Raw genomic sequence first — 554,906 nt, 5'->3', positions numbered from 1 at the left:
AATGCAGACATATCCAATCCACTGAAACAAATACAAGTACATTTTGTAAATATTTAACCTTTGATATTTTAATATCTATTACCTTTGAACAAGTAGGTAACAAGTACCAAGCGAGATCAGTGAAATTGTGATGTGGAATATGATAACTGTTGAACCATATTGTGACATCGCTTGTTTCAATTTCTCCTTGTATGTCGTTGGTTCTGCTGGTTTAGTTTCTGATGCATCTTTCTCTTCTGCTTGACCTTGTTTTGTTTCCATTTTCTTGGTGGCATACTGCATATTCTGCACTAATAAAGGTGAATACTGTATAGAATGTAGTGGTGATTGTAATTGGCTGTGTTTAATCAATTGATGTGTTTTGTGCTGATTGTAAACCTGCACATTGGATGATAAATTTGATAAACTAAACAGCAATGAGGACTGTTGTCTGATTAAACCTGCATCACAAAATCATTTATTATTTTAGCAATTGTTTCAAGGTAGTTTGGTTAGTGTTGGAGTTATAGTGTGGTTACTTACTATTTGGTATCTTTAATGATTGTTGAAACAAACACACGCACTTTTGTGTAGATAGCATGTTGTTAATATATTATTATATGCAATTTAATTCGGTTTCATTACTTTTAATAATTAACAGTAAGAAGCGTTGAGTTGCGACGGGGAATGTCGACTTAATGTAAAATTACAGTGAAGTACATAGAACTCTGTTATTCAACGAATTCAGGCAGCCCACACTACATGTATTTTAATCTATTGTAATCATAGAGATGATTATATAATTGTTGTATGATATAATGTAATATTTTAAAACTCACTGATAAGACCTACATAATAATTTTACAAAGATATCCGAAACTTATTTTTATAGTGCCGAGATGGCGCTGGGATGCATATATTTGCGTTAAATTCTAAGCGCATTTATCGCATCCAGTTCTCTGTTGGTAGTAGTGAGTGTACATCAACTTATAAGAATACTCGCGTGCCGTGTAAGATCACGCGATTTTGTGCATCGGAATGTGTTCTTATCAGTTGCTTGTTTGTTTACATTCGAGAATCTACCTGCGATCCGAACTCTAGCGTAGTGTTTCTTTAGTGTATTGTATTCGGGCAGACGTGTCTTAACTTGTCGCGTTTTATGCGTGCATATTCCTCAGTCCTTCAGTTGCTTTATTCGATGCATCTCGTGATTCGTGTTATTGCGTGACATTTTAATTAAGTAAAGTGCGTTATTTTCGGTCAAGAATTCACATCATTTAGCAGTTACTAATGAGTTTGTGGTTTCACTTAAGTTTTATCATGTGTCGAATAATTAAAAACGTGAAATAAGTTTGCTATCGGATATTAATGGATTACAAAGGCTACGTCGAGCGAGCAGCAATATCGTAAGTAATATAAACAGTATAATTCTTGCGAATGCATGTTTTGACAAAAGTTACTTGATGGTTCGCGTTGTGGCTTGCAAAATGTTTCAACTCGTGTTTTTTTATGTTTCAGTATTTGCTGTGGATATGCGGACAACGACTGGTAAATCCATAATTAAATTATTCTTCTAGTAAATATAAATACGCGTTTAAAAACGGAAAATTCTACCTCGCTCGTTTACCTTTTTCTAAATTTAACTTTTGATGTGGTAAATATACCACGAACTCATAAATCATAATTTCGCGATTTAAATTTTAGTGTACGAGTGCATGAACTAAAAATCATAAAATAGAATTGTATTACTTTGAAGACAGTTCTATTATAAGCGTTTGTGTATTAGCCACTTTTTTATCGCATTCGCCTTGCAAGATGCTACGCGTAAGATTTTCGTCGCGCTGTCGCATGCAGCACATTTTAGTTTAGTTCTTATCTCAAGTACCGTGTCTATTGTAATTCGTGTACAAGGTCGCGTGCAATCGACGCGCCGCCGGCTTTGCGCATCGATTGCAATTCGCGCACAAGGTCGCGTGCCTTTGCGCATCTATTGCTTTTACCTGCCGGGTTTATGCAGCAGGCAATAGAGTCTTATTGTGAACTGTGGCCATCCTTGCGTGCGCAGTTTCGGCATGCTCTATTGATGGATTGCAGCTAGTTTCGTGCCGGTCGCTGGCGTATCCATACGTATATAGCACAACGCGTTTCGTTTTTACTTCTATTTTCAAAGTTTGCATTATATTCGGTCATCAATCGACCTAGTCGTATTATGCACCTGCAGTGTTTTCTTAATAAGTAATTGTGTGTTTAATGTGCATAAATGTTTTTTTTTTGCTTTCTTTTGATGTTTTTATTTCAAATCAAATATTTCGGTTATTGTGGGACGTGGTCGGTCGCTAGATCAATCGGAAACCTATTCGTGCTTGAGTAAGTTACTTTTATCTGACCATTGCGATACTTAACACAGAACGTTTGTTTTCTCCCTTGTGTGAATATAATATTATCATATTGTATGAAATATTTTTGTTTTAACTTATGTTTTCTTTTAATTACAGTACTTGTCGCACCCTTGCAATTCGATGAGCGTTGCATTGGTAAGTTTTTAATTAAGTTATATTATTCGGTTAAATGTTTTATTACATTTCACCTGCGTGTTGCAATAGCTCGCGAATTAGGGGGGCCGTATATATTTCACTTAATGATAATGTGAAAAACGGATCATATTGCGGATAACCAACATATGGGGTAACGGTAGAAGTGACTCGTGTTCAGGGCATCGTACAAAGGAAGCGGTAGAAGTGACTCGGGTTTAGAGCACCATAGGGGGTAACGGTGGAAGTGACTCATGTTCAGGGCACCGTACGAAGGTCGCGGTAGATGTGACTCGTGTTCAGGGCACCGTACGAAGGTAGCTGTAGATGTGACTCGTATTCAAGGCACCGTACGAAGGTAGCGGTAGAAGTGATTTGTGTTCAGGGCACCGTACGAAGGTAGCGGTAGAAGTGATTTGTGTTCAGGGCACCGTACGAAGGTAGTGGTAGATGTGACTCGATTCAAGGCACCTTATGCAGGTAGCGGTAGCTTTGTCGTGAAATGTTTATATTTTTTTGGGTTTGCGCCTGATCATCGCGGCTTAGTAGCTTCCGCGAGGCATCACAAGATGCAGAATTAAATTCTCCGTCGGCTTGTATTTATTTGTTGCTGGAATTCGACCTGTAACCCGCGAAAATTTGCATAAAAGGGTAATTTTCCCCCCTTTTTGTAATGTTAGTATATTCTCGGGTTTACACACGACCTTGGTGGCTCAATAACTTCAACAAGGTGTCAAAAGATGCAGAATTAAATTCTCCGTCGGGTTGTATTTATATGTTGCTGAAATTCGACTTGCAACCCGCCAAATTTGCATAAAACTATGATTTTATGACCCTTTTTCTTTATATGTTAGTATATTCTCGAGTTTGCACGCGACCCTGGCGGCTCAAGAACTTCAATGTGGCGTCAAAAGATGCGGAATTAAATTCTCCGTCGGGTTGTATTTATTTTTTGCTGGAATTCGACCTGCAACCCACCAAAATTTGCACAAAAGGGTAATTTTTTCACCTTTTTTTTGTTAAATGTTAGTATATTTTTGGGTTTTCCCGCGACTTTGGAGGCTAAGTATCTTTAGCACGTCGTCACTAGATGCAGAATTAAATTCTTCGTCGGGCTGTATTTATTTGTTGCAGGAATTTGATCTGCAACACGCGAAAATTTGCATAAAAGGGTGTTTTTTTCACCCTTTTTTAATGTTAGTATATTTTTGTGTTTACACGCAACCATAGCGGCTAACTAATTTCAACGTGGCGTTAAAAGATGCAGAATTAAATTTTCCGTCGGGTTGTATTTATATGTTGTAGGAATTCGATTTGCAACCCGCAAAAATTTGCACAAAAGTGTGATTTTTTTACCCTTTTTTGTAATGTTAGTATATTTTCGGATTTACACGTGACCTTGGCGGCTCAATAACTTCAGCGCGACGTCAAATGATTCAGAATTAAATTCTCCGTCGTGCTGTATTTATTTGTTGCATCAATTCGATTTGCAACCTGCGAAAATTTGAATATAAAGGTAATTTTTTTGGCTTTTTTTTGTTAAATGTTAGTATACTTTTGGGTTTTCCCGCGACTTTGGCAGCTCAATAACTTCAAGGCGGCGTCAGAAGATGCAGAATTAAATTCTCCGTTGGATTGTATTTATTTGTTGCAGGAATTCGATCTGCAACACGCGAAAATTTGCATAAAATGGTAATTTATTCACCTTTTTTCGTTGAATGTTAGTATATTTTCGGGTTTACACGCGACCTTGGCGGCTAAATAAATTCAACGCATTGTCAAAAGATGCAGAATTGAATTCTCCGTTGCGTTGTATTTATATGTTACAGCAATTCGACCAGCAACCCACAAAATTAGCATAAAACTGTGATTTTATGGCCCTTTTTCTTTTATGTTAGTATATTTTCGGGTTTGCACGCGACCTTGCCGGCTTAAGACTTCAACGCGGTGTCAAAAGATGCGGAATTAAATTCTCCGTCCGGTTGTATTTATTTGTTGTAGGAATGCGACCTGCATCCCGCGAAAATTTGCATAAAATTGTGATTTTCTCACTTTTTTTCATTAAATGTTAGTATTTTTTCGGGTATACACGCGACTTTGACGGCTTAATAACTTCAACGCGGCGTCAAAAGACGCTAATTATACATACGTGGAGGTAAAGCGTGAGTGATGTTCCGTCGCATACTATTTTGTTTTATACGCGTAGTTCATCATTCTTATAATGTGAATAATTAAGGTCCTTGCAAGTTATGGATATGAAAAAACGCAAAAAATTATTTTGCATCAAGGTATGTTTTTGTATTTCATCAGGCATATGCTAATCAAATCCGTTATTGACTTTACTTGTTTTCACTTTACCCGCGTGGTCGAAAAAATTGTCTTGCTTGATACTCTTTTTTCGACGATTTTTGATAATTATTATCTCTTAAACTAAAAGCGATTGCAACCAACGAATTATGAAAGACTGGAAAATTCTCTATCAGATAAAAATATAAAATAATTATATTTCCTACAGTAAATGGTTGAAAAACGCGACTAAAAGTGCTAAAAAGTGACAATTTTCAATTTTTGCTCATTTTATTCAATCGCGAATATCTCGTAAACTAAAAGAGATAATTAGGATCCGATCGCAGCGTCTTAATCTACAGACTATTCTCTATAAGATAGGATAGTTAAAACGGAAATCTGAGAGATGAAATTTTAATTCTTAAGAAGAAATTGCCAAGGGGGGGTGCTTGATACTTTTTTTCGACGATTTTTGATAATTAATATATCTTAAACTAATACAGATAGCTACCAACGAATTGTTGATTATGAAAGATTGGAAAATTCTCTATCAGATACAAATATAAAATAATTATATTTCCTACAGTAAAAGGTTGAACAACGCGACTAAAAGTGCTAAAAAGTGACATTTTTCAATTTTTGCCCATTTTATTCAAGATACGGAATTTAATTCTTTATTTCCCTGTATCGAAATTTATTACGAGAAAATTCCGTAACGCGAGTTATAAGGATAGTTGTGTGCATACGCATATACGCAATAGTACTCGTTGCGCTAGGAATTGTACTTTCTTAATATTATAACACGCGAACGCGGTCTTAAACTAAGTTCGAAATAATTTTCCTAGATGCGGAATTTAATTCTTTATTTCCCTGTATCGAAATTTATTGCGAGAAAATTCCGTAACGCGAGTTATAAGGATAGTTGTGTGTATACGCATATACGCAATAGTACTCGTTGCGCTTGGAATTGTACTTTCTTAATATTATAACACGCGAACGCGGTCTTAAACTAAGTTCGAAATAATTTTCCTAGATGCGGAATTTAATTCTTTATTTCCCTGTATCGAAATTTATTGCGAGAAAATTCCGTAACGCGAGTTATAAGGATAGATGTGTGTATACGCATATACGCAATAGTACTCGTTGCGCTAGGAATTGTACTTTCTTAATATTATAACACGCGAACGCGGTTTTAAACTAAGTTCGGAATAATTTTCCTAGATGCGGAATTTAATTCTTTATTTCCCTGTATCGAAATTTATTGCGCGAAAATTCCGTAACGCGAGTTATAAGGATAGATGTGTGTATACGCATATACGCAATAGTACTCGTTGCGCTTGGAATTGTACTTTCTTAATATTATAACACGCGAACGCGGTCTTAAACTAAGTTCGGAATAATTTTCCCTGATGCGGAATTTAATTCTTTATTTCCCTGTATCGAAATTTATTGCGAGAAAATTCCGTAACGCGAGTTATAAGGATAGTTGTGTGTATACGCATATACGCAATAGTACTCGTTGCGCTAGGAATTGTACTTTCTTAATATTATAACACGCGAACGCGGTCTTAAACTAAGTTCGGAATAATTTTCCCTGATGCGGAATTTAATTCTTTATTTCCCTGTATCGAAATTTATTGCGAAAAAATTCCGTAACGTGAGTTATAAGGATAGTTGTGTGTATACGCATATACGCAATAGTACTCGTTGCGCTAGGAATTGTACTTTCTTAATATTATAACACGCGAACGCGGTCTTAAACTAAGTTCGGAATAATTTTCCTAAATGCGGAATTTAATTCTTTATTTCCCTGTATCAAAATTTATTGCGAGAAAATTCCGTAACGCGAGTTATAAGGATAGTTGTGTGTATACGCATATACGCAATAGTACTCGTTGCGCTTGGAATTGTACTTTCTTAATATTATAACACGCGAACGCGGTCTTAAACTAAGTTCGAAATAATTTTCCTAGATGCGGAATTTAATTCTTTATTTCCCTGTATCGAAATTTATTGCGAGAAAATTCCGTAACGCGAGTTATAAGGATAGTTGTGTGTATACGCATATACGCAATAGTACTCGTTGCGCTAGGAATTGTACTTTCTTAATATTATAACACGCGAACGCGGTTTTAAACTAAGTTCGGAATAATTTTCCTAGATGCGGAATTTAATTCTTTATTTCCCTGTATCGAAATTTATTGCGAGAAAATTCCGTAACGCGAGTTATAAGGATATATGTGTGTATACGCATATACGCAATAGTACTCGTTGCGCTTGGAATTGTACTTTCTTAATATTATAACACGCGAACGCGGTCTTAAACTAAGTTCGGAATAATTTTCCCAGATGCGGAATTTAATTCTTTATTTCCTGTATCGAAATTTATTGCGAGAAAATTCCGTAACGCGAGTTATAATGATAGTTGTGTGTATACGCATATACGCAATAGTACTCGTTGCGCTAGGAATTGTACTTTCTTAATATTATAACACGCGAACGCGGTCTTAAACTAAGTTCGGAATAATTTTCCCAGATGCGGAATTTAATTCTTTATTTCCTGTATCGAAATTTATTGCGAGAAAATTCCGTAACGCGAGTTATAAGGATAGTTGTGTGTATACGCATATACGCAATAGTACTCGTTGCGCTAGGAATTGTACTTTCTTAATATTATAACACGCGAACGCGGTCTTAAACTAAGTTCGGAATAATTTTCCCAGATGCGGAATTTAATTCTTTATTTCCCTGTATCGAAATTTATTGCGAGAAAATTCCGTAACGCGAGTTATAAGGATAGTTGTGTGTATACGCATATACGCAATAGTACTCGTTGCGCTAGGAATTGTACTTTCTTAATATTATAACACGCGAACGCGGTCTTAAACTAAGTTCGGAATAATTTTCCCAGATGCGGAATTTAATTCTTTATTTCCCTGTATCGAAATTTATTGCGAGAAAATTCCGTAACGCGAGTTATAAGGATAGTTGTGTGTATACGCATATACGCAATAGTACTCGTTGCGCTAGGAATTGTACTTTCTTAATATTATAACACGCGAACGCGGTCTTAAACTAAGTTCGGAATAATTTTCCCAGATGCGGAATTTAATTCTTTATTTCCCTGTATCGAAATTTATTGCGAGAAAATTCCGTAACGCGAGTTATAATGATAGTTGTGTGTATACGCATATACGCAATAGTACTCGTTGCGCTAGGAATTGTACTTTCTTAATATTATAACACGCGAACGCGGTCTTAAACTAAGTTCGGAATAATTTTCCCAGATGCGGAATTTAATTCTTTATTTCCCTGTATCGAAATTTATTGCGAGAAAATTCCGTAACGCGAGTTATAATGATAGTTGTGTGTATACGCATATACGCAATAGTACTCGTTGCGCTAGGAATTGTACTTTCTTAATATTATAACACGCGAACGCGGTCTTAAACTAAGTTCGGAATAATTTTCCTAGATGCGGAATTTAATTCTTTATTTCCCTGTATCGAAATTTATTGCGAGAAAATTCCGTAACGCGAGTTATAAGGATAGTTGTGTGTATACGCATATACGCAATAGTACTCGTTGCGCTAGGAATTGTACTTTCTTAATATTATAACACGCGAACGCGGTCTTAAACTAAGTTCGGAATAATTTTCCTAGATGCGGAATTTAATTCTTTATTTCCCTGTATCGAAATTTATTGCGAGAAAATTCCGTAACGCGAGTTATAATGATAGTTGTGTGTATACGCATATACGCAATAGTACTCGTTGCGCTAGGAATTGTACTTTCTTAATATTATAACACGCGAACGCGGTCTTAAACTAAGTTCGGAATAATTTTCCCAGATGCGGAATTTAATTCTTTATTTCCTGTATCGAAATTTATTGCGAGAAAATTCCGTAACGCGAGTTATAATGATAGTTGTGTGTATACGCATATACGCAATAGTACTCGTTGCGCTAGGAATTGTACTTTCTTAATATTATAACACGCGAACGCGGTCTTAAACTAAGTTCGGAATAATTTTCCCAGATGCGGAATTTAATTCTTTATTTCCCTGTATCGAAATTTATTGCGAGAAAATTCCGTAACGCGAGTTATAATGATAGTTGTGTGTATACGCATATACGCAATAGTACTCGTTGCGCTAGGAATTGTACTTTCTTAATATTATAACACGCGAACGCGGTCTTAAACTAAGTTCGGAATAATTTTCCTAGATGCGGAATTTAATTCTTTATTTCCCTGTATCGAAATTTATTGCGAGAAAATTCCGTAACGCGAGTTATAATGATAGTTGTGTGTATACGCATATACGCAATAGTACTCGTTGCGCTAGGAATTGTACTTTCTTAATATTATAACACGCGAACGCGGTCTTAAACTAAGTTCGGAATAATTTTCCTAGATGCGGAATTTAATTCTTTATTTCCCTGTATCGAAATTTATTGCGAGAAAATTCTGTAACGCGAGTTATAAGGATAGTTGTGTGTATACGCATATACGCAATAGTACTCGTTGCGCTAGGAATTGTACTTTCTTAATATTATAACACGCGAACGCGGTCTTAAACTAAGTTCGGAATAATTTTCCTAGATGCGGAATTTAATTCTTTATTTCCCTGTATCGAAATTTATTGCGAGAATCTTCCGTAACGCGAGTTATAATGATAGTTGTGTGTATACGCATATACGCAATAGTACTCGTAGTTTCGTTAGTATATCGCGCGAACCGAATGCTGAAATTAACAACTGATGTAATGAATTATTATATTTTATTTTATTTTAGTGCACTTCAAAAATGTGCTATTTCCATTCTACACGCATATCAGGGTTTGTGTATAAACAAGTTTTTATATCGCTATAAACGTGCGCAATGTTGCCTCTCATGCTACGAACGTTCGACCGCTTCAGTCTGTTCTTACCTGCACGCGGCTCGGCATCATTCTTTAATTTATTCCGATTACATTACATTTTATTATTGATTAAAAATGAGCATTTCTAACGGCACCAACTGACAACAGACATGTAGATTGTTTTGCTAAGGATGATTCAACGCGTAAAATGATTATAAAACTGGTGTTTCCATGTGCGTGTCGGCTATTGGATTATTTTGATATTGAGAATTGGTTTTAGAAATATTTATCCTATTCGTAATTTTAAGTAAGTGTAATTAACGACTGTCCTTGGCAGGATATTCAGGGAAAATTGTGTGTTAAAATAGTACAGGTTCATTATCCCTCAAAACAAATTTAAATAAGTGTGCATCATAGTGCGAGTTCTCACACACGTGTTGTTTTTTTGTTTCAGTACTTTTTATGATTACATGATGCACTGGTAAGTTTGTAAACATTATTACATTATACTTTCATATTTATCTAAAATTGCATGTAACGTGAATACCGTAACAACACAAAATTGATGCGTTCCGTCGGATGCGACTTGGATCTACGCGCAGAGTATGGTCATGTCAATCATCGGTTTAATAACGTGAAATTTTCCTTGCTCGCATTTTTATTTTTATTTTATAAATCTGCAGGCTCTTTAACGTATTTTCGTAACTTGGCAATTAATTATTGAGAGTAATATATTTGTAAAATATTTGTAATATATTTGTATAATGTAGCAATTTTCTTCTTGGATCACTCTATGTTCTACTTTACCTTGCGTTCTAGCGTAAAACTGACTAAATTTGTTGTTTCTTGGTCGTTTTCTACTTAAACTTTGTATTTTATTTTTAAATTTAGGAATTTCCTGTTTGTATCACCCTGTATGTTTGTTTTTCTTGATTTCCTATTATAAGCTTTCTAAATTTGTATTCCCGACTGTTTTCTTTTTTGTACTATTGATTTTCTTTTTGTGATGTAGTAATTTTCTTTTTGTAACTCCCTGTATATTTGTTCCCATTTTCACTCACGTAGAAAATGGTCTATTTCCTAATTTCTTTATCCCGGTCGTACTTTGCGAAGTGCAACTTGCTTGCCTGTGCGCGGCTATGCAGGTCGTAAGTCCTGTTTCAATATGGCGACATGTATTCTGTTGACTTGTAAAATATAAACTTGTATTCTATTGTTAATAAAGAAATAGTAAGATATATTGACTTCTTTGATTTGTGTACCCCTACTATCATTTCAGGTACAGGTTTCTAAGAGAGTTCCCTCTCTCAGGGGATGATCCCCACTATAAAAATTGTTAAGGTATCCTGTGTGATTTGTGTGCTCCTTCTTTCATTTCAGCTACAGGTCAGAACTTGTGAGAATATTTTTAAGTGTCACCTCTCTTGAGGCGATTTAAAACTTAGAAATATTTGAACAAGGCCTTATAAGGATTGTCCTTATAAGGAGTTCCCTCTCTCTGGGGGTGATCCCCCACCATAAAAATTGTTGATATGCCTGAGTATTTCGGGGATGAAGCGCAGAGACATCGCAGCTGTAGGATGGGCCGGGAGCAATGAACGCATCGAAGCAGTTAGACTGTCTAACGACACGGGCCAAAAAATTTAAAAATCTGATCCTCTTCTCCTGTTCTGTTCTCTTTCTTCTATCTTCTCCTCTTCTCTACTATGTTCTCTTCCTCCTACCTTCTCCGCTTCTCTACTACTACTTCCTTCTTTTTGTTCTCCTATTTCTCTGTTCTCTGCTCTCTGCTCCTCCACTTACTTGCTTACTTCTCATATTGCCTTCTTCATATATGTAACCCAAATTACACTTGATATTTTTATATTTGAGTAAAATGCTTTCTATACCTGAGATTCGATCCGTGTCTGCTAGCATGCCAGCAGGTGCACGTCTCCACTCGACCACCGAGTGTTTTTATCATAAATATTTGATTCTTCTATTTATGTTTCTACTTTATTCAACTTTTAAAAACAACAATACAAGTCTTGGCTATATTCCACTCGCTCGACGCGCATAAGATTTATATGCAATATTATTTAAGACGTCAATACTGAAAACGACAAAGAGGATACTACAAAGAAATATGAATGAGATTTTAATATTACCTTGTGTTTTATTGACAACATTTAACAATAGAAACATTTTTTTTAATTAAAAATATCGACAGTTATTATATTTTACCGCAGTGAAGACTTGCCTTAAAATTCGCGAATTTCCAAAACTTCCGCTATAAATATTGCAAACTCCATTTGTGCACTCACAAACTTCCTCGCTGGATACCAGCGTCTACTTGCACGAGTTAATTATAAAAGATAACTGTTTGACACGCGCTTCGGAAAACCGAAATTGAAACCGCGATTGAAAAACACCCAACGCGTGCAATCACACTTTTAAAACCCCGGTCACGTCCGATTCTAGTATATGTCGTCGATTGTTTAACGAATATAACTTTAGTTAATTATACATCGACCTGCCTAAATATGATCGGACAAAATAGAACTAGTCGCGATAAACACGCGCGGTTTACTCGATGACCGGAATGAAACTGCGAGTACACTGAGCTGTACGCAGCCAACGCCGACAACATGCGGCCACTATCACTGTTGCGATACGCTCGCTGAACGCGACAAAAAATTGTTTACATGCAAAATATCGGCACGTACTTCGTGTCAGCATAGCAGTGCAAGTTTTGGCGCTCTTAACGCCCTGTGCAAATTTTCTACGACTTTTCAACTGCAAATCATTATTCCCAATATTCCCCAATTTTCCCTAAGTTACTGAAATAGATCGTTTTTCACCACAACTTTCTCTGATCATACAAAATAGAAATTACCTAAGACCATTTTCCATCAGAACTTTTGAAATTGAAATTGGAGATCAATTTAAGGGCACTTCCCGACTCTTGACGGTGTTGAAATGCAGTTTCTATAATTAAACTGCTCTTCTCTTTTAATCTGAAGCAAAAAGAATTAAAATCGAGCCTGGGAAACGCGAGATACAGACCATTTTCCACCATAACTTTTCAAAAACCACCATGGTTGCTGAAATTGGAGATCGATTTAAGGGCACTTCCAGACCCTTGACGGTGTTGAAATGCAGTTTCTATAATTAAACTGCTCTTGACTCTTATATCTGCTCTTCTTCTGTTGAACAAAAAGAATTAAAATCGAGCCTGGGAAACGCGAGATACAGACCATTTTCCACCATAACTTTTCAAAAACCACCATGGTTGCTGAAATTGGAGATCGATTTAAGGGCACTTCCAGACCCTTGACGGTGTTGAAATGCAGTTTCTATAATTAAACTGCTCTTCTCTTTTTATCTGAAGCAAAAATAATTAAAATCTAGCCTAGGAAACGCGAGATACAGACCATTTTTCACCATAACTTTTCAAAAACCATCAAAGTTGTTGAAATTGGAGATCGATTTAAGAGAATTTCCAGACCCTTGACGGTGTTGAAATATAGTTTCTATGATTAAACTGCTCTTCTTCTGTTATCTGAAGCAAAAAGATTTAATATAGCCAGAGAAACGCAAGATACAACCCATTTTCTACAATAACTTTTCAAAAATGAGCCAAAATTTCGAATTGCTTTAAGGAAACTTACTGACATTAGTAGTGCGAATGAAGGATAAAGAATAGCAGGTGAAAATTAGCTGCATCATAATACGTTCAAAATGTCAGCAAAGTTGACCAAGAAAATAAAGGAGACCTCCAGCTACCAACAAGAAATTTAATTAAGTTTGATCTACGTTAATGTAAATAATTAATTTTCCTCTGTTTTGGAATGTATACTTAGCTGAATGGACTCGCAACACGAAGTGATGGTCATAGGTGCAACACCCAAATCAGTGCACATGAGTGTGTTTAGAAGAGTCCTTGAACACAAGTCGAAAATTAAATGAAAGCAACGTTAGTGAATATAATTCAGAGGACTGACCAATATCAAATCCACAATTTACCTATTTATAAGGTCCCATGAATAAATGCTTCTGGGCACTCTTGTTGTTGAGAAAACATGGCACGCGTACTTATTTCCCGGCGATGTATTCACGATTGTGTATAATGCGTTAGCATATAAATTTCTATCACACTTATTTTTAAGAACACGTGTGTGGATATTGAACATTTAAACGTAAAACATCAAACGGTATTAAGCGGAGAACTGGAAATACGTGTGCACGCTTAGACGACAGGTTGCACACTGCCAAGCAAGACATGCGCGGTGCGGATATAAGCTATGCGCAACCCTCTCTTAACACCCAGGAGTAAAGGACTCTTGCAGATGGCGTGGAGAGCAGGAAACATTTACTTAAAAACATCAAATAAAGTATCATTAATCATGTTTTCATTTCTTTTCTCTAGTCTTTCATCAAAAACATAAATTCTGCTGATTTGCTTTTGAAATAGAACACAACAATTACGATATACACAAAATTTATTTAAAATATATACAAGTATAAAATTAAACTGGTTACAAAATATTGTTGATGTGCGTCATGTTCAATTCTCATGGTAATATAAATAGATATTGCTATAAAGATGAAGATTTCATTTAATTGACAAGATTAGAATTCGAATTTGGAAGACATTCTTTGATGTGCAATACTTGTGCGTACCATGGACGATTTATTACTTCATTTGTAGCGCTCGGGTTAAGCTTAAATTACATGTATGATCAAGAAGATTCAGTCTAAAGCAATTGTACAACTTTTACAGCGTTTAAAAATAAGTCACATACGACATTTATATAAAAATAGTAATAAATATTTACATTAATTATTTAATTGCCATCATATTATATAGTTGATACTATGTACATTATATTCAATTTCATAAAATTTAATTTTTACACGGATACAACATCATCTTCTGCAATACTGCTCTCAATTGTATCATAGCTGCATTAATCTCATTCCATTCAAAGAAAAACTCACACATAAGTTCTCTCAGTCATCAATTGTAATGGCGGGTTGAAATTACAATGCACCCTTCGTCATTAAAGTTACGTATTCAACCGGAGTTACTGTAAAATAAAATTACAATCATTGCTAGCTACTAGCAAAAGCAAATACTTAAATTATAAAATGACATACGTACAAAACAAAGTTTGCGTTTAGCACTTAATCAATTTAAAACATATCAGTCAAATGATTACAATAGAATGTGGTAATTAAAATGATAAACTAAAATCAACGTAATCACAAATCATCTCTAGATTAATAATTCTACACAATACAAATCTTTGTTCACGCTATTTTATGATAATTTTTGATTTTGTGTACTTTTACTGAGTGAATCACGTGCATCTATCACACGTACGCCTCGTTATGCCTGAACCTAAACCTATTCATAAACACCCGCCAACTGTGCATGGTTTTACCGGACCATATCCAGACACTGGACGTGATACCGACAATCATGTACATTAAATATTTGATGATGAAGACGACGAACAGCGGCCGGTTCTCCACATAGTCGTGCTTCATGGGGCACGGTATGGCAAACGATTTCTTCTCGCACATGTCCTTCGTCCACGTGTGCATCCACGCGTCAAAGTTGAAGTTCTCGTAGAACAAACAGCCGAGAATAATCAACGCCGGTACGGTGTACAGCACCGAAAAGATCCCAATGCGAATCATCAGCTTCTCCAGTTTGTCCGTCTTGGTACCATCGTGTTTCATCACGGTGCGAATTCGGAAGAGTGAGATGAATCCAGCCAGTAGGAAGACCATACCCAACAGAAGGTAGATACACAGTGGTATGAGAATAAACGTTTCCATGGCTTCCACGTTCCACAAACCCACGTAGCACACACCGCTGAGAACATCACCTAAAAATCACCAAAAAAACATTAATAGCTACTCCACATCATCGGCACAAACAGACAAAATCAAATTACAAGACCTGAAGAGCATTTATTATATTATAGGAGGTTGTTCAAGTATTATCTCAACTTTTTTAAACAAATATTGATTTATCATTAGCGCGCGCGTTTGTGTTTGGTTGCTGTTAGGCTCGTTATGGTCAGTTAACACAATTTGATGCTTTTAGATGTTTTAATGGAAGACGCACAAAAACCATCGGAGTTGTACACTCAATGAGTTCATGGAAAACATTAACCTTTGTGAAAGAGATTTCTTTTTCTTCCTTCTATCCTGCTGCATGCGGCATTTCTTACATTTATTGTATTGTCAATAAACTTTGATGTCCCTGCATGTGCATTCACTTTAGTTACCCTTTCTAAATGCATACAATCGAGATAAAAAAGAAAATATGATATTTGCATCTGATCAAATTTGATATACCGACGACAAGGAGTGTATCGTAAAATAAATTTGCACACAATTCAATTCCGCTTCGTGTAGGCCAGAATTTCACAGAAATTTTCGTGCAGCTGATGAATATTAATGTAATAATTTGACTGCGCCCACATTCTCGGCTAGAAAATTCAAATTAATCCAATCATGACTATTAATTAGCCACTATACTAACATAAATATTGATAAACAAAGTTTCGACGCTGTAGCATTTAATGATTCGACCAGCAGCGATGGCGTGATTTGCGCTGTCAACAAATGACAATAATTAGCGAACGCAATGGATATTACCATTTCAAATTAGCAATTGCTTTGGAGCAAGATTCTATAATAATAATAATTATACCCGCAATGCGCTTACAAGACGCAGGTGCATTACGGAAAATAGAAAATAGCAAACAACTTCTCTAAATTCTATTTACTTCATATGAAACACTAGTTGGTAATGTCGGCAATTTGGTTTTATTTTAATTAAAAACAATGAGTTAACTGCTTTTGCATCTTGTACAGTAATAAACTAGTTAAAATTGTTCTAAAAGATTCAAGATGACGATATAAAAGCTTCATAATTAGTGTAATCAGTCTTCCCGAAACTCTTTCATTCAGGTACCTACTCTTGATGTTAATTTGCGAGTATAATTAACTAAAGAAAGCACTTTAAAGCCCCTCGCTTCGCGATAGCAACAGGGTGGTATTAAATATCATCATAAGCGTGCTGAAAACTTGATTTTATCTTCGTTGAAATAACGGTGGATCTAATAGTTGTAATGTGTCGTTTAATCGAAAAATGCATTTCATTCTTCGCGGGCTATTAATTAATAGATTCCTTGTGCATATTAGGATTGCATAGGCGAATCTAACTGTCAATTATCGCTTGCCTGGCAGATTTAATATTGTCGGAATTCTCTGACAAACATGGCTATAATGAAGGCAAATTGCACGTGAATAATAAAAGCATCAAGAAATTGCGAGTGAGGATTTATTGCGAGCTGTATAATGCGAAATCTTTCAAACTTTCGAAGTAGGCTTATGAAAATTATGAATACATAATTTTTGTTGTAAGTTAATTTGAATTTGAATTCTCTTATAAAGTTTATGTTTTACATGAGTTTATAGTCAGATGTGGTAATACCTAGTTTGTATATTTTTATTAGCTTGAAAGCATATTATTGATCCTGATGACAAATTTATGTCTCGACAGATTTTATGTTTTTTTTTTCCTTCTCATCGCATAAAATGCCTATTTTCGTTCGCCAGCACTTCTCGGCTGACACGCATCGCTTTTATATCCACTTACATTTTATTTGGACGTTTTTATTTACGTCCCATCTCCTCGCATATATCTTTTGCTTTCTTCTTTGTTCGCGCGAGACGCAATCTGATTTCCTATCGCGCGCGCAGCTTTCCGTTTCTGCATGTGTTTTGTTCGTTGTTTGTCCCGTTCGGATCTTTACGATTATTAAGTTGTAACGTGATACCTCGAACACACACAGCGCCAGCGCGCAGCAACAATCTCGCTCCGTTCGAAAAATGTTGCTTATATTTCGCGTTGTTAGTCAATTCCTAATTTGTAAAACAAATAGAAACCGAGTTATTGCCGCCGCTATTCAGACGCCATGAAACAGCGGTTTCCATTTCAATTGAATAGAAGACAATGCGTGTGCAACGCCCGGGCTGAATTGGAAGGAAGTCGAAAGCAACAAGCACAACAAGCAGAACAACAGCGTGCCGCAGAAGTTCGCTTTTAGTTACATTTCATAATTAATCCGTCGTGCGTGTACAAAGGCATCAGCGTTTATGAGTTCCAGGCATGTCCATGTATGGCTGTGCTCGGTTTCATACAATTTAAAGAGTTTAAACTTATCTATAGGCTCGAATTCCAAAGTATCACAATTTAAATTCATAAAACTGTGTTGTTATCACAACTTGGAAGTATTTCAAGCTTTTAAGTCAACCGAAATGTTGCCTGATATTACCATTATTACCGAGTTCAAGTTGCGCAAAGTATCACTGGCTGGAGAGCTTAAATTGCGATGTCACTTCTTGGGTGGTTCGATATGAATACTAATAAGACATCGGCCGTGTACGCGGCAACCATGCGGTGGTCATTATTCTCTGAATGTCTCTCTTTGCTGCGCGCACTTTTATTTGGTACGTGCGGCTTTATCCTAACGTTTAGTTGTTTCTGCCACTTCTCGGCTGCGCCCTGGCCTCTATCTACCTTTGTGTTTCTCGCACATATTCATTACTTTCGCCCGAGTGTTGCTCCGGCGGTGACTCCTTACACGCTTGGCTGCTTGCAGCATTACATGCTCGATTATCGGACTTCCAGGTGTTGGTAATGTTTGCCTGGTTACAGGAATTAATGAACGGTCACCGCAATTTACTTTGGTTTTGTTTTAAACACGAGACATACAGGATGCAAATATTGTTATAATAAATTAGCAGTTTTTAGTAAAAATTTGATTAATTGATATTTGGACCTAGTATATGTCAAATCCATCAATAAAATTAGCAAAATTTATTTTTAAGGAATGAAAAATGCTTATTATGCTGTTAAACGCCATCTCTGATTGAATAAATCAACTAGAACTATAATTATATATCTATATCAACTTCATCCCTAATTTAACACCCTTTCAATCATAATTTCTTATATTGTAATAGTTATTCTGTTATTCGGGGCGAAGACAAATCCAACAAATCACAGATTATCAAAATCTGTTCAGCCGTTCTTTAGTTATACACGTTGTAACTAACATATTAGCTCAGCTATACTCAAACATGTAAAAAATATATTTTTACATGAAAAATTAAGATTATGATAAATTATAGCGGTTATTCTGTCAAAAGTTTTATTCTCCCCTGTATTAACATGCCGCGCACGCAAGAATTACCAATTTTTCATACTACTTTACTGGTTGTGATACCGTACAAAGAAAATAAATGAAAGCTGGTAGAACAAATAGCTGCGTGGCACAAGCTCACTACTTCTTGCCGTGTACAAAGAAAAACTAATTGTGCACGGTGCCGATAGCGTACACAAAACATGACCGAAACTGATCAACCGATCCGTTTTTTAACCGCGATGGTTTGTGCTACTGCATTCAACTCGAGTATTATTTATAATGAATGTTGTGATGCTATAATTTTCGCTTCTTGTAATCGAATTTATTACGCACACGCGTTGATAGCCTCATTCACGTAAGCATAAATAATTCAATAATTTCAAACGCACTTAACAAACAATGCTGCAGAGCAAACACGTTTAGAGCAAAACTATTCATTATTCAAGCATTTCCAATCATAATTTTGCAAGAAAAAGTATCCTATGTTTTTCTCTAAGGATTAATCTTGATCTGTACCAAATTTGATAAAAATTTGTTCATTAGTTTAGGTGTGAAACGAAAACAAACAAACATTTTCAAAAAATTACTAAACAGTAGATATGTGAACGACCCGATAAACGATTTCGATTCCCATTGAAACCAGCATAATGTTTATGCGCCCGAACAAATTTGCCGCCTCTTGGACATCACCTCGTCCACGTCCACAACTCATTGTAATGATCGTTAATATTCCCTTGCTTCCGCAGCCGCAGAATGGCCGCGCTTGTGCTCATCACATGCATGCATATTAGCCATCGCGCGCGCCGTTCATCCATGCATGTAAATGATCAAATAGGCACCAGATACCCGAGGACGTCTGGATGAATAGCCTACAAAATAAGCAGATTGAAAACGCTTTCCGCACCGCGTTTATCAACGCATAAGTAGTTGCTTAAAGTCATTCTCATCCAACACACATAGCCAACAACCAACCGTTCTAATGGCGATGCCTTGCCTTGTGTCAAGGTGTAGCCCGTCTGCGGTCGCCGGTTGTTGGTTAATGGGAATTTTTATTGAGATATTAAATAATAATTGTTTGTAATATCTGACGCTTTTTCATGCTTGCCAGGCTGTAGTCTAGGCCTCTTGATAATCATAATGGTATCGCTTCCAGTTATGATTTTAATTTCAATAGATATCCGTTGATAGCAAAGATTGAAAAGGAAGATGCCAAACGAAAAAAAAAAACTGGATTGGTGATGAGACGCTATGTAATGACGGAATGTTGATAAATTAATAGCTAGGATTCGTTGTTATGGTGTCAGGCGTGGTATTAATTGAGCACCGATTTTTCGATGAATTTTCAACCAGCCTCCAAACGCATCTTACAACATTTTATTACGTTTAAACACTAGACACGCACAAAAAAAACATTCTAATGTCAAGAAATATGATGTATATCCGCTTAATTGAAATATAAACTCGAACCTTCAATGTTGATATAGTTTTCTACACTTTTTTTATGTCGTGTTCTTGTTAGTAATAAAATTTTTGCAACATTCTCACAACTCGCATGATTCCTTTCCTGTCGTGATCATAAATAATCACGGCATGAGCTGAAACACAACCTCCTCGTATTTTTTGTTCATAACTCTCTTCGACGTGCGCAGAGAAGAAAACTGTGCATAAATTACAAACGATAAACGCCAACCTGTAATTACCGATCATCACCAATATTAATTATTGAGTAGTGCTCATTTACTGCGGGCTTTCCTCCAAGGCGTCGACGTTTTGTACAATTTTTTTCTTTTTTGTTTTGAATATCGATTGTATTGTTTTTAAATCACATTTTTTAAATGTTTATTTTGCACGCTAAAGTTAAAGTTTAAAGCTAATTAATTAACGCTATAATACGAGACTGAACGCTTTGGTAATTTATTCCTGGTAAACAGATAAATGTTGTAATAGAATATCGTTTAATTAAAATCGGAATGACACCGGCCGAACGTAGAAAAATTTATTAATCAGTTTGGTCCAAGGTTCAGTTTCGGTCCGTATGCGTTACCGTTTAATGAAGCCATAAATATTAATGAAGAATTTTGTCAAAGCTAATTAATACAACGTGGACACGACAACGACACTGCGTTTATCAACGTGCATTTATTCCACTCCGCGCTCTGTAAACAGTGTTAAGTATCAATTTTATTTAAATCTTTAAAAATTTATCATTTTTGTGTGAAAGTTATGCATATGTGATGCAAATTATAGGCTTCAAAGACATTAATAAAATATTGGTAGCAGACGACAACAAAATTGCGCGTCTCGCATGCATTTGCTTTGTTTTCCTTCGTTTTGCCTTCTTCCGCTTAACTTGCGTACGCCGGAGTTAAACGAAGGGAATTACAACATTGATTACACTTAATTATAGTTGTCGGCGACCCGCCAACTAGATTTCCACCCGATTGTAACCACCAGACGCTGAATAAACATCCAGCGTGCATAATAACGATAAATATTAATTTATCTTTGTTCACCGATGTGATTACACTTCTTATTGAAATTGATTTAAGTTGATTCGATCAAGTTTCCAGCGCTGATTCTAATTTCATCGATCAAAGATAATAGAATTTGTATGGACTTCGAGATGCCAGTTAGTAAATTGCAGTGATTTCACATCAACGTGTTTCTTTTTCAATTATATTGACACTCTATGATATCCGTCTGATAAGCAAGAAGTAGTCGCCAAGTTGTAATCTCAGTTATTTCACGAATCCGCACAGTTATGGCCGCGCTACAAGAAGTCGTTGGCTGGTTGTAACTTACACGATGTACAGTTTAATTTTATTGGTTACCGTGCGCGGCCGATTAATCTCACATATCGGGAGATAAAGTAACATCGCAACGGTACACCAACATGTGTGGAATATTTTAGAAAGTTTACAATGGATCATAATCTAACAATCATAAAATTACAATTTTTTTAGCAGCAAATTATCTTTGATTATCGTAAATTATTTTCGCTTTTGATTAACTATGAGTACCTACCTACATATCAATTGTAGGGTATAATTAAAGATTAATTGAAATGCATCGGAATGTTCTAGTTACATGTAGAAAATTATGCATTCGCGCACGCGTTCAATTAATCGAAAAAAAGCAATCATCTCTTTACAGTGCGTTTTCCATTAAATTAGGTTATGTTATACTGGTTGCATAACTTTGAATTTACATAGAAATAAAAATAAAAATAAAATAAAATCAAAAGTGAATTCTTTTGTAGCGTGCGTCTCGTAAATTAATTAATTAGCTAATCAACGCGTAACTAATTAGTGCAATAAGTCATGTGCATACCTAGGTACTCGAGTATTACTGCAAGTAGATTATACAACTGGTTTTATGACATTTTGAAAAAAATCAACCAAGTGTAAAATGTAATGTGGATGAGTGGAATGTTATGGGAACAGGCAGTATATTAAAGAGGAATTTATTGTTGTTAAGTTTGTAAAGCAAGCCACTGACGCTGTCCCTATTACGAGTTCACTGAAAACGCACGCGTTATGTATTAATTAAATTTCCATTTGCTTTCGAGTGAGACACCGGGGGCACTCCCTGTACATGTTCGCTTAATTGACAATTAGAAAATTAGAAAAGTGCCTCCTAACATAGACATTCTACACTTACAGTACCAGAACCTTCATGGTTGATTAAGAAAAAGATTTTCCGGGATATATTCTTACCTGTAACAAAAAAGAAACAAATATTAGTTTTCATTATTAAAGCAAATCAAGAGTTATAAAAGGGAAAAAAGTCTTTTGTAGGTTTTGTTGTGGAATTACAGTCATTCAGTTCTTTGGAATGGTTAACTGCAAATGGAAAACTTAAAATTTCATTCCTCCCCAATTCTATAGGGTTTTCTTTCGCATTGTAGAAAATTAGTTTTGTCAACTCGCAATGTAAAGCTCACAAGAGCTCAGAAACGACTTCCGTGAATTTTCCGTGTTTTTACCGCTTCTCGAATCAATCCTAAAGCACCAAAACCGCCAACTCACAATGCGATGCTCGGAGAATAAAACCTCACGTTTTCTGTGTCGAGGAGTGCCGAGTGTGGGTTTCAAGTGCAAGCCGGGCGAGCAACAAGAGCAATCAAAGATACAAAGTGTTTCTCGACTACACAAAATTAAATTTAAATAAATCTCTATACTTAAAAACATTAAAAATATTATTAAATCACATTATTATTTATATTTTTTATAGTTTAATAAATGTTTGAGAATTTTGTGCAGTTGGTATATTCGAATCTAATGGAAAAACAATTTGCACGTTGAACGTGAGCTGAAAACGATGCTCAAACTCATGGACAACCTTTTCGGCGCTGCAAAACACCGTGTGCCACACATACTTGATACATCCGCAACGCAACATCTACTCATCAAACCACTCTTTTCACAGCCGAACACCTGAAGCACCATCCACATCAAGGCGCAACACCCGGGTCGTGAGCTCATCGCGCAGAATTCGCACTCGCGCGCTCACCAAACCGAGACCCTCGGGCCATTGCAATTGCTATCGAAAGGGGCAGTTGAAGACATCTGCGCGTGCGCGCGCGCGCCACAGAAGTACACTCAAACCTTCGATGCCCCCGTGGTATCTAGTCTAAAGTTACACGAAACTGAAGGAGTGCAAGAAGAGCGCGCCGAGAAGCGACGCGACCCCGGGGTCAATATACTGGATACATTTTCACGTGCATGGACACCACGCCGCCGCTGCATGTGGGAGCTGTTGTGTGGCAAAGTGTAAACGCCGAGAATGATCGCCGAGTGAAATCTACCTGGGTCCTCTCGGCCAGTCGTGCGTTGGAGTTCACCTTAACCTTCTACATATTGCTCGAGATCGAAGAATTCAACCAATAACAATTTAATCGGCGTCTTTAAAATGACCCAATTTTATCGGGAACATGGCATCCAATATAGATAATCAAATATTTTAAAATTTTAAATCTAAAAGCATTAATACATTGATTGATCGCATAAATTAATGAATGTATAATCCTATATAAAATTCTATAAAACTTGTTTTTGCAAAACACGCTAATCACATGAGCAAATAAAATTTCATTCATCAGCAGGAGATGCCGTGTTCCCCGTTTATAACAAAAATAATTCAACCTGACTTAGATGTAATAACGTGTTTTAAGCATTTTCTCTTTTACGTCCTCGGTTTCATTTAACTAGCCAGGTTTAATGATGCACAGCACTTATGAATGGAACCCATTAAACTCAACTATGATTTATTTGCAAATAATTTACGTACTTACCCAAAACCTCATCCGAAACAGAAAAAACAATTCTCTTCTTCAGTGATTTGTACCTTCGTCAAAAAGCGTCTGCATTCTTTATCCGCCTGAATTTCCTTTTATATATGAGTACCCCGCGCGAATTCCTTCGAATATCAACCGCACATAAATTTCAAGTCCCGAAGAAGCAGAAGCATCTCTTAAATTTCTGCCCGGCAAAATAAACTTGTACGCCGCAGTAAAATATTTCAGTTTATGTGCAACGCGCGAAGCGAGAACTGGATTTCGTGCAATCCTGTCGACATTTCTCGTAAAAAAGAAGACGTTTCAGTCGATAATCTTCGGTGAATAATAATACACTTTGCTTTCGTTACAAACACCAAGTGTTTTCATATTCCAGCAAAATATTACATTTTTTCTTGCATGCAATCAATTTATTTTACAGAAGGACCCACGCCTTGTCGATATGAATGATATTCGAAACGTCCAGACATGGCGAGTCATAAAACCCGATGATACACGGCACGTGAAACTGATATGTGTATCTGCATCCTTTCAAGTTATATAACGAAGATTATAATATCAACGGACACGTCCCAACTTGGCGCTGGAAGAGGAAGAACATTCAGTATGTGTGTTGCGACACAAAACGCGCCTCGCGTGTCTTCCACATTCGAAATCACAGAGTCATTCTCGAAACGCGTTCCACCAAACCAACGGCGGCACAATAAAGGTGATAAATCGAGGCCTCGCTGCTGCCCATCCTTGGTTCATTACGATGGTATTTCCGAACCGAACGAAGACTATTTTGATACGTGTCACTGTCTAACAAAGCCACGAAATATCGAATGGTTTCTACCACTCTCTACACATGAAACAAGTTCCGAAAATTGCATGTTGGTAATAGCAATCGTAATAACATAGATATCAATAATGAGCGTTTCTAAAAAGGGGATTCCGAATTCGTGGAATTTGAAAGCACATTTGACGCCGACTAAAAGGGACATAATAGAGAGCAAAACGAAGAAAGTAGACGCAAGGGTGGCGAAATGAATGTGTGCTGGGGGCGCACGAGGGGCAATTGAACTGCTACAACTTGCGCCATTCGTGCAGACGATGGAATCAAATATTAAAAGCAAAAACGCGTGCAATAGGGGAAAATGTAAACGAAAAAGGAAAAAATGCGCACAATGCAATCAATTTTAATATTTCATAGTGATTCCTTTGTTTCGCAGGTGAAAATTACATCAGACTTTCATGTAATACGTGATTTATCGAATAATTTACACATTTATGCGATTAGAATTAAAATTTCTGTCCTAACTTGTTTTTAAACGCCATATCTTTGTTGCAGATCAAAGTCTGCTGTCGATATTCTAAGAACCGCACGCAATTATCGCTTCTCACTTCATAAGGCAGGATCATAAAAAATAATTAACATTCGCTGCAGCAAGGAAATAAAAAGAAGCACACTAGCACAGGAGGCGACAAGGCGCGTTTGTTTAGATTTGCTGGTTTTCTGCTAAAGATAGACAATTACTTCAAAGCGCTCGAAGTTGCTCTGGCGAGTCGCGCATCGATCACGTACGGAATGACATAGCTAGGAGTAGCTACATTTAAAATAACGCGCGCGACTTCCATTACTTAGTACTGCTAATAACATGCTCTCAGCGCGATCAATGAGGCAATGAACGCAACAGCGTCCTGTCTTCGCGATTACCAATAAGGATTGCATCGGGTGGACGCGACGTATTTGTGCGCGACGTATCGGCATCGGAAGAAATTCTTCATCTGCGGGGCATGCGACGCATGTGCATGTGGCGTGTATCGGTTACGTAAATTACAGGTCTTCCGTTGTCTTCTTTATTTGTACGTGCGGCTTATTGTTTCCAGTGATTGGCTGCGCAGACGACGCGAACAATGAGATTAGTGTCAGTTGTGGAGAGGACTAATCCGGAAAGGATAAGAAATACAAAGTGTCTATAGGAAAAAGTAACTTAAAAAGTAAATCATGCAAATTGAGTTGCATACAGTTCTTTGATTCAAAGCTAAATCTCACTGGATGGCGCCAGTAATGCTAAAAGTTAAAATAGAATAAAAAAGAGGAATTTTATTCTTTAGGAACGCTTTAAAAATAAATGTAAATTGAGTTGCATATCATTACATCAATAGATGCCGCCACTAATACTCTACTTACTTAAATAAAAAGAAAAAAACCAAGTTGTAATCTACTTACGAATAAACTCTTAATAACAAAATCATGTAAATTGAGTTTCCTACCTCTTTACTCAATCCTATTTATCAAAATATGTTGACAGTTAGTAATACTTTGCATAAAAAATATTTTTGTATTAAAAACCGCTATAAAAATCATGTATATTGGGTTGCATACCACTTTCCATAGTCATACCTATACATAACCAGATGGCGCCACTACTACAAAGTTAAAATATGCCTACAACCATGTTGTATCCATTACATAGAATTTTTCAAGAGTGCACACACATGAATCTTCTCCACAAAGGAATAATAATCTTCGGCCTGAGAAAAAGAAACAGCCGAAGAGTGCATATGTTGAATGGCCGCGTATGTTAAACGAATGTGAACAAAGATTTATCACAGGTCGAGGCCGACAGAGTCTATCTATAGCCGCAGCACTAGCATGGCATTCCGACTCCACCCTAGTGTTCAAAGGGATGATTTATGTCATTCGAGCACCGGAGATACATTTGTGTAAAGTCAAACCAAACCAAATGCGTAAACGCCGAGATAAAAGAAAATATACAGCTCGCGGCGCACTGCGAAGGTATTTTCAGCGTGCCTGCAAGCCAAGAAACAAAATTGATGTCATACACGCCAAGAAAACAACCAATTCGAATTCTTACTTCTTCAACATAGAAAAAAATAAAAAATACCTACGATGTTAAGTGATTTCCTACAAAAACAACATCCTCAAACGATCATGTCTTATTAATCGCACCTCGATTTTTGGGTAACTGTACAGTTAAAATTGAATAAAAATTTTTCGATGAAATTAAATTTCATACCAACAAAAATAGATTTTGACCCCGACGTGATTTGAACACGCAACCTTCTGATCTGGAGTCAGACGCGCTACCGTTGCGCCACGGAGTCATATATGCAGCTAGGCAATACTCAGCAAACACAAACGATTTACGGGTTGAAATGTTTAGCTTTTCAAGGTGGTGTTCACGGAGCGCATGTCTTATTATGTATAAATATTGCATTTATTACACCTGCAATCGATACCTTTCACCGTGGCACCGCCGCACCGGAGGAAACGCGATCGTAAATATCTCACATAAATTAATTTACTCCGGTGCGCGCGCGCGCGAGCGTTATTTATACAATTAAGTCATTATATATAAACGCGGGTTGTGCGTAAAAATAAATGAAGCGCAACGAAATTTGTCCGCGTTCAGTGTGGTGTGGTGTTTTTTTTTTCGTTTCATTTCATAACGAAGCCGCTCCGCGCCGGGGAAGGCCAATAAAAACAGCGTGCACCGGTCGACGGGTTTAAGTATTTCAGGATACGTCTCAATTCGTAGGATTAAATTAATAAGAATACTTAGTGTCCTCACAAAAAAAGAAAAATGAAAAAATTACAACCGTTTCCCAAGGAAAATAATCATCATCATAAACACATCAATTATAACAGTTAATTTAATTATCTACTCGAGGTAAATGCGTAAAATAATTAAAAATTAATTTACTTTATTTTATTTTACTCGTGGTTATTATAAAATTAATTGAGTGCGTTTAAAGTGAAAGTTTTTTTTTGTTTTTGCGATTCGCCCTGTATTAGAGTAGAAATTGTGGATAAACTGGAAGAATTTTAACAAGCAATTTAAATAAAATATATTATGAGAGCTGCACCACAAGGCGCAATCGACGATCATCGACCAGCGACCATCGACCGGTTTTTACGGAACGTAGAGAAGAATACATTGTGGAAGAAGTTGAAGCTGAAGAAATCCGTAAGACTAACATACGGTTACCGATCAGATGAAAATTAAGTCACATTTGTAACATTCAACCAAAATTGCAAATCAACAAAAAATTAATTTCACGCCAAAAATTAATATAAAATATGTTCAATCAAAATCAGCAACTTGAATTGCACGTCAAATATGTAACATGCCACCAAAATTGCAGATCAATAAAAAATTATAAAAATCAATTCAAGCAAAAATTAATATGAAACATGATCAACCAAAATCAACAACTTTAGTTGCACGTCACCTCATCCCTTTAAAACTACTGAAAACTTTAAAAATATATAAATATGAAGATCTAAATAGAGCAATAAAATAAATTCTACTCGAATGAGGAAGTCTTCTCCGCTTCTAATTAAAAAATAAAAACTCTTAAAATATTCCGGAAAGAATTCGATACGAACTCGACTTCTTACTACTTAAGTAAATACTTACCTAATACCGACAAGTCTGGCTTGTCTGAGAATTACAGATGCTATACAACTTCACCGGTTGTAATTTAATTATTGTGAGCTTAATACACTTCAGACATGACATGATAAAAGTCATAAATTAACACATTAGATGATTCGCTCCGCTGATCGTTGGCTAATAATTTTAATATTGATTATTAACCACAATAAACTCTGTTGAATCGACATTCAAAGCGCGCAATTGACGAAACATGTTTTTTCCACTTCTAATGTATGTAATTAGTGGATAGAGTTATAGAAATTGTAGAAGCTCATCTAATGATTGATTATCACAACGTTTTGCGTCTCGTTACGGCCCGGTACAACTCAATAACCGGCGTTGATGTTGAAGTAAAATATAATTTTTTAAAAAACGCTAACGAATCTTTCGTCTCGTCGTTAAATATATAACGCATTTAATTCAGGCTTCGGCATTAAACTGAAAATGAATGAACAAACGATCAATCGTCACACGCTGGCGATGTGCGTGCATCATCAATAACCGTCCGGCGAAACAAACTCGTGCATCAATATTAATTAAAATAGTTTATTGATTATACGCAGATAGACGCAACGCACAAGGTGAGGCATGTGAAGTACGAGTAGACGTACAAAGTTTCTATCTGTCTACCAGCTGCAAGAACAGATCAAGTCTTGTGGTTTAGAAGAGAGAAAAAAAAACAGATTCATTAGTGCGGTAGTGTTAATTGGATTTTAAGGTTACGCATTGTACTGGATCTACTCGTAAGCGTGTGAAGTATGAAAAGTACGAAAAATCGATGTGAGATGAAGTTTGTTGAGTTTATGACTTAATAACTAAGCAAATTAACTTCTAGGAGAGAACTACATTTCAAGGCTAGTAAAATACGAACTAATAAAGTCAGAATTCGTGGAATCATGGTAAGAAATTAGAGATAGAGTAATAAAATCAGGTAATAAAAATAAAAATCTCTGAATATCTGATTCAAATTTGAAAGAGGAAACACGAAAACGACAAAATTCGAAGTTAAATGAATAAAATCTAGAATGAATGTATGGTTAGATAGATTTTTATGATATTTTGTGATCAAGTAGCAGAATAATGATAAATATATCAAAAATTTTAATAGAAAAATAAAGATAATAAACCAAATACTTTTTTACCGCAAAAATTTGATAGGGGAAAGTAGCCATATTTGGACCATTTTTATATTTTTTGATTTATAGAGCCACATATAAACTGTCAATAAATATTAAGTAGCGGAAAAGTAACTCACAAGGCTTACCAACAAAATGATATTTTTGGTTTAAGTAAAAATTATATTTATACCCCTCAAATTTCAATTTTAAAAAATTGTGTTTTTGGTCCAAATTAGGAAACCGGTTTCCTAAATGGGACCGCGCGGTTTCCTAAATTGGACCATGCTTTTTTAACGGCAATTGACACAATAGTAAATTTTAGTTTTAGCAGTAACACAAGCACATTTTGTATAAACCAAAATGCGGCATTTCATACACTGGATCATTTCGAAGATTTGTACTCGTCCACAAGCTTTTCTAGGAGGTCGAAAAAATGATATACGTTTTCCCTGTAAAACTCCGGTGTCTGTCTTCGGTCCAACTTGGGCAACTTGAAGAATTTATATATAATGATTAACAACAATCTTAATATAACATAACCTCTCAAAATTAATACTATAAATTATAGATAAATAAAGAAGCTTTCTGATGATAAAATAATAATCGGTAAAACTAACGTTTAAACGGCTTGACAGCTCTTGCACTTACGTCGTTATAATAGATTTGATAATCAATGATACACGAAGTTGTTGTCACGACGAAAGCACGCGGCAAGTTTTAACCCAAATAGTTGCATTAATTGTTTATAAATACGAGTAAAACAAGGGGCCAGTCAATTTTTGCATAAACTTCAACAGTCTGCGGATATCGTGGTGGTCCAACTTAGGCGCTGGTCCAAATTATGCTACCTTCCCCTATATAGATCAATTATTTGCTTATTTAGAGACAAAATCATGTAGAACACCAATCGGAGAAGAACTCAACACTGACGTCACTTCCCCCACCATTTCCACATAGATATATGAGAGCCAAAGAGGGTTCGATTGAATTTTGTTGAAATAAATGTGATTTTTCACATTAGACTCAATAAAAAACAAATTTTCCGTTTTGTTAACTCAGCATTGACGTCACAAACAACGTCAATAAAAAATATAACTTTTTATTTACTAAACTAACAATTTCGGCAAGATTTTCTAGAAAAATGTATCAAAATCAACGATTATTACACAAAACTGACTTAAATTCAGCTAATTATTAACTTTAAGACAACTTTCCCTAAAAAAGGGTACGAAGAAATTCCTCGGCTAGTATTTTATTGATTTAGACTTAAAATAATTATCTATGTAAAACATTTCATCCTTAATCACGACCGCAATCCGTTACAATCCAGTTCGTTTGCGTTTACGCATTCCAAAAGTGTTCACCGCGCACGAATTCTCCGTAGAGAAAACCAGGAAAGTTAATATTTAGGTACAAGTGTAGTAATTGCTTTATTAAATGTAAAAGAGTCCCGTGAGGCAGTCGGGCACTTTCATTATCTAATTAACTTTTAAAATCCAAACACACACACACACACATAATCGAATTTTACTACCGCGCGCGCGTTTTACAAGTTTCTTCAACTTGTTGCAAGTCATGTTCACATTAACGTCTTATTACAATTTATTGTAAAGTGTAAATAGAGTTCATTAAAAAGATGCGCCAGCACTAAACATCGCCCATGATAATAATAAGTTGTAAATTTTCTAAAGCAGTATTTACGAAATTGTTCAGCGAAAAAGACATAAATTTCGATCTTAAAAAGTCGTTAATATTCAAATGCCGCTACATCATAACATCTTGCAGAAAAGCAGAAAATCTCGAGTGTAGTTATTTATAACGCGGATGCTTAGATATGCTTAGAAGCTATTTGGGTAGAAGTAGATGAGATATATTCACCCCAGCGTGGGATATGCAGAAAATTCTCGTATATCACGAAGAAAACAAAGGGTGCCGCCTTGCCAAGACACATAATTCATTTCCCCGCAAGCGCATTATTGTGGTTATGTCCTAAAATGCATATAGTTACATTCTAAACATAAAATAAGCGCTAGAATAATGCGCTTGAATTGATATTCTTCTTACATTCCACGTCGGCACTCTTCACTCGGTTAAAAATCAACTCCGGTAATGAACGACGTCGACTCAAGTGCATTTTAATAAGGCACGAGTGAGCCCTCAACAGTAGGAAAAGGAAACAATTCCCCAGCGTACTAATCACGGGACGAGTCGAGATTGAAGGGGCTTTCAAGAGGGTGCAATAAAGAAAAACACAACAGAAAATAAAAACCCACTCCTACTGCAAATGGTGCTTAAGAAAACAAACAGTTGGAAATTGGTCGGAAACAAAAACCTCGTTGACGATTAAAGCGAACAAAAGAATCACACAGGAAAATAAGCAGCCAGAACAAACAGAAGCGACTGTAGGAGAACAATAAGCACAGTAATAAAGTGTTGATCTGGTGTGTGACAAAGCACGAGTGGCGTCAATGGTTTAAGTATCATTGTGGAATTATTCCATTATCCTCATGATAAACGACCGTTAATTGCTCGCAGCGAGAGGCATAAAAACAAAGGATGCCACCATTTAGAGTGGACGCTGCCATGACGCTGCCATGACGCCACAAAACACACCGGAGAAGAAGAAGAAGAGTGTTTTCGTGAATGCACTTCTTGATGGTAATTTAAGGGTGCATTCTATCGGAACGAGTGCGGCCGGAAAGTTAAAAAACTGACGGCGTAAGAGTTATAAAACAAGCAGTGAGGATTTGAAAACCAGCAAGTGAACGAAAAAAATTGTTTGCTTCGTTCGAAGGTGAAGCGTGAATCGTGAAACAAAAACGCCCATGTATAATCGGTAATTATTATTTGTATTAAAGCAGTAGAAACTGCTCAAAACTGGAGTATAAACTGTAATAAATCATTGTTTTATAGATAATTTTTGTTGAATTTACAGTTGTGATGCTCGTTTTAATGCGCAGAGGCAAAAATGTGCGATTTTTTGAAGTGAAAACTTCTTTAGAATCGTTGTGATCTCAAAATTAATCAAAGTACACTAAGAAGAAACAAACGTATTCCTTTAAAAGTGCTAAAAATTGAAATATTTCAAATTTTGAATTTTTTTTACAATTGTGAATATCTAGTAAACTAAAAGAGATAATTAGGATCCGATCGCAGCGTCTTAATCTACAGACTATTCTCTATCAGATAAAAATATAAAATAATTATATTTCCTATAGTAAAAGGTTGAAAAACGCGATTAAAAGCGCTAAAATCCGACATTTATCAATTTTTGGATCTGATCGCAGCGCCTTAATCTACGGACTATTTTCTATACGATGGACTAGTTAAAGTGGAAATCTGAGAGATAAAATTTTAATTCTTAAGAAAAAATTGCCAAGGGTGGGTGCTTGATACTTTTTATCGACAATTTTTGATAATTAATATCTCTTAAACTAAAAGCAATAGCGGCCAACGAATTGCTGATTATGAAAGATTAGAAAATTGTCAGAAAAAAATATAAAATAATTGTATTTCCAACAGGAAAAGGTCAAAAAACGCCACCAAAAGTACTAAAAAGTGACATTTCTCAATTTTTGCCCATTTTATTCAATCGCGAATATATCGTAAACTAAAAGAGATAATTAAAATCCGATCGCAGCGTCTTAATCTACGGACTATTCTCTGTTAGATAGGATAGTTAAAGCAAAAATCTAAGAGATGAAATTTTAATTCTTAAGAAAAAATTGCCAAGGGGGGGTGCTTGATACTTTTTATCGACAATTTTTGATAATTAATATCTCTTAAACTAAAAGAGATAGCAACCAACGAATTGCTGATTATGAAAGACTGGAAAATTCTCTATCAGATAAAAATGTAAAATAATTATATTTCCTACAGTAAAAGGTCGAGAAACGCGACAAAAAGTGCTAAAAAGTGGCATTTTTCAATTTTTGCCCATTTTATTCAATCGCGAATATATCGTAAACTAAAAGAGATAATTAAAATCCGATCGCAGCGTCTTAATCTACGGACTATTCTCTGTTAGATAGGATAGTTAAAGCCAAAATCAAAGAGATGAAATTTTAATTCTTAAGAAAAAATTGCCAAGGGGGGGGTGCTTGATACTTTTTTTCGACAATTTTTGATAATTAATATCTCTTGAACTATAAGCAATAGCAGCCAACGAATTGCTGATTGTGAAAGATTGGAAAATTCTCTATTAGATTAGAATATAAAATAATTAAATATCGTTGGGCAAAAGGGCGAAAAATGTGACTAACTGCTAAGACTCAGGTATTTTAATGATTTCTTGAGGAATGTCTTCAGAATTAAATTATTTATTAGTTTTCATACAGATTTCATTGTTTAAATTTGTATTAATACGACTAGGAATAGATAATTGAAAAACTAATAAAAATCAACTTCAATTGTTAATAACTTTAAGAGAAATAATCCGAGGTTAATCAATTTCACGCAATTAGATGTAGAACTTATACTGAATATATTTGTGAAGAAATAATTGCATTAACGTAAACAGCTTTGGAGATATTAATTATTTAGTACGCGTAATTAAAATTTTTTTGTAATTTTATAGTTATTAATTTATTACTCGGATACCACATGACTAATTTGAAAAATTCTTGCAGAAATCAATTAAGAATTAATTTCAAAGTGTAAATGAGCATACGATTAATAAACATTATTTTTTTACCAACAATTACAGTTAAAATCAATCAAAATTTTAAAAAAATAATAAACCATATGTTTAATTGTTAATAACTTAGAATAAAACATTACGACCATGAAAATTTTGGCACCGTTAGATCTAATATTTAATAAAGTATCCATATTAGTAAATTCAAAATTGTAGCAAAATCAGAACCTGCGTAATTAATTTATAACTAATATTCATAAAATATCCTCTCTGCGCCACTTTATAAAAACTTCATTTAAACCCACAGAATAATTATAATCAAAACGATACTTCTTCTCTCCTGCAAATCTAATTTACAACTACAAGCTGCAATTACAAATTGACAGCTTACCGCTATTTCAACAAAATTTATCTCCTCGGAAAACGTCTGCTGAAGTAAACGGGAAGCGACTTGTTTACAATATCGCGACTTGAAATCAAAGCAACATCTACAACTCGCTATCATTGTTGGTGCAGAAGACTGCCACTGATTGAAATGCGCCATGACTGCGTTCCAGTTATCTGCAGCTCGTTGCCAGTAGTCACACATTACGCATTAGCATCACGCGCGCAATTATAACATGCACAGGTAATGCTGTGCTCATTTTTCCCTCGAAGCATCCATTCAACAGGTACTCTCCGACCTGTATAATGGCGCTTCTAATATCTAATGCGTGTTCGCGCTGTTCGCGTTCGCCTAATGCATGTTCATTGTAGGTACGTGATGCAAGGATGCGCGCGCAGAATTGCCGGACGCAAAGTGATAGTTTAAGCCGATGCGGAGCGCATCGTCGATCCGGCGATGCGATAATTATTAATAACAGATATCCACCAATCGGTTGATTTATAGACCCCGAGGAAATTATGGTGTTTGTCGATTGCGAATGCAACGCAAACACGGCCGGAAAACGCGCGCACGCGGTGAAACAAAAACGCAGCGAAATTAAAACCGCATCCACAAGAGGAAACTATAGATTTTCCAGTGGTGCCTACGTTCGACGTTGAAAGCAAAAGTCTCTCACGAGTCGCCAGCGAGAGAAAGATGTTTATTAATGCCGTTCGCGAGCAAATTATAGAGAATATGGTTGAGGTTATAATCATAATCTGACCAACTGTTGACTTATTTTTTTCACGTGTGTAATTTGTGTACATAGTGAGTACCAACTTGTCAACGGTCGTAAATATAAATTTAATTACGGTGCATAATCAGTTCGAGAAGTTTAAATTGACACCATTGAGTGCGAATACGGAAGCAATTGCAGCGAAACTCAATAAACTCAACAAGATCCAATTAAGTCACATTTAAACAGTGTACTTTCGTTATTCAAGAAGAATTGTGTTGAAAAAAGTGCGATTTTTTTGTTTTTCTTAATTTTCTCGAAAACTATTGGACGGATTTTAATTATTTTTTCACAAATAGCTTCAGAATTTAATTCTTTATCAAAACGCATAAAGATTTTAGTGAGAAGCATTTTTTATTGAAAATTACAGGTAATTTTGTGACGTTATTTTTGAATAATTATGATGACAAATTTTAATTTTTAATAACTATTAGAGAAATGATATAATCTGAAAACTTTTTGCGCAATTATATGTAGAATTTAATGCAGAATCTGTTTTTGAAAGAATTATAAGTGTAACTCGAATAGATTTCAAGATATTAATTAATTTAACGACGTAAGAAAAATAGATGCAATTTTATAGTTATTAATTAATTACTCATAAACCGAATGACGTATATTAAGAAAATCTGTTGGAATCTTTTAAGAATTAAATTCTGAACGTAACCATCAAATAATTTGATAGGATATTACATTTTTTCATCAAAATTTTAAGCAAAAAGATTCAATATATAAATTTGTATAAAATCAATTTTAAATTGTTAATAACTATTAGAAAAATAAACCAATCTTCATCAATTTCACGCAACTAGATGTAGAATTAACCAAAGAATTCATTGTTAAGAGAATAATTATTCTAACGCAAATAATTTTCGAGAAATTAAATATGTTACTAGCGCAAGAAAATTTCAAATAACTCAGCAAAACACAACCATAAAATAAGCTAATAACAAGTTCTTTGATCCTTTCGCTTAACCAAAAACGTAATCTTACGAGTATGATGAGTTTTTGCAGAACATTTCATAGAAGCAAGCATCTCCATCCGTATGCGGACGTTAAAAATCATTTCACACACTTAATTTCAAATATAGGTGCCTACTTACCCAGAACAAAACAATAAATTAACTTGTACCTGCGCGGCGCAACACGAGCGCAAACATTAAACGCATGCGGGTTTTAATGTTCGTCTGCGGTGAACAAGGCGGGCGTAAATGGAATAGTTATTACCTCCACAACTCCTCCGACTCGTCGCGACTGACAAATACATCTTGCATTGCATTTACACCCAAAAATACTCGCGTCCCAGGACACACCTTGTTTGAATGCGCGAAGGCATTAAGTTCCATGTTTAACCGAATGCTCAACTCAAGAGTTAAGTGTGTGGCGTTATTAAGAGTGGTTACAGGAAGACGTACGTGTGGGTCGACATTAAAAATATCCGAGGTTAAAAATACTCCTGCTCGAAGAGTTAAAACGTAATATGTACGGACATAAATCAATATGTCACCGGAGATTATTTGTAGACGCTGGACTTAATGCCATCAGAAATGTTTTATTGCAACTTAAGCTATTTGGGAATTTGTTCCAATCGGAAAAATAACAACAACAAAAAATCACATAAATATTACCTTATTCCATTAATGTGAATACGAAGAAGTCGTATATAGGATATGATTAATTGCCGCACATTACAAAATCGAATTATTAAACACGAATTCAACGGTTTCCCATTACAAGCCGGCAGGTAGCTCCACCTCGAATATGTTTTGCCGCGCTAATAGTCATCAGCAGGTGCGTCGCGCTGCCGCGCAGCTACTCGTTTTAAATAGATTAGTAAAGTGATAAATGTTTCGGAAATACGGTAATCCAATTATTCATATGCGATGCTAAATTAATCTCGTAAACGACAAGTCTTGGGTTAAAGCACCGCGAAAGCATCAAAAGTGTATAAAGATTGTTGCGAGTTTAAAGACAACAAAGTGCAAATAAGGCATGGCGGTGCAGGTATGAGGCCTGGGCTCGTTTGTAATGCGTAACACGTCGGAGATGGTTTGTTTGTTACACTCACTGGCGTTTATTATTACGTTTAACGCGCGCGCTGAGGAACGGAACGACATGGCGCGCGATATTCACTCGTGCGGAAATCATGGCGAATGTGCATGCCATATTTAAACATTTTAGGAATTTACATGCTTATATATAAGAGGAGAAGAATTTCGAGTGTGAGAATGTGATATTTTTTGCACTAGTGTGGTAAAGTGTCTTTTTAGCACCAGTAAAATTAAATTTTGTTGAATTTGTTAGAAAATGTAATGAAAAAATTAATAAAAAAATATTTTAAGAGAAAAATGAAGTTGATAAAGTTATATTGTGTTAATAATTAATTAAATTTTGTAATTTTAAGTATGAAAAAGTGATATTTTTCGCACAAGTGTAAAAAAATCGATTTTAGGCACGGAAAAAATAAAATACGGGCAAAAATTTTGATTAAAATAATTTTGTTCATTTCTTTATAGCCGAAAAACTAATAAAACAATGAAAAATCTAAAATAAAATTTTAATAATCAATTTAAATTGAAATTAAATTTATGCCGTACCTAAAACCATATTATACACACTCAATATATAATACTTTACCACATAGACAGTATCTAAACACTTTTGACCTCATAAATTAATTAATATTCCAATTAAATCGCACTCCATGTAACCGAATGATCAGATTATGCATGCAGTAATTAAATGTCATTATTCGCTCGCATCCTCAATCGTTCAAACGCAAATGATCCGCGGAATCCATTAGGTGGCAATCGCATTCGCTACGCGCGCGTTAAACCGCATAGAAAAGTGCCGGCTACTGATCAATTTTTCAGCTATCGTTATTCCCCGTCGATGCGAACGAACACGCTTCTTTCACTTTCACGCGTCCGACGCGCGTGACAAACATGCGATTATAAATTAACAATGTGCGTTTAACTCACACAGTTCATTGTCTCTGCGGGAACGTGAGCAAACTGGTTTCGCTTCAAGTCAAACTGTCCACCACTCACCTGAAACAAAGAAGACATGAAACGTCAATAAAATTCACTATTCTTGTCTGAATAATAAATAACACAACGAATGGATTTTCTAAGAAATCCTTAACTTGATTATATATTAATTTCCGCCAACTCAGACTTTTATTATTACAAGTAATATAAGGGGTAAAATTTGCTGAATTGCAGTCTGTGTCAACCCTCATGATGATTCCGCATCACCATGACAACTTATTTCTATTTCTACAACAGGAAACGTCTCGAATTCATTTCCTCGCGCAAAATGCGAACAAATAACAAAATCAACGTGTGTGTACACATCACTCCCCATTCCGAGAAGACCCAGACGTGGGTTGTAAGCAGAAGGGTCATCATATTAGATTCTCCAGATAGAATTCGTGCACACGCTCCACACGAGTAAGGAAGTAAGTAAGAGTACGTGTCATGTTTACTCCGAGGAGAGGACACAATCGAATCCCGGCAAAACATGGATGAAAATAGAAATTGACAATCGTAGACATGTTTTCCAGTCACGTAAATTCTCAGGAAGTGATACTGCGCAATATTTAAAAACTTTTATTGTTTTAGTTTTTTAATTTTTACTTAATTAAAGCAATGCCTGTAAAAGGCGCACACACCTCGTTATCCGCAGCATTAAAGAAAGTGTCGCCCAGCAGAGGGTCATCTAATCACCCGTCAATCAAGCCTGGAGGCTAGGTTCTCCTCATCAGCGGCACGCAAGCAGCCATCAACCCGCCTTCTTTCGTCTTTTTCTTATTTTTTTTTGCTCCAACTTGTCTCTCCGCGCGCGCGGTGTTATCTGGCGTACCCATCCGTCCATCATACCATGTGCGTGCTTTTCATGTTTTGTGCGGACCGGCTGAGAGAAATCATACCTTGTGTAATGTAACTCAACACAAGTGGTACTCATGTGTATGTGTTCGAACGATTTCTCGAGTTATTACCGGATTCAACCAACAGATATTCTTTTGTAATGGCTTTTTATGCGTGCTGGAGCCTTTGTTTTTTCTTTTTTGCCTTTTGTGCTTATTATGTCAGCTAGCGCACCGGCGAAGACCGGAATAGTTAAGTAGCATTGTGTGTGGATAAGGCAGCAGCACTCTTCGATAAGTAAGAATAACCGCATTGACCGCAACTCGTTTTCCAAAACGAATCAGTTCGTAACAAGGCCGAGAAAACCTGCGCTATTCGATTTATGAATCTCCTTCATCTTCGTCTTGTTAAGAATAAGAACAAGAAGGCTATTATAGAAATAATATTTTTCATCAAATTAGCTCCGCGCGTAAGAAGTAATACGATTCGTAATCATCTTGTTTCGAATATGATCCTGATGATTGTGTTTTCCTGAAAATATTTTTGTACGAGTGTGCAAGGTAGGTTCAGTATCACAGGGTCGATGTGTCTTCCAAGGACGCGCGATTGTGGTCGTCACCGGCTGCCTTGCAGTTCAATTTTATCTTCGACGAAGAGCAAGAGCGCGCGTTCGATGGCATAACCAATAGAAATGCGGCGCAGGTCGTCGTTTCTTTATAGTTTACGAATGCAACGAGTATCGGGGAGTCGCGCCGTGGTCGGCTTGGGACTAGTTCGTCTTTTACGACTAGTTGGCCAACTTATTTATTTATACCTTACGCGCACATACAAAGACTCGGTTAATATACTGAAGATGCAAGAGGAAAAAATACGGTTAATTAGAGTTAAAAGCTCCAAAGGTGTATTTAAAGAAGGAAAAAAATGTTTTTTTTTTCAATTTAGTTGAAATTAAGGGTAATAAACACCCTGTATGTTCAATAAATTAGTAATTTAGGTTAAAGAATGCAAAATTAAATCGATATTTAAGAAAAGTCACAAGTTTTATTACTTTTTGAGTTATTTTAGTCACAAAATTTATTAAATTCCACCCCGTGACTAAAACCCGTGACTAAAGTACTTTAGTCACTACCTTGGCCATCTGTTTTTAAAGTACCATTTTTAATGTCTTAAAACCGTAGTATAATTGCCACTTTAAAAGTGAAAATAAAAGAAAAAATGAAAAAAAAACTTAAGAAAAAAAGCGAAAAACTCGATTTAAATGCCCAAAAATCTTAAATTGATATAATTTTATATGATTCAATTTATATGTAATAAATTTACTTCGTGATGCACTAAATAAAATTTGACATTTTAGGCTGTAACATTTCACTTCACCCAATAAAAGCGCTGATAAATTATGCAAGAAAATAGTTTCATTGAAAATGTCAAAGATTGTATGATTTACGGCGCAATTGCATCAGTTAATAAGTAAATAACATTTACCATATCAATAATATGCGCGAATATTTGCCGTGCGCAATTGCAATTTGTATTTTATTCGCGTACAGTCACGCCGATTTCACAATTATACAAATATGAAATCATAATCACTATTAATTTAAATCCTAAACTGAAATTAAATTATTTTTTCAATGGCGCTGCGCATTCGTAATGAATTTAATAATTGTTGATGGAGATTATGATTATACGCGTACGTATATGTGAATATGAGATATAATTGCTGAATTGATATTCTGCGTAGGTTACACGGTTAACCAAGATAGTTTTATTGCAAACGAAAGTTTTGAGGAATAAATAAATAATATCAGGAAAATTTATACACTTCATAAATTCGATTTCCAGACGAGATAATTATCGCGTTGATAAATTTATGTATTGGGAACGTTTTCCAGTAATAAAACTAGGAATTAAAAGAGTTAAATGCGTGAAATCGTGTTTTTTGCGTTTTTTCAGCTAAAAATTAATTTTTTTTTTCAGAAAAAAATTTGAAAAAATGGCAAGTCACGCTATTTTTAATAAAACTGGCTTTATACTTAATTTCACAAAAATTACAAATTTTTACGTATAGCAGATTTAAATGTTGCGCTTCATTATATGCACACAACTCCGCCTATAACCATCACTCAAAATAGCTCGTTTTCATAAAAGCTCTTTTAGGTATTTGTATTCTCTCTTCATAGTAAGATAGCTAAAGAGTTGCTCTTTACGATCTGAGTTTTTTGCGCACTTAAGTCTGTTGTAACAATTTCAAAAACACCGCCAAAGTTGAGCAATTTTTGTAGTTTTCGATAAACACGCGTTGGAAATTAGGCTCTAACTCGTAAACCATTTCAATTATTTTTATGCACTTTGCATATATAGACAGCCCAAGAGTTGCTCTTTAAGATGTATGTATACCGCCTCCAATAACTCTACTTAACAAACTTACAAATGCCGTTAATTTTAAGCGAATTTTTCAAAAACTACAAAAAATGCATAACTTTAACGTCGTTTCTACGCTTAAACATTACGTAAAAATATATTTTTACTAAAACATTATTTTTTTATACGTGGGCAGATGAGAGAATTTATTTTTTACAAAGATTCATTGACAGAATTAAGAAAAATGTTGTTTTCTAAGTCGAAAACACCAAACTCAAGAAATTAGGCACACATGCAATTTAGAAATACGATAGGTAATCTCGGAACCAAACACGCTTTGATGTTACTTTTTTGAAAAATCGTCGCCGCAGTGTGTGCGTGGTACCGCCATCCGTGCGTGCCGAGAATCTCGCGACGCGTGTGCGGTCCGAAAATAATTAATTACCGAAATTGTTACACACTTACACACCGAGTTTCGTCATTCTGCGCGCACGACGCGCAGCACGCTTCGACTCTCAATTCTTCTTCAAGGCATTCCAACGCCCAACCAGACGAATTCAATGTTTTTACGAGTACTCTACGTGAATAAAATGAGAATAAAACAAAACCAAACGATATAATTGCATAGTATTCATACATCGAGTACGAGTACACACAGTAAATAATTATAATTGTTAATGTTTGATTAATTACTGATATTATATTACGTAGAAATTGCGGCCGGTGGCTATTTTCGTTTCCAGGTCTTCGGCAAGCGAGATAACAATTTACCCATCATGAAGCGCACATGTGTTTCTGGTTAGTCGTGAGCTTTCCAGAGCTTTGTTTCCCTCTAGCTAAACTAATAGCAACGTGCGTGTGTGCTTCAAGCGTTAAAAATTAACACGGAAACAAGGTACAAGATGGCGAAACGCAAGGTGTGCACATTAAAATATTCCACGCAACAGGTGCACAACTTTAAAATTAAAAATTTTAGTTTTTGGTGTTTTTAGGCTAAAATAAAATTAGAATAAACGATTAAGCAATAAAATTCGTAATTTGAGTTTAGATATAATAGGAATTGAGCTCTAGATTTCAATTATATAACTAAAAACATGATTTTTATCAATATCAACTTTCATTCCTTATTTTACACCCTTCTAGTAATATTTTTCGGATAAAAAATAGTCTATATCCTATTCTGATCTCTAAACTATAACATTGTAAAGTTTTATCAAAATTGGTTCAGTAATTATTATGTTACAGAGTAACAAACATACAAAAACTTCAAAAAGTAGCCTATATGATTCTCCTTGATCACATATATCCCCATACAAAAATTTATCAAAATTACTTCAGTGGTTTAACCGTGAAAGCGTCACAAACAAACTCATATACGAATTCATAATATTACTTAAGCTAAAAAACAATAGTAATGAAGAATCGTGTCGTTGTCGGCCGTCAGTTCAAACGGATGGAAACCCAGGCGCGTTGTTTGCGCGCAAAAAGAATGTTGCCGCACTAGGCGCACCGGGAATCGTTTCCAATTTTAATTTATGCGATCTGTCGAGATGATTTGTGGCGCGGTCCGCGCTGAGCTCTATTCAAAGCAGCGCAAACGCGCCGCGCGCCAAAGAAACTCAAGAGTCCAACAACTTCCAGTCACTTCCACCTCACTAACGTAGAATTCAAAAACCTCCAACTTTTCTATTTTCTATCCGCAAACTTTTGTTCGAAAACTTCCACTGATTACTCGTCTATACGAAAACGCAACAGGTGAGGATCGTAAATCGCACATTACATCAACTCTGAATATTGCATCTCTTTGATTATGACACTGTGCGCATCGAACCGGATTGCGCCGCTGTAGCCGGGAATGTTTTATGTGTTTTATGGTGTGTTCCATGCACCTCAACCTCCACGACGGACTATTCGAATCGCATGACTAAATATTTGCCAATGCGCTAAATTATACGCCAAGACGCAAGAAACTTATAATTTTGATTTAATACTCTTCAAGGTTTTATGTATTCACTTTCATAAACAAACTTTATTTGCGAATAAAAACGGTGCGAATCACCCGCAAATTTTATGGCAATAATTAAATCGTAATTAAACACGAAACGTAAAAACAATTTGTGTTCATAATTACGGCCCGCGCGATTAAAGTTTAATTGCACAAATAGAGAAATTAGGACAATTTGTGTGAATTTCTATATGCCTGGAAGCGCATCTGGCTGAAAGCGATAACAAATTTCCGAGAAGTGAATAATATATTCACTCATCGCTTACCATTACCACCATTGGCATCATTGGCATCATCATCGTGTGATGATGCAGCGTTCGCCACGATATTCAAAGAGCGTTGGCTACGCGTTGCTTGATTAATGATTTCAACACAAACATGAAATTTCGAATCATTTATTTGTGACGCTTCGTGAGAGTTCTTTGTCTGCGTTTACAAGCGAGGGCTTCCAGATAACGAATATAAATTGAAAATTTATTCAACGCACATAGGCACACAGGGATTTTTATTGCGTGGATTTTCACGTTTGAAAAACGAATCAGAGTTCTGGGTAAGCGTATCATGAAGTATTATAGTGTTTAATGTAAGCTGTCAAAATTGTTATAAATCTGATAATTTGGCATGCACGAAGTTTCTGATAGATGATAAATGTAAAGAGAGCGGTGGAATGTTTTAGTTTTTTATCAATAACTCGAAAACTATGCGTGATACACTTTTGAAAATTGAGATGTATATTCTTGGTAAAATTCTACGTGTAATTTTGAAAATATGAAGTTGATATGTTTGTTGTAAACAAAGTTATAAACATTTTAAGTTGAATTTGAAAATAAATGTAAATTTGTTATAAATTGCGGTGTAAATACTGTTTAAAAAATGATATCAATAATTTTTCAATACTAAATTTATACAGAATTTCATAATGAATAGATTTGTACAAAAATCATAAATTTATATTAATTAGTTTGTGAATAATTAATTAAATTTATGAAAAACTGAGAAAAATGTGTAGCACAAATGGAATAACTTAGTTTTTTTATCAATAACTCAAAAACTATTAGTGATAAACATTTGAAATTTTATAAATACGTTGTCATTAAAATTCTACATCTAACTGCAAAAGATTTATAAAGATACAATTATTATGAACAAAGTTATAATCAATTGAAATTGAATTAAAAAACAAAACTAAGAAATTTTGTTTTTGTTTACAAATTGTTATGTAAACACTGATAAAAATATGATAACACCAACATTTTTGCATAAATTAATACATAATTTAATACTGAATAAATTAGTGAAGAAATTAATGATTTATATTAATTAGTTTTCGAGTAATTAATAAAAAACGAAAATCTTCCAAACACATTTTACTATTTCATGATTCCACCGAAAACCTGTATAGATTCACGTGACATGCGTGAATGGAATCGTGTGGAATTAATTTTCTATACCAACAATAATCCATTTCGAATCGGCGATGAATTATGAAGCGTGTAAATCCGTCACTCAACTCAACTCGCCTCAACCATAAACTAATCTAACGAGCTGCGCAAAGCCGCCGCGCGGCGCTCTCTCTACTCTATCAAACACGCGTGTGTAACATTTAGTAATGCATAATTAATTTCAAATTTTATAATACCAATGCAGATATAAACCAAAACTGGTGTTGCAATATAATAAGTATAGATACCACAACTACAACCGCTAAATCCAAGATTAACTAAAAGGAATTAATAATTTTTTTCATTTTCGCAATGCGGATAGAATAAGTGCCGTAATTGAATCTACAAGTGATAGATTTATTATCGATTTATAGCACGACATTACCTTGCTTCGGCAGGCATTTATTGCATTATTCATAAAATCTTTCACGTGCGCAAGAAAGATTATTATATGGAATCGTAGAAATGAATGTCCGCTTTAATTTAGATAGCGATCGTTACCAGCGAGACCATTAGAAAATTAAATCAGCGACTCTTTTAATGCCGCGCCGTACTTCTGAATTTCAATTATCAAACTTTATAGATATTAGATTAGAATGTTGTTGGCTGTGTAAAACATGACAGCTAATATTAACTTGTTTTGTGGGTAATTTACAATTTAGAAATTTTATACACAACGTAATCGTAAATTTGTTACACTTAACTTTTATCTACGAAATATAAGTTTAAAATGTAAGGAATGTTTGAAGTTTTGCACACAATAATCGTGCTCATGTTTATTCATCAACTTCAAACGTCGAATGTGTGAATTGTTGAAGAGTGAAGGTTCAACGCACGCTGCGAAACCAGACAATGACAAATTAAGTTGAACGTTTTCGAAGTGATTGAATCGGAACGTGTCGGAAAGTTTAAGTTAACAATCAACACAGAATTGAATCAGATTAGATTTTGCTCGTACATAAAAAGTGCGGCGTTTTACACGCTTTGTATCTACATAAAGGATGCTAAACGTGTTAGGTAGCGTGAAATAGGCGAACAAATACCTATTTAATTTGAAATATTTTGTGTTCGTTATGTAAAGAAACAGCGCTTGTGCAATGATTTTTTAGAGGTTTTTGTTAATTACTCGAAAAGTTATTACAATAATATAATGGTTTCTTTGCTAATTTGTTACGTATTAAATTCTTAACTTAATTGTAAAGAAATTTTATGAATATGTAAATTTTAGCAAAAGTTATGAACAATTTTGTGGTGGTTTTTGATATTTTTAGTACAAATTTTAACTTTAAGTGCGTGTAACTTATGTGGCAAATAAGTTATCAACAAACTTTTTTTACTGATTTATTAAGAATTAAATCATGAATATAACTGTTCAAAAATATTTCGAATATCTTTGTTTAATGAAAAGTTATAAATAATTTTGTGTCAATTTTACACTTTTTCTGGAAAAGCCAATTTTCACTTTAATAGTTTATAACTTTATGAATAAATAAGCTATTATGAAAATGATACACACATTTATTATGCAATAAATTCTAAATATGGTTGTTCAAAAATATTATAAATATCATTGTTTAAACCAATGTTATAAACACTTTTGTCAGCATTTCATACTTTTTTAATAAGATTTCTAATTTTAATTGTTTATAACTTCTTAAGTAAATGCACTATCAACACAAATAAAACAAATATTAATTACGTATTAAATCCTGAGTTTAACTGTAAAGAAATAAATCAAATATTTTTATTTAATCAAAAGTTACGACAAGTTGTGTGAATTTTCCACATTTATGGAAAAGCAAATTTTAATTTTAATTGTTTATAACTTTATGGGTAAATAAGCTATCAAGCAAATTTCTTCACGCGCAAATGCGCAATGCAATAAAGAATATAATTCCTCCGAAACGATTGTTTCAGTGCAAATAGTTTCTGAGCAATTAAACAAACACTAAAACCGTTTTCCCAAAGTTAATTTCGCACATCCCGAATGCGCACAATTACAACCGTCGTATATTCGCCGACATGCCAGCGCATAATGCATAAGAATGCGGCATGCATCTGCATGCAGCCAGCAGGAAGAAGAATAAACGCGCAGGCACATACAAGCGCGCTTGCGCTCGCGCGCTAATGCTAATGCCGTCTCGCAGAATCGAACACAGCGCGCGGCCATGTTGGGCGGCTATTAAAATATGACCGCATCAGCGGTGTTTGAAGCAGCGGACAGGATGAGGAAAAGTGAAGCAAATGCATCTCATTATGTCGCCGCATGAACAAAAGGCACCCTGTTAGGAGCCGGCGACGGTTATTAATGATCCGCGCAGAATCCACGCCGCGCGCCGCTCTGCGCAAGCCTAACTTCATTAATTACAAATATAATGTGCTTAATTATGTTGACTTGTCCGACTATATACTTGTGTCATTGCTCGCGCACTTTTTCCAACGATTTAGCGCCGATTCGCCGGCGCAAAGTTAATTAGTTACTTATGTGTGCGCATGCGCGCACAACTCGGAATTAATTAAGCGCGAACGTAAAGTTTTAATTGTGAAAATCAAGGTATAGCTGAAAGTATAATGATTGAGAATGGTAATTTGGGTAATGTTGTTAATTAACCAACGGTGCATCCACTCCTACAACTTCGATTAGCACTCCAACTTGTTCGCTAACGACTGGTGAGGCGAGGCGCAGAGCGTAAATCACGAATTACCCGAATCGCGCGCGCAGCGTTCATGGCTCCGCTTTTAATTATTTTAATTAACGAGTTTCACCTTTGGTCTACGTGCGGTAATTACTTGTAGACCAAATTAAGAGTATCGTCTTTATAATATTATAAAATAAACAGTTATTAATACTGTTGGTATGTTTGTGTCACTTTGTGTCACATTCACGCGAAAACCACTGAAGATATTTTCATGAAACTTGACGACATTATAGTTTATTTAATAGAATAGAAGATAGATTAGTTTTTGTTGTGAAAATTCGCCTCAAAAGGTGTAAAATTAGGGTTGAAAGTTTATATGGAGATTTATTCACATTTCTAGTTCTAAAATTCACATCTAGATGGCGCAAAAGTGAATTTTAAGCATTTTTCAATGCATTTAATTTAAATTTAAGGAAATAATTTCTTAGAAAGTCATTATTATAACCAAATAAGTGAAAATGTGAAAAATAAATTTAATTGCACATAAATCCACCGGATTAATGTCGAAACATAATTTCTGAACTTTCCTTAACCGTCAAAAGGTCAAAACCCAAGCATTGCGAGTCCTTCAAGGTAGCTAGCAAACGATTTGACTGTTTAAATCCTCGGATTTACCTTACACTGCAAACATTAATTTACATCTTTTAGATGCAAAATACGCTCTGTGGCCGGCGCGTTCCCATGAGCCGCGCAACGTCTTCGGTATTTATCTCCGCCATAAAAGCGCGCTTAATAATAGTAACTCTTGTATTTATTTTGATCTAATCTCAGCGCGCATGCGTACACAACACACGTTGATGCCTGTTGCATTCAAGTTGTTGCATCGGTTGTTAAATCGAGCTTTTTAACAACTGTAAATGTTTTCTTGTTCATGTTTGAATGTTTTTTTGTATTTTCTGCACTATTAATAATAATTAATAGCAGAGAAAAAGTAGTGATGCTGTTGATGAGTAATAATTAACACAATTCCCATACAGACATATGCGAACGGCCTTGGTCTTGGTTCTTGATCCGTGCGCGTCTGCCCGTAATAATATCTTCTTCTTTATCTCATGATATATACCTCTGTGTGTGCGTTGATTCCGTCGTAATATCTTCGCATGCCGCTGGCGTGGCCGTGCGCACAATTAGTTATTATTCACGAACTTCTCCATACTAACCGAGTGTAAGTGGCACTTAAGTCACTTAGTTATGAAGGCAGCGCGGGATGTGGAATAGTATCACGGGCATGCTTTCAATTTATTTTGTGCGCACTGCTATATGACGAGAGTTAATTTACATCTATTGTTTGTTTGGAATTGTTCCCAGCGAGGAGAACAATGCGTAAGTGAAAAATTATTTCTATTTTAAAATAAAGTTGACTTAAAGTTAAGTTAAAGTTATTGTTAGGTGGAATATAAAAAGAAAAACAGTGTTTGCGTAATGATTTTTTAAAGGTTTTAGTTAATTACTCGAAAGCTAATTGCAATTAAATAATTGTTTCTACGATAATTTGTTATGTATTAAATTCTTTACTTAATTGTGAAGAAATTTTATGATTATCTATATTTTTTCAAAAGTTATAAACAATTTTGTGTTGGTTTTAGATATTTCATAACAAAATTTTAACTTTAATTGCTTATAACTTAATGACCAAAGTTGATATTAACAAAATTTATTTGTTAATTTATTAGGCATTAAATTCTGAATATGATAGTTCAAAAATATTTTGAATACCTTTGTTTAATCAAAAGTTATAAACAATTTTGTATGTCTTTTACAGTTTTTCATAAGAGCACATTTTAACATTAATTGTTTATAACTTTATAACCAAACAAGGTATCAACACAATTTCTTCTCAGATTTATTACGAATTAAATTCTGGATATGATAGTTCAAAAATATTATAAATATCTTTGTTTAATCAAAAGTTATAAACAATTTTATGTTACTTTTCGCCATTTTTCTTACAAAATTTAACTTTAATTGCTTATAACTCAATGACCATACAAGGAATCATCTATTTTATCCCATGATGACAAAAACAATTCCCATGAATGTTAAATTGAGTCCATTTGAGTGTCTAAATTATCTCTCACAAGCTGTCGATGTGTTCCGATAAAATGCCGATTAGTTTCTAATAGCTTTCCGCGACTCTCCGTCGAGCCATCCGCTAAACGCTCACGTTGTAGATGCGTATCTGATAATTCCTGCTGTCTCTCTATATTACGCAGGGCAGACGACGTCCCTTTACGGCATTTACACGTGTACTCCATCCGCAGCGCGAGGCTAATAAATTGCCTCATCGATGCATTTGAAGGCTACGTTTTTGGCGGCGTCCTTTATGTTGATTTTTCCGGGCGAGCGCGAGTCGTTTGCACACAATTCCCACACGTGTGCCACAAATTTTCCTCGTTTGGCTTCGTTATGCGCGTAATTAAGCCGCCCCGCGATGCTTTATTTCGTCATTGTGTAAACACAGCAGCGCCGGTGGAATTATGCGCGCCGCAATAAGAAACACGTCCGATTTATAAACATACCACCCAACATTTGTATGCGGCTGAAGGCGAGTTGAGAGTTGGAGTAGGTACGTAAAGCAGAGGAGAAATCGAGAGGCGCATAAATCGGGCGCATGTTGTGCTGTAATTAAGTCGGCGTACATACGGCGGAAAACGACGTGTGTTCGCAGGATGCGGATACCTCCTACTACAACTATGTTGATTGTTCGCTTACGCACGTGGAAAAAAACAACAAACAAGTACTTGTTAGGAGGAAATTTATTAATATACCGGCGATTCCTATTTGTAGAATGCTACTGGACTCGTAAATTATAGAAAACGTATTTAATTTTGTATTAATTGCAAAGATTTCATAAAAAAATTGTAAAATTCGGAAAAAAACATCAAAATATGAAGAAGACCAATCAGAGCGAACAACTCAACACTGACGTGACTTCCCCCACCATGTCCCAATCAGATGTGTAGTGGGAAAGTCAACTATAGGCAACCCAATTTATTTTTGTTTAAATTAATTTTTTATTTTCACAGATTTAGCGCAATAAATGTTAAGTTTTCTTTTTTGTTAACTCAGCAAAGACGTAATAAGCAACGCCAAATTAAAATAATATTTTTGTATCAACAAAACCGACAATTTTCGAAAACATTTAAAAAAAATGAGTTTATAGAAACTTGTCTTGTAGACCACTGAATAATATATTTTCTACCAACCTACATTTTTCCTTTTCTAATTATTCCCTAATAACACCAATTAATTGACGTGTTTAGACATGAAATAATGAAAATAATTGTCACTGCTGATTCTCAAATTAAATATGCGCGCCGCACGATGTGTACAGCGTTTCGCCGTTCAGGTGTCGTCAATTAACCGATATTACGTATCATAAAATTTTACGATTTGCCCAATTACTATTATAATGCACGATCTTAACGCACGCTTTAACGCATCCGCTAGCCCCATAATCATGCGCGCGTTTTTCCCGTGTGCGCCGCGCCGGTAATGCCAGACTTTGCGATGGGCACAAAAGTAAATGCGCGGGACGCAAACAAAACGATAATGGATAATCAATGTGCTCGCATGGCGGCGACGAACACTGTGTTTATTGTTATTATTTTGTTTTATACGCGTATAAAGTCTTTGTAGGTGGCATTTCTTGCAATAAACACTTTTAATTGATTTTGCTGTGAGCACCAAGAGACGAGTGTAATTTCAAAAGAGTAAATATTTAGAAAATGTTTGTGCAGGGAATTTAAGAAGAATAAATGCATTATACCGCCATCTATGTGCGAATTGTACAACCAAAACTATGAATGCATACCTATAGCAACTTTGAGGCCATATTTTACAGGTTTCAAGTTATATTTTCGTGATAAAACTTATCCTATGTCAGTCTCCAAGGTATAATCTATCCTTACACCAAAATTTATCAAAATCCGTTGAGTGGTTTTTGCGTGAAAGAGCAACAAACATACATTTATCTTTAAAAATTTTAAATTTAATAAATACGTGTTTAAAACGCTTATTAAACACCGAAAACAAAGCAAATTCTCCAGAATTTAAAAGTAATTACAAAATACAAACGAAATAAACTTAATTTTTTGCTCCCGAATAAAACTTTTGAACATTTTCCTCGCATGACAAGCCAACCAAAACACACGGTTACATCACACTGTTATCCTAACAAGCGTTATAAACCTAGCGATAAATTTGCATATTTTCGTTGGACTTTATTAAATTAACTGCCAATTTTAACACGGGTGAATGGTCACCACAAAGCGTCAATCTATAATTTGCCGCGCGTTAACAAGATTTATAGCCGCGCGCATTGCGCAAACAACAACTACAAAACTCTCCATAAACTGCACAAACCAAATTGCTTGCCAGTTGCAGCGCAACGCAAAACAAAAAACATTAAAATTAAAATACCGGTAGATATTTCACAGCTGCTTTTAATTAAAATAATCCTACACTCACAAAAACATAAAGAAAACCCAACAACAATCAAGGACGGGCGCAAGCCGAACTCGACGCGTAATAATTAGTTTACGCTTGCGCTTCTTCATGCTTTCGTGCTTCCCGAAGCATTTCCGTTAATTAAACGCAACACTTTCATACAAGCGTGCGCGCACCGACGGATGCAATCGCATCTGTTGTTTGATGTTTATTTACATTCCACGACGCTTTTGAAATTTCGTCGAATTTTCGAATCAAAAAACGCTTTGATCTTACTCTAATGAATTAATCAAAACATTCACAATAAACACGATGACCGGATGGATATTTATCATATATATAAGTATAAATCGAGCGTGAGCACCGGATATAACTGTTTGGATGTGAAACAAATAAAAAAACCCACTCGATCGTGTTAAACTTTCACCTTTCAATCACGCCGCGCAAACAACTGTACCTCTAACTAACTATCTAACAACTCATACCTCATCCAACACCAATCGATCAAATGCGAACGCATGGCATGTCGAGTATGCTGAAAATTAAAACACAACACAAAAAGCGCGCGCGCATGCATAACTGTATTCCCCGCAAAGATCAAAAGTCAAGCGCATAAACTGTATCTTCTTTCGCGTTGTTGCACTGCACAACTTATGAATTTATGCATGTAGAATGTGGCTGAATTTCGAGAGATGCAGCAGAATAAAAACACCACACGGCGCACGAAGAAGAGCGCGCAAAAGAAGTCCGTCTCGGCCCGTCGATATTATACACACGCGGCCATTAAATAACCAATATAAATGGTCTACTTTGACAGAACCCGTTGAACGCTGGCTGCACGGCACGCCGATAAATTTCGCTACATCGCGCACTTGCGCTATCATTTATCGCCGGCTGCTGCTTGTGAACATCTCGCATTTAAACACATCCGCAGCGCTCATAAATATATTAAGAGAGGAAAAAAAGCGGCGAAAACAAATCATAAAAGCCGCCATAATTAAATCATCAGCAGCAATTTCAGGTAAAATTACAGAAAACGAGTTTTATTGCTTTAAATGCATGAGATATACTTTCACTCGCTAGATGTCACTAGTATAACACATATAGATGTCAAAACTATGACATCTGGTGGTGGAAAGTACAACTATCAGTCTTGAAGTGGTCAAAAATCATAAAAACAGTCAGAATTAAATCATTAACATCAGTTTGAAGAAAAATTACAAAAAAGCTAGTTTTCTGCTGTATATACGTGAATTCCGCGCTAGATGGCGGCAGTATATGACATATACACATCAAAGCTATAACATCTGGTGGTAAAAAGTGCAACTATCAGTCACAAAGTGGTTAAAAATCATAAAACAGTCAGAATTAAATCATTAACATCAGTTTCAAGGAAAATTAGAAAAAAAAACTAGTTTACTAGATTACACGCTAGATGGCGGTAGTATATGACATAGAAATGCCAAAACTATGACATCTGGTGGCGGAAAATGCAACTATCAGTCACGAAGTGGTTAAAAATCATAAAAACAGTTGTAATTAAATAATTAACATCAGTTACAAAGAAAATTTCCAAAAAAACTAATTTTCTGCTCTATATACGTGAATTACACGCTAGATGTCGGTAGTATATGACATACACATGTCAAATCTATGACATCTGGTGGCGGAAAATGCAACTATATCTCACGTAGTAGTTAAAATAATAAAATTACACTGTTTCTTGACGATAAGAACATTAATAACCCATTTCTCTGAATTCCAGGCTTGAAATATTTACATGCAACACGAAAGCATGAAAATACGATGGTAATTTATTCACCCACTGCATTCTGGAGCAGCTAACACAAAGGATGTTCTCGTTATCTGAGTAAACGAGACTCTCGCCTAGTTTACATTTGATTACACCCCTACGCAAATGTGACATTTCGTGTAACTATACCTTTTCTAATTATCTCCACACGGAAAATTAAAATTTCAGATCTAATTTTCGGGATTTATCTACGTCTATGTTGGCTTTACAAAATATATAAATATACATATGCAAAGCTGCGAGTTTTGCAGGATGTCGCTGGTATTTGCCTGCACTGTGCGGCTTCATTCGCGCGTGAAAATCGCGACGACGCTTTTGTACCGATGTCATACGTGTGTAATTTATGCGCGACGTGCAACGGTTTAAAGACGCTTTTAAAACACACTCGGCTACAACGGCGCGATCCGAGAATCTCAACACCTCTGAACCTCTCTCTGGTCTGTCTTGCAGTAGTGTGCGGATTAGTGGACACTTTGCTACATTAAACTAATGTTGCTACAAATTGCGCATAAATAACTGAAATAACAGAAACGCGTGACGCGCACACACACACGTTTATGATTTTATTTTTCGTGTTTTATGCACATGCATGCGAATTCCACGCATTTACCCGACACTGGATTTAATACATTGCGATGATTCAATCAAAAATCACCGCAACGTGTCCAATTTCCAATCTCAACGCGCTTGTAACGCTTAATAGATAATGTTATAGGCGAGAGACATCAATCCATCTGTCCGTAGTGTTCGAGCAGGTATGCAAATAAATGATTATTTGCTTGAGACAGCATTAAGTCACCTGCATAAAGTGCGAAAATGGCGAAAAATCATGTCGCCTGCACTTTCGACGCGCATAACGGCGGCTAACGGCATTATTAAGCAAGCAACGAATGCAAATATTGTGATAGAATGATGGATAATATGCAAATTCAACGTTGATTAATCTGTAATGATTGTTACCTCGGCGTATGCTAATGTTAAACAAACAACCGATAATTAAAATGTTGCAAATCGATTAATTTTTCAATTTGCCGCTGATTTTATTACTTAATCCTTTCTAAAATGATGATAGTACTTACTCAGTATATTTTGTATATTTTGTAATACTTAGTAGAAAAGTAGAACTCACCTGTAACAGAAATAAAAGCAGAATAAATATTATTATTATTAAACTAGGCGTTTATTCAACATCACACAAACATGTTTATCATCGCTTATAATTGATGTTATGCACCAATAATTTCATGACAATGCCGACAGTCGGTGCTTTAATAAGATTTAAGAGAAGTGCAATTAACACACACCAAACATTAACCTCATTAGTTTAGAGGCTGATGCTTAGGAGCATAAAAATGCACATAAAATAAGAGAAGTCTGCGGTTGTAAACCGTGTGGTTGAAGGTCGGTTTATCTTGAGGCAGAATCCGTTACTTATCTTAAAGCGTTGAAAATTATACATAGTTGAGCAAATCTAGATGCATTTTTATTTTCAACAGTAAATCAAACAGTAAAAAATATGACACTTTGTATTTTATAACAAAAATTTCACAATTTCGCCTGTTTCATAGTGAATTCTCGTTCGTATTTCACAATTTATTTGTTAACTAGCTTTTGCCCACGACTTCATCCCGGTAGTGTTTCGTAAAAATGTAATTCGTTTTACTGTCTTCTTCTAGACATAGTATGTGTCAATTCTATCAATAAAATTCGTAATTTTATTTTAAAGAAATTAATTATATTTTAAAGAATTGCTAATAATGCACTTCAGCGCGCCATCTCGGATTCAACTATTTAACTATAACTACGATTGAATATCAATGCCAACTTTTATCCTATAGAAAAGGGCTGTCTTTAGGGTTTTCCCGGCAATTATTCGATTTTTTCTCGTCGTAAAAACCATCCTTGGACATTAACGAACATTTAAAACAAGAATTGGACAAATTGGTCTAGGCGTTGTTGAGTTATGCACTTACCAACAGATGTGCAGTTGCAGTTAATACAACAAAATACAACAAAAATGTAAGCATTTTCTGCATTTCGTAACTCAAACTACTGTAAAAATACATAAAAATTTACTGTTTGTCAATAAACATTTTCCCATAAATATTAATTTCATATCTAACCTTAAATTTCGCAAAACCTCGCAATAAATAGCAAAATAAACATTTCATTAAATATCGATTTCGATCTCAGCTTTCTAATCCGCTGAATCAAATTACATTATAATACAATTTTTTACAATCCCATATCTATCTATATGTCATGTGTGAAAAAGATCCAATTTCAATACCCACAAATTCTCGCAACGCATTAGAAATGCAGAAACAGGTGGCAGCAGCACAAACGATCGGAAACCGCAAGAATATCGCCGGAATCCATCGCGCGAAACGCAGAACTGAAAAGAGTCATTCCGACATCATCGACAAGACGCTTCACTCAAACAACTCGCAACGAATATAGAACGATTATAGAGAATCCAGCTCCAGCTTCAACTGGCTCCAGCAACACCAAGATATAACGACAACATTGCTACCAGTTTTACAAGTTGCACACGCATATACACCGAGTGTTCACTAAACAAATAAAATATTATATACTAAAATAGAATAATCATCGAATGACACTCGTTGTAATGAGTATCTACAAATGCGGCGCCATCACACACGCGTCGGTATCACTTTGTTGGCGAGATGCAAGTCAGTCATGCGCCCAACTTATTCCCATCGCGCGGCGCGCAGCAATTGACTAAGTATTTGATCTAAGAAGCAGCGTGTAGAAGACGAGTGGCACAAACTATGAGTGGCTACGCTGTGGCTATTATACCAGCGAGACTTGACGAGGTATCCGCCTCGACAATGAGCAAAATTAATGACGCAATTGCAGATGCTGCATCAATTACACTTGAAAATCTAATTTATAACTGCGTATCTACATGCTATTACACATTACGCACATGTGTGTGCTCGGGGAATGAGGAACTGCAACATGCACCGAATTAAATCTTCATCTCACATCGCGCATGCGCAACTAGTATTTAAGCGGTATTAATAACATTCGCGGTTGTTTTTATTATTTACCAAAAGAAAAAAAGGAAATAAAATTTATATAGAAGTAGATCTTGAAAGTATTAAATTTAAAAGTCTTATAACCGGTTTGTGGACATTGGAAAGAACAGCGTCATCGTCAGAAGCAGGTTATAAAAAAGAAACGAATTAATACAAACAGTTGATTCAAATGAGATGCACGTGCAACCTGATCAAATTGACCACGACCAATTCAAAGTCTATAAATCCTATTTGATATTAGGATGTGAATTTGGATGTGAATCATTTCATAACTTCCTTCATGCTTAAAATGACAAATCAATACTCGTTGATCTTAAGCGTTAAAAAATACACTATGAGAAAGGTGAGGAGTGAATTCGATACACTGCGGATTACAGTTATTCAAAATCGTCAGATTACAAGCGATCTAATAAGATTTCCAGATTGGTTTAAACAGTGTTATTTAGTAAATGTAATTATTTTTGAGCGGATAGTGATAGACAAAAGAGATAACTGATTGCGAGTCGTAGAAATGCATTCTAACGTTTTCTTGGCACCGGCGAAAGAAAACGGCATATTACCGCGCGCTAGAGAGATAATTCGAAAAAATTCGCGAATGCCGTTCACCGATTACAGAGAGTGTGCAATTCCGGAATGGTTTAGTTCGTGCGTGATATGTGCCACATTACCCGCATATTCACTCACTTTTATGATGACAATGCTCGTAAATAAAATATTTAAGTGCGAAGTAAATTTAATTTGTGTAAAAAGCTACGGAAGTCAGAAAAAAAAGTTTAAAGAATTTCATCCTGTTATTTCATGCCTTTTAAATTTTATTTTTATGAGACAAAGCAGTCTATGTTGTTCTTCTAAGTTCAAAGTATCTCTGGATTAACATTTATCAAAATTTATTCAGCGGTTTAGGCCTGAAATGAAAGCAAAAAACGTGTTTTTTACAAAAATTCAAAAATGACTTAATTTTGACGGCGTTTTTAAGTCCGTTTTGCAAGGAATTTCGCGGGAAACAAATACGCATCGTAAAGAACAACTCTTCTACTACCTAAATATGAAAAGAGCATAGAAATATCTCAAACGGTTCAAGAAAAAAGCCGAATTTATAGTGCTGTTTACCGAGTAGCCATATAATGAAGAGCTATTTTCACACAACTGTACATCAAAAATGGCTACTCTCACGAAGAAAAGTATGAAGACAAGTTTTATAGAGAATTTCATGTTCTACAATTTTTATCTAACCTATTTTTCTCATAAAACCAGTCGTTTAGCAGAAAATTGCAAAAATACTAAATTTTTACTTTTATGAAGACAAATACAACTAAAACAAGATTATTTTCTAATTTCCCTTCACAATATTTTCAATATATGCATATAATGATTATTTAACACTAAAGATAAATTTGTCCAACGCATAGTTTTTCACTGTACGCAGATAATGCGAAAACAATAAATTTGCAACATAATGTGCCAGTAAACATGACAAACATCCGCATAACTATCGCGCGGCGACAACACCGCACATTGGATCGCTATCATCATCATTATATGCACTTTGCTTCATAGAGATCGTGCGCAATAGTATCTCCAGCTCTAAACATTAATATTTGCTCTTTGATTTTGCATTCTCGAAACAACATGCTTAAAAAGCACTAATATTAAATTGAGTAGTTTTTAATAACCAAGCTTTAACCAACTCAACGCTCACTTTTTTCGTCTTCTTCAGCTGAAACTAATCTTTACTCAATGAATACTCGAAGGCTGCCGATAGTTAACTCGTACATGAAAAATAAACTAGTAAATTAAGATGAGCTACTGCACTCTGCGAATGTACACAGCACCATTAAGCGCTTCAACCGCACGCAATTTTTGATTAAGATGTAATTGATCTCCGGGCGTCTCAAGTGGAAGCAACAGCAATAGCCAACAACTTGAATGTAATAGATCCACTATCTAATTCAAATGATGCATGTATATCGCCCATCTTTAAAGTTAATACGCACATGACGTTGATGATCTTTGCGTTGCGCGCGTTTTTTACTCTTTCAACTCTTAAATGATACTGCATTATTAAAACTTTACGTTCTCATTAAAAATCATCATTAAACCAAGCTTGTATTTTCAATAGTTGATATAATTAGCGTCATTACAACGACGATAAATTATCACCAGTTGACGTTCTACAATTGACTCCTTTCTAATACGGATTTCAATCAAGTTCTTATGAAGTAGATTGAGTAATTATTTGGCGAGTAAGGTGTCACCGCAAAAAATACGTGGTGCTGTTACGAAGCCACAAGGTATAATTATTCTACTTTACCATGGCTCAATGGCTGTTAATTACATACATTATGCAAAGGAAATTTGTATCCAAACGCTTTCTTTATCATCCAAAAATTCAAAAATTGTAAATTCTACTTTAGACCTATAATTACTTGATGTTGTGTGAAGTTTGTGAAGTGAACGGAACATATTTGAGTGTTCTACAAATGTCTGCGATGATATAAATTAGTTGCAAATTGTACTTATTGTATGAAACTGAATATAAAAACATATAAAAACTATAAAATTGGTGTAAAATTATGTCAGATACATTTTTTCTATAAAACCTCAACTATCGCCTATTTTTGACAGCGTTTTTAAGGCCGTTGGAAATTGAATTTCACAGGAAACAAATACGCATCGTAAAGAGCAAATCTTCTACTTGCTAAATATGAAAAGAGCTTAGAAATAACTCAAACGGTTCAAGAGAAAAAGCCGAATTTCTAGAGACGAAAAGAAAACTGCAACCGTTGCTCAATTTTGACTGCGTTTTAAAGACCGTTTGTAAGGATTTTCGCGGAGAAACAAATACGCATAGTAAAGAACAACTCTTCTACTACCTAAACATGAAAAGAGCAAAGAAATAACTCAAACGGTTCAAGAGAAAAAGCCGAATTTCTAGAGACGAAAAGAAAACTGCAACCGTTGCTCAATTTTGACTGCGTTTTAAAGACCGTTTGTAAGGATTTTCGCGGAGAAACAAATACGCATAGTAAAGAACAACTCTTCTACTACCTAAACATGAAAAGAGCAAAGAAATAACTCAAACGGTTCAAGAGAAAAAGCCGAATTTCTAGAGACGAAAAGAAAACTGCAACCGTTGCTCAATTTTGACTGCGTTTTAAAGACCGTTTGTAAGGATTTTCGCGGAGAAACAAATACGCATAGTAAAGAACAACTCTTCTACTTGCTAAATATGTAAAGAGCACAGAAATAACTCAAACGGTTCAAGAGAAAAGGCCGAATTTCTAGTAATGAAATTAAAACAGATAAACGTCTTTTTATAAAACTGTAACCGTTGCTTAATTTTGACAGCGTTTTAAAGACCGTTTGTAAGGATTTTCGCGGAGAAACAAATACGCATAGTAAAGAACAACTCTTCTACTACCTAAACATGAAAAGAGCAAAGAAATAACTCAAACGGTTCAAGAGAAAAAGCCGAATTTCTAGTGATGTATACCGCCGGAGTACTCGTAATCAGCCATATAATGAAGAACAACTTTTCAAACTGCTGTACATCAAAAATAGTGACACTTACGAAAAAAGTATAAAGACGAATTTTATAGACAATTTCATGATCTACAATGTTTTTCTAACATATGTTCATCATAAAACCCGTCGTTTGGATGAAAAATGCAAAAAACTGAATTTAAAAAATAAAAATTTACTTTTCACCTATAATTAACTAAAATTATACAAAGTTTCTAAATGGAACACATCCGAGTGTTCCACAAACATCCCCGACGATGTAAATTACTTGCAAATTCTACTTATTGAATACCGAATAAATTTAAAAATAACAATAACAATTTTTCCATTGTTATTAATGTTCAACGGTGCAAGTCGCAAGAATAAAAAACGCGCACCTACTCATCGCCGCACGTACGGCCTTAAAGTGTTGCGAGGTGTTCGTGAGTTATCGTCGTAATAATTGCGAGAGGTGTGCGCGAAATGAGTTTCTGCATCCGCGTCCGCAACGGACGTCTGGCGTTCTTTACGCCGTTAATGAACTCGCTTAATTATTCTTCTTTGCATTTCTTTCGCGTACTCACACTCGCATTGGGATATGTGCAGCGCAATGTGCGGTAATCTATGCGCCACCAGAGTGATGTTCACATTTGCTCGCGCTCGAAGAAAACTTCATTAACGCGAATTTGTTCGTTCGTTAGTCGCCGGCATTTAAAAAGCGCTTAGCTGCGGCAGCAGGAAGGCGCTGAATTGAAAAATTCGAAATGAATAGATGAGGTCATCCACATTGCAACATTTTCCGAGAAGAAAACAAGTTTCACAAGCGAAATGTCACTGTCCTTTAATCTTTTTTAATTTTTAAAATCTTTTTAGTTACCTAACCATGCATTTAACGATTTACTAAAAACTATAGATAGATATAAATCTTTAAGAATTAAAAATAAAATCTAAATGAAAAAAAAAAATCGATTTTCTCCTCTCATCCATTCTTTTCAGGTCACGTCATGCATCAGCATTACAAAAAGCTATTTCTACCTGCCGTTCAAGGCCCACTGCGCGCATGAAAGTAATTAATACATCCCCTAATTTATTATCTCGTCGTGCATGCCCAAAAATAGGGCCGGCTACAAAAGTTCACTCAGGTATACACTAAAAAAAAACTACACCTACCTAGACTGAAGTTAATGAAGGTTGTCTCACCTCAATCAAAATTCCGCCCAACCAGCTTATTTTTTTATTTATTTAAGGATAATACTGCTTTATCTTTGCCGCATGTTCAACGAATGAAAAATGAAAATGACGAAGCGTGCGCACAAAAAATTCTCGTTATCGTCGCAGGCTAAATGAATTAAAATAACGATTACATTCCAAACAAGATTTTTCACACATTTGAGTAATATTTATGACTTAATTAAGATTATACCCAAATGCGACAATTCTCAAAGGTCATCAGACCCTTTTTTCATCGTCTGTGTCCCCGACGAGACAAAACAAATCCAATTAAACCCTTTTCAGTCCGAAATAACATTTGAATACTGTGAGTGTCGAATATATATAGCAGATAGAGTGAAAATGCGGCGCATTTACCATGCTTATAGTATAAAGTTTGATGTTTGGATAATAAAACGAACGCCTACGATAAAAATAATAAGCCAGCAATAAACCCAGCGCAGTGGAGGCGGGTGATGTGCTTTGATCGCCTGCCCGGTTTCATTCGAATTTCATATAAACAACGATAAAACACCGCGCAACATGCCACACATGGTCGGCTTGTAATGGCGGCGCATCGCGTTATTTCGTTATTTGTTAGCGCGGTGCGCATCAAAGGCGCCGCGCCGCAAACAAGCGCGCGTTATTTGTGACTTTGTGCAAACACAACGCGATAACCCTGCGCCGGCGAATCATCATCGCCGGTGATAAGCGTTCGGAAGTAAACGCAGCTGATGCATTCATGTAATAAATCACACCATGCTGTATTCACCACAATACAAACATAGAAAGATAGAGGTGTGGGAGATGATTGGCCCGAAATAAATTCGCCGATATTTGGAGTTAGGAGTTGTTATGCCCAATTTAGGTTTAGGAATAGAACGGAGTAGATTCTAAGTTGTTTCGTTGAGTATGTGAACATGCGATGAAATAAACAGTTGTGAGGAGATGCTTCTGTGGATGCTGTTAGGCTAGGCGACGTTAATAAGCGCAGAGAACTAGATAACCATTTAAAGTAAAAGCTAATCGGGCGATTATGCGTCCCCGAAGTGTCGTTAAACTGAATCTACGGCCGGCATAGGCACAGCAGACGCACCACGGTTGCAGCACTCAGTGCTGACTAACAACGTGCGTATAATGCACGCAAGGTTCCGAGTAAATGAACTAGGAAACACATACAGGGTGTATCTATAACTACATTATACAGTAGCTTAATTATTTTTAGTAAATTATTGTTTTTAAGGAAAACAAACTTTAAAAAAGATTATTTTGGTGATTTTTGAGTAGAAATAAAGAAAATTTAAGTGGTTGGTTCCTCCTCTTGCAAAATTTTCTAAGAAACTAGTGAATAATACAGGTATTTGAGGCCTAGGGGGTTGGAAGTGAGTGGCAGAGGGTTTTTCAGAATACCTACTTCACTATTCCACTATATCTACAAAGGGAGGCTTAGAAACCTCCATCAAACAGAAAAATATTTTTATTATTCCTCCCACTAAAAATAATACAACCTTTAGGCTAGTAGAGGAAAACTAACGGAAAGTAGCCGGAAGAACCTCTTCCAAAGAACAATACCTTTTTTCTTATATAGCAAAATAATGCAGAGGAGGCAAGAAATCTTCAAAAAACACAAAAATATTCATCTCACTTCACTAAAACTAATTTTTAAGAGTTTTCCAACAAAATAATTGAAAAAAAATGTTTTATGTTAAAATATTAACAAAACTCCTTCCCTAAATAATAAATAATGAGATATTGAACACCCTGAATATCATGTAATATGAATAGTATAATCTATAAGCAATCCACTTTAAGTATCTATTAAAAGATGAAAATAAGCATCATCAAATCAAAGTCCGAAGGAGGCATGACAGCAAGTGGATAGTGGGATAGCAAAGTGAGTAAATACATCCGCAATTCTGCAATTCTCGGAGGCCACAAGCCTCCTAGGCAAATTTAAACCTATTAACGCCGCAGAATGTAGAATATAGATGAATCTCGCGTATGCAGCGCCCGACCCCGACGCATGTAAATGGAATCAATCTATTTACACGAAATGCATGCCGCATACTCTTGTCTTCAGTAGAATCCAATATGGGCGTGTTGGTTGCGAATAGATTTACTACAATCATCAACCAACAAGCACTTATTCGCGGCTAAATCGATAACTGTACATTTTATGTACACGTAAATATAGATACACCCTGTAAAGTGCATATTATACTATAATATAAAGCAGTGGTTTAACTAGTGCGTGTAACCCCTAAGCAGTAATTGCGTACGGCAGGTCACGTGCTTAATTCTTTTCGTGTTCATACCGAACGTGATGATTTCTACAGAAGTACGAGCATATTCATCGCCCTCGATGTGAGAATGTGTTTTTACTACCCTAGGGTTTTACAGGGCCAGAATGGTGACAGCGTCCGTTCGATAATCATATTCACATGTCCCGTGTCACCCTCGACGAGGGAGGAACGGAAACATGAAGAACGATTCAAAAGCATTGCAGAAAAAATAAACTCGTTTGAGAATTGAATTTCGTGGGACGTAAAAGTTACTCATACTCGTACAAATACAAATTTAATAGCATTTTCACTACTTTTTTATCAATTCTCAAGGGGTGGAATAAATGTGAATGAAATGTGATTAGTAAAACCATTAAATTGTGATTTATTTAGATAATAATCTAATAAAGTTCATTTATTGGTATTTATACGATTTAAATTGTTCTGAAATTCACCCTAATATTTATTTATTCCACCCTAAATCAGATATTAATAATAAAATTGGTTATTTTCATTGCTTTTTTCATATATTTTATGTAATTTGTTTTTTTTGTTTATTTTTTCAAATTTCAACCTTTTCTTGAAAAAATGAATTTATTGCAATATATTTTCCTAGAAAAATATCTAATTTAATCTAATTTTTTAATAAAAACAATTAATTTTGATATTTAATCGTATTTCCACGAAATTTTCAATTTTTTTAAAATAAAATCTTAATTTGCGAAAAAACGAATCGACAGTTTTTCTCAAAATTTTTATATTATAAACTATCATTAATTCTTCAACTTTTAAAATTTAACCGAAACCAAAATAATAATAAAAACTATATATTTTTTTAATTTTCAATTTTTTTGATTTTATCCTGAATATAAAGCGTATTTACCAATTTAAATAACAAAACAAAATTTATTTCATTTCCTAATCCAGTAAAGTCCATTTATGTCTATTTGCCTTATCAATTTACTTATTTTAAAATTCACCCCTATATTTAATAAATACACTTAATAGGATTAAATTGACCCGCGCACGCGTTTCCATCCCTCGTGTGTTTCTGGCGACTTTCAACACTTACTTCAATATTTATACACAAGCCCACATATTCTATTCTATTGTATTATTTTGTATTGTATTGATGGCCCACAGTGGTGAAAATTTAATATAAGTGAATAAGGGCCATCAATTAAACGCATCGAGCTTTGCGGCTTTAATAATGATACATTGCGCATCGGGTGGCTCACGAGACGCGTGCACGCATGAATTTTGTGCGCCGAGGACGCCGAAACTGGGTAGTCCTCGTTCCGCTAGCGGCCGGTAAATTTATAAACACTAGGCGGTCGGCTTTATGGCGCGCACGTCGAAAAAATCGAATTAACTTTCGGTAATCGAATGAGTCACGCAACAAACTGCACAGTGAAATATAAAAATAATGAAAATAAAAAGCCTATTGACTTAATCCACCACAACACACAAAACTAACTTTAATTTAATTTTATATTATAAATGCGAATGTAATGTCTTTTTGTATGTTTGTGTCACTTTCACGGAAAACCACTGAACGAATATTGATAAAATTTGGTACAGATATATTTTGGACATTAAAGAATGACACAGACTACTTTTTGTCGCAAATAAATAATTCGAAAGGTGTGAACAATAGATTAAAATTTTAAAAACGAAGAAATGTGTAAAAAACCTATTGAATCATTGTTTTTGAAATTTTGACTAATATTAAACACGGTAATCTTTTAATCCCAGCTGATTCCAGTCAAGAAATAAAAAAATTATCAACACAAAAGTAAAAAAATAAATAAAAATAGCAAAAGTAATTTTTCCTAATCTTAATTTTTACCCACTGGAGATTATGTAAAGTGTTGACGGTAATAACAAAATTACAAGCACTTTTCCCTCAATCGCACATTGAACATTGAATTTCACGTGATTACACTCAAACCCCGATCTAATAGAACGTGTAACTTTCAAGTCAAGTCACCGGTAGACAAAAAAAACCACACCGCGGCAATTTTCTGCCATCCAGCGCAATATACCCAACGCACTTTTTACATAAAATTCTTTCCGAGCTTATTACACCAGTACGACTTTTTTGCGCGCATTAAAAGTCTCGCCGCACACATTAGTATAAGCCTCCGCTACAAATTACACACTGCACACTGCTCAATCTACCTGTGTTTAAACGAAGCTGACACAAAATTGCAATGAGAATGAAAATGAAGACAACTCCGTGGCGCGGCGCGAAATGAATGCTATTTCATTGGCAAATCAAATGATTACATGCAATAATAGTTATTCACTTTATCCGCGCACGTTTATTATTATTGTTGCCGAGGTAATGGCATTTTGGTCGCCGCGCCGAAATAATCGCTGGCATAATCGTGACGGTATTGACGCTGCTCAATGTCGCGGAAAGATTACATCGAGATTTTAGTTATTGTGACTTTGGTGTTGGCTTAAAATTAATGAAAATGAAAAAGCAAAAGGTTTTATTGTCTAGCGCACAGGGAATCACAGTTGTGTTCAAATTTTGTATCTTTTGTTCTGTGGAGAGAACATTATCGATAACAATAAACGAGGGGAGTGGATGGTGCAGGGTGTATTTGTATTTTTATTGCTTTCGGGGTGGTTGACGACTTTATCTACCACCAAAAACTTGGAGAAACTTGCTTGGGTCTTGTTCAACAGCACCCTCGTGACGATAAAATCGAAATCTACAAAATTACTTATTTTTTTCCTTCGTCTAGGCACGCAAATGTGAAATTTGTATGTTTGTAACACTTTCACGCGAAAACTACTCAACAAATCATCATGAAATTTTCTACACATATTCCTAAAGGTATTGTAGAGAACATAAAACACTTTTTCCCAAAAAAAATTTAAAATTTGGAAAAAATCAAAGAAAAATTGATAAAAATTACTTTTTCCAATTTACAAGCAAAAACTAAGAGTTATACCAAAGAAATCTATTATAATTCAGTCGTAAATATAAATAAATGCTTGTAATTTAATGCCTAGACAATAATTTTTTAGTGCATTGACCCATCTGCGCTATTTTCGCAATATTGGTTTTTGTAGCGCTCACCTTCGAACAAGAAAACGCTGTAAGTTGTAACTACTTACACGACGTACTTACAAATAAGTTGACTTGTAATATTATTGCAAGCTCAGGCTTGGCCTCTCTTCCACGTTACGGAATCGTTTTTGCGGCGCGCTTCGCACAGCCTATAACCGCGTGTATTTGCGTTTTGTTGTGCTGAAGCCAGCCACTCAGCCCGCAGCCGACCTTTGACTTCGCATAAGTTATGTCAATTCAAGTCATCCATGCGTGATTTCCCTTATGTTACCTGAACATTACTTAGTCGACGCTGAGGTTTTCTCAGCCTGCGCGCGATGCTTTGCAATAATCGTGATTTTAATAAAGTGCATTTTTACTATATACAAAGCACAAAGAAAAAAGAGACGTGATCATGCAAAAACACATCCATCGCGCATGCGCATCAAACTTATATACTCGTATTCGCTGAAAAGTCGTGATTTTAATCAGAATTTCAAATAATAATTGCACGAAACGTGGGCTCACTTGCGCATCATGACTTCTTGCACTGATTGAAAATACTCCGGTAACATTTAGAGACAAAGCAAAGAGTGATACTCGAAAGTTATTAATCTCGGCGGTGAATCAATGTCTTCTTTGTCAATTATTTCAGTCGTGAACTTTTCCCTTTTCGGAGAGGAGAGCCCGCACGTAATTACATAATTAAAGTACTCGTGGACGTCAACGACGAGCGGAGTCTTTGCGCAAAAGTCAGTCACGACTCGCTATGTTCTATGCATCACTATCGGAATAATCGATCAGCCATAGAAATAAAAGTATTTAAAAATAAAAATTAAGAGAAATAAAGTCTCAAGGGACATGCAACCAAAGTTGCAAACAATTATATAATCAACAACTTTAGTTTTGTCCCCTCCGAGCTTTATTTTCACAAAAATAAACTAAACTATGAAGATTAAAGTCTCTAGAGACATCAATCAAAGTTGCAAACTATCACAAAATCACCAACTTTAGTTTTTGTCTCTTTTGGGCTTTATTTCAGTGATTATTACATTGAACTTTATTGGGTTTCACATACTTGACCTGAAAATTAACTGAACTGTGAAACCACAACATTACGAAGTCCCTAAAGTGTCAAAATGAATAATTTTGACGTATATGTAACCCAAATATAATTTTTTCTCCTTTCATGAAAAATGAGCTTTATTACAATTCCAAGGCTGGACTCGCGCACAGAATACATGGAAGTCGTAGTAGCGCGAGCGCGTAATGAAATTGGTAATGCGACACGGAAGGAATTTGCATTTTCATTACAACCGGGCAGGTCTCGCGCGTGTATTATGCTGCGCGCGATATTTTATGCGTTATAACGCTAAGCGTTAAGTAATTTTAGATTCGCGTGAACTGAATTTATGTGTGCATACGGTGGAATGTTCAAGATCGCATGCGTTAGATTTCAGCGCAAACTTGGGCTTGAAAAATGGAAAATTTTATCGTTTCTCCGATGAAAAATCATAAAAAATCTAACCTATTTTTTTTTATTTTTTTAGATTTATTTCGATGGTGGTTGGAGAGTTTATTGTTATGGTCCCGTAGGCGTTGGACATTATCCGCTTATGGTAAATAAAATAAAGTCTTGAAATATATTTATATATGCGCGCGCGTTCGACCGAAGGCAACAAAGCGCCGTTGCATGCGCACAAAGCGCGCCACAGCGCAAAGAAAAACGATGCCCAATAACGACAACAATAGGTGGTGCCCCTCTGCGAGCACAAAGCGGCGGCCACCGACGCCTGCCTGCACACAACCAGAGTGAGTGCATCGTAATTTATTTTCCGCAGCCGGGCGAGTCAAAAGCATCAAAGTTTTATCGATTTCAATCATAAATGCATCAAGTTACAAAGCAACAAACTGCACCTCACAAAAACGAAAAATTTAATTTCACAACAAAATTCACTTCTTTCTTATGTCCACAGCTTTTATATTTATAATTAATTATTATTTATAATCCAGTGTGAATTATTGACAATCAATTTCAATTACACACGTGTCCAACGCACGTCCGCGCTTATTATCGCACTCGCGAGTAAATTGCATTCGTCGTCCGTGGGTAATTAACTAATTGCCTTGTAGGCAGGCGCAGGCCTAGCCTCCGCTGCAGAAAAATCGCCAGCGGACAGAACACATTTGATATTATAGTAGTAAATAAATGTATGGCCGATGCGATAATGCATATAAATTGTAAACTAAACTAAATCTATAAGAGTATGCAAAGTGGGGCATTAATCATGCGAGAATAATGAGTATTAAATGATATCACAACCGTGTGATTTAATTGAGCGTTCAATAAGTATCGACGTTAATTAATTACTCTAGCGATCAATATAATTTACACATTAGGAGAGAGAATATGTTGTGAAATAAAATTTTATTTAAAATTGATTTTTCATGAATAAATTTTGTGGTAAATTAATTATTATTTAAATTTAACTCAATTTTGCTGTGATTTATATTTTTTTGAAGCTAAAACCTTTAAATTCCACGATTTTCAGACATAAAAAGTATTACTTTTGTCACAAAAGGGAATAAAGTACTTTAGTCACGGGTTTTAATCACGGGGTGCAATTTTATTCTTAATATACTATTTTCCTTGTATTCTAAAATTACTACAAACTTTTAAAACCAAAAATTTTTAATTTTTTTTTTTCACTAAAAACAAATTTTTGATTAAAAATCCAACAAATACTGCATATTATGCACTCCAACTAAAAATATTAAATTTTCCCCTCCATTCTACGCTTTGCTATATTTAAATTTCTTTCGCGTTGGCAAAAATGTAACCTTTTTGCATCTCCTGTCCCGCGTGTGCATACGTAATGACTATTATTAACTCCAAGACGCAGAGGGTTCCCTGCCAGCGCGACGGCAACGGCGCGCGCACCGACAAACCAACTTTTTATTAGTAACCACTACTACATCCACCAGTGCAATAACTTCTCAACTTGTGGAACAAATTCGCGTTCCCAACGCGACGCACAACCCAAGGCCTTGTTATCGCCATTGTGATCTTCCACTCCGCTCCTCTCACACAAGCACCACAAACAGCGACATACTAATAATAATTTAATGCATATTAAAAATTTTAGTAACACACTGGTTACCAGTATGAATCCGAAAGCGAAAACATTGAAATACACATTAAACATGCGACTGAAATCACTTACACCGCCAGAGTCATGAAAGTGTAAAGAATTCGCGTACTTATAAAATATGCGAAATAAACCGCTGGAAAATTTATTGTCCCCTTGGCAAGGCAGACGTGTAATTGTTTTCTGTAATCGTATCAAAGTGTGCAGTCATTAAAATATTTTAAAATGTACAAAGAGCAAGCATTACTCTCCTAAATTTACACGCGGAGACGACGCGCTGTAATTAGCGAATTAAGAAGATACACACAGGTTGGTAAAGAAGTAGACATTCGGTAATAATTCCTCTAGTGCAGTAGGTAATTAATATTAATTAACAATTACGCAAATTACCTTTAAAGTAATTAATTTTGCGTTGTGTTGTTTTGTACCAGCGACAATATGCCAGTTATTGATTTAATACGAATACCACTTGAGTGGAAGCAAAAACAACAAGACCTCAAAGTTGTTCCTTTGTAAGCCGACCGGTAACATATATGGATTTCAAGACAATGGGTCGTTAAAGAGTCTGGGAGCAGGCAGGCATAACTTAAACTCACCTTCAACTTTCCCCATAGCCAAAATCGCGATGGTCTTCACCGCTGGAATGGCCCACGCCGCCAAATGGAAATATTGCGAGTTGGCTTCAATAGCTTCATGGCCCCATTTCAATCCAGCCGCCAGGAACCACGTGAGGGTTAATATCACCCACCAGAAACTCGACGCCATGCTGAAGAAGTACAACACCATGAACAAGATGGTGCATAATTCGTACTTGGTGCCCTGCGTGATCGTGCTCACGGTCTGCGCGCCTCCAATCCGCGTGGGAAAGGGCTCGCGGCAGGCGATCGTGTCCTCGGCGAGGAAACCCACCACGTAAGCGAGCGCGACCATCAGATAGCACACCGAGAGGAAGATGATCGGCCGCTCCGGATAGCGGAAGCGATCGGTGTCGATGAGGAACGTGCATACGGTGAAGAGGCACGACGCCAGACACATCATCGCCCACGTGCCCACCCAGACACGTGCGAATTTACGCTCGGTTTCGTTGAAATACATCATGTGGCATGGTGCCCCGCAATCTTTCTCAACTTTATCACCGACTTTCAAAGAATATTCAAGAATTTTGGGACTTTGAATTGTAACGGACAAACAAATCCGATGTCTCTTATACCGAATTCAGGGCTTTTAGGACCGAAAGTAGACCCGAATTTATTGAATTTCGTTATGGAGGTTGGTGTGGTCGCGGAGGTTTCTGTTTTGTTTTCGCCAACGCACAGTTCAACATCGGGACTCTCCGGATATTTATCGCAGTTTAAATGTTCGGGCCATGGGAAACCGAATGTGAGCATAACTTGCTCACAGCCGCTTTTTGCCGAGAGGCAAAGTGACCGGCATGGTGGTAGGACTTTATCCAGGATGGTACAAACCGGCGCGTAGACACTACATAAAAAGAACTGCAGTGTGGGACTGCATTTGACTTTAACAAGCGGAAAGTATTGATGCACTTCCATGCCGGCGTCGTCTTGCTTCTGATGGCCGAGGTCGTTGGGCATGATGGTCATGTTGTACTGTAGGTCCCTGCAGAATGGGATCGTTATAGGCTGGCACCTGTCGTGCGTGGCCAATTCGTCGGTGTCCGAGACGCGCGACACCCCCATGACTGGTTGGAGGCTTAGAACTGATGTTAAATGCACGAGAAACACGAATAAGTATCCTGACCACATGATGAGGCACGTTGCGAGTTGTTTTAGTTAACTGGCTGTAAGCACAAATGAACAAAAATCACTGATTATTTGGATGTTAGGCACTTTGTTTAGGCGGATAATGGCGGTGCACTTAACGGACGCATGTTTTTGTTTTAAGACGCGCGCGCGTGTGTAGTCATGATAAACCAGCGGAAACGAGCGCCAGATGCACAAATAACCTCACTACCTGGATGAAGAACGAGGCACTGGAAGAAGCGGCAGCGGCGACACCGCAACGCACGACGCTCGGATGCGGACTAAAGCCGGCGTTTCGTTTGTTTGGAAATGGAGGGAGATGAAGAGGAAGTGTATTGCGAGCATGCACGAAGAACTGGAGTCGGGTGTAATCGTTTAAACAGCGTCACTTCTTCAAAATTCAATTGATTTGAATGAAACAAAGGTTATTTAAACTATTTTAAGCTAAAATTATTACTGTGTAACTGATAATTGTGAACTAGAATGTTATCTATGTTAACTTATCATTAAATAAACAATAAATTGTTAATTGTCGGCAGTTATTTATATAAATTTGATAATTTTTGGTATAAATTGTTATAAAATAATAATTTAATGCTATAATTGTTAATATGTATTGTTTTTGTATTGTTTATAATTGTTTATAACCCAATTTGAAAAAATATAAAAATACATTCACATTTAACTATAGGCAACTTTCAATACACAAAACAAAAAGAGGTAAAATTTCATATTTAACATAGGCAACACTTTTACACTACAAATCAAATTTTAAACTGTATGCCACTTATATCACATATTTTCCAATTAAAAACATTTTTAAACATTAAAAATGTAATTTATTAGTTATATAAGCATTAATAAATAATTTTAAACATCAAGTCACAATATAATTGGCTCAATTTTATTGCAACAAATTAAGAAAAAGTGAAAACACGAATAAAACTTTTATTTTCAAGAAGTGGCGTGCGCATAATAATAAAGCAGATGCACAATATACTCATTAGCCTAATCATTTCGAATTAATCCAGTTTTATGCTCCGTTCACTTTGACGTTTCATTGTCGGCGCGTGCTACAATGAAATTAAGAATATCCACACTTTCATACTTTAATGAATCTAAAACGCTGCACATGTCTGCACATGCAAAATCATTCAAAACGCAAGCGCAGTAAACTAATTGCGTTAATATGCCAGTAATAACAATAAAACTCTAAACGCTTACAAAGTTAAACTCTTTATACTGCTACAAATAGATATCATAATGAGTATATCGGGGGCAGTAATTGCTTCTGCTTCGGCAATTAGTTTTTTCGCTTTTCTTTGAAAACTTATTCGCGCATGTAAAAACGAAGATGCGTTGCATATAAATATGAATATCAAGTGCATTACTGGTCAGTGAGTGCTGCAGATTGATGAAGTGTTGACGTACAAGCAACAGAGTAAATTACAGATATGTTTAAGTGCATTAAAGTAAGAATATCAGCAATATGAAGAGGTTTTAAGAGATTAAAACAAGTTTTGTGTGTTTAACAGATGTTTGGACTCATTTTCATGATGTGCAGTGTTGTAATGACATCTACACATCATGTAAGAAGGAGACAATTCACACAAGATGGCGTTTCAGAAGAAAACAACGATAATTTTGTAAGTTAGGTTATTTAACCTCAAATTAGGTTATGTTTTATGTTTTAATATGATTTTCAATAGGATACAAGCAGATATAAATTTGCATACGGCGTGGAAGATCACAAAACCGGCGATTTCAAGATGCACCAGGAAGAACGCGATGGCGACCTCGTCAAAGGCGAGTACACCGTAGCCGAAGCGGATGGCACTCTTCGCACAGTGCGATACACCGCCGACAAACACAACGGTTTCCACGCGGTGATTTCCAAAGCCGGCGAGACGCGTCAAGTCCCAGCCGTGGCTTCTTCGACTTATCATCATCGGTCGATCAAAGTGCCGCCAGCGTCCCCCAGTCATCACGAACCGCATGGACATCTTCCGATCAAGAAGTACATCAATGAATTGCCGCAGTTCGCGAAGAACTACGCTGCCAAACACAACAAAGTCATCGAAAGCTTCGCCGCGGACAACGCCGCGCATTATCAGAGTGTTAATATCGACAGTAATGATGAACGCACGCAGTACGGATATAATTTATCGCAGGAAAAGTTAAGAGAAGAAAATGCTAAGAAAGCTGTTTATGGACAACCTGTAATGTTTCATTTGCAAATTCCACAAGGGTTTAAAAAGAATGAGGAGTTACCAATGGCGTTGCCATTGATCAGTCAAAATGTACATCCGGTTTATGAAGACGTTGGAGAGGAAAATCAAGAAAGGCCAAGTTCTGTGGAGGCACAGGAACAGCAAGGACATGTAAATAATTATAAACATATTTTTGAGACGCATTTTGGAAAGTTTCGAAGGCCTGGCAAGGAAAACAATCAAGGTGCTTATTCCTACATGAATTTTGAAGGAGAATCTAGAAATGGTTATGAATTACAACACAATTCACCCCAAGATCAACGGAAATATTCAATATAAACATAAAATCAAATTTTAATTTATGTACCAATTTTTGTCCGCGACTTTGTCTCGGTAGTGTTTAATAAAAATGTAATTCATTTTTACTTTCTTGTTTTATAAATAGTATGTGTCAATTCTATCAATAAGATTCGCAATTTTATTTTAAAGAAATTAATTATATAAAGAATAGCTAATAATGCACTTCAGCGCGCCATCTCGGATTCAACTATTTAACTATAACTATGATTGAATCTCAATGTCAACTTTTATCCTATAGAAAAGGGCTGTTTTTAGGGTTTTTCCGGCAATTATTCAAATTTTACTCGCCGTAAAAACCATCCTTGGACTTTAACCAACAGTTTAAAAAAAGAATTAGCCAAATTGGTCTAGGCGTTGTTGAGTTATGCGCTTACCAACAGATTTTAAGATTATATATTTTATTTTTGACACAAATGCATTTATTTTTTATATTATGTACAATCCACGAATAAATTACTCAATAATTATCTCTTGATGTCTATAATAATCATTCTAGTAATTTAATAATGATGATGATGGTCATGGTGGTACTCGGGGACTTCATGATGGTAGACTGGGACTTCCTTGACCACTTCAGGGTGTACAGCGTGACCGGATTTGGTGACAACAGCGTTGAAACCATTATGGTCATCGGCGGTGTAATGCACTGTGCGGATGGTGCCATCGGGTTCAACAACGGAATATTCTCCTTTGACTACGCCGCCATCGCGTTCCTCATGGTGAGATTTATGGTCACCAGTGTGGTAATCTTCAACGCCATATTTGAATTGGTATTTTGGATGAGCCTAAACATAAAATAAACATAACCAAATATAACAAAAATACAAAAATGTGTATATTGGGTTGCATACGTAATAATCATGTACATCATGGTGTTCGTGATGATCATGATGATTTTCGATCAAATGAGGCTCGTAATGATGCAGATCATGTTCGTAATGATGCGAATCATAAACGGGAAGGGCTCCGGCAACTGTCACGGCCAAAACGGCGCTCAAAAAGACAATCTGTAACATTTAAATTAATGAAATAAATTATTGAATGTTTTAACCTTAAAATTACCTTGCTGAACATGTTAATCCAACTATGTTAACCCTGAGGTATCAAAATTTGTGATTTCTAGTTGACTGTTGTTCAAACGATGAACACACTTCAACTGATGTTTTCCAAACCGCTCCTGCACGCTTTTATACCCAGTTTATTGTTAAATTATTCGCACACATTCGACACAATTACAAAATACAAAAGTTCATTAATTAAAGAAGAACAATCGAACTTACGCGTGCGCTTCTTGGCATTCTTTTGCGTTTTTTTCGTGAATTTTGAGCAATTAACGAATTTCGACCGAGTTTTTACAATCCGTTTTGGTTACACATGCATCTCACGCACATTCGGATGCTTAATTAAGTATTCCGTGTGTGGTTGTAATCTAATCCAACAATAGTTTAAGACATTTTATTTCAGTGCGTGTGAATAAATGATTTGCACATCGAGAAAGTTATTTACACACCGTTTACATACACATTTCGGTCTGCTTAAAATTTAATTTATTTTAATTTTGGGCTTGAGATTTCGTTTATATCTATAACGAGAAGATAATTTGTTACGCTCACCGGATATGTGCGTACGTGCGCACTTATTTATGAATGCACTTAATCATTAATTAAAATTTATTTAAATGGATTCGCACAAATTTAAGCTGATTATGTGTATATGTAATTTTATTTACTTATAATAAATATGCGCGCGCGCTTTAAGTTATGATTTTTGCGGTTGGATTAATTAAAATTATTGTGCAACTGAATTCCTAAATTTTGCGAAAGGATGAAAAATGTTGTCGTTGAAGGTATTCAACGTGTAATGCAATTAATTATTAAGTATAATCCATTTTATTTTATGCTCAATCAAAATTGTGAGTCGGAAAAACATTTAAAAATTTTTTATTTGATTGATTATTAATGATTTTTGGCAAAAATTGTTGTTTTTTATTGAAAAAAAATAATTTTTTGCAATTTTGAAGATTTTTTTTAGGTTTTAAGAGTTATTCTGCTATTTGAGACAAAGATAAAGTCAATAAATCAATAATAATAAAAATTTAGTTAATAGTTACTGAGTTATTAAGAGTGTAACACACAACTTAGATAAAATAAGGTTAGAAACATAATTAGACTAATTTTAACCTAAAAATACTTAATTAATTTATAAACACACATAATTCTATCTTTAATTTCTTTGATTAATTATCTCAAATGAAATAAATTTAATAAAGTTGTTGTTTATTTAAATTTTTTGCTTTTTTTCTATTTATTCTTATTTTTTTTAGAGCTTTTTCTATGTTTCAACAGTTATTCTGCTATTTAAAGAAAAATACATACAATAATACAACAAAAAATAAGGTTATGAATGTGACTTAACCAATCCTAATCTAAAAATACAAATTTAACCTAAAAATAAACAAAATTCACAGTTTTAATTGTTTTAAACTTGTCTAAAATAAAATTAATTTACTTTTTAAAACATAAACGTTTAGCACGCTTGAATTTATTTCTGTTTCAACTTGTGTCCTTCTCAAAACCACCTCTTACCGCTCAAGCGAACGCTTTATAAAACAACAATCGACATGTCAAGTCCGAAAATGCATGTCGGCGCTGAAAAATATAAATCACATTGTAAATTATGCACGTCGCAATCGATAAAGTCGGCGTCCGTTGAAAGTAACTCGCAAATTACGCATTGCACTCGCATTTGATGTGCTCGGATGGCAAAAAGGACGCGACGTGACACCGCAAAAGCACGCCCATTGCACAAACCGCAAAAGCAAAAGCAAGCAAAAGGGCCCAATGTGTTTTATGTGGTTATGTAAAAGTATAAATGCTGCTTTGTTATGTTACATTTCAAGGATACACACACTTGGCACTTGGCACTTGCAGTTTGCTTTAGTTTACTTCGTAATGACTTCATCAATATATAATATTTTCTTTTTTACGTTTAAGATGAAGCATGAAGTGTTATTATTTTAACACGGCAATCAATTTTATGTAGATACGTGCATTTGGCTGAGTGAAAATTTAATTACTCTTTAATTATGCTCGAAATTAAACTTTTTGATGGGTAAAGTGCCCTCTGAAAAGACCTTCACATCAAGACAAGATTAATTCAATAATTAAAGGGTGCAATAAATCGTTTAACATTTTTCATAAAATAAAAATAGAAATTCATCAATTATTTTTTTATATTTACCTAAATGGCGTATAAAACGTATTGTGTTAAAATTGAAACTCTTCGCGTGCGTCTTTCGAAAAGTAAAAGTAAAATTCATACGTGTACTCGCGCACGATGAACAACAAGTGCAAGTAGCAAGCGCGGACGACGAGAAGGAACAACGAAATGAAATGCACTCGAGATAACGATACCGAATTCGTCTGCTGATGAATTTTTTGTCTGTGTGTGGAAGTGTTGCGCCATTACGGGTGAACAGTGGTTGGTTGGGCACTGACGGTCACTTCGGATGGTCATTCGCCATCTCCTGATGGGATGGTGATATAAAAGAGCTTCGGCGATGTGCATCAGCATCAGTTCGTTATCAACCATTGACAACCCCAGTACTGAGATACAATAATAAGTTGATCAAGATGTTTGTTAAGGTAACATTTGTTATTTTTTGTTTTGTTTTTGTTTATATTTTGGTGACGTTAAAAAAAAATTGTTTTTGTTTAATTTTTGATTTTGATAGGTGTTTGTCTTGATGGGTTTGTTTGCCGTGGGTCATTGTGGAGTGTTTGAGTTGACTCCTCCTGCACCTGCAGGATACGCTGCTCTTGGTTTCCCAACCTTTCAATTTGGACAGAATGTTGCTCCAGGACAAGTTACGGGAGCTTATTTGACTTTGCCACAACAACAACAACAACAACAGAAACCTATCCAAGGAGGACAACAACAGCAATCTCAACAACAGCAACCTCAACAACCTTCAAGTCCTCAAAATCAATTAGGACCTCAATTGCCTACTCAACAACCTCAACAACCTCAACAACAACCTCAACAACCTAATGTCCCCCAGGTCCACCCACAACAACCCCCTACACCTTTACCTCAACGCCCTCCTCAACAACCCACTTATCCAGTTTCTGTTCCAGTTCCCGTGATCCAAACCCCACAATACTTTGAACAACCTTCCTACCGTCCCATCTATCGCCCAGTCTATCAACCTGCTCCCGTTTATTCTCCGGTACCCATCGCACAACCAATTGCTGTTCCACAACCCATTCCTGTAGCTACACCTGTAGCAACACCAGTAGCAGTTGCTCCAGTTCCGGTCTACGCTAACGCACACCCCCACTACCAATTCCACTACGGCGTCAGCGATCCACTCACCGGTGACAACAAGTCCCAAGAAGAATCTCGTGATGGTGATGTAGTCAAAGGCCAATACACTCTTCTCCAACCTGATGGCATCACCCGCATTGTGTACTACACCGCTGATAATACTGGTTTCCACGCGCAGGTTACCTATTCCGGACCAGGTGTTCATCCACAACCTCAGAAACCCGTTGCTGTAGCTGTTGCTCCTGTTACTGTAGTGAAACCCATTCAACCAGTGCCTGCTTTTACTCCCGGATATCCACCGAAGGTTATTGGACCGATTTATCATTAAATTGGACCATTCCGCCATTTTTATCATGTGTCATATTTAAACATTTAACGCCAGCAGTATTTCTAATTTTAATCAGTGTATAATGATAATATTGTAATAATGTAATGATTTAGATTCATCAAATAATAAAGCCATAATGTTTAAAATATATATATTTTCTATTTTTTTCAACTAAAAACTTCAAAAAACAACAAAAAAAAAACAAAAAAAAAACAAAAAAATGACAAAAAATATTAAAAATCAATATAATTATTGATAACGTGGTTGATATTCATGATCACGTTGGGCTGCATCTTGTTTTTTGTCATTTTGACCAGTTTTGCTTACAATAGCTTGGAAGCCATTTTGTTTATCAGCTGTATACTTAACAGTACGAATAGTACCATCAGCTTCCACCAAAGAATACTCTCCTTTGACTACGTCACCATCACGTTCTTCATGATGTGATTTCTGATCTCCAGAGTGATGATCTTCAACGCCATATTTATATTCATACTTTGGATGATCCTCATAGTCTTCATCTATGTGTACATGATCTTGTTGTTCACTTGGTTGTACATGCCCATAATCATGACCAGAGCCAACATTAGCATCAATAACAAAATTCTGACGTATATTTGGTTGTTTATGCGCGGTTACAGCAATAATTATCACGCAGTAAATAAAAATCTAAAAAAATATGTATTTTGTATATTTGGTTGCCTATAATGAATGTTTTTACTATATAGACTAATACCTTTGAATACATTTTGTTTGCGAATGTTTCTTGCTTGGAGTTTGAAATAAAACTGATTTCACAACAATAAAGAAGAGCTTTTTATACGACTCGTCAATTATTTTTTGCACTTGTTAAAAATTTCGCCTAATTTTGCTCATTGCAATAGAATTTATTGTAATAATGCATTATGTTTGTTTAGGCAAGTGTAAACTCGTTAATTACACGCTTTTTAAAATTTCATTTCGCTAATAAATCATTATATTTTGTCACAAATACGTCTGTCAGTTTAAAACTGATATCTGGAGCATTTCTTCATAATTTATCGCCCAAATTGAGCGTGTAACTCGCAGCAGGTTAAAAATCCTATTAAAAATGTGTCAACTAAGCCAACTACGCATAAAAAGAACCGACTTTCATTAATTACATAATTGCTACTCACACACAGGACACAGACACATACATCTCATATCATATTGTCTTGAAAAACAAGATTCGGGATTTACTCATGCTCGGCGATAAGAAGCGATATTATGTAAAACAATATGCAATTATTGAACGCATCGCATCGATAAAACTCAACACTGCGCACATGTTGCATGGAATGACACTCGATACGTGCCCACGACGAAGCAGAAGATAAAAATGCAGATTGGGCGACTCATTAAATTCGTGTCATTTGCGCTCTGACGCTAAGTGAGTGCAGCGTGAAATTGTACCGCAAAAGTGTTGGAGCTGCTAGTTGCAGTGACATGTTACGTCCGCCGGAGTAAAATACTTAATTTGGCAACAACAGGAGGAAAATAAGAGCATGAAATTAATTAATCGTTTAAAAATGACATAAGTTCACTGCTCGACGATGCTGTCCAAGCAATTTACATGGTTTTGCTTTTAATTCCGCGCGCCGAAACTGTTTTCACTTTTCACCAAAAACGCAAAAATTGTATTAAATATATGAAAGTCATATTATATCGTTTAATTGTTGCAATGTTTTTCGAGTGTTATTAATAGCTCGTAATTAAAAAGCGTTAAATGTTTTAGTCTAGGAAATTATACTTTGAAATTATTTACAATTTTTGAGTATAAAACCGGTGGATTTGTTGTGGATAGTCATCATTTTGTTTTCAAGTGTTTCATCGACATGTCCAATATTAAATTTACTGTTAGTTGGATTGGTTTAAGTTTAAAAAAGTGTTTTTGTTAATTTTGGGTTTATTTTAAGGTTTTTGTCGTTTGTGTTTCGTGCGCTTGGATTATAAACGCAAGAATCGTGAAACCATCCTATGGAGTTGCCAAATATCAACCTTACCAACTGCAGCAACAAGAACAGCCCACACAGGAATACAAATACGAAGCAAATCCAGATCCAGCTCCCGTACAATTGCATCAAACAAGCGTGCCAACGTACAAGCATCACTACGCAGCAACCAAACATTCAGCTGGAAATTATCATACCAGTGCGAGACACGCTGATGAAGAAAATCACGACGATCACCATGTGAGTTGTTTGATTGTATTGAATTTGTTTAGTTGAATGAATTTTTGTGGATTTTTTATGTAGAGTCATCCAAAATATAAATTTTCATACCATGTCGAAGAACACAAAACTGGTGATTACAAGCGACATGAAGAAGAGCGTGACGGGGACGTCGTGCACGGCGAGTATTCTTTGATCGAAGCCGATGGTAGTCTGCGGACCATTAAGTACACTGTTGATAAAGAGAATGGGTTTCAAGCGATTGTGGTTAAAGGAGATGCTAAGAAGGCCAGAAAGTGATTTTTAAGGTTTTAAAATTTTGTTGTATTTTAAAATAAATGTTTTGTTGTTAAAAATTTGTTGATTTATTTTTTTAAAGTATTAAATCATTTGAGAAATGTTTTTTCCAAGGGGAAAAATTGAAATATTTGCATAATTTTTATTATTTTTTTCTAGTTGGCATTTTTTAAAATGTTTTTTTGTTTTATTTTTGCAAAATAACTGAAGAACATGGTGAATGTTATTATAAATATAATATTTGTTGCAATTTAACAATCCTTTAAAGTTTGTTTATTAAAACAAACATGTCTGCTGATAAATCAATGATTTGATTTATTTTTCTGCAATATTAAAATGTAGAAACATGAAAAAACGTTTTTATTGCTTTTTGTGAGCAATAAGATTTGTAACCACCAAAAACTTCAACTGAAATTTTATTAATATCTATTATTAAAAAATATTAATAATATTATTAAAATTATTCTCAAGCAATTTTTGTCAAAAAGATGCAAAAATATCAAAAATTCTTTTTAATATATAATAATATCTACTAAAATATCTAAAAAATAAATATTTTATTACCAAATTTATGTTAATTAATATTTTGTTTATAGTTAAGGAATTTGAGCAGATTGACAGTAGATAATCTTGTAGGATAAGATAGTAAAATTGCAAAATGTGCACTACATTTCAATATTTTCCACTCTCCACCTGATTCCATTGACACCTGAACGCATAAAAATTCTCCGACAGAAATCAGTTGTACGAGTAAATCAGCAAATCAGGAACTAGTAAAAGGAGGTTGAATGAATAAATTATTTCTGCTTGTTGCCATTGACTGTTTGTATAGGTTCAATATTATGTTAATATGTATGCGGAGGTTTGGATATGTTACTAATAGTATGTTAAACTGTCAAAATTGTTACTTAACTGAAAGAAACTATTAAATTTTGGTGGGATATTGTTATCACAAAGTTGTGAATATAAAAGACTCTTTGTGTTGCTACAAATCAGTATCAACTCAGTCAGCATTCAATCAAAAGTAACAGAAATAAAAACATTAAAAATGTTTTTCAAAGTTTTGGTATTTGCTTTGGTAGCTGTAGCTTCCGCTCAGCATGGACATCAAGCAACTTCTTATGCTTCATCCAACAGCTACAATAATCATGTTTCCCATGATTATCATCATGCTGCCCCAGCCCTTTTGAAGGTTGCTGCCCCAATTGCAACTTATCATGCCCCAATTGTACACCATGCTCCAGTGGTCCACCATGTTGCTCCAGTTGTTCATCATGTCGCTCCCGTGGTACAACATGTTGCTCCAGTCTTGCTGAAGTCTGTCCACCATGAGCCAGAACACTACGGACACCCTAAATACCAATTCAAATATGGTGTCCATGATACCCACACCCATGACATCAAGGAACAAGAGGAATCTCGTGATGGTGATGTTGTCAAGGGTTACTACTCCCTTCTTCAACCTGATGGCCGTACCCGCATTGTCCACTACACTGCTGACAAGCACTCTGGTTTCCAGGCTCAAGTTGAATACAAGGGACATGCTGCTCACCCAGAAGTAGTGCACAAAGCTATCTTGGCCCCAGTCTACCATCATTAAGTGATTTATAAAAAAACATGAATTATTTTTGTATTCTGAGCGTATTTTTATAAAATAAAATGAAAATTTATCAAATTTATATTGCTTTATTAATTCAAGACAACAAAAATGATCAACTTTTCTTAATTTTATTTGTTCTGCATCTTCAAATAGTTATTTATTTAAAAATGGAAAAATAACAAAAACTATTTGTTTAACTTATCAATTTATCAATGCTTTATACATATATGTAAATTAAAACAAGGAAAGAAACAAGATTCTAAGCATATTTGCAAAATTAAAATGAAATAACCTCTTAATTATGCATTTTTTTTTATGTTTTCAGGATGTTTGTAATTATAACCAGCGGAAATACCGTAAAATAACACTGCAACTTTAGTTTACAATTTAATTTTCTGATTAATAGCCTGCAAAACTAAATGTAAAACAAAACATGTTGAAGATACAGCAAAAAAATATAAGATAAATACATAAAAGATTAAATAAAACGATTCAAATTATTAATAAAATTTATGAAATCAACTAGAATAAAATATACTTATACACCCACAATAAATCCTTGAGTGAAATTAATTTTGCATTCATTTACATATTTTATCATTTTGTTACTTATCTCAATATCAATATCAATATCAAGTATCAATGTGCAAATTGTTAAATTAAATGATTTGACCCAACTCTTATCTTTTAAATAACTCAATAATTAATTCATGTGACAAATTAAATTTAAATATAGATACGAGAATTATTTACTTTACTTAGTAGAACAAGAACTAAAACTAATGCGACACAAATTTAAAAGGAAACGAGTGTCAAGCATGCCCGTATCTCGTAAGATATTGTATAATCAACGATATGTTAAACGCTCAAGTTTAAACCAATATTGTTTGTGTTTATAATTAATTCACAATTTGCACTAGATAATTTTATTTCAATTATGTAACACCATGTCCGTAGTTTCTGGACATTGACAATACGATAACGAAACGCGTACATTCTTTTTTTTTTCTTGGCGGTTATAATATTATATGGTATATTCCAATTTTTGCACATAATTCACAAATTTGCATTATTTTGCCACCTCTAAATTTTTAGCGAATATAAAAACGCGTTGAGGTGTCTGCAAATCAAATCAACTCAAGCTTCTCAAGCAATACAAACAAATAATCAAAATGTTTTTCAAGGTATATTCAATTGAAATCATTTAAAGAGAAAAAAAGTATTTTTAATTTAATTTAACTTTTTTATTCAGGTTGCATTTTTTGCTCTTGTGGCTGTTGCTTCAGCCCAACATGGACATCAAGCCACTTCCTATGCTTCATCCAACAGCTACAACAACCACATCTCCCATGATTACCATCAATCTGCTCCAGCCCTCCTGAAGGTTGCTGCTCCGATCGCTACCTATCATGCCCCAATTGTCCATCATGCTCCAGTAGTCCACCAAATTGCCCATGTTGCTCCAGTTGTTCATCACGTAGCTCCAGTAGTACACCATGTAGCTCCAGTCCTTGTGAAGGCTGTCCACCATGAACCGGAACACTACGCCCCAGCTAAATACCAATTCAAATATGGCGTCCATGATACCCACACTCATGACATCAAGGAACAGGAAGAATCTCGCAATGGAGATGTTGTCAAGGGTTACTACTCCCTTCTTCAACCTGATGGCCGGACCCGCATTGTCCACTACACCGCTGACAAGCACTCTGGTTTCCAGGCCCAAGTTGAATACAAGGGACATGCTGCCCATCCAGAAGTTGTGCACAAAGCTATCTTGGCTCCAGTCTATCATCATTAAATTGTTGATGCTATGAAAATTATTATTTTTGTATGACATGAATATTTTTGATAAAATAAAAACTAATATTTTCTTTTAATTCTTGCTATATTTTATATATCACCTTGATATACCTACTTATATTAAATTTGAAAACAAACATGTTGATTATAAATAATTTTAATTATTTTGTTTATAGCCAATTACACAAATTTATTTTTTAACCTGTAGTAGTGAAACCAATATTACAACTGTAAAACTTTAGACATTTTTATCATTTGGCTGAATTAATTTATTGTGCAAATTAATTTACATTCAAATCTTAGTGTAATTCAGTCATAGCATATTCTTCATCATTTCTAAACATTCTTGAGCAAAATAAACTTGTCTAACAATAATATTTACCATTTAAATTATTGAATTTGTCACAAATGCATACATTTTATTCTAAATAATATTTATTTATCTAATATCATAAATAATATTATAGTTCTTATGATTCAAATGATTTAGAATATTTATATAACATTTTAGCATAATATTCTGAATAGACAAATATTTTTACTGAATAAAAACAATATTTTCTCAAAAATTTACTGCCAATATCCTTTTATTTCAACTAATTAAAACCTTGAAATTTATTAAATTTAAATTTGTGTTTAATATAAAATGCATAGGTATAAATTGAAAATAAAAAAAAACTTGATCAAATACAAATCTACAACTAATTAATACAATTATTATGCTAAATACTATAATTAAGTAATAAGTGATTGTATCTACTTGATTATTTCAAAAGCAAGTCTTATATGCGTATGTATTTTTAAATTGATTGCAAAAGTATCGGTTACTTTTTGACACCATTCCTCAAAACTTAAATCATTCATAACTTCTGCGCCAAACCAGAAATCGGCAACCCATAAAAGTTGTTCTGCTTCTGCATACATTATGTCAATAAGAATTTTAATTTGCGATTTAGTGTCCACACTTGTGTTACACATTAATGTGCATTTCTCAATGGTAAAAGGAAGAATTCGGCACTCAAATGCGGTGGGGATATTTTGTGTTTTATCAGGTGTAGAGGTGTGAATATAAAAGTAGCTAAAATCAAAAATAAATCAGTATCAACTCAGTCAGCATTCAATCAAAGAGTAATAGAAATACAAACATTAAAAATGTTTTTCAAAGTTTTGGTATTTGCTTTGGTAGCTGTAGCTTCCGCTCAGCATGGACATCAAGCCACTTCTTATGCTTCATCCAACAGTTACAATAATCATGTTTCTCATGATTATCATCAAGCTGCTCCAGCCCTTTTGAAGGTAGCTGCTCCAATTGCGACTTATCATGCCCCAATTGTACACCATGCTCCAGTGGTTCACCATGTTGCTCCAGTTGTCCAACATGTTGCCCCAGTCTTGTTGAAGTCTGTCCATCATGAGCCAGAACACTACGGACACCCTAAATACCAATTCAAATATGGCGTCCATGATACCCACACTCATGACATCAAGGAACAAGAAGAATCTCGTGATGGTGATGTTGTCAAGGGTTACTACTCCCTTCTTCAACCTGATGGCCGTACCCGCATTGTCCACTACACCGCTGACAAGCACTCCGGTTTCCAGGCTCAAGTTGAATACAAGGGACATGCTGCTCACCCAGAAGTAGTGCACAAAGCTGTCTTGGCTCCAGTCTACCATCACTAAGACTATATGATAATAGAAATTATATTTTTGTAGACAAAATATTTTTTATACAATAAAATAAATTATTTTCCACTAAATTACTCAATAATTTTTTTTTTTTAAAGAAAGTTGAAGCAATTTTAGTTTTATCCACGGGCGATAATAGCATCATAATAGCAGAATCAATCAATTTTGAGTGTGGATACTTAATATCTCATTTAGTTTGAGTAAAATTCGCTTTAAAAACTTGACTCAGCATTATTGCCTTTTGTCTTCCTGTTTTTATATAGTGGCTTCGCAGTTACCAAATTCAAACACCAAATCAGCATAAAATTAATAAAATTAATCCGTTAAAGGCCCGGCACGTTTTAAAATGCGCTTGGAAATGGTATCAGTATTTTATAACTTACATAGTTTTCATATTTTTGATAATCTATATATATAAAATTTGCGTGTCACAGTGTTTGTTTCCATACTCCTCCGAAACGGCTTTACCGATTTTTACCAAATTTTATATGCGTATTCAGTAGGTCTGAGAATCGGCTAACATCTATTTTTTATACCTCTAAGTGATAAGGGTTGTTCACCCTTAACTTTTTTTAAATTTTTGGACAAATTCTTTTGTTCTTATTTTTTTATGATGTGGCATTAAAAAAATACAGACAACTCTAAATATTTACTTTTTTATTACCAACCCCTATATTTTGGTCATTTAATTTTTTTTCATCCCGCTCGAAGGAATGAGACTGAAGTCGGTCTCCTGTTTCACGCACACAATAAGACTTCTCTCACTCCCTACACAGTTTTCGACCATCATTATGGTATATGTATCAAGTGTAGTAGTAACGTTTACAATTATCATATTGCTATCTCAGTGTAACTCTCAGATTAACTATTAATTATTACTGTTTTATTCATAACTAGCGTACCCAACAGACTTCGTTCTGTTAAAAAATTTTGGAATGTTGTAGATTTTGTTCCTCCCCTATTTTATAGTCGGTGCAAAAAATTCTCCTGACCAGAACAGTCTCCCCGTTGACAGGGCGCTTCCACGAACTTTCGCCACCCTTTCAAAGACAAATTATATTAGTGGGACCCACTAAAACACCCCAATTGTGTCACATGCAATACTTAGTGATCGTAGATAATTAACCACCTTGCACAAAAAACGAAATGAAACAATCAAACAAAAATGAATCAAAGAAAACTGCGGAATTTGTTTCGTTTGTCAGTGGTCAAAAGAAAACTCAGTAGAGCACTTTGCGCAAAACACCATATAAAACAATAAATAAAAAATAAGTCGAAGAAGGCTGCGGAATTTGTTTCGTTAATCGATTGAAAAAAGAAAACCTCAGCTTTTCCCCGTTTTCCCGGTAATTATTCCAATTTTGGTTGCCGTAGAAACCACCCTTAGACTTTAACGAACATTTAAAAAAAAAGAATTGGCCAAATTGGTCTAGGCGTTGTTGAGTTAAGCGGTTACCAACACATTTTGCGAGTCATTTTTATATTTTAGATAATAAAATTATAAATTTTCAGTGTATTTGGCACGATTAGTTCAGTTAATCAAGTTTTACATACTTACACACTTATAATAGGTATGTAAGTTACTTTTTGTCTACACTAGAATTTATCTAGAAACTAAAAATAATTTATATGGCAAAACAACGTTTGCCGGGTTAACTAGTACTATATATAATTAAATTAGACATGTTCGTCATGTTTTTAATGACAACTGGGATTTGGTATGTCTCAACGCATAACTAAATAATTATGCGTGAGATATTAATTAATAATTTAAAGTTTAGATACGTTAAAGGACTGATCTGATCAAAAAATGCTTTTGGATTAAATTATGTAAATTTATTGTAAAAATATTGAACAAAATATGAAATAATTGGTTTAGAAATTGATTTTTGAAACGAAAAAAGAATTATTTGAAAGATATTGAATTGAATTATTACTTAATATTTTGTTTGTTTATTGTAATTTCAGTAACACAAACTTGAACTGAGAAATCACCTGGTATTTAATGCAAATAGTGCATCTCAGCGACATCTCAAGACTATAAAATATATTTGTTTTATTTATATTCTAATCATGAAGGAGAAACGCAGTCAAAACAGTTCAATGCAGTCAATGCAGTTATTTCTTATTATTTAGTGCGTTTGTTGTGATTCTACCAATATTTACTTTACTATCAGATATCGCTGCAGATTGGTACGATCTTCGCAACGCCGTGCACATTATCAATGAAATGTGAACATGTTGAAACATGTTGAAACTTGTTGTTTCAAATCACCTGATTTAATTTAATGCAAATAGTGCATCCCAGCGGCATCTTGGGGCCATAAATATATACATATTTATTATGTTTATATTCTCATCTTGAAAGAGAGGCACGATCAAAACAACGTGTTTCACTTGTGCTATCAATGTACCCATGCATTTCTGATTACCTGTCGAAATATTAACACAGTTCTCATATTCAACATTTTTTTAAATTAAACTTTATTATGAATTTCTTTATATCTCTTAAATAAACTCAATATAAACGTAATATTATTTAATTAGTTTAAATAAATAATTATATTATAGAAATATAACATGTTTTTATTATGAAAAATATATGTATATATTTATAAACTGTTTACATCAATATTACATTTTACAAAAATAATAGGGTGATATACGAGTAGGAATATATGAATATAGGAATTTGTAAGTCTTAACATATTGCACAAATTGAAACCTCTCCTTATTTAGTGATGATAGTAAGCTGGAGCAGCAACAATAGCCTTATGGTGCACCTCGGGATGTCCAGCATGTCCAGAATACTCAACATGGGCCTGGAAACCATTGTGCTTGTCAGAAGTGTAGTGCACAATACGTTTACGGCCATCAGGTTGGAGCAGACTGTAAGAACCCTTGACAACATCACCATCACGAGATTCCTCTTGATCCTTAATGTCATGAGTATGGGTATCATGGACGCCATATTTGAATTGGTATTTTGGGTGTCCGTAGTGTTCCGGTTCATGGTGGACTGATTTCAACAAAACTGGAGCGGCATGCACAGCGTGGTGGACAATTGGAGCTGCTTGGTGATAACTAGCGATGGGGGCGGCATGGTGATAGTCATGGGAAGTGTGGGAGTTGAAGCTGTTGGATGAAGCGTAGGAAGTAGCTTGATGTCCATGTTGGGCGATTACAACAGTGGCAAAAGCCAAAACGGCTAAAATCTAAACAAATTTGAAAAATTTTTAAAAAATTTTAAAAAAACTAAGAAAAAAATTGATAACAAACCTTAAAAAACATGTTTAGTTGTTTTGTTATTTGTTTAAAGTATGATTTGATACTGAATTGATAACAACTCCTTCGGTTTATATATTAAACCAACAAACAACTCCCACTCACACAAAAACCGAGAATTTACTCAACTTAAGTCGAATTCAATCGGCTTAAATTCAAAGCAGTTGCTCCGATTGAAAATCGATCACAAACTACTTTTACTTTATATTGATGCATATAGATAAGGAAATCAAACGATTTGTTCGAATAAAATGACATTACTTTGATAAATTCACTCAGAAACATTTAATTTTCCTACACAACTAAAAAAGCAAGCAATAAATGTTTCTGACATCAATAAAATCGCAAGTACATACAATATATTTATCTCCGGATCATAATTGCGCGGCTAACAAGCCATAAATTAATGGCGGTGCTAAAATATGGGCGTACTTTGCACGGATAAATAATTAATCACCCATTTCATTCGGTGGTTAAAATCTCGAACGCTTGCTTTCGCTCTCACCTTGCTTGCCTACTTACATACACACTCATACGCTGGTGTATGTTGTGTTGCATAATGTGTTTGACAGCCGGTCGCGAAGTAAGTCAAGTTATGGCGGTTTAATGAGTGACGTAAGTATGAGTGTTCAAGTCACAAATATGCGGAAACAAGTTCGATGCCGTTTGACAGAATTCACTCATACTCCGCATACACCAGAGTTAAGTGAAAGAAAGTTGTGATCTTGTTTCGGCAACACGCTGTATGCAACGTTCTAAATTTTGAACTTAACCTAGATACAATTCTAGTTATTATTGAATATTGCTTGTCGTAGTAGTACGTTACGTAGCTGCGTACAAATACGGCAAGTAAGAGTTTTTGCTTGCACTTTCTACGAGTACATGAATTGGTTTTAATTGATATTTTAATCGTTTTCGAGCTGTACTAGTTAATCATATTGATTGTGTTTGTGCGATTTTATATAAACGCATTTTTTCTCAATCGTAGGCGATTTTTTACTTTGTTGTATAATATTTCTAGTGATATTATTGATATAGAGAGAACAACTCCTCCGACGATTATTAAAAATGGCCGTTTTACGTCTGTGATTTCGATTCCTTTGAAAGATGGCGGGATGCTTGTACATTTTGGTCTTAGAATATAACGAATGTAGTTGCGGTAATGTAAACCATATTCAGCAACACGAATCGAACTAAAAACAAATTAAAAATAGATTAATATCAGTTTTAATCACAAAATTTGATAATAAATATGATTAAAACACGCATTAGTAACCCAATTTAAGATAGGCAACCAAATATTCATATTACTGTTTTCACTGTTGCCATTTTTTTAATAAAAACAAATCAAAACTGATTTTTGTAATTCTTACGCAATTTTCAAGATTTCTTTATGTACTAAACCCTTAGGAATAGGTACGTATCCCAATTGTGAAGGAATATAATCACCACGTAATGTTTGAAGACTACAAACATCACTTTCATCATAATATTTAGTTAAATAAAACCACGCAGGCGTTGACAGGATATTAAAAGCAAAACCACCTTTCATAACTCTTTCCAAGCCTTCTTTCATTGGATAGAAACCTTTATCACCGATTTTGGTCCGGTATATTTCCTTTCTAATTGCACCTCTTGCTTCCTAAATAGGTTAATGTAGGTTAATTTTGATTAAAATTACAGTTTCCTGTAATTTTTATATGGTTTTTAATACCTTCATGTAAAAATACATATAATGCGTGTCTTCTGCCCCAGCTTGAAAGGAACTCTGCAGGAATGTTTCTAAATCATCTACGGTTCTTGTACTTTGAAGTAAACCAACAATATTTGCTGCATACGCAGTGTAAAAGAGCATAAATATCATGAATACTACAAAGAATAAGATGGCGCCACCTGCTGTTACTACAAGTGTTAAAGTTCCTAATAAATAAAAAAAAATGAATATTTTTGGGTAAAAATTTGTATTAAGATTTTATACTATACCTTGTTGACAGACTGCTTCCAGTAATATCAAGAAAGCATCTCCAGGTGCTCTATTAGGCCCTCCAAAGTAGCGTGTTTCAATAAATAAAACAAATGCAACTCCGGCAGTTAAAAGCAAAAATGTTGGAAACAGTGAATACCAAACGTGTTTATGAAATGCTATATCAAATATATCACGTACTTCTGACACTGGTGGTCGCTTCAGAATGAAATTTATGTCTAGTTTTTGTGTGATGTCACTTAAGAAGTCTACGTATGGTAAACGGTCATTATTCATCAGTAAAGGTGTACCTTCAATTAAATATGTTAATAAAATTGTTTATATTAGGTAATTATTATTATTATTTTTGGCACCACTGAGATTTGAATATCCTGTGATGAGATCCTGAACAACTCCATTCCACTTTTTGGTTGTTTTGTTAAAATAACCATAGGATTCTTTCCATACTATTTTGTAGGTTAGGTTTAACGCATGCATTAGGCATATAAATGTACCGTAGTTTCTTTTTGACAGAGCATCAACATCACGGAATCTAAAACGTAAATTTTTAAGGAATTTGTTGAGTGTTTTGATTGTTATTTTACTTAAAAGTGCCCATATACGCTATGGATTCATTAAGTTCTACAACTGAAGATACTCTGAAGAATAATCCTTGAAGATCTCTTCGACGTTCATGAATTTCTTTACGGAAATAATTTATTGTTAGATTTTTGTTTGACCAAGATCCATAGTTTTCAAAGGCTAAAATTATTTTTCTATTTGTTTTAAAATCCCAAAAAAAATATTATAAATGCGAATGTATTATGGTATTTGTATGTTTGTAACACTTTCACGCTAAAACTATTCAACAAATTTTGATAAATTTTGGCATAGAAGTACATTAAACCTTGGAAAATGACATAGACTACTTTTTGTTGCAAAAATATAACTTATAAGCTATGAAAAAAAGTTTGAACGTTCATTTGGAGAAAAGAGAAATGTCTTCAATATATTATGTTACTATGGTAACTTCAAGCTGAACAATTGGTTGCCTAATTCTATTTCAACTAAATATTTAACACAATTAATATTATCACTTCTTACCTATAGGATAATCTTGTGATATTCTATGAATTTGCAATAGTTCCACTCTAGAATTCGTGAATTTAGCAATAATTACCAGGCTCATTACAGTAATCGTATGACCATGTGTTAAAACATGAACCAATTCATCGAAATGTTGTACATCGCATAGAATTAAACCTTGATATCCACATGTTCTCATATTCGTCAATACCGCAGTAAAATAGTCCATTTCGTAAGCGCAATCATAATCAAGCACGTTGTAAATTCTTTGCCGTTGTTTTACATCAACAACTAAATTACTCGCATTCTTTAATTCTTTCGAGCCGTGCAGAAATATATTGTGTGAATGATTCTGCATAAACACTTTAAGATCATTATCTTTCCAACAGTTTAGATGTAAATTGATATATTTACTAACACTTTTGGGGATAATTTCCTCATTTATAAAATCATTCAAAAATTTAGTTTTTAATTTGATTTTATTGTGATTTGCTTGGAGAAAATTAATAATAAGAAGAAATAACATAAGAAAAGAATAAATTCGTTGGACTTGCATGTTGGAAGTAATATTTACTTTGAGTTCAAGGCGTTATATAAAAGAAATGAAGAAATTAAATATTTATAAACTCCTAGAAACTCCTTGAAATAAAAATACTAGTTTCATAGATTTTTTCCCGTTTCTATAATTTACATAGTTTATATAGATAAAAATAAATTTTTAATTTATTATGACTTTTGAGATGATTTTTTGACATTTTTTTAAAGAAAAAAAGAATAAAAATTATAATTTAATTAATTTGGTTGACTCGTAGGTTGAAATTAATTTTTTTAAGGTTTTCAATCTTTCATAAAAGAAAATAGAGAAATTATTTATTAACAAGCATCTAGAATTGAAATGAAATTACTGCTTTGATAGATTTTTGTATATTATTTTTGCGTACATAATAATTTACATACTTTATATGTGTAATAATAAAATTTTGATTTATTATGACCTGCAGGGGTTATTTTTTAATTTTTTACTTCTTCTTTGTTTTTAATGAATCTTATAGCTTTTTTTGCGAGTGAATTTTATGCTAATATGCTAATGTACTGGTAGAATGTGTAGCACTTGAATTACATCATTACAACGTAACTAATAGTTAATAGATTTGGCTAATATTTCGGCGCGTTTGTACTATCACTCAACTTCCACTTCCTTGCAAATTTTAGACGAGTATAAATACGAAATTAATTTAGGCAGAAGTATCATTCGTCTGTTATCAATCCAATAACAAACAACCAACAAAAATATACAGCAAAATGTTTTTCTCTAAGGTATAATATTGATATTTCAATATTTTCAAGTCAAAAAAATCAAAATAATAAAAATAATATTTTTTTTGGTTAAAATTTCAGATTGTTGTTGCTTTGGCTTTCGTAGCCCTTGCTTCCGCTCAACATGGACATCAAGCCACTTCCTATGCTTCATCCAACAGTTACAACACTCATATTTCGCATGATTATCATCATGCTGCTCCGGTAGCTCACAGGGAAGCAGCTCCAGTTGCTAGTTACCATCATGCTGCTCCAGTTGCCTACCACCATGCACCAGCTCCAGTTGTCCATGCTGCTCCAGTTGCCTACAAAGCTCCAGTTCTTGTTAAGGCTGTCCATCATGAGCCAGAACACTACGCCCCAGCTAAATATCAATTCAAATATGGCGTCCATGATACCCACACTCATGACATCAAGGAACAAGAAGAATCCCGCGATGGTGATGTTGTCAAGGGTTACTACTCCCTTCTTCAACCTGATGGCCGTACCCGCATTGTCCACTACACTGCTGACAAGCACTCCGGTTTCCAGGCTCAAGTTGAATACAAGGGACACGCTGCCCATCCAGAACACAAAGCTTCTGAGTACCATCATTAAGTAAATTTGATGTGGTTGATTTGAAGAAAGACTTGTAATGATTGACTTATAGTTATTAAGGAGATTATATTTTTTTATAATAAAAAAATTCTTAAGCAAAATTACAGCTTGATATTATTTCTACTACCAAATAACTGATATACCTAAGTTAAATATATTGCAATATATTTACTTATATATTTTTTTTATATATTTACTACTTTATAAACATTTTTTAAAAAGTAAGAATTTTTTAAGAAAAAATTTGAGTTACATTTTAACAAAATTATATTTTGACAAGAAAGTATTAAGCACAATAAAATAGAAATTCAAATATTTTCTTGTTTGGGTAATTTAAGTTGCCTATTCAAGAATAGGACAAAATCTGTTATATTTGGTTGCATAAATTAGTTGTCAATGTAGTATTATCACTTATATGTTATATTTTAAGATAAAATATATTATTGAAACGGTACTTATCTTAAGTTATATTTTTGAAGAAATATATACTTATTATTTACAACTGTTTTATATTAATTTGTTTAAAATCGACATCCGAAATTCCACATTTATTTTAAATTTCCAAAAAAAATATGAAAACAAAAGTAAAAACTATTACATAATGCGTACTTAACTTTAATAATCAGATTTGCATAAATTTTTCTACAATATTTACTACTCCTATATTCTAATTAATTTGTCAAGATAATAATTACTAAATTATAATTGATCATAACCTAAATTTTATATTACATAATCATATATCAACGCCAAACTTATCAAAAATAGGCACTACGCGTAAGTAATGAAAGTTGAATTCCTATAACTCGATAAACTTCACCTTGTTTGCATTGTATCAGTAGGAATTAGTAGGAATTACTTATACTCGTATATACTCGTACGTTTTAGCAAGTCGCTAATAAGTTATTACATCATAAATATTAAGCGCCCAAGTTATGCACGCAGAAATCTAGTTTACGCACTCTGCACTCTCTTTGAGCTTTAAAGCCTTTCAATAACAAAGAGGTGGGAGTACTTCAAGATAGCAAAGTCACGCAAAGTGTAATTAGTATAAATTGTAAATTAATCGAATATCGAATATCAGTCTCAAGTTGTAGTTCAAACAGATAACAACCAAAAAACAAACACGAAAGCAACATGTATTTTGCTCAAGTAATATTTTTATTTATTTTTATTAAAATTTAAAAAAATTATTTTTTTTCTTTTATTTTTAGACCGTTGTAGTTTTGGCCCTTGCCGCTTTGGCTTCCGCCCAACATGGCCACCAAGCCACTTCCTACGCTTCCATCAGCAGTTATGACAACCACAACACCCATGATTACCATCAAGCCGCCCCTGTTGCCAGTTACCATCATGCTCCAATTGTGCACGCCACTCCAATCGCTTACAAAGCAGCCCCAGTTCTCCTGAAATCTGTCCACCATGAAGAGGAACACTACGCCCCAGCTAAATACCAATTCAAATATGGCGTCCATGATACCCACACTCATGACATCAAGGAACAGGAAGAATCTCGTGAGGGTGATGTTGTCAAGGGACACTACTCCCTTCTTCAACCTGATGGCCGTACTCGCATTGTCCACTACACCGCTGACAAGCACAACGGTTTCCAGGCTCATGTTGAGTATTCCGGACATGCTGGACATCCAGAGGTGCAACACAAAGCTGTTGTTGCTGCTCCACCTTACTATCATTAAGTAATGAATTGTTGAGGTGTTAATGTATGGAAAGATATATTTTTGTATGAAATAAAAATTATTTTGGACTATATTTTTGTTGTTTTATTGATATTTGTGATATTTTTTAGTAAATCATAAAGAAAATTTAGTAAATTTATCAAAAAATAAAGCAGAAATCGTAAAAAACTGAAAATGTTGTTCTAATTTCTCAATATTAAGACAATACAGTCATTAGTTGACACAGATGCCTTTAGATGGCGGTAAAGTTACACCCTTACGCTACAAACTAAGCTATTAAGGTTGCCTAGGTTATATTTGGTTATAATAGTACTATATGCTGACATATTACAAGTCAGAAACTTAACCGCACTTTAAAAGCTACTAAAAATTTATTTATATGAAAAAATCAATATTCCCACTCATCTACGACTTATATAATGTGATTTATCTGTTTAACACGTTGAGGACGGCGTGTACCACCGGTGGTACACATGCGTCTGGTCTGTGGGACGGCATGTACCACCGGTGGTACACGGCTCATTTGAAACGAGACTTATTCATTTTTGACTACGCCACTGGTTAGGTTATATCTTCTCCTCGTTTCACCTATACAATCAGGGCCTTGCATCTTTGTCATCAAATGTGTCACTCAGATTACATATTATAATAAATAGTGACCGACCAAAGTTTCAGTTTTGGCTTCAAATTTGGTTTTGGCCAAAAATTGGCTGAAACTTTTGACAGAAACGAAACTCAGTGTTCGTGAATTATCGTGCGTCGTTTGGCTAACTCGCGGCTAAGTCGTGGTCGTCACTTGCCATCTCAGTTCGCACATAGTTTCGGTCGGACTCTAAAGATAAAGGCATTCATTACAAAGAAAATAAATAAATGGCGACGCAACTGCAAAAACAATCGCTTTTTGATACAGCAATGCATAACCACCAGTGGCGCGCAGCTGAATTAATTAGACGGAGTTGAAAATGCTCAAACGCCGCCCGATGCGACAGACACCCAAAAACCGCGCCGTCCTCAACGTGTTAATTTAAGTTTATAATTCATATTAATTCATTGTAAAAACTTGATTATTTATACTTTTAAATAAAATTTTTGGAATATTTCTGTTAAAACTTTGTTTCTGGTACATTTTTTACGAATACTTCCTTACAATTTGTCAAAATACCAAAAATCATAAATAAAATTCTTTGCAAATTTGATTAATGTCCACACTTTAGCACTTACACTTCCATTTACTCTACTAGTACCTGCAGTTACGTATCAAAATTTCGTACACCCGTCACACTTCTGGTACACACATGATACATATTTTGCGCTAGATCTAGATTTCGTCTTCGAGGTGTTGACCCAGGCGGTCCGGCCCGCATAAAAGCACATATGATATAATTATAATTAATACACATTTGTGTTCGCGGTGTCCACTTACTTTCAAATTGAGTTCCGAACCAAATTTCTTCTCTCGCACACATATGCACCTTCCAATGTTTTAACGACGCCGGAGCCGAGCCTCTGCGCTTGCAACTCCAACTATTACAACATATTACATAAATGAGTGTGATACGAAGTTATTAAATTTGGTCACTGTGTGTTTTGCACTAATTTACTACCAAGACCCAGGTGGGGGGAAGGCTTAAGATTTAATCATTTGCCAAATAAATTTTTGGCCATAGTATAAATAGTAATCTTTGCTCCTGCAGAAATCAGTTCAGTTGCAGCTGTTCAATCGACTCAATAATTTAAAAATGTTCTTCTCAAAGGTAAAGATATTTTAATTATTACTGTTGTTAATTATTAATTAAATTTTTTTGTTTTTAACTTTTAGGTTATTGTTTCTTTGGCTTTGGTAGCGTTGGCTACAGCCCAACATGGCCATGAAGCCAGTTCCTATTCTTCAATCAACAGTTACAATACCCACACTGCTCATGATTACCACCAAGCTGCTCCAGCCCTTCTGAAAGTAGCTGCCCCAATCGCCACTTACCACCATGCTCCAGCCCCAGTTGTCCATGCTGCTCCAGTTGCCTATCATCACGCCCCAGCTCCAATCGCCTACAAAGCAGCTCCAGTTCTCCTGAAATCCGTCCACCATGAAGAGGAACACTACGAACCTGCTAAATATCAATTCAAATATGGCGTCCATGATACCCACACTCATGACATCAAGGAACAAGAGGAATCTCGTGATGGTGATGTTGTTAAGGGTTACTACTCCCTTCTTCAACCTGATGGCCGCACCCGCATTGTCCACTACACTGCTGACAAGCACAACGGTTTCCAAGCTCAGGTTGAATATTCCGGACATGCTGATCATCCCGAGGTGCAACATAAAGCCATTGTAGCTGCTCCAGTTGTGCATAAGGCTATTGTTGCCGCTCCAGTTTACAAAACTGTTGCTGCTCCAGTCTACAAAACCGCTCCTGTTTACAAAGTCCCAGCTTACCCACATTTCTAGATTTTTACGAATTTAGATATGAAATGCTGTTAAATTGATTCAGAGATATATTTTATTTATGTGTTTATTTTTTTACGCACAGAGCTATATTATTTTGTTAATAAAGTCATTATTTATATTATAAAACAAGTGAAGAGTTATCTTTAACCCTGGAGTATGTTAATACCTCTGAGTATATGAGTAAGAGACCATAAACAGTTGTTAATGTTATTTATGTACAAGAAGGTAAGTTTTATTTCGTGGTGAAGATAACAAAAGCTTTTATGCAGAATCTCAAGGTTAGCAGTCAATAATGTGTGGTTATTTAAGTACAATTTACGACAGTCAATTTAATTTATGTCTTTATCATGTTTGGTGTTTTGAAAGGGACTTAAATGATGTTTATACTTGAAACAATTTAAATTTTGAAAAAAAAAATGAAAAATTGATGTTTTTCCTTATAATTTGCGTCAAAACATTTAAATAGTTACTGAAAGTAATATTTAGGCTAAAAAATTAGAAAATTGGCCAAATTTTTAGAAAAAAAAAAAATAGAAAAATTACAGTTTTTGCTTATATTTTGTTCAAAAACATATAAAAATTTACTGAACGTAATATTTTAGCTTAAAAAATTTAAAATTTGCAAAATTTTTGGAAAAAATTTGGAAAAACTAAATTTTTTGTTGTTTTTAGCTTCAAAAATATATAAAATATAATATTTTGTTATTTATGCTCAGTAACTTTAAGATAAAATACAAAAAACCGTTGATTTATGAAGAAAACAACTTGTTATCAATAAATTGCTCATTTTTGTAATTTGTCAATAATAATTACGCCGCAATATTGATAAGAAATCAACGTTAATAAGACAAGAATCCGACTCATAACAAGCTTTTAATTTCACACAAACAAAAAAAAAACACATACTTTTACCACAAAAAAGGAAATAAACTGATTTAACACTTTACATTCACCTCATAATGAACTTGGCCTTATTCCGTATTCTTGGTGTATCGAATTGTTTCGTTTCCACAGCGTCCACAATACGAATACTCGAATGTTAAGTCACGTCCTGTGTCTTGCTTATCGCAAGCCAAGTTTTAAGTTAAGTTTTAAGTTGTCTTGAACACTTGAACACGGTGGACATCGATGGACCCATCGTCACGCTCCATATCAGTTGTTTCTCGTTTTGTAATACGCTGATGAAATATTCGCCAACATTTGTTTAATTGGCGGCTTAATTAATCCATTGCGAATTCCGAGGGCATTCTTATCGATTAATTGGACACGCACAGCGGGTAGTGCTGGCGCACTCGGTTACATCCAGTTACATGCATCATTATATTGGTAATGGTGGTAATTTAATGAGTTAATGCGCAAAGTGTGTGTACTTGTGAGCATAATTCTTTAATTGCTTTTGAAGCTTCATAATATTTTAAAATCATTTTTTAATTTTACAATTGAACAAAACATTTTGTTTGGTATTTTCTTAGGTATATTAAATAGACTGGGTGGAAAACATAGAAATACATTAGAAATGACTGTAGAGGAAATTTGAGGTTATATTAGTACTGATTATTGGTTATCCTAGCTTCCAAGGCTACTTAAATGAATAGAAAACAGTGTTTTGGAGGGAAAAATTAAATTTTTTTTTTTGTTTGTTAATATAAACTTAAATTTTTAGTTATTTTGATTTGTCCAATAGCATAGAAGTCAGGGTAAAGTGCTTAAAGTGATTTTTTGTAACTCTAGTGTGCAAAAACACTTTTTTATGAGTAAAATATAGTTTTTTCTTCAAAAAAATAATTTTTTACCATTTTCTTGTGTATTTTTAGTTAAAATTAATAAAATTGTTTGAAAATAACATATTTACTCACTTTAAGTGCCTAAAACTGTTACTTTATACACTAATAAACAATTTTTTTCAAAAAATAACAATTTTTTTCATTTTCTGCTAATTTTGAGCCACAAAATTGTTTTGATTCACACAAATACTTTCCTGACACAATTATAAATCAATAAATAATAATATTTAATTATTCCAACCGACAGTGAAAATTTTAAGCCCAACCGTCAACCGCAAGCCACAAACATTACTTCTATAATTCTATAATTACATAACATTGAACGAGTTGCTATTAATAAATTTGGACTATACTAACACCAACCAGCATGTCCGTCCGCAAAATGCGTGGTATGTTCACACAGCTTACAAAACTTCCTAATCTTGTTCTTAATTCTGATTACGACTTTGCGACGTTATACTATTGAGCGTAGATGTGTAGCAATGTAGATTCTGTAATAATGCAAATGCTCAAGTGTTACACTTTCGATTTACCAATAAGTCTCCCATGATCACCGAATGATACCTATTATATGACCGAAAAACTAGTTCCAGTGATTTTGGGCGTATGCGACGACAAGTACAAAATTGATTAAATTACTATGGCGGTACAGCCCAAAACGAAAACCGACAATATATGGGGATATTGAGTAAGAAAACTTATGAAAAATAGTAGGATAATGGTTTTGGTATATAAGCAGAGGGGAATTATTAGGTGGATATCAATTTGTGATAGGTTCTTGTGGAGGTAACAACACAACAATAACAAAAATGTTTGCTAAGGTATAGTAGCTGATTAAAAATATTTTTTGAGGTTATAAATGTTTTTTTTTAATTTTTAATTTGTTGTTTGTTTTTTGAATTTTAAGGTTGTAGCACTTGCTGCCCTTGTGGCTTTAGTCCAAGCTGTGGAGTATGGCCACCATGCCACTTCTTACGCTTCAGTGAACCGTTATGATGACCATAACAACCATCACGTTGCTCATTATGCCGCCCCTGTTGCTCACTACGCTGCTGCTCCAGTTGCCCACGTTGCCCATGTTGCCCATGTTGCTCATGTCGCCCCTGTTGTCCATCATGCTCCTATTGTTCATCATGCTGTCCATGCTGTGCATGCCCCAGCTCACTACGAAGAGGAACACTATGGTCACCCACAATACCAATTCAAATATGGCGTCCATGATACTCATACCCATGACATCAAGGAACAGGAAGAATCTCGTGATGGTGATGTTGTCAAGGGTCACTACTCTCTGTTGCAACCTGATGGTCGTACCCGCACTGTTCACTACAGTTCTGACAAGCATTCCGGATTCCAGGCTCATGTTGAGTATTCTGGACATGCTGGACATCCAGAGGTTCATCATAAGGCTATTGTTGCTGCTCCAGTTTACAAGGTCCCAGCGTACCCTCATTTTTAAATAATATTTGAGGATTTATCATGGATTTATCATATCACTGTCATAGATTAATCAAGATGAGAAATGTTTATTTTGTTAATTGTGGAGATATTTTTGTATGCTGAATAAAACTCATATTTTTATTTAAAAATTATCAAATTTGTTTATTTTACGCATATTTTCCATATCAAAATTTAAAAAAAAAGAAATATTTATACGATTTTGAGCCAAAGTCAGCATTTACGGTAGGCAACTTTCAAATCAGAGCCTATGAGACTGAGAGTTGAAAGTAAAAGTAGACATCGTCAGATGGCAATACTAAGTCCATGATCAGAAATTAATCTAAAAATCTGTTGATCTGTTGACAGACATATATTTACAAAAAAACTCTGAAGTAAGTATTTCTCACGTGTTTTAGGAAATTTATCGCTATTGTAACGTAATGATTGATTAATTCGGATGAAAACTTGAATTAACACATAAATATATTATAATGAGATTTTAAAAGAAAGTTTTAATAATACTAAAATTTTACAAAGGTATTTTCTTAGATTGCTTTTAAATATTATAAATAAATATTAATAAGAAAAGAAAGAAATAAGTTTGTAGTTTATAACAAAAAATATATTGATATTCAGATCACAGTATGACTATTCACAATATTCATATAATACCACCATAGAAATAATAGTAATAATAATACATTTTACAAAATAATGCAACGTATTCAATTTTGTTCTATCTAACACATATAATACGAATATAATTTATCTATCAATTACTAATAATTTCATTAAACCGCATTAATTAATAGTGGTGATGATGATCATGTTGGTCATGTGTCGCATGTCCATGTTTAGTGACCACCGCGTTGAATCCATTATGATCATCAGCAGTGTAATGCACCACTCGAATAGTACCATCGGGTTCCACAACAGTATATTCTCCTTTGACTACGTCCCCATCGCGTTCTTCATGTTGTGATTTAATATCACCAGTATGGAGATCTTGGACGCCATATTTGAATTCATATTTTGGATGAGCCTAAAAATTAGGTTATAAATACATTAATTTTAAGTTAAAATGTAAAGGAGAATAGTTTTACATGGTAATCCACATGGTGTTCATGGGCATAATCATCAATATCATGAGAAACAATGTGATGGTCATAAATTCCAGCGTTGGCAGCAAAAACAAAAGTAGCAACCAGTAAAATAACCTAAAACATAAAAATTACAGATTCCTTTTTTATTATCTTAAAGCTACTCGATGAGCTATTTATAATATTAATATTTAATAAACACAGAGGGCGCTAGTATTCACATAACTCCATATTTTTATATGTAATATATTTTTTCTTTCAAATAAATTAATTTTAAAAACCAAAAATATAATTTCCTTAAAAGAAGAAGGAAGTAAACTTACTTGTAGTTTAGTCATGATTGTTTACTCTAGGATGTGGATAGAATATTTGAATATTTGAATACTTAATTAATTTCACAACACAAAACACCTTTCCTAGTGTCAAGCAATTGATTTTAATTTACTGCTATTTAATTCACGCACAAAGCAGAAGCAAGTGCAACCAACGAAATAAAAGATTCGACTGATCCAGTTCCGGCGCAAATTTCACTTTTTATACACCTCTTGCACCACACTTCTCCATTGCCATCGCAAGAACCGCACTTCCACTTTTTTTGCGCGTTGTTTCATGAATATGAGGCGCACGACACAAACAACCACTTAAAATACCGAGTGTCACAAATCTTCACTCCTCAACTCATGCTACTTTAGCAATAAAATAAAAACAATATAAACAAAGATTTAAAACACCAGTTGTAAACTTCTTCCTCTTTGAATCTCTTTAGCCGCTTCTCTTTTGTTACATAAGTAACGGTAATAATGCGAGCTCGTTTACGATGGAAAACTAGAACAAAAACACGACGAGACGACGAAACGACGAAACGAAACCGAGGAAAGATTATTATGCAAGTTCACCGCAGGAGGTAATGATAGTGAAATTAAAACATACGCGCCATAAAGACATTTCTTCAGCGCTAGAGATAAACGAAAGTTATCGTAGTGCTATTATTAAGAGATTAATTTAATTGGAAGTTCAAGGCTTTTTCTAAATATAGTTTACTAGTCGTATTATGCATGTTGAGTTATTTATAGCATATAGTAAATGTAACGGCTGAATGAGAATGGAAATAAATGTAAAAATAACATAATTCAATTTACAGCTTGTAAATGTTTAGAGGAAGTGGTTTGTTATGTCATTAATTACTCCTTGGGATTGAAATTGAAGCGAGAAAACGTAAATTATAGGAAATAAGTTAATCAGCTTCCATTGGCAGCTTCATAGTTACGAGTTAAACAGTAGTGTGTTATTTGCATCTCATTATTTTCAAAGTGTTACATCTACAGCGTGAAATTCAGAAAAAAAAATTTAAAAATTAAAAATTTTGTTTTAAAATTGCTTAAGTTAAGTAATTGTTTAATAGTAATTGATTTGATAATAGTTTTGTTTATATTTGCACAGAGTTCAAAATATTGAGACATTAACTTGAACTTGAACCAAATAGCGCGAAATTATTGACTCGATTAGTCGCCGGTGGAGACTGCTTAGCATGCGTTGCGTTTTTATTACATGTTCCGTCCGGCATTGGGTACTTTCAAAAAAAATTTCATAACGCAATTGTAATGCTTCATGTAGCACCGCCACCTTGCCGTCAATCAGTATAAAAGCCTAAGCGATCGCCGTAATCGGTATCAAAACAGTTTCGGTCTGATATCAAGACACATCATCTAACAAACAAGAAACAACATGTATTCTAAAGTAAGAATATCTAGACAACAAAATATACATAGTTATAATTAATTTAATTTGATTAATTTTATTTTTTTTATTATTTTTGTTTTAGATTTTTACTTTTTCGGCCATTTTGGTCTGTGTGAGTGCTGGTGTATATGATCTATATGGTCATGGACATTCAGGTTATGTTGCTCCCATTGCTCATGTTGTACCACTGGCGCATCATCATGGTTATGATCATCATGATCATCATGATTATTATGTAAGTCAATATTCTATTACCTTTTTATTTGTTTTAATAAAAAAAACTAAATTTTAAAATAGGCCCATCCAAAATATGCATTCAAATATGGCGTTGAAGATCACCACACTGGTGACTCCAAATCCCAACATGAGGAACGTGATGGTGATGTTGTCAAAGGTGAATATTCTCTTGTGGAGCCCGATGGCACCATCCGTACTGTCAAGTACACAGCCGATGACCATAATGGATTCAACGCGGTTGTTATCAAGTCGGGACATGCTGTCCACCCAGCTCCAGTTCCAGTTCATCATGCTGTGCATGCTGTACATGCTCCCATCTATGAGTATGCGCATGGACATGATCACTATGGATATCACAAATAATTTTTTGGCAAACTTATACACGGGTGTTATATGAACTGGCAGTATTAGCAACGGATGACTCTATTTTATATTTGTATATATTTATACCTCAATGATGAATTAAATAAATAAATTATTTATATAAAATATATCTGTTTTTTATATTTACACACATGCTTTTTTTACAATTGCGAATATCTCGTAAACTAAAAGAGATAAATAAGATCTGATCGCAGCGTCTTAATCTACTCACTGTTCTCTATCAGATAGGATAGTTAAAACGGAAATCTGAGAGATGAAATTTTAATTCTTAAGAAAAAATTGCCAAGGGGGGGTGCTTGATACTTTTTTTCGACGTTTTTTGATAATTGATATCTCTTAAACTAAAAGCGATAGCAACCAACGAATTGCTGATTATGAAAGACTGGAAAATTCTCTATCAGATAAAAATATAAAATAATTATATTTCCTAGAGTAAAAGGTTGAAAACGCGACAAAAAGTGCTAAAAAGTGACATTTTTCAATTTTTGCCCATTTTTTTCAATCGCGAATATCTCGTAAACTAAAAGAGATAATCAAAATCGGATCGCAGCGTCTTAATCTACGGACTTTTCTCTATAAGATAGACCAGTTAAAGCGGAAGTCTGAGAGATCAAATTTTACTTCTTAAGAAAAAATTTCCAAGGGCGGGTGCTTGATACTTTTTTTCGACGATTTTTGATAATTAATATCTCTTAAACTAAAAACGATAGCAATCAACGAATTGCTGATTATGAAAGACTGGAAAATTCTCTATGTGATAAAAATATATACTAATTATATTTCCTACAGTAAAAGGTTGAAAAACGCGACTAAAAGTGCTAAAAAGTAACATTTTTCAATTTTTGCTCCTTTTTTTCAATCGCGAATATCTCGTATACTAAAAGAGATAAATAGGATCTGATCGCAGCGTCTTAATCTACGGACTATTCTCTATAAGATAGACTAGTTAAAGCGAAAATCTGAGAGATTAAATTTGAATTCTTAAGATAAAATGGCAAAGGGTTAACGAAAATAGACAGCCAACATCACAACAGAACATACAAAATATATAAACACCTTAAATTTAATAAAAATAAAACCAAAGATAAATTCACTTCAATTACAACTTTATTTTATAAAAATAAATATGGCATTTGCACTTGAAATACACAAATGTGAACTTGCGCACAAATTGCACATTGACATGCGTGATGCGTGTATAAATTTCATGATAAAATGGATATGCAAAGAAGGCTTTTTATATCGAGCGTATGAGAGCACGTGAAGTCCGAGATGCATCGCAAGGGTGACGAACGTAGAGACCGATATAGGAGATAAAGATTATACGATAAGTTGAGGTATATATACAAGGAGGGCGTCGCACAGTCCTGGAGATCCAATATTACGTTTTGAGCTTAGTGAAGGTATCCACCATGAGCATAGATAGGAGCAGCATAGTGCACTGGAGCAGCCACAACATGCTTCACCACAGCCGGGTGCACAGCGTGTCCGGAACGGGTCACCACCGCGTTGAAACCATTATGGTCATCGGCGGTGTAATGCACGGTACGGATGGTACCATCGGGTTCAGCAACGGAGTATTCACCTTTGACTACATCACCATCACGTTCCTCATGTTGGGATTTGTTGTCACCAGTATGGTGGTCGGCTACGCCATATTTGAAACCATATTTAGGGTAAGCCTACAAAAAATTAGGTTATGAGAGTGTAAAACGTTATTTTAAGTTTTTAGAAAGATATTTGTGTTTTTGGCATGTTTTGAGGTTAGTTTTAGGTTTAGTTATTGTTAGTTAAGTGATGTTGGTTGCCTATTTGAGGTTAAATCAAGAATTTTTGAAGAAATTAAGTGTTTGAGGTTAGAAAATTTACATGATAGTCCACGGCATGTCCACCATATCCGCCTCCATGACCATACCCGCCTCCATGACCATAGGCAACCACAGCAGGAGCAGCATGGACAATTGGCGCAGCATGAACCACAGGAGCAGCTGCTACTGCTACTACATGAGCGGGTCCTGCATGGAGGTTGGTGTTGGCGTAGCTGGAGGCATGTCCATGGCCATATCCCAAAAGGCCAGCCTGCGCGTAAGCCACGAGAGCACTGATCGCCAAAATCTTTTCCAAAATAAAAAAAAAAACATTTTTTAAAATAAAAATCATTCAAATGATAAAATTATTCTTATTATATACTATTACCTTGGTGAACATGTTGATTTAGTTAATATGGGTCGCAGTGTTGTGTTGTTACTGAAAACCAACTGACTATCCGTCGTTCTGGGCAAGATCTTATATAGTCCGACTGGGCAGCCACGACCACGACCACGAAACGTTCACCACATCGTAATTATTCGATTAAACGCTGAAAAGTCGCAAAAATGCATTCTTTGCCTTGGTGGTGGCAGCACCAACGTAGCGCGCCAACGCAGTCTACTCTACCGCGCCGGCGCACAAAAACGGCGTTCATTTATGGATTAATACACGTGTATGAGTGCAAAACGAGAACGCACATTGTATTGCATGACCCTACCATCAACACAAGAAGAAAACAAGAATAGAACCGCAGAAATACTACGTCGATTGATCTGTTATGCGGCGAACAAAGAAGTCCACCGACAAGAAAATAGAATACGTTTAATTAAAACTAAATTGCTTTCTGCAGATGTAAATATCATAAACGCTGAGGTCGTTTGATTAACGTTTTTCTAATTATCATTAACCTCGAATGCGATGATTTTCTATAATCAAAGATTATAGAAAATTTAATTTGTTACCGTATGCAAATTATGCAAGCACGCAAGTGCTTATTACGCTCTTGCTTCATTGTGATGTCAAATTTAATAGTATTTATTTATTCGAAAAATCTAGAGCAGAGCAAAATATAAACTGTGTATTTCAATAAGTTGGTGCGGATTTATGTTGAAAACTAAATTTTCTTTTAGTAGAACATTTATTAATCTTATATAAGGCGCAAACAACACACAAAAATTTATTATTGTTAGATTATAATGGTATTATGCAAAGTACATTTGTTAGGTTATGTAATTGGTGTACTTGTGGACCAAGTGTAAGGAAGTGTAAAAGTAATCTTGATATGTTTATATAGGAATTGATAAAGGTTTCCAATAGTATCTGATGTTATGGTTTATTAAACACATGATTTTACGAAAAAATGTTTTTGTGTATATTTGCTTGCCTAATCATGATTTTATTATTTTAATAAAATTTGGGTTATAGAATTGGTTAGGATGATGTTTATTTTAATTATTTAGAAGGAAACCTGCAAAAAATATTTAAAAAAGATTTTTTTATGAATTAACCTCAATTTTCACCAATTTTTCCATTTTTCTGACTTAACATTGATGTTAAGACCCATGTCAAATGTTTTTGACGCGAGTTACAACCAAAAATGTAATATTTTATCAATTAAACCAAAAATATCTTCAAAAATCATTGAAAAATCATAAAAATCTAGGTTTAACCTCAAATAGGCAACCAACATGCCTTGTAGGCATTAACCTAACCTCAAAATAACCCCAAAACACAAATATCTTCTTAAAAACTTAAAATATCAGTTTTTTATTTTGAAATTCAGCAATTAAACTAAATAAACATTATAAATTTAATTTTGTTAATTATAATAAAGCATAATTCAAATTCTAAAATGAATTTTAATAACAAAGAAAACTTATATGCGCATAAATTAAGTTGTCGCAATATAACACAAGAAACTGCCTCAATTTATCCTCAAGCTTAAACTATATTCTTAAAGTTGTTAGCGATGAAAAGACCAGCAATTCAAACAATGCGTTTAATGCATGAAACCAATTTGCTACGCGAAACACGATAAATAAACTCGTAACTCTTGACGCGCCACGCTTTTATTAAGCTACAATATAGAATATTATTATATTAACTCATGCAGACGGTGAACGTTATACTTATACTTTAGTAAATTATATCTTGAATTGTTCGCCTCGGACATAGGAAATCTATATATTGAAATTTCCATTAATAATTTTATTGGAAAAATGATTCATGTCAGCGTTTGCGAAATTTTATGCGCCCGCTGCGAGTGGTCGACTTCGGTCAAGCGATAATAATAAATGACAAAGCCGGTGTGGTGATTACGTAATGCCGGTCTGCGCGGAATGTCCGCACACGAAATTAAATACGAAGTCATCGAAGTCGAAACGATTTAATGCACACGCCGAATTCGACGCAAGCGCGGAATGCATATGCACGCGAGACACTTTCAATTTGAGCGCATTTTTCGCGTGCACTTCCGCATGCTCATTTTGAATGCGAGTTGCGGTTTTGCTGGTGAGCTACAACTGTGTTCTATATAGGTAGAAGTATTGAGTACGTAAGTACCTACCGATATTGGGTATGGATTAAGCAGAGTTGAAGTTTTCGAGTTGTGGAGTGTAGAGTTAACTATGGTCTAACTATCACTTGTTAATTCTGTGAGTGTTTGTGTTAGAAGTTAGAGAGTTCAATGGTGTGGAAAAAAATCTTGCGGTGAAGTCCTATGTTACATAATTTTAGTACGACAGTAAAGCTAAAATCAGTTTTGTCGTTTTTTTGTAGGTGAATAACGTGGGGGAGAGTAGAGGTTGCTAGGCAGCGAAGTAGTTGCTAAGCAACGAAATAAACAAAGGGGTCGTCAGGTAGTGGGGCTTATCAGTATTTGCAAATTCTTTTTATTCACTAAACTAAACTAAAACTAAAATCAGTTTTTTTCAGTTTTGTTCGTGATTAACGAGGGGGAGAGTAAACGTTACTAAGCAACGAAGTGGTTGCCAAGCAACGAAACAAACAAAGGGGTCGACAGATAGTAAGATTAATACTAAAGATCACAATTTTACAAAACCTTTGTATTCAGTTAGAAAAATAAGTTTGCGGTGTTAAGATGTGAATAACTAAAGAACTTCTGATCCGATTTTTAAAATATTTGATTTATTGGGTTTGTTTTTTCCACAACTATCAAAATATTTATTACAACACAAGAAAAAACTAATTTTTAATTAGATTTTTTTGTTTAAATTTAAAAATTTACATTTTTTGTAATAATTACACATTTTAATTACCTTATCTTATTAATTAATCTTTTACTATTGAAACCACCGAATTAATCGAAGTGCACTCAACCATAACAATTAATGACGAATGTAGACCACCATAATACACACGGGTGAGATTGCGATTTTATCAAATTAATTTTTGCGCAAGCGCAGCAATTATTACCGTCCAAACATTATTTTATTAAAATTTCCTAACTTTGTCCAACGTAGGCCGGCACGAGACATAGGTAAGTTATAAAATAAAACTCATACAACATATGGAGTGCGGTTGTGCAAGTCTTAAAGTTGTTGTTTTGTTGTTGACGGCACTGAAAAAATGTCATTTGATTTATGGCCAACTGCAAAACAGCGGATACCGCAAATTATGTCTGCAGCTAATTCACATTTAACCAGTCTACAATTTGCGAAAAATCAAAAATATTTTACGCTAAATTTTATTCAAGGTTGTTTATTTGCGTGCGCTTATCATTAGCTGTCGTAATTATGCAAATAATCGACTTGATTTCATTATCGGCGTGTTTCGGTCAAGTAATACATTCGTATAATTTGCTCTCGATAACTTAATATTGCAATTCAGCAGGAATTTCGTTGCGTTTGATATTTAGAATAGTTAATCACACATTGCACGCTTGATTGCCTATCTATCAGGTGCAAAACTAACCTTAAAATCCAAAAATTTAATATTTATCATCTAAAATAACTTGTAATGTAACAAAATAATATTATTACGTTATTTCGGTTTGTGTAACACACCCAAATGATTACCGCTCGTATTATCAAGCAGTTAAAGTCTTTTTAGAGATTTTGCAATTGTGGTCAAACACGAATAAATAGATTTATGATTGCCGGCATTCGGCAAAGTACCTACACCTATGTTTTTCTTTTCTTTCTTTGCTCGCATCGTGTTTTGGTATATTCGTAACGACGACACGCTCTAATTATTTCCAGATATATCAGGCAGAAAATTTTAAGCGTGCGAGCATTATTACGTCTTAAGAGCTGAGTTTATTTGACATGCGCACAAAATACGCATAAATCCAAAGCCACAAATCACACGCAAGTATTATTTTATTACAATGCAATGAATGAATGAATGATTATTATTAATAATGCATGATGTAACAATATATTATAAATAATTATAAGTACACTAATCATAATTCAATAACACACATGAACGAACAACGCAATATAAATTCTATAAGTATAAATATAAATAACTTGATAAAATATCTTTTTAAATATGTACAAAATAAGAAGATCTCTGAAATATAACTAAATTATTGTTTAAAAACATACTTAACATTATTTAACATATACATCAATCGAACACAGAGCATGAGACAGTGGGAAAATCATTTGGCATTGCGTATTTATCGTCTTTTGTTTATAAACCAGTCATTTTGTGTGTGTTTGTAATTTTTGTGTTAATGTAGTCCTTTATAACCCAAAAGGTGTAATGGAGCATGAACTGGTGCTGGTGCTACGTGTACAGGTGGTGCAGCTGGATGGATTGCATGACCAGATCTTGATACCACAGCGTTGAAACCGTTATGGTCATCGGCGGTGTAATGCACCGTACGGAGAGTACCATCGGGTTCTAGGACGGAATATTCACCTTTGACTACGTCGCCATCGCGTTCTTCATGTTGGGATTTGTGATCGCCAGTGTGATGATCTTCGACGCCATATTTGAATGCATATTTTGGGTACGCCTACAATTTTATTTATATTTTTTAATTAACGTTGTTTTTGCCGTTTTTTAATTTTGTTTCTTACCACATAATCTACAACATGTGCAGCTTTTACTGGTGCAGGTTTGACGACGGCAATGGGAGCAGCGTAGGCATGCGCAGCGTAGAGTGGTCCCGTAGCTGGTCCCGGAAACCCATGGCCGCCTGGGAGCAGGCCCGCCTTCGCGTCCGCCAACAGCGCCAACGTTACAAACACCAATATCTAACAACCGATAAACGTTTTATTTTTTATTTATTTTCAGATTTGTCAACTAAACTAGTTGGTTGAAATGTGTTGAAAGATTTCTTCTTTGTGTTGAGCCCTACCTTTGTAAACATTATGCAACAACAATCACGGTTTGTTACGCTGAGAGTCACCGGATGAAACTGGCCCTAGACGCTGCACCAAACATCTTTTATATGCCAGCATTCGAGTGCATTTGGCGAATAAATTCATCCCAGCGAAATTCGTACGTTCACCAATATATACTGACTGTTAGAAAAAATTCAATCAAAAAATCCGAAACAAAATTAAAAAATTGAAAAAATTGCAGGATACTATGCATAATCGTATAATTTATCTCATAACATAATATATCACCAAAAGTAAATAATTTATTGATAAATTTATTAATTTTTAAACAAAAGGTTGAAAAAATTATTTTAAAAGACAAAAAATTCAAAAATAAGATTTTTTTTGAAGTTACCATAATATTTTAGTGTAAATTATTATGTGATGAGTTTAATTGATAAGATACTGTATACATTCGCTAATGTGTGTAATGTGGAAGTACGCGGTGATAGTATAAGTAATTACGCCATAAAAGTAATCTATTTGCGCGCTCGCAGTGACTTCGATTAGGTTGGCAATCGCTGGGAAAAACTTCCATCGAGTACTTAGGAGTAAAATCCGGGCCAACGCTTTTTACTTTATTCGTGGTCGTGTCAATACACAAGTACGCCATGTAATACCTCCTCGTACTCGTACTCTCGCTGCAACAGCAACAGCACCGTAGCTGTTGAAATATGACTGTAGATGCATTAGATCCAGATTGAAATGTTTATTGCGTACTTGTTTTGATTTTTAGCGAACACGTGCAAATATAGCAATAAACGTACAAAATATTAAAATTTATTGCAAAAGTAGAGAAAAATTGAGGTTAGATTATGTTGATTACCGGTTGAGGTTAGAATTTTCGTATTTTAGCAGGGAGATAAGACTCTTGCCTTGAAAGTAACAATTAATTCGAATTATTTAAATCTTGCGTGACTAAACGCAGTAATATGGGTAACGTTATGGTTAGTTTAAAGTTTAACGCTGTTTAATTTGAATAAACACTCGAAACCGACATTTGGTTACGCACAAATGCGTTTTCTGTAAATACCTACGTTTAGTAATTACGTGAATTTCAAGTGGATAACAAAACTTGAAAATTGAATGTTGAAGTAATTCATTATTACTTCATTACAGAATTACTTCACATTCACCTTGTATTAATTAGTTAAAATTTAAATTATTTAGTCAAATGTTTTTTTCTGAACTAATTTCAATTTATATTTGAATATTTAACATAAAAACATCGTCAAAACGTCAAAATAATAATAATTTTAAAGAAAAAATCAGTTTGGTTGAATAAAACTATCAAAAAAGCAGAAAAAATAGAAAAGTACTAAAACTGCGCCATCTATACGCAAGTAAAGTCATTTGTTGTACTAGCAGCAATGTATGCAACCCACATGTATAACCCAACTTTCCGCACTCGAAATACCACACAAAAAGATGTATTTCTAAGCTGGTAGGCGTAAAAAGAGTGTTTGGTGTTACAACAGCACATGCGTGCTTTACAGTCGTACCGAATTCAGATCAGGGTGTGGCGCATAATGCGACGTAATCCAATGTAACTGTACCGAGCGCATTTGCAGCTAGTGCAATTCCGAATGAAGCTGCATCACGAGCGCACACAACATTCGCATTCGAATTCGACGTGGCTTTTGCACTTACTCCTTGTTACAAATAATTGAATTCCTCGTTGAACAAAGTCTAGACTTGTAGGAGATGTAATTTGGTAGGACCTGTATCCATGCTCATTATTTCCACTGAACGTGCTCATTCCTAGTGCGCATACGTTACTTTACTTTCACTCTCGACGACCAAATGTACGTTGAATGTTTTGTTTTTAAATTGTGTTCAGAGCCAAAACAAAACAAGAAAAACAAAAATTTTAAATTTTAAAAGTTTTTAATTTAAAGTAATTAATATAGATTAGTAGTGATTTTTGAGACAATTTTATTATTTACTATTAATTTATTTAAAATTTTGCATACTAATGTTTCGTAATTGAAAGTTATTAGCAATGAAACCAATAACTTCATGTACCTACAACAATAGTGCTCTTACATTAATGCCAATTAAATTTTATATCGATTTTACAACCATTCACATTTTACTGCATCATGAAAACTGCACTTTTACTCTACTTAACCTCAAATCAAATAATCTAAGTAATTGTAAAACGAATCTAAGTCATGCGGAAAAGTCTCATTTCGTAAAACGAATAAAAGACAATGCGCAAGGTCGTTCCGTGGCTTTGTAATTCATCATTTTTCATCCGGTCTGCGAAAGTAACAGTAACAGTATTACACTTAAGTAACTGAATCACTAGGTTAACTTAACTTACTCAATAACTTAATAAAAATGCATGCAAATAATTACAATTTGTATAAAATTTTGTTACATATTCGTTGCGTGCGTCTAAAACTCTAAAATTCTAAACTTTTCAACTTGTGTGCATGCAAATGCCTATTTTGTAAACATCGTCAGTTCTGAGCATTGTGCGCATGTAAAACACAATTGGGTAAAAGTCGTATCACTCGTCTTACGAGCACTTGACTTCCGCTACTGTTGAACATGAAAGCACGTTCGTAACCGGCAGCCGTCAACATTGCTTCATTTGTCAGTGAATTAATTTACATGGCTATAAACTTGCCACATCAATACCATCTTAATTAGACGTCTTGTGTTACATTAAAATTGATTGCAATTTGGAGCACTACTATAGACATTTTATTTGTAATCAAATAAGAGATATATTTACATGTGTTACATAACTTTCTTTTCTTTCTGACTTAGCATTTGTATTTCTTAAGTAAATTCTAAACTCTTTTCTTGAAAATATATTGCAGGTCGACACGAAACGCAAAACACGCCGTGAATTACATTTTTGCCGCTGTTTGTTTACGTGCGCAGCGCGAAACTATTTTATCTCGGTGCGCAAAGAAGCATTTAGCTTCGTACTTAGTTAATTTTAATTTGCAAGCGCTTTTTGCGGCGGCATTGCGCCGAATTGCGAAAGCTTTAAATATGTGCATTATTAACATTATTCGCTTGCAAAATAACGAGCTGTTGGGGAATAACGACATTGGTCATTGTAAATTATATCGTTGTTCGCGCGCGCTGCAATGATATGTTCTAAATATCTAAATAAGTAAAATTGTTTCACACCACACGCCGCAATTAAGTAGTGCTTTCGTCACTGCGTGTTCTCTTATTAAAATTAAATTCATCCAGGTACCAGAAACTGTCTTCTGAGTATGGTTGACGACAACAATGCTCCTCACAAAGCTCTACTCTATATGGATTACTATAAATAAATAAATAATAATACGTAGTATTATTGAATATTGTTTAAACTTGTGTTTATTCAATTAATACTTACGTTTTATCTTCAGAACCGATACAATTGTATGCGTCGTCGCAAACATTACAAATGTGTTGCGTTTTTACAACTAAAAGTCATTAACATATCCAACAATTGAACAAGAAGTATAAAAATACTTACTTTTAATTAAAATTATTAATATAATTAGGAAAAATATATTTATATGCTTCATTATAGTTGTTGTGCACTTTGAGGTTGTACAATCAACGAAACTCGTGTAACTTATGCGGAGAAAACAGGAATTCAGTGCGCAAAAACGTGACAAACTTTGTAATTACATTAAATTAACGTAAAGTACACGTACGTGTTTTTATAACGCTTGTTTTCATACATTTCACACATTTTCTACTTTAATTTTATTTTGTATACGCTAGCATAACTTTGGTTATGTTTGGTGTGACTTAGACCGTCGGTGGGAGGTTAGTTTTGTCCCCAACACGTTGATTATAAACATATTCATCTAAATAATAAAACATATTTGCCATTGTGTCTTCTACATAAGGACAGCATCGGGATTCACATAACTTGATTATCATACTAGTTCTAAAAATAAATTATTTTTAATAATTTGTTCAAAATTTATAATAATTTATTTAATTAATGTATCTTACCTTCGACGTTTGGTTGGTGATGATTGACAAGTGTAAAGATCCATACATAGATTGCAAATGTGTTGCGAATAAGTATCTGAAACATGATGAGAAAATAATTGAACCACAAGGATTTAAAACGATGATAGTTGATTCACGATCGATTAAATTGCAATCAAATGCATTTTAGACGTTTTTCTGCCGGCAACCTTCGCAAAACACTTTAATTTAACGAATATCTAATACTTACGGTGAATTAGTGCTAAACACAGTAATAATAAATTTATTACAATTAATTTCATGATGATGCTCTGCGAAATCGTTTAATATTGAAGCTACGAATGAATATTTTGCTAAAATCTTTATTAAAACAATAAAATAAGTGTTTTTTTTTGCTATGTTGGTTTAGTATTGCAAAAATAAAACATTTAAACAATTTTGATGAAATTTACAACAAAAATTGCGATATAGACGTAAAATATTTGTGTTTATTGAAGTAAACAAATTTTATCTACAGAATATTTTAGTTTTAATATCGCTGTCGCCACCTGACGACGAATATCTTAACTAAACTTATAAATTGTTTACTTAGGTTTGTAAATTTTTGTTAAACACTCCAAACTACATTTTATATGTTCCAGTTACACCTACACTGTTATCAATTCATTATCTTAGTTATTTAATATTCCTACGACTGTGGTTAAACATTAAGTCATATTTTTGGAAACTACGCGTTGAAAAGTGTAAATTTGGGAGTAACGTAAGTAAAGTACGAGTAATGTAACTAGATATTAATTTTTAATAAGTAATAATTCACAGATCTCTAGATTCAAGATTATTAATTTCATCCAAATAGTAAAATCCGCTTTCTAAGTATGGGCAGCATTGTCTTTCGCAGAGTTCATTCTTATCCGTTCGCCTAAAAACAACAAAAATGATAAAATTACACAAAAATAATATAAAAATATAAAATATAGTACTTACCATCGATCTGTTTCTTTGGTGCATTTGTAGACATCCATACAGACGTTGCAAATATGCTGAGCATCTATAACTACATTAAAACATGGATTAAAACACTAAAAGGTTTAATTAACCTCATAAAACCTACCATTTCGTGGAGTAAGAACACTGGAGAACAAAATCAAACACAAAAATACGTTTAGTTTGGTTTGTGGAATCATCTCTGCGCGATAAAAGTGGCACGAAATGCCAGACTTTGTTGAAGTCGGAATACAAGTATACTCAACGTGTCTGTTATTGTATTGTTCTACATTTGCGACACTTTCTCAAGGTAAGATGTAAATTAATTACTTATGTTTACTTGAATTTGTTGATTTAATAACATTATTGGAATACACGTTAAGAAAAAAATATTTATTTTATAAAATAATAAAATAAAAAAAGCAATTTACATAGAAATTAAAAACAGTGATTAAAAATTAACTTAAAATAATAAATTAAACATTTAATACGAGGATTCTCTATTAATATCATTTAAATACCAAATACTGTATTCATAATATGGACAACATTTTGTTTCACAAATTTCTAGTCTATTTGTTCGCCTAAAAAATGTAAAAAACAAAAAAATACAAATTTTAGTAGAAAAATTTATTTGTTTTTACTTACGTGTGATCATTTGGTTCTGTACATTTATAAACATCCATACACACAGCACAAATATGCTGACCTATTAAAATACACAATAAAATAACAATATTTTCACTAGTTTCCAATTTTATAACTTACAATTTACAAAAACCAAAGAAAAAGTAAAACTCAGCACGTAAACTGTAAGAAAACTCAATTTTAACATATTATAATCGTTTTACTCTTCAACAAGTCTAGTAAGCAAATCAAGTATATAAAGGAATTACTCACGTCATAAATTCTATAAAAACACATATTTGACTTTCGTACAATAATAAATATTAAATACAACTCCTGATAACTTGATATTTATTCTATACGAAATAATATAACATACAATAATCAACAATTCAATTAAAATAACTTAACAATAACATTGCACAAATCCTCATAAATTCAATAAATTATCAAACTTAACAAAAACTTTTAATATTAAAATATTAATACAATTAATAATCTTCTGTATTATAAGAAACATGCTTTCTATACCTCAAACTGTTTTTCTTATTTTTCCCAGCAGAAAACTGAACAATCCTGTCTTTATCCATCCGCTTCGGGAAGATAACAGGTCCTCGTAAATGTGGCCTGTGTGAATCACTCGCATACGTCTTCAAACCCGGCGTAGTAATCGGTTTCTTATTCGTAGTGAAAGTATTGGGAATATTTGGTAAGGCCTCTTGTCCTTTACTCTTCGGTACAGGTTTGAATCCGGTTTCAATTTCCGGCTCGACAAAGCCTCCTTGCTTATAATTATCGAAATCGTACTGCGTTAAATCAATCGTTACCGGCGTCAACAAATCGTAACTAATTGGCTGCTCATGTTGACTATGCTTAATCTTCAAATTCGGTTGAATTGAAGTATAAGTAGATTTGTGGTTATGTGGTACATCATGGCCGTCATAATTCACAAAATGTTGATATTTATCATCCGATACCAACTCATACTGATGATTTTTTGTGTTGTGATGTGATGGAATGTATAAATACGCATCAATCGCTTCCATTTCCGGTTCCGGTTCAATATTAACACTTTGTGTATCCAAAGATGGCTGCTCTTCAATGATAGGTTTCGGTGTGGTGTAAGTAAATTTATTAATCTTTGATTTTGATTTATTAGGAGCTGGAGACGTCGCAAAATATGAATCGGTTTGTAGCGTATGACTCGACGGTATTGTCACAGGATGATAAGAAGGTCCTTCATGTTTAACCACGGCGTTGAATCCATTTTTTTCATCGGCTGTGTAATGCACAATGCGCAGCGATCCATCGGGTTCCAAGACTGTGTAATGACCGTGAATCGTGTCTCCGACCTTTTTCTCCCATTGGTTCTTCACGTCGCCGGTGTTGAGATCTTTAACGCCATAACTAAACGTGTAATCTTGGCGTTCCTACAAAGAAGTTAATTTTATTGAGTTATCTAGGTAAACGATGCGTTTCTATTACAAACATGGCATAACTTTCTTTCGACTCGATAAACCACGACAAATATCCATCGGAAGCTTTCAAATTTCGTCGGTTAATTAAATTATTATCAATCGAATGAAAATAAGAACTCTCACTTCATAAATATTATCAAAGTTAAACAGATTAGTGTTGTTGAGTTATTAACGATTGAAAGTGGTACTCTTGGAATTTAAATTAGCAATTGGTTTAATCGCCCAATTGAATACTTTGAGCATTTGCCATCTGTTGTTTATGGGCGATGAGGAACACGCGAGCTGTTTGTCCGCGCACGTTTGTAATTTAACTACCGTTTACTTTCCATTTTTAATTTTTGTTTTCTGCGGCATCTCCGCACGTGGATTTCGCTTCTCGTGTGCGAGTATGAGAGTATGAGTACTTGTGCATTGGACACGCGCTAAATTTTCTAGAAACTTACGTGCTCCCAAACTGGTATCGCATCTGGGCGGTATTTTCCATCATTGTCATCGTGTTCTTGAGCAGATATCACACTCAATATACTTAAGATAACAAAACATCTCTACAAAAATTATTAAAAGTATTAAAAATGTATAAAAACATAAAAAAACTTAAATTTTACCTTAAAATACATTTTTTCTTCTTTTTTGCCAAATTGACCTTGGCTTTGTCCTTGAAAACGTTGTTTTTATTAAACCACACAACTGTTTTCTAATTTCTAATTTTTAATTTATTATTGACTAGAAATATTGCACGCAAAGCACTAAATCAATATTCGAATGATTCATTAAGTTAATAAAAGTTTTGTCACGTTGTCAATTTCTACAGAGATGAATGCGCGTCTTGTCTGCGCCTACTTTCACGAAGAACTAAACGCCGGCTGGGATGATACCAAACTATTTATGGTCTACCCGCGGACTAATGGATACCTGTTTTATATCTTCCAATATACGCCAAATTAAGAAGCTAATGATGAAGACTGCTGGCGGCCGGACTAGGCCTGCTAAGAATACGCACATTAAATAAACTTTCTTTTCAATCTTCTAAATCTGAAATACAGAAATATTCGATTAAAACTAACTGTTTTAACCACATAGTTATACAGTTAAAATTAGTTTGCACGTGTGGTAAGTTTTTCTTAAATATGAAAGAGAGTTAGGTGATAGAATAATCAATTTTTTAAATTGATTTATTTTTAGCTAAACTCTAAACTCTGTCGGTTGATTTTGAAAGGTAAAATATTATAAAGTTACAGATTTCTGTCGAGTAGCTCCTACTTTAGTTTACTTTCCTTTCTCTTTTCTTACAGATTACTTTAACCAACTTTAGTTTTACGCTACTTACTTTAAATAGCTCATCCTTTCTATAGGTGGCACTAGTTTACATTTATTTATTTCTAAATTATAAACAATTGAGCTTTGTATATTGCATTTTGTTACAAATCAAATCTACACTAAATTAAAATTAGGAATTGACCTTTTCAAACAAAACTTTATTCCAAAATGCCAACACAATTAACAGCAGTACAATAAATCATATACAACATATATTTTTACGCGCTGTTGACTCTTGCTTGCATTTCCTAGTTTCGCTCCGACGGTAAATTCGGATAGAACTCCTTGGGTCGAAATAAATCCGGCGTGATTAGACTGACAGGCTCGGCGAGACGAATTGGCGTACGGTAGTGATACGGAAAACGTAGATGGCCTAAATCGTTACCAGCTACAACCAAACAAAAATTAAATACACAACAATTCAACCACAATCCATAAGGTTACTGGTTCACATTTGAAAAAATCTATACACAATATTGGGTGTGTCATTGATTTATCATATGCAGCATTAAAAAAAGTGTGAAAAAAGTGTTTAGAATTAAGATATTTAAATATTTAATTTGTTTTTTTGTTTCTTGAATTGTTTCTTTGAACAATAGTTGTTTGTTTACCTGGTGGTCGGCGATATTGAACGAAAGCTTTGAACCCGTGTCCTCCATCGACGTGGTACTCAACGACACGGACTTTTCCGTTCGGATCTAACATGCTATAACCGCCGGTGACCACGGAACCGTGTCGCTTCTCCCAGTGATGGGTCACGATACCATATTCGGGTTTTTGTATTGAATAACTATATGAATAATCATCTACCTAAAATAAATTTAAAAAAATAAAAATAAAAAATGAAATTTTAATAATTTTAATACAAACATTATTCGTGCGACATCCAACACTTAATAATTGATTTAATCCAATTGTAATAATCTGTAATTAAAATCTCAATCAATTATTTATTCAACAAAAACAATAAAATAATCATTTTAAAAATAAATACAAATTAAAGCGTGTTTAGTTTGCCTAAATTGATTTAAAGTTCAATGCCCATACATAGGACAATAGAGCAATTACGCAACCACCATAATTTGATTTAAAATTGTCCCGGAGTGCCATCATGAGAAATACTTGGTTGTATTCGACTGCCCATCGGTGTCAATGTCGAGCACAGCGTAACACGTTGTCATTCTCATTCTAACCATCCCGCCAAACGCGATAATAACTCAATCACCTTTGCATTGTTGCATTCTAACGCTGCTCATCAACTTCACAATAAAAAACAAACACACATAAATACACATAAAAATCGTGTCATTCATTGCTGCGGGTCGTAGGTAATAATACTAGATACAAACATTGTTTAAGCAAATAAATAAAACATGCTGGTACTCTAATTACGCATTACTCTACTTGGTACTTAACTAGTTTAATTACAAGCATTAGTTCTTATTGGCGTATACATTGCAGATGGTCTTTAAAGTGTAGAATTTGATGGGTTAGAAGTGCAGAGAGATCGAATCTGATCGTGCGGTGGGAGGATCACCTTCATCGGCGGTATTGCTATAATCGTACGCGTTTAATTACAAAATTACAACTGTGACGCGTCACGTATCCAGGTTGACTCGGCCGTAAATAGTGAGTGCAAACACGCAGAGGTATAAAGATGTTCGTGATGTATTTAACGCACTGAGACGGAGAAAATGCTAAATGCGGAAAGTTAATGATTTTGATTGAGTTTGAAATTAACACTATATAATATTTATATTTTAAGGAATTATATTTTGATTAGATTTACTTGAAAAAATAGCATAAAAAATTAGAAAAATTAAAATTTTGCATTTTTAGTCATATTTTTACGCCAAAAACTAGTTTATGTTATTTTCCAAAGTCTAAAATATCTCTAAATCAAATTTTATCAAAATTTGTTTATTGGTTTATGCGCGAAAGCGTAACAAACAAACAAAAACACACATTTACATATATAAAATGAGTTATGACTTTACTGTTTAAATAATGGCATAGAATATTATTTAATTACTCTAATAAAATATCAAATAAGGCATGTTTTATGACATTGTTCTTAAAATTGACATAAATCTTCTTTAAATAAAATATTTCAGACATTTCTCAATCAAAAAGTCTTCTAAAAGACACTTAATACACGAAATATTTATATATTAAACCATTGCAATATCTAAATTTTAATTACAGTGTACTTTGATGCACTGATACTCAAATAATTGAAAGTTGTAGATAATAATTAGAAAACGTGCTCATACCGCGCTCCAGTTTCGTGACAAACCAAGAAGCTTCGCATCAGAAACGTGCCTTACAGTTTCCATTAATGTAATAATATGTAACATCAACATCCAACGCAATCAATGCATCAATACTATTCGATTGTGCAACAATATTGACACAGAGTAGCACACTGTTAGTTCCTAATATCGTTATAATAAATTAAATGTCTATGAGTATTAAAATACCAAGTGGTACTGGTGTTATGATGCGACTAGTATAACAATTATCTGTAACCAAATAAGGCGCACGTCTGAAGATCAACGTCTGAAGATTAGCAACTTATAGATATTTGTACCAATTCTAACAACATAGATTAGATAATCAACTACATATAGACTCATAGACATAAATGGTTAATTTCATTAAGTCGGGAAGTAAGAGTAGGTACACTATTCTGATTTATACACATTAATTCTGTGTCAAATGTAATAACAAAAATAATAGACCAAGAGCCAGTGACGGCCAGACTTTCGTCATTTTAGGAAAGATGAAATTTTGTCCATGTGTTTCTCCAGCACAGGTAAGAACGATCCCAAATTATGAAACCTGGATCGTGGTTCCTTTGACAGTTAACAGCCAACAAAGATGTACACATGATGACCTATGTTTCGTTATTTTAGCAAAATGTCACATTATTATAACATGCGCTGCTCATTGCCAGTTAACCTTAGCCAGACACCCCTCAAGTATATTATATTTTAACTTTTTTACTTTCGTTATATTAGGAAAGCATTATACAGAGAGTCCAGCACGCCAGACAGTTTGGTCGGTTCTATCATCCTGCCAGACGCATTGAAAGTGTATAAGAGTTGCAAAAATTGAATTGTTTATACATGAAATTTTCGCATAATAGTAATTTTATTTCAACAAATATTTAATAATAATCCATATACAACATATATGATTCGCTCGCAAAAATTGTTGAAGTAGCTCACTCTTGCAAGGTGGTAAGCTGCTAGCATCAAACTATTCTGATTTATAGCAGGCGATATTAACGATCAAACATCGGACTGGAGTTGCAGTGATGGCGAAAATGGAGATATCGATAACAAAATTTCATGTATAAACTTAAACTAAATTAAATTAATTTTAATTTACAAAATTAAATACTTACGAATATTATTGTGACAGTGTTACGTAGGTGAAACATTTGCGTAGAACTATGTAACGTTTTGTTTGGTTGTTTAATTGCAAATAAATAGAATAATTTATTTTAGTTGTTTTACTCTAATTTAATTGGTGATAAATTTAGCATATGAATTACACTTGATTAACATTTTCGCACATTTGTTTACACCGCGTTGTACGCTACATGTATGGCTCGTTGCACTTGTAATCGTAATCTGAAGACGCGAATGAGACGGCGAGGCGGCGATGATGCCGGAGGATTCGCCTGAATTCGAAGCACCGTCTTCGTGCATGTGGCAATAATAAAAGTTGCTTCAATTCACATCTTCTCTGCTCGCGCACAGCTCGTGCGAGGTGATGAGGCTTTTGTAAATGTATACCACAACTAAATATACACATTGTTTTCTTATCAAAAAAATTAAAATTTCACATTAAAACCATTAAAATAGTGTAAAATTGAGGTTATGGTTAAAACTAACCTTAAAATTTGGTTATTTTCAAAGTAAAAGATTAAAATATATTTTTGGTTATGTTTTTATAATGAATACTTTGAACAAAGTGTATTTTGACATTCATTATTATTGGTACGTGCTAACTTAAACTTGTTGCATTGCAAGCGGGCAGAAGAAGCGCGATTATGTAATTACAAAATCTATGGCGTGCAGGTTGGCCTCCCGAGCGCAATTTGTTACCTTTTTTTAATGTTTATCAGCGGCGTTCTTTTACATTCTAAAACGCCCATAAACTAAAAACTTATGTCATTTATTCATCACTTATTTTTTAATTTCCAAATAAATTAAAAAATCAAACAAATTTAATAAAATTGCTCCAATTATAATTGAATTCGCTAGGAATTCGCCTGAATTTAAGATTGAGTGCAACAAAAGTGACGGATTGCATTCATGCAGTGAGGAAAAAGCAAATAATACCGTCAGTCGTCCGCAAACGACGTTATGTAAGTAATTACAGCCTAATTATTAATTGAATTAAAGCGTTATAAAGATTGTGTACTCTTGATAAAATGCGCTTGTTGCAATCGTTGCAAAATAAACACACAACACTACAACGTGCTTTACACTTTCTTCTTCCTGCTTTCAAATGCATTCAAAACACAAATGATAGATATTTACTCGTTTAAAAATCACAGATTTTAATCGCAAAATTAAATATGTTACAATAAAATTACAATAAATTAAAAAAAAAATGCATAAAAATAAATTTTAGAATTAAACATTTTAAAATCATAATATTTTAATTATTGCGCACGCTTGGCTCAGTTTCAATCCGTCAGGTCGCAATCCAGTGATTAACATAATGAAAAGCAGCGCGCTTGAGGTTGAAATCGCGCCGCCGAAGATCGTGCACCTTTCATTTTCTTCTTTCGGTTTTTATTACCACTCTGCCTGCGATTGCTACGAATATATCAACATAATGCGCATCGTGCACTGCGCAGTAACCTTGTCGTTTTGAATTTTCTTTTGCATTTTTAATCATTCATCTCGTCTTGTTGATGAGTGCCACAGGCTGAATGAAGCAACAACGTCTCCACATGCGACTTACTTGTAAATGTATCTAAACGAGTTGTTATGTTATGAGCATATTAATTAATTATTGCAAAGGACAGATTTATGATCGCTTTATAAATTTTCTTGGGTAATAACAAGCACCAAAGACAGAAGACGCTCGTAAGTCAATTGATATGCGTGTGTTTTAATAAGTCGCTTGAATATTCAATATTCAATAGAAAACAATTTATTATGATGTGTGTTTGATGGATCGTGATGTTGTAAATGTTAACATAATTGAAAACAAAAAATGTGTAAAAATGGTGAATTGCGGTTTGTTGAGATTTTATTTTAATTACTTTTAATATTAGGTAATTATGCTTAAAATGTATTAAAATGCATTAAAAAGTAATTATTGGTTGAGGACGACACGAATAGGGCCAGAATGCCAGACCATGAGCCACATTTGTTTGATTGGCCTACATATTTCTATTTGTGTTTGTTTTATGATGTTTTATTGTTGTTAGTAGATAAGTATTTGATAAATAATATAATTTCACATGTGTGGAAAAATATATAGCGTATTATTAAACTATATTGAATATATAAAAGTATATTAAGTATTAGGTAGCTAAACGGGAGGTTTTGTCACACCCCGTGACTAAAACCTGTGTCTAAAGTACTTTAGTCACAATTTTGACCATCTGTGATTAAATTGTCACTTTTTGTGTCTCAAAACCTTAGAAAAAATGGTACTTAAAGCTGAAAAATAGAGAAAATAACTTTACGTCGTTTATTTTTATTTTAATCAACAAATACAAGAAAAAAATATGGTTTATATGTATAATGATAATAAATGTATGAAATGCGATACATGATTTATGCGAGAATGCCTGTGATATGTTGCAATTGGAAATTGAATGATTGCAATGAGGAAAATTAAAGGCGTCAACCAAGAAACATAACACAGAAAATACTCAGTGAAATTGCTGCATAATCATCTGTTCTGCAAAACATATTTTTATGTCTATCAAGTTAATATAAATGTCATCACCTTCAGAATATACTTATTTCGTTTTATAAAGAAATGTTATTTAATTCTCGATTTGTTTAAATTTAAACTGAATGAATTGATGTGAAGATAAATGATGAGTAAATAACCATCGTATAACTTTATAACCTGAATCATTTTGTTTGTTCGCATTTAAAAAACGTGAGTTTACGCAAATTGTTGAGAAAGGCGCAGAAATTGGTTCACACTCTGGTTTATTAATTTTTTTAGCTTTCAATATGCACGTCAGAATGATTACACGATTTTTTCGATACTTATGATGCTGAGAGAAATGTTTATGGCGTAATCATAATCTATGTGATTGTATACTTCACTGTATACATTTCATCATACTCGATATAATCGGACTTTCATCTGATGCAGCATGCGAATACAGTTCAGCATATATTATGGTTATACACCTACAAATGTAGAAACAGATTGATATAGAAATAGAAGAGTTGATTGAGAGACAACGGAGCAACAAGTCAATAAAAGCGATAAATCAAATCATCTTCGGAAAGTAAAAGTATGCGTAGATATGTTTGATATTCTTGGTGAAATATTAATTAGTTTCTTCAATAACATACAGAATCTCATAATGATTATGTAATCCTAATTCTTTATTTAGTAAAAACAGTATTTTCATGGAGTAATTTTTTTTGTTTTTGTTTTAAGGAACAACAAGATGTAGGTAAATTGTTTCTTTGTAAACTTCAAGGTAATTCAATGCATTTTATGACTTAAGACACGATGTAAAATGTATAATTACTCTTAATTATGCGGAAAACAATATCATTGTCTTTGTTAATAGTAATTACATTAATTAAACAAGTGTCAATTGAGCATTTAATTTAGTTATTCATCAGTATAAAACATAGGCACGTAATTGGCTTGAGTGTTAAAATTAAACAAATGTTAAATAAAACAAGCAATTTCCTATACTTTATACCCTGTACATCCCGTAAAAATAGAACTGTTAAATTATTTCTTAATGTATTGTAATGATAAAAAGCTAATCTACAAAATGCATTCAATAATTACCCAATAAATTCTTGGTTATGTTTTAAAATGTTTTTTAAATATAACCAATCTCTCATATTTCTTAAAATTTGTTTAGCAAATGCAATTAGTTTATATTACTTGAAAAATTAAGTAAATTTATGGTATTTGAAAGTCATCAAATAGTAAAATTAACTCTTTACTGTGTACACATACTGTTTATTTATCAAACCCCTAGGAAGTACGCCAAATTTTCTCATTTTTAGAAACTTTGTAGAAAACACTTTGTATTTTCGAAAATAATTAATTTATTTAATATATCATAAAATCAGATAATGGCCGGAAAAATTTTTATAAATTGCAAGACCTAGGGTGTTTTTACAAAGATGTGAATTACACTCAATGAGAATATTTTGTGTGAGAATAATTACAAGCAAAATACAGCTATGCACATAAATCACATGAATTTTTAATATATTCCTCATGCAATTCGATTTCAAAATAAACGCATTCATTTAATTCTTTTAATTTTTTGCTAATTGCACACATTTCCAACCAAGATTTTGCAAACACAAGAAACATTCCTAGAAAAAACTTTATACAAATGACTAAAACAAGACTTATTGTTATAGCTACTGGAAATAGAACTAGAAATTCACAATTCTCAATTATTAGAAATCCGCGCGTTTTTGTCTTAATAAAAATCAAGTAACATTTAAAACAGTTAAACAGAATCAGTTGCATCACCGTCCGCAACGCGATAGAAATCTGAAAAATGTCATCTACATTGCACAAAAATTTCACCATTTTTATAGTTCACTTGAATTCTTTCATCTTGCACGAATCAACAAACTCAAATAAAAAAAAATAGACACCAGCCATAATCGTGTGCAAATTTATTTCACTGCTGGGCATTGTAACTGTCTCAATCGAATTCAAAATCGAATTTCAATCTCAAGCTATTCGTATATAAAAATAAAAATGTATCAGTGTCAGCATCAGCTACACAACAAAAAATTAAAGCAAGGTTAATGTACTGTAATTTAGAACCAACAGCTAATGTCAAGGATAACCATTAACATTAAAAATCTACTATCAGCATTTAATAGATAAATAAATAAAAATTCAAGGTATGGTCGAAGACAAAAATTAAAACTACGAATTTATTTATTTACAGAAAGTACATACACATGTGACATTAGAAAAATATCATTTAATCATTTAAATTTAATTTAATTGGCATACGATTGCAGTGATTTCGTCCTTTTTCTTATTTCTTGTTGATGATGGTCATACAATAATTAAAACTAATTGGCATTGGCACTTACTGGTCTTAATTATGTTTAAAACTTAATTTTCCTACATAATAGCGAACTTTTTACTTCTCTCAAACACAAATTCAAAAATAATAAAAAAACAAAATTTTAATGACTTTAATTTTTACTCCAACGACAAAATAATACTTCAATGACCATAGATGGCGTTACTGTTCACTTCATTGTAGCCATGATGTGACTTATGATAATTCTGCTGATATTGCTGTTGCTGTTGCTGCCTGCTATCATAATAATAATATTGCGGCACGTAATATCTCAATCCCGACGAGAAAGCCACACCAAAGCCAGGAGTTTGTTGCTGTTGCTGTTGCTGTTGCTGGTTGAGTTGATTCTGCTGTTGCTGCTGCTGATTCTGGTTTTGTTGATTGTTGTTATAATTGTAATGAAACCGATAGTTATATTGAGGCTGAGGTTGTTGCTGTTGCGGTTGTGGTTCACTCACAGAATATACTCTGGTGTATCTGGTCGCACCTTGCACAGCTTGATCTTTTTGTGGATGTCTCTGTTGTCTTATATTTTGTTTCTGTTCTTGAGGTTGAGGTTTTTCAGTTGTGGTAGGTGTCTGTGATTGAACTTGATTGTTTGGTTGAACTTGTCTTTTCGGGATGTATTGTTGTACGAATTGCTGGGCGCTTGTGAGTTGACCTTGACCTTGATTCTGTTGATTTTGTTGATTTTGTCTATTCCTAGCATTATCATATTCATATTCTTGTACTCCAAATACTTGTGCGCCTGTATATCCCAGTCCTTGTTGCCTGGCCAACTCAGCTTTCTGTTGTTGGACTTGCAACTGCGACAGCGTATTCAAATCTTGATATTTAATATCCAACGGTGTGCCTAGTTGTAAATTGGGATTAGGTTTGTAAGAATTGATTAAATTTCTGTATTGGTTTGGTGTTGGTGCTCGGTAAACAGGCGGTGGAATGTCATCGCTTTGATCTTCATAAACAGGCGCTGGATTTTTGGGTGCAAGAGGATTTAGTGTTGTGGTTCTTGGTGTTGGAGGAACAATTGGACCTCCATTTGTTCCGAAAGATACCATTATAGGTTTTGTGTTGACGAAAGAGGCACAGGCGATCTGGAAACAAATCAAAACAAGAAAATTAATATTATGATTTGTAACACAAGTGATAAACTATAATTATTGAACCTTGACAAGTTATCTTGTTTAAAAAGACAACAACCTGTTATTATAGGCTATAATATTGTGTGATTTTTTGATGAGACAAACAAAAATGTCTTGAGGCTATATATTACCATATAAATTATGATCTAGATAAATAAATATAATTTTTAAAATAATTTTTTACTTCCATATTTAAAGCGCAAGTTTTTCCACGGTTTTTAGATACAAAAGGTGGTACTTTATATTCGGACGGTCAAGATGTGAGTAATGTCCATTATCCACGGGTATTATTTACGAGACGGAGCTTGCGCCTGCGCATTTGCCTACGGAGCAACACAAAACTATTTATAACCTTACATTTTCTAGTAGTGTGCGAGTAAATTTCGAAAATTTCAAATTAAAAGTTTAAACACAAAAACTCAACGTGGAACTAAAGTAGAAGCAGAAAAAATAGCGTAAGCATCACGTGGCTAAACGTTATTAAGAACTAGATTGATTAAACGCTCCATACGTTCACTTTTAATCAATCTTGTGACAAAAACTGGAATTTAGTCAATTGATACTTAATATACTTTAACCCTTTTATAATCAATTTATAACATGACGAAATATTTTATAAATGTCCACAAAAGTACACAACCGACAATTAAATATAATTTAAATCAAATACCTCTTCGTGTCATTAAACATTTGCATAAATTTATCTACAAATTTTATCATCAGATTGGCGTGTGAAGTGAAGAAGAAAATTAATCTCGGCAGTCATGCACCTCACATTAATAAATATCGAACAAATTACCTACACTTAAGACGCGTTCTGCCATTTATGCTGCGATGCGCATTATGTAATGTTTCATTGCGTGTTTTATTATTAACTTAACTTAGCGCAAGCGCTTTTAATGTTCCTCGTAGTTCATGCGAGTTATCGAGTTATTAGTTTCCAGTACGCGTAAAGCCAATCACACCATTTGGTATTTAAATGTCTATAAACTCAACAAACGAAGATGATGTAGAAGTCAACAACAAAATTTACTCATTAGCTGAGACCAGAGATGTTCTGCTCTTGAAACTGGTTTATTTTAAGACTCAAGGACGACACGCGTTTAATTATCCATTGAATCATTCTGTAATTGGCAAAAATCGTTTGTTTTCATGACGGAAACTATTAAATCCGACGCGTATCATCTGAATAATCACCTGGAGGTTTGTTTTTATTATCATTAGCACTCAGAAACATCCGACGCGGAAAAGAATACGTTTTGAAATTTCGGTTACGTGTAACAGAATCTTTTGTGCACGATAAACAAGCAGCGAACAAATTGGTTTCGGTGCGGCCATTATTCTTCGGCTAAGCATAAGAGCAGTGAACATGGTTACACAGCGTGAAGATTAAAGATATGCATTTGTGGTACTCGTGTTTTTCCTCCTTGAGTTACCAGCAACTGAGTTAGAAGTTGAGAGAAGTTTTACTGGCGTTTTTCGCCATCTTCAACGTCAACAAAAACTGTAACTCGCGAGCATTTGGCATATTTCAATCTAATGCAACTCGATGTTTGCCCATTACTGCATTTTGTGCAATTTTAATTCGATTACAGCATCTGGGCAACACAACATCACTTGCAACACACAACAAACAAACATCTTGAAATCTGCAATTGCATAAATCACGAAAATCTATTTAAATCGTGAATATTGACGAGAATAATTGAAATAAATTATTTCTTCATTGCTTGCAATAATTTTCAATACAATACAAGGTCAAGAGCAATGTAAATCAATGTCAAAGTGATTGAAGATTAATTAGAAATCATTATTCTTAATATAAACATGACGTTTGAGTTTAGTCAGAATCTTGCATCATCTAATTGACGGAATGATGGATTTTTTTCGATGTAATGTATCGTGTCAATCATTCCTACTGATTTAAATATTCAAAAAAGTTGTTTCAAGAGCATTCGAAGCGGAAGAAATAATTTATATTGCATTTTTATTATATTCAAGGACATTTCTTTATAGCATCTATAAAAATATTCAAATTATGTCAAAATATAAATAAAAATAAATATATCTAAGGTCGGGATTTTATTTTATTTTTATTTTAATGACTCCATGGTTAAATTATTTCCAATTCGATAATAAAATGCGGTTTTACTTTCATTTCATTTCAGTACATGTTATTAAAACAATGGTTTTAATAACACAGAACTTAAACCAATATAATTCCCACATGCAGCTTTCTTTCATCGCGCATTAATCGTTTGATCTTTCACACTTTAGTCAGCGCACGTTGTAAGTGTCCGTAATTGCTTGAAAGGCGCTCGGTTGTCATAGGTCAATGTGTCGCAGCTTCTTTTCTTTCCTGCTTTTCCGCCAACCGGGCAACAAAGGAAATAATACCTATCATGGCTGCGCATAATGCACATCTTCACGTCTGATATAAAATAATAGAAAATAAAGTGATACGCGACTAGGGAAAAAGTCACCTTCCTCATTCTGCAACATGCGCATGCTAATAGTAATAATAGCGAATATGAGAAAGGAAGCAATTGCAGAAGATTTGTGCACAAGTGCAGCATTCGAGGAGGTTATGTAAGAGAAAGTCTTTCTCTGTGAGGCGTTCGGAAATTATGCACATCGTGACGATATTTTCTTTTTTATTTGTTTTAATGTTTAATTTACAACTAAATGACGCTTGAGGACTTGAAACAATCGATCACGACAGGAATTTCATTTGTCACGTACGCGTTTATAATACGCGGCTAATAACAATAGAATTAAGTGTTAATTTATAACCGTGCAATTTGCTAATTGTCGTCACCGGCACGCACTCATCATAATGGATTGAATTCCATCATGCAAATGAAGAGAAACTTAACTGTACATTTCCCAGTAGGCAAAGAATATGAATTACCTACTCATAAAAATTAATAACAATTTCATTTAAATTATTTATTTATTAATAACTTAGAAGCACTTCATGTTAATGCAATAAAATAAACGTGACACTAAAGAAAAAATAAATCTTCACGGATGTATCCCAGTAAATTATTTCCAGTGGCTTTTAAGTAAAGTCGATAATTGCAATTTGCATTTATTAGCATCTATCAAAAATGTACAGGTAATAATAATGATCGTAATCGATTAATACGGGAATATAATTGCCGTCAGTGACTGTTAAAGATAAAATATTTATTATCGTGCGGTAAGTGTGCTTACAATTGTGCGGATTGTAAGCAACGCTTACTTAATTGCAACATATTTACATATTTGGAGTGGTTTTCACTCTCGGATGGTCGTAGAATTGTAAATTGTGTCGTCAAAGTCGTTCAGAAGCGACAGCGGCGACTTTTTCGCTCGATGCGTTGATTAATTTATTCAAGGTTTCTTCTACTCTTAATCATTAAAAAAAAACACGACTTTTTCTTAGTAAATGTCAACGATAAAAACTCCTAATGTGAATAAAGTGCAGTATTCTCATGGGGATTATATAATCATCAATAAAAATTAGTAGATGAGTATTATATCATCTTAAACAATAGTTTTAGTCATTATTAGAACAAAGACTTCCTTTAAAAGTAATAAAAAGTAATAAAAATGTTTAAAAAATAAAATTTTTAGTATTTTACATAATATTTACTTAAAATCCGTGTAAAAACTTGTAGAATCTTGTGAACACGTTAATTAAAACTTTAAAAATGAATTTTAATATTAAACAAAACGTTTAAACGTTTTTGCTTCCTTTGTATGCAAAATATCATTTAGAATTTTGTTACGGATGAAAAACATATCTATAATTAATCTTAATTCCTTAATAATACCTTCACGGTGATTAATCGTTAATTGCGTATTAGGTAGATGTGTTTATTGTGTCTTTTTTCAAGCATCTGATGATAAATAAATTCATTACACATTTCGGTGGGCACATGTGCGCAGCTTTGCATAACAAAGACCTTGATACCAAAACATTTTAATCTCAATCTGTGGTAATTATGCTAATTTCACATTTGGAGGTATTGGGCGTACGATTATGTTAATACCAATAAATTATTGTCAATTTTCAAACTAAAAACTTAAAATTCATAAAAATAAATAAAAATTAAAAAATTACTTTGACATGTAAATACCAATTGCTTTAATCACGTTTTTAGGTTAATAAGGTATTTGCTTTTCTTCTATATTCTCGGCGTCTTCAATAGTTTATTGCAAACCGCAGCGCAACGTGCGTGTTACATGACCATTCGTTTAACTCTTTATTCGCGTCAATCTTTGTGTGCGCGCACGTCCCGAGCTGCGGTGCGATTCGGATTACCATTGCGATAACGAGCGGCGCAATGAAAGACTGCATCTAATTAGAAATTGGGTGCCACCTAGTTTGTTCATCGCGTCGGCGACGATTTCGTATTCGGCTTGCGTCCGCGCAAACAATTACTTCAGCAGGTTGCAGGTTTAAATGGACAGCGTGTTATTTAATGCCTATAGGCATGAATAACGTGATTACTTAATGATAAGCTTTGTTCATTAACCCCTTAGAAAGCTGGCGGTGTCACGATAAGAGTAATAGAGTAATGTAATTCAGTATAAATTCACACTTAAACCTGATGTAATTTAATATTTACCTAATTTAGTAGTTTCACCTTTAAAACGATTAAGAAACGAGAGTAATTGCAGTTTTTTGTGTTTATTTACTTAAACAAGAGCAAATGAAAGTGAAAAAAACCAGTGGCGAGCAAAAGCAGCGAATGTTGTTTTGGACGACACGAGATGAAAACGAAAGGAAATATACACACAAGATGACCAAAATTTATTATATAACACATAAATTTAATTAAATTAATTTTAAAATGTTTAAAAATTCAACTTACCGTTATTATTAACCTTCCAATCATGTTGATAAATTATTCTAATAAATAAGTCCACTGAGAATGAAACCACAAGTTTTTATTTAAATTTTTTCACTTTTTATTAAATATTTATTCCGAAAATAAATTAGAAATAGTTTAGAAATTGTTCGTGAAGTATCTCGCACGAGGTGAATATTTTATTTAAAAAAATACGTGTGCATCGCAAAGTGTTGTCAAATAAACTGAGCGCGCGGTACGCTCTTGATGCCGTGCTTCATTATTTCGTAATCGCCGCCGACTGGCTGGGTCGCGTCGTCGCTTCGCCGTTTCGCGTTTTGCTTCGCCGCCTGTCTGCCCTGTCCGCGATGCAAACCGCGACCGAGTTCACTATCAGACGCCCGCCTGTCTTCTGATGCCACTGCAACAGGTTTTGCGAGGTTATGCGAACACATCTGCGAGCAAATTAGGCAAACTTTTGTTTTTTGTTTTTTTCGGTGTAATGTGTAATTAGGGTTCGTGCGGCCTGAAGAAATGATTATGTAAGTTTATAATAATAAAAAATTAAATTTTATAAGCATTATGAGTTAATCTGTTAAATTTTGCTCCGCCCTTTGTAAAATTCACGCCTTTACATTATCTGACCAATCATGTTACTGAGGCGGAGCGATTGATGTTTTATTTCATTTCTTTGTAATTCTGAGTTTTATTGCTAATCAGCACACATATGATGTCTTTACATAGCTTTTACAATCCAGTCATATTCATTATTATTTTATTTGTGTTGTTGTACGCGTACAATAACAATAAGTTACGTGTGGTCACTAATAATATATCATCAAATGCATTGCTTCAATATTGCTACACGGTTTGTGTGACTGCGGCTTTTTGAAAGTTTTAACCACAAATTTCAGTGTAACATTGAACTGAATGAATACATATTACTAACTTAACATTAGTCAAAAGTCCTTTGGATTAAAGTCACGTATTTGTATATGACACTTAAAGTTAGGATGATTTTTATGTAAAAAACTGTAAATTGTATGTTTGTTACTCATTTACGCAAAACCAATCAACCAATTTTTATAAAACTTCACAAAATTAAAGATAATATATCAGAATAGGAGATAGGTTAGTTTTTGTTGCAAAAATATTACTGTAAAGGTGTAAAATTGGGGATAAAAGTGAAAACAGTGATTAAATCATAGTTTTAGTTGTATAATTCACATCTAGATGGCGCAAAATGCATTTTTAACAGATTTTCACTTATATACAATAAAATTGAGGGTTTTATTGATTAATTTGACAGATAATAAGCTCTAAAATGAAAAAAATAATACATTTTTCCAATCCTTACTAATATTATAAATGCGTATGTCCTGAAGTTTATCGTGCTTTCACGCAAAAACTACTTAACAGATCATCATAAAAATTTGTACACATATTCTTAGTGGTCCCCGATAGGTTATAGGCTACTTTTTATTTAATAAAAATAATTATTTTTTAAAATAAAATAAAGAAATTGTTTAGTCACTAACACCACTGCATCTGGCTAATTGACTACTTTAACGCCATCTAGCATTCCATCTAAAATTTAAAACTTTATTGCATGTAGTAATTTTTTCACATAGATAATCCTAGCCAAGCAGTGAAATATACATTCTTTCTATCAATCCGTTTCAACTATGTATAATGATTTCTAATATTTATTTGATTGATTCAACGCGAGCGAAGCCGCGGGTTAAAGCTAGTTTTCAATAAAAATCAACTCGGATGTAACAGTAATAAATGTTTTATGGTAAAAGTAATTTATTGTGATTATAATTTATTGTTATGTTTAATTAGATATTAAATTACAATTAACATGCATTCAAACGTCACTTAACACATGTTTTAATATTGATGATGATGAATTCACAAACCGCGCAAACAGCACTACCAATTCCACATCTAATAAATTGCACTTTATGAATATTTATTCATCTCATTGTCTATATTCATAAATGTGCAAATAACGCAACAAGATTTATATTTCCATTCAATTTCGAGCATTACGCTATTACGCATTTCGTGAATTGTAATTAAGCAGAATATTTACAAAACTAGGATGAGGATGTCGGGATGTATGAAATCTCTTCATTCGTACCAAGGTCGAGTTTAACTCGTCGAAAAAATTGCATTCAGCGGATGTTTATTGCGAGTGATTTTTTTTACATGTTTAATCATTTGCCAATTGTTGCAGTTTGATGCCTACAAGGTGAATGGGTTGAAATGCATGTATATTTTGAGCTCGGATGTAGTAATTTTCAGTTATTCAGAGAGTTTGAATAAAGATATCACAATAGGATATAAAAAGAGAAATAGGCAAAAACACATAGAGTAAATATAGAGATATGAACTCAGCTGGAGATGTGTGTTCACACATTAACATTACCACATTGCGTTTTATAGTTTTGTGCTCTCACAATGCTTGTGAATGGTTTTAATTGAAATTGAAAAGGATTTAAATGTGATGTTGAGTTTTTTAATTTAATAAATTGCATCCTGCTGCAGATTAACTTCTGTATCCGCTTTATAATTGATTTGATAGTATTTTCTTTATGTAAACAAGAATATTGTGTGAATTTTTAATTAAAGTAAAGAGTACTTAATAATTATGGATTATACATCCGTGTGCGAGTTAAAAAAATGTATTTATTTTTATTTATTTGAAAAATTATTACTTAAGTAAATAAAAGTAAAGTAATATTATATTGATTTAAAGTAGTAAAATATTATATTTTTATTTTGTCATTTTTGTATGATTTTTGAAGGACAATGTAAATATGAATGTTTTTTTTTGTTTTTACTTTAGTTATTGTGGTTTAGTTAATTGTTTTAAGTGGTTTATATTGGTTCATATTGCAATTACTGCTATAAATGTTAAGTTTAAAAATTTAACGACAGTTTAAGCCAAAGAAATGTGTAATTTTACGTAAATATCGGTTATTGTTTGAATATAATTGGTAAAAGTCGCGAGTTGTTAGTTTAACGAGGCGTTTCACCAAATTTGAAGGCAAAATTTTTAGCTACCATTTATTCTCAAATAAACAACTATAAAATTGATGTTATTGATTTAGTGTAGGTATTCATTTGAACTACATGATAGTCAGCATATCAAGTTATTGGTTGCTTTCAAATGAATTAATTTTTATATTCCTTAGAAATTAAGAAATTGAGGAAAACAAGAAAAATATTCCGGTACCGGGAATCGAACCCGGGCCTGCTGGGTGAGAGCCAGCTATCCTAGCCACTAGACCATACCGGATATAAACAATTAACGATGATAGCAGTTTTCCGTATATATTTTACCTCCAAAACTATCAAAAATGCAGTTTTTCACAATATTTTACTTGATTTTCGGTTTCCCTAGAAATGTTATGATTTGAGGTTCAACAATGATGACAGCACAACTAATTTTACAAGTCTTTCCGAGGAACGAAGTTCTTACCTCCGGTTATTGTAAAGATCAAAAAACGCAAAAGATTTCCGGTACCGGGAATCGAACCCGAGCCTGCTGGGTGAAAGCCAGCTATCCTAGCCACTAGACCATACCGGATATGAACAATCTAAGGTATTAGCAATTTTCCGGAAATGTAATTTATCCAATAGTTTCAAAAATGGGTTATTTGCAATATTTTGCATGATTTTCGATTAACTCATATGATTTTATGATTTGGTGGTTAACCATAATGGCAACACAACTATCCTTTACATGTCATTCTTGCCACATAAGCTCACATTTCCGGTAGTTATAAATATCAAAAACGTAAAAGATTTCCGGTACCGGGAATCGAACCCGGCCTGCTGGGTGAGAGCCAGCTATCCTAGCCACTAGACCATACCGGATGAAAAACAATAATAAATGTCCAAAATTAACTGCAAAAATTATCTAAAAATAACGCTAATATCAAAAGTCAGTTATAAATATTGATAACATTATGACCACTACACGTATTACAACCATTTCTGACAATTTAACATCTCAATTCAGCATTTTAACGATAGAAAGCGACAAACTAAACTACACAATACAAACACGAATAAAATCTAAATAATTTATGAGTTTAAATAGCATGAATCACTTTTGCATTAAAATTGAAGTCACATTCACATTCATGATACTCTTCAGACGCTTTGTAAACTATGCAGAAGTATATTTCGCATGTATTATCCACATGAGATGGAAATAGATTCATCGCATTTAGTATTATTATTATTATTACAACATTTGCATAAATCTCAATACTATGCGGCTACTTAGTGCGTTCGTTGTGGATGTCACGCCTCGGTGATATAAATATTTAACGCTAAGACTCTTTGTGTCTTTGTTCCCACTCAAAATTTTAATTCAAGTCGAAATGAAAATCAAAGAAAATTACATTTCAACATAAATAAAATATAAACATAAATTAAAACAAATTTCACATTTATTTAAATACAAATATAAATAAAGTATTAAATTTATTGTTGGTATATTATAATATTACATAAAAGTTTACGGAAATTTGTATAAAAATTTGAAGCATTTCACCTGTTTTCATATCGAGTAAACCACTTTGAAAATGTCAATGAATTCATTGAAATTGAAAGCCATTGAAAGTTTCGTGTGAATATTTCTTCTTCGATAGTTTAGAATATCTGCTCAAATGTTATGTAAATTCATAAGCGGAATGTTGAACATCGAGAGATAAATTTGGCATTTAACCACACACACGATTTGTTCATTTCGCTAAATTCAATTATTTCAAGAAAATTCAAACACTTTCTACAAATACTTTTGTTTATTTCATGTTTACAACTTAAACTCTAAAAAATGCATTTCTCCAAGTTTTGAAGCCATATTTACATATTTTTACACAAGTTTAGCGAAAATATTTGAATAAGTTACGTCTATGATCTTTGTCTTATGATTACAAAGCATAAAATATTTTTTGGTTTTGAGTATCTACGATCTAAACGGCTAAAATAGTCAGAAGGCACATGCACACACGTGCGATTAGCGTGTGGCTTTCATGAATTGGTAAAGTTCGACAATGCGTGGACGATGCGAGATGGATTTTAATAATGTCCATCGTAATGGTCGTCATAATAGCCGTTCAGGTCGTAATCGTAGCCGTGTTGCTGATGTCCCAAATACGCCGTCTCGTAGCCGCCGTAATAGCCGTGGTTCAAACCTAAAATTATCGTTTTAAACAATTACATAATATGCACAACTCATACGCATAAACTTAAAGGTCAGCAAATATAATAAATAAATAAATAAATAAGTTATGAATTTATTTGTTTCTTTTTTCGTTTTCGGTTTGTTCTTAATATTTTTTATAAGTAAATTAATTAATTTGAGTTTTGTGATTAGTATGCGTGATAATTGCGATTTGCATATTTTTAAAGTCAAGTTTACGAGTTTATAAACTCGTTAATCAGTCAATGAAACATATCTAGATGTATTTACATGCGTGCTGATGTTTTGTAATGACCACAAAACAAAATCTGGAGCAGCGATATTTTGCAATCGTGATTTTTTCCATGACTGAAATGTCAACGGGTAATTTCTTATTGACAAAATATACCGAATCCAAGTCCAACGCGAATGCAAATGCAACAATGGTGGCAATCACGCATTTTGTGGGAGCATGGCATTAACATTGGAATATACTCGAACTACTTTCAAGTTATTATTGTTCACTTAAATGGTGATGCTTTTGCACAAAAGTTTAAATATTGGTTTGAAGAAGAAAAACATTCCGGTACCGGGAATCGAACCCGGGCCTGCTGGGTGAGAGCCAGCTATCCTAGCCACTAGACCATACCGGATATATAAAGCATTGAAGTGCAGCACTTTTCCGGATATAATTAGCATATGATAATATCCAAAATTTGGATTAATTTGGATTAATTAATTAATACATCATCCGGTATGGTCTAGTGGCTAGGATAGCTGGCTCTCACCCAGCAGGCTCGGGTTCGATTCCCGGTACCGGAAGCTTTTTAATGTTTTTGAACTTACAGGTAGAACAACAGCTTTTGGATATCTAAGCTTAATCCGTAAGAGCAACTTAGTATTGACTGCAAGGTATTGTTATAAGGCACCAAATCATAACTGCCACAATATTGAATGTAAATTTTGAATATTTAAGCAAGGTTGCAATTGCTATACATTAATACATGAAAAATCTCATCTCTTTGATCTTACAGATGTGGATTCTTTGATAAAGGGACCGATACCACTTTTCAACGAATTGCTAGACCCATGTTCGGTAATATACGGCACACGCACCAATACCGAAAGTAGTTGATAACGAAGGGGTCCTTATTTAAAAGGATTTCCGGTACCGGGAATCGAACCCGAGCCTGCTGGGTGAAAGCCAGCTATCCTAGCCACTAGACCATACCGGATATGACTAGTCCTGCACTCCAGCACATTTCCGAGAATAATTTGCGAATGATATAAAACAAAAATGGAATTTTGAACAAATTAATTAAAGGATATATCCGGTATGGTCTAGTGGCTAGGATAGCTGGCTTTCACCCAGCAGGCTCGGGTTCGATTCCCGGTACCGGAAATCTTTTGCATTTTGTGCTATGGAAGCCTATGAATGCCCAAAATTTTAACTTTTAAGCAATAATCTCTTATTTTGTAAAATTGACAAGTTAGAATTTATTTTGATTCATTATTACTAATCATTATACCAAACCAAACCAAAACCCAAGTCAACATCTCAAGTTTTAGTGATATATTTTTTACTTTGTGCCAATTAACAACAAAGACATGATAAATGTCAGAGTCGAGTGTCTGCATTGGTAAAAACTGCATTAGTTGTTAATCTAGTATTCAGTATAAGTAAACTAGTAAGCAACTATGTAAAAACTCGAAAACATAATCAATACGAAAGAAAAAACGCATAAAAAGTGATATATGTATATCATTTCAAATGCCAAAGCTGTCAAACTCTTAAAGCAACTTGTCCAAATATAATAATTAACTAAAATTGCCATTGTTTATTTGGCATTTTGGGCTTATAAGAAATCAAAAGTAATTTGATTGATGATCGGATACGGTTATACCAATTAACAAGCCCCTATCACTCCTACTCCACCTTCACAGAATTAATGACAAAGCCAAATATTTGGAAGGTCAAGGTTATTTAAGCAATTATAAGTATTTGTATATCAAAAGTCACAAATTCCTCTATTCCAGGACTGATAAAAACACAAATGTTCTGAATTTTTTGCCTAAAATACAGCATCAATTATACCATTTATTTTTTTCTTATCATTCAAGAGCACTTATAAACTTTATTGTCGGAAAATTTAAAAGAAAATGTATTCCGATACCGGGAATCGAACCCGAGCCTGCTGGGTGAAAGCCAGCTATCCTAGCCACTAGACCATATCGGAGTTGTTTAAGTTGTTCGCGGATTTTTTCCCTCACATCAATTTTCGTGTGTATTTTCCACAAATAAAATTAAATTCCTTATTTAAACCTAGTAATAATTACTTTTAACCATTGCAAGATTCATAACTAATTCCTATCCAAACCAAACTCTAAGTTACTCACCTAAATGCGAAGCAAGAATCGGCTGTGGATGCGTCTGAGCAACCTGCGCAACCGTCTTGTAATACGGCTCAGCCGCAACAATCTGCTTCAACTGGTACGTCGCAGGCTCGACAGCTGGCAGCACCTGCTGGGCGACCGCATGAACTGGAATATGCTGCTGTTGTACATGCGCAGTAATCGGCACAGACGCAACGACAGGCTTCACAACTGGAATCGCTTGATGATGCACTGGCACAGCCACAGGTGCCGCTGGCGCATGATGAACAGGCACTCCATGTATAGATGGAGCACTCTTCGATACCACAGCGTTGAAACCGTTCACCGGGTCAGCGGTATAATCCACGGTACGTACGGAACCATCGGGTTCCACCAGCGAATACTGCCCTTTAACAACATCACCATCACGGCTTTCATGTTGTGATTTATGATCACCAGTGTGTGGATCTGATACGCCGTATTTAAACGCATATTTTGGGTGAGACTTAATAAATAAAAATTTAAATAAAATTATATTAATTTTGGAATGTTTAAAGATAAAACAATAAAAACTTACATAATAATCTATAGCATGTGGAGCATATACAGCATGAGGACCTATCACGCCAGGTCTTGCAACTACTGATGAAATTATTATCGTGAATGACAATATAAACGTCTAAAACATCAAAAATCATATTTACATTGTTGTAGATTTCAAAGTGTTTTTAATTATGCGTGGAGAAATTTTGTCGCATGCGAACGTGACAAATTAACAAACAAAATTACATTAACCACCTGTCATGCTATCGTTTAAGTATGGTAATTTGTATGAGTTGACACGAATTTTAACTCAATTCAAACGTTAATTTAAAAATTATTCTTTGACACATCCTTGATCAGAAAATACTTTCACGGAATAAATTAACAATAGATACATATTGTGATATTGTTCTTTATAAAAAATAATTTTTAACCATATTATTAATTAATTAAATCATAAAAATAATAAAAAATTAATTACCTTCATGTTTAGTCCTTTATAATATTTAATCCTTTGATAAATAATAGTTTTTGATGTAAATATTCACTATAATCACTCAAAACAATAATAATTTTTATTAAAAAAATTAATTTTGATGTTTATTGATAATAATATTCGTACAACGCTCAAGTCTAGTTTTTTTGAGAAACTGAGCGACGTTTTGCGAGAGTCTCCTTTTTATACGCACTTCCCGATGCGCCTCAAAACAATGCAAGACTCCATCCCGCCATTATTTAACACTCATGGTGGAAGCCCACCAGTACCTCGTAAACAAAAGCCATTGCACAAGGCGTCACTTACAACTAACTAACCAACGCACTGACTAAAAATTATATTCACTTCAGTTTTTGCCTTGTCTCAGGGTTTTTTTGAGTGCGTGAATGCGTGGAAGGTTTTGAGTCAATTTTGTAATTACGTATTCTATGAAATTGTTATGTCTTGTTGCTGAATATTAGACAAGGACGAATTTACTTACTCGTATTGTCATTGCGTGCGTTATAATTTTGATGTTTGAATGAAACAATTGAAAAAATGTGAGAAATTTGCGATGGAAATCTTTTATTTGGTTAATAAATCAAAATATTTACAATTGGCCTTAATTAAATGCAGAGTTTAAAGGATAAATCAAGTTATTATCTGTTTGACTTAAAATTTATTAAAAAAAAACTAAATTTTAAGAAAAAATTGTTTTTCTCTGGAAAAACACAAAATTTGCTTATTTTACGTTATTTATTATACGATTTATTATTTAAATTCATTTAGTGCGTGTATATTGCTACACTTTTGACATCGTCTTAATATTTAACACACATTTTACTTTTTGTGTCTGTGTGTGTGACGTCGTTGGTAGTTCACTCGTGAAAACACGTAATATGGCTTAGTTTAATTCTATTAATATAATAGAACAAAGCCGGAGAAAAAGAGAAAACAAAAAGAGGAAAAAATTGAGAGACGATGATGTACAAATGATGAAATAATTATTATGCGTGACGGAGTGTGTAATTGTAGGTTGATAAAACGCACTGTGGAATATAAATGAAGAAGTGAGGAAAATGTATTACACAAATGTGAAATGAGAAAATTATTACTACCTGCAAAGATTAGATGAGAAACTGACTAAATTAAGTGTGGTGAAGATGAGAGGATGAGAATGATGAAAAGATGATGAGAATATAAATAAATTTATTATTTATAGCAAATGTTGATTTGGTGTTGTACTGTAATATACAACTTATACAACTCCGATATGGTCTAGTGGCTAGGATAGCTGGCTTTCACCCAGCAGGCTCGGGTTCGATTCCCGGTATCGGAAGTCTTTTTGCATATTTATGCATTTTCATGAAAATTTTAACTTTGAAATTTAACTTTATTTTTGTATAATTTTTTATTCAGGGGATAATCATGATTTTATTACATTAACATTTTTTTAAACTTTAATTTCAACATTTTTACAATTAAAAACTGTACTAAAGCTATGAAATACCAAAACAATGTGTTTTAATGTGTTTCAACCAGAAAATTATGACTCACAAGGCGATATAATGCACAGTGCGTTATCGCGTTTTGGTCTTTCGTGTTTTTAAGTAGCTGCAATAAGTACACAGCGAACTTGTGAAACAAACCTTGAGCAAACACACAAAACAAGGAGAACGTTTAATTATACTATGTATGTAAAAATTATTTTTCGCATTCAATAATAGCATATTGCACAATGCGTGAAGAAACAGGTGTAATCAAATAGAAGCACTGATTCAACCAAGATTATAAAAATTTATTTTAAAAAGTCATTCTAACAAAAATTTAAAATATTTAGGTTTTATTATAGATTCTTTAAGAACATGAGATTTTGAATGTTTTATCTTAGTAAAATTTTCTAATTTGAGTTATGGTTTAGAAGATAAATGTAAAAAATTATTTTTTTTATCAAAATTGTTATTATTGCACCAAAAGTTATCACACAATTGTTGTACCTCCATTTCCGTGTTTGTTTTTTATTTTTGGTATAATTTTAAAACATAACAAACAATTATTAACACGTTGAGGACGGCGTGTACCACCGGTGGTACACACGCGCCTGGTCTGTGGGACGGCGTGTACCACCGGTGGTACACAGCTCATTTGAAACCAGACTTATTCATTTTTGACTACGCCACTGGTTAGGTTATATCTTCTCCTCGTTTCACCTATACAATCAGGGCCTTGCATCTTTGTCATCAAATGTGTCACTCAGATTACATATTATAATAAATAGTGACCGACCAAAGTTTCAGTTTTGGCTTCAAATTTAGTTTCGGCCAAAAATTAGCTGAAACTTTTGGCAGAACCGAAACTCAGTGTTCATGAATTATCGTGCGTCGTTCGGCTAACTCGCGGCTAAGTCGTGGTCGTCACTTGCCATCTCAGTTCGCACCTAGTTTCGGTCGGACTCTAAAGATAAAGGCATTCATTACAAAGAAAATAAATAAATGGCGACGCAACTGCAAAAACAATCGCTTTTTGATACAGCAATGCATAACCACCAGTGGCGCACAGCTGAATTAATTAGACGGAGTTGAAAATGCTCAAACGCCGCCCGATGCGACAGACACCCAAAAACCGCGCCGTCCTCAACGTGTTAAAGTTATTTTAAGTTTTTTAGACTTAAATCTGCATATAACATGCTTCATGTTCTTTCATAACAATGTAGTTCACTGGTGCAAAGATTACAAACTAACTTTTCATCAAAAGTGGCAAAAACTCATGTTGCAACATAAACAAACAACATTCATTATACAATGTGTTCATAAAAAACCACAGCACATTTTTTCATAAGTAAAAATTAAGTGTTTATGTGAAGAAAACATCTTTACACTGTAACAGTGCAGAGATTACTCTTAATTTTCATGTTGTACTTCGCCTGGTGAGAACTGTGCTAATATTATGCAACTACATGACCAGTATGTAACATGGAAAAAATCTACGACTACTGCCTGGTAGACAATGACTGAGATAAAAAAAAATACAACAAGAATCGCTGTAATTATTCACGAAAATTGTCAAGACCCGCATACATTTTTTCACACAAGTGTCTACATCTAATTTATTAAGTACATATGAGAATATCTTAAAAATTGTATTTTTTAAGCAGAAAAAAAGTTGAAATTTTTATTTTATTTCAAGGATAATTGAATTGTTTGTACAAAAACTACATCAAGATTTCGATGCAAACGTACTTGTAGTATTGTAAATTCAAAAAATGACACCTTGCGCACGCTAATTATACAATTAATTACGTTTATGTGTTTATTAGTATGCCGACAATCATAGTCGCGGTGCACTCAGTGAGAAATTTAATTACGCTTATTGCTAATTTGGTTAATAAATGCAGTTCTCATCAGTGGTGCTGAATCTGTTTAATTGCTCAATTTAACGCCGGAAATAAGTGTTTTGTTTGTGATAATTTCGCAATTAATTAAAAGATTTACTAAATAACAATCGTTTAAGCTTTTAGTTATCAAATAATTCATTCAAACTATAAAAGTTTTTATCTAGGCAACCAGTAATGCACCAAAATATAGTGTATGAACAGTTGCCTATAAAACAAATCATTTTTAACTTTTTTTTTGGTTGTTTTTAAAGAAAAACGATTTGAACATAATATTTTATATTAATAAAACAAACATGTTGAATATTACATTACAAAAATACTTCTTATTTATAAATTAATATTCCTTGCGATGTCTTGGCCGTCTTCATTGACAATATATTACAACATTATAATTATAAATAAACAACGCAATGCACTTACTCTATTACATTACAAGAAGCGTACTTGAAAATCGTAAATCGTGTGGAAAGGGCAATACAATGTTTATACTTTATACAAGTTCATATCGCAGCGTGTGATCGTCATCTATATCGGACAAGTTGATAAATATTCAATTAACCTTTTCTTTTTATAAAAAAAAAAGTTAATTAATACCATCAATAAATTTGGTTATGTTGTTGCATGTTTCTAATAGTGTCCATGGTGTCCGTGGTAGAGACCAGCATGATGGTAGCCATCATATCCGTGGGCGTGTCCAGCATAGGCAACCGCAGGTGCAGCATGAACCACAGGAGCAGCGTGTACAATGGGAGCAGCGTGAGCAATTGGAGCAGCGTGTACAGCATGTCCAGACTTGGTAACCACAGCATTGAAACCATTGTGGTCATCGGCGGTGTAGTGTACTGTACGGATGGTACCATCGGGTTCAGCCACGGAGTAAGAGCCTTTCACTACGTCACCGTCGCGGCTTTCGTGCTGGGATTTGTGGTCACCAGTGAGGCCATCGGCGACTCCATAGTTGTAGGAGTATTTTGGATGGGCCTAAAAATTTTTATTTATAATAATTTTAAGTTGAATTTTAAGTTTTTTTATTTTTACGTAGTAATCAACGTCATGATGACCATGTCCATGTCCATGCCCATAGGCGGCAATGGGGCGGCAACGGCGATGGGGGCAGCGGCGTAACCATGTCCACCATATCCGTGACCCGCGTAACCGTGGTATGCAACCGGAGCGATCCCACACTGCACCGCAGCAATGGTAATAGCCAAAATAGTCAACTAAACAAAATTTTTAGGTTAAATTCAATTTAAGGTTATGTTATGATGTATAAAACTCAATTCCAATGCATGTGAATATTGTTAAATGTCACAAAAATCCGACCAGTTGTTCATTAGGTCATAGCATGCATTGGTAACTTCATCCGCTGGATAAACTTTGAAAACGTCGAAAAAATCCACAGCGTTACGGCATACGCTCAAGAGTTCAAAGCAGTAAGTTCGTGATATATCAAACCGCCGGGCAATCTCACGCTCCACCATTAACCAATAACAATCAACAAGCAAATCACAACTGCACAGAAGACTTAATGCGAATGCATGCCATGAATAAATCCTAATGAATCATATTATTGAACTGTTCACATTTGCATAATTAACGACATGCAATAATGCATTAATTCCATCAATGAATTTCGATATTCATTCATCTTATATTTATTTATGGTGAATGTACGACAACTGCAATATTGTATAATAAGGTGTTGTTGATTTTTCAAAATTTTAATTTTAATTGTCTCTCGTGTCGTTGGCGTATTGTTCGGCATGGAATTCGCACCTATTCAAATGAAAATAATAACCGTGCGTGGAAACATCGTCATTTGCATAACAACATGATTCCCAGCTGTGTGAAAAACTCCAACAACCTATACCACACGATTAACTAAGTCAATTTCGTAACTGTGCTAGATCAGCGTTTGTTTTTTTTATTTTGTGTGTGTTGCGCGCTGGGAAAATTTATTTCATTGCAAATGATGCGCGAACGATGCGCTAAACATTCTAAATGTATTGAGTGTATTATTGACGAAACAAGGCCGGTACTTAACATTTAATACTCTCATTATTTAACAATAGTTATTTTAATTACCGTAAGTGTATGACTGGTTGTATATTACAAAATATTGAAATTTTCAAAAAAAATATTGCGTAAAATTTTGAAATAAAACTTGATTTAATTTATTTTAAATGTGACTTAAGTTAACTTAAGTATAGTAAAGTGTTTGTTACTTACTTTAAAGAATGCCATGTTGAATGTCGTGTCGATTGGTCGTGTTTCGACGCGAATGCACAAATTGATACTGAATGTTTCTTCCTTATCCATTCGATATTTATACGAAATAATGGCATAAGGTCCTCACCATCAAATCCTTCAAGGCCCCTCGACTTCTTCGCGCGCAGAGAAACGTCTACGTCGGTAGGGACGGCGCAGTCGAACATTGTGTTCCTACCATCTACCACCTACAGAGGAGCTCTTCATAGCTCATAGAGAGGTTACGTTGCTAAACCATTTTTAAATTTCGATTTCGTTCGCCATCGAAGAAAGAACAACAACATTAACAATTACAAGCGATTGCATTATTGTTATTTTGCGCCGGCGGCAGCCGGTAAATACGAAGAATTGCGTCGTTCAGAGAATATTCGTAACAAACGATCGGTAGTTAGAAGCGAAAAGAGAATAAAAAAAGCGAAAACGTTTCTCAACGCAGTAAACTGATCGGAAATAAATTGTAAATTGTGCTTGTTTGTATTGTTGGTGGGCGAGTTAAACGAGAGATAAGTGTATCGAGATGAAGTATTTTGATTTATTTGCGGTGATATTTCAAAAAATTACTTTCACAGCACACGTTACATTAGTTCATGATATAAGACAATAAAATTGTGAATAATAAGAACAATTTGTTGTGGGTTTTTAAATTAAAGTAATTTTCAATGAAAAGTCACATTGAAAATAATAAAGAATTATATTTAAGTATTTATTATACTGCAACTTTAAATTTATTTTGATTTGCGCATCAATAACACCTATATTAATAATCTGATAACGGTTTTAATGGGTTTCTTTATCTACTGACTTCATATCTGGAAACATCCTGTATCTTGCATTTAAAATTATAAGCGTATAATAAAATCATAGCGTAGTAGGTATTATTTATTTTTGCGAGGTAGAGATATGTTTTCATTCCTAATAATTTTTGAAACATAGCTTTGAAAACACTCTGCATCTCATATACCAATGAAGAAGTCTAGAGTTTCTTATAACTAAATAGAAGATTAAAGTTTACTTTACAAGTTGGGTATGATATATCCTGTTTAAATCCTTAGGATGGCCATTTACTAATTAAGTAATTTTTGATTTTTAATCGTCAGGATATAGTTAATGAGACCCTTTACCACACACATATTTTTCCTGTGCTCTAAACCTTTAGGAACTGCTCTGAAATGCCCTTTAAAAATCCCTATTTTTCTCAATAAATTTTAATTATTTAGTCATATTTTAAGATTAAACTTGGGCTAAAATTCTATTTATCGTATGTTGAAAAACAGAGTCAAACGACTTATACCATAATTTTAGTAAGACAAAAAATCAAACTTTAAAAAAATTTTTAGGCCGAAGTACAGGGTCGAACTTTTTTAAATGAAATTATTATCAGCCGAAGAACAGGGTCGAACTTTTTCTTAAAATATTTTCCTGTCGAAACCAAATAAAATTTTTAAAAGCAAATATCTCGGAAACTAAAAGGGTTAGGACAAAAATTCTTTCAGATCCTTGATCCTTGAACAATTCTTTAGCGGATTAACTAATAAAACATGAAATTTCAATTCTCTCAAAACCGAAAAAAGTGCAAAGAGGTACCTCTTCTCACTTTTTTGATTTTTGAAAAAATAAAACTAAACACGCTATCCTGTAAAGAATCCTTTAAGGAGTAAGGATCCAAAGTCGCTTTTATCCTAGTCCTTTTAGTTCACGAGTTATTAGCGTTTAAAGTTTTAAATTGCGATTATCTCGGAAACTAAAGGCGAACGCCAAAAAAGCACTTCAGCTCCTTGATCCTTAAAGGGATCTCTACAGGATAGCGTGCTCAGTTTCATTTTTTCAAAAATTGAAAAAGTGAGAAGAGGTACCTCTTTGCACTTTTTTCAGTTTTGAGAGAATTGAAATATCGTGTTTTAATAGTTAATCCGGTAAAGAATTGTTCAAGGATCAAGAATCTGAAAGAATTTTTGTCCAAGCCCTTTTAGTTTCCGAGATATTTGTATTTAAAAAAAAATTTTGGTTTTGACCGGAAAAAAATTTAAGAAAAAGTTTGCCCCTGTTCTTCGGGCAAAAATAAATTTTAAAAATTAGTTCGACCCTGTTTTTCGAGCAAAAATAAAAAAATATAAAATTAAAAATTTATTAAACTTGAACGTTATTTCAGAATATTTTACAGATAATAAATATTTAAAACGATAAAAATAATACTTTAAATGTATTTTCATCCTCGTGATCAATACGAAACACAAATTTTGAGGCATTTTTAAGGTTTTGAAGCATTTTTAGGGCATTAATTAGCCGTTTTAAGGGCATAAATACATCGCAATCAAAAGAGAAACTCTTCTTCTATCATATTCTTTTTATTGCTGGGCAATTATTCTTTTAATATATTTGCAACAGGGTGTTTATCACAAAAAAACTAGAGTTTTTTGAAGAAATATTGGTTTACTGACTCTTTTAGGGCATTTCAAAGTCCTTTCGTAGGCAAAGACTCATATTAAACAAAAGAACTCTTCCTATATAAAATGTTATAAGTTATGTTAGAATAGGACTCATATTTCCAAAAATACAGAGTGTTTTCTACGCAAATTTTTTAAAATTGGCACAAAAAAATGAAGTTTAATTGTGTTTTAGGGTAGATTTGAGCAGTTTCAAAAGCAGAAATATTTGTTAAATGAAAGAGGCATTATTGTTTTATATAATACAGAAAACCACCCTAAAATTATGCTTTTCTATGGCAAAATATAAGAAATTTTCTAAAGGGTGCGATTAAAATTTATAGATATTTGTTTATTAGACAATTCCTTGTCTGTAATATGATTTCCTCCTACTAAAGATACTTATTCTTAATTTAACACATGACATAAAGAGCAATTTTACAAATGACCAAACATATAATTAATGCCTGTGAATAAAGTTAACCAACTGAATAAAATGAATAAAGTATAGAATTCAATTGTGTTATTTAAATAAAAAATCATTAACCCTTGCAAAACATCCGAAGAAAATCGTAAATTATTCACACTTGCCTCTCCTAAACAACGTAAAAGCAATTGAATGAAGCAACATGCACATTAATACCGACCGCGCGCAATAAAAATATGTGTAACATGCTGAAATTCGCAATGGATGTGAATGTCAAATAATTCATGGAATGTCTTATTGTTGAACTCTTGGTGACACAGATCTGCTCCTACGAACAGATCCATAATGCATATTATATAAGTGCAATTGCTTCAAGATAATCGATGTTATTATCTGTAATACTATAATCCAGCAACAATTTGTGCAAGATCCATGCTGCAAAATGCTAATATTATTGCTATTGATATATGCCATAAAACAAAACCACAATTTTTCACTTCTGATCCACATCTTATACAACACTTGCACCTCTGACCTTAGAACATTTCCAATGCGTTAATTTTGGCACACAACGATCATTTCTTTTGCCTCGCCACGGGTGAGTAAGCAATGGGCACACACGCAATCCACATTCATCTCAATCAGCCGAAAAATATTTCAAGAGTCACTCAAACAAATTTATCTGCATAACATTCATTCATTCCAAGAATAAACGTTAATAATTTTAAGCAGATACTTAAAATAGAATTATGCGTTGCTTTGTATTCGTTCAATACAATTATGTAAACAGAATTGATTAGCTTCGAACCAAATAATATCAAATAAAACTCCATCGGCGTGTGTTTTGATGTAACCAGCAAAACATAACAATTTTCAAGGATAGAATACTTAGAGTTACAGCAATCATTATTAAATGCGTACGGCTGCAATTTACTAGTTGTGAATTAGTCGAGCTTTCTCGAGGGAGAATGCTTTGTCTTCTTTTTGCGGAAGACCCTGAATCGAATTACACCATCATCAAATCGTGTTCATTGTTTTTTCTGTCGAACTTCAACTTTACGATATTTATTTTATCGTTAGTGAATTCGAAATGGAAGCAAGGACACGACATTCAAATAATTACTTCATTCCAAAACAAAAAATATAATTATTCATTATTCTACGCTAAATCGCACACGTTTAAACTTAATTTTATATAATTTATAATAACGGATATATATTTCAAACGGAACTACGTTCATTAAATTTCATTCACATGAAATTGTATAATATTACACTATGAGTATTGCAGGCTTTAATGTTTTGTTCACGAGTGATTTTATTATTTCTTGCAAGTGATATGTTAAAAAAATGTATAATCTAAAGGTTGTGAGATTGGCGATCGCGTTGAAGGAAGAAAATAAACTCGCTGTGATTTACCTGAAATGAAAACATGTTTCGACCGTATTTGCGCTGTAACACAATTCTAATTAAACTAGTTCCAGCCATGCCTGTAAAGTTTGCACCTTAATTACAACCGCAATCGGTAGATATTTCAGATATAGCAAAAAAATGCGTAAAAAACCAACGACCTTCTCGTACTTCTCCAGTTCTTAGTGCTTGGAGTCTAATGTAGGTGTGTCTTTCACTTCAACACTCATTATTGGCTTAGTTCTGTTTGTTACCTTCTAATATTTCGTGATTTTCATTTAGTTTTCGATTAAGAATCAACAAAAAATTGTAATTTATCTGTCGAAATATATATTTTGCTTATTTTTATATGAAATTCATTGTTACGCCCTAAAGTGGCTCCCAAAACTTCTTAAAAATTATTTTTGATCAAAGAACAGAGTCAAATATGCGTAGAAAACACTCTATATCTGTGGATATATGAGTCCAATTCTAACGAAATTTATAACATTTTATAGAAAAAGAGTTGTTCTTTTGTTTAAGATGCATCTCTGCCTATGTAAGGGCTTTGAAATGACCTAAAAAGAGTCATCAAAACAATAATTCTTTGAAAAACTCTTGATTTTTTGTTAAAAACACCCTGTAGCAAGTGTTTGAAAAGGATAATTGCCCAGAAATTCAAAGATTATGATAGTAGGAGAGTTTCTCTTTTGTTTGCTATGTATTTATGCCCTTAAAACGGCTTATTAGTGCCTTGAATATGCCCTAAAACGTCAAAAATGCCTCAAAACTAGTGTTTTTATTGATCACCAGGATGAAAATACTTTAAAAGTATTATTATTATTATCGCTTTTAAATATTTATTATCCGTAAAATATGCTGAAATACCATTCAAATTTAATAAATTTTTATTTTTGGTTTTTGGTTTTTGCTCGAAACACAGGGTCGAACTAATTTTTAAAAATTATTTTTGCTCGAAGAACAGGGTCGAACTTTTTCTTAAAATTTTTTCCTGCGAAACCAAAGAAAATTTTTAAATGCATATATCTCGGGAACTAAAAGGGTTAGGACAAAAATTCTTTCAGATCCTTGATCCTTGAAGAATTCTCTACAGGATAGGTAATTAAAACAGCAAATTTTGATTCTCTCAAAACTGAAAAAAGTGCAAAGAGGTACCTCTTCTCAGTTTTTCAATTTTTGAAAAAATCGAACTGAACACGCTATCCTGTAAAGAATCCTTGAAGGTTTAAGGATCTGAAGTCCTTTTTATCCTAGCCCTTTTAATTCACGAGTTATTAGCGTTTAAAGTTTTAAATTGCGATTATCTCGGAAACTAAAGGCGAGCGCCAAAAAAGGACTTCAGGTCCTTGATCCTTAAAGGGTTCTCTACAGGATAGCGTGCTCAGTTTGATTTTTTCAAAAATTGAAAAAGTGAGAAGAGGTACCTCTTTGCACTTTTTTCAGTTTTGAGTGAATTGAAATTTCGTGTTTTAATAGCTAATACGGTAGAGTATTCTTCAAGGATCAAGGATTTAAAAGAATTTTTGTCCTAACGCTTTTAGATTCCGAGATATTTGCTTCTAAAAATTTTATTTGGTTTCGACCGGAAAAAATTGTAAGAAAAAGTTCGGCCCTGTTGTTCGACCACAAATAATATTTAGAAATTAGTTCGGCCCTGTGTTTCGACCAAAAACAAAAAATATAAAAATAAAAATTTATTAAATTTAAATGTTACTTCAGCATATTTCACAGATAGTAAATATTAAAATACGATAAAAGCAATAATTTAAAAGTATTTTTGTCCACGTGATCAATAAAATTCACAATTTACTAGAGTTTTGAGATTTTAAGGTATTAATAAGCCCTTTTAAGTGCTCAAATATATAGAAAACAAAAAAGAAACTCCTCTACTATAACATTCTTCTAATAACAGACCATTTATCCTTTTTATGTACCAGCTACAGAGTGTGTTTTTATAAAAATATAAGGAGTATATAAAAGGATTATTGTTTTAATGGCCCTTTTTGGACATTTCAAAGTCTTGTCGAAAGCTGTAATGCACATAAAGGAAAGGAGCAACTGTTCCTCTATAAAATGTTTCAAATTACGTTATAATTGGACTTATATATCCAAAGATATAGGGTGTTTTCTACGCATACTTTTAAAATTGGCAAAACAATGAAGTTTAATTTTTGTTTTTGGGTAGATTTGAGCCGTTTCAAAAGCAGAAATATATTGGGATTTTTTAAAAGGCTGCGCTTAAAATTGAGGTATATGACTTAAAGATATGTGACTTTTAGGACTTCTCACAACAAATAACTGACAATTAATAATTTTGACAAATTCAGTTCATTTCAAAATGTCACCCTTAAGTATATTCCCAATTATGTTCTTACTTTTACCCTTTATAACAGCAACAAAAGTTGATATACTTCCATCTATCCAATACAAATACAAATGTGACTTTGAATATGTCGAATTAATCGAAGAATTCCCCTCGGAGATGTCAAGCATCGAACGCAAATACATCCTCCATTTACACAACCAACTACGCAACAACATAGCGATGGGTAAAATCAGTTTCGTACCTTACATTCGCAACATGGGCTATGTCCAATACGATCTCGAGCTGGAATACATTATAACCTGCCTTGTCCGCACCAACGCCATTTTAATAGCTGAAGTACGCGCAGAACTACAAAGAAAATTCGTTGCACGCGTGTATGACTTCGATAATAACATAGTATTAATGGTACATTACCTAAGAAGCTACTATAGACCATTCGAAATGCGGAAAACGTTGATCAAGGCCGCGTTTGAAGCATGGCGAGATCCCAAGCGTGATTTTGGTAGCGCTGCTGTATCCACAAAAGCATTCAACCATATAGGTTATCACAGTGTGCGTGCAATAGGCTGCGCTAAGTTAATCACAGCCAGATTGTTCCCGATGTACGGATATGAATTCGGATGCCTGTACAAGTGCCTCCAAGATGTCCCACTGCCTGAAGATATGATGTATGTGAAACTAGGCGAATATGGCAAACCAAAATTGGTCATGAGTCAAAAATATCCGGCGTTGATTTATGACGGATACATAGTAAAACCATTCGTCCCGCCAATTCCGGGAATAATCGCAGATGCAAGCGATGGAATTCATTTTAATCATAAGTTACAGTTGCTTATAGTTTTAATAATGATATTAGTCTAGCTTAACACCTTTATAATCGCATTGTAACCTTTTGAATTATGGCATTATAAGGTATTATTTAGTGTATGCAAGATGCAAATGTAATGCATCTCGTAAAAATCACGATCTAACGATCCGTGCGCGGCGAGTAAATTGCTTTGGTATTTATATTTGATAATATCAGCCAACTAGAATTTCATTCAGCCATTTCAATCATTTTACTCTATATGTATTTCTTGAAAAGTTCGTGTGTAATAATTGCATTAACAAAGAATTTGTACAAAAAACAAAACGGTTTAAATAATCAACACATATTCTTATATAGTTGAGGATATGTGTGGTGATGAAATAAATAATTATTTATTAAACAATGTTAATAGGTGATTCAATATCCGTTGAAGTGTGAGTTGTCTTGATGGTGATGATGTCCCTTGATCGGTTCGGTCTTGTGAACGATGGCGTTGAAGCCGTTGTGCTTGTCGGCAGTGTAATCGACCGTGCGAATGGAGCCATCGGGTTCCACCAGTGTGTAACTCCCTTTTACGACATCGCCGTCACGCGATTCATGCTGGGACTTGATGTCACCCGTGTGGAAATCGTTCACGCCGTATTTGTAACTGTATTTCGGATGAGCCTGCGTGAGAAAATGCGATTATTCAACGTAAAATGCAGAAAAACAGAAAATTAAGTGTATATTTGGTTGCATACATTACAACTCTATCTAGTGTATTATATAGTTGGAAATGTTGAAACTTAATCACCTAATTACAAATTGTTGAAAATGCTGGTGATTCCATAAAAGTGCCTAATAGAAAATCACCTCAAACATGTGCAGTGCAGTTGTAGAGAAATTTAAGAGAAATTTACTTACAACTTCAAAAAAGAGAGCAAGCAATTTCTCGCGGGCTTCTTCAACATTTTAACGAGTTAGAAAATTTAAAGAAGCCGAGTTTCTTTCGCTTAATTACCATTTGTTTAATTAATTATGTCAATTATGAGTACTTACATAGTAATCGATGTGATGCGGGTCGACGAAATGTCTCTCGTGAAACGCGCGACTTTCATGATGGCCGCCATCGTCGTAATCCTGGGGATTTTCGTATTTAGGATACTGTTGTACCGGATATGACGTTACCACTGCCACGAGAAATAACCACAAAGGCAATAATTTCTATAATGATAAAATTTAAGATGATTAATTGTTAGGTTTGATTATTTTTTTAATACCTGAATGTAAATCATAGTTGACACTTTGATTTTTTGATTACTGAGTAAATGAAACAAAATGCACGACCTTGAACGCACGTCTACCTATCAAGTAGTGATTAAGTGAAATTGCAGATGCTTTATTTATATGCTTTCATCGCCTTTGCCGGTTGTAGTGGACGAGTAAAGAAATGCAGCCAAGTGAAAGAACCACCTTGCACCTTGCACTGAAATCGTGACACACGCAGAAGGTGTTAATTGGTTTAAAACATTCAAGTACAGCATAAATTAAATGGTTATGCATATTTTAATTGATTTTATACAACACTCATAATAATTAAAACAAGCAAAAATTGATTTTTTCTTAAATTTGGTTACAAATGTCATTATTATGCAACTTTTCAAACACATAAATTAATATTTGGGTTGTCTATACATAAAAATAATCAATTTTAGTTTTTTACACATTACTTTTAATTAAAATAACAAAAAATATTTTTAATCTTAAATTTGGTTACAAATGTAATAATTATGCAACTTTACGAACAGATAAATTAATATTTGGGTTGCTTATACATACAAATAATAGATTTTAATTTTTTTACCCAACAATTTTAATTGAAACGTCAAAAACATTTTTTATCATAAATTTGGTAACAAATGTAATATTATGCTACTTTGCACGCAGATAAATGATATAATAAATGATATGATACATGATAAATGATAAATGCACGCAGATATGATATTTGGGTTGCCTATAAACAAAAATCCTAGATTTTTATTACTATACTGGAAGTAATTAACTAATGTACTCCATCAATGTGTCCGAGATTAACAAGGAATGTAAGCCAGCAGGAAGTAAACTAACTCGTCTTTTGCAATTAAAAAAATAGATGATAGTTACACGCCGTATATAAGCTTTCGATTCGGAAGTAATACCGTCCGAATATTATGTTCCTGAGAACTTCGATCTGCGATGTTTGATGCTCGCCATCGTAAGGATGCAAACATTCTAATTCCAAAACGAAAACACGATTCAAGATTTATCTCATAGTCTTAAGATGCGTTACGCAAGGCATTTCCTCGATCCATTTCGCCGCTTTTAGCAAACGCGCAAGCTAATGAAGCAGACCTAGACGCGCGCAAATTGATTTCTGGCGAATTTATTAGCTAACGCCGCGAAAAATAAAAGTCCACGCATAAATGAAGAAAACGTAACGAAATGAAGATGTGTAATTATAGCTATTAAATGCATTTCGACCCGAACGCATGCGCTGCGCAATAGTAATTTCTATTTTCACCTCGTTTTCATTTATGAAACCGCTTGCCGGCGTAAATGGTTATTGTTAATTTATGCACAAATTACTTCAAAACGTCTTCATTATAATAAATTATATTAATGTCATTGCAATAGTAGAGTTTTATAGTTTATTGTGTGCTAAATATGGAAAAACTTGATTTTTATGATGATTTTTATCATAACTCACGTAGTATTTAAAAAAATCGAAGTATTTTTGGTCACACGTAACAATTTTTAGATTATTTTGATAAAAAATTATGTCAAAACTGTTAAATTCGAATATTTTTTTAGGTTATGAAAAGTTTTAGACCTGTAGAAGTAAAAAAAAACTAGTAATTATACCAACACATGTACAAATCTATCAATTTTAGGTTATTTTAATATAAAACTAGGTTAAATCTGTCAAATTAAAGAAATTTTGAGGTTATAATAATTTTGACACTTCTAGAACTTTTAGAAGTGAATATAACCTCAAAAAACATTAAATTAGCACCGAAAATGTCATTTAACAAAAATGCAAGCAAAAATTTCAATAAAAATTAGTGCTAACGTAATAAAAGATATTATTTAACCAAAAATATGTTAATAGATCAAATTTTCACCTAGTTTAATCATGCGCAGCGACAATTTTGCGGTCTAAACCGTATAACTCACTACTTATAATCGATTCTATGGCAAAATATTTGCGGCTTGTAAATTTTCAACATTGCAGCTCGTAACTAGATTATATGAGCATCATAATAATTCCAATCGAAATGATGTATTCAATTATTTCCGGATTGCAAGACAATTGTATAATGCAATTGACTAATGCAATGCCAAATCAGCTATAAAACACCAAACTCCAGAGATTGTCTTCAGTTCTGATTGAAATTTACCTCATAAAACAAGTTTAAGTTTACTTAAGTCGTTTAAATCATGTTTGTTAAATTATTGTTAATTTCTGTTAGTTAAAACATAAAATGAAGGTTTTAGTGCGATGGTTAATTTTGATTTGATTTTAGTACGTGTTTGGTGTGATCGTAGTTGGAATACCGACGCCTGCCGAAGATGTCGACGAAGATAACGCTCAGCAAGAGCACGAACCTAATGCGGAATACGGATATTCCTTTCACAAGTTCAGCGGACCTGTTAGTGGTGAAATTAAGCCGATTTATGTGCCCGACGGTCAGGAAGGACAGAAACTCGATTATTATGTGAGTGGCGTAAATAGATCATAAATTATCCGGTTAAATATTATTTTTACACCTCATTTAAATAGTAATACTCGTAAATTATGTGAAAAGTGAAATTGTCAATAAAAACCCATTTTTAATTTACTCGTAATTTACAGGCAACGCCAGATTATAATTATTCCTATGGTGTAAAAGATCCTAAAACCGGAAATACTCAGGAGCATCAAGAGAGTAGGCAAGGGGATGCTGTGAAGGGGCAGTATAGTGTTGTACAGGCTGATGGTGTGACTAGAGTGGTGAAATATACAGCGGATCCAAAAAATGGATTTCAAGCCATTGTTGAATATCATTAAATTTTATAATGGATTATAGTCAATGCCAGTCAAATAAATAGTATTCTTGTTACAGTTATTATGTTCTTCTATGTATATTTAGTGAAAAAGTCAATAAAATAATTGTTTTTAGTTTTTTTAACATTAATTTTAAAGAAACCTGTCATAAAACCGTTTAGTGCAACATTGGTTGCATATTCTTGTGAATGTAATGCAAACATAACCTATAAAAATAAAATTTATGTCCGTATAAATGCAATTATACTGATTTACAATTAATTATAATACAAAACAATTATAATCCGAGAAGAATCCAAGAAAAAACTGTTTAAACAATAAAATTGCATAAAAATCAAAATTTAATAGAAAAATCAATAAATCACTTGTTTCATGCTTATTATTGGCTAATCTTTAAAGAAAATTGCAAAATACTCGTAACTTTCTGAAAATACTTAAATAATTACTGCTTTAATTTTAAATCTATTATTTTTGATAGCTCCAACATTAATTTCAAAGATAAATGTCAAAAACGTAACATTGGTTGCAGTTTCTTGTAAGTGTAATTACAACATAACCTATGAAAATGCAATTATATTAATTGGCCACGAATTAAAACATAAAACAACTATATCCAGCAGATGTATACATGATTTAAACAATAAATAATAATAATTTACTGATAAAATCAAAGAAAACGCTATTTAAACAACAAAAACAGACGTAAATGTAAAACTAATAAAATAAAGTTAATTTTAACTGCTAAATTAATAAATTCTTCATTTTATGCTCATAATTTCCAAATCTAGATAGAAAATTACAAAATTACTTTATGAGGTTTTCGTAAATAATGTCTCCTTTGATTTTAGCTCCATTCCAACACCGCGCCGCCGATTTGTCGAATTGGAATTTTCACTGGTGCCATTACAACAAAAAAAACCGCACAAATTCCTCTTTAGGTATCGCCTAATGACAAGAAATAACGAGCCACGGCACACTTTAGTTACTTCGCAAGTCACGAGGTAACAACCGCCGGCTAAAACTCCAGACGCGATCACGCGAATAACCTGACTAATTCGTTATTATTATTCAATTCATTCTTGCGCGGATCGCCACATTGCAAAAAGCAATTAAACACGCCAAAGACTATATTTTCATGTCTAATCATGCGCATCACGAAATCCTATTAATCGAACATTTATGTGAATTTATAAGCGGCGTAAATTATGGCACCAGTTTTTCGATGTTTCTATCCGCGCACGATTTCTTATATCAACTCGGATTGCATAATATAGTGCACATATGTCGTCGTCGTAGTTTTTTTCAGTTTCTGGTTCAACATGCATGCGCATGCACCTTTCTTCGTGTCCATATTGGAAGTCGCCTTTTTCGTGCGGAATTCTCTGTGTGTCGCATTATAAACATTCCCAAACTCATAGATTTGCTTTATGATTCGTGGAATATGTACAATCACAATAAATGCCCATAGTCTTAATATCAAATTGTTGCAATCTGACTGCAAAGTTGCAAAATAAGCATAAATTAAGTTTAATCTACGCGCGTAATTCAGTGAATGAGTTTAATTGGCACTTTGCGCAGTTTAATGCGTTTAGTGCTTAAAACGCCAAACTCGTAATTCCTCTGTTGTCGCTTCTGATATGCATTTGGTAATCTGCAGATTGCAGTGAAGAGAAGGAACTGTGCAGGAATTCAATCTGCAATCGTGTATCTTTAATGGTGGGACTTTGGTATAAAACGGGCGTTCAGCGTACGCACCTGTCCAGTGTCTGTAATCAGTCGTTTTCTCTTTTTCCAAAATCAAATAATCACACACCAATATACGATATTAAACAACGATCTCACAATGAGAGTAAGTGTTTAAAATCAAAAGTGTTTTAATAAAATGTGTTCTAATAAAATTTTGTAGGTGATTCTGGCATTGTTGTTGGTGACCTTTGCGCACTGCTATCCTCAACATGGTTATGGCCATTACGATGGAGGGCTGATAGGACATGCGCCCATCATTCACGCTGCGCCTGTTCATAAAATTATTGCTGAACCAGTCGTACGTATAAATTTTTATCTTATTTTTTTTATTACATAATATCTAAACACGCATTATGTAATTTTATGTGTTGTAATAGATTTTTATCACACATGTTGAAGAAGAAGAAGAAGAAGAAGAGAAAACCTTGTTTTTCTTCTTCCTAGAGAGTATTTATTGTTTTATTATTGGTTATTTTAATTTGAAACTTTGCAGTGAATAGAAACAAGTTTTTGGTCTTTGACTGCGCTTTCTCAAATGGCCATAAACGCACAAAAGTCCTTGTAAAGAAATTTACGACCTGTACTAGAAACTTTTTGCCTTTTTCAAATTTAATTAACGTTTTTCTCTAAAAATATTGCATACATACTAAAGTATATTAATGTATAATATGTTGCATACATTAGAGTAAAGGTTATGATTTTTATCTTGTAGGCCTATCCAAAATACGCGTTTAAATATGGCGTGCAAGATCATCACACTGGTGATCACAAATCGCAGCATGAGGAACGCGATGGTGATGTAGTGAAAGGTGAGTACTCGCTAGTGGAACCCGATGGTACCATCCGCAACGTGAAGTACACCGCCGACCATCACAACGGATTCAACGCGGTGGTCACCAAGTCTGGACATGCGGTGCATCCGCAGGTTGTGCACAAGGTTGTCCCGGTTGCCGCCCATTACTCTACCGGCCATGGACATTACTAATTCTATTCTATTTTATGCCATTTTTATGCCATGACTTAACATAACCTATACCATTATCCCAAGTGAGATTCACTTATGCATTGAGTTACCGTTTATTCAACGCGCCATTACACTATTTATACGCTGACCATATTTTAGCACTAGTTATGTTTATATTTAACACCAAACAATACAGAAACCGTTATGATGATGAAGTTTATCGTTTTCGAAAGATCTCTTTAAATCAAGAAAAATTATTCTTATTAATAAATACACATATTGTTCGTATGTACGTGTACAATAAAGTTGATTCCGAAAACTTAGTTCGTAGATGATTTGTGTTATTCATTTTAAAATGGTTGTAGCTGATGACTAATTTAATGTTGTTGCGCTCAGCGTGGGGTGTTTTGTGGAGTTTTTGACTTCAACTCACGCATTTCGAAGATTATTAATCGCGGAATGTCATCTGCGACTTGTATATTTAATTATTACGATTTATTTTATCAGGAAATAGGCAAATATGTTGACACGAACATTATGAACAGCAATAAATTATAGATTAGTTTATGTGAAATTCTTGAAAATAGAAAATGTTGATCTAATATATAACTTTTCAGAAACAAACATAAAAATAATTCATTTTTGTGTTTTGGAGCTGCATACAATTACATGTTATAGTGTAGGCAACCAATCGTGCATCATTGTTTGGCATGCATATGCATATGCATTAACCTTAAATTTTTAATTTTTATCATAAACTAGTTTTTGCCCACGACTTTGTCCCGGTAGTGTATAATAAAAATGTAATTAGGTTTTACTCTCTTGTTCTAGACATAGTATGTGTCAATACTATCAATAAGGTTCGCAATTTTATTTTAAAGAAATTAATTATATAAAGAATTACTAATAATGCACTTCAGCGCGCCATCTCGGATTCAACTATTTAACAATAACTATGATTGAATCTCAATGCCAACTTTTATCCTATAGAAAAGGGCTGTCTTAAGGGTTTTCCCGGCAATTATTCAAAATTTTCTCGCCGTATAAACCATCCTTGGACTTTAACAAACATTTAAAAAAAGAATTGGCCAAATTGGTCTAGGCGTTGTTGAGTTATGCGGTTACCAACAGATTTTGCGATTCATTTTTATATCATAGATGTGGTCATTACAGTGTTAATAATGAATTAATACCAATTAACAACGTAAATAATATCACTTTAATTATGTAGTTTGTAAATTAAATTAGAAACAATTACGTTACGCTAAATTTAACTTTCTACAAGCAAAAATAAATAATTCACTCTCGTTATTTGAAGCTGCATACAATTGTACACAATTATTGCAGGTTATGTTATGTTATGTTACGCATGCGCATTATGTGCACTCATTTTAACCTTAAATATTCTTATAAAAGCGTTAATAAGTAATTAATTCTAATAAATAACATAAATAACATAATTATTACTCATGTAATTTATAAATTCGATTAGAAACGATTACGTTACGGTCAATGCGCTAATAAATTTCGGCACATCTTCTAAAAAAAACACTCAAAATGCCTCAAAACACACACATTCCTATGAATTATTAATATTTACTGGAAATCATGAAGTTGTGAACAAAACGACGCTTGACGTGTGTCACGTATACTTTATTAGCGTCGGCCAGATACTCCATGTCCGCAGTCTCTAATGTCCACAGATTAAAGTAATAAGAAGTTTAATTTATTGTTGATGAGAATGCCAAACATTGTGGTTTAATTCCTAACACCCTAATACTACAATAAATACGCAAAAACACTTTTAAAATTTAATGTTTCTCGTAAATAAATGTTGGTGTAACAATAGTTAACCCGTTAGTTAATAAAAAATAATCAAAAATAAAATTTTATAAAACAAGTTTATGACAGTTATAAAACTTATTCGAAGATTCACACATTCACGCCTCCAAGTTTATTATTTTTATTTTTTATTCAAATAATAACATTTGATACAAAACCATTTTGATATTTTATGACATATTGTCAATCATAAAAATCACGTTAAACCATAAAACAGATTACAGATTACTTAACTTAAGCATTTATCGCTCTTCCTACGCCATCTTGGATACCAAAAGTTCAAAAATCTTTCAAGTGTTTAAGAAGCAATTAATTTATTAAGTTTTAATGCGTGGGATTAATTAAATATTGAAACAAAAAGTTTAAGCTAACTTAACTTAAGTCAACTTAAGTAAACTTACGAGTTGCCTATGTTTGACTTGCGGTATAAGTCAAAAAATTGAGATAATCATCTTAAAATGACCACAAAAGTACAAACAGATAATTTAAAGTAGTTTAAATTAAATTTTTATACAAAAACTTTTCAAACATTATTTGAAGCAATAATTGACGTATAATTACATCTATTCTAATGGTGCACGCACTCTACGGCACGTACTACATGTTTTTATTGTTGTTCCTACTGATTAGTTGCCAGTTTTTTTATGATCACTCCCAAAATCAGTACCTGGAGTCCACTGAACCTTTATTCATGCATGTAGGTGTGTTTTTTGGTTAATTACTAAATTAATAGCCGCAAGACTGACAGTTTGAGTGTGTAAACTATATTTAACTATTGGAAAACTATAAATTCAACATAAAATCGTTAATTGTAACAATTTTACATAAGAAATTGGTGAATTAGTAAATAAAATTATATCGAGTATAAATGAATTTTGAGGAGGCCGAGATGTTGATGACCGTTTTACCACCACTTATTGAAATCGATGAAAATCGATTTTTTTAGGCAATGGGCAAGGAGTAGGAGGAGAAGAGGTCCGATATATCCTGATATTTCCGTGTGTATATATATTTTTCTGAAGATGATGTACGCGTGAGTTTCGTGTTGGGTGTTATAATCGCAAGTTCAAGTTCAAGACCAGAATAAAAGTGCAGAATAAATTTCTTTGTGCATTCGAGCATTTTTTTATTCAAATTAGCGATAATCATGCCGTCGTACCAATTCTTTCTGCGAATGGTGAGTGTAAGCATTAAAAATTACAATAAAAAGTGAATTTGTATGCGTGAAGAGAAGAAACGTTTTCAATTTCTATTTTTATTCATGTTTTTATTGAAATAATTAGTGCAATAGTGCAAATTTAAAGAAATAATATTATTTATGAAGTAAAAGAAATATTTAAACTAATAATTTAGGAATAATAATAAATCATTTTATTTATCTTTTATTTTTTAACATCATTTTAATTTGTGTAACTGTGAATCTCTGCCCACGTTGATTTTGATAAATTTTGCGCTATATTTTAAACAAGTCGTGCATTAATTTTGAGTGGTAACTATATTTTGCACTTAATGTTTTAATGTCGCCGGTTTTAATTTATTTTAACTCTGAATACATTTCTCTCCGGCCTCCACGCGATGATTATCTATATTCGGCGATCGTTAAAAGCCGCCGCCTAGTATTAAAGGCAATGTTTTGATTTGTATTAATCATGTTAATAAAATCAGCAGCCGTGAATTATCACAATTTAAACAGTCGTAAAATTAGCGAGTTCATAAGCATATGCTTTGCACATGTTCTGGTAATTGATGGTAATTGAAATATTGCACTTTAAGAAGATATTTTGTTGATAAATAATGTTTTTACGTGTGAATTGTAAAAGTAAATTGTAAAAACCATAAATTTTAATAACTCAATGTTGGAATAACGATTTAAGTGTCAAACATAAGAGATAATTGTGTTAAATATTGAAATAATTCATAAATCACCCAAAAACAGCTAAAATGTGAGGTTATGAGATTTGTTTCACGTCAAAAATGATGAAACTGGCAAAATTTATGTTCATAAAGTTGCCTACGTTAGTACAATTAACTTTTATTGCTTAATTATGTAAAAAATGGTTTATTTAAATATTTTCCGAAATTATTAAATAACCTTTCCTATAATATGTAAAGATATTTTTTTATTCGTTAAAATATCCATTATTTGACCTGAATTTAAACACAAATGTTTAATTTTAATTTAAACTATGGCATGAACACACAAATCAATAAATAAAAACGTTTGTAAACGAATCGATTAATTTTAATAACAGCTTACAAACAAAAACAATTATTTCTACAAGTTAATCCGTTAACTGTGCCTGTATACCGCCGGTTATTTTTAGTCAAACAATTTTACGAACATCAATGCGTGGTTTAATTTCGGCCTACACTTTATTTATAACAAATATTTTCATCGTGTAATAAAATAACAATAGCGTCATGGCGTCATGTAGTTCAATTGTTAGATTTAATTCAATTCAGTGTTTATCAACGCTAAATCTATGCTAATAAAATTTTATTGTTTTTTTATTGCTCGATTAGATAAAGATCAATCTTTTAGTGATGTTATGATTATTATAACTAAAATATAGTTTGAGAGAGTTTTATGATGTTTGATTTATCAACTATTTATCTAAGGAAGTAGCATATCATAAAAGTAATGAGAATAGAAAAATTAGAGACGAAAAATTATTGTTTTGATGATGTTAGATTTTTTGTTTGTTTGTTACTCTTTCTCGCTCAAACTTCTAAATCAATTTTAATAAATTGTGGTATAGAGATAGTTTTGACGAAGGAAAATAACATAGACTACTTTTTGTCCCAAATTTATATCTAAAAAAGTGTCAAATGGAATAAAAGTTGATATTGAGATTCAATAATAGTGATAATACAAACCGAGATGCATCTAACTCTAAATATGTTTCAGATATTAATTTCTCTAAGCATAATTTACAAATTATCAGCAGCTTACCCTGCATTTCCGGTTCAACGTTACAATACAAATTCTCCACGACTATCTGTAGTAGAATGGGACCAATACAACGAGCGCGACGTGCAAGGACCTGATACCTACGCATTTGGTTACGACGTGCAGAACCCGGACACTGATGATGTTCACTTCCGACATGAAGAACGTCTAGCAAACGGAACGGTAGTTGGTAGTTATGGTTATGTAACACCCGATGGAAATGCGCATGTTGTCAGATACATCGCAGATGAAAGAGGCTACAGGTAATTTTGTTATATTAAATTCAATTTTATAAAACAAAATAAATAATAAATTATATTGTCTATTAAGGGCCACGATTGAGTCCGGAAGGCGTCTTAATGACGTGAAACCAATTCGTGTGGATGTGGACCAAGCGTTGGCGGACGAACTCGCCACGGCTGAATTAGCACTACAGAATGATGATTTAGCAAAAGTTGCGAAATATGACAGCGGGAGTAAGAAATACATCACGCAGAGAATAAAACCTCAAAGATATAATAATAATAATAATAATGTTAATATTAATAATAGAAGAGAACATGTTTATGCTGTGAGTAACAATTTAGCACAAGCAGTACCTTTAAATGGCAATTATTATAAATGGAATTATTAATTATTAATTGGAATAAATATATATTTACAATAGTTTTTAATTTGATCTGTTTTTTTATTTGTTTTTCATGTTCTTATTGACAACTGGGATTTGGTGTCTCAACGCATGAATATTTAGTCCGTCAGCTATTAATTATCTCACTACATATTATTCAGTACTGAGAACTGAGAAATCACCTGATTTATTTTAATGCAAATAGTGCATCTCAGCGGCCTCTCGGGACTATAAAATATAGTTGTTTTATTTATGTTCTAATCATGAATGTGAAACGCGAAAACGCGAAAAGTGCGTTTGTTGTGATTCTACCAATGTTTACTTTACTATCTGATATCGCTACAGATTTGTACGATCTTCTCAACGCCGTGCACATTATCAGTGAAATGTGAACATGTTGAAACTTGTTGTTTCAAATCACCTGATTTATTTTAATGCAAATAGTACATCCTAGCGGCATCTTGGGACTATAATATAAAATATAGTCGTTTTGTATATATTTTAATCATGAAGAAGAAATACAATCAAAACAACATGAATAACGTCTGCTATCATTGTATCCGTGTATTTCTGATTACCTGTCGAAACATTAACGCAATTCTCATATTCATGCGCATCTAATAAAATAAGCAATTACATTTGTCGTTAATTATTGTGTTTTTTTCTGCAAAATGTTTAAAACAGCTAAAATAAATATTTAAACCTTTTTAAGACAACGAAATCATAATTTACAATTTAAAATTTCACACGTCAAATATTAGAAAAATAAATCATAAAACAACTGCATTCTTACAAATTCTGTCAAAAATTTCTGACAAAACACAGTCACTCATCCAAAATGTCTGGAAACTTCCGGAAAATAAAATCAGTGATAATAGAGACTTCCGACCTACCAAAATTAGACAAAACATCCCTCAATGTCCGATCACGTCTGTTATCAAGAGTACCTGGTATCGAAGCAGTCGACGTCAAACGCAGCACAAAAATCTCCCTATACTTCGATACATTAATTCGTCGAACACAGACTCTCCAACTTCCCTTGTACATCCCAGAACCAAGTCGCTTAGACTTTCTACGAAAGAAAAAATTCAAATACAACAAACGTATAACCTACGTCGAAGACATCGAACACCCTACAGTCTTCCAACGAAAATGTGCATTCACATCAGACCCATTCTGGTACATCTTCATGCGAGGAATAATCGTCCTCATCATTTTATTCATGGCAATATCACCGATTAACTTCTTCAGTTCAAACCTATTGGGTTGCATAAACCGTAAGTCAATTTTATATTTTATTCAAACCTCAAATTATTTACTGAAAACTTTTAGTATCTTTACATATAACTTACGTGATTGACTTTGTGATGAGTTTTCTTATGCAACACCTCGTACAAACGCGTGTCATAGTCCCTAACCCAGTCGCAAAACCCGTCTGGGTATTCATAATCGACTTCATCGCTATATTCCCGGTTACTTACATTATGTCAACGCCTGATAACACCGCATTGCAAGTATTCATCCGGTGTAAATCATGTTTACTAATCGTACGATTATTTTATGAATTTTTGTACGATGGCCTCCGATTGGAAGCACCTATAAAATGGCGCGTAATAGAATTAATAGTTCTCACAGTCTGCTTGAGAATATCAAGCTCCCTGTTAGTTTTCACCATAAACGGCATAGACACCTCCAATCCTGACCAAGTAGACTGGATGGAATTCAAAAACACTTTGTGCAAAACCCCTGAGACATTCAGTGTCATCCAGATGGAGCTACCAATCATCTGCACAACATTCCTATTGAATCAATGGTTATACATACCGGCAATATGTTTAATCATGTTTACATACATATTAAACAACACAGCGAAATATTCCTACATGTCACATGTGAAATCTTTCCAAACAATGATTTCCTCACGGTATGGCATCTCCAGAGAAAACGCAACTCAAGTCTTAGAATATTTAAAAATGACATGGGATACACGCGCGGATTTCATGTTCATGGAAGCTGCAGTTGCTGATAATATATATTGCAATACCACATTTATAGCCATGCATTACGATCGTAATCTATACGCATTACAACATTGTCCGATGTTACGAGATCTAGGATATCACGTGTTACGATTTTTGGCACAGATGATAACCCCAAAAATGTATCTCAAAGGTGTAGATCTCTATAAAAGCACAGAAAGGAAAGTATTCATGATTTACATCGCTTCCGGTGAAGTTCATCTTTTATCCAGTGAAGATGGATCAACACCTATACTAAAACTTACAGCTGGGAGCTGTGTGGGTGCAATGGTCCTCATACATCCTTATAAATCCAACTCTAATTTCCGCACGGGGTCAAACTGTGAAATTTATGAATTACAAACAAAAGATTTTTGTGACCTGGCAAGATATTTCCCCAAAGAATACCGACTGTGTTGTAATTATGTCCAGACAAAAATTGATCAAGCGTTTGTCCTGAAAACAATCAAACAGGAAGTGGAACCTAGATCTGTCGAGAAGACAATGATCTGGAGCAAACGTGAACTTCACAGGTTGCTGAGTTTAACCGCTGAGAATCCAGGCGATCATAAAATAACAAATATCTATCTGCAGCAGTATTTCGAAAAAGATAACCTCAATGATTTGATTTTTACAAAAATGAATCTAAATTCCTTATGCATCAAATCACGTGATACCCAATACAACGATCTGGTGTTTATTAAGTCTTCATGCCTTTGGGTTTTCCATCCAGACTCACCCCTGTTGCAATTAACCTGGAAATTCGTGTTTTGCGTCTCCATAGCTACATTTCTAATCATTGCGTATACAAATGTTGTTGGGCCGATGATTTCACTTACATTGATTCATTGTTTGTGTATATTATTAATGATAATCGAAATTATCTTACTTTGTATGACGCCTGTGAGGTTAAACACTTCAAGAAACATGTGGGTGGTGTTCATTTCACGATGTAAAGATGTCACCTTCATCCTGGATCTCATCTCGATAGTTTTGAGCATAGCATCTGTAAGAGGTTTATATGTTCAATTAAATAAAATCAGTATTGTCCATCTGCGTCTCTGGCGTGTTTGGGCTGTGTATGATCATATAGAGACTAATGTAGTGAATAGATTAATGTTTAAACAAGTTATATGTTGGGTAGGTGTTTGTGGATTATTGTGGTTTAATGCTGGTATTGCTTATAAAAAATATTTAGGTTATGATTATATCCTGTCTCATAGTGCGTTGTTAACAGCCCCGGAACAATCATTCAAAGAACCAAATTTTTATTATTTTCACATGTTACCGAAACATATTTTAAGTTGTATTATCAGTGCGGTGATTGCAAGTAGTTTTCATCTATTCCGAACTGATTCTATACATATAACTAATGCTTTGAACATAACCAACAAATTCATGCATTCTGCGCCTGTGCGAAAACGGAATATTTCACTCACCTGGCGTTTACATTCATTCCTAGCCTTGTTTATCAATGATTATAACTACTTACAGATGAAACACCATGAAAAACGCTTCTTTCAATTCCCTAATTATATGCAACACTTGATAAAACCTGAAAATCTCTTGGATTACATCAACCAATCACAGTTTTTCGAAAAATTTCCTAGGGATTTAGTTAAAGAACTAGCCGCGTGTTCCAATGTGGAAACTTTTTATGAAAACGCACTTATATTAACACGTGGTGTTGTAAGTAAAAACTTTAATATATTAATCACAGGACAAGTTTGTAGTGTGGAGTTGTCTAGAGTGCAGAAAGTGTCCCGCGGGCAAGATTTAAACTGTTTGGAGGTTATGCTAGGGCTGCCAACCGCACGCAACTACGTTGCGTTTAGTAACGCTGTCATCGTTTCAATTCCCTACGTCAAATTCATTGAACTGCTTGCACTATTCCCAACAACGAATGTTACCTTTCAGAAAACCCTAAATAACTACCGAGCGGAACTCAGTAACAGTCTCACTAGTATTATTTATGGTAAACCTGTGGTTGTGATTGAGGTTAGTCGAAACCCTGAAGTAGATTCATTTTTTCCGTTTAAATGTGTAATGTATCGTGATTCGTATGATGCCTACGATTATTTTCCACCGTTTGATAATCTAGGGTTTTTCTCTTTTGTTAGGTTTTTCTTACTAAGACTGACATTTCACCCGGAAGGGAAATATCTACTCATATGGGAAAAATTCCGCATTGCTTGTTTATGTACAGGGATTATTATTTATCTTATTCCTTCGTATATTCAACGACAAATTGAATTTTACGCACTGGTTTTTGATTTGATAGGTTTTTTTGATATTTATTTAAGATTTCATGTTTGTTATTATAATAAAGATGGAATTTTAGTGAAACACCCTTTATATACAGCTAAACATTACTTCTACGGGTCGTTTCTTATTGATTTGATCAGTGTATTACCTTTGCAGTTTTATAGTGATTTTACTATATTCAGAAGTTTGATTCGTGCACTGCGCATGATTCAATTGTATCGCCTAGTTGGTTTCAGAAAATATTCTTATTCAAAGAATTATTTATTGTCTATTCTTGATGTGATTTATTTGAAAACCATAATAGTTGTGTCTATGTCCACGCTTGTTTTTGAGTTACATTGCAAAGAATCCACGATTTATAACCTCAAATGTCCGCTGTTGAATGGCACGAATGCAGCGACGTATTACCTAACCTTGATTTATATGACAACTTCAGATTTGACAGGAATAGGTGCGCAAAACATAAAAACTTGGTCTATTTTAAAAGAAGATTATATTGAAGGAATTTTCTGCGTTGTTTTATCAATGAGTATATTCTGGCGTGCGTTTTGTCTTGGCAGGACATTCAATGCATATTCATCAAATCAGTTGTTTTCGAATAGAACAAGTACAGAGTTCTGTAAATTAATGCGGTTTATGAAATCGCATCATATGACTAATACATTACAACGCCATGTTGCTGATTATTTAGATCTGCATTGGAATTGGGTTGAACAAATTAATATCGACAGTGTTTTGTATCACATGGATGTATCTTTAAAACGAGATTTATTATTTCATGTGTTTGGTGATCCTTTCATACGTTTCAATAGTTTCACATCGGATTATCGTAATTTAATCAATTTTTATAAGAATTTATTTCTTGAAACTAAATGTAAAGTGTGTCCAACGCACGGGAAAATTATTTCAATGTACGATGTTGATTCGATGGTTTATTTTGTGTATCGTGGTGTAATTGATATTGCCGGTACTGACAAACAAAATATTACAACATTATTACCAGGATCTATTTTTGGTAATCTTCTTGAACGTCATGAAACTCGTCAGAGTATCACGGCGACGGCAAGATGCAACACGCAGTTTTTATGCATAAAATCAGCGCAGTTATATGACATTTTGAAGTTTTTCCCGAAAGTACAAAATAATTTCATTAAAAGCGCGAAGAAAAATCAATGTTTTATCAAGAGTAAAGCAAAAACCTTCGCGAAATTTGAACATTTAAGTGTTCGACAAGAAATTAAACTTCGCATATTTAATTATGCGACATTTATTCACTTAACAACAGTGTGTTATTTTGGTACACTATTAAATCTGTATCAAATCGCAACCGGTGAGACGCATATTTATTTCTTGGGATATTTATATATTAATGATTTCATACATCTTTTGGCGGTTGTGATTAAATACTTGACACCAGTCCGGAATGAATTAGGTTATTGGTGTATAAGTATAAAAGATATCTATTCCGTTAATGGAAGAAAATTGTTTGTTGTGATTGACTTCCTTACAGTGCTACCAATTGATCTGGTGATATTTTTTAGTGGAATTAACGCTGAGAATAATTTGATGTATAGTTGGTTGCGTACCAATCGCATTCTGCGTGTGTTTTACATTGTAAGAGAATATAACTTCCTCGGAACAAGTTACCTGAAAGATTTATGGATGATTTTTCGTAAAGCAGCTATCATTTGGTATGAAGTTGTGTTTTTCGCGTTTTTCGCCACGATGTTTTTTATTTTGTTAGATATGCACTTGGCTGATGATCATATATTTTCAATACAAAAACGGAGGGATTTAGACATGGCTGAAATTAAATTTTTACGCACATTACCACCGATGAAGAAGCTGAAAATTTTCATGATGTATTTTAGATTTGTGTCTGAGACAATCGTCCTTGAACAATCTGCCTATAATGAAACAGAATCTGTAATCAGACATGTTGTATTCAGTGTTTTTATTTTCATGTGTTTTTCATTGCAATTAATCGTCGTTTGTCATTTTTACGGAGTTGTTTATGATTTATACTCGCGTAATGCTTTCGTAGGAGCCATCATGTTTCATAATATGTTAGAAAAGACTAAATCCTATACAAATCATATAAAAAATCGTGTTTTACAAAATGCTAGATTTGTGTATGGCCGAGATAAGAATCACAGCATTCGTGCGTTGAAAACACCATCAACGCCGATATATTTATTGGAATTAGTGTTGAACACATCCTTCGGGTCGTATTTAACCCGGCATCCGATATTTAAACATTGTCATCCGGATTTCCTGAGGCAGGTTGGCAGAGGTTTCAAACTGGTGGATTTACCCAAAGGCTATGAAGTGATTCATAAATATGATACACGCAAATGCATGTTTTTTCTTTTGCATGGTTGTATAGTGGTATTGGAAGAGGATGATGACATTATTGAGAATTATCTGTATTTATTACAACCGGAAGATTGTTTCTGCTTCCTGTTGGGTTTGAATCATGAGAAGCAAGCGAGGAATACGTATACATGTCGTATACAATCCACCATTTTGGAATTGGAGTATGAATCCTGGGAGAAACTTGTTAGTCATTTTCCTGCTACTGGTGAGATGTTGCAGAGTAAAGCTGAGAGGATGAAAGATCAGCCATTTTTGAGGCTGCCACCATCAAGAAAGTCTTCGAAAAAGAAAAGAAATAAGTAAAAATGAATTTTTGAGGTTATGCGCAAAAACCATCTTGGAATTAGGTTATAAGTAAGAGAAAAATTCACTTTTCGCAAAACAATTCAACCCAAAACGTCATTTAAACAATACCTGTCATTAAATTATCCTTTTTGAATAAATTGTCAAAATTGTTTACGTTAAAAAATAAACTCGGGAAAAAATTACATCAATGGACAGAGTAGCCGGTAGCAGCCATCATCATCCTCCCAGAACACAATACATGTGCCACAAATGCAGAAAAACATTTCGTTTGAGTGCCATGTATGCCTGCTACCATGGGCATTACATGTGTAGACAATGTTACCAAAAAATGACTTCAGGTAATACACACAATATTATTACTTACACTCTTTTGTACTAATTACAAACAAATTCTCTTTAATAGGCAGTAATTATAACATTGTTCCAAACGATTTGGCACCTGCGGAAAGCAAATCACAAGCAACAAATCAATACATTGACCAGAAAATATTTCTTGAACCTGATCAAGAACTTGGTGGTTCTGCACCGCGGAATAAAACCATGTTTCCGAATCCAAGCTCATACCAACAGAACACCATCGATAAGCACAACTCTCTGATCAGTTTAGCGACAATTTACAAACCAAGTCTGCTGAATTTCACTTCAAGTTCAAGAAAGTATTGAATACAAATTTATGAATTTATTCCTTAACTAAACATTTTATAAATTTAATTTGTAGGCCGATTGTTTGTCCACAATATGATTGTAGAAAAACAATAGCTGTTTCCTTGCTGGGAGCACATTTCTATCATGAACACAAACAAGTTACCACAATTGTCACCGAATTGGAGATGCGAAATTGTCTTGAGTTTAACTTTAAAGATCTCCGTAATAAAACTCGAAATTTATGCCTGCTGCTTATCAATTTACGCTCTGAAGTTAGGAAGAATCTTGCAGATGACGAAAGTGGATTGCAAGACAGGTAAAAACATAAAAAACAACAGATTACTGATGATTATTTTTGTTTTTTGAAAAATTTACAGGTCGACATATTCTAAACTGTCCCGCATTCAACAAAATTCCCAACAGCCATTTTTCATAGTGATTGCTGCCAAGATGCCATGTGGAAATTACGAAGAAAAGTCAGATACCTATAATCATTCACACTTCCGATCCCCTGAACGAGTTTTCTTCTATGTTACCTCCAATGTAATTGGTAATTATAGCTACACGATTGCTATATCTTCACCAATTCAGAGTGTAAGAGTGAAATATTTTGGACCATTGCTGTCAGTGAATGAAGACTTTCGAAAATTATGCGAGGAAGGTAAAGGTCTGGTGTTGAATCATCATCAGATCAACGGCATGAGTAATTACTGTTGCTGTCCAGTGAATTTGGATTTGATTCTGCATGAACGAGAAGACCAGTCATTTGATTGTAATTTAGCTAACCAAGGTATATAATTACGCTGTATTAAAACCATTGTAAAGCAGTGATGATCAGTTTATTTTTTAATGTTTTCACAAATATAAAAATTTGTTGAAATTTCTTCTCCTACTCCAAACAGTTTTCCTTGACAGGTCTCAACACGTGAATTAATTCAGGTTAAGGCTCTAGTTAACGATTTTCAACTTATTTTAGTAATAGTATACTAATAAATGAAATGTCGGACGCTGGTGTGTGTAAAATAAAACCAGAGTAAGTTTATTTAATAGAAATTTCATGTGATAATTGATTAAATCAAAATATTTACACTTTTAGATTTGTTCTGCCCGAACATACAAGAGAATTGAATCTTGACTGTGTCTCTGATAGAGATAAACGTAAATTAGATGACACTGATATATCAAATGGAGCAGAAGATGGTCCTGATGAAAAGAAATCAAAGTATAATCAGAAAAAGTTGAAGGGACAGAACAAAGCAAGAAAACACACTCATAAAGCTGATTATTCCAATGAAGCCTGTAATTATTTGCTTACATCGTTGGAAACAGGTGTAGCACAAGAATGCAAAAGACCAAAATGTCCAAAGATACATGAAATATCAGAGTATATGAAAGTAAGACCAGCAGATATTGGAGATAATTGTCATGTGTTCAACACTTTTGGTTACTGCAATAGAGGAATTGCTTGTCGATTTGCTAAGTGCCATCTTGATCAGGAGGGTAATAACATTAAAGATGAGGAAAAGATGAAGATATTTGACATACAAAAGCAAACATCCAATGCAGCCAGTTTGGATTTACTTTTTGCATTGAGAAGAAAGAAATACAACTTTGATTTGAGTGAGAAGTTAGTTCAACATCACGATAAACTCAAAAAAAGAAACCAAACCAATGGTATTACTAATACTACAGAATCCAAAGAAGAAACAGCGACTGAACAATCTGCAGGATCAGGTGTGGTCACTGATGAAGATGTCATTGCTCTGCTTGAAAGAGAAAAGAAAAAGATTTGCTTCAAAGATAAGTTATATTTATCTCCATTGACAACTGTAGGAAATCTGCCATTTAGAAGAATTTGTAAGGAATTTGGCGTTGATATCACTTGTGGTGAGATGGCAATGGCCAAGAGTATACTTCAAGGCTCAACACCTGAGTGGGCTCTAGTTAAACGCCATCACACCGAAGATTTATTCGGCGTGCAAATCTGCGGCAACAATCCGCATATGCTCACGAAATGTGCTCAGGTCCTCGATCAGGAGTGTAATATTGACTTTGTTGACTTAAACTTAGGTTGTCCTATAGATTTAGTTTACCGTGAAGGTGGTGGTTGCGCGTTGTTACACCGCACGCGAATTCTCGAACTCTGCGTGCGGAATTTAAACAAAATTATGAAAATTCCGCTTACGATTAAAACGCGCACTGGGGTTTATTCGAAAGAAAACGTTGCGCATAACTTGGTGCCACAGTTTAAAGAATGGGGTGTATCAGCAGTTACAATTCATGGTAGGTCTAGAGAGCAGAGATATACGCGTTCTGCCGATTGGCAATATGTTCAGCAATGTGCTGAAGCCGCTGGTGATATGCCTCTCTTTGGAAATGGCGATATTATGAGTTATGAAGATTATAAATTAGCAAAAGAAACTGCCCCGGCAATTTCTGGTGTGATGATTGGCCGTGGCGCGTTGATTAAACCGTGGATTTTCAACGAAATCAAAGAGCAGAAAGTTTGGGATATTAGCAGTAGTGAACGATTTGATCTTTTAAAGAAATATGTTAACTACGGTTTGGAACATTGGGGTTCTGATAATAGAGGCGTTGAGAATACTCGTCGCTTCCTATTGGAATGGTTGTCATTTTTATATAGGTATGTTCCTGTGGGTTTGTTAGAATGCCCACCACAGAAAATCAACGATAGACCGCCATATTACAAAGGTAGAGATGATATGGAAACTTTAATGGCAAGTTCAGCCGCTACTGATTGGATTAAAATCAGTGAAATGCTGCTGGGGCCTGTACCAGACAATTTTCAATTTCTACCGAAGCACAAAGCTAATTCTTATAAATAAAGACTTGACTGTTAACATTGCGTTTATTGTTTTAATCAAGAAACCTTTGAAAAGACAATAAAATATCGAGCGAGGTAATGTGTGAGGTTAGGAAATAAATTCATCCATAAAGTTTTGATTCCATTCGATTCTCGAGGAATCATGAATGAAAATATCGTGACAAAAGAAGATGAAGACAAGAAATTTCGCACCAGAGGTAAATTAATAACTTGTAATACATAAACTATGATTATATCAGTGAATCAACCCTTGTTTCAACATTTTAGCCAGTTTATTCCTGGCTAGTGTTGCTGGAATGTCTGCAGTGATAGGTTTTGGCTCAACGTTAGCATCAGCAAAGAAATCCGATCCAAAATACTTCAATAAAGGCGTTGTACCAACGCTAGAAATGCGTGAAACTGGAGCTATGTTAGCTCTCAGAGCATTAGGTTGGGGCACATTCTATGCATTCACTGGTTGTGGATTGTTATTCTATGGAATATGGAAATTATCTGGTGCAAATGATGTTGGTGTACAAAAATATACATTTATACATAATACAACCAAACAATTTGTTTTAGCTTAAAGAATTTAGGTATAAAATCGGTTCAGTACTGCCAAGAATACCAAAAAACAATCCACCCCAAGGTAGGACTGAATTTGAAGGACTAAATGACCTCATGGAGTATCTTTCAACATTGAAAGGTGATAAAGATAAGAAGTAGCAAGAGCTACGCTTTATTATAGTGTAAACAATATGATATAGGCAAATTCTTTTGTAAAATAAAAATTAATATAGGAAAACACAATCAGAATCTCCACACTATTTCTTTGACAATAGATGAAAAGCAGAAACAGCATTAGGATTTAAATTTTTAAACTTTGAATTTGATACGATTTTATTCCTCTTCATGGAAGAGTTATTACTACTAGAACTAGCTTTGGGTTGTGGGAATAAATCTTGTTTACTGTGTCCACCCAGCCCGTTGTAACTATACTCACCTTTACTGGGTGCAACTGCAAGTTTCTTACTGTAGATTGAATATTTCTCAGCGGTGTCATTCGTTGAAGCTGCCGATGCGCCTTTTTTCGGTATTTTGAACTTAGCTTGCAGTAAATGGCCAAATTGGTTGCCTACCATTGGTTTTACAGCCAAGTATGGCGAATCTGATGCTTTTATTTGTGCTACACGTTCAGTCTGTGAATAAAAATCATGTTTTGAATACAATTTTTAAGGGGAATAGAAACATACCACTGTTGGTGAGTCCAAAGCGGTAAGATCAACACAAGCTTCATTAAAATTCGGCCGCAGCGGCGCTGGGCTTTCAAAAACTGCGCGATTAATTGAATCATTTGGATTTACTTCTGTGTTATTTTCCAGGAGACTCGCGAGTTGTTCTTTTAAAGCTGCTATTTTCTGTGGGCATTTTTTATGTTCCTCTTGGGATTTTTTCAAGTCTTCATACTTCTTCTTTAATACATATTCCTCTGCTTTTTTCTGCTGCAAATCACTTTTGTTTAGTCTAAGTTGTGCACTTAACTTGTGCATTTTTCGATCTCCTTCAATAAGTTCCCTTAAAATATCATTGATAATTTAAAGTTTAAAGACAAAATTAGAGAATGTTTTACTTTTGCAAAATTGAAACAAATATGCGTAAAGTTTGAGGATCCCTACAAGTCCTGAGAATATCTTTGACTTCTTCTTCAGATCCATCAATAACCATTTTTAAATTGTGCATGTTGTCTATTTGTGTCCTCAATCTGATGACTTCCTGTGCATATTTTTCTTTATCTTTAATTTTTTCTCTATAATAATGAAGTTGTTCCTTTAATTCTCTCATTGATTGAATGTTGGCTTGCTTTTTTTCTTGTAATATAATTGCAAGATCACTAAAACATTATTATACACTATATTTATGTGAATATTAAGTGTTTTTGTACATACCCTAAAGTTTTACTATTGATTTTATTCTTTGTATAATCCTCTTTCAAGTTCTTCAACTTCTTCTCATTAATCTTCAGTTGAAAGTTTTCATTATCAACCTTTGCTTGGAGTGTAACAATATCTTCAGGGACATTTTCCGTTGCTAGAATATTGAAATACACTTTGTGAATACTCCGCTCTGTTTCTTTATGGCGACATTGCGGACATGTTTTGGACCTTTCAATCCATTGAATCAAGCAGAAGAAATGAAATAAATGTCCACATGATGTAGCATAAATCTCTGATCTTGGTTGAAACAAATCCGAACAAATTATGCAGTTTGCATTCATTTTTTCAGCTAAAAAACTTATCAATCTCTATGAAAATCTATCTTTTTGTATCTGAGGTTATATTTTCAATAGAGGCGGCAAATATTTGACGCAAACTGCGAAGTTTGTCGATGTATTTACAACGTAGTAGACAAAAATAAAGAATTTGAACATTTACAGCTTATATTTATCGGCATTGTTAGTTTTCTTTAAGAAATACGTTAATTTTTATTATATTTTCGTGTATTTAGACTCCATGGATGTGTTTGTAATTGTATAAATATCAATTCAAATCTTCTAGAATTACTGGCAACATTGGCGATTTGTAATTGCCCTGTTTATGCGATGTTTACTTGTTCACGACAGCTGTGTTTGTGATATTGTCCAAAATCGCGATGATACGTCAATCGGGAAAATTAAATTTCATCCGATAAAGGCACTTTTGCAAACACCGCGTTCTCATCATCGACAACTCCCCTAAAACAATAAAATGGCGGAAATGGAAGATGTATTAACAGAAATCGTCTCCTCCGATGATTTAAAGGTAAAAACTATTTCATAACCTTTCGCTACTGCACTAATCAAAGTACAAAGTCATTACTCATTCATGTTTGCAAGCGATTATTACAAGCTGCTTTCAGAAATTCGAGAAAATCTATCATGAGCAGCTCTATGAAAACAACGTAACACCGAACGCACAATTCGAGTACGCCTGGTGCCTCGTCCGAAGCAAATACCCAGCCGATATCAAAAAAGGCATTATTTTATTGGAAGAATTGTACAAATCACACGAGGAAGGCCAACGCGATTATCTCTACTACCTGGCGATCGGGCACGCACGCTTAAAGGACTACAAACGAGCGCTCAAATACATCACATCATTTCTCTCCATTGAACCTGGCAACCAGCAGGTGCAATCATTAGAGAAGTCAGTGAAAAAGAAGCTGGAGAAGGAAGGTCTGGTGGGTATGGCCATCACAACTGGGGCGGTCCTCGGTGTGGGGGCGGTGGTTGCGCTGGCGATGGCTGTTACCAAAAAGTAGCAGTAATGGCAATTATTTTTAGACATTTATCATGTGATCATCTTATACTATTATAACATATTAATCAGGGAGATGAAAAATAGCCCGCAATTCCGAAATGAAGATAAATATCTTAGACCAACTGGCATATCAGCTGAGTATACTTCCTTGTTTAATTAGACTCTCGCGATTAATAACACCCAAAGTTAACAATGCAACAATGGCGGCCCCCTGCTCAGCATTACGCTTGTTTTTCTCCCAGAATGTTGAACTGTAGCGTAAACCGTTGACGTCCACTACGGACCGGAAGAGTTTATCTTCTTGGATTGTTTCGTAGAAAGCTTTCCACTTGTTTTTAGTGCAGAATACATTTAGCATACTCTTTGGTAGGTCGGGATCGTGTGTGTAAGATGCGCGTACAAACGCACATGCCATTGTAGTCACATCTGCGTGGTCAATTTTTAGCTTTTTCGTCGCAGGTGCGAACATGTCGGGGGTTATGTTGCGTCGTCCTAGAATTCCTTTCGCTTGATATTCTAGTTGTTTTTTACGGCAGTAGTCGTCTAAATCCCATATGACACTGAGAATAAACATTTTATTTGAATAAATATTTAATGAACTTATTTTTGGCTGCAACACATCATACATGTGGCGGCCATCTTGAAAAGTTTAAATTACGTACCATATTTGTTCGAGTGTTTGTGTTTCTAAGAACTTTTTCCCTCTTGGAGTCTCTTGCAACTCTTTGAGCATATTCTGCACGCAGTATTTTGTGTTGCTAGGTGCGTTGTCATAATCTACAGCGTATTTTAAATATTCTACGATGACATCGTCCATTGGTATGAGTCCTTGTCGTCGGAATATTGAGCAATTTAATTGTGCAGCTCTGGCTATCATAACACTAGAAGCACCCGTAGATTTTCGAAAATTTTCTATATCTTCATATGAATTGATTTCTTTTGATCCACCACTTTAAATAGAACACAAAATATTAAGTTTTAAATAATATTTTACACATTTATAAAACATACTTGGCTATAACAGGTATTTTTATACTTTCCGCAATCTTTTTAATATAACTATTCCGATTTTGATGTTGAGGTCTTTCCATTTTTGTTCTGCCATGAACACCAATTGCACTAATTCCAGTTGAAACAAATTCTTTTACTAGTTTAATAGATTCCTCAACATTGTCAAAAACTCTGATTTTGCAAGTCACTGGTATGCTGAGGTTGTCAACAAGTGTCTTTAAAATGGCTTTGGCTTTCTCTGGGGATGATAATAGAGCAACACCCATGCCACCTTTGATAGAAAACTCTTTTGGGCATCCCATGTTAATATCAATTGCAGCCACATCTTGTTCACTATAAAACATAGAAATTATGTTAAACCTCACATATATTTTATGATAATAAAGTAGAAATACACTAATTTGCCAACTTTTAATGCTCTGTCTGGATCACAAGTGCCTAGCTGAAGAACCACTTTAGATTTTTCTTTTGCACATGTTCTAAACACAACTGTTCCATCTGTTTTATCAAGATAATCAATTGTCCCCAACACATCTATAAACGAAAGTAGAAATAAGTAATTAAATTGTTTAAAATATAGTTTTTTACAGTGATTACCATTAATTCGTCGTACAGAACGCAGTAGTTTCCAATCTATGAGTTCTTCGCTGTAGACAATGTCAGCACCATAGTCAAGAGCTAACAATCGCATTGGTAACGTGCCTACCCGCACCATAGGTGCGAGAATTATTTTATTTTCATAGCAGAGACGTGTGTTTTCCATCGTGAAGGAGATTCTCTGATTGTTGGAGTTTGAAACTTGAGAAATCTTAAAGGTAACACGTTGAAAATAAACATCTCGGAGGTTATAAACCTTTTCATCTTAGACAACCACACGTACATTCTATGAAATAATTTAAAATTTGCTTGAAATCAATGGAAAAGTTAGAAATTTCCATGGTATTTTAATAAGTAAGTGTTTATTCAATTTAGCATAATTATGTGGTTGTAATTCACTATATTTTCCTAAGTTATATTAACTTTTAAAGTGAATTTTATTATATTATCATGGCTAATAAAAACCAGGAATTTACATCACAAGCGATCGTCATTCAGACCTTATGTGAACCGAAGACCTAAGAAAGAAGAAGAGAGAACCTTAGCAGGATGCGACTTGACTGCTGGACGCTTCAGGCACGACTGAGCACTGTGCTCGTTGCGCCCTGCCCTTTTATACCTGCGGGTTACCAGCAAAAAGTGGTGGGGGCAGGGTGGCATGACGCACCTGCTACAATCATGCCTGCAGCACGCACGACCAGGCACCTTCCCCCCCACTTTTTGCAGGTAACCCGCAGGTATAAAAGGGCAGGGCTCAACGAGCATAGTAGAGCCCGAGTCGTCCAGCAGGCAAGTCGCAGCTCTCTAGGTACCCCTTTCTCTCCTTTACTTCTGGTCATTAGACCACTAGCCATGTTAAGGTGACTATTTCGCAAAGGCTTCCCCAATAATAAATGTATTGTGATACATTAACGTATTGATCACAACATTTGAACAAGTGATACATAACAAGTTCTCCACCTATTTTACTATTTGCACCTCAGTGCATTGAAGCCAGGTACTAGAACAAACAAAAATTTAGGATAATACTAAAGATGTGGGTTGACACCATTAATAGAAGTAAAATTCGCACTTGTATTACATTTTTTTATTAAACACTCTTAATTTAATTGTAACCATAGGCGTTGATGACCTTCTGGTAGGGCGCAATCTGCTTTTCAACCTTGGTGGTTGCGGCGCGTGTGATCTTCTTCAGCTTGTCGCGCTTGCGGATTGAAAGCACAGCCTTGGCCTTACGCTTGGCTTCCAGTGTCTTTACGACAGACTGGTACTTCCAGCCAACCTCGGTCGACAGTCTACCGACGTGACAGTACTAAACAAATATAAACACAATCAATAATACATAAATTGCAATAAATCTTCTAATATGTATTAATTAAAAACTCATTTAAATAGTGATATCACGTCAAATCAAATAATGTAGGTAAATAGTTTGATAATCATTGTTTTGAAATGCAAATCAGCTGAGGAAAATAAAAATAAGTTTACCTTGCGGCCTGGTTTGAGGCACACGACGCGGAGTGCGCCGGGAACGACAAGACGCTTCCTGCGGTCGTAAGGCGAGGGTACACCTTCATAACACTTGAGGTTGGTGAGTGCAGCCTTTCCGCGTTCGGACTTGTGTGGCAGCATACCTAAAAACGCAATAAATCAAGATTTTAGCCTTGTAAACAAAAATTCTGGTATTGTTTAATACACACCTCTAACAGTCTTCCAGAAAATCCTGGAAGGAGCCCTGAAGTGGAAGGGTCCACGCGCGGGGTTCACATTGCATCGCTTGCGCAAGAACGACAAGTACTTCAGCTTGTTGCGGAAGAAGTTGCCGGAAATGTTCAATTGTTCACATCGAACCACAACTATTTTGTTTCCTTCCAGCAGGGTCTTGGCGACGATAGCGGCCAAACGGCCCATAAGATGGCCTCTGCCATCGATTAGAATGGCCTGAAACAAATTATCACCTCTTAATCGCACACGAAACTCGTATTTTAAAAGAGTTGAATCAATATTATAATTATCTATTTGATATTTTGATCATTAAACACGTGTACATCAAGCTGTAATACACGTTTAGAGGTTAAAACGAAACAATCACTCGATTAGTGAAAACTCCGACAATTTGAGTATTAAATTGATGCGCACGTTTAATAACTTTTAATTTTACGCGTTATATACTGCATTTTCATTAATATTGAACGTAATTAATGACTAAAATCTTATTTACCTTTTCACTAAAACCCGTCATGTTTCAGTCACGCAAAGAAAAGAAACACGCCGGAAACTGAGCAAGATGGCTACGCGCTGGCACTACCAACCTCACTAAAATCAGCCAACCAATCCCCACCAAAATCTAGTGACATTTTTGAAAATAAGTTATTCTTTTACGTTTTACGTCTTAAAAGTAGAAATATATAACTTAAATAAGTTATTTTTTACATAACACAACATTTTTAACATATATATTAGGATTTTGTTAGATATACTCGTTTTATTTTCAAATATTTAAGTTATTACAAGTCAAGTATTAAATATCGGACACACTCGGGTATCATCGTTCATTTTTATCAAAACCGGTCACAAAAAGTTCTCTACACAAAATTAGAGTTGTTTTTTGTTGCAAATACGACTATAAACGGTCAAATCTAAACAAACAACGTGAAAGTCCGCCATTATGAAACAAATTCATCCCAATTACTATCATCGCGCTTCGGCTCCGGGTATTCATCATCGAAATCATCGAAGAACTGCGTATCAAACGGATCTTTCAATTGTGGCTTAAACTTCGACTCAATTTCTCTTCTCTGCAACTTCTTCCAATCAAACGACTGATACCATTTGTGTTTGCGAATGTCATCAACACCTCCTTTCTGGCATCCAAGCCGTTCATGCGGGGTAAGTCTACACAATCTTTTTATCAAATTAGATGCTTGTTTACCAATCTGCTTCGGAAACATAATATTATCCATGCCCTTCATAATCAATCCATACGTGGCCATATACGAAGGATCATTACTCTTAAACGGAGTTTTTCCTGCCAACAGCTCAAAAATAAAAATCCCAAACGCCCAATAATCCACACCTCGATTATGACCTTTGCTATAAATAACTTCCGGTGCTACATATTCCGGTGTACCCGCAAACGTAAACGTGAGCCTAGACGGATCAATCGCTTTCGCAAACCCAAAATCAGCCAGTTTAATATACCCATAGTAATCAATCAGCATATTTTCCGGTTTTAAATCGCGGTAGATATAATTCCGCTCATGTAAAAACGCCAACGCTTCCAAAATACAACCGGAAATGAACCGAGCGCCATCTTCATCGAAACAACGCTTGTCCTGGCGTTGCATGTGCGCAAATAGATCACCACCCATACATGGCTCCATCAGGAAGTACAAATATCTATCATCTGTAAACGTGGTATACAACCGTACAACAAAATTGCACTTCCGGCAGTTTTTCTGAATGTTCTTCTCGTTGATCACATGTTGCTTTTGTTCCGGCGAGTTGTTATCGAATTTCCCCAACATTTTCAACGCGAAATACCGGGAACCATTGGTTTCTTTTGTTAGCAACACTCGACCAAAGCCACCTTCACCAATGATGGTCTCCTTGGTAAGTTGGTCAAGATGTGGGTATTCTTCATCATCCTGAGCGGAAGATCTACGTGGTTCAATTGCCCTTTGTGGTGCGGCTGTTGTTTCATGCATGAATTCTTCAAAGTCTCCAAGGTAATCACGGAATTCCTGTCGGGATAACTCCAAGCAGGTTACACCGGGTGCTACCGCAATACAAGTAGCCTGACGTAAATCTGTTTCTCCCAACAAGGCCTTCTCTCCGAAGTAATCGCTTTCTTTCAAATTAGCAACCTGAATGTTGTCTTTTGTAACTGTGACTTTTCCGGCTTTGATGAGGAAGAATTTATCACCCACATCGCCTTGTTTGACAATTACGGTATTGGTCGGGTAAAAGTTAGGCTTAAGCAGCTTCGTAATCTGTCTGAGTTTATCAAGTGAACAGTTGCTTAGTATTTTCACGTTTCGTAGGAAGTTCAAACGTAGTTCCTCCTGCTGGCGAGCATCAATAATCATTATGGCTTTGTATACAGCCGCGTCAATCATCCAGATGCGACCGGCGGCGGTTGCTTGCACGGTTGCGGCCCTTCGCTGATTGTATAACACCGCCAACTCGCCGAAAACTCGTGTTTTGTGGAATTCGGTGTACAGTTCATGGTTGACTATGACTTGATAGGATCCGGTTTCGTTGACGTAGAAGGTTTCTCCGTGCTCGCCTTGTTTGATGATTTTTTGCAAGGGTGTCACGTCCATTGGCGCCATAGCTGAGACGACTTTATCGATGATATCTTTGGGAATCAAGTCATTGAGGAACTGGTTGTCTAGAATCGCTTTTTTTATAATATCTGCGACCCTGGAAAGGAAAAATATTGAATTATTTTATGAGGGATTTTTTTTGTGAGTTTAATTTTAAACGCGCATAACTTTCGTTATTTTAGGGGTAGAATTATGATTGACGGGTGGTGGTAAAGTGGATTTAATAGTGAATCTACTGGTATAATACGTATTAAAATATTTTGTGAAATTTAGAAGTTAGGAGACATTAAAATGTTGAAAATTGTAATTAAGCTTCTAAAATGTAAAAATATTAAGAGGGATGGTTTAAAAATGGCGTAAAAAGCGCTAAAACCCAAGAAAGGATCAAAAGGCGTCGATTAAATCGAAAATTGTGGAAATCGGCCCACGGGAACCCATTCTACAGGCCTCGAAAGTTAGTTTAGATGACAAAAATTGAAAAACGCAACCCAATACACATATATGACGTCATTCGTTCTAACCTAACTTGACCCAATAATATACCTAACCTCAAATTGTGCAAATTTTACCAAAAATATCACCAATTATTATTTTTAAACGGGATTTCCGGTTTAAAGTGATAACAGAACCCAATTATGCATAAATTCATATGTTTATGATAATAATTCATCTTACTGAGGTGATTTTGGATGTTTGGGTATCTCGATAGTTGTATCAACTGGTTGGGCACGTAAACCAATACGTCCTCGACGTCCATCTTGTTTCGCTTGAACGTATTCTCCACTGCAATCACTGGAGCTCCTCCGCGCTGGATTTCCATCCGTTGTACTATTATCTTCTTCTGATTTTGATGTAGTTTTGCTATCATCATCATCTTTTCCCTTGGTTTCACCATCAGCATTCTCAGATTTCGCTTTTGGTTGTGTACTGACAACACTCCTTCTGCTCCCTCCGCGTGATTGCCGCGCAATAACAGTTTGCGGATCATGCGGCAGCGAAAAAGACGCGGTACTCTTGCAACAAAACATTTTGCTGCTTTTGTGATGCTGTAAATTGAATTTTGTTTAGAAACTAGTCGATGTGGCCTAACAAAGCGCTCACTTACTGAGTGGAAATCTTTAATCGATAGATCCGAGTTGTTTTTGATAAAATTTAGATAATAATTTCTAGACGTGATAAAGGTGATCGCAGTTGGCAGTGCACTGAATTCGAATTAAAATTTGGTTCATTCAAAGGTGGGTACTTACCTTATAATTCAGATAATCTGTTTTTTTACGGCGTGCATCTGTGAGGGAAATAATGTTGAGATAAGATAAAGGAGATGATTGTGTACAGTCATTTGTTTTTCTAAAGAATTATTTGGAATTTTTGGGATTTATTTGTACAAAAACAATGTAATGTTTGATTAAACACTAGTTGGGAGCAAATATTTCTATTGTGAGATCATAATGCCACAATGTGTACTCGTAAATAATAGAATAGGAGTAAGGAAAGCAAAGTTATTTTTAGAAATATATTTTTGTTCTTTTGGCAAAAAATGTAAATATGTTGAGAATTTAACCTAAAATTAATGTTTTCGGGTTTCCCCAGTATCATTTTGATACGCACTTTTAAAGAAAAAAGAAATAATGAATTCTAACTACTATAAAAGGCCAATAAAACTTTGTTTGTGTGTTTGTTACTGTTTCACGCAAAAACCACTAAAGCAATTATGATGAAACTCAACAATATTATAGATTATTTAGCAAAATAGACAATAGGTTACTTTTTTTGCAAAAATTAAACCTTTAATGGTGCAAAATTGAGACTAAAACTTGTTAAGGTGATAGAATTACAGTTATACTTAAGTATTTCACATATAGATGGCTCAGAAGTTCATTTATAGATTTTCTATCTAATTAAATTAAAATTGAAACTGTGTATTCTCTATAATTTATAATATTTCAAGGAAAAGCAAAGCAAAAAACGTAATTTTTACCAAAATGCTTCAAAACAAGTAATATACATGCATAAACATTAATCTACATCAAACACAAATTTAATTAGTTAATTATCTCCGTTATAAATTTTTACACATCTTAATCTTCCACTAATTGGTGTTTTTAATTAGTACAATTCCACTAATTCTATTTAAAAACGCATATCATGCTCAATGATAGCAATATTAACACTATTATAATAAAATGATAAGATAATAAATATAAATTCAAAATTTTAATAAATATCTAGCGTTTAAAAAAGTAGCGCAAAGGTGACTTAACCCGATACTCACGCAACTTAACAAAATCAATGTCTTTAAAAAACGTATGTTTTCGGATCTCATTCCCACCGTCTACTTGACATCCAAGACGCTTCGCCGGGTTCATATTCATCAAACTTTGAATAATATCCGCTGTAGAATCATTTAAATTCTTCACATGATCATCTGTAAGACCTTTTGCGATATTTATCGCGATGTTTTTATCATTTCTATCACAAAACGGCGTCACTTTCATGTGCATTTCATAGATCAACACACCCAGAGCCCAATAATCCACCGCCATGTCATAACCGCAAAGTTGTGATATTTCCGGTGCCATGTATTCAAGCGTACCAGCTTGAAGAAACGTCTTTTTCCCGGGCTCCAATTGCACAGCATTGCCGAAATCCAAAAGTTTCGGGTAACACTTTGAATCAATGCAGATATTTTCCGGTTTGAGGTCCAGGAATGCACAGTTACGCTCATGGAGGTAGATTAATGCCTCTGCAATGCCCGCAGCGACAAATTTCGCGTGGTTTTCTTTAAAAACGAATTTTGATTTGTGCAGCAACGCAAACAAATCGCCATTTGGGCAGTACTCAAGTAATAAATAAAAAAATTTCTCATCTTCAAAGGTGTTATATAGGTTGATGATAAATGGATGGTCACATAAACTTAAAAGTTTTGTCTCGTTGGTGGTGATGTACTCGAGATTATGGTCTTTTAACTTCTTTTTCCCGATGGTTTTCAGTGCGAAAAATTCTTTTTTGCCGTATTTTACTTGTTCTACGACTCCAAAAGCACCTTCTCCCAGGCTATTCATTTTTTGCAACTTGGATAATTCAATGTGATTATATTTATCTAATTTTTTCAATTCTGGTGTCTCTGGTGTGGGTTTTGTGATGTCATTTTCGAAAAAGTTACGAAAATCGCCCAAAAACTCATTGAAATCATTTCGGCTGAGAATTATACACTCAACACCATATTCTCCAGCTGTAATCGTTGCTTGTCGCTTATCATCATCGTAAAGCAATGCACGTTCTCCAAAACAATCACCGGGAAGCTCCAAAGTTTTGATCAAACCTTGTTCTGAATGCGTAATTATCACAGATCCTGTTTTTATTATGAAAAACTCATCTCCGCGTTCATTTTCACGAATAATCTGTGTATCTTTAGCAAAATAATTAGTTTCGCAAAGATTCGCTATCTTTTTAAGTTTGGGTTTTGTCAACGCGTTGAGTACGGGTACTTTTGCAAGAAATTCAATCAGAATTTCATATGCGGTGATATTAAAACTGCTTAGAATTGTTTTGAATTCTTTACGTGTCAGATGCCATACTTCACCATCACTTTCGGCTGACACAGTTGCTACTCTTGGTTTATCATAGAGAATTGCTAATTCTCCGAAGAGTCTGCTATCTTCAAAGTGAGAAATTAGTTCATCGTTGATTTCTATCTTGTATTTTCCGGTTTTTGACACGTAAATGGAATTTCCTTCCTCGCCCTGTTTCAAAACCACATCGCCTTCTTTCAAGGCCATCGGGGTCATGTATTTGGCGAAGTTTTTGACTGCTTTGGAAGCAAGAGCCATGAAGAATGGACTTGCTTCCAATGCTTTCGTAATAATTTCTTCATCTCTAAAATTTTGAAGAAAAAATTTTTTTTATGTTTTGATTTTTTTAGAAAAAACTTACTCTTTGAGTATATCCCGTGTATTTAACTCAATTTCCGTTGCTTGTTCATCATCCCGGAACGCTTTTCTGCGTGAAACTTCTTCGATTCCATCTATTTCATCATCCGAATCGGTTTTGGTTTTTTTGCGGCAACTACTAAACATGTTTGAAATCGAATTAAACCCATTTTCGAATTTGCTGCTCTGATTTATTTCCAAACACTTGAAAAGCATTTTTTTCGGATAGGGGAATCATTGATACACATTGATAAGATAATATACATTTTATTATGTCCTAATCTAAGATACTAAGTCAATGCGTAGAAAACAATATCATCGTTTGTATAAGCTGAGTAGAGGCGATTTGATTTGTCTGCTTCGCAGTTTTGGGAAGTCTATGTCTTTAAACCAGTCGTGTTTATACAACCCGTTGACGCCATCACGTAGGCAACCCAACCGCTTCGCTGGATTCACGTCTATTAGTCGTTTGATGAGATCTTTTGCGGATTTATTAAAATTAGGCACAAAGTGTCTTCCGGTTAATCCTTTGATGATATTATCGTATAATTTCTCTTCTGATCGGTCATTAAACGGTGATTTTCCCATTAACATTTCATAGATCAAAACACCGAACGCCCAGTAATCAGCCGCCATGTCAGTTCCGGTGCGTTGAATTATCTCGGGCGCCATGTATTCCGGCGTGCCAGCAAAACTAAATGTCTTCTTTCCTGGTTCCAGCATAACTGCATTTCCAAAATCGGCGATTTTTGGATATCCGTTTTGTCAATGCAGATGTTTTCCGGTTTGAGGTCGAGGTAGGCATATCTCCGCACATGTAAGTATGCCAAAGCTTCTAATACGCATGCGCCTGTGAATATCGCTAGTGGATCAGGAAAATGACGTTTTTTACGTAGCAGGGAGAATAATTCGGCGCGTGGGCAATACTCTAGCAAAAAGTAAATGTTTACATTATCGGAAAGAGTTTTGTGTAGTTGAACGATAAAGACGCAATCGCACGCCATCTGCACGTCCCTTTCATTCATCGCGTTCTTCATTAGACTTTGATTCTCGTGCACGGTTTTCAGTTTCATCTCTTTGAGCGCGAATTGTTTGCCTTTTGATGTTTTTACAAGGTGTACTGCACCAAAACCACCTTCGCCCAATAATTTCACCTTTTTCAAATCGGAGAGTTTGATTTGTTTGAAGGGTTCAAAGCGGGCAGGATCTGGGGGTATTATAGGTATTGGTACGTTTTGAGGAGTTTCGTCATTGCTTTCTAGGAATTTCCGGACGTCTCCGAGGTATTTGTTGAACTCGTAGCGGGTTAGCACTAGGCATTCAACGCCGTATCCTGTTGAGGTAATTGTTGCTTTGCGTTTTTCTTCGTCGTAGAGTAAGGCGCGTTCGCCGAAAAAGTCGCCTTTTACGTAGGTTTTGAGTTTGCCCTGGCCCATTTTGCTGGCGACAGCCGTGCCGGTTTTTACGATGAAGAACTCATCGCCTTTTTGGCCTTCTCGGATGATTATTGTGTCTTTTGGATAGTAACGACTTTCGCAGAGGTCGGCGATTTGACGGAGTTTTTGTGAACTTGTTTCGTTGATTACAGGAACCTGTAATTTAAATAGCACAAAAAATTAATTGAAACGCCATCTGCGTTTGATTTATATAACTATAAGTTGAATTCATTTGCAAAATTTATTTTTATCATTAATTTTAGCTTTTTAAAATTAATTACTTTTGATAAAAAGTCTCTTGATAAAAAGTCTCTTGCTACATCCTAAACAACTTGATTACCAAAATTTATCAAAATTTATGCAGTAGTTTACGCGCGAAAAGCAAACAAACAAACAAAAACATTTTTACTTTTCGTAACAACTTTAAAACTTTAAATTAGCGTCACTTAGATTTTAAATGCCCAACTACAACTAAAATTACTTTGTAATATTAACTTTTACCCTGTTAATATTATTTTCTTCAAAAAAGTATTCTATGTCTTTTTCCTCATCCTAATCTACCAAACTATCAAAAATCATCAAAATTTATGCAGTAGTTTACTCGTGTAAAGCAAACAAACAAACAAGAACATTTTTACCTTGCGTAAAAACTTCAAAACATTAAATTGCGCCACCTATATTCGAGTTAAATACCTATAACTATGATTAATTTTAATATTAACTTTTATCGCTAATTTCCCAAATTTTAAGTAGATTATTTAAACCAAAAACTAGTCTATATCTTTTTCCATATCCCAATCTATCTGATTATCAAATTTTATCAAAATCCATTCAATGATTTTCCGCCAAAATGCATACAAACACACAAAAACATTTTTACCTTGCGTAAAAACTCCAAAACATTATCCTTCGCAAGAATATTCGACTGCCTCAATAAAGTCCTGAATATTTGCCGCTGTAACTGCCATACAGACCCATCACTCATCGCTAAAACAGTCGCTGATCGATCAGTATCATACAAAATCGCCAATTCTCCAAACAGTTTCGGTCCTTTAAACGTGTCCACCATCTGATTGTTGATTTCCACTCTGTACTCGCCCACTTTAGACACGTACATCGAATTACCACGTTCGCCTTGCCTCATAATCACATCACCTTTTCGCACTTCAGTTAGAGTCATGTAACGTGCAAGACTCTCAACGGCATTCGGTGCAACCGCCATTATAAAATCATTCGCTTGGATGGCTTTCTTTATTGTATCCTCATCACTATAAAAAAACAAAAATTTTATTTAAATAAATTAATTTTTAAAAATAAAAAAATGTTTTATTACGTTTGTGACATTTGTTGCGGTTGTAACTCGGTTTCTTCTTCATTGTCATCATCGCGGTAAGCTTTCCGGCGTAGCATGACTACACTCGCACCGGAAGCTGTCGATAAACGCATCGATTCCAATTCGGACCAGCTGTGAGTGGAGTCAATACTCGCGTCGGATTTTTTTGCTGTAGAAATCGACAGGGTATCCATGGATGGTCTTGAAACTTCGGTAATGTGGTTTTCGTTAGCGTCGACTTCAGTTATAAGTATTTTCGATGGTTTTTTAGAGCTTTTTTTCTTGGGTTTTTGCTCGGAAACAACAACTTCCGGTATAGTAATGGTTGGAGTTTGATTTTCATAGTTTTCAAGTTTTTCTAGTTTTTTAAAACTTGTTTTCTGAGGTATTGGTGATTTTGGTGGTTTTTCTTCGGAAATCATGACTTCCGGTATTTTAGAGGTTAGAGTCTGGTCGCCATATTGCACCTGATGAAGCTTATAGTTATTATTATTAACATGCGTGATAATCTCACGTTTTATTTCATATCTCTGTTGTTTTTCCGTTGTGAATTTCTCAATGTAAAACTCCGTGTTTTTATTTTTGACAAGTTGTGCCTCTTGAACCGGTGCTATCTCAATTGTTTGCAATTTCTCCGTTTTGTAGGTGCTTACGATTGGTTCAGGTACATGTTGCCCATTGTGTGATTTTTTGTTTGCGTCTGGTCGACTGGGCCACTCAACTTTTTCTTCTTCTATGGGCCGCCATGATAACACATCCGGCAGCGGCGGTTTCTTCGGTTTTCGACATGACTTGAACATTGTATTAAATTTATTTAAACTTATTGATTGATATGAGGATAAATGCGGCGCGTATTGTTGTCGCACACACAATAACCACTCGTACTAAGTAGGTATAAGCTTTTGGATGTTTTTACTAATTTCGCACGCTTGATAATCCCCCTGTTTGCTCACAATTCCAATAAACGCGAACGTGAAACTTTAAACGGCAGATAAGCCCAATAGATAACACCGTATATAATTCAAGCAATGTGAACTATCTCGTTCGCATTGTTTTCGGCCGATAAAAAGTCCAAACGGTTTGAATTCGTCATTGAATTTTTATTCATTTATGATTGACATCGACACGGCAATTACGTATCGGTTTAATCCATCGTGACGGTAAATTATTAATTCACTTTCAAGTTATATTTCGATCCATTTAGTTTATTAGCCAACACAATAATTTTCGGTGATGAGTGTTCAAATTTTACAATCGCACTCGATGAATCGATCGCCAATACAAAACAACAAAAAAAGCAACGATATTTGTTTTTGGATTTTCAATCGGCTCCCGATAAGCAAATGAGCTTAAATCGACGATGCGACACGAGCGGCGCGCAAAACTGCAGTGTGTGCAAACGATTTAAGTCGCTTCGAAAATCCACCTGCATGACTCAAAAGCGTATATCGACGAGTCCAATCGGTGCGCGACTGAAAAGCAATTCGGTGATAATTAGCGCTCAAGGCTCGTCGGGCTCGCAATGACGCGCGGTTTCAAGTACAAACACACATTTTCGAATTCTAAACCGATTTTTGTTGCGAATGCCGCAACAATTGCTCTCTTTAATGACGATCGCGGATAGTTGTTGTCATTATGCAACGATGTTGGTATTATGTCTGGTGCGGTCGCGCCGATAATTTGCAATCAACAGCGCGCGTGTTTTCCTTTCTGAGTGAATGAATGCGAAGTATTTGTCGATGTTTACCAGGTGTAATTACGGGCATTACGACGGTTTCTACATGGAATTTTGCTTGTTGCTGTTGGCACGACATAAATAGAAAAACTCCGGGAAAATATTTACAAATATAAATAGAATATATATGTAAATATTAATTAAAAAGGATATTTTAATGCAAAAAAACAATGCGCATGCGCTTAATTATTGTAATTTGTATGGTAGATGCGTCAAGATAGGTTTTAAACAAATAAAAAAAGAAATACGAGTAGAAATTAATGATTTAAAGGGTTTTTAATCTTCTTTTGTTGGAATTGGTGTAAAAAGAATATAAACTGATTTATAATGTTTATTCTTTCCAAAAATACGAAAATAATGTAAAGAATGTGACCAAACATGCATAACCTAACTTTTGCACTTAATAATAGATGGCGTTGCATACAAATTATGTTTCACCGTTCTGCCCCCGTCGGTAGTCTCGTAAATAATTATTTTAAGGTTATAAACGAGTTTTAGTGTCACAGAGACACTAGCGACATCTGAAACACCTTAATTCTGCCCAAAATTAATGAAAAATCTAAATAAAATGAAAAAACGTTGTTATAGCTTTAATCTTGCGACCAGGGCTGATTTTCATATTTATTTCTTTCACTGCTGCAGGGAGTCTTATTTTGAACCTTTTATTACTGTTTTTTGTTATTAATTTTATGCACGTGACCTGTAATATCAAATAATCAGCAAACTCAACAACTATTATTGTTGACTAAACACTAAACCACATAATTAAAGTGCCACACAACCGCGTGACCCAAGTTTCCCATCTCAAACACGCTAAAAAGCATCAATTAACACTCGAATGAACGTGCAACTTGTGCCACCGTTAACAATAATAAACTCAATAAACAAAAAGCACTCAAAACAAATTGTTTGTTTAAAATTTCAATCAAAACCAACATATAATACAGTTATTAAGAGCATATAATACACAAAATCATAATTTTCATCGTCTTTTTCAATATAAATTTCCAATTTCAATGCTTACTATATTATTCTTTAATTCATTGCAATTATTAATATAATATTTAATAAATTTATGATTACAATCAGTTTCAATTCGTTCTAAATTCCGTGTTGCCAGCGAGTAATTGCTGCGCCGACTTGGCGGCAATGTCCGGATCATACACAAACGTCTGCGGATGATACGCGCCTGTCGTGGGCGGGTAGACAGCGGTGTTCTGCGGATACGTCGGCGCGGTGTACATGGGCGCAATCGGCGTGGCATTCGCATACTGATTCTGCAACGGCATCGTCGGCATGCTGTAAGGCAACGAACTAGGCGGTGGATAATTATATGCATGTTGTTGTTGTAGCTGTTGTTGTTGCACAGCAGTAGGTGGGGGTAAAACAGGCGGCGCGTTGTAATTAGTAGGCGTTGCAGACGGATAGTGACTATTCTCCACCACGGGCATCGCTGGCACAGTACTCACCGTACTGTAAAATGGCGCAATGTTGGGTATACTCGGCGCGTACGTAAACGCCTCCATATTGTTGTTCACAACCGAAGTAGGCGGGGCGATTGAAGTCACGCCTACATCAATCAAAGGTACACCCACATCCGGTGTAGTTGTGGTGTTATTACCATTCAAATTGAGGTTATCACTCATTTGTGTGGTTAATTCAGCGATGTTATCAACCTGTGCTGGTGCTGAACTAATCGGTTGTTTAAAAGTAGGTGTTATTGTTTGCGTCTGCGGCGGTAACAACGGAGCGTTGATTACATTACTCGCTGGCTCTGCAGGTACATCGGGGTACTTTGCAGCTGGCGCAGGAGTGTCATCGAATCTCACTGGGATTCTATGTAAATATCCATAGCCAATTCCGCAACCAATGCTTCCTTCACCGCCCCAGGATGAATTCGGCGTGATTGTCACCTCTCTGCATGAGTCGTCATTACTGTTGTATACATAAAGCTTCAAACAGCGCCCTTCATGCGCTTCAATTAAAGCAAACAAGTCTTCGTTTTCATGCAGAACTGATTCTGCTCCAATAATATAGTCACTGAATGACTGCAGGCCTGCTAATTCAGCTGGGGAGCTTGGATGCACTTCTAAAATGTGCCAGACGTTCTCATTAGCTCCTTCAAATGAACAGAATCTGATTGAGACACCTAGTAGGCCAGCACCTCCCCAGGAATCACTTGGTTCAATTAAAATACTTCTTACTGACTGGGATTTACTGCTATAGACAGTCAAAGGTAATTGTTTACCTAAAAAATATATAATTTATTGATTTTCATGGCTGGATTTTATAAAATTAGCTTACCTATGCCATTTCGAAGGATTTGTTTAAATGTGTCATTATCTTGGTCTAATCTTGTACCATTTATGGCAATAATAAAGTCGAAAAACGATACCAGCCCGGCGGAACTTCCGGGTGAATTATCTTGCACCTGGAATAAACAATATTTACATTGTTGTACTATGTTATTGATTATTGATTAGATTTTAATCTCTGCCTGTTTGTGTGATGAATTAATTTGTGTTTCTAGTGTGATTTGATGATTGCAAGTACCTTGAGGACATGGTAGCCTTCTGTGCCTCCGCCGGGTATGTCTACGCTGCTAGCGTTGCCCATTTTGTGAAGTCCTGCGAGGATTTCAGGACTTTAGAGCGAAAAATACGTGGCAGACTATTCGCTGGCAGATTCGAGCTTCAACCAGTACACATAACCAACAAACAACAAAGTTGTGTCAGATGACAACCCGACAAAACAAAAGAAAACAAAGGTAACAGATTAGAGTAAATTTATAAATTGGGCTTATAATAATTAATTATTTCGCAGTAATTAATGATCTACCAGAAATCTTGAACGTAAGTAATGAAAATGTACTTTTAAATTCGTGATAAGCCATCGGCTATCTTCGTTACACATCGTGTTTATCGTGAGTTGCGTAAAATTTGAATTTTTGCGTCGTAAATTAGTCACAGAATATAAATTTAAATGCATAAGTCAATGATTAATTTAAAAGTAAATATTAAAAACATATTTACTTGCTGTTTTAATAATTTTATCTAAATTATATCTACGATAACATTATATACTGTTCTGCGCATGCGTTCACATATGGAATGACATTCGCAATCTTCATTTGTTTCGCAGCAAACATTTTCTAAACTTTACCCTGATTCGCAGACAAAATTTCAAGTGCACCACAAACAACCACGTTTATTAGAAACTATAAATTATAACTTTGAATCAATCAGCAATCGCATGTCGCGTCCCACCACAGATAAACATTCAAAATCCGTTAAAATTTGCGTGCGAACCCATCTGTTCTTTGTTTTCGTGGGCTGAGACGGCTGCCTCGTGCGCTCGTCGGTGTGAACCACCTCCAAAACATTCCCTACGTGTGTGCGTGTACGCGCTGTGCGCAGTAACAAGTTTTCCGTGCGCGTTCATCAATCGCTCCGCTTTCATCGTTTGTCGTTGCATATTCAACGCAAACATTCGTGAATCGTGCGTTCTAATAATAACAACACAACTCGCACTCGTTGTGCGCTGCGGGCATTATTCACATAATCCGATGCAAATTCGTGCCTAGGACGAATTGCAGCTGCAAGACACAAGAGGAATGTCTTCGCTGGATGGCTACACGATAGGTAAGCGTGAATAAACACAATAAAATCACGCCACACGCTCAAACTGTGCGTAAACAACGCGCAGTCAAATATTGAAATGTTGCATAGCACTTTGGCCTTGCCATGTAGTTCCAACCATGAGTGTGCACATCAAACAAGTGTAAATCAACGACCATCAACGATCAGCTGTATTTTGTTGATGCAAACATACAGTATGTTTGCAGTGTACACAAACAATACACAAAAACAAATAAATGATATCATTGTAATGGCATTGCATCACATTCATGTTTAGCATATATTTCAGAGTAAAATGCAGAACTACTCCTCCCTGCACCCCGCCAACGATCACGACGCGGACCATGATCAAGAACAGGAAGAAAGCAGCGTGCTCTTTCACGTTGCTGAATCCTCACGCGCCCGATGGCACCACATCGTCGACCTGGACTCATTCTTCGCACGCGTCTACCGCTACCATCAGCGCCACGGATTCCTCTGCATGGTGCTGCAGGAAGCGCTCGAACTCACCCAGTATGTCTTCATGGTCACCTTCACCACGTTCCTCGTCCACTGCGTTGATTACCCCGTGTTGTTCCGCGACGTGAAACCGCCGAATCACGCCGCTAACGCCTCCGACAAAGTCGTCTTCGCCGATTTTGTCCTCTCACCGCAAGAATGCAGCGCCAGCTTTCATACATGGACGTACGTATGTCTCGTCATCGCTATTTTCGTCTGGGCATGGCGGCTGGTACGCGGTGTCATCCATCTGATTCAGTTTTACGACACGCGGTTGTTTTTCAACACCACGCTGGGCATCGCTGATTCAGAATTGGATAATCTCACATGGACGCAGGTGCAGACGCGCGTGCGTGCCGTGCAACACGAGCAGCAGATGTGTATCCACAAGCGCGAGTTAACCGAGCTGGATATTTACCATCGCATTCTTAGGCAGCATAATTATCTGGTAGCTATGACGAATAAACAGCTGATACCACCGCGGATACAGGTGCCGTTCATCGGAGAGGTTGTGTATTGGACCAAAGGTCTCCGGTACAATATGCAGATGTTGTTGTTTTGGGGCCCGTGGGCACCGTTTGAGAATTCGTGGCATCTCAAAGAAGATTATAAAAAATACGGCGCCAGGCATGAGCTCGCCAAGCAGCTTGGGCAGAAGATTCGATGGGTTGCGCTGGCGAATTTGTTATTTTCGCCGTTGGTACTCCTCTGGCAGATACTCTACATGTTTTTTAATTATGCGGAGCTAGCTAAACGGGAACCGGGTAGTCTGGGCATGCGCAATTGGAGTCTTTTCGGCAGGATGTACCTGCGCCATTTTAATGAGCTGGAACATGAGATGCAAGCGCGTTTGAGCCGCGCGCATCGTCCAGCGACGAAATACTTGTCGAGTTTTGGCTCGCCTGTCGCTGCGGTGATTGCGCGAAGTGTTGCCTTCCTCGCAGGCGCTGTTCTCGCTGTAATAATCTCGCTCACACTCTACGATGAGGATGTTTTGAATGTTGAGCATATGCTGTTGGTTGCTTCGGTGCTCACGGGTGTAATAGCTGTGTGTCGTGGGTTGATCCCAGATGAGACCGTTTGTTATTGTACTGAGAGTTTATTGGCGAATGTGTTGGCACACACGCACTATCTGCCTCATGATTGGCGAGGTAACGCACACACGGTGCGCGTGCGTACGGAATTCCAGCAGATCTTTCAGTACAAAGTCGTTGCCATTTTGGAAGAGATGTTGTCACCGATTATCACTCCGATTGTTTTATGGAGGTGTGTGTATCCGAAAGCGTTGGATATTGTTGATTTCTATCGGAATTTTACGGTGAGTGTGGTCGGAGTTGGGGATGTATGCAGTTTCGCGCAGATGGATGTCCGGAAACATGGCAATCCAGATTGGCAGGAACCGCCTGAAGGTGGGCAACCAGCGCCGCCTGATCAGTACACGCAAGCTGAAGATGGTAAAACTGAGTTATCGCTGGTGCATTTCACGCTCACGAATCCCAACTGGGTACCGCCTGAATCCGCGCAGCAATTTGTCGCGTCTCTTGAGCGCGAAAAGACCGCAATGCCTGCGTCGACGAATCCATTCGTTCAACAAGGTGATTACATCACTGGCGACTACATGGCGGACATGTTTGACAGCAGCATCAACTCGATGCCGTCGATTACGAGCCATGCGTGGCGCAATGAAGGCCCGCTGAATGCGGATCCGATGAATATGAGTCTCAGCACACTTTGCTTGCACGATAGATATCATAAACAGCAGACAACGCGCAGGGGCGGCGGGTTTGGCAGTGGAGGCGTGTCGAACGTGCAAGTCCTCCAGGCGTCCGGCATTCGAGGCGGAATGAGCGAAGTTGTGGGTGTCTCTAGTAGCAGGCTGCCGAATGCGGGTGAGTCGACGCCGCTGCTCTTCGGAGCACCCACGAGTCAGTAACGAATCTAGTCTGGGACAGTTTTGATCTCCCGGTAATTTTGTTTTAAACGTGTTCGACGTGTTGCCGCAACATGTCCAATACGGGTAAAGCGATTTAATTTTTGACAAATTCAATTTAGTTAAGTAAGAGCGGTAACGAATTTTAGCAATTTGTTTCTTTTTAAGTTTACGGTCGAATTGTAATGTGTTCGTTCGATACACACATACGAAATTGTACAAAGCTTTGTGTACATGAATGTAATTTTAAGTTTAAAAACCAACAAATTTTCCTTATAAATATATATGACTATAAAATTATACAAAGTGGGGGAAGCTATTATTTATCGATGAGGGTGCCGCGAACTTTTTTCATTTCTTGCGCTTCTTGTTCGAGTTTTCGTTTGTTCATTCCTTTTCTTTCCAGTTGTTTTTCGATTATTCTTGCGTTGTTTGCGTAGGAATCCGCGACTTCTCTCTGTAATAAAATATATTATTATAGTTATTTATATTTTAAGATAAATTGAAGTAAAGAATGCTTACAGCTTCAATTTCATCTTCTTCCTCATCTATGGTGGACACAGTAACAGAACTAAACTTGCCCATATTTTTAGTGTGTTTAGTAACCATGATTTTCTTGGGTTTCACAGCAGCTACTTGATTGTAAATGTCAGTAATAGGTCCTTCATTGGTAGACTTAATTAATGCGCCTTTTACTATGAAACTCACATGACTTTGTGGTTCATGTTTATAGTACAGCCAGAGATTACACTTTTTACATTTTAGTCTGTGTTGTTTTTCAATGCCTTCTGGCCTTTTGATGTAGGTAATTTCATCTGGGTTTGACATTATTTTGTGAGTGTGTTTTAATGCGTCCAGGACTCGCGCTCCATCACGTTTTCTCAGGGGTAGTCTATCTAAAGTACAATCTACAAAAGAAATAATTAGGGATTGTAGGATATAAATCATAGAATTTATAAAAAGCTTAGCTTACCCAAAATTAATGTCATTTGTCCACATAAACAGTAGTAACAGTGAAGTGGTTTTTCTTCACTGTATTCTTCCTGATCTTTGGAATCTGTGCAGGCTATGCTTTTTGATACAACTTTCGGCATTTTAAACTGTAGAATATTCAGAAACTGCGATGTTTAACGTTAGTTTGTAAACATACAAGAATTCTGAGGTTAATTCTGTCATGTGTCAAAGAAAATCGATGTTAAACGATCGTTTCCGAGTGCTAATTAAATTTTCAATTATAAATGAAATAATTTGAATTATTTAGCAATAATTAACAGGAGTGATTCTAGATTTTTGTTAACTATCATATTTATTATTAAATGATAAGTTATTAATTTGAATTGCGCTCAGAAATAAGGTTTCATAAAACGTGTGAAAATTAACCTCATTCTACGTTTTGAGAATCTTTACTTATTCTACAGTATTCTAAAACAAACAAATTAAAATAAATAATGCAGCATGGCAAATACAGTCGAGGCGTATCCTTTTTAACAATAGAATTTAAATTAACCATATATTAAACAAACATTCTTGGTACCTTAACATAATCACAGAACAATTGAAATACCCTTTCCTTCAAAAGAAGTAGCAACAATAGCATACAATGTTCTGAAAGTTGATGAAGAGCCACCAAGGAGTCAAGTAACCAAGAAGTTATCACAGGAAGAGAACATCTTAAAGGTGTAAGTTATCCATTACCCACTGAAAACTCAATATTCACCTGTTTATTTATAAATTTCAGTGTGTTTCATGCTAAACTAGCCAAACATGTCAGAGTAGCATGCACCAGCTTCTTTGACAGTCTCAACCTCATCATCGATACCATAAATTTCACTGGTTTACCTCAACATTCTGGATACTCATATCCTTAACCATTCAAAATGCCAGAACACATGCCAGGACCAACACCCAGCAGAGGTGTCTATGGATTAGCCATGCACCTTGCCTTTCAAATAACATTCATTGCCTTCATCATCTGGGCAGCTGTACCAGAGAAATGGTTCCATGATCTGGGCATTACATATCTACCCCAACACTACTGGGCAGTTGCAGTACCAATATTTGTCCTCACAGTAATAGCACTTTTTGCATTCATAATCTACCCAAGTTTAGGACTTTTAATGACTCCTGATATTGATAGTCTTGACACAATCCAAGATTCTCATTCAAAATTATCAAATGATAGAAAAAATCATATAAATGTTGATAAAAAGAGAAGAATTCCATGTGTTTGCAGAAAGCAAACATTCTGCATGAAACACATCTATGACACAATGGATGATGCTGTAATGCAGAGAAATGCCATACCAGGTGTGAGGGATTTACACATTGAAGATGTTTCTGAAGATCTTTATTTGTAATAAGGGATAAATATGTAGAATATGAGTTGAAAGTTTTAAACATAATATTGTGGCTTTTTGACTGTTATTCCAAACTCAGCCAGAGCTGGTGTGAGATCCTCCATGGTGAGACAGTGTCTTCTATCTTTGATTCCTTTAGCATTTTTGTTGTGACTGGTTGAGGAGTTGCTTGACCTCATCTTGCAGTGCTGTAGGGCATCATTTGCAATGTCAGAGATGAATTTCTGCGCGGCGATCGAGATTAAACGCAGAAGACGAGGATCCTTTGCTTCAAAACCGGATGTGTTCAAATAGTGGGCTGTTACTGCATCAGGTACCTAGAAAAATTAATATTTATGTAAAATTGAAGGTTGTATTTGACATTTATTGACTTACTGTCGGTACATAATCTTCAAGTTGTAGCAGAAAGTCGCTCAAGGGTTGACCCATAGTTAAGGGTAAATCGTCTCCGTTCATATCAATGTCTTTACTTTCTGCCATTGCTAATATTTTGTTGTGTTGTGGTCGCAAATATGAAAACAACTGACTGACTTGTTCTGTGGTTGTTTTACTCAAACATGACAATCGATGTAGAGGGCGCTGTAGTCGCTATAATTTATGATTTTGTCTTTAACTTGCTATGCATTTTAATAGTGGTAAAAAGTTTTTCGTAGATTATTATTATATTTTCTTATTAAAGCTAGTTTTAGTTTGATTAGTATGAAAAGGTAATTTTAAATGTTTGCCTTTGTTAAGTTAAACTATTTTCGTTGCGTGCCTCCTTCCATTCTGAAATGGGTCAATGAGTGGCAAGCATTTTGCCCCACGTGATCAAAATACGCTTGGGCTCCCCAAGCTTCTGTTAGTTTTGTTCAGTCAGCAAATGGCGTCTGTTGCGGTGAGGTGTACGTAATTTTTCGGCGTAGTTCATGAATGAAGACGTTCGCGCGTGTTTGCAAACAACCGAAAACAACTAGTAAAGAGCGCGCATCCACTTGGTACGAGTGCAAGTCCACTGCGATGTATTCGATAGCGTCGTGTCGCACTATCACCTCGAATAATCGCCGTCTAATTAAAGCGTAACGAATAAAAAGCAACGTTTCGCGCCTGAAACCGCGCCAGTGCAATGAACGAGGAGTCCGAACCCAAGCCACCGCCGCCGGTGTCGATGTGGCCACCGGGTGCACTGGACCCATCAGCTGGTGTAAATATGAGCCCCGTCCAGCTTCAGCACCACGGCATCGCGGTACCCACGACGCCACAAGGCGCTCCGGCACCGGTGAACGCTGGCATTGAATATGAACTGCCGCTGGAGTTGACACAGCAGGGTTGGCGTAAGTTTTGGTCGAAGCGTGAGAACCGACCCTATTTCTGGAACAAACTCTCTGGCGAGAGTCTCTGGGAGACGCCACAGTTGAAACCTGCGTTTGACCCGCTCACAGACCCATTGGGCATCCAACATATACCAGCGGCGGCACCTGTGACGGGCTGTACACCACCCGGTGCCAGTCCAGCGATACCACCAACTGGTGGTGTTACTAAACGTCGACCTTCCGAAGAATTAGCTGGTCCCCAAATGAAAAAGTTTGTCCTTGCTGGTCCATGGGACTTGGACGTGCTGACGAATGTTATTATATTGGAACGTCAGCCGTATCCCTATATGCATTCGCATCCAGAGCTGGAACTTTTTCGATGCGGGTTTCTCGCTAAGTTAAGACAGTGCTATCAAGAGTTGTGCCATTCGCGAGAGTCAATTGATGCGCCGAAGGATTCCTTCAATCGCTGGCTGATGGAGCGCAAAGTCATCGACTCTGGCTGTGATCCGCTGCTGCCGAGCTGCTGCTATCCCGAGATCTCACATGCTATGTATAAGGAGATCATGAACGACATACCCATTAAGCTGGTGCGGCCGAAATTCACGGGGGATGCGCGCAAGCAACTCTCGCGATATGCCGAAGCAGCGAAGAAGATTGTCGAGTCACGGAATGCCGACAGTGAGAGTCGGAAAGTCGTCAAATGGAATGTGGATGAGACGTTTCAGTGGTTGAGGAGGACCGTGGGTGCCACCTATGATGACTTTCAAGACAGATTGAGGCATTTGAAGCAGCAATGTCAACCGCACCTAACAGAAACAGTACTTATTTTCACATTTTTCTACCGATTTTATGCTTATGATATGAATTTTTCTAGGTAAAGTCATCCGTTGAAGGCATCTGTTTAAAAATCTACAATCTATCTAGTGAATATGCTAAGAAGGTGAGAGATAAGTCCAATGTGTTACTGAAGGAGCATGGAATGGAGCTACCTCCAGTAATACCCAACAACAGCACTAGAAAAGTCTGGTGTTACCCCATACAGTTTGCCATACCTTGTCCCAGGCTACCAACTGTTGAGTATGTTCCTGATAGGGATCAGGCATTGCTTAGGTTTCAAGGAGATACCCTAGCCATAAACAGCACGCACTTACAAAAATTGGTAATTTAATTTTTCATCTTATAAGAACGTAAATAATTGACTATTTATTTATCCAATAGGAACACCTTTATCGCCATAGTTGCTTCGACGATAAAAAGTTCGAATTGTTTATTCCTCGTGTCTGGGTTTTGTTGAAGCGTTATTCAACATTTTTGGGCGTGAGTCCTTCACAGTCCAATGCTAGTGCAGATGTGCAGGACACGCAAGCCGCCTTACCAATTCCCGTCTTCGAATGTCTTCATCGAATGTTCGGCGTGACATTTGAATGCTTCTCTTCGCCTTTGAATTGTTACTTCAAGCAGTACTGCTCGGCGTTCCCAGACTGCGACTCGTACTTTGGCAGCCGCGGGCCTTTCCTGCAACTTAAGGCGGTGTCGGGTTCATTTCAGGTACATCCGCCATACTGTGAAGAGTTATTAGAAGCAGCTGTTGATCACATGGAGGCTCTACTAGCCGATAGTCCAGAACCGCTGAGTTTTATTGTAATTATGCCCGATTATCGGGACCCGACACCTTCCGGCGTACAGAGGCTTGAGGATAGTCAATTTAAACGCAAACAGGTGACGATACCCGGCTACGAGCATGAATTTCGGCATGGGTTTCAACACGTTTTAACAAAGTAGGTTTTATTGTAAATTGTATTGTATTTGTGTATCTTATACGTTTTTATTGCGTTAGGTCCGAAATAAATGTTCGGGTGGGTCATGGTACTGTAATCGCCTGGCTTCAGAACGCTGCGGGTCAGCAGCGTTGGGGTCCGACGGAGGAGCGAGTAGAAGCTTTACTGGAAGCATTTCGACCAGGCAGGGAGCGCGAAAGGGACAGGCAGGAGTTGCTGAGTCCTACGCGCCAGGGCAACACCACCGATACGAAAGAAGTATTACTACATTAATAGCGAATGTTCTTTTATTACGCTCGAAAATATCGACAAGTACCTGATACATTTGATCTATATCCACAATTACACGCCAACCCTCATATATTGCTAGCGCATCTGTTGAAGTGGGCTCATGTGCAAATTTACTTTTATGTTCGACGATGATTACTAATCATATAATTTTGGTTTCGCCTGTCTAATTGTAGGCAGGAGCAGCGTTAAAGCGTACTAAAACTTAACTAAATTGACTATTTGTATATATTGCCATTTATTCTGTTTGTAGATTTACCTATTTTGTTTAATTCGCTGTAGGCGATTGAAACTTTTATTGATTTGAGTTCCAATCGTCGGAACTGGCAAATAGAGAATCATTGTAAATTTTGTAATATAGTAAATAAGAAATTAACGAGCTATGCAAATACACTGGATATATAATCATCAATTTTTGTATCTGTTCTATATTTTGCGGTCTTTGTATAAATATTTATTGGTACGAGTGCAATCGAACAGTTAGATTTTCTTAATTTATAATGCAGATAATGTACGATTAAAATTTGAACACATATGTTTGTAAACTGATACTTGTTAGTAACTAGCAATGAATTGATCAATAATTCTGTAAATCAATGCAAGATGGCACTGGGATGCACATATTTGAATTAAATTTTATGCGCACTTGTCGCTGCCAGTTGTTGATAGGTAGTATCACGTGTGTGGTTGAATCCGCATCTATTGCTTTTACCTGCGGGGTTCATGCGGTCCGTGCAGAGTCTTGCTGTGAACTGTCGCATCGTTAATTCCATGCAGAGATGGCACTAGCATGAACTAAAAATCATAAATTAGAATTGTATTCGTTTTGAAGACAAATCTATTATCAGCGTTTGTGTATAAACAACTTTCTTATCGCATTCGCCGTGCGAGATGCTACGCGTAAGATTCTCGTCGCGCTGTCGCATGCAGCACATTTTAGTTTAGTTCTTATCACAGGTACCGTGTCTATTGCAAATCGCGCACAAGGTCTCGTGCCAACGACGCGCCGCCGGCTTTGCGCATATATTGCTTATCAGCCAGTTTCGTGCCGGTCTCTGGTTGATCCAGACGTATTTTACGCGACTCGTATTGTTTGTCCGGACACCTATTTCCCAAATTCGCATTATATTCGATCATCAATCGACTATAGTATTGTTATTTACTGTTTGCGCGATTAAGTGTATCGTCACCGTGCTGATTTGATATTTATCACTAGGATGACCCATCGTGCTGATGTAGGTAAGTAACTTTTAACTAAACAGCACAGATTGTTTGTTTTTCTTCGCTGTGTGATTATAATATTACTAAACCGTATGAAATACTTTGTTTTAACTTATGTTTTCTTTTTTTATTTACAGTATTTGCCATGCCTTGGAGTGCCATGAGTTCTGCATTAGTAAGTTTATAATTCAAATATATTTTTCGTTTTAATTTCTGCATCCTCCATTAGTTTGTATTTACGTTGTTTTGATATATCGCGTTCCACCGCGTGTTGTAAATACCTAAAATAGTCGCGTATCCGCTGATCTCATAATTAACTGTTTAGTTTTTCCTTCGCTTACAAAAGCGCAAGAGTAGTACTTGAAGATGCAATACTGCGGAATTCTGCCCTAACCATCCATATCTCTTTTTTGTCTCGGTTTTTTCAATTCCAATTATTGCGGATTAAAAATTCTAAATCTTCGAAAAATTCTTCATAAAATAAGGTATTCAAATTGGAAATATAGGAGAGGTCGAGAATAATTTATAAACCATTTGCTAAGGACAATTCTTGTTTCTTCTCACTGAAAGGTTTCTCATTTTCTTTTTTGGGATAATTTTGGAAATTTGTTTGTTTTTATTTACTATATAATTCATAGATGGATGGGATATTTATCAACGCTTGTGTATAAACAAGGTTAGTTTTGATCGCTTATATCCCACGGAATAGAATTACTTTTAATTATTACCTGGTAGAGAATTTTCCAAACTGTCATATACTTTGTTGCGTTGGACGCTTGCGATTTTAGTTTAAAGAAGGGCAGCGGTAGATGTGACTCGTGTTCAGGGCACCGTACGTGAATGAATGTATAACTGACTCTCATTCACCCATTCAATCGCGAATATCTCGTAAACTGAAAGAGATAATTAGGATCGAATCGCAGCGTCTTAATCTACGGACTATTTTCTATAAGATATGATAGTTAAAACGGAAATCTGAGAGATGAAAATTTAATTCTTAAGAAAAAATTGCCAAGATAATTTGATAATTAATATCTCTTAAACTTAAAGCGGTAGCAACCAACGAATCGCTGCTTATGAAAGATTGGAAAATTCTCTATCAGGTAAAAATATTAAATAATTCTATTTCCAACAGTAGAAGGGCAAAAAACCACTAAAAGTACTAAAAAGTGACATTATTCAATTTTTGCCCATTTTATTCAATCGCGAATCTCTCGTAAACTAAAAGAGATAAATAAGTACAAATCAACACTGGTTAAAGCGGAAATCTGAAAGATGAAATAGAATTGTAGTTTTTTTTTTAATATAGCACGCGAACGCGGTGCCACAGTTAGTTTGAATTAATTTTCTTAGATGCTGAATTTAATTCTGTATCCGCCTGTATTGAAATTTATTGCGAGAAAATTTCGCAACGCGAGTTATATTGAAAGTTGTGTGTGTGCACCGTAGTACTCGTTGCATTGGAATTATAGTTTTTTTAGTATAGCATGCGAATGCGGTGTCATAGTAAGTTAGGTATAGTTTTCCCAGGTGCAGAATTTAATTCTTTATCACCCTGTATTTTAATTTATTGCGAGAAACTTCCGTAACGCGAGTTATATCGAAATTTGTGTGTGTGTACCGTAGTACTTGTTGCGCTATGAATTGCAGTTTTTTTACTATAGCCGGCGAACGCCGTGTTATAGTAAGTTACGTATAATTTTCCCAGATGCAGAATTTATTTCTTTATCTCCGTGTATTTGAATTTACTGCGAGAAAATTCTGTAACGCGAGTTATATTGATAGTTGTGTGTATACGCACTTGTACTCGTTGCGTTAGGAATTGTAGTTTTTTAAGTATAGCATGCGAACGCCGGGTTATAGTAAGTTAGGTATAATTTTCCCAGGTGCAGAATTTAATTCTTTATCACCTTGAATTTGAATTTATTGCGAGAAAGTTCCGAAACGCCCGAACGCGGTGTCAAAATAAGTTCAGAATAATTTTCTCAGATGCGGAATTTAATTCTGTATCACCCTCTATTTGAATTTATTGCGACAAAATTCCGTAACGCGAGTTATATTGAAAGTTGTGTGTGTGCGCTTTAGTACTCGTTGCGCTAGGAGTTGTAGTTTTTTAATATAGCATGCGAACACGGGTTCATAGTAGGTTAGGTATAATTTTCCCAGGTGCAGGTAGCAGGTAGTAGTACGAAGGTAGTGGTAGAAGTGACTCGTGTTCAGGGCACCCTACGAAGGTAGCGGTAGAAGTGACTCGTGTTCGGGCACCTTATGACGATTCGCTCATTTTTTCTTTTGAATTAAAAGAGTTTGAAATCCGTTAATATGTATAAAATATCATACATCAAACATAAATGTTTAAATTTAACTTTTGTTCTTATAAAGTTAATTTAATAATTTATATAATTATTTATTTCAATTTTACGATGTGTAGTGTTATAAATATATTACTCTCGCACTGAGATCAAAATAAGTAATATTTTACTATCCTACACCAATATAAAGTGTAAAGTAACCTTTACAAACAACGCGTGTGTTAACTACGTCTTGGAAGATAAAAAGTATAATATATAAAATTTCATTTTTGTTGTTATTATGTTAACGAAATCATTTATACAATTTTTTATTTCTGTTTTAAAAGGTGTAGGGTTATAATTATAAGACTGTAACAATATAATACGAATAAATATAACTTTAGTGACATTTAAACGTGTTTTATATAGTGTAAAGTGCGCTTTACACCCCACGAATGCGTTAACTAAGTCTTGGCAGGTTGGCACAATTAAACATAACATATAGAACACGAAGTATAGTACCTACATAAAACATAAATATATAAGATTTTACTTCTGTTTTTATTAAATTAATGTAATAACTTATATAATTATTTATTTCAATTTTCGTGTGTGCAGTGTTATAAATGTGCCACCCTTGCACTGAAACAGAAATAAGCCATATTTTATTGTTCTACACATATAAAGTGTGAAGTAACCTGTGCAGAAATGTGTGTGTTAAGTGAGCTACCGAAGTTGTACACAAAAAATACTACGATAAACTTTCGTGGATAAACTACTCGAAAAACACCCGCAAATTTCAGTAATTAGCGAATTTTTAGAATTTTGCGATGGAAATTATTATTAAAAAAAATTGTTCTTTATAATACCCTTTTTCTCAATCCCCTTCATTAACTAAAATTATTATTTAAAATATTGGAATTGTTTGTATCTTCAGGGCGTGTTTACACAAGTTTGTGATCCACATACTCGTAGCCTTGTGGCGTTGGATATCTCATCAGGTGCTTCGACATTGTACATATTTTTCAAACCGTTGGTCGCTATGTGTTTTAGTTTAGTAGAAGTTTTATTGCATGTTTAGTCTCTGCATTATTATATCTAGGCTTGTATGCAATGTTCTAACTAACGTTCTCTTCTCTGTTTTAGCAATCGTCCTTTGAGTTCCGATGACCGACTCACGAGCTAAATTAGAATGCGTATTTGATTCGTTTCGTCGGTCGACTCCCTATTTAAAATAAAATACATTAGCCTGAGTGTTGCACCGCGTGAAATACTGGTATGTGGTGTGTGTAATTAAGTGTTAGTTTTGTACAACTGATCCACGCGTGTTCGTAATATGTAGATCATTTTAGTCATTGCACGCGTGCACGTGTGTCACACAAACTTGAACGGGATGTTTAGAAATGTAGAATTAAATTCTCCGTCGGGTTATATTTGATTGTTCCAGGAATTCAACCTGCAACCCGCGAAAATCTTTTTAAAAATTTGAAGTTCAGTTACTGAAGTTGCCCTCGTAGCGAAACATGTCTAACTCTCATATAACTTGTAATCTAAACTCATATATATATGGGATTTATATATATATATATATTAATTTAAATAATATAGATAAATTTTAGTGTAGACAAAAAGTTACTTACTTATTATAAAAAATAGGGGTTGGTGATAAGAAACCAAAAATTTAGGGTTGTATGTATATTTTAATGCCACATTAGAAAAATAAAAACAAAAAATTTCAAGCAAAATTTAAAAAAAATTAAGGGTGAACAACCCTTATCACTTAGAGATATGAAGTTACCGATTCTCAGACCTACTGACTACGCATATAAAAATTTTCTTTGAGCGGGATGAAAAATGATTAAATTACTAAAATGGCTATAAAAAAATAGGGCTTGGTGATAAAAAAGTAAAAATTTAGGGTTGTATGTATTTTTTAATTCCACATTATAAAAAAAATAAAAACAAAAGAATTTGTCCAAAAATTTAAAAAAAAGTTAAGGGTGAACAACCCTTATCACTTAGAGATATGAAGTTACTGATTCTCAAACCTAGTGAATACGCATATAAAAATTTTCTTTGAGCGGGATGAAAAATGATTAAATTACTAAAATGGCTATAAAGAAATAGGGGTTGGTGATAAAAAACTAAAAATTTAGGGTTGTATGTATTTTTTAATTCCACATTATAAAAAAAATAAAAACAAAAGAATTTGTCCAAAAATTTAAAAAAAAGTTAAGGGTGAACAACCCTTATCACTTAGGGGTATGAAAAATAGATGTTAGCCGATTCTCAGACCTACTGAATACGCTTATAAAATTTTGTAAAACTCGGTAAAGCCGTTTCGGAGGAGTATGGAAACAAACACTGTGACACGCAAATTTTATATATATAGATATAGATATATTAAATTAAATTATTAAATTAATATGGATTACGTATTCGTCAGCGAGGAAAATAAAAGTAGATTTAGTGTATGTGTGTCATTTCAATATTGTGAATTTTTACTTTCGTCTTCTCAAGTACATGTTTACCACTACGTTTGTTTATAAACAACTTTTTTGTTCGACTGACGTGTATTATCGTGACGTACCTGCCTTGTACCTGGCAACGCGCAGCGCACACGGCAGTCGTTTCACCGCGTGGTCCGCGTGCGGGTCTCACTACTACCCACGCGTGTTCAGGCTTCAATTATTCAATTAATCGTCGTGTATTCATTTTGTCATCAAAAAAATATTCGTAACGAGCATGTGTGGCTGTTTTGATCGATGAGTTGTGGCGGTTAGAGTGTTCTTAAGTAAGAAATAAGTGTTCGTTAATCCCTGCACGAGTTTTCAGTTGGTAGAATACGAGTATATTACAGAATATAAAATCTCCTCGTCAATTCAGAGGTAATTGTGTAATAATTTTTTTTATGGAAACTTAATAAAGGCGATATAACTTAAATTGATTATTCCATTTGAGGGATATTATTTTTGCATGTAACATCTTGCCAATTACAAACACGTGGTAGCATTTATATCAGAATTCTTAATCGCGTTTTGGAAAATAACGTGCATGATTAAATTATTACAAAGACGGTTGTAAAAATTATCTGCGGATTATTAAAATGACAATATGCATGTGGTCGACCGCGCTCACTTTGTCGTCGGCCGTCGGCTCGGTCAGCTTTTCGCTGAACACGTGAACGGTTTTAATCGAATTGCACTCGATAGCATCATTAAATTAAGAAGTTTTTTGTTGACCTAATAAAGTCTTGTATGATGAGTACTTCTTCGTTTTTGTAGTTTGCGTATATCTTAATATTTACAAAGAAATAGTTATTTTTGTCCTATTTACTACGCGCCGTCGCTTGCCGTCTGTTGATTTAGATGTTTTCCGCCGGATTATCTATCAATTTATGATGATGCTTCATTTGTCGGTTACCATCAATTATTAATAAATTAATGTTAATAAATTAATAAATATATATTCACAATCTAATAAAATGTAAGTGTTTAATTTTTGTAGCTCCTTTTTGCTCAATTTCCCGTTGGTTTTCGGGTAAAATCTTGGATTTTATATTAAAATATTGTTGTTTTCCGTATCATAATGTGAATATTGATTATCTTTCTAGTTGCGAAAGTTTTTTGCTTGTAACACCCTGTATATTAGTTTTCCTAACACCACGTAGAAGATTGTCTTTAATTGTGAGTTTTGAATGTTCTCTGTTTTGAACTTGGGATTTTCTTTCTGGTACACCCTGTATATTTATTTTCTTTCGTGTCCGTGAAAATTCTGTTTCAACTATTGTTTTTAGCATTTTCCTCTTTGCACTTTGAATTTTCTTTCTGAAACACCCTGTATATTAGTTTCCTTTATCGTCGAGTGAAAACGAGCGGCGTTTGTAGTGTTTTTGTTTGCACTTTATATTTTTCTTTTGTAACACCCTGTATATTTGTTTACATTTTCCGTCACCTAGAAAATTGGCTATTTACTAATTTCAATATCCCGGTAATACTTTATAAAGTAGTACTTTCTTGCATGTGCGCGGCTATGCAGGTCGTAAGTCTTGCTTCAATTGGCGACTTGTATTTTGTTGACATGTAAAATCTATACATGTACTCTATTGTTAATAAAGAAATAGTAATATATATTGACTTCTTTGATTTGTGTACCCCTACTATAATTTCAAGTACAGGTCTCTAAGAGAGTTCCCTCTCTCAGGGGATGATCCCCTCTATAAAAATTGTTAAGGTATCCTCTGTGGTTTGTGTGCTCCTTCTTTCATTTCAGCTACACGTCAGAACTTGTAAGAATATTTTTAAGTGTCACCTCTCTTGGGGCGACTTAAAACTTAGAAATATTTGAACAAGACCTCATAAGGATTGTCCTTATAAGGAGTTCCCTCTCTCTGGGGGTGATCCCCCACCTTAAAAATTGTTGATATGTCTGATAATTTCGGGGATGAAGCGCAGAGACATCGTAGCTGTAGGATGGGCCGGGAGCGATGGACACATCGAAGCAGTGGGCTCGACCGTAGACTGTCTTATAACGACACGTGCCAAAAAATTTAAAAATCTGATCCTCCCCTGTTCTCTTTCTTCTATCTCCTCCTCTTCTTTTCTCTACTCTACTCTCTTTTTTCTTCCTTCTACTCTTCTCTGCTATTCCCACTTCTACTTCTCCTATTTCTCTGTTCTCCGTCTCTACACACTTACTTTCTTGCTTCTCTTACTGCCTTCACTTGTATTTCAATTTCTCATATATTTCGATGCAATTCATATATGCAACCCAAATTACACCTGATATTTTTATCATTTGAGAAAAATGCCTTCTACACCTGAGACTTGATCCGTGTCTATTAGCATGCTAGCAGATGCACGTACCCACTCGACCACCAAGTGTTTTTGTTGTTGTTATTTGATTCTTCTATTTATGTTTCTACTTTATTCAATTTTTAAAAACAACACAATACAAGCAAGAGTTGTGTTGTACACGTTTCACGCACATAAGATTTAGGACGCAAATACTGAAAACGTTAATGAGGATGTCACAAATAACTATGCATGAGATTATAATATTACATTACATTTTATTGACAACATTTAAAAATATATACAATTTTATAAACAAAAAATCATTGCCGGTTTTCAAATCCCGTAGAAATAATTACTTGTAATTTAAAAACAGTTGAACAGAGGTAATTTTTTATTAGACCTTACATACTCCTTTGATGTTCAATCAAGTTTTAAATCGCACGAAATAGAATTGCTAGTAGAATTGATGTATTAATTTTGCACTGGCAACCAGGGGGGAAAACATGTGATTTATTCCCGCGATTTAATAATTGATCCATTTTCACCAATAATTCCAATTGGAATTGAATGAGATCCAACGGCCGGTGGCATTCACACACGCACGAGGTAAAGTCTCTTAAATCTAGAGTCGATTCGCCATAAATTACTTAGCCAGTAGTCGATGACCAAACGATTCTAATGCTTCTACCGTAATAAAATCTCGAGAAACGCTAACAGTTGCGATGAAGACCGACGAAAAATGAGGACACGTGCTCACCTCACCACTTCGCACCACCGACTAAACGGAAAGAAACAATATCCAACACAAATGCTCATTGTCAAGTTGACTAGAAGTAAACAGAAACCTGTAATTCAACAGTAATAACAGTAGGTGCGCAAATTATATCCAATTTCAACGTGCTGCGCAAGCCACTACGAAATGAAAACATAAAGAAAGTGTTGAAATTTCCCCGGATCATATAGATCACATTGATTACACAATACATTTTAGAGTGTATCTGTCTCGCTCTACCTTTAGCAGGATCAGGTCTTAATATTTTCTCTCTCAGTTTTATTAGCTCAAAAATACCTAAATAACGATCCATATTATATATAACAGTGAAACAAGCCAAAATGATTGGTATTATAAAATAAGCAAAAATCAGCGTTTCAAAACACAGAAAATGTAATTGTTTTCGCTCTTTTGTGAACTAAATATTGAAGTTGTTCATGAAAATGACAAAGAAATTAAATACTTACAATCTGATGCAAGATTGACTATCCTGCAATTTCTAGACCACAAAAAACAACAAAAAACAGTGTTTCAAAACACAAAAGTGCCATTTTTTGGCTTTAGCGTGTGAAAATCACAAAACTAAGCCATTAATATAATAAAAAATTATAATACTTACATTTTGATGCAAGAATGACTTTCCTCCAAGATTTCGTTCATTTTCTAGAGCCCTAAAACAACAAAAATCAGTGCTTCAAAACACAAAAGTGCAATTTTTTGGCTTCACCGTGTGATAATCATGAAACTAAGTCATTAATACAATAAAGAATTAAAATACTTACATTTTGATGCAAGAATGACTCTCCTCCAAGTTTTCGTTCATTTTCTAGAGCCCTAAAACAACAAAAATCAGTGCTTCGAAACACAAAATTGCAATTTTTTGGCTTCACCGTGTGATAATCATGAAACTAAGTCATTAATACAATAAAGAATTAAAATACTTACATTTTGATGCAAGAATGACTCTCCTCCAAGTTTTCGTTCATTTTCTAGAGCCCTAAAACAACAAAAATCAGTGCTTCGAAACACAAAATTGCAATTTTTTGGCTTCACCGTGTGATAATCATGAAACTAAGTCATTAATACAATAAAGAATTAAAATACTTACATTTTGATGCAAGAATGACTCTCCTCCAAGTTTTCGTTCATTTTCTAGAGCCCTAAAACAACAAAAATCAGTGCTTTGAAACACAAAAGTGCAATTTTTTTGCTTCAGCGTATGAATATCATAAAACTAAGTCATTAATATAATTAAGAATTAAAATACTTACATTTTGATGCAAGAATGACTCTCCTCCAAGTTTTCGTTCATTTTCTAGAGCCCTAAAACAACAAAAATCAGTGCTTTGAAACACAAAAGTGCAATTTTTTTGCTTCAGCGTGTGAATATCATGAAACTAAGTCATTAATACAATAAAGAATTAAAATACTTACATTTTGATGCAAGAATGACTCTCCTCCAAGTTTTCGTTCATTTTCTAGAGCCCTAAAACAACAAAAATCAGTGCTTCGAAACACAAAAGTGCAATTTTTTGGCTTCAACGTGGGAATATCATGAAACTAAGGCATTAATACAATAAAAAATTAAAATACTTACATTTTGATGCAAGAATGACGCTCCTCCAAGTTTTCGTTCATTTTCTAGTGCCTTAAAATAACAAAAATCAGTGCTTCGAAACACAAAAGTGCAATTTTTTGGCTTCAGCGTGTGAATATCATGAAACTAAGTCATTAATACAATAAAGAATTAAAATACTTACATTTTGATTTAAGAATGACTATCCTGCAAGGTATTCTTCAATTTCTAGACCACAAAAACCAACAAAAATCAGTGCTTCGAAACACAAAAGTGCAATTTTTTGGCTTCAGCGTGTGAATATCATGAAACTAAGTTATTAATATAATTAAAAATTAAAATACTTACATTTTGATGCAAGAATGACTCTCCTCCAAGTTTTCGTTCATTTTCTAGAGCCCTAAAACAATAAAAATCAGTGCTTCGAAACACAAAAGTGCAATTTTTTGGCTTCAGCGTGTGAATATCATGAAACTAAGTCATTAATACAATAAAGAATTAAAATACTTACATTTTGATGCAAGAATGAATCTCCTCCAAGTTTTCGTTCATTTTCTAGAGCCCTAAAACAACAAAAATCAGTGCTTCGAAACACAAAAGTGCAATTTTTTGGCTTCAGAGTGTGAATATCATGAAACTAAGTCATTAATACAATAAAGAATTAAAATACTTACATTTTGATGCAAGAATGACGCTCCTCCAAGTTTTCGTTCATTTTCTAGAGCCCTAAAACAACAAAAATCAGTGCTTCGAAACACAAAAGGTGCCATTTTTTGTCTTCCGCGTGTGAATATCATGAAACTAACTCATTGATGTAATAAAGAATTACAATACTTACATTTTGATGCAAGAATGACTCTCCGACAAAGTTTAGTCAAATTTCTTCATTTTTTGTTCAGCTTCCAGACCCTTAAAACAAACAAAAATCAGTGCCTGGAAATTTTCAAGATTTTGAATATTTTAGTTATTCTCATACTTTTATAAACTGAGAACAAAATTGTTGTTGTAACGTGTTATGTGCGGTGCAATTCTCGTATACCTATAAAATAAAGTCAAAAATTAAAATATTGAATAAAACTAAATTATACAACGACTAATGTTTACCTGTCGGCGGTCAGAACCAAACTAGTTTTAAAACGTGCACGCTGTTGTTGTTACATTTAACGTTTACGTTTTGGACATCAGATGTCGCTAGTACCGCGAAGTTTCCTTCTTTCGAAATTAAATGTTACAATACATTGCCTATAGAAGGCGGCATACAACAAAAACTAAATTAACACAATTTGGCAATTCAATGTTTCATTTCGTAAGGATTAGAGAAAATCGTTGCAAGTTGCGCATGGGCAATGATCCTTTGGTGATTTTAATGATACACACGCAATATTTATAGCCCATCCACATTCTCAACCACATTTTTCTTTAACTAAATACGTAACTAATTGAGCTGACCTCTGCGGAGGCAACAAAAAACATTAAAATGTAATAATGAGCAGTACATCCTTTCTGAAACAAATACTCTTTACTTTTACGATTTCGATAAGCCTTATATACCCGCCGGTGGGAAATATTCCAATGCCTACTTATGGCCAATCAAGTCATTTTTACTGTCTCAAATTATTACCGACACCGCGCCGACAAATTACCAAATGATTTGGGTCGAAATGTGAAAGTTTTTCTCCTCGGAACATGCAACAGCGACGGCATCTTGCGTCGTGCCCGATTTCTTACAATAACTCTGTATTCACGGTGCACGGAATGTTTTGTCCTTGGCACTTTTATTACCTACGATTCGCGTGGAAGTACCTCGCGCAAAACACAACAATATTTGTATTTCCGCATTTAACATGTTTACGGCAAACGCGCTGCCATTAGATAAATACGGAATGCGGTGAGGGACGCGTGTGCGTTAACGTTGTTCGATGATTGTTTTCGCAAGATTACGAAAATTGGAAAACGACTCCATTGTCATTTTCGTGTTGACTGCACGCGTGCGATTTTTGCGCGCGCGCGCGAGGCATCCTTGGAACGTCCCGTTTGATGCGAAAATATTTTTGCTAAACAGAGTGGCGACGTGTGTGTGCCATTCCTCTGTGACAATAAAATGTCATTGCGGAGTATGCAGGGGGAGCCAGAGAAACTGATATGTTCTAAACTACGCCGCAATTGAAGACGGGAGTAGTCACTATTCAAATTTAGATTCACACGTGTATTCAATAGGAATTTTGTTGAAGGATATCAATATTAATGTGTAAAGTACATAAAATTATTATTACAGTGTATTTAAACTCTTTATAACAAAGTTTAAGGAGTTTTCTTACGTTTTACAAACGTTTTGTTATAGAGAAAGACAAAAAACGTTTTAATTTTATCAATGACAGTAATATTTATATAATAAAACTAGTTTTTTTGCAGAAAAAGCTTGAAATGTGGAATAAATTGTTTTTTGTAGTATGATTACTCAAAGGACTATCTATAGCTATTTCTGGACATGTGCAGACAAGTGCCTAAAGCATATACGATGCTATATAATATGACTATATGTGACTATTACTAACCGCGCGTTTCTAGGTCGTTGGGTCGAGAACCGCGCTACACGTGCATACGCATCGCACTAGCACTTGTCCGTTCAGAGCTTTTAACTTTGACTTGCAGACATGACAATCATCCAACTACCAAGTTCAATACTTCCTTGCAGATTCTGCTAAAAGTGAAATTTGCAATGTATGCAACCATATATACTTAATCTATATACTAAATTCTATTATAAGTTATACTAATGTTTTTATAGTTTTATTTTGTGTTGGAATCAGTAATATGTATAAAAATACAATTCGAATTATAGCCACTAGGGAGATTGAGGCGAATGACCAGAACTCTTAGTTGGTGTCAAACTAGGGTAAGCCGGGGCGAGTTTGGCACTCGGCACGTGGCAGCGCTGGCAGGACGATGCACTGCGTGAATTCGATGCCATCAGTTCAGGACTCTCTTCGGCAGCCACAACAAACGGGCAGGGCAAGGCACTTACACGTGCTGCGCATTTTCGGGTTCATCGTCCCTGCGAGCAGCCTGCCTCTCTGCGCGGCGTGTTTTCGGGTCTGGTCCCCCTCGCGGCACGCAACCGGAGTGCCGATGCGGATGCCACGGTCGCGAAGGAGCCACGGGGAAAGCGCTTTCCAAAATCCACCAAAAAGCTAACCCAGGCACTCACTCGGGATCAATAATGCCGAATGACAAGGGGAATAGATACAAACCCAACAACACCAAACTGAAAAAAATGACCAAAAATTGTTTTATTCTCAAATAATGATTATCACGATGAATTTGAAATTAGTCCACGAAAGTTTATCATGTAGATACATAGTATTTGTAGCTCGGGCACACAATGAAACGAAAGTTAAGACAACATAAACTCGCTGGCGCGTTGTACGTTAATCGGCCATCTCGAATCTCGCCGGTCCGCGCGCTAGATAAATATAAATATGTTATGCACGTAGTGTACGCTGGATGCAATAAAAAACGAAATGGGAGCGCGCTCGAGCGACAACTTTTCGGTTTTCGGATGCACACGCATGGAAGCGTGCACTCAACTCGAATTTTTCGGGGGACCTGCCGTGCCACTATCATCTCAGCACGCAGCAGCGAGTTCAAAGAACCTTTTTTATTGATCAACGCGTGTGTGAGTGCGGAGTGCATTGGCGCACAATGTTGAAATTCGTACCATGTTGATGCAGGCAGGGCATTTTTGATCAATTCGGTACTCAGTGGATGAGAAATGATCATCAGAGTGATAGTAATCTGCTTTGGGAGGAAGCATTTCTTGAAAACTCACACAAGTTCAGTTTCTTGCTTGGCGTAGCTGCGGAGATCAACGACCCCATCGGAAAAGGGACGATGCCACAACACACAAGCACGTGTACCCGAAATTTCTCCTCTGAATCAACACAAAATATAAATACCAATAGTACATCTATAATATAAAAATGAATCGCAAAATGTGTTGGTATGCGCATAACTCAACAACGCCTAGAACAATTTGGCCAATTTTTTTGGAAAATGTTTGTTAAAGTCCAAGGATGGTTTTTACAACGAGAAAAATTCGAATAATTGCCGGGAAAACCCTAAAGACAGCCTTTTTATATAGGATAAAAGTTGGCATTGAGATTCAATCATATTTATAGTTAAATAGTTGAATCCTAGATGGCGTGCTAAAGTGCATTATTAGCTATTCTTTCTATAATTAATTTCTTTAAAATAAAATTTTGAATCTTATTGATAGAATTAACACATACTATGTTTAGAACAAAAAAAGGAAAAATAAATTACATTTTTATTAAACACTACCGGGACGAAGTAAAATAGTAAAATGTAATATAATTCATGTTGGTTATTTGTTATTGTTATGATTTCAAAAGTGCCACGCGCGTTGCGCTTTAATTTCGCACACGCTCCTCCAAACATGTTGTGCATTCGTTGTTATTTTATTTCTATTAGTGCGGCAACCTTCTACCTCCACGTGTATGTTTGGTTATGTGTGTAATCGACGCCCCGTAATTAGCAAAGCATTAAATTGCGGCAAAGGCGATCGCGTAATAACACATCAATTATATTTTTGCGCATTTCGCCCGTGTCCGATGGCGATAACTGCGCAATGCGAATATTGTTTACGTGCACACGTGTCGCACATATATCTATGAAATATCAAACATCAAACATCAAACACGACGAAGCAGATTTGTTTCGTTGCGTTGAATTTTCGCATGCCTTAATAACTGATAGCAATACTCAAATGTACTCAAAAGCGTCCGTGACCTAATTTCATGTGTGCGAAAAAAAATTTAATCTCGGTACTGCGTTGTTTATGTTGTCATGGCGGCGCGAAGTTGAAGGCGGCGACGGCGAGAGAGTGAAACCTCAAAATCTCGCGCGTGCCAAAATACACTCGCGTAATGTGTAATGTAGGGCGTCTCTCCCGTTCGTCCTGGCTGGCAGGCTGGCACGTGTTACATAATGGGTGGCACGAGCGCCCTGGCGCACACGGGTCGTCGACCTCGCCTCGCTTTTCCTTTCCGTTGTGTGCCTGCGTGGCACACGCACAATTCCCGAAATTTCGCCTTCGCTCTACCCCAAAAATAACCGGCTACCGAATATGAGTGAGAGAATAAGATGTAATATCCAATTCAAGCAATGTGCGAGTGAAAAAGAGGGTAAAAGTGTGGAAAGTGCGTGTTGCGGGAGTTATCGAGTGCGTTCGTCCTTGTACTCCTTGCGCTCCCTAACAAAATATTCGAGCGTGCGTAGTTACGCGCTCCCCCAGATACACACAAGTGCACGGCCACGCGCGGCTGTTGCGCAAGTCGACGACCGACCCAAAATTCAAGAACGAGGGTTGTGTGGCTGGTGGCGCCCGAACGCACCCAAACAGACGATTTTAAGTTCAAGTTCTGGCGCTGAAAGCGAAACCAGAAAGAGGACAATGAAAGTACGGTGCGGTGTTTCAATATGGCGCGTGGTGGAAACAATTTTCAGGGACTTTTACTTTATTTTTAGGCAACTAAAACGCACTTGTTTTTGCAAGGTTATCTATTTCTACATTTAGCAATATTTTGCCACAAATGTTATTTATTTACTTAAATTTTAAATTTTAGGTTAAAATTTATTTAAAAATTGATTTTTGGTTTAATTTTGACATTAAAATGAGAATTTTATTGGGAATTTTCGTATAGGATATAATTAGCAACAAATTATTAAATGTTTACAAGGCTTAGTGTAATTAGGACAATTTTGAGTGCATGTCTAGCGATTTGTGTACCTTCAAAGCCACACGAGTGTGCGAAAAACATTGTTTTCAAGGCTGTACTCAATAATTTGTTTGCATAGATGATTAAAAAATCATTTTATGTGTTTCCGGCTACCAGTTTTAAAAATCCTCACTTTAAGAATCATTAAAATTGATTTTTAATAAAATAAAAACTAAAATCACTCAAAATATCAATAAAAAACAATTTTCCATTGAATATTACCTGTTTTGATGCAATAATGTCTTTGAAAATGTTATTATTAATCAAAAAAACTAGAAAAATTAATTTTTAACAAATTTTTCGTTTTAATACACGTGTTACCAAAATGTCTATTTTTACAAATAAATTTAGCATTACATGAATTTCGTATTCGACACGAGGCAAGCGGATGATAATGATTTTGATGTATTTGTTATTTTTGTAATGTGTTATTGAGGTAAGTCAAGTTGTTCGCAGCTCGTGTGTCAAGGATAAATCTAATTGGCGTCCGGAGCAGCGGCGCGTTTTTCACATTGAACTCGCGCGGCACTCGCGGCATGAAATCCTGCTGGTATTAGTGTCCCCAGTCGGCCGCCTAGTCAGTCACTCAGTCGCCGCAGTCGATAGCGACGCTGGCAGCCGCTGGTAGAGGGGCGCGCGCGGTGCGCCCCAAATCAACTTGGGTTGAGATTGGTCAAGGTGCGCACCGCGCGCACCACGGCCTCGGCAAGCAGCACGAATGGGCCAAGTGCGCTCGTGTTGATGCGTACTCGTTCACGCTCGCACTTCTAATCGCCAACCGAAAAACCAAACCGAATCTTCCTCTCAAGGCAACAGCCGACCGACGAGTGTGAAATTGTGAAAAACTTTCTCTCTCACCAGACCAGCCAGAAACTAGACAACCACACATACACACACACTTGAATCTATTTTATTAATATCACAACTAAGTATCACTATTTATATTTATTAATATTAAGTAACTGATAAGTTGTGATTAGAAATTTGTAACTAAAAATATTGTTACGTCGCGTGCGTGATTTTGTTCCGTCATTAGTGGGATCCTTTGAATGCTTACAATGTTTGAATCGCTTCAATGTCCTCGCGCTTGGCGCTGGGTTTGTGGAGGCGAGGCACTGTGGCCGGCGTTCGCAGGGCGCACGTGGCGCAATCGAATATAATCCCAGCGAAACGCTGTGACAACCTCAACGCGCACTTACCCACACACATGGAATATTCGCACGACGCCTACACACGGTCATTTGGACGTATTTTTACTTGCTTATCATGTCGCTATCATCCAAACATGCGTCGTGATACACGACGTAAATAACAGTATTTATCTATTGTCATTCCAAATACTAAAATATTGATTTTTGCGCGTTTTTGATTTATATTTTGGTTTTTTCAAAAACAAAACATTGTAAAACATCGTGTATAGGTAAACTATTTATAACGATAACTATTGGCGCGTGTTTTGATTGTATTTGTGTCCGAATGCCAATTTTAGAATAATTGCTGTCGCAGCGCACGCATAACAACACTAGATATATACAAATGTGATGAAAATATACACTCGTCATTGGTGGAATAGACAAGTGTGTGTAATGGGTTGCAAACATTTTGCGCCGCGAGAGATCAACATTAATTATGTTCGCGGCGTGTTTATGCCGCGGATACTACGTCGAAGCGCGCGCGCGTTCAGCAGCGACGGCCACAGTCGTGCGCCTCCACGTGCCTGCTTCCACCAAACTCCGATTCATTCGGAACGCGTGTGTGCACACCGAGTGTTTCACAACGCGCGCCGCACGCGTTCAACGCATACATTTCTGTGTAGATTAGTGCGACGCATGGATGCTTTGCCGCACGCTGTTGATATGGCGAGTGTGAACGAAGCGCGCCGGTGATGCACGAAGGTGATGTTGTGTACTTGTGTACGTTTCAGCCCGCTCGCGGTAAGGGCAGTTTCACGCTAGTATTATTCCGAGCGCAGCGAGCAAGGAGAGCTCAATAGCCAGCACCTTTCGATTGCGATCGCGTCGTCCCACCAACCATCCACCGCTAAAAGTTGTGCAAATTTAAAACATCGCCGCAGATTACCCACTGCTACCGATTGTAAACAATTGAATTGTGATTAAACACAGTGCGCAAAATAAAAATAAAGTGTTTTTAAACTTTTGATTATTTGGAAACAAAAAAAGTTGAAGTTTGTGAAAGTGTTTTTGCAAAGTTTGAAACTTTATGCAGATTTATCTGTGTGCATCATTTTGACTAATTGAGTCAATGAATTGTAAGTACAAATAATTTTTACTTTTTGTTTTAACATTAAGCAATTTACATTGAGATAGGTAATGGGTGAACGTTAAGTCTAAAGTTTTTATTTTCAAATTCAAATAATTTATTTAAAATATACGTATTTACCATGCACACACACATATTTGATTTGTCTCTTTGCGTAATGTTTTAATTAGTAATTTTGAAAAACGTATCGTGGGTCATGGATTTAACCGAAGTACTTTTCGGCGGGCGGTATGTAAGAGTGAGATGAGTGATACGCAGAGACTATGTGTGGAAGAGAGAAGGAAGGCGCGTGCGCTGTGCGCGGGTTGCGTCGCCGGCCGACCTACGTTCGTACGGGTTGACGAGGTCGGTGATCGTTTGTAAAAAAGCGATTCGAACGCGCGGCGAGCCCCACGTGGAGGCGAGCGACTGGCGCTGCGCGCTCGTGCACTCGATGTATGGTGAAGGCCGCACCCGATCGAGCGGCGCTCGTGGTGCGGCCACAGTCGCTCGCCGCCGTGCAGCGGCAGCGCGCTCGTGGCACGAACACCACCATCGCTGGTTGTCTACGTACACAGGACGCACACATGCGCAACACGCGCCGGCGTTGTTTTCTGTTTATTGCCTGTGTGTGTGTGTCTCTACGCGTAAAAAGTTGACTCGACTCGAATTGAATCGTTCTCGAAAACAGTCGCGCACTCACTCTGTATCTAAATTTAAATAATACAGATAAATAAACAAATATTTGTAAATAGTGCTATACGTGCAGAAAGTCGCAAAGGTAAAACTCTGCAACTTATTATACACTTGTATAGAAAATTGTTTTTTTTTTACAAAAAAAATTTAAAACCGGTTAGTTTACATAAAACTATTAATAAATTTTAATTGTCTTGTAAATGAAAGAGAATAATTTATTTTTTAGTCATATTTAAAGAAATTTAATGTTTAAATGAGAAAAAAATAAATTTTTAACGTGTTATTTCCATGACCTAGTCGATAATGTATGAAATAAGCGTCTGAGACATTAGCAGCTTGCTCTCAAACACTTTTTATTTCGATCCGATAACATTTCGATGCGCTGCGGACACCGCGCTTCCGTCCTGTCTCTATGGAAGAGAAAGTAGTGAGTGATATTAACGCGGGACGCGCGGGGCTTCTCGATTTCGGTGATTCTGTTTCGGAAGAAAAGTAGAGGAACCCTGCTTGTGGGGTCGTTGGCCTCGTGTGTGCGTTGCACCCGTAGAGCGCATTCAACGCACTCCATGCGTTGACTCCGCTACGCACACACGATTTTGGGCCTCGTTCGTATTTTCGGCAGCGCGCACAGGACCCACAAATTCGGAGGTCGAAAACCTCGCAGGCGTGTTTCCCCTCTGCCTCTCCTGCTGCGTGCACACGCACAGGGCGGAGTTTCTTGCTTGGCGATGAGAAGACGCGAAGTATTCGTTTATTCGAGTTTACGCAACGCGACCCCGTGTGGCGTGCTTGCGTGTGCATTCATTGCACCTAATCGCGTGGCGCTTCCCCCCACGCACCACGACCGCCCGTCCCCCCTGCTGGGAGCGCATCGTATCGCTGATAGCAAACGCGACTCCCGAAAATCAGTTTAGTTCTTGACGTTGACTCGTACGCTTCGTTTTCCGAGTTGAGTTTGTGTTGCGCGTTTTATAATACTCTACGAATATTAGTGAGTGACTGGTTGCCTTGCTGCACACTCAATGAAATCACCGGTTTAAAATGTCCGCCGACAAAAAGGAGACGAATTTAAAAGAAGTGCAGGAGAATTTCATTCAGAATTTGATTATGCAATGCAAAAGTGAAGTTGTTGCGAATGGTGCGGATTGTTTTTAATTTTTTTTTTTTTTGAAAAAAATTAATTTTTTATGTTTTTCTGATTATTTCAGAAGAAGAAGTGGAGTGGACCATACCGAAAATGGTAGGATTCTACAACGAGACGGTCATTCCGATCCAACTGTCGTCGACTGTGGCCGATGAAGAGTTAGTCAAACGCCTCTTCTGCAGTCCAGATCTACCGATACCTTCCGGTTTACCTCAAAACGCACCTCCAGCGATTCGTCCCTTGGCATCATCCCCGAGCTCGACTTCCTCCGAAGGCAACCTGCAGTGCACGCTGTGTGACAAAATGTTCTCGAGCAAATCATCCTACCAAGCGCATCAGCGTACACACGCGAAGGAAACCGAAGATCCTTACCGGTGCAACATCTGCTCGAAAACCTTCGCGGTGCCCGCTCGTTTAACACGTCATTACCGAACACACACCGGCGAGAAACCTTTCCGATGTGAGTTCTGCAACAAGTCCTTCAGCGTCAAAGAGAACCTCAGCGTACACCGGCGCATTCACACCAAGGAGCGTCCGTATAAATGTGATGTGTGCTCGCGCGCCTTCGAGCACTCTGGCAAACTGCATCGTCACATGCGCATCCACACTGGCGAACGTCCGCACAAGTGCACCGTATGCGCAAAGACCTTTATACAATCCGGTCAGTTGGTCATCCACATGCGTACGCACACTGGTGAGAAGCCCTACGTATGCACTGTGTGCCAAAAAGGTTTTACCTGCAGTAAACAACTCAAAGTCCACAGCCGTACGCACACAGGAGAAAAACCATACTCCTGTGAGATATGCGGTAAGAGTTTCGGTTACAATCATGTCCTGAAACTCCACCAGGTGGCGCACTACGGTGAGAAAGTTTACAAATGTACAATTTGTAATGATACCTTCACGTCCAAGAAAAACATGGAGGCGCACATCAAGAGTCATTCCGAGAATTCCGCACCTGCAGTGAGTGCAAGTCCATCCCCACCACCAGTTGTTGCAACTCCACCTCAATCAACCTCGCCGTCGAGCATAGATTCCTATTCGTCATTCTCGAGCACCAGCAGTACCTCCAGCGACAAGGAGAATAGAGACATGCCTTTGAACCTCACACACATCCCCATTGCTGAGGCACCCGTCAGTTATGAACAGGACATTCGTTACTATCTCTATTCCCGTGGAGATAGATATCCACCGGCTTCAGGTGTGGAATTGCTTGCTGCGGCTGCAAGCGCACGCGAACGCGTCCAGGAAGTCTCCTCGAACTCCAATGACGAAGCACCTGAATCCCTCGCAGTGTTGAATCTTATCTCACGTGGATCCCAGGATGTCGTCGCTGCGATGCGCCAATGCCCGTCTTATTTCGGCGTTCCAACTTTATCCTACGAAGGAGTTCAACCACTGAACGCTGGGGATGACATCCGACGTCGCGTGGAGGCTGCTCTTGCCGGAGCGGAACCCATGCTGACTCCTCCGAGCAGTAATCCTGTCTCACCAGCACCTTCGGTCACACCTGACCCTGAACTGTCACTACCGCCTAGGAAACGCTCGAAGATGATTCTGAAGTCGATGGAAACCGAGGAGGAGGAACGGCGTAATACTCCATCGCCGAAGGATCTTTCGCCGGTGCGTTACTCGTCGGTCATTCAGTACGCACGAGCGTCGTAGTAAAACTGACAATCCTTCGAGAATCATTGGCAATATAGGCAACCAAACTAAGCAGAGAAAACTCGTACTGATATGAAAAGACTAATACGTACTAAAAGGGTGAGCGCGTTCTGTCAAAAATAAAAATTGCTGAAAACATCAAGCGAATTACTTAAAACCGCATATTTTGCGAAGCGCTTGATGTTGTCAACGCACTCGCCCGCATTATTATTAATAATTTAATTTACAATTAGCGTGGATTAGCCACAAAGTCGAAAACGTAGCGAATCTGTGTGTGATCGTGTGTAAATGAAGAAAACAAACACCAAATTCTATGAAATTGTGTGAATTTGAATGAATGCGTTTTATATACATATGCAATTTAGTCTGAACGAAAGAGTTATGCGTAGAGTACGAGTGAATTGTATGCATATTATTATTCGCCTAGTTGTGTAAAATTTTTGTTTCTGTGATAAGACATGACGATTACCTCATTGCAGTGCCTAGGGCGAAACTAAAACCAGCCGGTTTTAACTTAAAATCAGCCCGAGCAATACAAAAAAAAGAAAGAAAGTTTAAAACCTAAAAAAAAGAAAACTATGTAATATTGTAGGTATCTACTAAAATAACCCGAATGAATGTTACAAATACGCATATAGAAGATTTAAGCGCACTGTCATCGTTGTACTAGCATCTATTACGTTACTTCGTAGGTAATTTAAGCGAAAGAAACACGTTACATTAAGCAAATGAATACATTAACAACATTTTCACGTTGTATATAGCTCATCGTTCATATTTACCCACCTAGCAAATAACACAAGTGTCATTGTAAAACTCTCATACCTCATGCGACTCATGGAATACATAAATGCATTAATATTATTACCTAGAGATAGCTAAGCAACGTGCAAAACAATGAAACCATAACTATAACACTAAACACTAAATTAATTATTATAATTATTATTGTATCGTATGTTGTTTTATCTTTCTGTTTGTTTATATACTATGGATATCCCTTTATATATGATTATTATTATAAAAATGATGCACATGATGAATTCTGTTGCAACAAAATGATGAAAAAATATCAAACTATCAAATTGAAATTGATTGATTGACTGAATATAATAAAATAAAATTATTAAAGTAAAAAAACTTAAATTAAACAAATTGTTGTTGGTTTGTGTTGCGTTTGCTGTGTGATTTTTAATTTCAGCTTCTTGTGCAACCTGATTGAATTGATTGGACGATAAGTGCATTAGGTCAATGTTACAACAATTGCAAAATCAGCAGAAAAAAAACTATGGAAATCGAAGTCAACGTTGTGCAAGCTGTGCAAGTCGCGACGGTGCGTAGGAGGAGAGGACAATGGCTCTGACATTTTCGTAAGAGCTATTTATAGATTATTATAAAAAGTCAATTATTACAAAGGTTGCGTTCAATTTCAGTACTGTTATTAATAAGTAAATTATTTGGAAGAAAAAATGCCTGAAAAAATGTGATTAATTGGATATTAAACAATTAATTATTGCAATTTTTATTGCACGAGATTAGAAAAAACGTGATGGTTAATGATTTATTTTAGTTCTATTTAGATATCAGACGTTTTTTGATTGTTTAGACGGTAATTAGGTATAATAGATAGGAGGTTACTGTTCATTTAAATTGAGAAATAAAATGGTCGATAGGACTTAAACGGTGATAATTAGCACAAAATATTACTAAGATAAATTAGTTTAAATTACTGTATCTTTGATATTCTGCAAGAAAAAGTTTAAATTTTTGATTTTAATTAGAATTAGAAAATTAGAAAAGTTAGAGGAAAGCAAAAGTTCAGTTTTTTGCGCTTTCCTTGTAAACTATTAGAGTTTAAGAAAAACTGTTTTCAGATTCGGATTCAGGGCAATATTTTAGATTGTATTGAACTTTAAAATTTTAACTTTTCAATAGTTATGTAATAAATAAAAATGGTCAATATCTTGAAAACTAATTAAGTTATCGGAATGAAAATAGGATTAATGGATTCCTTCTTCATTCTACACTAGATTGGAAAGTTTGGTAAAAATCTGAGTTGTAGTTTAATTTGGAGTGTTCAGATTTTCACCCTGTTTTTCCGAAATATTGGAGTTATTGGAAAATTGACTGGATATCTTTCATCGCATTGTGATTCTCTACCGATTCACGTTTTTTGTTCAGCTCTAGCATAAAAAATAATTTTTAGGCCAAAAAAGAATCAAGTGTAACCTCTTGAGTAATTTGGAGTGGTTTTTATCAACTTTGTAGAATCAAAAAACTAAATCTGCCATTTTGTAGACCTTTGTTATGACATGAAGAAAGTGTAAAAATTTTGTTTGTAATTCTTATAGTTCCCGAGGAAATTGCATCGGAAAATTGATTTTCACTATCTTAGAATTACAATTTTTAAATTGTTATCTTATTCACAATATTCCTCTGAATACAATGACGTTTTCGGTTTTCGATTATCTTCATTAGGTTCTGAGATAATTAGGATTTGAGCGTCGTCGGAAGTGTACGGTGCATTTAAATACACCTACAAGGTACACCAGAAATACAAATATATTAAAAGTTTTGTTAATAAGGTAATTAAAAGCCCCTATACATGGTGAAATAATTAGTTTTTCAGAATTATTACAAACACTAATTAAAATGTCAGGCGCCTCCGCCAAATTTTCAAAGGTTTGCAGTTTTGAACAAAAATTTAAAAAATAAATCTTTTAACGCTTATTATAAAAAAGAACAACTTTATAAATAAATTATTTCAATACCTATTTGTAATTGGACTAAAACTTTAAAAGTTATACGATAAATACTAACTAAATGCCTTCGAATTAAAATTAAACTTTGGGGCTAAATTAAGATTGATTGGCTAACATTATAAGTTTGAGTACATACTAAAACGCAGTTTTCAGTGTGTATTTTGGGTACAAAATGGTAGAAAGAGACGATCACTACGCAAATTAGAAGTAAGTTGCTTGTACGTACTATGAACATCATTTATTCAAGTAGTTTTTCATCATTGTAGAAATCGACACGTAGGCAACCCAATACGCAGCGAGCACATTCATAAACTTAAAACTAATTCTTAATATGAAATCATGTGGAGTCAAAACTAATATGGTCTTGGTGGCCCAGGTGGTCCTCCTCGCATCATACCCGGTGGTGGTCCGCGCATACCCATCGGCGGCGGTGGTCCACCGCGTCCCATCCCTGGCATACCCGGTGGGATGCCCATCATACCAGGCGGCGGTCCCATCATCCCCGGTGGTGGTCCGCCCATTCTCGGCGGGCCTTGGTTCATCTGTGGTGGAGCCGCTACTTGTCCACGGCCACCAGGCGTCATTACTTGTTGAGATGGACCTGAAGAAACACACTTTGTAAAACTCACAATATGAATTTTCAGTAAAACTAACCTCCTACTCCTCTAACAGGGCCTTGCAAACCAACAGGAACACCACCAATACCGGCGGGCATACCCCGACCAGCTGCGCGACCCATGCCTGGCCCTTGAGCAGCACCAGGAATTGGTACTCTTGGTAAACCTTCCTCTGGTGGTGGTGGACCTTCAACTGTGAGTGACACAATGCTTTCACCTCTGAGTAAAACAAAACCTAAAACGCGTTTTTCTTCACGTTCGACTTTCGAATTCTTCGGTTTGATTTTACGGAACTCTTCGCAGTCTCCGAGGATCATGTTCATGTGTTTGTCGAACGCTTTGAACGTGCCGATGAACGTTCGTGAATCTTGCAGGGTTATCCTCACCCTGTAGTTGATGTGTTGGATCATTTTATTATTCTTTCCGATCGTCTATATTAATAAAAACAAATTGTTAACGTATTTATATAAGTTATTGTTTATAATAAATTAATTTACCATCTTGGTGCTTGTATTTTAACTCCGATAAAATTAAATGAAAAAAACCGATGAACGCATCGGTAACGCAAGTTAACCTATAAAAGACAACGTTTGCTTTTGAGCGGCGTCAAAACATAACTAGGGATATTACTAAAGAGTTTCTGTACGGTTGGTTGCCTTAAAATCAATATTCAAATGTTTCGTCAAGTTTTATAACTTGAAATATTTCAATGTTACAATGAATCATCAACTAAATTGTGTTGTATTTATATTTTTTATAAATATTTAAAACACCTGAAACACAACCGAAAGCGCTTCATATAATATTAATTTCGCATATGACTATAGAAAAGATCACACATTGTTTCGTTGCACACATAATTAAATAATGGCACTTCAACATTCTTAAACTAACAAGTTCGTGTTCACACAATGTCTTTTTGGTTACTTTAATGGCAGTAGTTGCATTTGGCATGACACTTGACGCCATTCACTCCACATTTACACCCGCCTGAAGTGTCGCCTTTGCCGGCGGGTCCCCAGCGTAATCCACGTGTTACCCAACAGATTTCCGTCTTGCACATTGAGCAGCGCACCCAGTCACAGCCCCATTTCTTCATCATTACAACATGACACGCGGGGCACGCAAGCGCTTCACCCTTCTCCACCATTTCATTCAACCATTCTCGTGTTTGACGTGCGTCTTCATCCGTTTCCGACTGGTTATTCATGTGTTCTTGATATTGACGACAATTTAGACCCCAGTGTATAGCCTGTCAAAAAGAAACATAATAAAAACCAAATTTAATAAAAAGCAAAGAAATAAATTTACCTGACAAGTTAGGCAATTTGTTTTCTTACAAATTGGACATCGAAACTCATTGACATTGTCTTCAAAAACGCACCAACCTGTGCAATCGGGTGTTTTACAGTGAAAAGTCTTATCCATTTTATTCTCCGCTTGCGCAACGGATTTAGCCAGAAACTGGTCATACGCCTGTCGACTTACCAACGCCTTTATTTCTCGATCTTGCAAAGCAATGTCACATGAATAGTCTTGGTCTCTGTAAGGACACTTTACTTCCGCTTCATCACTGAATTCAATTGTGTGTGCTAAACACATCTTACAAAACTGATGAAGACATTCCCTGAGAGTGACACCTTCCTTCGGCTTCACTTCTGTCAAACAAACAAGACACTCAAATGCATCACAGTTTGGAACCAAATCTGAATTGTCTAAATTCATCAATTCATAGTAATGCAATTTATTATCTGGTTTATTTGTGTTTTCCTGCTTTTGACGCACTGTTGCACACACAGAGCAAATGTTTGCTGTTGGATTATTCACTAGAGTACAAACGTGACAAATCCAATGTGCTTGTTTCGCTTCTTTATTCACACGTGGAGGTCGTATTGTTTTATCATACTCGGAAAAGTCTTCCTGTTCAGCTTTGGGTGGAGTTTTATTTTCTTTTTGTGTTGCAGCTAAAACCGTTGGAGCTGTTTGAACAATAACTGATGTTTTGACAGCTGTGGCTAATCCAGTTGTGCTAGGTTTACTTTCAGAGGAAGTAGAAGCAATTGTTGTACTTGTTAAAGACGAAGACGATGATGATGATTGTAGATGAGAATTGGTTGTTTTAGTTATTAAAGGTAATTTAGAAACAGGTGGTGCCTTGGCAATCTCACCAATTTGTGTCTCTGCGTTGGTTTTTGGTTTGATCATCACGTGGACCTTGAGGTGTTCCCCAACAATTCGAGGAGAATTACTTCCGGAAGAAGTTCCAACAGCAGCGTTTTTAACTTTACCTTTTTCAGATGGCACAACAGCAAATGCTGATTTTTCAGACCTGATAAACCCTGAAGGAGATTGCCCAGATTGTCCAGAAGATAATTTACTAATACCACTAGAGAGATTTGTTGTTGGCACTGGTAAATTCGAAGGTTTAGCAACATTGTCGCTTTTTTCTTTGGTTTGGCTAGTTTTAACGTCAACATTCAACTCTTTAACTTCAATATTAACCACTTTTGGTGTTTTTAATTCTTCATTTGTATTTTTTGCTGTTGGTGCAACCAAATACAAAAATATCGGGCATCCTTGCGTGACATTGAGTTCTTTTAGAGTAGTTTTATCATTACCAGCTAATTCTTTACCCAAAATCCACCGTTGCACTTCAATAGGTATCTCAAACTCACGTTGTACTTGTTGTTTCAACTCAAGAACAGTTTGTTCATTGAATACTTCAATAGGAAACGGTCCACGATGCGATAAACGATCTTCTACATACATTTCCACACTGAAATTTAAAAAAAAATGCTTGTAAAGTTTTGTTTGTGTATTTAAAGTTGCCTATACTCACATAAAACGATTTGCTTTGTTTGGCAGCTCATTGAAGTTTTGTTTCTGTCGTATTACAGAACAATTTACTTTAAGATGAGCTAAATCCTTTGCATACCCAGCTGCATCGTTCAAATCCCCTTTTGCAATCGCATTTTCCAGTCGTCTCAGCAATTTATTAATCTCCAAAGTATCCGCAGCGTTCGGTGTTGACTGAAAACCGCTACCACTTGCTAAATTCTGTTTTAATTCGTTTAATTTTTTCGGAACATTAAAAAACAGTTCTTTGGGCGTTGGATTCTGACTCTCTGGTAAGTTTGCGTACAAATGTTGTGTAGTTGAATTTGTAGCAATCTTTTCACTGTAAATATCTTCAAAATCTTTCGGTCTTAATAATTGATAAGGACTTTCTTTCTTCTGATCATTGGATGTTGATGGTTTGATTTGCGTTTTGATTTCTTCTTCTTTCTGTACAATCTTTTGATCTACTTCCATCATTTTTTCATCTTTCAGGTCAAGATTTGCATCGTTTTCCGCTAAAATCTTATTAGAATTCGCTTTGTTCTGTTGAATTTCCGGTCCCTCATCAATGGTACTCTTGCGATTTTGCAGAACCACATGAGATTTTGCGTTTCGGTAACGAATTCTTCATCTCAATCAACATTTTCTTTAGTTTTTCTTTTTCCTCGCGCTTAGTTTCAGCTGTAGTCTCATTCTGAACTGGGGACGGTGTGGTACCAAGCGCCCTCTGACCACGGTTACCACCAAAACTGATCTGGGTCTTAGACCTCATCAAAATAGGAAGCTCTGAAGTTACTGGTGTTGTAGTCACCGCTGGTTTATCATTAGTCACGTTTAAAACGTTTAAACTGTTGTTGCTGCTTGATGACGAAGAATTATTCACATTTTTGGTTAATTTTACATTTGAATCATCCAATGGTTTACTGTTACCACTATTGGTAGGTGAGTCAGATGCAGCAAAATTATCAAAGTATGGTTTAATTGTAGAACAAACGTGACAAATAATACGCCAGTAATCATTCTCCAAATTGCATTTGGGACACATCCAACTTTTACGTTCGAGTTTTTCTAATTTTGGTGTTTGGGGCTTTGCTTGTGGAACTGGTAAAATACAAGTTGTAGTTTCGCTTTTCATCAAAGGTCCTGGTCCAGCTGCTGCTCCTTGATACAAACCAAATCCATTTTTCTTGACGTCTTTACCGCCAGACACATTTTTCACTTCTTTAACTTCCTTCTTTTTACCAAAGTAATTTTTATCACTTGACGGATTGAAAAACGCCGAATTTACAGTCACCTTCGTCACGCTCGTGATGGCATTGAACTTGGCAATCAAATCTTTGGCAGATTTCCGCTTTGATGGCGGCTGCTGCACATCGTAAACATCTTCCTGTGCTTTCGGCTTCATAAACTCAGGCATTTCCGGTAGTTCATAGTCTGGTTGTTCATTTGGTTGTTTCTGCTTAGAATTCGCTTGATTTTTAATTATTTCACTCGCCTCGCGATCCAATTCGCTGATATTAGTTAAAAACATAATATTTGACTTGCGTTTATCATCCTTTTCAGTTTTCTCCAACTTAAAATTCTTATGATTATTATTATCGACGATGAAAGGTGGTATGACAGGTTCATATTTACTTTCCCGCTTTTTGCTTTGACTGCTAGTCGCACGCTTGTACCATGGTTTCGGCGACACCGGAATTTCGCTTTTTAAACTCGTTGCAACCCCAAGCAATGGACTTTTTTGCGGTTTTAGCACCGGCTGGTCTTTCGTGGGTTTTAACACACCGTGGTCTAACTTTAAACAGTCGTTTTGAATGACGTCCACGTCAGCATACTCAAAACTATGCGCGCCGCCATTTTGTTTCGCGGCCATAGTCACGTTGTCTTCGGTATTCAACGCGTTTATTACCTTTTCAGCTGTTGGCGCAGCTGGTGGTGGAGGCGCAAGACGCTTCTTGCGTCGCAGACTTAAACTGCTTTCTTTTTGTTCGTTCTGCGGCGGTGGTGGAGCTTTGCGCTTTCCTTTCACGTGTAAATACGCACCGGCTTTTCTTCCCTTTGATGAGTCGCTGTTTGTACGTCGATGACCTTTGTCATCATCGCTCATTTTCGTCTTGGTCATCAGTGGTAAACTCTTACAATTATCTTCTTTGTGATTCGTTCTATTTTCCTCTTCGACTTCCGGTTTCTTCTCTTTTTGCTTGGTGCCTTTATCGCGGTTGAAAAACAGATTGTATTTTTTCCTCAGCGTGATATTCTTGTCTTTCTCGCGTACTTTGTCTCGTTGCTTAAGCCTTGCTTTGTAGGTGTCAGTCTCAGGTCCTGGGTGAATGCACTTATCGCTAGTTTTCGGCGTGTAGGCGGCCGGTGGTATAAAATTAAAACTCGCGGCTGTTCCTGTACTATTCAGACTTGAATTACTGCCACCGAAAGGGATGCTTCCTAAACTTGACGTCGGTGAGTCACGTGACGACGCCACTGATTCCTTCGAAGTCGAACGGAACCATTTTAAGAAGGAAAAGATGCCACTATTGCGTTTATTGTTATTATTGTTGACTGGGTATGATGAAGACGATGCGGTTGGAGGCGTCGCAGGCGTCGAGCTGTGTCGATTACTGCTTGGCGCTGCAGATGCGTTGGAAGTTGGCGCGTTGCCAGGACTTTGTCTCGTTGATGTGATGACGCCGGCGACGAGGTCGCGATGGTCATTCATATTATGCCCAAATCTGATGCAGGCGATCAAGGCTTCCACGCGAGAGAAACCATTTTCATTGAATCCTTAAAGTTTTGGATCTGCTGATGATGTCATTCGATATTTGGGCCGAAAATACACTAGAAATATCATTGGACACACAAACATGCTTTACAGGCAAGCGTGGATTGCAATACTCACATGTGGGTCCTTCATGACTTAACTTAAGTAACACTGGTAACGAAAATATCACAGTTTCGCACGAATCTGATGGAAATCCTTGCGATTTTCATGCCGGACGCACACGATGTGCGTGTCCTGAACGTGGACACCGTGCCGACAGTGTGGCACTTGTCCGACGCACAAAGCTTCCTCGCAAGCTGCCGAAAGCACCTTTGGTTTAAATTTAGTCCGCGTCCATTCGTGCCCGTCCGGTCGTGCGTGCGCGCACACACGCCGCGCGTTATATATTTTCCACCGTTTTCGTGCGCGACCACGTAAATACTTTTCCTTTCTATTTTCTTGTTCCTTTTGCGATCGCTTCCTTTAAATTGCGCCGGCGGTGAACTTGTGCGCGCCGCGCGTTCTTCAAGTGCATCGTGCGTGCCTGAAGTGACTGAAAAAGCTGCTATTAGTTCTAAGCGCGCAAAGAAAGCTGCTGGTCCTGGTCAAAACGCTTGGTGCTCAATGCGAGTTATAAATAAGTTCAAAATAAAAACGAAAACAAGATTAAACGCTCACGCTGGCGTTGCTGCAGCTTCATATTCGTGTTGGAAAACTTGGAATGAAAGTTATCTTGAGCTGGTGACTCGAAAAAAGACAACAAAGATGTTCATCCTGTTGGGTCTATAAAAAACCTCTAATGCTAGACCTTAATGAACAGTTTCATGAGTTATTACGGTAAGAGAATTTATTTTCATGTTTATTTTAAGTTAATTACGTTCATTGCAAGAAAACTGTGTATGTTGGGTTGCATACAGTTAATATTATACGTAGTGTAACCAATTCTTTCATCTACAACACGTAATATTTAACTTTATGAAATCAACGCTTTGTTTGTATCTGACTTTGAGTTGCATAATATAAGCAAAACTTGGATATAAAATTGCATAAACTGTATGCATTGAGATGTATTTCATAAAACAAACATATTATTGTGCGCTTATGAACTGTTACGGCTCAACGATAAATATTTACACAATCATTCACGCGTCTCGTTCGTATTGAATTAAAATTTATTTATATGCGTCACACACAGCTGAGTTTGCGGTTTGTACGGTTGTGTATGGTCGTGTTTGTCGTGAAGTCACGTTTCGACGCCCTGGAAACCGCGAAGTTCGAGTTTCGCGACGCTGGCGTGCATCGAACGAGCGCGCAAAATGAAAGCAAAACAAAACCGCTCCTTATGCGCGCGCCCTAGCAACAAGCGACGCGCGAAACGTTGACTCAGTTTAGATTCACTACGAAACGTATGGAACTGAATAGAAAGTTACTGTTTTGCAAGTTTGATTGCCTTGTTTAAGGTAAGTGAATCGTATGAATTATAAAGGTATGCTACTACCGGTACAACAAGATAAATGTTTTTACAAAAAAATGGAATAATGCGTGTATTTTGCATTGTTTACGCGCATTCGCTGAATTAATTGAAAAGCGACGCGTTTCGACACTTTTTAGACTGTGAACAATGTAATATTAATGAGTAAAACGGTTAATTAATTCTATTCGCAATATTCTACGCCTTGTAGTGTACAATTGCCAACAGTGTAAGATTTTTATCGTTTTTAGTTGATTTCACCTTAAAAACAAGTTTTAAATAGATTAATATTGTATTTTTACTATAAAATACATACATGTTTATTATCTTTATTGTGTTGTTAATTAAGTTATAAAACTGTTTTTTCTTTGCTTTTCGTTTCAAGTTTTGTAATCGCGTTTGATTTGCAACTTGGCAACAGCGCTCGCTTGGCATCGGTTAACCGAGTCCTACCCGAACCGTTCGGGTCAGTCAGTTATTCACAGTTCGCAGAGAGAGAACTCCGGTCCCGTACGTTACGTATAGTTGATTAGCTTTGACCTGGAAAAAAACCGTCACCGAACAGCTCGTAGCTTGAGGAATTAGTGCAGTTAGATCAATCAGTGAGTGCGAAATCATGTCTGAATCGACGGAGTATTCTGAACACTGACGAAACGAGTTCGCGTTTGTGCCGTTTGTGCGCCTGTCGTGCATCTCTCTCTCACACACACTCCCGTCCGGGATTCTTGCCCTCCGCCAAGCCTGCCGATCGTCCTTTGTTTGGCCGCGTCCATTTTTGTATACAAACATTCGCGAGCTCACCGCGGTAAACAGTGCGTTGGAGTAGTCGCACGCAACGGGGATTACGATCGCGGCGACGCAGCGGCTTCGGTAATTATTTTTAGCTACACACTCATTCTTGTCCCATCGCCAATGGACTGTCGCAATAACATCTCAACTCTCATATTCTTATAGGTTTAATTGGATCTGAAACAAGTGCGCAACAAATAACACGGAAAACCACAACCAGTTGCAAGGAATACGCGCGCAAAGATCTGTAATGTGCCCAAATCATCTCCTCAGTAAGAAATCGGTGAAGCGCACTCTCGTACCAACGACGACGGCCATCAGCTTGCAGCACTCGAAGAGAAAAGGCATCTTCATACACCCCACAGCTATGTTCAAAAACTTTACCGTGCAGTGTTTCCCGACCGCCTATTCAATATAAGGCGCTACAATATGACCGCTTCCGGTTTAAACTAAAAGTTATTTACAAGCTATTACAAGTGAGCAAAAAGTATCGACATCCAATTGGAATAATCATGAAGCTGCTTGAGAGTACCACTTTCGAAGCCATCAACAATGCGTTGTGCATCGAGACCGGGGATTCACAGATCGTCGGTCGCATCGAGAGCTACTCCTGCAAGATGGCGGGCGGTGATAAGGCAATGTACAAACGCTTTAATTCCGAGGGTGTGCATCCCAATGATTTACAAGCGCTCAGCCCACCGCAGGGTGTTTCACCCGGTCGGTCTACGTACAGTCGAAGTATCTCCGGCGATGAGGATGGACCGCTTTGCGACACGATCAGTCGCAAGACTTTGTTCTATTTGATTGCGACGTTGAACTCTGCTTTTCCAGATTATGATTTTATGGATGTCAAGGTGATTTACCTTCATTTTTATTTACAAAACAACATAAAATTGAATTTATACTCTTTTAGAGTCATGAATTCTCCAAGGAGCCGTCCCTAAAATGGGTTTTATCAGCAATTGACACCAATTTGACAACCACAGCACGCGAACACTACAAGCACCTGAATCAGCAGCTGTGGGCCGCCGTCGAGGACGAGATCGAACTGAACGAATGCGATATCTATTCGTACAATCCTGACCTCGGCTCGGATCCGTACGGCGAGGACGGCTGCCTGTGGAGTTTCAATTATTTCTTCTACAATAAGCGACTCAAGCGCATTGTGTTTTTCACGTGCAGGGCCATCAAGTAAGATACTAGTAAACTTGTTTTGTTGGTGTTACCTTAAAGAGAAAGCACGGCACGCGCATACATCATACGACCTTGAATCGTTGATTTTTATTTGAGTTGACTTGTGTGTTTATTCATTTTTTCTCTCTGTTCTCACGTCTAGTCCGATTTACGCTGTGGATTCTGGTTTTGGAAGTGACTTCGCAATGGAAGACGAAGATTTCGCCGAGTAATTATTCTAAAGCAACCACGCGACAACAATAATTGCAATTAGGTGAAAGATGGTTGCGTATTATTTCGTATTTTTAGCCCATTTGAAGTAAGTATATATATCAACTAATGGAAATGACGGATAAAGAAACAAAAAAGCTAACTGTGATGAGGGTTAGCGCAAGCGACAAACCAAAACGACGAAATGTTTACAACCGGTTGGGCATTCATATGTTTCCCTGTCCCAAACTGTGTTAGCAAACGATATCAACCTGTGCGACAACGAGAGAGGAAACAATCTTTTGGTGAGAGCAAAAGTACAAATTTACGCCCTTAGTGTATAATGTTACAATTAAAACAATTCAACCAAGTTGATGAAATGAATTCGTTATTTAAATAAGTGTTGATCATGCGCGGATTGTTTACACTCGGCACACTTATCTCGCGATATGTGAGAATTTCAGATGATGGCATTGTTTTTATGTTTATGAACGTACAGAGCCCATCTCTAGCACTGATAGTAGTTTTACGTATCTATCTTAAGATCTAACACTATAACATAATGAATGCATGGATGCTTGTCAACGGTTCATCATATTGATTGATTGGTTGGTTAGAAAAATGCGTCTAATTTGTTTCTTGCTATTTTAAGCAACCATTCACAACAGGAAAAATACAACCGGCAAGCATTCATTTTAATGAGTTAGTTATTTTATTATACGACTTTGCTGCTTATACCCCCAGAAGTAGTGTTTATTGCTAATTTTATTTGTATCAATGAAGTTTAAATACAGTAGATTTGATCTCATGACAAGGAATCAAGAAATTTCGTGCAAAATCGCGCATTTTAATACAAATCAACAATCAACTGATAAAAAACAATTGGTTTTTTGGTTGTGGATCAGTTATTCATCCATAATCTCAAAATATTTAGTAATTTATGCATAGCTGGTTGTTAATTTGTATGATAAACTTAAAGAACATCTAAAAAGCAATGCGATTTCAGCGTAGCACGACGCAAATTGAATGTTTTTGACGGAATAAAAAGCGGGATCGAAAAGAACGCAAGCATATGATGAAGAATTATGCAAGAATAAATTATATTTTTCGATTTGTTTTATCTTTATCCAATTTTTATCAATTATTGTAATAGTTGTTTATCTCAGATATTAAGTAACATAACATTGTGTACCTTAAACAATTAAACTTAGTTCGCTAGAATGATGATAACACAAAATATAAACGTTTAAATAAACTTCTTTGCCGAATCATCGCAACAATCAAAAATATCAAATACATAGCTGTATATATATATATTATATATCAGTAATAAATATCGTTATCATGTGTTCGCTAACTAACAATTACAGCAGCGCCTCTAAAGTGTCGTATTAGTCAGTGGTGACTCGAAACAAATGCAATAATAACTAATTCTCCATTCTAGTAAAAATAACATCAGCTAGCCGTGTAGTAATGAGTGAGAAGAAGCGACATACATTTACAGCCGGCAATCCTCATCTGTTTGCTTATTCCCTAGCTTAACTTAGTAATCTCTTTCGATCGGAAAATGCCCAATGGTTTTCCAGTGTCGATATCTTCGAATAAAATTCATCGTAATTTATCGTATAATCATAAATAAACATTTGAAATACTTGTAAACTTAATAGTTCTCTCGTTAGTTGATAAGTCAGTTAAGATAATAAATAATTTTGTTAGTGCCTGCGCGTTTCTCACGCTGATATATAATACTTCAATAACCAACAGTTTTTCTTTTGAGATAGAGTCAACAGATTTGCTAGTTTTACTAGATATTTCTTAGTGGTTGTCAATGAATTTGGATTCGTTAACAAATTTCCTAGATATTTTCTTTGATAAATGATTTGTTTAGATTTAGAAAACTGAAACGAAATTCATAGCTTTTGCTGTGTGAATGATAACAAATCAAAAATAACCTGTTTTACCCTTTGAAGGATTATGAAATCCTTGATCAATACTCGTGATGTTGTCAGACGCAATCTAATTGTACATCATGACGTCGGAACTTTGGTACATGCAAATGTAGGCATCGCACAGCAGACGCCTCGCGTGCTCCGGTAAATGTCTATCCAGAACAGAATTGTCGTGTAGCTCACGGCAAGCTTGCTCATCCGACAGCCATTTTGAAACGTCAGGGCAAGCCACCATTTCGGGGATATTATAGCCATTTAACTCACCTAGAAATATTAATATTACCACATTCTTAATTATAAAATAACCAATGATATTTTACCTTTACGATCCGCCATTGAATCAAAAAAGCACCATGGCGCTTCATGTCCAGCACCACACTTAACAAATGCGACGTAATGCGAAGTCTCTATGCAAATAACAGCGAAAAGTTCCATGTACAACCGTGGCGGTGGACAATGATCGGAAATAATCGCAAAATCCGGCGGCACTTCAAGCGCTACCGGCTTGTGACTCTTCCGTAGATGTTTATGCGCCATCTCTAAGCAGGAATTGCAGAATGCGGTGCTCTCCAGGCCTTCACCGCACTCGCCGAAACAATCACGACATTCAAACTCAGCCAGTTTACCACACACAGTACATTGACGCGGCGCTACAAAACAAATCATCAATATGTTAAGTTTTAACATGTATACACTTACAGTTATCGATTATATCCGTCACATCTAACAATTGCGATGGGAGAATCCTCGGATACATCTTGAAACTCTTACCGAATCGCGGCATTTGTATAATCAAACATGCAGGCACCTCTCTTAACTTGATATTACTCGTGAGAAAACTCTGCTCAAACAACTGCTGCACCGTAGGCAGCTTCAACTCGTCATCCTTTTCAACAAACAACTGATAATAGTAAGCATCCTGCCCGGAATTGAGCTTCAAGAATGGCTCAGCCTTCAGAATCTGCGCCAGCAAAGAATTGAGAAACTCCTCGGGATCTTTCTCTTCGCTCATCAGACCGGAGACGGAACTAAGACGATTGAGCAGCTGCCGTAGATTCATCACTCTGTCCGCACGCACAAAGAGATTCTTCCGGAGTGGATTGACGATCTCTTCACGCAGCACTCTTTGTACTTCTTCGTATTCTGGTATATCTTTGGCTTCTCTAGGGCGGAACAACAAGTTGTCGAAAACAGCCGTATAGGTGAACATTGCAAATAACGTGGCGTCTAGGTAACAAGAATTGTTACGGCCTTGAATGCCACGGAACTGTCCACAGACTGCTTCGACATCTTCTTCGGTTTTCATAATTAACGGTGGGACAGCACCAGGTATAACAGGACAGTCCTAAATGAAATTATTTTATATAAAATCATATTTTTTAGTGTAAACTTACTTTTCCAAATGTTTTCTCAGACGCAGTATGCACCGGAGTAGGAATGCCGTCCTGAAACCGCGAATCCTTGTGACATTGTGTAATGGGCACGAAAAGAACGCGATCTCCCGAACATTCCACCAACTTTCGGCCCTTGTACGTGCCATCTGATAGAGTTAGCGGTAGATGCACAGGTTCGTCCTCTAATTCAACACCAGCGACGACAAAATTCGACCCTTCTTCTTTTCCCATCCATCGCACCACACCATAAAGTGGTTCTTCTGAAACATCGTTAAGCACCTCGACCATGGACCCAATAACCAAATCATTCGTTTCGTTAGGTAATGGCTCCGCAAAGTGAACATCTTCTTGTACAGCCGCCGCCGCTGAAGTTGATGGAAGTGTTTTCCTCGCCAATTCCAACCTCTCGTTCAATTCTATAACAAACAGCGGCAAATTATCGTACACTTCGCCGCCGGAGTTGGTATTTTCGTAGATTTCATCATTAAACGTGTCATCATCATCATGGTATGGCACTGGCACTAATCGCGGCACTTCCACTTCCGGTTTATCCAAAAATTTATGCCGAAAATTCGTTATCGCCGGCGGCAATTCATCCACATTATTGTAGTACAAAGGTTCGTCGAACATGAAATTGCCGTTCGAGTACGTTTCACTATTATGCGCATTGCTAATTAGTAGTTTGAGGTCTTTAATGTTTTTGTGCGACATTTTCTCGGCATTCGAAACGCGAAAAACGAAAGCACGCAGCTTGTAATTTTAAATATAGCTCGGGCTATAATTATAAATATGCCGCTGACCACCACCACCACCGCCAGCCACGCATGAGACACGCGCAGGCGTTCAGTAAATTTAAATTTAAGCATAGACTTACCGTGATCGTCAATGTAGAACTTGCTGTTTGATTGTTTTACTTTCTCGCTGCCACCGCCGATATTCTTGAATTTTCGCGGCATAGTCTTGCTCGCGCTGCCATTAATCAACGAATTATTAACATTCTTCACCTTTCCGTTGCGACCATTCATGCTCAATGTATTTGAGCCGTGGCCATCGATCGCGTTGAAGTACCTCTTGTAATCTTTATCATTCGTCGCTGTGGAGTTCATATTCGGGCTCCAGCTACCAATCGCTTCGATTAAATCCACCGGTCTTTTCCCGTTGACGTGTCGCGCTTTCTCCAAAAGGTATATATTCTCTGACTGTAGTATACTATTCTGATCGAAGTCATTGTTTGTATTCACTGAGTTTTCATTCATTAACGCTTGCAAACTCGGCGAGGATTTCACCTTCGTCCTGCTGCTTTTACCATTTTGATTGTTGAGCGTGCCATTGACGGCGCTCGTGCTTGGTTCTTGCAGTGATATTCTTGAAATGTTTTTCTGCACGAGTGATTCATACTCGTCAATGTGTGTTGCATTTTCGATTTTTGTAGCTGGTTCATTATTAGCGTCGTCGTTTGCGGAGTATGTTGAGCCGTACGTGTAGGGAATGATCTTATCTGCTGTTGTGAAAACACCATACCCAGGAAGACAGTGAAAGTATTGAATGCCGGCGCAGGAACCATCGCAGGTATTGCTAATCTTTTTCTCCTGTTTGAAAATCAACCGATGACACATCAAAACATTTGTTGTTGTTTGTGATGAGTATACTTACATGTAACTGAATGCCAAAACATTTGCCCATGCCCTTGACATTGCCAATAAACTTAACAGTGCCTAGATAAACTTCATCCCCATTGAAACCAACCACAACATCAGTGGTGATCTGAAGCAGTTTGCTTACTCTCTGTTTGTTTATAGCAAGTTTTACTCTTTCTTTTGGCGACGTGACTGCTGCCAGGAACGTCCAGAATCGCTCATCCACTGACTCCACCGACTGCATTGGGCAGGTGAAGGATGTGCTCTCCCAGGTGTCAACATCTTTAAGGAAACGGATGTTATAGTCCTCTTGGTTCTCCAGCACACAGTCGATTTTGACTATCTGGCCCAGGAGCGCGGTGCGTTTGTTTTGTCCCTTGGTGCTTTCCACAATCAGCTCATTCTTGGTAAGGATGCCGTAGCTGTTGTTCAGCTTAATCTCCATCCTCTCGGAGTTGTGAATCGTATTTTTACCGTTCGCATTGGCGGATGTAACGTGTCCGTTCGCAGCTTGCGGCTGATGATACTCTAAAACTTTAGGAAGTAGGTCATATTTGTAGCAATTATCTAGGCGGAATTATTCTAATGCGAGCGCCCACACCGCCGTCGAGCGATAATGAGTCATTAAAACATAAAAACACGAAAAAACGTACGCGCCGCGACACTTCTGTCCATATCTGTCAGCGAGCTTGACAGGTATACACAAGAAATACAAGCAAAACAATGTGAAAACAACGCGATCGAACCAATCACAAGGCGGTGTACAACGTTTGACATTGATGACCTTGAAGTGCACAAAATGCAATCAAAATACATCAAATCATGATTGAGGTAAAAATGATACAGAAACGCCACATTTTCATGGTACTGAATGAATTATTTTATTAGTTTAGCATTTTCGAACAGCAATTCAACAATTATACACCTATTTAACCAAAGATCTATTACATAAACATGATAAACTTTGAATAATTGTAATTTTACTGTCAATTTTATTTCTTTTGCACTGAACATATGCAAACCAACTTATCATTAACTTCTTGACAATCTACCAACTCAATATCAGTCTTTAAACCCTCATTGATTGTATGCATCTCTTTAACTTTTTCTTGCAAGCTTCCCAATTCTTTCTCTTTCTTAGTTATTTTAAACTGTAAATTAGAATTTTCACAACTCTCCTTTATTATTTTCGGATCCAGGTCTTTAATTTTGCGACTACAACAAAAATGTAATGATAAAATCAAGCCTAAATTACGATGAGTGGTTGGCTTACTTGATTTTGTCAATAACTTGAAAGAACTGAACACTTCTTTCACCTTTGCTAACATTGTTATGTAGATATTCACGCTCTTTAATCAGAGTTTTTAGTTCCTCATCAAGGCCAGGAAGTACAGCAACGAAATCCTTGTAAGTGCATTGTATAAGAAATTTATCAAAATGACTATCTCTTCTGTTTTCTTCACACTTGTGTTTCAGGTGTTTCTTTTCCTGTTGTAAACTATTTAATTGTTGCATCAAACTACTCTGTTTCTTGGACATATCAATGTAGTTGTCATTCAACTTGACTACATTTGTTTGGAGCACTTCTCTACCATCATTGACTTCATCAAACAGTGATTTTGGCCTGTTATCAACTTCAGGCACATCCAAACCATGAAATTCGGCTTTTAATGCCATTAAATCACATTCAAGGAGTTCTTTCAGTGAAGAGGCTTCTTGCATGTGTGTTTTATTATGTTCACATTTCTCATCTAGGATTTTGTGACTTTCCTGGGCTGCCTACAAAGTTGCAGTTTTATAATAAATAAGAGAATTAGTGTAAAGAAAACATAGCTACTTTGAATTTAGAAAGGAGCACTTCATTATCAACTACTTGTTTTGCTGCTTCATCTTTCAAGTTATCCCTTTGGTTTTGCACATCAAGTAATACTTGAATTCCACTGGTAGAATTACATGGTTTATCTGGAACTGTTTCCTGTTTAGCTAGATTTATGTCCTCTTGGCATTTCTTCAAATAAATCTGCCTTGTGAGTAAGACTGATTTTTGTTTATCAATTTCTTCATCATTTTGGTGCTGCATACTGTGAACTTCTGCAGCTAGTGCAGCATGTTCCTTTTGGAGCACATTTCGTTTGTCATCTGCACCTATCTTCAATTGTTCTAGTTGCTTAATTTGCTCCCCGTTGGTGGTTGTAAGTCTAGACAATTCCTCTTTTGCATCATGGATTTGTTTAGTCTGACTTTTTAAAAATTTTTGGTTATTCCTGCACTTTTCTCTTAATTCGAGTATTTCCCTAATCATATCGTCTCTGGACATAGTAAACACGTGGATGTTGATTAAATACAAATGAAATCACAAATTTCTGATTATGACCAGATTTATCTCAATTAATAATTAGATTTTAAATATTTAAATAATTTCACTGTCAGCGCGTTAACCGTTAAAAACAGGCGGTCGGTGTTCATGCAGTTCGCGCCATACAGCAGCGCCTTTGGTGGTTGATTTGTAAGTCCACGTTCAAAAAGCAATTCAAATCCTCTTGGTGTAGGCTGGTATAGACCTCAACTCAAAAACTCGATGCGATAAAGAACCAACAGTTTATTTTTCGTATAAGAGAATTCAATAAACATCTAGTTGGATAAAAATATCGAAATAGATGAAACTGAATGAAATTGTTAACATATTATAAGTACATGATTAGTTATTTTATTTTATTATTTTAAACTGCAGCAACTCATTTTGGTTGTGACTTGTTAGTTTTAGCTGTGTTCACATTATAGAACACTCTTCAAGAAGTCTGCGGGCAAATGATTGGTTGGACCCACGACAGCGTCTTGGAAATTGGACATAACAGCGAACCACTTGGGAAGACCGATGGCATGTGATGGGCCTTCCGTGACCGCATGACAGAGTGATAGATTTTACAAAATTACAAAGAACAGTTTGTGATGACTCGTAGCATGGGATTTCGTTTACGTGGCCGCATGGCAACGTGATAGATATTGGGGTATTGCACAGAACCTCTCGAGGAGATTGGTAGCACCGTATGCTAGTTTTGTGGCCACACGGCAGCGTGGTTGAAATTGTGGAAAGACAGGGAACCTTTTGAGTAGACTGGTGGCATGGGATGCTCGTTTCATGGCCGCATGGCAACGTGATAAATATTGTGCTATAGCACAGAACATCTCGAGGAGATTGGTAGCACCGTATGCTAGTTTTGTGGCCACACGGCAGCGTGGTTGAAATTGTGGAATTACAGAGAACCTTTTGGGTAGATAGGTGGCAAGGAACGGTTTGCTTGTGACCACAGCTCAACGTTCTCACCATGGACACTGTACATTTGTCACATACCATGAAGCACTTGTCAGGGCAAACATGACCAAATTCACACAACACCCTAAACAGAAATCTGAGGTAATGTTTGCAACAATATCAAGATTCAAAACTTACCGCATGCATGGTAAATTACAGTTTTCTTTCCTGTGAGATGACCTATGGCACAACTTAGTGCACTGGTGACCGCATGTCAATTGCTTCCCGCAGACCTTCAGACATCCGCCATTGGAAACCTTATCAAAATCTGTGGTATCACGAAGATGTGTCACGCTTTCAGGATGGTTAACGCAACGAGCAGTGAGATGAGAACCAAGGGCGTTGTATTTTTGCAGAATTTTGCGCACATCGCGCCATATCTGCATGAAATATTCAAATATATTTGATTGCTTTAAAGGCTGTCGTACTTGCTTACCGAACTGGCTTTGCGCAGTTGAGACATGTTGCCCATAATGTACATACCATGCTTCGCTCTTGACAAAGCAACACATACGCGGTTTTCTAAATTGAGGAAGCCGATATCACCCTGCCCATTGTTGCGCACCAGCGACAACAGTATGATATCGCTTTCATCGCCTTGAAAGCCGTCCAGGGTACATATGCGTATGTTCTCTAAGCTTGAATGCTTCTTTTTCAGATCCATCAGCAGAGACTTCTGGGCGGCATACGCTGCGATAATGGTTATCCTTGAAACATCATACCTGTTCAGGACAAGATATCGTGCCAAGCGGATGAGATACTCCGCTTCGAAGTGGTTTTTCTTGCTGGAACTATTCTTCCCATCCGGCTGCGATTCGCGATGGTCGTGTGTGATGAAGAACAGTGGCGCGTCGATACCGCGTATACTTTCATACTTGTATACAGACTCATGGTTCTCCAAGGACGGATAAATTGCAGGACTCACCAGATTCGCAATTTGTGGGTGCATGCGATGTTGCACGTTGAGCGTATGACATTGCACACCATTCATGACCATGCGTTCGAACAGACTCACGCCAAGTTTGTACTTCTTGCCGATGTCGTGGTCTGCGGTCGACGGCTGCAGCTGCTTGTGGTCCCCAATGAGAATAAGATGCTTGCATTTAGGATTTAGCGCAGTGATGATATGTGATTCGAGGCACTCGGCTGCCTCCTCAACGATTACAATCGGACACGCTAAATCCTGGAGAGTTTCGAACATTCGCGCCGCGCATGTCGTAGTCATGCCAACAACATCCATCCGTTTCAGTATTGACAAATCTCCATTGATTCTGGGATAACGATTTGCAAGCTTGTACCGTTCACGCCAATTGTCAATTGTATATTGTTTCAATTTCTCGCTTTGGCATTGTCCACCAACGCGCACCAAATGTTGGGTACTGTCCAGCAGGCCTTCCAGGAACTGATCCAATGCGTGATTCTTATAGCAAATAACAAGCAGCGGACCGCCTTTCCACAAACTCTTTCGTTGCAACAATCGGCGAGTTATCTGCAAAGCAAGGAAAGTTTTGCCCGTACCCGGCGGGCCCTGCACCAAGCAGAATTTACTTGACAATGCAGCCCTATACGCAGCTAGCTGGCTGGGATTCAATGTTTTTTCTGCGCTATTCGCCTCAAGGTGCATCCCCCATGGTAGATAATCAGGTAATTTAGTCTCGGTGCGCATGTCGATCAGATACTCCTTGAATGGAAAGCAGTGCTCCTCGATTTTTTTAAGTGCGCTTAATACATGATAGTATGGTTCAAAATAAGTATTGCACTCAACCATAATATATAACTGGTTTGTTCTTGGCTTGCCATTTTCAAACGCCAATCCAAGTTGACCTTTCTTAATGTACTCTTTGCCCCCTTCGATGATTCTTCCGAATATAATGTTGGTGAATGTTATGTCCAACGTGAGGCACACCAGTGATCCGAACATAAATCGATCCGGATCGTCGATGGTGTTTGGCTTGAATGCCTGTACAAGAAGGCCATCCCGTTTGGTGTTTGGGATCGCGCCCAAACATCGGACACTCTTGTAAACAGTTATGTCGGAATGCTTCGGTTCACGCCGCTCTGCAAAACAAATACGATAAAAGATCGATCGTGCAATGCAAATATATTTATACCTCTAGTCGCCTCCAAATATTCGCAAAGTCCCTTCCTTAAAGGAGCGACGAAATCTTCGCGCAGTAAGCGGTAATGCACGTCTAGATAGTGACGAACGTTTTGATACGGCCCACGTACTATATTTTGGGGTAGATTGGGCGATATCTGCTTAGTAATCTCTTGTGCAGTAGGATACACGTCAATATTATGAAAATCGTACATAGTTAATCCTGAAATTAGATACGGCAAATTAATTAATACAATTATAACATTAAAAACTGTTTTTTATTACATTACTACTATGCACATACCTTTTATAATTTTCAGCACATTTCACAATATATTGCAATCATTGCATCATATTTTAGGTACAACTCAAAATTCAACGTAGTTAACGTTACCAGCACTGAATATCGACTAGACTACGTTACAACTAAGCAGTCAATAATGTAACACATAACCTTTGCGAAGGCATTTAAATATAAATTTATATACTCCGGGTATTCCCATACTGGGTAAAGTTTCGAAATCGTTTTTTACGGTTTTAGCAACCAACGCAGAGCGCGTGCGTAGTACTCACGCTCGAGCGACTTCGCATTGCGACGGAACACGACAGAACTAACGGCAACTTATAAAACGTATTGAAATAAACTCCTAAATATCATCTATTAAAATTATGTCTTAGGCTTTAAGATATTTTAATGGTATTATAAGTAAATGAAACATTTAAATAAGTACAAATATATTGCGTTTTTGATTTTATCAAATAAAATTAAGTTGTGTATTAATGGTTGCCGGGGTATACGTCGTTTCTGGCTTGTACTTTGCTAATATTCTGTCATTTCCAACCTAAAGCTTGTTCGTGTCTGCTGTGTTCAAACAAGTTCCGCGCGTTCCACGTGTTTCTGAGTCGAAAACGTGGGAAACACACATTTCGCAAAATGGCAAACGATTTGGAACAGAAAATCATTACGCAATTGGAATACTACTTTGGGGACATCAATTTGCCACGCGACAAATTCTTGAAGGAAACAATCGAGAAAGCCGAAGGCGGTTGGGTTTCGTTGGACGTGCTTCTAACCTTCAAACGCCTTGCCGACTTATCAAAAGACAAGGGAACAATTGTGGAAGCAATCGGCAAATCCACAACAAAACTCATCGAAGTAAGCGATGATAAAGAAAAATTGCGACGGTCATCGGAAAATCCCCTGCCCAATCTCACAACTGAAGAATACAATGCACAATTATTACCCAGATCAGGTATTTTCTTCATTATATTAAAAAAGTTAATTTTTCACTAATGATTATATGGTTTATTTTCAGTATATATCAAAGGATTTCCAAAAGCGGAAACTTTTGATAATATTATGCAGTTTATGCGCACACATGGCACAATTGATTCTTTAAACATGAGACACTATAAAGACAAAGCCACTAACAGCAACATGTTCAAGGGATCAGTTAATGTCATATTCAAGAATGAAGATGACTGCAAGAAGTTCCTTGCTCTTGACTGTGTAAAATACAATGATAATGTATTACAGACAATGTCACAGGAAGCATTTGTGACTGAAAAGAAAGCTGAGTTTGAAGCACGCAAAGAGAAGAAAAACAAGAAAACTCACAAAGATGAAAAAGTTGAAGCAAAACTTGAATTCCCTAGCAAATCGGTTGTTAAGCTTGCAGGCAATACCATTGCAGAGAAATTGGTGTGGGATGACATCAAAGAGAAAGTCAAAGATGTCTCAGGGCTTGAACTTGCTCATGTCAATTTCAAACCTGGACAGGTCGAGGGACATTTGCGATTCCGCGGCGAGAACGAAGGAGAAACGTTCTGTGGTAAGCTGACTGATGGAGCATTCACCGTTGGAGAGTTTGAGTTCAAGGCGAATCTGCTCAATGATGAAGAAGAGAAGGAATACTATCAGGAATGGAATAAAGAGAGGTTCGCCAGGAAGCATAAGCCCAAACAGTTCGGCAAGAAGCGAAAGGGTAACTTTAAGAAGGATAATTCACGGGCGAAGAAACACGCGCATGATTAACTGTAGTTCAAGCGTTAAACATTTAAGTTTCATGTTTTTGACGAGAGCAACATATAATTATTGATTTTAAGCAATTTGCACGATGCTTATATATTTGTAAATGCCGATTGAATGGTCGAATTAAACAACTATTAATGTTATTATAGTTTACTTCAAATTTGAGTGAAGTTTATTTGAAAATATAATATTAATAAAATATAAAACAAACTAGAATTCTCAAAATACGTTTTAAAAACATCAAATTAAATATTTCTTCTGGGAACTTAAATTTTTGCTTTTGTTTTAAACAAAAGAACGCTTATACAATTTAATCGGTAGATAATATTCAACGAAGAACTTGTTACTTTCAAACAAGCCCTCAATCTCGCACATTTTCTTGTTTTGAATCAAAGCATTAATTTCGTCGCAAATTGCCACGTTATACCCGCTTTTGAAATATGGTCTCGTCAACATTGATTTCAACTTTTTCAAGTCTCCACGTTTCAAAGGCAGTGTCTTCGCCGCGTAGTCTTTTAATTCAGAAGGCAAGACACCCAACCATTTAAGCTTTGGTAATGCTAGCTCACGATTCATATGACAATGACTCTAAAAACATATTTTTACATGCAGATATGCTTTATTTAATTTAATTTAATTTAAATACTTACCAAACTACCAAATTTATAAGTGAGGAAAATATCAATGCCGTAAGCATCTGCATCTACCACCATAAACATTGGAATACCCAACAACTTCCAAAGAATATGCAAAAGTCGCCTGGTGTTGATATCAGGATATCCTTTTCCCTAGATTTTTAAAATTACAATATCATCGTAATTTTTTAACTAGTAAAAGTTTTACTTACTGTAACGAGTATGAAATTCCTTGATAATTTATTCGGCAGATCATCAACCAACAACTTCTGGAACACGGTATCTTTCTCCACGATCAGAATGAAATAAGCAGTGGTTTCAACCTTTCGCAAGTCATTTAAATCCATAGGTACAAGCGTACCATTCTGTGCATTGCACTTGATCGCAGTCGATCCAAACGTAAGCGTCACATCACCGTAAACCAAGCCTTTGCTTGTCGATAACACGTTCATAAACGAATACGACGTTCCCAGCATGCTGCTGGCAATATTCAAACCGTCAGAGACTTGTTGCTGCGACAGTTTTCCATGTGGCAGCAGTGATTTTAACTGATAGTAAATAGATCTTTGTGTAATTTGCGTGTTTAACATCAACAGACCGTATATTTTCCGGAGTAAGTACAAAACAATATTCGTCCGCCCTTTGAGGACAGAAAATTGTTTTCTTTCTCCTCTTGCTAACTGAAGAATACCATCTTCATAAACTGTATTTGTCGCGGTAGTTCTCGGGACTTTGATTTGCACCCTGCGCTTGTTTTGAATATCATCATTTAATTTAGCGAATAACGCGCGGATTTGAATCTTTATCTTATCGCTGGTGTTCAACAACGATGCTCGTTTATACTGTGTGTGACTTTTGAAGTTTTCTTTACTAATGATTCGATTCAAACCTTTTTGTAGCATCCGCACGCTTGATGGTTGATGTGGCGCAATTGTGTAGTCCAGTAGTGCGACGACTTCAACCGAGAAGTCTTTCCGTGATTCAATCATTTGGCTGTCGATGTATTTGTCAATATCGTCATCGGTTGCAAACAGCACGTGTTCATCGTGTACTAAAGTGATAAACAAGTGATGATCGGTGAAGGCAAGTAAGGGATCAACTGAGTTTTCGTTGAAGGAACGTTTTGGTAGTAAAGAGTTTGAATATACAGGTTGACAGTTTGAGTGAGAGTTATTAACTTCGGCGGAAGAGTTGAAGTCAGTTTGAATTTCTTGGTCTACTGTCTTGCAAGGCTGAGATGCTTCCGAAGGACAATAACTACTGATCTCGTTTAGATAAGAACTTATGTTTTGGAAGCAAGTTTCCACATTTGCAAGAGGTGTATTTTGATAACTAGCAACGCTGGTAAAAGACGAGTTCAAGTCTGGAAGAGGAATTGAAGAATTGAAAATGTCTTGGGAACAATCTGATTGAGACGGCTTTCGGTTGTCAATCAAAACCAACGGTGTGAATTTTTTGGGTGTTTTTGGAGTGATGGGTGGCGACAGGGGACGCACGAAATCATTCACTGGTTGTAAGACGTTGTGTTTTCTTTTCCTGGTAGTGATTTTGGATGTGTCACGTTGTATTTGTGATTTGGAATTGCGAGATGTAGAAATTATACTGCCAACATCATCCCAGTCTAATTCACCTGCATCGTCATTCTGTTCAGTAATATTCGATTCACTTGTGTGTTGATTACTACTGCCATAGGAATGCATTCGTTCAATCCACCTGCGGACCTTTTCTGATCCAAATGATGAACAGGGTTGTGAAGAGCGCGATTTTTTTGAAACTTTAAAGTATTTTGAAATGGTCGACATGTTTGGTTGTTAAGTGGTATGAAGCTATAACGATGAGCAACAACGATGTAGTTTGAAATGAAGTTATACGTGTTACATATAGTGTAATTATATTCTAAATAAGTATACAGGAAAGTACTTACTTAATGATTAAAACACTTCTGTCACAGTTTGTAATAAGAATTAAATTGCAGAATTTAAGATGTCCACTTGTTTGATCAAAAATATGCTGAAACAATTGAATAACGCGGTCGCAGTAAATGGACAGTGCTGCCATATGATAAAAATTGGAACTAAAATTTTGCTTAACACCCTAAAATTTACAGTCTTTTATGTAGCATCGGTGGTTCAGTGGTAGAATGCTCGCCTGCCACGCGGGCGGCCCGGGTTCGATTCCCGGCCGATGCAACGTTTTGCTTCTCATAGAAACACACACAATGGAAAAATCTGAAATAACGCAATCATTTTTTTCGCTTTCGATTTATTTTGTATTTAATTCATAATTTTAATTTGCTTATTGTTTCATTTAAAACATAGTAAAATAATATTTCTCCCTAAATTTGAAATCTTCTTGCGGCGATTATATTTAACATAACCTTACAATAATTCAGTCATGATTGCGGTTTCTTGCAGTGTCTTGTGCAACTTAAAACTTTGATTAATTCTTAAATAAAATGACATTTACCGATTATGTGTCAGCACTCAGTGATAATCCCTACTTCGGCGCAGGTTTCGGCCTGTTTGGCCTCGGCGCCGGCGCTGCAATCCTTCGTAAAAGCCTCCAAGGCGGCCTCATCCTCTTCAGACGGCATTACATGATCACATTAGAAGTACCCTGCCGGGACAAATCCTACCAATGGCTGCTGCACTGGATGACACAAAAAGGCGCTCGCAGCACGCAGCATTTGAGCGTCGAGACAAGCTTCGAACAAAAGGACACAGGACATGTAAAGACAAAATACGATTTTATTCCAAGCATTGGTACACATTTCTTTAGGTGAGTGTCTTATAAACAGGACTGGAACAATCCCTTCTCAGCCATCTCATGGAAATCACAATAAATATCATAATTCTCATAGAACTCCTTGCTTTTCGCCTTGTGGTTCCATCCTCTCCATTTTTGAAACATGGCTGCTGCTCCAGCCAGTGTTACAGCAATGATTAGATTTCTTTTAGTTTGAGCCATGCACATGCCCTTCATGTTCAGTGGTCTCTCAAAATGGGTAGCCATCTTTCTTGTCTAGTTATTAAATTTATGTATAGAGGAGAGTTTGCTGATTTTGACTAGATAATCTTATTTCAATTGTGTTTAATTATTGGTTTCTATAGTTATGATATGAATTCATTTTGTTTTAGATACAAGACTACTTGGATTCGCGTTGAGCGAACACGGGAACAACACACACTAGATTTACACATGGGCATTCCTTGGGAAACTGTTCAATTAACAGCGTTTGGCAAGGACCGGAATATTTATTTTAATATTTTAGAAGAAGGTAATATATTATCTAATTTTTGAGTTGTAAATAATCACTTGTGCTTCGTTTAAATGTTTCTTCTGTTCAGACGTTAATGCATTCAACTGTTCTCTACTGAACAAATCAAAAATATTTTCGTGTATAAATTGGAACAAATTTTTATCAATCAGTTTCATATCAGATGGTTTAACAATAAGCAGCAGGAATCCCAGCTTTTTAACGATTTTCTCATTCCATAATTCCACATGTGAAATTTGAAAGTTTTCTACAACAACTTCAAACAACACCTACAAGAAAATGATAATAACTTTTAGAAATCAATTCAAATTACATACCTACATTCAATTGGTCCTTGTTACATGCCCATAAATTATTTAAAACATCATCGTTTAAAGTCCATATCACTGAGGAGTTTATTTTTGATAAGTCGTAAGATGGAAAACCACATATCAGTCCACGCATTGAGTTTATTGTATTACTTTGCAAAATTTCTCTGGAAGTCATTGCGAGGTTATTTTTTAATGCGTAGGCCAAAATGGCGGCTTTACGTCTTGACATTCCATGAAAAGTACCTTAAAACACAATTAAACAATAGATATTGTGTTAAATTTATAACATAAATACCTAGATAGTATAAAATGTCATCATCAGTTAAATTTAAATGATATAAATCATTTTCTGGTATGATATTGAACAAAGTTTCGGCTGTTTGTAGATCTATCGCTTGCAGTTCTACAGGCGCCATTTTATTCTTAAAAATCTCCCATAAAATCAGTTCTTTGTCAAGTGATACTTTGATATTATTCAGTTTGGGTAAAGTTTTTAAAACGTTTCTTCGCAAAACAGTCTGCAATTCATCCGTTGTACCATTTAATAATATTTCCAACACTTTTCTTGCTTTTTTTGTTTTAACTTTAATTTTCTTCAAAGGTGTTTGTAGGGTTGTTGGTGTTTTAGTTGTTAAATTATCTTTTAAATTCCTGCGCCCGCTTTCGGTTGTGGTTATGTGTAAATCGCTTTGCAACTTTTCCAATGCTTTGATAATGAAATCTTCACTCTGCACAATGTCATTCCAGTGCATTTGATCATTCTTTAACATTGTTAAAGTCATATTTAAATTATGCACAAGACTAATGAATATAATAAAAATAAAAATAGAAAATATTATACTTGACATGTTTGCGACATGTTTTTATAAAATGTGACTTTTGAATTGATTCTCAGCGCGTCAAATGGCGTTAAAAGCACACGAAGGCAAAACGGTGATGTACACAGCGATGGGCAGCGAATGGCGGCCATTGGGACATCCAAGGAAACGACGGCCTATAGACTCAGTTGTTCTAGATGATACCATCAGTGAGAGAATCGTGCAAGACTGCAAAGAATTCATTGCAAACCCAACGTGGTATACTGATCGTGGTATACCTTACAGAAGAGGTACGTGGAACATCAATAATCTTTATTTGTACTAAACATTTGTTATATTTTAACAGGTTATTTACTACATGGACCACCAGGCTGTGGAAAATCATCATTCATCACTGCCCTTGCTGGAGATTTAGAATTCGGCATTTGTGTTCTGAATCTTTCCGAACGCGGATTAACCGATGATCGGTTGAATCATTTATTAAGCGTTGCGCCACAACAAACAATCATATTATTGGAAGATATCGATGCGGCGTTCTTATCACGAGAAGACACCGCACAACAAAAGTCGGCGTATGAAGGTCTCAATCGGGTTACATTCAGCGGTTTGTTGAATTGTTTGGATGGTGTGGCGAGTACAGAAGCACGGATAGTATTTATGACAACTAACTACCTCGATAGGTAAAGATTTTCTGTTCAATATAATAAATTTTATTGTTTATTTATTTCATGTTTTAATACAGATTAGATCCAGCTTTGATACGACCCGGCCGAGTGGACGTAAAAGAACATATAGGGTATTGTTCACAAACACAGATCGAGCGCATGTTTTTGCGCTTCTACAAAGACGAAGAATCACGCGAAAAGGCACAGGAATTCGCCGAAAAAGTCTTCGCAGGCGGGAAAAATGTAAGTCCGGCACAAATTCAGGGGTACTTTATGTTTCACAAAATGTGTTCGAGTAAAGAGGTGCTGGCAAACACGGATATGATCGGAAAGTTGTAAGGTGTACATAAGTGAATGTTAATAGTGATAGATTGTTGAGTTAATAAGTTATAATACTAAAACATGGTTATGTTGAGAATAAAATTGGTTATGTTTAATGGGGTTAGGTATTATTGGTATATTTTTGTATTTATGGGCGTTTTTGTCTATTTGTTTTTGTTTTTTCCTTTACCCTTTGATTTTTTGACTTTGTATGGGCCTAGTTTACATCGGACCATCATTCCCCTCCACCACGCTTGTATTTTTGTGGCGTTTGCATTCAAATGTGCCAAGTGTATCTCTTCCAAGCGACGTTTTTCTTTTATTTCTTCATATGCGGTTATTTCCGCCTGTCGTGAAGCATACTACAACAACCAAATTGTTTCTAACATTAACTTAAGATATAAAAACGTGCTTACGAGTTCTTTGGCTGCTGTCATTCTTTCAAGCAAATTAGCATGTTCACTTTTGATTGTTGCAATCCTCTGGTCATAATCATTCTTGTCGTGTTCATATTTATCCACCCAATAGACAAGTTGTTGAATATATTCACCTAACTTCATCGAATAAAAGTCTTCGAGTTCATCATGAACACGATGCTCTTGTTCAAGCGTTTTCTCTAGTTGATCCACTTGATTTTTTAAATCATGTGCGTTTTTCTCCAGTTGAATTTCATGCTGCTTGCTTTGCGCTTGTAACCAATCCGTGGAATATCTCAACTTTACGCCTTGTTCCCACAATTCATCCTATCAACAAATCAACAATGAATTGTTGTTAATCAGTCGATATTAATTAATTTACCTGATATTGATCTTTTAACATTCCCAGTTGGACATTGAGAGCTTGTGTTTCTTCATTAATCTTGTTTTTCTCAACGGCAATTTCATTCTTTAACACTTTTAAGGTGTGTTGTGTTTGTTTTGCCTTTAATTTTGCTCTGTTCAATTCATGCGTGCCTTCTTCTTTCTGTTCAACAAAATTTACTAATGAATTGAAGGTAGAATGTTGTGAAATTTCATTTTTGAGCTCCTCAAATATTGTGATTGCTGTTTTGTAATCGTTTTGGATAATTTCCCGGTCTGTGTTATCCAAATGGCTTGTTTCTTGTATTGCAACTTGTCGGGCGATGTACAGTTGATTTAAAGTTTGTTCCAATAGAGATTCTAATTGTTTTGTTTCATTTGAAGTAATATTTACTTCAAGTGATTCTTCGTCGGACATTTTGCGATATAGTCTACTTAATATGCTTTGAGGGCGTCGAATTATCAACTTGTTTGATCAATATTTCCTGAAACTTCTATGTAAAACACACCTCATTACTTTAAGTAATGGTATATATCATGTATTTAAATTGCAAATCAACTTCATTGATATGCAAAATTACGATTTATTGGTATTCAAGAAAGTACAGTTTTATCCAACGGAAGTTAGCGTTGTCTGCAGCATATCGTTGACGATGTCCAGCACTTTGTTTATTTGATTCTTCAGTGGGCCTTGCACAATCATCAACATGATATCATCCACAATACGTACCACTATCCCAGAGACTAAATTTATGACATATGATTCGAGATTTCCGGATAAATACACTTGCATTGCTCTGTGGAATAAATTACATTAGTTAGTTGTAAAAAACTAAAAACAGCATTTTATGTTTTCTTACGAATTGCTGTTGATTAGCTTGAAGGAAGTCATTTGAACCTCCACTGTCTGGAAGTTTATTTCAATGATAAAGTCTACGAGAAGGCCTGGGATTTTGGCTACCACTTTACCAATGGACGCGATCAAAAATGCAGAAGATTTGTAATTCGAAATTAACTAAAAATAGGCAAATTTTAAGTTTAAAATTATTTCAATTGCTTTTTAATACATGATTACCTGAAGATCATCAAATGTAAGCTTCACTTGAATCGTTAATTTTCTGCCAGGCTCATCATCTAAAACAATAATGTCTCCTGCACGTTTGATGGTCGACATATTGCATACAGTCACATTGGTCATTGACAAAGACACCAACTAAAATAATATTAATTCATAATTTATCATAGACTCAAACTTTAAACATTTACATAAAGCGATTGCGATTGATTCGGTGCAAGGAAAGGATCCATCTTGTATTTCGTCATTAAAGGACGAATTTCCCTCGTTGCAAGGTCCACCATTTCGTTGATTGTTTCAATTTTTTACTAAAATCATTTAAAAAAATTTAATTTGTGAGCGTTTATTAATAAACTAATATTTACATTTCTCTGCGTGTCCTGGCTGATCTTGCATCTTGACCAGTATTAATCGAATGTGCTTGACACAGTAAAACGAACGACGCGACCGCGAGCACGCACGATGTGTAAAATGATTTCATTTGTGCGTTCGTCGTTAAGTTTCAGCGGTGCTAAGTGAAGGTTAATGAATAAATGATTTTGGCAAAAACTAGGTGACGACTGCTTTGTTGTCACACTAGGATTGATGAGTTATGAGTCAAGTACCAACTCTATATATAAAGCAAAGCACTTAAATTAAAAACTGTTTTTGGCGCAAACTTATCAGTGCATTAATATTTATGAACGACTATTCGTACAAATCGAAAGCAATACAATCAAATGATTAGTTGTTTTGCAACCCTCAAATAAGCATTATTAATTTGCCTAAGTAATTATACTTATATGAATTGAATTATTGTTTTGTTGCGGTTTCGAAAAATATTCGATATTTTAATTTCGTGACGTTTTCAGGTACGTAATCTATTGAATTATGCATTTTGCATCACTAAATTAGATAATGTAGCAGTTAACTTTGAAAAATGTCACCATTCATGTGGAAACTAGACGAAATATTTAAATTAAAAAAAGTTAAAAAGAAAATATTTATTTTGCGTACGAATACTTTTGGGCGTTTATTGAAATAGTTTCCGGTACATTTTAAGATTCTTTCTCATTCATTCCATCCAGGTATTTGTGTAGCATACCTGTGATTGAGTGTAAGATAGAATTGATTTCACTTTTAAGTGGATTTTGGATAACTTGCAGGATGACGCCTTGCAGAATTGTCGTGATGGTGGGCAATGCAAGATTAGCGAGTTGTCCTTCCAAGCTGTCAGATAATTTGACATCCAATCTATTATATAACAAAAGAAACAATTAAATTTAATTAAAAACACAAGAAATATGCACTGAAGTTTGGTTTTTACCTTTTCTTCATTGTCAAGCGCAATGTTTTTAAAGTGACATTAATATTTTCAAAATCAACGATAACGTCTATGTCAACATTAATTTCAGGCACTTTAGCTACCAAAGAGCCTTTCGTACTAACTGCGGGCAAAAGTAACGGTTTTATGGATGCTTTATATCCAGAATGCAGCTAAAATAAGACCAGATTTAATTTGTTATAACTAGTTTGTTATAATTCATTTTGTAATATATTATAACTCACTTCTACTTTCGTGAAAATTAAATGCAAACTGATTGACATTTGCCCCAGGTCTTGATTATCCAAAATGACGACATCATCGGAAGTGCGTTGAATTGAGGTTAGGTTATAAATTTTTATATCAGTCAAATCTAGATTCACCGGCTGTAACATAAACATGCATTAATTAATTAGTTTAAATTAAATTTAAGTATTTTTAATTACGAATATGAATTGTTTCTGATCTGGGGCTTCAAAAGGATCCAAGTGTAACTTGTCCATGAGCATTGGGGCTTCTCTGATGAGAACATCCGCCATTTCATTGATTTTCACCACGCGACTGCAATTTTTAATTTTTTAAAATTTTTAACATTATTACACACTTACTTTGGTGATATTTCATGCACTTATACTTACGATATGTTAGCCACCGGCTTTGCCTTTGTAATTGCGTGATGTTTTTGTTTCGATTTCACATGGTGCTTGCTGGCATTTAAACCAACTTGGCAAAACACCAAACAAGCCACCACGCATACAAATATGGCGTGCATATTTGCGAAAAAAAAATGAAGTGAGGACGTAATGGTAAACAGTTCAGCTTTTATATGGTTTTTGTTTACTGTGAGATTTATGACATTTGAAATAGTTTCAATGATTAATTATTTGCTGGGTAAAACGTTTAAATTGCTAATTGAAATGCATGTGACATGTTGGCGTTTATTATACTGATTGAACAACGTTCTTTGCGCGAATAATATTAATGCATTGGGTTGGAAGCGAACAAATAAATAATTATTTATTTGTTGTACATACTTGCATTTGTTTCAAGTATGGATTACGTCAGTTGGGTTTGGGAATGTCAACGTCTGTAAAGTACGACGTAGAATTTTTGGAATTCCTAGTTTAAACTTGAAAAACATTAATCGATACGTATGAAAATGTTTTATTTTGAATTGGTATAGATAAAGAAATTATCAGGGAAACAGGGAAAGTGAGAGTGAAATATTTTAAACGGATATAAATATTAATAAATAGAAATAATCAAATAATTGCGAATTAAACTATGAACTTGATATTGAACTACAAATTATTGCATTTTAACCTTGTTACTTCTAGAAAAACAATAATATTTATGCTTTGGTAGGATTATGTGACGAATAAACGAGTTATGCGTAGAATTACAAGAATTCTGGGTAAATATGTGATTAGGTGACGTAAATTCAATAAGTTTAAGGCAATTATCATCGATAAGGCATAATATTCTATTTGTGCATTACATTGTTAATTACCTAATCACAACAATTTCCAATTGCTAACAATTTATAATTTTTGTAATGCATTTATAGATATTACACTGTCTTTATTTCAAAATTAGTCAACATTTCCAAAAAACAGTTTCACCATGCCTGTAATCTCAGCTAGAATCTTATTGATTTCTTTACGAAGAGGAGCTTCAATAATTTGCAGAATTACACGTTGAAGGATCATCAAAATCGCAGGCATTGCCGCATTGATCACGTAACTTTCCAAATTTCCAGATAATCGGACTTTCATCAAACTAAAACAATTTATCATGCATTTATAGTTTTGAATGTTGTATCAATTATTATCAAAAATACCTTCTATCAGATGTTAATTTTAACGTGTTTAGTTCCACATTTACATTCTTGAAATCAATAGTAGCTTTTACATCAACGGTAACACCGGGAACAGTAGCTCTTAATATGCCTTTAGATCCCACAGCAGGCAGGACGGGTAATTTTATGTACGCTCTGTAGTTAGAAATTAACTAAAAACGTTTAAAAACGTAGTTTAGTGATGATTAAATGCGGATTTAAATACAATACTTACAACAATATCGTCGAATGTCAATTTTAATGAAGCTATCAGTTTTCGGTTGGTTTGATCATCCAACATTTCCAAATTACTTGCCATTCTTATGCTTGTTAGGTTGTATACTTTTATGTGTGTCAATTTTAAATTAACAGGCTAAAATTAAGATTTATTAATATTATATCTCAGATATTTACCTATTGCTGTATTAAATATTTTCTTACCATTATGTATTGGCTGATGTTTGGGGCGAAAAATGGATTTAAATTCTTGTTTTGCATTAGCACCGGCAGTTTATCTATAATGCTAGCTGCTAATTGATTGACTGTTTCGATTAAACTACAAAACATGAAATATTTTTATAATTTTTTTATTAATTTATTCAATTTATTAATTATCGTGACTTACTTGGGTTCTGGTAGCCTTAGTTTAGTTTCAGCATTTTCTTTTATTTGATAAGAATTGTGTTTAGTTTTAGCATCTTGATTGTTATCAGTTTGGACTAAAAGATTATAGCTTGCACTAATAACAACGATGAAAATAACTGCTTTCATTTTTGCGAATTTAAAGTTAATTCCGGGATGTCATGTTTTTGAAGCTAATTCAAACTAAAATAAATATTAGCGGAACTACTGGTTAATATGTTTTTATATTGTACTTATATTTAAAGAATTTGTCAATGCTTCTTACAACATGCTACCTTTGGCAGCGAAGCAAATGATTTATGTGAATTGAAACAAATGCGCCTTGCGTCACTTTAAAGCGTAATCAGATTGTAGATGTTTTAAATACTTTCACAATGTAACAAGGAATCCATTAACTGAAATAATTGCAGAAAATTGAAAAAAATTTAAAGAACTGTATAATGTAAAATTTATGTTGTGTATAAATCTGAAAACAATTTTTAGCTCTAACGGTTTGTAAGGAAATTGCATGCACGCCGATGCCCGGCTTACGCGGTGCGCAATGCGCTCTGCTTAGTTTTGCGCAGTTCGTTGGTTGACGCGAACATATTCCTTGCGGAAACTACAGGTTTCTTTTTGTGTGTCCTTGCGCGAAACATTGCGCTGCAGGTTGCGCGCGCAGTCTTATCGCATGTTGTCGCATGCGCTCGCAGCCTGTTCGGCTTACGGGGTGAACGCGGTGCGCTCTGCGTAGTTCTGTGCCTGTCGTTGGCTGAGTCGAAGACTTTGCATGCGGCTCGTGTTGTTTTCTTGTGTAGTTTGTAAATTCAGCAAATCGCTGATAATATCGATCGTCTATCGACTGCATTTACTTGTATCTGACGTGTTTAGTGCTTCATCAATTTCATCTATTTACGTGTGATTATAAATAAGATTTTGGACTTGTGCACAACTCGTTGGCTCAATGGCGGTGTTCGGTACACTGGTAAGTAAAATTTTTATCATTCATACTATCTGTTTTCCTGATTTCTTGCAATTAGAAAATTGATATCTTTTGCGGAAATCATTGCTTCAATAAATTTTTCAATAATACTCAAATCATAAAACATAATTTCATGACTGAAATTTTAGTTCACTAGCATGAACTAATAAAAATCACAATATAGAATTGAATTGTTTATTTCTATATTTATCGATAAGCGTGTGGGCATTCGGCACGAGAATTGTGTTTGTTTTGAACATAATTTACTTTCTTATCGCTTCCGCCGGGTGGAATGCAACGCATGAGACTCCCGAGTGTTGTATTTCAATCACCTCGACAATCTGACACCTTGACAATCTTCTTCGTGAAAGCCGAGAAAGAACGGTACAGTGCAATCATTTTTAAATTTTAATTCACCCATTCGTGTTTGCATTGTTCTACAAGTTTTATTCATACGAGTGGAGTTACGTTTTTGCTTAGGCCGGGTTGGAACGATAGCTTATTATTGTTGTGAACATGTTTATCTAACCGTGTCTAGTATTACTGTATTTAAATGTGATTTAACTTTAGTTTGTGGTGAATTCTGCTCCCTATTCTTGGCCATGATCCAGCGATCTATTAAGGACCGTCGCAAGCGGCGATATAGTTTTAATAGCTATGTGATATGCTATGTGACAGTACATATTTTCGCCGATTGTTTTGAGACTTTTTAATGCGATTCCTAGGCGGAATTCTACTATCGCTTATCAGTACTTGTTTGTGTATAAACAAGTTTTCGAGTCGCATTTATATCCTTATTTTACACTTCGCCGAGAAGTTTTTCTTTTACTTGCACGCAGTATTCTAACTATCGTTCTCTTCTCTGTTTTATAAGTACCTTCGAGTTTCGATGCCCGAATCACGAGCTAAATTAGGAATGCGAATTTGATTCCTTCGTCAGTCGACTCGATTTAAAATAAAATAAATATTGACACCCCTTCCCGCATTTCCCCTTAACAGTAATTTATTTCACAGATTTTATCATCTTCAAGAATAGTCCTGAGTGGCATCGAAGGTAAAATACTGGTATGTAGTATGTGTAACTAAGTGTTTGTTTGTACTTATCCCCGTGCTGGTAATACGAGTATATGAACGGCTTTTTAATCATTGAACGCAGGCTGGGCGTCACACAAACTCGAGCAGGGTGTCAAGAAGTTGTAAATAAATTCTCCGTCGGGTTGTATTTGTTAGCGGTAGAAGTGACTCGATTCAAGGGTACCTTACGGGGCCAGCAGTAAAGTGAGCTCGTGTTCAGGGCACCGTATGAACCCGGCGATAATTTGCATGAAAAAAATCACCCTTTTTTTCGTGAAATGTTTGTATTTTTCGTGTTTGCGCGCGACCTAAGCGACTCAATAATTTCTACGTGGCGTTTAGAGATGCGAAATTAAATTCTCTCCGTCGGGTGGTATTTTTTGTTGCAAAAATTCGAACTGCAACCCGCGAAAGAGTGCTTATAAAGCGCGATTTCTTCACCCTTTTCTCGTGGAATGTTTGTATTTTTCGTGATTGCACGACCTTAGCGACTAAATAGAATTCAGCGTGGCGTCTAGGATGCGGAATTAAATTCTCCGTCAGGTAGTATTTTTGTTGCAAAATTTCAGGCCTGCAATATGAAAATTTGCATATAAACGCGATTTCTTCACCCTTTTCTCATTGAAATTTTTGTATTTTTCGTGTTTGCAGAGCCTTAACTGACTCAATATATTCAGCGTGGCGTCTAGGATGCAGATTAAATTCTCCGTCAGGTGGTATTTGCTTGTTGCAGAATTCGACCTGCAACCTGCGAAATTTGCATAAAGTGTGATTTTTGTCACCCTTTCTTGTGAAATGTTTGTATTTCTTCGGGTTTGCGCGCGATCTGGGCGGTTCACACTATCGTCAGCGCAGCGTCTAGAAATGCGGAATTAAATTCTTTGTCAACGTATTTGTTTGTTGCGGAATTTCGGCCGCACAGCCCACAAAATTACTGCATAAAAGGGTGATTTTGTCATCCTTTCTCGTGAAATGTTGTATTTTTCGTGTTTGCGCGCGATCTAGACGGCTCACGCACTGACGTCAGCGCGGCGTATAGAAATGCGGAATTAAATTCGTTGTCAGCTTGTTTGTTTGTTTGCGGGAATTCGACCTGCAACCCACGAAAAGGCTTGCATAAAGGGTGATTTTGGTCACCTTTCTCGTGAAATGTTTGTATTTTTTCGTGTTCGCGCGCAATCTGGGCGGCTCACTAACGTCGGCGCGGCGTCAAGACGGAATTAAATTCTTGCTCAGCTTGTATTTGTTTGTTGCAGAATTCGACCTGCAATAATGCATAAAAGGGTGATTTTGGTCACCTTTTCTCGTGAAATGTTTGTATTTTTCGTGTTTGCGCGCGATCTAGACGGCTCACTATCGTCAGCGCGGCGTCTAGAATGCAGGTAAATTCTCCCGCAGTTTGAAGGCCTCATTTTTGCTTGCTTGTTTTGGGATTGTGTTCCCGAGGTCTGACAACGTAGAAGGAACATTCTGGTTTCAGATTGTAAGTAATTAATTCCTTTATCATTTTCCCTAAATATCTTCTATGATTATCGTACAAATTGATCCCAAAATTGTGTATATTTATGTTCGAAGGGACTAATTTTTGCTTGTTTAGGGATTTTGCACCTGGAGTCTGATGACATCGTAGAAGGGCAATTATGGTATCAGATTGTAAGTAATTAATTCCTTTATCATTTTTCCTAAATATCTTTTATGATTATCGTACAAATTGATCCCCAAAATTGCTTTTTTATGTTCCGAAGGACTAATTTTTGTTTGTTTTAGGGATTTTTGTACTTGAGTCTGACATCATTAGAGGGACCATTCTGGTATCAGATTGTAAGTAATTAATTCTTTATCATTTTTTTCCTAAATATCTTTTATGATTATCGTACAATTGATCCCCAAAATTGCTTTTTTTATGTTCGAAGGACTAATTTTTGTTGTTTAGAGGGATTTTGTACTTGAGGTCACGACATCGTAGAGGGACCATTCTGGTATCAGATTGTAAGTAATTAATTCCTTTATCATTTTCCTAAATATCTTTTATGATTATCGTACAAATTGATCCCCAAAATTGCTTTTTATGTTCGTAGGACTAATTTTGCTTGTTTTAAGGATTTTGCACCTGAGTCTGACATCGTAGAAGGACCATTATGGTATCAGATTGTAGTAATTAATTCCTTTATCATTTTTCCTAAATATCTTTTGCGTTATCGTACAAATTGATTCCTAAAATTGAATTTTTTATGTTCAGGACTAATTTTTTTGATGGTTTAGGGATTTTTGCACCTGAGTCTGACAACGTAAGAAGGACCATTCTGGTATCAGATTGTAGAGTAATTAGTTCCTTTATCATTTTCCTAAATAACTTTTATGATTATCGTACAAATTGATCCCCAAAATTGCATTTTTATGTTTGAAGGACTAATTTTTGCTTGTTTTAGGGATTTTGCACCTGAGTCTGATATCGTAGAAGGACCATTTTGCATCAGATTGTAAGTATTAAATTTCTTTATCATTTTTCATTAATAACTTTTGTGATTATCTCATAAATTGACCCCCAAATTGCATTTATATGTTCGAAGGACTAATTTTTATAGTTTAGGGATTTTGCATGAGTCTGACATCGTAGAGGACCATTCTGGTATCAGATTGTAGAAGTAATTAATTCCTTTATCATTTTCCTAAATAACTTTTATGATTATCATTACAAATTGATCCCCAAAATTGCATTTTATGTTCAGAGGACTAATTTTTGCTTGTTTAGGGAGTTTACCTAGGTCTGACATCACTTAGAAGGACCATTTTGCATCAGATTGTTAGTAATAATTTCATTATCTTAAATAAATGTTTGTGATTATTACAAATTGACTCCCCAAAATGTATGCCTGTGTGTTTTTTTTAATAAAGAATATTTTAAAAGTTTTTCTAATTAGAATTATTTTCTGTTATTTCTACCTGATCACATATTCACATTTAACGATCCCTCAAACTATTTATTTTTGAAAGTGCATGCCTTTATGCCATCTATCAATTAGAAACTACAACAACCGAAAGTTTGAGCTTCAGTACGTCATATAGAGCTGACACATTTACTAGATTTACTGCAAAACTTTATCAGCCTCCTCAACTTTCTGCAGTCTAATATTCAATCTTTTATTTTTGTCGACTCTGAGAGGCAAGGAAATGACACAGAAATTGGACTCAGAAACTCAGGATATGGTATTCGGATCCGCAGAAAATTTGAGGAGAGATATGTATAAAAGAGGCGGTAACTAGTAATGGCGGAAATAAAATGAATGTTTAAAAAATTTTTATTCAACAAAATTCTGTTTTCAAATTCTGAAGGATCTCGACAACTAAGAGGGCTAGAAAATTAAGAACTGCATAATATTGATCCTCGAAAATTCTCTACAAGGTGGCATCATTATTGAAAAATCATCAAAATGGCATAAAAATTTTTAAAGAAAAGATTTTGTTATAAAAGACAAAAGATTTCTCTTTTTATGATGAAAATTAAAAGTTGGAATTTTTGAATTCTGTTTTCGAATTCTGATAGACAATTTAATATTGATGTAGAGATATTTTAGTATTTTTTTTCTAGCATTAACTGCTTAGACCCTATTTGCAAGTTTATAGAAAAAATTAGATATGTACCGACACAAACTGAAATATTTTTTAATATATATATTAATTTGGCAGAACTGTCTATGTCCACTTTTCTGCGTTCTAATACTACAGACTGATGAGCAGCAACATTTCAGTAAATTTCGACAAATTTTGTTGAAATCCATTGAAAATGGTAACAAAAATCTTTTTGAATATTAGGATCGCAGAAATTGCAGGAGGCTGAATCTCCAGCAATCTTGAATAGCGGCGTTGTTTAGTTACTCATGGGATAGATGACACTAGTGATACCGTTTGTAAATTAATATTGATACAATATAAAATTGATTTTGAACTATTTCATATCTAGCAGTGGCATTTCCATTTAAAAAGTTTAAAGAGGGTTTCATGGTTTCATTTAATTAAAGAGGTAACGATGTTGTGAGCTATGTTCACCGTTTTGGAACTCTGCACAAATAAAACAATAAAATTTATAGTTAAAAATATAAAACAACAATTTTATTGAAGGACATGTAGAATCACAAACTCAATTTCTCAATATATACACCATTTTAACAAAACATGCATGAGAAACAGAATAATAATATACAATTATATAGTACTCTTTTATATCTTTTAACAAAATACATAAAAGATATCAAGCTGATATCAGCTTCCCAAACGTAGTAAATTCATTCAATCGTGGCCCGGAATCATCATCAACACCAGCAATCAATCTTCAATTTCTTGGACACTATAAATCAGAATGAATAACAGAATAGTAAAATATAAAATATTATAAATTGCAAAATATAACATATATTCTGGGTATTTTAGTCCAGTTGACACATTGCATACGGAACCTCTCCAGTTGGTCTTTATTATTAAAAGTTGTCCATCTCAGGATAACTAATGCTTCATTCAACAGCTAGGAAAATGTTTATGTAAATGAAATATACATATACATAAATTAAATTAATTATTCTTGGGATCCATAAGACTCCCCATTTAAGGCAACGTACGAAGATAGCGATAGAGTGACTCCCATTCAAGGCACCCGTACGAAGGTAGCGGTGGAAGTTACACACCATTTAGGGCACCGTAGAGAGGAATTTAGCGTTAACGTTTACGTTAATGAAAAACTCATCAGACTCCATGGTAAGGCGTCTTATAAAAAACATAGAAGTTAAAACAACTTTGCATAAGTATTCCTTACAAAACACGAAAAGTATCACCACTTTTGATCAATAACATTACATTAAACGCGGCAATAGTAAATAATAACAGCAACAAGGAAAATCTTTAATTTTTTCTCAATTTGTTCAAAAATTAAACGCGATAGAAAAAAAACAGATTAAAATTCTTAAATTAGGAGAAATTTTCTAAAATCTTATTTTTATTATTGAGAAAATTTAAGAGATAAAATTTTGGTATACATAAAGAAAAAATGGGCAAAGGGGTGGAGGAGACACACAACTTTCCAACTCGCGTTAGGGAATTTTCCCACCAATAAATTCAAACACAGGGTGAGACCAAGAATCAATTGCGCATCTGGGAAAGGTATTTCTGTATATTATGACGCCGCGTTCGCATGCTATATTAAAAAAACTACAATTCCTAGCGCAAGCAGGTACTGCAGCGCATACACACAACTTTCAATATAACTCGCGTTAGGGGAATTTTTCTCGCAATAAATTCAAACACAAGGGTGATACAGAATTAAATTGCGCATCGGAAAAATTATTCTGTACATATTATGACATAACGTCCGCATGCTATATTAAAAGCATTCCCTAGCGCAACGAGTACTACAGCGCATACACACAACTTTCAATATAACTCGCGTTAGGTAATTTTTCTCATGATAGAATTCAAACACAGGGTGATACAGAATTAAATTGCATCTGGAAAATTTATCTGAACTTATTATGACACCGCGTTCACATGCTATATTAAAAAGACTACAATTCCTAGTTACAGCAGGTACTACGGCGCATACACAACTTTCAATATAACTCATTTGGAATTTCTCATAATAAATTCAAACACAAGAATTTGATACAAATTAGATTTAACGCATCTGGAGAAAATTTGTCTGAACTATTATGACACCGCGTTCGCATGCTATATTAAAAAACTACAATTCTGGCACAGCAGAGTACTACAGCATACACCGCAACTTTCAATATAACTCGCGTTAGGGGAATTTCTCGCAATAAGATTTGAAACGCAGGGTGAGACAGAATCAAATTGCGCATCGGGAAAATTATTCTGTACTTATTATGACGCCGCGTTCGCATGCTATATTAAAAAAAAAACTACAATTCCTAGCGCAACGGAATTACTACGGCGCATACACACACAACTTTCAATATAACTCGCACGTCACGGAATTTTCTCGCAATAAATTCAAACACAGAATTGATTCAGAAATAAATTGCGCATCTGGAGAAATTTGTCTGAACTTATTATGACGCGTTCCCATGCTATAATGAAAAACTACAATTCCCTAGCGCAACAGGTACTACGGCGCATACACAACTTTCAATATAGCTTTCGCGTTACAGAATTTTGCCGCAATAAATTCCGAACACAGGGTGATACAGAATTAAATTTAACGCATCTGGAAATTTGTCTGAACCTATGATGACACCACTTGTTCGCATGCTATATTAAAAACTACAATTCCTAACAGCAAGTACCGGCGCATACACTGGCTTCAATATAACTCGCGTTGAGAATTTTTCTCGCAATAAATTCAAACACAGAAGTTGAGACAGAATCCGAAATTGCGCATCACAGTAGAAATTATTTGGCCTTATTATGACGCCGCGTTCGCATGCTATATTAAAAACTACAATTCCTAGCGCAACGAGTACTAGTGGGTATACACACAACTTTCAATATAACTCGCGTTACGGAATTTTCTCGCAATAAATTCAAACACAGGGTGATACAGAATTAAATTGCGCATCTGGAGAAATTTGTCTGAACTTATTATGACACCGCGTTCGCATGCTATATTAAAAAAAAACTACAATTCCTAGCGCAACGAGTACTACGGCGCATACACACAACTTTCAATATAACTCGCGTTAGGAATTTTCTCGCAATAAATTCAAACACAGGGTGATGACAGAATAAAAAACTAAATTGCGCATCGGGGCATACACACAACTTTCAAAAATTATTCTGATCAAACTTATTATGACTTATTATGACCGCGTTCGCATGCTATATTAAAAAAACTACAATTCCTAGCGCAACGAGTACTACTGCGCATACACACAACTTTCAATATAACTCGCGTTAGGGAATTTTCTGGCAATAAATTCAAACACAGGGTGATACAGAATTAAATTGCGCATCTGGAGACATTTGTCTAAACTTATTATGACACCGCGTTCGCATGCTATATTAAAAAAACTACAATTCCTAGCGCAACGAGTACTACGGCGCATACACACAACTTTCAATATAACTCGCGTTACGGAATTTTCTCGCAATAAATTCAAACACAGGGTGATACAGAATTAAATTGCGCATCTGGAGAAATTTGTCTGAACTTATTATGACACCGCGTTCGCATGCTATATTAAAAAAACTACAATTCCTAGCGCAACGAGTACTACGGCGCATACACACAACTTTCAATATAACTCGCGTTACGGAATTTTCTCGCAATAAATTCAAACACAGGGTGATACAGAATTAAATTGCGCATCTGGAGAAATTTGTCTGAACTTATTATGACACCGCGTTCGCGTGTTATATTAAGAAAGTACAATTCCTAGCGCAACGAGTACTACACGCATACACACAACTTTCAATATAACTCGCGTTACGGAATGTTGTCCCAATGAATGAATTGAATTATAAACTTATAAAACAAGATCGCAGACATAAATAAAACAAAAACATTTCATACAATATGAAAATATTGTGTGAAATGGGAGAAAACAAACTTTCAATGGTCAGATAAAAGTAACCTACCCAAGCATGAATAGATTTCAGATTGATCTAGCGATCGACCACGTCCCATAATAACCGACAATAAAACCGCAGCCGTGTAATTTTAATTATAAACATCAAAAGCAAGCAAAAAAAACATTTATGCCCATTAAACGTGCAATTATTTATTAAGAAAACACTGCAGATGCATATTACGACTAAGTCGATGGATAACCGAATATAATGTAAACTTTGAAAATAGAAGTCTGAAAAAACGAAACGCGTTGTGCGATATACGCCTGGATACGCCAGAGACCGGCACGAAACTAGCATCAATAAAGCATGCCGAAACTGCACGCGCAAAGATGCGACAGTTCACAATAAGACTATGTGCCTGCTGCATATACCCGGCAGGTAAAAGCAATAGATGCGCAAAGCCAGCGCGTCGATAGCACGCGACCATGTGCACGAATTGCAATAGAGACGGTACCTGTGATAAGAACTAAACTAAAATGTGCTGCATGCACAGCGCGACGAGAATCTTACGCGTAGCATCTCGCACGGCGAATGCGATAAGAAAGTGGTTTATACACAAACGCTGATATGATTCAAAACGAATACAATTCTAATTTAAATTAGGAAATTTTGATTTATGATTTGAGTTTTATTGAAGCATTTATTGAAGAAAGAATTCCGCAAAAGATATCAATTTTCTAATTGCAAGAAATCAGGAAAACACATACTATGAATGATAAAAATTTTACTTACCAGTGTATCGAACACCGCAAATCAAACGTGAGTAGATACTGAAATAAAGAAGAAACAAAACATTAGTTACACAATTTCGGACCATGGGTGCCGGCGGAATGCTTATAATAATTAAATCATGCATGTTATTTCCGGAAACAGCACTATGAATTCTGATAAAAAAAATGCTACCAGGTGTGCGTAATTTGCATAATTAATATCCCTCAAATGGAATAATCAATTTAAGTTAAACCGTCTTAACTTTCTGCGAAAAAATAATTACACACCTACCAGTGTAATGACGAAGAGATTTTAGATCCAGGAATAAATCTTATCAACTGAAAACTCGTGCAGAAAGTAACAGATACTTATTTATTACTTAAGAACACTCTAACCGCCACAACACATCAAATAAAACAGCCACACATGCTCGTTAAGAATATTTTACTGATGACGAAAAGAATACACGACGATTAATAATTGAATAATTGAAGTCTGAAAACTCACTACTAGGAGACGCGACCGCGGACCACGCGGTGAAACGACTGCCGTGTGCGCTGCGCGTTGCCAGGTACAAGACGGGTACGTCGCGATAATACACGCAGTCGAACAAAAAAGTTGTTTATAAACAAACGTAGTGGTAAACACGTACTTGAGAAGACGAAAGTAAAAATTCACAATATCAAAATTTCTCGACATAAGAAAAGATTATATTGGTATTAGGATGAAATAAGGATGAGGAAAAGCAGGAGAGTGTAATTTCCTAATACAAATAAGTAAATTCATGTGTGCTAATTGTCTTCGTATAAGTTTATATGAAAGATGAAATTTTAATTCTTAAGAAAAAATTGTCAAGGGGGGGATACTTGATACTTGTTTTCGACGATTTTCAAAAATTAATATCTCTTAAACTAAAAGAGATAGCTACCAACGAATTGTTGGTGCCAGAAAGATTGGAAAATTCTCTATCAGTAAAATATAAAATATTTGTAGCTTCCTACAGTAAGGTCGAAAAACGCATAAAAAAGTGCTAAAAAGTGACATTTGCAATTTTTGCCTATTTTATTCAATCGCGAATATCTCGTAAACTTCAAAAGAGATAAATAAGATCTGATCGCAGCGTCTTAATCTACGGACAATCTCTATCAGATAGGATAGTTAAAGGAAATCTGAGAGATGAAATTTTAAGTCTTAGAAAAAAATTGCCAAGGGGTGCTTGATACTTTTTCGTGTTCAAAAATTCATATCTCTTAAGCTAAAAGGGTAGCTGCCAACGAGGTATTTGATTATGAAAGATTGGAAAATTCTCTATCGGATAAAAATATGAATAATTATATTTCCTACAGTAAAAGGTCGAAAAACGCGACTAAAAGTGCTAAAAAGTGACATTTTGCAATTTTTTGCCTATTTTTATTCAATCGCGAATATATGGCTAAAGAGATAAATAAAGATCTGATCGCAGCGTCTTAATCTACGGACCAATCTCTATCAGATAGGATGGATTAAAACGGAAATCTGAGAGATGTGAAATTTTAAGTCTTAAGAAAAAATTGCCAAGGGGTGCTTGATACTTTATTTCGATGATTTTCAAAAATTCATATCTCTTAAACTAAAAGGAATAGCTATAACATTTGTTGATTATGAAAGATTGGAAAATTCTCTATCAGATAAAAATAAAATAATTATATTTCCTGCAGTGAAAGGTCGAAAAATGCGACTAAAGAGCTAAAAGTGACATTTTGCAATTTTTGCCCATATTATTCAATTGCGAATATCTCGTAAACTAAATGAGATAAATAAATTTAAAATAGCAGAAACTATTCTACGGACTATTCTCTATAAAAGATTAAAATAATTCAATTTAATGGGGTAGAATACGACGCTATACAAACGATTATACGTGCATATGTTGGCGCATAAAAATACCAGGCAAGTCAGGTGTACTCACACTACTTATAGCGTGGATATTATAATACAATCTTAAGGTTAAACCCTTTGGTAGGATGCTTGCAGACCGTTGAGGCCCCGTCCAAACCCTCATGGAATTGGAATTATTTTTAACGCGCACTTTAATGGTGCAATACGGATTACGCGAAACTTTCGGATTTTTAATCGCGTCCCGCACTCGATTTGTCGAATATTCGGATACATTTTTTGTAAACACCGTACTTTCCCTAACGGGTGAGAGGAACAAAGGCACGACCACTCCTTCGATAACGATGCAATAAAATGGTTTAAATCAAAACGCGTCGCGACCCGCACTCCGATGAGTATTTCGTTACACCTCTCAGATTCTCTCGCGAATATCGTTTATCACTTATACCTGTGAATCGAAACAAGATTAAAATACTTGGTAGGGATGATTTGGTAGATATTGGAACTAAAAATTTTTAAAAGAATAAAACAAATAAATGATAAATTAATCAAAATTAGCTTAAAGGATTTTTTAAATTATGAAAAATATGAATATTAAAAGGATTGAAAAACAATAAAAGTATAATGATATTGAGGTAGTATTATTTAAAACATGAAGGTGTGGAATATTAGTAGACACAAAAGTACATAAACAGAAAACGAACGCGCCCGAATTACAAAATACTTAATATATCGAATATGTACCTGAAAGACAAGCGAAGAACAATTAGTAAACAAGAAAATTTAAAAAATTGTAGAGACATTGGATAAACGTAAACTTACAGCGATTTGTAATGTTTAAACCTTTTTCCAATCTTGGGAAAGTAAAGACTAATCGGAAGGACGTCAGGTGGGTGACATGAAAGGTCATCTAGAAACAGCAGAAAATTTTAAGTACAAAAAGCCGCCAGTAAGTACAATTATTTTTTAATATTCATGTCTGCAATTGAAAACAGGAGCGTTTTTCAGAAGTGGATTAGCCGATCATGTGCACCATCAACAACAACGTCGCACATAATAAACAGAAAATAAAACAATTCAAATATAACAAAATACTAAGAGTATAGTATAATAGTAAATACTAAAGTAAGTAATAAGTAAATGATATATGCTTAACGTTTAGAAAATAAAAATAAGAGTGCGTTATCAGCGGTGCCGAATGGTGTTGGAATATTTGGAATGTTAAAATTCAAAACAACAACATGAAAGTCTCTTTGTGTTAACAGTGCTGCACAATTGTACTCTGCTACCGCAAAGTTACCGTTTAAAACAAGTGAAAAGCAAACAAATGGCTGATAACATCGCCGCGTACACTTCGAGAAGGTGAAACTGCGATCACCCTTACCATATATCGATTGCACAATAAAATTACATCCGAATATTCCAATTAGACGCGTTGCAAGTACATGATTTGGTTTATGTATTAGCGCAACTTGAGTGGACGCAGGCAAAGCGACGTTTTGAATCGCAGCCATAGCCGCAGCGCGTCTAACGCCGCATAAAACAATAACGCGTTAAAATGTTACAAATTACAGATTTAATAAAAGGCGCAAATGAGAAATAATGCAAGAAGACGTACATGTGGTACCTGGAATGGCTTTTCGCTTGGTAACAACACTTTTTCTGATTTAATAAACTGGCCAACAATTTTGTGCTTGGAGGTGTAACTGCGAACAATGTCGCGCACTGGTGAAGCGATGCTGAGCGTTAGAATTTGCGCGTTAACTGTTTCCCTGCGCTGCTTCACCGCCGGACTTGCGCACAAAAGTTCGGCGTTGAGGTGATGTTGATAAACCCGAAGCAAAACATGCAAACAACGCACGAATTCTATATTACTTTAAGATCGCATATTGCATGACATGATTGCATTCGAAGATCACTTGGAATGTTAAGAGATAGTGTGAGTTGTAATTTTTTTCTGCGCGCGACTTCCGACGTCTCACTTACAGCCCGAAAGTGCGTATAAGACGATTGGGTAGTATCAGTATGATGAACGCCTGAAAACAGACAAATAAATGAAATTAAATGTTTATTTTGATTTACTTGGGAAATATTAAACATAAATACTTGTTACTTTTGATTGTAGTATTAAATAATTATTTAATTTTATATAATATTCTTAGGAATTATTGTCACCTTTATCCTAAAATATTTAAAATTTTGAAAAATAAAAGATTGACACTCAGAACTTTGTGGTGTACTCAGCAATTCTTTGCAAAGAACAAAACTAAACATTTGAGTTGTATCCACCTACCACGTTCGAAACCGTGTTTAAAAGTGCTAAAAATAGACATTTTCATTTTTATTTTAATATCTGAAAACGGCGAAAGGAACGAGATTGAAACAAATTAATCTACTGAAAATTAATTCTCTATACGACAAAGTATTAAAATAGTGCATGATATACCTCAGCGAAGCAAACACGCTCGCGACAGTTCATGATAAGACTACCTGTTGTCCGAACGCGCAAAGCCGGCACAAGAATGGCCCGTGACGACTGCCCGCAGCCTTGCGCACAAATTGCAATAGATACATGCGAACTAAACTAAACTAAACTAAAAAAGCAGAGCGAGGCGTGAAAGGATGGCAACGATAACACACGGCAATCTTGTGTCGTGTCGAATGCTCACGTTTGCTGATAAATATCTAAATAAACGAAACAAGTCTATTTTAATGGTTTTTAGTACATGCTAAGGCCATCTATACTTGATACACGTACTAGGCCCATCATTTTAATTAAGTATTGAAATACAATGGTAGGTAGTACGAGAGGGTGAGTATAAGCTAAGTAAAGTTAAGTAAACACTTACTGTACGCTATATTATAAGCCAGTTGTATATAAGCCATGGCAGGTCAATGCAGTATTTGTCAAGCCAGTAGGTGTGCTGATGAGACCTCTAATGGTCGAAATAGCTATCCACATCGGAAAGCGGCAAATACTTCCCGTAAACTTTGCAATAATTTAAATAAAAAAAGCATATCGTTTTGGCGATATTGGCGAGGGTATAGCATTACGGTAGTGTTTGCATAACTTTGTACTTAGCTTAATTAAGTATTAAAATAATGATAAATTAAAATTCGATTTATGTAATTTTACAACAAACAGTTTCTATAAATAATGAAATTATTTTACTTACCGGTTATGGAAGATGATATGTAGATCGACGGCAAGTTGGCGAATGCTGAAATAAATGAGAAACAAAACATTAGCTACAGCATTTCGTGCTATGTTTAAATGAATCTGCGTTCCGTCGGAACCCAATCTTTGAATTAAAATTCTTGTTATTCGCATAATAATCATAGGAATGATAATATTTACCTGGTAGCACACATTGATTCCTTTCCCTCTGTTGATGACAAATATGTTTTTTCACATGTCAATTGTTATTAGCGTTTACAGCGTTGATATTTTCATCGGCCCGTGGCCCCGGCGGCAACGGACTCACGTACATGAATAGAATTAAACGCACCGGTACAATTGCAGATTACACGCGATAAATAGCTGATAAAATAACAAACAAGTTTAATAACACTAGTATCACGGCGATTAGGAAATATAACACAATTTACCGAATTTACATCAAGGAATAACACAAGTCGAAAGTGTGGAATGTGCGCTCGTCGTTATCGCACCGTTGAAACAAAACAAAATCCTCTCGCTGGAATATTTCCAGGTGAACCTACATCGTTACGCCATCTGAAAACACTTTACAAAGTGTTTCAAACAGTGTGGCGCGCATGTGTGTCAGTGCGAAATTGTCTATGAGGCAGTGAGTGGTCACGCACTTAAGTAGCAGCGTACGTGTGAGTCACGTATGCGAAAGTGCGCATGCATCACCCTGTCTAAATAACTAGCAAACTTACACAAAAATACAATAAGCCAAATCTAGACGACACATGACTTTCAAATTTAATCTATCAAATAACAAACACAAATCACAAACTGTTAAGTCTTTAATACGACATGATGACGATGATGTTCGATCATTGATAAAGCACCAAACACGTCACTAAATACATACTCAAGAATATACTCAGTATATATTCAAGAAGCCGTATGCAAAGCATTCTACTTAGCCAACAACCGGCACAGAACTACGAGTACTCAGAGCGCACCGCGTACATCTCGTAAGTCGAACAAGCTGCCAACGCATGTGACAACATGCGATAAGACTGCGCGCGCAACCCGCAGCGCGGTATTTCTATCAAGGACACGCAGAAAGGAAACTATAGGCGCCACAAGGAACATGTTCGACTCATCCAACGACGGGCGCAGAACTAAGCAGAACACATATTTGTGTATTTAAATTTATTTCTTTTTACCAAGAAAACAAAAATGTCAAAACTCGATGAAATTTAACTTCTTGCATTGTTTTTTACGGCGTTAATCCCTCCAACACCTTATTGATAATGTCAAAAATGCTGGTCATAGTAAAAGAACAAACGGCCTCAACCACTGCAATAACTTCGTCCTTTAGTTGAGTGGTCACATAATCAGTAACTCCTTGCAGAACCCAGTTGAGCATGCTACCTTCCAGAAGTCGATGTTGATTGCACTGCAATTTCAATATAAAATTTGAAATATAAACATAAATTTTAAAAAGAAAAACGTTTTACCCAATGTTAGAAATGGAATAAGACTTAAGACTGATTTGTAGTGCCTTGAAATCCACCTGAACCGCAAAATTCACATCGACGAGAACAACTTCACCATTAAGTTTACCTTCCAAGAGGGAACCGTCCGAGCTCACCGCAATATCGTATTCATAGTCCATCTAAATTAAAAACAAAGCAATAATACACAATATAACAAAGTAAAGTATTACTTTTACCTTGAAGACTTTGAAAAAGATCGGCACTTCAACAACCAGCAAGCGGTTTTCATAGTACAGATTAATATCACCATCACGGTAAATTGAAGAAGCATTAAAGATGACTCCATCATTCAATTTCAAATGAATTGGTACTCCAGTTATCTATAAAATTATTATTAAAGTAAAAAAAAAAGAGAAATTTTACTCAGTAAATCAATAAATTAGTAAATCAGTAAATTAAATTAATACCTCAATTTCTTCATCAATATCGGGAATGTTCATTGGGTCAAAACCATATTTTACCAAAAAGCTGCGTACCTCCGCAATGATCATATCAACAAAATCGTTGATGTTCTCAATTTGCTTACGAGTAGACCATCTAAATCCACAAAACAAACAAATGAACATTAATAAATGTTAATAAAAATAGAATAAAATTACTTACGACTCAAAATTCTTAGCAATATATTGAAATTGCTGAACTTTCGTCAAAACATTTTCGCTTACAATTTTTGGACATGTCCACATCTGAAGCAACAGTAGATTGTGGAAGTGCCGAAGCACCAACCACGAGCACAGCGACAAAACAAAGAAAAACCTTCATAATTTACCGAATGGAATTTCCCAAAAACGAAATCAAGTGAATCGAAAATCAGGACTAAGTGTAATCATCATAAGTGCATGGGTTTTATAAATCGATTACAACGTAATTTGCCTGCTTAATCGATGATAAAAGAACAACGTTCAAACATTGAAAAAAATACGCCTCAAATCATTGAACTGATAACAGTTTCCTGCACTTATCGACGCATCAAATTCAACTAGAAAAATAAAATGTTTCATATGGATCAATGTGATAAATGACATTCCAAGATTTAATCAATATCAGCACAAATAAAACTGTTAATGTATCCGTTTTGCTTATTAAAAATGCACAGATTTTAAGGAGACCTAGACGTTTGCGGATTATTTGCTGCATATTTCTGTCTGTTCTCTTTGTTCATCTCTTTTAGAATTCGATTTACCACTTCCATTCCCTCCGTAATTTGCTCACTGACTTTCTCCTTGATGGTTGATAACAAAATAGTTTTCATACTCATTATAACAATCGGTGTTAATACATTTAACAAATATTTTGTTAAACCTTCACCTTTGAAAACAACTGAAAGTTTTCTAGAAACAAGAAAAAAATTATTAAATTTCTGAGATTTGTGAATTAAATTCATGCTTACTCGCATTCTGGTATATCAAAGTTTCGGAAAATTAATTTTCTGTGAATGAAGTCAAACGAGAACTTCAAACAAAGACTTATATCACCCGCACGGCACATAATTCGTCCTTCGGATATCACCACATAACCAGCGTTAATTTTATAATCAGTAAAGACTTTAACATCAACAAAACTGATCGGAATCGCAATCGTCATCACGCGATTATTGTATTCACAATGGAAGGGCATTTTTCTTTCGAGATTACTCAAATTGTGCACGGATATACGATTGATGTCTAATGTAGCTGACATGATCAACGCCTACAATCAAACATTATATTTAAATGTACTTTTATAATTATTCTATTGATATTAACATTTAATTCTTTATGAACGCCATCTGGAATATCCATAGGATCCAGATTTTCAGCGATCATCGTTTGACGAGCTTCCAGGATCATCGCGTCGAAGAAACCAGAAAGAGCGTTGATATTTCCCATGGATTCAGGAACATCATGCGGATCTAAATCTTCTTCATCAAAGCGGTAGACTTTCTTGGACATGGTGTCAAGTGCCTTTACAACTGCTTCAAATAGCATTTCTATTGTTATTGTGATTGAAATTAAATGATATATGATCAGTATTTTAATACACAAAGGATTTTTTTACATTTTAAATGGGTTTATGATATACAAAATGACAGTTTACGCATTACTGAGTGACAATGTCGCCATTATAGACATTTTTCAACGACTCATACAGCTGATCAATGTGATCTAATATAACAACATCAAACACATGACGAATCTGTTGCCTGAAAACCTCTTTCAAATCATCTGCTTCAACCATATTTAAATAAATATCGAACAAATCCTTTGAACCTTCATTTAACTCTAATTCCACATTAGGATTTGTTGTTTCACGTACGTTGCCAAAGACTTTCTTTGATCTTCTTAACCATCTCCCACCGCTATCCTTGAAATCCAATAAAGTGCTAAAAACGCCTTGAAAGTTCGTGACATGAGCTGATACAGATCCTAGTTGACTTGTACCGGAAATATTCAATCTGCATTCGGTGAAAGTCAACTGTAAACATAAATAATAAATAAAATTAATAAATTTAATATTTACAAATTATTATTGTTATTATTACGCGCAAGTTATCAAACGACACCCGTGTATTGAATGCGATATGGTTCGCTGACTGGTTCTCAATCGTTGCGTTGACAAATTCAAATGTTGGCTTAGACGTCACACCATCTTGCATTGTAATAGGTACCAGTGTTTTCATACCAAACTTCTGATTCATAACAAAACAATGTTTCACAATTAAATTATAATTAGAACACAATAGAAATATAAAACTTACAACTCCATATCGAACAACTTTATAAGCATCCGGCAATTGTACTGCTTTAGAAGCTTTAGGTCTTATTTCATTCAAAACTAAATTTGAGAAGTAATCAACAAATTCTCCCTGGTGGATTTGATCAAAACTAAAAAACAATAATTTAATACGCAAATTAAAACTTTTAATTTATTAATATAACAATTACCTGGTAATTTCATGCGCATTATCCAATAATTTATGAATATTATGTTTGTTTCCAAAACACAATGTCACACCTACAATACCGAGACAAACCACTGTTAACCAATGCATTTTTAACACTGAACGATATAATGAAAGCACCGCTAATCGCCAAAACAAGTTTCTTTATCGTATGCTGTAATACGGTTGTATTTAAAGCCTTATCAATTGTGAACAAACAAAATTAGTCTTGTTGATCGGCTTTGTGAAACAGATCCACTACAATTTCGTGCATGCGAAGCGATTAACTGACCATTGTTAGCGCAGTATTTGTAGCATTTTCTACGCTGGAAATATTGATGCCAATTTCCAAACGAAGGTTACTACATTCATTTTCTATAATTTTTTTATTACATGTAGCATGCACTGATTGCATGTATTTGTCTCAGAATAATTTAATTAGCTGCGTCGCAGTTATTCGCAGATCTTATGGTAATTAGTTTATACAAATCTTGTTATACAAACAACAAACATATTCATAAATACATGTATAATTAAATTAATTAAGATTTAAATTTTTGATCGTTCTGGAAGATACATAAATATATATTTTAATAATAATATATTTTAACTAGCTTTTGCCCGCAACTTCGTCCCGGTAGTGTTTAATAAAAATGTAATTCGTTTTTACTCTCTTGTTCTAGACATGATATGTGTCAATTCTATCAATAAGATTCGCAATTTTATTTTAAAGAAATTAATTATATAAAGAATTGATAATAACGCACTTCAGCACTTGAGATGGCGCTCAGACTATAACTATTTAACTATAACTATGACTGAATCTCAATGACAACTTTTATCCTATAGAAAAGGGCTGTCTTTAGGGTTTTCCCGGCAATTATTCGATTTTTCTCGCCGTAAAAACCATCCTTGGCCCTTAACGAACATTTTAAAAAAGAATTGGCCAAATTTATCTATGCGTTGTTGAGTTATGCGCTTACCAACAGATTTTGCGATTCTTTTTTATATTATAGATCTTATGGTAATTAGTTTGTACAAATCTTCACAACAGCAATAATAAGTGAATAATTAATTTAATTGGGATTTAAATTTTCGATCGTTCTGGATGATACAGAAAAATATACTTTAATTTATTTTCAAATTGAAAAAAAAATGATTAAATGATTAGATTGTAATATCAATGGCACGCGTGCGATAAAATTCGAAACGCGTATAAAATATTGAATTGGAATCTAATTGATTGTAGTTTCAGGAGAGCCTGACACCTATAACTTAAATTTGTTTTATAATTATTTAGTTTTGTAAAATGTTGAACAAATTTGTGTTCTTAGCATGCCTCATGGGCATTGCTGTTGCACTACCCCAACAACTCCCATTGGGCGAGAAATCAGCACGGGCTTTGAAAGTGACAGCTGATACTTTTGATTCGTAAGTTATTATTAAAAACATAATTCAAAACATTCAAAATGTTATTATTTATAATCTAGATTGAGTCCACGAGAAAAGATTGAATCTGTCAATGAGATGGCTGATGTCATCATCACTGAAGTTCGTTTGTTAATGGGCGATTTAGGTTTGGATCCCTATAAGTTACCCGACGTTCATGAAAACTTCACTTTCGTATGTTTATCAAATTATAACTTAAGCAAGACTTAATTAACTTTTCGTGTATCTAGAAACCGATTATTATCACTTATCACGGTGAATTGGACATGGAACGCGGTTGGGCACAGGACGTGTCCGAAATCTACCGTAATGGCAATGTTTACATGGATTACACTGGTCGTATCCTTACAATCAATGTGCCTATTAAATTTAACAAAATTTTGGTAAAAAAAAACAAAACTTTTCTTGAGTTTTCATTGAAAATTTGTATAAATGTTTATAAATTTAGTTCAACTACGATTACAACGCTAAATTGATGGATCTGGGACCAGATGGTAGTATTGAAGGCAGCGCAACAGATATTCAAATTTATTTTTCTTTGGCTTTGGATTTCAATCAATTAGTAATCACATTGAATGAATTTGACATCGTTAAAATCGGGTAAGTTTAAAATGAATGATTAACACATTTTTTCTATAAAACATTTTTTAAATTTTAATCACAAACAGAAAAATTTCATGTAAATTTACTGGAAATGGAATAATCGACTGGTTTGTCAATCTCCTCACACCGATTGTCACTGGCATCTTCAAGGGGCTGATCACACTCATCGCTGAAGTAATTGTGCGCAGTACATTGGAGACCGTAATTGATTTATTAAACGATGCACTCCAAAATATCCAACCACCGACCTCAGAGATTGCGCAAGTACAAGATAATGCCATCAAACACTTTTAAACAAATGCATTTTGTCAAGTGTTTTGATAACACTTGAATTATCTGAACGCCAATCACATTTAATTGAAATATAATAGAAATTCAATCACACCTGCTGAGATCCTGAGACATAGATAATTACCGGCGGCGATAACATTTACAAACACTGATTGGTTCTAAATTTGGAACTATTTTTGTGTTGAATTGATAAAATTAATATTTGTGTAAAATTTATACACTTTCAGGTTTCAAACTAATAAAAAATGCATTAATTTCGTCAAATAACTCGACTGCGTTCTTGCACACTTGGTCTGTGATAACATCGTTTATCATTCCCCGGAATAAAACAACTACCAATGGTGTTAATAAATTGATTAACCAATCCGTAGGAGCGTTACCAGTGAAACTCACTGATATTTTACTACAAAATAAATATTATTATTAAATTTGCGTTGTTTTATGTTCAAGACGTACCCAATTTTCACTACGTTTGCACATTCATTCATGGTGATGTGCATTTCTTTAAAATTTATTGTCAACGACGCAAAAACTTCAATGTTTACTGCATTGCCTTCCACGCCGCCTTTTGGTCCCAAATTCATTATTTTCGCATCGTAATCATACTTAAACTAATAAAAAATTGAGATTTCATTAAATTAAATTAATAAGATTTATATATTATTACGTGAATTTTGTTTAGCTTTAACGGAACACTCAGGGTGAGAATTCGATCGAGGTATTTCATTTGTACGTCACCGTTTCGTTGAATATCCGAAACATTATAAGCAACACCTTTTGTTAAATTCAGGACACCAGTATAATTAACCAGCAAAGGTTTCTATAATAATTAATTTATTATTAATTTATTTTATTAGTTATAAATTGTAAAATACGAAACTCACATAACTGAATGTTTGAACTTGATCAGGCAACTTGAGTGGATCAAAACCATAATTAAGCATAAACATACCAAGCTCGAATAAAATCACATCGAAAATTCTGTTTATGTATGCTGTTTTTTGTGCCTCTGTCAATCTAAATCATTTAAATCACAAAAATATCTTAAATTGTTAAATAAATTCACTCACGAATCAAAAATGTCTTCAGTTTGATTCAATGCTAACGCAGAACGTAAACCAAAGTGATTTTTAGGTAAAACCGCTAAAGATCCACCCACGAAACAAACTAATATCACAATTTGTTTCAACATTTTATTATATCATATAACTTGGCAGTTAAAACAACGAAAAAATAAATTAACTGCACGTTACGTATATTTATATGTTTTTAAATGGATCAATTTTGTAATCGAAATAAATAATACAATAACATGTTTTTACTCGAATTGTAAATTTTATTTATGAACCAATGCAATTTAATGCACTGCTGATAACGTGATAACAATGTTGAGCAACATAAACGATTTGAGCGCAAAATTTTAAATTTTATTCCTAATATAGACAACTTTCAATACAATGCTAATCGTATCGATTGTAAACAAACCGTAAATGTAACGAAACGAATTCGGATTGTATTTTATTTATTGTACTATGTTTACTCGTCCGGATCAATTACAACGAAAAGGTGGACCCGAAGAACGATTGAGTTTTCTGCAAAAACTGAAGGACGAATATACTACGACGAAATCATTAGGTAACTAGAGATAACCTCAAAATTTCTATTCAAAAATTTAATATTTTACGTTATTATTATTATTACAGAAGGCAAGCAACAAGTATTGGCGAATTTAGCAAATTTTGCATATGATCCTATCAACTACAACTTCATTAAACAATTGCAAATTGTTGATTTGTTTTTGAATCAGCTGCAGCTACAACAGAACGAAGAGCTTTGCGCCTTCGCCGTTGGAGGACTCTGCAATCTCTGCAACGGTACAGAAATTATATTTATTTTTATTTTCTGTAATGTTAAGCATCTTAATATTTAATTACAGATCCCGAGATTGCAGACTACATAACTTCCGACTGGGTAATTGCTGCTTTAATTAAATTATTACAACATCGTAACAAAGATATAGTCTTAAACGCATTAACAACACTATATTATCTCGCGAGAAACGTAAACTCTGCGTATTTGATAAAAACACCGACAAATTTACACAAACTGCGTGCGTTCCACGCAGCGCATCGCACCAATTCGTGCGATCCAAGGTTGACCAACTTGGCCACAATTTTTTTGCGTGATATTTGGGACGCTAACGACGCTAACTCTAACCATTCGGAATCCGCCGAGGTCAGCTCGGATTGAACGCCCAATAAAACGAAAAAAAGAATATTTGCATAAACCGCTGACGAGGGCGAACACGCCAACAACTGTAATGGGGACGCTGCTTATTAAGAGATTATTTTGCAACGGCGCGCGATTCGCACATTGCGCGGGGCAAGCAGCGCGGAGGGCAAAGTGCACAGTCGGCGATAAAGCTGTTTCGACGAGGCGTATCAGCCAGGATGACGTAATGAACTTCGCTCGACTGAGTGGAGACACGAACCCCATTCATTTGCCGCAAGATGGAAAGATGGCGGTCGTGCACGGGGCGTTACTCAACGGGATTGTGTCCAGCGTTATCGGCACGCAACTTCCTGGCGCTGGAACTCTAGTCGCCTGGCAGAGTTTAAATTTTCCTGACAAATGTTACGCAGGCGAAAATATCACGACACAAGTGGAGGTTGTTAGCGTTAGGAAAATAATACATTTAAAATTTGATTGTTCTGTTGATGTTTGTGGTAAAACAGGTAAAAAGAAATGTGTTTTGCATGGGGAGGCAAAAGTCGTCCAACGTTAATATTTTATATGCACATGCAAAATTTTTGCTCCAACGTGCAATGTGAATGTGAATGCGTTCGCCGAATAAATTCGTCCACAAAATGCGCGCAATAATAATTTCCATTAGTTTTTACGATTTCTGCCGTTTCGGCAAGAAAACCAGTAGTCGCCAGCACATTTTATTTATTGCAATTGCTTTTGGCGAAGTCTTGTCTACCTCACCCGCCGACCTGCGCATAACAATAACCCGGCAAGTTATCAGTGTGCAACCGGACGCAGAGCGCGTAAGCCACCGAAGATACCCGTCGACGATAGCCGCATTTTAAGTGCCCCACAACGAAACCCAACCAAGTTATTAAATCCATCATGCACGTCCGCGCCGGCACGAAATTCGGCTTATGTTTATTATTATTAGCCCTTGTGGTAATCGGCGTGCACGGCAAAGAAGAGCACAAGACGAATAAATCGCACGCGCATGAAGACGAGAAGAAGAACGTTGAGGCGAAATCAACGACGCCAGTGCCCTGCACGTGCGGCATCTTCCTCTCCGGCCAGTTTAAGAAAGGTTCCAAAGCTGCCCCCAAGGGCGAACCGGTCATCACCGAGGAGCAGGATGCGCACTTCGCGCACAACTCGATCGGACAGCGGCAATGCGCCAACAAATGCATCGAGAGCGTAAGTTAAACAACACACACACACTGGGTGGAGGAATGTCGACCGTTATTCTGTCGTTCAGCTTTGATTTGGGCTTTTCTGTTTGCAGATAATTAAGTATTTGCCGAAGAGCGCCGACATCATTTGCTCGACGATCGACCGCGACTGCCACAAGGAGAAAGCCTACTTGTTCACCAAGAACTACAACGACAAGTGGATCAACAGTAACATGTCCGCCGGAAGAGCCTTCTGTTGCAAAGATAACAAACCCTACAAATGTCCAATGATTTAAATCTTTTATAAATGTTGTAGAAGCGGAAATAAAAAATAAAACTCAAGTGATCGACGGGTCGTGAATAACTGAATGAACGCGATGCGATGCGATGCGATTACTCTTCGATTTGTTGTAGGAAACGATCGGTTTCACGGTCGGTTGATTAACTGCCCAAGTTACGGCATACAGGATGTTAAATTTGACGAAATTACGCGCGCTACTGGTCGGCGCTTCATCGTCCGTCATTAAGCTGTAGCAGCCACACAGGACACACGCAACAAGTGCGCAACGCATGAACGAGTTGCACAGCCCGGAATATTTTCCCATTCCCACCGGGTCCGCGCCGCAGCGCTGCGCAGGACATTAAAGCCAACCTGCCGCCGCGGAGGAACTTATTTCTAATGTATCTAATTCTCGGTAGCATGTGCGCATGAGGCGCGCCGCGGCCAAAGCGTAGCGAACGCGCGGCATGGCCGAAGAGGATGGTTGAAGATGGAAGACGACGACACGGGGTTGCCCGGTTGTCGACCCCATCGCGACGACGCTCGAACCTCCAGCGGTGCGTGCAACACTCTTCAAGTCGCATATATATACACACAAGAGCTTCCCTCTTGTAGCGAGAGAGCCCTCTTCACATTGCGCATGTTTAAGAGTTTAAAACGCGCACGCGCAAAAAATCCACCGCGAAAATCGCGCAATAACCTCAAAATTATTATGATTTTTGCGTTTAGGTTATGCTGGTATCTCTTTACGAGCCAAATGAACAAAATGGACAAAGGCGAGTAGTAAAGTCACGCACAGGCCGATGACCACCGTGATGTCACTGCTCTACTCTGTTCCTCCTCGGCTAGCCATAGTCATAAACCTAAGCTATTTTCTCTTCGGTGTGACTTGGAGTTTTATTTTTATTTATTTCTTTGTTCGTTGCCATACCTTTCTTTAGTACGACACTAATCTGATGACACAATTAGATGCTTTGTTTCTCTAACTTTACCTTTAACGTCAAAAGTTGAGTGTTTTTTATAAAATCTGAGATTCCAGATTTCACCTGATGATTATTAACCAAAGGGAGCGTCTGAAATCAACGATGCAAACCACCCCATTGGTGTGTGTTGTTACGCATGAAGATACACGCAGCGCGGTTGTTTCGTACATCACGCTCAAGCGCTCTTTAATTATTATTCAAATAACTATTTCCGGTAAATCGGCGATTACCCCACGAAGTCAGTGCCCCTTTTGTGATTTCCTTCCCTTCGGTCTATCGCGTCGCGACTCCGCGCACACAAACAGTGCATAATAATAAGCCCATTAAAGTTTTATCTATTATCTGCATGCGTCGCTACCCACCCCATCCTGGTAATTATAATCTCGAAGGCACAGGTAGGAAGGAAGCGCCCTTTCAACCCACTCAACCCTACAACCCTCTATTCACTTCCAGTTAAGTAATCATTTTCATTGTAAATTAAAATATAAGTTCTAATTATACTGACAAGTATAAAATTTAAAAATTTAATTTTAATAAGAAATTTTGGAAAAAACTTTTGGCCCATGAGGGGATCGAACCCGCGACCTTCGCGTTATTAGCACGACGCTCTAACCAACTGAGCTAATGGGCCAGTTGCTTTTACCTTATTCACATATTGAGATAAAACAAAATATTTTAAGTTTGTGTTGATCAACGAAATGAAAAATCTCCCTTGATTCTATTTCGGACAATCGCGCAACGAAAATAGCCGCGTGGATAATTTTAGCGCGCGCAAGGAGTGCCGCGTCCAATCGCAATGCTCCTTCCAGTCCTTCCCTCGTCGTCGGCGGTACTCACTTATTAGAATACATACTTGCAGCGTACTTGTTTCGATTTAATGTTGCGCGGTACTCGGCGCGGCGGAAGTGAAAAATGTTCCTTCCTTTCGCTCATTCCAATAGGCACCCCACAGCCCACAGCAGCGACATTAAAAACACTTCCTGTTATTTTTATGAATTACATTCACAATACAAAAGTACTTTTGCATTTGTGGTGTTTATCCCTTAACTAAATTTAAATTTAGTTTTTACTGATAAAAATTCAGTTCAAATATATACCTATTCAAGGTTATTAGCATTCATATTGTACGTTCAATGGAAAAAAAAAAGTTTCAAAAATTTTTTTTTTGCATTTTCTAGCCAAACTATTAATTTTAGACAAAAAATATGTTAGACGAAAATTGTAGATCATGAAATTCTCTATAAGAACTAGTTTACACTTTTTTTTTTTAAAGTCACCATTTTGATGTAAAACTCTTTTAAATATTGTCCTTCATGTTACGTAAAAATATGCCTCAAATAATCATCACACAAAATTGCGAGTTTCTCATTAACCATTTTAGTTATCAATATGCTCTTTGCATATTTAAATAGCACTAGAGTTGCCCTTTAAAACGAATATATCCAAACCCTCGAAATTCCACCCAAACTGCCCCAAAACCACCGCCAAAGTTAAGCAATACACGAAATAAAAATTACCAATCAAGCTATTTACCTAATGCATGTCATGTGTGTTGCCTACATTTGTCACAAATGATTAATGACACCAACAAGTTTCGAATACTTCAATTTGTTTTCCAAGATGAATTAAACGCGCGCCGAAGCAATAAGTTATGCGCCGATCAACGAGGTAGGCAAAGCCCGCCGAGTTAAGAATGGTTATTATGTGGGTGGGTGGATCGCCGCTCCCTGTCGATAAAAGATTCCGTAAGGTATGAAGCAACCGAAAATAAACTCGACTTAATGTAAAATCCTACATTCAACCACATAGGGAGCAAGACGAGAAGGTAAAAGAATCAAAAACTAACGAAACAAAATCCTTCGCTTTGAAACCGTGCTATACAAACGTACGAAAGGTAAAGTTAACTATAAAATGACGCAATGCACTTCGTGCCTATAATATAATGTGTTGAGGAATAAGTAATTGATCAAAACTTGCATGTTTACAAATCGAAGTAGAAATAGAAAAGTATTTCTTGGAATTTCTTGCAAATTATGCAATTTTTAAATATAGGCGCAGCAATATCTATACATATAAAAATTAATCGCAAATTCTGTTGGTAAGCGCATAACTCAACAACGCCTAGACCATTTTGGCCAATTCTTTTTTTTAAATGTTTGTTAAAGTCCAAAGATGGTTTTTACAGCGAGAAAAATTCGAATAATTGCTGGGAAAACCCTATAGACAGCCTTTTTCTATAGGATAAAAGTAGGCATTGTGATTCAATCATAGTTATAGTTAAATAGTTGAATCCGAGATGGCGCGCTGAAGTGCATTATTAACAATTCTTTATACTATTAATTTCTTTAAAATAAATTTGCAAATCTTATTGATAGAATTGACACACACTATGTCTAGAACAAGAGAGTAAAAACGAATTACATTTTTATTAAACACTACCGGGACGAAATCGCGGCCAAAAGCTTGTAATGCAATATATTGTGCATTGAAATTATCACGCGCATTGTCAAATTAAAAGTTTTTATTTAACATAAACAGAAATTAAATTATGCTCGTGTCCGCGCTAAACGATTCGATTGTTTGGCGCGAAAAAAAATCGATAACTCAATATCAACGACACATATTGAATGCCACCTTATTATCGCCATGTTATAGTGAAATTCACCAAGATTATCACGCGCCCAAATAAAGACGATTTCCATTTTCGCGATAAAAACTTCCAAAACAAAAAATACAAACAAAAAAATTCAATTATTTTTAAATTCTCTAAACAAAATCAATATTCAAGCATTAAACAAGTTTAATTCGTTTTTTAGTGAAAGAATATCATGAGGGATGGACGCCCGCACGTCTTATCACCATCATGTGCGATGATTCACTAATCACGCTCACATATGGCTAACTACCTACGCTGTAAACTGCGCTGTAACTCTGTAACGACTGTAAGTGGAGCGCTGGGCGTGATGCGACTTGAATGTTAAATGAAAAAAAAAAAAGGAAACGCCACACTACTTTATTGCTTACATTTCATTTAATTCCACAGCGTTTTATCCCCATATGAATAAAATGAATGCGCCGTCATTCATCCGCCGGCGTGCACACACAGGACTACAGAGGGTGATTGTTAAGCGGGCAGGAAAATATGTTGAGAGCGCACTCTTCATTGAGTGCCTTGCGGGCGCGCTGCTTGTGTTAATACTGTTATCAATACTTGGTTCGAAGATCAATACGTAATACGAAAATATCCGGGTTGATACATGCGTGTTTATTCAAATGCCCGACTTATGGTGGTAGATTATGGCAACCCGTGTAAATATTGGAAGTAAATTCAATATTGTATATTATACACACAGACAGACGCGCAAGGGTTGTACATGACTTGTACAGGAGATATTTAATATTGTGGTAATTTTTGTCAGTTTTTGGCGAATACGTGGGTAAATAACGAATTTCAAGGTGTGTCGAACAAATATTGGGATTTTGATAAAGTTTGCAGTAAAGAAACGTGAAGGAAACAGTAAAAACCCATATTTGACATTCTAACCTTAAATTTTACAATGTAATAAGCCATGTTTTTTTTATTGTTAAAAGATTTATTCTTCAGCAAAATCGTTTTTTTTTTCGTTTTTAAATAAAAAAAAACGAATTTTTCTTCCAAATGCCAAAAAATAACTTTATAACTAAATAACTAAATAACTTTAACTTAACCTTGAAAAAAAAAACTTGAAAACCCCAATTTAAACATTCTAACCTCAAATATAACAATATATAAATCTAGGTTGTTTGTTACTACAAGATTTATCCATCGCCAAAATAATTTTTTTTCGTTTTTGAATGATAAAACTATTTTTCTTACAAATGCCAAAAAATATTACCTTAACCTTAAAAAATTATTAAAAATGATTAAATTTTAGACATTGTAACTTCAAATACTACAATATATTAATCGATGTTTTTATTAACACAAGATTTATTCTTCAGCAAAATAATTTTTAACGTTTTTAAAATGAAAAAAAATGCATTTTTCTTGCGAATGTCGAAAAAATATTTAAAAATACTTTAAAGAAAACTTGAAAAACCCATTTTGGAAATTCTAACCTCAAATATTACAATTCATTAACCCTGGTATTTTATTACCACAAGATTTATACATCACCAAAATATTTCTTTTTTCGTTTTAAATTAATGAACTCACTTTTCTTGCGAATGCCGCAATCAAACCCGAACAAACACTCGCACAAATCGTGTAACTGTAACGGAACGATACCCAAACCACGACGATAAGATAAGCGCACGCTGCATGCGAATTATATTGCTCCCTGAAGCTCACACTCGTCACATTTCTCACTTCACATGTGATGTGAGAAAAGCAACCATAATGAAACCAACACCACACCACCGTGTTGTTGTAGTTGAGGTTATGTGATAAGCACACGCACAGCAAAAAGCCGTTTTTATTATTTTGCATACGGGCAATAAAAGGAAACTTAATATTTTAATCACAAAATACGCAGTTAATTTAAGCAAATTACACCTTTCAATGAGAGACTAAACATGATTAAATCAAATTTATAATCAAATATTGAATATTTTATAAATTTAAATTCAGAAATTGTTGTGTATTTGCACTTAGCTCGTTTGATATTCGGTGAGTTTATGTTTTGATAACAACTTGAAACGATGACTGGTTCCTTATTTGTTTATATTTATTGATGAGTGATGGAGTGGTGATGAAGAGGCACTGATTATTCATTGCATTCAACAACTACCAATTGTTTATACTTTGAAATTCGCTGGTGCTTTTTAAAACAATTCATTTCGATGTGATTACTAATCAATGACTATTTGATTTGATTAATCATTCAAATATCACAAGAAAACAATTACAGTCCGAAAAAGTGTGTATTTTTAAATTGTTTCCGGGAGTTTTAAAAATTGACGATTTCAACTTTCCGTAGAGATTTTTTATCACTCACAATGCAATATTCGAAAAATAGAGCTCAAAATAGGTTTCTGAGATATTAATCTAGTCTCTGATTCATTTCAGTACAAAAATATTTATGAACGAAATAAAATGAATCAATATTGACACAAAAAATGCCGAAAGTCAATGTTAAGTTAATAAATGTCAATTTGTCTCTCTTCCTGAATAAAAGGGCAAAACCTTAATTTACTCCTCATTCTAATCAAATTTTAGCAACTTTTTAATTTTCCCGCTTATTTTTATTAAAACAACCATCAAATTTTCACTTAATCAAAACATATATTTATGTTCTATATAAAATTACTCCAGTTTCATTAAACAAAAACATAATTCTACAACTTTTTCCAATTTTTAAAATTTTTGGCATTTTGTTTAGCCCCGCAAAGAAGTGCATCTCATCACATCGCCAGCCATCAATGGGCAGCAATAGGAATAGAACTAGAAAGAGGGTAATGAACTTAAATCCTGTTACGAACCGTCACACACACACACCAATACACGCGTGCGCCTAGCGCACAACAACCCAATGTGCTGAGAATCGAACTGTGGTACGCTCCACTCGTACGAATCAAATGTGCGCCTGCAGAGAGCGAAGTCACTCAGGCACCGACGACGACGACGACGCTGAGCCACGAGCTGAGTCCGAGGGCGTATTTTCCTAGATTCATCGCGAGACGCCATACGAAACGCACGCCTCGACTCTGACTGTGTGTTTATCAAGCGAATGTCACAGCCATCGTCAATCAACATATTTACTCAGATATCGTTTTATTGCGTGCGCGTTGCGGCGATAAGATCGAAACGCATCCAGACTTCGAGAGGGCACCGAAGGGCAACACCCAAACTTCCCACCCTATACCATGCATGAGGGTGACTGATAATTCCGGATTCTATAAAATTATAAAACTTCAATTGTGGGAATTTATCTGTTCCGGTGTTAGAAAGGGTAGCGCCGTAATCGAAAAATCACTTCATGAATATGCAGCAATCTTTTGTGTTTTTCCACATGGAAAAAAACGTCATCCACGCATTGCACTCGTCCGTGAAATAAATTACGTCCTTTCAATGCACGCTGGTTCACATTTCACACGGGTTTTATATGTGTAGCTATTTATTTGATAATTCGAATCGAGTCGAAACACTTTATTTGTTTATCTTGTACATTTAATACGCACTTAATAAATTTGGACAAAAATAAACTGATTTATAACGTCAAATTCGGCAGATGTCATTCAAATTATAACCTCAAATCACCTCTGATCACTTGGAAATTATAACCTCAAATATTACAATATTTTTCTTTTCGCCAAAATATTTTTTTTGCGTTTTTAAATGAAAAAACTAATTTTTCTAACAAAAAATGCCAAAAATACCAACTTAACCTTGAAGAAAACGTGGAAAACCCACTTTGGATATTCTAACCTCAAATATTACAATATATTATTCCATGATTTTTATTATTACAAGATTTATTCATCGCCAAAATAATTTTTTACGTTTTTAAATGAAAAAAACTCTTTTCATCCCCAAATCCCTAAAAATACAAACTTAACCTTGAAATAAACTTGATAAATCCATTTCTGACATTCTAACCTCAAATATTACAATATATTATTCTATGATTTTTATTTTTACAAGATTTATTCATCGCCAATATAATTTTTTTACGTTTTTAAATGAAAAATACTCATTTTTCTTCCAAATGCCGCAAAATATTAACTTCGCCGTAAAGAAACCTTGAAAAACCCACTTTGGACGTTCTCACCACAAATATTATAATACATTAATCTCAAATTTTAATTACTACATGATTTATTCTTCACCAAAATAATATTTACGTTTTTAACTGAAAAAAACTCACTTTTCTTCCAAAAATCCCAAAAAATACAAACATAACCTTGAAGGAAACACCATTTCTGACATTCTAACCTCAAATATTACATGATATTAATCTTAAAACTTATTAATTTAATGATATTTAATGAGTTTTTGTCGATTTCTAACCTCAAATCCCAATATTTGACATCTGTCATACAAATCATAACCTCAAATCACCTCCGACTGACAGATGTCATACTCTAACATAACCCAGATGATTTGCTGCGTGAATCGGTGTCAAACCACCAAGAGGAAATCAAATGTGTAGTTTAAGCTCCGCGTGCAGCAATCGGCAATTCGCGACGTGTAAACCCCGTTAGTTAACTTTCTTTCATTGAGCGTGCCGCGTACGGAATTCCCTCATGCTGTGTGGTGCCGGTGTGTGTGCAAGAAGAGAATACGAGCGCTACTTATCGACGACGACGACGAAACAAACGCGAAACGGGTATCGGCTGCGTGCGTTTTGTCGCGCTACTTGTGTTGTGTTTCGCCTGCACATGCGTTTATGACCTACATAAATTTAGGAGCGCGTCGAGAGCGCACACATTTTACAAATGTGGTAACCAGCACAATTAATTATGTCATCGGTACGAAACTGGCACTGGAACTGTTTTAGAATGGTAATAAAAAATTTAATACCTACATGGGTGTTGTATGTTGGACTTAAATTTTTATTCTGGGATTGCGCAATGAATTCCTTGGCCATTAGCGTGGTGACCGCCGCGCGCGCGCGCTGTTTCGGGGCTCGCTCGGCCCACAATAGAAGAATTCAGTGCGCTCGACTACGATCCGTGATGGTAACATCGGTAACAGTTATATGCACACACGGGTTACATCCACGCGAGAGCGCATCTATAGAGGCGCATGGTATGGCATTATACTCGTAGGCTCTCAGCAAAGGCTGAGCGCGCAGCTCGTAAAGGGGGTCGTCGGAAGGCGTAGCACCACCGGAGTGCGTTGACCTCGGGAGCGAGAAGTTAAAAGTGGACAAGCCCGCTTTGCTCTTCCTGCACACGACACGCACACAGCGCACACGCGCACACCAAGCCTAGGATGGTAAGTGGCATTCACATCCCATGGATTTTTTTTCTCTCCAACAGAATAGAGAATAGAGAGAATCGAGCGAGTCAAACACCAGCGACCTGCTGATGCATGATGCGCAAAGTCAAAAAACGCGCATGCGCAGAGCAAAAATGTAATTACACAATATTTACACCCTCGATATGTATATGACTCTGTTAGTTGTGTCTAAACATAAATTTTCCAAGAATGGTTTAGTGTATGTTATTTATACCCTGCTTAAATCATGCTTGTCCACCCACTTTGCAAACAAGCGCGAAGAATAAATACGACCTTTGCTCGATTTGCTCATTGACCAAGTGTGTTAATTCGTACCCGAACCCACTCGACGTCGCAACCGGAAAATACCGAATATAGATATTCCTATTGTGGGTATCTTCGCTGCCACAATTGTTGCTTGTGGCTATAGTTTAGACAATTAGGGTATAATTCGTATCAAATTTACACAAGGCCATAAGACAACTTGGAGTCATAAAGTCGAGCGAAACGCGCTCGGTGTTTCAGACTTGTTGTTTCTCAGTGCTTCACTCACCTTTTGTGTTCGTGATCGCTTCCATTGGCGCTCATTCATGTTCTCGTTCACATGCTCTTTATGCGATGCCGCACTTTGATACCGGGGAATTGTCGTTTCTAGTTTTACACTCAAACATTTTGCAAGCACACACTCACCACTATTTGATAACTTGTTGTTTTTTAAGGTTATGCGCGCGGGATGTGCCGGCTATGACGAACTGTCAAATTGTAACCTGTCAGATTTTTAATTTGAAAATTTGAATTCAAGGACACACAAAACTTACAAAATCATCGTTTAGAAACATTCGTATTGCCATTCACCACAATTTATCCAATTATATTACTCTTTTTATGTTTTATTATCATATCTTGCACATATTTACTTATTTTATGTTTTACAACACGTTAATGAAAATCTTCTGAATATTTTCTTATATTTAGAGGTTATACGCACGGATATCGTAGTTTGACAACTTCTCAAACTGTCAAATGTCACACAAACCTCTTAATTTTAAATTTTCAGTTGTCTTCAAGTGATTTACACGAATTAAATGCAAATTATGATGTAGGTGAGAGTAATACAAGCATAATATTAATTTAACGTTTAATTCCGATAAGCAAACTATACCCAACACTTCAATAACTAATAAAACGACTAAAATAATACTCAGTACCGTCTTAAACCTCTCTCAACTATAATTTTATTCGATGTGAAAATAAACTATGAAACTAATGACGACCCTGGAATAACATGCGTATAGCTAGCGTGAGTTTAGGATTAAAAACACTGAGGCGCTAAAACGGTTCAACAAACATATCGCCTTACACTGCGGCTTTTGGCCGGCGGCGCTCGCCACTCTCGAGGCGTTGCGCCTTAAAAAGTTTAATTAATATTTAGATATCGTACGCGGGGAAACCGTTAATACACTTATTCGTGCTTTATTTATGTGTGCTTTTATCAAAACTAATTTACACGGGCTATTTAAATGCTATAAAAGTGTTTCGGCGACTAACGAGCAATATTTTTGTGGTTTTATTTTTTAAATAATTTCAACAAATTGGATATTAAACTATTCTTTGATAAACATAAAATAAAGTGGAGGAAAAAAATTAGAAATCAATTTTTGCAAACAGTTTTTTGAATTATTGAAGAAATGAAAGCTGTCAAAATTCGCAGGAAGATAAAACGTGCTGTGATTGGTTTGACGCGTTTGACGTCACACTCAAACGTCACTGCGCATAGAACCGGCGCGTTGATTTGAATTTTTCTGTTTTCTGTCAAATAAAATATACTCTGTGACGTCACAGACACTAGAGGGAGCTACATACATGACATTTCCTTAAATAATGAACAATTTACATATTTTTGGCCAAAAAACACAAAATTTTCCTTCTAAAAATTGAATAAACAAAACAATAAACACAAAAATCTGATATTTCAATGCTTGTTGTACGCAGTTTCATCCTTGATTATGCATAATATTAATTTGCACATTACGCACATTGTGGTCTCGTTCGTGATTTGTTTTCACCACCCGGGGAATACGAGGCGCTGCACATTTGTGCGCTCGAGCGTGCGACGTGCGTCGCCGCGTATAAACAATTCGATGACGAATAGTAGTGCATCCAGCTGCCATTGTGCCCTCATCGAGTGTATCCATAACATCATAACACAGGCGCCGACCGCTGTGCGATTGCATTACAGTGCAAACAACGCCGCGCGCTTGCGTTGTTTCCGACGCATAATCGCTCGCGCACAATGCGTGTGGCAGCGTTGGTCAAACGCGAAGGAGCCGGCGTAGGTGGCATCATATTACTCATTGTTAAGTCAACAAGTCAGCTTCGATTCCAACCTACCGACCTAATTACAAATAAAAACAGGTTACAATCGCAAACATTTCAATAAAATCAAAAATTTTTTTTAAAAATTTAAAAAATCGACGCCATTTTTTATTTGTAAGTAAATCAAGCATAACTATGAATAACTAAATCATGAAACCACCAAGCAGAACGCGATTTGATTGTATTGTTGTGTAATAACATTACAACCCACGTTTTGACGTTAGTTAATGGTGCGATTAAAGTAACGCTGAAAAAACATGTTTCTCACGCTACGGGGCTGTGGAACATTTGTAGCAAGTGTTTCGATCGAGTTTTGAACAAGAAAAACGTTCAGTAACCCCCTCTAAAGGCGTGTAAGCCTCCCCCAGAACGTAATTTTAATTTGTCTGTTGTTTTATTTGTCTTATTGAGCGTCTACAACCCTAGCACGTTTTTTTTCCGTCTCTGTATGTGGTAATAATGATGCTGCACGAGATGAAGGGGTAAGAAAACTCGTTTCGGAGCGTCTGCGATAAATTTTTGGTATTTTTAAACGAAAAATGTTTTATTTTATGTCACATGCAGGTTATGTGTACTTGTTAGCCAACGAAAAAGATGGAGATTAGACATGGTGAACGTATGACGCCTTCCTTTGAGTTTCCTCCGCGCGCTCATTTGTGCACGTGAGGCAATGGTGAAACGTAACGAATAGAGGCGAAATAATGAGAATCTCCTAGCTTTATGACTGCGCGTCTATCTGGCGTCCGTATCTACGTTTACGGTCGGTGGACGAACGCGAAGGAATGGAAAGGAGCCGGTGAAGAAAATGCGCCGAGGAGCAAGGCGCAAGGCGCAACCGACAACAGTCGAGTTTACGTGCCCGCCATGCACGAAAAAAATATGGTCAAGTCGGAGACCTGCGAACGAGGAAGGCGAGAAGGGTATTTCGTAATCCAACCACGCAAGTGCAGAGAGAAGACTGCGACCGCCAGCACGTGCATTACATTCGGAATCGTGTTATGCGACATCCGCCTAAAAACACGCAACCCAAATAGCAAACAATGCATTTGTAACCTATGCTAAAGTATAATACAATTATGAATACTTGAGAGTCTTAATGTTTGTAATACGGCAGTAAGGAGAAGAAAAACAGGATTTGTTTTGTAAAAATTTTAGAAAAAAATGGTAAAATACCGGTTAACTGCTCTAAATTAACCTCAAAATATTAAAAAATCTGATTTTTACATTCACTTACAATATTTCAGCACAATTACTTAGTAAACATATAAAAAATAGAAGAAAACACAAGTTAACTGTACCAAACGAACCTCAAAATATCAAAAATACATATTTTTCCTTTGTTTTGCTAAATTTAAATGCATTTCCTTAGTAAAAGATCAAAAATAGAAGAAAATACAGATTAACTGCACTAAACTAACCTCAAAATGTTAAAAATATGTATTTTTCTATTCTTTTGCTTAATTGAGGTACGTTTACTTAGTAAAAGATCAAAAATAGGACAAAACACAGATTAACTGCACTAAACTAACCTCAAAATATTAAAAATATGTGATTTTCTATTCAGATGCCATATTTAAGAACATTGACTGAGTAAAAAATAAAAAAAAAAAAACAAGACAACATAAGTTAACTGCCCTAAACTAACCTAAAAATACTAAAAATATTAATTTTTCTATTTATTTGCTGTATTTAAGAATATTTTCTTTCGAAATTATGTTATGCAACATCCGCCTAATAACATGCAACCCAAATAACAAACAATACACTTTTCTAACCTAAACTAAAGCATAATAACACAAATATGAATACTTGAAATGTCTTGACTTTTATAAAAAGAAAAAAAATTGTTGACATCCTGATGTTGTGATTTTATTGTGATGCAACTCGATGAAATGGACGTCTTCCTTTCAGGGTAGCGTCCAACATCGGATGCAATAACCGGTAATATTATGAATCGAGCGTGAAGGAGTCGGCGTGATTCGAGGGCACTTGTTTTTTGTAAACGCAGCACCAAGAAGACACACACCGGTGGCAGTGGCAGGAAGGCACACTCATATTTTGTATTATTCAAAATGTGTGAAAGGCAAGTCATACACGGTGGGACATGCATCAAATAACAATGAAACACACCACACAATGCTATATTGTACCAGTTACCATATTCCACCGTCAGTATAGAAGTCTACATTCACAAGCCGAAGAATTTTCATCAAAAAGAATTCAACTTCTGCTTAATTCCAGAAGCACATAGGTGAAGGTGTAGGGTACCAAAGCATAACCTCAAAATAATTCAATACTTATTATTATATTGTATTATGTGGGTTGTAGATATATAGACTTTGACTTAGAATTAGAAAAGTCAGGAGGATATGGTGCGCATGCGCGGAGCGCTGAGCGTAGTCATAGTCGCGCTCAGCAGCAGTTCGAGCAGTATCGTGGGCCGTTGACCCATGCCAGCGGCAGCGGCATCATTACGACATCCAGGGGGGTTATTACACGCGCCTCTTACGTAACGCACATGCGCTCGCGACCAGCAAACAAAGAATCCAAGATGCTTAGAAGCAATGAAAGAATAGAACATAGGGTGTAGCAGGAATTTGACTTAAGTCACTTGCGGCCATCATAATGTAACATTCGGTTGAAGATGAAGTGCGTCACTGCGGCAATGTTGTAGGTGTTGTTGGATGAAGGGGAGCGTGGGAGCCACGCGGCGTTTATCTACTAGTTTTTGCCCATGTTGGGATCACGCCTAATCCAATCCGCCAATGGCGTCACAAAAATAAATTTTCAAGAAAAAAATTTTTTTTCGCGTTTTTTTGAATAATTGAACACAAATTGTTGTTGAAATAGAAATGTGAGCCCACTTGCCTCGCCACGATGAGAAATTGTGCCCGCAAGTGTATTATATTGCTATGTGTAAAGTTGTGAAGTGCACTTGACTCTCATTCTCTTCTTATCGCAGCGGCGCGCACAACGACAAATGAGCAACTTGTCATCTGGAGGCCCGCAGGCCTGGTGAGATGCTCAAAGGCTTGTTGCTCGTTGTTGCTTGATTGCAATGCCCTTTTGATGTCCTCGTTGCGCAGCGAATAGGAAAAAGTTGCGGTGGCCGCGGACTGTCGACTGAGAGTCAAGTTCAACAAAAGCATAGTGGAATTTGATGAATCCGCGCTGGCTGTGACCGATTTTCTCTCACAAGCTCACGATACTTTCATGCCTGTTAGACGTATTCATGGGAAATTGATTTTTGACGTCGAAGCGATTTTCAACGCGCCGCGACAAAACTACAGAGTCACTGCGCTGCGCGTTCGCATCGATTGTGATCATATTCACATGCACGCGTAAATAGAACATTTAAATATTCAAGTGGTTGGCTGGTGAGCGACGCGCTAAAGAGCGCACAACCAACAACTGGCGATTCGTATCAGATGGTTGACTCCTTTGGCGCTCCTTTAACTGTTCTTTGTGAGAGTGTCCCGCGATGCCACACTCTGGAGGGCATCCACACCATCATAATATCCACCGTATTGGAATTTATTTCGTGAAAATATTTTAAAATAGAGGAAAATTGAGGTTATATGCAGTAATCTAACCTAAAAATATTAAAAATTCGTATTTTTCTATTCTCTTGCAGTATTTAAGTAAAATTACTTAGGAACATATAAAAATAGCTGAAAATATAAGTCATATTCGTGAAACTAACCTCAAAATGTTAGAAATATGTATTTTTCTGTTATTTTGCAATATTTAAGCATAATTACTTAGTAAAAATACAAAAAAATGGATTAAACACTAGTTAACTACACTAAACTAACCTCAAAATATTAAAAATCTGTATTTTTCTATTCACTTGGAGTATTTAAGCACAATTACTTTGTAAAAATTCAAAAAAATAGGACAAAATTGAGGTTAACTGCCCTAAGCTAACTTAAAAATAGGAAAAAAACGTATTTTTCTATTAATTTGCCCTATTTAAACACAATTACTTAGTAAAAATATAAAAATAGAAGAAAACAAAGATTAACTGCACTAAACTAACCTAAAAATATTAAAAATGTGTATTTTTCTATTCTCTTGCAGTATTTAAGCAAAATTACTTAGGAAAATATCAAAAATAGAAGAAAATATAAGTTATCTACGTGAAACTAACCTCAAAATGTTAGAAATATGAATTTTTCTATTCAATTACAATATTTAAGCACATTTTCTTACTAAAATATCAAAAATAGAATAAAACCCAGGTTAACTGCACTAAACTAACCTCAAAATATTAAAAATATGTATTTTTCTATTCACTTGGAGTATTTAAGCACAATTACTTAGTAAAAATACAAAAATATAAGAAAACAAAAATTAACTGCACTAAACCAACCTCAAAATATGAAAAAGTTGTATTTTTCTATTCACTTGCAATATTTAAGCACATTTACTTAGAAAAAACACAAAAATAGAAGAAAACAAAGATTAACTGCACTAAACTAACCTCAAAATATGAAAAAGTTGTATTTTTCTATCCACTTGCAGTATTTAAGCACATTTACTTAGAAAAACACAAAAATAGAAGAAAACATAGATTAACTGCACCAAACTAACCTCAAAATACTAAAAACATGTATTTTCCTATTGAGATGCACACATTTTTCTTTCTGCCACATGCAGTATTGAGGTTATGTATGAGCGGAATGTGCGCGCACACAAAAACTAATTAGACATTTGCGCTCACGTCAGGTGGTTGAAATTGCGTTCTCCTAGGCAGCCGCGGAACGGCGGCGGAACCCATCTCGCCCAAGAAAACCAACAACATCCAACATATCCAACCCATGGCATGCGAACTGCGAGCGTGCAGAACCGCGACGCCATTCACTACTCATTCACACAGCAGTTTCTAGCGCAACTATAACAAACACTGCAGATGTAGATATTGTATATCATGCTATTGACGAGCAAAAAGATCACATTCCATCTGGGACTGTAAGTCATGGGCATAACTCAAATAAAAATTCAAATAAAAGAATATACAAACAAATTCTTTTAAAAATTACGTTTTTTTTTTCATTACACGACTTTCATTTCGTCTGCCGCCATGATAATTCGTCTCATGCGAATCGATTTAATATCTAATCACATTTAACGATACTAATTAACTGTTTCTGCAATGAGGCATCTTCTAAACTAATTAGCATTTGATTTTTTTGCTGAATTTTCTTAAACGCGTGGCGAATGTGACTTAAGTCACTTTGGATAATAAAAAGCTTCGATAGCATATGTCGTCGACAGTTAATTAATCCTAGAATAAGCAGTAAATAAGTAATTTGATGTTAACATGCTTGATTAACACAAGAAACTACCCTTTGTGAATAATTACGAGCTGTAATTAGCTAAGATTGTCTCCAGCAGGTAGTTTTTGTATTTTTAGGGCGATTACCCTTCGCGTAAGTAATTGAAAATGTCTGCATGCTATTTAAAAACACTTAAGCAGTGCCCATTTTGGCGCTGGTCAATTGCCTGCACAAACAAACGCTCGTTTATGTAAATGGCTCATCGTTATTATCCGTCATTACCTAACATTAGGATTGTATCATTGTCAATGATTAACGGCGACTACCAGCGCCATTAATACTTAACTGCTGTAATAAATAATAATCGGTCAATCATTGTAGATATTAAACAATTACACTAAAACTTATTATTTTCTACCCTTGTGTGTGATTGTAAAACACAACTTTTTTTCTTTTATAAACAAAATTCATGAGAAGAATGATTTTTTGTTGTATTTTGTATACAGCATGCAGCATGCGGCTGCCAGGCTAACATTTTGATGACGAATCAGGAAGTGGATTTTATTACACAACCCGAGCGAACAGAATAAGCATTCTGTTCATTTATTCACCAGTGCACGGTGCAATGCAAAACTGCCGAGTCAAAAGCGAACAGATTTCGCATCATAATGACGCTAAAAATATCAATATCAACGTTGAACGCTTTGGAGGTTATGTTACTTTTTGAGGTTAGAATGCTGCACGAGGTAATCCATCACATTCACATAGAAATGCATTCGTGCGTGCCCTTCACAATCAAGGCATTTGATGTTCCTGCAATGCACGCGGATTAAATAGACACAGAAATCAGTAAAGTCATAAAGTAGAGGTTAACTGTACTTAAGTAACCTAAAAATATTGAAAATATGTGTTTTTCTATGCAATTGTAGTGTTTAAACATGTTTACTTAGTAAAAAAATCAAAAATAGGACAAAATATAGTTAATTAAAGAAATCGAACCTCAAAATGTTTAAAATATGTATTTTTCTATTCACTTGCATTGTTTAACTTGGGAAACTACCAAAAATAGAAGGAAACATAGGTTAACTCCTCTAAACTAACCTCAAAATATCAAAAATATGTATTTTTCTATGCAATTTCAGTATTTAAGCATGTTTACTTAGTAAAAAATCAAAAAGCTGGATAAAATATAAGTTAACTACACTAAACTAACCTCAAAACATTAAAAACATGTGTTTTTCTATTCACTTTCCATATTTAAGTACATTTACTTGGTAAAAATACAAAAAAACAAAATTGAGGTTAAGTGCAATAAACCCAAAATATAAGAAATATTATTTTTTCTATTAATTTGCAATATTTAAACACATTTTGTGGATAAAAAGTAAAAAAATGGAAGAAATCACAGATTACCTGCACTAAATTAACCTAAAAAATAAACTTTTGAGGTTAGAATACACCATGTAAGCCATCACATTCATATAGAAATTCATTCGTGCGTGTCCTTCACAATCAAGACATTTGATGTTCCTGCACTGTACGCGAATCAAACGGACAGAAAACTTCACAAAACTCATAAACGTGCATCACAAATTGTACGCTGTTATTATTTATTGTTAAATTCAGCGTATAACGGTTTAACAACACTAGTGTGCACCTACAGAAGATTTCGTGGCTAAATATAAATCTTGACTCAAGTGCGAAATTAAATTCGCCCATTTTGATAAGCGGCTTATTTTGTAAATAACACTCACCGAACGCTTTGTTGTTTTAATACCAAAGTCAAGCGTAATTCATACCCTTGCTTTGACTGCTCAGCGAGTTTATGAGCAGCGTATTGTTTTCCACCGCCTTTGTTTCAAGCTTTTTATGTGCGCGCCTTTGTTTTGCTTATTCGATTACACCCTCGCCGGGCCTGAAATTCTATTCCCCGAAGGCGCGCCACGTCATGCGCAACAGTCTCAGCCGTATGTATTCTCAACAGTCTTTGTTCGCCTGCGAAGCAAGGGGTGTTTTTGTTACCATGGTAACACAACCCAGTCTCGCTCGGTTGCCGACGCGCGGAGGAAAAACAAAAGCAATCAACGCATGCGTACAAGTCACGCACGTTGCACCAAAGTCAAAACAAGTCCTTTATACAGGGTATTACAGGACGTTTAAAATCATTAAAAATCAAAAATAATAAAAAAATTGAAGGCCGAAGACAAAAGGGGTTCGTGTGGTATTTCAACTTGCATTCTCCCCTCGTGACTCCTTCGTGACTTGCGTTTTTTCCTTTTATTTTTCAACGTCGCGTCGCGTCGTAAAAGAACAAGAGGAAGACGCGCGCCTAGCAACAACCCGCACGACCCCAGTGCGCGCACGCTTGCGTCGTCGTAATGGCCGAGTGGCGAGGGCAACAGGTTCCGCCCGTCTGAACCGGGGGGCGAGTGATGCGCCGAAGGTGAACGCCAGCAGGAAAGCCAAGGTGCATGCGCACACACTCACACACGAGAGTGTAACCCACACGCGACGTTCCACAAGAGGGTACGAGTACTTGCAACAGGTGAATCTTTTTCAACCGCTGCGCACAGGTTACAAAGAGGGTTTGTATACAGTGCACATGCACGCTTGCAGGATGGACATTTTTATAAAATTGATTCAACCTTGAATACAACATTTTTATATTCAAGGGGATTGGAAATTATTTTTAGATTAATTTTATTATTCATCTCACCCCTCGAATGTTGAACTTTGGACTTAATTTATATTGATGACTCATTGTCCCGATAATGACTACCCTTATTGCTCTGCTTGAAGTTATTGAGAGATTTATTTATAAGGGTACGCGATTTGAGTTTTATTTCTCCGCCGTGCGGGCGGATATATTGCTTTTTTGCGTTTGTGTAAAAAGCGCTTTCTTTCGTGTATTAATTCGTGCGCGATGCGTATACTGCACGCCTGGTACGCGCGATGTGCGTGGAGAGAAATCAAAAAGTCGTCCTCTTTTTCAAAGGGGGTCAACCACCCCACGGACCGCCCGAGCGCGGCGCACACGTGTATCCCCTTGGCGATGGGAGTGCGACGAGGAGCGCGCGTGGGCTGCGCGCGGGGCCGTTCCAACCCGCGCAGCACGGACTTATCGCGTAAGCGCGGCGCGCCGACGTGAGGATGTGTGCCGTTCCTCTTTTAACGCACCAATACCACCACGCCGCCGGGCAGTCGCTCAGCGTGATGTACGCTGGGCGTGTTGCGAGTGGTAGACTGAACACCGCGCTGGCCGACTGCACGAGCCCTCGATGCGAGAAAAGCGAACGCAGTCGGCCAGCGCGAAGACTGCGCACGCCGATAAAAGTATACGGCGAGTGGCGCGGTGTGATGATGTTGACTATTCGACGGGTGCGCCTGTGCTACATCCACAAGCGCTCAAGGTCTCTTCGCGATGCGGGCCGCGCGCGTGTGCGTGCGCGTACGTGAACGGGTTGTGCGCCGCGCGGCGCGCGAGCCGATTCCGTGGTGGTGGTGGCAAAACGATCCGCTCGCGCTGAGCAATAGCTGCGCGGTGCCGGGGTCGCGATCGTCCGCGCGACGACGAGGAGAGGCGCGACCGGGGTCGACGAGTCGAATTTAGTTACTCGAAGGGTGCGCACCACTAAAGTCACTCTCCGCGTGTGCCGCTCTCCAATATCCAGAGTGTGTGTGTGTTAACTGCGCGCGCGCGCGTGTGACTTTGTCCTGTGCCCAGGACCAACTTGATTTTTTCACCACCCTCGCGTATATTTATATCACACACACACATTGTTGGATTGTTTCAAAGTGCAACTGCTTTTTTCTACAATCGCGTGGATTTATTTATTTTTTTTGATTCGTTGAATTGTCGCGAGTGCGCTCGCCAGACCGAAAATGTCAAGTGGATTCTAATAACTAACAAGTTGGTGGCATTTCGCACGAATTTTATTTCGACTCTCGCGCGCGCACACGACGCGCAAAAGGAGGTGCGTGGTTTAATAATAAATGTGCGCGAGCAGCGAGCGAACGAGCGAGCACAGGAAACTTATGAATTTCACAAGGACGAACTATTGCGTAAGTGTTTTGGATTTTATTCTAGATGTGCGCGAGCGTGTGCAATCGGCTGCAATCGGCGCGCAGTTTGTGCTCAACTCTACTACAACACATAGAATTCGCGCGGTGGGATTCGTGGTCGGCGGGCGCCGATTGCGATTAGCGCGTTGGCGTACATCGGAACACGAGTCGCATCATATTTTTTGCACGGCGCAGATTACACGCACCGCACCCTCTTTCGTTGCGATTGCGAAACCTCATCTCGCGCTTCTATTTATAATCCATTCGGGTGAATAGCGCATGCGCAAGTCGATTTCAACTTACTTCTAGTACTTCCTGCTTGCGAATATTTTACAAACAAATTTTGCATGTTTACACACAAAGTAATATGGAATTACAATCATTTGTATTCATTATGTATTCATTAGTAAATGTCTAGTTATGCGTTTATGCGAACGAACGTGGTTAGCATTCGACATTCATTCATTACAGAGTCATAGCCAACTCGTGTGTTGCACATTGTTGCATTGTGGTGGTTGGTGACGCCGTTCCGCGATAATTTGCGTGTAATGATGCATCGCCATATTTGCACATGCGCATTTTTAATAAGATGGCTGCGAGAAAGAAAGAACTGTCAATAATGTGTCATAGATTTTGACATTTTAAAAATCAAAGTTGGCCGTTGCGCTGGAAATGAGGATAATCGTATAATAATAAGAAATCAAGTAACGGAACACATCCGTGCAATATCCGGGGGAAGCGTGCGCGCCGAGAGTCGCGTTCTCTCGTGTGTCCCACTACTTTCTTGACTTGTTGCGCGCACGGCCAAAATTTCCACTTTGCATAACGTAGCGTTATCGCCCCTCGACGGGGACCAGTAGGAGTCTCAATCACAGCGGAGGTATGCTATGATGCAACAATGCGGCATAATTTAGAATCCATTAATTATGCATTAACATATGCACCTATTACGTATGCTAATATGTTGTTTATAGGAAATCGTGTTTGTGTCATTCGAGCGGTGGTTGTTGCAGTTGAAATATTAGAAACTAGATTTTTGACGGTCGTGCGCGCTTTGCTGCTGCTGCTATAATGTCAGCGTTAGCAGGAACGCGATGGTGCGAGTCATGGTTACGCCTATGAAGGACGAGGGGGAAAACGCACTAGGTTCTCTCTAGTAGTAATGGCAGCGAATGCGGTTGCGGCGTGAACACTGCCGAAGCCGGTCCTGTTGAATGCCGCGCCGGTCACCCCGATCAACCCCGAACTGTGCCGAGGCGCAGCGCGCTCATCGCGCGCACACACCGCTCCACTGCGCTAGGCGGCCTCCCCGCGCCAGACTGCTGACATGGCGTCTTGAACGTGCACCGACTCTCGCGATCCTCCGACGAGCAGCCCGCGTGCCGGTGAGAAGTGTGTGTGTGTATGGTTTTTGTTGTGCCGCAGTGCGAGAAACGCGCGCGGCGTCCGTCCGCATCCCGCGACCTCCTGACATTTCCGGACAGGGCCAAATGTCGCCGTGTCGATGCGTCAAACAGGTAAATATGTGTTGCGTGCACGAAATAAGAGCGCGCGACGCGCAAAGAGATATTGCGGCGGCGTGTGTTTTTCTAGCCTGGTCGGTCGCTGGTGCGCTGCGCTAGATTGAGAGACGCGGACTGCGATCGCAGCGGAAAAATAGAACGCCGCCAGCAGCAGCAGCAGCAGTACACACGGTTGGTTAGAAAACGGCGAAGCGTAGACGAACGAGCGAAACGTCGGCGTCGGGGACGTGAACGAACGTCTGACATGCCTTTGAGAATATATCGTAGATTGTAAAATGTAAATATCACCGACTGGCGCGCGCTGTGCTGCTGCGTTCGTCTCCTTGTCGCACTCGGCGCGCCGCAGATGCGGCTACCCCGCGTTTTCTAATCAATATATTTCTCTATTTCGATAAATCAATATTTACACCGTGCAAGCCCGCGCACACGGGTTGCCTACACGCGTGTGTGTATGTGTGTGTTGGTGCCCCTATATACGCGAAATATTTTCAACGCGACACACGCATCGCATGCCAATTACGCACTTGTTTGTAAATATCTATTAGCACGGAGGGTTTTTCCATGCGCACACACAATCCAAACGCGGAAACTTGTGTGTTGGGTCGCAATGCGAACCAGTCCAACCCAACCAGGCGAGGCAGGAATGTTAATAATCCGCATCCTTCCTAGAAGCGAATTTGCGACGACAGTGCACGAGCGCCCGACCCAACCACCATGCCGTCGTGCGCTGTGTGGCGAGAACTTCTCTCTATTCTCAACAATCATAACGGTACACTCACAGTTTATTGCTATTCAGCCTAGCGAAATCCACGTCGTCGTCGAGAGAGGAAAGTCGAAGCAACCTCGAAACAAAGCTAAAACGATGCAATATGGAGGTTGTGTGTGCTGTTTGGGTTGCGGTGGGGGATGCTTAATCTCCACATGTGCCACTTTTCAGCCGCCGTGCGCGCTCGCGTTCGCCAGGCGGGCAGGCAGCAGACGAGAGGCACGAAAATAAAGACGCGCGCGGCTAGCGGGCAAAAGGATACGCAAACAAGTTGAGAAATGTTTGCGCGCGCCCGAGGAGCGAACGGAAACGTGACGTCATAGGGATGTTTGTGCCAAATAAAGGCAAGAAAATATCTGCAGCATTTTTTTAACACACGCGGCGCGCGCTTTGTTTGCATTAGCATTATGGTTTTTTTTTGTCGGGAGAAACAAATGATGAGATGCGAACACATGCGCTTCTAATTATCTTGACTCATGAACCAAATAAGACTCGTTTTATTAGGGGGCAGAGCGTGCGCCGGCTGTGACGTAATGAATCTGTGGCTGAGAGGTTGCTTTTCTAGCGTGACCAGTGGGCTCGTATTGCGTATACCTATTTCATGTTTGCAATCGGCAATTGTTTATGCGAAAGCGAAGGTTTAGACTTGTTTCACAGCGTGTGCAACAAATCGCCAGCGCGCTGGCCGTCCCCTCTGATGGAATGAGCACGCCGGTGACGGACACCTGTATGAATGAGACCTTGAAATTTCCACTCCCGTGACTAACTTTTTTTTTTCGTGTGTGTATCTATTAAATACGCATTAAATTTGTTTGGTGAATGATTTTGAGGGGTGGAAGTTAATTTGGTTGCGCTTTCTTGTTGCAGTAAAACGTCATTAGTGCCCGAATATCACACATGATCAGCCTACCGACTATATCGAAGCCCCCGACAACTCCAAACGCAAACATGTCATACCAAAGGTTCTGTTTACGATGGAACAATCATCAATCAAATTTGCTCTCAGTATTCGATCAGCTGCTGCACGACGAGTCGTTTGTGGATGTCACGCTGGCGGTGGAAGGGCAGCTGCTGAAGGCGCACAAGATGGTGCTCTCGGCGTGCAGTCCCTACTTCCAGGCGCTGTTTGTAAATCATCCCGATAAGCACCCGATTGTCATACTGAAAGACGTGCCCTATAATGACATGCGCAGTCTTTTGGACTTTATGTATCGCGGTGAGGTGTCGGTTGATCAGGACCGCCTCACGGCGTTTTTAAAAGTCGCCGAGAGTCTGCGCATCAAGGGTTTAACAGAGGTGAACGAGGAGAAGTGTGATTCGATCACATCGTCGCTGACTGCCAGCCAGAATAATCTCCGGCTGCAGCAGCAGCAGGCGCAGAATAAGCATCAACAGCAGCAGCAACAACAACAGCACCAGCTTCAGCAACAGAAACAGCAGGTGCAGCCGTTTAATGCGTTGAATATGCTTGGGAATGCATTACTGCAACCTAAAAGGAAACGTGGCAGACCTAGGAAGTTGTCGGGGAGCTCGAATGGTACACCGGGCGCTGATGATTTTGATCGCACCGACTCCCTCGTACAGGGCAGTCCGGAAATGTTGGAGGTCAAGATGGGCATGGACGGATTCACCGGCAATCACTCGGACTCCAGCAGCAAGGACAAGGAGGATGAGACGGACAGCAAAATCATGCGCACTGATAACGGCAGCGAGCCGGTCGCCGGCACCTCCAAGGGCGAGTACGACAATCTGAACATCAAGAGCGAGAACGACTTTCAAGCCTCTGGTGAGTTTGCATTTTTTTTTGTTATTCTCTAGGCGCATTTGGACTTTTTGGGTAGAATTTCTACTGTTTTTCGTTCGCTGATGCATTCCCCGAGTGTGTGGTTGATTTATGCATACACTCGGATATGCATATCTATATAAATAAAAAGGAATTGTAATTTAAAAGCGGTGAAATTAAAGCATGCAATTGATTGTTATTGTAACGTAGTGATGAATATATCGTAGTTTTGTAATTTCGCGACTCGTCGGCATTTTATGTAGCGTGAAAAGGGAAAAGCTATTGTCGAAAGTGATTTTGCAGTTGTTGGTTGTTGTTCCGCGAGCAGCGCTAAATATTCGCACACATTGTCTGTGTGTGTGTGCGCAATGTGCTTGTTTACGTTTTTATAATTTACAAGTGCGTTTCTCGCAAAGTGCATTCGATTAATGATTGTTACGATCATGAAGGTGAGTGACGTTCAATAAATTTAAAAAGAAAAACACGAATAGGGAAGAACTGTAAGGAATGAGCCATGATTATCCGAAATTTATGATTATTGAAATATTTTCATCAAGCGTTATGAAATGATGCTAGTGACAAACACCGAGCGCGGCTTATTCCCTTATAGCTTTTCCCTTTTCATAAAACATAGAAAACATTATGTAGTATTTTGATATATGCGATAATTGAGAGAGGAAGGAAATAATCTCGCTGTGTTTTAGATGTCGAACGAGGAAAACCTCCCTTTAGACCACCACCGGCACGAGCCGTGGCGCAAAAACCACCAAAGCAGGAAGTCTCGTTGATACCGCCCGCCTCAGCTACAGCCACACTCGCCGATGTGCCGAGTAATAACAATCGAAGTAAAACGTCGAATAACATCAGGTGCATCAACTTTGAATCGTCTTTCCACGAAGAGTATGGTTTACCCTATCAGGATATGTCCGTTTCGGACGTGGAGGATGGCGAAGATGCTGAGAATGACTGCGAGTATGATGATGCAAACTATGAGGCGATGGATATCAAGCTGGATCCGAAACAGTTCCTCGAAAACATCTACGATACGAGTGTGAAGCACAAAAAGCGGAAACACAGCGGCGGCGACGATTCCTACGGCTATGAGTTTGATAAGTTTGAGGAGGAGTACGAAATCATCGTCGACGATCAGAACTTTTCCTTCGGACGGATTAAGACGGAGAAGCCGCCGAAGAAGATCTGCGATCCGGATAAGTCGGCGCGCGATTTTTGCGTGCGCGAAAAGGACAATGTTTACAGATGCACGGTGTGCGACCGTGTCTACACGCACATCAGTAACTTCTGCCGGCATTACATGACCTCGCACAAAATGGACGTCAAAATGTTCTCCTGTCCCGTCTGCGGGAAGGAATTCACGCGCAAAGACAATATGTTGGCGCACCAGAAGATTATACACACGAATCGTGTGATGTTAGCCAGTCAGTCGATTGATTTAGTTTAGTTTGCGGCGGCGATTTATTGCGATGCATTGAAGTGATATAAGTACAAGTTACAACTTTGCGGAACGCTCAAAACAATAGATGGAGATAAATATTCTATTATTGCAACAAATATTGAACAAAACTTGCCAAATTTTTAAAGCGAAATGTTGGACATGTTGATTATTACTTTATCTTTTTTATATACTGATAGGGATATTTTCGAATACAAGCGCGACAATCAAATAATGAAACTTTATATACACACAAATCCAAGAAGTCTGAATACTTGTTAGTGAGTGCCTTTTATTCGTATTCTTGATACTTTTTATACTTTTATTACTCATTAGATGTACGTCAGAACCTTATTACTATAATAATCTAATCCTTACGCGAATAACAATAACTTGTTTATTATCTAGATTTAAGTATGTTCGTAATTTTTATGAGAAGCCCAAAGAGAAGTGTTGATTTTTTTACACGTAACACACGTAGCGCATTAAATTAGTTTACGTAATTGTTAACACTCAGTTGATGGAATCATTTTTCATGCAAGAAGTGTGGGTTTTTAGTTGTAAACGAGGCGTGCGGCGTGAAGAATTCGAAGTTTTGTTTTCTTTGTGGTGTCATTTATTCGATGGCACACTTTACGATAACCTAGCAAATTAATTAGTAATACCTAATTATACGAAACAAATGACTGTGAATTGTTAATATTTGATAAATTTAAGAAAACGTTTCCGATTGATACACGTGACGAAAATTTATACGATCGTTGAGAATTCAGCTTGAGCATATTTTTGGATGAATATTACATTTATACGATTTTTGATGAAGAAGTGCCTTTTGGGAAATCAAACAATAGTTGCGCCAGCTAGCGCTAATATCCACGAGACGAGTCTGAAGATGTACAATAATGACGATTGACGTTTTTTTATATACTGATACCAATGGTAATTGTAAGTTACTTTCTAATATAGTCGGCAATAAGTTTCATGTTATCATTTTTTTTATAATATTAATATCTTTGTTTTATAGTTATTAATTTCATTCGTCTCCAAACAAAATGATTGTATATATTTTACTATACAATGTTTTGCAATAATATTGGTATAAAAATTTACGTGGTTGTTTTTTTTCGTATTGATTTTGTGTGTCATTTCTCTTATCGATGAACTAAAACATGTTTGCAAGCTAACGATATTGCGTGGAAAGGAATCCAGGTAACTAATTGAAACTTGTTTACTTTTGGTTTCGTTTATTACGATTTCAATTATGTTGTTTTACTTGATTTCCGATTTATTGCGATTTTTTATTTGCTGTTTTTTCAATGGTGGATGTGCGTAGTGAGATATTAACTTGATGTTTCTGCGTTTCAGATAACAAAATCCTCACGCCGAAAGTGGAACTGACCGAAACGTTAGCGCCGCAAAAGCTGATACTGCCTAAGGTTGAACACGGCGGCGATTTGAAGTCGCACATGAACGCGTTCAATCTAAATAATAACAATAACACGCCATCGACGAGCGCGCTGGTGCCCGGCACGACGACAGCGGCGATGAGCGCGCCTTCAGGCAGACAACCGGTGAAGAGACGTGCACGCCGCAGGACGGCGTCGCAGAGCCAAGACCCGGCCGAACAGCTTACGGAGATGAGCGTACGTGGCCTCAATCTCTTTCGCTACGCGTCCATTAGTAACGGCATCTACCATTGCACGGAGTGCGCAAAGGTGGACGTGCAGAAGACGTTCAAAAACAAGTACAGCTTCCAGCGGCATGCGTTCCTCTATCACGAGGGCCAACAACGCAAGGTCTTCCCGTGTCCGGTGTGTCAGAAGGAGTTCTCGCGGCCGGACAAGATGAAGAATCATATGAAGACGGTGCATGATTGCTTCATGCCGAAGGACTGCGTCTTTCCCATGGGGTTTTTTCTCCCGCCGTCGTAAACCGGCTGCCTGCGGCGACGGATTTACGAACGACGGCGTGAAAAAAAGTCGGACCCCAACGCAGCAGAAAAATCATCCAAAACCGAACGAGAATGTTGTTAAACAGGAGGAGATCGTCGAGCCGAATGATGAAAATGTCGAAGTGGACGTGTCGAATGATGCGGATGATGCAATCACAAACGCGGAGAATGAAACGATCGAGAATGATGATAAAATCAAAAGTGTCGAAGTTGATAGCAATGAAAACAACAGCGAAGATGTTGATAACGTTAACAAGACCGTACTAATAGCTCGAACTAGCAGCAGCAATAAATATTTAACACGCAGTCAATTGCAGCAGCAGCGCAATTAAAATTAAAAAAATACCTTAGCTGTAAGCTACAACGAATTGATTTCGTTCTTGGTGCTAAAAACTAACGTTATTGTTTGAATATGAATATAGAACGCTTCGAAAGCATAAAATCAAAAGCAGATCATGCAGACGAGATGAAAAGAAACTTACATTATTAATTGTTGTACAGATCTTTATATTATTTACTAATTGTTTTTATACATATTCATATACTTTATTTAGAGATAGCATACGATTAGCACGATGCGAATATCAATTGAAATCAAATGACAATTGATTTGATTTGGAAGGAAGAGTTTTCCTTGCTATGGATGCGTTGAAATTCGAAACGCAGGTCGACGGATCGACGTTAAATCAAAATATGACTTGTTATGTAGCGATTAAGTGTATATAGATGTTAACAAGGTTCATGGACAAGCAAACAGACTAAAAAAAAGTACCCTAGGTGTTAGGACCATAAAGATATAGTACAAGTACAACTAAACATTAGGTAGGAATAGCATTTTTTCTAATTTTGAAATAGAAACACGAACGACTTTAAGTGGATGTGTGCAAATGCAGGAACAGAGAAAGAAAACAAAGTTGATTTGTGATGACATCAGTGAATTTGATTCTATAGCTGAAGATTGAAATATTTTTTTTATGTTTACGACTGCTAAGCAGTTTGCGATATCCATTAAGAGAAGGGTGGACATTTGGGTAAAGTTTTTCGAGAAGAAAAGAAGTGCAATTTTATCCAAATGACGACGTGTGTTACTATTTTGAACTTAATTGTTACTAAATGAGCGAAAAATCCCAAAATGTGGCCTATACTTTGTTTATTGTTTTTCACTTCTTGATATTTTATGATCATTTTTACTTTTTTTAAGTGTTTAAAAATTCGCGCACACAAAACATTTCTTCTGTGCATATTGTTTATAGTTTTTACGTCAAAAAAATCTTATGTTGCTTAATTGATACTACTATACATTTATTTTAAATTAATGTAAAAATGTTTGAGTTACTTATGGATTACGAAAATTTAAGTTTAGTTACTGTAGAGGAGTTGGGGTGAATGCCGACAAAACGCACAAATAATTTGATCGAATTTTGTTGTATTGTTCAATGTAATTAATTAATTATTGTAAATTACTAATTGTATTGCACGCACACGCATATGCCGTCAGTTTTTTCAGGTGTCGGGACGCGATTACAATCTATCAAATAGCGAAACACTTTTACTTCACACGTGCAATTAATAAATATTACTACTGCAACATTTTAAGTCTCTCTAGTCAACGATAGATAACATAACACGCAAATTCAGAATAATATATTACTTTAATACAATATCGAACACAGATCACACTAGAATCTTGCACAAAATGAACACCACACATTTATTATAGAGAAACTAATTTCACTTCATTAGTTGGCTAATTTTTATACGCATATATTAAAACACATTTAACGTTCGTGCACTGTTTCTTTATCTATAAGACAAACGATGAAAATCACTATGTGATATGTAATATGTTTAGTTTCGTTTTTAATTAATCATAGATCACTTATTGATTATCATAGATAAATGTTCGCTTTACTGTGTTTGTATTAAATTGATTTGTCAAGCTGGAAGTAATGGAACAAGTACGGGATAGTGAAAGTAACAAATTTTCTTGTTATTGTAAACTTAGGCGTAAAAGCGAAACAGAATCAAAGTTCTTCCACTAATTAATTGACTTACTTTAGATGGCGTGTAGGTTTTACGTTTAAAATTAAATTTATAACACCGGACGCACAGATAGGTAGCAGCGAGCAAAGAATTCAATCACCGTGGTTTTGTATTTTGTAGTAATTTGATAGCGAAACAAAGTTGTAATACTAAAGAATGGCGTTTATGCGATGACACTGCAAGTGTATATTGGTTGACATCTACGTGTAACACAAGTAGTAACTAACATAAGTGCAATTAACACATTTAGCGAGAGATGAAGAGCATTGAATATTGATTTATTATTATTGCTATTAATTTTATCCTAAGTAGACGAATAAATGTAAAGGGAGCAAAGCATTGCCTTGCTTTAAATCAAGTATGAAATAACTGAGGATTTTATATAAATGATAGAAATGCTATTATTATGTTTATATAAATATAAATATTCTATAAATATATCTAAATACACACGATTTACAGTTCACGTTTGTAACTATTTGTTTGTTTTACTGTTTTGCCATAAATTTCACTCAGGTAGAGCTTAGTTTTAGTTACAAAACATGTTTTACTCAATAATAAACCATCTTTATTGAGTTTTTGTTCATTTGTTGCAGATGGTGAAGATTATTATGAAGAAACGTGTGATACCAGTTATCCAGAATTACCAGAATCAGTCACCCTGGCGGTGATTACAACGACACCAAAATATCATCAAGAATCAGTAATAATCACACCGGAGGCAGCGCGCAATATGATTTCCTCTACTTCCAGCACTAAAGTACAAGAAGACTTGCAAGTCGAGCAACACGAAGACTACGACAAAATGGATGCCGAGGATACAACGACCGGCGTGCATTTCCTCACTGACGATGAGGCCACCGAGACGTACGAACGCAAGAAAAACGAATTATTAGAGTACATCATGCGCGATGACGGAAGTGTCGTGTGTAAACTCTGCGGGCAATTGCTGCAGAGTCGCACGCATTGGTATCGACACAAGTACAAATTCCACGTGAACAATATGGTGAATCCAGCGCCACTCTTCAAATGCAAACATTGCAATGTTTTCTTCAAGAGTCGCAAAGGATACATGGGACATATAAGCTCAAGGCACTCATCTCCACCAGCGGAGAATATTTCCCCTGTAAGGCAACCGGTGGTTATCAAGCATGAAGACTTGGATATTAGTATTAAGGAGGAAATTGTCGAAGCTACACCGGAAGTACCAAAGTTGAAAGAGAAGAAGAAGCAACCAGATGGTACAAAACCAGCGGATTGGGAGGAACAACGAGTGAAGGAAGAGCAACTGGTGGCGGCCATTATTGATAGAGTTAGAAAAGAGTGCGAGGCGCAAGGATCTGCTGTCACGAGGCGAGGATACAGTCGAAGGAGTACGGTAATGATGAACACTACGTAGATTTCCTTCCGAGAGTTTTACCAGTTACCAGTTTACATATCCTAACTCCTAATGAATTTAAAATTGACAGTTTTACGTGATATATGCTTTAGAAGGTGCCATCTTAGTATTATTTGCTCAATTGCGAAATCTTCCAAACGTTTTTGCTCAACATCACTTGATTTATTGTTGAAACACTTGCCAAAGAAACAAGGAAATGGTGTGCCAAATACGATATCAGAACGATACTTTTTAAATATGAAATTTTAACATAATTCAATCTATGATGATGACCTGTACCTTATTCCGTAGCATCACAGTAGACATGTTTAAATACAAATTCACAACGTAATCACTTCCAAAATGAAGTCTTTGATAATAATAACTAATGCATTACGAACGTTTTTAATCCACAATTCAATATGGCGGAGATTATTGTACAAATCTTGTAAAAATTCACATTGTTTTGAAGTCTTTGCGTTGTTTGATCTAGGTATAATTGTGAGTGATACTGAACCAAAAAGGACTTCAGTGCAGACGGACGATATCGAGATATTTTTATAGAGAACATGTTTTCCTCAATGTGCCAAAATCTTATATTGACTACTCAATAATAATAAAATAAAAATTTACATTTATTCGGTAGTAGACAGATAATTTTCACTGATTCAATCATGCAAGTTTAGATTTTATCGTTTATTTTTAAGAAATAATGTATGATACATGTACAAAAACTGTGAGTGTTATAATTATACTTATATATTCTTGAAATAGTCTAATTCTTAAGTTTAAAACTTTACAAAGCGCGTTTAATCGGTTTTGGCGATACGCTAACCTTAACCGATTTGCACAGATCAATCAAAAATGGATTCCCATCATTTGTTTGCTTTCTTTTACCAACATCTCCATCTGGAATGGCTAAAGCAATATTAATCTCAACATTGCAAGCTTCAGACCAAACCTGATGGGATACTAAAACATTCGTTAATAAACGAATATCATTCCGTTGCGTTTGATCAGTTTTATCAAGATTTAGCGGTTTCATATGTCCGGGTCTCGGTAAAATAACTTGTGTTTTTTGATCGGGGTATTTTACTTTTAGTCTGACTCTACTAGCATCAGACAAATTCAATAATTCAGCCTCAAATGGCACAGACATTATTAAACCCGCTGTAAATTTCAGAGTATTGTCTGATTGCCCGTTGGGATCAATGATTTGCACAGTTGTCATTCGAATATTTGTATTCGACATTGGAGTCTTCCCTAATTTAGCGTCTTTTAAGATAGGTATTAAAATACGTGCGACTGTACCTGGTTTAGGTTCCTCTACAGTAGCTAACTCTTTAAACAACGCTTGAATGAAAGCGTCAGGTTCAAAAGTTTCAGCGTTTTCCATTTCTTTTTGCATCTCTTCAACAGCAGACAGAAAGTGATGACATGGTGCAAGTGCAGATGCATTACTACCTTTGACAATGTAAACTAAATTGAGTCCTAGAGCACGCAGACGTAACTGTTTAACAGCTAAATATTCATTTGTGCTTAAACCAACGAACAAATGCTGTAACTTCATACAATTGAGTAATAATTGATCAATGTGACTTTTTAGAGTATTAGACTCTTGCATTGCAAGGTTTGAATTACTCCAGAAACTCTTTTCTAGTAATTGTGACATTAATAACTGTGCGCCAATGTACAACGAGGTGAATTGCGCTGTACCGGCTACATTATCATCCATTTCACTCAAACGTTTGAGATGTTCCTTCGCGCTTTGAAATAAAGTCGTTTGGACACGAGATGTGTTCATATCGCGGTTTAAATGGTCGATTATATTGTTTAAAAACTGTAGACTTTCCGGAACTGTAGTCGGACGGGCAATCGCGACTCCATTTTCATTGGGTAGACAAAGTTCAGGTACTAACGTTGGTAGAGTGTCACGAAGATACGAGTAATGTTTCAGGATCTGCGGTTCTAGCAGCGGGACGATCGTTTGTGAGTGTTTTGCAGCGTTGAGGACCAAGATTAATATACAAATATCTATAGAAATTAAAATTAAGAAAAATATCCTGCTAAATTGGTAAAAATTTGAGTGTAAAACATGATTTATGAAAAGGATACAATTCGGATTGTCAACATCACATTCAGCCATGTCAAAGAACGGATGCATCATCAAAAATTGCGGTACTAAAGGCAGCACCAAAGCAGGATGTCTCCTACCAATGCACTGCAAGCATCTGTACGTTGATCTTCTATCATTTGGATATTTCTTAAGATTATCCAATAATTTCTCGACGCAAATGCGTAATCCTGTAGTAGTTGACAAGGTGCTCGACGCCAACATTCTGTGTAACCCTTCGCGGACTTCAACGGAACAATCTTCCAAAGCACCAAGAATTGTTTCCAATTGATCATCACGCAGTGTAATAGATTGTGATATTTGTGTCAACGCATCTATTGCTTTAATACGCACATCTTCAATTTCATCGTTGAACATATCAACCAAAAAGTCCAAGCATAAATTTGCAAAGTGCAGATTATCCAAGGACAGTTCACAGAGTGATTCGACTGAGGCTGAGCGTACTTCGAGGAACTCATCTTCAAGTCCATGCACAAATGCACCGCATGCACCGCTACTCATGAGATTAATAGCGTCGGCTTGGATTTTTTCGCGAGGTTTATCATCGGCCCATTTTTTCCGCTTGCCCATTCGCCACTTGCAAGATTTTCAATTGCTAACTCATGCGCAGTACGCTAGCAACACAATATAATTAATTTCACCGTTAAATATAATAAATTAAGTATAAATACCTTTCTACGCATGTTTGACATAAGTTTTTGTCCAAAGTTTGGTTTAAAAACTTTCCGCTTACTAGTTTCATGGAACCCAAAAGTTTAGCAGCGTGTTGACGTACGTGCATGGATAAATCATTGACGCTATTGCAGATTTTCGCGAAAGCGTCGTCGATTAAACGAACTTCTTGTTCACTGTCAGGTAATACTATTATACTGTAAATATTCATTTATTTTAATAGTAATTGTCTACAGAAAGTAGTTTAATTTATAATATACTTACTGTTCAGGATATGCATTAGCCAAAACACATAACATTTGCAAAACAACTTTCCTCACACTTTCGTAATCATCTTTGAGTGCTTCACAAACATTTATATAAATATTTGTACCAATTTTGAAACCTCTCTCATGCAGTTGAATCATAGTTGAGAATGCTTGAGCCCTCACTCTTGCATCTTCATGATTAAAGTAACACTCAACTAAATAAATCAACTTTTCCAATTCTTCACCACTTTGAACAGGTGTCAAACTCCCAATGATTTGCAGACATCTACATTTGACTGCATGACTGATATCTTTTAGATTACTCCTTGCCAGATCAATGATGGAATTTATTAATTGAATGTTACTTTCTTTGATGTATTTGCTCAATCTGAGGAATGAATTCATGCCTTGTGCAATCACTTTGTGAGAAGTTTCATTCTTCAGCAGAATGAACAACTCATCTGCTATTTGTGTTATTGAGCCTGCATCTAAACTATGCTCAGTTGCAATGTCACCAAGCAATGAGAGGATTTTCACACGGACGGCACTCTCTTCTTCTTTTTGGAAGTGTGCTGAGAGTTTTGTAACTGCTTCGTTTACATCGGCCGCATCCAGGTCGAACGCATCGGAAATGCGTAGTAATGTGTGGAGGGCTTCATTACTTGTTTTTGCTCCCTCAAGACAACTTATTAGAGCTAGTGCGGTGCTCTCAGTGGTTGGTTTTTTCACCAAGCGGAGTTTTTTAATCTTTTGAGGAACGTCCTATAAAATATTTGTTTATAAATAGTGAATTCTATAATAATTATGTAGTATATCTTACATGGATGACTTGTGTTTGGGAAAATTCGGCTAATGCGCGTTTCTTGAGCACTGCAGCCATGATTTATGATGAAGTATTTTAATTGGGACTTATTATAACTTCATAAAATGTAGAAATTAAATTTAATACTAGTAAAATCTGAAATTCAAGCTATTGAATTCTGTTTGTTATTCTCATACAGAAATTTCTTTTAGGTTATGTTTAGATTTGAATCATTTCTGGTAGTCTGATTTTATTATAACCACACATTGCCGACATGGCTGCATTGCGTTATTTTTCACAAAAAATACTTAATAAACATATAAAACTACCCGCAAAAGTGCAATTAAACAGTGTATTTGTGCTACAGAATCGTTTGAAGTCCACATTTCAGTATGGTAAGCCTTTTTAAACTTCTTAAAATCTTTTCTTGAAGTAAGTAAATTTATTGATAATAATAGATAACACAAAAGATCCCGCGCCGTTGTTCTTCAACAAACAAATCCAAGACCTCCTCTACACGCTAACCAGAGTAGACCTCAGTAAAGTCTACAGCAAAAGAAAACAAGGCACAAGTCATCTTGCCCAACCAGTCTACAAATTTATGACTGATGATCAACTGCAGGAAGCTATCCAGGAAGCAAAAGATGCAGTCAAAGACCTCATTCAAATGCCCCCTGTGGTAATGCCCAGAGTACCAATTGACACCATCCTCAGCAAAGATCCAGCTCTCCAAGGTATGGACACAGCCAAATTTGTTTTCACTGATATCACTTATGGTATCAGCAATGCAGACCGACTTATCATCGTGCGTGATCTGGATGGAACTCTCAAAAAAGTCGATTGGGATGTGCGTGATCGCATGAATCAGGTGTATTTCCCACTTCCGGGGCGTGAAATTCGCATGCCAAAGATGTTTGAAGAGCACAACTTGAAATCTCTATTAGATAGAGGAGAATATGTGTTTATTTTGGACAGAGCATGCCTTCAATTCGAACCGGACGATCCAGAATATCATCGAATCACCGAAGCTACTTATCTGTATGTAAATGAACACGATGGGTTTAAAGCGTTGAGATCTACAAGACATTTTGGCCCATTGTCTTTCTATTTGTGTTGGTTTAAAATGTGTGACAACTTGTTGATGGAGTTATTGGAAACTGGAACTATTGGCGAGGCGATTTGTTTGGTCAAGTTATACACACAAATGCATAAAATAACTCTGGAAGGTGAAGATGATATGCTAGTAGAGAACTACATCAAAGAACACGCCTCGAAACGCGGAGCTTTAGAATTAGCACTTCAGGCGTTTAGAGAACTCGATCGGGAACGGAGACAACTCGAAGAGGGAATTAAAGTTGCGCATGGACATTGAACTAGTTAATTTTTAGTCTTATAATATAAATTTTCATGAAAACAATGTTTTATGTTGTATTACTTCATAACAGCTGGGTTTACAACCCCAGTGAGTTGAGTATATTGTTTTGATTTGCCTGTCAACGCGATGAATTGCTCAGCAACCTCCACTGCAACGCGGATTTGAGCTTCACCAGTGCTAGCGCCTAAATGAGGAGTCGCCACTACTTTGTCATGCTGGATGAGTTTGAGAGTGATGGGATTTTTCGGTGGTTCTTCTTCGTAGACGTCAATTCCAGCCCCGCCGCATTGTCCTTTCTCAATAGCCTCCAAAAGATCTCCTTCATGGATGATTCCACCTCGGGCGACGTTTATCACACGCATTCCTTTCTTACATTTAGCGAAGACATCTTTGTTGATCATATCTACACAAAAGGTAAATATTTATTAAAATAGTGTTGATTTTGTATTGAAAAGAAACTTACTTCTTGTTTGTGGAATAAGTGGTGTATGAACAGTTACATAATCAGCTCTGGGCCAAATTTGTTCGAGTTCTAGTTTTTCAACATTGAACTTTGCAGCATCTTCAGCGGATACAATAGGATCAAAACCAATTGTCTAAAAATTTGTATGTTTTATTTGTTTTTTTATGTAGTGTTTAAATTTTTACCGTCATGCCGTAAGATTGCATCCTAATGGCGACTTCTTTACCAATTCTTCCAAGCCCAACAATCGCCAGTGTTTTACCGGCTAATTCATGTCCGGAATACAATTTCCTGTCCCAACGGCCTGCTTTGAGACTAGCCGCAGCAGGAACTACATTTCTTGCCAATGTGCTGATCAGAGAACAAGTCAACTCGCAAGCACTGATTGCATTACCACCAGGTGTGCTATAATAAGGTATTTATTTAAATGAACATTTTGGTTGCACCATTGCGTCATGAATTATTAGAGGGTCAAGTTTCATCAAGTGCTTATCAACAGTTATCGTCCCGATGGTGAATAATATGTTACGTAACAAAGATACAACTGACGCGCGCGTTAAACGATGGAAACTTTTTGTTTTTCTCTTTGATTACATGATTGCGTCAAATGTTTACGACATATACTGCTACAGAAAACATCGGTGATGATAAGATGCACAAATAAGTGATAATCTAGTGTAATTTTTGGTACTTACTTGAGAACAATTACTTTCTTTGCGGTTGCTGCCGGAATGTCAATGTTATCTACGCCGGCACCGGCTCTGCCGATTGCTTTCAGGCGAGATCCAGCGTTGATAACATCAGCGCTCACTTTCGTATCAGAACGCACGATAATACCATCGTAATTCTGGAAATTCATTAAAAATAAGTCATGGGAGTTCAAAATTTATACATTGAGTGATTTAATGAGTGCATTTTAATGCTGCATACAAAAGCATGGTTTGAGACGAGCCCACAGAATGCACTCAAACTTGTTGTTCAAACTGTTGAAACTGATTAATTCAAGGCCGCATTGTAAGGCGTTGCACGCTTGGTCACTTTATTCATTTTAACTTCATCAATTTATTGAAGGGAATTGGCCCCAATGAATTCTAGATTGTTCCAGCGATTTATTGCCATTCAAATTTATTTTCAATTAACAATTAAAATGAAAACCAAGTTTAAATGCGAAAACCGGTTCAGGTCTCGTTTATTTTTAACTCTTTTTGGGATTTTAACTTAAGAAAAAAATAAAAACTTGTTTACTCACTTGAATCTGCTTGATGAGCTCTTCCTTGGGCAGTTTGTACTTGCAATCGACCTGAATGCCGTTTTTCACGAGTAAATCGACGCATGATTGATCGACGGCATCCGCAACCAGTACTTTAGTGATGGCCAAGTTCGGCATGTTGAATGAACGTTAAGTTTAAGAACTTTAAAACCGTTAAGAGGAGCGAAGCAACCGGCTTGTGTAGCGCGGCAAGTTGAATATTCGTCTGATCAGAATTTCAACTCCGTCGAGGAGTTTTATCAAGTTGCGTGCGAGTTAATATTTCCCCACCACGGTTTATAAAAGACTCTATATCATTAATTCAATATGTCCACAAGGAAAATAATTTGTTTAGACTTTATCGTATCAGTTAATTAACTTTGTATTATTTTACAAAGCAAGAAAAAATATAAATCAACTGAAAGTAAAATAAAATTTTATTTAAACTGGTTGAGAAATATGTTATGTGGGAAGTCTAACTAAAAATCAAGATATTTACATAAATCTTAAAACAAGTTAATTGATTTATTTTAGCTGTTTAAATCATTTATTATACATAATTACAATTTCTTTAAATATTCTACATTAATTTGTCTTGAGTTCTTCATATTTTAGTCCCACTTGTAAATCTTGCCAGGTGTTGGAATCTTAATTTTTTCACAGGAGGCATCTAACAAACTCTGATTTGGAACCTCTACGGGCGGTTTGACTTCGCGGCGAGCATCACGAGTGCAATAATAATTCGCACTCAGGAGATGAGCACAACCATCGGGAAGAGCTGGTGGTGGAGGCGATCTTGTAACCAGGTCCTTTTCGAACCTCACAGCAAGCGTATGCTTACGCCCCAGTAAAAAATTACGGAAAATTTGTAAGAAAGGGCCGATATCCCTGATATCCACAATTTTCTTAGACATTTTGTAAAGATAACTCGCGTTTACTTAATTTGTTATTGAAATTTACGATGTTTCTAAGAATTGTTGGTTATATTTGTGACAAGAGAATTATATAACATAGTTTATAGTTTAATCACTAGAGTGCGCTAGCATGCTGATTATAGAGTAAATCAAGTTGCGTTTGGTTCAAGATTGTTTATTTTGAAACGCTAACAGCATTACAAACTACGAGTATAACGGAGTCACCTCGAAGGAACATCTTGGAGATAAATCTATCTCTGTTGATAGATTTCTTACACTTGCGTCCCTTATCTTTACGGCCAGGTTCAATCCACATTTCACGGACGTTTTCTATCACCATGTTCATGTGACGATCGAACATTGTAACGCGTCCAAGCAGTTTCTTGTTGTTGCGGCAACTGATAAGTACTTGAGTGTTGTTAAAGACGGCTTGTTGGAGTAATGAATATGGACCAACCGTGAATTCTTCGGATAATTGTTTGGCCAGTTGTTGATTCATTTTGGTGAACACAAATTATGGTGAGTAAAGTAAAATTATTGAATAATATTAATTGTTTGTGAAAAGTCGGCTGGGTATTTTTGTTTTGTTGATTTTTTCATTGTTTATATTTTGTTTATATTATTAATTTGTTTGTTACAACATAATCATAACGTTTAAATTTGATATTTTCTTCATCAAACGCGAGAATAAGTTTGAAATAAAAGTAATTTCATAAAATGCGCATATTAATGACAAAAAATGTAATTTTTCACCTAGGACAAGGTTGCATTCACACATGCACGTACGAATTGTGTTGCATAAGTGCGACTGTACACTTTGATTTATCCCCGTACGAAATCCACGTCTAAATGAATTGCGCACACATGAATAAACTCATGGACAGTCGCGCAACCTGCGAATAAGTATAAGCATACAACAACGAACTTCTACCTCGTCTACCTCTGAACTCTACGTGCGACAAAAGCGAAGAAACGATTGTCAAGTGCAGCGCAGTCGCTCGCTGGCCGTGGTTTCGCGCAAATCACACTCGGTGCGCGCGTGCGATCCGAATACGCGTTAAAAACTCGATCGAACGCAATCTGTGATTACAACAATAAAAAACACCCTTTTAAATTTATAAAAACTTTAAATTAAACTTTTCCGTAGAAGTAGCAAGGATTAAATAATGTTTTTGTGTTAATTTCAACCAAAGAAAGTTGGTTTAGAATAGAATAAAGCATGTTTTCCGAGATGCGGTTTAGTTTACTAAATTTGGTTGTTTTCGCGGTGCTGGTGAGCAATGTGACGTCAGATGGGTAAGTGTAAATCATTATGAATCATATCAATCATTTGAATTTTATTTAACAATTAGATTTAATGTGTATTGTGACCTTTGTATGTGCAAATCAATTAAAATATTCAAAATTCAGACAAAAGGTGTTTGTTTATTCGCGACTTGCGTGGGAGTTTGTCTTTGATACAACACTATCCAATTTATTCACGTTACGTGACAATATTACATGTTATATTATTCATTGTTTCAGTATCGCAAAGTTACTTCAACAAATAGAAAACATGTAGTAGCAAATAATGAAACAATTTACGTGAAACATTTTTCATTTTTTTGCTAAGTAGGTTAAGTAATTATACTTTTTCTGGCTTAAAACTGGCTTAAAAAGATGCAGATGATGTCATCACGGTCATCACGCATATGCAATTCGTCCAAAATCGTTTACACCTCTCAGGTGATGAGTAATAATAAATATATGGAACAAATATTACTCACTTTTTATTATATATCATTTTTTACTTACACAGGAAGTTAAAAAACACTAAATAAGAACCAATTAATTATCTTGATTTATAGATCTGTTTAATTACTCTTTACTTACAGAATATCCGTTTGATTTATGAACAAAACAAGATAAACATGTTTTATTGTTGAATTTACGTCTTAAAAGACAATAAAATCGATCTAAATATAAATGTCGTGATCGTGATTAGCGATTTATCTTTAACAGAGGTATTTAAACGGAATTCTTTGATGGAAAACACAAACCAGATTCCGATTTGTTTTTTACTCGCTATTGTTTGGTATTCAACGCACGATTTCCTTTTCTCTGTGAAACCGTTGATACACGGTAACCGAAGATATGAAAGGGAAAGTTTCGACGTATTTAAGTGCTAATCTTTCCTGTACGAGTCAAATTGGTCAATACCAATAAACTTTACTTGCTACTTACATAGATAAATTTTCAATTTGTTGCTGTTTGCAATACCTGTAACTTTAAACACTTGACTTTTAAGTTGTGCTTTTATAAAATAGAAAATGTTTACATTTCTTGCTCAATATTTTTCTTGTCTTGTTGAGTGAAAAGTTACGACATTTTCTGGACTTTTAAAAACATGCAATAAATTAATTTGTTGTAACTAATACCGAATAAACGATTTCTATCTTCTGCAAGTTTCCATATTGATCACAGCAAAGATTTGAAATAGTTTCTTGTATTTTCCAAATCGGGATTGTTCTTGTTGGACTGTCGGATTTCACTTTTTTCTTGAATTTTGCGTAGGTTCTACAAGGTGATCGGGCCGCGCACCGTACGCCCAAACAGCGAATTCCATGTGGCGGTCTCCACGCATTCGACATCCGTGCCGACGACCGTCAGCGTTGCCGTCGTCGGTACCACTCTACACGGAAAAGCCTTCTCCGTCGAGGAGAGTGCTACTGTATTACCATACAGTACAAATATAATTAGACTTAAAGTAATTCACTTTTAAAAATTCTACAACTAATTTCTTAGTCTTTTTTGAATCGAAATTTGTATTAATATACATTCCAGATTGATGATATCGAAGATGGTGTCTACAAACTAGTCGCAAGAGGCTCAGGAGGTGTACAATTTCAATCAACATCGTCTTTAGATTACGTCAAGAAATCCTACTCGGTTTTAATACAAACAGATAAAAGTGTCTACGATCCAGGCCAGAAAGTTTTATTCCGCGCGTTAATTCTAAACAGCGATTTGAAACCAGCCTCTGAAGTTCGTAATGAACCGATATCTGTTTATATCTCCGATGATAAAGGCCACAAAGTCAAAGAATGGCGTCGGATAATTGCACCTCGGGGTGTTTTCTCCGAGGAATTACAACTTAGTCGCCGACCAAACCTTGGAAATTGGAATATTTCCGTGCAGATTCACGATCAAGTTTACAACAAAACATTTATGGTTGCGCAATATATAGAACCCAAACTGATGATTAATATTGACGCCCCCAAGCATTTAACGTTCCAGGAAAACGTTTTAACTACTCATATTACGGCTCAGTATAAATCTGGGAAGAAAGTACGTGGTGATGCAACGGTGACAGTTTATCCCCACGATTAATTCCGGAGTAATTCAACCAATATTCCAAAATCCTGTCAGGAAAGTTTACCCGATTGATGGGGCGCTTACAGTTAACTTTGATGTTGCAAAAGAGTTGAAATTAAGCGATGAATATGAACGTACTGTTGTTGTTGATGTTATAATTGAAGAATCTTTAACTGGAAGGAGGCAAAATCATAGTGTTGAAGTACAACTGCATAAATACGATTACAAAATGGAATTGATCAAAACAGCTAATTATTTCAAGCCCGGAATGGTTTATACTACTTATGTAAGTGTAAAAATATTAACATAATGAAAATGTGTTATCTTATTCATTGTTTTTTGTAGATTAAAGTATCTAATCATGATGGGAGTCCACTTTCGAATGATCGTCGTTCAGTGGGTTTGCGTTATGGCTTTTCACGTGTTGATGATGTTTACACCAAACATAAAATCGTCCTCGATCGTAATGGAATGTTTAAACTTGAGCTGGACACCCCAATGAACGCTAACAACAATACTGCTCTTCGTGTTGAAGCAGATTATTATGATTTATATGAACGATTACCACCGGTACCAGCTGCTGTGTCCTTCAGCAATAATTTTATGCAGATTTCGATTGAAATCGAGCGTCCAATCGTAAATCAAGATATAGAAGTTCTTGTAAACTGTACTGAAAGAATGAAGTATATAAGCTATGTGTTGATGGGTCGGGGTGATGTTATCATAGCTAATAGCATCAAAGTTGATGCATTGAGAGAGTATCGTTTTCATTTTACTGCTACGCATGCCATGGTACCAATATCTCATCTGTTGGTTGATTATGTCCGGGATGATGGCGAAATGATTTCGGATTCGATTGATATACAAGTGGAGGGAATTCTGCAGAATTTTATTGACTTGCAAACGAATGCGGTGGAAACATCTCCGGGGACTGATATTGATATTACTGTCAGAGCACAACCAAATTCTTATATTGGTTTGATGGCTATTGATGATAATATTAATATGATTAAGAAAGGACATGATTTAAGTCAAGATATGGTGGCAAATGAGTTGTATATGTATGATGCAGCTAACGTATCGCCATATTTAGCGATTACGAAAGGTAGCAAGACGAATTTCTATTGGAAACAAGGATCAAGTAATGCTCGGGATATGTATTATGTAAGAAATACTTGTTTTAAACTAAATATGTTAATGATTCAATGTTTCAATTTAATTTTAGTATTCTGGGGCTAGTGTTCTGACAAATAGTTTCCTGACAACTCGTCGTCCCACACGTAAGTTATTATTGTATTATATTAACTAAATTGTTTAAATTCTGATGTTGATATTTTAGTGGAAGATATTTACTTGCGTCCTGTTCATTATGACGCGTCAACAGTAAAACCTGATCGCGGTGTAGGCCTTCCAATCTACAGCGTCACTCGTCCGCCATTAGCAGGACCTTACGCTTTCAGTAGAATACCTAAACCAGTTTGGGACAAACCTAAAGTTTATCTTATGAATGACGTAGCGGATACCTGGCTCTTTAACAATTTCTCCTCTGGTTTTGAAGGAAAGACTTCAATCAGACGACGCATTCCTAATACTTTAAATACTTGGAGTATTACTGGATTTTCATTAAGTCCTTTGCATGGCCTGGGATTAGTAAGCGTCCCGAAAAAGATCAGAGTATCAAAATTGTTTTCGGTAAATATTGAGTTGCCGTATGAAGTACAACGTGGAGAAACTGTACAGGTGGTTGTTGTGGTTCAAAACCACATGGACAAAGATGTTACTGCTGAGGTTACACTGCACAATCCTGAACAGAAGTTTGTATTTGCTGAAGTTTCTAATGAAATTAATGGAACAATTCAAAGTATGCATTCTAATACATTTTTATTTTTCTTGTTAATTTTGAGTAATAATTTTAGAAGTGGAATTATATCGTCGTAAACGTACTGCTATCAAAAAGAATAATTCGGCATCTGTTGCGTTTTCCATAACTCCACTAAGAATTGGACCAGTGGAACTTAAGGCAACCGCAAGTAGCTCATCAAATCAGGATTCAAACATTCGTGTGCTTAACGTTAAAGCAGAAGGTGTAACGTTACACTTTACAAAAACTATTTTTATTGACTTGACAAAAAGCAACACATACAAAGGCAATGTTTCCATTGAAATACCTAAAAAACGTAGTTCCCAACTCAGAAGATATTCAAGTTTCGGTGGTTGGTGATTTTATCGGTCCGATTTTGATGAATTTAGATGAATTAATACGTTTGCCTACTGCTGCTGGTGAACAGAATCTTGTTCACTTTGTGCCTGATTTAATTGTTTTAAAATACTTGCAAAACACGCAACAATTAACACCCACCATACAAAATGAAGCTATAAAGAATTTGGAAACCAATTATCAACAGCAGCTTACCTATCGTACAATGGATGGTGGTTTTAGTATATTTGGAAAAGAACATGAAACGCCAAGTATTTGGTAAGTTAAGTACAAATTAATTGATGTAAAATCCTTAAAATGTTTAATTTTTTAGGGTAACTGCTTACACAGCAATGTCTTTGGCCCAAGCTAAAAACTACATCTTTATCGAGAACGTCATTATTGAATCAGCTTACGAATTCCTCTCAAACGCTCAAAATTTGAACGGTAGCTTTGTAGAACGCAGCGCCATTATTCACAAAGATGTTCAATCATCAGATACAAACTCATTGGCTCTAACAGCGTTTGTTACATTATCGTTTATGGAAAATGAACATCCCGAATCTAAGTATTCCAATAGTATAAACAAAGCATTGGATTATATTGCACGAAATCTTGACGAAGCAGATTCTGAATACACCGTCGCCATTTGCGCTTACGTCTTGCAGTTAGCTAACCATCCGAGCAAACTGAGTGCATTGAATCTTCTAGATTCAAAAGCACAATCAAAAGACAATAAAAAATGGTGGAGTAAGCCAGTATCACGTAAAGAAGATAAGAATCCATGGCACAAGTTGCCTAAATCTATGGATATTGAAGCAACCGCATATGCTTTATTGACACTGTTTGAAGCGAACTTAATTGAAGACGCTATGCCAGTCTTAAACTGGTTAAATGACCAAAGGAACAATTTAGGAGGTTTTACAAGCAGTCAAGACACTAGAATAGCATTATATGCTATGTACAGGGTTGCGTTGAAATTGGGACTAAGCTCAAACTGTCAAATTGAGTTTGCTTATCGTAAACAGGAAGTTAGAAGGTTTAACATCAACAGGGACAGTGCTATGATAGTCCAAAGATCACAATTGGGTGCTTCTGCTAGAGACATTAACATTACAGCGAGTGGATCTGGTTTTGCACTGTTTCAAGTTTCCTATGAATATAATATGAATGTAACAGGTCCATGGCCATTGTTTACGTTGGATCCACAAGTTGATAAGAATTCAAATCGATATCATCTTCAGTTATCCGTCTGCACAGCGTAAGTTATAAGGTAATTTAAAGTTGAGGATATGTAATAAATTATTTTTTGTAATTTTAGCTTTGCAACAAGAAATTTAACTGATACACCGGAAAGCAACATGGCCGTCATGGAAGTGAACCTTCCTTCAGGGTTTACAGCCGACATGGACGCGTTACCAAGCTTGGAAGTATCACAGAACGTGCAGAAAGTTGAAACAAAGAATATGGACACCACAGTCGTATTGTATTTTAATAATTTGACAATTAACGAGTATTGTCCGACAGTGTCAGCTTTCCAAACACATAAGGTGGCAAACCAGAAACCTGCAGCAGTTGTAGTCTACGACTATTATGATAGTTGTAAGTAAATTTATTGATTCTAACAATTTGTGTTTTAATTTATTGTTATTTTGCGTTTAGCACGACAAGCACGGATTTTCTATAAGGGACGTCGGTCGTCTTTGTGTGACATTTGCGAAGATGATGACTGTGGAAACGTGTGTGCCGCTGAAGCTGAAAAACAAAGAGCCGAAGAATCTAAAGATGAACCACGTGCGTCAAATATTAAAGATGATGCTGTTATTCCAATGATCAACACCTTTATTCTTCTCATTGCCATATCATTTCAATTATTATTCTAATTTTCTCTTACAACTAAAAGACTAAACACTATAAAAAGTTTTCTTGCTAAATTATATAATTACTATCACAATTTTTGTATAACGAAACTTATTTGTTAATGATTGTACGTTGTTCTTTAATATTTCCATATCTTACTCAGAGATATGATGTGACATAAATGTTAATTGAAGTTATTGAACAATGTATGATATGAGTTTCGTATTTATTTTGTCTATCATTAACTAATTAATAAATAAAAGGCTAGTCAATGCTCTTTTGTAAGTGTTTAACTGTATGTACATTTTAAATTTTGTTTTTTATTGTAACAATCATTTTATACTGTTTTAAATACTTTTGTACTTATAATAATGTGATACTTAAATGTTTACTAATATTGTTAATTTGAAAGAATAAACCTACAAAAAATTACATTTTTAAAGAACACTTTGTATTATTTATCCCGCTGAATTTCTCTTTACAGGTGTCATAGGACCATAGAGTTTTTAATCATTTATTTTAGCAATATTATGTTTTTACGAGACCACAGGACTCATATAAATGCGGGGAAATGGAGCTAGAACCCGAATACAAACGTGTGATGTGCCCTAATGACCTAGAGTATTTTAAATTTCCTTTGAAATTAATTTCGATCGATAGATGGCGCTCACGATGGTCAACAAAAATATTTTAGGCCGAAAGACAGGGTCGAACTTTTTTAATGAAATTATTACCTGTCGAAGAACAGGGTCGAACTTTTTTCATAAAATTTTTCAGGTCGAAACTGTTGATATGGTAATTATCTCGAGAACTAACAGAGCTAGGAGAGAAAAAACTACATATTCTTGACCCTTGAAGAATTCTAGACAAGATGGCATATTTTACACAAAACGAAGAAATGGGCACAAAAAATTTTTAAAGAAAAGATTTTGTTATAAAAAAGGCTAAACATTTCTCTTTTTTATGTCGAATGCAGTTTTTAATAAAATTGCAAATAAGGCCTAAACAGTTAATGGCAGCAAAAAAAGTTACTTAAATAATCGATGTAGAATTAAATCATCTCTCAGAATCCAAAAACAGAATCTGAAAATTCCAACTTTTAATTTTTGACATAAAAAAGAGAAATCTTTTGCCTTTTTTATAACAAAATCTTTTCTTTAAAATTTTTTGTGCCACTTTTATCATTTTTCAGTAAGGATGCCATCCTGTAGAGAATTTTTCAAGGATCAAGATTATCACGTTCTTTTTTTTTTCTAGCTCTTTTAGTTGTCGAGATAATTAGATAAAAAGATTTCTCTTTTTTATGTTAAAAATTAAAAATTGGAATTTTTAAATTCTGTTTTCGGATTCTGATTCATAATTTAATTCTACATCGATTATTTTAGTAACTTTTTTGCTAGCATTAACCGTTTAGGCCCAATTTGCAATTTTAATGATAAAAGATTAAAATAGTAATTATTTCGACAACTAAAAGGGCTTGAAAAAAAAGAACATCATATTCTTGGTCCTTGAAAAAAATTGATAAATGATAAAAATGGCACAAAAAATTTTTAAAGAAAAGATTTTGTTATAAAAAATGCAAAAGATTTCTCTTTTTTATGTTGAAAATTAAAAGTTGTTTTTCGACGGATAATTTTTTCATTAAAAAAAGTTCGACCCTGTTCTTCGGCGGGTAATTTTATCATTAAAAAAAGTTCGACTCTGTTCTTCGGCAGATAATTTTTTCATTAAAAAAAGTTCGATCCTGTCTTTCAGCATAAAATATTTTTGTTGACTATGTTGAGCGCCCTCTATCAACCAAAATTAATATCAAAGGTATATTCAATTTAAATATAAAATAGTGAAAAAATTATTATGTCGGCTATTTTAGGGCATTTTCTAAGGGTTTTGAAGGTCTTGAAGATAGCCATTTTAAAGAGGGACTCTTTAACTAGCGCATGGCAATAAAATAGTCTAAATTCATTAATTGGTTTCTGAAATACAGGGCGTTTTCCACACCAACTTTTAAATTTTTCTTAAAATAGCAATTTTAATGGGCATTTTAAAGTACTTTCTAAAGGGTTAAAGGGTCGGGAAGGTATCCATTTTAAAAAAGGGCTCTTTAGCTATTATATGACGGTAATATTGCCTGAATTGCTTTATTGGTTCCGGAAATATAGGGTGTTTTTACGCAAACTTTTTGAAATTTAAAAAATAGTCCATTTTAATGCTATTTTGAAGCACTTTGGGAAGATTTAGAAAACCGAAAAGGTACTGATTTTATAAAAGGGTTCTTTATCTTTAGTATGACAGTAATATGGATAGGGTTATGAAGAGTTTTATCTCAAAACTTTCAAAAATTTAAGAAAAAATGCAGTTTTTTGGTGCTACTGATTGCTACAAAAGGTGGCAAAGGCGAGATGTTGTTATTTACCTGTTATATAACCATCATAACATATAATTTGCACATGCATCTTTTGGATAAAGCCCAAAAAGCTACACCAACATCAGGTAATATATTAAAATGAACATATTACGACACAGTTTAATGAGTATAATAAATTATATTTATTAAGTTACAATAAATAAATTACAACAAATATAAATGTGTGCGTACACATTACATAAGTAACAAGTTGATTGTTTATCGATTGTTTAAGCTATAAATAAGCAGGTATTAGCATCGTATAGCGCAGATTAAAACATTCCCACTCGCTGTGTTAAAGATTTCATTAAAATGGCATCAAGAAAGACAACAATTACACCACAATTTTGTTTTGACTAGAATACACTCGACTTTTCGTAATTGATCATAAATCAAAAAATAATAACGACGCAACAAAACAATTCACGCCATTCAAAAATAATTTATACATTAAATATGTAATCAGTACAAAATTGCATATACACTGCAAGTTTGTCGATTAATTAAATCCTACGTGCTAGTGTTTAATTAGCATTTGTTTAAATATTTACGAGAATAACATATGTACTTTTTACCTATGCGGCTAACGGCTAAGCTATTCGGTATAAGAAAATATATATAATATCGTATATCATAAAATAGTTTTCTGTTTAGAATAATAGGAGTATTATTAAGTTAACTGACTCAGCTCATACCTACCAAACTTTAATTTCAATTCATTGATGTTCATTCATGCTCTTTGTGTTCTTGTTCCTGTTCGTGTTCGTGTTGATGTTTTGGTTTTTTAAAATTTGACAGACATGGTTGAAGGTCGAGTTAAAAGTATTTGATAATTTCGAATATTTGTAAAATATCCGTCGTACGACTAACAATGTTTTATATTCATGCGTTTCGTTCGTTTCTTTTTTAGATTTTGATAAAATAAATGATAAATAAGTTGATTAGTAAGCTCCGGGTCGTTTAGTAACTGCTTTCTGCCATCACGCTCCACATGAGTCGCTTGAAGGAGCCGCTCTGGTGGATGTCTTCCTGGTCGCCCATTGCGCTGCCGGATTGCTTTTGTGGCAAAGAGTAAACTGGTCCAGGTTTCTAATCAAAATATAAATATTGTAAATTGAATATTGGTAGAATAAATATTCCTTGAGTTAGTACCTTTGCTGCTGGGACCTTGTTGGGAGTGAAAATTTTTGCTTGCGGTGGCACGGCGACCTGGTGGATGACTTCACCAAGTTCTCCTTCTTTCACAGCTTTGTATGTTTCAGATTCTTCAGGATTGTACGTGGCTGCTGGCTTACGAACGCTAGCTCTATAATCAACAAATTTAAATTTAGGTTTTTCTGATTTTAATCTTTTTTTAATTTTTGCATTTTAACACAACACTTAATTAAATAAATAGTTATTTCTCTGAATAAAACACAAATAATAAAATAATTACTCACGCTGGCACTCCTGTTTGTTTGTAAATAGTATCGGCAATATTTCCTTCGTTGTACAAGTTGATGGGCGAATTGAATTGCTTGTGCACAATCTAAAATAATTCAAAAAATAAATTACCATCAAATAAATCAACCAAACATAAAATTATGAGGGGCAAACAATTAGTAGCTCTGATTCAGACATGAACATCTGTCGTTGAATGTTCTGCTCTGAAGGAAAGATAATTATCTGTTGAATAATCTTCGTAGATGGCAAAGAGACAAGAAAAAAACAAAACGGGGAGACTTTGAATTGAATAAAAAAAATGCTTGCAAAAATATCGACATTTACAACAACATTTAGAACTCGATAATAACCTGTTTGCTGGGATCTTCATTCTGTATTCTTTCGATAACAGATTTGGCCACCTAGATACGAAGATTTGCATTGGTGCAGAGAAACAAAGAAAAAACAATATTGCTATTAGTTACTAGACTACTTCTAAATACACAGATATTATATATTATTATATTATTTTACATCCTAATGATAGAAGCAGCGTATTTTCACATAAAATACTAAAAAATGTGTTAGTCCTGTAGTCAAAGCATTTTGAATTCAAATTTAAATTTAAAGCATGTTTAAACGCAACAACCTGCCGGTGGACATTATTTTATAAATTTAAATAGCTATTTCAGTACGGCCGTAGTTTTTGGGCCGTGGTGCGGCGAAAAACGTGGAAACACTCAAAAGCAAATTTTAGCGTGCGAATGTTGCTACGCAAATTAAGTTATCTAAACACTTGGCGCACACACAGCACCTAAAAATTATTTCTGCGGGTGGATTTCTTAAATTAAATAAAACAGGTAATTTGTACCTTTTCCTTGTAGTATTGATCGTGATCGATAAGATGATGCGGGCGTGCTCTGACAGTCGGATTCGGATGATGACGCAAATAGGATTCGGTTGGTCCGGCGTCACGTTTCACTTTTGCGCCAGGCAGGACCAAAGGAGTCGTGCGATACGGCTTTATTTTACAAATCACAAACAATAGACGTACATCACCATGATGACCATTTACATAAAAACAAAACACAACAAAAATAATTATTAATAGTTTAATTTAATTTGTTTAAAACATTGTAGTGGAATTGTTAGACAGTAAGACGTCGATCGTATTTTTATCTCTTGCGCATTACGCATAACAAGTGCTTTCGCAACTTTGTTAGGTCTATGCGGATGATCGTATTTTTAGTGTCGCATAAAACGATGAAACACATAAATACCAACACCTAACATAACTTTGACGTCACGCGAGTGGCAAGTGGCAGAATGTAAGACTTTCCCAACCGCTAAGCCTTAAAGGCGGGTTGGTTAATGTTCGTATTGCTGTGTAATAAACGTCGTAACACTTTTGACGAGTAATGCGAGTAATGAAGAACATCACAGCGTATTGCTCGACTAACGCACGCTGGATTTTCTTAAACCACCCACGTTCTACTACGCGCCGTGGTTTACTATAAACTTCGACGTTTGTTTATAATTATTTAGATTACGCACTGAATTTATTCGGTTTATTGGCAACCGAATTAGAATAATGATGGTAAAATAATATTTGCACTAAAAGTTATTATTATTTTTGATTGTTTCTATGTTGTAATCATTTTATTTACATTGCATTAGATTTCATAACGATTTAATCCGCGTGGACATTAATAAATCGTTTTTGGCAAAAACCTAGCCTAAGGAGATTTAATGTGAGATTTAAAATGTAGAGCAAAAGCTTTATACATTTTATTACGAGAAACAAATGCGATGACTTTATGCGATTGACACGATTTAGACATGAATCTAAAGAAACTACAACTTCTACAAGCTCACTGGGTTATTGTGGGTTGAAAGCAAAACACATAAATCAAGATCTGTAAACAGAGTGCAATATTGGCACAGTTACCAATTTGTTTCGAGTGGCATTGCAGTTGCAGCAACCGAAACGAAGACGCAAAACTAAAACCCAATGGATATCAATCATTTTTCTATTATATTTATCAATTTAAAACAAAATAAATTCCTGTATATTTAGAAAAGCACAAATTTTAGGTTAGGTGCCATATGTATTCTATGCTTTGAGTAGCGGTATAAGTACAGAACGCATCATAAATAAATTTTACTCTTTTCTACGCCCCGTATGATCCTACATGAATTTTAATTTTGTTTACGAACGTGTTGAAAGACTGAAAATGTCGCAACGTCACCTGCAGGTCACTCTGCTGCGCAAAAGGTCCAAAACTCCAAGGTCACAAAGCGTAATTAAAATTTTAATACAAATTGACCACAACAAACGAATCTATATCATTGCAAATTCCTGTCGAAGAATTCCTTAGACTTCAATCTTACAAAATACACGAGTGTTTCGTATTTAATGCGTTAGACGTCAGACGATGGCGTGTTATTTTTATTTCTGCTATTTATAAACGGAGAAGCGTGCAACCTTCGTACTATTCGCATAGAGAACTCCCCACATATAGCGGGTGTTTGCCTAATTATATCTAAGTGCGACGATAAATCCAATCAACGCGTAAATCGCATTTGAAAAAAATAAACGAAGACGTTACATCAAGTTATGCAATCGTTAACTTCAAGGGTTTGAATGTTTCATAAAATTAAATCGTCGTATGTATAAAAGAACAGATTCACAGTTTTACACCTTCACCTTTCTCTATTTTCACGGCTTGTCCCTTTACGCTATTAATACCAGTGAAAGAGTTCACGAGCGATTGAAAGAATTCGTTCTGCTTACCCACATTGTTGCGGCTTCGTCCTGGGGACGAAAATGCGTGTTGGAATAGCTACGTGACAGAAGCATTGTGTTTCCTTTGTGTGTTTGTACTTGTAATAATACTTTATAAAACTTTATATTAACCGAAGTGAGAGCGATTAATTTTACACCGATTGAGCACACTTTACGTCTTTGCGAATACCTGCCACCGACTGACGGCCCGTTATGAAATCAAAAATTATATAGCCCCACCCACGGGTTCTGAATGTGTGTAAAACTTTTCGAATCAGCGCGAAAACATTTCGCAGCTTTTTCCGAGTGGCACAAATGAACCCACTCACACTTTTGGAATGAATATGCGTGGTGTGAACGTGACGAATGCCACACGGGTTGCCATCTTGTTTTAAGACCGTGTTTACAATCGTCATATCAACACGTGGTTATAAATTTCCTCAAAAAATGTCAGAAAAATTAATAATAAGCTAATAACCAATTTGATCACATGCCAATAAATATTCAATTAATCTATAAATAATCATTTCGGGCGGTACCTGGTTGACGACATGTACATCCGTGTTGGGATCGTCCTTATTCCTGGCATGACGTGGGATGGCTTCCTCGACGGTATAGTGCATATGATCAAGAGGCGTGAATGGCAGTCCATAGTAGGGCTGAAGGGCTAACGCACCGGGACTGTACACAGATGGGCTGGAGACATTCCCACCTCTTGGTGACAAATGTGGGGACACCGACAGAGGGCTGTAGGTGTGCGATGAGCCGGCACTTCCAGGCGCTGCCTTTGCTTGCTCCCTTAAAGTAAACAAAGCATTCTGGTCAGTTGGACAAAATGAACCAATGTAGATTAGCAAAATCAGCAGGCCACGGCTTCGACCACGGCACTTCAAAAACAGGCGCCAAGCGTTTAAATATAAAATCTGTGCCAAATAAATAGTGCGTGTATCGTTCGGCACGGGCGTGCTAAATATCTGAATCGAAATAAGCGACTCCTGACATGATAAACGTATCTACCACACAGGAAAATGTAAAAAATAAATTTTTATTCACTCTTTTGTAAAAATGCGAATTTGTGTCAATAAATCAGCTGAGAATTTATTGAAATGAACATTTTTATAGTCACCGATTACCAGGATGAATTTATGTGGTGTTGTTGCGAGAGTAAAACGCAAATAACTTTTTGCATCATGCATCACTGCGATTGGCAGACGACTTCCGGTTGTTGAGCAACGCGTATTAAACATATAAACGCTTTTTATCTTTGCGTCAAACGTGCGCGCGGGCGCGAAAACCGGGAGCGAAACAAATGCCTCAGTCAACGTGTGTTCAATACAAGGGGGCTAAAAATAAACCGTTCCATTTGTTAATGATACGATCTGCGATGCTTTTTCGTGTAATAGAAAACGAAATCAATGTGCAAATTTCGCTTCGCATCCCAGCATAAATAAATCTTCATAATTTACGCTGCTTATGATTCATGTGTTTATGAAATGAAAACGCTTTTTGGAAAAGTCGCGAATTTATCCTAGGTTAGTACCCAAGTGTGTGCATCATTGCCGAAATAAAAATTTATTTACATAAGCTACAAAACATTTCGTACAGCTCATACAAAATATCTTACAAAAATATTATCACTCAAGGTTTTTTGTTTCAAGGCACACACGATTCGTAGCGCATTTTGTGTGGATTTGTGCTTGACTAGCAAGCTGGAGGAAGCGGTATCGTGCGATACAGCGCAGGAAGGGTGCGTTGTCTAAGCGAAAACCCAAGAAAGCAGAAAAAAGCAAGAGTTTTATTCATTTCTTTGCGGTAAAAGCGTTTATTACCTTTGCACAACTACGCGCACGGTGTTGCCGGCGTTGCTGAACAAAGTCTGCGCGTCCTGATGGCGGATATCGCGGGCGTCATACTGCCCAACCTTTGAGATAATGTCACCACGCTGGAGGTTACCTTCGGAAGGCGAACGGTAACCCACCTGCAAAGAAAATCATTAAATTAATAAAAAAATTCACAAATTTTTTAAATTACACTGATTTTAACCATTTTTTCTGTTTCAATTAACTTACTCGGGTGACAATTAATGGCGCATTAACATCGGACCCCCCGACTAAACTGAAGCCCCATTGTTCGGTCGGGGAGTCTCGGTGAAGAGTGACGACGAGTTCGTGCGTTTTGCCCCCCATTTACAGCGTGCCACAGTCAAACTAACAAGTGAAATTAAAATCACACCTTGCTCAATTTCAGAGAAAAGTTTAAAATGTTTGAATTGATGCTTTGAACCTTGAATCAGTTGTGTAACGTTCTGGAGCGTCGCGCGACGCGCAACTGAACGAGTAATGTTTATCGTTCGGTGTTTGCGTCGCTCGAGCGCGAGTGAAAATTCGATCCAAGAAAACAATTGCCAAAAAATGCCCGCACGCGTAACGTTCTCGTACTCGTACAACTCGAGCTGCGAACGTAATAAATATTTTCGTAACAAAAGGCTTGTTTATGTTTAGACTTGGATGAGCTTTCGAAAATTTTGAAAAAATTTATTCTTTGATTTTCACTTGTTGGCAGATTGGTTTTGAGATATTGTGACAAACCGGACGCACTTGTTGCAAAGTGGCGCGTTGTGTGTCGCAGAGGGTCAACAGGTTTCGGCACAGAGTGAATTTGGAAACACCTTCGGCCTTCGGCTCACCACCACAATCTCGCACAATCGCGCCACACTGACCAGCGGTGCGCGTGGCCGCTATCCCGGGACGCTTAGACGCTTTTCGCCATCGCGTCCCGGAGGATGTGCGAACGCTCCCCACTCGCCACTCGCGAGATTAGCATCCGCGCTGCAAGACCGCCGGCGTTCATTAAAACACCATTTGCCGGATGAAAATAGAACCGGCGAACGTGCGGACCGCGATATAAAAATGGACCGTCGCGTTAATGGCCATTCGATACACAAATTCGATTTAATTACCCGCGCTTGCAAGTTGCGAACACGTGTTTACGTTCAAATTTAATATAGGTACATGTCAGCGAATTATGCTGTACTAAATGTCACTAAATGTGCACGCCAATGTTTTCGTTCTTTGCTTCGGGCATACATTTTCGGCTAATTGAAGAGAGATTTAAAAATAGCGCCGTAATGCACATTTTTCACACTTGGATTTCGGTTGCATGTGTTTTTTCGGCACATTTTTTCAATTTTAGTGCGTGTTTACGATGTTTGCCTTTCATTTTTATTTCATTTCGTCCTCAATATGTCTCAATTTGAGAATATTTTTTCTGTTGATTATGTTTACTTTGTTTTGCAACCACATTTCAAGTGAAAAATGCTTGTTTTCGCAAAAACTTGACAAAAAACGTGTTTTTTAATCAGAAAAAGTTAAAATCATTTTACTAACACATTAAAAGCTTATTATTTTCCTTGTTCTAATTTAACCTATAAAAAATCAACCTAACCTCAACCATATTATGCAACCCATTGACATTGACTGAATTTACACCGTCCAAGGATGCGTCGAAACTCGTTTTTCATTCAGACAACAAGCAACTAAAAACTTCGACCGCGTTAGGTGGTTTGGTAGACATTCATAAAACGCGCGTGCGTTTGCATCCTTGAAGGCGCGAGTCCTGAAACCACGCATAGACTCCTGGCCCACGCTGTCGCCTGTTGCACAACACCAACGCGCGTTAACGCTATTTACCTAACAAATGTGTTTGGGATAACTTCATCCGCTAAAAACAATTTGTACTCTAACCATTTGCCAATTTGAAGCAATTTTAAACTCATTCAAGCACGAAATGAATATTTACCAACACGCAATCTTTTAATCTTTTCATCTTAGTCTTGGAAGTAGTTTGCAATTTGCTAATGAGAATTATGTTGTGGAAAAGCGTTCGTTAACGCTTAAACGAAGCAGGAAATCTCTTTGGCAAGCGCCAGAGATGCAAAAAAGAAGCCGCTTTCGACTTTCAACTGGAAATGGAGCACACCAAATTGTGTCCTAGTGTTCTAGACTGGTCAACCCAAATAGCGACCTTTGAAATAACTAGCACGCATGTGCACTTGCACTAAATAAACGCACAGATAAATGGCTGTCATGGCAGCTTGCATTTACCTTTTTATTCGTTGATCTATCAGCACATTTCTCGGCCACAAGTTGAACATGCAAATAAATCACGCTTTCAACCTCTGACAGTTGCATATTTAATATGTATTAGTTGGCAGCAATAAAAGTAATAATAAAGTAATAAAAAAAGTAATAGGCAGTTAAACAAAATTTCTAAATGCGCATGCGCACAGCTCTTTACTTCAATATTATTACTTCTAAGTATTTAATGGCTATATTTGTATAATAATGTTTAAAATTTTTGTTAAAAAGTCAAAAATGAACAAATTTGCTTTTTTTATGAAAAATCACATCAAAAGTGCAAAAAATAAATTATATTGATGTTTTTGTATTTTAAAGATAAATTTAATTGCATTATTGCTGCATTAAACGATTTTGCCGATTTGTAATCGCAGAGACATGTGGTCGGGCGCAGCGAAGCAATAAACAAAGCTGGCAGCTTTTCCTTGGCACCACTCGACAGCACACAATTGTTTTGCGCTTTCACCGTGTGTGCACATACAAAATCATAACAATTATATTTAAATCTTGTAACCAAAGGCGATACAGTCATCAGAAGCTTTCACATCCGAAAATAACTTACTTGTTTCTGTTTTTTACCCTGTCCAGACCTATAGTGCCAGAATGCAGGGCGTTGATAAGACATGATTTCACACTTTATTTATAGTATTTCTTAAAAATTTAAATTTCACTGCCGCACAAAAAATCTGCGTGTTGTGGCTTAACCCGGACTCCTCCACCGAATGAATGAATGTGCGAAGTGACAACCGGGCCGCAGTGGGTGCGAATTCGGGAATTATTTATAAAAAAACAAAAATGTCAAGTGCGTGTGGCGAGAATTTCGAGAAGCTGTATATGTGTGTATTGTGAGTGCGCGCGCGAATTTCACGCATTGAAACATTTTTTGTGAAAAGCGCGCACGCTAGGCACATTATTTTATTTCGCGATGATGGTGGGAGAGAAAGAAAAGCCCGGATGTGTGTAGGAATGGTAGGAATAGCGAAAACTTTTCACGGCTTGAGCATATTGCTTCTGAATATGTGTGTGTTTGTGTCAGGGATGTATTTTTAGAAATCGTTTCTTGCTTTTTCGCATTTGTGTATGTGGATATTTCGCATATTTTTATTGTGCGAGTATGAAGTGGGGAATATTATGAGTTTGCTTGTGTCTGTTCAATGTTTTTTCGTATGATGAAATCAAGATTTACATTCTAGAAGCAGGTCAACTCAGTTTCATATAATACACAAGCTTATGAAAATTTAAATACAAACAGGTGGTGACGGTCGAAAAATTTGTTTCTGTTTACATTTGACAAATATATGACAGTATTTTACTAGTTTATTGCAATGAGTAACATTTTTGTTAAACTATTCTATGGTCCCTACGAAGCCAACGGTGTTATTCGGCATAAAATACAAAAAATCTACGGCGTTAGAAGTATGCAACATTAATAATTCTATCGAGTAAAAATTTTAAGTCAAAGCATTAGATTTTGCTTGATATATGCAACCCACATAACATTTTCATGATTTAACTAAGGTTATATATGTTTCAGAGTATTTGGAATCCCAAGAGATCGAATATGAAGCTTTGGAATCACAGCATCTGAACAGGCTTTCAATCGAAATGAATGATCGTTTAATCTACACTTGTGACATACGTTTTTTGCGGTTCAATTTGCCTTTTGACGACGATATAGCAGGAAAACGTATAATTGAAACTATAGAATTCCACAAGGAGTCTTTTTCACAAGAAGCAAACATGCCAAAGTTCCCTGATGTTTCCGAAGGCATGCGAATGCGAAATCCAGACTTGGATGGAAGTTTCTTAGATGACACTTCATTATCTTTAAGTTCTGTTAATGCTCCTTGTAATTCTCTGCCAGACTACCCAATAACTGATGAAGAAGAAGGTGATGATAGGTGGAGTATGGATATAATAGATGCGCTTCGCAATTGGGAAAAAGACACCTTCCAATCGCCCTATTCGTATAACTACGGATGTATAATGCAGGAATCTGAGTCCAGTGATGATGTTGAAGCAATTGAAGAAGATACTAAGGAATCTTCTACAACCCAACCATCAACAGCATCTTCCTGTGCTTGTTTATCATTAGATCCACCTAGTGTCTATTCAGTTTGCTTTGATCCGAAGACACCGTTGAATACTGAAGTATCTCAGAAGGAATCTGTACAAGTTGATGATAATGTTGATGAACCGCATGTTGGTATCAAAGATATGAACGCTGATGCAGAGGCTACGTTCAGTTTGGCTGAATGGAGGGAGGTTTTAGAGTCGTATGTACCTACAGGGTCGGATGACGGAACTGATGATGATAGTTTGGATGATGTTGATCGAATCCTAGCTGGGGAAGGTGCTGACATTGATCATATAGGTGGAGATTCAATTTGTAGATATCCTAGGCAAAGCAGTCCGTCGAAGAAGGTGTTGATTGGTAGTATAGCGAGCGGGACTTCCATAATAGGAGATGAAGTAGAAGATGAATTTGAAGAAGATGTGCAATCGATGTATAATAGAAGTGAATCTAGTTCATGCTTGGACAGACTGAGAGTGAAAATACATGAGTTAGGAAAGAAAAAAGCAAAGGAGAAGTATGAACCTACGATTGTAAGCAGTCAGCTTTGTAAATCTTATAGTGGAGGTAAATGTGTAAAAAATGTAGTGCCAGCAGTAATTGAACCAAAAACTGTAAACAAATAATGTTTTTAGAATATTCAGATGTGTTATTAGAATATTAATAAATTTCTTTGGAAAAACAAGAGCAGAGTGGCGCAGTGGAAGCGTGCTGGGCCCATAACCCAGAGGTCCGTGGATCGAAACCATGCTCTGCTAGCTTTTTTCTTGTTTTGTTATTGTTTAAATAATTTTACTCAGTAAAAAACCAGCGAAAACTTAGATATTTTGCTTGAGTCGGCAACATCCGATATGGTCTAGTGGCTAGGATAGCTGGCTTTCACCCAGCAGGCTCGGGTTCGATTCCCGGTATCGGAAAAGCTTTTTGCCTCTTCACATAACTCATTTGTTTGTTTTATTACACTACCCAAAGCAAAATACTGCTTATTTTTCTTAATTTTCTTTAAATTCACTGTAATTCAGTTTGTTTTTCGTATATTCTCCGAACGCTGGATAAATTTCTATTTGATGATATCATGTGTTTAATATTTCAATATGTTCATATTTTTACATGCTCACTGTATCTCGTGCCTACAAACTAGAATTAATATTGGTATGTATATTACAAATAAAACAATAAACTCGATATTACATCCATTATAACAACACTATCTTACAGATACAGATTGATGCGTGTTGATCAACCGACGCATGCGCAATCCACTAACATTTCTCTACGCGAACGAAAGATATAAACAGATGGACACAAGAAGTTCGGATTATACATTCATAAATTAGAGACAAACGACAAACAACGATGAATGCCGGGGTAGGAATTTTGTAGCGATCCATATCTGCAACCATTTATCATTTAACATTTACATTTGTTTTGTTTCTGTGTGTGTGTGTATTTCGCGTATTGTGCTTAGAAGATTGGAATGTAGTTGTCGATCTTGGCGCGGTGCTTCTGCGCAACGCATTCGGAGATCCACACGATATTGCGGCACTCCTGTTCTTTCAGCTTCAAGTAGGAGTAGAATACTCCAAAGTGGAATTGTTGCAAGAATGCGTTCACATTCAAACGCACCTGGGAAAAAATGTTTTAATAAATAATTTTTGTGTAAATTAAAGAAAAAACATACTTCATGTTCAAAGAATTTATCCTCCAAAGTTTTATCGCCTGGATTATTACCAGCACCTTCGAATAGTTTGGAATACTCGGCGTAATACTCAGCAACTGCTTTCACTTGATCGTAATCTTCAGCACGTGCCAATGCAGCAAGGCCATCTGGATTCAGTTTTCCGCAACGCGGGTACAACTTCGCCCTGTCATCTTTGCTCAACTCAGTTCCGAAAGAGTTGATGGTAATGATGATTGCACGACGATCAGCTTCAAACTAAACAAAACAATCAACAATTAATACTAAATAATAATTTAGACTTAAAATGCACTTACAGCAAGAATTTCACATAAACAATCAGCTGTTTCACCTCCAATACCCTTGCAGAACTCATAAAAAGCCTCCAAATAAGCCTTGTACAGAGTATTACGAATAATCTCAATGTTCATCTCGTCCAAATCCTGTTCACTGATGCAGTCCACAAAGAATGGAGCAAGTGGAGTGTCCACCAAGACAGCATTGTACAACTCAGCCGGAGTGGCAGCCACATGAATGGCTTCCATTTGTTCAAAACTGCCCAAAGGATGGCATTTAGGAATCAACTCAGAGATGGGTCTCTGATGGAGTGTACCAGTGATCAACAGGATGATATTGTCAATCATGTAGCTGTAAGTGATAAAGTCCAGGAAGGTGGACAAAGGCTCAACAGCATGATTTCTCAAATGCTGGAATTCAATCACCAGCTTTTCCCTGAGTTTGTCATCAATGGTGGACACAGCTAGTGGAGATGGTTCATTGGCCAAGAATGCGCCGTAGTCAGTGCCTTGGAGATGCAGCTTCAAGTCTGGTGAGAGATTAAGGTCAATAATTAATCATGTGACACAAAAATTACACAAATCTTAAATTTTTACGAAATTTATGGTTAAAATTCATTTAAAAGTGGTGTATTGAATGATTTGTAGTTGTTTTTAATGATTTTTATGGATTTTATAATATTTAACACAATATGGGGTGGTTTTTTGAAGTTTATTGGTAGTGAGCATACCTTCCAGAGTTTCACATTGTACCAAGTTCAGGTAGTCGGATTGCTTGAGGATTCCACACTTGAAACCCCTGCAGAGGCCCTCCAGGTAACCGCCGTCGATGTTGAACAGGACGCCCTTCATTTTGCACCGATTTGTGGAAGGTTTGCGCCGTGATTATTTACCTCACCCACTTTAGACTACTCGCTTGTCAGTCATATGACTACCACTACAAGTACACTTGTTTCGCGTGACGTTTCTCAGCGCATGACTTCTACGGTGATTTTACAATGTTGTCAGGTTTATAAAGTGGAATTATCAAAATCACAGGTGATTTTATCTAAAACAATAGCGAAACATTACATGAATCAAATATTTAAGTATAATAAATACATTATATTTTATTCTGCAAAGTATAAAATAGGTTATGCTTTTAAAATTATAATAAATTCTATGTATAACTATGATTCTAGTTATTTTATTGCGTATTTAATGTTTAATTAGCTAATCAAATGCATTTTAAAAATGTACAAAGTACATGTAACGTATCCTTTGTTGTGTTATATTTAAATAAGTATAATATAACATGTATAAAGTTTTAAATAAAACAGGATTGCACGCATGCGTATTGGAGCACCCGTCAGTTAATTTATAAATATTCGGCGCCAGTTTTAGAATTCACTTTATTCCGGCGTTTTCGGTGTGAAGCACTGCGTTGGTGATTGTGTGCAAAGTGAATGCGCATTCAGTTCTCGTCATTACAGAAACAAGCAACAGACAAACAAAATGCCAAACAAACCTGCATTCAAAGTCGGTAAGTAAGACTTAAAGCAAATTCAAATAATAAATCATTACTTTTGTTGAGCATTATCATTGCACGTGTTAATTAATTGAGGTTAAGTTCAATTTTAACGCATTTTTCGCGAGTCTAAAACTTTGATTATTTATTTAGCGGACTTGAAGTTAGCCGACTGGGGTCGCAAGGAAATTACTCTTGCCGAAAATGAAATGCCCGGTTTGATGAGCCTAAGGAAGCAATACGGTGCTTCCAAACCGCTGAAAGGTGCTAAAATTGCTGGATGTCTTCATATGACCATTCAAACTGCAGTTTTGATTGAGACTTTATTGGAATTGGGTGCTGAAGTAAGTTTATGTTAATACACTTGGTAACTACTAGTATATTAGTAATTACATCACTAATCACTCCCCCCCCAACTGATAAATTATTACGTTTTTCAATAACAAACTGCTTGTTTAGAAGCAAAAAATATGATAGGATAATATAATTATGCTCTGACCTCTGGATATTTACTGCAAGACCTTCCACTATCACAAAACGCGTCACAGATATGTAAATGTGTCACATTTGCTTATCTACATCTCTGTGATGCAAGATAAACATTTACATAACATGCACCTCAGCCTGAGAAAGTTCTACATTGTTAAACACATGCAAAAAATGCAATGATAACAAAAGATTTGAATGTTGAACATAGCAACACAGCTAAATATGAAATATTATGTTAATTTAAGGTGCAATGGTCAAGTTGCAACATCTTCTCGACCCAAGATCACGCAGCTGCCGCAATCGCCAAACGCGGTGTGCCCGTCTACGCCTGGAAGGGTGAAACCGACGAGGAATACATGTGGTGCATTGAACAAACACTCGTATTCCCCGACGGCCAGCCCCTGAATATGATCCTCGATGATGGCGGCGACCTCACCAACCTCGTCCACGAGAAATACTCGCAATATCTGACAAATTGTCGTGGCATCAGCGAGGAAACCACCACCGGCGTGCACAACTTGTACAAAATGTTCAAGGATGGTAAATTAAAGGTTCCTGCTATCAATGTTAACGATTCGGTCACCAAGAGTAAATTCGACAATCTCTACGGTTGTCGTGAGTCACTCATCGATGGAATCAAACGCGCTACTGATGTTATGCTCGCTGGTAAAGTATGTGTCGTCGCTGGCTATGGAGATGTAGGCAAAGGTTGTGCTCAATCTCTGCGCGCGTTCGGTGGTCGTGTAATCATCACAGAAATCGACCCAATCAACGCGCTGCAAGCCGCTATGGAAGGTTACGAAGTCACCACCATGGATGAGGCGAGCAAAGAAGGACAAATCTTTGTCACCACCACCGGTTGTAAAGATATCATCAACGGGGAACATTTTATGAACATGCATAACGATAGCATCGTGTGTAACATTGGGCACTTCGATTGTGAAATCGATGTTGCGTGGTTGGACAAAAACGCGAAGAATAAGACCAATATCAAGCCGCAAGTTGATAGATATACGCTGAGCAATGGTAAAAATGTCATTGTTTTGGCTGAGGGACGTTTGGTTAACCTTGGATGCGCGACAGGACATCCTTCTTTCGTCATGTCGAATTCTTTCACTAATCAGGTACTCGCCCAGATTGAATTGTGGACGAAACCAGGCACGTACGCAATTGGAGTGCATATGTTACCGAAAACTTTGGATGAGGAAGTCGCGCGTTTGCATTTGGAGCATTTGGGTGTTAAGTTGACGAAATTATCAGCCGATCAGTCGAAATATTTGGGCGTTCCTGTCGCTGGTCCGTACAAACCTGATCATTATCGATATTAATTCAAGAAAGAACAAAAAAAAAGATATACCGCTACTTAATTACGTGTTTTGATTGATTTGGTTGATTTTTTATGATGGATTAAAAAAGAAAGTGTTAATTTTAATCAATATTTTACTTCATCATCGAAAATATGCAGTTGAATTAATACTTCCTTGGGTAGATCCTTGTCTACCGGCCATTCGTAGACTCCAGGTGTTGTAATGTCTAATATTTCATGATTATCACTCCAAAATTTATCCTGAATCATGTCGATGTGTAATGGTAGAACAACTTGTCGCATTTTCTCGTTTCGTGGATTTTTTATGCGTTTTCGTAGCAATGTTGTCCCTTTTTTGTAGATTTCTTTTTCATTGTTGTAATTTATTCCAAACTCAGAGAAGAGTATCTCATTCTTATCACTGGAGAATGTCCCACACAATCTTTGATCAGCCTAGAAATCAAAAAGAATTAAAAATTATGTATTTTGTGATTTAAACTTGAAATTAATTCAATTTACATACTTCTGCATTAGTTAATCCTCCATTAAGCACCAAATTCCAAAATGTTGTATTATATAAATTGTTAATATGGCAATCTGCTTGCCTCCAACTTAAATAATCTTTGAGATTCTGATCAGTTGGATATAAAACTACTCTGGAATCAAATGAAGGTGGATATAATAATTTGTTATCACCAAAGTATTCCCTCCAGTAGTAGACATAGCTGGAACTGAATAAACTGTTGATGTATGTCATTATTTTAGATCCTCTTCTGTTGTATAAAGTTGTGTCTTTTCTCAGTATGAATGAGTATTCATCACTTTGCCCATATGCTACTAAAATGTCTTTGAATTCGCACATAACGCGGATTGCACATTTGTTCATTAACTGTATCGCACGTAAGTCGTTTGGTTTGTCAAATTTGTGCTTGTCTGAGAACTTGTGGAAATGTGCACCATCTATTCGAACAACTATCCATGTATTTTGTAAAAGTTTATCTTCCTGCTCGAAAGTCCGCACGTATTCGAATTTACTGTTTGCCATTTTTACTGTAGTATTAAATAGTCTATTAATTACTAAATTTACATTTAGTTTAATTGATGATATTTGTTTAAAACAATTGATAAACATTAGTGAGTGAGGAAGAGTATGATAAAACTAAAAGTAAGGTTAATTAATACACGCAAGCATGTTGGGACGTGAAGTTGAAAATTTAAACATTTTATGCGCAAATATTGTGTAATAAAATGTTTAATGTTGAGAATATTAAGCACAACGGTCTTTTATATGTTCATGATTAACATATATGAAGTTTTAGGTCTTTATTTATTAATAATCAATAATTAATAATTAGAATTACTTATTTCATAGAATTACTATTAATAATTTACATTTACTATTAATAATTATTTGCCGGAGATGTTTCCCTGCTTTTCACATATATTTTTTACATCAGATGGATTCTCTAAAAGTGAATCCTCGTGTTCGGTGCTTTCCTGTTGCTTTAAATTAACATTTCTATTGTTTTTGCGCCCAGGACGACGAAAACGAGTCCTGTAGCTCGGCCGATAATACTCATGGCTTACCTGTTAACAATTATATAATATTAGTTCTAAATCTAATTATATATTAGTATGTTTACCATAGTAACATAATTTCCTTCTCGGTGTGTTATCATTGCATCAAAATATTGAAATTCGGGTTCAATTTCAGACAGGTTTATCTTTTTTGAAAATGTTGCGACCTGTTATAATATTAATTAATGATTTGTACTATATTACAATCAAAATTATACCTTAACGTTGCTGAAACGTCCCATTTTCAAGCTGTTGTGTGAACATTTGTTTACAATTGTTTTCTTGGAATCATAGTGCAGTTATAATCTCGAATAATATGATATCAAACAAATGAAAGTCAGGTAAACATGTTTTTAGTAAAAAAATTGTATGTTTATCTAAATTTAAATTAAATTCTAAACCTATATGTGTAAAAATTAACGCTTTTAGTGAGTACCCTAGATAATAATGATAATTATTAGTATGAGTGATAGAATCATATAAAAACATTTTGCATGAATACCAAAGTTTTGTAAATGATTGATTTCTACCATTAATTTTGTAAACTGGCAACATTGTAACATATGTTTGATTGAAGCCTTGACTTTGATAAAACAATTGTAGAACTCAAATTTACTGCCTGTCTTTGGATTTCGTACCCTAATTATCGGCTAATTAACAGTATTATTGTGCGCAACTTTTATTGAAGATTAAAAACAGTGTTCGTACAATGCGGTCTGCAAAGTTCTGGATAGATGGAGTAACATATAATATTGGAAAAGGTAAAATATTCAAAAAATCCGACATAAAACACTTTCTAATAAAATATTTATTCACAGATACACAAAATACCAAAAACTTCAAAACTGAAACAGCTGAAGGTAAAATATCCACTAAATTTCGTCTTCCAACGTAAGTAATTATATCAATTATTATAATTAATTACTACAATCATTTATATTAATTTATTTTGTATTCAGTGCTTATTATCATAAAATTTACAATGATCCCAAGTTTAATTTATCAAGAATAAAGAAAACCAACTCAACTGAAGTCCTACTTCCAAAAGAAGGAAATGATGGAGATGTCATCATCACTGGTGATAATATAAATGAAGTTGCAGATGCCAGAGAAGAATTTCATTTATTACTACAGTCAATCAGATCAAAAATCCCACCAAGACAATTTATATCTATACCTACCTTAAGCGATGAAGTTAAGAACAACTTCAAACAATTTAAAGATGAATTATTAAATAGAGAAGCATCTATACCTAATCTAGATGAGAGTGTTTTTCAAAAACCTGAGAAACTTCACATCACCGTCTGTGTCTTTGCATTGCTTGATCAAGTAGAGATTGATGAAGCAATCAAGTCATTACATGAGTTGAAAGAAAAAATAGTAGCTCCTTATTTTAACAATACACCAGCACAAATTAGACTTAAAGGTATCAGCTGTATGGACACGAATCTAAAGAGAACTAATATTCTTTATGCTAATGCATCACTTGTTGATGAGACTGTAGATTACAACCTGCAAACTGTTGGGAATAAGATGGCAGAGTTTTTCTACAATAAAGGATTTATGAAAGAATTGAGAGACAGTGTGAAGATACACGTAACTCTGATTAACACAAAATATCGCAAATCGTCTAATTCACAGAAGAAACACTGGAAGAAGAGAATACCAATCGATGCAACTGCAATCATGCAGGATTACAAAGACTATGACTTTGGCATCTGTAACTTTGATACGTTTCATTTATCTTTAATGTCTAGCAATAGTAAAAGTGAGAATGGATTTTATACACCATTGTCCATTGCTGAACTGACATAAAATGTGTATGTTTCCAGAAAAACGTTATATTTTATGAGCAACCATGAATTTTATGTTTAGTTCTATAAAACTATCCCAGATTGCTAATATGTTTATATTTCTGTATCATAAAAATGATGATAACTGTACTGAAGTTATTTCGAACTGTAAATACCAGTAAAACACTAAAAACGTGTTTATTTCTTATAAATACTGAACGTATGACTTCCGTTCGGTGGTAGACTGTTACAATGTCAGTTCTCACACAGATTTCAACCAAAATATTGGTTTATTCTACGATTTTAAGCTTAGTAACTGCACAAAATGACTGTAACAGACCGTGTGATGGTTTGGCACGTGTTTGTTCATACACGTTTCAATTAGAATGGTTTTTGGCTTTGGGAAGACCATGTTTTGATTGCCCAACAGTACAATCAGATTGTTTCAGACAGGATTGCATTGTTGCTGGGGGATATCAACGTGGTGTGACTGTTATTAATCGAATGATGCCAGGACCAACCATTGAAGTAATCCACCATCTTGAATATTAATATTTGTTAACAATTTGTTTAATTTTAGGTATGCCAAGGTGATAGAGTTGAAGTTTTGTTGATAAATAGCTTAAGTAACGCTGAATCGACCACAATTCATTGGCATGGTATAAGAATGAGTGATAATCCTTACATGGATGGAGTTCCTTATGTCACACAGTGTCCCATACCGTATAATAACAATTTTACGTATTCTTTTGTTGTGCCTGAAGCTGGGACGTATTTTTATCACTCACATACGGGTATAATCAGTTTAAATTCGTTTTATTTATTGTTATAGTAGTTATAATTGTTATTTAGGCAGTCAACGTGGTGAAGGCACTCATGGAGCATTGATTGTTCGTCAACCTGACTCTCAAAACTTATTACGGAGTTTATACGATCAAGATTTGCCTGCACATATTATACAAATCACAGATTGGACTATAAATGGCCGCCTGGAAGCGTCCCTTCGTTATTGGCAGAACGCTGAACCCTTTCAACCAGATTCTATAATAATTAATGGTTTAGGATATCCTGATTTTACTGATTTGAATACAAGTTGGCCTTTAGCTCGTTTTACAGTGCGTAGAGGCAATCGTTATAGATTTCGTGTCATCAATGTGGGTTTCAATGATTGTCCACTTGAAATTCAAATAGATAATCATCAGTTGATGATGGTGAGCACTGACGGGCAGGATTTTTCTCCAACGATTGTTGATTCTTTGATGACTTTTTCTGGAGAAAGATATGATTTTATTTTAAATGCTAATCAAACACCAGGGACTTATTGGATTCGTGTGAGGGGACAGGTTTTGTGTAACACGGCACGGATTTTTCAAGTCGCCATCTTGCAATATGAAGATAGTGATATTTCTCAGACACCGGCGGGACCTGTACCAAGCTATGATGACTTTAATACTGGTCTTGTACGTATAATATTTTGGTTTGTTTTTGTGTTATTCTTGTTTAAAATTATAGCAATTCAACACCGTGAATTCTACGTATAATAATTTAGTTTCTGTGACGTCCCTGGCTCCATCTGATGTTTTTCTAAGTCCACAGACTCAGTTAATACAGAGATTCATTGAGTTTGATTTTAATAATGTGAATAATCCAATGTATTATCGTGCACCTTACAATCTTCAAAACGGTAAATTTACTTGACATAACCAAACTTCTAAGTTAATAGCTACTTTTGTGAATTTAGTACCATTTTCACAACGTAGAGGAACACCGCAATTCGATAACATATCATTCCGAAGTCCATCTGTGCCATTGTTACCAAATCGATTTGCAATTCGTCCCGAGGATTTGTGTGAACCGGAAACAATACGTAATCAAAATTGCGCACAGAATTTCTGTACTTGCGCCTACGTTATTCAGGTAATCTCTATTTTCTAACAAAACAACTTTTATTATCGTTATGTGCAAGTAGTTTCCTTTAAACTCCAACGTGGAGCTGATTCTGATCGATGTCGGAAATGGAATTGATGCGATACATCCCATTCATTTACATGGCTACGCGTTTCGTGTGTTAGGCTCCCAAAGATTAGGAAGAAACACAACAACTGCAACGGTACGAGCTATGGATGACTTAGGACTTCTACAGAGGAATTATCGAGCACCTCCAAGGAAGGATACCATTGGTGTACCACATGGTGGTTATGCAATTATACGATTCAGAGCTGATAATCCAGGTTAGGTTATTCAGACTAATTCCTAACCTCAAATAATTAAATATTAACTTATCTATAGGATTTTGGTTGATGCACTGTCACATTGATACTCATATAGAAGTTGGAATGGCATTGGTGATCCAAGTTGGCGAAGCAAGTGATATGAGAAGCACGCCACCAAATTTTCCAACTTGTGGTAATTATAGCCCATAGGAAATAAAACGCGTTTGCAGTAAGTAAATGAAGTAATTCTGCTATGTTGTCATTTGATAAAGATAATGTTTGTTCCTTGAACTTTTCGCAATCAGCCGCCAAGAATCGCTACAAACTAGTATACATAATAATATCTCAAGTACAAAAACGTATTTACAAAACAAGTCAACACTACACTTATATAAAATCAGACGTCATACTCGCTGTGATAAGTTAACTTGGTAATATTTACACTTTACATTCCCAGAATCAGTCGGTTGCTTCTAACGCAGTTAATTATTAATAATAATATCACTATTTTAGTATCTGGTTGTATAAAAATACGTATAAGTTATAAAAATCCACAACCTAATATCAAAAGCATCACTGATATGGGAAACACGATGTAAATGCCAACACGAGGATGGCACGTACTGACCAGCAGAAACATGTTATCTTCATCAACTTCTATGCCATCATGTGTGGGTACTTCCACTACGACTGTCTCATCCGATAAAAACTGAATCGGAAAGTGACATTCCGTCACGTTGATACACTCCTTGTCTTTTGTGTTATTCATGTATTGAAATGTGGGTTTAAACACGTCGAAAACAGCGTGGATGATGTTGTTCTCTATATCGTTGTCCGAATAGAAGATGTAATAGTAATACCCGTCGGAAACAACGTTGTGTTCGGTTTCTAAATGCGTGCCATCATCGAGGTCGTAAACATTGGTGCATTTGTCGCTTGGATCAAAACCATGCGCCAAAAGAATAGAACCATCATAACATGTGAGAAGATCTTCCTCAAAACTGGAAACACTGTTAATGGTGGAATCTCGTTGGGAGAAGTCAATGGCATTGCCGCCATGTTCGATTCCGCCATCAAGCATTTGTTGAATGTCACGTTTAGGCCTAGATTCCGGTGTGATTGGTTGCTCGTTTTCATCTACTTCTAATTCAGCGTTTTCATCGTCGATTTCTTCAACTGCTGTTGGGTCTATGTTTTCATCCAGTTGTGCTTGTAAACGTTCGATTTCCATTTCAATTCTTTTTCGGTAATGCCTCCGTGGATTTCGTGATTCCACCATCTTGGCTGTTTTTTGTTCGACATCATCTATTTCTTCAAGTCTTAAAGCCTCTGCGTGTAAATTGTGTTTTATTGTAGACTCCAGAACAGGAGTGGCTTTGCTTGTTTTGTTCTTAGCTTTATTAAGCCTCTTTTTAACGAATTCTTCAACAGGTTTCTCAACTTTTTTCTCGGCAGTTGTGTTCTTTTTAATCGGTACTGGAGTTTCCTCGGAACTTGAATTCAATTCCTCTGCATCCTCAAATATCACTTTTACTTGTTGATGATCTTTATCCATAGTAGCTCCAACTTTTTTCATGTTGTGATCCATAAGACCACAAGTATCCAGCCTTTTATCACCTCGAACAACCAACAATCTTGAACCTGGATATCTTGAGCATGCCTTCAACCTCACAGTTGAATTAGCCAAAAGAAAAAAGCCAAAATACTCTAAAGTATCATCAGGTAGTTCCATGGACTTCTTTAAACGCAGATGTTTCTTTTTTGAGCTCAATTGTGGAGAACTTCGAAGTTGAAAAGCATTAAAAGTGCTGTTCATATGTAAGGAATGTGAGGAGCAGAACACTGATGAGACTCCATCCATGATAGCAAGCACATCAGATTCTGCCACCTCAAATTTACCATCTGCATAAACACTATGCCTAAGATAGAGTGGAGTTATGATGAGTATCATTGGCAGGACTGCCATCATGAGACAGAAAATGAGCACTCGTTTGACTCCATGCATGTCTCCAAGTTCTAAAACCAACAAGAAACTCTGAATCAGTAAAACAACACAGACATACAGACATATATAATCCTTGTTTTTGTTATTAGCACAATTTTTTACCTTCGATTCACACAGGTGATAAACATTAAAACAAATAAATTGATTTAATGAATTGCAATATAATAAATCCCAAGAGTAAACTGATTGAATAATATCTGAGTGTGTAGTTGTATTTGTACTAATCCTTATCGAGCTTTATGTACTTTTAATGATAACGTTAAAGATGCATGTGGTATGTGTAACTTCAGTGATAGTTAACAAAGTATTTTTGCGTCGATAACTTATGAAGTAATTATAACGTTGTAAATATATGTAAATGAGCAGAGGAGTAACCTCAAACGTATAATAACGAAACTAGAACGAAACGAACAGGAACAGAACGACACAAAGCCCACACTAAACTCTCAAATGCATTGTGCGTAGTTAAAAGTTTCAAAGAGTTGCGATGCGCACGAAAAGTTTCAATTTCGATGTCAAGGACGAAAGTAATACTCGCGCAGCGTGTACGCACTTTGTAATTTGTAATAAGTTATTTTTAGCTTATAAATAGAAAAATAATAATTAACAAATTGCTCGTAAATATATTTAAAATGAATTTATAGTAATAACGGTCAAAACTTCTCTTGGTTTTAAAACACTGCGTTTTTAAGTTTTTAAAAGATAAAAATAATTGAATTTACGCCAAATTATTTATAAATTTTATTGTTTAGACCTGCAGTGAATATTATTATAGCCCAGGATACAAAGAATCCCATAAAATGCGTGCCAAATGTAATAAATTTCCTTCATGTAAACATTTCTACATCCGCCATCTTGCAATTTGAATATTCTAACTCAATAAACGCGTTTTTATTAAATAACAGATAATAATATATTAATAGAATGCACTATACGTGTTCTGAATAGTTAGAATACAAATACATACTATGCAGTTGCTGAATCGAGCTATATTTATAGCCCTGGTAGTAAGATGCGACATTTGTGCTGGATTGTTGTTCCAAAATCATTTTGATTTAATTCTTATTCAACACAACAGTTTAATAACAAAAAACACCGAATTTAACACTTTTAAGCAGTGTTTTGATATTTTTTAATCCATTTTGCATAAATTTCTAGTTTTCCACTTTTTGTTTATAGTTTGAACACTTGCAACACAAGTTCCAAGTTGTTTCACTAATCGCCGAGAGTTTGTTCACTTCGGCTCATCGCTGCACCGCACGAACTGCACTAAATATAATCAGACAATAATATTAACTCTGGGGCATTTTTTTTTCGACCGCCATTATCAGTGAGTCAACAGTAATTGAACTATTTGTGAACATGCTCGGAGCTCGGCTTGACAGCGCACTGAGGCCATCCCAGTCGAGACAATGATTGTTCTGTTAAGAATATTGCGATCGCGCAATCCGTGTGCACTTGATTGAGCGATATTTATCAGACGTGAGCAACGGTAGACACTCGAAATGTCAGAGGCGTCTGGCATCTCCTCGATCTGTGTCCTCTCGAACGCATTTCTGTTTTGTTTCGTTATGTGTGTAAGATTTGATAGCGCAAGATAATAGAATAATACTTTACTGATAAGAGAGTAATTAGTTACAGTGGTTACAATAATTTGTGGGACCGGTTTTCATGTTTACACCATTTATGTTGATAGGAGCTTGTTTGCTTATTTAAATTTGGCATAACTTTATATTTATTAAGTCATATAAACAGTAAATGAGAAATTTTGGGTTACAAACGGATTTATCCAGTTATTTGATACGTAAATATAAAGAAAATAGTTATTTAAGTACTGGGAAATTGAAATTATAGTTCTTGTACATTAAATTGTTTATTTTTACTAATACAACGTCTTTTATTTTACTATAAACGTAATAAAATGCAATTGAAATATATTTGTTGTGCATAAATGGTGCGCAAAAGGTTATTGATTAAAACTGCACTAATAAAGCAAAGAATACAAAAGGAAAACACTATAAAAACACGCAATCTAAAGATTTTTTTATTGCTAAACATATATAAATAGTGTATTAAGCTCAAATCAACGTTTTAAACATAAATTTTAATTTATTTCGTTCTTAAATTCAACTTCAATGCACAATGTGTGCATATAAAGTTGCCTATATTAATGGTTCAACAATTCCTCATTCATCGTAAATTTTTTATTATCTCTAATATAAAACCTAAATAAATAATTTATTTAAAACTACGTTTAATAAAAAAATTTACTATATGAATCTAAATGTGTTTGCACACGAGCGACCTGAATTTTTGCATTTCGCATGTCAACAACTCTCACCTGAAACGCTCACATTCCGTACCTTCGTAAATCAAATATTTACTCGTGAGTTTTAATGCCGAATAAAATCGTTTTTAATTGTCCTGGCATAATTAACACCTTAACACACATTAACATATTAACCTATTATGTATTTTTCTTGTTTCTAATTGGAGTACAAGTAGAATTTACTTCCTTTTTAAGGCTGAATCTATGTATATACTTTGTATTAAAGGTAGTGCGTAGTAAATATTTCAAAAATGGGTTTACGGTTGTCGCGTGTCGTTGGGCAATTTTAATCATCGTTTGCTGTGAGCTTCTAGCGTACTATTAGGCTGGCGTAATCAAATTCTTATGCGTGTTACCTTTTACAAACAGAAGCATTCCAGGCACGTTTTTGTTAGGTTTTAGATCGTTGAAAAATTGGAACGTGTTTATAACTGTTTCAAACAGTCGGAAAAGTGTGTAAATCGAAATTATATATTAATTAAAGAATTATTGTGTTTATAGTACGTAGTATCTTTTGAAAATTGAGAATATTTTAATTTTTTTTTGTGCAAACTTCTTTTGAATCGTTGTGATTTCAAAATTAATGAAACGACACTAAAAAGAGATAAAGGTATTCGTTTATATGGTTTAGCCTGCGAGAGAACAAGAGAACACAAATATACCGTGTTTCCTATTATCTTCGTCTCTTTTTTGTGCGATGCTTCGTAGCTTGCCACAAGACTTGATTCTAAATATTTTCTAAATCTATATATATAAAATTTGCGTGTCACAGTGTTTGTTTCCATACTCCTCCGAAACGGCTTTACCGATTTTTACCAAATTTTATATGCGTATACAGTAGGTCTGAGAATCGGCTAACATCTATTTTCATACCCCTAAGTGATAAGGGTTGTTCACCCTTAACTTTTTTTAATTTTGGACAAATTCTTTTGTTTTTATTTTTTTATAATGTGGAATTAAAAAATACATACAACCCTAAATTTTTAGTTTTTTATCACCAACCCCTATTTCTTTATAGACATTTTAGTAATTTAATCATTTTTCATCCCGCTCAAAGAAAATTTTTATATGCGTATTCAGTAGGTCTGAGAATCGGTAACTTCATATCTCTAAGTGATAAGGGTTGTTCACCCTTAATTTTTTTTAAATTTTGGTAGAAATTTTTTGTTTTTATTTTTTTAATGTGGCATTAAAATATACATACAACCCTAAATTTTTGGTTTCTTATCACCAACCCCTATTTTTTATAATAAGTAAGTTACTTTTTGTCTACACTAAAATTTATCTAGAAACTAGAAATAATTTATATGGCAAAACAACGTTTGCCCGGTTAACTAGTATACTATAATATCGTAGAGTAAGAAGGCAAAAATGTGATTAAAAGAGCTAAAAATTGAAATCTCGAACATCTCGTAAACTAAAAGAGATAGAAAGGAATGAATCGCTGAGTCTTAATCTACGGAAAATTCTCTATCAAATAAGCTAGTTAGATTGGAAATCTATGAGATGAAATTTTATTTCTTATAAAAAAATTGCCAGGTACTTTTTTTCGACGATTTTTGATAATAAATATCCCATAAACTAAATGCGATAGCAACTAACGAATTGCTGATTATGAAAGATTGGAAAATTCTCTATCAGATAAAAATATAAATTAATTATATTTCCTAGAGTAAAAGGTCAAAAAACGCGACTAAAAGTGCTAAAAAGTGACATTTTGCAATTTTTGACCATTTTCTTCAATTGCGAATATCTCGTAAACTAAAAGAGATAGCAACCAACGAATGGCTGATTATGAAAGATTGGAAAATTCTCTATCAGATAAAAATATAAAATAATTATATTTTCTAGAGTAAAAGGTCGAAAAACGCGACTAAAAGTGCTAAAAAGTGACATTTTGCAATTTTTGACCATTTTCTTCAATTGTGAATATCTCGTAAACTAAAAGAGATAGAAAGGTCAAATCGCAGACTCTTAACCTACGGAACATTCTCTACAAGATAGGCTAGTTAAAATCGAAATCTAAGAGATGCTTGATACTTTTTTTCGACGATTTTTGATAATTAATATCTCTTAAACTAAAAGAGATAGCAACCAACGAATTGCTGATTATGAAAGATTGGAAAATTCTCTATCAGATGAAAATATAAAATAATTATATTTCCTACAGTAAAAGGTCGAAAAACGCGACTAAAAGTGCTAAAAAGTGACATTTTGCAATTTTCGCCCATTTTATTCAATCGCGAATATCTCGTAAACTAAAGGAGATAATTAAGATCCGATCGCAGCGTCTTAATCTACGGACTATTCTCTATCCCAGTGGTTCCCAAACTTATTTTGTCTACTGCCCACTTTGAGCATAAATATTTTTTTAGCGCCCCCATTTTTTCACTTATTTAAAAACCACTCTAACTTCAAATTGAATTAATTAAATATTGTGACCTATATATGTATATTATGTACAGGAATGCCCCCCTTGAGACCTGCAGCGCCCACAAGGGGGCGTTATCGCCCACTTTGGGAAAGACTGCTCTATCCGATAGGAGAGTTAAAACAGAAATCAGAGAGATGAAATTTTAATTCATAAGAAAAAATGGGAAAGGGGGGGGGGTGCTATAACTGTTCTTTATGAATTAATATGTGCTACTTCAAAGTTGTGAAATTGTTTGAGTGCATTCTAAGTGCGAAATTGTTGAAAGTGTGTAAAATAATCGCATCATCCAAGAACTAAGTGTTGTGTTCTCTGAACTCTCAGATCGCCTACTCCATTTTGTACTCTGCACACACCGTGACATGTTGTTCGATATATTGCTCTACGCGCACACGTACTTCTACGACTCTACGAGTACAGAAAGCACTTCATATTAAGGCTTCCCTTTGAAATCAAACGCTCCATAAAGTGCTCCGGTGCTCCATTAAAAGTGTGTTACGCAGCGAAGCGATGGCAGCGCGGATACGCTGAAAGGTATTCAAGGTATTCAATTACTGTGCGAACCTATCACACTTCCACGAATTATACTTCCTCTTTTGTCGTTTGCTTTTCCGCGTTACAGCGATTTAATATCGGGTAAATGCTTTTCATTTTCACTAATTTTATTCAATCTCATTCTTGTAGGTGGAATTTGTAGTGAATACGAAAAAGGGAAATTTTTGAAAGGAAATACTTGGAAAATGAAGATGAAAAGAATAACGAGATATAAAAATCGAAGAATTTTGCTTTATTGAAGAGAATGTAAATTTGCTGAAGGTGTATAACTGGTTGCCTATTATAACCATTCTTACAAAAATTCAATTTCTGCTTTAATTTCTTTCTTATTGAATTTTTTAATGTTTTATTAAATGTTTTAATTAAAACAACATTAAAACAACAAAAGCCTTGTATTTTACAAATAAATCACTCTTTTTACACGTTTATTATCAAATAATTTAACTTTCTCGCTGAATCTGAACTAAATGTAAATAGTTAAAGTTGCATAGTTGGTTGCCTATTTTACGCTGTCAATCAGCATAACTCCAACCTAGCAATTTCTGTTTCTTTTTAATTTCTACCTTATTGACAATTTTAATTTAAAATAAAAATTAGGAAAGGAAAGGAATGCATGTTATTTTTAATTTTGCTAATTGAAAACCACAATTTGCACATTCTTCTGATGATTACATTCAGTAAAAGTCAAGTCCAACGCTTGGCCATGCAATTCGCGCTGCATAAACGCGTTTTCCGAACATTTAACAGCCCGAAGCTGAAACAATAAACTCTCTGCTGCTGCTTGTTGCCGACTACCTCCGACCTGCGAAGTCAGAATTCGAAAGTGGCCGGCGCGTCGTCGCGTTGCAGGACTTCTCGCGAGGCACCGCTGGCTGGTTTCAGCATTCAGTAACGCGGTCGCGTTCGTCGTGCTTGGTTCGCGCACGTTTTCGGTCGCGGAGCGTGTTTTCTCGCCGCTCATTAATTAAAAACGTACACGTTTACATCGTCCGCATTTTTGTTTACCTGTTACCTGCCATTCAATGGTAACGTTCGCTTCACATACACGCACACGATTATTTTGAGGATTGCCATTTTTACCTTTCACCTCGCTTTTGGTACGCACTGGCGCTGGCTGCTTTCTGGACTTTTTTATTGGGCGAAAAAAACATAAACATAAACAAATATAAAATAGTTTTCTATGTGATCAATTTGTGCCATCGAAGAAATTTATATACGTAATTATTGCTTAATGGTTTCTCATCTAAGTTATATGTTAATAAATAAGTGAGGAAAACCACAAAGTTGACCGAAACATGACTTCGATGACAAATAATGGCTCGACTTTAGAAATCGCGCAAAGCAATCAGGTGATTCGAGTTTCCTACTTATTCACTTTTCTAAAGCATCTTCTTTCAATTCTTTTCTTTTTATATCTTTATTATGTCTTTATTATAGCTAATAATATCATCGCATTGTGTTTCATGTCTATTATACTTGCAATCAACTTTTTTCTCTTCTCTTTTTTTTTATTTTATTTTGTCTGTTTGCAAAATTGTACATTTCTAATTTACACCGCACCATGAACATACATACACTCGTAGCATTGTAAACGTGTTCATTTGCGCTTGAATGTAATTGTAATTACTTTCGTAACTAGTTTGACATTTACGGTCACCTCCATTTCCACGTAGTATCTTCGTCTGTTTGGCTCGTAATTTAACGCTAGCGGCAAGATGCACATGTTGAGTGTGATGTCTTTGCGCAACGCAGGTTTTCAATAATATTACGTCCATAATTAGATAATTATAGGGCTGTTAATTTAGTTACGAGTAGATTGAGGCTAATTTCACTATTAATATGAATTTTTACTTGTTTAAAATGATTTACGACAGGAAAGTAAATTGTTTACGTTTTATTGCTGCTGCTAAGCGTGATAACAAAACTAAATAAATGTACTGAAGGTTATACGAAACCATAACAAGTTACGGAAACATATTTGCAATACCTATTATACAAAATATTGGGTTTAAGTGGTAAATTTTCTAGGATATTGCATAATTTTGACATTTTAAGATATTTCAACTAGGAATTTATTAAATTGCGGTTTTATAAAATAATATAATGAGGAAAACACTTGGTTTTATTAAATACTAGGTTTTATCCACGATTTTGTCGTTTAATTAATTTTTTCTTTATTTTTGGAGCTATTAATTGCTGAATATGTTAATAAACGTATCAATTTTTGATCGAAAGAAATTAGGAATGCTAATAATGCAGTTTAACGCCATCTAGATTCAAATTATATAACTCTAACTATGATTTAATCATCATACAATTTTAATCTCCAATTTTACACCCTTTAAGTTATATTTTTGCAAAAAAAGTAGCCTATTTTATTCTCCAAAGTTAAAACTATTTACATACCAAAATTTATCAAAATTGCTTAGTGGTTTTTGCGTGAAAGCGTCACATACAAACATAGATACAAAACTAACATTTGCATTAATATTTTATTAACGTCATATAATTCCGTTAATTACAATTACTCATGAGTAATTATACATGCACGACCAACACCTATATTGTTTTTGTTTTTCACGTTTTCATTAAAAAGTAAACATAAATACGTAATTATAAATAGATTAACGAATGATAATGTCCGACTCTAAGCAGGCGTATAATATACCTTAATAAAAATTTCCGCTCATTTGAAAATTTTTATATAATTCTTATTTCGTTCTTGCTCATACACAATTTGCGACAATAAATAAAATATTCAAAATTATGTAAAAATAAGAATCGTGATGATGAATAGCTTCGCAGGATTGCAGGACTTTAATATCGCATGCGCGCACAGTCATTTAGTTAAGCACCCATCGCGTGATTTTCATGTGTTCATTACGTTCATTATTTCATTAGAGTTAATTCGTTATTAGGTAACGCAATATTAATACGAATTAAATTTATTTCTTAATTATGAGAGATTACTCGTAATATGCATACTGGTAGTGCACAGATATGCATATGTAGTAATTGTGTGACATTGTGACTAATGTTTTAATATCTATACATGTTTTTGATGTGCAAATTGCATTGTTGTGGATTATAATGAGGTTTGTTCTAAACAATTATGAGTCAGTAGCTTAGTTAAGGACATTCAATGCACAATAGCATCGAATTGTTATAGATAGAATCACAGGTAAATGATTCACGTGTGGTGAGATGTGATAAACATTTTAATTGTTTGTTTATATTCAAAACAAAGAAAATTTTGTGGTTTAAGATTAACGTGCAGGGAATGTAGCATAGGTAAGCTGCTTTCAAAGCAATTATGTTACGGGTAATATAGGCAACCAAGAATACATTTTATAAATTTTTATTTTTTTGAAAAAATATAAAATTTAACCTAAAAAATTAAAAGTTTATTAACTATTCTTCAACAATTGGAACAAAATTACTTGTTTTGATAAAAATAACAATAATATACAAGAAAACTGTTCCCATTTAATTAAAAAACGAGTTTTAACGAGTTTGTAACCTCAAATTTTGTAAATTACAATATAAATCCGATAAAAAACTTGTTTCAAACATGTAGAATTATTATATCAACAATTTCGCAATTGACGTACAACACCGTGTTTGTTTGAATAAGTTTTATTTAAAAGACTTACATTTAAATTCTCTCCGCCCGATTTAAGTAATACCTCAATCTCAATGTCGCTGGTTTGCGCATTGTTAACACTCGGAATATAATTTAAAATAAATGTTTTCCACTTGTCTAGTTATCGCTGTGTTATCCACGCTTTATACCTGCCTGCCACATTTATTGTTCTCAACTCAACATAATATATAAGGAAGCAAATAAGCAAGGAACACTAGGACGTAGGTGTAATTACCATAGAGAACGTGCGCCTAGTGGGAAATTACAATTCGGAATTTTGTTAGTGTTTTACATAGATATTCGCGCACGATTTACATAAATATAGAACGCCCGCGCAAATTGCGCCCGGAGTAGGTGTTGACGCAGGTTGTGAGTGCTTGTGACGTTCGATTTATGCGAAGAAAATTCGCGCAGCAAGAGGAAAGAGAGAAAAAGTGATTGGATTTGCTTCCGATAAGAAAAGTGTCGTGTTTGCGCTGATGTCCAATTTGAGCATTTAATGGTTTATAATAAAAGGGAATTTTATGTTTACAAATTGCGGTTGGGAAAGCAGTTAAGATAAAGCAAAGTGCGAATAGTGCAATGCGTGTGATTTATAAATACAAGGTAATCAATTTAACCACTTTATAAACAATAACTAGTTTTATCCTCGTTAAAACTCAAATGTGTGGTATTAGTAACATAATTGATATCATCAAAGAAACAAAGGGATTGCTACAAAAGTTTTGATAACAATGAAATGTTTTTAAAGAATTTAAATTGTAGGTATTATATATGGGTAGGTGCGACAATTATAAACAATTGATGTAAATTTTTGGTAGTAGTCAAGTTGCATTAACTGCAAAATTGATATATGCCAATTTACTCTTTTAAAAGAAGAAAAAATGGTATATTAACCTCAAAATTGAGATATGGAAACATTGTTAGCTCTACCCCGTGACTAAATCCGTGATTAAAGTGTTTTAGTCACGGCTTTGGTTGTCCGTGTTTAAAATACCACTTTTTAGGTCTCAAAAATATGATACAACTGGCATTTTCTTGGTGGAAGTATAAAAAATCACTTTTTTACTTTGATTTGGTGAAAAACGAATATTTTACATACTTAATATATAATTTATTACTATTTGTTAAGTAAATTAGTTTTTTTTTCTTGAAATTCTTAAGATTATCATAAATTTTTTTAACATATTTTTCCCATCATAAAAAATAATTATGCAAAATTTAAATTATTCTATAGTTTTAGATTGTAACTCGAAACATAAGCATGATTAGCACAATATTTATAGCATTACAAATGAAATAATACATTTACATTTTTATATCACTCATCTTACGATGGCAACCAATGATTAAATGCAATGTATTGTGTTTTGCTTTTACTTTACTTTGTACATATCTCGACATTAAGTCATGATCAAAGTGGAATAAGTGCAAACAAACATTTTTCCTTCTTAGTATGTATTTACGAGTATATTTAAAAAATGTGTTATTAAAATGGAAATTTGCATTGCATTGAATTGCATCGATTAAGATTTATTACACTCAATGTAGTATTATATTAGTAAATGCGGGTGCGGCTGACATAGCGAACTCAAGTTTAGTATGCGTCGTGACAAAACTATAAAGTGTATACGAAACAGTACAGTGTACATAAATCGAGATAGCGATGCAATTGCGCACTGTGCCGTTTATTTGCATTCGGCATACATTACACTATTACACACTTATTACACTGCACATATTGCGATCTGAGGTGTATGTGCTACCTGCATTGTGCGTTTATTGTTCTATTAGTAGAGGTAAATATTGCGCACAATGTGTGTTTGTTGTTTGTTTTTTAACGGGTGATTTTATGATTGAATTATTTGCTGATTTAATGTGATTTTTATGGTGTATAAAATGTTGCCACTTGACATGCAACAACCTGAACATTCCGATATTATTTTATACAGGCTGTGTTATAATATTCCTAATACAATATTTGATTTATTTGATTTCTGGATTAAATGGATGTTTATGGTTAAATTAGAATCAGGAGATGTCTATTTCTGGATTTATTTATGAAATAATCAAAAAATGTTTGTTAGCTTCATCCCGTGACTAAAGCCCGGGATTAAAAAACTTTAGTCACGATATTGGTCCGTGTCCTGTCCGTGCTTAAAGGTACCACTTTTGGGTCTTAAAACCGTGAGAAAACTAAAGCTATAGAGATGGAACTAGAAAAATTAAATGAGTTACTAGAATAAATAATCTCTTTGTAAATCCCAATGCAACTTCATATTGATTTAATTTTAATAACACGGTTTTTAATTGTTTTAAACCTGATCACTGAGCATTTATATAATACTTTAGCATAATTACTGATTCGACTTGCCAACAAGTGTTATATCTGGTTACTTCTGCTTTTAAACTACTACTTTACCTAGTTTTTCATGAAACATTTAAGATTTTTCATTTGTAATTTATTTTGTGAGACAACCTTGACATTGATTTAACACGTGTAAAAACCTGGTCAGTTTATCATTACTAATGTTTATATCTTATATTTTTCAAAGGCGTGTGAATACTATCAAAAACATTTAGATTAGTTTTATGTGAATTCTATCTGCGTAGAAGTAAATTTTGGCTGTAAATATTTATTTAGTAGAGTCTATCATAATTATTTGGCTAATAATAAATTGATGATAATAATATTTATGTCGTTTATTTTTATTTTGATTTTTTGAGATTTTTCAAAAATTAGTATTACTGAAGTTGATATTTAGGAAGAGTATTAGGTTTTATCAAATTTATTAATTTAATTACTACTTGATAATTAATTTATACAACATTTATATAACAAGTTGAATGAAACACTAACATCTTTACTGAAACTTTCCATTACTTCCCACTTTGTATATAGGTAAACACTGTTAAAATTTGTCTAAATTTAGAATTTTAAATTTATTGCAATCGTTTTGGCGCAAAATTAGCCGCAATTAATGTAGTTCCATTTCAAGTGTGAGTTCGGTGGTTAACTACGTACCTATATAGTGAGTGGTTTCGTTATCACTTTAATTATTCTGCTATTATCTTTACTTTGGGATAGCGTGTTTCGCCTACATTCTTTCCTATTGCCTTCTTTTTTGTTGGCGTTGGCGTATTTTTAGTTATTCTTTCATTTCGTTTTTTGTTCAGTAGGTACTCTGTAGTGAAAAGAGTTATTAGCATAAATGGGATTACTAATTTTTCACCTGAACGCACGCTTTTCTAATGACGCCAATAAGTTTATGCAAAATAGTAGCGGGGAATAACTCAAGTGTTTAACGAAAGTTGCAAAAAATGCGAATCGAGAAGGTGGAAATTGATTTTTAAAAGTTATATATGCTTATAGCGAGTTCTAGAAGTTAATCATCATTTTTTTATTAAAAATGTTATGAGGTTAAGAAAAATAAAGTTAAAAGTGGATTAGAAATGTAAAAATTTACGTCAGTCGAAGTAGGTACCTAGAACTGAAAACCCGACGAGAGTGGAGGGGGGAGCCTAGGGATTGCGACTGCACTGTTTCAGGACATAGAATTTATACCTACGGGCTACCCGCAAAATGTGGTGGGAGCACGTGCGCCAGCACACGCTTAGTTATGAGTGAACGCACGTGGTATGGGAGAGGCAGAGTTAGTCACCTTATCCCAAATGAACCCAAGGTTGCCCAGAAGTTTCTATGATCCAAATATTTTATAACTTTAACTCTACACTTGTAAATTATTTTTTAAAGGCATTTTTTCTATAGAAATCTTAAATTTTAACGCAAAATCAAAGATATTCTAAGAAAAAATCAAATATATTCTGTTACCTTAGCAATTTATTCTTTCTAATATTACTTTCCGTCGTGATTGATGCCGGTTGTGTTGTGAACATGCCGCTGACATAAATTCGGCCATACATCATGTGACGTAACAAGTCACAACTAATCATCCTCGTGAATCGGGCAACATCATAACAAACAATAACCGTCCGCCCGACCTTATTGTCGGCACTGTAATGTACTGATTTAAATCGAATTATCACATCACATGCCATTGCTTCCGACGTGCGGACACCGCCGTACACATATGAGTAATAAAACGATATAATGCAACCAGGGACGAAAATAAAGAAAGCCATCGCGCTCATGACCAACCATTTCTATTTTTATAATTCTGAAGTAATCGTGGGTGGAATATTTGCGTATGAAAGTAATTCTAGTTATTTTTAATTTTAGTTACACATTTTAATGCAAATTAGAATTAATTTTTAACAGTGTTTCAGTAGTGTAAAAATGTGTATTGAGTTGCATAAATTGAAAATTCGAGGTTAAATGTTAATTATTTAGTTTTACTTTGTATTTATTGCATTATTCGAGTTATTTTTAAGTTTAGAAGCACATTTTAATGCAAATTAAAATTAACTAAAGATTATTTTAGTTCCTCACCAGTGTGAAAATGAATATAGAGTTGCATACATTGAAAATTAGAGGTTAAATTTTAATTGTTTTGATTTTCATTGTATTTATTGTATTATTTAAGTTTAGCTGCACATTTTAGACAAATTACATTAATTCTAAATTGTTACATTTCTATTGTATTTTAAAAAAATGTATGTTAGGTTGCAAACTTTAAAATGTTAAGTAAAATTTTTAATTATTTTATGTTACCCTGTATATATTGCATTATTTATTGTACCGGTGAAAATTGCATGGTTACAGTTGGTTAATTTTTGTTGATGGGTCAAGGCCGTCGCGTTTCGAGTACCAAACAACACCATAAATGACCAGAATGACCAGAAAAACGTTTAAAAATAAATAAAACTTGCTTGCATAAAAAACTTTCCACGCCAAATATACTAAAAGAACTAATATTTCATAAAATACATGAATATACGTAATAAATGTCCTTTATACATCCATATAAAACATAATTTAAAAAGTTCTCCGCCCTTTAATCGTTACTGTACAGTAATAAAATGTTTTTGAATAAAAGTTAATTTATAACATTTTATAGCAAACAAGCGTAATGCTTCTTAAGCGTAATGCGAACACAAAAATGAGTTATTACGGGCATTTCTTACTTATTACAGTACAATGTAATTGGTTGGCGTGCCACACATTTATATTTGATTGCGATTTCACGAGTCGATGCGTTTTACCTTCGCTATATTGCTGGTTTGATGATGAATTATTTTGTTTGTTTACTCGTTTGAACACATAATATGTTGCATAAAACCAGGGTGATTCGCGATTATGTGCAGTGTTATAACTGATAGATGTTATGATTATTTATTTACATCATTTTTTGAATAAATATTTAAAATATTGTATAATTTGCAAAATTTGTTAGTAATATTATTTTTTTAATTAAAACAATTGTTGTGTTCGATATTTATATTTATCACAACTCCAACATTACGCTTAATAAAATTGTATGTTTGAGGTTATGTGTGTTTATAACCTAATATTTTAGAGTAAACATAAATTTATTATTAATAAATATTGATAGTTTAAGTGAGATTAAGTGATTTTTGATCAAGAACTAAAAGGTCCATGACATTTAGAATGAATAAAAGTGAAAGTAGATCAAGACAATAGTAGTCATTCATACAGATTTACAAGTTTAACCACATCCACTAACCAGATAATAAAACATTTTAAGTGAATAATGTGCATAAAAACACAGGTGTTATTTAAAAATCCTTTTGTATTTTTTAAACGCGATAAAACATTCACATCACACTTTGATTTACAAATTAGGAGAAGATAAAGTTTAAACTTATGATTAAACATTAAAAATATATTTGATTTATGTAAATTTATTGCAAATTTTTCCACAATTTTTGTATTTATAACATAGACAAAAATTATTATCTAGTTGTTAACCGGATTTTATTTTATCAACTTTTTTTATTTTGCAAATTTCTTTGGTTTTTTGATTTATATATTTTGTTTATTTACTGCAAAAAGAAAATTTATTATCGTTATGAATCAAGTTATTAACCGGATTTGATTTTTATCAGCATTTTTACGCTGCCAATTTTTGCGCTTTTTAGTTTTGAAGTTTGCAAGTTTAAAGCGTTGCTGATTTTATGCAAACATTATCTTTACATCATCTCCTTGATGTTAATCACCTCTTTCTCTGCGTCTTGGCTTTCACTTTTACTTTCCTGTTGATTTCATTTCACTACTGTTTGAATCTCATACTGTTTATTCCGATATTACAAAACTTTCTTGACTGGCTAACTTACTCGTATTCAGATTATTCTGATCTTGATTCTTGAAACATGATCTTTAACATTTGCACAAAATCAAGTCCAGTTAATGCGTTCAATTCATGCAAAGAATGAATTTGAACAATCTAATGATTGCTCATTAGGCAATTGGCCATATTAACAACGTGAACATTCGAATTAATGCATTTCTTCTAAAAATAACTCAATTACCAAGCGTGTTTATTTTATAGCCATTAATTTGTTGATAATTTTCTCACATTAGTCGATATTCAAGATCAAATCAATTTACACGCGAACAAAATTGTATATCAAACGTAAATTACGTGAATATTACGCGGAATTGAGTTAACTAGGTGTTTAATTAGCGTTTTTATCATGACTTGCACGTTTTGCATGCGTAGTCGACGTGAAAAACTTTAAAGAAAACTGGTTATTACTCTATCGGCTCAATTAAAATGCTATAACAAATGCTATGCGTTATCGGGACAAATTAGAGGGCAAACTAATGACGAGAAATGCGATTTTAATTATGTAACACCGGATGTAATACTTTTAACACTCAACTAACTACTCATATTTAGCATTTATTACTTAACTACCGAAAGAAAAAATATTTCGTGAACGGAAACACGATTTTTACACGAGAAAGTCTTTAAAATTAGTTTTGAGGTTAAAAAAAAACAAAATTTGAGCTTTTTATCGCTAGATGGCTATAACATGTGTATAACTGGTTGCTGCATTAATATTTATATAATCTAACCTATCATAACCTTGTTTTAGTGCAGATATTTGCATTTTTTAATGTTTTTGCTTTATTTTTTTGATTTCTTTCAAACATTTATGCTTAATTCTTTGAAATAAACTAATATTTGATCAAAACCTACTGTTTTCCATCAAATATTTGTTTCTAACCTTACTTTTTAACCTGTTCAACAAGCAGAAAGTAATATCCCCCCATATCAAAAAAGTAGTCCAGAAATAATGAGTTATAATTGTTTTGACATTCGACACGCTCGCTTTCGGCCCCTCGCCAAAGATGTTTTGTAATTAATCGCTGTATAATTAAATTACGACTACAACAGCGTGTATTACACTTATAATTACCTCTACCTTAGTTTTTATTCATGTATTCTGCCAAAGAATTAATTTCACCCTGGAATTGTCCGTCCCGAAATAATGCGCAATCTGAAAAAAAATGGCTCGGCACGAAATCCAATGATAAATCATAAATGTAGGCGAATGGCGCATTATTTTGATGAGATTATAGGTGGAAAAGTCGGCGCTAAACGAACCCAGTGTGATTTTATGCTATGCGATATTAATAAATGTGTTTTGGAGAGCCGCGCGCGCGCTCCTTCAACATAACATTGCATTTCGCTTTGTTTCCTGCTTTCCGGTCGTTATGTTGTTATGCGTTGCGTTTTATTACGTGCTCTCATGTGTGCTGTCAAGTGATATGATGTGTTTTATTGTTTTTCGCTTTTGGATTACGACTTAATAGAGTTCTACGAAATTTAATCGATTTGAGGTTAATTTAGGTTAGATTTTAACCTGAAATTAATTTAAAAGTTGTGTGTGGTTATACTAAGCAAACTCAAGCAACAATATTGAATAGAAATATAGGTAGCAACTCGCGCTGGATCAATATGCAGATAGTGTCGGTGCGAAGGAAGTTCCCGCCGATAAGGATCCGCTGGAGGCATTCAACAATCTTTGCGTTTTGCTTACGAGCATTCGGCCTAAAATTCATTTACATTTGCGTTCATTATCTTGACCGCCAACTTCGCCACGGACATATTGAGTGACCGTAACACTGCACTCTTTGCACACTTTGCTTTATGCACAATCAAGGTCTCACTGCGCTGTTTATTATTAGTTATTTATGTATCAAGGTGGTGTTTTAGTCGAAAAAATGCACTTTCCACTGAAAAAGTCGTAAATCTTGGGCTAAGGAAGTACGAAAATAAAAATGTATGCAAACTAGGTTATGTTTTGATAGGTTATGTTGAAACACCTGCGTGAGAATTAACATAACCTATTTTTATGTTGTTTTTTTGTTCGCTTTGAGTGCAAACAACACATTCTTGTTAGACTTTAGTGCATAATGTATTACGAAAACAAATTGCCACTCTTGTTTTGCGACCATGAAAGTTGCATACTATAAATACAAGAGTGAATAATTTATTTGCTAGATGCGTCGCCTGAAAAACGATACAATACCTCGTACCTGAATGTTTCGCGCACACAATGTGCGGATATTCTATTCATTTATTCTAATTCAGTCTTTCGCCGCACATTAATATTGTTTAACACACTCGCACGTCAACCGGAAATTTCTTTCCACAACTTCCACATGACCGGAGGGCGTGCGCTAACAGATCCATCATCAATCTCGCGTTAAATTACTTTAACATAAATAAATAATACTCGAGGTGAAGGAATGATGGAAATTTGGTAATGCTAATGACGTTTTTTTCTTTTTCGATTGAATCTTTCACAGGATTTGATCATAACGAAGCGGACGAGGAAAAAACGACTATGGCTGATTGCCGCCGCCATTTTGGTGATCGCCATCGTGGTGATTATCGCCATTTTCACATTCGTCGGCAGCGATAAGACAAGTTTAAGTGCACGAATATCTTCATCCGGTCCTACGATTTCACTCGAAGATGTCTTAGGTGGAAAATTCGGATCGAAAAGTTTCAATGCCTCGTGGGTTTCGGGTGAGTTGATTATCTGATTATTATTGTAATTATAACCTTGTAATTTCCGTTGTAGGACATGAATTGCTCTACAGAAGCATTGACGATGGCAGTATCATGATTTACAATGTTCAAACCAACAACCGAACTGAAATACTTCCAGGGAAAGCGCCGGTGTTGAAAAGTGCTTTCGAGTACGAATTATCACCGGATCACAAATTTTATTGATTGCTCATGATTATCAAAAGGTTTACAATTTAATATTAAGTTTTTGTTTGAATTTTAATTCATTAATTGTTTATTTATAGATTTATAGGCATAGTTACGTTGCGCAGTATTCCGTGGTGAATTTAAGTACGAAACAAGTGACCAAAGTGTTGGCGAATCAAGAACATGTCCTCCACTACGCCAAATGGGCGCCCGTAGGTAATGGTTTAGTCTACGTCGCTCGGTATAACATTTTTTACAAATCCGAAGCAGATTCGCCAATGTTTAAGACATTGACTGTTGACGGATTAGCCGGACATATTTACAATGGTGTTCCTGATTGGGTGTATGAAGGTATTGCAATATAACCTCAATTATTGACTATTTTTTTATTGATTTGTGTGTTACAGAGGAAGTTTTGAGTTCTAAAAGTGCAGCTTGGTTCTCCCCGGATGGTAAAAGATTGGTGTATGCTAAATTTAATGATACTCGAGTGCCATTGATGACAATTCCTCTGTATGGCACGCCAGGAACTTTGGAATTTCAATATACAAGAGCTATTCAAATTAGATATCCAAAGGTATTAATACTTTTATTATTATCTTTATTTTATACTTGTATGTGTCAATGCAATCAATAAGATTCGCAATTTTATTTTAAAGAAATTAATTATATAAAGAATTGCTAATAATGCACTTCAGAGCGCCATCTCGGTTTCAACTATTTAACTATACCTATGATTGAATTTCAATGCCAACTTTTATCATATAAAAAAAGCTGTCTTTAGGGTTTTTCCGGCAATAATTCAATTTTTTCTCGCCGTAAAAACCACCCTTGGACTTTAACGAACATTTTAAAAAAGAATTGCACAAATTGGTCAAAGCGTTGTTGAGTTATGCGCTTACCAACACATTTTTTGCAATTAATTTATATATTATAGATGTTTTATTCAATAATTTTGTGATTTGTAGCCTGGAACTAAAAATCCTGATGTGTCCCTACACAGTGTTAACTTAGAAGATGAAAAACAAGAAGTTTTGGAACCTCCAAAAACTCTAGGAGCAGAACCCATCCTTGCAACAGTCACCTGGGCGGATAATATCACAGTCTGTGCGATTTGGAACAACAGAATACAAAACGAAGCAGATATTATAACATATCAAGTCGATGGTGAAGATCAACACGTTACCAAAGTGAGAAATGTCAAAGAAAAAAGTGGTTGGTTGGAACTTTTCACTCCGCCGATATTTGACAAAACCGGAATGGAAATGGTTCTTATATTATCCCAGCCCCAGAAAGATGGCGGCGCCTATAGACACGTCACTTTATTAAATCGTACACCGAATAATGTATCAATGCTTCCTCTAACAAGCGGAAAGTTTGTGGTGACCGAAATTTTGAGCTGGGATCACGATAAAAATTTAGTTTATTATCAAGCAAATACTGAAGAAGATCCAGCTGTCAAACATGTTTATTCCGTTCATGTGCCATCGAAGAAAGTTGTGTGTGTCACGTGTAAAATGATGACAACTGTGAGGAAAACAAATTGTCTCATGAATGACGCCATGTTCAGCGCAGATAATTCTCATTATGTGCTGCAATGTGTCGGTCCTGATGTACCGGAAATAGCTATTATAAACGCAGAAAATAATAAGAAACTTATGATTTGGGAAGAGAATCGAGATTTGATTGATTTGGTACAGGAAAGACATGTCCCAATCACAAAACGGATGACTTTTAAGGTTGATGAAGGATTTACAGCGCAGGTCATGCTTAAATTGCCTCCTAATATCGATATGTCTGGAAAAACTAAATATCCTATGTTAATTAATGTGTAAGTAGACTAGTTTTACACGTATAACCTAAAAATTTACATTTTTGTTGTTTTTGTAGATATGGCGGACCAAATTCATTCCAAGTCGTAGAAAAGTTTAACCTCGATTGGGGCAGTTATCTCGCCGCGAACAAGAGCATAATTTACGCGTTCATCGACGCGAGGGGTTCCGGTTTAAAAGGGGACGCCATGTTGTTCTCCATCTACAACAAATTGGGCACAAAGGAGGTGATCGATCAGATCAACGTCACAAGGTGCGTCCCTGGTGTAGTAATTCTCGTTTTAAACACGTTTCTTTATTTTAAATACAAATTGTAGACAAATACAGGCAGCGCTGCCTTACGTGGATAGTAATCGGACAGGAATCTGGGGTTGGAGTTATGGCGGCTATGCTTCCGGTATGGCGTTGGCGCAAGACAAAGGCGGCGTATTCAAGTGTGGCATTTCTGTGGCGCCTGTAACCGACTGGATTCTTTATGGTAATCGGATTGTTTTTTATCATTTTGTTTTGTTAAGTATTTTGTGATTGTAGATTCGATTTACACGGAGCGTTTCATGGGTTTACCGCAGGTTAATCCAGAAGCGTATTACAAAGCGCAGCTGATGAATAAATACGAAGGGTTGCGTGATAAGATGTATTATTTGATTCACGGTACACTGGATGATAATGTACATTATCAACAGTCGATGTTATGGTCAAGAGTACTCGAAGAGCAGGATATTCTATTCAGACAGCAGGTTTGCATATATTTGAGGTTATAAAGAGTAAAAGTTATGTGTTTATTGTCATTTTAGAGTTATTCTGATGAAGATCATAGTCTTGCTTCAGTTCGCCCACATTTATATCACTCTCTGGAGCGTTTCCTGGATGAATGTTTTAGTTTATAAACAAAACAAAACAAAACAAACAATCTTACTATGCGTATTGTCGTAATATATTTATGTACATAAGATTTTAAAGGATAATTATATGTTATTTTTGTTAATAAATGGCGTATTAAAAACATTTTGCCAAGTATTTCACCCTTGAGATACACACTGCGCATGCGCACATTTAAATAAGTTCAATTTATTTCCGCTAGAGTGCGCTACGTGTACTGTTTGTTGTATTTTGATGCGTGACAGAACAGTTGTGTTTTGATTTCGCTGCGAGTCGGCACGTCACATATCAGTGCATAATTATGATAATTACCATGGTTACACTGGAACAATCAACAGTGTGAATGTAGAGACTAGTCGTGAGCAGAGAGACAATGGAATTTGGAATTGAATCGACATCGTTTGTCAGTGATGTGCGATAATATACAAAATTAATCGATAACGCGTCTGATATAAAGTGCAACAACTGCGGCAACAACGTTTACATCATCCACTTCAGATTCACACCGTGGATATTACTTCTTTTCTGCATTAAATTCTCAATAATCATAACATAATGGCAGCTTTACCGGAAAGTAAAAATATTTGGAGTTATGTGAACACAACCGGTGTTGCTCTCACCATCCCATATCTTGTATACAGAGTATTAAAATCTATTTATGTGAATAGAGTGTATGGAAATCTAGTTGGAAAGGTATCAATATAAAAACTTATAAAACCAGTTCTAATTTATTAATATTGTTTGTATTTTTAAGGTTGTAGTCATCACTGGAGCTAGTTCTGGTCTAGGTGAAGCTCTTGCACATGAATTTTACATGCATGGCTGTCAAGTGGTGCTCTGTGCAAGGAGAAGACAAGAATTGGACAGAGTCCGGCAGGATTTACTAAAACTACCCATGGATAGTCCAGTACTGCATCCAATAATTGAACCATTGGACTTGTCTGATCTTAAATCACTACCACAACATGCAGCCAACATTTTGGCAATCACAGGACATGTGGATATTTTGATAAACAATGGTGGTTTGTCAAACAGAGGATCAGTGTTGAACACTGTGCTTGATGTTGATATGAACATCATGAATGTGAATTATTTTGGTACTGTTTGCTTCACAAAAGGTAAGAAATAGGTTATGTTGCTTATATAGGTTATAAATGTAGATTTAATTCAAATTTTGTTTATTCATAATGCATTATGCACTATTTAAAGTTGAACTTTACACCACATTAATGTGAAAGTGAAAAGGTCAATTTTTCTATGTTATCATGATTCTTAATGAGTTTATTTCTATTTTAACACAGCATTCCTACCGAAGATGATAAAACGCAAGCAAGGACACATCGTCAACGTCAGTTCAGTGCAGGGTTTGATTGCAATACCGGCGAGGTCATCCTACAGCGCATCAAAACACGCCCTGCAAGGATTCAGTGATAGTCTGCGAGCGGAGGTCTCACAACACAACGTAATGGTGACTGTTGTCTCACCAGGATACATCAAGACAAATTTATCGATGAATGCGTTGACTCCCAGCGGTGAGAAACACATGCAAATGGATAAAAACACCGAGAAAGGATATGATGCGTCGTATGTGGCGCACGAGGTGCTGAAATCCGTCACGATGCGTCGCCCGGAACTGGTTATTGCTCCGGTTTATGTCAAAGTAGCCATTTTTCTGCGTAAGTATGTCCCATCGGTGTATTTCTTTATTATGGGGCGACGGGCTCTCAAAGAGGATTCGTAAAATGGTTAAAACCGGGTGGGTTTACCCAAAATTTCTGTAATAAATGGAATTAATGGATTCCATTCCAATGTTTTGTTAAACGTAAAACGTAGAAAATATTCATGCACAACACTAATTATTTGCATTTGCTCCTAGTTGGTTGTACCTGTTTGTTTGTTGAGTGTTTTGGACATGAAGGGAGGTAATGACATTGATAATGATAAAAGCCACATTCTTCTTATGCTAGATTCAACAGAATAATCCAGTAATGAAAGAAATGTGACACATAATAATATTAATTTAAAAAATACGTAAAACATCTATTTGTACTGATGGCTGATACTATTTTGAGCTCTGATTGGATGAGTAAAATATATCCTCTCATGGAGTAGGCGTGTGATGTCTTTTGTAATGTTTTGTCGTCGGTGCAGTCGTCAAAAATGCAAATAACTCATAAAAATGCTCTCTGATATTATTGTTTTCGTTTTGCGCATCGTTTTCAATCACATTCTAAGCTCGAACTCGAAACACCTATCAATAACATGCTATTTCTTCAACTCACTGCTCACTGCTTGAGTGTTTTTGCTTAGTATAGAATACGAACATTGCCTTTATTGTGTTGCGGCTAACATTTTCTGACTAAATTTCACTCGGGAAACGTCGACTACTACCGAAAAATACAATTTTGCATATGGATTTAATGCACTCGCGCGGCTCCATCGCGCAAATATCATCGCGGGGTTGTGGCTGCGTTGGGCTGGCTCTCACTAAACGTACGTATGGGACACTGGGCGCGCTAACTACTTCATGCTTCTGTATATTCTAAACGCGCTCAACGCCACCGCCGTTAATGTTACTGACCAATGGAGGATCTTACGCTTCGTGTCGTCTTTGCGCACAAGGACAACGGGTGCGGCGGCTGACATCGCGCTCAATACTGGCAGGCGGGAGAGTTTTCTAGGATCACGTTCAACCTGAACACAAAAAGTGAATTTTTAAGGTGAAAACAAGCAAAGAAAATGAATATTTACTTGATATTTAACACAATTATCAAATTGCCAGGAAGCTGTGTATAAACCTGTGCATAACAGAGAAACCACAGCCATTGGGGTGTTTGCCAGAGGGTTTTCTGGCCAAATAATACCTAAAAGTCAACATTTATTGACTATTCTTTAGTTTTTAAAGGTTTTTTACTTGTACTTACTACTAACAACAGATCCTATCCCTGACAACACTGCAGATTTATGCAGGCAATTGCCAACACTAATCCACCTGGCTGTTTCATCCCCTAGTTGTGCTGGTTCAATAACAATCACACAGCATCCTGCATCCAGAGCTCTTTCAAGCTCCATTGCAAATGTTTGATGTGCAAATTCGCTATCATAAATTTCCCGTATCACAGCCGCATTTGTCGAATGCAACGCTCTGAAATCCAGATTATATTACCTAATATTTTCAAGATAATACCGTGTTTTATACTACCTATCACCGCCAGCGTCCATCCTGAGTTAGTTTCGCACGTCCACCCTTTTTGAATCTCGTCTCACGTGTCCTGCGCGTTTTCGTTTTCGTTTCTTCGTCGTGTTTGTATCGTCGAAAATGTCGCCTACGGCTGACAAATTTTAACGATTGAATGATGAACGAAAACGCTAGGACTATTTGTAGTTATAGATATCAGTCGAGAGCGACGTTTGAGGTTAATCCGCTCGATTTTTAGCGATTTTCAACCTTTCCTAGTCTAATAATAACAATGAACGAACACAACGAAAAGCACGTTTGCCAAGTTATTAATGAAGTCGGATGAAGGCAAGTTACGTAACTGATTGTATTAATACAGACGATTATTCATAGCAATAATTGTGGGAATATTTATCTAACTAACAAATAGAATTAAAATGATGATTGAGTAGGATTGTTTTACGTTTATTTCAAGTAAAAATAGGATAATATCGGAGAAATAAATGTGACAAACGCGCTTTATTTGAATTTTAGTTCTTGACTTTTCCGTTGTCACAAGGTTGGCGCTAGTGGTAATTTTATTTTATTAAAATTTAAATTGTACATTAATATTACAAATAATAACTTATAACATATTGATACAAACAATTTTTACAAATTTTTATTTTAATTTGTTGTAGAATATATGTGAAATTCTAGTAATTTAATTAAGTTTATAATTTCTGTTCAAAAGTTAAACATAGGCAACCCAAACATCTTGTTTATATAAAACCAATGCTCAAACACTACTGTTCAAAGTTTCCGCTGATAACTCCAAATGGATTTAATTTTATTAGGTAATAATGTTGAGTTTTTAGTCTTTTACTGATATCCGGCTACCAGTTTTCTGCCAGTTTGTTGATCGAGGTGATACCTCGTTCTTCAGTGTGTGCGCTCGCGTGCATAATTATAATTCCGTTCCGTTCGGGTCGCGGATCGCGGATGATTCGAACCTCGCGTTGCGCACTCGCGCTCGCCAGCGCCAGTTCCAGTTGCAACTACGAAGCGGACGGACGCACGCGTTCGACGCGCGCGGCGCGACCACATTCTTATATATACGATTCGATTCCACTTGCTATCGCGACGAAAACCGCACGCATTCGTGCCCGACGTGCCCTAATCGCCACCAGCATAAAAAGCCACACACCAACTTGGACGCTTTTTCCTAATTACCACATCGTTGTACAATTTCGTGAGTGCTTGACAGTGTTTTTCACACCGAAATAAAATTGCATTTGCATAGAGTTTTTGGGTTATTCGAACTAACATTTATCGCATTCACACACCTGCGTGAAGTTGACTTGAATGTCACACAGTGTTGATTAAAAGTATTTGTGCACAGCGTGTGTTTACGGGCGAAGAGCAGCGGTGAAAAGTGCGTCGCCACACGCGCGCGCGCGCGCACGAATTCCGTTCGCGAAATTTCGCGCAGCAAGTGCAAGTGCAATGCGCACACGCACGCGTCGCGTACCTGCTGAATATCAGTGATTTATCAAAACATTCGTATCGCTCTCGCGCGCGCGACTCTACAAACACTACGTTAATTGCAGCAGCAGCAGCAGCAGCGCGCGCTCGCATTCTCTAATAAACACTTGCGCAAGTGCCTCGCGGTGTGCGGAGTGCGGTAAAAAGTGAAACGAACGCGACGGTGTGATGACATGAGCGACGGCGTCCGTTCGCTCGTCATCGTTAGAAAGGGACAATGTCGCACTGCAAGAAGTTCACGCCGAACATCTTCAACAAGATCAAATGCTCGAATTGCTTTCGGCAGAAAGAGGAGCACAGCGCCGAGGCGCTGGAATGCAACCGAGTGAGTCCCGCTATGATTATACCTTTTTTTTTCTCTCATCGCTTGTATTTTTCTTCGGACGCACATACCAACCACGTTTACAAAAATCACAAAATCAACCATATCAACCACACACACGGTCGAAATTACAAACGCATTTCTCGATTGTTTTGCGTTTAGATTTTGTGTGTTTTTTGCTTGCCTACGATTTTCTCGCATTGCTGCGTGCTGGTTACTCTTCTTTTCGTCCACATGTGCACATGCGTACGTAACACACACACATGCGCGCAGCCAAGCCGGTTTAAACACTACTAGTAATAAATAAAAACAAAACAAAATTTTTATCTACATCCATACAAATAAAATAAAACAAAAAATAAAAATGCAATGTTATGAATCAAGGTGCATCGTGCGGTCCGGTGGTTTGTAATCGTTGAATCATTTCATTCATTGCCGCTGCTTGCAAGCGCAAGAGTCGCGCCCGTTTACTATGCACACGCCGCTGCGCCGCGCGCTCGCATTTGCATCCGATTTATATCCGGCACGTCCAGCGCGCGCCGCGGCCGAGCAGTGGCCCAAGGTCAAAAGGTTAAGCAAAATCGAATTATCTCATTTTTGAGCGCGCTGCGCCGTGACGCGCGCTCGCTGCAGCAGCCAAGCGCTTATTTACGACCACTTTAAAAATACTAAAATGCACTCGCGCACAAGCATAACTCATTGTAAATCACACGTGCGGAAGGATTGCGGCGAGGAAATGCGAGGGAACAAATAATCGTTTGCGTAATGCAAGGAATGCGTATTGAAACCGCCCGGGGTTTACAGGCGTGTAAAATTGGATAGGTAAATATAAATATTCGCAGAAATTGGAAAAATTTAGTTTTTAGCAATTTTCACAGTAAATGAATTATGACGTATTATTTGAGTGTCATTTCAAGGTCATTGGAGGTTTTGACAGTTGTCATATGCGCAGAATGTCAAAATTACATAATTTGACATTTTTAAAAAGTTTTAAGAAGTTTACTACTTAATTTAGGATGGAATGTTAAAAGTTTGTTTCTTAAGTTGGTAAATTTAACGTGCAGAGTAATAAAATGGTTATTTGATACGAAATTTCAACTAGCAATCAATTTTATCGATCGGTAATTGTTAAAATGTATTTAAACACCAATATAAAGTTGTTTTCACAAGTTTTATGTAAAGAAAATCAAATTTTTGAGTTTTGTATTATTTATACAGGGTTTTCCATAATATTAGTCATCTTTGAGATTAAAAATAATTTATTTGTATTAATTTATGTGATAAGATTAAAATGAAATAATTTTCTGGTTTTTGATGTAATTTATTGCCGTTTCGAACAAGTTGTATGAAAATAATACGATGGAGCGTTGCAAGTCGGAAGAAAAGAGTGTGTGCGCAACAATAAAACGAATTTACAATCGAAAAGTGGTACTAAATGTCGCCAATAAAACGCGTCGTGTTTTACGATCCGCAGCGGAGAAAAATGAAAAATCACGTTAGGAGATTTTAATAAAAAAAAGACACAAACATGCTGAGGTTTAAATAAATCAACATTTTGTAATTATTATTCTCACACGTGCTGCTTTCAATGTATTGTAGTCATCGCAGTAAATAGTGGAATGAGGAATAATGCAATTTGTAGCTGTAAATCCGTGTTGTTGTTGTTTTTTTCGCGCCGGTCCGATCCAGCCGCGCCGATACTATTTGTTTTCTTTACGCGGTTATCGATATCGACGCTCGCGGCCAACCGGGCTATTAAGTCGTTCCCATTGCGCACGAGCATAACTACGTGCTTAATGCGAACAAATTTCCTCGTTCCCGTATTAATCAGCGCAGCGCCGGCACTGAAAGGGGCGACCCGCCATGCCCGCCGCTCTCCATGTGGCATCACAATGCGACTTAAGCCGTGTGCGCGCGCGCGCGCCGCGCCTGCACTACAGCGCGCTATAAGTCAGAAAGGCAACGAGCATTTAGTGCGCTTTAATAATGATGCAAAACGCAAATAAACCATCGCGAATGGTATCAAAGAGACGGCCGCGTTTGGTTCCATCCAGTCTACTGCATCTTACATGCTCCCGATTTCTTGTTATTTGTTAATTCATCAATGAAATTTTTTTATTAAAATTTTTTTTGTTTTTGATTGAAATTTTACTGATTTGAAAGAGAAGAGAAAATGTGTTTGGAATGCACACCGCAAATTGTCAGCCGGCGATGTTTAATAATACAGAAAAAAGGGAAAAGTTTCGATTTCTATTTGAACTTTATTGCTTTCGTTTGCTTGTCGTGTCGATACATCACTGCCGATAGGATAGGAGCGAGTTGCGCGTGTTCGAGCAGTGAAGGAAACATCAAACATGCTCATAAACGCGCACCGGCCGAAAACTGCGCGTTTCTATCGTATCCAGATTACATCTTAACTTCGACACGAATCTTACGATGTGATAAAATCTCATTAGTTTTTATTTTTCTAGAAAATATTGCTGAATATCCGGCCGAATAGTCGGTTTGGTAAAAATTAATTTTTACTGGATTAAAGCGGCATAAAACTTAATTCTTACACTGAAAATATTATAAATGTGATTGTTTGTATGTTTGTTACTCTTTCAAGCAAAAACTACCGAACCGATTTTGATAAATTTTAGGTTAGGGATTGTTTTGATCCTAAAGAATAAAATAGGCTACTTTTTGTCGCAAAAATTTAATTTAAAGGGTGTAAAGTAAGGGTTTATAAGTGGTATTCCGTTAAAAGCTTAGTTACAATTATATTTTTGGCTAAACTAAAAATAAAACATAGCCTTAACCCTCTAACGGTGTATTAGAGACATAACCTAATAACAAACTACTAAAAAATGTGATAAATGTGAGTATTTGTGTGTTTGTTACTCTTTTACTCATAAACCACTGAACCAATATTAATAAATTTTGGTATAGAGATAGTTTTGACTTTGGATAATAATATAGACCACTTTTTGTTGCAAGAAAATAGCGTAAAGGGAGTAAATTAAGAGAAATTCGGCTTGGAATCGGCCGAATATTCGGTTTGGTCAAAAATTAATTTTTATTTGAATAAAGCGGCATCACAATATTTACACCCATTTTTTTTATAAATTAGCCATAGATTAGGTTTTCTTTACCAACTAGTCAGCGACTATTCGGTACATTTCTATAGAAATTGCCTGAACTTGAAGTCAAGTTGGAGTTATTTTAGGTCGCAAAGTGAAATGGAAGCGACATAATGTCATTGTCGGCATGCCTGCGCGTCCTGATTATATCAATAGATTTCGACCCGAGTCACTTCGCTTCGTCCGCGTGCTGCCTTGCACTTTACACCGCGCGAATGTGTGCGTAGAGTCATTGTCGCGACTGATATAGTAATGTCGACGCGGCGCGCACCGCATAAATCGAATAGAAAGTGTATGAAAAGTTAATGAATGTACAAATATATCAGCCGTAAGTAGTACTCGCCGCGCACAATGCCCACTATGAATGACATCGCTCGACTGCGAAACGCAAACATAATTCAAGAGCAAAAAATCACCGCTTGAAGTGAAATCCAAATTAATTTACTAAAACCAACTAGAAGTTCCTGTTTTCCAGCGTTTTCTACATGGATGCACGTTTTTGTTGTCAACGCCATAAATGTACGCCCATGCCCGCACATTAATGGCATTAATTTCCTTTCGATTCGAATTTCGAGCGCCGTACGCATGCGCATGCGTTTCCGAAACGAATAACCGCCATAAACGCCATCAATGCGTCAACTCACGCGCGCGCGATTTCTAATCGATGCTTCACATTCGGCCATCGGCCAATTAACTAATAAAAAGTATTCAGGAATGGCGACATGTGCGCCTTGGTAGATAATGCCCATGTTCGTGAATGATGATGAAAGCAAACAACAACAACAACGCACGACTTGTGTGAGCAACTTTTTCTTCAACGACTTTTTGTTTTTAATTAATGCACGTCGCGCAGACATTTCGTAATTGGTCATATCTGTCGATCGCACCAACGAAAGTTATTGATGCGTTTCTCTACGCCGCAAGTATTATGCTAATACATGATTAGTTAAATTTGCGTTTTCGCCCGACTTCCGATCGATGATAATCACATATATTGTTTTTGATCAACTTTCGTTTTGTTGTATTTTGCGTCCGGATAATGATAATAAACGCAGGAACGTGGTATGGTTTTGATTCGGCTTTGGTTGTCGCGCGGTAGCCACAGCGTGCACGGGAAGATGGAATAAAAGGTGTACGGAATAATAACACACATGGACAAGTCGATGGAATGCAGGTAGTAGGCTGGCGTGCCGCTGATACTCTCTCGGCGCATTCGGCCGCGCTCGGTTTCTGTGTTTCTGCTGCAAGCTGGTTCCCTTCGTGCGTTTCGCCGCCGCGCGCACTTCTGTTTTTCTGAGGCTGCGGTGTGTGTGTTGTGTGTTTGCCCACTGCCCAGTGCGGTGCTTCTGTGTGGAGTGCATGCACCCATCTTTATTACCATTGATGATTATAACCTAAAAAGGGCGATTGAGTAACCTGCAAGCTGTCAGAAATCAATCAGAACCTAAAAATCATAATTTTAATATTGATTCTATAAATTTATTGATTTGTATGTTTGTTACTCTTTTAAACAAAAACTAATGGATGAATTTTGGTAAATTTTGGTATGGAGGTAGTTTGGACATTGGAGAATAACATAGACTATTTTTTGTTGCCAAAATATAATTTAAAGGGTGTAAAATAAGGGTTTAAAGTTGGTATTTCGTTACAAGCCTAAATATTACTATATTTTTGGCTGTAGTATTTTTGTATTTTTGTCTAGTAACAATCTATACAAAATTATGATAAATATGATTTTTGTATGTTTGTTACTCTTTCATTCAAAAACCACTGAACCAATTTTGATAAATTTTGGTATAAAGATAGTTTAGACTATGGAAAATAACATAGGCTACTTTTTCTCCCGAAAATATTGTTAAAAAGGTGTAAAATAAGGGATGAAAGTTGGAATTCCGACAAAATTACGTTTTTCGATGAATTAAGAATAATAAAACACCTATAACGGTGTTTTTCACCAACATAACCTAACACTACAATAGAAGAGAATAGAGAATATAACGTAATGAAACAAATGCAAAACTACAAGTGGTTGGTATTTATGCTTTGAACCTATTTGAATTTATGCTGAATATCTGCAACGTACGTGGGCACTCGTACCGTTTTCGATCCTTGCGCGATTCGCATTCGTATTTATTCCGCCTCCCATCATCGTGGCGCGCTCTCCTCGCCATGCATTTACATTCGTTCGTCGGCGGCGTGTGCGCTTCGTTTTCGTCGTCGTCGTCGTCGTCGTTTCGTGACGCTCCGCGTTCGGCATTTTTCACGCATTAAAATACGTTTGGGATTTTACAATCGCGAACGTGGTCGTCGCGCGCGGGCCGTTGTTTTCGCGCGCGCACTTATTGTGCGAAATATAATGGCGCTGCCGGCTATTATCATCAGCATGCATTTGTTCGTTTATTGCGTTTTAACTGTTTGCCCATCATCCACATCATCCAATCCACTGAGCGCTGAGTTTATGATGCGCCGCTGACGTTTCCGCGATGGTAAAATTAAATATATAGGTTAGGTTTATATTTATAGGTTAGAATTGCAAATAAAAGACATTTTTAGAAAAAAAATATGAATGAATGAAAATATGCGTGTAAAAAGCAAAAAAGTCTTCAATGAAAACGTACGCGATTTTTATTAGTGCGTTTGAAGTTTAAGTAGCAATGGCGACAGGTGTTTGATGCGATTAAAGACGCATTCGAGATTTATTAATAAATTCAGGCGCAATTTTCAATTTCTTTTCGCGTTAATTTAGTGTTATTTCTCGTGTGATGAATGAATTTAATGTTAACGCTAGTGAAAATTACGCCGCTGCTCGTACAAAAGTGAAAAGGGAATTTCTTTTGCGCCGAAGAAGAGAATATTCGCTCGAATCGTATTTGAACTATGAGTACCTATATAACTCAGATGGAGAATGAATGAAGATGGAATTCTAAACGTGCTTAAGGCTATTTCGCCACGATTGCATTGAATGCACTCGCGCATGCGCAATAAATAACTCTTTTTAAATATGAATTTATTTTCGACGAAATCATGCCTGTCGTATCCAGTTAGTTGTAATATGTAACATGGTAGATGTAACATGACAGGACATGTCATTCATATTCATATTCGTAAAATCACAACATTGTACAATATGTAAGCAAGTAAAGCGTAATCGCGGTTCACCGATTCATTGCGTCGCTGTTCGCTGGTTATTGTTTAATGCTTACACACATATACCTATATCGTAGGTATTCGTAATTCTCCATCGGTGCGGTAAGCCGACTCTACCGCAGTTGTCTTATTGCTTATTATTTATGAAGAAAAAGTAAATAAACGCGGCAAAAAACAACTGCGGGCAATAATCATTTACAGTGCGTTCACTCCATGCAGGAGTTTTTATCGCGCGGTTGTGTGTTTGGTTGCATAGAGTAAAAATGAATCATTTGACAGATGACATGTGACATTTTGCGGTATTTCCTACTTGAGGTTCCGAAAACGTCGCGTAATGTTTGTAAATGGCGATTATCCGAAAAAGGGCTTGGTTCATATTCTTGGAAGTATATTAAGTTAAAATAATTGGCTTATAACTTAAGCCTTCATCCAATTATTTCATATTATCGGACGTTCAACAACCGGCAGCGGATAGAGATTCAATTATAGAGAAAATAGAAAACAAGGGAACAAAATCAAAGTTATAAATTTGATTATTTGAGTATTTGTATGTTTGTGTCGCTTTTACGCAAAAACCACTCAACCAAATTTTATAAATTTTGGTATAGGGATAGTTTAGATATTGGAGAATGACATAGGCTAGTTTTTATGGCGAAAATATAATTTTAAGGGTGTAAAATAAGGGTTGAAAGTTTATTTCGACTAAAAATTATACATAAACCCAAAACTATGACGCTGTTTTTAATATTTTACCAAAATCACAGTTTTAATACCAACTATTAGTATAAATATGATTGTTTGTATGTTTGTTCCGCTTTCACACAAAAACCACCGAACCAATTTTGATAAATTTTGGTATGGAGATAGTTTTGACTTTGGAGAATGATATAGATTACTTTTTATTACAAAAATATAACTTACAGGGCGTGAAATAAGGGATGAAAGTTAATATTTTGATTAAATCATATTTAAAGCTATATTTTCAGTGAAATTTAACATTTTTATGTTTTTCTGATCGAGTATGCAGTTTGTTAGATAATTTTGTTTCTTTATAAATTCAAAAATATTCGCGGGGCGATGTGCCCGATACGCAAAAGCCACCGCAAGCGCACAACCACTGGTATGCGCGGCTCGTAAGAAAATTGTAGTGCTCGCTATTAAATTACACACTGCCATATTCGGTCAACGATCGAATTAGTAATTGCGTGTGTATCAGCGATATAATGTGTGCATTAACTGTAATTTCGTCGTTTGCGGTAAGACGCAAAGTAAGAAATACCGCATTTTATAATAATTCAAATGCCTGCCTGCACCAACGACTGACTACTCGCCAGCCAGCGCCGAGTGATTAAATTATTGCATGAAAATTTCGAATCTATCAACCCAACCAAACAGTTAGCTGTGATTGCTGCGCGCGAATGGCAAAAACGGTGTGCGACTGCAAAGCAAACACACGGCGGACATTTCCTGGTGGAATCATTGTCTGTATAATAATATTTAATATTGTGTGCTCTGTGTATCTGGCAATAGCGTCACGCTATTGTCGTTTTGGTATTTTCTTCCAAGTTCTCATTGCAAGCAGTTGGAATGAATGACGTAAGTAAGTCGTGGATAAAATAATATCTACTTAGTTAAAATTGGATAGGAGGTATTGATTGCGGGTAACTTTCGATGCGATTAATTTAATTATTATTTTGACATTTTCAATCGGTATGGGATTGCAATTATGGCTAGAAATGAGAATATTACTTAAGTAGGAAATAATTTCTGTTGAGGTAATTTGCTAAACCGTGGGGGTTCTGTGCAGTTATCGGTAAATTCAAATGGGAATTTATAAAATTACATATTTAATGTTATTTATTAAATTTTTGTATTGCGTTAGAAGATAGGTTAGGTTTGACGACTTATACAAGTAACGGGCGACTATCAGCGACCTCTAGTGGCCATCTGAATAAACAAAACATCATATTTATATAATTTTTTGAAATCTTACTTTAATTGACTATAACTTTGTTTTAAATAATCTTACAAACAAAATCATTTCACTGATTGATGAAGAATTTAATTCTCTAGCAAGTTTTGAAGAAATTTTTGTGTTATCTTCAATAATTATCTAGTTATTCTTGATTAACTATTAAAATTAGCATGACGCGACTCTGATAGTGCTTTTCTTTAAATTAATGTTAATAACTAGAGGAGCAATAAAGTTATTGTTATGATTTCTTCATAAATGCATTTAGTATTAACTATTGTATCTCTGTATATAAATATTTCATTGATAACAGCGGTTTATCTAAAGTTACAAGCGAATTTGTGTCAATTTATTAATTTTTCTCGAAATCATTTTTTAGTTGACTATAACTTTGTTTTAAATAATCAGATTATCAAATAATTTTACAGATTGATGACGAATTTAAATTTGAGTCTAATTTTGAAGAAATCATAGTCTTATCACAAATAATTATCGAGTTATTCTTGATTAACTATTAAAATTAGCATGACTCGGCAATGATACTGCTTTTCTTTAAATTATTATTAATAACTTGAAAAGCAATAAAATTGTTATGATTTATTCATAAATGCATTTAGTATTAACTATTGAATCGTTGTATTCAAATATTTCATTGATAACAGCGGTTTATCAAAAGTTACAAGCCAATTTGTGTCAATTAATTAATTTCTTTTTTAAAATTATTTTTTAATTGACTATAACTTTGTTTTAAATAATCTGACAAACAAAATATTTACAGATACAATCAAGAATTTTATTCAGTGTCGAGTTTTGAAGGAATTAGAATTTTATCTCTAATAATTTTCGAGTTATTCAATATTTTTAAACGTAAAACTAAAACATAGAAATTAGAATTTTCAATGAAAAGTAAATATTATTCTATCAGTTAGTGAAATATACGAGTAGTAGGGTGTCCGTTATTTCCCACATTGATTTTTTTTTTGTTGCCGCCCTCTGAAGTTTTAGTTTTAGCTCTAAAATAAATGATCCAACGTAAATTAGCTCTTAATTTTTAATTTAAACCGTGCCGGAATCATGATACTTTTTCCATTTAAATAACATGGGATTTCCTGACGTTTTACATTTAATTTTCTATCTCCAAAGTAAATGAACCTACAGCTTCGACAAAGACATATTCTAATGCAAAATTTTACCCTCTACAAAAAAGATCTCTTTGGTTTTTTCCATAAAAACATTCCTGTAAAAGTTATTTGCAATCAAAGTTATTCACATAGTTTATAATCTCATTCACAGCAAATTCTAACTGCGCCACCTATGGTCAATTGATCGAAACTAGAGTTTAAGTTACAATAGCCGCGTATCGACAACGCGTCGATGTATACTTTTAATCGCAAATAACTTTTACAGGAATGTTTTTATGGAAAAAACCAAAGAGATCTTTTTTGTAGAGGGTAAAATTTTGCATCAGAATATGTCTTTGTCGAAGCTGTAGGTTTATTTACTTTGGAGATAAAAAATTAAATGCAAAACGTCAGGAAATCCCATGTTATTTAAATGGAAAAAGTATCATGATTCCGGCACGGTTTAAATTAAAAATTAAGAGCTAATTTACGTTGGATCATTTATTTTAGAGCTAAAACTAAAACTTCAGAGGGCGGCAACAAAAAAAAAATCAATGTGGGAAATAACGGACACCCTAACGAGTAGGTACAGATAACAAACATTTTTGTCACTCAAACACTACTCGAACTGTCTCTAAACGCTTCGTTCCACATAGCGACTCGGAAAGTGACACGAAATGCGTCCCATTTCCCTTTTTGTGTGCGCACACCAATTCAATAATTTCAAGTAATTGCCGTGCACATTATTAATCTTACCTACTTTACCCACGCTGCGTTTAGCGATAATTACATGCTTTATTTGTTTGTCCTCGTCTCTGCATGGCTATGATTTGGTTGATTCCGATTCGTGTTTGCTTTAGATGTTCAGATTTCGCCTTTATTTGCTCACCCACATCCTCAATTCATATTCAAACACACAAACGCATTCAATATTTTTGTGGCTCGTGGACAGTTTTCATTCGCGGCACTTCACCAAGTCTCTATTCATTCATTCATTTTTTGTTCATGTACCTTTCTAAACGCAGCCAAAATTGGTTAAGCCTATTTATTTACATTTAAATAATGCATGTGCGACGCAGAAGATACGAGATTATCTCTTATACCTACAAGCCATCTGTTTGTGGCTTGTTTGTTTTCATAATTATATTACAAACGTGTGGATGTGTAACTTGTGCTGTTTATGCTCTATTAGCTCTTGAGTTCCGGCGATGGAAAGTACTGTTTGATTTCAACAGCCGGCGGAAGTAGTAAAAGTTTTTGTTTTTACATCCAGAGCTAAGTTTTTAACAAAATCAGTGAGAAAATATAATTGAAATACCTTGTACGCTGAGTTTTTATTATTTGCTCACTTGTTTTATGATCTGTGCAATTAAATAGAAAATTACCAGAGAAATTTGATGATTAAGTTGTAGAAAAAAAATTTCTAAACATTAAAAATGAGTTTTTGTTGTAAATATTTAAAAATAGCGTAAATATAATTAAACTAATTAAAACATGCTGGTTTTGACGTAAACGCCAGCTTGTTTAATTAGTCAAACATGTGTTTAAAGTGCCGAAAAAGTAATTTAACGATTTTCCAATTAAATGACGCACACGCAACCGAAAAAAATTGTTTTCCTAAACGTAAGTAATTAGACAATTACTTTTTTTCTTCAAATTTGTTTATTGTTACTCTCTCAATAGTCGAGTTAACTCAATTAGGTGCAATTACAATTAGTCACATTTGAAATAACAATGAATTGTTAGCCTAGAAAGCTTTAAATAATAATAGAATAAAACCTGCCTTTGTACTGTCATGTTTTTTCTATAATTTTTAAGTTTCAAGCTGGGATTGAAAGAAAAAACATTTTGGAAAGTGAAAAGATGAATTTTTGAAAGCTGGACGATGCACCAGCGCCGCGATATCATCGACGTCGGCGACCAGAAAGCGGAAAATCAATTAACTTGTAACTCTTGCGTCTGTCTCGAAGCCATTCGAGCATCTCGGCCGAATCGTTTGCTTGTTTACTAATTCGATTGGTCGTCGCACATAAATAATATGCCAACATATTGTTCGCGACTAGCGAATAATATTTATTATTATAAATTGCGATAATGCGAAACGTGCGGCGCGAATATGCATGCTTGGTTAAGCTGCACATGCAGAAAGAAAGCAAAGAAAGTTATTGAGCATTCAAATATGAGGATAGGTATTGTCGGAATGGAATTATTGGAAAATGTTTTTATCAGGCGTGCTTGGTGAGAACATGATGGTTGAGAAATTTTGTAAGTGATGGTTTACTAATTTAGCAATTTACGTTTCACTTTTTTCCTTCAGTGCGGGTTTCCAGATAACAGTTGAGTTGGGTATTTGTAGTTGTGGTACAGTTAGTTTACAAGAAGTATAGGGCAATAGTTCAAAATAATATACATTTAAATTGTGGACTTTTTTCACTTTTAATGGCTTATAACTTTTAGTACAGTAATCCAATCAACAAAATCTTTTGTGTTTGGGTGTAAAATTTTATTGGGAATATATTTCTGAAGAAATTATTGATTTTTGTTGTTTGGTTATTGAGTTATTTGTTATTAAGTATAACTATTCGAGTGGGATGATAATGGTACTTTTTTTTCTTTAAATTATTAATAACTCGAAAAGTGATAGAGATACAGTTATGATTCTTTAAGAAATTTATTTATTGTTAAATTCTGAATCTGTTTGTGAAATTATTTTATTGCTATCACTGTTTTATCAAAAGATATAGACCAAATTGTGATAATATGATAATTTTTCATAAAATTATATTTTAATTGACTATAATTTTGTTTTAAATAATCAGATCAACAAAATTGTTGCACAAATCATTAAGAATTTAATTGTGCACCTATTTTCAAAGAAATTATAATTTTATCATTAATAGTTATTGAATTATTCTTTATTAACCATTAAAATTTATGTAGCGTGGCTCTGATATTGCTTTACATTCAATTATTATTAATAACTTGAAAAGCAATAACGTTATTGTTATGATTTCGTCAGGCATGTATTTATTATCATCTATTGAATTGCTGCATATAATTATTGCATTGATAACAGCGATTTGCCTAAAGTTACTAGCCAATTTATGTTAATTTGTTAATTTTTTCAAAATCATATTTCAATTGACTATAACTTTGTTTTAAATAATCAGAGTAACAAATAACTTTACAGATTGATGAAGAATTTTATTATGAATCTAAATTTGAAGAAATTATAATTTTATCATTAATAATTATTGAGTTATTCTTTATTTACCATTAAAATTTATGTGGCGTGACAATGATAGTGCTTTTCATTCAATTATTATTAATAACTTGAAAAGCAATAAAGTTATTGTTATGATTTCGTCAGGCATGTATTTATTATCATCTATTGAATTGCTGCATATAATTATTGCATTGATAACAGCGATTTGTCTAAAGTTACTAGCCAATTTATGTTAATTTGTTAATTTTTTCAAAATCATATTTCAATTGACTATAACTTTGTTTTAAATAATCAGAGTAACAAATAACTTTACAGATTGATGAAGAATTTTATTATGAATCCATATTTGAAGAAATTATTATTTTATCATTAATAATTATTGAATTATTCTTTATTAACCATTAAAATTTATGTGGCGTGACAATGATAATGCTTTTCTTTCAATTATTATTAAAACTAGAGAAGCAATAAAGTTATTGTTATGGTTTCTTCAGGCATGTATTCAGTATTAACTATTAAATAGCTATATTCAATTATTTAATTGATAACAGCGATTTCACAAAAGTTACAAGCCATTTTATATTAATTTATTAATTTCTCCAAAATCTTATTTTAATTGCCCATAACTTTGTTATAAATTATTCAATCATTAAAATTATTTTACAAATATATGCAGAATTTAATTCTCTATCTACACCTAAGGAAATTGTAATTTTATCATGAATACTTTTCGAGTAATTTACTATTAATTGTAATAATTCAAGCACCGAACTTTCTCACCATCTAAGTGCACAGCAAACATTAAAATGACTTACTTATCGAATACAAATGTAATGGAACAAGTGTAGGTAAATCACGAAACAAATGATTTACAATGATTAACAAAGCATTTAATAAATTAACCCGTTGCATGAGAACGATGTTGTGAATGTGAAACGCTGCTCGAGCTCCATTTATGATAAATTCGATTAAAATATTACTTTCAGCGCACTTAAGTTATTGTATTGTATACAAATGTAGTTAATTACTATCGAATGCTGCTGGCTGATGGTTGGTGTATTTGCAATGGCTGCTATTTACTAAGCCTTATACGCGAACATTTTCTCGATTATGATCGCCTCTCGCGTGTATTTATCTGCATCGCGCACACAATCGGAAGCCGCTCCCGTGGCCCTCGTGGCCACGAAGAGATAGCAATAATTGCGGCGAACAATATACACTGGAATAATTACTCTCGAGTATAATACATGCGGTGACACGATAAAGTTTAATTCAATTAGACGCAATCAACGAGCGAGTAATAAAACCGAATTTGTTTCAAGAAGATGTGTGCGTTGCTTTGGAGTTATGAATGTGTTAAATAAATAGCGGCGTCGTCACGGACGTCGTCGTCGTGGTCGTCACCGGCCGGCGAACGGAACGCGAACGCACCGCGCGCGCGCACATATGGAAAAGCAAGCTGGTTCGTTGACCAGTTGTGGACCGGCTGCGGGCTGAAAAGGCGAGCCGAACACACCGCGAACACGCACGCGGCATCTCGCGGGCCCCGCAGATCGCATGCATCCTCATACTTCGTACCTCGCCACAGCCTCCTATTATTACTATTACTCCATCCGAACGTGCGCGAACACAACTACTACACACTGTCGGCCGTGTCGGCCTCTGCGATAATTACGCCCGGGCTCGACCAAGTCGTCTAAAGTCTAAGCAACGGTCTAAACTCGTCTGCATGTCAACATCACAAGTACCTGAGACTAGCTGGTTCAGCATAGACAAGTTCTAGGTATATAGGAGAAATGTTTTATTTTTGACGTTTTTGTTTGTAATTCGGTGATATTTTGCATTATTTGGAAGAATAACTCAATAATAATGTCACTTCCTTTATGTTGATTCAATCAGGTGTGGGGAATGGTGGTGAAATTGTGTGTTGCATAGTTTAAATTCAATTGGTGTTAGGATTTGTGTTTTATTAAGCGGAAATCGCGAGTTTTTGAAGTTTTTTCATTACATTTTTAGTAATAACTAGAGAAGTTATTAAGTTATTGTCATGATTTCTTTAGAAACGTATTTAGTATTAATTATTGAATCGCTGCATAGAATTATTTCATTGATAACAGCGGTTTTTCAAAAGTTACAAGCCATTTTATGTGAAATTGTAATTTTTTCAATATCATGTTTTAATTGACTGTAACTTTGTTTTAAATAATTTCATCAACAAAATTTTTTCATAGATTGATAAAGAATTTTATTCTGTGTCTAGTATTGAAGAAATTATAGTTTTATCACAAATAATTATCGAGTTATTCTTGATTAACTATTAAAATTAGTTTGGGACGACAATGATAGTGTTTTTCTTTAAATTATTATTAATAACTTTAAAAGCAATAAAGTTATGGTTATTATTTCTTCAGGAATGTATTTAGTATTAACAAGTGAATCGCTGCATAGAATTATTTTATTGATAACAGCGGTTTTTCAAAAGTTACAAGCCAATTTGTGTCAATTTATTAATTTTAACAAAATCATATTTTAATTGATCATAACTTTGCATCAAATTATCTGATCAATAAAAATTTTTCGCAGATTGATAAAGAATTTTATTCTGTGTCTAGTTTTGAAGAAATTATATTTTTATCGCATATAACTAGCGAGTTATTCTTGATTAACTATCAAAATTAGCGTGTCACGACTGTGATGTGCTTTTCTTTAAATTATTATTAATAACTTGAAAAGCAATAAAGTTATTGCAATGATTTCTCCAGAAATGCATTTAGTAATAACTATTAAATCTCTGTTTACAATTATTTTAATGATAACAGCTGTTTATCGAAAGTTACAAGCCACTTTGTGTCACTATATTAATTTTTTTTAAATTATAGTTTAATTGACTATAACTTTATTGTAAATAATCCGAAACACAAAATTATTACACAGATCAACGCAAAATTTAATTCTCTATCAAAATTAGCGTGTCACGACTGTGATAGTGCTTTTCTTTAAATTATTATTAATAACTTGAAAAGCAATAAAGTTATTGCAATGATTTCTCCATAAATGCATTTAGTGTTAACTATTAAATCGCTGTTTACAATTATTTCAATGATAACAGCTGTTATTAAATAATACTTTAATTGACTATAACTTTATTGTAAATAATCCGAAACACAAAATTATTACACAGATCAACGCAAAATTTAATGCTCTATCCATATCTGAAGAAATAATTATTTTATCAGGAATACTTTTCAAGTAATTTAATATAAAATATTGGATTACCTTATTTACACGAAAAATAGTTTCTCTATGCAAATATTGACGCTATTATTACAAAATTGCAATTTAAAAAATTTGAAAATTAATTTCTCGTAATTCCGAAACAAATGTTCAATTTGCTTCTTCATGATTATATTTTCAAATACATAACCTATATTTTTAGCTCTTTGAAGTTGTAGCTCTAATTTGCATAAATGTTAACTTGATCGTGCATCACCAATATAATTATTGTGTGAATACTCCAAACATCATCGGATTGAGGTTAAGCAAACTTCTAAACCTCTACATTCATGGCGTATTCCTCCGCCGTGCTGAAAACGTAAAATCATCAACCACTTAACAAGCATCTTTCATCGACGTCCGAAGGTGTACCTACTACTCGGTCGGCGTTTACAACATTCGGCATATTTCTTTAATTTTTAATTTCTTGCACTCCAACCGCGTCTCTCGACGAGTTTATCCATCTTCATTAAGCCGCGCGCACGTTAAATGCTTTACCTCGAATTAAGCGCGCTTCTCGCGCACTTATCTACCTAGTTAACTATTAACTCACAAATAAGTGAGTCGATGATAATAAGATTGTTGAGCGCGCATGAGTATTGCGCGATATTTAAAGTTACAGACGAGTCGAGAGTACAAATAACTTAAACACTTCATTAGTGTTGGCCACTTGGAGAAGACACAAATACTCATCTCATCTGCATGCGAACTTTGCGTTACACGTAGGTACTAATACGTGATTAATACGCAAAATAAAACGTGCAGGCTGGTTGGATTTACATTTTAGATTTCAAACAGTAAACATTCGTATCGGAATATTATGAGTATGAGTATGAGTAGGTACGGAACAAAAAAATGTAGATATTGTATACGTGATATAGTTAGTGTGTCAAGTTATGTCGGCTGTCACTGCATGTTCGTGTGTTTGAAAAACCGTTCGGTAGCCATATCGATTTCGCGATTTTTTTCATTATCATATTTTAATATTTGCTATGACGTGCGTACAAATAAGTACTTCCTTAATTTGGATTTTACATCCACATGAATTTGTTATATAGGATGTTTTCATAATAATTTAATATAAAAAAAATGCTTTTTGTTGTTTTTTGACGTATTATGCGCGGAATATGTCAATAAAATTCTTATTTTTAATTTAAAGCAAAGAAAAATGATAAAAATGCATTTTAGCGCCATCTGAGTGAGAACTATATAACTACAACTATGATTTAATGATCATTTTGACTATTAACCCTTATTTTACACCCTTTCGCTTATATTTTTACAACAAAAAGTAGCCTATGTTATTCTCCTAGGTCTTAAATATCTCTGTACCAAAATTTATCAAAATTGCTCCAGTGGATTTTGCGTGAAAGCGAAATTAACATACAAAATGCTTCTAATATTTCAGAAAAAAAATTTAAAACATTTTTTATTAAAAAAATAACAACACTTTGTATAAAAAAATATTATGTAGGTTGATAGAATGAAAAAGCAATTATCGAAAGAATGCAAATAAAGAAATACATGCTAATTGTTTGAAATGACTGTTGACGTCGTCAAATTCATCGCTTTTGGATGAATGATTGTAATCGACACGGAATTATTAATGAAACTCAGGTGCAGCATATGTTTGGCATTATAATTAAATAATTATATGCACACTCAGCACAACTGGAAACAACATCAAAGATCAATGTCATATTTTGGGTGTACGTCAGGTGCAGATGACTGATATTAATATGTCTGCGAGTCTCCCACGTGCCAAACCGAAAATAATAGATTTGTATTCTATTCTATTCGCAAAACACGCCAGAAAAAATTCAAAACAACAAACACAAAAACTATAAATAGACGTAGAAAAAGCGAATAAACAATGATCATAATAATTACGGACAATAAAACGCTGTTAATGTGAGCTTCGAACAAGATTACAAACCATTACAATAAAAAACAATCAACAACAATTTTATGTAAATCACAAAGAGTGCTATTATTATTATTTCCAGCAATATTAATTACTTGCCATGTGCACGGTCGTAAATAAATTATGAATAACGCGGCAAGAAAAAAAAACTAATTATACATTTCGCGTCGAAGTAATTAAAAATTCATAAATAATATGTTTGCGAGCGAAATGCGCGATTGACGGCCGATTTATTTTTATGGAGCAACAATCCTTCATGTCAAAATAATATTTTTGGTGTACAAGAAAAAAAAAATACGTGAAGGTTCTCTACGAATGCAATATTAATATTATTATTAATATTAACATCTCTTTTAAGCATTGATTTTTTTATCGCACAGGTGTGCGGTGCTTTACTTCCATTTATTTATATTTCGTAATTATCTTATAATTAATGTAACGTGCTTGCCGATCGTTATCGCATCTGGGTAATAAAGTAATGATGCTTAATTATTGTTTATGAAAGTTTCTAATGTCTCGCACTTGAATAAAATTAATATTTAAATAAATTGACATTTTATGAATTGAGTTTAATCCGATATGGAGTGGATTATGATTAAGGTGTTGTTTAATCGATTCAATATTGATTTTGATTTACGATTTTGATAAGAATTGTGGAATTTATTCAATGAATTTATTTATTTATGAATGTTTTGTTTTTGTTATTATGGATAATTATTATGTGCGGTATCAGATAGTTGTTGTGTCCTAGTCACCTACTGACGGACCAATTTTATTCTTTGAGTCAGATTCAATAATAGATAAGGTTTTTTTAATGGGCGGTCACGTCGAATATAATTAGATCACATTTTTTTCAAAGTGTGACGGTCATAAATTGAAAAGATTAGATTTTAATGGATCTACCCGGTTGAACAATAATTAATTAGGTGATTTGGTAATGTAATTACTGAGGTTATAGTTTTGAGGTTAGAGATTTTTAAAATTTTGCAAATAATGAAGATATTATTTGCAAAACATTGAATTTTTAATAAAATAGTAATATTTTTAGATTTTTTTAAAGTAAATTTAGTTAAAAGTTACTTATACTTACTTATTTTTAATTTTTATACAATTTCATTACGCCCACAAGTGATTTAAGTCACTTTTTGTGTTAATAACGGTTATATTTAAATACAGAGCCGGAAAATTAAGTTTTCTATTTTAAAATACAAATAATAAAGATATTATTAGCAAAAAATAAAATTTTCATCAAGAAATTACTATTTTAATAATTTTTTTTAACAAAATTGACTTAAGTTAAGTCATTTTACTTATTTATGTTGTTTAAAAAATTCTAAATCCCCTATACTTAGCACCATGTAGTCCTAGTGACTTAAGTCACTTTATACAGTGATCACAGCAATAATTCAGTGCAGTGGAAGGAAGAAAACGGCATTTTCTAAAATCTATTTTTGGAAATCGAGCACATATAGCCGATGCCCCCCGTGCGCGTGCGTGCACGGCTCAAACGCGAATGTAAAACGCACGCACGCCACCCATAAATATGAAAATACGCTCTGCATTTGGAACAATTTATTCATTCCAAATCTCCAATTTGAGTTTTCAAATTTAATATGCCCCGCACAGTTGTAAGCTATCACTTTGGTTCGTCGAAGTACATTACTCACTTGAACTAAAAGCAGGAAAACCGTCCTCGCAAACTAATTTCGACTAAATATATCAAGTCTCTCTTCGTGCTGCTGCAGCTCGGCATATATTCATTTATGATGGCGGTGGATGCGTCGCCGCCATGCGCTTAAAATAGCAGACGCAAACCGGACATACCAATAAGGCATCGCATTAAAACAAGAAATGCTCAAGAAGGTGCACGAGCACTATAAATATATGCCAAATACAAAAATGTCTGCGTTTGCGTTTGGAAAAACAAAAATTTCACGCAAATTAATTTCTGACCCATATTGCGATGATTTCCGACTTGTTGCAGCTATCGCAGCCGTGTGTGTACTTTCAATTCTTAATAGCTGCGCCTATAGTTGGACATTTATGATGAGGAAATCCATTATTTCGGAGAAAATTAAATGCAATTACTTAAGTGCGAAAGCAGCGCATTGTGTATAAGGAAAACGATAAAATTAGAAACTCGTCTCGCAGAGTTATAATACAATAGAATATATGGGATAGGTAGTCACCTTGTTGCACGTTTGTTGCACCTGGTGGAGGTTAGCGCCAAACGAAACAAACATGGAATTTGGCGTCGTGATTAATACAATCTGCAACGTATCGGGTTATTATAGAGATGCATGTGGAGAAATTCATTGGCATCGCAGCTATGTCTTATTTTCTGAATTGAGGACTGCAGAATTAAAATTTTTAAAACTTTAATTATCAATTACTCAAAAACTATTTGAGTTATTATCATAATTTTTTTACAAAAATATTCTCCATAAAATTATACATCTATTTTGATGAGATTATAAATTTTTGACGTTTATTTGAAAAGTTATTAACAATTAAAGTAATTTTTTTGAGAAAAAATATGAAATTTGACCAAAAAACGCTTATAACTTTTGTTAAAATATAGATAGGAATAAACTTTTTGATTAATTAGACGTATAATTTAATACTGTATAGATTCCTGAAGAAATTTTTAATTTATCTTTATTAGTTTTCGAATTATTATCAAATAAAACTAAAAATGCATTTTTTTAATATAGGCAACTTGTATAACATAATTTTGCCCCGGTAACTTTTTCTCGCGACGTTAACCTATAAATGGCTCTCCACTGCGTCCGGGGGCTTGGCTGGATGCGACTTCCGACGATCGTTTTTTTACGAGCGATAATTTTTCTTGCTTTGTTCGAGGCGAGAGTGGCTTTCCTCTCGACGGGCTCATACATATTAACGCAAAAACGAAACGAAGGCGCGCCGCGCGCAAAGGTTTCGCCTTCGTCTCTTCAATACCACACGAGATCTGCTTACTTCTTAATTTACCTCCATATATTTTATTCATTGCGCGACGAGCGACAAGCAGCTCGCCGGCGATTATGCGCGTATAGTTGTTGTTCTTGATTCGCTTTAATTTTTAATTCAAGTTGCGACCGGAGCAAAAAATACCGGGGAATATTAACAGTGGCTCCAGTATGTCTGCTTTTTCTGGTTTATCAGGTGCCAAAAAAGTTTGTGTGCTTTAATTTATTTTTTTAAATTAAAAAATTTGTATTTTTTAGTATTTTTAGCTTTTAAATGGCAAAAACTTGGAAAAAATTGGCAAAAATCGTAAAAAAATGTTAAAATTTTATGGATTTTTCTTAACTTTTAGGTTTATATTTGAAAATTGAATTGTTTTATAACATACTAGCTTTAACCCGCGCCTTCGCTCGCGAATATAAAAAATAATGAAGTTGCTTCCGTACGCGTCTGTAGTCACAGAAGAAGTAACAATGAAGTAGAATGGCGGGAAGTTTAAAATGGCTGAAAGTATAGTCTATGGAAGTATAGTGTACAGTCTCCATAGTGTAGTCAATTGGATTTGATGTTGACGTAGCTGTCGGTAAAACAGTGTGATAATACAGTGTGATGGTACTATAGTACTTTGGTTTGAGCTTCATTGCTGGAATGCTAGATGGCGTTAAAGTAGTCAAATAGCCAGATGCAGAGGTGTTATTGGCTGAACAATTTCTTTATTTTATTTAAAAAATATTTTTTTTTATTAAATAAAAAGTAGCCTATAACCATTCGGGGACCACTAAGAATATGTGTACAAATTTTTATGATGATCGGTTAAGTAGTTTTTGCGTGAAAGTGTAACAAACATCAGGACTTTCGCATTTATAATATTAGTAGGGATTTTAGTAGAAATTGCTGAAATGTCACGGAAAAAATGGAAAAAAGAGCAAAAATTTTTATTTTTTTTCATTTTACTAAAAATTTTTTTTATTTTTTTTCATTTTACTAAAAAAATTTGAAAACAACTTTGCTTTAAGTAGGCTACATGTTATACAAAAGACTTTATGATTAATTTATCATTATCTTACTTATTTGGCAAGTTTTAAGCCAATTTTTAAATTTTCTTCGTTTTTTTTACTTAGAATTGCGTTAAAAATGCCGAAAAAAAAGTACAAAAATAGAATAAAATTTGATTTTGTAATGAATTTAAGACAATATTTACTCATGAAACAGCAGGAAGTTTGAAGGTTTATGTATATGGTTTATTTGTTGCGTTGAAAATTGCATCGCGATGGTTGTGAGATGTGTCGATCCGTTTTTGGTAATCCGTTTTTCTCTCGGCGCGGCGTTGTTGTTCGGCTTCGGCATCATTGCAGCGCGTCGTATTTTTAAATTTAATTCGGTTTTCAATCGGTAATAGCTTCTGGTAAAGTAGTCTGCTCGTTGTCGAGCGTGTTCATTGTCGATTGTTGTTGGGCTCGCTGGACGCGCCCGTTCGGTAGCCGCCGTCGCAGCTCTCTCAGCTCTCGATTTAAGTGTCTGCCGGTCGTCGATCGATAAATTTACGAAACCGAAACGTAACGAGCCACCTTTTCAAGACTATAAAAAGTAACGTTTTGCAACTGCGCCGTGTGCGTGCACAATGAAAAAATAAATAAAAGTAAAACTACAATAAAGTACAATGCGGCATTGAATACCAACTCATTCGTGCTCAATATCAATATCAAGTTTAACCAGCGTTTAACTCGCAAGATTTGCGACAGTTTCGATGTTCGCGTTTCGGAATTTATGCCTAAATGTGATTAAAAGAGAGATCGCTATTTTAGCACGCTGAATAACTGCCGTATTTATCTAAAATACTAAAAAATGAAAGTTGTCCGAAACGAAGACATTTCCGAACCGATTTTGGCTAAAATATTCCAATATTACCGTTTCTAACGCGTTCCTTTTAAGCATAATGGCCATAAATTGTAATTTGCATACGATTTTCACCTGTCTGGATATCGAACTACTTAAATTAATTCCATATTAACAAATTCGCATTCCCCGCGTAGCAAACGCGAAGAAAAAGCGCCTCGAAAACGAATTTGCGAATAAATCCTTGAAGCTGTCCGCGTTTTTGACAAATGTGTATAGGCGGTTGAAACTTGTCCACACGCACACGCCGCATCGCGAGGCTGCTGCCATTTTAAAATTGCCAATTTCGATACGATACGCAGGTTGCACTCGCGCGCGCGCCAATATTGCCAATAAAAGCAATAAACGCAATAACGAGTCAACGCATGTCTATATATGCATATGCAAAAAAACACAGTGCTACGCCGTCAAAAACAAAACAAAATTTCAAAAAAAAACTTTGAAACAAGTTCGAGTTTCTTTATGTTTCTTTATCTCAAGGAAAAACTATCACGAAGATTTATTATCTAACAGAGAAAAACTTGTTGAAACGTTGTAAAAAAAATCATTTGCATCTAAATGCTAATTGCCGCCGCTGAAACTATGTACCTATATTCAGTTTCATTGACTTTTTTCAACGCGCATCGTCGCAGCTTGTTGTGGTCGTACTTCTTCTTGTATTTTGAAATTTATTCAAAAATCGTTTAACGTTTACGTGCGCGCCTGTCACTGCTGAGAGCTTTTGTAGCTCACAAGTTGAAGCATGTAAATTTAAACGCTTTTAACTTGTGTTGTGCGCATCATTCAGCTCACACATTACACAATTTGCTATTCACAGCGCTTTGCTAGTTTAATCATATTTTTCCTGCAAGAAAACCGGAAATTTTACATAAATTTGAGCCGCGATGTGAATGGCATTGGTGAGGTGTGCACAGGCTTGTAGTTGGAAATAAACTACGACTATGATAGTTTATTTTTATTTTCAAGTTTTGTTGTCGACGATGAAAAAACAACCTTTGATGCGTTCAAGTGCGCGTGGAATTCGCAAGGATGTTTGTATTATTGCAGTTTTTATTTTTGTTTGTGAAATATTGAACACATTTTGAGGTCGTGGTAAAATAAATTCGGCACTGGCGACCGTCCGAGACAACGAAACTAAAAATCGTCAAGTTAAAAGTCGTAACAACAGGTTGTTTTGTTAGATATGAAATAATGAAATAGATAATAATTCAATGACACAACTACTTGTTTTTTGACGAAATTTCAAGTCAAATTGGAATATTTTTTGGAAAATATTGATAAAAATTTAAAAAATTGCTGTTTTATTCTTTTTTGGAAAAATTTGCATATTCCAGCCTCTTTTAGTTAGGCAACTTATAGTACAAAAGATTTTTTTCAATTTTTATTCAAATATCACGCGGAAAAATGAAAAAAAGTAAAAATATTGAATTTTTTCGTAGTTTTTTTTAAAGTTTCTAAGTCAAAGACCCTTTTAAATAGGCAACACACATAACTAAAATTTTTTTTGAACAAATATCTCAGGATATTACCTGAAAAAATGAAAAAACAAAATTTTTTTCTGAATTTTCTAAGTTTTCAACTAAAAGCCCCTTTTAAGTAGGCAACACACCGTACTAAAAATTATTTATTGACTTTTTCACATGTAAATAAATCAAAACCAACTAAACAATTTTTATTTCCTCCAATATGCTAACAAATTAATTCCCCACGACAGATTAATTACCCCGTAAAACGATATCAATTAAACTCTCCTCGTGTAACGGACAAAGTCAGAACGCAAATGAAAAATTGAAAAGTATTTACGACGCGGCGAAGATGCATGCGCGCGATGCGGCGTGTGTGCGTATGCGCGATGCATTTTAAAATGCGTACGAAAAATGCAGATAATAAAGAAATGCGCCTTTCGTTGGCGCGCGGCGTGCGCCCGTTCGGCGCTCGCGTGAAGGTATTCGGGACAACCGTACGTTGGTTGCTAGCGCGCGCGCGCACGCCGCTTAATAAGACAGCGCAGTGCGCGACTAAACAAAACAGCAACAAGCCCGCCGTAAACCGTATGCACGACCGTTTTATAAAGATGATAATATAATACTACGTACATACTCGCGAAGGAAGGTCCGCTTACGTGCCATAATGCGAGTATAATATCAACATTGCTATCTTTCGCTTCATATTCACCGGTATCGTCGGGGTATCAGCTATGCATAAACCGTAACTTCTTCCGTTCGCCGATAATTCAGCGTCGTTGCCAGGCGATCAAATGAATTAATACAAATCATGTGCAGCAGGTTGACATATAGCGTGTAAGTCAAACAAAATTAACCAGCATAAAGGTATTGATTATTTATTTCATGATTTATGTCGAAAAAAATGATTTTTTGCGTTTTAAGCGGCAGAAATTTTACAAAAAATTTAAAATTTAATTTAAATAAATTATAAAGATTTCTAACGTTCTTAAACGCCATCTAGGTTTGAATTATCTTATTATAATCACGATATAATCTCTAAAAAAACTTTCAACCCTTATTTTTCAACCTTAAAATTAAATTTTTGGAAAACAAAATAGCCTATCTCTTACTTTCATGATAAAACTACAAAATACTAAAATTTCATCAAAATAGCTTCAGTAGTTTTTGTGTGAATGAGTAACAAACATACAAAATCAACAAATTTGTCATTTATCGTTCTCCTAGCAATATTCTGATGATGCACAGTTGGTTACCAGCCAGCAAATGCATGATTCTTCCATTTCTCGATGAATTCCCATGAATCATTCGAAGATAAATCTAAAATTTCACCAAAACCTCTTAATATAGTTATTTGGCACGTGTTTGTTCGCCAAGTAGTCAAATTATAATACAAATATAAATCTCCACTCATTAATTCATCGCTGTTGTGTCCGCTGACCGTGTTTTCAGCTCGGTTTCTTCGAATATCCGCCCACAAGCGCTGCCGTCCCAAGAATCATCATCGTTATCGTTCATTCATTTAATTTTTCCACTGCCAACGCCGCCGCGCGTTAATTTATTCAATCCACTTTTATCTCTCGAGTATCGTGGACTTTTTGTTTGGTTCTTTTTTCACATAATAACATCGTTTCATCGCTTCATTTGCGCAATCGTTTGCATACGTTTTGTTCGCTACTTCGCGCTCCTAATAATCACGGCGATACCGAATCAATTGCTTATGTATGTAGATTGGGAGCGTCCGCATGTTAATTACATGTAAATTAATTAACAAATCAACGTGTCTCGCATCTACACCGAGTGTTTTTGTAGTGAATTAAGAGTATAATAAGGATCTTAACACTGATCCAAATCCGCGGTTGTCTTTTTGACTCGTATCTCGACATCATTTAATATTCTAATTCTTCATTATATCGCAGACAAAAAAGACGCACAACTAGTTAAGGCCTGATAAATGTGTGTTATACATTATTGGCCGCGCTGGTTTCCAGCCGCGCGGAGCAGATACATCGCTGATAAAGTAGATCGGGTCGGCGCGATGATGGTGAATTAAATTAAAATAAAACATTAATACAACACGAATGGCTGGAATTTAATAAAGCAATGAAGCGGCAAACTCGCCGCGTCGCGCAGAAAAACCGCGCAATGTAGGAAACACACACACGCCGGACACAAAAAATAATCAAGAAGTAAACTAGGGAAGGTGTAACCGGAGAACAGAAAAGGCGTATGGTACGAAACTAGTTCAGCGTGTAAATGTGTCGGTTGGGTTGCTTGTCGCGTTGCGCACGCGCACTAGCGCAGATTTGTAGTTTGGCGTTTTATCGTAATCGCACGCAAGCGGATCCTATTCAGGAGTCCCACTAATCCGTATCGGATTCAACCAACGCAAGATCAAATAAAATAAACATCGCTGGTCACTAAGCACACTAACTTACTTAGAAACCGCCGGAAAAAGAAGTGAAACAAAGACGTGCATAAATCGCGCGGCGCAGGCGCAGGAGATAAGGTGGATTAATTTAAACAGGATTTCGAGTTTTATTCGTCTGACCTTCGCTGTGCAAACAATTTGAACAATTTTTAGACAATGAAGGTGAAAGTTGAGAATATTTATTGACATTTTATTAATTTGAAAGTAGGCACTGCGCTAAGTGCAATGCAACATGAGTGACCGTGAGTCATAAAGAGTAAAGAGTGTGTTGTGTGAGATTTCCAGCGATCTTTTAATTCTCATGAGCGTGCGGTGCGCGTCTTCCGCGGTGTTCCGAATGCGTCGTCGAGTGATTGATCGACGAGAAATATCTAAGCGGTATTAACACGGCGATCGTGGTGTTAACAAATAAGGCCATTTAGGAGTCGAATACCGTTGATTCGATCATCGCCGGCGTGTTCGATACTGCGAATTGATGCGGTGAGGTCTTGGCCGCAGGTGAATTAGATAAGGTTATGATTTCAGGCGCCATCTATATTTTTCTTAGGTATTAACACGTTGAGGACGGCGCGGTTTTTGGGTGTCTGTCGCATCGGGCGGCGTTTGAGCATTTTCAACTCCGTCTAATTAATTCAGCTGTGCGCCACTGGTGGTTATGCATTGCTGTATCAAAAAGCGATTGTTTTTGCAGTTGCGTCGCCATTTATTTATTTTCTTTGTAATGAATGCCTTTATCTTTAGAGTCCGACCGAAACTATGTGCGAACTGAGATGGCAAGTGACAACCACGACTTAGCCGCGAGTTAGCCGAACGACGCACGATAATTCACGAACACTGAGTTTCGGTTCTGCCAAAAGTTTCAGCCAATTTTTGGCCAAAACCAAATTTGAAGCCAAAACTGAAACTTTGGTCGGTCACTATTTATTATAATATGTAATCTGAGTGACACATTTGATGACAAAGATGCAAGGCCCTGATTGTATAGGTGAAACGAGGAGAAGATATAACCTAACCAGTGGCGTAGTCAAGAATAAATAAGTCTCGTTTCAAATGAGCCGTGTACCACCGGTGGTACACGCCGTCCCACAGACCAGACGCGTGTGTACCACCGGTGGTACACACCGTCCTCAACGTGTTAAGTATTGAAAAGTTAAATTTTTAATTTTTTTTTGCATGGAAATTGTGTATTAAGTGTGGAAAACCTTGTTTTCCAAATGGGGATGTGGAAAAACATTGTATTCCACCCAGGAATGCAGAAAATCTTGTTTTCCACACTCGGATGTGAAAAACCCTTTTTATAAAAACATGAAAAACAATGTTTTCCACACTACTGTACAGAAAACCAGTGTTTTTCAACATAAACTTAGAAAAACTAAATTTTTTTAAATTTTTTTGAATATTTTGCACCTGACAGCTTCTCTCTCACCGATGTCTTATGCAAAACGCGTCCGAGGACGTCTAAGGACGACCGGACGACACACGCGCTATAACTCACGCGCTCACTGCTCGCCGTCGACTTCAATTTCGCACCGAACGCACACCTCGCCAATATTTATACGCGGTAATCACTTGCTGCGTCCTAGAGCTAATTTAACGGACGTTTATTGAGCGAATCCATAATAGATTGCTCACATTTATTACCGGCCCGGAGAGGCGTCCGATCAGGTTCATTATAAAAAAGAACAGAAAAAAATTCCACGCGTGAATAAATCACGCGTAAACTATACACGACCGCAACGAGCCACAACTACCCTTGAAGTGTTCATAAATTACGTTTTTATGGGCAATGCTCGCCGGCGAATAAAATTAAGCGCGTTCACAATTTGAATACCATATAACTCGCTAAAGTAAATATTAGATAACCAATGCTCGAGTGAGTGAATTCAAGATGGACAATGACAATCGCATTTTATTGTCATTTGTTGTTGTGTTGTTGCGTGCGTTGTTTTATTTGCATTGATTTATGCACTCTGCGCATTCCTGCGGCGAGGCTTAAAACTGTGTCAGGGCTCGCGCAGACACATTACCATTTTTTCCTATGTGTATCGATGGTACGCGCACGCGCGCGTGGCTCAGCGTAACCTTATTGGCAGGTGATATGAATAATGCATGCGCGCAATTATTTAGTACTTTAATTAATTTATTGCCTGTTTAGTTGAGTAAATTGTTTTTTTTTTTTCATTGCAGGCTAGTCGCAGCATCGCACGGAGCGGATATCTTTTCGTTGCGCCTGATTGGGACTTTTCTGTGCCGCTGAATAGGACTAAGGTAAGGTTAAATTATTTACGCATGCGCAGATTATACTTTAAGTATATTTTTATAGTGTGGTATCATTTTTATGGTTAACAATTAATATTTTCTGAAGTATTTTTATGAAAAATTGAATTTTTGTGGTTATGTCGGTAATGTAGGTTGTTTCATGATGTTTTTACTGTTTTAAGCTATTTTGGATCAGAAAATGGGATTTTTCTTAGAAATTTCGAGTGGAAAACATTTAATTATGTTTTTAAGCCCAAAATTAACAAAATAACCTCAATTTTCTGACTTTAAAAAATAATTTTGAGGTTATATTGACTTGATCTAAACACCTGGATGTGGAAAACATTATTTTCAAAGCTTATTGTACAGAAAACATTGTTTTCAAACATGAATTCAGAAAAAACTTATTTATTTCCTAAAAAGGTTGCTTTTTATGCAATTTTTGGTGTGACAGATTATCAGTACCTAACCACTATTATCTGTGCCAATTAACAATTACAAACACACCGTCCGACAATTGGTTATTTCACCTGCAAGCAGGTTTTTCGTGATTTAGTACCGCACGAGTCGTAAACAAGCCGCGCAACGAGCTAGTCTACCACCTAAATTACGGTTCAATTTAAAACGAAATTTATTTTGAGTGCGATGCGCATACTTATCCTATCTGTCAAAACGATTAGTTCTGTTTGTATTAATTAGCAATTAGTTGCGTTCGGATGCGTTCCCGCACGACGGCGCACGCGAAGAAATTCGTGGTTTATTAGCCGATTACTCTCCGCAAGCATGTTCATATTTATTCATTAAATCTTCTTGTATCTTTCGGTGTAAAACCACATTTGGCTACTACTAAATTCTACTAAACGATAAATGCATACAGGAGTGTAATTAATTTTTTTCTTCCTCTCCGCCGGCTTGTGAATACATCCTATTGCTTCGATCGGTTCGCATGCACGCTGTATTTGTTAAGTATAAATAAGTAAGCATATTATGCAAGAGATTGGGAGTTGGAAAGTTCGGGTCATAGAATGTCATCATCGTCTCGCGAAGAAGGCGAAGCGGTGAAGATGCGCCGCGCAGCGTTTTGACTTTGCAACCTCTTCTCTAATATACTCTCCCGTTTAGTATCTTTTCGTATCGGATCGGCTGTAGTGGATACGAATTTTCATGCATTCGCTTGTTGCCATCATCGCATCATCATCAGCTGTACTTATTTTTCACATGCATTCACATTCATCATGCATTACAAGCGATTCTCAGATCTGCGTTGCTTAAATATCAAATTGTAACAAATTGCTTTCGGAGTCTTAGCGGCTCACAGCTCACACGCGATTCGATGACGACATCGGAGATTATATTATTTTTAATGCTTTTATGTAATCTTATTATCTGTGACATCATATTTTTATTAATTATTAGGTTTAGAAGGTAAAAAATATTATTTTCTTTTAAAAAATTAATTGGGAAGGTTTATTATGCACTTTAACGCCATCTATATACGAAATATCGAACTATAGGTATGAGTAAATCTCTATTTTAACTTTCATCCCTTATTTTTAACCCTTTGAGTTAATTTTTGCGATAAAAAGTAGTCTATTTTATTTTTCAAGGTCTAAACTATCTCTATACCTAAATTTATAGAAATTGGTTCAGTGGTTTTTGTGTCAAAGCGTCACAAACATACAAAAAACTAATATTTTGTATTTACATCATTAGTTTTGATTTGAAATCAATTTTTTTAAATTTCAATTGTAATTTCTGCTTTCCAACTTTCTTTTTCGATATAAAACAATAACAATATCGATAAAAGATGATTGTTTCTCACCACAATTGATGAAAATAAGTATTTCTCGAATGTTTGGATCACACACTCGAATCTTCGACTGCTGGAACGCTTGCGGTAGACTTGTGAGGTAGATGAGGAGTTCAAGGTTGTCGTTTAATTTATTTTTTATTTTTATCTCATTGGTTACACGGAGTTGGACTATCATCATCGCTGGTACCTGACCGAATGCACCTACACATAATTTTTTTCATTCTCGAAATCTAATGGAAACTTTCTTTTACTCGCTTTGATTTTTTTTTATTTGTGGGAATTTTTATTTTCTCGAGGAAAACAACATTTTGACCATTAATTTTCATTAGTGTATTAATTGCTTTCTTCAGCATTCGCTTCAAGGCAAACAAAATGCACACACACACACACAAAGTAGGAAGGAAAAAAATGCGGCGAGAATGAGCTAACATAGGTGTGGCTGGCGCGTTCGCGTTGACTTGAAGTTCACTCAGTTAATTGTAGGCATGCAAAAGACGCGTACGGATTCGTGCGACGTGTAATTGATAGTTACGGCATACCGCTTGTGGTTTTTATTCGTTACGTCTTCTTCCAAAACCACACCAACAACATTGGGAGAAGAGAAAAAAATCACATCACATGCTGGTATTTTTTTCTTCTTCGCCGTGTTTGATTCTAAACGCGGACAGCACCGTTGGTCGTAGTTGAAGATCCACGCATAAAAAAACTTTTCGCGAATCGAATTCGCAACGTATAATTGCGACGAGGCGCCGATACCTCCCAGCGCTGGTGATTTTAATTTCAACCACAACGCGAACCCAAAGTAGGAGGTTCACAAAAAGTCTATTAAATCAGCAAAGTAGATTAATTTATGACTGACTTTTCGAGATCCTAGATTCGAGCGAAGAAAAAAAAAACGAGATGAGGCGCCTGTTATCGCCGGGCGAACTCTGTTGAACTGCGAGCGTTTAATAATGTTAATTCTTAACATGATATTGCGACGTGTAAACCATTAAAGCTATTAGCCGATCAACGTCTATCTATCAATCTTTGTAATTACTTACAAAAATATTCAATGTTTCCATTTTTGGCGAAGCGGAAATAGGTTTTACAGTGGCGCCATCTATCGGATGAACCAGTTTTTAATATCTTTGAATTTTTTATCTGATTTTTATCTCTAGAATTATAATATTTGGTAAAATTGTGAAAAATTGTAAAAATAAGAGAGAAAAATTGATATTTAATCAGTTAAGTTATGTTTTTTTTACAGCAAATTTAATAAGAAACTTTATTTGTACGTAAATATTGACTGTTACAACAATATTTTCAGTCATTTTATCAAGTTATGTAACAAATGGGTTTATTACAGTCATAAAACACTTTTTGTCGAAAATTTTCAACACGAAAAAGGCTAAAATTATTGAAAATGTATGTTTGTTCCTTTTTAACGCCAAAACCATTGAATTAATTTTTATAAATTTTGGTAAATAGATAGATTAGACTTTTAAGAATGGCATAGAATAATTTTTATCCCGAAAATAATTTTTAAAATATTTTTTATTTAATTTTTTTGATAAAATTGATTTTTTCATATGTAACTCAATAGAAAATGCTATTTACCTACAAATAACAATTGTTAAACAAATATTATGAATCATTTTATCAAGTTACATAACAAAAGCATGTTTATGACAGTTATAAAACACTTTTCGTCGAAAATTTCCAACTCGCGCGCGCAAAAAAATCTGCAATCAATAAAACGATGAACGAACACGCTTGTTGTATTATTATTATTATCATTGTGTGTGTGTGTGGTGAACCGGGCGCAACAAGTTGAAAAGAGTTACGTAACAGTCACGACCTGTATCTGTTTGCATCTTTTCGCACATGAACAACGCGAGAGCCGCCGCGCGCGCGTACTCACATATATCGCGCATGAATCGCGACGCGGCGAACACAATACGCGCATTCAATATGCGCCGTGCTTTATGTTACGACGCGTGGTGCACACACCACCACACCGCACCGCACACTTTACTACTATACGTTTATTTAAAGATCCGCGGATATAATCGCGCACCGGCCGCGTGTGTAAGGCTATACGTGAGCATCTTATGCTCTTTGGCGACGCGACGCCAAGCCAAAAACGAAACGGAACGCCGCGCAGAGTATCGCACTCATTGTAATATAGTAAATTCAGCGCGTCGCGTTGTGTGATTTTTTTTCTCTGCTCGTGTCCGATTCAATTCGATTGCGATCGCGACGATTACGTTCGCATGTTTAGTGCTCACGCGTTCTCCTCCGCCATTCAATACTTACTTACGTTCGGCCATTATGCACGTAACAATGTTGCTTGTGGTGTAATGGTGATAGTTACGCTCACAGGAGACAAAAATTTAAAAAAATCAAAATTTTTATTTCATTTAAGAAAATTTATGTTTTTTATGTCTAAAAAAAAATTAATCATCAACTTTGGTTGACGTCTCCTTTGACCTTTTATTTTGAAGCTTCCAAAAACCAAAAAAATATCAAAAATTGCAAATTTTTTACATTTTATAAGAGAATTATTGTTTTTTGACGACAAAAAATCATCAACTTTGGTTGACGTCTCCGCTGGCCTTTAATTTTAAAGATTTCCAAAGGACGATCTTCTAAAGTTTATTGTGTGAATTAAACTTTGATATTTACTTACAAAGTTGCATTTTATACCTGTTTAACTGTTTACAATTCTCTTCTGTTGGTTTTTTTTCATTTTATAAAACAAGATATGAAATATTTACACAATTTTAATTAATTTTTTCTCTTTTATCTCGTTAAACATCTTCTCACCTCCGTTGACAGGTGACGAGGTGGCCGAGTGGTTAAGGCGTTGGACTGCTAATCCAATGGGCTCTGCCCGCGTGGGTTCGAATCCCATCCTCGTCGAACTTTTAATATTTTCGATCCAAATGCAATCCGATCATTTCCGCGTTTCATATTACTTCTCACTGGGCAATGTGATCCATAAATATGCCAAACTTAATCGCCGGTGCATTGTCGCGAGCGCTTTTTATTTTACGGTTTAATCTTTGCCGTCCTCCCGCATCGCAAGCCGCCCACGCACGCATTTTTCACATTTCGCGAGCGCGCGAGCCCATTTTTTGCGCGCGCGTACCTTAATCTGCGATCACGGCGCTGCTATAAAACACCAATTTGTGGCCTCGCCAACAACGGCACAATATAACATCTTCTTTTCGTGCGGAGATTTTTTATGTGTCGTCTTGTGTAGGTACGCGCTTGTTACCGTTATTTGGATTTAAATAAATAAATACTCATCTTTAATTTGCGGGGCCGTATTGTGTCGTATGCCAATTTGTTTTGTCCACAATCACTCGGAGGTTCGAGGTTTATAATAGTCATTAACTTTAATAGATGAAATGCACATTTTTTTCTAACAATTCAACGGTAAAAAACTAAATTTTTATTGATTACATAAATTTTACACTAGATGGCGCTGTTTCGATACTGAGAAACTCGCGCATGCGCAATATATATGTCATAAATCAAAGCGAATCAGTGAAAAAGTAAATAAAAAATAATGAATATTTTAATTTTACTCAAAATAGCGTTGTTTTGAGTTAGAGTAAGTCGCGCATGCGCAACCAATCTAAGCAAAATTATTTCTAACAACTCAATAGTTAAAAATAAATAAAAAAAAAATTAATAAAAATTGAATTTTACACTAAATAACACTGTTTTTGATCCTAAGTAATCGGCGCATGCGCAATGTTCATGTGACAAATCTGCGCGATGATTATCCAGTGACCATCAATGACAATTTGTTAGCGTGTTGTTCGCATAGATTACGCCACGCTGACATTCTATTACATTTATTAGCCGGTGGAAATTAATATGTTGCGATTGTGCATCGCGACCGCCATGCGCGGCGATGCTGCATTTCGATACCTTTCACTCTTGTTTCACGCCGTAATTCATTCGCATTCGCAAATTCAAACAAACACAGCCTACACACGGCGTCACTTTATGCAACGCGCCGCTCGTAACCATTAGCTAATAAAGCACGACGCGATTCACCGATAGGCGAAACACAAGACACGACACGACACAGCGCCGCACCGCGCGCGCGCGGCCCGCTCATGCAGATGATGGTTTTTATTTCGCGAGTGTGCATTTCGCACGCCGAGAGAGTGAATGGTGGTGTGTGTTGTGTGCAGGAGCCGATTGGACTCGTTGCAAAATTACATAAATTCTTATTAATTCACGTTTCGCACATAACTTATTTCGCGCGCGCGAAGGTTTATTGTAAATCGAGGAATGCCATCGCGGAATCTGCGACGTTACGACGACCTATTAACGCTAATGTCAAACAGATAACAATTATTTTATTCTCACATTTTATTTAAAAATGAATTTTTAGTTTTAAAAGAATGAAAATTGCTAATAATGCATCATCTCTATGCAACTATCACCTTTAACCAACTTCCATCCCTTATTTCAGGCCCTTAAAGTCATAATTTTTGATATTTTATTAGTTATTCTTCCATTCGGAATGTAGACGAATTCAAAAAAATATAGATCATTAAAATCTGTCCAGCGATTCTTAATTTATAGATGATGTAACTAACATAACTTTATTTTTTTCGATCTAAAGATTTTAAATCGTATTTTTGGCAAATTTAAAACTAAAAATCCTTTTGCGTGAGGTCGGCGAATAATTATGATTAATATTTGGTCATTAAGCGTAATTTTCGGCGGGCTTTCGTTTTTTCTTCTTTATTCGCCTCATCGTTCAACTGTTCTTAGCGCTTTTTGTGTGTTACATATATTTCATCTTTGGGCGTTGCCTTGCGTGTACGAACGCACACATGCACGTGTCCCGAATTATTATTAAAGCACCGAGTTCATCGTGCACTCCACCGGATAAATGCGGCTTTAAACTTTTAAAAACCCGTGTTTTGTGCGCGTCTACGTTTTTTTTTTGTTTTCTTTTTCTCGCGGGTATGATGATGATTACACGATAAGCAGCCGATGCCCAACGCGCGCATCACTTTATGGCCCACAAAAGGGCAATTTATCAAGCGGATTATTGTTTAATAATGCCCCCCAAAGTTTGGAATTTTCTCAGCTCAGCTCAGCATTCAGAGAAATAAATAACGCAGCAATTAAACCATGGACGAGGAGATGGATTTGGTGCGAAGAGAGACGCATGCTGTAATTGTACTTAATTGGCTCGTTTGTTATCTAAAGCTGGGAGTACTCGTGATTGAATTGGTCGAATGAATTAAATATGTTTTAATACAAACTTGCGCGATGTCGTAAATATTAAACGCCGTTAAATGAAATCAAAGAACGGTCTGATTAAATTCTTATTTAGGAACGCATTAAATTTCAGTTTTATGGCTTTTGTTGAATTGAGGTTTATTGTAACGAGATAGTGATTGTAATAGGACGATAATTGGGAGGTCATTTGAGCCACAATTGCTATATTTGTAACAATCTATAAACAACAAATATGTGCATGCGCAGTTTCAGCTTTTATTCATTATTTTACAGTTTAAACTGTATTTTCAAGATAAAAATTATGCTATGACCTTCTCCAAGGTCAAATCTACTTGTTTACCAAAATTTATAAAAATTTGTTAAGTAGTTTTTGTTTTATAGACGAACAAACATAAATTTTCACAAATTTTCATGTTTTAGAAGTATTGCATGCCTGCAAAAGGTATGCAACCCAACACACATGCTTAAATCTGGATTCTTGTACAGTTAATAAAAAATGTGTTGAAATCCACCTTGCAAATCACGATAAAATCAACTTGTTTTTTGTTTCTAGCAAAAAACTTAATTTACGACTAAAGTTTTCAGCAACTTTTTGCGCCAGGTTAATATTTCTTGTTTTTGAGGTATAAATTTGACTTGCAAATTAGCTTTTTGTGTTTTTTTACATAATCGAACAACTTGAAATATATTATGCGAATGCGAAATCGAGAGCAAAATTCAATTCTATTAAGATATAAATCATTGTCACTTCTAATTAATACCTACAATCATTGAATGCGCAACAAAATTAGACATTTTACCTATTCCACCAGTGTGTTCATTCATGCATTCATCTCACTTTTAGTTGTTTCGTTTCTTGTCACTTCCTTTGCACGCCGCACGCACTTATTTCTCGCAGTGCACTTGTCAACTTGTAATAAGTTTGAGAACATGGGAACTTGCTCGCGCCACACACTCTCGGTGCTCTGAATTTTATGCGCGTTTTCTCTTTCTGGCCTTAATGCGCGCGATCATTGATGTTTTTATGCGTTGCAGGTCGTCAAACATGAATTTACTAAATTTACATTTCACATCACAAGCACAACGCGGCCCCAAACTAGTCACACGTATATTTATAAAGTGATATGCGTCGTTTTTGCGAATTAAGGTTTTTCGAAAAATGAAACAAAATAAAAACTGGAGCAGTTGCAGCGGCGTGAAATACTTGCGTCATTATGTAATTATTCTCTTGCAGACGTCTTTTTAACATGATTGCCTCATATCGGCGTTCACACAAGACATTTTCGAGACGTTGTGACGAAATCGAAAATTAATTTTTGCTTAAAAAGTAAAAATCACTCCAGATTAATATGCCGCGTTTTTTTTTTCTTTCTGTTTTTGCATTCGCTTTGTGAATGAGAGAAAAGGTTAAATTAAATGAGCACTCAGCCAGCTTCTCGCCTGTGTTATTTTATTCGTTTCACCGGCAATCATTTGCAACAAACAATAGACACACGCGGATGCCGACCCTTCTCATACAGTATGCCTTGTTTGCATGACTGTGTAATTTGGTTCGGTTGGTATTCACGCTTGGCTCTCGCGTTTTTCTCGACGCTAATTCACCTAGCATTTGAGGCGGCGGTGCCTACTGTGTGTCGTTTGCGCGCGTTTTGCATTCGCCTTAACTGATAATTTCTTGTTTACTCGCGTTTTTCTGAGCTTTCAGTTCTTCATAGCATAGGAGATTATCTTAGGTAAAGTGGAGTTTATAGGACTTGCAGACGCAAATGTAGAAGCACGTGAAATTAACTTTTAATTTAAAAATTATAAAGTGAGGTTATGTATAATTAGTAAAAATGGTGTTTCAAGGTATTGTTGCATTGTTCTTCATATAATCTTTCCTATAATATAAGATTTTTATCATTTTTATATCATTTTTAACCAAAAAACACCAAAATTGCATTTTTTAAAATAAAATTTTTACTTTAACATCAATTATCTTTATGATAACAAATTTTTCCAAAAACATTCGTACATACAATCGATAGTTTTTAAAAATATCTAATGAATGAAATTTAAATCAACATCCTATCATGTCTGAGTCAAAAGTTATAACAAAAACAAAAATCAAATTTTTCTAAAAACCGCGCACGATGCTTTACTATAGCCACTGACGTCAGTGTTCAGTTGGTTGCCTGTTGTTTTAAATCCCCTTTACCCTCATGTATTCTACAACACACGCAATTTGCATTCGTCGCATATTTCTTCCACAGTTTACAGTTATTTATTACTTTACCCACAAAAAGCGAAATGCAATCCTATCTTGCATCCCATTTAAATTAGTCGTCTACAAACGCTGTAATTCTGTTTACTCAAACACACAGTGTCTCTTGCACTCAACGAGATAAGGTAATAATGTGAGGCAGTACGCCAGCGATATGAAGAAGATAATGTTGTGAACGAACATAATAGAATAATAGCGGTTCACGCGCGCGCACGCTTTGAAAGAATAACATAAGAAATGAATAGTGCCGTCGCGCTGCCGCAGTTAAAGTAGGTTAGTTACTTTTGTCATTTATTTTGTCGTCAGCGGCGCGCACAGGTTGAGATATTCGCATTTTGCTTGTTTAGTGTAAGTAAGTTATTCATTCTTCTTTTCCACTGCTCCTCCAACTCCAAGCCGAGAAAATGTAATGTAATATTACTTATATATGCTGTGTTGTTCTTCACGCTTGCAAAAAAATTAGTGTTAAGTTCACGGCGCGCGGCAGAAAAATGCGCATAGTTTCTCTTCTTGCCTTCTTTAGATGTGACAAATGAGAGTATGCGGAGCAAAAGTGCTGAATAATACTTGTGAGTAATGTAAATGTCGTTTTTAAAATAAAAGTACACGTGTGAAACACTATGACCACTGGAGTAGGACGACTAGGTCAGTGGGATAATTATGTGCTGATAAAAAATCGAGCGGGTTTCATTTTCTGGGTCAGCGAATTCAAAACACACCCTGGACATTATTTTTATTAAATTAAAGTGCAGTGGTGACGTTCAACTTGTTAAAAATAAGAAAAATTAAAGGAAAAATTTTTTTATTTTTTAAAATAAAAATAGAATAAATGCTTATCAGAGCGTTATAACTAATGTCTATTAGCACGTTTGTCATTAATACACTGTAATTGAAGTTACAATTAACCTTATTACGAGTTTTTTTCGCAACATCGTCATTTTTTGTGTCTTGATTCTCTCATCTGTGCATTGTTGATATTTCGTGTCATTCATTAAGAACACAGCTTCAAGGCAACACTTTTTTTTAATTGGCTGCTTAATGCGCGTTGCATTCGATTCGATTTTGTCGATTATTGGAGCTTAAACTTTGCCTTGGCAATTTACCAACATCAAGCCACAATTAATCGTGTTGCAATGTTAACTTTTACGGCAAAACAAAAATTTCAACCTTTTTAAAAACTTTTACATTGTTTTAAAAAGTAGGAACTTCTAAGTGGTAATTATACTTAGGCAAATCGCTGTAATTAATATTGTGTTGATGTATTTTGTGCATTTGCTCTATTCTTGCACGCTGCGTGTCTTATATCATCGTTTTTCCATGCAATTAGCCGTAAATTATTGCTTTATGTAACAATGGTAACACGTATGCAGTCGATTTTATGGAGAAGTTTTAACAATTAACGTAATTACAAATTGCGGCTCTTCGCTTGCGAAAAAAGACCACATACCGCTCAAGGTAAGCGCAGATGATATGTAACGTGAGATGAAAACTTGAAAACGATTTTTGAGCGTCGATCTCCGTCGATAATTGCGTAGCAGCGATCGCAGCGTCTTAATCTACTGACTATTCTCTATAATATAGGCTAGTTAAAACGGAAATCTGAAAGATGAAATTTTAATTTGCAAGAAAAAATTGCCAAGGGATAAACTTTATCTTCGATTTTCGATAATTAATATCTCTTAAATTAAAAGCGATAGCAACCAATGAATTGCTGATTATGAAAGATTGGAAAATTCTCTATCAGATAAAAATATATAATAATTATATTTCCAACAGTAAAAGGTCGAAAAACGCGACTGAAAGTGCTAAAAAGTGACATTTTTCAATTTTTGCCCATTTTATTCAATCGCGAATATTTCGTAAACTAAAAGAGATAATTAAGATCCGATCGCAGCGTCTTAATCTACGGACTATTCTCTATAAGATAGGCTAGTTAAAACGGAAATCTGAGAGATGAAATTTTAATGCTTAAGAAAAAATTGCCAAGGGGGGGTGCTTGATACTTTTTTTCGACGATTTTTAATAATAAATATCTCTTAAACCAAAAGAGATAGCAACCAACGCATTGCTGATTATGAAAGATTGGAAAATTCTCTATCAGATAAAAATATAAAATAAGTATATTTCCTATAGTAAAAGGACGAAAAACGCGACTAAATGTGATAAAAAGTAACATTTTTCAATTTTTCTCCATTTTATTCAATCGCGAATATCTCGTAAACTAAAAGATAAGATAATTAAGATTGCGTCGAAGAATCGGCGAATGGCAAAAACCTTCGTATGATCATCTCATCTCATGAATTTCAAGCAATACGTGAAGAAGCTAATAGATTTAATTATTACATTATCGACTGTACACGCTTTTATGGATTGCTTAATTGGACTTTTTGTTAGGTTGTGTTTCAAGCACGTTTTTGCTTACGTTTTGTTGCATTTGTTTTATTAACAAAAATATGAATAGAATGGCGATTTTTATATTAATCACGCTCGTTGCTAATTGATTTAATACGTGAATTCCGCGTAGTCTCGAAATAAAAGACACGACGCTGGTATTTTACAAGGAATCGTGTTATTGCATGCATGCGTGAAACCGCACTTAGCATTCTATAAATTTAATTTAAATTCCATATAAGTACGGTCGGGTCGGATTCGAAGAATGGCAATATTCAAATGTCGATTGTTGTGCTTATGGATAATGCAATGTGTGCATTTCGGATGGGTTATGTCACTAAACGCTAATTGAAATACTCAATTATCGTCTGATGATGTCAGCTTCTAACGCAATAATACAACATCAAAATATTTTCGAAAAAAAAGTTTTTTCTCGTTTTACGCTTATTTAACGTTAGAAAAATAAAATAAAAAATGTTTATTGATGAATTAATTTAAAATATTTAATATTTTAAAAGAAAATTTATTAAAAATTTATTTTTTTACCAAAACACCATTTTTTTATAATTTTGATGAATAAATAGTAATAATTGAAAAAATAACAATGTTTTTGTAAATATGTGACATTTTTATTGTCTCTCGTTTATTTACAATCGATATATTTGCTTATCTTTATTGTAAAATAAATTTATTGCGTGGAATGCGTGTCTAACAAGGCAAAATGCGATTAAACGCACGATAAAATTAGTCGAAGTTGATCGCGTTCCGGATAATTCAAATATTCCTCGTCGCTCCACTCTTAGTTTCGGATTGTTTCTCGCTAATAAAGTTTAAATTACGATCGACTGAAAACGACGTAATCTCGCGATTACATCACAATCGCAAACAACAATGATTTACAAATCGCGCCAACAATAACACGCATAAATAAAGGCATTTTGTCTATTCGAGACGCAAGAAACGAGATCGAAAACGAAAACCGAAAATTTAACACGCCGCATTCTCACACGATGCTATTATAATATAAATGTTCAAATGTTCATGCTTATTTTGCATATTGCCCGAACCACGGAGTTTATTAGTCTCGATGGTTACAGGTTGTAGCTTTTTTGTGTGTTGTGTGTGTGTGTTATGGATGTTTATGGACGTGCGCTATTAGCGATTAGTTATTGTTATGCTAATGCTTTGCAGCCTTAAAAACGTTAAAAAATTATTTGTCTGATGTGTGTTTGACCTTGCGACGCACACACGGTGTATGAAATCGATTACCTGCGACGCGTCTGTTTGTCTATCAATGTTATTTTAGTTGAAATCTGCAGTGGAGAACAAAAACATTGGTATTTATAATAATTTATTGTTTAGGTTGTAAAATATATTTGGACATTATCATAATAACGGTGGATTTATGATATTTTGGTCATTTTTGTAAAAATTTTGGAAAAAAATTACATAAAACAAATAAATTTCTTTTATTAAACTTTTGTGGTGTTTTAAGCCTGAAAAAATCAATTTTAATAATTTAATAATAAGTTTTTAGTGTAAAAATCAGTCAAATATCACTAAATTAATTCTTTTAGTATTTTTAACAATTTTCGATGAAAAATTGCAAAACACAAATATATTTTCGTTTAATATTGAATGCCTTGGTAGATTAATGATTATATTTGGTCATTTTACTCAGGATTTTTAGTTTTTTTGTGATTTCAAGGCTGAAATATGAATGCCTTGGTTGATTTATGATTATTTTTGCTCACCATCACCAAAAATTTACTTTTTAGACTATTTTAAGGCAGAAAAATGAATTTTTCTGCATTTTTAGAGAAAAATAACGTATATTTACATTTACTTCAAAAATCTTTGATGATAAAATGTCTATTTTTACTAATTTTCTCAGAAAATCTCCCTATTTTTATTCTTCACTCAAATTTAATTCTATTTTCTAAAGATTTTTACTTCAAAACTCTCAAGAATTGAACTTCTCAATAGTGTTTTGCTTACCATAAGGCACCTGTAATTAAAATAACGCTACACGTTATTATTCTGTTCGCTATAGTGAATATATTCACCAATGTACCGACCGTACTAAATAATAACAGAAAATTTCAAAAACCCACACTGGAGATGCTCTCCGCGTCAAATACGCTCCTTGCCTAAAAATTATGCAAGAAAATAAGCTTCTAATAAATCCGTTGCATTAATTACACGTTTGCGCGCCCGGGTCGTCAACATCGTGTGCTGTACTCGTATTCACTTGATTTGTGCGCGCTGTTTTTTTTTCCTGTCTTCTTCTCTGCTTTCTTCATTCACACACAATCGCGCATCCAGCTTGCAATCATGGTCGCCGTTTTCCATTCGAGTTTTGGCGCTGTGCATGTGCAATATTACACTATTAACGAGTGTAACCGTTCCTATGGACGTATAAGTGCAATACAAGTTGTAACAATCCATAGCTGTAACTATTACTGTAATTGCAGTTGCAATCTCAATGTGTGTAGATGAAGATGACCTGACACATCACATCACATCACATTAAGTCGTAGAATCGAAAATTCTCACCTTTGAACTTTTTAAATGAGTAAAATAAACAAATATTTATTAAGCGATCATAAAAACGTGGAATGTGGTTTACTGTTATGAGCAATATTGAAGAATTTTAAATTAATTCCTGATAGAGCGCGCGTGATACGGAATTGTAAGTAGGCACCTAATTCATTCATTGATTAATGATTGAGTTTATTTGTTTCGTGCGGAGTTGAGTCGCTTGACTTATTGTCATGGACGTCTACGAATCGAATTGAAATGTCTTACTTTCTCATTGAGGTCCTACGCACAAAAAAATATCATCAATCAATCAATTTCTGTTCAGTGGGATCTATCGTTGTGCCAATCAAGGGAAATGCTCACTTTCGATATTGGATGGATTACAATTGTAAATAGGATAATTAATGTGGCAAATGACACGAATTTCTGAATTACCTTGCATTCGAATATTTTTGTCGAGAGTGAAATTCTTGGCGTCCTTTCAAAGTCGTATTGTTGGCTATTGACATTTTATAATTAATCAATTATTGCCTAGTTTACTGACAATGACACTGACACTTCCTGCAAGGCCCACACTGGGTGAATATTGGTTACAAAACCCACGTGTTTGAAGTTTTTTTAATTGGTAAATGTCATAAATTATTTTCATCTAGGTATACGATTATAGGGGAGAGTAGCCATATTTGGACCATTTTTATATTTTTTGATTTATAGAGCCACATATAAACTGTCAATAAAAATTAAGTAGCGGAAAAGTAACTCACAAGGCTTACCAACAAAATGATATTTTTGATTTAAGTAAAAATTATATTTACACCCCTCAAATTTCAATTTAAAAAAATTGTGTTTTTGGTCCAACTTAAGAAACCGGTTTCCTAAATTGGACCGCGCGGTTTCCTAAATTGGACCATGCTTTTTTAACGGCAATTGACACAATAGTAAATTTTAGTTTTAGCACTAACACAAGCACATTTTGTATAAACCAAAGTGCGGCATTTCATACAGTGGATCATTTCGAAGATTTGTGCTCGTCCACAAGCTTTTCTAGGAGGTCGAAAAAATGATATACGTTTTCCCTGTAAAACTCCGGTGTCTGTCTTCGGTCCAACTTGGGCAACTTGAAGAATTTATATATAATGATCAACAACAATCTTAATATAACATAACCTCTCAAAATTAATACTATAAATTATAGATAAATAAAGAAGCTTTCTGATGATAAAATAATAATCGGTAAAACTAACGTTTTAACGGCTTGACAGCTCTTGCACTTACGTCGTTATAATAGATTTGATAATCAATGATTCACGAAGTTGTTGTCACGACGAAAGCACGCGGCAAGTTTTAACCCAAATAGTTGCATTAATTGTTTATAAATACGAGTAAAACAAGGGACCAGTCAATTTTTGCATAAACTTCAACAGTCCGCGGATATCGTGGTGGTCCAACTTAGGCGCTGGTCCAAATTATGCTACCTTCCCCTATTTAACGTTTTTTCATTTTTGCAATAAAAATTATCGGACAATTAAAAAATCTTGACTATTGTTTGATTTTTTTTAATAAAATTGAGTTTATTATGAAGTGTTTTTGAAAATTAAAGGAAAAACAAAAATTTTGGAGCAAATTATCATTAATTTTGGTAATAATCCACTGAAGCCAGCGCTTTTTATTCAAATTTACCTAATTTTCATTTCTGTAGTTAGATTTTCGGCCGTTTTCTTCTTTTTTGTACTTCGAAACTATGCCGATAATGAAGGGAACTACTTTTTTTTGAATTTTTCAGTTTTTGCGTAAAAAACTGCCTGTAATTCACTAAAAATTGAAAAAAATTACTAAATTATTGATGAGAGATTTCGAAGTTTGTCAGGACAACAATTTTTACAACAAAATAAAATAAAATTCACCTTGAATATTTCCTGAAGTGCGCGCATGCGCAGTAAATTTATTAATTCCGAATGCGAACGTTGTTCAGTTATATTCTTCATTCTCATTAAAAAAATATAGTTTCTATCCGTGTGCGCATTGTGCGCTCCGCTCCACGTGCGCGCCGTGCCATTGGGGTTTAACAATAAATAACAAACGACAATAGAAATAAATTCATCATTTGAATGACAAAGCAACGTCCTGTTGCCAGGTAACAACAACGCGCGCTGGATTAGCATATGAAGCTGTTATAATATCGACGAAATTACAGTCATCTGCAGCGCGCCGGCATTTCGCAAAGCGCGGCCGCACAACGACCTCGCGGCTAACAAACCCAGCGCCGCACAATAACTGATTACGTATTTATAAGATAAGGACAATTGGAGCGGACGAGCGGGATTGTCAACTCTTCGCGCCGCGCGAATGCAAACTTATGCTTTATACATATCCGATGTCGTATATATAGTATAGTATAGATTACTATAGATATTCGCGAGCGCGCGCGTACTTAAGTCGTTTTAAGTTGTGCCGACGCTTGTATTGTGCATTATTGCGTCGCAATCCCGATCGATTGTACGCGCACTTGGCGCCCGAAGTGCACGTTTTGAATCACGTTCGGCGTGCGTTGTGTGCGTTCATTGATATTTGCGTTTTCCATTCATTGTGCTCTCATTGATCACATTACATCTATTTGTGTTTATTATCAATCAGGACAGAATTATTCAAAAGTATTTTTAGTAGTTTTTGCGAATAATAACTACTAAACATAGAAAACATGTTAGATTTAGAGGTTATGTTGTCGATCAGTTGGGTTAAGTTGTTTTAGGAGGTGGTAGATGTCGCTGTGTGATTTTTTTATAGCAGAGTTCAACCCCTCATTGTGGAAAACTGTTTTCTACGTCACATCAGGATACAGAAACCTGTAATTTTTCAGCGGGAAATATAAAAAAGTTAATTTAATTTCTTTGTTTTTCTTGATTCGTGATTGAATCTAAATAATGTTGATGGTACAAACATAATCGTTTCAGTAATTTCTTCTCTCGCGACACAAAAGGGGCACGCCGCAAGCGCACACCTCGCCCGACGACAACAAACGACATAATGCAAGGAATAATGCGCGTAGTAATAATCTAGAGTGTAATATAATAGGATAATGGCGAAAAAGGCACGTGGGATGGCGGTGGCTGTAGATGGGTGCGGCGCATGCGCGCATACACGTGCGAGACGCCATTTTCGCCAGCAACGATTTTCTGCTCTTACTTTGTAGAAATAGAAATATTTTTACTGCTCTGTTGTTCATTCCATCACTCGTAGGCCGTGTACCAGCTTTTCATGGGCATGTCGTTCGTATTATGACGATTGCATCTCGATATTCAATTCGAATTTGTTGCACTTGCGACGAGATGGCGGCTGCGCGTGTGCGTATTAATATCCAAGCAGAAAGAGATCCGATAGCGGCGATAGATGACTGAATGGTTTTCTCTCGGCCCGACCTTCATTGCCACCCATAAATAATACAAATATTTATTACGAATTAATGTATTCGTGTATCGAATGGGATTCAATCAATATTCTAGCGATCGCCGGCTGATATGACAAAGAGGCATCATCGGAAAGTGTTTCGCTCGGCTGTTATTCGCTTGTTTTGTTTTACATTCCAACAAAAGGTTGGGCCATCATACAATTATTTTCATCTGCTTTATACGGAGTTATTTACGACGCCAGATTTTCTTTCATGGATTTTGATTAACTGCAAGTATAGAAAATGTCGACTAAATTCTGAATGGTATCACCGCAAATGAATTACCGTCTTTGAAATATTTCACTCAGATATTTCCTCCCTTCTGCCATGCCCACGACGTTGGATATTCACGTTTTGGTTGTTTTTGTTGCGTCGCTGCGTTGTCCATTAATTTTAATTAAAACAACCTGCTGCTGTGGCATTCGCGATACATAACTTACATACGTAACATTAATTAATAAATCAGGCATGTTTTAATTTATTGTATTTCGTGTTGTATTTCGTTTTTTTTTTGTGCTGGTGCTGCTGGTGTAACACGGTTAATTTATGCGCGAATGTGGTGGTTACCAAAAGTGTATTCTAGTGTATTTATAGGCACAGGTCTAAGTCGGCGCCGTGCCGATATTTCATATTTTTAATGCATAAAATCATAATTCATACTTCATCGCGAATGTTCACGCGAAACACGACATTCGCGGGTAATTAACAAGCGCCAATTGGAATTCTTTGATGTTCTGCTGTGGTTATTAATATTAACGCAGTCATTCGCGAAATTTTAAATGGATTGCGATGATTTATCTTTTCGCAGAAAATTGGATTCAGGATTAACTAAATATTTGAATAAAAATATGTTTTAATTATCGTTCTTCTAAGATTTAGGTATTTCTTTATTTTTTAACTCGATTTTTAGACTTTTTTATGTTTAATTTTTAGTTTTTCTTAATTTTTCATTATTTTTTTTAATTTTAATGCAAAATGAGATTTTAACTTCGAAATTTCAAATATTTATGCATAATGCAAAACGGTGATATAAATTTATTATTAAAAATTATTTTTTTGAATTTTTATGCAAATATTTATGAGATCACTCAATATTCTCTAAGCTGGCCACACATAACCTCATTAAACCTAACCTAACTTAATAAAAAATACAATTTTTCAGTAAATTTTCAAAATAAAATTCTAGTTTTGACAAAAAAAGGAAAATTTAAAATTTTTTGTATAATTTCTTTAGAATTTTTGTTTTTAAGTAAATTTTTAACAACATTTTATTAAAATTTTGATTATTTATGCATAATTTACACCTGATACCAATTTTTTCTCTTTCTTTATGATATCACAAATAATTTTTGCTTCTTTCACCTCGCGTATCTCCATCCGCATTAACACCGTTTTGTTGTTAGCTGCAACATTGTCGCCGCGCGGAACCAGAACAGAAAAACGATTAGATATGTCCACTGCATGCAGTAATGCGATGCGGTATCTTGCCTCTCGCGCTGTATTTGCATGTCGCGATTAGACTCGCTTCTCTTGCGCTCCGAGATGCTGTCCGAACAGTTCGATGTCGATGGCGATCGATCGATCGCTCTCTGCGCGCTCGCGCTATTGGGTTACTAGAAATCTAGAACTGGAACGCAGCCGGCCACGAGAGCCGCACATCTCTTTCGCTGGTGATTTTATTGCTTTTTACACCTATTAACTGATACGAACAAAAAATCGGACGTACACGCGAGAGCGCATTCGCTGTCTATTTATTTACGAGCGGATGGCGAAAATGCGCAAAGCGGCGAGGAAGTTGGCGATTTCGAACGTGTAACAGGCAAATGGGCACAGGCACAAAAACGAGGAAACGTAATAACTACCTCGAAACTGTGTGCAATGGTATGCACGAAAGAAATAGTTAACTTACACGTCAATTTGCTACTTTTTCATTGCTTTTTGCTAACTTTCCATGAAGGTTTTCCTGTTTTCTTGTGCGTTAGACCTGAATAATGGTTATTTACGGATCATGACATTGAAATTGCATTTTTTATTACTTTTCTGAAGATAACTTAAGATTAAACTTAATATTTGCTTCTAAAATGATCTAAAAAGAAAGGCGAAGATAAAATCGTATTTATCTGTACATAATTACATTTTTTACATCAATACTTTAATAGCGAGAGAGAAAATACTGATTTTCTGCCAATATTTATTTTTATTTTTTACGCACATTGCAGTAATTGATTGTTTGTTGATATTTACACATTTGTATGTGTTCCAGACATGTTGTATAATGAAAAACACGTGTTTCGAAAGTAAATTTCAATTTTCACACTGGCGCGCCTCTTGTGCGCGCACTGACACACAATGTTGTGCCGCTGCGTCGTAAAAAGTCGCATTGAATGTGCGCCGCACGTAAATCATTTTCATTTCAGCGCGAAAACAAACGCTGGACGTGCCAAAAATTTCGCATTCCGCCAGCATGTACCATATACTCGTAGTTAGCAATAGTGGCGTGGCATTAGCGCGCAAATCGCTTTTCTTTTCAGGGCGCACAACGCGTTCCCTTTTTGAATACGCTCCAAAAGTGCATTCGTAAATAAACATTGCGAAACGTTGTTGTTTGTAAATGAGACGTTTGCAAATTCGCCAGCTAATGACTCTGCCTCGGCGTTTTAAGCGCGCGCGCGCCACGCACGATAATAAATATGACAAAAAATTGACGGCGGTTAAAAATACACGCCTACGCGAAAAATTGCAGAAATTGTACGGCAATATAACGAGGCGTTAAATGTTATCATGGAAGAGTATTTAGCCTTTTGTTGAAATCATTAATTAAATTTTTAAATGTTTTTTTTGCATTTTTGCATATTTTAGACATTAATCTATAGAAAAATTTGTTTCAAGTCGCAAAAGGAACAAAAAACGTTTTTATTTATTGATTTTGACCAAAAAATATCAATTTATTACCTAAACTATGAAGTAAAAGGGAAAAAAACCATATTTTTCTCATCTTTTCCACACTGAAGACACATAACCTCATAAAACCTAACCTAACTTTTAAAAAAACTTATTATTTGCCTAAATTTACCTATAAACTTGACTTATTTTTTGCAAAAAATGTTTCTGAAACACCTGGTAGTAAGTAAATTAATTTATGTCACAAAACAAACAAAAAAAGTTTTACTTTTTTGAAAACAATGAAATACCAGTAAAAATCAATTTTTTTCAATTTTCACGATTATTCTCTACACTAACGACACATAACCTCACAAAACCTAACCTAACTTAACCAAAAACTTACTTTTTTCATGGATTTACACCCAAATTTGTCATTTTCTGTACACAAAATGTTTCTGTAACACTTTGTAGTAAGAATTGCATCGAATTACAAAGGTAGCTGAAAGTGCTCACTTTCGAGCCGCGCAAGTATAGAGTGAGTAGTAGAAATATGCATTTTCGTTTTTTTCATCATGCTCGTAAATATTCAGCGCGTGGGTTACATCCATACCGATCGACTTGTTTGTGTATGGGCAGCATGCGCTGGCTCACTCTTCAGCACACTGATTCGTTCCTCAGACGTCGCTTTAGGTATACGCACCGTGGGCGTATATATTTTCCGCGTATTTTTTCCGCTTTGCAGTTGCAACTTGCAAACACAACCGCAGCGGTTTGTTGTTGTTGTTGCTGCTTTACCAATGCACAACAACATCGCTGGACTCTTGGAAAACTCCGTGCGCGTGCGCGCAGACTCATTAATAATCACAATTAACAATAACTGTTTAGCAATCGGTTAATACGCGCCGTGTCGTGCTTCATTGTCGTCGCAATCGCAATTACAAATTGCTGATGTTGATGTCAGTATCGAAGGAAGTCGATGGCAACAATCGCGTTATGCAGATTTAATGAAACGTGCATGAATTGAGCTGATCGTGTAATTATTGCGCTGACGCAAGCGCGAGAGGCAATTTGTGAAGAATCGGCGAACAATGTGTGCGCAATGATTTCTTACTAGAGGATTACTATGATAATGTCATAACTAACTTTCATAATAATAATCTATTACCTATAAGCTATTATAGGGTATTTTTTAATACATTAAAAGTCATAAAAGGTAAAATACCGAATTAATTTTTCAAGAAAAAAATTATATTTACAAATATTTACAACATATTTGTTGATATTCTAATTTTATTTTTGATATTTTGTCTAAAATATCATTTTACTTCAAAATTTTAGTTGTTTTGGAGTTTTTTTTTCGTTTTAGACTTTAATATGTTTACAATTTGATGTTTTTTTTTCTGTTTCACTGCCTTTTACTGCAGGGTTTCCTGTTTTCTTGTGTGTTAGACCTGAATAATAGTTATTTACAGATCTAAAGATTGTAATTGCATTTTTTATTACTTTTCTTAATATAACTTAAGATTAATCTTAATATTTTCTTCTAAAATGCTTAAAAAATAAAACTAAAACTGACATTTTAGAAATTAATCAAATTGAAAGCGATAAAAACTTTTTTTGTGTAATTTTCCGGTCAAATAAAATATTTTTGCTATTTTTGCTCAAAAATACTTAATACCTTTGAAATTGTGTTCTGTTAATTACAATATTTATTTTCTTTGCTTTTTTTGTGAAAAAAATATTAATTTTTCGCAATTTACCAAAGCTTTCTAACATTTTCTTTCAAAAAACATTTATTTTGCAACCATAAAAGTATTTTATTGATATCTTTGCGTCTTTCTGCAAAAAACAATTTTTTTGATTAATATCGTGATTTTTATAAAAATACACATGAAATTTGTATTCCGTGTCCCATGAATATCTCCTAAGCCCGATATTTGTGTGACAGGATGAGACTGGAATTAATAGAAAACCATATGTCAGAATACCTCTTCATTTATTCGCTTATTATGCCAGAGGAGTCAACCACTCCGCGGCTTATGCCGTATATGTTCACGCATGTTTTATTGATGAAGTAATTTCGCAATTTTTCCTGCATCCACACGACGTATTGCGCACTGCGCACTTGCATGCATCATGCACGTATTTACATTGCGTCTTATTCTTATGCGTCTTACGTTTTTTTTTCTATTTTCTGCTTGCAGCGATGGCAGAGGCGCTGGTTCGTGCTGTACGACGACGGGGAGCTCAATTATTCCGTCGACGAACACGTAAGTATCGTTGACACATTAAATTAAACGTTTGCCATTTGTTACTATTTGCAAATACACTATACACACACAGAGAGAATAAAAGAAAAAAGAAAAGAAAAATTTTCTCGATCGTAATTAGTTCTCACGATTGCGTGAAATTTTTACGCGCGTCTAATTAATGCCCCTGGACGACTTCCAGCTGAGCGTAAATCTCTTCCTCAAGTCGAAATCCAACCAATTTGTATTTGTTTATGTTAATTAAACGTACATGCGATCAAACATCTTTATAAATATTATCAGAGTGGCTCGAATTAGAATTAGCAGCGCGCGGCGGTCGGGCGTGGAGTGGAATTATGATGAAGGAAGTGAAACACGCCGAATGCGTTTTGTCGGACGCTATAAATAATTTAAGTGCCACGACATCGCCGCAGCGCGGCAAACTGCAACCATAATATTTCTTCGTTAGTCGGTGTGCGCCGCACCACATGCGATGTGCACACTCGCATGTTTTCCTTTTAGCTCTTTGCTGACCGGCTTCGAACGGACATCGAGGCGGCTCTATTTAGAGACGAGCGCGCTTTCCACGCTCGAAACAAATTTATAAAATTATATTCGCGAGTGTGCACAGCACACATTAGACGTTACTGTTAACTTAATTTGTTGCCGATCGAAAACAAACTAATTACGCTCTGTGTACACATGAGCGTAAAATACAAATCGCTAATAGCAGAGTGTGGAGCATGAAATAAATGACCACGAGTTGCTATTATGCCAATATCTACCGGTTGAGTATTAGTATCGGTTTTAATGAAGAAATTGTTGCGCGGTTTTTTTTTTCTTTTGCGAGATTTGCATTTTGAAAGTCAGTCGAAATTATGCTTTCTCTGTATAGATAAAATCATTAATTCTTGAGTCACAGCTCATAAAACGCAATCATCATTATTGCATGATTAGAACCCTGCGCCGGCGCAGTAACGCTGCGCGCGTAAAACTCGACCGCGCGCCGGTGTCAACAACCCTAAGCTTTCCACGCACACACTGGGCGTACGCCAATATATCCATGTCTGACTACTGCCAACATGACTTACCTTAAGTCTACTTAACTATTTTTCACTTTTTTAATTTTTTTGTTTTTACAGCCTGATACAGTCCCTCAGGGTTCTGTTGACATGTCACAAGTATTAGAAGTGACTGGAGCTGAACAAGTCACCGGACATCCCCATTCGTTGGCACTGACTGGTCCCGATAGGGTGACTTTCGTGAAAGCTGCGAGTAGGGAAGATGCGCGTTGGTGGGCTGAGCTTTTGGCGGTGTTTCCAAGGCGGCATAAACGCAACGCGACTTTTCCCGGCGGGCGAGCATCACCCTCGCTGCCGCAATTGGGGAGAAGTGCGTCGCCGCAGCCACCACGACCGCGCCATCTCAGTTGCACAGGGCCTAGCCCTCGGGCGAATTTCACAACTCCGCCTGTACAAGAGGAACGCGAACGGGAGTCCCCAGCGAAGGACGATACGATCAATACGAATTCGAGCTCGACGCTGAAGCAATACGACAGTATAAATAATCTGAACGCGATTGGTGGGGCTTCTACCCTTTCGGGGGCGAATCGGAACAGTTTGGTTACTGTCCCTCTTCCAATTGAACAACCAACAAGAAGCGGTAAGTAAAAAAATAAATTTTTTTATTTTTAAAGAAATTTTTGCAAAATTTTTGGGTTATTTTTAAAATATCAAGATTTATGCCCGGCGCCTCCACCATTTAAATGATAAAATCAATAAATAATTAATTCTAGGTTATTTTTATCATAAAACTGATTAAATTTAGCAAGTTTTATTCGAGTAACGCGGATATTTCGAGTAATGAAAGTGTTTCATTCCATTTCGTTTCCTGCATTATTCAATACGTTGCGCTGCGAGGTAAAATGGAAACCGATCGAAACACACCTATCCGAAACGTGTTTCGACTAGCACAATTTCTCATTTCTTATTTCTCATTACGCGTATGGGTCACGCATGCATGTTGGTCTTCCATGGTGGCCACTTAGCTATGCGCGGCGCCGAATTATAACAATTTAAAAATCGAAAGTTCGATTTTATGGCCGTGCGCTATCGAAAAAAACCGCTCGCCGATACCCATAATGAACCCGAAGCGAAAAAGGTAGAATTATCGCTGTTTGTCTTCGGCCGGATAAGGAACAACATGTAAAACTACTTCTTTCACATCGCATGAATGGCAGCAGCGGCGGCGCAGTCTCGAAAATCATATTGCTCACGAATCGCATTAAAAGATAAACTACATTAAACTCGTTCCACGGCTGCAATTTTCGTTTTCTCGTTCTTCAATCATTCAATCCCACAATTCTCTCCGCGATTCGCATCGTCGTCGTCGTTGATGTTAACGTTAATGCGGTGGATCTCTCGGTGATTGTTTCTTTTTTTTTTTGTCTTGGCATGGTTGAGGTTGATTCTTGTTATTTTCCACTTACCGCCGGTATATTTATTCGTATGTATGATTCTTGAAAATTAGCCGCCTTATTATCATGAGCGTGCGTTGCTGCGTGAGTTATTTGCCATTTTCGATACTTTTTACTTTTGCATCGTGTCAAGCGGAGCAGCAGCTCATTACAGGGCGTTTTTCTCTAGCCAAATCAAGTCATTCGTGTGAAATTACCCTGCAGGAAAACAAAAGTATTTTCTTGCTTTCTGAGTATAATTTTTTTGTCGATAAAAATAAATAATTCAAGCCAATTGAGGGAAAAAGTAAAAAATCTGTAAAAAAAAAACGTTAAAATTTAAAGGTTTTATTCTTTATTTGTTGCTAATAAATTTATTTCACCATTTTTACTAAGTTATTAAGTTATTTATGAAAAATTGTGTATTTTTTGCTTTAAAACACGATTTTAACCTAAAAATCGATTTTTTTAGATACAAAAATGAAATTTTCAGTTAAAAGTTTAGTTTTGTGACGTGATAAATGAATTATATTGTGTTTTAGAAGTGTTTAATTGCTTATATACGCAAATTTAAGCATAAAAATCGTTGTTTTGCTTCAAAAACGTGAAATTCGATGTTTGACATTATAATTCAGTTTTTTTTTCGAAACTACAGCGCCCTCTATTATTTTTCTATCCAAATCAAGTAATTTGTGTGAAGTTACCACAATATTTTCCTAACTTTTCAAGTATTTTTTGATATAAATAAATAAATAATTCAAGCCAGTCGAGGGAAAAACTTGAGCCCCATCGCATCGTGCATATCTTCAAACGCACATCACTCGACTCACATCACATCACATCAAGGACACACGAGACATGCACTATATTCATGTCCATCGGATGATCCCTGCGTCTGCGCCGGCGATGAGATCGACTCGCGTCGCATTGTAATCGCAGCCGCGCGGCTCTCGTGTCTTCGCCGGCGCAGGTATCGGTGGCTGGAGGGTTTTTCGACGGCACGATGAGATGAGACGCGCGAGATGAGCCGGCGAGGTGGACGAGATGCACGCGTAACGTGCAATCATCAACGTAATCGGTCTTCTCGCTGATTTGCATCGTGCCAAGAAATGATCATGCAGGAGAAACAAAAGGCGCACGAGACGCGTACGTCGTATGCATGCACGTACGCCGCGCGGCGTGCGGCGCAAAACAAAAACCAGCGCGCTCGCCCTGCGCGAAAGCAAACAAAAAGTCCGCGACGACGAGAGCCAGAAGAGACCAGGATTAATGTTCGCCGGGGATTCGTTTCGAGTGCATCGGGTAATTTTTCAATTCATTATATTGATGTGCGCAAACAATTTCACGTTACTTCGTGTTATAATCTTCATCAATTCCACGCGCAAACGCAAACAAAAATCATCAAAAATTTTATTATTTTTTGCGTCAATTGGAAACCACAGCAAACTAATCCAATTACAAGTATAATATTGTGAAAAAATAGAATCCCGTTCGTATGCAACTTGCATGGCTTCGAAACAATCGATGCGCAGCGCACAATTCGCATGCATATGCATATTCATGGCAGAAAAACGCGCGGCGCGAATAAAATGAATTATTATGAAAATGCATGAAACGAGTGCATCGCATGCGCCTGCACTATCTTTTTTCCAGCGCGCTTGGTAAGAAAAAACGAAATAAAAAAGTGCACGCGCACAATGCGAACGAGACTCTAACAATCACACGTTATTAATGCATAAAATGATGATGATGATGAGAAAATCTTAACGAAACAAGAGCGCACGCTGCGAGAACAACACACCCGTACATGTGATATTCGAGATGATTTTGTCTTTTTCTCATACAGGCTGTTGCGGAAAGAGCAAAATCCAGCGCGGAAAATTGCCGTGGGATTTTTAACAATTTCACATCTCCCATTACACTGGCAGTAATAAAAAATAAAGCAGCGAGATCCTAAACTCTCGTGGTCGTGGCAATCGAGTGTATAATCTTGATAATTGCGTGCAATAAAAGATTCAATTTGTCCGCGCTGCGCCGTGCGCGCAGGCACACACCTATTGTCTATGAATATCGTAGTGTAGAGAATAATGCGGTGCGCTTCGTGAAAATAAAAAATAAAAAAACACAAGCGGCAGCGGATGCAGCAGACGAGAGATGCGCGAGATTGAATATTGTCGATCGTCGCACGCCGCTGCATTGTGGGTTGCGTGTCCGTGGATGGACATGCAACACTCGAAGAAAAGATTGTGACTGACAAGACCTGCCCACCGATTCCAGCTATTATTTGATGTTGTTTGATGCGCTCCTCATGATTCCGATTTTGATTCGAGGCGTAATGTACAATTGCACGCGCAGCAACCTTGAAGAGAGGAGGATCAAAAGATCGCGGCGCGCGGCGCATTTCAGTGGAAATGATATGGTTATCATTGCTTATTGTCGGTAACAATTCAACAATGCGATGAATGATGCAACGCCAATCTGGCCACAATTGAAGCGCACGACTCGGAGCATGAAAACCGAAAGTGAAGAAGAAGAAGCGCATTGAAAGTGAAAATAATAAGGCCACGTAGGGATTGAGAATTTGATTGTTTCACGCGCGCATGCGTATTGCAAGAAATAGATGACTTCCAGTTTGAATTTTTGTTTGCAGATTACATCGTCAGTTCGGGTTCTCCTCCGACGCGTGATAAATTGCGATGCGAGGACAAGGAGCGAGTGCGGCGCGACTGGCGCAACGAAAGACTGCGAGACATCGCCACAGCGCTCACCGACCGCTCGCCGGAGTCGTCGCTGGCGTTGCCCGCCGAAGGCCTGCTCCACCTGAAAAAGGTAAATTGGTTGCACACACACAGAGTGCACTTTCACTCACTGCGCTCGCAAATTATTAATTTTATCGATCCGGCGCGATCTTTAATCATTGTGTATCTTTATCTAGGGTTGGTTATGGTTCAAAGACCACAATAACGGCGAATGGCTGCGGTTATGGTGGGTCCTCTGCGGGCCAACGCTCAGCGGTTACAAGGAACAAGACGAGTCGACGATGCCGGAGGTGTCTGTCGAATTATCGACGGTCACCGGCTACAGCGAAATTCAAACCGAGACGCGTTATGGATTCCAGATCCAATGGTCCGGTCCGACGTTAACACTCAGCGCCGTGACGGCTGGTATTAGATCCAATTGGTTGCAGGCCTTGAAGAAAGCAGCGCCAAATTCTGAAAGGTACGTTTTTATCTGATCGAGAGATATCGCAGGTTAAAATTAAAGTGGTACGTGTTGTTTTTGTTTGTGCAGCCCGGTTTCTACACCTGCAACACCTCGCTCATCACTTCTTTCATCCGATGAAGAGTATCGGACCGCTTCCGAAGGTGGCGGCCGGCGTGATTCGGAAGATTGGGGCGATTACAGTGCCAGCTCGCCGATTCCAAAGACCCTGCTAACGCGCGTGAAGGATCGCAACCGGTTGCGACCCAAGCTGCCGCGGTGTCAATCCCGCCAGTCGACCGTTGATAGCGTGTCAACGGACGAACTGGACGGATTCAATTTGCCCATCGTCGACCTCAAGTCCAGCTTCGGTGCTGGATTCACCACCTCCGAAGTGGACGACCTCAAGAAGCAGCTGAATCATGCGCGCAACGACATTCAGAATTTGGAGATGGAGGTGACCAGGCTGAATCTGCTTCAATCTGAGACCGGCGTTAAAGAAAAGCAATACAAAGAGATGCTGCATACATTAGAACGCACGCGGGATGAATTGACGCAAAAGTTGCGCCATGCGGATGAGAGGCACACCAGAGACATGAAGTCGTATCAAAGGCGGCTGACGGATTTCGAGCAGGACGTGCGCGAATCCGAGGACCGTTGTGCTAGTAATCAGAGGGAGTTGCAGGCGAAGCAACGCATTGTTACCAGTTTGCAGGAGGAGTTGAAATGCGCCAACGATCGTCTCTCAAGAAATCGACTTGAAAACGATCGATTGTATAAAAAGTTACAGGAGTTGGAAGGCAAGAGTCTGCAGAAGTACAAGCGCATTGCGTCGCTCACTGATTTAACCGATATTGACTTGGAAGTTGACTTGGACACGCTGAACCAAAACGAGCTGATTGAACAGTGTCTGGATTTGCGGAGTCGATTCGAGAAGGCGGTCGTGGAAATTCGAGCTGTTAAACGGGAGCTGCGAGAGTCGCATGCGAAATACGACGAGTTGGAGCTTGAAAATGTCAGCATCAAGCGGAGTCTCGAAATAGCCGAGCAAGAGAATCAAGCGCAAGCGGCGTTGACAGCTAGCCGAGTCCAGGATTTGACTTCGAAGCTTGGCAGTGCTGAAAAACAAGCAAGAGTTTTGAAGTCGAAACTACAAGATTCCAGAGAAAAGCGTCGTTCGTTGTCACTCAAAGGCAGGGAGAACTTTTCACTCAACAAGGAAGTGGAAGATAAAGTGACGGAGCTGGAAGCGAAAGTAATGAGTCTTGAACGTGGGCGTTCGAGGAGAAGACGACGGGATCGTAGTTCGGAAGCTGCTTCCCCGATTGATGACAAATCTTTGCGACGTTTGCGGCGTAAAAGTTTGGATAGCGCTACTTCCTCCGAACCTATGAAATTACTCATGCGACTGAGTTCGTTGGAGAGCAAGGTCAATCAGGTGAACACATCAAATGAATCGTTGACGCCGCTCAATGCGAGCGTGAACGATTTGACAAAGACTGATATTAGCATTAATTCGAATAACATCGTCAAGATGGCGAAGGGGAAGTTGGCGGAGGTTTTGTATATATTGACGAATATGAAGAGCAAGAAGCGACTCAACTTCCAGACGATAGAACACGAACTTGCCGAATTGCAGGAGATTCTGAATTCTAAATTTAGCGAAAGTGAGACACAAGTCATTCGCAACTCAACTACCACTGTAATCAGGCAGTTAGAAGATTCCCTGCATGATAAACTGTTGGAATTGTCAGAGAAAAAAGCAATTTTGAAAGAATCAAATCAATGGGACCAACATGCAAAGTTAGAAGTTCTAGCGCAAAAGATGGCGTTTGAAGAGTTAATTCTGTCACGGCTTGAAGATGCAATGAATTCTGAAGCATCATGCGAGCGTTTGCTTCTAAAAGAATCCGTGGAGACTTCCAATTTTTTGAAGAGATTGGAACGCAAGTTGAATGATGGCGAATGTGAAGAACTTCCCCAGTCAAACACTAGTTTAGAATACCTTACAAATGTCCTCACAAAGCGACTCCTCCTTTCTTCAATGAATAATCCTCAATCCGTGCAGAATCCCTTCAGAAATTTGAGACCTGCTGTTGCGTATTTGGAAGAAGAACAAGAAAAAATTAACAATTTGTTGTTCACCTACAAAACAACCAAATTGCCACTTTTGGGAGAGGCTTTAGCATTGGAAACATTAAATCTTTCAACGGACGATAGTTGTCAATTGAATCAAAGCATTGGCCAGACATGGAGCACCACTCGTCAAATTGTAAACTCCGAATTGATAACCTCAGAAATCAATCATATTTTGATGAGGACCGCTCAGAAATATGAAGCGTTGAGTAGTGAAGATCAAAATTCGTTTTTCACATTTTTCGCACACGAACGCGCAGTGCTAGAATTGTGGTCCGACACTGTTGAGAACACACTACGTGTTGAAATGGATAAATACATTGAAGAACTGACAAATGTTTACCAAAATGCGTTGGGCAAACAGAGGAGGAGTTCGTATCGGAGCAGTAATACACGAAAAATAGAACAATCCACCAATACATTACTTTCGGAATATGCGGATGTGATTGCACATAAAGCATTGGTGGATGCAAGGATTTTGGTGCTCAAAGGACAAACGAACGATGCAAACGAGATGCAAAATCAAGAGGTCAGTGATAACATGTTGATGAATTTGCTTGAGTTGGAATCTTATTGGGATTGCATGGAGAAGTTGGAATTGGTGCATCCTAGTCCCAATATTGTAATGGAGTTCAAGTTAATGCTCGGCGAAGCGAACCGGGAAAGTGACAACAATGTGCGTGCATCGCATGTTGATGGTGTGTGCAATGCTGTGCGGGCATTGAGTCAACATGTCCACAGTTTGGGTGAAGCAGTCGGAATTGTACCAAAGGATGCAGAGAGCAGGATCTACGGATTGGAGAATGCGTGTCATAGATGTAGAGAACTGCATGAGTCGTTGAGGGCCATCGAGGAGAAAGTACTCGCTTTAAATCAGACTAAAAGGTAAACATTATTGAATTGAAAATGAAATTTATCAGTGCTAATTTCTGTGTTGTGTTGTTTTGTGTAGATCTTCAATCGAAGAACGTCGTCCGATTTATTTAGGTACCGAGTATCTCAGTCAAGTCGAATCGCTGCGTAGCGCGTATCGCAACAAAATGGCCGAATGCACCGATCGTAATCATCAGGAAAACCTGGAACAACTGCAGGTACTTTCGGAGCGCGTGCTTGCCACCCTAGAATCCTGGCATCGTCGGACGCTGCAAGATCTCCGCGAGACACATAATCAAGAGCTGGCTGCATCAAGACGCGACAAGGAACAGGCGCTCGCTGAAGAAACTCAGGCCACACTCGCTGCATTGGACGCAATGAGAAAAGCTCATGAAGCTGAAGTAAGTTATTTAAAAAACCATAATTTAAAACAAAAAATATAATTGTTTTCAACTAGGTTCAAAGGGAGGTGGCCAGATTTAAACAAGAATTCGCCCGGGAGCAACACAATGAGATTTTCGAACTGAACGAACAACTGTCGGTGAAGTGTCTGGAAGCCGCCACGTTACAAGAACAACTGGGCAGCGCCAATCGCCAACTGATGCACGCTCAGAACCACATCATGCAATTATCGAAGGTATAAACAATTTGGTCGCAATCAAAGGTCATCAATTCGTACTAGTCTTAACGTCAGCCTCATACGATACGTAAATTACATATATTTTCTTAAAGTTTTTCAATTTCGATTGTTGCACCGTAATGGAACGTAGTGCAAAGTGCAAACACCTAAATACACTTAGGTGGAATTATGCTATAATGTTTTTGTTGTGTCATATCTATTCATTACATCTATCTTCGTTGTATATGTATGTATTGTCCTAAGTGTATTCGTATATAAGTATGTAGTTTTTTGTATTTGTGTCACGTTTGAGTATGCATTCTGTGTGTGTAACATGTAAATATTGTTTTTATGTTGTTATTTTATGATTACCCGAATATTTTAAATGTTTATCCTGTGCAATTTGTCACATGTTTGTCCTGTGACTACGTAGTGCTTGTGTTGTGTATGTATTATCAGAGTAAAATGTGTATAAAATCGGTTTATTGTAAGAAATCAAACGTGAAATGGGAGAAAGAGAGAGTTATTTGTTTAAAGAATATTATTTGTGTTGGGTTTATATAAATATGGAATGTTAATTTCATTAAAATTATATAGTTGATAAGTCAATTGCTACTAATCTGATTGTTTTGTTTTCTTTGTACAAGTTTGTATACGTCTACTCTACTTTAACCTTTAAAAGGGCAACGGAATGAAGCGAATTGTTGGAACTGAAATAATATATTTGATATATCATAAGCTACAGTAAAATATTCACCAAAAATCAAGTCAATTTTGCATAGACTAAACACAAAATACTTTAGGTTTATATATTGTTCTTCACAGGCTTCTTTAAGCCGAAAATCACGCGCATGTTTGCAAAAAATAATAGAGCAATATCATCATTAATACAGTGGTGTTGTGAGATATGCAGACTTGCAGACGTGATGATAGTAAAAGTATAAAGACTAGGCGAATCACATTTATTTGGAATTTTGAAGCAAGAATCTCATGAACGTTTCGGTATTGTTCTGGTTTCATAGATCACATTTAATTTTCGAACGCCTTGACGCAAATATGTTGAAAGTTTCCCTGCAATTCAATCATTCAAATATTAGTGGTAGATTTATAACATTTATGTACTAAACTTACGGGTATACCCAGGTCCCAACCAGATCCAATTGAATTCTCAGGACATACGCCTAAACGTCGTGCAATTGTGCCGCCATTTGTAACAGCCCACACTTCCGTCTTCCCCACAGAAACTTGTTTGAAAACAGTGGTATTTGAAGCAGCAGCTGTAATAGGGTAATAGTTGTGGTGTTTTTGTTTAGAATTCGAGTGTTTTCAGGTAAATCTTACTCAGTAGAACGGGATCAATACTAATACAATGCCAATAAGTCCCCTCCTGGAAGTTTTCGGTGATTTCCTTTCGTACTTGTATCCTTCCGTTTGTGTCCACTGCCCAGACACCTGCCGGGCCAACGGAGATCTGTTTGAGTTGAGCGGAAGATGGCGGCTCAACGCAGTACCATTTCTCGCCCTCGAGGCACGATGCGGTGATGCCGTAGCGCCAATAAGCACATCCGTTCTTACCAGTTGCCCAAACTTTATTAAAAGGCCCGCAGCTGATACTGGTGAATGACTGATCAGTGGAAACATGCTCCCATTTTGCCCCTTGATTAAAATCACAATATGTTTTTTTTATCCTTTTACTGATTTATGATGATGTACTTACACTTGGATTTGATTTCGAAACCCCTGTACGAACCATCACTTGCCCATCAGCCGCCAGAGCCCAAACTGATATCGGTGCATCCAGAGCGTCACCAACCGGCTCCAGCGACACATCAATAAGTTTGGTGTGTCCTAACTCTTGCCATGGACCTGAGGTAGACACCGCACAACGCCTGTACCACCTAGATATATTTAAATTTATAAATTTTTAGCTCAATAAGATGTTAAAAGTCCTCTAATACCTCCTGCGACGAACACAATCAGTAAACTGCTTGTTAGCGTGATACGTCGATGGAAAATCAACAGCATACTGCCAGCCATCTCTATCAACACCACCAGGTACGTGGAAATCAACTAACCAATCCGAAATCCATTGCCAACGCATCGACAACAACTTGACCTGATCCCTTGTGCGTTTCTGTTTCCCCGTTATATCACTCCACATTGATCTATCAGTAGGTAAACCAGTACTGGTGTAACCCGTGACTGGATTCCACCTTTGATTTTCATAAACTCTGTAATCCTGCGAGTCCCCAACCGGATTTACATTGTTGCTATCCATGGCGCTTATAAACCCACCGCCCCATCCGCCATTATAAACCCAACAAGTGTGATCATACCCGATTCCCCAAGTAACACCAACGCTACAACTCTCGATTCTCCTCAAATGCCCACCTAACTGCCGGAAGTATAAATCTTTCGGATCGATGATTCTACTCGGTGTGTTCATCGAGAACTTAAACATTTGCACGCGGTCTTTAACGGTGAATAAGGTAGCGCTTGAGCAAGGCAATCTGTATCGAAACGCGCAGAGCTCTTCGCCATTAACCAAAATGAGAAAATCATCGGTTCTCGCGAGAATTTTCATGTTGAATTCAAGTCCCCGTACGAAAATATTCTTAGCATGTTGCTCATTACCCCATTTATCTTCAATCATCGAGTTCAGAACAATTTTACCGTCCATGAAACGTGGGTTAATATGAAGCGCGTAGTTTTCATACTCCGCATGTGCTTTATGTCTGAGTTTATAAGTGTTATAAGCTTGTAAATTGATCGAGAAACGCTCGGCATCATCAGGCACGCAGCCATTAAGAGAAATAACAGTCCCGGGACTGACGCAACCATGCAATGGGATAGATATCGGTGATTCTCTGCCAGACAAATCCATGGAGAGCTCATAAGTGTTATCTTCCTTCTGATACATTTGTTGTTGGGTGGAATCCCATGCGAAGATATCACCGAGATTTGATATCGCCCAGATTGAAGCATCTGAGGGACGAGAGGAACAGTTGTGCAACTGCATGGTAACACTGGCGAAATGGCCCTGCCACTCTTCCATCACGGTATCACTGGAGAATTGCAAGCGAATTAACTCGGGTTGAATGTGTGGAGTGTGTATGGCGAGACGGGCGTTGCCAGGTTCACTGATGCATTGCGTGCAGAGGATTTCACTTATTGGAAATTGATGCTGTGGATTAATAAAACTGTTGATAGAGACAATATTTATGAATAATATATAAGTACCATTGCTGAGGCACCATCAGGATGAAGTATTGTCAATGTCCCCGTTGTGTTCATCCATTCAAGTTGTAGAACACAATCGACGAATGCACCAATGGCCGCTTGCGAAATTCTCGCTTCACCTGTATGTACCCAACTACTGGTATCCACAGCTGGAGGATACGCTGCGTACTTTTCTTCATCTTCAATACGCCTTCTCAAATCGTCCAAGATTTGCAGCCGCCATGGTTGATCTAATTCAACCTGTTGACCAGTGGCCATTTCGGCGAACCAATTGGGAAGTTGATTGGTGTCGACATAGCAGGCACCTGCTTCCACCCAAGACCATGGCGCTTCATACTCCGCCCAACCAAGTTCTTCATCCTCTGCGAATATGCAGGAATCTTGGCGTTCAGACTGGTAAACACTTTCGTCTGAAAATACTTCAGTGCCAACAACAGAGCCGACTGATCTAACTGGACTCCATGCTTTGGGGTTTTTCAATTGAGTTTCAAAATGTTTATCAGACAAATCTCCAACTGGGAGGGAGACTGGAGCTGTAGGTGCTGAATGACTTTGTTCTTCCCATTCGGATATTCCGGAAGATTCACAGAGACTATGAGGCCGATTCTAATATAAATTTAAAATTTGATTTAAATGATAAACAAATAATTGTAGTAATTCTTACAAGTGATGTGTTGCTCCTGTTTTGAAATCTGTCTCTTGTTAAACTAGCGCTACTGCTAGCTCTGCTAACTTGCAAAGGCGCATGCAACGCCCGCCATCTTTTACCAGTCAAGTCGCCATTTTGCACACCTGTACGATGATACACAGCGCGATCATCCGCACCGATAGCAAACACTTGATCGTGAGCAGTGACAGAAACCAACGACATTCGTCCAACCATTTCTACCCAGCCGCATCCAACCGCCATTTCTTCACTGACGCCGGAACCTTCACCCTTCACACCCTTTCGGAACCAAACCTGCTTGTCATGGGTAACAGCCCACACACTATTCAGACCCACGCTGAGTTGTTGCACTCGTAGATTCTCGCCGGGGCCACGAATTTCCACCCAGGAATCACCACTGATTGCGTCTCTAGTAATTCCTAAGATTAAACATTTTTTACTTGATTAAATAATCAATATGGTGGTATTATAAGAACCTATGCGAACGAGAGCTCGACCATCTAATAACGTAGCCCAGACTAACCCGGTTGGGCCAACTGACAGTTGACCAACTTCACAACCAGCCGGGGTAGAAATATGTTGCCATTTTGCACCCTCAGGCGAACGCGTGGAGACACCCGTGCGGAACATCACCTACATGTTTAACATGAGCAAGTAATTTCATGGTATCTCAGGATTATTACTTTGTTTACCCTGTTGTGCGAAGTCACAGCCCAGACGGTCATGAGACCTTGTTCGGCACCGCTCACATTCTGCCCACCTATTGAAATATCTATGAAAGGTTCCTGAAATATTCATTTATTGCCTTTTTAAAAAATTCAATTTTGTGCGATTGTTATGCAACCGAATGTGCATCATAAACGAAAACAATTGCAAGTTTTTAAACTCACTGCAGTGGCGTCTTTGTGTAATGGAGCAATAGCACACCATGAATTCATCGCGCTGTATTTCCTCGATCTCACCCATAATCTCCGCCGAACGCAGCTTGACCACTGCTTCTTTGCATGGTAAGTCGCCGGAAAATCAACCGCATATGTCCAGCCATGATGATCCAATGGCTGGCCATTTAGAGTTAGATCAATCTGCCACTCACCCTCCCATTGCCATGCCATCGACGGCAATCGAATCTTATCGATGGAGCGATCAACGGTGCCATCAGCGGAAGAATGTCTATACCTATCAGTTGGAAGAAGTCTTTGAGAGAAGCCTTCAATTGGTATCCAGCGCTCGTTCTCATAACATTCTTCACGCACGCGGATCGGAATGTCTAAACCGTGTACAAAGACATACACTTGATGGTCACCGCCGAGTGCCCAGAGAAAGTGCGGCACTCCGGAGAGCTTTTTAAACTCTTGGCCGACGTAGGGCACCTCTCTCCACATCGACCCTGTCGTAGACAGTGTATGGACGCGTCCTTCATTGTTTATACCGAACAATAACGAGCTAGGCATTGTTTACTACGTCGCTAGTAAATAACAACTACGCGTCACCGTCTATTGTTTAGCGCATGTTTGTTTAAAAAATGTTTAAACAATGATAATATAACCCCTTGTAGACCAGCTAGTGTCAGATTGACAACTGAGATAAACATTGACAACTATCAGCTGGAAGTGAGAAAAACAAGGGTTATATTATGGGGACGTAAAATACATAAAAACAAGCGCGCATGGCTGCTCTCATGATACGATCAATTAAAATACATATGAAATAGAACTTTGAAGGTTTTCGATTATTCAACAGTTGCATATTTGTTTTCTCGGAGTAAATTATTTACATTCCTTGTTTAAATTATTAATTTTATATACACCGGTAGTTCATGCAAATGCCGCTAGGGGACATCTATTTACGCATGTAAATTGCTTCAAATATGGAAATATCTGCGTATATCTAGCGCCAAATTAGATAAAATTGTATTTTATTGTGTTTGTTAACAATTATTTAACTTTACTAAAGTGCAGAAAATGTTTATTGGGGATTACATGGAACTTGTCTTCCTTTTCGAAAGTGACATTTGACATGTTTAAATGACGTAGTAAGTGTCAAACCAGCTGATGAAAATATGCGGTTTAGATTCGTTTAGATGTGCTTGAAACTACAAATTTAATATATTAGAAATAAATTACTGTAAAATGGACGACGCTCTAAAACTTCAAAAATTAGCTGCTGCGCGTAACAAGGTATTGTTCTAAATAACCATTTTAAACACTTTCTTAATGCTTAATCCCTTTAGCCACATCATCACATTCATGTTTATACATTTTGTTTTGCAGCTGAAAAGCCACCAGCAGAAGAAGCAGAAAAAGCCGGAAAGTTCCACCAGTGATACCCGGAGCATTGATTCAGTCACCAGCAGCAATGAGAGTGAAGTTTCCACACAGAGAACCAATGCCAGCCCAGTGCCACAAATACAATCCTACTTTACAACACCAGCTGCAATGCCCACAACAGCATCTTCCACAGCAAATTACTTTGATACTGTCACCTCAGCATCAGTTGCAACATCCCCAGAATTATTTTCTATAACCAGTCAGAATCTGACACCAAGTGCACCAATTGTAGACAATCTACATGCAGACAGCAATAATTATGTCACTTCTACAGATGCAGTCTCATATGAAGACCCAGAAATCAACCCAAATGAAATATTTGACTTTGCCAATCAACAGCAAAATAACAATGTGCCTGAATTGTCAATGTCTGAACAAATGAGGCAATTGACTGACCAAGTAACACATGCTGTGGATTCCAATGGGTATGAAAATTACAGCAATTATTCAGACTTAGAGAAGAGAAATCTTGAATTGGCAAGTAGTTTTGAGAAGGAAAAATTACAATGTGATCAGTTAAATGCCACCATAAATGAGTACAAGAACCACATCAATCAGTTAGAGAGACAGATTGAGTTGTTGAGAGTTGAATGTGATAATAAAATCAGGGTTGACTTAGCGCCGCTCGAAAATGAAATATCGACGCATAGACAAACAATTGGGATACTGGTGGGTGAGAAAACCGAATTATCAGCAACACTGAATCACACACAGATGATGCTGAAACATAAAACAACTGAATGTGAAGAGTTACAAGCAAGGTTGAAAACGTCACGGTCACGCGTTGCTGACTTAGAAAGGGAGTTGAATTGTTTGAAGGAGGAGAGAGGAAGGCATGCTCAGATGCAAACAGGGCATAATCAGGAGTTTGAGAGGATGCAGAATGATGTGCAGGTGTTGAAGGCGCAGAAGAGTGAAGCTGAGCATGACTTGAGTGAGATGAGGGAGAGACTGAAGAAGTTGCAAGAGGAAAACGCGGTAATTATTCAGAATTGTAATGAATATGAAGGCAAATTGGATCTGGCCCAGATAAAAATTCAGCAACTTACTACGGGTAAATATTAATTTTATTATTTTTGCTTCTTTTTAATTTTTTGTATACGATACGCGACCCCAAACTTTTTGCGACTGGGCTGCTGGGCGACTCAGCAGTTTGTAAATTGCGCGCTACTTTTTTCATACTTGTGGGTGATCCTCAAAATGTTGGGAGTAAGGATAGACGTAGCAGTACTCGTTACTACGTTTAATTGCACGAGAAAGGAAATGTTTCTTTTGTGTATTGATGAAATTGTTGGCCTAATAAAGAAAAAAAAAACATTCCGGTACCGGGAATCGAACCCGGGCCTGCTGGGTGAGAGCCAGCTATCCTAGCCACTAGACCATACCGGAGATATAAAAGCGTGATCATTTTTAGCCGGTTTGTGCGCGATTTCGAAATATTCTACTGCAATTAAATTTTATCATCGGCTTATGTGGTTTATTAAATTATAGGTAGTAAATTATAGTATAGGTGTGTTCGGCCATGAATTGTACAAAGTACAGATAAAAGTATGCAAGCTATATTTATAGTGCGATTTTCATTTCGATTCGATAAAATGTACTGGCAATGTACAACTCCGATATGGTCTAGTGGCTAGGATAGCTGGCTTTCACCCAGCAGGCTCGGGTTCGATTCCCGGTATCGGAATTCCTTTTTTTTTCGCATTTGCAAAATATTATATTATTATCATTAGTTCACCGTACAGATAATTAATATTTTTGTTTTTTAGGTGCTGACCCCGGTGCCAGTGAAAAATTCATGCAGGAAAAACAAGCTCTAGAAAAACAAATTCTGGACTTAAATTCATCGTTGAAAAACGCTCTGGGTGAACGTGATCAAGCCAGTGCGCAGTATCAACAATATGTCCAACAATTAAATGGAAATATATCTAGTCTCGCCGAAAAATTAAATTCCTCAACCGTTGAAAACGATAATCTAATGAAACGTGAGAATGAATTAGTTCAACACATAAGTGAACTTGAAAAACGCCTTCAAAGCCAACAGCAGGAATCAAATCACATCTTCAAACAACCTCTGCATTCAGAACAATCTAAAGAACAATCTGACTCTGAGATTGAGCAACTGCACCAACAGAATGAACGTTTAGAAGCTGTTGTAGCGGATCTACAAGCCAAATTCGATGCGGTGCGAAACGAACGCGATGAATTCATCCAAGACGTGGAAAACAAGAAACTCACCATTGAGAGTCTAGAGTCAACGATTGAGCGATTAAAAGGTAATCAAACTAACAACACTCAAATGCTAGCTGATATTGAAAGTGAAAAGGTAGCGGCCTCACGTGCCGTCGAGCAAAACATCAAGTTGAAACAACAACTGGAAGAGATGCAGGAGGCGTTTATTCGCATGACTAATGATAAAGCTGAATTATTGACGCAGTTGTCTAGTGAAGAATTTAGGTATAAAGAGTTGGAGGACTTGCAGACGCAGACAATTCATCAATTGCATATGCTTACGGAAGCAATTGAGATAAAAGATCGCGAGTTGACACAAATCCGCACGAAAGTGGAGGATGTTGATAAGCATGTGTTGCATCAGGATCAACTTAATGATAGATTGCGACATTATGAAGCGCATGAAAACAGTGCACATGCTTTAACACATGAATTACAACATGCTAAAGATGAGATACATGCATTAATCAATAAAAATAAACAACTTGAAATGAAGCTAGCCGATATGGAAAGCAGTGAAATAAAATTAAATCCAGAAGTGCATGAAAGTGAAGACGTAGAAATGGTAACACAATCAATACAAACCGAAGTTGAAGTTGATTCTGCTATACCACAAGTGAAAAACACCGAAATGACTTCCGCGCGAGAAATTGCAATGCGTCAACTTGAGAATAAATTCATGCGCACAATGCAAGAGATTGCAAACCTGCAGGACGAAAAGCAAATGCTTGAGCATATCGTTCTCCAACTGCAAGGAGAAACCGAAACAATCGGTGAGTACATTGCGTTGTATCAACACCAACGCGGTGTGCTTAAACAGAGAGCCATCGAGAAGGAAACACAACTTAAGCAGTTGGCGAAAGACCGTGAGCATATGAAGTTTCAGTTGCATATGTTAAATGAGTTGATACGACGTCTCCTCGAAGAAAACAAAATATCCGATGGTGATCTCCAGGAGCAGAAACAAATCAACGCAGATGCTTCTGCTTTGTGCGAGGAACATGCCAAGATGCACTTGAATATGCAAGATGGCGAGTCGCAGGGTCAGGAAACTGCGCAGCAGATTATGGCATTACTCGGCGAAATCAAAACCAGTAATCTGGTGCAGCCGACTGACGTCTCTGAGAATTTCCATCCGTGTCCGCTCTGCTCCGGACAATTGATCACGGTTTAATACGCGTTTACATAGCTCGCGTAATCGAAATAATCATTTGTATTGTTTTTATATTTCCTATAGTAATCCTCTAAAATATTCATAACGCCTGGTGTACATAATGTGCAATTTAAAGTAAATTTTAAACATTTAAAGAGGATCTCATGTTATGCATACGCTAGCTATAAGAATACGTTTTAATAGTTTTTATTTCTTAGATAAGATTGAAAAAATGAAAAGTGTAAGTTAACTCAAGCGAAGATCATCTCATCCCTGCGTCGTTTGGGTTGATTACCGGGCCGGACTTGACATTCGGAATGATTCATCAACTCAGGCGGACAGTTTGACACCGGCGACGACAACAACATCTGCTTCAGGTCGTAGAACAACGCCGAATCATCGTTGGTGCAGAAGCTGACAGCGATACCAGTCTTACCCGCACGACCAGTACGACCAATACGATGAGTATAATCTGAAACATGAGTACAAATTTAGATACAGATACAATTAGAAAACGCATGATCGTACCTTCAATTGTTTTGGCCATGTCGTAATTAATAACCATCGTGACATCTTTGATGTCGATACCTCTGCCAGCAACGTCGGTGGCAACGAGGATGTCTTTAGCGCCACTTTTAAGACTGGCCAAAGCATACTCTCGCTGTTCTTGTCCTTTACCACCGTGAAGTGTACACGCGTTGTACCCAAGTTTCTCCAAGCCTTTCGCCAGCACGTCTGCGCCTTTCTTTTGATTAACGAATATGATAACCGGTGGTTCGACACCGCGTGATAAATACTCCATAAGTTTCTTTCGTTTGTCATTCTCGCCCATGATATGTACGATCTGTTCGACTCTTTCGACTGGTTTACCAATGGAACCAATGTAGACAACCGCAGGTCTTCTTAGATAAGTCCGTGCTAGTCTTTCTACTGCTGGAGGCATAGTAGCTGTAAACATCACAGTCTGCCTGTATTTCTTTTTGCTGTTGTAATTCGCCAGTAATAATTTCGAGTCTTCGGCTTCTTCTGTATCTGGTTTAAGATTTGTAACGGGCATATATTCTAGAATTCTTTGCACGTCCGGTTCGAAACCTAAATCTATCATTCGATCAGCTTCGTCCAGAACAATGTATGTACATTGATTGAGTACTAAGTAACGATTTTCTAGAACATCTATGAGACGACCCGGGGTAGCGATGACAATCTCGCAACCCATACGCAGTCGGAAGCCTTGTTCTTCACGACTTAAACCACCCACGACTACAACTGTGCGGATACCAAGAGGTTGGCCGAATTTAACGGTTTCTTCTTCGATTTGTTGCGCCAACTCGCGAGTAGGCGCTAGGATAATTGCATAGGGACCTTGATCAGCATCTTCTGTTCGTTCAATCTTTGGTAGGGATTGAATCCATGATAAAAGTGGAATGAGAAAGGCGAGAGTTTTACCGGAACCTGTCTCTGCCACACCAATGATGTCTCTGTTTTGCATTCCGATGGGAATTGCCTGTCGCTGAATGGGTGTGGGATCTTTATAGCCGACTTGATCGACAATTTCAAGTAGTTCTTTCTGAATGCCTGATTCTTTCCAATTACGGATCGGCTCGGGAATTTTACCTCCTTTGATTGTGATATTGTAATCCTCGCGGAAGATACGCCAGTCTCGTTCGGTCATCTCGGGACAGTCTTTTTCAGACCAATGGCGATCGTCCCACTCTTGTTTCTGCTCCTTGCGTCGTACTTTCTTAAGTCGAACTTTTTCTTGAGCCTTTTCGGCTTCTGTTCGGCGTTTCTCCAGCATTTCGCCGTAAAATTTGCTTTGATCTCGCTTTTGTGCCTTGATATCTATTCCGGCTAAGTTTCCACGTCCGAAAAATTGTACTTGATGGCGGTCTTTATACAAATTATTATAGTCTGTACTTGTGTCCTCCCCAGCATCCCAATCAAAACGAACTTTCGGTCATTCAACCGTCGAACACGTCGTTTCTTCTTGATTAAACCGAGATAACGCTCCTTGATTGCGTCTGTTTCACGTTCTTTATCTTTATCCTTTTGTTTTTCTTCTTCCTTGGCCTCCCTGTCTCTTCTTCGATAGTCTCTGTCCCTATCATCTCTACTTGTGCCTGCATTAATGGGATCATTTTGTTGACGACTTTTTCGTAAATCCTCGATTATTTTCCGTTCAGCCTCCTGTTGTTTTTTCTGCTTTTCGACTTCATCCTGTCGACGTTTAAGGGCTTCGGCGACGCGCTGTTCCTTTGTAAGAAATACTGGTTTGCTCTTTGCTGCCTCTTCAGCTTTTTTCTTTGCTAGTATTTCTTCCAGTGAAAGTGGTTCCTTTTTTACATTTTTGGTGTCTTCTGGTGGCACCTCTTCTTTGACCTCTTCGACGATTTCTTTCCGAGGTTCCTTGCGATCTTCTCGCCGTTGATTTTCCTGTTTTGGTTTATCGTGCTTTGGATCGCGCTCCTTAGATCTGGACCGGTGCCTCTTGTGGCGGTCCTGGCGATCTCTTTCACGACTGTGACTTCTTGAACGCTTCGACCTTTTATCACGTTCTTTATCAATTCGTTCGCGACTTCTAGAGCGCCGTTTCTTCTCGTTACCCATTTTTAATTAGTCCATAAAATAATGTTTGTAACTTGACTTCTATTTCGTTAGCGGACGTATTTTGTAAACAAAATTATTGGTTATGAGAATAATGAATGGGAAAGTATGGTAGTATTATTATTGTAGGCAACTAAATGTAACTTATATTTGAACACTTTAGGTACAGTTTCCGTGGTAAAGGTAGAACAAACAGACAAAACTAGATGGCGCTAGTGTACGTTTATAAACTTTCTGTAATTTGGTTTGCGTTTTCGAAACTAGATGGCGCAAGTGTACGCATAACCGCTTCGCTGCAGGGCATTTCGCCGCCTCAATAATTCAAATTACTAAATAACTTTAAAGCGCAAATTTTTTAATTTAAAAAAATACATATTTTAAATATTAACACTGTCGGAGAAATTGATGTGGACATGCCTGTTAATCACGAAGATTACAAAGAACCCAACGTGAGCTTCGAAGCTGTGGCGTTTCTTTTAAACTGTTCCCCGAGACTAAATTGGTATCCTATGAAGAAACAAATAGACGATTGATTTTGTTTTTCAAAAGCCAGAATCTTATTTGTTGAAATTCGTGGTATCGTTGATGGGAAAAAATGTTGGTTGCTATATGATACCCGAACAGGATGGCGTGGAACAAACCCCAACTAGATCGACTGAACATCATTATTCAAAATTGTGGAGTTAGAGATTGTCCGGGTCCAGTCCTACTAACACGATTGGAAATTTGTCCGTCAATCAAAACTCTGATGACAAATAAAAGACGAGATGTTCAGCTGATTTAGTTGCCGCGTGTTCCGCGACCACCTTGTGTCGCGTATCACAAATCACGCCACACATTCATCTTCTTGGTTGCGACAATTATTCCGGTTTAGTTGGTCGTGCGCTGTGGGACGTCGTGCACGTGTTCTTTTCGTCGGACGATCTTTAAACACACTCTGCATTTCTTGTGAATTTAGTGCAGTACAAATAAATCGGTGTGTCGTCGACTGATCGAGAGTGGAACACAGAATTAAAATATTTTTCCATGCGTGCGCCTTTATGCCACCGGCGGGAATTATTTATTAAAATTGTTGAAGTGCAAATAAACCACGTTTGTTTTCCGTGACGAAAGTTTGCCCCCAGTTTAAGTAATAGCGAAACATTGTTTCTGCTATCAATTTACGAAAATGAGTTTTGCGCTATAGTACCTCATGAATAGATGAAGAAGATGAAGAATAGATGAAGAGTAAGTATCATTAGGTAATAATTTACACCCGTTTAACTTTTTTAATTTTACAATTACGATAGCATTGTTTTAAAATAATAAAATATGCATATGCATATGTCAATAAAGAACAATTCAATTTTATATTCTTATTTACACTTATCCCTCGTGTTTATTTAGTCGTTTTCAGAATTAGTTTTAAGTCATGTTTAATACTAAGAGTATACAGAACATAAATAATGATAAACATAGGTATGTAAATTATATTCCCCGTTTGTGTCGAGCGGTTTTATATTAACGATTTCGTTATCGACTCACGAGTTATTTAATATAATTTATTTATTTATTGGTTCGAATCGCGATCGCGGATTAGAATTGGTTTTAGACTTTGATTCACTTTTGTTGGTTTTTAGAATTTGTTAAATGGGTTCTTGTTGATTGATTCAGAAGAACTTGTTAACTTTCACTTGTTTATTCAACGAACTTGGATGATACAATAATCACTTAGGTCTAGGTCTGCGCTCTATTTATATGGCTCTAATATGCGTTTTAAATAAATATGAAGAGAAGATGCGCAACGAAACAGGAAATGCGCAATTAGGTGACTTTGAGACAATGAATTCTAGAAATTGATAATTACGTTTGAAATAAATAATTACTGCGCTCGAAATAAATATCATGATTGCGTCTTAACTAATGATTCTTGTTTGGTCATCGGGTTCTGTTCATATAACTTGTATATTCTTTTTACAGTTGTTTATTCATTTGAAACATAAATAGAATGGACAAATTGTGTTTGATAAGAATGTCAGCGGATTGTACCTATAAAATCTTATATATAATCTGATGCGCGCCGAGCGAGTAGACTATAGCAGACTTGTGTTGTTGTTTTTAAAAAAGTTGAATAAAGCAGAAACATAAATAGAAGAATCAAATATCAATAATAAAAACACTCGGTGGTCGAGTGGAGACGTGCACCTGATGGCATGCTAGCAGACACGGATCGAATCTCAGGTAGAGAAGGCATTTTTCTCAAATATAAAAATATCAGGTGAAATTTGGGTTGCATATATGAAATATAAGAGAAATTGAAATACAAGTGGAGGCAAAGTAAGAGAAGTAAGAAAGTAAATGGAGAACGGGAGAACAGAGAAATAGAAGAATGGGAGTAGTAGAGAATAGGAGAAGATAGAAGGAAGAGAACAGGGGAGGATCAGATTTTTAAATTTTTTGGCACGTGTCGTTATAAGACAGTCTACGGTCGATCTCCCAGAGCGCCTCCGGTCAGTCCACTGCTTCGATGTGTCCATTGCTCCCGGCCCATCCTACAGCTACGATGTCTCTGCGCTTCATCCCCGGAATTATCAGGCATATCAACAATTTTCATGGTGGGGGATTACCCCCAGAGAGAGGGAACTCCTTATAAGGACAATCCTTATAAGGACTTGTTCAAATATTTCTAAGTTTTAAGTCGCCTCAAGAGAGGTGACACTTAAAAATATTCTTACAAGTTCTGACCTGTAGCTGAAATGAAAGAAGGAGCACACAAACCACAGAGGATACCTTAACAATTTTTATAGAGGGGATCATCCCCTGAGAGAGGGAACTCTCTAAGAGACCTGTTCCTGAAATGATAGAACACACAAATCAAAGAAGTCAATATATCTTACTATTTCTTTATTAACAATAGAATACAAGTTTAGATTTTACATGTCAACAAAATACATGCCGCCATATTGACACAGAACTTACGACTTGCATCGTCGCGCATATATAAGCAAGTAACACGTCAAAATGTTCAATTGGGATAATGAAATTAGCAAATTGTCCATTTTCTAGGTGATGGAAAATGGAAACAAATATACAGGGTGTTACAAAAGGAAAATATAAAGTGCAAACAAAAACTCTAAACACCACAAACGCCGCTTGACGATAAAGGAAACTAATATACAGGGTGTTTCAGAAAGAAAATTCGAAGTGCAAAGAGGAAAATGCTAAAAACAACAGTTGAAACAAAATTTTCACGGACACGAATGAAAATGAATATACAGGGTGTGCCAGAAAGAAAATCCCAAGTTCAAAACAAAGAACATTCAAAACTCACAATTAAAGACAATCTTCTACGTGGTGTTAGGAAAACTAATATACATGGTGTTACAAAAAAAACTTTCGCAACTAGAAAGATAATCAATATTCATATCATGACACGGGAAATTTATAATATAAGAAAACAACAATATTTTAATATAAAATCCAAGATTTTACCCGAAAATCAACGGGAAATTGAGCAAAAAGGTGCTACAAAAATTAAACACTTACATTTTAATATATTGTGAATATATATTTATTAACTGATGGTAGCATCAACTGTATAAGGTAACCGACAGGTGAAGCATCATCATAAATTGATAGATAATCCGGCGGTAAACATCTAAAATTTAGATTTAGATGTAGATTTAGATTCTAAATCAACAGACGACAAGCGACGGCGCGTAGTAAATAGGACAAAAGTAACTATTTCTTTGTAAACATTTAAATATACGCAAACTACAAAAACAAAAAACTACTCATCATACAAGACTTTATTAGATCAACAAGAAACTTCTTAATTTAATGATGCTATCGAGTGCAATTCGATTAAAAACGTTCACGTGTTCAGCGAAAAGCTGACCGAGCCGACGGCCGACGGCAAAGTGAGCGCGGTCGACCACATGCATATTGTCATTTTAATAATCCGCAGATAATTTTTAAAACCGTCTTTGTAATAATTAAATCATGCATGTTATTTTCCGAAACGCGATTAAAAATTCAGATAAAACTGTTATCACGTGTTTGTAATTTGCAAGATGTTACATGCAAAAATAACATCCTTCAAATGGAATAATCAATTTGTTGCACCGCCTTAAGTTTCCATGAAAAAAATGTATTACACACTTACCTTTGCATTGATGAGGAGATTTTATGTCCTGTAATATATTCTATCAACTGAAAATTCACACATGCTCGCTACGAATATTTTGTTGATGACAAAATGAATGCACGACGATTAATTGAATAATTGAAGTCTAAACACGCGTGGCTAGTAGTGAGACGCGCTCGCGGACCACGCGGTGAAACGACTGCCGTGTGCGCTGCGCGGTGCCAGGTACAAGGCAGGTACGTCGCGATAGTACACGTCAGTCGAACAAAAAAGTTATTTATAAACAAACGTAGTAGTAAACACGTACTTTAGCAGCGAAAGTAAAAATTCACAATATTGAAATAACACACATACACGAAATCTACTTTTACTTTCAATATTTCTTGGCATAAGAAAATAATATATTGGTTTTGAGATGCAATAAGGATGAGGAAAAGCAGGAATTTGTAATTTACCAACACTAATAAATAATTACTTTAAATAATTAATTAAATAATAGCTACCAAAAAATTGCTGATTTTGAAACATTGGAAAATTCTCTATCAGCTAAAAATAAAAAATAGTTATATTTCCTACAGAGAAAGGCCGAAAAACGATACAAAAAGTGCTAAAAAGTGACATTTATCAATTTTTGACGATTTCTTATAATTGCGAATATCTCGTAAACTAAAAGAGATAAATAGGAACGAATCTCAGTGTCTTAATCTACGGAAAATTCTCTATAAGATAAGCTAGTAAAAGCGGAAATATGAGAGATAAAAATTTCATTCTTAAGAAAACATTGTCAAGGGGGGGTGCTTGATACTTTTTTTCGACGATTTTTGATAATTAATATCTCTTAAACTAAAAGCGATAGCTACCAACGAATCGTTGATTATGAAAGATTGGAAAATTCTCTATCAGATAAAAAAATAAAATAATTATATTTCCTATAGCAAAAGGTCGAAAAACGCGGCTAAAAGTGCTAAAAAATGACATTTTGCAATTTTTGCCCATTTATTCAAACGCGAATATCTCGTAAACTAAAAGAGATAATTAAGATCTGATCGCAGCGTCTTAATCTACGGACTATTCTCTATCAGATAGGATAGTTAAAAGGGAAATCTGAAAGATGAAATTTTCATTCTTAAGAAAAAAATTGCCAAGGGGGGGTGCTTGATACTTTTTTTCGACGATTTTCAGAAATTCATATCTCTTAAACTAAAAGAGATAGCTATCAACGAATTGTTGATTATGAAAGATTGGAAAATTCTCTATCAGATAAAAAAATAAAATAATTATATTTTCTATAGCAAAAGGTCGAAAAACGCGACTAAAAGTGCTAAAAAATGACATTTTGCAATTTTTGCCCATTTTATTCAAACGCGAATATCTCGTAAACTAAAAGAGATAATTAAGATCTGATCGCAGCGTCTTAATCTACGGACTATTCTCTATCAGATAGGATAGTTAAAAGGGAAATCTGAAAGATGAAATTTTCATTCTTAAGAAAAAAATTGCCAAGGGGGGGTGCTTGATACTTTTTTTCGACGATTTTCAAAAATTCATATCTCTTAAACTAAAAGAGATAGCTATCAACGAATTGTTGATTATGAAAGATTGGAAAATTCTCTATCAGATAAAAATATAAAATAATTATATTTCCTAGAGTAAAAGGTCGAAAAACGCGACTAAAAGTGCTAAAAAGTGACATTTTGCAATTTTTGCCCATTTTATTCAATCGCGAATATTTCGTAAACTAAAAGAGATAATTAAGATCTGATCGCAGCGTCTTAATCTACGGACTATTCTCTATCAGATAGGATAGTTAAAACGGAAATCTGAGAGAAAAATTTTTCATTCTTAAGAAAAAATTGCCAAGGGGGGGTGCTTGATACTTTTTTTCGACGATTTTTGATAATTAATATCTCTTAAACTAAAAGCGATAGCTACCAACGAATCGTTGATTATGAAAGATTGGAAAATTCTCTATCAGATAAAAAAATAAAATAATTATATTTCCTATAGCAAAAGGTCGAAAAACGCGACTAAAAGTGCTAAAAAATGACATTTTGCAATTTTTGCCCATTTTATTCAAACGCGAATATCTCGTAAACTAAAAGAGATAATTAAGATCTGATCGCAGCGTCTTAATCTACGGACTATTCTCTATCAGATAGGAGAGTTAAAACGGAAATCTGAGAGAAAAAATTTTCATTCTTAAGAAAAAATTGCCAAGGGGGGGTGCTGGACAATTTTTATCGACGATTTTCTATAATTAATATCTCTTAAACTAAAAACAATAGCAACTAACAAATTGCTGATTATGAAAGATTGGAAAATTCTCTATCAGATAAAAATATAAAATAATTAAGTATCGATGGGTGAAAAGGCAAAAAATGTGACTAAAAGTGCTAAAAATTGAAATTTTGCAAATTTTGACAATATTTGAAATGAGAACGTTTTTAGGATCGTTGTGATAATTAAGATCTGATCGCAGCGTCTTAATCTACGGACTATTCTCTATTAGATAGGATCGTTAAAAAGGAAATCTGAGAGATGAAATTGTCATTCTTAAGAAAAAATTGCCAAGGGGGGGTGCTTGATACTTTTTTTGCTTGATAAATTTTATCGTCGATTTTCGATACTTAATATCTTTTGAACTAAAAGCGATAGCAACCTACGAATTGTTGATTATGAAAGATTGAAAATTCTCTATAAGATAAAAATATAAAATCCTTATATTTCCTAGAGTAAAAGGTCGAAAAACGCGACTAAAAGTGCTAAAAAGTGACATTTTGCAATTTTTGCCCATTTTATTAAATCGCGAATATCTCGTAAACTAACAGAGATAAATAGGATCTGATTGCAGCGTCTTAATCTACGGACTATTCTCTATAAGATAGGAAACAAAACATTAGTTACACAATTTCGGACAATGAGTTCAGGCGAAACCCTAAGTTTACCATAAATTTCGTCTTGTTCTCCATAAATATTTAAATTAGTATTCGTACCAGGTAACACATTAATCCAACAAGTTGTACAGAAGTCAAAAATGGTTCGCACAAGTGCAAAATATTATTTATAATCAATTACATACGCGATAAATATTTACCGATAGACCAAACACTACAATTGACACAAAATTCAATTAAATATAACGCGATATACCGAATTTACAACGAGAAACACGAATACTCGACGGAGTATTCTTATCTGCCGCACAAAGTAATAACTACGTGCCGGCATCACAACTGTGCATGTCGACTTTCACTCGCAGAAATATTTTTAGTTAAAACATGCAGCGTTGCGCTACCTGAGAATACTTTATTATACCTCCAGAAAATACAAAGCGTTTCAAAAAGTGTGGCGTACATATGAGGCAGTGAGCGATTGCCTATGTATCAGTGAGTGGTCACGCATTTAAGTGGCCGTGTCCGTGTATCACACGTACACGAGAGTGTACATGCACCACTCTATATAAACAAATGTTTACACCTAACTCGTAACTTCAAATATAAAAGTCAATAGGATATACTTATTCAAAATAAATTAATCTAATTATATTATATATATTATATAATTATTATTATATTATTAATTGATAGTTTTTATCGACGATTTTCGACAGCGAATATTTTCTAAACTAAAAGAGATAGCAACCCGAAAATTGTTGATTACGGAAGATTGTAAAATTCTCTATCAGATGGAAATAGTTAAATAAATAAAATAATTTAATTTAATGGGGCAAGAGCAATGGAGCAAATTTTGACGATTTATTTCATTTGCGAATATCCGGTAAACTAAAAGATATAGAAAGGGACGAATCGCAGAGAAATCTAGGAAATGAAATTTTAATTCATAAGAAAAAATGGGCACTTGGGGGTGTTGCGACACGTTCCGAAACCGTGTTGAAAAGAGCTAAAAATTGGACATTTTCATTTTCTCTTATTTTAATATCTATTATATCGGAAACTACGCGGTAGAGAGGTGCGGATTGAAAATTAATAATCTACTGAAAATTCTCTATAAGACAAAATATTAAAAGTGCATGCTATACCTCAGCGAAGCAAACACGGCCGCGACAGTTCATGATAAGACTACCTGCTGCCCGAACGCGCAAAGCCGGCGCAAGGATGGCACGCGACGATTGCCCGCGATTTTGTGCGTGAATTGCATTTGGCACAATACATGCGATCTAAACTAAACTAGAAGACCAGCAGAGCGAGGCGTGAAAGTATGGCAACGACAACACACGGCAATCTTGAACGTAGCGATTCGCACGACGATAAGAAAGTGTAAATCGGGTTCAAAACAAACACAATTCTCCTGTCGAATGCTCACGTTTGCTGATATAACATATAGAAATGAACAAAACAAGTCTATGATTTTTAGTTCATGCTAAGGCTATCTATAAATGATACATGTACCAGTCCCATAATTTTAATTAAGTATTAAAATAATGATAAATTAAAATTAGATTTATGTAATTTTAAATTCTTATGATGAAATATTATCCGTTTTATACATTAAATATTTAAGCGATATATAAATGTTATTAAGATGAGATGATGAGGAATATGTCTTATTGAATCATCACCAAATAAAATTCAACAACATTGCAATATAATTAAGTGTAGAACTAAACTGAAATCTAAGTACACGGCAAACAGTTTCTATATCTAATGAAATTATTTTACTTACCGGTTATGAAAGAAGGTATGTAGATCGACGGCAAGTTGGCGAATGCTGAAATAAATGAGAAACAACACATTAGCTACAGCATTTCGTGCTATGTTGAAATGAATCTGCGTTCCGTCGGAACTCAAACTTTGAATTAAAATTCTTGTTATTCGCATAATAATCATAACAATGACAATATTTACCTAGTAGCACATTGATCCATGCTCCTCTGTTGATGACAAATATATTTTTCATAAATCAATTAGTTATTAGCGTTCATAGCTGTGATATTTCCATCGAACACGTGAATACATTAAACACGCAAAATCTACAATTACGAAGATTACACACGCGATAAATAGCTGATATAAGATCAAACACGTTTATTAACACTAATTATCACCGGCAATCAGGAAATATAACACGATTTACGGAACTTGCATCAAAGAATAACACAAGTCGAAAGTGTGGAATGTGCACTCGCCGTTATCGCACCGATTGAACAAAACAAAATTCTCTCGCTGGAATATTTCGAGGTAAACCTACGAGTACATCGTTACGCCATCTGAGAACAGTTTAGAGTACCTCGCAAAACAACAAAGTGTTTCAAACAGTGTGGCGCGCATGTGTGTCAGTGCAAAATTGTCTATGAGGCAGTGAGTGGTCACGCACTTAAATAGCAGCGTACGTGAGAGACACGTACACGAAAGTGCGCATGCATCACCCTGTCTAAATAACTAGCAAATTTACGCAAAAATTCAATAAGTCAAATCTTGATGACGCATGATTTTCAAATTTAATCTATCAAATAACAAGCACAAATCACAGACTGTTAGGTCTTTAAAACAACATGACGACAATGATGACAACACACAAATCAAGTTTAAATAGATTTATTGTAATTACGATAGTCTTAATAGTCTTTGTCCATAGTTAAGGCACACAAACTTTCATTAATTTTCATCAATTTTCAATAGTGAATATCTTCTAAACTAAAAGAGATAGCAACTAGAAAATGGTAGATTGTGAAAAATAGGAAAATTCTCTGTAAAATGAAAATATAGAATAATTAAAGTTCATGGGCTAAACGGTTCAAAAACGATTATGTTAATGAATACGAGTCACTTCTACCGCAACCCCTATACGGTGCCCTGAATACAAGTCACTTCTACCGCTACCTTCGTACAGTGCCCTAAACACAAGTCACTTCTACCGTCACCCCCTACGGTGCTCTGAACTCGAGTCACTTTTACCGCTACCCTCATATGGTGCCCTGAATCGAGTCACTTCTACCGCTACCCTCGTACGGCGCCCTAAAGACGAGTCACTTCTACCGTCACCCCAACGGTGCCCTGAAGACGAATCACTTTTACCGCTAGCCTCGTACGGTGCAAAATTTCCTATATATACATATATATCTATACTAGCTGCCCTGCCGAACTTCGTCCCGACTTTTCTTTCCTGAATATTTTCGAAATTCCTGAAAGACTTTTTAGCTATATGTGCCACATCCATTATTATTATAACTCACAGTTTCTATTTCAAAATTAGACAAATTCATTTTTATAATTATTGTCACAAAATGACTTTCAAAAATTCAAATATACAGGGTTAATTATCGAAATTATCGAAAACAAAATTTAATCAAACGTCAAAATGAATCTCCTTATTTATTTTGTTGTTAGTTCAATTGTACGCGCAGTTGCTTCAGCGTACAAGGACACCAAGTCTACCAATCGCACTTACTGATACCGTTGTTGGTACGTGCAAGGTAATTCGATGCACTCACAGGCACACATACACTAACATGCTCTGCGAAATCACCTGATCTATTTTAACGCAAATAACGCATGCTAGAGTCATCTCGGAACTATAAAATATAATTGAAGATGTTACGTTTGTGAGTGTGCATGTGTACCAATGCTTAGCTCGTATGAGTATGATGCAGGACTCTGATAATTGAACATTTTACATTTACGAATTACTGATTTGTAATTATTATTGATATGTGATATTATAATATTACGACCAAATAAATAAAATATTATCTAATTTTAAATATGAATTACGTATTCAAAAACAAAAACAAATTACTTTCTTGTTATTGTACTCGTATTCCAAAGTTAAAAAGTTGAAAATTTGAGCTATGTAATGCTTTTATGTTATCAAAAAGAACAAAATTTCCCGGATTTTAATTAAAATATTTAATTTGTAGTCTCATATAAAAATTCTAGAAAGTCAAAATTTACAATGATACTATGAAAACTGCAACTGTGATATGTTAATTCATTTTATGTACACTTTAAAGAAAAATAATTTTTATTAAAAACTTACCAGTGTGTATCCGCCGTGAACTATCCGACGGCAACTGACTCAGGAACACACACTTGAACACTATAATTTGTTTTCCAAACACTGCACACCTGACAGATCATTAGCAAATCACAAGATTTTTCTGTTGTTACAAAATGCGATCGATATTTAATCGATTGAAACGAAATTTACCACATTTAACTCTCAATTAACGCGTGATGCGTGAGTTCCGTGTTCCGACCAACTGACAACATGTTTACTCAACTAATGTTCTCTCGACTATTTTAGTGCATCCTAGCGCCATCTATGTACAAGTAACTGAACTAATGTCGATAACACAGGAATAAACATAACACTGCTACTAGGTTGTCAAACTTCAAAACTGCTGTTTTTAGTTTCACGTTTTCTAACTTCTCGAAATTTATTTAAATGATACAAATTAAATTTTCTCTTAATTTTAATTTGCAATTTTCAGAGTAAACTTCGAATCGCACCCTTCTGACATCTTCACGAATAATTAATGCAAAATGTTGAGGTTTTTAATGTTTTATTTTCTTAATATTTAGAAAAATCAAATTAAGCCATAACAGCATACTTCCTTGGTGGGAAAATGGACCTCTTTCGAATTTCCTTTGGCGTCTGCATTTTTTGCTGGTGCTTGTTCAATGCACGACGGATAGCGCGAGTCTTCTTAACTCTGAGGTCCAATGGCTTGTATTTCTTGTCTTTGAAGAGTTTGCGCAAATTTTCCTTTTGCTTTTGGTGCATAACAATGTACACACGGGCAATTGCTTTGCGCACAACACGGCTAAATTAAAAAATTAAAATTAATATCATATTGTTCATGTTTTAAGACATGTAACACCTACATCTTAGACAATTTTGATGGGGCACCTCCAGTCACCTTAGAAACCCTAAGTTGGGACAATTCTGTCTTAAGATCATTGAGCTGCTTGTCCAGCTCCTTCTTGTCCTTCGTACGCAACTCGGAGCACTTGACTTTGCCCTAAAATCAAAGAGAAAAACATACTCAACATCAAATAACAACAGTATCGTAAACACACATATACATAACCTTAACAAGTGCATTTTCATCATTTTCTAAATAAATACGAAATTATCCGTAAAACTATTAATAAAACAAAACACCGGTGTATATCCGAATTTGATTGTGAGTGGTTTCATTAATCGATGGTTACACATAATTAAGATTTACATGGAATTTGATAACATACCATTTTGACTCGTTGAACTGAACGTCAGAAAGAATTGCTCCGCATCTAGTTACTTACCAAATCGAAATTTAGTTATTTAGTTACTCGGTATGCGCATGCGTCTCCCTCCAGGCATAGGACGAATCATCGTACGAGTGGAACAGATGATTGAATTTAAATTTCAATTTTTTGTAGGCACATATTTTTAGAATATTCATATTGAGGCGTTTCTAATCGCTCAGCTGAGTTAATTCCACATGTTGATTTATCATTATAAGAAATCTGAAGGTTATGATTTGATTAATCTTTTATTTCCATTATAATAATTGTGCGTAAAAAATATTCGCACGCGTAAGTTGTTTTTTGTTATTTTTATCATATCACATCATAAGCGATAAAATTGCTTTGTTGCAAATATAAAAATAAATTCGCGCAATCATTCATAATTTAAACATTAAGTTTCAAAACGTGAGTCGCAATAGATTAATACGCAAATTATTTACGATAAAATATTTCAAGAATTTAATTTCGAAAGTTTACTTTATTTCAAGTAGCGCGCTTATCATCAACGAGGCTTTATTGACTTTAATTATTTTCTCTAATTATCTATATTATAGTGATTATAGCTATCAAAACGTGATTGGTTGAACAAATTAGCATTGTATTCAAGTAACGTTCAACCTTCAGTGATTTCTTATCACTACATCTCATCAATTCAGATATATAAACAACTAAAAGTAATTTTTATGCTCAGTGGTTTAATCTAAATTTATAACTACCCAACAGTGGCATACACGATGTCTACGTCTAATGTGAAACGCATTATTTTCGACTGCGATCTTGGAACGGATGATGCCGTCGCCCTGTATCTGCTTCTCTTGGCCGAGAGGGAAGGAAAAGTGAAGATAGAAATGATTGTCTGCTCCAGAGGTAATGCCAGTTTGTATCATGTGAGCAGAAATGTTGTGCGCATGTTGGAATATGCGAATAGAACTGATGTAAGTATTCTTAATACTCTGTAATCAATTTATAACTTTGATATTTATACAATAGATTCCAATCTACAAAGGATCTCATGAGGTCCTGCTTCCGAGAACGGAAGAAGATGAATTCTATCATGGCGTCGATGGTTTCGGCGATTTAGTATATGACACAGAGCCGGATACTTCAATAATTCGGCCGGAACCAGCGTTTGTAGCAATGAGAGACTTGATAATAAATAATCCGAATGAAATCACTCTGATGGTGGTTGGACCAATGACGAATTGTGCCATTTTGTTGCGTATGTATGAAGATGTCGCTGATAAGATAAAAGATATTCATATCATGGGAGGCAATCACAACGGTAAAAATATATAATAACAAATACTTATTATTAGATTTTATGAAAACTCTGTTTAGGTGTTGGAAATGTTTCACCAGCAGCCGAATTTAATTTCCACATGGATCCGGAAGCGGCGCACATTACATTCGGCAGTGCCAAATGTCCGATGCATTTATTAACATGGGAATGTTGCTTTAACACTAAAACTCCAATGGTAAACTAAATAATTTTACTTGTTGTGATTGGTTTTATTATTGTTGAAATTTTTGAAGGCTTGGCGAATGAAAACACTGGGAACTTCCGCCGGTGGAAAAACATGGCAGCTTATTCATCGCGGAGAAGCTGCCATTTATAAAAACCCCAGGGAGAATTGGTTTCCGTGTGACGCTTACTTAGTTGCTGCACTTTTATATCCAGAAATAATTCTCGATCAGACTATGGCACACGTTGATGTAGAACTTGCCGGGAAATTGACACGAGGCCAGGTTGCCATTGATCATCTGCATAAAAAGAAACCCAATGTCAATATTATCAAAGAAATTGATTATAAATTGTTTGAGAAACTGATCACTGATGCCCATACACAATTGTAAGTTGAAGTAAAAGTTGAAGTATTGGCAATACTATTAAATTTGTAAGAATATAATAAAATATCTTTTTGCGCAAAAAAAAATTAATACTCAATACAAACAGAAGAAAAAACTCAAGCTACAAATTGTTTCCATGGTAACGATGGGTAAGTATGGTTGTCTAAAAATGTTTTTATACATCCTATAATTTCTAAATGATGTTATGAGTTATCACCGAATGCTTTTCAAGGTCTTAAATAAGTTATATAATAATCATACATTCAAATGCTATTTCCAGTTAACAGAAATTTTAATTTCTTTAATTATACATCATCAAGTGCACACTAGTCTTATCTAGTGATTGAGTATGTTGACTCTACTTATGACTATAAAAAAATTCTAGGTGAAGTGAAGGTGCCATTTTCGGTGATAAGATTTTAAACCAAAGTGTTTTTGAAGGTGTTACTGGTATAACTAATATAAAGTATCTCATACCTTAAATCTAAAATGTCTGCTTCCACCGATGTGAAGCGCATTATCTTCGACTGTGATCTTGGAACAGACGATGCAGTTGCTCTGTATTTACTTCTCTTGGCCGAGAGGGAAGGCAAAGTGAAGATAGAAATGATCATTTGCTCAAGAGGAAACGCCAGGCAGTATCATGTGTGCAGAAATGTAGTTCGAATGTTGGAATACGCAAATAGAACTGATGTAAGAACAAAACTAATATACTTTTGCGATTGTTTTTAAAAACGTGTTTAGATTCCTATTTATCGAGGATCTTATGATGTTTTACTTCCGAGTACATTCGAAGACCAAAACTATCACGGCGTCGATGGTTTTGCTGACTTAACATATGATGAAGAACCGGATACTTCTATAATACGCTCAGAGTCAGCATTTGTCGCCATGAGAGACTTAATTGTTAACAATCCACATGAAATTACAATGATTGTAGTTGGACCCATGACAAACTGTGCAATTTTATTACGTATGTACGAAGATGTCGCTGAAAATATTAAAGATATACGTATTATGGGTGGCAATCATCACGGTAAAATAAATTTTATAAAAATTATGCACCCCAAACCATAAAATTAATTTTTTCTAAATTAGGAGTTGGAAATGTTGTACAAGCAGCCGAATTCAATTTCCACATGGATCCGGAAGCTGCCCACATTGTTCTTGCCAGTGCAAAGTGTCCCATGCATTTGTTAACGTGGGAATGTTGTAATATTAATGCCAAAACACCCATGGTAATATATTTTACACTCAAAATTTCAAAAAAAAGATTATGAATTTCATTTAAGTCTTGGCGATTAAAAGAACTTGGTACTGCAGCTGCTGGAAAAACATGGCAGCTCATTCATCGAGCCGAATCAAAGATTTACAGTAAACCAAAGGAGCATTGGCATCCTTGTGACGCTTATCTGGTTGCCACTCTTCTGTATCCAGAGATAATCGTCGATCAAAGCATGGAACACGTGGATGTTGAGCTTGCTGGAAGATTAACGCGAGGACAAGTTGCTATTGATCATATGCACAAAAAGAAGCCTAATGTTAATCTTATAAAAGAAATCGATTATAAATTCTTTGAGAAAATCATAATGGCTGCCCATACGCAACTATAAACACGTCTAAGTATTCACACTTTTACTTGTTTGAACATTTACAACAAGAAAAATAATAAGATAATAACATTATTGCCAAAAGTAAATTAATCATACCTGTAAATACAATTTTCAACTATGGTACATAATACGTTTGTTGAGTCGGTCTTCTTGTGTAAATTTATTTGATTTCGCTTAAAAACGTGGCTACGTCGTAGTTGACGAGCGATAACTTATTATTATTATTATGCTCCGTCAATCACTTGTCTGTTTTCGCCTGTAAAAACAAAATTAAGTTTAGGTAAATTGCGGATACAAGACAAATTTATTGGCATGCAAAATCTTTGAAATCTTATCCCAGGCTTGCGTATGCAAACAGACAACAAAGTGATGGTGAAAGCTTTGATGGGTTAGGATTATTTTCCGGATTTTGCGGCTTTCGGTGGGCAGCAGGGTCCACAAGCGCAGTCGCCATTGTTAGCATGAAGGTTGGGAGATGGAAGGTCTTCAGGACGGGGGCAATTGGGCGGAGGATAAGGAAGCTCTTCGGGACAATCATCTTTGCTTCTTGCATGCATGCAGGAGCCATGGTGGCATGGGCAAGTCTCGTCACCCTCGTAATATTCAATATTGCGCTGTTGCGCTTCCGCGGGTGACACGTCTTCGCCAGCTTCTACCCGTTTGCGTAGCCCTTCCGCGCGCACAACTCTCTGATAACCACCTGAGCTTTTCTGATTATCGAGCCATTTGCATGGATCATCGGCACTAACCTTTTTCGGATCGCTGGCTTCAGCTGACAGCTTTTGTGATTTATCTGTAAGTGAAGCAGATGTTGAGGATACAAATTCGGACACCACTGACATGACCTCGGATACGCTGCCTGGTAATTTAGGTAAAGTTGGAAGTTCTAGTGGTTTGTCACCTTTTTTGACTGCATAATTTTGAAAAATTCATTTGAGATGCACACAGAAATCAATTTATATTATTGTAAAGTTTATCTTACCACCATAAGCAAAATTGTATGCAATTGTTGCATATCTATGACCTTCATCAAGAGCCAAACCTCCATATTCTCTGGCTTCCTTTGGATAGCACACAGCTGCCATGCCCAGTGCACCAACACTGGTATAAATCACTTTCTTGAAGAAACCTCCTCTTAGACCAAAGATGAAACCAGTCAGACCACCAATTGCAATTGCAGGTGCTTTGGGTGCTTGATTTTCTTCATCACCCAAATAATCAACCAACCCTTAATATTAAACCAAAAACAAGTTAAATTACTACAGAGTAAAGTCATTCGGTGACCAATACTTACATTGTGCATTATCAACACCTTCCTGCAAGTGGCCCCTGGTCATATCTTCATATTTTTTGACTTCATTAAAGACACTGTCAATATTCAATCGGATGGTTCTGATAGTCTCCTCAATAACGCCGGATTTTTCCACATGATGTTTTGTTTTGGGTGCACACTCTGTAGGTAACTTATCTTGAGTGTACAACGGTAATTCCGTGCGTTTACAGCACTTCAGGTCTGTTTCAGGGGCTATTACAGCTGCTGAGAACAGAATTCTAGATATTGCCTAAAAAATGAAGTACACATCTTTAGTATATCAATATTTAGAAACAATGGTTTATGTCAATTACGCGTGCACTCATGGTGGGTCTTTGCAGTGTCAGATGAGGGAGATTTCGACAAGAAATTAACAAATACAGGACAATATTACATAAATAGTGACGTTTTAAATGAGAGGTTAAACTAATCGATATCAACGTACTGTCAACGCGTTTGAAATCACGATGACCATGAAAATGTTTGAAATTTTGATCAAAATAACTCACTAAATAAGAATATTTAAGTTGAATTCATTTCTTTTGCGATTATAAGATATATGAGATGAATAATCATAGATTATGTATAAATATAGAGAATAATTATGATAAATAAATACAAACCGAAATGAATGAGCGCACCATTCTATGAAACAGATAAAAAATCCACAATAAATAAACTATATCAAATTTGGCATAATTTGAAACGTCGTTGTGACAGTATAAAACAAAATAATTAAATAATGCCCAGCAACAATTCCTTTAAAAGAATATTTCTCATACAAATCACAAAATCAACTCAAATTTCTCAAAAAAGAAAATGTATTTGTTTGCTTTTGAATAAAATAAAGTAAAATATATTCTTGAGTTTATTTATGTATTACTTGATTGCAAATAAATCACCCACTCAATTCCTGAATATGCTTCATCAGCACAAGTTACCGACAACTTTCCGCTTGTAAAGGACGCGGGCACTTCTTTCGAATCATCGCGTTTATCACAACTTATATTGATACGAGTCGTCGATCTTGCTTTTATAAACTCCGAATTTGATTGCAGAATAAAATCGGTTCCAGTAACCGCGTACAAAAAAGTCATACCAGTGGTGAACGGGTTTTTGAACGTAATGTTTGTCTGGAAGTTTGGTTTGACTTTGAAAGGACCTTGAGGTTTTGGGGGCAAACCAATGCCATAAAGAGGAAATCTAAAAGAAATAATAATTAAATTACTTAAAAAGAATATAATTTGAATTATATTTACATGTATATTCCTAATGTGGGTGAAGTAAGTGTTAATTTCGAATGAACTCCACCGAGATCACTTGGATCGAAACAAATTTCGATTGGCCCCCTTTCATTTGGTTTGATAATCGCAACCTTCTCCACTGTAAACTCAGAATTATCCAACTGAAACAATAAATTTAATAAAAATTATAAATAAAAAATTATTAATTAATCTTACTGTAGCTGTAACTTCTGCATTAGTTTTGGACCAGTTGAAAACATAAGCATTGTGAACATTTTGTTGTCCCAGATGACATTTAATTGTAATCAACGGTTCAGGTTCAGCCGTAGGTGCAGAAAGAATAAAACTGTAAGGGAATGTGCCTAAATTTGGCGAGACTGCTTCAAAAGTTGTGCTGAATTCAGACGTTGGTTGTAATGGTCTGTATTCAATCAATATTTCAATCTAAAACATTACAAAATGTAGGAAATGTTTTTATTTTAACGTAAAACTTGCTTCTGTATATCCTGGAACTGTTGCTTCTTTAGGAAAATGTAAATCAGCACATTGACTACTCATTTTGTACGTGGTAGGCTCCCCGAGAGGATTTTCCAGTCTCATTTTGTATTCAGCTGAACTTCTTGCGCATGCGTTCAGTGTAATGGTATCCAAAACAGAACATTTCACCACTGTTAACTTTAATTCATAACAAATGTATTCTTTAGTGGTTTCATTGCGAAATTTAACACTAAAGTTTAGTTTTCCTTCATTTAGTGTGTAGATTATCCATTTGTATGTTTTTGTTGAACAAGGTGGAACGTCAACAATGGTGGTACCAGTTAATTTATACAAAACCTTTTTGGGACCTTCAGGTTGATCAGTTTGATTGATTACAGTAAATTGCTGTGTAACTTTCAACCAGTTTAAAAGATCTAATTCAATTACGTTGTACGTTTTAGATGGAATAGATTTTTCGATTATTTGTGTTGTTTTTGGACGTTTTGATTCACCTAAAAGCCCATAGAGCATTCCTTGACCTTCTGGTAAAGGTAAAAATATGTTTCCCTGAAATTAACATTCAGAAAATTAAAAAAGAAAATGAAAAAAAAATTTAAATAATTAAAAGTACTTCGTGATATTTATTTCCTTGTGTCATCGCTAATGGTTGATATGTCACTTCCACAACAGAAGAAGACTTTGCTTCAACTACAATAAGATCATCTATATGGAAAAACTCTCCACTTAAAATTGGTTTTATAACCCATGCTTCAGGAGTTCTAAAATATATTTATAAAACAATTAAATAAAAACTAATTATCTAATTGGATTTTAACATACGAATTTTTCAATGTGAACTTTTTCGTATAAGTCTCACGAACTGGTCCAGAAAATTTCAAAGTATCTTTAGGACTCGGTAGGTTAATACAACTTCCGCATAGTTCCAAATCAAACACAGTTTTATAATTATCGATAGTTAACTTGGCCCAACTTGTGCAGTTGCACTGTACAAATGACGGATGAAAACTAACTTCGAAATTTGTGCAACTTCCAGGGAAGAATAACCTTCTACAGGTTGAATTGTAAATACTTCACTGCGAGCGCTTTTCCAACTCCATTTAAATCTATTATAATTATAATCAAAAAGTGTTTGTTTATTTTAGTTTTTTTTATTATTTTTTACCTGCCGCCCACATCACCGGAATTAATCAATTTCGTATAATATTTGTTTGATGAACCAATAATAAGCGTTCCGAATGATATTTTACTCTTGAGTAAACTATATTCAGGCGCAATGCAGGATGCTTTTAGTACGCAGAGTGGAAATACTGTATCTTCTACTTGACAATAAACTTGCTCTTGAAACGCTGGCATTCTTTCGGTGGGCATGTATGTTATCTTAAATTCAGTGCTGTTTTGCGGTTGGAGTTTAATCCACTTTGAAGGACGAATGCGTATTGAAGAGTCTATCAAACGATGTTGTTTTTCTTCCTGTGTTTCCATACTCTCCCTAGAAATTAGATTATCAAAGAAAATATAATCAAAAATGCAAAACAATTTCAAAAAATTAAAAATTAAACAAAATTTCATTAATAAACTGAAAATTAAATAAAAACACTAATTATTTACGTTTGTATTAATTCAACACTCTTCTTCTGTTTGTTAATCGTCTCTTTTTTAGCTTTTTTATTATCTTTCTTCTTTACACTCTCATTACTTTTACTACTTTTCATAGTTTTATTATGTTTGCCATCCTTTGATGATTTACTTTTCTTTGAGATTATAGTACCATCATTAGATTTTCTATTCTCAGTTTTATTCTTATTTGCAGCAGGTTTCTTCCTAAAGTGTATTAATTAAAAAAATATTATATTACTCAAAAAAGAATTACTTTTTGATCGACATATCCGACGGTTTCATTTCAGGCTGTTCGAAATCAGGCGTCAAGTATCTTACAGTTTTCATAAATATAGGTAATCGATGATACAAATCAAAATAAATGCTCACTGTGCATTTAGTCTTGTTTATAATTTGTACTCCTTTCTTATTGTGTTTTCCAAGTGGCACCGCACCAAAATTCAAGAATTTATCACAGATATTACATAACTCCACTTCCATTGAAACTCCTTCGCCGTGTAAAGTAATCGGATACTTTTTATCGTTGACTAAAATGTTTATTTTCGTCGTGTATTTTGCTATTTCTTTCGGATGAAAATAAAACAAGATTTTAATCGTTTGTTTGGGACTTATAATGGTATCTTTGGTGCAGATTGTTAAATGATCGTAATTTTGTGACTCAATTTGCACTCTGAAATGTAAAAAAACATTAATTTCTTGAAAAATTAAAAAAAAAGAAAAATAAATACATGTAGATAATGCTATCGTTATTGCTCAACTCCAAAGTCCATACATTGCTAAAAGTATTGTGTTTCTGTGCTAAACAAGCGCCAAAATCATGCATTGTGTCAGAAAACTTCAAACGAGTTTTACACGTCGTACACACTAATGTAATAGGAATAGTTGGACCATAAGAAATCTAAAAATCAATATTTTTATATTTTTCAAAAAATTTGTTAGCTTTCTTACGTTTAATTCAAGTTTGATATTTTTCTTGCTAAGAAACTTCACTGCGGTGATCGAGATAACACTCTGAACTTCACAGTTAGTTTTAATATATCCTTCTTTAGGTTCAATGCTCACGGTAGCGAAATCTTCCAAAAATTTATCTGTTAAATCCCATTTGTAATAAAAACCAACTCTACCAACATTTCCAATAATAAACGTTGACATTTCTGGATGTTTCTGCACCAACTATATGAAAAAAAAACAATAAAAATTAAAAATAAAGCAAAAAAATATATTTTTTTAAAAACCTACCACCATCTGAATAACATTCTCCACATCAATCAACAAATCAACACTGGAATATTCTTTGATGTGTTTTAAAGTTGGTTCAATATTATAACAAGTTGTAGTTATAGCAAGCACCAGAGGATTTTGCATTCTTTCGATATTAAACTCAACGTTAAACGTGAATTGTCCAACTTTCGTAGGTCGAAACACAACGTTAATATCCGTATCACTTTTCGCATGTAAAAGACCATGAGTTGGTTCGATGCTTATTTTATGCACGCGCCCTTCACTATATAACGAAGACTTAATAATTCGGTAAGTGAGTGGAATATCTTCGGTGTTTTTCAAAACGACTGTATCATGAACATCGATTCCTATGACTGTGGGTTTAAGTACTTTACCGGTGCCAATGAAATACACACATGGTTGATGCGCATGTCCAACGAGTAAAAACATAACTTTTAAGTTATACTGCATGATTGTGAAGTAGTAAAACATTTCGAAAGTTCCCGCTTTCTCAGCGATGAACGTGAAAGATGCTTCGGCTGTTCGTCCTTTTAACACTGTTCCTTCAGGGTTATCACATTGGAAATGTGCAATGTTTCGTTCTTTTATGCATTTCTCCCATCGATATGAGAACTTTTCACCAGTTGGGTTAATTATAGAGAAATTACTATAAGAAAAAATATAATTTTAACATAAAAATAATTAAAAAATTAAAAAAATTACTTTTTCACTGGAATACCAAATCCTATCACATTAAACTCCAAAACTTTTGTATTTTCCTCAAGGCCCATTTCACAGTTTACTCTGGTACCACGCCGTGCTGATAAATAATCACTCTGTTCGATCCGGAAGTGATATAAAGGTAGAACACTCGTAGCGTAAACTTTTAATGAAATTGGTTGTACATCCGGATGGAGATTTGGCACAGCACTGCTTACATCAAACAAGTAATCCAAGGGTGTGAATGGTGCAAATTTGAATGTGAATGTACAACTGGTTTTTGGAGCTATACACTCGTGTGATGGATGGATTGTGAGCGGAATCGGATCGGAATCACAATATGAATGTACCGAACTCATAACAGATAGAAATGACGTACTGAAGAGACTATTTCTTGATACAGCAGATTTCGGGCGTGTAAACTTTAGAAATTGTTCTGTAATTAACAAAATAATTAATATTACTATAATATTTTTATCAAAAATAAAGTTTTTCTACTTCCACGGTATAAAGACACGAAAAATGGCTTTTTAATCACGGACGGCCAAAGCCGTGATTAAAGTTGCTTATTATTAAAGATTGGAAAATTCTCTATCAGATAAGAATATAAAACAATTATATTTCCTACAGTAAAAGATCGAAAAACGCGACTAAAAGTGCTAAAAAGTGACATTTTGCAATTTTTGTCCATTTTATTCAATCGCGAATATCTCGTAAACTAAAAGAGATAAATAAGATCTGATCGCAGCGTCTTAGTCTACGGACTATTCTCTATCTGATAGGATAGTTAAAACGGAAATCTGAGAGATGAAATTTTAATTCTTAAGAAAAAATTGCCAAGGGGGGGTGCTTGATACTTTTTTTCGACGATTTTCAAAAATTCATATCTCTTAAACTAAAAGAGATAGCTACCAACGAATTGTTGATTATGAAAGATTGGAAAATTCTCTATCAGATAAAAATATAAAATAATTATATTTCCTACAGTAAAAGGTCGAAAAACGCGACTAAAAGTGCTAAAAAGTGACATTTTGCAATTTTTGTCCATTTTATTCAATCGCAAATATCTCGTAAACTAAAAGAGATAAATAAGATCTGATCGCAGCGTCTTAATCTACGGACTATTCTCTATCTGATAGGATAGTTAAAACGGAAATCTGAGAGATAAAATTTTAATTCTTAAGAAAAAATTGCCAAGGGGGGGTGCTTGATACTTTTTTTCGACGATTTTCAAAAATTCATATCTCTTAAACTAAAAGAGATAGCTACCAACGAATTGTTGATTATGAAAGATTGTAAAATTCTCAATCAGATAAAAATATAAAATAATTATATTTCCTACAGTAAAAGGTCGAAAAACGCGACTAAAAGTGCTAAAAAGTGACATTTATCGATTTTTGCCCATTTTATTCAATCGCGAATATCTCGTAAACTAAAAGAGATAAATAGGATCTGATCGCAGCGTCTTAATCTACGGATTTTTCTCTATCAGATAGGATAGTTAAAATGGAAATCTGAGGGATGAAATTTTAAGTCTTAGGAAAAAATTGCCAAGGGGGGGTGCTTGATACTTTTTTCCAACGATTTTCAAATATTCATATCTCTTAAACTAAAAGAGATGGCTACCAACGAATTGTTGATTATGAAAGATTGGAAAATTCTCTATCAGATAAAAATATAAAATAATTAAATATCGATGGGTGAAAAGGCAAAAAAAAAATGACTAAAAGTGCTATAAATTGAAATTTTGCAAATTTTGACAATATTTGAAATGAGAACGTTTTTAGAATCGTTGTGACTTCAAAATTAATGAAGCGGCACTAAAAAAGGACAAACATATTCGTTTATATGGTTTTGCCTGCGAGAGAATAAGAGAACACAAATATACTTGATACTTAATATACAGTTACAAACCATTTCCTGTTAAATGCTGGGATGTTTTTCCAAAATTACAAGTTTGTGGCCGCTTTGGAGGCTCCGTCACACATCCCGCACTATTGTAATTAAATGTATCTTTGTCACTTCGCTTCGGATATTGCGAGATACCTATTATCCAATCAACTTGCAGTGATACAAGTGATGTATTCTTGACTATCACATCAATTTCACTAGTCTACAATCAAAAATATTAGTATAATTTAATTAATATTTAACTATTTTTTAATTTACTTCAAACATAGTAGTAGTAGGAAATTTAATCTCTGTTTCTGAGATTGAATAAGTGCAATAATCCACGATAACGTTAAGCATGAGACGTATTGCAAGTGAAATGTCCGAAATCTCTTCATAATCAGGTTCCTCTTTCTTTCTGATCATTTTTGTACTCATAAAAGAATGTGTGCTGGAAATAGCTAATCGATTGTCTATGGTATCGTCCTCTGGGACCCAGATTGTACATTGTTGTCTTTCATCCCATGCGAGATCATCTAATTCTTCATTAAAGTATCTTATTTTTGTTAGTTTGCATAATTGGATTTTCTGTAATCATAAAAATTTAAATTTATTTTGTTAGAAGATATTTGTAATTAATTCTTACATTTTCGAATATAATCGGCTCCATACTATAGAAGATAACAATAATGTCTTTTGAACTTAGAGGTTTTAAATGTCCAATCGTCGGGATAAAGTTTAAATTATCGGTTGGTGTAAATACAAATTTGTAAGTATCTTCACTTGATATGTTCTTGAGTTTTATATACTTTTTGCATGGTTTGTTGATGTGTGCACAATCGAAATTTAAGTTGTAACATAATAATGTAGGAGCATAAGCGGAACTTTCTTTATCTTTCATAGATTTTGATGTTTTTGGAGCAAAATCAGATGCTAGAAATGATTCTAATGATTCAATAATAACATCTTCTTTGTATCCTTGCCCAGTGACATGAATCTAAATAAATTTTTATAAATTATTATAAATTAATACATTAAAAATTATTTAGATAAATAATAATTTTACCTTGAAACAATCATAAGGATTATGTGAAATAAATATTTTTATAAATATATCAATTTTTTCTTCGGCTTTAGGCGTGTAAAACACTTGCACATCAACTGTTTGTTGAGCTTTTATTAAAACCAGCGCTGTACTTTTAAATGCTTCTTCAAAATCTACAAATTATTTAATGATTATATTTTTATGTTATATTTGTGGGTTAATTAAATAATAAATACCGTTTGGATCAGAAACTTTTGGAAATGTTTGACAATCCGTAGGTTTCAAGATTATATTCATAAATGGATCGTCAATAACCCCATTATGATTTTTGAATCTAAAGGACCTGGATTATATAATGTGATATTTTTTGTTGCTGTGGAGTCAAGTGATACTATTTTAAAATCAAGTTCGTATGTGTTAATAGAAGACATTGTAGATGGACTGACAACTTCTATAATTGGTAATGCTCCTTCACCGTAAAAACTAAAGTTTAGTTTGTTAGTAGATTGTTGGACGGTAAAATTTATACTGCCTTCATATTTCTGAAATATAAAATGTTTACATTTAAAAAATTACATATAATAACAACATTTTATAATAAAAACATGAAACTCGATATTGATATTCAATTTTGATTTAATTTTAAATATTTTGAATGATGATGGTGATGAAATAGGAAAATTTACTATTAATATACTTACTTCTAAAGCAATAGGTTTGAAAAAGACCGAAATACGTTCAGATGTATAAGCTTCAATTGAAACTGTTTCCGGTTCGACCCGGAATACAGAACTCTCACTGGTAATGGCCGCACTGATTTCCGCCATAATCTCACCAACATTCCGTATGTGTAAGTGCGCTTCCACCTCTTGATTAATGCAAGTATTATTAAAATAAAAGAAGTTATCGCTTTTAACAAAAATACAACTTGCAGCCATCTAAAATAAATATTGTTTACATTAAATTTATAAGTATTTTAATATAATTTTAAAATTTAAATACTTGATCTAAACATAAAGAATCTTCTTGTGAATCAATCACCAAGTGTTCCTTGAAAATATACTCCAAACAGGTGAAATCAATTTCCGGCACGCATGCTGTACCCTGAATGGTGAACGCATGCCCATTGGCGTATTTTCCGGTAACGCCAGAGATGCAAAAAGGACTTCTTCAATATAAGTGCCGATAGTTTTTGTTTTGCATGTGAATTGAATATATACTTCCGTATGTGGTTGGACTACACCCGTAGAAGGTGTTATTGTAAATATACCTTGTTTTAACGATGATTGTTTGGTTCTGAAATAATTATTTTTAAATAAAATCATTTTTTGGAGTTGTGCTGTTTATATTTACTTTTTGCCCATAATACTTGAACTTGTTTTTAATACTTGACCGGATAATTTACTGGATTTTAAACTGCCTTTAGACTTTTTCGATTTGATAGATTTCTTTGAGTTTTTTGAAGCGTTTGCTGAATCAACTGAAGCTGCACTTTTTCGTGCTGAGTTAGGAGCACTTATTTCTTTATTATTTTGTTTTTGATTTTTTGAGCTTCCTTTTTTGCTATTTTTGGTGTTTTTGTTAAACACAACAAAAGAAAAACTGTATTTTCCGTTGTTATACAAAACAATATCTTTTTTAACTTCGGTATCAACCAATTGCGGAGCAAAAACTAATTCATTAGACGGGCATAGTTTATAACTACAAATTAATTAAAAATTAATCATTAAGAAATAAAATATTGTTTTATATTAAAACAAACCTTGAACTAAACACTTTTCCGGTCACACGAAGATTATATCGAAGGACTTCTCGTTTTATATGCGGATCAGATATAACCACAGTAAAAATAGGTACATTTCGAAATTCCATCGGGACATCAATTTGAAACCGAATCGGGATTATTGTAGCTTCGTTAGGTTTAATATGTGCTATTTTAGAATCCAAAATTGTATTGTTTCGGATAACATTCATTTCATCACTGATATCTGGGTCCTCAAAAGGACAAAAACTAAAAATCATGTTTTAATTTATTAACAAATCATACGAACTCAAACTCAAGATTTAAAAAAATTACCTTGCTTGAAGTTCAAAATGTGATTTGTTTTTAAATGTGTACATAAAGGTAAACAATTGTCCAATTTTAATATCACCCAAAACAACATCCGAATCAAATTCAAGACCAATTTCAACCACTTCGGCGGAAAGTTTCATCGTATCTTTAAGTATTGGTACTTCACATCGACGATTTTTATCATAAAACTGAAATAAATCATAATTATAATAAAGTAACTTGAGAAATATATTAAAAAAGTGAATTCTTGTTTCTAATGTACTTTGGTGCCATCTACGTTGGAATTAAAAACTAAAACTTTTGTAATACTTCTTTGTGAACGTTCAACCCTAATTTTACACCCTACAAGTTTTATTTTATTGACAAAAAGTAGCTTACATTTCATTTTGATGATTAATCTATTGTATTCTAATGTTTTACCAAAATTGGTTAGGTAATTATGGCGTGAAAGAGTAACAAACATAATATTAGTTAATTATACCTTAATATCAATTTCCTGAACTGGAACGACTTTGTATTCCGCAGCTTCATAAGTGAATGTTACAATATTAATCCCCAACGGTTTGATATACCCACTAGTAACACTAATGCCATATTTATCCACGATATGCTTGAAATTAATATCCCAGCTTGTTCCAATATGCGACATGTTCCTCAACTCGACGTCAATCTTCACAATGCGATTAAGTAGCACGCGCTCAAACAGAATATCATGTGGGCTGATCTCTACATTAAAATGTGTTCCTAATTCCGATATCTTGAAACAATCAACGCGCGGATTATTTCTTTTTGTGATTAATAAATTAGCAGTGATACTTCCTGCATTCACAGGATGCCCACGTATTGTTAAAAATTGTGAATTATTAGATGCAATTGATAATTGAGACGTATCCAACGTAAAATTTGAAGTAACTTCAAGAAATCCCACAGAGACATCACAAGAAAGATAAGATTTATTGATGAGATTCAATTTATCTTCCACAATGAGGCATCTGGAATTAAAAATTGTTAAAAAAATATATTTATAGGTTATATTAACTTTCTGTCAATATGTAGTCATAACCTGAATTGTTATAAATTGTATAAAAGGTTATCTAACCTATAAAAACAATAAAGAACAAATTTTTAACTAAAAAAATATTAAAACATACTGTATACGTGTATCTGCAGGTTGTACAGCAACAGCCCCCAAGTGAAACACTTCCTCTTTCTCAAAATAAGCAACACCCAAGTCATGCCCTTCTTTTTCCGGTAAAATTTTCGGAAATATCATCGACGGATCCATGAAAAGTCTTGGTATATCCGCTTTCCCCTCCAAATAAACACGAAAAGGAATCGGGAGTGTGACAACAGCAATATCATAAAAATGCGTAAACACTCCACAAGAATCCGGAAAGAAATTAACTTCCAGTGATATTTCATCATCCGGTTGCATAATTCTCCTCGGTCTCAATGATTTCGCAGCAGATACTGATGCACTTTTAAATTTAGTCTTCCTACTCTTTCTACTGCTCAAAATAGAAGTGGAACTCTTCACAAAAGAACCACTTTTACCTCCCAAAGACTTAGTCACACTGACATTAGACGGTGTTAATAAAACATGAGAAGATCCTGCACAATCATAGAGAACAAATCGATTCGGCGATGATTTCGAACGTTCAATTTTCGGCTCGCATAAAACCGTGTACAACTGTTCACTTTCTTTAAATTCTCCTAAAGAAGCCATGTATGCGAGGCGCAAAGCTTCCAAAACTTCTTCATTCTCGGATAAAAACTGCGGAATCAAGTTGGAATATGAAGTTGATGATTCTGATTGTGCATTGCAGATATACCACAATGGTATACCACATTCTACACGAATTTGATACTCAGAGGGAGTCAGAAATTTAATTGATTTCTTTTTGATAAGAGAATTATTCTCTTCTGTGCTGTATTCACTCTTTTTGCTTCCGGTTGAAACCGCGCGTTTCCTTGATTTGGTCTTTTGGTAACCGGCAGAATCACGAGAGCTGCGAGTTTTTGCTGAATCAGTTGAACTGCGTTCGCTGATTTCTTTTGTTTTATGTTTATTCTTTGCGTCTTTTTTCTTTTGTGCTTTGGGGACCGAAGGCTGAAATTTTAACAGAATTATAACCTCAAAATTAAAAAATATTACAAATGGTACCTCTGAAATTTTATTCTCAGCACGATTCCAGTTTTCAAAAATATAACGAATTTCAGCGGCTTCTGAATTTTCTTGAATTAAACTTTCCTCTAGGAAATCAGTTTGTGCAGATCCTTGTTTGTCGTCTGATTTTTTGTTTTGTTTCTTAACCGTGTTTTTGCTCCCTTTTGATTTGTAGGATTTTACTGATGCGGATGTTATATGTTTTTTTCCTTTAGTAGACACTTTTGATCCTTCGAATTGTTGTCGACTGAAGAGTTTTGTTTTTTCATTTAAAATTCTCCGCCTGAAGTGAATATTCAAATGTTTTTTATGTGTTAAGATTAAATATTGAACTTTTACTCACTTTCTCTTCTCTAATCTTTGTTGGGTCTCTTTAACTCGTTGATTTAAATATATATCTTTGAAAAGTTTCAAATCGTTTGGATTCAATTCATCAAACTCCTCTTGATCCATTTCTATTATTTCATTCATTAATTCACTAACGTTTTGTGATGTTTCTCCACAATTTATTTGCATTTCTGATTTTTTCACGCGGAAATATTCAGGAGGAACCGAAAGGTATATTCCATGCATGTATCTAATATTACCTGCTCCTTTTAACAGTCCAATAAGTGCTAGTATTTTATTGGTAATGAATAGACTGTCTAAGTTTTCAATAATAAGCCCAGTCGGATATTTTGAAATGCTATCAGCTAATAATTCGTACAATAATTCAACAGGTAATTGCATAAATGTGTCATTGGGAACTTTCTGTTTGTTAGGGCTTTTAGTTGATTTTGCCGATGTTGATGTGCCTTCATCTTTTCCAGCGCTTTTTACTTTTTGTACTTTTATTGTCTTTGGTTTTATGACCGTCTCTTTTCGACTTGTAGATAAATTTGTTTGTTTTACCAAGTCTATTACATTTACCTTGGATTTAATTATCTCAAACATATCTAAATATTTATAAATATTAATTTAAGAGTTTGAATAAATTATTTTATATTATTACCAAAGTCATAAGGAAAGTTTAAATCTTCTTCAGTTGCATTATGCGTAAAGCTTTCATCAATCAACAGATTCACTTTGTTCGCAGCCAAAATTTCGTTTCGTACGAGTGATTCATATATTAATTGATCAATACCTTTGGCGTCGATTTTTAAAGCATGAGCTGTTTTATTTGCAGTTAAGGTATAATCTGAAATATCATAAATTCAAGGTTTAGAAATACTTTATAGTAAACAAAATGCAAATAAGTGCATTCTAGCGCCATCTTGATTCATTCATAGAGTTAGACTTATGCACCCAGTCACGTAAGCTACACAGCCATGCAACTTGCTAACTTTCTGACTTAACTCACACCGGGATCCAACTTCAATAACAAAAACAAATCATATTTAATTCTAAAAGTGTATCTTAGCTCTTACTTTCATTTTCTCTTTTGTAAACCAAGGCAAACCATTTAAGATAACACATAAACGTATACAAAATAATTACCCGTTAAAGAACTCCCATGGAAAATAATCAAAACACCTTCCTTCATCACATTATTCTCTTCAACTTCCACTGGTTCAACACATTCAATCTCAAACAGAGAACCCCTACGTGGAACATTCACCGTTGAGAACTCTTTACTCCTCAATTCATAAATGTTTTCCGCTACAAGTGTTTGCATTTCATCCATTGATATATCTTCCAATGGATCTGGTATCTCAATACTCTCCGAAGATCCCGCAGATTCAATCAACAATGACCTGTAAACAAATTTCGTAAACAACCAAAAATTTACAATAAATTTACAAATCGTCATACGCTGATCTATCTTCCACACTACTTTTCTTCATCATATTCATATACTCATGTTTAATCTTAGTCTTCAAGATGACTTTCAATTGCTCCTTGATATCCTCGTAAGTTTCAACTAACGATGGTGGTAAAGGAGCACCGACATGTCTCGGCGGAATAAACAATTTCTTAACATTATAATAATTCAGTAATGTTTTAATAATCACTGCTTCTTCTTTCAATTTTGTATCGACGTCGGTAAAACAGATCTCCACTGGGAATTGTGACCTGTTGATGATTTTAAAATATTTTACATTCGTGATACTATAGGGAATTGTAGGTTCAAAATAGATTTTATCATCAATGATTTCCAACTCGGGAAGGAAACCATAACCACGTAGAATTATCTTTAGAGGTGATTTGTTTGCTTCGATATAGACAATTAAACGCCACTCGTATTTAGTTCGTGATTGCGGTTGGAAAAACATATCGATTTTAGCGAATCTTCCGGCGTCTACTATACCATCACGTGCTTTTGTGAAGAAAATATTTGCTGGACGTTCGGAACTTGATTGAATTAGGATTTTATAGGAACAAGGTACAGCTCCACTAAAATATAAAGGAAAATAACGAAAAATATAAACAAAAACTAAGTTATTTAAAATAAAATGTTAAAACATACTTATTTTCCAAAAACACAGTTTTTTTCAATGCAAATCCACATTGAACTTTTCCAAAATCAACCGAGTTATGTTTAAAGACCAAAGAAGGTACCGTAACAATGGCTCTCACTTCAAAATCAATTCTAATAGTACCACTGACCTAAAATTTAGTAAAAAAATGTAGCAAATGTTTATTTCGTATTTTATCACTTACTATGCATGAAATATGTCCCACAACTTCTGAATTAGGTTCTGGAAACCGTTTAGATGTAGGTTTAAACACCAAAAACGGCCCCGGTTGGTTTTTTTGAAACACCATACTGAAACAATTCCCCGAACATTTCCTCGACACTCTTAACCAAAACAATTTCACAATTGCTTCTGAATATTTCAAAGGAGTAATCATGACTTCTTGTTCTGTATTCAATATAACATATCCCAAGTCAATAATGTAAGGTGGTAAGACTAAATCAGGTATGATTGACGTTGTATTCTCATATTTGTATTGCACCAACTTTGGATTCGCAATCAAATGCTGTTGGATAATTTTGCGCTCAACGGCCATTGCTATATCTTTTGCAGAAGGGTAATGACGCTAAAATGAACAATATTTTATAAATATTAACACCTGATGAGATAATAACTCACTTTATATCGAACAAACACCCAATCATTGTAATCCGGCATGATTTGCATGGTGAAATCTTCATTACACTGCGAATGAAACGAATATGTAATATCAGCAATAGCTGTATATGATAACATATTTTGTTCTTCATTCAAAAGACGTGGAAATTTGAAGTAATACTGCGGTAACACCGCACATCCTTTAATAATCAACTTAATCGGATCACAAGAAGCAATCTGAAAGAAATATTTTAATATTTTGTACTGTAAACAACAAAAAACTAAAAATTACTTCAAGGTAAGCACTTGTTTCAAAATAACCAGGATACCCTGGAAAATATTTTACAAACACTTCGGCCGAACCTTCCTCACCAACAGAACCACTTGGCGGATCAATATAAACCCACCCCGGATCAGCTTTAAAACTAAAATTCAGGATATCATATCTTACAGAGTAAGTAAACTTGGCGTATCCAATATTTTCAACACGAAACGAAGTCTTCGCTATTTGATTAAAAGCAACCAGACCAAAATCAACAACATTGCTTTTAATGTGATACATAATCTCACCAGACTTGGCGAATATATCCAAGTCAGTGGATGCACCGCCATTTACATTACATACAACAGTGGCGGCCATTTCAATTTTCGGTGGTAGGGTTACCGCGATTGATATAACCTGACTTTCGTATGCAGCTAAAGTCCCTGACCATGGAACAACATCAATTATACGATGTGAAAATTCTGCTTGGGTATACGCTTTAAAGATATCCACAATTCTTGGGTCAATTGTTCTAATTTGATCTTTGAAATCGTCTATTAGGGGATATAAAATCGGACGGAGTTGTTGTTGCATTGTAGCATCATCAAATGTTTGTTTTGCTAGCTCCATACAATCTTCATTTGGAAGTATTAGACTACTATCATTGGACTGTGGTCGGGATAAATCATCTTCTTTTTGCTCTACTTCTTCTTCTTTTACAGGAGTTTGTTCATCGAATATTTCAGGGAGTGAATTTTCTCCCATTATTTCTTGTTCTTCAGCAAATTGGTTCATGATTGCTTCTTCTGCTTCCATGTAATCAAGAAGTGAATTGTAAGAACTAATGGATATTATAGATTGAATTTCTTTCTGTAAAAATTAATTATTTATAACTTTTGTTTATAAAAATAGTAAAATTAATTTTACCGGTTCATATTCAATCGGAATCAATGTTAAATTATCCTCTCTAATTTCAAATTTATAATCCACTGGTAATGGACTAATATTACGTAAGTTGATAAGTCTGGATCCGGTGTGTCCAATTGGTATACATTCAAGGTCAACAAAGTTTGGTTCAAAAGCAACATTCGGATAATTAATAACTCCGAATAAATGCAGTTTATCAATATTAGGATGATACATATATTGTATTTTCATCGCCCCTTTCTTCAATGAACTCTTTTTCTCATTAGAATCCGATTTGAAGGTCACCATGAAAGTCATATCTTCATTCGGTTGCAGTGATACCTCCTGACGACTGAACATTTTATCCCCAGACACAAAATAAAACGGTTCGTCCATTATAATATCCATGAATAAAGGGACATTTGCATTGTTGGTTAAAACAATATCATCTTCAAGAACAGCTGTGGTTTCTTCAGTTCCAATGTCTATACGAAACTGCATGTAGGGTTTTGACAGCGTAACATGCGGAACCTCAAAAGTTGCCTTTAACTTGAACTCAAATATCGCTTTTGTGATAATGTTTCGTTTGTTTATTCTTTTGGCATAGCAAATGAAACGAGTTGTGATTTTGCATGGTGATTTTGCAAAACAATCAAAGTAGACGGTTTGCGTTTTTCCGGCTTCTAGTACGAATTGATTGAGAGTCATTATGAAATATGGACGGCCATTATCCACCGGGGATGATGTCAGTTGTTCAACAAGCGTGTCATATTCTTTGAAAGAAATAATGTGTGCTGATTTTCCTTCGTTGAGAAACTGAACTTCTTTGATGCAGTTTGTCATGGTTGAAATGGCGCCGATGTCATAAAATGGTACCACGGGTGGCGAGGTACTTATACTAGAACCTATGAATTCTCCGGTGTAAACAACACAATCAGGTTCGGTGCCATCAATTTCTAGTTTGATGAGTGTTTTAAAGCGGCCTGCATTGGTGCCGTAGATTATTAATTCCGAAACGACTGTTTCTTCTGGATTTAGTTGGATTACATTATGGGCTGGGGTTATGTTTGGTCCAGACTAAAATATTTAATTTAATTTTGAAATATAACTTTAGTTAAAAAATTTAAAAATCTTACAATATTTATATAAACAACAGCTTGAATTGGTGAATCATTAGACAATTTAAATGGTTTTGTTATTTTTGTTAATGTTTTCACTTTGCCAATGTTTGTATCAATCAGATCTGAATCAATGCAGGGTCCACGACTTAACGCAACGACATCACAAATGACAAAAGGAATATTTGATCCGTAAAACAATCCTCTGAAACATAATTTACATCAAAATTTGTTTAAAATATTTTATGTTAATTTACGTAATCTGTCCGCACATGTCCCCGATAACATCCGTCTTGATTTCCAGCCGAAAATCAAAAGTTTCCCCGGGCTGAATATCACATTGATACTTTTCAAGCCCCATTTGCAAATTGCCGCCAGCATTGATTGTATTCAATGTAAGATTACCCATGAAGTCTGATTTGTTTTCAAGTGTCAACGTGCGATAATACTTTTGTGTAATAAACATGCTTTTCAATGAAATCTTAGGTGTTAGACATTGAATTAACGGCACGTGAACTTTATAATAAATATACGCTGTTCTACTTGGTTGTCGTGCTCCCCACATGGATATTGTAAGTTCCGCCATTTTGTCAACGGCTGCATGTGGTGTAGCTTGTACCTAAACACACAAAAAGTGATTTAAAAAAGATTTAAATGTTTTTATACAAAAATAACATACACTATATGGAATTCTTGAATAAGGTTTAACAGTTCCCTCTGTTGAACTGCAAGAAAACTCTGCAGTACTCAAATCATCGGAAATTGTATACTGGGAGTATTCTCGCGTGGCCACAATTTCAATTTCGTAGTCAATGCTCACTTGGGTATTGTTCTCCAAATAAAAACAGATTTCTTTCGTTTGTCCAACTGAAAGATCTCCAAAGTCCAATACGGTGATGTCAAAATTAAGTAGAGGACATACAATGGTACCCCTTTAAGTAATTATCATTATTATTATGATTATATTCAACGTACATTAAGCATTTAAACTTACTTCATAAGAAAAGATAAAACCTCCAATGATTCCAATATGTTAAACTTTACAGTTTCGGTGAAATTACCACGTTTGAATGATCTAAACCCAATATAAACCGATTTGATTTCTTCGGGTTTGATTACGAACTCGAATTCACTGCAGTAAAAATCACCACCAAATTTGGCATCGACAACAACATATTGTAATGTTGCGTCAATGGGTCCTAGATTATGAAAGATCACTTCGTATCGATGCACTGATCCGATATAAATATTTTGGGCGTCCAGTTCTTCTAAATTGATTATCACACGTGGGCCTTCACCAGCTCCAAACATATCAAGATGGAAGCAATGTTTGCGGCCAGTCACATCTAAATAAGCAATGCTTTTGTGTAATTCTACGTTTTTAGGTGCGTAGATTATGCTGAAATTGACTTGTGTTTTGGGCCATAATTGTCCAGACTACAATTAATTCACTGTTTGAGAAAAATTGTTATTAATGTAAATATTATAGTTACTTTTGGTTCAATAAGAAAATGTTCATCAGAATAAACAGGTTCCAAGCTCATATCACACTCTTTCTTCTGTTCAATAAGAATTCTTTCATAGATCTCTTGATTCATTTCATAGTCAACAATCTCATGATACTCTAGAGCATTGTCTCTGGTTAATTCATAGTCCATTAAGTCTTCAAAACGTTCTTTTATTGCCGAACGCGCGCGTTTTTTACACGCTGGACAATCATGTGTTATCCATCTATAATCTATGATATATTCACTATTGTTTCTCAGTGTTACGACTTGTTCTATTGACAATCCTAAGTAACAATCAGTAAAACCGACTTTTTGAGTTGATATATTCAAATCAGCTTCTTCAGCGGTTCCTTCTAACTTTACATACAAAATCTCTCCGGTTTCATACGTCAATTTTAATTCTCCTTCCAACAAACCAATCTTTTGTGGATGATAAAACAAAGTAATCGGACAACACTCATCAGATTTAAGTATTTTCCTGTTTTCTTCTACTTCAAACCCACAACTTGTTTCAAGAACAAAAGAAGCCCACACCTCGCCGATGTTTTTCACAATAATCGTGCGTTCTGCAGTTATTTTTATACCAGTTTTAGGAAAAACTATTTTATCAGGTAAATCAAGCAAGGGACGCGGTCCAATAGCAACTATTGGTACCTCAAATGTCTCATCAGTTGTAATAAATGTTATTTTGTGTCGGTAATCTTGTAAAATATCAGTAGAAAAGCTTACTTCTACAAAATATTTCAAACCGGGTGCAACTTTAGCACCTGCTGATTCAGTAGAGTGTTTAATTGAGAAATACGTTGAGGGTTCCATGTGAATCCGAAGAGACTTTGAAGTATCTTGTATGTTCATCACACTAAGTTGTACGGAATACACTGTACCACGCACAAAGTTTTGAAAAACAATAATATCCGGTGTGACTTTAAATGATTTCAAATTGTTTCTAATGGCGAATTGATCACCAGCGGGATGAACGAGTTTTTCATATCGTTGTTCAGTTGAGAGCAACATTTCTCTCATAAAATTCGATGGGGTTATCTAATAATTGAAAATATTTTACCTAAAACTTACTAAATCAAAAATTAATAAATAAATACTTGATGTTCGCCATTGCGAGCTTCCATGTCGAGTAAAATAGGCAGAATATGCATTATCGGGCAGTTCAACCAGTCGGCGAAACATTTCTGCAGAAATGTCTTCACCATCTTGAGTAAAATGAATAAAAATAATAAATTATCTAAAAGGTTTTCTGCTCTTATCACTTGCGTATGATAGTGTCACACTCGTGACAGGAAAAAATGTTTTATTGTTTTTATTTAACGTCAAACCATAAAAAATTCATAACAGGATAACAATAGTAACAATAACAATAACAAAGCCAACTTATAAATCTACTAAACGTCAAATTGGCTTATCTGCCAACTCTTCCCAACTCAAACGCTTCACAGGTGAAGCAATATCTTCGGTAAGATTGAATGGTAATTGCAAATTTGTCACTACTGCATTACCTGTTAGTTTCTTCATTTTAGGGGGTGAATGAACAATTAATGGTTTGTCCAATGGAGTATTTAACAGTGATTCATTGTCAGCATTCGCGTCCAGATCAAAGGGATTAACGCGCTTCTTCGGTTGCTTCTTACTTTCTTTATATTTATGGATTTTCTGTAAAAGTTGATTGTTAATATCATCGACCAATGTTGTGGAGAGAGAATTCTCTGCAAGTGTAATACCACGGCCCATAATATATAAGTCCGCCTCATCTAAACCCGGGCCAGAATATAGACTCTTTCGCCAAATGTCATTAATTTTCTCATCGATGCAATCCAGACGGCTGTAGACAATCGTTTGTTCTGGACTCTCAATCATCGGGGGATCGGGAAATTCAACATGGCCGCTAAAGCTGGCGAATGTCAATTGATTGGAAGTGATTGCGTAGTTATTCCCCTGTCCTAAAAAAATGTTTCGATCTCCATATAAGACATTTTCATTGGAGGGCGTTTCGCTTATTTGCGACACGGCAAATTGGGATATTCTGTTTTCGGTGGTCGACTCACCTGTAGACTCAATGCTTAAGCGATTTGTTAGATCTGCAAATGATGTATCAATGCCTGAATCAGGCCAGGAATCGTCGTGATTCTCGTACACGTGATGGATGATGTCGTCTGACATTCGCTGTTTATCCAACATCTCAACAAGCTGAAGAGTTGCTTCCTCGAGTTGTCGTTGCTGTTGCTCGTCTCTATCGACTGGCTGAGTCTTATCCTCCTCAGCCAACCGAAAATTTCCATCTTCGGCATTCATTGGCTTTACTGGCTGAGAGTTATCCTCGTTAACCAAGTGAAAATTTTGCTCCGCGGTTTTCTCATCGGATGTTTTCTGCTTTACCGGCTGAGAATCATCCTCATAAACCAACCGAAAATTTTCCGGCTTACTCTTAGATTCTGAGTTGGATCCTTGCCCTGCCGGCTTTTCAATTAATTGTTTCTCGGCTGCCAGTTGAGCTTTTGACCGCCCGAGCCCTGCCAGCTGGAGTAACTCATCAAGATTTTTCTCATCTTCATCTGCCACATCACTATCGTAATCTTTAAAGCCGCTTGGAATCGGCTCCTGGCTTAATTCTTCAAAGATTCCCGTCAATTTGGTGACAAACGAATTCTTTCGAAATGGCGTATCGTCAATCGTATCAGCATCGCTGAACTTGATACCACATTCGCTTGCACCTTTCCACAACTCTTGCCACTTATCAATTCGGTCACGGACTTGCCAGCTAATGAAACCCCTGGTTTGGAAGAACACCTCCCAGCGCCGAATCACCAGCATGCACATCGTGATTGCATGAGTCTTATCAGGGGTATTGTCGTACCACTTGCGTAAACCTTCCGAATAACTATTGAACCGTTCAACTATGCGATCGTCCCGGGAGGGCTGCGCTTGCCACAATTTCACCATGCTTCGAATTCGATCTCGTAGACCTTTTAGACCCAACTGGCTAATCACTGTATTGAACAATGATATTGTTTTGCGTAACAAATAATCACCCATGGCCTATTATAACTTACAGGGCACCGCCAACCAATACTTTACAAATTACGTCACTTTTCAAGTATTGTTTATAACTATTGACGACCGTGCACTGACTCGAATTCTATAAATTAACATTTATTGCATCCAATATATAAATATTTACAAATGTACCGAAATACCTAATATGTATATAGATAATACAGTTTTTAATAAATAAACGAATACAACAAATGGCGTCGCTATTGTTAGAAATATAACATTGGCTTTAACATCCCTGCCTCTTCCTGCCTACTTTCTACAAATAAAAAAATAAAGAAATTTGCTTCCAAAATCAAGTGACCGAGTCATGGCCTAGCGTGTAGCATGCACTGGAAAATAACACAACATCGAAACAATGGTTGTTATCAAGTAGGTTGTGGTTGTGTATGCGAAGTGATTTCTGTTCACAGCCCAAAATCGAAATACAAAAAATGCAAATTGTTAGAAAAAGCGTCACGCGCAACATGAATTACTACGTTCGCTAGTAAATTTTCCTACAGTTGGTTGATTACAACATTCGATTTACCTAAATTATGAAAAGAATATAAATTAATTCGCTTACAATTCGAATTTGTACCAGAATATCCGAGAATCGAGAATTCGCTAGTTTCGTGATCTATGAGAAAATTGAGCGTCTTGCAAAGACAATCTACATGTAAATATTATCAAAACATTGGATTCGAGTTGTTCATGTGTACCTGAATGATACGCACATTGTTACAAAAACGGTGCCTGTAAAAAGTTTGATTTGTGAGCAATATAGCTCATAAGTGCATATCAAAACCGTTATATAAGGCTTTTATTATCGCGAGTACTTTGATCATGAGTAAAGTGATAGTACTTGTGTATATTGATCCAAAAGTTGCCATTATAGGTTAAAAATGACACAAATTTGGTTAGAACGTTCCAAAATGGACTTTTAGCTACACCGAATATAATTTCGAGACAAGAATGAGTAATAAACTTCTCAGAGTACATATATATGACATCAAGCATAAAATTACCTACTTCATAATAATGATCAACCTCAATAAATTCAAAACAAAACCAATTTCAACATCGATAAAATATCAAATCATTCACGTGTATAAAGCCACCTCGTCTTTACGTATTAGTTACTTTTCCTTACGCTGTGCTCGAGTTTAGCGAAGCGCCGCTCACAGGACTGAACATACTATTCCGTTTAAAGCTGCCCGTTTCGTCGTGCGGCCATAATGCCTCACCGAAAAGATGCGACAACTCGGCGCATAGTTTCTTGTAGTTGCTGCACAAAACCTCTTGGTACTCACGTTGATCATGCGATATAATTTTGCTATTTAGTTGTAGAGCAGAGTAGCAAATTTTTATAAATTCCCTGCAAAAAAATATTGTTAAAAAGGGTCCAGTGACGGTTTTTATGATTTTTAAAACAGCAAACCTGTAAATATCTTTAAGTTCTTCAACTTTGTCATCAGGATATATTGGAATTAGTACTGGATCAAGAAAAGCACTGGCATATGCTAATGGTCCAGCATTTACTTGCACATAAACACTGCCTTGCAGAACAAGTTGTAATCGTTTGGCATCTGTATGCGTCGAAAACACAACATCTTCCAGTTCGTTAACTCGATGCTGCATTTCATCAATTGCCACCTCAATTGGTGATAATTCAATTGAACGTTTGCTCACAATTTTTATGCGCTTCGTAACATATGGAAACGAATATTCCGCTGTAAAAAATATCTCAATAATATTCAAAATATTATTATAATAAAAACACGTACTTGTAACCATTGTTCGTCTCTTCCATTGTTCCTCTGGGTTACCGCGTGCTTTACCTTCTTTGGTGAACGGTGTCTCAAACATAAAACAATTAATGTCATGATTCTGCTCAAACTCCGTCTGGCGATCTTCAAGCTCGCATTTTTCAAAGTACGGTATCACATGCGTTACTTGAATGTAAGCAAACTTAGGATCTAGTTGAGTTGCATCAATCTAAACAAAACAAACAAAAGTTTATTATGATTTACTTGCCGTCCAAATTAAAAATAAAAACTTACAGGAATTGAATCTTGTATCATTTTAACAGATTCTTGTCCAAACTTAAGACAATATTGTTTTTGTAATCTCTCTGAAATCTCACCCAAAGCAGTCACCTTTGGTTCTTTATAAATATACTCTGTACCACTGTCATCTTCAAAAAATGCTTGCCCATACAACCCCACACGATAAAATCTCCCCAATAAACGTTTGCACGATCGAATAGTTTCAATAACTTTACCGTAATTCACCGACAATTTAGTATAACACTCTTGCAACTTTTGATAGTTTCTCTTCTTTTCATACATAGGAATAATCAACTTATATAACTCTCCAAGCAATTCATACCGCTCAGATCGATCAATGAAATCAATACAAGTCTCCAACTTTTCCAGAAGAGTATACTCTGAATACTGCACATCCTGTACGCCAATATCCAACTTAAGTCCTCGTTCATCACGACTAATATTAGACGAGATTTTATCGAAAACTTCCGCTCCCCAATCCTGAATCTTCTTCAGTTTGAGATATTCAGCCATCAGCGCAGCAATATGCAATTGGCACCAAGAAGCTTCTGAATAATTACCATCACGAACGTGATTCCGCGTCATATTCTCCAACCAAGTATGACGAAGTTCAGGCGTCGAAGCATATGAATTAGCAAGTGAATGTTGTAAATCTACCAACATTTCAGGATCATTATGATGCTCCTTCATTTGAACGGTCGCCATCAAAACAGTTCGTATACGCTTGGTAAGATCTTTTACTTCCAGAGGAAATCCCGTGCCTTTCATAGCTTTATCACTCGTAGCATAACTGTTCACAATAGACAAACTCTCTTGAAAGCGCGAATTATTCAAACCGATAATATTGCCCAAGATTTGCGAGACAGAAATGATAACTTGCAGATGCACGCGCGTGAGTGCTTTACGTCCGGTGAACTCAAAGTTCGAGCGCATGAGGAGATACAAAACAGCGCAGGATTCCTGCCGAACGGATGCCAGACGACTGTTGCAGCTTCGCAGTAATTCGTAGCACAAACGACCACACAGAATCGCATTACCTAGTTAAGCATTGTTTATATAATAGAGAATAATGTCGTTCTTAATTATAGCGAATACAAGGCCATAGAAATTATGCATGGTCTCATCAAGCTGGAATTAATAGATAAAAACATACCTTGGAACAAAACCGATGAATAATTGTTGATAAATGAACGCAGCGAGGCAAAAACATGCTTGTACAGCGATTCGCCTTGTCCAAGTTCCAGGAAAGTCATGTAGATGTCAAACACCTTGCGCATAATCGCATTATTCCCCTCGGCTTGCAGTAAATTACTACGAAAGTGTTGAAAGTAGAGTCCCATTAGGTCTAGGATAATCAAACCGGCTTCAGTTGCTAAACTTTGTTCTAAAATCGCTTGGTTCTTTTTATGCTCCTCATTTTCAGAGATGACTAAATTTTCTCTGGTTTCTCTTGTATGTATCACTAGAGTGCCGGTGTTTTCATGATTATTCATCTCGGCAGGGTTCATGCGGGCGGGTAATGTGTGCGCTTTAGTTGACTTTGGTTTAAACTCGTGACGTGGTGTTGGCAGTAAATTAATATTACGCTTTCCAACATATTTAAATGTATGTAATGCAATTTCCAATGTGGTGAAAAAATTCACAACATCAGCATCTAAAGATTTCTGCCACCAGGAGATAATTTGATTCTCGCTGAGATATTTTACCACAAATAGAAACACCAAAAGCACCTCTTTTACTTCCGGTGTCTGTAGTTTATCGTAACGAGGTATGTGGTTTGAATGCGTGACACTTACAGCACGTGTGTGCTTCTTGCCGTTTGTTTTATCTTCACGCACAATTGTGGTTTCCTGTGAGATTATAGACGCGTTGTCGCCGCCAGACAAAGTTGATAAGTCAGATTCAAGACTCATTGAACTATGACCATTCATTATAGCTTTAAGAGTAAATTTAAGTCAAAAAAACATTTTTAATGGGAAGGATTTATGAATGTACTTACATTGTCCTGCTATCGCATCAAAAAACGCCGAATTCTGAATGTGCATTGGGCTATCCGAGAAATGCAAAGTGTATCTATGCCGACTCGGTGTGTCACTCACCGAACTCTTGAACAAATAACTACTAGAAGTTGATATTCGATTGCCTGCCAAACTGCACTCCTCCATTTTGTCATCAGCAATCAAGCGATGCATGTTATCCAAAACAATATTCAACCAAGGTACGTAAATCAGCGCAATTCGAGACATTTGTCCCTTGGTCTGATACCGATCATCCATTTCATGCTTAGCAATCAGATCTCTCAATGTACTCAGTGCTAATTTTCTCGTATTCGATAATTCATTCAACGATGTTTTCACTTCTTGAAGAAGCAACGAGACGATAAAATGATGTCTGCAGAATTCTTGTGAAAGACAATATTCTTGCAGAAAATCAGGCGACTTTGCCTTCGGGCTAATACTCGTATGAGAAATAGGAAGATTAAACGCGATATAATGCTCATGACTGCATATCACGGTCAAAAAAGAATACTTGAGTTCTTGCAGAGACCTCTCACCCGGCTGGAATCTACTTACATACGCGTTTATCAATTTAAACACGAAGCCACGGTCCATTAACGACAGACATTTCTACAGGAAACATAAATTATTCTTGATTACATATTAATTTCTATAATTATTAAAACATACCTTTAAAAATTGAGCAAAACTCATATTAAGCGCGGCAACCTCTTGTAGATACTCCTTATGTTTATCAAAGATATATTCTTCTAAAACCTTACTCAAATCTTCGATTTGTTTGAGATATTCAGCCGGAAATCTCTCATTTCGATGCATTTTAATCCTCCCACTGCGAAGTAAATGCTGTGCCATGCTTTTCGTGATGATTTCAAACAAGAAGAAATGCGAATGTTGCATGAAATAGTTAACAACCAAAAAATCCGTGTTGCTCGGTTGGAGAATCGCTGGCAAATACTTGCACATCTCTTCATGCACAGTCTGATTCTTCTTTCCCTCTGGTGTGACAAACACGTGTTTCACATATGTTTGCAGCACCTCCTTCCTGCGCGCAGTGTGTATCACCATCATCACTAAATTAATTAGTAGACGAATGATGTTCATCCCAACTTCTTCGCTTGTCGTGCGCACGAGTAAAACAAACAGTTGGTTGAACAGTGTAGGCAAGTAAGCTATGAGTGAAGTAGCATCAATCGCATGCAGGGCTTTCAAAACTTTACATGTTTCTGTATCAGAGGGGATGTTAGTTGGTTTGATATCAAGCAATTTTTCCGCGTGTAGGAATAAATTAAACAAGTGTTTATCACGTGTGTTCACACTTGATACCAGGTTTAAACAAACGGTGAAAATCGGTCGTTGTGCGTCGATCCATGTTATATCCGGTCCGGAATTCTGCTAGTAGTAAAAATTCAATGATTTACTATACTAAAAAGTGGTTGGATATTGTACATACCCCTTTATTAAGTCCAAACGGTTGAATACTCAAATAACCCGCTGGTAAATGACTAGCAACCGCGATGGTTTGCGATATCGTCTGCGAAATCGCTTCAGTTTCAAGACATAATCTACCCTTCTGCAGCAAAGGCAGCCATGCATAGCCAACATTACTTTCAATGGTCTCGCGTTTTTTGTTCACATCACAAGAGACATGATAGAACGTAAACAAAAGATGGTGCTTCTCTTGTAAATGAATCGGCAAACAAATTTTAATTTCTTCATACCAAGTTGGCGTGGTGTTATGATGCAAAACAACACAAGTTGCTTGAGTTACCAACGGCGCATGTCCAGGACGACTGTAAATACACTAACAAAACAATAGTGAAAATTAATTAATAACATATAAAGTTACGCCTTTGCACGCCTACGTAAGACAAAGCGGATGTATTAATTAAACCTACTTGCAGACCCTTTGCGTCCTCAGTATCAGAATCGCGCAGCTCAACGATGCAGGCGATGTTCCGCGCGCGCGTAAACATCTTCTGCGTGTCAAAGTGTAGAACAAGTGGGTAAACGTACAGGTGATTCACGTACGTTGTGTATGGATGAATGGTCACTTCGGTGTTGTTGTCGGGCTTGCGCTCGAATTCGGTCACCTCCAGTGTGGGCTCGACTTTCGGAGGTATTGGAAACGGTTTGATTGGTGCTAGGGATGTGTTTAAACAATCTGCACACGCAAATAACACGTGGTAATTGGTGATTCAAACGAAATTTAAAAATTTCAGACTTACTATTTGGCAATTCCGCCACCGGTTCAATTATCACTTTCAAGTGTCCGGGTATCACAGTCAGTTTACTGAATTTGTCGGGTTTGCGGTACTCGGAGAGTAATCTCAACAGTTCTTCATCAGTCATTTTGTTGCTCTCCTGTCTGTAGATGGCAGGAAAATCACTCGAAGTATCTAATTCGTTACTATACAACCTGCAAGTTGTTTATTATGATATAAAACTATGTAAAAACGTATCAAAAGGTAAATAATACCTGTATAAAGGCTTGGCTGCCCATGCAAAAGGCATTCTGTACTTAACCAATCGTTGGCAACAAGAAATAATCGTCTTGAGCACCTTACCAGTGCTCTTCGGATCCTTGGAAGGCTTGATGTACGGTTCGGAAGCTTGACAAACGCCACCCTGCAGCACCTTGTCGATGCGCACGACGATAAAAATATCACAATGCGGATTCGTAACGCTAAACAACGCCTGCCTAGGATACAAAACCCACTCATGCAGCTTTTCAGGAAGATCAATTTCACTAGTTGCCGGTGCTTTCACCCCGTTCGGAATCATAACACGCGCTGTGCTATCATTAAGATCAAAATGAAAATTCTCGGTTAGTTTAACGCCGTTCCGCGCATCATATAAACACAGCGTAGTATAGTACGGTTCAATTTGACATGGATTCGCTTGACCGTCATCAAGCACAGTCTGCAACTTAAATCTCAACGAGTCGCAACGCATAAATATTCGCTGCCCGAAAGTTTCCTTGTAGGGTTCGACTATATCCTGACTAGATGTCTGCGATTTTAAATTGGAATGAATCTGCGGGTATAGCTGCATTAGTTGCCGACGGTTTTCCTTGCGCGCATGCGCAATCGAAAGATCTGTTTCACGAGCGTATCTTATTAATTGTGGATTCATGCTGTGTTCCAATCCTTTGAGAGTACCATAACTTGAGATTGGTGGTTGTGGTGGAGGAGATGAACGATCTTTAAATAATATAAACAAATATTTCATTAAAAGACTAATAAAAATGTGTCAGGCATTGAAATTACCTCGTTCTAACGATGCAGATCTCTTTTCTTCTTGAATATTCTGTTGAATAACTGAACTTAACTTCGTCAACCAATCATGATAGTCATTCTCGTTCTCCGCTGCAAGAACATACCCCTTATGTCCACCCGTCATCAACAAATCGAAACAAAATCGTCCTTTGCGCGAATTCTTCACTACATCTTTACAAAAATCCATAACAATCGTAACTTTAGCCTCGCCTTTCTTCTCATCTTTGTAAATCTCCAACATATAAGTGCCATCGACTTCCTGGCGAAGATAACAATACCTACGCTTGAAACTCTTGGAGCCTATGTGCGCAAACATGCGCTCTGAGCCAATTTCTGGTCCCTTCATGAGATATCCTTCTTTTGTGATGCAATCAGCGGGTTTTTTCGTGTCACAGTGCGCATCCGCCTCTAAATCTATCTCGAAATAGTCTTCCTGAAGACCTTCTAACGCCTTGGCATTCGGTAGGTCCACATAACTGCCCGAATAACCGTTGTACTTGTAGTGAACAACATTCCAGTCCTGTGAATACGTGAGTATGCATTGTTTGGTGAAGAGATTACAGTGTTGCGTGTCGGGGATGGTCTGTTTCAGCGTTCGGAACTTTCTTGGCACAACCACTTGCTGTAACACACAAAAATACAATAAACAATTAAATATTTATGATAAAGATTTGTTTCACGCGTAATTAACGTGTGAATCAAAATCATCACACAAAAAATGAATAAAAAATGATCTATCTTGAAACAATTTATCTTGTATCAGATTATTTTAATTGCCGAGCAGACACAGACAACAGACTCAGACTTGGTGCATAGTTAGCTTCAATTAAATTCGTACTGTAAAGGCAATTAATGTTAATTGCTAATTTTAATAGTTAACTGCACATACACAAACGTTTATTGTTTGTTGGAGCAGTAGGAAAAGTCTTAAACGTAAATATTTACCGGATTATGTGATTGTAGGCGTGAATAATCGCACAAAACGTGCATTTTTGCTATCGGGTTATATGATAAGTTAAAAAATAAGAAAAATAGAAAAACTCGTTTCTATTTATTGCTAGCTGAGTATGTTAGATGAGTGTGTACCAGGAGTATAATAGGAAATAATTTATGCAGACGCTAATCAAACAATTTCTCATAATATTGACTTACTCTCAAAACAAGTTTCAAGATGGTTCAATATTGTACATACAGGGTAGAGTATTGAGGTTAAGTTAAGTTCTTTTTCAAAATCAGTAGTAAACTCAAAATAAAACGAAAAAACGTCAAAAATACAACGAAAATTAAATTAAAAACATTTTTCTGTAATTTAAAGGATTGTATAATAAATACTATGTAATAATACTTGATTTATTCAAAATGGCGTCATAAATTATACATTCTAACCTAAAACGAAACCTATTTGATGCATAATTTAATTAATTTCACGCTTGCTTATGCGAACAACGCTTAATTGTTAGCATTTAGACAAAAAGCGATGATTTCAATGCCCATCCCTGTGAATAGTGAACAATTCATGTATGATTAAACAGATGCTATGTGCTCAAGTACTCGAGCGTCATCGTCATCTTGCGTGAATAATGTGTGAGCGGACTTAATTCGAATTGAGCGTTCACAGGCTCGGAATAGACATTTCAATAGGACTAATGGAAATGATAAAGCAAACCAGGCGTCACTCTTGTTATATTAATTACAAATATCAACTTGGTGTAACCGGAACTAAATATTTGCAGGATAACTAATAACTAATCATATTATCTGAAAATGTATCATACAAATTCAATAATTACTTATGAAAAAAAATAGCTTGTAGTCACCTTTTTGGAAAAATGTAATTAATTTATACTTTCTTGTTTCTAGGACTTGTGTCAATTTCATCAATAAAATTCGTAATTTTCTTCTAAAGAAATAAGAAATACTAATAAGGCACTTTAGCGTCATTTCCGATTTTCATCCCTTATTTAACACTCTTTAATTAATAATTTTTGACATTTTAATAGTTATTCTGCTAATCGGGGCCGAAATAAATCCAATAAATCATAGATAATTAAAATCTCTCCAGTTCTTAATGAGTTATAAATGCTGTAACTAACACAATTTGTTTTATATGTTTTGATTTAAGATTTGTGGTATATTCTTGCAGTTAATCCATAACTAAATATGTCAATGTGTCACTTACGAGTACTTAGAAGTTATAATTACTTATATGTAACTGTTGTACAGGTATGCAAATGTTTGAGTTTTCTTAAAATAGTTTTTTTTTCTTTTGAACTTGCTTGCAGATCATTATAGCGAGAATATTTATTATTGATTTATGGTTATTTATTAATTTATTGATTTATTATTAACACCTGTATAATGAATATGCATGTTTGCATGTTTTAATTAAGGACATCCGTGTCTTCGTCGAATATGTATGTACTCGTATTATTAGAGTGGTAAAGTAGAATATGTTTAAGTACAAATGAGATTAGTGTAATGCCATATTCCTAGCATGACCACACGCAAATATAAAACGCTGGTGATCTGTCCCGGTTTTGCACGACATTAATTAACTAATGAAAAAGTTGTATGCCCGCAAAATATTAATAGGTTTTACATTAGAGTAATAGGTAAAATATATTAGGGAAAGTATCGCAAGTTTATTTGGAATTAAATAGCAATTTTGATTAATTCCCGAAACAAACTTTAATTTCACATTTTAACCCTTTTTAAGTTTTATTTTTCCTACAAAGGTAGTCTATGTTATTCTCCAGAGCATAAAACATTTCTATACTAAATTTTACTAAAATTTGTTAATTGGTTTGAGCGTGAAAAAGAAACAAACACACAAAATTACCTTTTCATCCTAACTAATATTACAAAGGCAAATGCAACCTTGTTTGTATGTTTGTTCGTGACGCTGCTATGCAAAAACCATTAAAAAATTTTGATAAATTTTGGTTTGGAGATAGTTTAGACCAAGGCTGGCCAATGGATTTTCCTGGAGGGCAAAATCTTTTAGATTGCGGCGGCACCGGGCCACAGACTATGGCCATTCATACATAAAATATTATACACATACAAAAGTTCCAACTTTGGTTTTTGCGGCGGGCAAATCCAAATGTCCTGGCGGGCCACTTCGTGGCCCGCGGGCCTGGGATTGGCCAGCCATGGTTTAGACCAAGAAGAACAACATAAGCTACTTTTTCTCGCAAAAAAATCTAGTGTAAAACAAATCGGAGAAGTAAAATTGTAATTTCAATGTTTTTCTCAACTTTCTGAGAACTTTAAGTTCTCATGTAAACAACTCCAACGAAAAAAAACACAAGATGTCCATAACGTAAATAATTTTTCCCGGAGTAACACAAACTAATGCATATTATAGTTTATTCGCGGTAGTATGACCACCACAGCATTTCCCGGTAGTCTATAATGCCAATAAACAGTGTTTAACGATTTTAAAAATTTAACATTTTCACGGACACCTATTTTAAGCCATAGCCCGAGTATTTATATATTCTAGTTCAAAGACCAGAACTCGCAAAAATTAAATCAATATACACTTTGCGAGATCAATAAGAATCAAGTACATAACATAAGTATGTACTTATATATCGAACACCAGGTGTGCTCATCACATCATTCGCTGAATATTTATTACGATCTATCTGTGCAGATACATTTAATTTAATTGATGTGGAGTTAGATCATTTTTCATTGGCCAGATGACGGTATATAGTAAATATATAGTAGACCAAACCCAGAAAGTGAGTTTCTCGTAGTTTTAATGGTATCTATGATCATTGTAGGGTAGGGCAAATGAGTTATTTATTGATAAAACAATAATTTTGCGAAAATTCAGTAATTTACTCATTTATTACTGCTACGGATGAACAAATATTTCATGGGAATGGTATGTGTTTATTAATCTCGTGTAAAATGTCGTGTTCAAGATAAAGCGACAACAATATTTTGTTGACAACAAACAATTCACAAAAAAATATTTTAATTTCATTCGTAATGTGTGTAACCCGCAACAAACAATGTGCTTAACTGTAATACGGTTATAAAACGCGCATTAAAGAAGAAAATGTTAGTTAAGCGGAAAGAAGTAAAGTTTCATTAACTTAGCAGGTGGCGCATGCGCAAAAGAAATGTCCGCTGCAACACCAAACTTTACTTTATCTTGCATTGTCGGAAATATCATCAAATAATAAAAGAGAAATCCGTGATAAAAACAATCTTCTGCTTTTACACATTCTACTTCATTAAAAGAAGTTTAACCTTAGAAATATTCATTTCTAAATTCATATCTAAATGAGTCTTATCATAATACAATTATGATAAAAAGTCATTCTATCCTAATGTTGGTTTCAACAAAGTTAATCGTTTAAAAACAATAATATAATCATTTTCATAAAAATTATTTCTTTTATATGAAACTTACCGATATGTCATCCTGTGGATACATGAGCAACTCCCGCTGAGGATCATTCTGCAGAACAGTTTTATTCTTCTGAATAAAATTCTCAAAGTCCAAAGGCTCCACAAACTGCGGTTTACTCTAAAATTAAACAAAAAAGAAAAACAACATCAATATTAACACTAATCCCATATACTTAAAGCTAATAATAGAACTCATGCAAGTCAAACAACGCAGTCATCCGCAACAAAAAGACAATTTACAAATTTACACATCATGCGTGCAAAATCCACGATTTTACTTCCGCACTACAACACAAGTTGTAAAGAAACAGTAAAAACATCCGGATAACCTAATTTTTATTGTAGTTTGATTTGCTGTTTAATATTACAGCTCCCAAATGAGTTCTAATAATAACAACAACAAATGAAGTGATATTTTTCGCCAGTGGGCGCCGCTGCTTAGCCGAATAAAATAAAACTCATCCTGGCGAACGCGCCAGTAGGAAATCCGCATCGCAATTACATAACGCTCAAAATAAAATTAAGCAGCGCGCCGCACTCAACGGCCCAAACAAAATAGTATGTCATGTATCAGTTTCAAATGTATGTGAAGCATGTGAGATTTATTTATTTGCGTTTGAAGTTGTAGAGATAGTTAAACTTAAAGAGAATTGAGAATTGCGTTTTGGAAAGTGTGCTAGTGTTTTCCTTTTATAATATTTAGTAATGATGTATTGTCTAAACATGAGGAGCACACTCGGGTGTAATTTTATTGTAATAACATAAATTTTCACTAAATTTTCGTTTTGTTGCGATGATTTGTTACTAACCTGAACGGTTGTTTCGCGAACCACTTGCGACACGGTCTCCCTCAGCTGGGCGGCCGTGCCCGGCTTGGACAAGCCCTTCGCGAACTTCCTCTCGCTCATATTATGTGATATAAATCATCTCCGCCGAAAGAGATCACGCCAGCACATCGGATGTAAACACTTGCACAATCGCCGCACTGGATCGCAATCAGCGTGTGTTTATAATATTATCGCGACACTGACATACCGCGCACTGATGCACACTCCGCGCGCACTACACACTACTCTTCCCTACTCGCGGCAGCAGTAAATGTAAATCGTGTAGCTTCCCATGCATAATATCTACCAGTCCGACTGGTCTACTATTGCTATAGTAACTAGGAAATGGGATTCCGCTTGATTACAATTCACACTGCGGCGAGCACAGCGGCCGTGTGCGGTGTGCGGCGACTGTGAGTAATGTTGCCTACCCCGCCGTTCGAGAACACGCACCTTCCAGTTTTACTTTCATCTTTTTCACTCCTTTATCGATCAAACCACCGCGGCGGCCGCACTTGTTTCGCCATAAACTTGCGCCGCTACTGTTTGCTTTCTAGGGTATATAGGTTAGCAGATGTTTGCGCGACTTTTCGAAAACACGCACGCGATGACAATAATGCAAATGCTCTGAATACTTTGCTCGCGTTTTCCTGTGAGTGTGTGACTGTGTAACCGTATTAAAGATAAAAAATACTGCAGGTATAAGTATCGGGTTACGATTACCATTGATTGATTGTCGTTTGTTTTAACAGTCGCGCAGCTCGTATTTCAATGCCGTATGTTGATGTAGGGGTATAGAGTAACTGAATAACGAAACCAGAGCCTTGCCCACATTGCGTGACCTTAAAATATTTGCATAATTGCGTATGCTGTGTACAGTTCACTGAAAGTTCGCGCAGTTTATGCGCAGTTTATGCGCAGTTCGACGATATTAATTTCAAAATGGCAGTTTGTTTAGTGTTGTCATAGCAACGCGTATCTAACTGTAACATATCGTAATATTATGCAACCCAATAATCACCATGATGATGACTAGAATTAGATTTTATTATTGGATTATTATTGGTTATCTTGTCAAATTATCAAGTTTACGAATAAAAATGAAGAAAAACGGATTTGAATTTAGTGGCAGGATGCGCACTGCGCACTAGAGCCGTTTGTAAATAGTACAAAATTAAACGATTCACTAATTAAGCTAATGATCTTGACACGAAAACCTGCACTTGCCCAACAATTGTATTCGGTCGTGGCGAGCATGCGACTTATGTAAGGCCCCGGTCGGTATCTTTTGGCAACGCCGTTGTCGCTGCGCATCCGCGGCGTCTAAATTTAGTGCGTGCGATTGCTGCGAGCGTCGACCGCGCCAGACGTTGCTCGCTGTAAGGTGTACACTGTGAACGAAAAAAGCGTGTCGGACGTCTGTCTGCGGCCGAACGCAGCTCGATATTGGATCGACTTCAATACTCGATTGGCGATCGCCGTACTACATACGAATGCCAACGTAAATCGCGTTGTATCGGCCCGAAAAGTGAAACAGTCAGCGGTTCATCTACCGAGTATGACGAGTGCGAACACGACGACGACGACGACGTGATTAGTCCCCCAGTGCACCAGCCGCACATAATTAGCCGCCGGGAGCTAACCAAATTGCGCTGTTGTGCGCGTCCGCCTGCCGCGCTTAACGATGGAAGACGAACTCGACGATAAGATCATCTACCAGACGTACGTGTCGCACATGAAGCTCGTCTCGCGCGTCGCCTGGGGTCTTCCCCTCAACATCTCGCCCGTCGCGTACTGCGCGCATCTCTTCCGAATGTTCCGCATGTACGTGTTTAAACCCGAGGTGCTCCTCATTGGCACCGTGATGGTGTTGATCTTGGTGTACATACATTCGGTGGATGTATGGAGTCGTGATTTACTAGGGCGGCTGCAATACACCATCAATCGACCGAGGAGCAAGGAATCCAAGTTGAATTTCTTCGGCAGCGCCGAGGTGGAGAAGGCCAGCTGGCAGTCGAAGATTGGACCGATCAGCGCGTACGCCGTCCAAGGACGTCGGCCGAAGATGGAGGACCGTTTTGTCATCAATGATAACATCAACGGAACCGGTGTTTCGCTCTTCGCTGTCTTCGATGGTCACGGCGGTGAATTCGCAGCTAACTACGCAAAAGACAAACTCATTCAGAACATCTACGGCAAGATTCTTGAAGTTAAAAATCTCATGGACGGTAAAGAAGCACCGAAGGAGATCAAATGTACAGAAAAACCTGATGAGGAAAAACCCACAACTCCTTTAACACAAAGAAAGAAGAGTTTTAAAAAGACAACATCCACTACTGATGAATGTATCAAAGGCGCAGGCGCATCTGGAATCACAGATAAAGAATTACTGGATAAACTAGATAGTTTAAACAGACCTATAACAAGAGAAGTCAAAAATACAAAACTACCTGAATTGAAACCAGTGGCTGCTTCCACTTATTTCAACAAAGCAGGTGTTATAGATATTGGTAAACTAATAACAGATGAAGTCTTAGCTGCAGACAGACTTTTAATACAAGACGCAAAGAAGAATTATGATGTAGCAGGCACCACAGCACTGATTGCGATGCTGCATGGATCAAAATTAGTTGTTGCCAATGTAGGAGACTCACGTGGTGTGATGTGTGACTCGCGCTCACAAGCAATTCCGTTATCTTTCGATCACAAACCGCAACAAATGCGTGAACGCAAGCGGATTCAACAAGCGGGTGGTTTTGTAATATTCAACGGTGTATGGAGGGTTGCCGGTATTCTGGCAACCTCCCGAGCGTTGGGAGATTATCCTTTGAAGGATAAAAATCTTGTGATTGCCGATCCGGATATTTTAACATTTGAATTAAAGGACCACAAGCCGCAGTTTCTTATCCTTGCGTCCGATGGACTCTGGGATACATTCAGTAATGAGGAAGCTGTGGCTTTTATTCGCGAACGCCTGCACGAGGATGATTTCGGTGCGAAAAGTCTTACACTGCAAGCGTATTATCGTGGGTCACTGGACAACATCACAGTACTCATAATAAACTTTAAAGAGAACGCGTTCAGCTATCAGAAAGCCTCTTAAATTTCGTTATCTTTGTCCATGTTTAACCCAAATTGTAAAACGGCATTCGCCAATTAGCGCTAGTTACCGAATGTTGTTACCAATTTCAAGTGATTTTAGTGATTTAATTTGTAAATTGTATAAATTATACTGTGTTTTAGTCTATTTAAACTTATTCGTTGACTATTTGGATAAGTACCGCGTCTACTGAATGTTTAAACTAACATAAAAATTCAATTTCGGTTGGCATGAAGCAATCAGTATTTGTACATGTTATTTACATATTGCATATTGATGCAAAAAAGGTGCTGATGTTGAAGTGTTTACTGGAAACGTACGCTTGCGATAAACAAAGATCATGTGACCAATATGATTACGATTTAGTATCGTTTGATAAAACGAAACAGATAAAACTATTTTGCTACAACCACAACTCAATCCAAACTAAAAACTATTCTTGTCGAATCTCAATGTAAATGTAATTTTCCAATTGAATTAAGCGTGCAAATATGTAATCGATGCACGTGTTACGCTTCATATCACATATTGCTGCACTGATGATGAATCCAGGCGAATTTATTACACACCAAGATTATAAACCTATTTACGATTTGTAAAATAAGAGATATTTTGATACGATTTGCTAAAACGACTCAATCACTACGAAATGTATAAAATTCGATACAAATTCGATGCGAACGATTTTTGATTGGGATTGCTCTTCACGTTTGTTACCGATGCGTTGTTGTTTAACGAGTTTATGAAGCGTTATCTGTGTGAGCGAGTACAGATCCTCAAATATTATGTGAAATATTTGTATACTTATGCAACCTTCGTGATGTCCTGAACTGTCTGATAAAATTAAATTAATTTAACTTGATCTTTACCTGTCTTATGCTTTACTTTATACATAAAAAACAATATTTATAAACGACAATCACAAAGTATACAAAACAGCAGTTGCCGTAGCAATATGAACGTACAATGATTCGCTTACGTCCACAAACCTATACAATAATCTCGTATTCGTCCTCTTGTCTTTAAACTCCATGAAAACTCGGATTCGATTTGCATTGTGTGCTGCATACAGTTAGAGAATTTCGAATTCGTTCTCTGAATCACATAGCCGGTCGGAACAATCTGAAAAAACACAAATTTATTAAATATTTTACGTGTAGAAGCCGATTACTTTTGGTAGGAGATGTGTTAAGGTGTGTCCAGGTCGTGGTATCATTGCATTCAGCGCCGATTACATCCTCACCAATGCAATCAACCGACGGCGAATACTGCTCGGGACGTTCGTTGCAGATCTCGAAAAGGGCTTGTTTCTCATCGGCGATTAATTTGTCACGTATCAATTGGCAGAGGTCGTCGAAATCTCGTTCTTGTTCGCAGAAAAAGCACTGAATCAAAACAATCATATAAATAACTGCATGACTTGCATTTTTTTCACATTGTTTTTGTTTGGGTTATAAATACACGACTTACGACTGCAACCGAGGGATCCATTTGTAAAATATTAATGCGCGATGCGCGCTTGCAGTGATACGTGCTGTCCATTTCGACTTGTTCTTCGTTTTCTTTGCCTTCGACGCAGCCAGTGCGCTGAGTTGTGTGCGGATCGAGGTAGATTACTTCGTCGCCAACGCAACCAATGAAATACAGCGCTAAGTTCGGTTTGCCACCAATCACGCCTAGACTTTGAGGAAATTTGAAACATTTCTATGGAAAATTTTGTTTAAATTTCATTTTCATTACTGGAATATAGAAAATAAAGATACCTTTAAACCAGATATATAAATTGGGTTAATTTCGTTTAATCCTAAGCGTAAAGGCACGACCAACAGCAGGGGTTTCCACTGCGGCCTCATCGAGGTATTCGAGGGCGAATTCTCAGCGAAGCACAACTCTCTGATATCGTTGACAATCATCGTGTTGTCCAGCGCCACGTGGATTACTAACGAATTCCATGAGTCAAACTTTACTAATCTTCTAAATTACATAAAACAAAGCATTACGTACATAACCTCAAAACTTAAATTTACATTAACCTTACTTTAAAACCTGAGCAATTGTATTAGGTCCAAACCACTGCCCCACTTCTTTGCCTTCTGAAGCACCCATCAAAGCAATCTGATGAATTGAATATGGCGCATGTCTATTATCCTCAAACTTTTTCAATATTTTCAAATACACTGGATCCCTGCTTATGGCATCCCACAACCAATCTCTGCCTAGATGTAGAATAACCAATGCTTGTCCAAGCACCATCTGTCCACATCTGAGCATACAACCCCAGCCTTTATCCGAAGTCAAACCATCGCCACCACCTATAGGAACGAATCCTCGACGGTATGTGAACCACAGTCTTGATTGTATATCCTGACGAATCATTGTGAGCTCTAAAATGATAAAAATTAAAAAATAGCTTGATTTTGTTGAGTTTTACCTTTGTTGGCATCATATTTTATTCCAAGGATATAAACCGGCTCCTTGGTCAGTGGTATATCGTCAGTTTCCGAGTTTCCATCAGTGAGGTATGCCTCAAACATGCAGTCCATTATTTCTCTGGTAGCAATACACATAAACTATTAATAAATTCTATTGTTCCTGAAGATTTAGTAGGTAGCAAATGGCGAGGTTAGATGTCTATCGTATGTATCATTCACTGCACTTAACTATCACTCTGACGATGATTGTTATCAGTGGATGCGGTTTGTTTTGATGAAATAACTAGCAATATTTACTGGAGCATGCGACACATGGAAGTTAAAACGCCATTGTTGGTACAACTGATCAGCTGATTCATCAAAACATGTCAAATGGGATAAATTAGGTCACAGAGTTTTTTTAAAGCTCAATTCACGTGAATACTAATTTAAAATTTAAATATTACAGATGATTGTATGAATTTAATGAAAATATTATGATATTTTTGAGATTTTTACGTTTAGAGATGAAATAATTAGTTATTTTTTGTTCTAACCTTAAAATTAAAAGTGCCATCATCGCTTTGATGCATAACTGCCGAAAATACAAATACAAGCGCCGAAAATAACTAATGCTGTTTCGTTCGGCCTTTATCATGCCTAATCCGCGTGAATATGTCAATAGGAAAACTACAATCTTGCGTTGATGAACTTTGTAAATTGTTTGCCGAATGTTTGCAAATACAACGTGATTAGTTTATTGCATTAGAAAAATATTTTCACTTCAGTTAATCTTTTAGTAAATAGAATGCGCTATGATTAATATTATAACGAATATAATATATTTGTTCCAAGCAACACAATAAATATTTGGAATAATATCTGGAATCAAAAGAATCAATAATTTTTCCAAGTTTTACAAAACTTTAAATTGCACAAATTGCAAATCACACGTTTTCCGCCATTACACTTTGTGTAACTCACGCTCGATTACTAATAATATATAGATAAAAATATACAAGAGTGTAAAGTTAACACTAGCCACCAAAAAAGTTAAAAACACACAAGTTTTACATCATTTGCATTGATTAGCATAGTAAAAGTCTGACAAGTTTCAAGAGTTTAACTCTGAACCTGCTGATTCTTCTCACAGTGTCGCGTCCGAAAGTGCGCATTCAGCGTTCCTTTACTATAAAATGACTTGCTGCAATGTGTGCAATTGAAAGGCCTCTCCTGTGTGTGGGTTCGCGTATGAATAATCAGATTATTGTTGGTGGAGAACTGTTTGCCACAATAGCCACACTGGAATGGTTTGATCTCTTTGTGGGTGATGCTGTGTGTCAATAAGTTGCCCTTGGTTGTGAACCTCTTGGTGCACACATCACACTCATAAGGTTTGTCCTTGTTGTGTGATCTCATGTGGACAGTCAAGTTACCTTTGGTTGTGAAACCTTTTCCGCATAATTCACAAGCAAACGGACGAAATTCTGAGTGGGAAATTAGATGTGTGTTCAAATTGCCTTTTGCTGTGAAACTCTTGCCACACTCACTGCAAATGTAGGGTTTTTCCAGTGTGTGTGTCCTCTTGTGCACAATTAAATTCCCTTTTGTGCTGAACGACTTCTCGCAGTACTCACAAACAAATTTCTCAGCTTGGTTTGTGTGTGAGCTGGACTGCGAGAGGTTCTGATTGGAAACTTTACCATTTGATGGTCCTAGCTGGTTGAGTTCTTGTGTTGGCATAGGTACTTGCAAAGGCTGTGGATGTGGCGGTTGTTGGGGTGGCGGCAATTGCGTATACTCCTTGGAATATTCCAGTTTCAAATTCATCTCCAGGTAATTATTGTAGATGCCATGATGGATGTGATCAATGTGTTCATTGTGTTCTACCTTGACTGACTGATACTCCATTTTGATGGGGTCTTTGTACATCATTGAGGGATGATTGCTCATCATGTTTAGGCAGTTTGCGCAGCAATTGTTGATCAGAGTAATGCATTATCTTCCATTTTGTTTAAAAAGTTTCACACCAGTTTGACAACACTTGCTACTGACCTAACCTCATTGCAATGCAATTGTTTTGGTTGTTTGTTTATTTAGATTTTGTTGTATGATTCGGTTGTATATGAAATACGACCGCTATAAACAATTTACTTTGGAATTTAGGTGGATTAATTTACACTGGAAAAGTAGATAAGGGTTTTGCATAGCAGGACTTGATTGGACAGACTGTAACTGCAGGGAAATGAATGGGGAATATGAATGTGTCTCAGAAATACGTGATTATAAAATTTAAAATATTGCAAATGAGACTAATTTAATTGTTAATACCAATAAAAATTGTTAAAAATTGCTTGGTTTTATGAATTAATTATAAAATAAAATAAATTTGTTTTTATTTGTTAAATCTTTTGACTAATATTTAAAAATCAAGACAATTTGATGTATTTTTATGATAATAAATTACTGTGGGGTTTAAAAGATTAAAAATCGGTGTAAATAATGAAATAAGATTTCATTTTGCGAATTTTGACAAACGAAACATTTTCGAACCGCGATTCTAGTTATTTCGTGTTTGTCACCAACTGTTTTGAACTCGACGAAGGCGATTACTTCATCCTTCATCCTTCGCTTGTGCGCCTGTTTGACAAGGCCGCTGACACAGAACACCGCCGTGCCCGCCGCACTCGTTCGCTCGATAATACTCCGATTGCGATAGGCGCTCGCCACAATCGAGTAAACACGCTAACGGCTGCGAGCGATTAATGTGCGCGAGCACTACGTGAGGAAATTCACGCAGCGTGTGCAAGTGCCGAAGCGTTAAGTGCCCAGAAAGCCGGCCCAACGGTTTTGTAATCATGGAGGCTCTCATACCAGTCATCAACAAACTGCAAGATGTGTTCAACACGGTCGGTTCGGACGCGATTCATTTACCGCAAATCATCGTCCTTGGCTCACAGGTACTTATCACACATTAAATCCATTAAAATTAACCCTATTTTTACATTTAATCATCAAATTATTCTATAGAGTTCTGGAAAAAGTTCCGTCATTGAAAGCCTTGTTGGAAAATCATTTCTCCCTCGTGGCATTGGCATTGTCACTCGGCGGCCGCTCATTCTTCAACTGGTATACTGTCCCAAGGAGGACAAAGAACACAGAAATGCCATGGATGGAACTGCTGAGTTGGAGGACTGGGGTGTGTTTCTCCACGCGAAGAATCGAATATTCCGGAATTTCGAAGAGATCCGTAAGGAAATCGAGGATGAAACCGATAAATTAGCCGGTGCCAACAAAGGCATCTGCCCAGAACCAATCAATTTGAAGATCTTCAGCACCAAAGTGGTGAATCTCACCTTGGTTGACCTGCCAGGCATCACAAAGGTGCCCATTGGTGATCAACCAGAAGACATTGAGGCACAGATCAAGGACCTGGTGCTGAAATACATCGCCAATCCAAATTCAATCATCCTGGCTGTGGTAACTGCTAACACAGACATGGCTACCTCTGAGAGTCTGAAGATTGCCAAAGATGTGGATCCAGATGGCAGGAGAACTTTGGCAGTTGTCACAAAGCTGGATTTAATGGATGCTGGCACCGATGCCATTGATATATTATGCGGGCGAGTGATTCCAGTCAAATTGGGGATTATTGGCGTTGTTAATCGATCTCAAGCGGATATTCTCAATAATAAAACTATCAAAGATGCATTAAAAGACGAAGCTTCGTATCTTCAGAGTAAATATCCCACGTTGGCGACGAGGAACGGCACTCCCTACTTGGCGAAGACTTTGAACAGATTACTCATGCATCACATTCGAGATTGTTTACCGGATTTAAAAGTGAGTTATCTATTATCGTAATCTTTGAAAATTTATCATAATTCATTTTTATTTATCCAGACGCGAGTTAATTTAATGATGTCACAATTCCACTCACTCTTGAGTTCTTATGGTGAAGATATCTCTGATAAAGCAAAAACTCTTCTGCAAATCATCACAAAATTCGCTTCGGCTTACTGCTCTACAATTGAAGGAACAGCTAGGAATATTGAAACAACTGAATTATGCGGAGGTGCTAGAATCTGCTACATTTTCCATGAGACTTTCGGCCGGACACTGGATTCCATTCATCCGTTAGCCGGTCTCACAAAAATGGACATTCTCACTGCGATTCGTAATGCAAACGGGCCACGACCGGCTCTATTCGTGCCTGAAGTGTCTTTTGAACTCTTGGTAAAGAGACAAATCCGTCGTCTTGAAGAACCATCGCTGAGATGCGTTGAACTAATCCACGAAGAAATGCAACGCATTATTCAAGTAAATTTCTATTAAATTCACTAAAAATTAAGTAAATAATAATAAAAATAATAATTTTAGCATTGTGGAAGTGAAGTACAGCAGGAAATGTTACGTTTCCCAAAACTTTATGAACGTATTGTCGATGTGGTGACACAATTACTTCGTAGAAGATTACCGACGACGAATACAATGGTCGAGAACTTGGTGCAAATTGAATTGGCCTATATCAACACAAAACATCCGGATTTCTATAAAGATATCCAAATGGTGCCGACAATGATCAAAAACCAAGATGGCAACCGCGCTAATCGACCCAAAAGCGTCATGATTAATAAATTCAACGATAATCCAGTGCCACAAGAAGATATGGTAAGTGCGCAACGCTGGCGAAGACCGTCGATGAATATGAGTGTCAAGTTTTCAATCAAGGTGTCCCTTACATTCATTTTTATTTGTCTTAGATTAATAGTTATCCGAGTCAGGATCAAGTTGATTTCTTTAATTATCTTTTTCGCATCTTGCCTGTAACTAGTTATAACGATTTCGTCCAACTGATGCAGGTATTTCGTGTTGTACGCCACAAGAACATTTCGTGACGAATCTCTAACCAGTTTCATGTAGTCGCTAGTTTTACTAACCGAATCTAATCGTTGTGCTTGCAGGCTCGTTCGAACAGCAATCCGCAGCTGAATGATAAAGACGCCACTTCCTGGGTGTCCAATTTGATGTCCAGTCAGAATCAGAGCAAGGATTCGAACCAATCGCCGAATAGTATCCCGGATCACATGGCACAACAGAATGACGATCTTCGGTCGGTGTTGAGTCCGGTGAAACCGGTTAATTTGTTGCCACAAGTTCCGATTAATAGTAATAACTTCAGGAAGCTCTCTGAGAATGAAGAACACGACTGTGAGATTATTGGTGAGTGAAATTACTTTGTTAATCGATTAAAAATTAATGTTTTGTGTGATTTTCAGAGCGTTTGATTAAATCTTATTTCTACATCGTGCGTAAATCGATCCAGGACACTGTCCCGAAAGCAGTGATGCATTTTCTTGTCAATTTCGTTAAGGATAATCTACAGTCTGAGCTGGTGACACATTTGTATAAAGCCGATAATGCAGATACCCTTCTGGATGAGTCTGAGCACATCGCACAGCGGCGTAAAGAAGCTGCGGATATGTTGAAAGCTCTGCAACGTGCCGCACATATTATTAGCGAAATTCGCGAGACTCACATGTGGTAAAGCAGCTTTTCTAAGGTATTATTGGTGACTCATCCATTTTGCCAAAAAACAAGAAATCACAGATTACATTTCGAGTTAGTAATTGTTTTGTGCTCATATTAAGTATAATTATCGACGGAAAACCAAAGAAATCATGCTTTTTCACACAATCGTCAGACGTGTTTGTACTTAAAAACGAATTGAATTCCTACACATCTCTAAAATTTTTGGAACAAAAACGACGATGCCATGTTGAACGTACCAGTAACAAGTTATGCAACCAAGATTGTAACCTAGGACATTGATTGATTGTTGATTTGTTTGTAAATAGATTGTTAAGTAGCACTGTGTTATTAGCAATTACTTTTTTCACTGGATGAATTGGACAAATTACTGAATCTTTTACACGATCGACTTTGTTTTGATATTATTTTTTCGTTATGGAAATTACTTACTGGCTGGTTTTTGTTTTTCCCTTTTTCATCGTTGTCACTCACTTTTCATGTAGTAGACGAGTAGATTTCAAATAAAATTATTTCAAAAACTCACCAACTACAAAGTACTTGCTTCTTTTTGGGAATATTGTTGTATATTCTTGAAACACTATGATTTATAATCACATAAAACTTATTTCTCTTTGCTGGATGCAAAGAGGGTTAAAAATCGTTGGCAATTGCAAACGCTGAAGATTTATAAACAAAACAAAAAGATAAAATTACGTGGTAAATGTAAATGCTGCCGTTTTTTAATTGCACACTTCACCACCAGCTCCAGTTTCTTCCGGAGGTGGATTTTCGATGACTGTTACGTCGTGTTCGTAGTCCATGTCATCATCGGACGGATTTACAGGCAAAGATGGACGCTTTTTTGTTGGATCACTTGCCGGATCCGAAAACAGATCGCTTTTTGGAGTTATCTTCGATACTGGATTGATTACAACATCACCTTTGGCGTTATTCGCTCCAGAAAGGTCCTTAACATCAACATCCGGCAACCTTTACAACAAAAAATTGATTTAAAGAGACATAATAACATATATTTTACATCTTTTAACTTACACTTCAAGTAATTTAAAATCACCAGAGCTTTTAGTATCACCAATATGTGAATTGGTTTCAACACAAAGCCCATAATCAAAACAATCACGAAATTTACAGTTTGCAGCATTAAAACTGCACAAATCATAAATTTTTACACCGACATTCGCTTCATAAACATCACAATTAGTTAGTTTAATCTGCGAACCGGAATTACCAACAATCGCCGTGAAAAAACCAGCAATCTCACAATTTTCCATCTCGAGTTGCCCACCTTTCAAAACAATGATTCCTTGATGAGTTGAAGACTTGTTATCACCATGCAATTTACAGTTTTTCAATGTAGTTTTTCCAGCACGAATTAAAATACCGCATTGGGAATAAGATGCGTTGATTGTTAAATTTTCAATTGTCACATCACCTCTGAAATCCAGCATTATATCTTCATTTGTAGTTGATAAAGTTGTAGATTCTTTATCATAAATGCCTTTAAGTGTTCCACCACATTCCAAGCCACTTGTATTCTTAATAATATGTCTGGATTTGTTCAAAATAATCATGTCATGATAGTGGAAGTTTTCTAGAACATCACACAAAGAATTTGAGAAAATAAACTCAGCATTAAACTCAGGATCATTTTGTTTAAGTTGCTGAAGAAAATCTGTGTAATCTTCAAGTTTTCCTTTTGGAAACACAGCCCAAGTTTGTGGAATTCTATCATCTTTTTGATTCTTTTTCTCAGATCTACTAATAATAATGTTTCTGGTGACAGGGTTTTCTAGAAACGCCATCTCACTCTTGATCTCAACCATTTCCATATTCAATGATAGCAATTCCTGCACCTGAGGATCATTTGTATCATCAATTTCAATATTCTTCTCAGCAATTTCATATTGTAGGTTTTCTCTGTGATTTTGAATACGACGTGCTTCTGTTAGCAGAGTTTTGATATGTTCGGCAGTTTTACGTGGGATAACACCGTTTTTCATATCATAATACAATCGCAATCTGCTGCTTAAATTATTAGACAGCCAATTGGTATCATCATCATCATGATCCCATGGCAGGAAAACATGCATATAAAAGAATCTGTACATGTCAGTTACATTTGCTGTGGTTGCTAGATCTAAAACCACTGATTTATCTTGTTCTTTGGTTGGCCACAGTTGCATTAAAGGCACAAAGTGATGCTCATGAATTTCAATATCATCCTGAACACCTATGACTTTGATGTGTGCAGACAATTCATCAAAATCAACGGAATCTACATATACTAATATTAATGAAGGGAATGGAATCTTGAGTTCTTGGCAAACAAGGCGAGGGACTTTCCATACCGCTTGCCAGCCGTTGAGATCGATTGTTAACTCCAGATAGAAACTCCATGCTTTGCGGATGGAATCTGCCGATGTTACCTTGTCGTTGGAGAGGATCTCCACGTATTCGTGAAGGCGTTCTTGGAGACTCTTGTCGAAATGAAACACCTCGTCCATTTTCACTTGGTTTTATTTCTTTAGGAACTGATTAACGTATGTATGTTTACTTATTAATGTTAAAATAACTTCTAGACGTCTAATAACGGTTATTTTCAAAGTCTACCAACGGCTGACCGTGACAAATAAATAAGCAGAGTAAAAGGCGCGAAATCGAAGCGCTCCTGTCGCAAAATCAGCGCCATAACCTTTTAATTTTCAAATTTTTGATTATTCAGGTACAATAATTAAATATATAGTATTTAACAAAGATCTACATTAACTAATTGTTTAATTATATGTTTTATTTGTTGTGGGTTCTTTGAAGTAGAGCTAAATATGAGTAAGTAGCTTTCAACGCCTGAAAAACAAGATTTATGTTAACAGTTTTCTTTCTAGTTTAAAAACAAATTAATACTTACAGCTGAAAATAATAGAAAATCGCAATATGTTAGAGAGCCAGCAGGTATTCTCAAAGGTCGTTGCGTTTGTTGTAACATAAACAACATCATTTTTGCTGTGGGCGAGTCTCCATCAAATGGAATTGTTTCAACTACGACCTTTGCAAGTGCTTCGCTCTTAAAAAAATATTTATAAATATTTAATGTTTATAAATTGTTTATTTTTGGTAATTTTATATGAATTTACCTCGTTTAACATCCGCTGGCCCATAAAACAGACAACAAACAAAGTCATTGTCCAAATCGCAAAAATCAAAAAGCACTGAACTTGAAAATCAATCAAAAATGTGTGCATCATCATTGCCATCACAACTGGCGTCGATATTGCATGCACCACGAAGATTCCTTTTGCAATAATGCAATAATTCTCATACAAACTTAAAGTATAACAACTTATGTAAAAAAAATCCTTCTAATTTGTATAGAATATAACATACAATAAAATTCTTTGATGATATTGCACAACATATCGCAGATGGTTTTGCCTCTCCACAAAACTCTCAATCAAAGACACTTTCTTAGTTATAGACTGACATTGTTTCAAATATAGCACAATATATTCGGCCATATGCATTCCAACCCACACACTTCCGGTTCCCAACAATACATACATCCACGCAGAAGTTATTTGCACTAAAAGAAAACACCTACGCCGAAACGGTGTCATCATTCCTGGTATATACGCCGGATAAAGAAAACCGCAAGAATAATCATTTTCAGCGCATTTCATCGGTAATAAAAATGCTAACAACACAGGTGTTAATATTATTATAGTAATGATTACAGATTTAAAAATGCCATTTAAGAAAGCATCGGCAAATTCAATACCAGAAGGTTTTTCAAATTGACGAAAGTCACCCAATTGTTGCAACAATTTCTTAGCTAGATGGCGGTGCCTGTATAAATGCGTACAATATTGATAACCGGAAATGCCAAGAGTAAGCAGTGCAAAATCTACAGCAACGTTATCATAATTAAAATTACCAGAAACATCTGAAACAAAACAAACAACTTCAATAAATTGATAATTTTTTAGTGTTACTTATATTAATGGTACATAATTTAATAATGTGTCCCCATAATCCTATCATTATAATATTGCAGTAGAGGAAAACCAAACCATAACAAAATCTGCTTTTAAATGGCGTTCGTGCCATCGGCCATGATTGCAAATACTTCAAAGTAGTGACAACAGTTGTTGCCAATTCTGTTTGTCCATCAATAATATTTGGCAATTTAACCAACTTGTTAAAAACCTGAAAAGGTAACTTCGCCATTATGCGTCCAATTAGACTTTCAATTCACGTGTGTGTCATTTTATAACAATTGCTTTATGATTTATTAAATCTCTTTTGTCTTGTTCGCGTGTTTACTCTAATGGGTTTGAATAAATTATTAACTTTAATCGGCGCTTTTCATTGCTGAAAAGTTTCTCGCACGTTTTTGGTTCTCATAGGCGACGGTAATTTGTCAAGAAAAAGATTTATGTAAACATTTGCTTAGAAAAACATATGATTTTGTTTTGTATTAAGTTTTTAATCGTTTTTTGCTATTTGCTATCGTTATTTGACAAAACTAAAAGTTTTTTTTTACAGTAATGAGTAAGTAATGAGTAAGTGAGTGAGTAATGAGTAAAACATACAATTAAGTGTTTAAATATTTATATTTTCTGTTTGTAAACTAGGTTATGTAAAAAAACAAGGTTATGTTGCACAAAAAAAACAAAAACTTAATTTTTCTTTGATTTATATAACAAAACAACTACTTATATTCCTGTATTATCACGAATGTAACGTCTTAGATTTGCTTCCCCTACATTTGCATACACACCCGGAAAACCAGGCTTGGCACAGCCGTCCCCAAAAGATACAACACCATACAATACACCATTCATTACAAGGGGACCACCTGAATCGTTTTGGCACGCATCTTTACCGTTATCAGCGGCACAAATCATACGATCTGTCAAAGTATTCCCATAACTTCTTCGACATACACTCCAGTTGACCATTTTGACATCCACGGCACGAACTATCCTCGGGGAGGTACCCTGGAAATACTGATGACCCCATCCGGATACCCAGAGAGTAGAACCCACAGCAGGCACTTGACCAGACCCAGCCAGACGAATAGGTTGTACATTTTGGTTGAAAGACATAGGGCTCACGTTAATCAAAGCAATATCAAAATCATGTTCACTCATTAGTTGGTATCGTGGATTTGACAGGATTTGATAAACAACCAGCAATTGCCCACCAGACATATAGTCAGATGAACCAACACGTACTCTCATTTGATTTGGAAATACACCTGGGACGCAATGAGCTGCTGTGAGAATCCAGTTGGAGCTGATGATTGAACCACCACAGAATATTCGGGAATTGCCGGCTTCAACTAAAGCAGCTTGATAGCTGATGTATCTGATGTCTGTTTCAAATCCACCGACGATTTTGCCTTCTTGGTTGGTATCCGTGTCATTTTCGCCTGAATATTAACAATAAACAAATTGAATGAAATTTGTTGAAATTAATGATAATGAATGGTATTACCTTTGACAATGGCAAAAATTCCAACGACAAACCACGAAACAAGCAACTTCATGATTGATTCAAATGAAGTGTAATATACAAACCAAAATATTTCATATTTATATGTTTCATGAACTGTTAATATTTAAAAATATTTTAAGTATTTAAGTATTTTACATAGGTAAATGCTAATTATATTGTTTTGTTTATAATACAATCGCATGCATGCCAATATCAAGTATCAGTTAAAAGATCTTCAATTGCCATTGAATAATTTGTTTAGAATGACGCAAAGTAATCTATTATTATTGTGCAAGGTAACTTGGTTATTCAAAAAATGGGAATATGCATGAAATATGGTGTGGTACAATTTTTTAATCGGTATTATTGTTAATTTAAAAGATAAAATGTTTAAAAGTAGCGCAATAGGTAAAAAATATGAAATATATTAAGTAAATAATATATAATATTATTATTTTCTAAGTTGAATACGTAATCCATGGTAGTAATTTATAAAATATATTTATTAAAATAATTTTGTGATTTTCATCAGTTTCTGATGATGCCCACAGGGCGAAACATGTAAAACTGGCATACAAAATTGTAAAATCCAAGAAAATCACAAAATTATTTTAATAAATATATTTTATAAAATATATAATAGAAGGTTTTAAGTGTTATTGAAGGTTTAATAATTGAGCGTAACATCACTGGGTACCAACAATACGCATTCCAAGCTAAAGACCTAAAGACAGAGGAAACCGGGAAACCTAGAAGACTGCGACTGGACTGCTGGACCACTCAGACACGACTGAGCACATGGCGCGCAGCGCGCTACCCTTTTATACCTGCGGCCGACCCGCATAAAGTGGTGGGGGTAAATGCGTCAGCAAGTGTTACGAAACTGCACGCACACGGGTGTCTAGCGGGCAACTGAAAATAGTGGAGGGGGTATGAGGGTAGACGGATGTCCCTATCTCGTCCAGACCATTTTGGACAATACTGCAAAGAGGTCACTAATAGTTGATGAAGAATTTGTACAATTCTTAATGTTATTGTAATCAAATGTAATTATAATAACGGAATTAAATACTGCATTATATAATATTTATTATTTATTACATATAATCCTTGAATACAAGCCAAATATCATAACTTTTATATTCCAGTGTTATCACGAATATAACGCCTAATAACGGGAGTAGCAACACTAGTATACACACCAGGATAACTAACAAGAGCACATCCTGACCCGTGAGAAGTAATACCCACCAATACACTACCACGGGCGGTAGGAAGAATCAATGGGCCACCAGAATCAGCCTGGCAGGTATCCTTACCAGTATCAGCAGCGCAGATCATATTATTCGTCAAATTTGCATATCTCAACCTACACAGCAAGTGAAATGTAATTCTTACAAGCACAGCTCGCACAATCCTACTTGGAGTGCCTCCTGACTGTTGATGTCCCCATCCGGAAGCCAAAACGCTTGAACCTGTTGATGGGTATTCTCTTTCATCAGGTAATTGGCACGTAGCAACCGTACTGTTATTGATGGTGATATTGTTAATCTTAATTAGACCAACATCGTAATCAAAACGGTAAACCCTGTCAAAGTTAGGGTTTGTCAGGATAGCGATTGCATCAACCAATTGACCACCTTCAGTGTAATCAGAGGATCCAACTCGGATTTTTATATCTTCAGGACGCATGCCAACGATGCAATGAGCAGCGGTGACGATCCATTGGTTACTGATGATTGAACCAGCACAGAAGATTGAGTTATTTGTAGCTGTGAGTAAAACAGCTATGTATGGGACTTGTTCAATGGTTGTTTGGTATCCTCCGACAATTCTGCCTTCTTGGGGGAAGACGGAATCATCTTCGTCACCTAAATAATACAAAAATTATGTTTATTAATATTTTAAATTATATTTGTTAGAATTTTTAGTTTTTACCTTTTGCAAGGGCGACAAATGCAAGCAGGGACAATATAATCAAGTACTTCATGGTTATCCAAGTCAAATAACCAGAGTGATTAGCTTTTAAAAATTGATTGGACTTATATATTCACACCATATTCAAATTTGTAGAGTAGTATAGTATAAAATGTATTTTATCAGCTAATTTTACATATTGATACTTGTTGTTGGCGTCAACTACCAGAATAGAGTGTTTTGTAACAACTTGGTTAATGTGTTTTTCTTGCATATTTTTAAATATTAAAAATAAACATCAGAAACAAAATATATTCCTCTAGCAATGATTATGGGTAGGTTATATTAGGAGTTAATTTCAAAGCAATTTTATCGAAATGAAAAAAACATTGTTTTTGTTTTTTTTTTTACAAAAATTTTAAACTCACAGCGTCTATAAATTGGAAAATTTGTTTCACAATGTTTTGGTTTATCCAAAAAAATGCTAAGGTTTTGAGGAATGCAAAACATAAACGTTTTTCTTCGAAACACATTCTAAATATCAAAATAACAATTTTTTAATTGAAAAATTCTATTATATTTTATGCCTTATACAATCGTGTATTGTTTCAGAATGAGAGTCAATTATAAACTAAATAATTACGTATCTAACTAACGCTATTACCTATAGCTAATGCTATCTAACACATCAATCTTCCTTATATTCATATAAATGTTTATTGTTTATCATCGCATTATGCTGCGTTATGCAACGTAGCCATTTGCGCGAATTACGTAAAACATTAACAGCATTATCAACGCCTTGCTGGCAGCTAGCCGATAGTCAATACATTGATATATTTATTTATATATATACATATATCCAACAAAAGTCAATTTCGAGTGTGCGTTCGTTCGTGTATTCAAATTACGCCGCAACCTCGCTTACTCGATTACGGCCGCAGCGAAACCAGTTCGTATTTCAAATTTCACCTTCTGCAATTGTTTCGTCGCACGAGAGAGTAATGATTTCCAATTTCCGCGTATTGATACGCGCGACTTCGCGCACCGCTGCGGCTATGCGGCTTCTTTTTTCCACCAAACGCAAGTCCACTTACGCAATGTGTTCTACAAAATCACACCTAGAAACACATTCGGTGTGCGTAACAAATGTTTTACTGATTCTAAACGTACGTAGTAATCGAAATCGAATTCTAGAATAATAGTGAGTATTATTGGCACGTGTTGTCAGGCCTGCGCTCGAAACATATTATTTAGGTAATAAAACTTAATCGTAGTCATTTTCTTGGTGGTTTTCCTACTCGTTGCAGCTAATATCAAATAATACCAAACACAAAATTAATCAAATAAAATAAATACACAAGGAAATCATATGTCTACAAATAAAAACATGACTCGCATTGTCATGACGCTTCTTTCTGCTTTTTTTCTTCAGTTATAAGTTATTGGTGTATCTCGTTGTTTTTGTTTTCATCTAGCACACATAGTCTACATTCCTAATCTCTTGATGCAAGATACGAACTGAGTCGATCGTGAGGTTACATTTAGGCAACCGTGCCGGGTTGTCGCAATGTCAATCGCCTTCGTCCTGCTAGTAATTTGTTCAATCCTTTTGGTTCCTCTGTGGTGCTTGTCGTTGAACTTGCGGCGGCATCAGTGGCGCCCTCTTCGGCGTCTGATGACGAAGCTTCGGTTGATGCTTCCGCAGGGGCAGCTGCTTCAGTTGTGGAAGCTTCTCCGATTGGTTTACGACGAGATATCAAGGGATTTGCACGACGTACTTGAACGGGGGCACTGGCTGCAGCTTTCGGGGCAGCTGGGCGGACCTGCAGGGGAGTACGTTGTCTGTTGCGTAGACGGGAGAGGGGGTTTGAATCTGGAGCTGGAGTTACTTCAGCTTCCTGTAATTAATGTGTATATATTAATATTAAGGTCTTGATTATTGTGAAAACAACAAACCTTTGTTTCTCCTTCTTCTGCATGTGTCTTCTCTTGATCTTCTTCTACAACAGGTGCAGGTTCAGCTGGGTTCTCAGCTGGGGCTGCTGTGGTAACACCAAGACGTCCTCTACCTCCAGTTAAATTAATCCTAGGTCCTGGACGTAGTGGACGTACGTTGGATCCGTTAAGTTTTGGTCTGGAGCGGGTTGTTGTTGATGCTTCTTGACCTTCTTCAGTTGGAGCAGATTCTGCCTCCGGAGCTGGAGTAGGTCTCGTCCTTCCTCTTAAATTGAAAGTAGGTCTTGGTCTTAGAGATGATGCTTTGGTTGGTGTGGCAGGTGATTTTGCCTCATTGGTACCTTCAGGTGCTACGGTGGTGACTCTTGTGCGACCAGCACCAAAACGGGTACGACTACGTGTGGCACTCACAGGTTTTGCTTCTTCTTTTGTTTCCTTCTGTTCGGTTTCACCTTCAGTTGCTGTAGCAGCTGGTCGGGCTCTAGGACGAGATCCAAAGGATGGACGTCCAAACCGACTCTTTGGTTTACCATCGGAAGATGCGGGAGCTTCGGTTGTTGTGCTGGTTGATACAGGTTTACGACCACCAATGGCAGGTCTCGTGCGGTATTTACCTCTACCGAAAACATTTTCAGGAGCAGCAGAAGAAGGAGCTTGAGTGGTGGTAGTAGTAGTGGTTGTTGTTGTTGAAGGAGCTGCTTCAGTAGTAGGAACTTCAGTTGTAGCCTCTAATGTAGTGGTTTCAGCATCAGCCTCAGTATTCATTTCAGTGTTACCTTCAGATTCTTCACCTGATAATCTTTGCGTACCCTGAAGAATCGCGTATAAATCAAGAGCAACTTTATCCATTGCAGACATCATAGTTGTAGCTTCTTCAGTAGCTACTGCAGCTGGTGCAGCGGGTGCAACTTCACTTTCCCCTGATGCTTCCTTTTTATCCTGAAGATCCATGCGTTCATTAGGAGTAGCTCCCAGGAATCTCACAGGCCCAGCTGGTAAATCAGCAGGGAAAGTAGGTCCACTACCATTTGGTGGTTCACCACTAGACGTATGCGTGTTGAAACTAGCACTATCAACAAGTTCCAAAGATGGTCGTCTTACATTCGCACGTGTGCGACCTCGAGACCCTTGCGTCTCGTCAGAAACACTATCTGAAGTGTTTTCAGCTGAAGTTGCAGCTGCTTGAGCTTCAGGACGTCCTCGACCACGACCTCTTGGTTTAACCTCTTCTACAACTTCCTCTACAACAGATGGTGTTGTGTTCAAGTTACGACTACGTGGTGGAAAGCGGGTGTTAGCTGGAAGGCGTTCATCAGCAACATCTTCATCTTCCAATTGACGACCACGTGTTCGTGACCCACGAGAAGTAGGCAGAACTTCATTACTAGCAGGTTCAGGTGTGACAGCCGCCTTGGTTTCACCACGAGATCCACCTCTTGATGGTGTATTTTGTGGTGTGACCTCATTTCTTGCTGGACCATCATGGGCATTAGTCTGTTTGGGATCATCATCATCATAGTAATAATAAACGTATTCATATTCATATTCCTGCCCGTTGGGACCCTTCTTGATTTGAATTCTTGAACGTTGTTTTTCACTTCCACTGGCGACCAATGGAACATCATCGTCTCTTTCAATTGGTTTCAGACCTGCCGCTGATGTGGTTAAAACAGAACTAGCAGTAGTTGGTACAACAGATTCATCATGCGCTTCCTTCTTGGAGCGTTTGTTAGGAAGAATAGGGTTTAACCTAGGTTTTCGTGTACTTCTAGTGCTAGTCTTTTTTGTTGTTGTGGACGATGGTTTTGCTGTAGTGGAAGTTTGAAGTTCTGTTTTGTATTTAGCAAGAAGTGCCTGAACATCAAGTTTGATGGCACCTGCAGGCGCATCGGCAGCAGAAGCAGCAGCTTCACGCTTAGGTTTACTACTTTTAGAGGTCTTGATAGGTCCTTTTGGTTCTTTTAGAATTTCACCTTCTTCAGCCTGAGCTTGATTCAACGCGAACGTCAAAGAAGGTGGTAACTTATGAGCTGTTTCAAAAACACGTTCATTCTCCGAAGGTTTTTCTTTGCGTTCGACTGGTCGCGAACCCGCCGCTGAGGTTTGCAAAAAAACATACTCCTGGCCCGGTTCGGGTTTGGTTATCAGCTGGACTTCACCATTTGTGAGACTTAAAGCAAGACTTAATGTCGCAAATAATATTAATCTGAAACAAAAGTCAATTGTTTGGTAATGATGTCAAAAAAGTAGTTAGGTGCAAAACAATCAAACCGGAAGTAACAATTTTGTTTCAATTATACACTATATTTCAAAGAAAGGAAAGAGAAATTGGCTAAAGCAAAATATTTTGATTTCAACACTTTGTTTTTGGTTGAAATGAAATCAAAAGTCAAAATTATTAAAAAAAATCATCTGAGCGAGAGTGAGAGTGTAAATTTTTGACCATCGAAGGCGTCGAAACTTTCTTAAGAGCTCCGCCTCAAGCCCGCAAGTTCGACGCATGTAAGGTCACAATCTGACCTTGATCGGAAATTTCTCCTCTTTCACTCGTGCACGACGCGCCCGCCGGGCAAAAACCGAAACTTGGGATTAAAAACGACATTAACAACACTTGTGCGCTCCACAATGGCATACCACACAAACACAATTCAACCTTGAATTGTGCCGAAGCAGCAGGCAAAGTTTCCAAAAATTAATTTCCCTAAATAGCCACACGATGTGCCTCGACCATACCGGTTTGATCCAACTGGTAGAATTTCAAAATTGAGAATGAAAACCACGTAAGACGTATTAAGGACGAATACAGCAGTAAAAGCTAATTGCAAGTCGTAATTCTCGGATTCTTTGATTTTGTTGCGACTTGACGACTTCTTGCACGTCTGGTCCGATATGTTTGGCCTACTTTGGCGAGTTGGAACGATTAATAAACGCCGGTATCATAGACACGACACACGCCGGCTATTTGAGTGTTGAGTGCAGAAAAAAATGAAAGAAAAGTTTTTCTCCAAGCATGAACTCGTGCTGGCGCGCACGATTGCTTTCCTCATTTCTTCATTGCTTCGGTTTTACGTTTAAATACAGAAAGTTGCACGAAATCGCACTTGTGCGCAATTCTCTTTTAGGTTTAGTTTTTTTCAGTCATTAAATTACTGGTTTATTAGAACTAAAACTGAAATTAATAATTTTAACCTCAATTTTCTTCTTAAAATAAAACAAACACTAAACTTTCATTAACATGAATTATTTTATGTTTATAAACAACAACCGGTGGAAACAAACATGAGGTGGTAATGTACGGTAGCATTTTTGTTATGCTCTGATTGAATTTTGCATTTTGCCACACATTCCGCGCATAATTCTGCACGCGTTTCAGTAACTCGGCTCGTTTTTCGAATTTTCTGCTTTGCATAAATCGTTCACGTTCAGTTCGCTAAACGTAGTGCACTCAAAGCGCATTATTAACAAGTTGCAAGTTTACTCAACTTCAAGTTTCCAGCAAATAATCATTGGTCACAAATTGTAATAGTAAAACCAAAATAAAAGTGATCCATTTAAGTTTTTAAAGGTAAACGAGCAAAGTGTTTAAAAATCATTAACATTAGAAATAACAAATGAATAAAAGAACAATTAGAGTGCTTTGTTATAACAATACATGAAATAATACTAAGCATTAAAACATTATATTACATAAGAAAGGAATTAAAATTAAAAATTGGTTTTTAAATTGTTATTTTTTAATAATAGCGGTATTTTGAGGTTAGTTTTTGAAAAATAGATTTTTTGTCTTAAAATAATCATTTGCTTTGAGGCAAGTAATTATTGGCAATTGTATTATGCGTATGCTTTGTTTACCATGTGAGTTTAGAAAACTTTATTTGCTTTTTGTTCTTACAGAAGTTAATGGTGTAATAACAAAGTAAATTGACATTTCAACATATGTTAATTACCAAAATAATTTACATTTCTCCACCATTCTGTCATCAGTTAAAAGCTAACCTGTTTAGTAAATATTTCATTAGTACAAAAATGAAATGGTAACTAAAAGTTTAGAATGTTTAACGATGTTAAACGCATCATTTATAGCCAATTTAACAGCGAATCTAGCAAAAGAGTAACAGACTGGTAACCGATATTCAAGGATATTCCTTGCTTTTACTCCTTGTTAGACGATGACAACACAGAATGCCATACGGCATATGTGCAATTATTTTCAATTGAAGATTCAATGCGCAACTTTAATTTGATTTCGATTCTTGTAAATAAACGAGGTTTTGCGCCGAAATGGAAAACCGAAAGCTGACGATTAATTATGAAGGTTATTATGCGCTGAATCGAAGGATATTATTGGCGAAAGTAAGTTATTAATGTCGTTAATGAAACAACAATAACGATATCAGCTAAATCGTGTGAATACTTTGAGCAAACTGATGAGAATCTGATAAATTTCATCTTCCCAAAAAATCATGTGAACTAATAATAAAAAAAAAATTAATATACAATGCTTATAATGTTACCGTTTTTAAGTTCTAATAAAAGTTAAAGAAATAGTCGCCTTGTCCAAGGTTATTATTACTTGAAAGTCACAATTCCTCGGCTATTAGTAGCGTAGTTGGAGTTCGTCGAATGCAAAGTAAAGAAAATGAATAAATTTATCATAATGACAATAATGACATTTCCAATTGAATGCAAACTGGTAATGTAATGCAAGTGGAATTCATTATGTACAAAAGAACACGCTAATCGTTCGGTCGCAGCAATAAAAACTACGGAAATGAAACTTCCAACAATGTCATTCACATTCTTGTCCACGGCGACAAAAGTTACAGCTGACTTCCTCTTTTAAGGCGGCTAGAATTAGCGACAAGAAACACAGATGCAATTTTTTTAGGATATATTGTTTTTAGGTTGCGATTTAATCAAGAGAAACAATTTCCAGTTAATTGACACACAAGAAGATTTTACTTTTAACTGTTTTACTTTCTTGCGCTATGCCTGAGTTGTGTTGTGAGTTGTGTGCTTTGCACACAGTGTAAAAGCAGATTAATCAGGTTCTAATTGATTGGAATATCTCGTTTTACAAATTAGTTGTTTAGCGCGCGCTGGCGCGGCTTGCTTTTAAAATAAACAAAAATGGAAAGTGAGTAGAAAGCCACACAGGGATGGTTTTTTCGTCTCAGTTGCGTTTTCGATTTCATTAAGCAAATTTAAAATTTTGCTTTCATTTCGTTTTAAATTTAAATACGATGATAAATAAATAAATAATTAATAAATACGTGTGATATGACATATCTTTACTTTGTAAATATAGAAAGTTGTTGCGTCAAATGTTGATAATCAAAGATGTCGTCTTCAAAGTTGATTAGAACGCATGAAAATGTATCTTTTCGTGAAAGTGCCGATTGCATAAATGCACCAAAGTGCACACAGCTTTAAAACTCACAACATGTGTGTGTGTGTAAGTGTAAAAGTTTACGCAATCGAATGAAAATGTATGAAATGTAAACGTGCATAACTTACATCTTTCTATCCGCCATCTTGAAACTTCCTGGTCGTCGGACGGAATAATAAATCAACACGTTGATAACTGTGTGCTTGGCAGTAAACTAAAGTTCAGGAGGTGTCCGCGGCGCCCAAAAACCGCCTAAACTAACGAGACATCGCAAGAAACGGCACAAGAACAAATGCTGGATGCGGCATTCCGCATGCCGGGCTTATACCCGCGCCCGTGTTTCGTTTCGTCCGCGAACGCAGTCGGGACAACTTTCGCCAGCCAGCGCGCCTTCGCCAACGAACACACACCGACACGCGATCGCACGCCGCCGAAGGAACGGCCTTTGAGTTCTTGTACGAGCAAGCAGCGAGCAGCGAAGACCGAAAACCTCGCACAACTTCTTCGGCGGCAGCAGCGGTGTTTGTAACCGGTGCGCGAGCCGACCGCGACGCCTTTTATACCTCGGACACGACGCCAGCAGCGGCACTCTCTTGCTGGTTGCATTACTTGTCTTCCACGGGTTCACCACTGACCCATTTCCATTTTATTTTCCTTCGACTTGTTTTACTCATCTCATCATCTTAATTTTATAAAAAAAAAAATTTATTTTTGCTTTGCAAAAGTTATAACTTTGGTACGAATTTCGAAAGGTGAACAACAATCGATGTCACAATTTTTGTTCGGTAGTGTATCGCTATTCAAATCTAACATCACGCCGAATACAATACACCTTCTAAAAACGTGTAGGTATGGTACATTCACCTGCTGCCAAACGTCGAGCAAAGTGCAAGCGACGAAAACCTGTTGCACGCAAAAATTGAAATTTTGATCAGCTGTGAACTTTCGACTATTGGGTCAGGTCATTATTACAACAAAGTTGAATGCCAACTTACAATCCGCGCCGAAATTACATGAATCAAATTAACCACTTGATTGTGCAAGATAATGCTTGACAAATATGATCTTCTATTTATTTCAAAATGTTAAATTTGCGCATCTGTCGAAAGTTAAACTCAATTTGTAAAATTTCGTTTTTATTTTCAATTGTTAAATCAACTGCAGCCATATATCAAATTTCTAATAAGAAATTTATTTATAGCACATTGTAAAATAAGAATTTTAGACAAACAAGAATGTTTACGTTGTATTTTTTGTGAACACACTGTGAATATGTATGTGAATATGAAATCGAGTATTAATTAACAATGCAAGGAATTTCTTCAATTCCCATTATGCTTTGATTGCTGCTGATCGTTTCGTTTCTTCAACGTCACCACTTCGATTAAAGTCGTTTCTTTCAATGGGAAACATTTGCATAAATCTCACTAATGTCACGTGTTTATCATGCCTCTTCGCGCCTCTTAAACGCCGCCATGTTTCCACACCCAATCGAATCATTGTTTAGAAGAGAATAATGTAATGCAGATTATTCCAAACGCAAACAAAACGAGTTTATCGTCAATAATCTTTTATGTTTCATGTATTAAGCATTCAATTGTTAGAGTATTGTGCAATACATGAAAGAAAAACTGATTTTTTGGCATTTTTTGAAGAAAAATGAGCAAAAACCAAGTAAAAATAAATTATCTTTAAGTTAACATAATTTTTTAAGGTTTTATGAATTTAAAACTGTAGAAATTTTGAAAAAATGAACCAAAATAGTAAAAAAATAATTTTTGTTCAAGAAAACTTGAAATTTTTGCGGTTTTTTGGTAAAAGTTGTGCAAATTTTGTAAAAATTAACCAAAATCATAAAGAAATTAATAATTTTTAGGCAAAAATAATTTTTTTAATGTTTTAATATCCTCCTTTACTTTCTGTTAATATTTTACGTTATGATTTTGTGTGTTGGTAACTGAAAGCGAATTTAAACAAACAAATAACTAGTACATTTAAAACGCACATAATGCAATACGCGGAGAGAGCTTACCTAATAGCTAAGAGCATAACGCCTAATTGAATAAATTGAATTTAAGTAACACAAACCCAAAAATTAACTTTTGCATAACTGCCGCATATAGCGCGCTGTGTTTGCGATAATGGGAACATAGACAATGGCCATTTGCAGGCGCGCGAGGTACTTACGAGTATAACGGTCAACATTCTTGCGTTCATCGGCTGTTTACTTGTCGTTTCAATTTTAAATAATGTATCATTACCATATAAAGTCAATAAACTGCAAAAGCTTAAACACCAGCGCGCTATAACACGCCTAATCACGTAATATTTACTGTTGAAACTCTTCAATTCAAAATGTGTCTGAAATATTAAAACGTTTTCAATATTTTTTTATGAAATTTTATTTTATTTTCAGAATTTTTTTTTTTTTTGAATTGGTGTTAGGGTCAAAGTCAAGCCATTTGCAAAACAGGAAAGTCCTGACACTGATGACGTGCGCACGTTTTGAAGAATTCTGTTTTCACGCTTTTGGGCAATCGTGAAATTTCTGACCCGCCAAATAAAAGTGAAACGGTCATTGCCATCGCAGCGCACAGATCTCTGGCGCAGCAGCCTCTTCTTCGCGTGCCAATTACAATGTCTTCGCCTCTTTTACTTTCATTCTTTCGAATATCTTCACAAACTGTGAACATTCGGTATACGTTTCCGATGGCGGTGGCATTCTTAAAAAGAAATTAAACACGCAGGCGAGGCAGCGCAAAAATTGTGAAATAATTTCTTAGATGTATACATATGTTACGTTTGGCATTGACATTAAAAACCATTTCAAACGCGCGCCGCTGCAAATATTACAAACATGCAAAGCCTGCAAAGCGTCTCTCCTTCACGAAGTCGGGAATAAATGTGTTTGGCGTGTCGCTAACGAAGTTGGCCTCTTCTAAACACTTAAAACGCCATGACTAATAGATGTATTCACAATTATGCGCTTATCGGCATTTGGCGATCTAGATGTGTGCATAATATAACATTAAAATGTTCACACTTGAAAGAAAAACGCAGAAAAAATGAAGTAATGAACAATGCAATTAGTCAGCGTGTTTGGGTTGTGCAACGCGGCGAATTAAGAGATGAAACACGAAATTATGAAAACAAAGAAAACATCAGCAGCGGCCAACACAAGATTCGACAAATGATTATTAAAATTGGTTTTGGAAATTGTTGTGAAATGCAAACATACTTTTATCTACATTACACCGTAGAATACAACATTTTATGAAGTAATTTTGATATTAACCATTAAACTATTGTTTTCACTTTCATTTTTTAAAATAAATTTTACTTATATCATTAATTCACTTAAATGCACCGCTTTACGACTTTTTACTTGACGTTCTTTCAAAAATATACCTTAAAAGGTAGTTGACGACGTCAAGCGTGACTCAGAAGTTTGAATTCATACTAAATATGTCATTTAAACCAATAATTAACGCAGTTTAGTATCAGGTGAATAATTTTGATAGTTTTGTATTTAGTTTTATGACGTTCAGAGAATAAAACTTTTATTTTCTTGGAGCAATTTGCAACCTGATCGAAGGTCGCCGCGTTGATCTTGTTTTCCTTTCTTATTGAATGATTTATAAATCACGTACGTGCACAACTCAAACAATATTTAATTAATTAATGAATAAATTCTTCATGCATCAAAGTCAATGAAAAGCAGAACAAATTGCTAATATTATGCTTGATTTAAATCTATTTGATGCTATGTTTGAGTTCACATTAGGAAATGTAATTTATTTACTTTCTTATTTAAACGTTTTTCATGTTTTAAAAATAAAACCGTTGTAAAAGACATAAATAATTGAATTCGCGTCTTAAAACAGTACGTTCTTTATTTGCCTTTTTAATATCAATTCGAAATTACAAGCACATTGTTGAAAATGATCAAGTCAAGCCACGATGAATGAAACCGAGACGAAAACACTTCCCAGAAAATCGTTGCCCGTTTAACTCGTACGTGAATTGATTGCCAAACACTTATGCCCACCTCGCTCGAAAAGCAAGAGTTCATGACGTGAATCATCGAACGTACCTTTTATAGTTTTACACTTGTATAAATCTCTTAAGGCGCTAAAGTCTTAAGACGAAAACAATTCTCTCTTCGACGCTTGTCGCCTGCGCGCGGCTTGCCTCACCTTTTATCTGCCGTCTGAATGTTTGCCAATAATCACGTGCGTCGGCCCGCAATTTGGTAACGATTTTATTGAATAATAATTCACGCTTTATTTGCTTTCGGAGCATTGCAACAAACGGACGAATGGTCGCTACAAGAAATCAAATCAATGATAAATCAACGCGGCACGAACACACGGCCTACTTTTATCGTCGTGTTCTGATTCATTTTCATTTCGATGGCGAATGACGGCAGATAACTGTTTGTGTATTTGCGGATAATTGCGCGTGCTTAATCACTTTCTCATCGGGATTATACTCGAGTTTTGAATGTTTTCATCGGGCTTTTAATGTAGAAAAAGATTTAAATATGCGCGTGTAATGTAGGCAACTTCTTTTACATAAAGTTTAATTTCACGAAGGTATGAAAACATATATTTAATTTATTTTAATTATTAGGTATTGTTTTGGTATTAACTGGCATCCTACACGTGTTTACTGCAATTTTCTTCGCCAGGAGAATAGTTATAGATAATAACAGATAGTTAGAAGCCTACTTAAGTTGATGTTTACAAACAAACAAGTATTTTACGCGCATCGTTGACTTGAGGTACGAATAACGAACACTGATTTAATTTAATTTATCTATCATTTCTTTTTTAAGCTAAAACAATTAATAAAAGTTAGCTAAATACTAAAAATAATTAAAATTGATAAGTTATTATCTCAACTGCATTCCCAAAACAAATGATTATATTATATTTCTATGTAAGTGACAAACAAAAATTCCCATATCGAAACCATGGTTTGATGAGTGTCGCTCAGCTCACCGTGAGCGCACACCAACGCAGTGTTCTTAATAAAAACATGGACGTCGTGGTAGCAACATATGACTTTCTATCATTTGCATACGCGATATTCGCGCGGAGATCCCTTCACTTTCGTTTGCGCTTCGAAGAGGTCGAATCGATTTGAGCGGCTGGAATTCCATTAACTTTTAGGCGCTGCGCGAGATGAACAGGATTCGACTCGCCAAAAATCTCAAATGACATAATATATTTATGGCGCCCATACTAAGAATAATAAACAACAATATTTAAACAATGCAATGAAAGTTTTAAGTTTAAATCAAATCAAAACATGTAATAAATTCTTTTAGAAAAAGCACTTCTCTCAGTAACATCAACATAAATTTAAAATAAATTTTATGGTTATCTACTGGTAATGTTAAAGAAAATAACTTCCGGGTCATGCTTCCTACTCGATGACTTTAATTTATTTCGTTGTATGAAATGAGGATGCAATATGTTACCAGCAAATTTTAATTTAATTATGAAGTCAAACATAACACTCGCGTAAACTTTAATTATAAAATTTTACGAATGCCAAAAACACAGTTCCGCTTTGCAATAGTGTGAAGTAATTTCAAAGAAAGTAGAATAACACTATTTGCATATTTAGTGTTAAAAACTGCCTGAGAATTGGCGAAGAATTGCCAACTTTTGTTTTCACTTGGTTTACTTTTGTCCAATTAGGTAAAAATACAATAATCAATGACGTCAATATAAAATTAAGAAGAGAAATGCACATAAACAACATTTTTATAATATTTGCAGCTTTTGTAATAATTTACGACTACCACTTCTTTATTATACAATAAACCAGCTAATTTGCAACATAAATCACATCAACACCAAACGACATCATAATAAATGTGATTTTGCACGTTTTTGCACAAAATTGAATTATGTAAATCAAAACGCAGCAATGTGGTAACAAATTGAAGTTGACGACCTTGCAATCGACTTACAAATTCTTAAAACGATCGAATTTACTACGAATTAGGTATGCGCTGTATACATAATAAGTGAGTAATCAAAATTATCGAAAAACCATGAAATTTTATTACTGCGATTCACTTATTAATCGATAATTGAACACACTGAATGTCAAATACATCAATGTGTGACTAAATCAAAATAAAAATACGTAGATTAACAAATTAAGAAATACCAAAAAGTAAACAGACCCTTGAAATCAATACATATTAATTAATCAATCAATTTAGTAATTAAACACTTCTTAAATATGAATGCTAATGTCAGTGTGAAGGCGTCAGGAATTAATATTTAAATATTGTTCTAGTTTTATTCAAAACTCACATTAAATCTATGTTTATCATTGATTAACTTATAAAATATTAATTATGCCATAATAGTAACTTTAAAAATTAAAATTATAATTAAAAAATGCTAAATTTTTAAATTTTAGAAGCAAAAATCAAAATTTTATTTATTTTTTACGTCAAAGGCTCGTTAACCTTTTTACATTAGATTAATGCAAATTCTGATAATGAAACATTGTAAATCTAGGAAGTTTAGCATAAATTGCTAATAACTTATCTATATCAAGGTTCTATGTCATTAATGATCAGTAACATAATTTATATGTGACAATTTCAAGACCAGTAGCGATTGTTTCTATTTCCGTTCAAATCCACCACTTTAAAAATAAATATCAAGGCATTTCCGCCTTTTTTGCAATTCCTCTTCCTTCCGTAAGTTACAAACGTAATCGTTTTGGTAATTCATTGCGTAGGTAATCCGCCGCACCCCGAATCGAAAACGATGACAGGATAAAGCCTTGGTGTCACTTCTGGTGTATTTATTTATTTTTACATTTATTTATAGAAGGCGGAGAATTACGGCCGCGTGCGGCGAGTGCAGTGCAGAGAAAGTCGTCACGAAGAAGGTGGCGAAAGTGATGGTCCGATGGCGCATCTCCGATTCAAATCATCGGCCACACTTACGAGTAATTCATTATAAGTAAGCGCAATAAACAACGGCCACGCATTCCAATAAGAAGAAAATCAACAAACGTAAGTCACGATTTGTTTACGGATGTTTAAGGTTACTTTTTTTAAATTTTGTATATTTACAAAAAAAAATCAACACAATGAAATCCTTAGAATTACAATAATAATCAAATCATTTGAAATTTTCATTTTTCTCGTCTCACAAAAACATTGAACATAGTTTTAGATCGTATCAAGTTCCGTTATCTTCTCGAAATAAATATTGATTTCGTCACATTCCTCAAAATTTCGTCCCTTAATTAACTTTCACATAAAACGTAGTATACTAGAATGACTTAAATCTCTTTTGTTTGCAACAAACTGTGCTTAGTTCCGGCCCGGAAACCTCCTTGCCGCTCTCGCGGGCGCAGGTGTAGCGGCGTTTTCTTCGGGATTGCTGGCTTCCGCTGATGCTCCAGCTTTATTGTGATTGAATCGTTTGCGGCCGTTGTTGACACGGTTCTTGCTTGGCGCTGGAGTTGCTTCAACCGGACCAGATTCCTCTTCTTGATGCACTGCTTTCGGGGCTGATTTATCTACAAATTTATTTAAATTTTAATGTGTGTAATGTAAATTATGTATTTTATTATATTATTACGGGTAGCAGCTTGTTCCCTACGGCGTTTCAACGCCGCTAAGAGATCATCATTGCTGCGGAAAGGGCGCACGCTGCCTGCCTTGAACTTCTTCGGCACTTCAGTCGTGGGCACCGCCGCCTCGCCGCCGATGTTCTCGTCGAGCGGCTCCTCGTCAATTTCACTTTCTTCCACCTGTGAACCGGAGAGCAAAACGGAGGCAATAAATAATCGAGTTCCGTGTGCACTACATGTGTGCCAGAAACGAGACACGCGTGCGTGGAATGTCCGAAAGGGGAAATTATCATATTAAACGAATGATCAAGTGAGAGTTATTTATGTTATCGAATTCTAGGAGATTAATTCTTTATAAAAATCAAGAAAACGTTGATTTTACATTACCTTGGCTGGAGCAGCAGTGGTGGTAGTGCTTGCCTTGCCATTCGACCTACCCGCCAGCGGGTTGCGCCTGTTTTTCAAAGGATTTGGACGCGTTGGTTTCGGGGCAGGTGCAGGCGCTGGTTCTTCTCCATATTCGGCGTATTCCTCATCTGCTGGACGTGCATTGCAGAGGGCAATAAGACACACCAACCCAAATATACACCTAAAAATTTAATTTTACTCTATATAAAAGGAAATACGATATAAATGCATTGATTTATATTGGCAGCATTAATCTTAGTGTAAATCGCGTTTCATTTCCTAGTTCGTGATTTGCTTTTGCCTCCGCACACGCTAAAAACATTTTGTTGTGATTTGTGTTTTGACTGTCAGCACAAGCAGACACACTTTCAAAGTTAAAGTTAAAACTTAGCGCCTAAAAACCAGTCGCCGATCCTTCTATTTCACAACGCGTACAACTTTGAAGCAGCATGGCGGCTGTGCCGAAAGACTGACATTTTGAACCATCCGTAATGTAGGTCCTATATATCGCTTTGGCACGGCACGTTCGCCGAAAAAAAGAATGCTAAAAATTGCATAAACGATTGAATCGTCTTTAGATTGTAATAAAAGTTGCGCAAAAAACCACGAACGAAAGTTCAACGATTGTTGAGCTTAGATTTCAATTATTAAATTGATGTGTGTGTGTTGGGGCAAGACATTTCGTTTTATTGTTTAACCCAGAGTTGTGCAACCACGATTCAAGAAACGATTCAAGATGGCCGACAACTAAACAAGTGGTAACATTCACCCAGTTACCCAGTTTATGACCTAACCATCCTACATAATCGATTAATCAACGATTATGTCAATAATACTTGTTCCGATTGAATTCCATTCGATATGATTTACAACTAGGAATTGATGGAGGCTCAGATTTCACTTTTGCTCAACGTGTAAATAATTTACACACTAAAAATCACACATTGTAGGTTGTGATTTTTTATTATTGTTTCTAATTAATTTACATACCGGTAACTTGATTTCAGATTATTAATTACTTATTGTATATTCATATAAAAGTCAAGTGTTGGCAATGTCGTTAATGGCAAACACTTAAAATGAACCTTGATTTATGATTTTCTTGCCATTTGCATGAATATAACTAATGCGCGACGAATTAAAAAAAACGAATGCGAAACTAATTGGATGCTAATCACAAGCTCCCCGCTGATTGATCGCGCGCCATTTCATTTTTTTCGGCAATGAAGTGAGTTTCGCACACGTTGCTGCCACTCTTTGGGTCTTTAGGTCAAAAAATGCGTGACGGAACGAACGCAGAAGGACGCTGAGTGACATTTTCATTTCATGCGCTGTGGTAATTGCACACATCTACCACCTGTTAATATCAGTCAAGACACGATTCTCCGTGGCGACGTTATTAAATTTATGCAGATGTCTCGCCGAAATTTGATGGGACAAAGTTAACGCGCTGGGAAAATACGCGTTTTGATTGGCACGCGGCGATTTTAAATCTCAATTAAAATGTTAATCGAATTCTTGTGACTTCGCCGAAGAATTTTTACCGCGTTTAGGTGCAGCAGGAATGTCGTCCGAGAAATGGCATTGCCTCAATCGAGTGTTATATAAATCGGTTCTTATCTTCATCGTGACATTTTTTTCTAAACATTGACAAGTTTACTAGCTATGTTTTTATGTGAAAATAACGGAAAGACTAAGAGGTAATCGAAAACTTAACAATTGATAGTAAAATGAAGCAAAATTGTGGCCGCGGAGCCCACGTCTGACTATCGGTGCGCCTCGGCATAAGAATGACGTAACGGCGAGCCTAAAGGCGCGCGGCGCGGCGACAAGAAAATGAAAGTTAGCAGGCCGTAATGATAATAATGCATTAATTAATAAAAACGTGTTTTTCGCCTTTTACGAAGACTTTAATGAACCGAGCATGCAAAACAAACGCGTTAAGCTTAACTAAGAACGAAACAGGAAACGAAACACTTACAGCAGATTGAATTTCATCTTGATTATTGTGCCTGTGTGTGATTAGTGCGAGATTTCCTTCTTCTCGTGTATGGATGCGGAGAACGCCGGAGTGGCTTGCGGCTGCTGATGGCGTCTTTCGCGAACTTAGGCGACGTTCGAACAATTCTCGATTGTGTGCGATCGGCGTGCTAATAACGAATGGCTCGCCGCTGTGATTGTTGATATAAATTTCGGTCTCGCTCGTGCCGGTGATGCAAAAGGTGGGTGTCGATTTGGGGAAAGGGTTGGTTGCGGCAGCGCGCAGAGTGAGGAGGCCACTGGAAGCCGGCCAGCGCCGCATTCCAATATTTATAAATTCTCCCGATTGAATACTTTTCCCTTCACTTTACAATCGGCCATATTAAACGAGATACGGTGTATTAATATGCGCTCGCTTTCACTCAATATCTGCTTCACTATACTCCGGCTGTGTGCGTGCACACCTCGCTTGCCTCATTCCACTCTGGAGGTAATAATGCACCAATTGTTCAATCGCACACAGAATTCAAGAACGCGCGCAATAAATTTGCAATCATTTTTATCTCATCGTCGTGCAGATAACTGCTGGTTGTAAATTTAGGAAATAAAATGTCACCTTCCATCGAAGGCCAATTCAGGATCATATTCATTTAATTGCTTCTAATAAATTGTTATTAGGTGTCTGGATTCTAAAAAATAATAATACATAACAGTAATTATATTATGAACAATGTTTCATCATTAATATTTTATACAGTCATTACGTCAAACGTCGCTAATAGTTGAAAAAATGAATGTAAGCTACCAAAATAGACTTTTTACTTTTACCACATAAAAACACCTGATAAACTTTAATTATTAAATAAAATTATACTTGTTTTATCTATGTCTGTATCAAAAAATCAAAATTTAAGTTAAACTTAGGTATTATCTAATAGATATACAAATGATGAAACTTAGAGACGAAGCGAATACACGATATTTGTCAAATATCCTATTAAAATTGATTGTAGAAAAATTCCGATATGTCCTTTACTAAATAATGAACATAGTGTTTTTCTTTCTTGGATT

At 35.8% G+C, this 554,906-nt stretch overlaps 102 protein-coding genes, 9 long non-coding RNA genes and 17 other non-coding genes across 165 annotated transcripts in view; 58 read left to right on the top strand and 70 right to left on the bottom strand.

Moving 5' to 3' along the window:
• Positions 1-858, bottom strand: part of LOC135795375 (protein FAM210B, mitochondrial-like) — a 1,403-nt gene extending 545 nt beyond the window's left edge. Inside the window, exons 1-3 of one of the 2 annotated variants that reach the window (XM_065307055.1) lie at positions 523-858; positions 83-290; positions 1-21 (exon numbers count right to left, since the gene is read on the bottom strand). The exon at positions 1-21 is cut by the window's left edge and continues 545 nt beyond it. In XM_065307055.1, the coding sequence (XP_065163127.1) occupies positions 1-21; positions 83-290; positions 523-580 (287 nt within the window). In that variant the 5' untranslated portion in view covers positions 581-858. Of the gene's footprint in view, positions 22-82; positions 441-522 lie in introns of both variants that reach the window. The other variant, XM_065307054.1, reaches the window with a different exon arrangement.
• A 64-nt stretch (positions 859-922) lies between these two features.
• On the top strand, positions 923-10,895 carry LOC135795376 (uncharacterized). Its single transcript, XR_010549075.1, has 4 exons — positions 923-1,385; positions 1,498-1,527; positions 2,475-2,513; positions 10,112-10,895. It is a non-coding gene; the product is annotated as an uncharacterized lncRNA (long non-coding RNA).
• A 3,225-nt stretch (positions 10,896-14,120) lies between these two features.
• LOC135796245 (frizzled-2-like) lies at positions 14,121-72,553 on the bottom strand. The gene is given in 3 exon segments (XM_065308176.1): positions 14,121-15,533; positions 71,029-71,592; positions 71,595-72,553. Coding segments are annotated over 3 exon segments (1,686 nt in total). The 5' UTR covers positions 72,196-72,553; the 3' UTR covers positions 14,121-15,012.
• On the bottom strand, positions 27,205-27,276 carry TRNAW-CCA (transfer RNA tryptophan (anticodon CCA)). The gene has a single exon. It is a non-coding gene; the product is annotated as a tRNA-Trp (tRNA).
• A 1,048-nt stretch (positions 72,554-73,601) lies between the features above and the next one.
• On the top strand, positions 73,602-74,741 carry LOC135795564 (uncharacterized). Its single transcript, XM_065307279.1, has 3 exons — positions 73,602-73,664; positions 73,728-73,838; positions 73,902-74,741. The coding sequence occupies exons 1-3, from the start codon at positions 73,647-73,649 to the stop codon at positions 74,739-74,741; spliced, it is 969 nt and encodes a 322-aa protein (XP_065163351.1). The 5' UTR covers positions 73,602-73,646.
• A 398-nt stretch (positions 74,742-75,139) lies between these two features.
• Positions 75,140-75,914, bottom strand: LOC135796256 (cuticle protein 19-like). Its single transcript, XM_065308188.1, has 3 exons — positions 75,825-75,914; positions 75,614-75,769; positions 75,140-75,547 (listed from the first exon to the last, which is right to left on the bottom strand). Exons 1-3 carry the CDS (start codon positions 75,834-75,836, stop codon positions 75,263-75,265), a joined length of 453 nt encoding a protein of 150 aa, XP_065164260.1. The 5' UTR covers positions 75,837-75,914; the 3' UTR covers positions 75,140-75,262.
• A 2,358-nt stretch (positions 75,915-78,272) lies between these two features.
• On the top strand, positions 78,273-79,562 carry LOC135796249 (cell division protein ZipA-like). Its single transcript, XM_065308181.1, has 2 exons — positions 78,273-78,406; positions 78,496-79,562. The coding sequence occupies exons 1-2, from the start codon at positions 78,395-78,397 to the stop codon at positions 79,414-79,416; spliced, it is 933 nt and encodes a 310-aa protein (XP_065164253.1). The 5' UTR covers positions 78,273-78,394; the 3' UTR covers positions 79,417-79,562.
• Positions 79,563-79,665: 103 nt separating this feature from the next.
• On the bottom strand, positions 79,666-80,164 carry LOC135795557 (cuticle protein 8-like). Its single transcript, XM_065307268.1, has 2 exons — positions 80,153-80,164; positions 79,666-80,085 (listed from the first exon to the last, which is right to left on the bottom strand). Exons 1-2 carry the CDS (start codon positions 80,162-80,164, stop codon positions 79,666-79,668), a joined length of 432 nt encoding a protein of 143 aa, XP_065163340.1.
• Positions 80,165-81,231: 1,067 nt separating this feature from the next.
• On the top strand, positions 81,232-81,908 carry LOC135795556 (uncharacterized). The gene is made up of 3 exons (XM_065307267.1): positions 81,232-81,293; positions 81,354-81,629; positions 81,693-81,908. Exons 1-3 carry the CDS (start codon positions 81,273-81,275, stop codon positions 81,906-81,908), a joined length of 513 nt encoding a protein of 170 aa, XP_065163339.1. The 5' UTR covers positions 81,232-81,272.
• A 1,045-nt stretch (positions 81,909-82,953) lies between these two features.
• On the top strand, positions 82,954-83,505 carry LOC135795555 (cuticle protein 8-like). The gene has a single exon (XM_065307266.1). The coding sequence runs from the start codon at positions 82,954-82,956 to the stop codon at positions 83,503-83,505; it is 552 nt and encodes a 183-aa protein (XP_065163338.1).
• Positions 83,506-84,677: 1,172 nt separating this feature from the next.
• On the top strand, positions 84,678-85,306 carry LOC135795554 (cuticle protein 8-like). The gene is made up of 2 exons (XM_065307265.1): positions 84,678-84,689; positions 84,758-85,306. Exons 1-2 carry the CDS (start codon positions 84,678-84,680, stop codon positions 85,304-85,306), a joined length of 561 nt encoding a protein of 186 aa, XP_065163337.1.
• A 1,154-nt stretch (positions 85,307-86,460) lies between these two features.
• LOC135795551 (cuticle protein 8-like) lies at positions 86,461-86,991 on the top strand. Its single transcript, XM_065307259.1, has one exon. It carries the CDS (start codon positions 86,461-86,463, stop codon positions 86,989-86,991), a length of 531 nt encoding a protein of 176 aa, XP_065163331.1.
• A 2,669-nt stretch (positions 86,992-89,660) lies between these two features.
• LOC135796251 (cuticle protein 8-like) lies at positions 89,661-90,373 on the bottom strand. The gene is made up of 2 exons (XM_065308183.1): positions 90,277-90,373; positions 89,661-90,212 (listed from the first exon to the last, which is right to left on the bottom strand). Exons 1-2 carry the CDS (start codon positions 90,286-90,288, stop codon positions 89,733-89,735), a joined length of 492 nt encoding a protein of 163 aa, XP_065164255.1. The 5' UTR covers positions 90,289-90,373; the 3' UTR covers positions 89,661-89,732.
• A 176-nt stretch (positions 90,374-90,549) lies between these two features.
• LOC135796246 (uncharacterized) lies at positions 90,550-92,981 on the bottom strand. Its single transcript, XM_065308177.1, has 6 exons — positions 92,851-92,981; positions 92,620-92,798; positions 92,266-92,556; positions 91,997-92,202; positions 91,656-91,924; positions 90,550-91,475 (listed from the first exon to the last, which is right to left on the bottom strand). Exons 1-6 carry the CDS (start codon positions 92,862-92,864, stop codon positions 91,241-91,243), a joined length of 1,194 nt encoding a protein of 397 aa, XP_065164249.1. The 5' UTR covers positions 92,865-92,981; the 3' UTR covers positions 90,550-91,240.
• Positions 92,982-94,633: 1,652 nt separating this feature from the next.
• LOC135795550 (cuticle protein 8-like) lies at positions 94,634-95,245 on the top strand. The gene is made up of 2 exons (XM_065307258.1): positions 94,634-94,648; positions 94,730-95,245. The coding sequence occupies exons 1-2, from the start codon at positions 94,634-94,636 to the stop codon at positions 95,243-95,245; spliced, it is 531 nt and encodes a 176-aa protein (XP_065163330.1).
• Positions 95,246-96,335: 1,090 nt separating this feature from the next.
• LOC135796250 (cuticle protein 19-like) lies at positions 96,336-97,015 on the top strand. The gene is made up of 2 exons (XM_065308182.1): positions 96,336-96,397; positions 96,460-97,015. Exons 1-2 carry the CDS (start codon positions 96,383-96,385, stop codon positions 96,940-96,942), a joined length of 498 nt encoding a protein of 165 aa, XP_065164254.1. The 5' UTR covers positions 96,336-96,382; the 3' UTR covers positions 96,943-97,015.
• Positions 97,016-98,681: 1,666 nt separating this feature from the next.
• Positions 98,682-99,391, top strand: LOC135795549 (cuticle protein 19-like). Its single transcript, XM_065307257.1, has 2 exons — positions 98,682-98,696; positions 98,762-99,391. Exons 1-2 carry the CDS (start codon positions 98,682-98,684, stop codon positions 99,389-99,391), a joined length of 645 nt encoding a protein of 214 aa, XP_065163329.1.
• A 2,593-nt stretch (positions 99,392-101,984) lies between these two features.
• Positions 101,985-102,634, top strand: LOC135795547 (cuticle protein 8-like). The gene is made up of 2 exons (XM_065307255.1): positions 101,985-101,996; positions 102,083-102,634. The coding sequence occupies exons 1-2, from the start codon at positions 101,985-101,987 to the stop codon at positions 102,632-102,634; spliced, it is 564 nt and encodes a 187-aa protein (XP_065163327.1).
• Positions 102,635-103,211: 577 nt separating this feature from the next.
• Positions 103,212-108,425, bottom strand: LOC135795546 (uncharacterized). Its single transcript, XM_065307254.1, has 7 exons — positions 108,273-108,425; positions 107,946-108,191; positions 107,476-107,758; positions 105,795-106,036; positions 104,039-104,059; positions 103,719-103,832; positions 103,212-103,657 (listed from the first exon to the last, which is right to left on the bottom strand). Exons 1-7 carry the CDS (start codon positions 108,282-108,284, stop codon positions 103,421-103,423), a joined length of 1,155 nt encoding a protein of 384 aa, XP_065163326.1. The 5' UTR covers positions 108,285-108,425; the 3' UTR covers positions 103,212-103,420.
• Positions 105,399-106,163, top strand: LOC135796253 (cuticle protein 7-like). Its single transcript, XM_065308185.1, has 3 exons — positions 105,399-105,452; positions 105,538-105,690; positions 105,753-106,163. Exons 1-3 carry the CDS (start codon positions 105,441-105,443, stop codon positions 106,053-106,055), a joined length of 468 nt encoding a protein of 155 aa, XP_065164257.1. The 5' UTR covers positions 105,399-105,440; the 3' UTR covers positions 106,056-106,163.
• A 1,949-nt stretch (positions 108,426-110,374) lies between the features above and the next one.
• LOC135796263 (uncharacterized) lies at positions 110,375-111,024 on the top strand. Its single transcript, XR_010549292.1, has 3 exons — positions 110,375-110,594; positions 110,664-110,743; positions 110,820-111,024. It is a non-coding gene; the product is annotated as an uncharacterized lncRNA (long non-coding RNA).
• Positions 111,025-112,239: 1,215 nt separating this feature from the next.
• Positions 112,240-113,290, bottom strand: LOC135796252 (cuticle protein 19-like). Its single transcript, XM_065308184.1, has 3 exons — positions 113,218-113,290; positions 112,937-113,113; positions 112,240-112,872 (listed from the first exon to the last, which is right to left on the bottom strand). Exons 1-3 carry the CDS (start codon positions 113,227-113,229, stop codon positions 112,585-112,587), a joined length of 477 nt encoding a protein of 158 aa, XP_065164256.1. The 5' UTR covers positions 113,230-113,290; the 3' UTR covers positions 112,240-112,584.
• Positions 113,291-115,931: 2,641 nt separating this feature from the next.
• Positions 115,932-116,825, bottom strand: LOC135796262 (uncharacterized). Its single transcript, XR_010549291.1, has 3 exons — positions 116,730-116,825; positions 116,607-116,676; positions 115,932-116,531 (listed from the first exon to the last, which is right to left on the bottom strand). It is a non-coding gene; the product is annotated as an uncharacterized lncRNA (long non-coding RNA).
• A 1,020-nt stretch (positions 116,826-117,845) lies between these two features.
• On the top strand, positions 117,846-119,704 carry LOC135796265 (uncharacterized). 3 transcript variants are annotated; one of them, XR_010549293.1, is made up of 3 exons: positions 117,846-117,959; positions 118,019-118,493; positions 119,370-119,689. It is a non-coding gene; the product is annotated as an uncharacterized lncRNA (long non-coding RNA). The 3 variants fall into 3 exon arrangements; XR_010549294.1 differs by having other exon boundaries at positions 119,373-119,686; XR_010549295.1 differs by having other exon boundaries at positions 117,895-117,959; positions 118,006-118,493; positions 119,370-119,704.
• LOC135796261 (uncharacterized) lies at positions 117,981-118,452 on the bottom strand. Its single transcript, XR_010549290.1, has 3 exons — positions 118,311-118,452; positions 118,184-118,253; positions 117,981-118,118 (listed from the first exon to the last, which is right to left on the bottom strand). It is a non-coding gene; the product is annotated as an uncharacterized lncRNA (long non-coding RNA).
• On the bottom strand, positions 119,145-121,127 carry LOC135796247 (uncharacterized). Its single transcript, XM_065308179.1, has 3 exons — positions 120,894-121,127; positions 120,732-120,833; positions 119,145-120,240 (listed from the first exon to the last, which is right to left on the bottom strand). The coding sequence occupies exons 1-3, from the start codon at positions 120,903-120,905 to the stop codon at positions 119,302-119,304; spliced, it is 1,053 nt and encodes a 350-aa protein (XP_065164251.1). The 5' UTR covers positions 120,906-121,127; the 3' UTR covers positions 119,145-119,301.
• A 615-nt stretch (positions 121,128-121,742) lies between these two features.
• Positions 121,743-125,204, bottom strand: LOC135796255 (larval cuticle protein A2B-like). Of its 2 annotated transcripts, none has more exons than XM_065308187.1 (4): positions 125,015-125,204; positions 122,476-122,529; positions 122,217-122,415; positions 121,743-121,993 (listed from the first exon to the last, which is right to left on the bottom strand). In XM_065308187.1, the coding sequence occupies exons 1-4, from the start codon at positions 125,048-125,050 to the stop codon at positions 121,854-121,856; spliced, it is 429 nt and encodes a 142-aa protein (XP_065164259.1). In that variant the 5' UTR covers positions 125,051-125,204; the 3' UTR covers positions 121,743-121,853. The 2 variants fall into 2 exon arrangements, with proteins under 2 accessions (XP_065164259.1, XP_065164258.1); XM_065308186.1 differs by lacking the exon at positions 125,015-125,204 and adding an exon at positions 122,653-122,780.
• Positions 125,205-129,735: 4,531 nt separating this feature from the next.
• LOC135796248 (transcription factor SPT20 homolog) lies at positions 129,736-136,253 on the bottom strand. The gene is made up of 2 exons (XM_065308180.1): positions 135,912-136,253; positions 129,736-131,001 (listed from the first exon to the last, which is right to left on the bottom strand). The coding sequence occupies exons 1-2, from the start codon at positions 135,933-135,935 to the stop codon at positions 130,051-130,053; spliced, it is 975 nt and encodes a 324-aa protein (XP_065164252.1). The 5' UTR covers positions 135,936-136,253; the 3' UTR covers positions 129,736-130,050.
• A 2,869-nt stretch (positions 136,254-139,122) lies between these two features.
• Positions 139,123-139,194, bottom strand: TRNAE-CUC (transfer RNA glutamic acid (anticodon CUC)). The gene has a single exon. It is a non-coding gene; the product is annotated as a tRNA-Glu (tRNA).
• A 219-nt stretch (positions 139,195-139,413) lies between these two features.
• TRNAE-UUC (transfer RNA glutamic acid (anticodon UUC)) lies at positions 139,414-139,485 on the bottom strand. Its single transcript has one exon. It is a non-coding gene; the product is annotated as a tRNA-Glu (tRNA).
• A 219-nt stretch (positions 139,486-139,704) lies between these two features.
• Positions 139,705-139,775, bottom strand: TRNAE-CUC (transfer RNA glutamic acid (anticodon CUC)). Its single transcript has one exon. It is a non-coding gene; the product is annotated as a tRNA-Glu (tRNA).
• Positions 139,776-140,338: 563 nt separating this feature from the next.
• LOC135796260 (uncharacterized) lies at positions 140,339-150,212 on the bottom strand. Its single transcript, XM_065308194.1, is given in 6 exon segments — positions 140,339-141,103; positions 143,488-143,968; positions 148,539-148,856; positions 148,914-148,936; positions 148,939-149,095; positions 150,105-150,212. Coding segments are annotated over 6 exon segments (1,185 nt in total). The 5' UTR covers positions 150,195-150,212; the 3' UTR covers positions 140,339-140,987.
• TRNAE-CUC (transfer RNA glutamic acid (anticodon CUC)) lies at positions 141,672-141,743 on the bottom strand. The gene has a single exon. It is a non-coding gene; the product is annotated as a tRNA-Glu (tRNA).
• Positions 141,841-141,912, top strand: TRNAE-CUC (transfer RNA glutamic acid (anticodon CUC)). Its single transcript has one exon. It is a non-coding gene; the product is annotated as a tRNA-Glu (tRNA).
• On the bottom strand, positions 142,254-142,325 carry TRNAE-UUC (transfer RNA glutamic acid (anticodon UUC)). The gene has a single exon. It is a non-coding gene; the product is annotated as a tRNA-Glu (tRNA).
• TRNAE-UUC (transfer RNA glutamic acid (anticodon UUC)) lies at positions 142,421-142,492 on the top strand. The gene has a single exon. It is a non-coding gene; the product is annotated as a tRNA-Glu (tRNA).
• On the bottom strand, positions 143,256-143,327 carry TRNAE-UUC (transfer RNA glutamic acid (anticodon UUC)). The gene has a single exon. It is a non-coding gene; the product is annotated as a tRNA-Glu (tRNA).
• Positions 145,749-145,820, top strand: TRNAE-UUC (transfer RNA glutamic acid (anticodon UUC)). Its single transcript has one exon. It is a non-coding gene; the product is annotated as a tRNA-Glu (tRNA).
• A 7,663-nt stretch (positions 150,213-157,875) lies between the features above and the next one.
• LOC135796257 (cuticle protein 18.6-like) lies at positions 157,876-158,868 on the bottom strand. Its single transcript, XM_065308190.1, has 3 exons — positions 158,797-158,868; positions 158,576-158,740; positions 157,876-158,203 (listed from the first exon to the last, which is right to left on the bottom strand). The coding sequence occupies exons 1-3, from the start codon at positions 158,809-158,811 to the stop codon at positions 157,955-157,957; spliced, it is 429 nt and encodes a 142-aa protein (XP_065164262.1). The 5' UTR covers positions 158,812-158,868; the 3' UTR covers positions 157,876-157,954.
• Positions 158,869-160,568: 1,700 nt separating this feature from the next.
• LOC135796258 (pupal cuticle protein Edg-84A-like) lies at positions 160,569-161,649 on the top strand. 2 transcript variants are annotated; one of them, XM_065308191.1, is made up of 3 exons: positions 160,569-160,628; positions 161,083-161,274; positions 161,412-161,649. In XM_065308191.1, the coding sequence occupies exons 1-3, from the start codon at positions 160,593-160,595 to the stop codon at positions 161,604-161,606; spliced, it is 423 nt and encodes a 140-aa protein (XP_065164263.1). In that variant the 5' UTR covers positions 160,569-160,592; the 3' UTR covers positions 161,607-161,649. The 2 variants fall into 2 exon arrangements, with proteins under 2 accessions (XP_065164263.1, XP_065164264.1); XM_065308192.1 differs by lacking the exon at positions 160,569-160,628 and adding an exon at positions 160,950-161,023.
• Positions 161,650-163,375: 1,726 nt separating this feature from the next.
• Positions 163,376-164,489, top strand: LOC135796259 (adult-specific cuticular protein ACP-20-like). Its single transcript, XM_065308193.1, has 3 exons — positions 163,376-163,452; positions 163,510-163,647; positions 164,062-164,489. Exons 1-3 carry the CDS (start codon positions 163,447-163,449, stop codon positions 164,332-164,334), a joined length of 417 nt encoding a protein of 138 aa, XP_065164265.1. The 5' UTR covers positions 163,376-163,446; the 3' UTR covers positions 164,335-164,489.
• A 2,698-nt stretch (positions 164,490-167,187) lies between these two features.
• Positions 167,188-169,739, top strand: LOC135795545 (uncharacterized). The gene is made up of 3 exons (XM_065307253.1): positions 167,188-167,332; positions 169,064-169,368; positions 169,436-169,739. Exons 1-3 carry the CDS (start codon positions 167,303-167,305, stop codon positions 169,737-169,739), a joined length of 639 nt encoding a protein of 212 aa, XP_065163325.1. The 5' UTR covers positions 167,188-167,302.
• Positions 169,740-170,511: 772 nt separating this feature from the next.
• LOC135796726 (uncharacterized) lies at positions 170,512-176,566 on the top strand. Its single transcript, XM_065308854.1, has 3 exons — positions 170,512-171,010; positions 171,066-172,284; positions 176,403-176,566. Exons 1-3 carry the CDS (start codon positions 170,572-170,574, stop codon positions 176,419-176,421), a joined length of 1,677 nt encoding a protein of 558 aa, XP_065164926.1. The 5' UTR covers positions 170,512-170,571; the 3' UTR covers positions 176,422-176,566.
• A 154-nt stretch (positions 176,567-176,720) lies between these two features.
• Positions 176,721-178,170, top strand: LOC135796729 (uncharacterized). The gene is made up of 4 exons (XM_065308858.1): positions 176,721-177,036; positions 177,102-177,354; positions 177,417-177,659; positions 177,721-178,170. Exons 1-4 carry the CDS (start codon positions 176,886-176,888, stop codon positions 178,139-178,141), a joined length of 1,068 nt encoding a protein of 355 aa, XP_065164930.1. The 5' UTR covers positions 176,721-176,885; the 3' UTR covers positions 178,142-178,170.
• A 58-nt stretch (positions 178,171-178,228) lies between these two features.
• Dus3 (Dihydrouridine synthase 3) lies at positions 178,229-180,209 on the top strand. The gene is made up of 2 exons (XM_065308853.1): positions 178,229-178,376; positions 178,440-180,209. Exons 1-2 carry the CDS (start codon positions 178,342-178,344, stop codon positions 180,187-180,189), a joined length of 1,785 nt encoding a protein of 594 aa, XP_065164925.1. The 5' UTR covers positions 178,229-178,341; the 3' UTR covers positions 180,190-180,209.
• LOC135796732 (transmembrane protein 242) lies at positions 180,201-180,983 on the top strand. The gene is made up of 3 exons (XM_065308861.1): positions 180,201-180,385; positions 180,456-180,694; positions 180,750-180,983. Exons 1-3 carry the CDS (start codon positions 180,331-180,333, stop codon positions 180,891-180,893), a joined length of 438 nt encoding a protein of 145 aa, XP_065164933.1. The 5' UTR covers positions 180,201-180,330; the 3' UTR covers positions 180,894-180,983.
• On the bottom strand, positions 180,878-182,722 carry LOC135796728 (E3 ubiquitin-protein ligase TRAIP-like). Its single transcript, XM_065308857.1, has 4 exons — positions 182,114-182,722; positions 181,798-182,058; positions 181,421-181,742; positions 180,878-181,366 (listed from the first exon to the last, which is right to left on the bottom strand). Exons 1-4 carry the CDS (start codon positions 182,440-182,442, stop codon positions 180,992-180,994), a joined length of 1,287 nt encoding a protein of 428 aa, XP_065164929.1. The 5' UTR covers positions 182,443-182,722; the 3' UTR covers positions 180,878-180,991.
• Positions 182,723-182,773: 51 nt separating this feature from the next.
• Positions 182,774-183,585, top strand: Fis1 (fission 1 protein). Its single transcript, XM_065308860.1, has 2 exons — positions 182,774-182,965; positions 183,063-183,585. Exons 1-2 carry the CDS (start codon positions 182,912-182,914, stop codon positions 183,462-183,464), a joined length of 456 nt encoding a protein of 151 aa, XP_065164932.1. The 5' UTR covers positions 182,774-182,911; the 3' UTR covers positions 183,465-183,585.
• Positions 183,477-185,325, bottom strand: Dus2 (Dihydrouridine synthase 2). Its single transcript, XM_065308855.1, has 5 exons — positions 185,072-185,325; positions 184,870-185,008; positions 184,475-184,807; positions 184,126-184,413; positions 183,477-184,023 (listed from the first exon to the last, which is right to left on the bottom strand). The coding sequence occupies exons 1-5, from the start codon at positions 185,235-185,237 to the stop codon at positions 183,594-183,596; spliced, it is 1,356 nt and encodes a 451-aa protein (XP_065164927.1). The 5' UTR covers positions 185,238-185,325; the 3' UTR covers positions 183,477-183,593.
• Positions 185,326-186,143: 818 nt separating this feature from the next.
• On the bottom strand, positions 186,144-187,378 carry RpL13A (ribosomal protein L13A). The gene is made up of 4 exons (XM_065308859.1): positions 187,293-187,378; positions 186,772-187,012; positions 186,560-186,705; positions 186,144-186,383 (listed from the first exon to the last, which is right to left on the bottom strand). Exons 1-4 carry the CDS (start codon positions 187,311-187,313, stop codon positions 186,177-186,179), a joined length of 615 nt encoding a protein of 204 aa, XP_065164931.1. The 5' UTR covers positions 187,314-187,378; the 3' UTR covers positions 186,144-186,176.
• Positions 187,379-187,536: 158 nt separating this feature from the next.
• LOC135796121 (cGMP-dependent protein kinase, isozyme 1-like) lies at positions 187,537-190,658 on the bottom strand. The gene is made up of 3 exons (XM_065308031.1): positions 190,505-190,658; positions 190,075-190,445; positions 187,537-189,496 (listed from the first exon to the last, which is right to left on the bottom strand). Exons 2-3 carry the CDS (start codon positions 190,425-190,427, stop codon positions 187,738-187,740), a joined length of 2,112 nt encoding a protein of 703 aa, XP_065164103.1. The 5' UTR covers positions 190,428-190,445; positions 190,505-190,658; the 3' UTR covers positions 187,537-187,737.
• A 763-nt stretch (positions 190,659-191,421) lies between these two features.
• Positions 191,422-193,586, bottom strand: LOC135795816 (cGMP-dependent protein kinase 2-like). The gene is made up of 2 exons (XM_065307608.1): positions 193,333-193,586; positions 191,422-193,275 (listed from the first exon to the last, which is right to left on the bottom strand). Exons 1-2 carry the CDS (start codon positions 193,542-193,544, stop codon positions 191,625-191,627), a joined length of 1,863 nt encoding a protein of 620 aa, XP_065163680.1. The 5' UTR covers positions 193,545-193,586; the 3' UTR covers positions 191,422-191,624.
• Positions 193,580-197,577, bottom strand: LOC135795815 (cGMP-dependent protein kinase 1-like). The gene is given in 4 exon segments (XM_065307607.1): positions 193,580-194,092; positions 194,095-194,920; positions 195,645-196,032; positions 196,098-197,577. Coding segments are annotated over 4 exon segments (2,463 nt in total). The 5' UTR covers positions 196,898-197,577; the 3' UTR covers positions 193,580-193,643.
• A 1,160-nt stretch (positions 197,578-198,737) lies between these two features.
• On the bottom strand, positions 198,738-200,569 carry Grasp65 (Golgi reassembly-stacking protein 2). The gene is made up of 3 exons (XM_065308739.1): positions 200,386-200,569; positions 200,137-200,263; positions 198,738-200,080 (listed from the first exon to the last, which is right to left on the bottom strand). The coding sequence occupies exons 1-3, from the start codon at positions 200,446-200,448 to the stop codon at positions 198,924-198,926; spliced, it is 1,347 nt and encodes a 448-aa protein (XP_065164811.1). The 5' UTR covers positions 200,449-200,569; the 3' UTR covers positions 198,738-198,923.
• A 356-nt stretch (positions 200,570-200,925) lies between these two features.
• On the top strand, positions 200,926-204,204 carry Atg9 (autophagy-related protein 9). 2 transcript variants are annotated; one of them, XM_065308737.1, is made up of 2 exons: positions 200,926-201,473; positions 201,748-204,204. In XM_065308737.1, exon 2 carries the CDS (start codon positions 201,766-201,768, stop codon positions 203,899-203,901), a length of 2,136 nt encoding a protein of 711 aa, XP_065164809.1. In that variant the 5' UTR covers positions 200,926-201,473; positions 201,748-201,765; the 3' UTR covers positions 203,902-204,204. The 2 variants fall into 2 exon arrangements, with proteins under 2 accessions (XP_065164809.1, XP_065164808.1); XM_065308736.1 differs by having other exon boundaries at positions 200,933-201,473; positions 201,760-204,204.
• On the bottom strand, positions 204,124-205,089 carry LOC135796636 (STING ER exit protein). The gene is made up of 3 exons (XM_065308740.1): positions 204,872-205,089; positions 204,421-204,806; positions 204,124-204,355 (listed from the first exon to the last, which is right to left on the bottom strand). Exons 1-3 carry the CDS (start codon positions 204,990-204,992, stop codon positions 204,218-204,220), a joined length of 645 nt encoding a protein of 214 aa, XP_065164812.1. The 5' UTR covers positions 204,993-205,089; the 3' UTR covers positions 204,124-204,217.
• A 30-nt stretch (positions 205,090-205,119) lies between these two features.
• On the top strand, positions 205,120-205,917 carry Tcs6 (Threonyl-carbamoyl synthesis 6). The gene is made up of 3 exons (XM_065308743.1): positions 205,120-205,373; positions 205,449-205,577; positions 205,637-205,917. Exons 1-3 carry the CDS (start codon positions 205,354-205,356, stop codon positions 205,764-205,766), a joined length of 279 nt encoding a protein of 92 aa, XP_065164815.1. The 5' UTR covers positions 205,120-205,353; the 3' UTR covers positions 205,767-205,917.
• PIG-P (phosphatidylinositol glycan anchor biosynthesis class P) lies at positions 205,776-206,300 on the top strand. The gene has a single exon (XM_065308741.1). It carries the CDS (start codon positions 205,776-205,778, stop codon positions 206,253-206,255), a length of 480 nt encoding a protein of 159 aa, XP_065164813.1. The 3' UTR covers positions 206,256-206,300.
• On the bottom strand, positions 206,229-206,836 carry LOC135796639 (transcription initiation factor TFIID subunit 10). Its single transcript, XM_065308742.1, has 2 exons — positions 206,631-206,836; positions 206,229-206,572 (listed from the first exon to the last, which is right to left on the bottom strand). Exons 1-2 carry the CDS (start codon positions 206,733-206,735, stop codon positions 206,291-206,293), a joined length of 387 nt encoding a protein of 128 aa, XP_065164814.1. The 5' UTR covers positions 206,736-206,836; the 3' UTR covers positions 206,229-206,290.
• Positions 206,837-207,098: 262 nt separating this feature from the next.
• Pcif1 (Phosphorylated CTD-interacting factor 1) lies at positions 207,099-210,028 on the top strand. Its single transcript, XM_065308738.1, has 4 exons — positions 207,099-208,368; positions 208,425-208,709; positions 208,769-209,328; positions 209,388-210,028. Exons 1-4 carry the CDS (start codon positions 207,361-207,363, stop codon positions 209,599-209,601), a joined length of 2,067 nt encoding a protein of 688 aa, XP_065164810.1. The 5' UTR covers positions 207,099-207,360; the 3' UTR covers positions 209,602-210,028.
• A 282-nt stretch (positions 210,029-210,310) lies between these two features.
• LOC135796641 (uncharacterized) lies at positions 210,311-216,613 on the top strand. The gene is made up of 3 exons (XR_010549370.1): positions 210,311-210,855; positions 210,975-211,012; positions 214,275-216,613. It is a non-coding gene; the product is annotated as an uncharacterized lncRNA (long non-coding RNA).
• Positions 216,614-218,196: 1,583 nt separating this feature from the next.
• LOC135795471 (uncharacterized) lies at positions 218,197-221,626 on the bottom strand. Its single transcript, XR_010549079.1, has 15 exons — positions 221,377-221,626; positions 221,249-221,311; positions 221,111-221,181; positions 220,947-220,998; positions 220,784-220,835; positions 220,621-220,672; positions 220,457-220,500; positions 220,294-220,344; positions 220,131-220,182; positions 219,968-220,019; positions 219,805-219,856; positions 219,642-219,693; positions 219,479-219,530; positions 219,316-219,367; positions 218,197-219,195 (listed from the first exon to the last, which is right to left on the bottom strand). It is a non-coding gene; the product is annotated as an uncharacterized lncRNA (long non-coding RNA).
• A 6,385-nt stretch (positions 221,627-228,011) lies between these two features.
• On the top strand, positions 228,012-232,974 carry LOC135795332 (Krueppel homolog 1-like). Of its 2 annotated transcripts, none has more exons than XM_065306983.1 (2): positions 228,012-228,339; positions 230,234-232,974. In XM_065306983.1, exon 2 carries the CDS (start codon positions 230,263-230,265, stop codon positions 231,832-231,834), a length of 1,572 nt encoding a protein of 523 aa, XP_065163055.1. In that variant the 5' UTR covers positions 228,012-228,339; positions 230,234-230,262; the 3' UTR covers positions 231,835-232,974. The 2 variants fall into 2 exon arrangements, with proteins under 2 accessions (XP_065163055.1, XP_065163054.1); XM_065306982.1 differs by lacking the exon at positions 228,012-228,339 and adding an exon at positions 229,930-230,163.
• A 1,845-nt stretch (positions 232,975-234,819) lies between these two features.
• On the bottom strand, positions 234,820-235,849 carry SmB (small ribonucleoprotein particle protein SmB). Its single transcript, XM_065308019.1, has 3 exons — positions 235,711-235,849; positions 235,251-235,644; positions 234,820-235,197 (listed from the first exon to the last, which is right to left on the bottom strand). Exons 1-3 carry the CDS (start codon positions 235,711-235,713, stop codon positions 234,950-234,952), a joined length of 645 nt encoding a protein of 214 aa, XP_065164091.1. The 5' UTR covers positions 235,714-235,849; the 3' UTR covers positions 234,820-234,949.
• Positions 235,850-235,947: 98 nt separating this feature from the next.
• Positions 235,948-241,332, bottom strand: LOC135796104 (uncharacterized). Its single transcript, XM_065308009.1, is given in 5 exon segments — positions 235,948-236,465; positions 236,525-237,989; positions 238,053-238,657; positions 238,659-240,883; positions 240,945-241,332. Coding segments are annotated over 4 exon segments (4,500 nt in total). The 5' UTR covers positions 240,765-240,883; positions 240,945-241,332; the 3' UTR covers positions 235,948-236,141.
• Positions 241,333-241,513: 181 nt separating this feature from the next.
• On the top strand, positions 241,514-245,717 carry Maf1 (repressor of RNA polymerase III transcription Maf1). Of its 3 annotated transcripts, none has more exons than XM_065308018.1 (4): positions 241,514-241,643; positions 243,232-243,920; positions 243,980-244,257; positions 244,403-245,717. In XM_065308018.1, exons 2-4 carry the CDS (start codon positions 243,579-243,581, stop codon positions 244,470-244,472), a joined length of 690 nt encoding a protein of 229 aa, XP_065164090.1. In that variant the 5' UTR covers positions 241,514-241,643; positions 243,232-243,578; the 3' UTR covers positions 244,473-245,717. The 3 variants fall into 3 exon arrangements, with proteins under 3 accessions (XP_065164090.1, XP_065164089.1, XP_065164088.1); XM_065308017.1 differs by lacking the exon at positions 241,514-241,643 and adding an exon at positions 242,108-242,266; XM_065308016.1 differs by lacking the exon at positions 241,514-241,643 and adding an exon at positions 242,738-243,147.
• Positions 245,533-250,150, bottom strand: CYLD (ubiquitin carboxyl-terminal hydrolase CYLD). Its single transcript, XM_065308010.1, has 6 exons — positions 249,446-250,150; positions 248,667-249,381; positions 247,793-248,208; positions 247,098-247,743; positions 246,719-247,048; positions 245,533-246,662 (listed from the first exon to the last, which is right to left on the bottom strand). The coding sequence occupies exons 1-6, from the start codon at positions 249,872-249,874 to the stop codon at positions 246,466-246,468; spliced, it is 2,733 nt and encodes a 910-aa protein (XP_065164082.1). The 5' UTR covers positions 249,875-250,150; the 3' UTR covers positions 245,533-246,465.
• Positions 250,151-250,285: 135 nt separating this feature from the next.
• Positions 250,286-251,894, bottom strand: LOC135796109 (early endosome antigen 1-like). The gene is made up of 3 exons (XM_065308013.1): positions 251,267-251,894; positions 250,703-251,208; positions 250,286-250,644 (listed from the first exon to the last, which is right to left on the bottom strand). The coding sequence occupies exons 1-3, from the start codon at positions 251,744-251,746 to the stop codon at positions 250,422-250,424; spliced, it is 1,209 nt and encodes a 402-aa protein (XP_065164085.1). The 5' UTR covers positions 251,747-251,894; the 3' UTR covers positions 250,286-250,421.
• A 119-nt stretch (positions 251,895-252,013) lies between these two features.
• On the bottom strand, positions 252,014-255,385 carry LOC135796107 (NFX1-type zinc finger-containing protein 1-like). Its single transcript, XM_065308011.1, has 5 exons — positions 255,145-255,385; positions 254,854-255,063; positions 253,179-254,800; positions 252,881-253,122; positions 252,014-252,827 (listed from the first exon to the last, which is right to left on the bottom strand). The coding sequence occupies exons 2-5, from the start codon at positions 255,053-255,055 to the stop codon at positions 252,200-252,202; spliced, it is 2,694 nt and encodes an 897-aa protein (XP_065164083.1). The 5' UTR covers positions 255,056-255,063; positions 255,145-255,385; the 3' UTR covers positions 252,014-252,199.
• A 275-nt stretch (positions 255,386-255,660) lies between these two features.
• On the top strand, positions 255,661-257,015 carry La (La autoantigen-like). The gene is made up of 2 exons (XM_065308015.1): positions 255,661-256,093; positions 256,157-257,015. Exons 1-2 carry the CDS (start codon positions 255,775-255,777, stop codon positions 256,873-256,875), a joined length of 1,038 nt encoding a protein of 345 aa, XP_065164087.1. The 5' UTR covers positions 255,661-255,774; the 3' UTR covers positions 256,876-257,015.
• On the bottom strand, positions 257,011-259,565 carry mei-W68 (meiotic W68). Its single transcript, XM_065308012.1, has 4 exons — positions 259,432-259,565; positions 257,720-259,333; positions 257,523-257,660; positions 257,011-257,460 (listed from the first exon to the last, which is right to left on the bottom strand). The coding sequence occupies exons 2-4, from the start codon at positions 259,307-259,309 to the stop codon at positions 257,158-257,160; spliced, it is 2,031 nt and encodes a 676-aa protein (XP_065164084.1). The 5' UTR covers positions 259,310-259,333; positions 259,432-259,565; the 3' UTR covers positions 257,011-257,157.
• Positions 259,566-259,625: 60 nt separating this feature from the next.
• TRNAG-GCC (transfer RNA glycine (anticodon GCC)) lies at positions 259,626-259,696 on the top strand. The gene has a single exon. It is a non-coding gene; the product is annotated as a tRNA-Gly (tRNA).
• A 169-nt stretch (positions 259,697-259,865) lies between these two features.
• On the top strand, positions 259,866-263,015 carry Bcs1 (Bcs1 chaperone). Its single transcript, XM_065307700.1, has 5 exons — positions 259,866-260,285; positions 260,645-260,784; positions 261,991-262,203; positions 262,260-262,593; positions 262,656-263,015. The coding sequence occupies exons 1-5, from the start codon at positions 259,963-259,965 to the stop codon at positions 262,915-262,917; spliced, it is 1,272 nt and encodes a 423-aa protein (XP_065163772.1). The 5' UTR covers positions 259,866-259,962; the 3' UTR covers positions 262,918-263,015.
• On the bottom strand, positions 260,778-261,995 carry LOC135795895 (uncharacterized). 2 transcript variants are annotated; one of them, XM_065307701.1, is made up of 3 exons: positions 261,391-261,995; positions 261,106-261,338; positions 260,778-261,053 (listed from the first exon to the last, which is right to left on the bottom strand). In XM_065307701.1, exons 1-3 carry the CDS (start codon positions 261,941-261,943, stop codon positions 260,793-260,795), a joined length of 1,047 nt encoding a protein of 348 aa, XP_065163773.1. In that variant the 5' UTR covers positions 261,944-261,995; the 3' UTR covers positions 260,778-260,792. The 2 variants fall into 2 exon arrangements, 1 of the variants encoding a protein (XP_065163773.1); XR_010549177.1 differs by having other exon boundaries at positions 261,039-261,053; positions 261,102-261,338.
• A 32-nt stretch (positions 263,016-263,047) lies between the features above and the next one.
• LOC135795898 (dynein regulatory complex protein 9-like) lies at positions 263,048-265,081 on the bottom strand. 2 transcript variants are annotated; one of them, XM_065307705.1, is made up of 6 exons: positions 264,966-265,081; positions 264,775-264,912; positions 264,560-264,714; positions 263,698-264,496; positions 263,316-263,642; positions 263,048-263,261 (listed from the first exon to the last, which is right to left on the bottom strand). In XM_065307705.1, exons 4-6 carry the CDS (start codon positions 264,115-264,117, stop codon positions 263,064-263,066), a joined length of 945 nt encoding a protein of 314 aa, XP_065163777.1. In that variant the 5' UTR covers positions 264,118-264,496; positions 264,560-264,714; positions 264,775-264,912; positions 264,966-265,081; the 3' UTR covers positions 263,048-263,063. The 2 variants fall into 2 exon arrangements, with proteins under 2 accessions (XP_065163777.1, XP_065163778.1); XM_065307706.1 differs by lacking the exons at positions 263,048-263,261; positions 263,316-263,642 and having other exon boundaries at positions 264,264-264,496; positions 264,966-265,075.
• Positions 265,082-265,756: 675 nt separating this feature from the next.
• LOC135795899 (uncharacterized) lies at positions 265,757-267,043 on the bottom strand. The gene is made up of 5 exons (XM_065307707.1): positions 266,716-267,043; positions 266,524-266,638; positions 266,323-266,463; positions 266,081-266,250; positions 265,757-266,007 (listed from the first exon to the last, which is right to left on the bottom strand). Exons 1-5 carry the CDS (start codon positions 266,847-266,849, stop codon positions 265,812-265,814), a joined length of 756 nt encoding a protein of 251 aa, XP_065163779.1. The 5' UTR covers positions 266,850-267,043; the 3' UTR covers positions 265,757-265,811.
• A 493-nt stretch (positions 267,044-267,536) lies between these two features.
• LOC135795900 (uncharacterized) lies at positions 267,537-268,868 on the bottom strand. The gene is made up of 5 exons (XM_065307708.1): positions 268,540-268,868; positions 268,356-268,470; positions 268,150-268,287; positions 267,918-268,087; positions 267,537-267,856 (listed from the first exon to the last, which is right to left on the bottom strand). The coding sequence occupies exons 1-5, from the start codon at positions 268,683-268,685 to the stop codon at positions 267,670-267,672; spliced, it is 756 nt and encodes a 251-aa protein (XP_065163780.1). The 5' UTR covers positions 268,686-268,868; the 3' UTR covers positions 267,537-267,669.
• Positions 268,869-272,547: 3,679 nt separating this feature from the next.
• LOC135796154 (uncharacterized) lies at positions 272,548-273,095 on the top strand. The gene is made up of 3 exons (XR_010549252.1): positions 272,548-272,580; positions 272,692-272,742; positions 273,021-273,095. It is a non-coding gene; the product is annotated as an uncharacterized lncRNA (long non-coding RNA).
• Positions 273,096-285,088: 11,993 nt separating this feature from the next.
• LOC135795562 (uncharacterized) lies at positions 285,089-286,282 on the bottom strand. The gene is made up of 5 exons (XM_065307277.1): positions 286,054-286,282; positions 285,858-285,987; positions 285,627-285,770; positions 285,412-285,569; positions 285,089-285,350 (listed from the first exon to the last, which is right to left on the bottom strand). Exons 1-5 carry the CDS (start codon positions 286,134-286,136, stop codon positions 285,281-285,283), a joined length of 585 nt encoding a protein of 194 aa, XP_065163349.1. The 5' UTR covers positions 286,137-286,282; the 3' UTR covers positions 285,089-285,280.
• A 174-nt stretch (positions 286,283-286,456) lies between these two features.
• Positions 286,457-304,069, bottom strand: LOC135795559 (uncharacterized). 5 transcript variants are annotated; one of them, XM_065307274.1, is made up of 10 exons: positions 303,867-304,069; positions 291,598-291,730; positions 291,381-291,533; positions 291,170-291,324; positions 288,375-291,116; positions 288,188-288,314; positions 287,972-288,118; positions 287,196-287,904; positions 286,841-287,139; positions 286,457-286,781 (listed from the first exon to the last, which is right to left on the bottom strand). In XM_065307274.1, the coding sequence occupies exons 1-5, from the start codon at positions 303,899-303,901 to the stop codon at positions 290,927-290,929; spliced, it is 666 nt and encodes a 221-aa protein (XP_065163346.1). In that variant the 5' UTR covers positions 303,902-304,069; the 3' UTR covers positions 286,457-286,781; positions 286,841-287,139; positions 287,196-287,904; positions 287,972-288,118; positions 288,188-288,314; positions 288,375-290,926. The 5 variants fall into 5 exon arrangements, with proteins under 5 accessions (XP_065163346.1, XP_065163343.1, XP_065163344.1 ...); XM_065307271.1 differs by lacking the exon at positions 303,867-304,069 and adding an exon at positions 291,784-292,172; XM_065307272.1 differs by lacking the exons at positions 291,170-291,324; positions 291,381-291,533; positions 291,598-291,730 and having other exon boundaries at positions 288,375-288,444; positions 303,867-304,029.
• LOC135795558 (uncharacterized) lies at positions 289,659-290,980 on the top strand. Its single transcript, XM_065307269.1, has 5 exons — positions 289,659-289,801; positions 289,861-289,993; positions 290,050-290,202; positions 290,268-290,419; positions 290,488-290,980. The coding sequence occupies exons 1-5, from the start codon at positions 289,680-289,682 to the stop codon at positions 290,714-290,716; spliced, it is 789 nt and encodes a 262-aa protein (XP_065163341.1). The 5' UTR covers positions 289,659-289,679; the 3' UTR covers positions 290,717-290,980.
• Positions 292,160-293,076, top strand: LOC135795561 (armadillo repeat-containing protein 7). The gene is made up of 3 exons (XM_065307275.1): positions 292,160-292,348; positions 292,417-292,587; positions 292,650-293,076. Exons 1-3 carry the CDS (start codon positions 292,246-292,248, stop codon positions 292,961-292,963), a joined length of 588 nt encoding a protein of 195 aa, XP_065163347.1. The 5' UTR covers positions 292,160-292,245; the 3' UTR covers positions 292,964-293,076.
• On the top strand, positions 293,513-294,479 carry Fcp3C (Follicle cell protein 3C). Its single transcript, XM_065307278.1, has 2 exons — positions 293,513-294,154; positions 294,243-294,479. Exons 1-2 carry the CDS (start codon positions 293,846-293,848, stop codon positions 294,423-294,425), a joined length of 492 nt encoding a protein of 163 aa, XP_065163350.1. The 5' UTR covers positions 293,513-293,845; the 3' UTR covers positions 294,426-294,479.
• On the bottom strand, positions 295,950-296,023 carry TRNAI-AAU (transfer RNA isoleucine (anticodon AAU)). Its single transcript has one exon. It is a non-coding gene; the product is annotated as a tRNA-Ile (tRNA).
• Positions 304,070-314,535: 10,466 nt separating the features above from the next.
• ttk (zinc finger and BTB domain-containing protein ttk) lies at positions 314,536-326,695 on the top strand. Of its 4 annotated transcripts, none has more exons than XM_065307697.1 (3): positions 314,536-315,030; positions 318,187-319,105; positions 325,143-326,695. In XM_065307697.1, exons 2-3 carry the CDS (start codon positions 318,217-318,219, stop codon positions 325,943-325,945), a joined length of 1,692 nt encoding a protein of 563 aa, XP_065163769.1. In that variant the 5' UTR covers positions 314,536-315,030; positions 318,187-318,216; the 3' UTR covers positions 325,946-326,695. The 4 variants fall into 4 exon arrangements, with proteins under 4 accessions (XP_065163769.1, XP_065163768.1, XP_065163770.1 ...); XM_065307696.1 differs by lacking the exon at positions 314,536-315,030 and adding an exon at positions 316,049-316,547; XM_065307698.1 differs by lacking the exons at positions 314,536-315,030; positions 325,143-326,695 and adding exons at positions 316,097-316,547; positions 319,807-321,661.
• Positions 326,606-329,989, bottom strand: IntS4 (integrator complex subunit 4). The gene is given in 7 exon segments (XM_065307695.1): positions 326,606-327,958; positions 328,040-328,615; positions 328,618-328,672; positions 328,730-328,755; positions 328,758-328,927; positions 328,995-329,740; positions 329,799-329,989. Coding segments are annotated over 7 exon segments (2,871 nt in total). The 5' UTR covers positions 329,859-329,989; the 3' UTR covers positions 326,606-326,720.
• Positions 329,990-330,004: 15 nt separating this feature from the next.
• On the top strand, positions 330,005-331,197 carry mRpS22 (mitochondrial ribosomal protein S22). The gene is made up of 2 exons (XM_065307702.1): positions 330,005-330,175; positions 330,239-331,197. The coding sequence occupies exons 1-2, from the start codon at positions 330,055-330,057 to the stop codon at positions 331,150-331,152; spliced, it is 1,035 nt and encodes a 344-aa protein (XP_065163774.1). The 5' UTR covers positions 330,005-330,054; the 3' UTR covers positions 331,153-331,197.
• On the bottom strand, positions 331,158-333,121 carry LOC135795897 (D-3-phosphoglycerate dehydrogenase). The gene is made up of 5 exons (XM_065307703.1): positions 332,868-333,121; positions 332,314-332,465; positions 331,804-332,023; positions 331,619-331,751; positions 331,158-331,558 (listed from the first exon to the last, which is right to left on the bottom strand). The coding sequence occupies exons 1-5, from the start codon at positions 333,003-333,005 to the stop codon at positions 331,212-331,214; spliced, it is 990 nt and encodes a 329-aa protein (XP_065163775.1). The 5' UTR covers positions 333,006-333,121; the 3' UTR covers positions 331,158-331,211.
• Positions 333,122-333,391: 270 nt separating this feature from the next.
• Positions 333,392-333,891, bottom strand: LOC135795454 (NADH dehydrogenase [ubiquinone] 1 alpha subcomplex subunit 7-like). Its single transcript, XM_065307140.1, has one exon. The coding sequence runs from the start codon at positions 333,779-333,781 to the stop codon at positions 333,479-333,481; it is 303 nt and encodes a 100-aa protein (XP_065163212.1). The 5' UTR covers positions 333,782-333,891; the 3' UTR covers positions 333,392-333,478.
• A 65-nt stretch (positions 333,892-333,956) lies between these two features.
• LOC135795542 (probable small nuclear ribonucleoprotein Sm D2) lies at positions 333,957-334,280 on the bottom strand. The gene has a single exon (XM_065307249.1). It carries the CDS (start codon positions 334,278-334,280, stop codon positions 333,957-333,959), a length of 324 nt encoding a protein of 107 aa, XP_065163321.1.
• A 348-nt stretch (positions 334,281-334,628) lies between these two features.
• On the top strand, positions 334,629-341,637 carry LOC135795701 (thioester-containing protein 1 allele R1-like). The gene is given in 12 exon segments (XM_065307464.1): positions 334,629-335,077; positions 336,335-336,527; positions 336,605-337,138; positions 337,140-337,421; positions 337,481-338,299; positions 338,361-338,415; positions 338,475-338,996; positions 339,052-339,305; positions 339,307-339,611; positions 339,667-340,593; positions 340,654-340,934; positions 340,995-341,637. Coding segments are annotated over 12 exon segments (4,470 nt in total). The 5' UTR covers positions 334,629-335,000; the 3' UTR covers positions 341,216-341,637.
• A 2,078-nt stretch (positions 341,638-343,715) lies between these two features.
• On the bottom strand, positions 343,716-352,795 carry Zasp66 (PDZ_signaling and DUF4749 domain-containing protein Zasp66). 7 transcript variants are annotated; one of them, XM_065307169.1, is made up of 9 exons: positions 352,502-352,795; positions 349,873-350,010; positions 349,633-349,781; positions 348,343-348,601; positions 345,890-346,039; positions 345,390-345,440; positions 345,036-345,124; positions 344,749-344,902; positions 343,716-344,685 (listed from the first exon to the last, which is right to left on the bottom strand). In XM_065307169.1, exons 2-9 carry the CDS (start codon positions 349,987-349,989, stop codon positions 344,557-344,559), a joined length of 1,098 nt encoding a protein of 365 aa, XP_065163241.1. In that variant the 5' UTR covers positions 349,990-350,010; positions 352,502-352,795; the 3' UTR covers positions 343,716-344,556. The 7 variants fall into 7 exon arrangements, with proteins under 7 accessions (XP_065163241.1, XP_065163238.1, XP_065163240.1 ...); XM_065307166.1 differs by lacking the exon at positions 352,502-352,795 and adding an exon at positions 350,401-350,560; XM_065307168.1 differs by lacking the exon at positions 352,502-352,795 and adding an exon at positions 350,087-350,105.
• Positions 352,796-352,846: 51 nt separating this feature from the next.
• Positions 352,847-354,698, top strand: LOC135795482 (uncharacterized). 2 transcript variants are annotated; one of them, XM_065307165.1, is made up of 2 exons: positions 352,847-352,908; positions 353,474-354,698. In XM_065307165.1, the coding sequence occupies exon 2, from the start codon at positions 353,545-353,547 to the stop codon at positions 354,637-354,639; it is 1,095 nt and encodes a 364-aa protein (XP_065163237.1). In that variant the 5' UTR covers positions 352,847-352,908; positions 353,474-353,544; the 3' UTR covers positions 354,640-354,698. The 2 variants fall into 2 exon arrangements, with proteins under 2 accessions (XP_065163237.1, XP_065163236.1); XM_065307164.1 differs by lacking the exon at positions 352,847-352,908 and adding an exon at positions 353,176-353,355.
• Position 354,699: 1 nt separating this feature from the next.
• Positions 354,700-354,771, top strand: TRNAM-CAU (transfer RNA methionine (anticodon CAU)). The gene has a single exon. It is a non-coding gene; the product is annotated as a tRNA-Met (tRNA).
• An 87-nt stretch (positions 354,772-354,858) lies between these two features.
• TRNAE-UUC (transfer RNA glutamic acid (anticodon UUC)) lies at positions 354,859-354,930 on the top strand. The gene has a single exon. It is a non-coding gene; the product is annotated as a tRNA-Glu (tRNA).
• Positions 354,931-355,070: 140 nt separating this feature from the next.
• Positions 355,071-356,948, bottom strand: VhaAC39-1 (V-type proton ATPase subunit VhaAC39-1). The gene is made up of 4 exons (XM_065308488.1): positions 356,719-356,948; positions 356,009-356,517; positions 355,695-355,949; positions 355,071-355,639 (listed from the first exon to the last, which is right to left on the bottom strand). Exons 1-4 carry the CDS (start codon positions 356,837-356,839, stop codon positions 355,478-355,480), a joined length of 1,047 nt encoding a protein of 348 aa, XP_065164560.1. The 5' UTR covers positions 356,840-356,948; the 3' UTR covers positions 355,071-355,477.
• A 409-nt stretch (positions 356,949-357,357) lies between these two features.
• Positions 357,358-359,415, top strand: Ahcy (adenosylhomocysteinase). The gene is made up of 3 exons (XM_065308487.1): positions 357,358-357,509; positions 357,648-357,838; positions 358,229-359,415. The coding sequence occupies exons 1-3, from the start codon at positions 357,482-357,484 to the stop codon at positions 359,309-359,311; spliced, it is 1,302 nt and encodes a 433-aa protein (XP_065164559.1). The 5' UTR covers positions 357,358-357,481; the 3' UTR covers positions 359,312-359,415.
• On the bottom strand, positions 359,406-360,464 carry THG (tRNA-histidine guanylyltransferase). The gene is made up of 2 exons (XM_065308491.1): positions 359,813-360,464; positions 359,406-359,742 (listed from the first exon to the last, which is right to left on the bottom strand). Exons 1-2 carry the CDS (start codon positions 360,419-360,421, stop codon positions 359,416-359,418), a joined length of 936 nt encoding a protein of 311 aa, XP_065164563.1. The 5' UTR covers positions 360,422-360,464; the 3' UTR covers positions 359,406-359,415.
• Positions 360,465-360,597: 133 nt separating this feature from the next.
• On the bottom strand, positions 360,598-361,213 carry LOC135796466 (uncharacterized). The gene is made up of 3 exons (XR_010549351.1): positions 361,086-361,213; positions 360,933-361,034; positions 360,598-360,876 (listed from the first exon to the last, which is right to left on the bottom strand). It is a non-coding gene; the product is annotated as an uncharacterized lncRNA (long non-coding RNA).
• Positions 361,214-361,234: 21 nt separating this feature from the next.
• On the top strand, positions 361,235-362,856 carry LOC135796464 (activating signal cointegrator 1 complex subunit 1-like). The gene is made up of 3 exons (XM_065308490.1): positions 361,235-361,628; positions 361,686-361,758; positions 361,827-362,856. The coding sequence occupies exons 1-3, from the start codon at positions 361,577-361,579 to the stop codon at positions 362,680-362,682; spliced, it is 981 nt and encodes a 326-aa protein (XP_065164562.1). The 5' UTR covers positions 361,235-361,576; the 3' UTR covers positions 362,683-362,856.
• Positions 362,857-362,896: 40 nt separating this feature from the next.
• LOC135796459 (uncharacterized) lies at positions 362,897-367,074 on the top strand. Of its 2 annotated transcripts, XM_065308485.1 has the most exons (8): positions 362,897-363,188; positions 363,241-363,454; positions 363,513-364,120; positions 364,173-364,344; positions 364,402-364,577; positions 364,630-364,891; positions 364,950-365,102; positions 365,387-367,074. In XM_065308485.1, exons 1-7 carry the CDS (start codon positions 362,913-362,915, stop codon positions 365,081-365,083), a joined length of 1,842 nt encoding a protein of 613 aa, XP_065164557.1. In that variant the 5' UTR covers positions 362,897-362,912; the 3' UTR covers positions 365,084-365,102; positions 365,387-367,074. The 2 variants fall into 2 exon arrangements, with proteins under 2 accessions (XP_065164557.1, XP_065164556.1); XM_065308484.1 differs by lacking the exon at positions 365,387-367,074 and having other exon boundaries at positions 364,950-365,119.
• Positions 365,108-368,410, bottom strand: LOC135796461 (uncharacterized). The gene is made up of 2 exons (XM_065308486.1): positions 367,846-368,410; positions 365,108-366,889 (listed from the first exon to the last, which is right to left on the bottom strand). Exons 1-2 carry the CDS (start codon positions 367,925-367,927, stop codon positions 365,415-365,417), a joined length of 1,557 nt encoding a protein of 518 aa, XP_065164558.1. The 5' UTR covers positions 367,928-368,410; the 3' UTR covers positions 365,108-365,414.
• Positions 368,411-373,064: 4,654 nt separating this feature from the next.
• Positions 373,065-387,823, top strand: LOC135795779 (venom dipeptidyl peptidase 4-like). The gene is given in 11 exon segments (XM_065307562.1): positions 373,065-373,542; positions 384,577-384,799; positions 384,855-384,989; positions 384,992-385,026; positions 385,087-385,339; positions 385,396-385,565; positions 385,957-386,819; positions 386,879-387,073; positions 387,138-387,298; positions 387,352-387,557; positions 387,615-387,823. Coding segments are annotated over 11 exon segments (2,388 nt in total). The 5' UTR covers positions 373,065-373,488; the 3' UTR covers positions 387,708-387,823.
• Positions 387,824-387,930: 107 nt separating this feature from the next.
• On the top strand, positions 387,931-389,807 carry LOC135795721 (dehydrogenase/reductase SDR family protein 7-like). The gene is made up of 3 exons (XM_065307481.1): positions 387,931-388,392; positions 388,454-388,817; positions 389,001-389,807. Exons 1-3 carry the CDS (start codon positions 388,255-388,257, stop codon positions 389,438-389,440), a joined length of 942 nt encoding a protein of 313 aa, XP_065163553.1. The 5' UTR covers positions 387,931-388,254; the 3' UTR covers positions 389,441-389,807.
• A 59-nt stretch (positions 389,808-389,866) lies between these two features.
• On the bottom strand, positions 389,867-391,197 carry Pmi (Transmembrane protein Pmi). Its single transcript, XM_065307482.1, has 4 exons — positions 390,902-391,197; positions 390,624-390,844; positions 390,451-390,563; positions 389,867-390,393 (listed from the first exon to the last, which is right to left on the bottom strand). Exons 1-4 carry the CDS (start codon positions 390,919-390,921, stop codon positions 390,220-390,222), a joined length of 528 nt encoding a protein of 175 aa, XP_065163554.1. The 5' UTR covers positions 390,922-391,197; the 3' UTR covers positions 389,867-390,219.
• Positions 391,198-391,891: 694 nt separating this feature from the next.
• osp (myosin phosphatase Rho interacting protein outspread) lies at positions 391,892-454,276 on the top strand. Its single transcript, XM_065307773.1, has 9 exons — positions 391,892-392,726; positions 421,453-421,533; positions 444,324-444,389; positions 445,511-446,030; positions 449,474-449,652; positions 449,759-450,042; positions 450,115-453,045; positions 453,113-453,434; positions 453,491-454,276. The coding sequence occupies exons 1-9, from the start codon at positions 392,619-392,621 to the stop codon at positions 453,674-453,676; spliced, it is 4,677 nt and encodes a 1,558-aa protein (XP_065163845.1). The 5' UTR covers positions 391,892-392,618; the 3' UTR covers positions 453,677-454,276.
• On the top strand, positions 426,160-426,241 carry TRNAS-GCU (transfer RNA serine (anticodon GCU)). Its single transcript has one exon. It is a non-coding gene; the product is annotated as a tRNA-Ser (tRNA).
• A 77-nt stretch (positions 454,277-454,353) lies between the features above and the next one.
• Positions 454,354-459,159, bottom strand: Pex23 (peroxin 23). Its single transcript, XM_065307774.1, has 9 exons — positions 458,450-459,159; positions 458,243-458,344; positions 458,036-458,192; positions 457,557-457,978; positions 456,893-457,498; positions 455,611-456,836; positions 454,994-455,550; positions 454,784-454,929; positions 454,354-454,723 (listed from the first exon to the last, which is right to left on the bottom strand). The coding sequence occupies exons 1-7, from the start codon at positions 459,008-459,010 to the stop codon at positions 455,352-455,354; spliced, it is 3,273 nt and encodes a 1,090-aa protein (XP_065163846.1). The 5' UTR covers positions 459,011-459,159; the 3' UTR covers positions 454,354-454,723; positions 454,784-454,929; positions 454,994-455,351.
• On the top strand, positions 458,427-463,426 carry LOC135795948 (golgin subfamily A member 2-like). Of its 2 annotated transcripts, none has more exons than XM_065307776.1 (3): positions 458,427-458,566; positions 459,830-460,940; positions 461,656-463,426. In XM_065307776.1, the coding sequence occupies exons 1-3, from the start codon at positions 458,564-458,566 to the stop codon at positions 463,290-463,292; spliced, it is 2,751 nt and encodes a 916-aa protein (XP_065163848.1). In that variant the 5' UTR covers positions 458,427-458,563; the 3' UTR covers positions 463,293-463,426. The 2 variants fall into 2 exon arrangements, with proteins under 2 accessions (XP_065163848.1, XP_065163847.1); XM_065307775.1 differs by lacking the exon at positions 458,427-458,566 and adding an exon at positions 459,575-459,736.
• TRNAE-CUC (transfer RNA glutamic acid (anticodon CUC)) lies at positions 461,204-461,275 on the bottom strand. Its single transcript has one exon. It is a non-coding gene; the product is annotated as a tRNA-Glu (tRNA).
• TRNAE-UUC (transfer RNA glutamic acid (anticodon UUC)) lies at positions 461,502-461,573 on the top strand. Its single transcript has one exon. It is a non-coding gene; the product is annotated as a tRNA-Glu (tRNA).
• A 36-nt stretch (positions 463,427-463,462) lies between the features above and the next one.
• LOC135795949 (probable ATP-dependent RNA helicase DDX23) lies at positions 463,463-467,736 on the bottom strand. Its single transcript, XM_065307778.1, is given in 3 exon segments — positions 463,463-463,743; positions 463,800-465,218; positions 465,221-467,736. Coding segments are annotated over 3 exon segments (2,298 nt in total). The 5' UTR covers positions 465,879-467,736; the 3' UTR covers positions 463,463-463,522.
• Positions 467,737-477,506: 9,770 nt separating this feature from the next.
• On the bottom strand, positions 477,507-478,368 carry RpL35 (Ribosomal protein L35). The gene is made up of 3 exons (XM_065306733.1): positions 478,212-478,368; positions 477,846-477,982; positions 477,507-477,784 (listed from the first exon to the last, which is right to left on the bottom strand). The coding sequence occupies exons 1-3, from the start codon at positions 478,212-478,214 to the stop codon at positions 477,553-477,555; spliced, it is 372 nt and encodes a 123-aa protein (XP_065162805.1). The 5' UTR covers positions 478,215-478,368; the 3' UTR covers positions 477,507-477,552.
• Positions 478,369-478,383: 15 nt separating this feature from the next.
• Positions 478,384-480,187, top strand: LOC135795154 (pyrimidine-specific ribonucleoside hydrolase RihA-like). 2 transcript variants are annotated; one of them, XM_065306725.1, is made up of 5 exons: positions 478,384-478,541; positions 478,977-479,188; positions 479,244-479,535; positions 479,592-479,728; positions 479,787-480,187. In XM_065306725.1, the coding sequence occupies exons 2-5, from the start codon at positions 478,988-478,990 to the stop codon at positions 480,105-480,107; spliced, it is 951 nt and encodes a 316-aa protein (XP_065162797.1). In that variant the 5' UTR covers positions 478,384-478,541; positions 478,977-478,987; the 3' UTR covers positions 480,108-480,187. The 2 variants fall into 2 exon arrangements, with proteins under 2 accessions (XP_065162797.1, XP_065162795.1); XM_065306723.1 differs by lacking the exon at positions 478,384-478,541 and having other exon boundaries at positions 478,762-479,188.
• Positions 480,188-480,335: 148 nt separating this feature from the next.
• Positions 480,336-481,786, top strand: LOC135795153 (nucleoside hydrolase-like). 2 transcript variants are annotated; one of them, XM_065306722.1, is made up of 5 exons: positions 480,341-480,486; positions 480,543-480,794; positions 480,846-481,137; positions 481,200-481,339; positions 481,394-481,786. In XM_065306722.1, exons 2-5 carry the CDS (start codon positions 480,591-480,593, stop codon positions 481,712-481,714), a joined length of 957 nt encoding a protein of 318 aa, XP_065162794.1. In that variant the 5' UTR covers positions 480,341-480,486; positions 480,543-480,590; the 3' UTR covers positions 481,715-481,786. The 2 variants fall into 2 exon arrangements, with proteins under 2 accessions (XP_065162793.1, XP_065162794.1); XM_065306721.1 differs by having other exon boundaries at positions 480,336-480,794.
• Positions 481,722-483,782, bottom strand: Mic26-27 (MICOS subunit 26/27). 3 transcript variants are annotated; one of them, XM_065306731.1, is made up of 5 exons: positions 483,650-483,782; positions 483,009-483,276; positions 482,697-482,942; positions 482,464-482,507; positions 481,722-481,970 (listed from the first exon to the last, which is right to left on the bottom strand). In XM_065306731.1, exons 1-5 carry the CDS (start codon positions 483,668-483,670, stop codon positions 481,953-481,955), a joined length of 597 nt encoding a protein of 198 aa, XP_065162803.1. In that variant the 5' UTR covers positions 483,671-483,782; the 3' UTR covers positions 481,722-481,952. The 3 variants fall into 3 exon arrangements, with proteins under 3 accessions (XP_065162803.1, XP_065162801.1, XP_065162802.1); XM_065306729.1 differs by having other exon boundaries at positions 482,464-482,624; positions 483,650-483,777; XM_065306730.1 differs by lacking the exon at positions 483,650-483,782 and adding an exon at positions 483,341-483,499 and having other exon boundaries at positions 482,464-482,624.
• A 99-nt stretch (positions 483,783-483,881) lies between these two features.
• Positions 483,882-503,639, bottom strand: LOC135795541 (hydrocephalus-inducing protein-like). Its single transcript, XM_065307247.1, is given in 41 exon segments — positions 483,882-484,229; positions 484,286-484,431; positions 484,487-484,714; positions 484,766-485,314; positions 485,379-485,526; positions 485,588-485,807; positions 485,810-485,871; positions 485,931-486,257; positions 486,377-486,589; positions 486,639-487,055; positions 487,114-487,283; positions 487,334-488,273; positions 488,330-488,762; positions 490,241-490,439; positions 490,496-490,804; positions 490,863-491,213; positions 491,283-491,434; positions 491,791-491,803; positions 491,963-492,199; positions 492,302-492,557; positions 492,615-492,962; positions 493,024-493,272; positions 493,339-493,523; positions 493,817-494,327; positions 494,487-495,445; positions 495,500-495,785; positions 495,846-496,437; positions 496,494-496,679; positions 496,979-497,235; positions 497,294-497,875; positions 497,949-498,088; positions 498,143-498,523; positions 498,577-498,792; positions 498,848-499,687; positions 499,745-500,800; positions 500,860-501,046; positions 501,099-501,460; positions 501,521-501,773; positions 501,836-502,278; positions 502,335-503,390; positions 503,450-503,639. Coding segments are annotated over 41 exon segments (14,898 nt in total). The 5' UTR covers positions 503,558-503,639; the 3' UTR covers positions 483,882-483,898.
• A 10-nt stretch (positions 503,640-503,649) lies between these two features.
• Positions 503,650-505,399, bottom strand: LOC135795150 (uncharacterized). Of its 3 annotated transcripts, none has more exons than XM_065306713.1 (2): positions 504,407-505,399; positions 503,650-504,301 (listed from the first exon to the last, which is right to left on the bottom strand). In XM_065306713.1, exons 1-2 carry the CDS (start codon positions 505,392-505,394, stop codon positions 503,754-503,756), a joined length of 1,536 nt encoding a protein of 511 aa, XP_065162785.1. In that variant the 5' UTR covers positions 505,395-505,399; the 3' UTR covers positions 503,650-503,753. The 3 variants fall into 3 exon arrangements, with proteins under 3 accessions (XP_065162785.1, XP_065162786.1, XP_065162788.1); XM_065306714.1 differs by having other exon boundaries at positions 503,880-504,014; positions 504,083-505,399; XM_065306716.1 differs by having other exon boundaries at positions 503,880-504,014; positions 504,086-505,399.
• Positions 505,400-505,495: 96 nt separating this feature from the next.
• On the bottom strand, positions 505,496-518,896 carry Ziz (dedicator of cytokinesis protein Ziz). 2 transcript variants are annotated; one of them, XM_065306707.1, is made up of 14 exons: positions 517,991-518,896; positions 517,183-517,299; positions 512,745-513,375; positions 511,955-512,678; positions 511,704-511,894; positions 511,374-511,639; positions 510,929-511,279; positions 510,148-510,870; positions 509,460-510,087; positions 508,614-509,396; positions 507,455-508,497; positions 507,179-507,389; positions 506,833-507,124; positions 505,496-506,769 (listed from the first exon to the last, which is right to left on the bottom strand). In XM_065306707.1, the coding sequence occupies exons 1-14, from the start codon at positions 518,087-518,089 to the stop codon at positions 506,541-506,543; spliced, it is 6,288 nt and encodes a 2,095-aa protein (XP_065162779.1). In that variant the 5' UTR covers positions 518,090-518,896; the 3' UTR covers positions 505,496-506,540. The 2 variants fall into 2 exon arrangements, with proteins under 2 accessions (XP_065162779.1, XP_065162780.1); XM_065306708.1 differs by having other exon boundaries at positions 510,148-510,867; positions 517,991-518,895.
• Positions 517,660-521,970, top strand: LOC135795151 (protein phosphatase 1L). Of its 2 annotated transcripts, XM_065306718.1 has the most exons (2): positions 517,660-517,763; positions 519,931-521,970. In XM_065306718.1, exons 1-2 carry the CDS (start codon positions 517,742-517,744, stop codon positions 521,109-521,111), a joined length of 1,203 nt encoding a protein of 400 aa, XP_065162790.1. In that variant the 5' UTR covers positions 517,660-517,741; the 3' UTR covers positions 521,112-521,970. The 2 variants fall into 2 exon arrangements, with proteins under 2 accessions (XP_065162790.1, XP_065162789.1); XM_065306717.1 differs by lacking the exon at positions 517,660-517,763 and having other exon boundaries at positions 519,075-521,970.
• A 2-nt stretch (positions 521,971-521,972) lies between these two features.
• Atg4a (Autophagy-related 4a) lies at positions 521,973-524,266 on the bottom strand. Of its 2 annotated transcripts, none has more exons than XM_065306720.1 (7): positions 524,077-524,266; positions 523,540-523,658; positions 523,147-523,492; positions 522,872-523,082; positions 522,579-522,812; positions 522,352-522,493; positions 521,973-522,230 (listed from the first exon to the last, which is right to left on the bottom strand). In XM_065306720.1, exons 1-7 carry the CDS (start codon positions 524,175-524,177, stop codon positions 522,181-522,183), a joined length of 1,203 nt encoding a protein of 400 aa, XP_065162792.1. In that variant the 5' UTR covers positions 524,178-524,266; the 3' UTR covers positions 521,973-522,180. The 2 variants fall into 2 exon arrangements, with proteins under 2 accessions (XP_065162792.1, XP_065162791.1); XM_065306719.1 differs by having other exon boundaries at positions 522,280-522,493; positions 524,077-524,262.
• A 72-nt stretch (positions 524,267-524,338) lies between these two features.
• Positions 524,339-525,777, bottom strand: LOC135795155 (gastrula zinc finger protein XlCGF7.1-like). The gene has a single exon (XM_065306726.1). It carries the CDS (start codon positions 525,473-525,475, stop codon positions 524,642-524,644), a length of 834 nt encoding a protein of 277 aa, XP_065162798.1. The 5' UTR covers positions 525,476-525,777; the 3' UTR covers positions 524,339-524,641.
• Positions 525,778-526,134: 357 nt separating this feature from the next.
• Positions 526,135-529,594, top strand: Drp1 (dynamin related protein 1). 2 transcript variants are annotated; one of them, XM_065306710.1, is made up of 7 exons: positions 526,135-526,479; positions 526,550-527,362; positions 527,423-527,839; positions 527,900-528,190; positions 528,283-528,381; positions 528,484-528,742; positions 528,799-529,594. In XM_065306710.1, the coding sequence occupies exons 1-7, from the start codon at positions 526,378-526,380 to the stop codon at positions 529,065-529,067; spliced, it is 2,250 nt and encodes a 749-aa protein (XP_065162782.1). In that variant the 5' UTR covers positions 526,135-526,377; the 3' UTR covers positions 529,068-529,594. The 2 variants fall into 2 exon arrangements, with proteins under 2 accessions (XP_065162782.1, XP_065162783.1); XM_065306711.1 differs by lacking the exon at positions 528,283-528,381 and having other exon boundaries at positions 526,139-526,479.
• Positions 529,595-529,613: 19 nt separating this feature from the next.
• nesd (nessun dorma) lies at positions 529,614-533,316 on the bottom strand. The gene is made up of 6 exons (XM_065306712.1): positions 533,074-533,316; positions 532,454-533,027; positions 532,204-532,393; positions 531,978-532,133; positions 530,105-531,916; positions 529,614-530,041 (listed from the first exon to the last, which is right to left on the bottom strand). The coding sequence occupies exons 5-6, from the start codon at positions 531,574-531,576 to the stop codon at positions 529,792-529,794; spliced, it is 1,722 nt and encodes a 573-aa protein (XP_065162784.1). The 5' UTR covers positions 531,577-531,916; positions 531,978-532,133; positions 532,204-532,393; positions 532,454-533,027; positions 533,074-533,316; the 3' UTR covers positions 529,614-529,791.
• A 344-nt stretch (positions 533,317-533,660) lies between these two features.
• On the bottom strand, positions 533,661-534,634 carry LOC135795157 (trypsin-1-like). Its single transcript, XM_065306728.1, has 2 exons — positions 534,566-534,634; positions 533,661-534,500 (listed from the first exon to the last, which is right to left on the bottom strand). The coding sequence occupies exons 1-2, from the start codon at positions 534,615-534,617 to the stop codon at positions 533,782-533,784; spliced, it is 771 nt and encodes a 256-aa protein (XP_065162800.1). The 5' UTR covers positions 534,618-534,634; the 3' UTR covers positions 533,661-533,781.
• Positions 534,635-535,634: 1,000 nt separating this feature from the next.
• Positions 535,635-536,673, bottom strand: LOC135795156 (trypsin-3-like). Its single transcript, XM_065306727.1, has 2 exons — positions 536,504-536,673; positions 535,635-536,436 (listed from the first exon to the last, which is right to left on the bottom strand). The coding sequence occupies exons 1-2, from the start codon at positions 536,553-536,555 to the stop codon at positions 535,703-535,705; spliced, it is 786 nt and encodes a 261-aa protein (XP_065162799.1). The 5' UTR covers positions 536,556-536,673; the 3' UTR covers positions 535,635-535,702.
• A 1,244-nt stretch (positions 536,674-537,917) lies between these two features.
• On the bottom strand, positions 537,918-544,350 carry LOC135795147 (mucin-5AC). Its single transcript, XM_065306709.1, has 3 exons — positions 543,959-544,350; positions 538,442-540,647; positions 537,918-538,383 (listed from the first exon to the last, which is right to left on the bottom strand). The coding sequence occupies exons 1-3, from the start codon at positions 543,973-543,975 to the stop codon at positions 538,027-538,029; spliced, it is 2,580 nt and encodes an 859-aa protein (XP_065162781.1). The 5' UTR covers positions 543,976-544,350; the 3' UTR covers positions 537,918-538,026.
• A 5,910-nt stretch (positions 544,351-550,260) lies between these two features.
• LOC135795159 (uncharacterized) lies at positions 550,261-554,145 on the bottom strand. Its single transcript, XM_065306732.1, has 4 exons — positions 553,837-554,145; positions 551,835-552,036; positions 551,456-551,627; positions 550,261-551,393 (listed from the first exon to the last, which is right to left on the bottom strand). The coding sequence occupies exons 1-4, from the start codon at positions 553,851-553,853 to the stop codon at positions 551,185-551,187; spliced, it is 600 nt and encodes a 199-aa protein (XP_065162804.1). The 5' UTR covers positions 553,854-554,145; the 3' UTR covers positions 550,261-551,184.
• Between the last annotated feature and the right edge of the window lie 761 nt (positions 554,146-554,906).

This window comes from Atheta coriaria, unplaced genomic scaffold, assembly GCF_025399875.1.
Source record: "Atheta coriaria isolate IRGN ID8LTWV9N9 unplaced genomic scaffold, Caltech_Dcor_3.1 hic_scaffold_7_pilon, whole genome shotgun sequence".
Lineage (NCBI taxonomy): Eukaryota > Metazoa > Arthropoda > Insecta > Coleoptera > Staphylinidae > Dalotia > Dalotia coriaria.
Note: the sequence above shows the minus strand (reverse complement) of the source record. Positions and strands in the feature narration are given on the sequence as shown.

Coding starts and splice junctions, on each gene's coding strand:
- LOC135795564 (XM_065307279.1), top strand. Junction 73,839..73,901: donor AAGAAAACAACGATAATTTT/GTAAGTTAGGTT, acceptor GATTTTCAATAG/GATACAAGCAGATATAAATT.
- LOC135796256 (XM_065308188.1), bottom strand. Junction 75,548..75,613: donor ATGATGTACATGATTATTAC/GTATGCAACCCA, acceptor TTTTATGTTTAG/GCTCATCCAAAATACCAATT.
- LOC135795556 (XM_065307267.1), top strand. CDS start 81,273: ATGTCCAATATTAAATTTACT. Junction 81,294..81,353: donor TGTCCAATATTAAATTTACT/GTTAGTTGGATT, acceptor GTTTATTTTAAG/GTTTTTGTCGTTTGTGTTTC. Junction 81,630..81,692: donor AAAATCACGACGATCACCAT/GTGAGTTGTTTG, acceptor TTTTTTATGTAG/AGTCATCCAAAATATAAATT.
- LOC135795555 (XM_065307266.1), top strand. CDS start 82,954: ATGTTTTTCAAAGTTTTGGTATTTGCTTTGGTAGCTGTAGCTTCCGCT.
- LOC135795551 (XM_065307259.1), top strand. CDS start 86,461: ATGTTTTTCAAAGTTTTGGTATTTGCTTTGGTAGCTGTAGCTTCCGCT.
- LOC135796246 (XM_065308177.1), bottom strand. Junction 92,557..92,619: donor AGGATATTCAAATCTCAGTG/GTGCCAAAAATA, acceptor ATTTAATTGAAG/GTACACCTTTACTGATGAAT. Junction 91,476..91,655: donor AAAGAAATCTTGAAAATTGC/GTAAGAATTACA, acceptor ATTTGTTTTTAG/TTCGATTCGTGTTGCTGAAT.
- LOC135796253 (XM_065308185.1), top strand. Junction 105,691..105,752: donor ATGATCATCATGATTATTAT/GTAAGTCAATAT, acceptor ATTTTAAAATAG/GCCCATCCAAAATATGCATT.
- LOC135795546 (XM_065307254.1), bottom strand. Junction 107,759..107,945: donor GACATGCCGTGGACTATCAT/GTAAATTTTCTA, acceptor AATTTTTTGTAG/GCTTACCCTAAATATGGTTT. Junction 103,658..103,718: donor AACACCATGTGGATTACCAT/GTAAAACTATTC, acceptor CCTAATTTTTAG/GCTCATCCAAAATATGAATT.
- LOC135796252 (XM_065308184.1), bottom strand. Junction 112,873..112,936: donor CACATGTTGTAGATTATGTG/GTAAGAAACAAA, acceptor ATAAAATTGTAG/GCGTACCCAAAATATGCATT.
- LOC135796247 (XM_065308179.1), bottom strand. Junction 120,241..120,731: donor CGATACCAGTTTGGGAGCAC/GTAAGTTTCTAG, acceptor ACTTCTTTGTAG/GAACGCCAAGATTACACGTT.
- LOC135796255 (XM_065308186.1), bottom strand. CDS start 122,718: ATGATGGCACTCCGGGACAATTTTAAATCAAATTATGGTGGTTGCGTA. Junction 122,416..122,475: donor TTGGATGTCGCACGAATAAT/GTTTGTATTAAA, acceptor AATTTATTTTAG/GTAGATGATTATTCATATAG. Junction 121,994..122,216: donor TCAATATCGCCGACCACCAG/GTAAACAAACAA, acceptor GTTTGGTTGTAG/CTGGTAACGATTTAGGCCAT.
- LOC135796248 (XM_065308180.1), bottom strand. CDS start 135,935: ATGATTGGAAGGTTAATAATAACG. Junction 131,002..135,911: donor TTGGAAGGTTAATAATAACG/GTAAGTTGAATT, acceptor ATTTGTTTCCAG/ATCGCCTGTGCCTCTTTCGT.
- LOC135796257 (XM_065308190.1), bottom strand. Junction 158,204..158,575: donor CGCATCACATCGATTACTAT/GTAAGTACTCAT, acceptor TTTCTCACGCAG/GCTCATCCGAAATACAGTTA.
- LOC135796258 (XM_065308191.1), top strand. CDS start 160,593: ATGCAAGCAAAAATTTCAATAAAAATTAGTGCTAAC. Junction 160,629..161,082: donor CAATAAAAATTAGTGCTAAC/GTAATAAAAGAT, acceptor ATTTGATTTTAG/TACGTGTTTGGTGTGATCGT. Junction 161,275..161,411: donor GACAGAAACTCGATTATTAT/GTGAGTGGCGTA, acceptor CGTAATTTACAG/GCAACGCCAGATTATAATTA.
- LOC135796259 (XM_065308193.1), top strand. Junction 163,648..164,061: donor AAATTATTGCTGAACCAGTC/GTACGTATAAAT, acceptor TTTATCTTGTAG/GCCTATCCAAAATACGCGTT.
- LOC135795545 (XM_065307253.1), top strand. CDS start 167,303: ATGCCGTCGTACCAATTCTTTCTGCGAATG. Junction 167,333..169,063: donor ACCAATTCTTTCTGCGAATG/GTGAGTGTAAGC, acceptor AATATGTTTCAG/ATATTAATTTCTCTAAGCAT. Junction 169,369..169,435: donor GCAGATGAAAGAGGCTACAG/GTAATTTTGTTA, acceptor TTGTCTATTAAG/GGCCACGATTGAGTCCGGAA.
- LOC135796726 (XM_065308854.1), top strand. CDS start 170,572: ATGTCTGGAAACTTCCGGAAAATAAAATCAGTGATAATAGAGACTTCC. Junction 171,011..171,065: donor CCTATTGGGTTGCATAAACC/GTAAGTCAATTT, acceptor GAAAACTTTTAG/TATCTTTACATATAACTTAC.
- LOC135796729 (XM_065308858.1), top strand. CDS start 176,886: ATGGACAGAGTAGCCGGTAGCAGCCATCATCATCCTCCCAGAACACAA. Junction 177,037..177,101: donor TTACCAAAAAATGACTTCAG/GTAATACACACA, acceptor TCTCTTTAATAG/GCAGTAATTATAACATTGTT. Junction 177,660..177,720: donor GAAAGTGGATTGCAAGACAG/GTAAAAACATAA, acceptor AAAAATTTACAG/GTCGACATATTCTAAACTGT.
- Dus3 (XM_065308853.1), top strand. CDS start 178,342: ATGTCGGACGCTGGTGTGTGTAAAATAAAACCAGA. Junction 178,377..178,439: donor GTGTGTAAAATAAAACCAGA/GTAAGTTTATTT, acceptor TTACACTTTTAG/ATTTGTTCTGCCCGAACATA.
- LOC135796732 (XM_065308861.1), top strand. CDS start 180,331: ATGAATGAAAATATCGTGACAAAAGAAGATGAAGACAAGAAATTTCGC. Junction 180,386..180,455: donor CAAGAAATTTCGCACCAGAG/GTAAATTAATAA, acceptor TCAACATTTTAG/CCAGTTTATTCCTGGCTAGT. Junction 180,695..180,749: donor AATTATCTGGTGCAAATGAT/GTTGGTGTACAA, acceptor AATTTGTTTTAG/CTTAAAGAATTTAGGTATAA.
- LOC135796728 (XM_065308857.1), bottom strand. CDS start 182,442: ATGAATGCAAACTGCATAATTTGTTCGGATTTGTTTCAACCAAGATCA. Junction 182,059..182,113: donor ATCAATAGTAAAACTTTAGG/GTATGTACAAAA, acceptor ATAATGTTTTAG/TGATCTTGCAATTATATTAC. Junction 181,743..181,797: donor TTTGTTTCAATTTTGCAAAA/GTAAAACATTCT, acceptor TGATATTTTAAG/GGAACTTATTGAAGGAGATC.
- Fis1 (XM_065308860.1), top strand. CDS start 182,912: ATGGCGGAAATGGAAGATGTATTAACAGAAATCGTCTCCTCCGATGAT. Junction 182,966..183,062: donor TCTCCTCCGATGATTTAAAG/GTAAAAACTATT, acceptor AGCTGCTTTCAG/AAATTCGAGAAAATCTATCA.
- Dus2 (XM_065308855.1), bottom strand. CDS start 185,237: ATGGAAAACACACGTCTCTGCTATGAAAATAAAATAATTCTCGCACCT. Junction 185,009..185,071: donor TTCTGTACGACGAATTAATG/GTAATCACTGTA, acceptor TTTCGTTTATAG/ATGTGTTGGGGACAATTGAT. Junction 184,024..184,125: donor CAAACACTCGAACAAATATG/GTACGTAATTTA, acceptor GTTTATTCTCAG/TGTCATATGGGATTTAGACG.
- RpL13A (XM_065308859.1), bottom strand. CDS start 187,313: ATGACGGGTTTTAGTGAAAAG. Junction 187,013..187,292: donor TGACGGGTTTTAGTGAAAAG/GTAAATAAGATT, acceptor AATTTGTTTCAG/GCCATTCTAATCGATGGCAG. Junction 186,706..186,771: donor TTTCTGGAAGACTGTTAGAG/GTGTGTATTAAA, acceptor TTGCGTTTTTAG/GTATGCTGCCACACAAGTCC.
- LOC135796121 (XM_065308031.1), bottom strand. CDS start 190,427: ATGTTTTGTTGCAAGAGTACCGCGTCTTTTTCGCTGCCGCATGATCCG. Junction 189,497..190,074: donor AAACATCCAAAATCACCTCA/GTAAGATGAATT, acceptor TTTCCTTTCCAG/GGTCGCAGATATTATAAAAA.
- LOC135795816 (XM_065307608.1), bottom strand. CDS start 193,544: ATGCTTTTCAAGTGTTTGGAAATAAATCAGAGCAGCAAATTCGAAAAT. Junction 193,276..193,332: donor ACACGGGATATACTCAAAGA/GTAAGTTTTTTC, acceptor TCAAAATTTTAG/AGATGAAGAAATTATTACGA.
- Grasp65 (XM_065308739.1), bottom strand. CDS start 200,448: ATGGGCAACGCTAGCAGCGTAGACATACCCGGCGGAGGCACAGAAGGC. Junction 200,264..200,385: donor AAGGCTACCATGTCCTCAAG/GTACTTGCAATC, acceptor TGTTTATTCCAG/GTGCAAGATAATTCACCCGG. Junction 200,081..200,136: donor AATCCTTCGAAATGGCATAG/GTAAGCTAATTT, acceptor TATATTTTTTAG/GTAAACAATTACCTTTGACT.
- Atg9 (XM_065308737.1), top strand. CDS start 201,766: ATGCAGAACTACTCCTCCCTGCACCCCGCCAACGATCACGACGCGGAC.
- LOC135796636 (XM_065308740.1), bottom strand. CDS start 204,992: ATGCCGAAAGTTGTATCAAAAAGCATAGCCTGCACAGATTCCAAAGAT. Junction 204,807..204,871: donor ACAAATGACATTAATTTTGG/GTAAGCTAAGCT, acceptor TTTCTTTTGTAG/ATTGTACTTTAGATAGACTA. Junction 204,356..204,420: donor AAGAAGATGAAATTGAAGCT/GTAAGCATTCTT, acceptor ATTTTATTACAG/AGAGAAGTCGCGGATTCCTA.
- Tcs6 (XM_065308743.1), top strand. CDS start 205,354: ATGGCAAATACAGTCGAGGC. Junction 205,374..205,448: donor ATGGCAAATACAGTCGAGGC/GTATCCTTTTTA, acceptor ACATAATCACAG/AACAATTGAAATACCCTTTC. Junction 205,578..205,636: donor GAAGAGAACATCTTAAAGGT/GTAAGTTATCCA, acceptor TATAAATTTCAG/TGTGTTTCATGCTAAACTAG.
- PIG-P (XM_065308741.1), top strand. CDS start 205,776: ATGCCAGAACACATGCCAGGACCAACACCCAGCAGAGGTGTCTATGGA.
- LOC135796639 (XM_065308742.1), bottom strand. CDS start 206,735: ATGGCAGAAAGTAAAGACATTGATATGAACGGAGACGATTTACCCTTA. Junction 206,573..206,630: donor TTGAAGATTATGTACCGACA/GTAAGTCAATAA, acceptor TAATTTTTCTAG/GTACCTGATGCAGTAACAGC.
- Pcif1 (XM_065308738.1), top strand. CDS start 207,361: ATGAACGAGGAGTCCGAACCCAAGCCACCGCCGCCGGTGTCGATGTGG. Junction 208,369..208,424: donor AACCGCACCTAACAGAAACA/GTACTTATTTTC, acceptor GAATTTTTCTAG/GTAAAGTCATCCGTTGAAGG. Junction 209,329..209,387: donor TTTCAACACGTTTTAACAAA/GTAGGTTTTATT, acceptor TTATTGCGTTAG/GTCCGAAATAAATGTTCGGG.
- LOC135795332 (XM_065306982.1), top strand. CDS start 230,067: ATGTCCGCCGACAAAAAGGAGACGAATTTAAAAGAAGTGCAGGAGAAT. Junction 230,164..230,233: donor AAGTGAAGTTGTTGCGAATG/GTGCGGATTGTT, acceptor TGATTATTTCAG/AAGAAGAAGTGGAGTGGACC.
- SmB (XM_065308019.1), bottom strand. Junction 235,198..235,250: donor CCCTGTTAGAGGAGTAGGAG/GTTAGTTTTACT, acceptor GTGTTTCTTCAG/GTCCATCTCAACAAGTAATG.
- Maf1 (XM_065308018.1), top strand. CDS start 243,579: ATGAAGCTGCTTGAGAGTACCACTTTCGAAGCCATCAACAATGCGTTG. Junction 243,921..243,979: donor ATGATTTTATGGATGTCAAG/GTGATTTACCTT, acceptor ATACTCTTTTAG/AGTCATGAATTCTCCAAGGA. Junction 244,258..244,402: donor TTCACGTGCAGGGCCATCAA/GTAAGATACTAG, acceptor TCTCACGTCTAG/TCCGATTTACGCTGTGGATT.
- CYLD (XM_065308010.1), bottom strand. CDS start 249,874: ATGGAGATTAAGCTGAACAACAGCTACGGCATCCTTACCAAGAATGAG. Junction 247,049..247,097: donor GACGGATATAATCGATAACT/GTAAGTGTATAC, acceptor TTTGTTTTGTAG/CGCCGCGTCAATGTACTGTG. Junction 246,663..246,718: donor TTCAATGGCGGATCGTAAAG/GTAAAATATCAT, acceptor TAATATTTCTAG/GTGAGTTAAATGGCTATAAT.
- LOC135796109 (XM_065308013.1), bottom strand. CDS start 251,746: ATGTCCAGAGACGATATGATTAGGGAAATACTCGAATTAAGAGAAAAG. Junction 251,209..251,266: donor TGCTCCTTTCTAAATTCAAA/GTAGCTATGTTT, acceptor GCAACTTTGTAG/GCAGCCCAGGAAAGTCACAA. Junction 250,645..250,702: donor CAAGTTATTGACAAAATCAA/GTAAGCCAACCA, acceptor TTTTTGTTGTAG/TCGCAAAATTAAAGACCTGG.
- LOC135796107 (XM_065308011.1), bottom strand. CDS start 255,055: ATGTACGATTTTCATAATATTGACGTGTATCCTACTGCACAAGAGATT. Junction 253,123..253,178: donor AACTGCGCAAAGCCAGTTCG/GTAAGCAAGTAC, acceptor TATTTCATGCAG/ATATGGCGCGATGTGCGCAA. Junction 252,828..252,880: donor TGTAATTTACCATGCATGCG/GTAAGTTTTGAA, acceptor ATTTCTGTTTAG/GGTGTTGTGTGAATTTGGTC.
- La (XM_065308015.1), top strand. CDS start 255,775: ATGGCAAACGATTTGGAACAGAAAATCATTACGCAATTGGAATACTAC. Junction 256,094..256,156: donor ACAATTATTACCCAGATCAG/GTATTTTCTTCA, acceptor GTTTATTTTCAG/TATATATCAAAGGATTTCCA.
- mei-W68 (XM_065308012.1), bottom strand. CDS start 259,309: ATGTCGACCATTTCAAAATACTTTAAAGTTTCAAAAAAATCGCGCTCT. Junction 257,661..257,719: donor GGAATTTCATACTCGTTACA/GTAAGTAAAACT, acceptor TTAAAAATCTAG/GGAAAAGGATATCCTGATAT. Junction 257,461..257,522: donor CTTATAAATTTGGTAGTTTG/GTAAGTATTTAA, acceptor ATATGTTTTTAG/AGTCATTGTCATATGAATCG.
- Bcs1 (XM_065307700.1), top strand. CDS start 259,963: ATGACATTTACCGATTATGTGTCAGCACTCAGTGATAATCCCTACTTC. Junction 260,286..260,644: donor ATTGGTACACATTTCTTTAG/GTGAGTGTCTTA, acceptor ATTTTGTTTTAG/ATACAAGACTACTTGGATTC. Junction 262,204..262,259: donor TGGTATACCTTACAGAAGAG/GTACGTGGAACA, acceptor ATATTTTAACAG/GTTATTTACTACATGGACCA.
- LOC135795895 (XM_065307701.1), bottom strand. CDS start 261,943: ATGTCAAGTATAATATTTTCTATTTTTATTTTTATTATATTCATTAGT. Junction 261,339..261,390: donor TGACATTTTATACTATCTAG/GTATTTATGTTA, acceptor TTGTGTTTTAAG/GTACTTTTCATGGAATGTCA. Junction 261,054..261,105: donor GTAACAAGGACCAATTGAAT/GTAGGTATGTAA, acceptor ATTTTCTTGTAG/GTGTTGTTTGAAGTTGTTGT.
- LOC135795898 (XM_065307705.1), bottom strand. CDS start 264,117: ATGTCCGACGAAGAATCACTTGAAGTAAATATTACTTCAAATGAAACA. Junction 263,643..263,697: donor TGTTAAAAGATCAATATCAG/GTAAATTAATTA, acceptor ATTTGTTGATAG/GATGAATTGTGGGAACAAGG. Junction 263,262..263,315: donor TGACAGCAGCCAAAGAACTC/GTAAGCACGTTT, acceptor TGGTTGTTGTAG/TATGCTTCACGACAGGCGGA.
- LOC135795899 (XM_065307707.1), bottom strand. CDS start 266,849: ATGCACGCCATATTTGTATGCGTGGTGGCTTGTTTGGTGTTTTGCCAA. Junction 266,639..266,715: donor AAGCCGGTGGCTAACATATC/GTAAGTATAAGT, acceptor TAAAAATTGCAG/TCGCGTGGTGAAAATCAATG. Junction 266,251..266,322: donor TAATTTTCACGAAAGTAGAA/GTGAGTTATAAT, acceptor GTCTTATTTTAG/CTGCATTCTGGATATAAAGC.
- LOC135795900 (XM_065307708.1), bottom strand. CDS start 268,685: ATGAAAGCAGTTATTTTCATCGTTGTTATTAGTGCAAGCTATAATCTT. Junction 268,088..268,149: donor TGACATTCGACGATATTGTT/GTAAGTATTGTA, acceptor AAACGTTTTTAG/TTAATTTCTAACTACAGAGC. Junction 267,857..267,917: donor AAATTAACATCTGATAGAAG/GTATTTTTGATA, acceptor AAATTGTTTTAG/TTTGATGAAAGTCCGATTAT.
- LOC135795562 (XM_065307277.1), bottom strand. CDS start 286,136: ATGTGGACATGTCCAAAAATTGTAAGCGAAAATGTTTTGACGAAAGTT. Junction 285,570..285,626: donor TCTTTTTCAAAGTCTTCAAG/GTAAAAGTAATA, acceptor TTTTTAATTTAG/ATGGACTATGAATACGATAT. Junction 285,351..285,411: donor TATTCCATTTCTAACATTGG/GTAAAACGTTTT, acceptor TTGAAATTGCAG/TGCAATCAACATCGACTTCT.
- LOC135795559 (XM_065307270.1), bottom strand. CDS start 288,481: ATGCATTGGTTAACAGTGGTTTGTCTCGGTATTGTAGGTGTGACATTG. Junction 288,119..288,187: donor AAGTTGTTCGATATGGAGTT/GTAAGTTTTATA, acceptor GTTATGAATCAG/AAGTTTGGTATGAAAACACT. Junction 287,905..287,971: donor TGTCGTTTGATAACTTGCGC/GTAATAATAACA, acceptor TTATGTTTACAG/TTGACTTTCACCGAATGCAG.
- LOC135795558 (XM_065307269.1), top strand. CDS start 289,680: ATGTTGAACAAATTTGTGTTCTTAGCATGCCTCATGGGCATTGCTGTT. Junction 289,802..289,860: donor ACAGCTGATACTTTTGATTC/GTAAGTTATTAT, acceptor TTTATAATCTAG/ATTGAGTCCACGAGAAAAGA. Junction 290,203..290,267: donor TTAAATTTAACAAAATTTTG/GTAAAAAAAAAC, acceptor TTATAAATTTAG/TTCAACTACGATTACAACGC.
- LOC135795561 (XM_065307275.1), top strand. CDS start 292,246: ATGTTTACTCGTCCGGATCAATTACAACGAAAAGGTGGACCCGAAGAA. Junction 292,349..292,416: donor TACTACGACGAAATCATTAG/GTAACTAGAGAT, acceptor TTATTATTACAG/AAGGCAAGCAACAAGTATTG. Junction 292,588..292,649: donor ACTCTGCAATCTCTGCAACG/GTACAGAAATTA, acceptor ATTTAATTACAG/ATCCCGAGATTGCAGACTAC.
- Fcp3C (XM_065307278.1), top strand. CDS start 293,846: ATGCACGTCCGCGCCGGCACGAAATTCGGCTTATGTTTATTATTATTA. Junction 294,155..294,242: donor CCAACAAATGCATCGAGAGC/GTAAGTTAAACA, acceptor TTCTGTTTGCAG/ATAATTAAGTATTTGCCGAA.
- ttk (XM_065307697.1), top strand. CDS start 318,217: ATGATCAGCCTACCGACTATATCGAAGCCCCCGACAACTCCAAACGCA. Junction 319,106..325,142: donor GAACGACTTTCAAGCCTCTG/GTGAGTTTGCAT, acceptor CATTTGTTGCAG/ATGGTGAAGATTATTATGAA.
- mRpS22 (XM_065307702.1), top strand. CDS start 330,055: ATGGCTGCATTGCGTTATTTTTCACAAAAAATACTTAATAAACATATA. Junction 330,176..330,238: donor GAAGTCCACATTTCAGTATG/GTAAGCCTTTTT, acceptor TGATAATAATAG/ATAACACAAAAGATCCCGCG.
- LOC135795897 (XM_065307703.1), bottom strand. CDS start 333,005: ATGCCGAACTTGGCCATCACTAAAGTACTGGTTGCGGATGCCGTCGAT. Junction 331,752..331,803: donor TGCAATCTTACGGCATGACG/GTAAAAATTTAA, acceptor ACAAATTTTTAG/ACAATTGGTTTTGATCCTAT. Junction 331,559..331,618: donor ACTTATTCCACAAACAAGAA/GTAAGTTTCTTT, acceptor CCTTTTGTGTAG/ATATGATCAACAAAGATGTC.
- LOC135795454 (XM_065307140.1), bottom strand. CDS start 333,781: ATGTCTAAGAAAATTGTGGATATCAGGGATATCGGCCCTTTCTTACAA.
- LOC135795542 (XM_065307249.1), bottom strand. CDS start 334,280: ATGAATCAACAACTGGCCAAACAATTATCCGAAGAATTCACGGTTGGT.
- Zasp66 (XM_065307169.1), bottom strand. CDS start 349,989: ATGGGGGGCAAAACGCACGAACTCGTCGTCACTCTTCACCGAGACTCC. Junction 344,903..345,035: donor AAACAAACAGGAGTGCCAGC/GTGAGTAATTAT, acceptor TGTTGATTATAG/AGCTAGCGTTCGTAAGCCAG. Junction 344,686..344,748: donor ACAAGGTCCCAGCAGCAAAG/GTACTAACTCAA, acceptor TATTTTGATTAG/AAACCTGGACCAGTTTACTC.
- LOC135795482 (XM_065307164.1), top strand. CDS start 353,265: ATGAGTAACATTTTTGTTAAACTATTCTATGGTCCCTACGAAGCCAAC. Junction 353,356..353,473: donor AAAAATCTACGGCGTTAGAA/GTATGCAACATT, acceptor TATATGTTTCAG/AGTATTTGGAATCCCAAGAG.
- VhaAC39-1 (XM_065308488.1), bottom strand. CDS start 356,839: ATGAAGGGCGTCCTGTTCAACATCGACGGCGGTTACCTGGAGGGCCTC. Junction 356,518..356,718: donor ACAATGTGAAACTCTGGAAG/GTATGCTCACTA, acceptor ATCTCTCACCAG/ACTTGAAGCTGCATCTCCAA. Junction 355,950..356,008: donor GTTTATGTGAAATTCTTGCT/GTAAGTGCATTT, acceptor TGTTTTGTTTAG/TTTGAAGCTGATCGTCGTGC.
- Ahcy (XM_065308487.1), top strand. CDS start 357,482: ATGCCAAACAAACCTGCATTCAAAGTCG. Junction 357,510..357,647: donor CAAACCTGCATTCAAAGTCG/GTAAGTAAGACT, acceptor TTATTTATTTAG/CGGACTTGAAGTTAGCCGAC. Junction 357,839..358,228: donor TATTGGAATTGGGTGCTGAA/GTAAGTTTATGT, acceptor TGTTAATTTAAG/GTGCAATGGTCAAGTTGCAA.
- THG (XM_065308491.1), bottom strand. CDS start 360,421: ATGTTTATCAATTGTTTTAAACAAATATCATCAATTAAACTAAATGTA. Junction 359,743..359,812: donor GAGGATTAACTAATGCAGAA/GTATGTAAATTG, acceptor TTTGATTTCTAG/GCTGATCAAAGATTGTGTGG.
- LOC135796464 (XM_065308490.1), top strand. CDS start 361,577: ATGCGGTCTGCAAAGTTCTGGATAGATGGAGTAACATATAATATTGGA. Junction 361,629..361,685: donor AACATATAATATTGGAAAAG/GTAAAATATTCA, acceptor ATTTATTCACAG/ATACACAAAATACCAAAAAC. Junction 361,759..361,826: donor ACTAAATTTCGTCTTCCAAC/GTAAGTAATTAT, acceptor TTTTGTATTCAG/TGCTTATTATCATAAAATTT.
- LOC135796459 (XM_065308485.1), top strand. CDS start 362,913: ATGTCAGTTCTCACACAGATTTCAACCAAAATATTGGTTTATTCTACG. Junction 363,455..363,512: donor TTTTTATCACTCACATACGG/GTATAATCAGTT, acceptor ATTGTTATTTAG/GCAGTCAACGTGGTGAAGGC. Junction 364,578..364,629: donor CTTGCGCCTACGTTATTCAG/GTAATCTCTATT, acceptor ATGTGCAAGTAG/TTTCCTTTAAACTCCAACGT.
- LOC135796461 (XM_065308486.1), bottom strand. CDS start 367,927: ATGATTTTGGAACAACAATCCAGCACAAATGTCGCATCTTACTACCAG. Junction 366,890..367,845: donor CTCGATTCAGCAACTGCATA/GTATGTATTTGT, acceptor TGTTGGTTTTAG/AACTTGGAGACATGCATGGA.
- LOC135795721 (XM_065307481.1), top strand. CDS start 388,255: ATGGCAGCTTTACCGGAAAGTAAAAATATTTGGAGTTATGTGAACACA. Junction 388,393..388,453: donor ATGGAAATCTAGTTGGAAAG/GTATCAATATAA, acceptor TGTATTTTTAAG/GTTGTAGTCATCACTGGAGC. Junction 388,818..389,000: donor TACTGTTTGCTTCACAAAAG/GTAAGAAATAGG, acceptor ATTTTAACACAG/CATTCCTACCGAAGATGATA.
- Pmi (XM_065307482.1), bottom strand. CDS start 390,921: ATGGACGCTGGCGGTGATAG. Junction 390,845..390,901: donor ATGGACGCTGGCGGTGATAG/GTAGTATAAAAC, acceptor TCTGGATTTCAG/AGCGTTGCATTCGACAAATG. Junction 390,564..390,623: donor GATAGGATCTGTTGTTAGTA/GTAAGTACAAGT, acceptor GTTGACTTTTAG/GTATTATTTGGCCAGAAAAC.
- osp (XM_065307773.1), top strand. CDS start 392,619: ATGTCGCACTGCAAGAAGTTCACGCCGAACATCTTCAACAAGATCAAA. Junction 392,727..421,452: donor AGGCGCTGGAATGCAACCGA/GTGAGTCCCGCT, acceptor TTTTCATTGCAG/GCTAGTCGCAGCATCGCACG. Junction 450,043..450,114: donor GCAGCGCCAAATTCTGAAAG/GTACGTTTTTAT, acceptor TTGTTTGTGCAG/CCCGGTTTCTACACCTGCAA.
- Pex23 (XM_065307774.1), bottom strand. CDS start 459,010: ATGCCTAGCTCGTTATTGTTCGGTATAAACAATGAAGGACGCGTCCAT. Junction 458,345..458,449: donor TACACAAAGACGCCACTGCA/GTGAGTTTAAAA, acceptor TGAATATTTCAG/GAACCTTTCATAGATATTTC. Junction 458,193..458,242: donor CGCACAACAGGGTAAACAAA/GTAATAATCCTG, acceptor TTAAACATGTAG/GTGATGTTCCGCACGGGTGT.
- LOC135795948 (XM_065307775.1), top strand. CDS start 459,689: ATGGACGACGCTCTAAAACTTCAAAAATTAGCTGCTGCGCGTAACAAG. Junction 459,737..459,829: donor TAGCTGCTGCGCGTAACAAG/GTATTGTTCTAA, acceptor TTTGTTTTGCAG/CTGAAAAGCCACCAGCAGAA. Junction 460,941..461,655: donor AATTCAGCAACTTACTACGG/GTAAATATTAAT, acceptor TTTGTTTTTTAG/GTGCTGACCCCGGTGCCAGT.
- RpL35 (XM_065306733.1), bottom strand. Junction 477,785..477,845: donor CCATCAAAATTGTCTAAGAT/GTAGGTGTTACA, acceptor TTTTTAATTTAG/CCGTGTTGTGCGCAAAGCAA.
- LOC135795154 (XM_065306725.1), top strand. CDS start 478,988: ATGTCTACGTCTAATGTGAAACGCATTATTTTCGACTGCGATCTTGGA. Junction 479,189..479,243: donor AATATGCGAATAGAACTGAT/GTAAGTATTCTT, acceptor TTTATACAATAG/ATTCCAATCTACAAAGGATC. Junction 479,536..479,591: donor CATGGGAGGCAATCACAACG/GTAAAAATATAT, acceptor AACTCTGTTTAG/GTGTTGGAAATGTTTCACCA.
- LOC135795153 (XM_065306721.1), top strand. CDS start 480,591: ATGTCTGCTTCCACCGATGTGAAGCGCATTATCTTCGACTGTGATCTT. Junction 481,138..481,199: donor TATGGGTGGCAATCATCACG/GTAAAATAAATT, acceptor TTTCTAAATTAG/GAGTTGGAAATGTTGTACAA. Junction 481,340..481,393: donor TTAATGCCAAAACACCCATG/GTAATATATTTT, acceptor ATTTCATTTAAG/TCTTGGCGATTAAAAGAACT.
- Mic26-27 (XM_065306729.1), bottom strand. CDS start 483,670: ATGGTGCGCTCATTCATTTCG. Junction 483,277..483,649: donor TGGTGCGCTCATTCATTTCG/GTTTGTATTTAT, acceptor TTCATTTTTTAG/GCAATATCTAGAATTCTGTT. Junction 482,943..483,008: donor AGGTGTTGATAATGCACAAT/GTAAGTATTGGT, acceptor TTTAATATTAAG/GGTTGGTTGATTATTTGGGT.
- LOC135795150 (XM_065306713.1), bottom strand. CDS start 505,394: ATGGGTGATTATTTGTTACGCAAAACAATATCATTGTTCAATACAGTG. Junction 504,302..504,406: donor CTTAAGCATTGAGTCTACAG/GTGAGTCGACCA, acceptor ACATTTTTTTAG/GACAGGGGAATAACTACGCA.
- Ziz (XM_065306707.1), bottom strand. CDS start 518,089: ATGAGCGAGAGGAAGTTCGCGAAGGGCTTGTCCAAGCCGGGCACGGCC. Junction 507,390..507,454: donor TGATACAAGATTCAATTCCT/GTAAGTTTTTAT, acceptor TGTTTTGTTTAG/ATTGATGCAACTCAACTAGA. Junction 506,770..506,832: donor GAACTTAAAGATATTTACAG/GTTTGCTGTTTT, acceptor ATTTTTTTGCAG/GGAATTTATAAAAATTTGCT.
- LOC135795151 (XM_065306717.1), top strand. CDS start 519,693: ATGGAAGACGAACTCGACGATAAGATCATCTACCAGACGTACGTGTCG.
- Atg4a (XM_065306719.1), bottom strand. CDS start 524,177: ATGATAAAGGCCGAACGAAACAGCATTAGTTATTTTCGGCGCTTGTAT. Junction 523,083..523,146: donor ACAATTGCTCAGGTTTTAAA/GTAAGGTTAATG, acceptor TATGTAATTTAG/AAGATTAGTAAAGTTTGACT. Junction 522,813..522,871: donor TTTATATATCTGGTTTAAAG/GTATCTTTATTT, acceptor AATTTTCCATAG/AAATGTTTCAAATTTCCTCA.
- LOC135795155 (XM_065306726.1), bottom strand. CDS start 525,475: ATGATGAGCAATCATCCCTCAATGATGTACAAAGACCCCATCAAAATG.
- Drp1 (XM_065306710.1), top strand. CDS start 526,378: ATGGAGGCTCTCATACCAGTCATCAACAAACTGCAAGATGTGTTCAAC. Junction 527,363..527,422: donor ATTGTTTACCGGATTTAAAA/GTGAGTTATCTA, acceptor TTATTTATCCAG/ACGCGAGTTAATTTAATGAT. Junction 528,743..528,798: donor ACACGACTGTGAGATTATTG/GTGAGTGAAATT, acceptor TGTGATTTTCAG/AGCGTTTGATTAAATCTTAT.
- nesd (XM_065306712.1), bottom strand. CDS start 531,576: ATGGACGAGGTGTTTCATTTCGACAAGAGTCTCCAAGAACGCCTTCAC. Junction 530,042..530,104: donor GATTTTAAATTACTTGAAGT/GTAAGTTAAAAG, acceptor TTTGTTGTAAAG/GTTGCCGGATGTTGATGTTA.
- LOC135795157 (XM_065306728.1), bottom strand. CDS start 534,617: ATGAAGTTGCTTGTTTCGTGGTTTGTCGTTGGAATTTTTGCCATTGTC. Junction 534,501..534,565: donor AATTTTTGCCATTGTCAAAG/GTAATACCATTC, acceptor GTTAATATTCAG/GCGAAAATGACACGGATACC.
- LOC135795156 (XM_065306727.1), bottom strand. CDS start 536,555: ATGAAGTACTTGATTATATTGTCCCTGCTTGCATTTGTCGCCCTTGCA. Junction 536,437..536,503: donor ATTTGTCGCCCTTGCAAAAG/GTAAAAACTAAA, acceptor TGTATTATTTAG/GTGACGAAGATGATTCCGTC.
- LOC135795147 (XM_065306709.1), bottom strand. Junction 538,384..538,441: donor CAGAAGAAGGAGAAACAAAG/GTTTGTTGTTTT, acceptor CATTAATTACAG/GAAGCTGAAGTAACTCCAGC.
- LOC135795159 (XM_065306732.1), bottom strand. Junction 551,628..551,834: donor CCACTGCTGCTCCAGCCAAG/GTAATGTAAAAT, acceptor TCCGGTTCACAG/GTGGAAGAAAGTGAAATTGA. Junction 551,394..551,455: donor TAGGGAACAAGCTGCTACCC/GTAATAATATAA, acceptor ATAAATTTGTAG/ATAAATCAGCCCCGAAAGCA.